Genomic DNA, 576,716 nt, shown 5'->3' with positions numbered 1-576,716 from the left:
CACATGCACATACACATGCGCACATGCACAAGCTCAGGAGGAGCAGAGGGAGGGGGAGAGAGGGAATCCTAAGCAGGCTCCGCAATTGGTGCAGAGACTGATGCAGTACTTGATCTCACCACCCCAAGATCGTGACTTGAGCTGAAATCAAGAGTCAGATCTTAACCCTCTGAGCCACCCAGGCGCCCCTATTTATCTTTGCTTCTAAATAATATTCCTAAGCCACTACTTCTTCAGTTTTAGATTTCATCTGACTTCCTGCTATGAAAAATGAGAATTCTTTCTTGCCATCATATTCTGTCCTTCACTCCTCTTCATCTTCCTAGGTAGTTATAACAATTTCATTCAATCGATCTTCAATGTTTAGGTTATTATCATATTGTTAACATTATTCACAGCAGGCTACACAATATATCATAAATACATTTTTTATGGTACAATATGTATTTTCTCTAGCAATAATTGCCTCAGCTTCTCATTTGTGTAATTTTCTGGGATTCATCCCCAAACTCTCTGAAAGAAGTATAAACATCCTTCCAGTTCCTTCAGACACATCAAGTAATCTAGCAGTTCCATGTTAATTGTTTAACTGACATCCCACTGGAGTCCCAAGTTTGCTAACTTCCATCTGGCTTGGTTGTGTCCAGGCTGTTAAATGCTGAGAATTTCCTTCTCCCCGTCCTATACTGCCTTCTCTGTTCCACAGACCCTATGTCTTCTTTCTTGGCCTACTCACTTGTTTTTGCAGAGCACTGTCACCAAATTTCTTTTCTTTCTTTTTCCCCAAATATTATAAGCTTGTACAAGCAATAGAAACTACTTATTGGTTTTTTTTTTAGCTACCCATTTTTCATACTTGACTTTGAAGGTTGCTCATCAGCTGGCCTTAAAAGTAGGAGATGATGGTGATGATGATGGTGCTTCAAATGGGTTCAATGAAATCACAAGGGTCCTTAAGTGTGGAAGTGAGAGGCAGAAAGTCAGAGTGTCAGAATGATGCAATGTGAGAAAAGTATGACTTATCATTGTTAACTTTGAAGGTGGAAGGTGGCTGTGATCAAAGGGATACGAGTAGTCTCTGGAATCTGGAAAAAGACAAGAAAACAGTTTCTCTCCTACAGCCTCCAGAAAAGAACACGGCCCTGCCAATAGTTTATACTCCGTGAGACTCATTTCAGACCTCTGAACTACAAAACAGTAAAATAATAAATTCATGTTGTTCTAAGACACTATGTTTGTGGTAATTTGTTATAGCAGCAATGAGAAACTAATACAAGGAGGTAAGATAAATATACACACACAATTAGCAGTTTCATCAAGTAGGATTATGTAATTACCACAAGCGTACATTGTGTAGTTTGTATAAAAGGCTAAAGGAAATCCAGAGACATGAATGTGTAGTAACAAACACTCATTGAACAAGTAGAAGATGCGAGGCACTATGTAAGATGCTTTAAGTTTGACGTCTTGTTGGGTTAATTCCAGGGATTTGATAGTTGTAAAGGAAAGATGGAAAATAGAGAAAGACAAGTGCCTCCTCTATGTAAGAGGCTTACATAGTCATTAGATATGAATTGAAACAGAATTTGGGGTGCTGTGCTCTATTTTGGTTGTTTTGCAGAGTGTTCCACTTAAAATAGCAATCACTTTTTAAAGTCTGGCTGAGGGCAGCCTGGGTGGTTCAGCGATTTAATGCTGCCTTCAGCCCAGTGCCTGATCCTGGGATTCCGGGATCGAGTCCCGCATCAGGCTCCCTGCATGGAGCCTGCTTCTCCTTCTGCCTGTGCCTCTGCCTTTCTCTCTCTCTCTCTCTCTCTCTCTGTCTCATGAATAAATACATAAAATAAATAAAAATAAATAAAGTCTGGCTGAACATGGACCTCAGCCTTTTGAGTTGGGAGCAAATGACTTAACTCCATCCATTCCTGTTAACCATTAGACACACAGAGACCCAAAGACACATACGCCTGAACTGAACTAGCCAGCCTACAGAAGTGCTAGGGAGAAGTTTGTATAGTGAGAGTATCTGGCATGATGCCCTTGAATCTGGTTGAGCTTTAAGTATGAGAACAAATATATTCAAATCTCTTCATGGAGGCACATTCTCTGAAGCCTACAGTGAAACAAAGAACAATTGTTCTAGGCCCCCCGCTGTTGAGTCAGCGGTTTTATTTCCTCTCATTAAGTAGAGTTTGGTCTTGGAGCTCTAGAAATTACTTAACTTATTTGGTCACAAACTCATGGCAAAGAGCAGAGTTGAGCATTGACTCTTCCCTATCAAACAAGATTAACCCTTCACATGAGGATAAGGCAAAGACTTTCAAAGCCACCTTGATTAAATCCTCCTAAAAACAATTCTACCTCAAAAGCAATGCAAAAAAGGAAATGATCACCTGTGTATTCCTTTCACATGCTATGGGCATATCTTGCTATATAATAAACATTTCCAGTTGTCTCACCTATGGGTATTCACAAATATATAATCTTTTCTCTGAAAATCTGAACTGTTGTTAGTGATTAGAATTCCAAGGCAAATAAGCTAAGAAAATGACTATGAGGCCTGATTATCTTATAAGAATATTCTTCACTTGTTAATTATTTGTCCCATTTGGCCTTTTTTTTTTTTTTTTTAAAGATTTTTTATTTATTTATTCATGATAGTCACACAGAGAGAGAGAGAGAGGCAGAGACACAGGCAGAGGGAGAAGCAGGCTCCATGTAGGGAGCCCGATGTGGGACTCGATCCCGGGTCTCCAGGATCGCGCCCTGGGCCTAAAGGCAGACGCCAAACCGCTGCGCCACCCAGGGATCCCTGTCCCATTTGGCCTTAGCATCAACAAAAGCTTCTTCCCTTCCCTCCATCGGAAGTTACAATAATGTTTTCACTCGAGGCTCCAGTTGCCAGGGCTCTGTAGGTACCCTCAGTGCCAGGAGTGCTACTACAGTGCCAAGAATATGGGCACTTTTTTTAAAAAAGAGGAGTGTGGATTTTCAAAAATGATATTAAACTACTCCCTTATGTTAATCAGGACATTCTTTGGCCTCTCCCTGGTTGCAAGTTCTTGTGGTTTACAGTACATAGAGGAGAAAGAGGAGAAAGAAAAAGGAATCCTCTGTCCTGACTGCTTTATCCCACATGCCATTTGAAGAGAAGCATCATGCATTGACAGTACAACCCTTTTTTTGTTTTACATACTCCAGACTTCAAAAGAGAAACTACACCAAAATCCAAGGAAACAGAAGAAAAAAAAAATCAGAGGAAGATAGAGGTCAATATATGTATTAAAGAATTAGAGGCCAAGGAAGAAAGAAAAGAATTCTACAATTCTCTGTTTATTAGATTAGATAGTTTAAGCAAGTCAGCAAGCAATGGGCTTGGGAAGCTCTAGGGTTTTCATTTTGTAATGTTTTTAAGCTTTTAGCCTCTTAATAGCTGAGTTACATATTTGGTCAGTTAATGTCTAACCGATAGAGCATATACAATTTCAAATTCTTAAAATGGAAAAGACTCAAGGCCAGGAAATATTATATAAGGGAATATTTTGGTTAAGACAATCAGGACTTGAATAATATCTTCCTCTGTTTCTCAGGATAACAAAATCTACCTTCTGGTTTTGGACACAATGTTTTAATTATACTATTTCTCTAGGGATATTTGAAGGGGGGAATGTTGATTTATTTATTTATTTTTTAGTAACTTTGCTGGAGTGAACTGAGTGAATGACAATAACTCTTTAGGACAATTTTCCAGAAAAAAGGGAAAAAAATTTTTTTAAGGATTTTTTAAAAGATTTTTTAAAATTTATTTATTCATGAGAGAGAGAGAAAGAAAGAGAGACAGAGACACAGGCAGAGGGAGAAGCAGGCCCCATGCAGGGAGCCCAATGTGGGACCTGATCCCAGGTCTCCAGGATCACACCCTGGGCTGAAGGCAGTGCTAAACCGCTGAGCCACCTGGGCTGCCCGAAAAAAGGAAATTTTTAAGAAAAAGGAAATTTTTAAATTAAATTCTGAACTAAGAAAGCAGTATAATCTATTTTAAATTAACACTTTGTTATAATTATAAAGTAAGTATAAAAAGCAAGGATTTTATATAGTTTTCCTAGATGCAGAAGATTGTATTCAACTTATTGAAGTACTAAAGAATAGAAGAGCTAATGTTTACAGAGTATTTACTGTGTGATTTACAGAGCGCCTACTATGTTGTGGGCACTGTGTGGTCATTTACAGTGCATGTAAGCATCAATTAGGTACTAGTATCCTTATTTTTCAGATGAGAAAACTGTGATTCAGAGAGGTGAAGCAATTTTGTCTAAGATCATATAATTTGTAATTGATAGAACCAAAAAAAAAAAAAAAAAGTCCAGATCTTTCTTAGTCCAAAGCATGTCATCATTCTACCTCTCCACTGTGCCCTCGGGGAGTTAGCTATCTAAAGGTGGATATGAAACACACTCAAAAACATGTAACAAAATCAATACTATTAATACCTATAGAGATGAATCTCTTGGTACTTCAAAGGAAAGACAGAGAGAGGTCATTGGGTTGGAGATGGCAAGCCTAGGCTTAGCCTTCTAAGCAGAGTATGATTTAGAGTATGATTTACACAGCAGAGTGGCAACCATCCCACCAAAACCCTTCAGCCCCACCTTGGATTCCTGCTGATTAGTAGAGACATATTTGATTAGGACACATGAGCTAGTCAACCCTCCCCAAACAAAGACTAGGCCCAGCCCATTTCTGATTTCTACTATGGATACCTGCTTGTTCTGGTTTTTGACTGGCTCGCCGGCTATATCTATCTTATCCACATGCTATCTTTCTCACTAATGCCAGCCTCTTTGGTTTATTCTCAGTTCCTCAAACATTCCTAGCTCTCTCTCTCACCCACCCCCCCCCCTTTTTAGGGTTTTGACACATACCTGTACCTGCAATGTTCTTCAGCACTGCAGTGTACTCCAGTATCTCCCCTCCAACCCATCACTCCAATCCATCAGGATACTTAGATGGAATCACCAGAAATTGACTCCGGCTGATTTAAACCTAAAAGACATGCATTGGAGTATACTGAGTGGTTCACAGAATTTATAGGAGGGTTGGAATACCAGGTTTGGAGAAAGAAACAAAGCAAAGCTAGACAAACAGAACTTCAGGCAAAATCACACCCAGAGCCAGTCTGAAGAAGACTCTGTTGCCTTTGCCTCTGAATGCAAAGCTCTCTTACACAAGGAAATCCTAGAGTCATTGCTCCAGAAACAGCGTTGTTACTATAGTCATTGCCACTAAAATAAATTCTTGGCTCTGCTTCTTGCTATCAGGAGCTTCTGATTCACTGCCTTGGGCAGGTAATTCTGTTTGTCCAAACCTGGGTCATGTGCCTAAGCCCTAGTTAAGGAAGGCTGGGAAAGTGAGTTCGTGGGCTTTGGAGAAGCCTGCCTCTTACCAAGACTCACATAGTGGGAAGGCCTTAAGAACAGGAAAGGAGTTCAGATGCCTGATAGCCACAAAATTCCTTTCCTTCTTCCCCTGCTTGCCTTTTCAAGACTGGCCGCTTTACAATTCAGGTCTTTATTGTACTAACTTCTGAGAGGCTTTCCCTTGACTGCCTTATCTTTTTTTTTTTTTTTTTAAGATTGTATTTATTTATTCATGATAGATACAGAGAGAGAGAAAGAGAGAGAGAGAGAGAGAGAGAGGCAGAGACATAGGCAGAGGGAGAAGCAGCCTCCCCCCAAGGAGCCGGATGTGGGACTCAATCCTGGATCCTGGGATCAGGACCCGGGCCAAAGGCAGATGCTCCACCTTATCTTAAAAGATCATCAGCCTATTCTTATGTGCACCAGGTTTTATCCTTCATAGCACTTATCACAGTTGATTATTATTTATTTGGACTATATGGTTCAGGAGTACAGGAACCTTGACTTTACTGTTCACATTGTTTCCTGGTACCCAGGACCTTGCCTCACACAGAGCACTCTCAGTAAATAGTTGTTGAATGAACGAGTAAATGTACTAATACTTAGAAGGCAGAGATTCCATCTGCTTCGGTTTCTTCAGAGTAAATGTAACTTTACATTGAAGAAAGAGTTTCCACAAATTACATTGAAATTAATTAAATTACTTGAAGCCAGAACCACAGTCTTATCAATCAGCACAATACCATGTACAATTTTGCATTTCTGTTATTTTTTTTAATTTGGTGGTAATATTTACTTAACTGCCATGTGATCATGCTGTAGATTTTCACTCAGCAGTTTCTGCTCATAAACAGCCACTTGCCTCAAAATATAGATTTAAAAAAATACCTTTTAAAAGGCATATCTTGTTCTCTGTAATAAATCAGATATAATCTTGAATGCTAATATACGTCAAGTATTTTCTTATACAGAACTTCACAGCTGAAATATAGATATATCTTCCCCACCATTGAGGAGAGTTGAGTTTCCTATTGAGTCCCTTCATGGTGCCTTACCTGGTGTTTTTTATCAACTGCAACAGCTCAGTAAATAGGTTCTTAATTCACCATTAGCTTTGTAGTAATGAGTGTAGCCACTCAGTCACCACTTCCAACAAGCAGGGTCCTGGCTCTGTGCCTCTGGATTTTGAGCATGGTCTAGTACTTCTGCACCCAGAATCTGATACCTTGACTTCTAGGTTCTTCTCATAGGTTTTCACATTTTCCTTAATGTTCAACATAGGTCTGGACACACATTGTTACTTAGTGAATGTTGGCGGCATGAGGCTAGTAACTATCTTAAAATCTCTTTTAAATGTGTATACTACGGTCTATTGCCACATTTGGTGTAGTATCCTGCAGGCACTGTCTAGAGCTTACACTAAATGGGCTTTTAAGGATTGTTTCCCCATTTACAAAATTACGTGCAGGATTTTGTGTGTAGGTGAATTTATTCAAGGAGAGATCGCCTTTTCCAGTCACCTTTCTAATGAGTTAGAAGAGTTTAAGAATTACAGCTCCAAAGGTTTCTAAATCTCAAATTGTCTGTTGGAAGTATAGGTATAGACAGATTCTCCCTACACGCATACTTCCTCTAACCCTGTATTCCCTGGGAATGTAGTAATAGTAGTAACAGTAATAATAATAAACATAAACATTGTTGGACACTTACTGTGTGATAGTCACTTTTCTAAATACTTTTTCATATATTTCTTTTCTCTTTCCTTCACACTGAAACCCTATAAAATAAGTCAGCTACCCAAAATCTGTTTTAAAATATAAATTAGAACATGTAACACTTCAGTTTAAAAACGCATCGGTGATTCTCCATTGCCATCAAGATAACACCCTGGCTCATTAGCATTTGTAATGTGGACCCTGACCTAACTCCCACCCCTCTGCACAGTGCACAGCTCCAGGAGGTGGACTGGGGACCACAGCCCTTGGGACCCAGATGGTAGCAGCTTCCAATTTTGTTTTTAAACAGCAGAACATTTTTTTTTTTTTTTTTTTACTAACAAAATTGTCATTAACCCCAATATGCAAGATAGGTAAGACCAGCATTTTCACAGCATGGATTTATTCCACACATTCAGCTTTATAACATTTAAATTTTACTTCTTATATAAGTTAATCAAAACAGCACACTTTTGATAAACACAAACATTTGAAACCAGGGTTAACTGCAGTCTTCATGGCAATGTAAACACTGAAGAAAGTTGAATCAGAGGCTTATGGCCTTTCTAAAAATACTCATACAGAATTCTGGGATTCTATGGAACACAATTTGACAAACACTGTTTCAGCATCAAATTCTTCCCACAGGGCAAGCCTTTCTCAGTCTAAACTGTGCAAAAGCTGCTGAAGATGCCATAGTCTTTGATGCCACATTTCCTATGTCTGCTATACGGATGATCCCATGCTTTCTGAGAATGTTCGGATCCTTCTGAGGTGTTTTTATATCCACGCCCATGTGAACACCTTTCTCTCTAGGACTAACTCTTCTTTGCCACCTCCTCCCCTGGGTCCTGCTGTCTTACTACCCAGAGCCATTCCCTGTTGACATATTGGCTAATTTTCCTCTAGTTTTTTGGTTTTTTTTTTTTCTCTGTATAATTGTTTACAAGTAGTTGAAGCCATACTTTATGTATAAATTATATTCTTAGTTTTTACTTGCCATTATAACAAAAGGTTTTCTTACATCATCAAACTCTTCTGAAACGTAATTTTAGCAGTGGTATATGTTTCCACCATGTTGCCTATACCACAATTGGCTCCAGATATTCTTTTTTTTTTTTCCAGTTATTCTGTATGGTTGGACATCCAGATTGCTTCTAATTGTTCACAATTATTTTTGAAAGGTCATGAATATGTTTGTAAATATTCTCTTAAAATTATTTTTGTAGGGATCCCTGGGTGGCGCAGCGGTTTGGTGCCTGCCTTTGGCCCAGGGCCTGATCCTGGAGACCTGGGATCGAATCCCACATCAGGCTCCCGGTGCATGGAGCCTGCTTCTCCCTCTGCCTATGTCTCTGCCTCTCTCTCTCTGTGACTATCATAAATAAATAAAAAAAAAAAAACTTAAAAAAATTATTTTTGTAGGATGGACTTTCAAATATTGAACAAACTGTTTAATGATGCAAACATTTTTCAAGCACTGAAAATTGTTTTCCAAAACCTGCAACAGTGTATACACTTACTGAAAGCAAGAAAGAGTATCTGTCTACCTGTTGAGGCCTAGAAGTTTTAAATAGTTTCTAACTTGATAGCTACCAAGTTATACTTCTTTATTTAAATTTGCATATCTTCCCTACAAGGAATTGGTCATTTTCACACATATTAGCCATTTGTAGGTACTCTATTGCAAACTGTCTTTCTCTTTGCCTTTTTATTTCTGAGTATACTAGTAATTTTTCTCTGATTTCCATGAATTCTCTGAATGTCAAAAAATTTATAAGTGGTACATTCATTGATTTTAACCCAAGTGTTCTGCTGCACAGCTACTTGAAAACAATATATCAGGCTTCACTCCTAATTGTTTACTTTGTTACAATGAGAAAAGCAAGATTCCAGTTTGTAACATTTGAACTATTAGAATTATAAATCTGTAAGGTCCAAAGTAATGAGTACTACTATAATTACATTGTAATTCATCCAAAATTCAATGACTATTTCTTGAGAGCCCATTATGGGCTAGACATTGTTCTTAGGGCTGCGGATGCTATGGCACCAAGCAAGGTAGGGGCCCACGCCCCTGCAATTTACCGTCTTCTCTCAGGTACCTTGATAATTTAGAATACACCTGAAAGCGGCCTAACTGATGGCATAAATACTGTTCTTTTTAAATTGTACAATTATTCAGAGAAAAGCTTCATAATAAGTTAAAACAATGAGGGAGCTATTAGTTACAGATGGCACTTATTGACAGCTGATGTGATAACCTCTCTGGCCCGAAAGTCCTAGAAGATGACAGTTGGGATCATCTAACTCTACCTTCTCCTTCACTTCTATTCCAGTATTTAAGATTAATTTGGCACCAGGGTCAGGAAAATATAAGGACTATGGGACCCATACCTCTTTGGCTTTACCGAAAGTCACCCTTAATGCTGATCCGGTTCTCACCTTATACCTTCTAGCAACTTTTTTTAGGCTATGTGTGACCAAGTCCCTGCCAATTCTAGGAACATAACCCTTAACTTATGTTTCCATCCCTGGCTTCTTTCATCACTACTGAATTTTCTCCCTCTGCTGTTAGTTCTCTGGGCCTGGAGCTTGGTTGGACTTTGCCCTGTGGCTGGATTCTCATTTCCTGCTGCTGCATTTCTCTCATGAAGACCGATCTGCCTGCATCTGATGCTAGTTAGTCATGTTTGCTGCAGCCTGCTCAGTCAGCATCACAGATGTCTTTCTGTTGCCTCCAGAAAATATTTAGGAAATGGAATTAACAGTGATAGATGAGGGATATATGAAATTTGAAAAGGATGATTTTGAGGATTGTGCTTGGATGACTGAAGGAATGATGGTTTCATTCAGTGAGACCAGGCATAGGGAAGTTAGCAGGCTTGCTAGGAAAAATGACAGGTCAGTTTTGGGCATGTTGCATTTGAGGTGCCTGTAGGATCTCCAGAAGATATCCAGTGGAGAATTGGGTGTGTGGCTGGAGAGCTCAGGAGATAGTGTTACATTGTATAAATATTTCTTGGTGTACAAATATATATGTTTATATATTACACATGTATTATATTTATACATACACACAACATTTTAATTTATTTTGTGGGGAGAGAAAGAGAGAGCATGTACACGAGTTAGGGGAGGGGAAGAGGGAGAGAGAGAATCCTAAGCAGGCTCCATACTCAGCACAGAGCCCAGTGCAGGGCTCGATGCAGGACTCGATCTCATGACCCTGAGATCATGACTTAAGCCAAAATCAAAAGTCAGATGCTTAACCAATGGAGCCACCCATGTGCCCCCACCAACAACATTTTAAAAGCTAAGTATCTGTCAATGATCAAGATTTCTGGAAAGATCACTGAACAAACCAAAGTTCTTTTCCCATTATGCAAATCTGTACATGTTGTTAATCAACATTTCTGTATAATTAGAAACTCATTTCCAAGTTAATGTAGAAAGTCTTCACCATCCTGAAATTTGTCTAAAGTCAGTAAGGTCAAATGTTGAATAAATATTTATTCAAAGAGGAATATTACAGGCCAAGGCTTCTAACCTGAAAATTAATCAATCTGGGTCTGATTTGAACTTCACATAGGGTTTGTGGTTGTTTAATAGTGTTTTGCCTGCCAATCAGTAATTGTTTTCCACCATTACATTTGAAAGACAACATATTGAATAACCAAGAGTAACTTTAAAACAATAATACAAGACTGATTCTACCGCAAGAAACCAAATCAATACAAGAAATTCTGGGGGTGAAAGTACCTGCCTACCACACTTGGTGGGGGGAACATACTCCTTTAATGGGGCACTCATAATTCCCATTACAGTTAATGGGAGTTGCGTGTGTGTATCAAGAGACATGCAAGCCTTGCTGTCTCTATCAGAAAATGATTCCTTTTGTGTTGATCTTCTAGCTGTGTTTTCATTCTACCTTTTAAAACCATTACACCTAACAGAGTTTTGAGTGCATTATAGGTAACTTTAAGAAGCCATCATTATCTCCTCTCTCTTAACCACATAATAGGGGGTAGAAAAGTGAGAGCACAGTATATACACCACGCTGAGGAGAAGGAACTTGCCTTGAATTTTTGAACCCTCAGCCTATTTTCTGTAATGCTCAGTGGTGAATCACTCTTAAGTGCTCCATCATTCACTAGGATATGTGCTTCCTGCCAAAGGTTACCAGATTACAAAAGTATCCTCAGCTCAGAAGGGACTCATAATTCACCATCACCTTATTTTGACACTAAGAGAGAAAATATGTGCATCAAGACAAGTAGAGGAAATAGTGAAAAAAAAAAAAAAAACCTATATTAAGTTAACAATGCAGCAAACACTCCAAAGGGAAAAATACAGACTAGAACAATAATAAGGATGATAGAAAAGTAATGCTATTAAATTATGAGGAGAGATTTGCTGGCCAGCTCATGAACACTCCCCTGAGTGAAGATAGTTTCTTAGAGAATTTCATTTAGGCATGAAAGGAAATGGGAAAGTTAAGATAGTTCTCAAAGTTGGAAGAAAATAGGTAGTTGTGCCAATGTCTGACGGACAAGGTCAAATACATTTCCTGAAGGTGAAGGAAGTATCTGGAAAATACTAAAAACACAAATGACTTTGGAAGGGTCTATTAACATGCAAAAGAACAAAGTAAGGTCACAGAGGCGGGGTGGTAGAAACCTCATGACCTTAGACAATCCAAGTGAAATGTTAGTAGGTTAACATGTAGAAAAAATAAGAGAGATACAGTATTTATGAAAAGGTGCTGAGAAATGCTGCATGTTCTTTGCCAGTAAAAAGGTCATAGTAATGTATATCTTAAATTTTAGTACATCTCCTTTTAGCAAAGTTATAACCAAACAAGTGACATTTACAGAACACCAAAAGTGTAATTACCTGTAAGCTTCATGCATTGCTAATGCAACTACAATTTTCTTTTTTGCAACATAATCTCATCATAAACTTTGATGAAAATGCACAAGGTTGTCAACAAACACTTATAAATGCTATAGTTGACTGCCTGGGAAAGACTTACTGAAGTCCCTAGAATATTTTGAGATGCCTGGATCACTGAGTAATATAACACATTTCTATTCCTTGCAAATTCCTCCCTCTCCTGATTTAGATATGTCTGTTGGTTGAAGTGCCACAGTTCAATATGCTACTTTTTTCTAAAAATATTTTAATTAAATATAACTAAGACCCTCATAAGGATAGAATTCTCTACAGATTATACAAATACAGAAGATTTATACACTTTTACAATGTACAATAAATTTTTATAGATTATATAAATTTATGTAACCTATGCCAAATCAAGATATGTGACATTACCAGCACCCTACAAACCTCCCATCCCCTTTTCCAGTCAGTAGCCCCATACCGTAACATCTACTATTCTGACTTACAGCACTAGATTAGTTTTGCCTGCTTTAAAATTTCATGTAAATGAAACCCTGCAGTATGTTCAATGTTACTTTTGTAAAATTTTCTATAAGTGGGCATATTGAGTTCAAGTGTAATTCTGGATATGAATATGTTCAACAAATGCATTTTTCCTCTCTTACAAACTATTTCTACCCTCTCTTACAAACTATTTCTGAGAAGTTTTGAAATGCAAATCCCCCCAAACCATTCCCCTAAAACAAAAAAACCCTTCAGTACTAATGCTAGCTATGACTCCTCCTCAGTCCTGACAACTTAAGTAGGAGTGACATGATTTGAACTAAATAATATTTGGAGTAGTAACCTTTTCTTAGCCATTACAGTTTTTCTAATCAATACTGATAATGAGTTTTTTTTAAGTTTTAAAATGAAATAAAACAAAAACATGTGTGGGTTTTTTGTGGGTTTTTTTGTTTGTTTGTTTGTTTACACATAAACATATTTAAAAAAAAATTATATGGGCCACAGGAGAAAGTCTTTGTGTTACCCTAGATTCTAAGACAACTAACTTGTTCTCTAGAAACATTAATTACTAACTCACTTTTTGTGTATCTTTGTAAAAATACACATGGATATTTTTCTTCTTTTTTACACACATGTAATAATTATAGGCAAACTATCCTGTACTTTACTTTTTTTTTCAATTGTAAATTATATTGGAGGTCATTTGTGATAAGCACATAGAGAACCACCATGCTAATTTTAATGGCTTCATGATACTGCATTCTATGGCTCTGTCCTAATTTACTTAACCAGATTTTAGGATTTGAAAAACAGGTAAACATCCTTGTTTTGGCCAGTGATTCTTTAATCACAATGAGATAGAAATTTTGGAGCACTAAGACAGAAATTAGCTGAAGGATTTTACATATTCTTTATTCCCAAGTAGGTGGATGGAAATTCCAAAGAATATCTGGATATTTCCCACACCACTTTCAACTCACTGCCTGAAAGCAGGAGTCTTCAGCTGATGTAGTGCCCCGGGTGAGTGGGATCAAATAATAGCAGGTGGGAGGGATCCCTGGGTGGCGCAGCGGTTTGGCGCCTGCCTTTGGCCCAGGGCGCGATCCTGGAGACCCGGGATCGAATCCCACGTCGGGCTCCCGGTGCATGGGGCCTGCTTCTCCCTCTGCCTGTGTCTCTGCCTCTCTCTCTCTCTCACTGTGTGCCTATCATAAATAAATAAAAAACTTAAAAAAAAAATAGCAGGTGGGAGTCTGGGGTGGGGGGTGGGGAGGTGTTGCCCATGGCCTTAGAGAAACCAGACTCCACAGAACAATCTTGGCTACCTTTCTAATGAAAGGAAGAGGTACTCTGACCTTTTTAAAAAAAGCAGTAGTTTCAAGAGTGAAAGTTTCCCCCCAGAAATCAGGAACAAGGCAAGGGTATTCTTTTTCACCACTTTATTCAACTTTGTAGTGGAAGATCTAGCCAGAGAATTAGGCAAGAAAAAGAAATAAAGGCATCCAAAAAAAATGTACAAAAAAGCTGTTAGAGCAAATAAATCCAGCAAAGTTACAGGATACAAGATTAACACACAAAACTCAGCTGTATTTTTATACACTAGCCATGAACAATCCCAAAAAGAAATTAAGGAACCAGTTGCATCTTCAATAGCATTAAAAAAAAGTAAATGCTTGGGTAAAATTTAACCAAGGAAGGCAAGACTTGTACACTGAAAACAACGCAAAACAAACTTTTGCTGGAAGAAACCAAAGAGCTAAATAAATGGAAAGATATTCTGTGATTTTAGATTGAAAGACTTCACTATCGTTAAGATGGCAATCTTCCCCAAAGGGATCGGAGATTTAATACACTCTCCACCAAAATCCTAATGGCCTTCTTAACAGAAATAGGATATTCATCCTAAAATTCATATGGAATTTCAAAGTACTTCAAATAGCCAAAACGATCCTGAAAAAGAACAAAGTTGGAGATCATACACTTTCTGATTGCAAAACTTAACTACAAAGCCAGAGTAACCAAAACACTTCCATCGCTCTAAAAAGTTCCCTTATGCTCCCTTTGGCAATTAGTCACTCAATTCCAGCCCTAAGCAACCACTGATTTGCTTTGGTCATAGTTTTGCCTTGTCTAAGATATTAGGATGGAATCGTACAGTATGTAGTCATTTCTTTCTGACTTCTTTGACTTAGCATGATGTCTTCAAAATTCATTCATGCTGTTACACAAATGAGTAGTTCATTCCTCTCTGGTGTTGAGTAGATTTCCATCGTATAAATATATTACAGTTTTATCCATTCGTCATTTGATGGACATTTGGGTTAGTTCCAGGGTTGGTTTTTTTCTTGTTTTTGTTGTTGTTTTGTTTTCCTTTCTTTTCTATAGTTTCATTCTGTAGTGTCAAGTTCTAGATTTCATTGATCCCATTTGCAGCTAATTGGAATTCTTGGATCTGTGGATTAGTGATTTTTGCCAGTTGAGGAAAAGTGTCCTTTTGAATATTGCCTCTGTTCTCTTCTCTCTCCCCTTCCCTTCTAGAATATCATTAGATCCTTGTTAAACCTTCTCCTCCTATCTTCCACATTTCTAATCTTCCTTCCATATTACCTTTTTGTCTTTCTGTACTACATTCTGGATAACTTATTTAGTACTACCTACCAATACAAATATTTTCTCTTCTTGATTTACCCCTAATATTTCTAGGACCCTGGACAAAAGTACAAGTAAAAGACTATACACTATAGAGACATATTTAAAAGTCAAAAATCAAACTAATAAAGAATTAAATAAAATATATTCCCTCCTCCTATCTTGACAAAAAATAGGTTTGAATTTAAAATTCTTGGATACATAGAGCTCTGCACTATAATACGGCATAGTATATGCTAACTCTTAACTGCTAACCCCAAACTTCTCTCTTTTTATCCTCAGCTCCATTCCATACTGCAAAATGGCCATTTAATGTACACACTTAGGCAGCCAACCTACAAATCCAAATCCCATCATAGCCCCACAAGAGCCATTTCTTGGCCACCCCCTGAGAGTGCAGGCTACCCTCAGGAGGAGAGAACTGGAGTAGAGGTCTGCATAAGGCAACAGAAGCAAGCTTGAGACTATTTGAGGTGGGAATTTCAGTGCCCCTGGTGTTAGAAGTATGATCTGTAAGGGGGCATATAGATTTCATATGACTGGCCATATTGTTAGCCATTCAGATTCCTCAGAGCAGACTCCAAAGTATGAGGCCCAACATTGGGTGTAAAGGTAGTACTGCTCTCTTTAGCTATGTTCAACTCATCTCTTGAGTGTTTTTTTTTTTAAGATTTTATTTATTTATTCATGAGAGACCAGAGAGAGAGGCAGAGACACAGGCAGAGGGAGAAGTGGGCTCCATGCAGGGAGCCCGATGTGGGACTCGATCCAGGGTCTCCAGGGTCATGCCCTGGGCCGAAGGCAGGCGCTAAACCGCTGAGCCACCCAGGGATCCCCCTCTCTTGAGTTTTTAAATTTCAGTTAGCATATTGTTAATTTCCAGAAGATTTAATTGGCTCTTTTTTAAATCTGCTGTTTTAGTCATATTTTTATTTCCTTTATGTTTTACAATAGTTAGCCATATTTATTTTATATTTAGTGTCTGATATTCTAATATCTGAAGTCTTTGTGGGTCTTATTCTCATATCTTGTCTTGGTTGTTGGCTCTTGCTTTTGTTGCCTTCTTCCTTTGTGTATTTTGTGATTTTTAAGCTTATATTTTTTGAAATTTTTCAATGTGGAATTCTTCAAAGTGTTGAATTCTTCAAAGCTTGGAATAAGATGAGTCCCTCCAAAAACATGCACGTTTGCTACTCCTAGGCGGCTAAGTAAATGACAGGTTTGGATAACTTTAAACCAAATTTTCAGTCCAGGTTTTTATGTACCATCCAGGTACTGAAATTTCAGGCTGAAAAGCCACGTGAGGGCCCACCTGTGACTGTACATTCTCAGAAATTTGCTTCCTCATTCCCATCCCATCAGTGTCAAAGTTGCTGGGCATTTCTCCAGGAGTAGAGGTAGGTTTCTTAAATCAAGAATATATTTAGAGGGGATCCCTGGGTGGCTCAGCGGTTTGGCGCCTGCCTTTGGCCCAGGGCTCCATCCTGGAGTCCCAGGATCAAGTCCCAGGATCAAGTGCCGCATCAGGCTCCCAGCATGGAGCCTGCTTCTCCTTCTGCCTGTGTCTCTGCCTCTCTCTCTCTGTCTGTCATGAATAAATAAATCTTAAAAAAAAAAAAAAAAAGAATATATTTAGAGGTTTCCTTTTGAAATAGCAGTCCAGGGCAGGCCTTGGGCTTTGACTCTTGTGATCTCCTGCCTACAAGCTCTGAAAATTCACCAAGTTAGGCATATGTCATTTAGGTTCCCACCTTCTTTTATCCTAAGTGCTGTTTACTTTCTTGCCAGCTCATTGAAGCAAATCGAGGGTGTTTTATCCTACATTTTTAGTTGTTTTTAGGAGGAAGGTAAATTGGAGTACCTAATCTGTTTTATTGCTCTAAAAGTCTCAAACAATCTTAACATTTCTCCAGTCTGTTTTTCTTAATTCCCACTGCAAATGCATTGGCTCATTCACATGTAGTTTCTGGCTCCATCAAAAAGCATTCCAACTACATTCCCTGCTTCTAGTCTCTATCCTGCCTCTCCTCTCCATCTCCTATCCCTCCAACTAAGCTGTATCAATTAGGGTCTCAGCTGGAAGCAAATTCACCCAGAGTTCAAATGAAGATACTTTGATGAAAGGACCGGTTGCAGAAGGGCTGACAGAGGTAAGTGAACAATTAAACTTGATAAAGCTCAAAAAAAAAAAAAAAAAAAAAACTTGATGAAGTACTTGGAGACTAGCTACAGAGGGGATGCTAAAGAGACAAAAGAAGGAAATAAAGTTTCCAGAGCCTAGTGAAAGAGCTATTAAGGAGGGGCCACATGCAAAAGCTGTAGCCAGGAAGGAATGAAGCTACTACTACTATCAGAGATATAACATCAAAGGAGGGAAGAAGTAGGGAAGAGATGCCAAATTTTACCTTCCATCAGTCTTCAGATAACCTTGCTTAAGCCTCTCATTAGTCAAACCCAACCACAGGGGAATCATCAAAGAAGCTGAGGTCAGCCCCCCCACCCCAGGCATAGAGATTGGCAAAGAAGGGTAAGAAATGAGTTTGAAGGCCAAAAATGCCATCACATCAGACTTTCTTCAGACTACTTCGAAAGTCATATGTCTAATATACTAAATTTACCACACCATCCTCGTATTTAAAATCTGTCGGTGGATTCACATCATCTCCAGGACTAAATCTAAACTGAGATATGTGACTTTGCCCCTGCCTGTGGCTTCATTCTCTTGTTTTTGCCCTCGCCTACAGCCATTTTGAATTATTCCAGATTTTCCAGTGGTCTATTCTCTCATATTATGTACATTGGCCACATTCTTTCCTCTTCCTAAGGCAACTCTCTGCATCTTCTTTGCTTGGTTAACTACTAATTCAATCTTCCAAAGTCAAAAATTTAGTTCTGGAGTTACCTCCTTCTGAAAATTTTCTTTTCCAGAGTATTTCCATCACTTCTCTACTGAATCCCATCATAATGTTTAGTTGAACTGAGTGTCCTGACAGAAATATGCATTTTAGCTCTTTTATACAGCACCCAGCACCATTCCTGGCACATGATAGGCAATCAATAGCAAGTTTTTAAATTAATAAATGAAAACTAAACATTACCAAAAGAAAAAAAAAGAAAGAAAGAAAACACAGTTATAAGGCCCTTTGAAATTTTAGGTTATGGGGAAAAGTCCTGAAATTCAAAGAATTTTCTTTCTCAAATTTATTTCTGTGATATTTATCTTGTATATAGGCACAGTAAGATAAAGAAGACTAGGCACAGGACTTAGAATTTGAATCCTAAAGGTTAATCTTAGGTTTGGGCAATGTCCCTCTAAAATGTAAGAAAGACAGTGCTTTGGTGTTAGCTTTGTTTCCAAATAATGCTTTAAATTATTTAAGTACAAAAATTTAAAATGTGTATTTCCCCATACATGTCTGGTAAATTCACATTCCAATGACTTTTCCTTTTTTTGTATGTTAAAAACCTAACAACTGTGGAAATCATTCTTGCTTGGTTTCAATAGTATAAAATGATTGATTTTAATTTAATAAAATTCTGGGACACTTGGGTGGCTCAGTGGTTGAGCATCTGCCTTTGGCTCAGGTCATGATTGCAGGGTCCTAGGATTGAGTCAGGACTCAATCCTGCCTCTCTCTGTGTCTCTCATGAATAAATAAGTAAAATCTTAAAAAAAAAATAGTGTAAAATTCTCACTTTTAAAAAATTCTTTGAGAGAGGGCAGCTGAGTGGCTCTGCGGTTTAGCACCACCTTCAGCCCAGGGCCTGATCCTGGAGACCCGGGATGGAGTCCCACGTTGGGCTCCCTGCAGGGAGCCTGCTTCTCCCTCTGCCCCCCTCTCTCTCATTAATAAATAAATAAAATCTTTAAAAAAAATTCTTTGAGAGAAAATTAAAATGCTATCCACCACACTGCAATAAAGTACTGGAGAATTATTTGCAATGCTGATAAACATTTATTTATCTATATTTATTTATTCCAACAGTAGTCATTTTATTTGTAGGCTCAAATGAACATTCCATGTGTATGTGATGAATATTGGAGAAAATATGGGAATTGGAAGTCTTTATTGCTGGGGTGCCTGGGTGGCTGAGTTGGTTGACCACCTGACTGTAGACTTCAGCTCAGGTCTTAATCTCAGGTGTTGAGTTCAAGCACAGCATTGGCTCCACATCTACCTTAAAAAAAAAAAAAAAAAAAAGAGAGAAGCTTTTACTGTTAATTTTCATAACTCTAACACTCCAGCTAGTCAAGTTTACAAAAGCCCAAGAATGCTAGTAAAAACCAAGACTTACGAATCTTTTCCTATTTAAAGATAAATGGTCACATTTCTGACAGAATGGGTTACACTACATTTTCAAAATTTAGGTTTATATTTTAGATATTGCCTAAGATGCCACATGAAACATCTATAAGGCATTTTTCCTCCTAAAACTGGTGCATATATCCTAAAAAAATGTTTTTCATGTGCAGTGTAATACATAAGTTCACCACCTGAAAATAATCCATAAGATCTGGCTAATGTTGAGTCAAAGATCTTATTATATGACACATGTGCATGCATGCACATAACATATATAACACACACATATATTAATAATATATATGACATTATATGACATTAATATATTAATACATATTAATATATATGACATAATATATGACATAATATATGACATATTGTGTAAAATACATATATTAATATATAGTATTGATATATATTAATATATGTGTTAATGCCATGTTATATGACACGTGTAAAATACATATACTAATATATATTAATAATATTTATATATGACATAATATATATATGACATATGTATGTGTGTGTAAAATACATAACACATAGCACTGAGCAGCGGACCACAGTACGTTAAAGGGAAGCGCTGGAAGCTTCTCCTTGGAGTACTGAAGATAGAAGGCCTCGAAGTCGGAAGCTCAGAAAAACACTACATGTCCCAGCATGCTTCGCGACTACCATTGACCACAATTCCCAGAATGCATTGCTCGTGGCTCGCAGGTTTCCCTTGCCGCTGGGGGTTGTAGTTCTCCCTCTGTGATCCGGTCCATCTGTAAGGCGAGGGCGGTGCGGTTGCTTACTCAGCCCGTAGACCTCAGGCGTCTTCTTGCAGTCTTGGCCAGGTGCAGACACTTCGGGTCCTTCGGCTGGCTGAGTCCTTTGTCTTGTCTCTTGGTTTCAGCTTTACACAGGTGAGTCACCGCGGGGCTGCCGTTCACGCCGCAGGGCCCCACCCCTTCTTTCTGGGAGCGACCGCCTTCGGGTTGAAGCCGTTTGTCCCTAAGCTCTCGCCGTAGTAGCCGCCGCCCATCCCTCTTTGTGTGCTTCGGGAAGCCGCGGAGCTAGTGGCGGCGACTCTCGGGAGTTGGGAGCGAGGGAGACGGACGTTCGGCGGAGGTTGCAGGCGGGCGGACTCTTTCCCATCCCGCCAGCTGACAGGTGGGTTGGCTGTGCTTCCCTGAGGCGCTTCCGCCTGCTGTCTGCGGTCGGCGCTCCGAGGGCGGGGTGGCGGTGCCCGCTGCCCGCGCCGCCCGGCCCGGCTCCCGGAGGAGAGCGCGGAGAGCCGCGCGGGACTCAGGCAGGCCGGGGAGACGAGACGCCCCGCTGCCCTCCGCTGCCTCTCCTGACCCACCCGGGCTCGCCCGGCGCCCCAGGCCGCCTCTCCCAGGCGCCCTGTCCTGGGCCGCGCCCTGCTGGCCGTGACCTCGGCGGGAGAGTGACTCCTTCTCGCCTTGCTCCATTTTATAAATAAAAGTCATCACGACACGGCGTTGACAGCACCGCGCATGTTGGAAGGCGCCCAGGCGTGGAGGCTGTAGCCCGAAATTCCAGAGGCGTTCTCCTCCTTGTAGTTTCGGGAAAGTGAACTTGTCAGTCACGGAGCTTCCGGCCCGGGAGGATGAGCTGGTCAGACTTTGCTGCTGTCGGGCTTTGACTAGACTAAATGTATTTAGTTTAAGTATATTTAGTTAGCTAGTGGTAATTTTTGTGGTTTTTTGCTTATCTCAAATATTACTATTACACGTCAGTTTTAGAATTTATGGGAATTTTTGTCTGACCGGATATTGTCTTTTATCAGATTTCTAGGGATGAGTGCAGAGCTCTGGCCGTGGATTTGATCTCCGTCCTACAGCCTCAGAGCTCCTTAATGACAGCCCATGTTCTCTCTCTCTCTCTTTTTTTTTTTTAAGATTTTATTTATTCTTGAGAGAGAGAGGCAGAGACACAGGCAGAGGGAGAAGCAGGCCCCATGCAGGGAGCCCGACGTGGGACTCGATCCCGGATCTCCAGGATCAGGCCCTGGGCTGAAGGCGGCGCCAAGCCGCCGAGCCACCCAGGCTGCCCTGTTCTCGGTCTTAATAGTCGGAGACATTGTGTTAAATTTGGTCATGTGAGCATTAAAGAGCTTACTGTGTGCTAGCTACTTTGTTCAACTCTGAATATTCATTTATATAAATTTCCTTATAATGTTTTTCTTCAAATCTCAGTAATATATGTTTATTTATTTATTTAAGATTTTATTTATTTATTCATGAGAGACACAGAGAGAGAGGCAGGCTCCATGCGGGGAGCCCGACGCGGGACTCGATCCAGGGACTCCAGGATGATGCCCCAGGCTGAAGGCGGTGCTAAACGGCTGAGCCACCCGGGCTGCCCCTATATTTATTATTATTATTTTTTTAAAGATTTTACTGGTTTACTCATGAGAGACACAGAGAAAGAGGGAGAGACATAGGCAAAGGGAGAAGCAGGCTCCCTAAGGGGAGCCTGATGTGGACTCGATCTCAGGACCCGGGGTCATGACTTGAGCCAAAGGCAGGCAGACGCTCAACCACTGAGCTACCCAGGTGCCCGTCTGCTTCCATATTTAAAAATTAGATTTTATATGCTGTCTTTCCATAGCAGTGAACTTTCATAGCTTCTTGAGATTATTCTCCTCTTGAAGACTAATTTTTTAAAAGAGAGCTACTTTAACCAACTTAATGATGATTTGTCAATGATTATGTTTTTTAAGGTCGCAAACATGTCGGACAAAAGTGAATTAAAGGCAGAGTTGGAACGAAAGAAACAGCGGTTGGCCCAAATCAGAGAGGAAAAGAAGAGAAAAGAAGAAGAAAGGAAGAAAAAGGAAGTATGTTTTATTTTTAAGTAAACAATGTAAAATAATTGGATTTACAAATTTTTTTTTAATTTTTATTTATTTATGATAGAGAGAGAGAGAGAGAGAGGCAGAGACACAGGCAGAGGGAGAAGCAGGCTCCATGCAGGAAGCCTGATCCCGGGACTCCAGGATCGGGCCCTGGGCCAAAGGCAGGCGCTAAACCGCTGTGCCACCCAGGGATCCCAAATAATTGGATTTAATCTCAAATAGTTATGCCTTTCTGTAATACTTTCAGAATAGTTAAAAATCCAACAGTCGTGACTACAAATATAGCACTGTAAGTGAATTTTCCTTTAAAGAAACCAGATATGTTAAAATGACAAAACTGATAAATTAAAATATGATTTTTTTTTTACTGAATAAAAATATTTCATATAGATTTGATTGCATTTTGGGGATTTGATTTATAAAAGTCCAATTTACATAATTTCTCTTCTAGGAATGTATGTATTACATAAGGTGAGGCACATCTATCTTTTAATGGTTCATGAAAACGTGGCATATATATCATAACTTAGTTTGGAATTTGAACTTAGTTATCTGAATGTTTTGCCAGTTTGTACTGCTAACAGTTTGTCAGAATAAATAATAGAAAATACCTAATAGGTTATTTAATTGATTAGGGAGTTTGTTATCTCTTTCATCAGGAAATATTTTCACCAAGTAGTAGGTTTGATACAACCTTAAATAGAGACCATTCTCAATAGAGTTCTAGTAAATAATCTCCTGTGTGTTCTGATTTTTCACATCACCATTTCATGTACAGCAAATATACATTGACCCTGAGCTAGAGCTATTTTATTTGTTCCTGCATTGATATGTACATTTTCCCCAACTATTTGGACAGATTTGTATACTGTTACCACAGATACGTTTTAAATGGTCAGTGTAAGATAATTTGTCCTAAGGGTGCCATTGGTACCAAGGTTTTCTATTTGATAGCCAATAGCCAAGACTTCTAGAAATCTCTTAAGGGAAAAGAAAAATCAGAAAAATTGAAAGTATGATTTATGTGCAGCATTGCTATGATGTTGTAAAGGCTTGTAAACTGAAGAATTTTCTGTGATACATTATCATAAGAACATTGGAGGTTTAAGTTAGCTGTTTGATTAAAAGTTAACTGATAGAAACAGGAGTCCGATAGGCAGATCCATTCCAAAGTAGTATCTATATAGCCTTAAACCCTTCAGTGCTGAGAATGTATTTGATTTTTGTTTTCTAAAGATGGCTATAAGTGGCATAAATAGCCTCCTGGGGGTATCTACTACATGATTTATAGCTAATTTAAAAGTTATGAAACATCACAAGAGATGATTTAATAGTATTAAACAATGAGTCTACTAATATATTGCTGTTTATACAGATAAAGTGTCAATTTGATAATATAGCCTGTTTGGCTATTTTGATGAAGTTTACTGATGACCTCTTTAAGTTAAAATGGTATTATAGAATATAATGATTGACAAAATTCACTGCATATTAATTGTATGAGTAATAGTTGTTTGGTCAAAATAGCCATCTGAGGTCTATATGTAAAACTTTTCCTTTGAAGGCTTAGATTTCATTTGAGATGTTTTGGATGCTTTGAGATTATTGAGGCTTATCTAGTTTACCTGGAAGATTTTGCTAAAAGTGACTGAAATAAAAGCTGACAATATTTTTTTTTTAAGATTTTATTTATTCATTCATGAGAGACAGAGAGAGAAAGGCAGAGACACAGGCAAAGGGAGAAGTAGGCTCCATGCAGGGAGCCTGACTTGGGACTCGATCCCAGGTCTCCAGGATCACGCCCTGAGCCGAAGTCGGTGCTAAACCGCTGAGCCACCCGGGCTGCCCAGCTGACAATAATTTTGATAACAAATGTTTTATGTTATGCAAAAGTGAATTTTAACTTTACCAAATTCAACCATGTTTTTAGTGTCATAAAAATAAGACCTATAGTTTAAAAAGACAAAAATAAAAACCTTTCTCCAGATGAATTTTTGACAAACATCTTCTACACAAAATTGCATAAATACAATGAAGACTTCATACAGAAGTTTGAGGTATTCATACTGATTTTCAACAAATCACATTGTCCATTTACTTAAAATTTGTTACCTCTTAAATAATTTAATCTTTTTTTTTTTCCCACAGTGTTGTGATATTTATATCTAAGCTTTTGTGCCACTAGAGGAGGTTTCCACAATTCTTAACTGTGGATAACAATTTCAAACTATAGATAAATAGAAGTTGACTGTACTTTTTGAATTTATCTATTAGGTAAAAACTTTAATGGGAACTCCTTGATTATGAATCATTTGGAGATTACGTACTAGAACTCTATGGAGAATGGTTTTCATTTAATATAATGTGCGTTCAAAACTCAGTCTATCCCCCAGAGTATACAGTATTAGTATATTATTTAAAATACACTTTTTTTTGCAAACGGAAATGTTTCATACCCTATGTAAATTTAAGTTTTTAACTGTAAAAATCTAGACTGATCAGAAGAAGGAAGCAGTCGCTCCTGTGCAAGAAGAATCAGATCTTGAAAAAAAAAGAAGAGAAGCAGAAGCATTGCTTCAAAGCATGGGGCTGACTCCAGAATCCCCCATTGGTAAGGATGAGAATATATCCATTTATAAGACCTAAGAATAGATGCTATTCAGCTCAGGTGTATCTGAGATGAATGCATCGACTTTAATATATTCAGCATATTTTTCATATTTGTCTCTTAAAAATGATTGATCTTCTAATTTATTCAGAATTATATTTTTTCACATGTGCCAATATATGATTATTTTGTTTTTTTAAAAGGGTTGCAAGATTAAGTACTTATTAACATACACTGAACAACCAATTGACTCTTCTTATTAAATCAGTAATTTATTTCAACATTTGTTGAATAGGTTTTCTGTGCCATACTGTATTTAGTTCAAAGATGACTGTGATTCCTTATCTTAACTCTGTATTTTTTTCTGTAGGTTAAAAAGAGGTATAATAAATCAAAGTTCTAAAAGTTTTTTTTGTATTTAGAGGTATAGGAATGGAAGGAAAAGGTAGCCGCCTAATTTCATTGCTAATAAGGGAAATAGTATTGGTAGCTTATTTTGGCAGCAATTTGACTTGCTCTTTTTTTTTTAGCTATTCATTATGATAACGGTACTAAACCATAAAGCTGAAATAGTAGAGATACTGAAAACAGTCTAATTACATGTCAGAAAGCATTAGGTGCTTGCTTAAAATAATTCTGATCTGGACGCTGTTACACAGTATTTTAGTTTGACATGGCCTTTGTCATTTAGGGTTCATTTGTGGGCTAATTCCATCTAGTTAAGGGGATAAATACCAGAAATAGTAACTGCTATTTGCCTGTTGTGAAACTACAACACAACTCTTTCTAGAGCTGATATTTCTAGAAGGTTTCAAGATGAAAAAGCTTTCAGGTCATTTGCTTTTTTCTTAATGGCAGAATTTGAAGATTGAAATATATTAATTTATATGTATTTAATAAGTTTACATTGTATATTGCAATTTTAAAAGTAAATCAATCAGAACCAGCATTGTTAAAATAGTAACTAAACCAAGTTCCTTGTTAGTTGGATGGTCTTTGATCAGTTTTTCTGTCATTGGCTTTCTTTTTCTCCTGCAGAAATTTTTTTTCCTTTTCTGTTTTTAGGACTTCAGTTTCACTGAATTCACTTGCTCATATTTCTCAGTTCATGGCCCTCCTCCATTATCAAGTCTTGAAAGACCATTCTTCAAGGGGGGTGGGGTGTGTGTTTCTCCTTCTTTCCCCATCTCCAATTTCATTTCCCTTCCCAGTCTGCATTAAGTACCCATTCTTGCGTTTTTAACTTTTGATCTGTCCTACATGTGTTACACATTTCAAAGTTTCACATGTGTGTGTTTGTATGTTTAATATACATAAATGGCCTTGTATCATTTTGTTTGTACCTTTTTGTCAAGCAGTATTTGAGACCTACCCATGTTGCTAAGTACAGATCTAGTTATTAATTTTTGACTGCATAATATTCCAATGTATTTTACTTATATGTTCCCCAAGTAATATGTACTTAGATTGCTTCTATCTCTTTGCTTTGCTATTACAGTCAATACTATAAAGAATATATACTTTCCCATTGAGAACTGTGGAAAAGTTTCTCTGGGGTGTATGCATAAGAATTGACTTGCTGTGTTATTGTGTTTAAGCTTACTTACATTTATTAGATTCTACGTACCACTCTCAAGAATGACTACTGGTTTACCCTCCTAATGCCATTGAATGAGAAAGTGACTATTTTATCATATCTACATCATCACCTGATTTTATTCAGCTTTCCAGTTTTTGCCAATTTGATGGATATAAAGTAGTATATCAAAATGTTTTAATATGAATTTATCTTTTTATACTGAGGTTGATGGTTTTTCAAATATCTATTTTTTGTCTTCTATGAATTGCATATTCATATCTGTAACCTATTTACTATTGGAGTTCTTTATCTTCTTGCTGTAGGAGTTCCTTGTATATTTTAGGAGAGGACTTCTTTGTTTTACTCTTTCTAAAAAAAAAGAAGCCTTCTCTCAGTCTATTACCTGTTAACTCTGTTTATAGTATCTTTCATTGAAACTAATCCTTCATTTTAATATGTTCTAATCCTTCATTTTAATATGTTCAAATCCTTCATTTTGATAATAGAGCTGCCAATTATAACCCTTTTTGGTACTTTTTGGTCTTTTTTTTTTTTTTTTAAGAAATCCTTTCTTTGAGGACACAATATATATTTTCCTACATTTTTTCTTTTTTTTTTTTTTTAAGATTTTATTTATTTATTCATGAGAGACAGAGAGAGAGAGAGAGAGAGAGAGAGAGAGAGAGGCAGAGACACAGGCAGAGGGAGAAGCAAGCTCCACACAGGCAGCCCGACGTGGGACTTGATCCCAGGTCTCCAGGATCATACCCTGTGCTGAAGGCAGCGCTAAACCCCTGAGCCACCCAGGCTGCCCCCTACATTTTTTTCTATTAGGCTTTATAGTTTTAACCTTCACCTTTAGATGTTTGGGTTATATTTTTGAATATAGTGTGAGTTAGGGATCCAATCTAGTTTTCTCCATATAGTTAGTTAATTTTCTCAGTACTATTTATTAAATAGTTCATCTTTTCTCTCACTGATATCTGATGCCAACTTTGTCATACAATCAGTTCCCATATATTCATGACAGTTCTGGGCTCTGTATTTTTACTGTTGATCCAATTTGTCTGGTTCTATACTATTAACCCATGGTTTTAATCAGTATGGCTTTGTATTATGTCCTAATTTCTGATATAGGAAATCACCCCTCTTTTTTCTTCTTTTTCAAAATAGCCCTAGCTTTATAAATTTTTCTTCCTCTATAAAAAATTAAACTTTCCCCTCATCCAAATCTTGCTGCACCATATGCTACATTTAGTGATATGTTTTTAGTTTTTTTAGATATAGAAGATTCTCCACCCACTACTTTTTGCCCTATGGCATCAAGTTTTTGAAGAGAGCGGGCTGGTCTCTAGGATGTCCTACCTTCTGGGTTTATATGATGGTTTTCTCATATTTAGCTTTTGTTCTTCTATCTTTTGTATTTCTTCTCAACTGGAAATTAGACTTAAAAAACTTGTTTGGTTCAGGTTGAACATCTTTGGCAAGAGTATCTCATAAACGATTCTTTATACTTCTTGTTATATCACATCAGTAGCCCATATGCCTGGTTGTTGGGCTATTGGTGATGCTAAGATTGATTACTAGGTTACAATTGTGACTGCAAGGTCTCTCCATCATAGTTATATTTTTATTTTCCTTATGATTATCAGGTAGTATCTAGAGGTGATACTTTGGCACCATGTGAATGTTCAGCTCTTCATCAACTTTTTACCAAATGATTTTAATACTACTTGGTAATTCTTATCTAAATCAGATATTAAATTAGGAGTTGCAGAATTGTTTTTATAATTCCATCATTCCATCTGCACTTATTGTCTGAAATTCTTCTGTAATGGAGAATTTTCCCTCAGTAATTAGATTTATTTGGTTACTGTAAATGAATTTCCTGTTAGAAAAGCAGAAGACATGCTTGATTTTTTTCAATTTAATTACTAATCACCTCTAGGGGTGGCAGAGATTTGGGGTGTATTTTTTAAATAGATTAGCTAATACTTTATTTACAATTTTTATATATATATTTCTAAGTGAATTTGGCTATCTTTCTTGTAGTGTCCATGCTTTAGTAGTTATGATTTTATTTATTTTTTAAAAAGATTTTATTTATTTATTCATGAGAGACAAAGAGAGGCAGACATAGGTAGAGGGAGAAACAGGCTCTCCACAGGGAGCCTGATGTTGGACTCGATCCCAGGACCCTCGGATCATGACCTTAGCCAAAGGCAGACACTCAACCGCTGAGCCACCCAGGTGCCCCAATGGTTATGATTTTAAAATAAATTGGACAGCTTTACCTTTTGCTATTTTGTAGCACAGTTTGTATAAAGGATAGATGTTACCTGTTCTTTAAAACTTGGTAGAATTCAATTGTAAAACTGCCTGGGATTACATTTTTTTCCCCCAAGGGTTAGTTGAGAGCAGAGGTTATTAGCCATTTCAGATCTCTTTGTAAGGTTATAGTCTCTTCAAGTTTTCCATTTCTTTTTGTATCAGTTTGAATTTTTTAAAACCATAATAAACATTTATTATCTCTCAGTTTCTGTCCATTAGGAATTTGGTAGTGACTTAGCTGAGTGGTTCTGGCTCAGGGTATGTCATAGCATTGAAGTCAAGATGTCAATCAGAGCTGCAGTTATCTCAAAGCTTGCCTTGTGCTAAGATTTGCTTTTAAGGTGCCTTACCCACATGGGTGGTAAGTTGGTGCTGACTGTTGTTAGTGAGAGGCCTGAGTTCCTATCTACATGGGCCACTCCACAGAACTGCTGGAGTATGCTTGCAGAATGTTAGGTTCTCCAGAGTGGTGCGATCCAAAGATAAAGACAGCCAAGAAAAAAGCTATTATTTTTATGACTTACTCTTGGAAGTCATCAATTCCACTATATTATGTTGATTGGAATTCACAAAGTATTTGGGCATGCTTTAAAACTGCCAAAGTATTTGCAGTAAATTCATAGGTCTCGTGATATTTTGAGATGATCATATGCTTTTTTCTCTTGTAATAGATTAATTTGATGATTTACAGTGATAGCTTTTGTTATGGAGAAGCATGCTTACATTCTGGAATAAACAACTTAGTTATGAGATAATTTTTTTCTTATGTGTTGCTGAATTCATTTGCAAGTATTTTATTTGGGAGTTCTTCATCTATACTCTTAAGAGAATCATACCCGTAAATTTTTCCCTTTTATTATATATCTTGTCTGGCCATTATAATAGATATAATGGTATCTGGTTATAGTAGCCACATTAAATGAGTTGTGTGGTTTTCACCTTCTTCTGTTCTCTGGCAGATTCCTAAAAAATCTTTCCAGTATTTATTTAAAATTATACCTGAAGAATACAGGATACAGATGAAAGCAGTGTCTACCAAACTTACTTGACAGTAGCCCAAAATAAAAAATACATTATATATCATGACCCAGCATGGATACTTGTTTTTCTTTTCACTACAGAATGTATTTAATAAATATTTTTTAATTATAGAAGGGTAAAAATACTGCCAGAATATTCAAGAGGATTTATTAAAAATGCCAATCTCTTCCTAAAATAGACTTTTTTCTTTTTTTTTATTCTGAAAAGAATTTGTTTTTTTAAAAAAGATAGAGCTAATAAAGTGTCTTTTAGCTTCTCATTGGTAGAATCCTATTTATTTGGTGAGTTGACTGTTTTATGAGAGACCCTTGAGAGCAGGGAAAATAACATTTTTATCCCTGGTGTCCAGCACAGGTTAGACACTTAAATGTTTGTTCAATTATTATTAGGCCATATGTCTTTCTACCTTGTAAGGCCAAATAAAAGCCATCTGCTTTAAAAGCAAAATCAAAACCTGATTGTTTAAATTTCAGAAAAAAGCATTGTGTAAATTGAAATTTGAATATTTCATAAAAGAAGCATGGCTTTTTTTTTTTTTTTTTTTTTTTTTTTAAAAAGCTAAATCTAAGTGGCCAGTTTTAAGAAAGTTAATTTTAGGTACAACTGTTTTCAAGACATATTGTATCCAATATAGAGTTCTTAAGCACTGATGATTGAAAAAAATAAAGTCATTCTCTTTTGATGTATAACTACTGTTTTGATGGTCTTGTAAAGAGATGAAAACAGACACTGTCAATTATTCTGCAGCCTGAGTCTGTATCAACAAGGCACAAAACATTGATTAGTGTGACAATTTATTATCTGGATTTTCTTTATTAGGAAGAAACAGAAAAACTTTGCCAGTCAAAAATAATTATTGCTTCATTTATTTCCCTTGCATGCCTTTTGAATATCTTAAATCTCATTTAAAAAAATCTCATTTTTTCCCAGTTTTATGAGAAATAATTGACATATATCACTATATAAGTTTAAGGTATATTGTATGATGGTTTGATTCACATATATTGTAAAATAATTTAACAATAGGTTTAGTTAACATCTGTCATCTCATCCAGATATACTAAGAAGAAAAGAAAAGAAATTTCTTCTGATGACAACTTTTGGAATCTATTTTTCTTAAGATTTTATTTATTTATTTATGAGAGACACAATGAGAGAGAGAGAGAGGCAGAGACATAGGCAGAGGGAGAAGCAGGCTCCATGCAGGGAGCCCGATGTGGGACTCGATCCTAGGACTCCGGGATCATGTCCTGGGCTGAAGGCAGGCGCTAAACCCTGAGCCACCCAGGGATCCCTAGAATCTATTTTTTAAACACTTTTCCTATATACCATATAACGGTATTAACTATAGTCATCATATTGTATGCTTTATCTCTAGTACTTATTTATCTTGTAATTGGTAAATTGATGAGATGGAATGAATGGTTCCCATGTACCAAGTCATTTCTTCATGTTTAGCCTAATTTTAACAAATTATTCATTATAGTATTTTAATACCACAGAATTTTATTCTTTTTAAAAATATTTTATTTATAGATGAGAGACACACACACACACAGAGAGAGAGAGAGAGAGAGAGATACATAGGCAGAGGGAGAAGCAGACTCCCTGCAGGGAGCCCGATGTGGGACTCGATCCCGGGTCTCCAGGATCACGCCCTGGGCTGAAGACGGGTGCTAAACTGCTGAGCCACCCAGGGATCCCCACAGAATTTTATTATTTATTAATTTTTTTAGAAAAAGTTATCTGATGTTCTGAATTACATTAAAGACAATGAGAAAAAAAAAGAAAAAGACAATGAGAGAAATGAAACACTTAGAGGAGACTATTGAGAATATTTAAATTTCGTTACCAGGAGAAGAGGCCATAGAAAGGGAAAAATTAATATTTAAGAGAGTTAAGGTTTAAAGCATTATATATCAGGACAAAAAAAGGAAGTTATGAAAATAAGTTTTTCAAATGTTATTGTTCCAGGCTAAGAGTATCCACAAGAGGGCATTATTGTAGTGAGGGCTGTGTGTGAGTATTCAGTATCATAGATTAGCTAGAGGAGGGCTTACAACTTCAGGTTATCTCAGAAGCTCACTCCTTCCATTTTACTGTATCTACCAGCTCCTACTCCCTCCATTCACATTCCTTGACTGTTCACCTTTCTAGGTTCTTCTTCCTAGCAAAAGCCCCTTCTTGCAGGAGGCTTTCTTCTACCTGATAAATAATTGGGCTGTGCCTCATCTATCATCTCTGAGATGTTTGTGTGGTTCTGAGTGGTTAACTCAAACTTAATTCTAAACATAAATCTGGGTGCATTCCTAGGTAATTTCTAGTTTAAAAATATTCTAGATGTTTCCTTGCAGGCCAAGAGACAACAGTGTTGATTTTTATATCCTTGGAAGGCCAAAATCTAAACTGGTAGGAAAGGCCTTCTTGATTGAGTTTTTGTTCTAGATAATTAAAGAGTCACAGTCTTTTCAATATTACTTATGTGATCAGTGAATCCCATGATATAGATTTGTTTTTCAGTTTATTCTGTATTTCTCCTCTGGTTCTCAAAGAAGGAAATAAGTCTTTGCTCTTCATGAACTTCTAAGAAACTTAAATTCGTTCAGATATTCACCTATGTTAATGTTAAATCTTTTGTGCCTTTTTAAAGCTTTGTCTTAGGCTATATAAGAGATATATTTATATATAAGAGAGAGAGAGATAATTGGAGTGAAAGTAATGAGACTGAATCACTGTTCTTACTAAGCAGATTGTATCTCAGATACTTGGCAAAAGCTAATTAGTAATGGCTTTTGTTATTTTTATATCTGATTGGACTCTTAAATCATCTTTACAAATGAATTCTAAAGTTGAGTCTTTTTTTGAGATTTGAAGTGCTATGAGTTCAGAATTTTTTTTTAACCTCCCTGAATGCATGCTCTTTGCTCTTAGAGGTTGTTGAATCTGAGAGTATGGTGGCATTGCCTTATTGTGCAATTACTGTAGTCTTTGATTTTTCTAGACTAATTATGTTGAAATATGGTAGTGACCAAACAACACTGCCATTCCCTTTTCTGTTAATACTCTTTTTTCAATAATGATAATTTTCTTTTTCTAGGTTTGCCTCTTCTGTAGTATACATTATTTATTATTGCAAGATGAAATGGGTGAACCAGATAATTTTGAGTGTTAAATGAGTCCTTTCTATAAGCTGGCTTGAAAACTGCCTTTTGTGAGAAATGATGGTATAGCTCTGGGATGGAGATTTTTTTTGAATCACAAATTTGATGTCATGGCAATTAATTTTGCTTCTGGCTGATAAACTATAATAATTTGGTAGCCTTGCTCCTGTAACTTATATTTATCTTGGGAACTTTTATTTTGACACACTTATTGGCTAGGTTAATATGTTTATGTATGTATAATTACTGTTTGACTTATTTCCATAAAGAATTTGAGGGAACTTTTTTTATAATGTAGTCTTAGCTAAGTAAGATACTGTTGAATTTATTGAGTTGAGTCAATGATACTTGAAGTTATCAGAAAGGGGGAAAAATGCAATAAACTGAAAAAGAATTTTATACTTTATCACAAATAATTAGATTAATAGGAATATTACTGTTTTCCTCCAATCTTCTTAATATATATGTATAGTTAGAAAAATTATTCTCCTAAGCATTAAGGAATACAAAATTTCTTCTTTAATCTTTAAAAGAAAATCTTTAATATGAGAAATTATGATGCTTCACTATAATAAACACATACTTGTGCTTCAGCAGAGTAGGCAAACTGGTATGAGATACTATTTATTTCTGTATCGGTTGGGACTTAGACAAAGGAAAAACCTCACATTGAGAAACAGACAAAAAGATGAGGAATATAACCTAAATGAAGTTAGGGGGCATTAATGTCATTTTATTTTTTTAAAGATTTTATCCATTTGTTTATTTGAGAGAGATTGAGAGTGAGAGAGCACAAGCAGGGGGAGCAGCAGAGGGAGAGGGAGGCTCCCTGTTTGTCAGGGAGCCTGCTATGGGACTTGATCCCAGAACCCAGGTATCATGAGCTGGCCTGAAGGCAGACGCTTAACTGACTGAACCACCAGGTGCCCCAGTGTTCTTTTATTTTTGTTTTATTTTATTATTATTATTATCTTTTTTTTAGATTTTATTTATTCACAAGAGACACAGAGAAAGAGGCAGAGACACAGGCAGAGGGAGGAGAAGCAGGCTCCATGTGGGGAGCCCGATGTGGGACTTGATTCTGGGGCTCCAGGATCACACCCTGAGCTGAAGGCAGATGCCCAACTGCTGAGCCACCCAGGCGTCCCATATTTTTAGATAGAAATCATATTTAGCTACTTTAGGTGTTATACTCAGCATCTAGCACAGTGCCATCCACTTGTGAACCGTATGAAGGTGATGTGGTTTTATAGTTGTTTCTAAGAAATTTAGTCACAAAATTAGAAACATTTAATTATTTTTTTATAGTCCTTTGGAATTCAAGAATTAATCGCTGTATCTCAGGAAACATTCTAGCTGTGTTTTTTTTCTTCTAATCTTACTATTGGTTACCAATGGAATTTGCCATTCAAAAAATAAAGATGATTAGTTTTCTACCTGTGTTTAAGATGTAATTCATCATTGGGGTACCTGGCTAGCTCCGTCAGTAGAACATGTGACTCTTGATCCTCAGGGTCATGAGTTCACATCTCACATTGAGTGTAGAGGTTATATTACCAAAAAAAAAAAAAAAAAAAAAAAGCAAAAGATATAATTCATTGTACTAAACTTGTACATTTTGTAGATTAGCAAACCCAGCTTCTTCTTTTGTATCATGTATAAACATTTAAATATAATTTTAAGGGTTCAATGAATGTTACTCTCTCTAAAACACAGATTTTTAATTAAATACATCTTTAGGTTAGTTCCTTTGTAATTAGGAACTTCTATTTTCAGTAGACTATTAAAAGGAGGGCTTGCAACTCAACATACAATGTGTCAGTCACTTAATATTATATACTGAAAAATTATTTTAAAAAGATACTTGGGATTGGGGAGATTTATGGTAAAATTTAACCAGAAGATGGCAGTGATGATCCTCCTATACTTCCTGCAATGGTAATCAAAATGTTTTACAAATGTAATAGCATGAAATGTGCACGTTTAAGTGTTGATATATAATGTTAAGAGTGATGATTTAGGGGAAAGCATTTGCTGTTTGTTTTATATACTATGAAAAATGTATATTTTTCTATAAGAAGGGATTAAGAATATTTTGGGTGTCTGTATCTTTGTCTGTACACTTCAGTTTTTTCTGAATACTGGGGTAAGGAAGTTATCATAAGTCTTGCCTTGTTTAAGTTGCATGCATCACTTTATGTTATGCATCATGTCTAGAAGGCATGCTGTTTTATGGCCTGTTTGCATTTTTCACCCAAATTGCTGGAACTAATGGACATTTTAAAGGAGCCATTCCTTTAGCTGTAGTCATTTTCTTTAAAATGGCCCCTTTTCTTTGTGGGGGGAATAGGAAATCATTTAAGGTATTTCTGAAATAAATTGTTAGATGAAAATTAACATTTTAAAATGAATCTCAGAAAATTTTTTAGTAGTCTACTGAAGAGTATAAGTTCCTAATTACAAAGGAACTAACTCAAATGACTTTTGAAGAATATTTCAGAGTTTTGATTTTGACAACAATTATAAGTAATATTTATAATATCTGGTGATCTTAAAAGTGAGAAGTTAGAAAGGGGGGAAGGAATGCTCTCCTTTGAAAATTAGTGCCCACATTTGGTGTTGGCTGGGATGAAGATGCATCCTTTCATAATCTTGCTTTTTTTTTTTTTTTAATATAAAACCCAAATGCATTTTGCCAGAGAAATTGCATGAATTGTCAGCATGCGTTGTTAACTTTGTCTTTCTCCTCTTCTTTCTACTGTTCATTTTCATTCATGTATTTTTGTTTTTTGGTTTGCCATTTTTTTTCTTTTTTGTTAATTACTTCATGTTAAATTTTGAAACGTCATAAGCTGAGCAACCTCTCCGTGTAGTAACAGCGGATACCTGTCTATTTCACTATTTAGTCCCTCCTCCTATGTCTCCATCCTCCAAATCTGTGAGCACACCAAGTGAAGCTGGAAGCCAAGACTCTGGAGATGGCGCAGTGGGATCTAGGTACAGTAAATTTCTTTTAATAGTCTAATGATAGAATGCATTTGGTGCCCACATACTGTTGATGCTTTAGAGAGACTAAATAGCTATGTTGAAACTAACATTTTGCAATCTAAGTGGCATAGAAATTATTTGTTGTAAATTAGGGAAATTTTTTTAATAGTATTTTAACTGATTAATTTAGACTGAATAGTTAATTGATTTTATACTAATTATTTTATATTAAAATAGAGATGTTAATTCATTAATTTTTTTATTTAAGCATACTACACAGGTTACTGTGTAAATTATTGTATATATAACATAAACAATGTAAATAGTGTATAAATAGTGTATGATAGTATAAAAGTATAAATGTAGTATAAATGGTATAAATACAGTGTAAAATAGTTTATAAATAATGTAAAACCTCTTTGTTGTGCTTAATTTTCCATTCAGTAATTGAAAATCTAAACAATTCAGTTTAAACCCTTCAATTGTGTTGTATTGAGTTATTAATTCTAGTTAAGATAGAAAACAGTAGTGCCTAAAATATCAAATAGAGGTAACTGCTAAGGAAACAGGAGTGTTTACTGTCTTGAGGGTATTATGCTAAATGAAATAAGTCAGAGAAAGACAAATACTGAATTATGTCACTTATGTGTGGAATCTAAAAAAACCCCCAAAACCAAAGAAATCCAAGGTCATATAGATACAGAGAACAGATTGGTGGTTGCCAGAGGTGAGAGATGGGGAATGGTTGAAATGGGTGAGAGTTTCAAAAGGTACAAACTTCTAGTTATAAAATAAGTTGTGAGGATATAATGTACAGCATAGTGACTACAGATACTAATACTATATTGCATATTTGAAGATTCCTGAGAAAGTAGATCTTAAATGTTCTTATCACAAGAAAAAATACTTTTGTAACTATGTATTGTGACACATGTTAACTAGAATTGTGGTGATCACTTTACAATATATACAAATATCAAATCATTATATACCTGAAAGTAATGTAATATTATATATATATATATTTTAAAGATTTTATTTATTTATTCATGAGACACAGGCAGAGGGAGAAGCAGGCTCCATGCAGGGAGCCCGATATGGGACTCGATCCCGGGGCTCCAGGATCATGCCCTGGGCCGAAGCCAGGAGCCAAACTGCTGAGCCACCCAGGGATCCCCAGTAATATTATATGTTATACATACTCACTTAAAAAAATGTTTTCTGCCAAGTTTTCCTGTACTCAAGTCTTCCTTATAAAACTATATTTCATATTTGTTTTAGGATCCTGCACACATGTTGAGCCTTGCTTTCCAAAAGTTCAGTAAGATTTCAACCTCTCTCCAAAGACTGTATTGGGGAAAGTATTTTTACTTATTCCTTTTTGACATATGCACACATATGAACACACACGCTCGCTAACAGCAAGTCTTTTAAAAACAGCATCATACTTTTTGACTCCCTGTGACAGCTGAAATGAGATTTAAAAACATAGTTAAAAACTTTATTCAGAATCCTCATTTAGGGCAAGAAGTTAAATGTCCTCCTGTGAAAAATCTTTTAACACACCTTTTAATAGGAAATAAAGTTTCTTATTAAGTTTCATCTTTGTGCCTGAGTCCCTCTGACTGAAGTTATAAATAAGTAATGAGTATTGAAAAGACAAGAAAAAAGAAACAAGGGAGCTAGATAATAAACTCAGTATTTTAATCGATTTGTGAATAATCAGGTTGTCATTAACAATTAGAAGACAAAAAAGTTTCACCAGTTTGGATTTGAGATGTGTTTTCCAAAACTGTTTCGTAAATAGAACCAAAATTGCAAATGTAAGCTACACTGTCATGGAGGTAAATAATAAAACCATCATTTAAGAAAAATCAAAACTTAAAAAAAAATAATAGTACCTTATAAAATACTATATATTATAGACTAAAGGCTAAATTTATTTAGTCTAAACTTATTTTTACGACTAAGTTTGTCTCATACTTCATACTTTTCGTACAAATATGTTAATATTCCTTTGCGGATAAGCAAATGGTATTTTCAGGAGAAAGCTTTTTTCTCTTCTGCAGCATTACTTTAGTACAAATATTTACCCAAAGACTTATTGTATTTATTAAATTTATTTGTATTATAAACTATTTTTATGTAGATAATTTACCATGTTCATTTTGAATTCTGTGTTTTTGATTTTGAATAGTAGAAAGAGGGCAGCCCCGGTGGCGCAGCGGTTTAGCGCCGCCTGCAGCCCGGGGCATGATCCTGGAGACCCTGGATTGAGTGCCGCGTCAGGCTCTCTGTATGATGCCTGCTTCTCCCTCTGCCTGTGTCTCTGCCTCTCTCTCTCTGTCTCTATGAATCAATAGATAAAATCTTTAAAAAAAAATGAATAGTAGAAAGATTATTTTATTTTATTTTTTAGAAAGATTATTTTAAATGCCACATCAGCAAGTTTGCTTTTATTTTTTTTAATAGAAGTCTTTTTTATTTTTATAAAGCTGATTCTTTTTTTTTTTTTTTAATTTTTTTATTTATGATAGTCACACACAGAGAGAGAGAGAGGCAGAGACATAGGCAGAGGGAGAAGCAGGCTCCATGCACCGGGAGCCTGACGTGGGATTCAATCCCAGGTCTCCAGGATTGCACCCTGGGCCAAAGGCAGGCGCTAAACCGCTGCGCCACCCAGGGATCCCAGCAAATTTGCTTTTAAAACTACTTTGTAACGTCTACTTGGTTTTATTCATTTTTTTTTTAATTTATTGATTTATTTGGGAGAGAGAGAAAGAGAAAGAAAGAGGGAGGGCAAGGAGGGGGTGGTCAGTCTGAAGCAGACTCCCCAGTGAGCACAGAGTCTAACTCCAGGCTTGATCCCATGACCCCTGAGATCATGACCTGAGCCAAAACCCAGAATTGGATGCCCAATCAGCTGAGCCACCAAGGTGCTCCCGTCTCCTCAGTTTTTGAAATTAACATGAATTAGAGGGGCAGCTGTGTGGCTCAGTGGTTGAGTGTCTGCCTTCTGCTCAGGTTATGATTCTGGGGTTCTGGGATGGAGTCCCACATCAGGCTCTCTGAGGGGAGTGTGCTTCTCCTTCTGCCTATATCTCTGCCTCTCTCTCTCTGTGCCTCTCATGAATAAATAAATAAAATGTTAAAAAAATACATATGAATTAGAATATGTCCTTCTGAGTTTGACTGCGAAACCCAGAGTTTATTAGAGACCCGTTGGAATATTGTGAATTGGTACAGGGAGTAAATACTGTTAAGAAAAATATTTATTTGTAGATAGGATACATATTCATCAAATTGCCAATATAATGTTAAATACTAGATAGATTATTACAGAAAATAGAATATTCTGGTCCTTGCCTTCATAGAACTTACATTCTAATGATTAAACCTTAAAGATATTATTCACTGTACTGAAAAGTTCGAAGCATAGAGTGCTAACTTGTGTTTAAGTTTAAAGTATAGATTTTTAATAAGTTATAAAACAAGAAAATAAGTATTTAAATATCTTTCGGGGTATTTGTTCTTATTAGAGAATGAATATAAGATTTAGTTTCTTTTCAGTTTAACAGGAGAACAAAAAAAAAAATCCTCCTTTTGAATGAGATAACCTTGTCTTTTTTTTTAACTTGTGTCTTTTTAATCTTAGTACATATATTGTCTCCTTTGAGAGCAAAGATTCAGTTTTAATTATTAACTTTTAAGAAGGCTGTGTATGTTCTTTTTTATGTATGTATGTATACATGCAAGAGTAAAAACTATGACTTCTACATCATCTCCAGATTCCATATAGGGAGATAATTAATCTTGTTAATTGGTGATTAATGAATAGCATTTCTAAATATATGGCTTTTTAAAAGAATGCTAATATCTGAGAATGAGACAGAATGAACTTGAATTGAGCAGGCGTGTTGGTAATGAAAGAATGAAGAGAATAAGAAGAAATATCACAGGAAAATACATGAAGATGTGTGAAATGTATGAACCTATACACACAACTCTGTTAACTGGGCAAGACAGTCCAAGATCAGTACACTCAAGAAGAAGGAAAAAATATATTAAACATTACCAAATGTGATATCAAGACATACCTGAATCATTATTTCCAAATGCCAAAAATTTCTATTGGGCCTGGTTGTAATTTATAAATAAATATAAAAGGCCATGAAAAGTGATATCTCTAACTCTGCAAATTCGGAGTTGAATTTCATTGTTTCTAGTTCTCTTTCTCAGTCACTTCTGTTATCTCTAAAACGTAGCTAACAGTTACTCAATTTGGTAATCCATATTTCTTGATCCTTGTTCCTTTTTCCATTCTTGATCATTTTATCTTTCAGGCTTTTGGATTATATTGGAATTTTACTTTATATGTCTGCTGATGCCTTTAATAAACATAATACTGTATGTTGTGCATGTATTTTCGGTACTGGCTATATTTTTAGATAACGTTTTATTTAATTTTAGACTTAAATGACATCCTCAACAAGGAGCTGTGGGTCACTAATAGCAGCTATACCTCTCATATAATGTAAAGTCTGGGGACAGAACATCCCTTGGAGAGCACCTCGTAGAATCCTTTCTGATTTAACAAAGCCTATTTGTTGCTATTTATTGCTTAGTAGATCTTCAGAGTGACCTTTTCTTTGCATACACACAATCCTGTTTAAATCCCAGAATCTTTCTTTATATTTTTAATATAAAGAATCTCTCTAGCTCAATTTTTTTTAAAGATTTATTTATTTGTGATATACAGAGCGAGAGAGAGAGAGAGTGGCAGAGACACAGGAGGAGGGAGAAGCAGGCTCCATGCTGGGAGCCTGACGTGGGACTCGATCCCGGGACTCCAGGATCGCGCCCTGGGCCAAAGGCAGGCGCTAAACCGCTGAACCACCCAGGGATCCCCCTCTAGTTCAGTTTCATCTGTTTTCATTGGTAAATTGCTTAGGCAAGTAAAATATAGAAATCTTTATTGTATTTAAATATTGTAGCTGTTTTAGTTCTATAACTTATTTAAGTATATATTAGACAAAAAGGTAGTACTGAATATATTGTGTTTAACTTTTTAATAGGGACTATGAGCATCATACAGTACTGTACGTAATTATCTTATATTCTACTAACTTGTGAGAACGCCAGTGTGATAAAGTACCTTTTGTTCTAGTAATACAAGATTTAGTTTAAGTGGAAAAGATCCCATATAAGTTACTTACCTGTAGGCAAGGCTAAAACACAACCAAATATTTATTTAGAATTGATACTCTCTAGAAGTTTAGTTAATTAGGTAAGTCCTTGGAACACAAAATATTTTTCCTGGGAAAATTTATTTTTTCCTAGAGACAGAAATCTTTAGTTGTTTTCTAAAGCAGATGACATGTAAGCCCAAGGCAGTGCTTAACCCATAAATTACATAGGGGTCACATTTTGGAAACTTTAGCTTTTTTGTATCCCAGTGGAATAGTCTTTGGTTTTCTTACCTAAAGGCTTATGTGTTGATTCATTTCCTTTACCAATATGACAATTTCCTGCACACATTTAATGCTTTGGGCAAGATTACAATATGTTAACTAAGATGTTTCTACTAATGTTTTTTTAATTAAGAAAATTAAAATTTTAGTTATTTTTATAGTCTAGCTTGTTTTCCAAAAATCATGTATTATTCGTGTTGTTGGATGCTTTGGCTGTTCTTGTCCATTATTAGGCAATATTAGCTTCCTGTAATCTGAAAATACTGTCTTTTAACTATTCTGGGTTATATGTTTGCATCTTTAACCACATTATGCTTATGGCGTGCATTAGAGCATTGAGTGATACCTGGTATTTTTTTTTCATACTAACCAGAACATGTGGTTTTTAATTGTGAACAGTATTTTAGCTTTACCTATTCATAGAATGTATTTGCTTGACTAACTTATGGCCTTTTTTGCTAACGCTTCATGGTTGTCCTACAACCATTTAGGACGCTGCATTGGGATACAGATCCATCAGTTCTTCAGCTTCACTCAGATTCCGATTTGGGGTATTGAATAGATTTTTTACCTTCCCTCTTTTATAATTAATTTGATTCTTTGTGAAACTGTTACTTAAATTTCTAATGTACAACTATACAGTTAGGAAAAGAATTAATATTTTACTGTGACACCTCATTTATCCTCTATCATTAGTGAAAGAAATATTTTATGTATCTGATTTTCTAAGTACCTAAGTCTACCCATTTAAATGTCCAAAGTCCTTTGATTATCTCTGTAAACCTTTCTAAGCTGTATTACAAACTTCCCAGACTTTTTCTGATATGTATTCTTCATGTAACTGAACCTTTTCTGAGTTACTTGATATAAATATTAATTTATTTCCTGATGATTTCTGAGGTTTTAAGAGGAACAGAGCTGTTAGTCATTTATACTATGGCCCCAGATTGCCATTGATTTATTCATTAATTCATTCATTTATTTATTCTAGTCTCCAATGCAAATTATATATGTTTGTTGCTGCCGTTGTGCCTTTTACTTAATAGCTCTTTTCCATTGTTAATTTGTACCTTCTAAAACACGTGACCAACACCTAATTTGGAATTAATCTAAAGTAAGAGTAAATAAGTCTTCAATTAGGGCATGTAAGAAAAGTATATGAGCTTCTTGTACATTAACTGGAAGCTTCTCTGTTGACTGCCCTGAGACTCTCTCCACCCTTAGTTGCTTCCTTATTCTCAGAAAAAGTGGCTTTTGGATAAGTGAGGTAATACCACCCTACCCTTCTACCCCTAAATCTTAGAGTATTTTATTTGTTCGTTCTAATATTGTGATTTTTTTTTTTTTTTTGTCTAATTAGAACCTGTATGCAGTCAAGTTAGTAACTTGTTCCTTATGTTCTTGACTTGGCCATTTTTTCCCCAGATATGTGAGTGATTTACTTTTCAAGTAGTTTATATCTTAAAACTCAGAATATAGTGTTTCTTATTTCAAATTTTATTCTTAGAACACAAGATTACTTCAAGTCTGCTTTAAGTTTTCCCACTTAATTCTTTGATTATGTACTTTTTTTCCCCTTTTAAAACTAAGATATTCCTAAAGTGGAAAACACATTAAAAGAAATTGTTATGGCCCACTTCTGGGACCCTAGAGAAAATTAATCTGTTTAATTACTAATTTTATTATACTTTTTTGTATAGGATTTTGAAAATGTTTTATTAGAAAACAGTTAACTATTACATATCCATATATATTTCAGATATCCTGCTTGATTTTCGGAAGTTACAGCAATGCTTTTATTAGATATCCTTTTAAGTCAGTCTTATAATAGAGAGCCTCTTTGGGAGTTTGTAAGCATACTATATTATTTGATTAAATATTTAGACATCTGATAAATCAAGAAAAAATCTTCCGTATACCTAATAAAAGAGATTTTTCTTTTCTTACATTTTCCTCAGCTACAATTGTCTTCTGTTTGTCAAAAAAAGAATGAATTCTGCCTATTTAAAACAGAAGTGACTTTAAAACAGAAGTGTATTCAAGATACCTGTTGCTTTAATTCAGGTGTAGAATATTTGCATTGTAGTTTGTCCGTATATGAATCAAGGACAGTCCTGACTATGCAGAGATTAGAGATTTAAAAGTTTAAATATTTCATTTTAAGATTTAAGTTATATGATTCTCAATTTCTGCAAAGTATAAGTAGAAGAAAGGTTTTCAACAGAAACTTATTTTTCATTCTTAAACCTAAAGCCTTCTAATGGTGAAGGAAACTAAATGTGGTCTGAGTGAGATCCATATATCTGACTCTTCAAAAAAGTCTGGAATCATATCCCTACTAAGAACAGTACTCATAACCAACCATATTTAGTCCACTCTGAAATTCCTGTCCTCTAACTCTATTATTACCCACACATTTGCTCTAAGAAACTAAATTATTTGCCTTTTTAAAGTGAAAAACAAACATCTTGGATGATTCAGAAATACCTTTTGTCTTTGCTATCTTCTAAATTCTTTTGTTAGAATGAAGCCAATTCATTGTTCATCTAAAATTTCTTGAATAAAACAAGGATTTAAATTACAATTTGGATGTGCAATGTTTAATTCTTAATTTTCCAAAATAACATGGTTTGATGTAGTTAAAATGTTTCATTTGTTGTATTTAAAAACATTTATCTTCACTTTTTCTAGACGAGGACCTATTAAACTTGGAATGGCTAAAATTACACAAGTTGATTTTCCTCCTCGAGAAATCGTCACATATACAAAGGAAACTCAGACTCCAGTTATGGCTCAACCCAAAGAAGGTGAATATTTATCCTAAATATGATGGTTCTTAAATTCCCATTTTGAGTAAATGAATTCTTTCTTTTTTTTCTCTTCCTTTCTTTTTTGTTTTTTGGCCTATTTTGTAGGGAAACATAATACTAACACTTTAAGATTTCCGTATTAATGTGTTTGTTCTTAGAGTTTTAAAACCTTTTCTTTTAGAAGTTAATAAAAGTATAAACCATATGTATGGTTTTTAATTTTGTTGACATAAACTTAAGTTTTTAATCTTCATTTTGTCATTGATATGTGATGCTTTAGAATCCGGAAAGCTGGGATCCCTGGGTGGCGCAGCGGTTTGGCGCCTGCCTTTGGCCCAGGGCGCGATCCTGGAGACCCGGGATCGAATCCCACGTCGGGCTCCCAGTGCATGGAGCCTGCTTCTCCCTCTGCCTATGTCTCTGCCTCTCTCTCTCTCTCTGTGTGACTATCATAAATAAATAAAAATTAAAAAAAAAAAAGATTCCGGAAAGCTTAGGAATGTTCTATTTCTCTGTCCCCAAGCATAATCCTCTAAAAGAATATATCACACAGTAAATGAAACCATGTGAATTATGTTCTGTAGAGCACGTGATATTCTGATATGCTGTCATTGTTATGTTATCCATATTAATGAAGAACTCCAGACCTAATCTTAAACTTTTGCTTTTATGACTTAAGGGCTCTAGTGTGTTGATTTCGTAAACAGCCTTTAATCTGTATGAAATAGAGAGATGTATACATGGACATCATATTGAATGTTGAGTCTTTTGATTCTTTTTCTTTTTAAAGATTTATTTGAGAGAGAGCAAGAGCAGGGGCAGAGGGCAAGGGAGAGAGAACATCCTCAAGCAGTTTCCCCGCTGAGTGCAGAGCCCAACTTAGAGCTTGATCCCAGGACCTTGAGATCATAATCTGAGCTGAAATCAAGATTCGGCCACTTAACCCACTGAGCCACCCGGGTGCCCGAGGAGTCTTGATTCTTAAACCAGAAGGAGAAGGAGTTACCATTTTTGCATTGGGAACTAATTTTTAAAATCTTATCAGATAGTTAATGATTCAAGTATAAAGTTAATATGATAGTTCTTGTTTTTTCCAGTTAGGCTAATAAATTTATGTCACACATTAAAGAGGTTTTACATAATATATGTAATACAGGTCCACAGTTTCTTATCTAAAACCTTTGAAGCCACATATGTATTCGAATTCAGAATTTGTTAGATTTTTGAGAAGTTACTAGTAAAGTATATGTGCCGTAAGTAAACACTCCAGCTGCATCCTGGGCATTAATATTTTGGCAGCAGAAGATAAGAATATTCAAACTAAGTAAAATAAATAATGATTATAAATAGCTTTACCTCTGATCATGTCAAAGCTTACCACTAAATGAGTTACAGATTTTAGAGTTGCTGTTATTTTGGATTGTGGTCTCATAATTTTCCTTTTAGCAGTCAGTGCATAAGGAATGTTTTTTCTCTTTGGCCAGGAAAATTTATTCCTGTTTAATTGTGGAATATAAAACATTAAAACTTTGTTTATCAAGTATTTTTAAAATTTCAGTTTCATTACTGTTCACTAAGGAGAAGCAAAAATAATATTTACTTCAGGAAGCCCAGAAAATACAAGTAAGCAAAAAGGAGAAAAAAGTCTTTGTGGTGCGTGGGTAGCTCAGTCAGTTAAGCATCCAACTCTTGATTTTGGCTCAGATCATGATCTCAGGGTTGTGAGATGGAGCCCCATGTCCCAGCATGGAGTCTACTTAAGATTCTCTTTCCCTCTTTCTGCCTGCAACCCTGCTTTTTTTTTTTTTTTTTAAAGATTTTATTTATTTATTCATATGAGAGAGAGAGAGGCAGAGACACAGGCAGAGGGAGAAGCAGACTCCATGCAGGGAGCCCGACGTGGGACTTGATCCCAGGTCTCCAGGATCACGCCTTGGGCTGAAGGCGCCGCTAAACCGCTGAGCCACCCGGGCTGCCCGCAACCCTGCTTTTAAAAAGAATCCTTGAGACCTTTAGCTGTTACCAAAAAAAATCTTTAAACTTTCATGTTTATATATACCTCAAAAGAAATTAGGATTATACCTATTTACAGGCTATGTACTTTTTAACAACTCTCCTTTCCCTGCCCAGATAGGATGGAGGTGAAATAAATACCTTAGACTTTTCTGTTCACTTTCATCTTGTTCCCAAAAAGAGTTGACATTATCATACGTACTATTACATTTCAAAAATTTTGAGGAAATCCGGGTAATATGTTTACCCAGGACTTTTTTTTACTTGATTATGTGAATGTTCATTTCTGTGGATACATTGATTGGTAAAATAGCTTTCACAGAAGGAAAATCCTTATCTTACTAGAAAAAAAGCCACTGATGATAAACTTGAGACATAAGCGACTTAAAGGAAAGATGAAGTGTTGAACAGTATTAAGAATATTAATACTGCAGGATTCCATAATTTCTGGAAAATAGTATTTTATTAATATATTAATTCAAGTATTTTAATGTGTATCTTTCTGGAGCTACATTATTGTATATGTTAACTGAAAAAAAAAAAAAAAAAAAACCAAGCAAAATAGCCAAAATGAAGGCACAAAGACTCATTTAAAAAGTATAATAGGCTGGTTTTCTTCATCTAATAGTTTGGAAATTTATTTTTAGTTATTCCATCATACTTACGAAATGCATTTTGGATTACTTGAAGTATAAAGTGTTCTGAAACTATTTTGGGTAATACCTATTATAATCAGTTTAAGTGAAGAGTTCCTATTTTTTTAAATAAAATTTTTCAATTATTAAGGTATTATATTATTGAGAATTCAGAAAATACAGAGAATGAAACTAGTATACTATCTTCCATCATATACAAAAGTAAATTCAAAACGGATTAAAGATTTTAATGTAAGACCTGAAGCCATAAAACTCCTGGAAGAAAACCTAAGCAATAAGCTCTTTGATATCAGTCTTAGCCATATGTACTTTTTTAGAACAGTTCTCTTAGGCAAGGGCACCAAAAACTAAAGTAAACAAATGGGGTTACATTAAACTAAAAAGCTTTTGCAAAACCATCAACCAAATAAAAAGGCAACCTAATGAATGGGAGAAGAAATTGGCAAATCATACACCCAAGAAGGGGTTAATATCCAAAATGTATAAAGAACTTAGACATATAAAAATATTTTTTTAAATGGACACAGGAATTGAATAGACATCTTTCCAAAGAAGACCTACAGATGGCCAACAGACACTTGAAAAGATGTTCAATATCACTAGTCATCAGGGAAATGCAAATCAAAGCTACAGTGAGATATTACCTCATACCTATCAGATTGGGTAGTATCAAAAAGACAAAAAATAACAAGAGCTGGTAAAAATGTAGAGAAAGGGGAAATCTTGTACACTGTTGTGAATGTAGAGAAAAGGGAAATCTTGTACACCAACAGTGTACAAGAGTATGGAGTTTCCTCAAAAAATTAAAAATGGAATCACCATACAGTCCAGCCATTCCACTTCAGGGTATTTATCTGAAGAAAACAAAAACACCAATTTGAAGAGAGACATATATATATGTATGTATATATATATAATACATATATAAAAATATATATATATGTGTATACAGATGTATGTGTATATATGTATGTATATATGTATGTATATGTATTTGTTCATTGCAGCATTATTTACAATAGCTGAAGATATAGAAGTAGCCTAAGTATCCATCAAAAGATAAATGGGTAAAGAAGATGGAATATTCCTTAGCCATAAAAAGTGAAAATTTGCCATTTGTGAAAACATGGATGGCTCTGGAGGGTATTACACTAAGTGATAACTCAAACAGAGAAAGACAAATACTGTATGTTTTCACCTGTATGTGAAGTCTTAAAAAAAAACACCAAGAAAACCCAATCAGAACAGACACAGGATTCACAGATACAGGAAACAAACTGTTGGTTGTTACCAGAGAAGGGGCAGACATTGGGGGTGGGTAAAATAGGTGAAGGGGATTAAGAGGTAGACTTCCAGTTATAAAGTCAGTCAGTCATGGGAGATATAACGTACAGCATAGGGAATATACTCAATAATATTATAATAACTTTATATGGTGACAGATGATAACTAGACTTACTGTTGGGGTCATTTTGTGGCATAAAAAATACCAAATTGCTATGAGTATACCTGAAACTAATAGGATATTTGTGACAGTTATACTTTAAAAAAATTACAGAAAGGATATAAAGAGGAAATTATTCCATTGTGTAATAATTACTGTTAATATTCTGTTTCCAGTTTTCAGTGATATATTTTTTCAAAAATTGTCTATATATACATATATAAGTTATATACATATATGATTTTATATCCATTTTGAAATTTGCATTTTTAATTGCTTATTTTTGTATGTGTGTAAATTTTGAAATGTTAACATGTAACTTATGGCCATTGAACTAATATGAATATATAACTATATAAGACTGGCATTTTTCAAAAATTCTTTTTCCTATTTTTATTTTGCAAGTAATTAAAAATTTGAAAGATCATGATATGTTAGATAAGCTGATGATCCAGAAGCACAAGATAAACTGTATTCTTTTCAGTTTTAAATTCTTTGGGGCAAGGCTTTTAGCATTACCAAACTTCAGCTTCTTTGCCAGATTTGCTGTAAGTAGAGAGACTGTTTCTTCTTCATTACTGTAATGCCTGCTCTTAGTAGTGCCTGGCATGTAGTAAGAACATAGTACTTGGAAAAAAAAAAAAAAAGAACATAGTACTTGGTGAAGGAATTAATTACTTTTACCTACTCAGGAGAATTATTTTGCTTACTTGTGTTATTTATTTTCATGCATTTACTCTAGAAGTAACTACTGGGAAATAGGTTATTTTCAAGTGTTAATGCTACAGTATAATTACTGATGAAATTGGGTGAAAAGTATGATTTGTCTCAGTTCTTGGTTTTAATATGAATATATCATATTCTAATCTTTATTTCTCTTAGATCCATAAGTGAAACCATTATGGATTCTCCTTAAAGCCTCCTTGAATTCCATGGTGACAAACTGTGTAGCTACAAATATGTTCTCATTTTGTGTCCTATGTATCCCTCTGAATGCTATGAACAAAATTGAATCTGTTAACATCTTTCAGATATATTATTTTAGCTATTTGTAATGGTTCTTCAAACTTCATGTTTAAATTAATAGCTGAGGATTTTAACTGCAAAGAGTGCTCACATATCAGGTAGAGTGTGAAGCACTTTACATTATCTCTAATCCTCTCACCAAAACCATGAGTTAAATATTTGTTCTATATACACATGAAGAAGGTAAAACTGAAGGAGATACTTTATCAAGGGACACATAGCTAGTAGCTAAGATTCTAACCAAGTCTGATTTTAAGATGTGCTTTCTCTCTCATGCTACCATTGAAGCAACACGTTCATGCTTTTATGGTGGTAACACATGATAAAAAATTCAATTTATAGTGTAATACAATACAGGCAGGGATACAGATGTATAACTGAAACAATAGTTTTATTAAGTAGCACCTCCTCTTCTCTTGTTATATTTCATTTTTTAAATGAAAAATGACCATAATGTGCTAAATTTATTGGTTGAGTTAGACCTGTAGTTTGAAAAACATTTCATTAAAGGATAGCATGGTTTAGTTTACTTATTTATTGGTATATCTGCATCAGGAAAATATTTTATGGTAATAATTGCCTAAGAGTTATGAATAAACAGCTTTGATCTTTCATTGTGCTAAATATAATTTTTATTATCTTTACTTATCAGAGGTGAAAGTAAGAAGATAAGTGAACTCAACCCAGTTTCTGATGAGTATGTCTGTGTCAGTACCACTACCTATAAATTTTTCCTGTGGACTAGACTTAGATATTTTTTAAAGGTCCATGTTTATTCATTTGCAACCTAACAAGTATTTATGATTCTATAATTTTATTGAGTATACCCTATATATGAAGGGACTATGTCATCTTTTGTTTTTTTTGTGGTTTTTTTTTTTTAGTTTCAGGTTGAATTATATAAGTGAAGGAGAATAATAAATTTATCCTGAAACCATGGGGCCATCCCCAGTTATAAAAATGAGATCATTTCCTTCCTATATATAATAATTATTTTCATGTCTAGGGCTCTTACCATTAAGTTTCTTTTCCCAATTTGTGGAAGTTTTAGGAAGAGGGAAAGAAAAAACCCTGAAATTAAGGTTTTATAATGAAAACACTTTGTGCTTAACTGTACTTGTACTTATCCATTGCTTTAATATAGTGGTTCTCAAACTTAGCCTGGTTGGTTTCCATTTAAGAATTATGTAACAAATTCCAAAACTCACCATGAGGCAAAATTGCTGAAATTATAATTTGAGTGTAGCAGACAGTAAATTAAACTTGGGTAGGCAGTGTAATCAGTGCAGGAGTAATATGAGTTACTAAATTGAAGATAAAAATTGGCCTTAGGCTTAACTCTTTCTACCATTTTTTTAAAATGGCTGAATCTCTTCTTTTAAAAAGCAGTGTTTTTTTTCTTTGTTTTTTTTGTTTGTTTGTTTTTTGTTTTTTGTTTTTGTTTTTGAAGCAGTGGTTTTTATTCTGCCTTGTTTTTCTTTTTCACCATTCTAGCCATCTTCTTGCTTTCAAGTTTACTCTTTAAGTTGGTAGTACTGTTTCTGAACTGAGATGCTTTGCTGTCTTAAAGCACCTACTGTGAATGAAATTGACTAGGAACATGTGACCTTAGTCAATTTCACTCTCTGCAGGTAAAAAGCATCTCATGGTGCCCACAGATATACTCCTGGAAAAGTTACTTTATTCCCTTACCTTTTTAAAGTCTTTAACTCTTTTGAAAATGGCTTTATTTTTTAAATCTACCTTTTTAGTATGGATTTTTTGCTGCTATTTTTATTTTATTTTTTTTTTAATTTTTATTTATTTATGATAGTCACACAGAGAGAGAGAGAGAGGCAGAGACACAGGCAGAAGGAGAAGCAGGCTCCATGCACCGGGAGCCCGACGTGGGATTCGATCCCGGGTCTCCAGGATCGCGCCCTGGGCCAAAGGCAGGCGCTAAACCGCTGCGCCACCCAGGGTTCCCCTTTGCTGCTATTTTTAGATAGATTTTTAAAGAGGAAGAAATCCTATGTTATCTAATATTATCAGTTTATTGACACTTGAGGAAACTGAGGCCTGAGGAAGTTAATTGATGAGCTGCTGGTCACAATGTGAGTGAATATAGGGCTACAACCAGAACCTGACTTTTGATTTCCAATGAAGTGCAATTCTTATAATATTCCAATTTCTTATCTGTGTGGAGTTTTACAGTTACTTTTGGTATTGGTTTAGTAGCCAGATATTTTTCCTTAGGAACATGTTGATTAGTATTTGTAATGTATAGAAAAGTATTATATGTAAATAGCTTTGAATTTTTTATTGCATAATCTTAACATCTATCAGTAATCCATGCTTCCCAGGCAGACTAAATTTGTGGAACCCTTGGTTAATATTACTTTTAAAAATTGTGGAATAAATAAAGCATATAGTAAATTAGTTTTAACCCTTAGAGAATCTGTGAGAATATAAATATAATTGAAAATTAAAACATTTGTTCTTAAAGACTTGTAATCAGCATATCTGAAATTATAGCCTCAGAAAAAATGTAATATTTATGAGATCATAGATATCAGGATCTATGTCAATGATGCCAATATTGCCAAAAATCTGAATTTTGTAAAAAAAAGACCATGTAGAAAACCAGATCGTGTTAAAGTAAATGGTATAATTGAAATTTTACTTCTTTTTTGTTTTTCCCCCAAGTTAACATTAGATCTGTATTCAAAATATTTCCTGATGAAACAGACTGCTATATATTTTCCCTTGTTGAGGATCTAAATTATTAAGGAAATCCAAGAGATCTTGTATATCAGTCTAGATATTTAAAAAAATAAAAAAAATGGATGCCATTGATCCATTCATGAATCTTTGTCCCAATATAAGGTTCTCTTAATATTGATTTTATTTTATTTTAAATTTTTTTCTTTATTCATTATTCATTTTTATTTATTCATTATTTATTCACAGAGAGAGAGAGAGGGAGAGACACAGGCAGAGGGAGAAGCGGGCTCCATGCAGGGAGCCCGACGTGGGACTCGATCCTGGGTCTCCAGGACCAGGCCCTGGGCTGAAGGCGGTACTAAACCGCTGAGCCACCCGGGCTGCCCTTAATATTGATTTTAAAGAGTAAGGTGTAAGTAGGTGAAATTAGGGACAACTGGATTGAAATGGAATGATTCAAAATGATGTTGATCTAGAAAAGAAAGGATTATTTTTAAAGTATAACAGAAAACTGATCATATCTGACCTATATTTTAAAACTAATGATTAAAACATTTCCTTCTAATCTCATTTTATGATTTTTTGAAATTATTCATAAGTTGAGTTTTAAAAAATTAAATCATTTTTATATGCAGCAAATTTTCTGATTTTTATTTTTTTATTTTTATTTAATTTTCTGATTTTTAGAACTTAGTGGCAATTTCCTTTATACCATAAATAATTAGACCACTTTGTAAATTAGGAATACTCCCTAGCACATTAAACTATCTTAAAATAGGGCACATCAATATTAATGAAACTACGTAATTTATAGACAACAAACATTTTCTAAACAACATTAATGGACTAATGATAGGACTTGTTTTTTACTTATAATAAGAATTAATTATGATAAGTGATAGATTTAAAAGTATCACTGTTTAGTGAGGATTTACTAGGATGTTGCATATTACCTGTTAAATGTGTTGTAACATTTTAAAATAATTCAAAGTGTACTTTGTGGCTTATTCTTAGCTTAAATGTCTCTTAAGTAGAATGTGACATATAGATGAGAAAACTTGCTCTGAAGACTCCTTCCTTCAGTTTAACAAAAGCCACCCATTTTACAGATGATTTAACTTTGATTAACCTACTCCATTGTAACAGATTATTCCGACAACGGGAATTTCATTCTTCGGTGTTATTTCTAGGTGCAGCTTAATTTACAGAACAGCTTTTCTTTCCATCTCACCAAAATACATCACAATTTTGATGTTAACTCAAAGTAAAAATTCACTGGTTCATTAAACCTAGTCTTAGCATTCATTGACAAGAGATTTGTCATTTTAAAAGTAACTGCTACTTTTATGCATTCTTTACTGCTCAGTTTATAACCTTGGATTCCCTGTCAGAGAAAGCATGGAGTTAACCACTTAGCATATTGCAATGAATATTCATCAATAAATTGATGTGACATGGCAGTCCCATTTTCAGTCTTCTTCCTCTGCTGCATTCTTTTCCTGTTTTAAATACATTATAGTTTATCATGTAATAAGGACTAGCATAGAAAATCTTCAGAATTATGATGTGTTTTTTTTTATCATGTCAATAGTCCTTTAGTACCCATCATATTAGTTTTTAAAAAGAGAAGTGTATTTTGTTCAGAGGAACATTCTCTAATCTGAGGAAGATTCTCTAATCTGATATGAGGAACAGTCTCTAATCTGAGGAACATTCTCTAATCAGAGGAACATTCTCCAATCTGATATTACCGATGGACATTTTTGTCAAATATCTGAGATATATACATAGATAATTGTTTAAGACCAACTTTATAATAACAATGTTTTGTACTTTTTAAGATTAGGTAATTTGATTTTTGTTCCTTGAAATTTTATTTAGCTTAATCTTTTGACCTGTCATAGTTTTTAAATCAGTTTTTTTATCCATCTAGAAAGAGAAGTATGTACATTAAAACAAAATACTGAAAACATGTATCTAAATAGTTGGTAACTCATTCAGCTGCAACTAAACTAATCTATATGGGCAAATAGGCATAGCAAATGCCATGTGAGAGGTAAGATCACTGTCTCTAACATACTTCATCTACATTTTAAATTTTAGAAGGAAAAGATGGTCTATAAACAAGATCTTTTCTGTTAAATATGTAGATTATGAGGTCACTTAGCACTAAAGTACTGACCATATGCATTATGACAGGAATTTGACACCTGTCATTGGAAATAGTACTTAGAAGCTGTATAATGCGACAAAGTTGAGGGAGGAAAATACAATGTGGATAGGAGGCTGTAATTTATAATTCACAGTGCTCAAGAATGACCTGTCCAGCGTGTCTCAGAATCCCTCTCCTGGATTTTAGGATTTGCTTACAGTGAACCCTGCTAGTAAACAAAGTTGATTAGGATAACTGATAGCAGAAAAATGAAAAAATATATCTATTCTCAGACTTAATTTTTAATTGAAGTAAATATATCATTATTCTAAAAGTCAACTCCCAAGTTAAATGTAATTAAACTATTTTATTACATTACACCTACAGGTGACTTTATGGTAGAATTTCATCATGTTTGAGCAATACAGTATAGAATTGTCACCAGTTATACTGTTTTCAGATTAATAATCTGTTGTATATGAGAATTCATCTAAAAAGGAGTTCTGTCTTTCTCTTTCTCTGTGTGATTATTTTGCCCAAAAAAAGCTTTCATTTTTTTTAAGTAGCAGAAAAGCTGTAATTGGCATGCTTTGTAAGGAAGTGTCAATGTGCAAGAGAGTGGCGATCACTAAGAATTCTTTTACGTGTTCTTTCCCCTTTGCACCACCGCCTCCTCAGCGGGGTCACTGAGATCACTAGCTTTTCTTGAAATGGCCATTTTCACTGGCAGGTGCATTATACCCTGTATTTTCAGATTGTTTTTCCATTCTGAATGTTTGGCAGGTTGATTGCTCTGGCTGCATTGACGGAGAAAGGGCTGACAAATGCGGTTGGGCTGGCTGAAAAGACAGTGATTACTGTTTTCCTTTGTGGCTGATTGAGGCCCTTGAAAGGAAAAATTTTAACCTTCACCATTTGGTTCAAAAGTATGAGCATATATTGAAATCATTCGTGCCATTTATCCTAGTTCTGTAAACTTGTCAGAACGTAAAAATCGCTCAATTTCAAGTAATGTAGGATTGGCATACGTCATTATCATTTTGATTAAGTTGGAGGTTGTATCATTGTGTGCATTATACAGTGTCATTTAAAGCTTTCTTTCCTACAGGTACAGTTATATTTTTATTGCTTATACTATAGATTTAGAAAGATTTTCATAGCTCTCCAAACCTAACACTATGTGTGTGGTTTGGCAGCTGGTGTGGCCTACAAGCTGCATTTTGTTTGCAGGGTAAAGGCTTATCTGTAGGCCTCCTGGAGTGTGGGTAATTGCACAGGCTCACCATTGGGGAGAGACAGGATTGGAAGCAGCCAAGCGGAAGAATGTTGTGCCATCCCTTTGCCACCTTGTAGCAGAAAGACACAATCCCAGCAGTGCCATCTGGTTGTTGCTATCTAGTCAGCTGGTCTGGCTGCTGGGACCATGACTTGGCAGCTGGTTCCCATCCTTGACCATTCTTTTGTGTACAGAGCATGTATGTGTGCTTTAGATAATTTTGAACATGGGTCGGGGAAATGACTATAAATAACAAGTCTCCTTATTGAATAGGCCCTCATTACTTAAGATGCACTCTGCTACAGACGCCTGCTGCCATTCCCTTATAGACAAATGACACATCTGTTTAGGCAATGAAAATAAGCATTTTCTACATAAAATCTGAGAAGGTATGCAGAGTTATATGTTCTATAACATTTTAAAGTAAGTCATTTTAAGTTAGTTCTTGATTTGGGGAGATTTTGTAATAAAGTCTTATAAACATTCTATGTTACCTCAATATATATTTTTGTTCAAGTTAAGAAAACATTATTTTAAGTGCTTATTGCCACATCATGCAATGGTAGATAATGAGACTTGCATTTAAAATGACAGAATAGAAAATGTGGTCTCATAGCTATTATCTTTAAAATCTGCCTCTCAAATAGCAACCTGAGAGTTAATGTAAGCCGTCTTTATGCCATACGAAGACCCATTAGACACTGATGGTTTCAGATCACAAGTAAGCAGCTAGCTCTGTAGGCTATTTTAGACATTTGATTTTCTTCGTTCTACAGCATTAATGTGTCAGCATGCTACATAAAACTATGCAGGAGTTGCATGTTGTTCTGTCTGGAATGATAAATGCTTGCAAGCTTTTAGAGATTTCCATGAAGAATTTATCCTAATTGCTAATATATCTTATTTCAGTTTATGTAGTTACAAAATTTGGAATGACTATTAGAGGTACCACATAGGTATCTATAAACCCCAAGAAGTTCCACTTTCTTTTAAAATTGCATTGATGAAATTCATACTATTTTTACTTGTTCTGTCTTACAGTGGTTTACTTCTGCATTTATGTAAAGTTAGTTGTGATACCTTCTGAACTGTTGCTCAAAAGTTCATTGGTTTCATAAAAATAATTTTTGTGTTATTCTGTTTTTTTCAGATGAAGAGGAAGAAGATGATGTAGTGACTCCTAAACCACCCATTGAACCTGAAGAAGAAAAAACTTTAAAGAAAGATGAAGAAAATGATAGTAAAGGTATCTGAAAGAATTTAACTTTAAAAAAAAATTTAAGGTTTATAAAAAAAAAATTACTATTTTTGTGTTAAGGTAGAATAAAATACTCCAAACCAAAGAGGTGAATCTGATTGAAAAAAAATATGTGGCATTCATTGATCCAAACTGTGATAGTGAGTTGACATGATTTGATCGACATAAATTAGACTTCAGGAAAACATTTGTTTTCCAGCTCCCCCTCATGAACTGACTGAAGAAGAAAAGCAACAAATCTTACACTCGGAGGAATTTTTAAGTTTCTTTGACCATTCTACAAGAATTGTAGAAAGAGCACTTTCTGAACAGATTAACATCTTCTTTGACTACAGTGGAAGAGATTTGGAAGACAAAGAGGGGTAATGTTTAATTGCTAAAATTATGGCTTCAGCAATGTTACTTTAAAATTACTTAGATTACTTTCAGATCAAGAGAAGTTATAACATCATCTTTTTTTGGATTTGGTCTTATTCTATAGAGAGATTCAAGCAGGTGCTAAACTGTCACTAAATCGACAATTTTTTGATGAACGTTGGTCAAAGCATCGTGTTGTTAGTTGCTTGGATTGGTCATCTCAGGTAAGTTGTAACAAAATTGGTTATTCGCTTTTTAATTAAAATTATTTATAGGCACTTTGAATTATGGAAACCTTGTATATTAAATCAGTATATATCATTTAAAGTAATAATGGATGATGGTTCTAATGTTACTGTATTCATTTTATCTTGTATACTTTGGAAGAAAGGATTGGAAACATTATTTAATTTAAAATTCAAGATTGAATTTATGTCACAACCCAGGTTTACTAATGTCAGTTGTTCACCAAATCTTTTGGTTAAAATTGCAACGTGTTTTCATAAAATGTTTTAATATTAAAACATTTTAAATAATGATAGTTTTTATTTAGAGTTGTACTAACATTCCAGTAATTGCAACTCTCAATATACTTTTCCTGAGGAAATGTTAGGTATTTGTATTTTCAAAATAATTTTGATAAAAACAGTTGAGTAACTAAGAATATGAAATGGTTCATGCATAGCATTTTTTCCCCCACTTGATTCTTGTGAGCAGTATCCAGAGCTACTCGTAGCTTCCTATAATAACAATGAAGATGCTCCTCATGAGCCTGATGGTGTGGCCCTTGTATGGAATATGAAATACAAAAAAACTACCCCAGAATATGTGTTTCACTGCCAGGTAAGATGGTCTTTTAACAGTCTTCCCTAAGTTTAAGAAGTCATTAATGAATTTAGACAAGTGCCTTTTTTCTTTTCTTGTCAACATAATGATTTCATTGGATTGGCATTTACTAAACCACTTCATGTTTGCAAACAGATGTTAACAGAAAACTGAAGACTTCTCAGTTCAACATGATCTGCCTTTTTTAGCTTTTCTGACATCTCTTATGTTTAATCACACCTAAAGTTCTTTGCAGTTGTGATTTTCTGTTATTGTGATTGATTATATAAAAGGAATCTTTTATAAAATGCCTTTTCTACAGGGACTTTCTCATGAACTTATTTGCTGAATATACAATTAGACGGTTGGCCCACTGAATTACTTATACATGGCCTGAGGAGTTGGAACTAGATAGTTTTAAATAGAAACATATGTATGAAGTAGGAAACAGATGCTGATTTTTAAAGTGGGTTTAGTGTAAGGTTAAAATTTGCAAGCCTATTCTGGTTGCATAAGTTATAATCTTTTAATAATCATAATTCTGAAAAAATGCTTAACTGAATCAAAACTAGCTTATTCTCTGTTGTCAGATTACTGTTAGAGCCAGTTGTCTTTTGATTTAATACTGTAATCAAATTGAAATAATTTTTGCTTTCTTTATAAATTGAATACATTTTACATAAACAATCACTACATTTGACTTTTAAGCCAAAACTATTCTAATGGTATATTTTTCTATTCTGAAATAAAATGAAATTTTTAAACAAAGTCATTTACTTCTTTTTATAACCTTTAAACTCTTACAATAAAAGGGGAAATGCTTGTATATAGATTTATTTTTATAACTTCTCGGGCTTCTTCCATTTGAACCTTAAGTATAAAAATCTTTATTTGCAGTCTGCTGTGATGTCTGCTACATTTGCAAAATTTCATCCAAATCTGGTTGTTGGTGGTACATATTCAGGCCAAATTGTGCTGTGGGATAACCGTAGCAATAAAAGAACTCCAGTGCAGAGAACTCCGCTGTCAGCTGCTGCACACACAGTAAGTAAAGAGGTTATTTCCATTAGACTTCTGCGCTGCTTCACCATTAAATACTTAGTAGTGTCCATCAGAGTAGTCTCAGAATGTGTTTCCTTTGATGTATGAATTCCTCATCAGCCTCTAAGAATGAAGGCCTTTTTTTTTTTTTTTTTGTATTTTTGGAAATCTGTTTTATTTAAAACTCATCTATCTTCTGAGACAACCTTTTATTAATCAACAAAATAGCATCAAACTTCACATTAAAAATATCATCAAGATATGAAACTGTTTTAATGTGAAACAGAATACCTGTGATTATGGTGTACAAATGGTTCCATTTTTTGGTAAAATAACCCAAGAAAACTTCTTTTAACATCTCTTTCTTTAGCATCCTGTATATTGTGTAAATGTTGTTGGAACACAAAATGCTCACAATTTGATTAGCATATCTACTGATGGAAAAATTTGTTCATGGAGTCTGGACATGCTTTCCCATCCACAGGTAGGTTAAACTTGGAAAACTGAACTTTTAAATCAAGTGTTATTTTTAAAGTCTATGTAATTCCCAGCTTATATTTTTCATAAATGTTTTATAATCGTATTTTAATTAATAACAGTTTATAAGCCAAAACGTGTATTAGATATAGTTTATTGTGTATATACTTTATTTTCAAACCTGCTTCATTTAATGAAAGTAAATTTGTATAAGTATTATATAATAAAAGAATTGTTCATAAACCAATTAAAATTAGAAATGTTTCTTAGAAAATTAAAAGTTGCAAGCTTGTAAATAATTTCCTCAATTTTTTTCTACGTAGGATAGCATGGAATTGGTTCATAAACAGTCAAAGGCAGTAGCTGTGACATCTATGTCCTTCCCTGTTGGAGATGTCAACAACTTTGTTGTTGGGAGTGAGGAAGGTTCTGTGTACACAGCATGCCGCCATGGCAGGTAAATCTAAACTGGAATTTGCAATTATTTAAATTTCTCCTTTTAATAATCTCATTAAAACAAATGCCCCTTGTTTAAGTAGAAATTTGTCATAGAGCCACTCATTATTTTTGACAAATTGTATTTGAGTTCAGGTATATAAAATTAAAACTTAAATACTTTTTAAAGCAAAAGATTATTTGGGTCATGATATGTTCTGGATCTTAAGTGTGGTGTGTTGTGGTTTTGTGTGTGTGCATGTACACACAGAAGTTAGTGGTAGGAAGTAGCTTTCAGCAATTGCAGATACAATATGCACATGCCACATACTGACCCGTAAAGTTGTAAATAAGATTTTCAGCCTGATTTTCCATTTTGATTTATTTGAACCTTGAGCTTTAGTTCATCTTCCTGATAATTGTGTAGTAATGTCACGTACACATTTTAAATTGACTAGTATTTCTCCTGCTGTTCAGTCTGTTTTGAAATTGTCTAGCTGTACCTTACCAATTGTTTCCTTAAAAAAAAAACTGGAGGGTCCAGATTTCATCTCAAATACAAATCAGCTTCAAAGCTTTTTTTTTTTTTTTTAAGATTTTATTTATTTATTCATGAGAGACAGAGAGAGAGAGAGAGAGAGAGAGAGAGGCAGAGACACAGGCAGAGGGAGAAGCAGGCTCCATGCAGGGAGCCTGATGTGGGACTCGATCCTGGGACTCTAGGATCACGCCCTGGGCCAAAGGCAGATGCTCAACCGCTGAGCCATCCAGGGATCCCCAAAGCTTTTGATATAAAAGTAGTAGCCTGGATTTTCTCTCTTGCATATAGTCTCTCTTCGTCTCTGTTCCATCATCTCAGATAATTGGACTTGTGAGTTTTGTTGCCAACAGCATGTTTATGGTTCAAAATGTACTTAATGCTTTAGTAGTGTTACCAAGTCTGGATTGAGTAACACTCAACATAAGTTACTCTGAGGCAGCCTGGGTGGCTCAGCGGTTTAGTGCTACCTTTAGCCCAGGGTGTGATCCTGGAGACATGGGATCAAGTCCCACGTTGGGCTCCCTACATGGAGCCTGCTTCTCCCTCTGCCTGTGTCTCTGCCTCTCTCTCTCTCTCTCTCTCTCTCTCCCCCTGTATCTCTCATGAATAAATAAATAAACTCTTAAAAAAAAAACATAAGTTACTCTGATGTGTTCTAAGCAGAGTTAGGTTTGTTGAAATTCTGTCAAAATGTGATATATAATCCTTAATAAAATGTATTTGTAAGCAGTCCACTTCCAAGAGATTTCCCTAATATTTTCACTTTTATGAAATAGCAAAGCTGGAATCAGTGAGATGTTTGAGGGACATCAAGGACCAATCACTGGTATCCATTGTCATGCAGCTGTTGGAGCAGTGGACTTCTCACATCTTTTTGTCACTTCATCATTTGACTGGACAGTAAAACTTTGGACAACGAAGGTATCTAAAAACAGATGTTTGCTCATTTCCTTGGGTTTCTGACACAAGGTGGTGCTCTAATTCTGCATGGAAAAGATGAAAAGCTTTCTAATAGCTTAGAATGATTCACTGATAGATCAAACCTGATAAGAAGTTATGCTGAACATGAGTTAGCCACTGGGTTTTGTAGTTTTCATAAAAGTGTGCTGATAAATATGTTAACCCCACACAAAACCAAAGACCAGTCTTCTCACTTCAGGCTTTCCAAGCACAGAACTGTTTACTCTGAAATGAGTTGGGGAAAAAGCGCCTGAGTATTTCTCATATGTCTTACATAGTTGTGTATAGCCCAACACAAGGCCATACATTTGCTCTTGGAAGAGCTTTTAAAGGCTGCAGTGGCTTACAGAGCGACGGAAAATGAGAAAAGACAAAAAACTGATATACAATAAGGCTATACATAACAAACTTAAATCATTAAGGAAATATTGTGTAAAGGCATGGGTGAATATATATTTTTGTTTTCCACAATAAATAAATAGTTTTGCTTTTAATAACCTTCGGTTATTTGAAAAAGCCCCTATAATATAAAGTGCTTTGTGATCCTTTAGCAATTCCAGATAAATGTGACATTGTCCTGCTTCAGTGAAAGTCTCAAGGCAAATCCATGAAGGGAATGTTACTTCTTGTGATAGGCCTCATAGGTTCATTTGACCCCATATTAAATGTAAGAAGCCTTGACTTTGCTGTGTAGCCATTCTGCAGTATTGCATTGTAGTTGGCAAAGCTGCATAATCAGACTATCAGACTATTCTATTTAAATGAGGTTAAATTTTTAAGCTGTATTTTTTTCATGTTTCGATTTGCCTTATTCTAGATGTTGACATTTTGAATAGTTTATCATGAGACAGAGTTTAGAGACCTTCTCTGGTTCTTCAGTTTCTTTGAGGAGACCTAGTGGTCTTAAGAGATATTACATACAGTAAATTCATATATCAAATGCTAGCCTCAGAAATCTGGGATGGACTCGCTGTTCATTCTTGCTCTTTCATGATGTTTTCTTTCAGTGTAATATGAAATGAGTTAGAAAACTTTGCCTCTAAAAGCTTGGCTTTTAAATTCGAGCATTTTCATGTTTGGCATTAGTGAGCATAAAAATAGCAGTTAAGGCTAATGAAGGAAATACATAGAAAAGTGCTTAACACAGTGTCTAACATGTAATAGGCATTTAGCAATGTTCAGTTCCTATTTCATGGGGATGAGACAGAGCTCTGAATGTGTTTTATCTCTTGTCTGTTTTCTTTCTTGTATTGTTCTTGAATTTTTGTTTTTTTTTATGAGAGTTTTCAATGAAAAAAGGTAGAAGATTCTTACAACTACAAGCAAGGAACTGTATGACCTAGCTAGTAAAGCCAAAGCAAGATACAGAATAGGAAAAATGAAGCCAACTATTTCTGTGTAGTCTGCAGGCAGGCCTGTAAGTAAGTATGTTTTTTGGTGTGCTTTCACCTTAGTAGTCCTTTGTATAAACACAAGAGACATTTATTTATTAGGTTGTTGAACACCTTCCTTTCTAGTAATTGAAAAGAATCTTTTATGAATTTGTAGATTTATTTTAATATCTCAGGCCTTCAGTTGCTAGTCTTTTAGATTTATATTTGAGGCTTCCATCCCTGCGCATATTACCAGCAAGACTGGAAAATGAGGAATTCCTCTTCATTGCCTAAGCAAGACAGAACTTCTGTCTGTGATAGCAGACTGATTGATGCTTGCTTTTGTGGTACTCACACAGCTGGTTGATTGGTGGTTGGTATTTTTTATTCTTGTATTTTGCTGTATTTCAACATAGAACTGCCTTCTGAATAAGAATGACAGGCAGGCATATCTCTTTCTTTGCTAATTGAGCTACGCATTGCGTTCCTCTGTGGGCTTCATTTATTCATTCAACTGTGATATGTCTACCTCCCCCCACATACATACACATGTACATATTTCTCCAGTGTTAGTGGCCAAAGGAAGAGCCAACATAGAACAGGGTGTTTTTATATATGTTTAAGGGCCCTCTAAAACTTTATCAGAAGAATTACTTTTTCTTCTAACTTTTCTGCACACAAATAATTCTCTATGAAGGCTAGAAGAGCAACAATATATTAATAAGTACATATTTTTTTATTTGCTTATATCATGGCTCCCAGCATCATTGTTTTGATCTTGGATTTATACTTCATGGTCACCTGTGTTGCTGGTATTTATTTCTACCCCGCCAAAAATTCAATAGAGCCTCTGTGCTCTCCAATACAAAGGTTATGAATAACAAGCAAGGTGATTTTTTTTTTAAGGATTTATTTGGGGGGCAGGCGGTAGCAGAAAGAATCTCTAGCAGACTTCCTGCTGAGTGTGAAGCCCAACATGGGGCTCAAGCTCATGATCCCAAGATCACAACCTGAGCTAAAACCTAAGCTTAACCAACTGAGCCACCCAGGCGCACCCCAGTAGGCAAGACTTTTAAATAATCTCTTTAAAAACATTGTTCTAATTCCATAGTAAGCTTTCTAAACCAGTATTTTCACTTTCATGAATTTAACAGACTTCAGATGTTTCTCTTCTCTGCCTCTACTTTTTTTAAGGGTTTTCTGACTCTGGAAATGGAGCCCCCATAAGTTGGAAGGAACAAATTATTAAAAAATTGCTGTATCTTTTTGTCCTTTGAGATCTGGCTCTATCCTAAGAGCAAAACAAGATTCCTCTTTTTTTTTTCTCCCATTTTATAAGTCCTCCAAAAAATCCCAGAAACTTCAATTTGACACTGCCTCAAATTTAAAGTAATCTACTTCTGTAGTCAGCTTCTAATTTTTGCCTAGTCAGGAATTTATAATGCAGTGACAGAGTTCTGGATCATCAAATTGTTTTCATGATTTTTTTTAAACTCACTTATTTTTAGTAAAGAAGATAAACAGAGGTAGATGATTTTCCACATTTTGGTAAAGTTTATACCAACCAAGACATTGCTTCTAGTATACTTGGAAGACATTATTACCTTTTCAAAATGCCAGAGTTGAGTATTCACAACAGGAGTACTTTGGCAGCCATGAAAAAGGGTAGGAGGACTGTGTGAGGAGTGAAACTTCTGGATGGTAACCAGAGGATTCCGTAAGAGCTTGATTACGAGTAGACCTTGTAAATTAGCTTAATTTTTACCACATTTAACCATACCTGTTACAAATTACTTTTAAAATACAATAATTATTTATTTGGGGCCAAGATGTTTGCATGTATGCATAGTATATATATTGTAGTCTCAGAAAAAATACCTGTCAGAACTGTATTTACCATTAAGTGTCAAGATTAAAATCATTAGGGATGCCTGGGTGGCTCAGTGGTTGAGCACCTGCCTTCAGCTCAGGGCATGGTGATCCTGGGATCCCGGGATTGAATCCCACATCAGGCTCCCTGCAGGGAGCCTGGTTCTCCGTCTACCTCTCTGTGTCTCTGCCTCTCTTCTGTGCCTATCATGAATAAATAAATAAAATCTTAAAAAAAAAAAAAAAGATTAAGGGATCCCTGGGTGGCGCAGCGGTTTAGCGCCTGCCTTTGGCTCAGGGCGCGATCCTGGAGACCCGGGATCGAATCCCACGTTGGGCTCCCGGTGCATGGAGCCTGCTTCTCCCTCTTCCTATGTCTCTGCCTCTCTCTCTCTCTCTTTCTCTCTCTATCATAAAAAAATAAAAATAAAAATTTTATTAAAAAAAATTAAAATCATTAATGTGGTAAGAGTAGGTAGATTTCAACCTTCAGTAGTCCATACACCTTAAATTTTTTTTCACAATCCTGGATGTCTTAAATCCTCTTTTATATTTAGCTTCATTATGTAATTCTTAGAGAATACCAGTTTTAAAACAGGGTTAAAAAGATTTTCCTAATGTTGAAATAGCAACTGTGCACATATTAGACAAGTTCAAATGAAAAAATGCTTCGAACTTGGAGTGTTTCTTGGGGAAGGCTTTCTGACCTTTGGGACCCAGGCCTCCATGTTAGCATTTGCTGTAGTAACCTCCTGCTTGGCTAGTCCAGCCTGTTCTTTGCATATTCAGAAACTTAGTCTTGTCAGTCTACTAGAGTTGATTAGCTAGGGAGTGCTGACTGGAACTAACAGGCTTCTAAGACACCGATATGGAGAGGGTCAATTTATTAATTTAACAATGAGAAACAACTGCCACAAGGCCCAGATACTCATGCTGGCCTGACCAGCTCATTGTTTCCCTGTAGACAACCCACGTGGGAAGCCAAATTACAATCAGAAGATTGCTTGGTGAGCAAGGAATTGGAACAAAAGAAGTGTTCTAATTTGAATGTTTAATGGCATCAAGCAAAGATAGTGTGATTCATTCATTTTCACATAGAGATAGCCTTGCCATGGGTGGTAACTCAGAATCCACGAGCTGAGACTCTGTCCTGGACAATGCTAGAATAGGATACTGTCTTCATTTTTCTTTTAAAGACTCTGCTTCTTTGTATTTCCATTGCTTTTAATAGACACATTCCTTCTCAAAAAGTTCATATCTTCAGTCAGGTTATATAGGAAGATATTTCTGACCCTAGAATTATTCCTTTTTAAAGAGATTCTGTTTCTCTTCTGATCCAAGTGAGAACATACTTATTTCCCAGTTCTCTGGCAAGCACCTCACTGTTATGTTTGTGTATTTACTATAGGACTCGTCGTTATTAATCAGGAACTCCCCAGGTACCTTAGAAAACTATAGAATTATTGTATTAGTTTCCTAGGGCTGCTGAAACAAATTGCCACAAACTAGGTGGCTTTAAACAACAGAAATTTGTTATTTCATAGTTCTAGAGGCTGGAAGTCTAAAATCGAGATGTTGGCAAGGTTGGTGACTTTGGAGACTCTGAGGGAGAATCTGTTCCTGTGTTCCTTGCCTCTTCACTAAGCTTCTGGTGGTTGCCAGCAATCCTGGTGCTTCTTGGCTTGCAGCTGTATCACTCCAGTCTCTGCCTCTGTCATCACTGGCATTCTCCCTCCCTGTTTGTGTCTCTGTACAAATTTTTCTCTCTTAAGACCACAGTTACGCTAGATTTGAGGCCTACTCTAATGCAGTATAGCTTCAACTTAACCTTGATTATACCTGCAAAGAACCTGTTTCTAAATATCATCACATTTACAGATTCTAGATGGATGCGAATTTGCACAGGGGGTGGAGCACACTATTCAACCCAACACATAATTGTAAAGAACTCAGAAAAAATTTGGCTTCTCACTTGACCATATAGTGTTTATTTGCATCACTGTACTAGAATGAGCTGCTTTTGCATATCCAGATGCTATCTGTCATTCAGAGAAGCTTGTTTTGATTCATTCTTTTGGCAGATATGTTTGCAGATATTTTATTTGTAAGAATTTTAGAGCTTCAGTGACCTTTTGGCATTATTTAGTTAAGTGGTTCTTAGTTTTGGTCACATTAGAATAACCTGGGCAACTTTTAAAACTTTTAGTGCTCTGGCATGCCAGGCTAATTAAATAAAAATATCTTAAGGGGGAGATCCAAGCAACAGCGTATTTTAAAAATTTTTTCAGAGTTAGAAGGATTACAATGTATAGTGAAGGGTCAGAACCACTGATAGAAAACCTTTGTTTTATAAATACGGAAATAGGGGCTTAGAATAATGAAGTGACTTTTCCAAAGCCTTAAAATTAGTTTTTGGTAGCCCTGAGACAATGTTCTGGGCTTGTACCCCTCTTCAACTCCTCCCTACTGCCTCTCTGCCATTTAGGCAGAAGTTGTCTTCAAGTTAAGAAAAAATATTACCACTAAAAAGTACTTTAGGTGACCCATTTGGGATTTTAATTTGCAGTTATGTAAAATTAATATTTTATGAAACAGTATTTGATGTTAAATGTGTGATTTCTTTTTTAAAAAAAAATTTGTCCTTCGATGATCATGTTTTCTAAATTAAACTTAAAACAATTATGAAAGGTCTATAATCACATTTAAAAAAATTTTGGGAACTTGTTGCCATTTATTTTTAATATAATCTTTTACCCAGCTATAATACATTCTGCTTTTTTCTCTGGCTGCCTCATAGTGCACTGAGTAGATGAAACATTTCATCTGAATAATTTCCTGAGATATTTAGCAGTCTTCTTTTTCATTATAAACATTATAATATAATTTACATACAGCTTTTTTCATGTTTTATAAAAATGGAATCATATAATATTTATAGCTGGCTGCTTTTGCTTATTAATATTATGTTTGTGAGATTCATTCATATTGTTGAGTAGAGCTGTAGATTTTTCTCTCTTTGTATACTATTCTGGTATGTAAGTATACCACAGTTTATCCATTCTACTGCTGGTGGTATTTGGTTGATTGCAGTTTGGGGCTGTTATGAATAATGCTGCTACTCGCATAGTTGTAGTTGTCTTTTGATGGAGATAAGCACTCATTTCTGTTGGGTGTATACCTAGGAGTAAAATACTTGGCTATAGGATATGCCTTTGTTCTGCTTTAGTAGATACTGACAAGCAATTTTCCAAAATAGTTTTACCAGTTTATAATCCATATGAAAATGATATTTTAGTAGCATTTAAATATTAAATATTTAGCATACTAAATATTTTAGTATTTAGTAGCATATGAAAATTCCCCGTTCTGCTGCCTTCTCAACACTTAATATATTCTGCCTTTTTTCACTTTAATAATTCTGATGCGTGCAGTTGTATTACATTGTGGTTTTAGTTTGCATTACCTAAGACTAATGAGGTTCAACAAATCTTTCATGTTTTGTGGCCATTTTATGACATACCTATTCAGGTCTTTTGCCCATTTTTCTTTTGATAACTCCTTCTTTAGAAAATTATCTAGACCAGTATATAGTCTTACAGAGTTGAGCATGTGAACATGATGTTAATTCTGAACAACTTCTGTTTTAATAATAAATAAAACTATCACCTCAAGAGTAATATACCTTAGCATGGTGGCTCTTAATCATGTTGTGCATCAGAATCACTAGTGCAACAACACCAGAAACACTGATGAATTATTATGGTTGGGTGGGAGGCTGTGTCTGGATTTCTAAAAAGCTCGGCAGATGATTGTGATGCCCATCCTATGTTGAAAACCACTCCATCAGAGTGAGACTTTATTTGGCATTGTTACCAAAGAGAGTTATAGGAGATAGTGATCTGGAGAGGAAAAAAACCTTAGTTTCTGTTTCTTGCTTTTAAGTTTTGTAAAAATATTTCTTAATTACAAGCAAACATTTTTGGCCATTAAGTCATGCTTTCAACATTTACTGTATATCTGAAAATTATAAATATTTTTAAACTCTTGATTATAGAAAATTCTAAGTAGATACAAAGGCAAAAAGGAAGAGTATAATGAATTCATGGTATCATAAACCCATTACCTAGCTCCCACAATTATCAACACATGACCAGTCTTGTTTGATTCATTCCCATGTACAATCCCTCCCTACCCCTGGATTTTAAAGCAAATGCAGACATATTTTTTCATCTACAAATATCCAGTATGTATCTTTAAAAAATAAAGCCTAAAAAACATAACCATGAGACTCTGTATAACACCCCCCAAAAAATAAATAAACAGTAATTTCTTAGTTTTATTAAATAGCCCATCGATGTTAAAATTTTTTTTTTTTTTTTTTTTTTTTTTTTTTTTTTACTATTTGTTTGAAGCAAGATTCAAATGAGCTCCTTATGTTTGTAATTGACACATCTTTTGAGCCCCTCTTAAGATAGGGCTTCCTTCCCTCTCTTCTTGGTTATTGTTACAGAGGAAGAAACCAGGTTGGTTTTCCTGTTAGTTTCTCAGTCTGGATTTTGCATTCTTACTGTATTGTTCATAATGTTGTATATAGTTGTAGATTGTGTATACTTCCAGAAAGAGAACTTTACCCTCATGAATCACTTGGTATTTTCCTGTCCTTACAGTGACATCTCCTCAGGGTTTTTTTTTGTTTTTTTTTTTTGGTCATCTGAGGTTCATTCTGCAGTAGCATGCTTGTGGATGCATTATTTTTATATGCACAAGTGTCAGGTTACAAAGGGCAATTTGGCTGTGTATAAAATCCATGAAATACATTTTTTTTGATTACCTTAAATATATTATTCTGTCATCTTCTGGCAAAAAGCATTGTTGTTAAAAAGTCTGAGGACAATCTGATTTTCTTTTCCTTAATTGTGACCTGGTCTTAGAAAACCTGAGTGATTACATTTTTTTTTCCCCTTTTCTTCAAAGGGTTGATTTTCCCAGATACACAGGATACTCTTAAATATGTAGTTTCAAGCTTTTATTTTAGGAGAGTTCTCTTGAGTTACTATTTTTCATATATAGTATTGTTTTGATTTTCTTTTTCAGGGGCTGCCTTTATAGGTGTATCTTTTTGTTCATTTCTGTCTACCACTTTTTAAAAAATTCACTTTATCTCTTTTTTCTTTTTTAAATAACAGCTTATTGAGATACAATTCATATACCATAAAACTTACCCTTTTAAAGTGTGCAATTCTTAGTATACACAGAGGTGTGCACTATCATCACCATCAAATTTTAGAACATTTTCAAATTTCAGAAAGAAACCTTTATCCATTAGCAGTCACTCCTCCTTTTCCCTTTCACCCAGCTCCTGGAAACAACCTAATCTACTTTCTGTTTCTGTGGAACTTCCTGTTATAGACATTTCATGGCATCACAATATGTGATTGGCTTCTTTCACATCATATAATATTTTCAAGCTTATCCATGTGTGGTATGTATCAGTACTTCATTACTTTTATGACCAAATACTATCCTATTATATGGATGTATTGCTTTTTGTTTATCCATTCTTTAGTTAGGAATTTTTAGGTTGTTTCCACTTTTGAGGTGTTGTGAATAATACTGCTGTGAACACTTACATACAAATTGTTGTTGTGTACATATGTTTTCATTTCTTTTGGGTATATACCTAGGAGAGGAATTGTTGGGTCATGTGTTAACTCTAATTATTAGCATTTTGAGTAACAAACTATTTTTCAAAACAGCTGTACTAATTTATATTTCCACCAGCATGTATGAGGGTTCTGATTTCTTACATCCTCGCCAACACTTGCTATTATCTGTCCTTTTTATTATGGACATCCTAGTGTGTGAAATGAAATCTCATTGTGGTTTCAATTTGCATTTCCCTGATGAATTATGATGTTGAACATCTTTTTAAATGATTACTTGCTGTTTGTGGATCTCCTTTAGAGAAAAGTTTGTTCAAATCCTTTGCCCAATTTTTTGATTGGCATATTTTCCCCTTTTTATTAATGAGTTCTAAGTGTTCTAGATACAAGTCACTTTGATTTCCAGATATTTTCTTGTATTGTATATGTTGTCTTTTCACTTTTTTGAAGGTATTGTTTGAAGCACAAGAGTATTTAATTTTGATATAGCCCAATTTATTGACTTTTATTGTTTGTGCTTTGGGTTTTGAAACCATTGGCAAGTCCAAAGTTACAACAACTTACTCCTGTGCTTCCTGGTAAGAGTTATATATAGCTTTACCTCTTTATTTGGATGTGTCATACATTTTGAGTTACTTTCTTTTCTTTTTTTAAGTTTATATTTTAATTCCGGTTACTTAACCTAATAGTGTTATGTTGTTTCAGGCATACGATATAGTGATTCAACAATTGTATACATCACCTGCTGCTCATCACAAGTGCACTCCTTGATCCTATCACCTGTTTAACCTCTATCCCCCAACACGTACCTTTCCTCTGGTAACCATCAGTTTTCTATAGTTAAGAGTCTATTTCTTGGTTTGTCTCTTTCTTTTCTTCCCTTTGTTTCTTAAATTCAACTCAATTCCAAGAAGTGAAATCATACGATATTTGTCTTTTTCTGACTCACTGATTAGTATTATACTCTCTAGATCCACCCATGTCATTGCAAATGGTAAGATTTCATTCTTTTTTATGGCTGAATAATATTCCTGTGTGTGTGTGTGTGTGTGTGTGTGTGTGTGTTCTTTATTCATCAGTAGGTGGACACTTGGGCTTCCTCCATATCTTGCCTATTGTAAATAATGCAGCTTTAAACATAGGGGTGCATATATCCTTCGAATTAGTGTTTTTGATATTCTTTGAGTAAATACCCAGCAATGTCATTGCTGGATCATAGGATGACCTTTATTTTTAACTTTCTGAAGAACTTTCATACCGTTTTGCACAGTGGGTGTACCAGTTTGCATTCCCACAAGAGTGCCAGAGGGTTCCTTTTTCTCCACATCCTCGCCAGTACCTGTCATTTCTTGTGTTGTTGATCTTAGCCATTCTGACAGGTGTGAGGTGATATTTCCTGGTTCCTTTTTTTAAAGGATTTTATTCATTCATTTGAGTGAAAGAGCACAAGCAGAGGGAGGGGCAACAGGGAGAGGGACAAGCAAACTCCCCACTGAGTGGGGAGCCCGATGTGGGGCTGGATCTCAGGATCCTGTATCACAATCTGAGCGGAAGTCAGCCACCTAACAGCCACCCAGGAGCACCTCATTATAGTTTTGGTTTGCATTTCCCTGATGATAAATCATGATGAGCATCTTTTCAGGTGTCTGTTGGCCATCTGGACATCTTTGGAGAAATGTTTGTTCGTATCTTCTGCCCATTTTTAAATTGGATTATTTGGTTTTTTGGGTGTTGTGTAAGTTCTTTATATATTTTGGATACTAGCCCTCTACCAGAGATGGCATTTGCAAATATCATTTCCCATTCCATAGGTTGCCTTTTATAGTTTTAGTGATGGTTATCTTCACTGTGCAGAAGCTTTTTATTTTGATACAGTTCCAATAGTTTATTTTTGCTTTTGTTTCCCTTGACTCAGGAGACATATCTAGAAAAAGAGTTGCTACAACTGATGTCAGAGAAATTACTGCCTGTGTTCCCTTCTAGGATTTTTATGGTTTCAGGTCTCATATTTAGGTCTTTAATCCACTGTGAGCTTATTTTTGTGTATGGTGTGAGAAAGTGATCCAGTTTCATTCTTTTGCAGGTAGCTGGCCAGTTTTCCAACACCATTTGTTAAAGAGACTTTTTTCCATTAGATATTCTTTCCTGCTTTGTTGAAGACTAATTGGCCATATAATTGTGGGTCTATTTTGGGTTTTCCTTTCTTGTTCCATTGATCTGTGTGTCTGTTTTTGTGCCAGTATCATACTGTTTTGATTACTACAACTTTGTAATATAATTTGATGTCTGGAATTGTGATACCTCCAGCTTTGCTCTTATTTTTCAGAATATCTTTGGGTATTTGAGGTCTTTTGTGGTTCCATATAAATTTTAATGGTTGGTTGTTCTAGTTCTGTGAAAAATGCTGTTGGTATTTTGACAGGGATTGCATTGAATGTGTAGGTTACTTTGGTTAATTATAGACATTTAAACAATATTTGTTCTTCCAGTCCATGAGCATGGAATGTCTTTTCCATTTATTTGTTTCATCTTCAGTTTCTTTCATCAGTGTTGTATAGTTTTCGGGGTACAGGTCTATCACCATTTTGGTTAAGTTTATTCCTAGGTATCTTACATTTTTAGTGCAATTGTAAATGAGATTTTCTTTTTTTTTTTTAAGATTTTATTTATTTATTCATGAGAGACACACAGAGAGAGAGAGAGAGAAAGAGAGAGAGAGAGAGAGAGAGAGGGAGAGGCAGAGACACAGGCAGAGGGAGAAGCAGGCTCCATGCTGGGAGCCTGATGTGGGACTCGATCCGAGGTCCTCAGGATCACATCTGGGTTGAAGGCAGCCCTAAACTGCTCAGCCCCTGGGGCTGCCCCGAGATTGTTTTCTTAATTTCTCTTTGTGCTGCTTCATTGTTGGTGTATAGAAATACAACAGATTTCTGTACATTGATTTTGTATTTTGTGACTTTACTGAATTCGTTTATAACTTCTTGCAGTTTTTTGGTGCAGTCTTTCAGGTTTTCTACATATAGTATCATGTCATCTGCCAGTAGTGAAAGTTTTACTTCTTTCTTACCAATTTGGATGCCTGTTTTATTTCTCTTCGTTGTCTGATTGCTGTGGCTAGGACTGCCAGTATATGTTGAGTTACTTTTATGGTATGAGGAAGGAGGGGTGCAACTTCATTCTTGTGCATGTGCAAATCCGACTTGTCCATCATTCTTCTTGTCCATACATTTAATTGTCATGACACCATTAATTGAAGATCTGCCATAATGACTTTGCGTGGAATTTGACTAAGATCGTTTTTTGTTGCTTATTGTCTACTAGTAAAATGAGTTTTCCTCTACTTTTAGGAGGGTGAGAATGAGCAAGGATAACTTTTCTAGTTTCGTAGTCTAGGCTAAAACTCTCTCCTGTGTTTTTTGCAAAGTGGATATTTATTTCTCTGTGTCTTATACTTTCTCAGATGTGCCCTTTCTGTTTTTCTCTGCTACTTTTATCGGAGTGTTCTCTTTCCTTTTGTTCCTACTGTGCTGTATGCTACAATTTTGATTCTACTCCTAGCAGTTTCTCTTTGGTGAGACTTTGTCTTAAAAAGGGGCTTTGGTAAAAAAAAAAAAAAAAAAAGGGATCCCTGGGTGGCGCAGCGGTTTGGCGCCTGCCTTTGGCCCAGGGCGCGATCCTGGAGACCCGGGATCGAATCCCACGTCGGGCTCCCGGTGCATGGAGCCTGCTTCTCCCTCTGCCTGTCTCTGCCTCTCTCTCTCTCTCACTGTGTGCCTATCATTAAAAAAAAAAAAGGGGGGGGGGTGCTTTGGTTTGTTAATTTTGAGAGTTTATAAAACTCAGACTGCACCGTTAGACCTTACTTATAATATACATTGGAGTGTGCTTGCACTTATTTAGAAGTAGAATTGCACTGAACTCCCTCCCAGTTTCCTGCTGTTCTCAGACTCAGCGTGTTCCCTAACACAGCCCAGTGAGTATTTGCTGCAACTATGAGGCTCTTCTGTTCTCTGGCCCCATGCCTTTCCACACTTCTTCCTGCACAGGTGTTTGTACGACATAGGTCTTGTAGTTGGCAGAGGTTTGTTTCTACTCACTTATATTTGGAGCTTTGTGTCCTGATTTTGTTGTATGTATTGTTTGTAAATCTTCGGTTTTGCTCTCCTCATTGCTTTGTTTGGGTTTATGGGGGAGTTCAAAAAGTATACTGCAGTTGCTGTCATCCTCCCAGAATCCTCTCATAGACAAATGTGTTTGAAGCACATTCTGTTCCTTTTTTAAAACAGTATGATGTCTACAAGTTAAAAAGAAACTGCAGTCCAGTAGTTGATTCTTAGTTCATAATTCCAGGTAATTCTGTAATGAAACAAACAGGAACTTTTCTAGGCTGAGTTAAATATCATAAAATGTTGAATGTATGTTATATTTTGACTATGCTCAGAATCAACTTTTCCCTTTCAGAATAACAAGCCTTTGTACTCATTTGAGGATAATTCAGACTATGTTTATGATGTTATGTGGTCACCCACCCACCCAGCCCTGTTTGCTTGTGTGGATGGCATGGGGAGGCTGGATTTGTGGAATCTCAATAACGACACAGAGGTGAGCAGAAAAATAACAAAAATTGCACTGAAAAATAGAAAATTGGAGATTTATTGAATAATTTGTGAAATTCCTTTTATCCCAAGGAATGTAAAAGGGCTCTGTGATTGTAGCTTCATCACAAAGAAACCAAATAAGCTTTGTACCCTTAATAATAAACCGCATGCTGTGCAGAACTGAAGGGAGAAATAATGTTGCCAAGAGCACTGGGGCATTTCCTTTTACTTTTGAAAAGCACTATCATGTCTATAATGTCCTGGCAAAGTCAGTCATAAGGCAACTGGGATATTTTTCATTCATAGGCTACAAAGCAGATAGTTTCAGACTGTTGAAATATGTTAACCCTAATTCTGAATTTCTAAATTATCTCTTAGCCTTGACAGAATTGTGTATCATCCATAAACATTAGTTTTAGCCTGACTTATTTGAATGAAAGAAAAATGTATTTTGATGACTTGTTCCATGAAGGATTGAAAACATATTGTTACTGTAAAATGAATATAGAAACTAGCAAGTTTCCTAATTACTATGTTAAAACCACTTATTGGTGATGAAGTGTAACTACAGCTATTACTTATTTTTAGGTATTTGTATTTTTACCAACTTCAGCTTAAAATGTTCCTTGAATTCTATATTGATATGTGGTAGTAAGAAGTAATATTTTAGCCATTCTGTCAGAAACAATTATTGAAGGGAATGTCTCTTGTTTCCTTCCCCAACATCCCAGTCTTTCCCATATTTCCTCCTGTTTCTGGTAGTAGCCATCCAAATCCCAAAGTAAAATGGTTATATGGGGCAAGGAAGTTATGTATTAGAAATATAAGAGTAATTAAGTGTGCTAATTCCTGGTTTAGTAGTTTGAAGAAGAACATTCAAATACTCCTAGGAAAAGGTATCAAACCCTGGCTAAATAAATGGTTGGGCTTAATTATACCTTTATAGTTACCTAGAATGGTACCAATTGTATTTTTTTAGTTTGGGTTTTGGTGTTTGAGATTTGTGGTTACAGTTAAATTTGAACCTTTCCTATAATCATTAATTGAAAGAATATATCTAAATTATAGTTTTTCTCTGTAACAGTTTTGGCATTCCAGGAGTTAAATTAGTCGTCCAAGAATGACTAGTGTCAGTTTAAAGGATTACTTTTAATCAGGTTTCAAAAATTTTATTGTGCTTCCAGTCTGAGTCACATTGAATGTTTGCTCTGTGTGTGGCAAATAAATCTCTTTTTCCTCAGCATAAGAGAAGTACAGTCAGATTCCGGGGGCGGATGTGTGTGTGTGTGTGTGTGCGCGCCATTGTGTTGGGGTTATCATCCTCCCCTGCTCTAGACAGTTCATGAGAACAAGAGCTTTGGAAAGACCCATACTGCACCTTCAGTATGAACTGTTTCTAGGAACTGTGGCTCAAATCACAGGTTTCAGCTGACAGAGTCACAAGCTACAGAAGTAATTTCTGTCCTTTAAAATTGAACTGTAATCTGTTTATGAGGGCTTTTGAAATGTTTCTTTAAAATGGGATTTTGGCCATCCGTTTTCAAACAGCTTGATTTCTTAAAAGAGTTAAAATAACAACAAAATCCTTTATTAAGAGAAGATCTTTCAAAATGATGTATGTATCCAGTCATGGGAGAATTTCTTATATAAGAACTTAAGTTATTTTCCCAAACCATTTTCAAGGATTGACTGTAATGTCATTCATAATATATCACTGAACAGGAAGAAAGTTGGAAAAATTCTTTATCTATTTTCATCTTTGTTTTAAAAAACGTAGCCAGATTGGAAGAAGGAAGAGTTACTGTTTTACATGTTTATAGAAATCTTGATGAAACTTTTAACACTGCACTATATTTTAAATGACTTTAGGTGCCAACTGCTAGCATTTCTGTGGAGGGTAATCCTGCTCTTAATCGTGTAAGATGGACCCATTCTGGAAGAGAGATTGCTGTGGGTGATTCTGAAGGACAGATTGTCATATATGACGTGGGAGAGGTATGGGGCTCACTGCCTGCAATTTCGATACATCTGTTTAGCTTTCAGGGCATTGTAGTTATGTTATGGTATATTTGTGGCTAAAACTAGTCTTCAAGGTTCAAGAATTGTATAAACCATATGATTATAAAGATAAAACTTTTTTCCACGACAGAAGCAACTCTTGAGATTAATTTTCTTTCTAAGCTGGATGTTCTGTGTCCCCATGCAATGGATTTTGAGGATAATATCATACATTGGAAGTACCTTATTTCTTGAAGCAGAAATTACTAGAAATTAGAAACTCTTCAGGAAGAGGAAGAAATTTGGAGTTACAGTTGAGTTATAGATTTTGAGTTACAGACTTCAGGGCTTTATAGAATCAAGTTCTTAATTTTCTGCATTTGTAGATTTGTTTGGGCCAGGTAGTAGAAATCAAAAGTCGTTTCTTTTGAGAATTATTTGATGACTGTGTGAAAGGTGAATCTTGACTTGTGAACCTTGTTGCAATATCACTGAATCCAGCAGGATGAGTTGCATCTCTCTCATCTTTAGTACTTGGGGTGGGTATACACAATATCCAGGAGTAATTTCCTTTTTAGCCCTGACTAAAAGAAGCCTTAGTCACTCTTTCTTTTGCTATGCCTTATGATTCCCCATCCCCTCTGGACACCCTGTGGCCTCTAGCAATTGGATCTGAAGGGAGGTAGATTGAATCATTTAGAATAGACAATTGAACTGTCCACATAGATGGAATTGCTCTGTATCTGCACTAATACAGTAGCCACTAAGCACATATGGCTGTCCAACACTTAAAATGTGGTTAGTATAACTAAAGAACTGAATTTTACATTTTATTTCATTTTAAGTAACTTAAGTGTGAATAGTCACACATGTGTCTGGTAGCTAGCATGTTGGCTATCACTATCCAATCTGATCTAATATGGCAGGTTAAGAAGTAGGCACATTCATTTGCTATACTGAGTGGTTTGTGCCCTAATATGGCAGTGTCCAGATTTCTCCAATATGATAATGACAATTATCGAAAAGTCTGCGTCATCAGATGCTTCAGAGAGGCAAAAGCATCATGAGGCTCTTTTCCCCTTTAGTTGTTTATACATCACTAATGTGGTAAGAGATAGTGTACCTTCTCATGAAGGGATTAAGATATTGAAAAAGGTTACTTTGTGCTCCAAACAAAAAAATAAACACTCCTAAGAAACCAGGTGTTTGAAACATGCTTCAAAAACTTTTTCGTATTTGGAATAGAGCAAGAAGTAAAAATTTTTTTTTTTTTTTTTTTTTTTTTTTTTAAGAAGTAAAAATTTTTGAAGAATTCCTCCCCACCAGCAAAATCCATGAGATAGTGCATGGGAATTATATTTGCAGAGCATCATTGTTATTCTCTCTTGTACTGATGGTGATAACAGCAAAAGCAATTCTGAGGCTGTCACAACACACTTCCCAAACATCATCTTTTGTTTTGAAATGTATTGTAAAGCATTGTTATATTCCCTGTAATTATGGAAAGACCATTTATGTCAATTATTACTTTTTAATGGAAAAATTATTTGAAAACAAACTGAAATACTGGGTAAGATGATCTTTTTTTATTTTAGTGTACATAAAACATTGTCTTTCTTTTAACAGCAGATTGCTGTCCCCCGAAATGATGAATGGGCACGGTTCGGCCGAACACTTGCAGAAATTAATGCAAACCGAGCTGATGCAGAGGAGGAAGCAGCTACCCGAATACCTGCTTAGCTCCCAGATAGGGGATATTGTAGCCTTAGTGGATTTGGGGAAGTCTCTAAGTAGAACCTAAGACTATTTGCATGTTTCTGTCTAAATGTTAATTAAAAGGAAATTTCGTGGATTTAACCATGGATTTAATGCAGCAAGTAAATCTTAAAATGTCCCTTTTTATATAACATGCATCTTGTTTTGAATTTGTGTCATTTTTAATACAGATTGCAGCCTTTTCTGAATTCTTATAAACAGGTGTATATTTGGTATTAGTTATTCTTTTTAATTCTTTTCAACTTATAACACTATACAAGTTATTTCTAAAATACAGATTAAGTTCTGCATATTTTTAAATCACAAGTCCCTGTTATACTGATAATGTTCTCACTAACCATAATATGTAAGAACATTATTTCTTAGCCATAGCATGCATACATCTATCCAAGTTCCATTCTAATATCCTTTTTCTTTATAACTCATGTGATAGCTGTCTATAAATAAAAACAAATATGCTTTAACTTTTCAGATTTTCATTTTGATTTAGCCTTGCAATTTTAATTTTCCCATCCCTTTTATAAAATGTCTTTTTTCATTTCTTTCTTAAAGCTCTTGTTATAAGCAGTCACCTCAAATCTCATAAAGTTTTGTGTCTTAAATATGCCATGCATTAAAATGTAATAAATCTTTTGATGCATTATGAATTAATGTTTAACCTGTCAGTGAAAAAAAATTTCTCCTAGGTTAACTTTTGCTTTACTCCCTTATTTACTTTCCATCTGATATGCATTTAGTCTAAAGAATAAACAGAAAGCTGTCTATTATTTTCATTGACTGAGATTATTATGTATGTGAGCTCTCTATGACTAAAACCTCCTTTGAGAGAAATTGATTTCATGGTTGCAGTAGTAGCTATGAGGGAACAGTGTTCAAATGAACTTTGTGAATCACCTCTACATCTTGAGACCTGTTACCACACAACCTTTGTATATAAAAGCAAGTCTGAAAGGTGAGTGACAAATAGCTAAGACTAAATTTTGAAATCAACCTGTTTCAGGATTAGAGGAAAGCATAATGATCAGATCTTTATTTTATCCACTAAAATTGTCCATTTCCTTTATTTTATCCACTTTCAATTGTCTGTCCTAACCTCTTGGCCTTCAAAAGTTAAACTATTGTTTATTCAACAGAAAATAAACTAGGAAAGAAGAATAGACACCAGAATTTGAACATTTTTGTTGTTGTTTTATAATTCTAACCAAGATCCGTTGGAAGATGAATTTCCAAATAATAAAACTTCTAAACTACGAATATCGTCTAATGTAAGTAATAATCGACTAGGAATATTAGACCCAACTCTTGTTCTAGCTCTGGCACTCATGAGAAGTGTGATTTTAGCCAAGTCTTTCCATCTGTTTGTGCCTCGTTCTTTTTATCTAGGAATTAAGTTTGGATTAAATGATTGTTAAATTTCCTTCCAGCTCTAAAATTATTAATTACTTCAGGCAATTCTCCATTTTTATATATTCAGTTTTTGCAAATTAGCACCCCATAATTGCCTATTATATACCAAAGATAAGTTTTTATATTAGTAGGCAAACATCTCAAGTTAGCTCATAGTAGCAATATCTGTGAGTCAGAAGTTCAATCAGCAGGATCACACTGTCTTTGTATAGAAAAATTCATGTAATCACTACATTTTTGCCATCAATTTGTTAAAAGGACTAGAAAAAAGGAAAACATCATGACTAAGGTTGGAAATCAAGAGATGTGGCAAATCAGATGCTCTCAATTGGACTCAAGTTGTGTGTTTGATTGTCAAAGAATAAAGTTAATAAGTACTTAGTACCAGAATTTTTGCTTCTGAGGAATAACTTCTCCCTCCTACCTCAAAATACAGGGTGGACCTTGGCCCATATAACTTAGTCTGCATTTTTAGGAACACATAAATTTAATGTGAGGAACTGCCATTTAAAGTTGACTGAAAAAAAAATAATAATAAAGTTGACTGTATGATAGGAAAAAAGGAAGTACTAAGATTGTCAATATTGATGTAAAATCTTCCAACAGATCAAGCTGACTAGAAAAGTATAGTACTGCTTCTTTACTCTTTTACAAATAAAAATCTTAAAATTTTCAAGAATATCCAGTTTTGGAAATTGTACCTTATTTGTTTCCAGTTATACTTTTTTGCTGAGTGGGAACAAGCCATTGCTTTCTGGCTAATTTCTTATTTTGTTTATAATTTGGTTATTATCTTTTGAATGAGAAATTAAAGATTATTGGTTATCCTTGTTTGTGTTGAGGAAGAACACTCAGTTTTGCAGACAATAATTTCCTTACACTGAGTCTCCGAAATAATTATTTTTGGCATAATTAAAGCAAAAACACCCCACAAAAATTCATTGGTAGAGTCTATCTTCATGCTTATAGATTCAATTGCCTGTAAAATTTAGAAAATCTCTAGGTATAAAATATTGTTGCAGTAATGCTGATATACTGCATCTTGAAGGAATGGATGGGTTAAAATTCAGAGAAGGAACTAAAGGAAAGTAATACTAAGAGTGATCCTAGTGTTTGAATATTGTTGATTCATTCTGTTTTGTACTAGTACTGAATAGACTGTAACCTCTACCTCTTCAACCATATAGAAAGGAAGGGCTTGACTGAATGAAAGAAAATCTAATGTGAAGCATGTGATTTTTCATTTTCCCATTCTAGTAGGCAATGCATTTTTAAATCTTTTCCATAGTCCTGGTATTTCAACATTGGTACTATGATATTTTCTAGGTAGGAAAAGCTCTATAATTATGTATATATTGGAGAGGATGGCTCTCCAGTAATAGCTCCAGCTGCTCGATGGTTGTGAGAACTAACTTGTTTCAAACATGACAGTATCCAAGGTGGTAGTGTCATCAGTGTCATGCTGAATCTTGGGCATAAGTCTAGGGTAAAAAGCCATTAGCTTTGCCCCCATTTGATGATTTAGTGATTATCCATTTACTAAAGATTTCTATTCAGTTTTTTTTCCCCCAAGCTACATAGAAACAAGAAAGGAGTTCTTGCTTTCCTGCTATCATCTTGCTGATTGTCAGGCAACTAAAGATCTTACAGGTTTGGGAAAAAGACCTGGGACTCTTTAACTCCTTAAAAAGTTCTGGGAAATTATTTACTTAAATACCTGGTTTACAGATTCTGATGCCTCTAGTGCTACCAAAGAATTTGAAAGTGGCCCCAAAGACAAGAATAAAAGAACACCCTGTTGAGTATTTATTTTGAACTCAAGGATTACAATTAAGAACATTAACCAATCTCCTTGATCTTACTGCCCCCAAAAGGTAATAATTTGCTTGTACTTATTTTAATATGTTGTATTTTTAAAATCCTTTCACCTATAACAAACACGTTTTAGAAAAACAAGCTACAATCCTAACTCAGAATGCAAACTAGAAGACTGAATAGTTATTACATTGCAGTGCTTTTCTCAATAGGCTGCTGCTCTTGGATCTTTTGTTGGACTTTGGGTGTACAGATTCTCTTTCTGCCTGCCATATTCCCAATTCCCTAACTTCTTAAAGTTCAAATGGATTTTAGGTATTTAAGTTTTCAGTATGTAGTTTCTAACCACTGATAGTTTCAACATAGCCAATCAGCCATCTTTTACAAACTTTTCTAAAATTACAGTATTTTGTGTTGTTAGTTTCATAGCAGGAATCTCAGTTTTGGCTTCTTAATATTCCATTACCAGTTCCCAGTCAGAGGATGGAACAGCTTGCGCTCAGGTAAGCTTTCAGAAAGGTCTGTTTCACTTTGTGAGGTCATTTATTCAGGTCTCTGGTAATGTATTATCATGCCTGTCTTTTAATGTACTTGATTTGGTCAGCTGTGGGGCAGTGATTGTATAGGGTGTAGAACACACCTACATGGTGCTGAACATGCAGAGACCTGCCTCTGGTGACTTCAGAAATCAGATGTACCACCAGTAAGGCTTTGATGGCAAGTAATTTTATCTTTTGTGAATTTTTATACTAGATTTTTAAGAAGTTTTTTTCTGAACAAAGTAATGGAAATGCTTTAGAACAAAATTTCTTATAAAGTGTGGCCGGTACATGAGAAAAAGAACACTGGGCTCAAAAGACCCAAATTCTATTCCTGATACCACCATTACCAGTAACGTCACCTGGGACAAGGGGCAGTATTCTTATGTGTTAAGTGAGGAAAATGGGGCAGCCCCGGTGGCGCAGCGGTTTAGCGCCGTCTGCAGCCCAGGGTGTGATCCTGGAGACCTGGGATCGAGTCCCACGTCGGGCTCCTTGCATGGAGCCTGCTTCTCCCTCTGCCTGTGTCTCTGCCTCTCTCTCTCTGTGTGTCTCTCATGAATAAATAAATGAAATCTTAAAAAAAAAAAAAGTGAGGAAAATGTTTGCTTTCTGTGAAGATTGTAGAGATGTATGTGAAAATTTGTAGAATATAAAGTACCACACAAATAAGGGATTGTATTTATTTTTTTTAAGAATACAAAAATGGCGGCCCAGGTGGCTCAGCGGTTTAGCGCCGCCTTCAGCCCAGGACCTGATCCTGGAATCCCAGGATCGAGTCCCATATCGGGCTCCCTGCGTGGAGCCTGCTTCTCCCTCTGCCTGGGTCTCTGCGCCTCTTTCTCTCTGTGTCTCTCATTAATAAATAAAATCTTTAAAAAAAAATGGAGAGAGACCATTTTGTGGAGCCATCTGTGCAATGTAGTAAGAGCACATCTAAGGATTTAAGTGGCTTGGTGTTCAAGAAAATCTTTTTTTAATTCTGAGACATCACAATGTTTAGGAGTAGCAGTGAACTGAGGGATATAAAATAAAATTACCAATTAAAATAGGAAAAAAATGACCCACTCTGAATTTCCAGCCTATACTCAGCTGTTGCTCTTATGTTACTTACATGTAACATGGGTTGTGATATCTGGACACTTAGAAAAGTGGACGTGGAACCCCTTTTTCAAATCAATGGGAAAACAAACTTGGTTCATGACTACCCGGCTACATGTTAGCAGAAGTGGAATCCATTTCCACAAAAATCTAGGGAACAGCAGTGAAAAGATGCTCAACAGAAAGCACCCCTCTACTCTCTGCTATTATGAATTTGGCTCTTTTAGGTTCTACGTGGAATATCATGCAGTCTGTCTGACGTACCTCACTTAATATCAACGCCCATAAGTATCTCTCCATGTCGGCAGAAATGGCAGGATTTCCTCCCTTCTTGTGGCCGAATAATTGCCGTGTGGGTCCCATGACTGCTGTAGCCATTCATCTGCTGATGGACACAGGTTGATTCTGTGTCTCGGCTGTTGTGAACAAGGCTGCAATAAATCTCTTCGAAATCCTTTGTTCATTTCCTTTGGATATATATCCAGAAGAGGAATTGCTGGATCACATGGCAGTTCTATTTTTAATTTTCTGAGGGACCTCCATAATTTTTTTCCATAGTGGGTGCACCCATTTACATTCCTATCAACAGTGTACAAAGGTTTCTTTATCTTCACATCCTCACCAACATTTGTTATCTCTTCTTGATGATGGCCATTCTGATAGATATGAAGTGGTATCACATTGTGGTTTCGATTTGCATTTCCCTATGATTAGTGATGTTGAGCACTTTTTCATGTACTTGTTGGTCATTTATATGTCTTCTTTGGAAAAATAATCTATTTAGTTCCTATACCCATTTTAATGACATTTTTTGGGTTTATATTGGTATTGTATGAGTTATGTATTTTGGTTATTAACCTCTTTTTGGATAAATGATTTGCAGATGTTTCTCATCCCATAGGTTGCCTTTTCATTTTTTTTAAATTTTTGTTTGCTGTGCAGAAGCCTTTTATTTTTTTAAGATTTATTTATTCTTGAGAGACACAGAGAGAGAGAGAGAGAGAGAGAGAGAGGCTCCACTGCTGAGCCACCCAGGTGTCCCTTGTAGTTTTCATTGTACAGGTCTTTCACTTTGGTTAAATTTATTCCTGAGTGTTTTACTGCAAATAAGATAGCGTATTTCCTTAGGTGTTTCACTGTTAGTGTATAGAAATGCAAGCTGATTCTGTATGCTAATTTTTATCCTGTAACTTTGAGCTTTTTGTCCTTCAAGCTGAAGTAATTCTATAATAGGCAGCATATAGTTTTTTTTTTTTAATCCTTGCAGCTACTCTGCCTTTTTCAGGAATTCAGCCCATCTATATTCAAAATTTTTGATAGGTAAGGATTTACTAATCTTACTGTTTCCAGTTTGTATTTCCTACCCCCCACCCCCACCCCCGTTTCTGCCTACCTTTGTATTGGTGACATTTCGTGGTGGTATGTTCTTTCCCCTTTCTGAATCTTTTGTGAGTCCTGCAAGATTCCAGGTTTTTGTTTTGTGGTTATCATGAGGCTTATATAAAATAAAATGTCTCATAGGTAAAACAGTCCATTTTAAGCTGATAGCAACTGAACTTCAATTGCCTAAAAAGCATCCTTTTGCTTTTCCCTTTTATATTTTTGAAATCATTACTCTTTATATTATTTATTCATTAACAAATTATAGTAGCTATAATTTTTAATACTCTTCCTCTTTAACCTTTGTACTATATTTAAGTGATTAACAAGCATCCGCTTACAGAATTGTTTTCTGACTATATATACATATACTGCATAAACGACACCTTTACCAGTGTTCTTTCCTGTGTTTTTATGTTGCTGATGAGTGTCTTTTCAGCTTGAAGAACTCCTTTCAGTATTTATTGCAAGGCTGGGCTAGTGGTGATGAATTCCCTCAGTTTTTGTGTATGAAAAATTTCTCCTTTATATCTGAGGTATAACTTGGCCAGATGGTATTCCTGGCTGGCAGTATTTTTCTTTTCTTTTAAAGATTTTATTTATTCATGAGACGGAGAGAGAGAGAGACATAGGCAGAGGGAGAAGCAGGCCCCATGCAGGGAGCCCTACTCGATCCTGGGTCTCCAGGATCAGGCCCTGGGCTGAAGGCGGCGCTAAACCGCTGAGCCACTGAGCCACCGGCTGCCCGACCATTACTACTTTAAATAAATTTTTGGCCCCCTTCTTCCTCTTGTCTCCTTCTGGAACCTCTATTCTTCTAATATTTGTTCTTTTTTTTTTCTTTTTTTTTAAATTTATTTATTCATGAGAGACACAGAAAGAGGCAGAGACACAGGTAGAGGGAGAAGCAGGCTCATTGCAGGGAGCCTGATGTGGGACTCGATCCTGGGTCTGCCAGGATCACAGCCCGGGCTGATGGCAGTGCTAAACCACTGAGCCACCGGGGCTGCCCCTAGTATTTGTTCTTTTGATTGAACCCTATTGATCACACAGGCTTTCTTCTTTTTTTTTTTTTAAGATTTTTTTTTTTATTTGAGAGAGCAAGCAGAGAGCACAAGCAGGGAAGTGAAGAGAGGGAGAAGCAGACTCCTCAAGGGGCAGGGAGTCCAATGCAGAGCTCCATCCCAGGACCCCAAGATCATGACCTGAGCCAAAGGCAGATGCTTAACTGACTGAGCCACCCACACGCCCCTTTTCATTCTTTTTTATTGACTTTTTTCTGGTGTGTATTTCAAAGTTCCTGTCCTCTAAATCACTTAGTCTGTCTTCCACTTGCTTTTACTCTGCTGCAGATGCTCTCTGTTGCATTTTTTTCATTTCATTCATGGACTATTACAGCTTTAGAATTTTTATTTTATTTTTTTGTGATTTCTATCCCTTGGATAAGTAACTCATTTTGCTCATTTTTTCCCCCTTGATTACATTGGCTTCTGAGTTTTCTTACAGTTCATGGTTCTTCAAAAAAGCTATTTTGAATTACCAGGTAGATTGCAAAATTCCATACTTTTGAGAAGATGGTTATTGGAAAATTAATTTTAATGATGATGTTTCCTTGATTTTTTAAAATTTTTTTTAAAGATTTATTTATGATAGAGAGAGGCAGAGACACAGGAGGAGGGAGAAGCAGGCTCCATGCTGGGAGCCTGACGTGGGACTCGATCCCGGGACTCCAGGATCGCGACCCAGGCCAAAAGCAGGCGCCAAACCACTGAGCCACCCAGGGATCCCCTCCTTGATTTTTCATGTTCCTAGTTTGGCTTGCTCCTTTTACATTTGAAGGATATATGGGCTATGCTGTTCATTGGTGCTGTGATGTTTGGGGTTTTCTTTCTTTTGTGTAGCTATACCTAGGTACATACTCTTCTTCTCCTTTTAATGGCAGAATTCTTAAGCTTTTGTGTTTCCCTGGTCTTTAACCACTTGCCATGCCCACTGGAATCCTCTCAGTTTCCAGAAGGTGGTGCTATAGCTCAAGTTTGTGGTTTCCCCCTAGTCCACCTCTCCTGGTCTTTCTGATGGTGTTTACTCGACTTACTGTTGTAGCTGCACTCCAGCATGCACAGGGAACTGGCTGTAGGATTGGGGGAGATGTTGGTTTAGCCCTCGGGGTATTGGGGGTGCCTGTGGATCTGACCCAGTGGGGTGAACCTTGGGTGAATCACTCCCAGGGGGTCTGTAGGCAGACTTCCTGAGCACTATCAGCAGGAACTGCATTACTTGAATGTCCTTTGATGTTCTTACCTGGCTCTCTCCCGACCACCCTCGCTCGCTCGTCATAAAGGCCCCTCACCACTGGGGTAGCCAGGGACTTGCTGCTTTCCTTTCCCCCATGGAAGGAGTTGCCACTGCTGGCAAGTTCAGCCTAGGCAGTGTTGCTTTGCGAAAGTTCTTCTTATGGTCCACACTGAACTAAACCTGGTTTTTTTGCTCCCATGGTGCGCTGGAACCACCTCTTGTGAAGTCTGGGTTTTTGCAAATTCATTCTCATCCATGCATATCCACCTAGGACAGCACTCTCCAGGTTTGTCCCTGACTGTACCAAGAGGGTTTGAGGCAGTTTTGCTAGTTCTGCAGCCTGTAACAAGGTGTCTGCCTATTACTGGATGTGCAGGTGGGCAAGACTCCTCCCAGGTCCCCTGGCAGATGGTGCTCATTCCCGCAACTCACACAACAGTGCTTTTGTTCATGGATGGATGTCTAATTCATTTTTTAAAAAGGAGGGCAAAAAGAACATTTTTACATCACTATGATCCTGACCAACTGAGGAGTTTTAAAGATAGTTCTATTGTCCCTAATCTTTCAGTGCAAATAAAATCGATTATCACTAAAACTATTTCATGATCCCTAAGAGTATTTGCTGCTGGGAACTGCTTCTTAGTATCGATAGGTGCATCACAAAATTGTCCATGTTAGAAAGCAGAGAGCTGATATTCTAATAGTTCCTTGTAAACGATGCTGTTTTTTTTTTATTTTTATTTTTTTAAGATTTTATTTATTTACTCATGAGAGAGACATGCAGAGAGAGAAGCAGGCTCCACACAGGGAGCCTGACGCGGGACTCGATCCCAGGTCTCCAGGATCAGACCCTGGGCCGAAAGCGCTAAACCACTGAGCCACCCAGGGTTCCCCAACAATGCTTTCTGTGAATGATAATAGTACAACATATAACCAGAGGGCCATCCCAGGAGCCACTATAACAGGAGTATTCTTATTTAGTATCAGTATTTTAAGAAAGGCTACAAAAGCGTTTTTGTTCTGTTTTCTTAAAGTGGTGGTAGTAAGACTGGATCAAAAATGACAGGACAGAAGCACCTACTCTCCCTCTCAACCCGAAATCCTATATAAAGTGCTAAAGCAGAAGAAAAATAAAATCTGCTACAGCACCAAGAAATAAGGGCTAGCAAAAGAGTAGAGATTTTGGAAAATGGCAGGAACATCAAAAGCAGATGAGATCAAAGCTATAGGCAAATAAAACAAATTATAACACAAAGCAGATAAAGACTATAAACAGACAAATGAAAACGCAGAATCAACAGATGGAGAGAACAGGAGGGTACCCATGGGTGCTGGGCAGGGTGATCCATTAGGGAACTGATGCAAAAAAGCTAATCCCCATCCATGGGCCAAGTGGGCAGAAGGGATGTCTATACCCAGGCTGTAATGTAACAGTAGGTGAAGCCATTGGAGCCAGAGAAGCAGGGCTATGCCCCCCCCCCCCCCCCCGGTACCTGTACCCTCAAAAGGAGAAGAGAAACCTATACTGAGAATCAAATTACTGGCATAGATTCACCTGGCAGTGCAGCACAGCCCACCCCTCCCATCATGGGCTCTGATAACATCCATGGGGCACCTGGGTGGCTCCTTCGGTTAAGCATCTCACTCTTGGTTTTGGCTTGGGGTCAAGATCTCAGGGTCCTGAGATGGAGCCCTGTGTTGGGCGCCATGCTCAGTGCAGAGTCTGCTTGTTCTTCTCCCTCTGCTCCTTCCCCTTGTGTGTTCTCTCTAAAAATAAATAAAATCTTCATTAAAAAAAAATCCATAAGAAACTCTCAAACACAAAAGTGAGCAACTAAATAAATTGCAACTATGAATCACCAAAATATTTCAAAAAAGTCAATATGAAAGACCCAAGCAAAATTTTTTTTTAAAAGTCCGCAGAATAAAGAACTCTAATTAATATCCCAAAGACATGGAAGAGGATATCAGAACCATTAAATTTGAAAAACAACAAAAACCAAGCCAAATAGTCGAGGGATACAGCTAAACAACAAAGCTGTCAGCAGGATGATCACAAGGTGTCTTCCATTACTTGACCTAGAAGTATAGATGGAGAAAATGTGAAGGGAGGCTAAAAGATACTGGGGCAGGTCCGAGAATGACAACTTCTATCTACACAGAAAGGAGATAAATGAGAAAATGTAGAGAGAGAAATAGAATGGAAGAGATTCCTTTGGTCTGAAAAGTCTTAGGATTAAAAGGGTTCATCCCCATTCAATGTAGAACCAGATGGTTTTATTTTTTTAAATTTTTTAATTTATTTATGAGAGTCACACACAGAGAGAGAGAGAGGCAGAGACATAGGCAGAGGGAGAAGCAGGCTCCATGCACCGGGAGCCCGACGTGGGATTCGATCCCGGGTCTCCAGGATCGTGCCCTGGGCCAAAGGCAGGTGCCAAACCGCTGCGCCACCCAGGGATTCCAACCAGATGGTTTTAAAAGGAAAATTTCAAAATACCAACGCTACAGAACAAATCCTAAAAACTGCCAGAGGCCAAAGAAAACCAGTTATATTCAAGTTAACACTACTGGCATCAGTCTCCTCTTCTTTGACAAGAATATATGAAGACAAAAAAACAATTACTTTGAACTAAGAATTCTAGACTTTCAGTCCTGCATGTAGGAAGTTTAGAAGTTAAAAAAAAGTTTAGAAGTTGCTACTCTGTCCTAATAGCAAATAAAAAGCTGAACAAACAGCTCTTCCTGGATGCATAACAGTGCAAACCACTGTTCCCCAAATTGGAGAGACGGGCAAATCTAGGAAACCACAACATACTGGAGCAGTTACTTCCCTGGGAACCAGTGCCAGGGTGGGAAAACCTGAACAGTAATTGACCAACTGCGAGAGGTTCAGTGTGGACAACTCCGTTAAAAACTCCAGGGGATCCAGTCATGGGGGGTAGAGTGGGAGAGGGAATGAACACCTTTTGTGAGTTTTACCACCAGAGGCCCTACCAGTTTCTCACAGTGATTATCTGAGAGTAATCCCCTTGTGGGTCCAGCAGGACAAGGGGAAAAAGGAACTATTTTTGAAGTATGCCCGAGCATTCTGTTTTACTTAATAGGGTCTGCCCTCAGGGGAAAGTATTTAACCAGAGCCTAACTGACTTGAGGGAAGGAAAACACCCAACTCCAGCACACTCTAGCCATCATCTCCCACCTATGAGGGGGAGACAGGGCAGAACTGAGAAGCACGTATATAATTCACAGTCCAGAGGCACAGGATTATAAAATCAGAGAAATATAAAATGCTGCTCCCCTCACAACTCAGTACATTACTTAAAGGCCTTTTATACAGCAATTTTTTCCACCTAGTTGGAAAAAAAAAAAAGTATGACTGATATAAAAAGAAAATGGAACCATAGAAAATGCCCCATTAAAGCCACAAAAGGCAGAATAGAAGAAAAAAGGGCAACAAATAGTAACAAATAGGTATTAATGTAAGTATATCAAGAATCACTTTGAGTGTCAGTGATCCAAATGCACCAATTAAGACAGACTGTGGGGGAGTCGGTTGAGCATCTGACTGTTACAGCTCAGGTCATGATCTCATGGGTCATGGGATCAAGCCCCACAGCAGGCTCCACACAGCAGGGAGTCTGCTTGAGAGTCTCTGCCCTTTTCCCAACTCACACCGTCTCTTACCTCTCTCAAATAAGTTTTTTTTTTAATTTTATTTATTTATTCATGAGAGACACACAGAGAGAGGCAGAGACACAAAAGGAGAAGCAGGCTCCATGCAGGGAGCCCGATGTGGGACTCGATCCCGGGTCGCCAAGATCAGGCCCTGGGCTGAAGGCGGCACTAAACCACTGAGCGACCAGGGCTGCCCTCAAATAAGTTTTAAAAAATAAAAATAAAAATTTCTCACACAGCTGATCAAAAAATAAGACCCAAATATGAGTTGAGTCTTAATATATAAAGACACAGATTAAAAGTAAATGAGTGGAGAAAAATACTCCATGCCAACAACACTAATCAAGAGGAAGCAGGAGTAGCTATATTAATTTCAGACAGAGCCGACTATGAAGACAAGTTATTGGGGATTAAGAAGGATTTTACATAATGATAAAGGGGTCAACTCTCCAAAAAGAAATAAAGACTAATAAAACTGCAAAATACATAAAACAACTATCCTAGTTGGAGACTTCAACATCCCTCTCGGGGACAGATCCAACAGGGAGAAAAATCAGTAAAGCTATTCAACAGCACCATCAACCAACTGGATATAATCAATGATCTGTAGACTACTAGAAACAACAGAATACACATTCTTCTCAGGCTCACATGGAACATTCACCAAGATAGACCACATTCTGGGTCCTAAAACACACTGAGGGCATACAATATCTGCCCTCAGACCATAATGTAATTAAATTAGAAATCAGTAACAAAAACTGGAAATCCCTACGTATGTGGAGATTAAACAACATCCTTCAAATACGTGGGTCAAAAGAAATCTCAAAAAAATTTTAAATGTTTTGAATTAAATGAAGACATCAAAATTCATGGGATGCAACAAAACCAGTGCTTGGAAGGAAATTTAGCATTGAATACATATATTAGAAAGGAAAAAAGATCTAAAATTTATCATCTAAGTTTCCACCTTAGGAAACTAGAAAATGAGCATATTAAATCCAAAGTAATTATTAGAAAAGAAATAAAAATCAGAAATCAGTGAATTGAAAACAGGTAATCAATAGAGAAAAATCAATGAAACCAAAAAGCTGGTTCTTTAAAAAGATCAATAATATTGATAAGCCTCTAGCCAGGCTATAAAAAGAGGAATTATTAATAATAACAAATGAAAGTGGAAACATCAGATCCCAAGGACATTAAAAAGATAATAAAGGAATACCATGAACAACTTTATGCCCACATATCTGATAACCTAGATGAAATGGACTAATTCCTTGAAAGACACAATTTTCTAAAACATAAGAAATAATCTGAATAGGTTCATATCAAAGAAATTGAATCAATAATAACTCTGAAACAAAAGCACCAGACCCAGAAGGGTTCACTGGTGAATCCTACCAAATATTCAAGAAATTCTATTCTCTGCAATCTCAGAAGGCAAAAGAAGAAGGAGTATTTCCTCACTCATTCTACGAGGCCAGCATTACCCTAATACCAAAGCCAAAGACATTACAAGAAAACAGAAGCATAGACTACTCTCATAAATATAAATGCAGAAATCCTCAATAAGATATTGGGAAATTGATTCCAACAATGTACAAAAAGAATTACATTGCACAACCAATTGGGATTTTTTCCCAGGCATGCAAGACTGATCAACATTTGAAAATCATCACAACCGGGCAGCCCAGGTGGCTCAGTGGTTTAGCGCCGCCTTCAGCCCAGGGTATGATCCTGGAGACCCAGGATCGAATCCCATGTCAGGCTCCATGCAGGGAGTCTGCTCCCTCTGCCTGTGTCTCTGCCTCTCTGCCTCTCTCTCTCTCTCTCTCTCTCTCTCTCTCTCGTTCTCTCTTAATAATAAATAAATACATAAAATCTTTAAAAAAATCATCACAACCATCACAACAGGCTAAACAAACAAAAAAATTGCATGATCATATCAATAGATGCAGAAAAAAACATTTAACAAAATTTTGAACACTCATTCTTGGTTAAAAAAAAAAAAACTTTGTAAACTAGGAATAGAAAAGAACTTCTTCAAACCTGATAAAAAAAGATCTACAAAAAAACCTACAGCTTAACATTATACTTAATGGTAAGAAACATGAAGCTTTCTCACTAAGATAGAAGAGGAAGAACTTTCCCATTAAGAAATGGACGGCAAGGATGCCCCCTCTCACTACTTTTCAACATTGTACTGGAAGTACCAGCCAATGCACTATAGACTAGGAAAGGAAATAAAAGATACACAAATTGAGAAGGAAGCAATAAAACTGCTGGTTTGAAAATGAGCATGAGGGACGCCTGGGTGGCTCAGCAGTTGAGCATCTGCTTTTGGCTCAGGGCATGATTCCAGAGTCCCAAGATCGAGTCCCGCATCAGGCTCCCTGCATGGAGTCTGCTTCTCCCTCTGCCTGTGTCTCTGCCTCTCTCTGTGTGTGTGTCTCTCATGAATAAATAAGTGAAATCTTTAATAAAAAAAAAATGATTGCTTATGTAGAAAACTCCTGGACCTAATAAGTGATTATAGCAAAGTTAAAGAACATAGGGTTGATGTACAAAAGTCAATTCCCTTACCATATTCCAGCAATGAACATGCAGAATTTGAAGTTAAAAACCAATACCATTTACATTAGTACCCCCAAAATGAAATATTTACATATAACAAAATCTGTAAAAAATTCTACTTGAGGAAAACTATGAAACTGATTAACAAAATGAAAGAACAAAATAAATATTCCATGTTCATTAACGGGAAGACTCCATATTGACAAAATCGTTTTTCCCCCACTTTGACCAATTGATTTCAGTGAAATCCCAACTGAAATCACAGTTAAGTCATTTTGTAGATATCAAACAGATCTAAAGTTTATATGGAGAGGCAAAAAGACAAACAGCCAACACAATATTGAAGAACAAAGAAGACTAACATCACCTGACTTTAAGACTTAGTATATAGCCACAGGAGTCAAGACAGTAGTAGCATTGTAAAACAACAACAGCAAAAAACTGTAGACAAACATCAATGGAACAGAAGAGAGGCCAGAATTAGACCTACATGAATACAGTCAACCAATCTTTGACAAAAGAGGAAAGGCAATACAACAGAGCGAAGATAGTCTTTTCAACAAATAGTGTGGAAACTAAACAGTCACACATAAAAATAAAAAATAATCTAGACCCAGACCTTCCACCCTTCACAAAAATTAAAATAGATCAGAGATCTAAATATAAAACATGCAACTATAATACTACAAGATAACACAGGAGAAAACCTAGATGACCTTGGACATGGTGGTGACTTTTTAGATACAACACCAAAGGACAATCCACAAACCAAATAATTGATAAGCTGGAGTTCCCTAAAATTAAATACTCTGTGAAGGACAATGTCAAGAAAATGAGGAGACAAGCCACAGACTAGAGAAAAATATTTGTGAAAGCCATATGTGACAAAAGGTTGTTATCCAAAATATACAAAGAACTCTTAAAATAAGTAAACAATGCAATTAAAAAGTGGGCCAAAGACCTTAACACCTCACCGAAGAAAATATACAGATGACAAACATAGGAAAAGATGTTCCAGATCATATATCATCAGGGAAATGTAATTTTTTAAATTTACTCATGAGAGTCACAGAGAGGCAGAGACATAGAGAAGCAGGCTCCACACAGGGAGCCTGATGCAGGACTCGATCTTGGGACTCTGGGATCATGCCTTGAGCCAGACGCAGACGCTCAACCGCTGAGCCACCCAGGCACCCTAGGGAAATGCAAATTAAAACAAAAATGAGATATCACTACTATCAGAATGACCAAAATCTGGAACACTAACACCAGATGAAGTGTTGATGAGGATGTAGGGCAGTAAGAATTCTCATTCAAGGGATCCCTGGGTGGCGCAGTGGTTTGGCACCTGCCTTTGGCCCAGGGCCTGATCCTGGAGACCCGGGATCGAATCCCACGTCGGGCTCCCGGGGCATGGAGCCTGCTTCTCCCTCTGCCTATGTCTCTGCCTCTCTCTCTCTCTGTGTGTGACTATCATAAATAAATAAAAAAATTAAAAAAAAAAGAATTCTCATTCAATTGCTGGTGGGAATGCAAAATGGTACAGCCACTGGGAAGATAGTTTGGTGGTTTCCTACAACTAAACATACTCTTACCATATATCATCCAGCAGTCATGCTTCCTGGTATTTACTCAAAGGAGCTGAAGACTTACGTCCTGCACCTGGATGTTTACAGCAGCTTTGTTATTCATAATTGCCAAGACAGCGGCAGCTAAGATATCCTTCAGTAGGGGAATGGATAAACACTTGGTACATCCAATGGAATATTTTGCACTAAAAAGAAATGAGTACTCAAGCTGTGACAAGACATGGAGGAATTTTTTTTTTTTTTAAGATTTATTTATTTGAGAGAGAGAGAACACAAGCAGGGAAGAGGGGCAGAAGAAGGAGAAGGAGCAGCAGACCCCTTGCTGAGCTGGGACAACCCTCTCCTCTCCCCCGATACAGGTCTCCATCCCATAATCCTGGGATCATGACCTGAGCAGAAGGCAGAGGCTTAACCGACTGAGCCACTCATGCACCCAACATGGAGGAATGTTAATTACCTATTACTAAGTGAATGAAGCCAATCTAAAAAAGGCTATATCCTTTATGATTCCAAATACATGATATCTGGAAAAAGGCAAAAGTATGGAAATTAAAAACATCAGTGATTGCCAGGTATTGAGAAGATGAGGGGAGCCAATGGAGGAACAAACAGAACACAGAGGATCTTTAAGGCAGTGAAAATACTCTGTATGATACTATAATGATGGATGTTAGTATACATTTATTCAAACTCAGAATATACACCACCAAGAGTGAACCCTAATGTAAACTGTGTACTTTGCATGATTCTAATGTGTCAATATAGGTTCCCTGAGTGTAACAAATATACCAATCTAATGGAGGATGTTGATAATGAGGGAAGCTATGGATGTGTGGAGATACAGAAGGTATATATGGAAGATCTCTATAATACCACTTAATTTTGCTGTGAATCTAAAACTGCTTTAGAAAAGATATTTTTCAAAGTAGTAAAAATAAAGGAATTAAAATGTACACTACAGCTATAAATACAAATATCTATTTAATCTAATAAATATACTTTACACATGAAAGCAATAAGACAGGAAGATACAAGACATATAGAAAACAAAATTCAATTATCAAAACTAATAAGTGAATTCACTAAGGTCATAGGATACAAGATCAATATAGAAAAATCAGTTCTGTTTCTATATAGTAATAATGAGCAATATGAAAATATAAGAAAACAATTGCATTCATAAAAACATCATAAACAAAATACTTAAGAATAAATTAAAAGAAATACCAGACTTGTGCATTGAAAAAAGACAACATAGTTGAAATTTTTAAGTATCTAAATAAGTACAGAGAGATTCCAAGTTCATGGATTGGAAGAATAAAGATTGTTCAGATGACAATTCACCCCAAATGGACTTACAGATCCAACAAAATCTGTATCAAAATGCCCACTGACTTTTTTGAAGAAACTCTCAAGCTAATCTAAAATTTGTATGGAAGCGCAAAAGATCCAGCCAATTTTTGAAAAAGAACAAAGCTGGAGAATCTATACTTTGTATTTCGAAACTGAATATGAAGATACAGCAATCAAGAAAGTGTGGTACTGGCGTTAAGTACCGTCATATAGATGAATGTAACCGAATGCAGAGTCCTAAAATAAACACGTATGGGCAATTCATTTATGATGGAAGTACCAAAACAATTCATTAGGGAAAAGATAACTGGACAGCTGCATGCACAAAGATGAACTTAGACCCTTCACACCACACACAAAAATTAACTTCAAATAGTTCACAGATCTAAAAGGGCTAAAACAGAAAATTTTTCAAAGAAAACAATAGAAAATCTTGATGACCTTGGTTTAGGCAGCGGTCTCAGATGACACCAAAGCATGATCCATAAAATTTGAAAATTGATAAACCAGACTTACACTTTAAAACTTGCATTTCAGGGCACCTGGCTGGCTCAGTTGGTTAAGCATCCAACTCTTGATTTCGGCTCAGGTCATGATCTCAGGATTGTGAGAACAAGCCCCATGTTGGGCTCATGTGCTGGGCATCTCCCTCTCCCTGCCCCCCCCCAACAAAAACAAAAACAAAAACAAACTTTTTGCATTTCAAAGACATTAAGAAAATAAACTGGGAGAAATTAATTGCAAATCTGATATAGGACTCATTTCTAGAATATATAAAGACACTTACAACTCAATAATAATAAAAGGATAAATCCCAATTCAAAAATAGCTAAAGCCTTAAACACAAATGTCTATAAGCACATGAAAAAGATGCCCAACATCATTAGTCAATGTGGTAGTAGATGTTAAAAATCACAGTGGGTATCACTTCATACCTATTGAATAACTATAATAAAAGACCATAAAATGTTGGTGAGAAGGTGGAAAAACTGTAACATTCATACATTACTGGTAGGAATATAAAATGATATATTTTACATTTGGGGAAGTGATGGAAATGTACTAAAATTGGATTGCGGTGATGATTACATAGCTTTGTAAGAATATCTCAGCAGTAAAGCTCTTAAAAGAAAAATTAACCACTGTATCACTAGACTTCCAGTTTATAGCACTGGGATGAGTTAGACAATACCACAAGGAAACAATCAGATAAATAATACAAGATACTCTGTAAGACAAATGACTTACAATGTTAAGGACCAACAAAAAGATGAAAAACCATGGGACTATTCCAGAATTAAGAACTAAAGATGCACAGCCAAGCATAATGCATCAATATTGATTAGACTACACTTCAGAAAAACAAAGACATTTCCGGAGTAGTTGGGAAGGTTTGAATTTTTATAATATCAGATAATATGAAGTTATTGTAGATTTTTTTTTTAATGTGTGATAATGGTGTTTGGTTGCAGAATGTCCTCAGTATTAGGAGATGTTTGCTTTAAAAAAAAAAAAAGATGTTGCTAAAATATTTAAGAATGATGTACCATGTCATCTGCAACATACTTGCAAATGGTTCAGCAAAAATAACTGTATTTGCAAAGATAAAGAATGCATGGAAAAATGTAAATAAGTGAATCTAGTTGAAACATATTCAGAGTTTCATACTACCTCTTCAAACTTTTCAGATTTGTAATCTTTGAAAATAAAAAGTGGGGAGGAAACTCAATTACATTTCTATATACCAGGAATGACTTTTTAAAAAGATATAATACTATCTAAATTATGACATACCTAGAAATGAATATATATACACACAATATACAAGACCTCTTTGGTGATAATAAAATTTTATTATGACATTAAAAAGACTTAAAGAAGAGAATATATCATGTTCATGGACTAGAAGGCCCAGTATAATGATGTAAATTCTCCCCATATGGCCTATAGAGTCATTGCAACTCCAATTAAAATCTCATTGTGTTTGGTTTGCTTAGTCTTTAGGAGGAAATTCACAAGCTGTTTCTAAAACGGATATGAAAGAGCAAAGAACCAAGAAAAGCCACAAGCTCTTGAAGAATAACAAGGTGAAAGGACCTGGAGTACTATATATCAAAACTTCTTTTCAAGATAGAGTAATGAAGAGAGTGTATATTGGCACAGGGGAAGACCAATAAAACAAAATAAATAGTCCAGAAAGAGATGTCTGTACATATCAACACTCAATATATAGCTGGAGAAGGCACTTCAAAGCAGTAGGGAATAGAAGGTCTTTTCAATAAACAGTGCTGCAACAGACTAACCATATAAAGACACAAAAAAATTACCTCATACCACATGCTGAAATCATTTCCAAGTAGGATGAAACCTCAATGTGAGACACAAAACTATAACGCATTTATGAAGGAAATATCAACCATATTCATGAGCTAGAGAGAGAATAATTTTTAAGTGAAATATAAAACATTTTAACCATAAGGTAGAAATATATGTGAACATATTAAAATGTTAATATATCAAAAACACTGTGAAAGGACAAGCCACAAATTGGGGAAAGATCTTGCAAATACAACTAAGAGAGTAGTATCCAAGATATATATAAGAATCCTCTGCAAATTACTGGGGAAAAAATGGACACAAAACTTTAACACATACTGCACTCACCAAAGATGACATCTAACTAGCCGGTAAACATGTTGGCGTTCTCATATGCTGTCAGCAGGAAAAGTAAATAAGTCTTTTTGAAGAACAATGGGGCAGTATATATGAACATATGAAAGGTGTTCAGCCTCATTTGACATAAGGAAAATGCTAAGTAAGACCACAATGAGATAACACTATACACCCAACAGATTGGTAAAAATTAAGAAGCCAATATCCCCTTAGGGGAATATAAATCAGTACAAGAATCTCTGGGAAATAGTTTGGCGTGATCTGGCAAGAATCTAACGAACCTGTGCCTCTGTTGTTCTACTCGTAGGTATATATCCTTTTAAAAGTGAATACTCTAGAAGCCTGGGGGAGCATGCAACTAGATCTTGGGATTGTAAATTCGAGCCCCATGCTGGGTGTATAGATTAAATAAACCTAAAAAGAAAAAAAGTGCATACTCTAGAATACACAGACAATATATCCAGAGCAGCACTGTTTGTAATATCCTCAAATTAGAAACCACTCAGATGTCCAGAGTAAAATGGAAAAATTATATTCATATAATGGAATAAGCAAAGTATAGATATATACGATTATATGGATGAATCTTATAAACATGTTTAGCAAAAGAAAACAAGTTTCAAAAGTCTACAATATAATTTGATCATATAAATTTCAAAAACAGGAACTAAATATTGTATTTAGGAGTATATGTATACATGTATGAGTGTAAACTATAAAGAAATGAGAGTAGGGCTGGTGTTAAAGAGGAGACAAGGAAGGTGATGGAGACGATCATATGTGGGAATTTCTGAGGTGTAAAAGCTATTCTATTTTGTGACATGGGTAGTTACATGGGTGTTCACTTTAAGACTTTAAACTATGTGTGTATATACATACATACATGTACATCTCATGTACTTTCTGTATATTCCACAATAAGAAAATATACAAATAGCCAGTAAATATGAAAAGACATTCAACCTTTTAAGTAATTAAGAAAATGAGAATTAAAATAACAGTGATCACCTATCATGATTTACTTAAAATATAAGACTGCTAATACCCATTTCTGCAGTTATAAAGAAAAAGGCATTCTCATACGCTGTCAGTAGGAAAGTAAATTAGTAAAGCCTTTCTGAAGAACAATGTGGCAATATATACAAAAATGCAAAACCCATATCTTGTGAATTAGTTCCAATTTTAAATATCCCAATGAAATACTAGCGCGTGTACTCAAAATATATGTACAAAAAGATGTATACCAGTGTAAAAGATATATACTACAGTAGTGCTTGCAATAGTGAAAAAAAATCAATGTCAATAAGGAAGTATTTATGAAAAGTGTCAGAACCCACACAATGGAATCCTATGCAGCTATTAAAAACTAAGATAAATCTTTATGAATGGGCATGGAAACATCTCAAAGATATTAAGTGAACCTAAGTCACAGAACAATACACACATAGCATAACCCTGTTTTTAAGATATAAACACGTACATATATTTTTTATATAAAGATGTATGAAAAACAGACTACAATTTTAGACTCTAACCTGTTAGTGATTACCTCTCAGGCAGGGAGAAGCAGGGTGAAGAGGGCGCTTTCACATCTTACTCTATACAGTTGACCCTCGAACAGCTTGGGTTCAAATTGTGCGATCGGTTCACTTTTATGTGGGTTTTTTTCAATACGATACTGTAAATGTACTTTCATTATGATTTCTTAACACTTTCTTTTCTCTAGCTTACTTCATTATAAGAATAATACATACAACATATAACATACAAAATATGTGTTAAGTGACTGGTTATGCTATTGGTTTAAGGATTCTGGTCGGTAGTAAGGTATTAGTAGTTACGTTTTCAAGGAGTCAGTATATGCCAGTTTTCCACTGCACAGGGGGTTGGTGCCCCATGCTCCCAAGTTGTTCAAAGGTCAATTATATACACAGATATTCCATGAATATTTTATAAGAACATATCCATGGACTACTTGCATATTTTTTAACAGGTGGTAATAGGAAACAACTGTATTGCTATTTATTCCATTCCAATGAGAACTGAATACATTTGGAAATAACTTGCTTTCAAAGCTAAGTCTTTTGTTCCTTGGGGGGCCTGAGAGCCTACGGTTGTGTTACAGGGCTGTCAGCCATCAAGTGATAAGTGCTGTGTAGGATTCTAAGTGACTGGGTCTATCTCCAAGTTTGCCCCTGGAAAATATTTGCATACATTCTCATATCCTGGCTCACTGGCAAAAGCAATAATGTTTTTCCCAAAGCACTTTGCTAAAGTAAATTCTGATGTACACATCAAATCACAACCATAGCAAAGTGTAGATGTGGCTGTCAAGATGCATGTTTAGACCTAAATTAGTAATCATACCCTTGGTGAGTGACTTTTGGAATAAGTAGTTTGGATTTGGATTCATAAGGAAGAACCAAGACTCCACAAAAAAAAAAAAAAAAAAATCACAAGATACATCTTCTCTTTTCCTTCTTCCCTCCCCTCACTCCCATAGCCCTTTCCAAATCAAATAATTTCCTACAGAAGTGGGAAAGAGTGGGAAAGTGAGTTATTTGGGAACTGGTAGTGAATCAAAATATAAGCACTATCAGTGTATTTATGAAGGAAAATCCAACTACATCCATACATTTTGGTGTGCATTTTATTTTGAGGGGGATCATATCCACATGAAGAAAAATTGCCAAAGTATCCTTTAATCTTGAAAGCTAGGCCCCTGCCTTGCTGTGTCAGAGGAAAGCAAACTAAGTCAGTAATGCGGGAGACATCCCTGTTTCCATATGCACACTGACAGGAGGGGAGCTGTCTAGGAAATGCATTTTGATTGATGAACAGAGGAGAATCTACACACGTGTTAAATACAAATAGAAACACATCAGCACACACAAGTCATTAGCCTGGTCCTCTGCATCTGCTAGCATGCATCTTTTCCAAAGACTCTCTTCATCAGTGGTGTAAGCACTTGGTCTCATTATGCCTCCTATCAGCAAATACCTTTTTATTCTAGAATGGAAAACGAACTGGAAATTAAATACATCCAATATTGATGCTTTATTTCCATAAGCCACCAATAAGAGAATGAATTTAATTTTAATACATTTATTTTTGTGTGACTCTTAATAAAACACTTTCAAAACATTCTGTACATTTCAAGCCACTTAGAACCGCATTACATTCTATAAACGTGATTTGTTGGGATGAGGTGCCAAGATGTCTCTGTACAAAGATGTACAATATGTACAGTCACTATAAGTGCAAGCTGTGCAAAGCAGTCTAGAACACTAATTCATGCCAGAGCTTAGAAAACATCTCAACACTTAACACTAAAGCTTGAAACTGCATTGTTGCTTTTTCCTGGGCAAATGATTATTTTATAAACAAATATATGTATATGTCATATAGAAAGAATAGTTTGCCTCCTCAGCTCAGCCAGCACCATGCAGCTGACTGGGTACATTACAGGGCTGCTCTTCTAGGCTTCTTTCTCCAGGGCACCATTTTGCCACCCTCAATGGTTGTCTCATCACTGAGCTGCCGCCGCCACTGCCTTTGACTGAACTACAGCAACACTAGGAGATTTAAATTTGGGGAGATAAAGGCCAAACTTGTTTTCAATGCCAGCGAAAGTGGCTGTGGCAAGTCTGTATCCACCGATGTGATCAGGATTGGCAGGAGGAAGGTCTGCGATGCGTGACTTAGGTGTTGGTTCTGAGCCAGACGGTTTGCTGTTGATAGGAAAAAGCCAATGGTTAGAGGCTCCAGACTGATGCGGGTGGCACGTGAGGAGGCAAGAACATTTTCAGTCTCCCCCCATGTGCCACAGAGAGGAGTGTTTGTCTGGCTACTTCCTTGTCATCTATGCTACATTTGTCATGACTTATAGCTGCTTTGAAAGCAACACTTTCACTTTTTTTTTTTTATTTGGAAGAGAAATGGCCTCAATTTATAAATAGAGCCACAGAAAAAAGATCAGAAGAAAATACACTTCAACATTAACACTCTCTGGGATCCCTGGGTGGCGCAGCGGTTTGGCGCCTGCCTTTGGCCCAGGGCGCGATCCTGGAGACCCGGGATCGAATCCCACATTGGGCTCCCGGTGCATGGAGCCTGCTTCTTCCTCTGCCTGTGTCTCTGCCTCTCTCTCTCTCTCTGTGACTATCATAAATAAGTAAAAATTAAAAAAAAAAAAAACATTAACACTCTCTGAGAAGTAGGATTGTGAGTGATCTTCTCTTTTATACTTCCACATTTTCCAAATTTTCTGCATTAAGCATAAATTAGTCATAAAAAGTTTGCATCTTTCTTTTATTTTGATATAGTTTAAAAGGCTAACTTTTTAAAAGCAGACTCATGAAGGTAATCATTAAATTTAAAGAGACATAGATACGATTCTTACTCTTACAGAATGTGAAAACACAAAAGACCCTGGAATTGTAAGATTGCTGTTCTTACTTCCTACTTTGGAAAAATCCCTCTACTTCGTGGCTCAACAGCTAATTCCCTATTTGGCCTCTGAGCAAGGAAGAGGGTAAAAGGTTGATGAGGTAAAGACCCAGATATCAGATTTGATCATCTGCTGAAAAGCTAATTATTGCCTGCTTGCCCACCCAGCAGATTCAACAAGTAATTCCCTTTCTTCCCAGGACTGGCTCAATTTCTGATCTAGATCTCACCAGTGATTATGTCTATAGGCATATCCTCTCTCTGAACCTGTTTTTTCTGGTTTTTAGCTCTAATAACATCTATATCTATCTAATAATCATGGTGAATAATGAAGTCTCAGAGGTGTGAAAGAGCTTGACTGAGTCTTGGAAAGAAAGTTCATAAAAGCCTTACTAATACAAATTTACATTACATCTGGTGTAAAGGCCATGTGATAAAATTCAAATAATACGGACTTAAATCCATGAAGCTCTGTATTTACTTACACTATAAAAGACAATTTATTCACATAACATTTTAATTTGCGACTTGCCTTCACTTTCCCCAAGTCGCTGCTTAACACTGCATGATGTCACCCTACCGAGATCTTATTCCCCTAATACTGAAGCTTCTCAAGCCCACTGTTTGTTTTAAATGCATTGGTCCTGTAGAATTCTCTGTCCTACCAGTTCTAAGAGTCCCAACAATGCCTCTGTCTGCCGAACAAAAACCTATTTTGGTTTTGGTGCTTTCTTTCACAAGGAGTTAACAGCTGCACTTACAGGCCTCCAAAATCAATGTAAAACCACCGCTGGAGAAGTTCATAGGTGACCAGAGTAACACCAAACTGGGGAGAAGATCGAAACACTCGAGCTGAAAAAGAGACGGGAGAGGGGATACTTAATATGACTGTGGCAAAGGCAATAAGTAATGGAAGCAGGTCCCTAACACTGGCCAGCCATTCTCTAAGGCCCTAGCCCCTACCTGCAGTCCCCTTCCAAAATGCTGAGGGCCCCTCTTCCCGGAGTATCTTCCTGAAACAGTCAATGACACCACTGTATGTCGTCTGGCCTGCACGGGCGGCCACTTGCAGTCTCGTCTTGATGACATCGGCGGGGGTCACCAGAGAAGCAGCAGGCACACCTTTCAGGAGAAAGGCACATTTAAGTCATCCAACGTACCTCATAAAGAACAGAAATACTGCTAACATCTAACAATATGATTAGCAACTCTAACTGCTCTAACTCAAAGTTTCTTAAATAGATGCCCAGGCACTCTTGGCAAAAAGGACACACAAACCTATTAGTTGCTTCAGTGTGGAACAAAATTCTTTTTTCTTTCTGAATTAGGAAAATCACGCTACATTGCATAATACCAAAGAACTATGACAGGAAAAACTGCAGCAATATTACTAGGACAATTCCCAAGTATTCCCTTTTAGGATTCAATTATATCACCTCCTTTTTTTTTTTTTTTTTTGGTAAATAAGATAGAAGTATTTTTGTATATAATAAGAAATGAGGACACTGTCAGTTTAATGAGATGCTAGTGCTTCTTGCTTATTCTTGTCACCTTACGGTGCAAGGTGAATGTCAATACTCACATCCATTCGCGTGTTTAAGGGGCCAACTCAAAAAAAAAAAAAAAAACAAAACAAAAAGGGGCCAACTCAAGAGTTGACTGGGACTCTTTTCAGACATGCTTACATGACAGAAGTCATTACCACTGGAGCAACAGCAGAACTGACCATCCAAGGCCTTATCATCTATCCCCTGTGCCTAAACTCCTGGTCATGCCGATATTAATCTGCAGCGGGATACCCAAGATGGATTTCACAACCACATCTCTCACTTATAGAACAAAGCAAGGAACAAAGGAGCAAGATAACCTTCCTCAGAGGGTTGATATTCAATTTGGCCTGAATATCACCAAATCATGCCTAAGCGGATGGAGCCGGCGGGCTTGTGGGAGCCTGTTACAGGAGGATGCAGATAACCTCCCCTCCACGTGGCGCTGCACTGTATTCAGATGAAACCAGGTAATTTGCCTGTCGTTGGAATGTTCTGAATTCTAAGCGTTCTGAGGGCCTGCCAGTAAGGCTTTATCGGTAAGAATTAGAAAAAATAATCTCTCATTCTGAAAACTAACATCAAATATCTGGGGAAGAAGTTGGTGCTGACAGTTCCATGGAAATGTTAACTTGGTTCCATCAGCCACTGGCAAAATGCCTGTCCACGATTAGACTGTTCTTTGGCTGGATTTTTGCTGCTGACTAGAAAGCACAGGCAAAAGCTTGGAGGGAGAATGTGTTGGCCCCGTTTAAAACTGGGAGACTGGGCAGCCCGAGTGGCTCAGTGGTTTAGCGCTGCCTTCGGCCCAGGGTCTGATCCTGGAGACCCGGGATCGAGTCCCATGTCGGGGTCCCGGCATGGAGCCTGCTTCTCCCTCTACTTGTGTCTCTGCCTCTCTGTCTGTGTCTCTCATGAATAAATAAATAAAATCTTTAAAAATCAATCAAGCAATCTGGGAGACTTTGGCGACCAAAAAGGGGCTGGATGAGCACGTAGTGCCAACATGGAGCAGGCCGCTTTTCTGGCTTTCAACTGACTAAAGTAACAAATGCCAGAGGACAAAGGATTTGGTGGACCCCAAATAAGGGCTTGGAGCTCCCTGGGAGAGTTTCTTAACCATCACGAGTCATTCCCTGTCTTCACAGATGAGAACAAGAACATGGTCCTTCCCAACACACCGCCGAACCCCACCACACTCACTGCACTTCCGGAAGTGCTCAGCAGGCTGTCCCGCTGTCCCGCCAGGGCACTGGAGGAGAATGAACCCAGTGAGAGCTACACGATACCATGAGCCCAGGCTGGCAGACCTATACTGAGCATCTGGATACTGCGTCTGAGTTTGTGTTCACCCTTCACGTTTCTATCCCTGACCTGTGGTAATGGGTGGCAGACACACAGCCTTTACCTTCCTCTGTCATTTCTGAGTGCTGGTGCGGCCAAGGACATCTGGCCCTCCCCTTCTATCTCAAGCTAGCTCCTTCAAGAAGAAGGCTAGACCTGTGAGATCAGAAGGAAACATCTTACTACCTTCCTGCATATGTTAGGCTCCTCTTTCAAATGTTATCTCTTTTGTGTCTAATTTGGGAACTGAGACCAGATGAAGATTGTCATTTGTTCCACTGACATCTAATCTCCTTTTATTACTACGCTGGCCATGAAGGGAAAGCAAGAATGAAGAAAATGAGACTCTTGCCCTCAAAAGCTCCCAGGCTAGTACAGAAAATAAAACTTCCACAAAGAACTATTACTAAAGGAAGTGTTAAGGGACAGAGAAGAGATGCCAATTGAATATAGGGTAGTTTGCTGGGAAGTATTGCTTACTTGTATCTAATGAGAACGATGGTAGAAGGAACATCGATAGTATCATGAAGAAAGCTCAATTTGGAGCCAAATCATGTAGACTCCATCAGGCAGAAATAGCAAGTGAGGCATGCTAGACCTGGGCATCCCATGAGGTACAATGAAGCAACTGATTTGATGAAGAACTCTTCCACCTCAATGCTTAGCTTGGCTGCACCCAAGGTTTCAGGGGCACGAGAGGCTAAGAAGCACGTTAATGATGAAAGCCCAATTTAGATGGGCAGATCTAATTTGGCTCTGAGTTGCTAAGCTGCATTACGCTGTTTATCCACATTATGCAAATGTAATTAACTCTCATCAGAATTACAGCACATCCCACAAAGGAGAAAAAGCGATCATATTTAAACTAAGTCAGATACAAACAATAACCCTTCCAGAAATAAAGGCAGACAGTGCACAGAGATTCTGTACTTCTTAAAGAATTGCAGGGGGAGGGTGTTAAAAAAAATTTGTAGTTACCTGCCATGGCTCCAGCTGCAAGGAGATTTATACCTCCCACGTGTCCATTTTCATCAGCCAGAAGTAGTTTGCAATGAGCATAAACAGGAAAATAGATTGCAGAGAAGGGAATGTCTCGGAGGAAACAGGCTTTGGCACCCTGTCACAAGTGAGGAAATAGTGCAAAACGGTTGTGTAAACAGGGCCATGAATGCCCACAAGGGATCCAGGGTGACACGCCCTAGGTGCTCCCTCAAACAGCATGGGGACTGATGTGGAATGGAAATGGGGGAGAGGGATCCCTGGGTGGCGCAGCGGTTTGGCGCCTGCCTTTGGCCCAGGGCGCGATCCTGGAGACCCGGGATCGAATCCCACGTCGGGCTCCCTGCATGGAGCCTGTTTCTCCCTCTGCCTATGTCTCTGCCTCTCTCTCTCTCTGTGTGACTGTCATGAATAAATAAATAAAATCTTTAAAAAAAAAAAAAAAAAAAGGAAATGGGGGAGAAATGAGAGGGGCACAGGAACTATATATGGCTCAAAGTTTGAGAAAAGCTGGTAGACCCTGGGGACCCAGAGTTAGTTAACTGGGTAGTGATGTTATCATGACAACTAAGAATTTCCTGGCATTTCCAATGTAGATTCAGATTTTAAGGTTAATAAAAATTCAGTTCTCAAACCTCCAGGCTGTTTGTTCTGTGTGGCTTTGGTGGATGCGAGGGGGAGGGGCATGAGTGGGAACAGACTTGGAAACCCAATGTTAATAGCTAGATTCCAAAGCAACCAGCAAAGGCAGCCCCCAAAACTAACAATCAATCTATCCAATCTATACAGCACAGAGCCCATGAAGTACCAGTTAAGCTATAGGCAGTGGCAATGGAAAAGAAAGGTGACTATTCTAGGGAAGGGGAAAAAGAAACCACCAATCTTCCCTCCTCAGTCCCCATGTCCTAAACAGCAGAGATTGGGGGAACTGGGTCGAATTATTTTAGCAAAGTTTCCACGGGAATAGAAAGCTACCCAGTGATGGCTTATCTCGGGGACTGAGGAAAAATAAACACTTTCCTCAGCTTGGTCACAGCCCGGGCTATTCTACAGGCCAGAGCTTGACCTAGCCACCTGAATAATCCATCTTTGGCACTTGTTTCTCCAATGGTTGTTTTCAAAAGACAAACTCAAACATTAAAAAAAAAAAAAAAAAATCCAAGGACTCTCTGAAGGATGATACAGGCAGAAACAGTATTAAAAAATTTAGCTCTCAAAAGGAATTTCAAAAAGGATGGAAATTGGGGGTGAAGGGGGAGGAATGTGTACAGAACTCTCTCAAGGTAGGCATCATTGGTTTACTGGTCTCCTAAGAGCCCTGTACCTGTATGATTCTAATCTAGAGAATTTCTAATTTCCAATTTGTAGCTATAGAAGCCAATTTACGCATTCCTACAGTGATAGATCTATAAATAAATCAGATGCTGTAGAAACAGTTCTCTAATAGCAGCCAAATTTACGTATTCCCACCTTATACCAGGCAAAAGAATGGAAAGAAATACTCTTCCTTGTTTAAGAAAAATAATAGCTTCTGCTCCATTACATCTGATCTGTAATGATGGGAGTAAGTATACCTGCAGGGAAGGAATCTGTTGACTGGCATTTTGCTAAAGTACAGTACACTCTGTTTTTTGTTGTTTTTTTTTTTAATGGAATTCATTATTGACAAATCCCACCACTTAACTTCTTAAAGACCTGAATTCTACCAAACTATACTACTGTTTCACTGTGGTCAAATTATTAAGACAAACAGAAGCTCCTACTGGGAAGATAACAATAGAGATAACTCAAACTCAAAATAAACATAAGACTGTTTTGAAGTCCTAAAACAGACCAAAGAGAACACCAAAGAAAGTTTCCCCAAACCTGCCATCAAATAAAAGGCTGGGAGCCCAAAGACATCGGGTCTGCAGTGTCAGCCCCCTGCTGGCAGCTTCGTAAAGCTGAAGATGACAACAGGAGGGTGTGTTTGTATATCCTACTGCCTCTAATAAAAGTGTCCTGATTTTTTCTTTTTGTCTAATTTTGTACTCAAGGGACTACCCTGCTGGACAAAATTGCTTTTCCACTTTGAGGGGAGGGGAGAAGCCTGGTTTCCACATTCTTTCACAATTCTATTGAGTACATTACAAGCTCTCTACTGAGATAACCCAAGGGAATCTACCCACCTTATACAGACCAAAAAGTCCCAGGTCCCGGAGTACATTCAGGGCGCTGACCCTGGGTCCTGTGGTGATCTCGCCAGCTACCTGCAGGCGAATCTTTACTATCTCCAGCGGATTAGTAAAGATGACTTGAGAGCCACCAGCCTGCAGGCAAGGGAGGAGAAAGAGAAAAGCAGATTTCCGAATCAGAGACCAACTGGCAGTGTTACCAAGAAAAATCCAGAAAAAGCCTCTACATGGCACCACTCTACCCCACCCTCTTCACAAGGGAACAGAGTCCCATACTTTGGCCGGTACTAGAGGAGCTCACAGGGATGATCCCAAACTCAGTTTCGAACCAATCTATGCCTGGGTTTGTTTTGATTTGAAATGTTGTCAAGAGTAGTTCTCAAACCAGTCTTCCCGAGGTCAACCCAACCATATCCAAGATGGCAAAACTAATAAACTCATTTGGAAAATAAAAGTGAAGCCAGATGAGGCAATGGGGAGCTCCCCAATGAAAGGGAAAGAGACAGTAGAAGACTGGTTGTAAGCTGGAGGTAAAAATTGGATCTATAATGGTCACTTTCCTTCTCTTAGCAAGCATTCACTTTAGCTCAGCCACCTGCTTCTGCTTCCTTGGATTGTACAGCAATTAACACAACTTTGGCCCACAGAGGTGTCTTAAGTCAGAGGGGAAAAGTCTCCCCTAGTTCAAATTCTAAAACATACTATACCGAGCAAAACTCTTGAGACAGATACACAGCTAAAAGGAGAGAATTTAGAAAGACACTTTCAGTATCAAGACAAAACCAGAAAAACTCTGCTGGGAAATGGAACATCTAGTTACCATGAGTACAAAACTGGCAAATCAAAGCTACACTCCACAATGGTGGTGAGTGACAGGGATTTGAATTTGGATAATGAGGGTGTATTTGCATCTGAAACCTGTTAACTAGTAGAGGGGGGGATAAAAAGAATGTTTAACAAAACTGCTACCAATTTTTTTTTTAGTTTTTATAAGAAAAAAATGTGTTTGTATTGGTATACGTATATACAGATATATATAAATTTTTTAAAACATATGTATGTATCTCCATAAAGTGAAAAAAACTCATTTGTACATCTTCATCTGAACTATAGCTGTTTATATTACACAATCATCACCACAGTCATATAATCATATTATACTACAGAATCATAACTTCACTGCAATAGCATGTCACACGTGGAACAGGAACCAGGAAAGGCCTCACTGGGGCACCATAATTCAGAGGTACAGAGGTTCTACAAACAATACCCTTAAAACTCACGAGCAGCCTTCATGGACCCTTCAGCACTCTACCTTCACCCGCATTCCTGTTCATGCGGGTGAAGGTAGAGTGCTGAAGGGTCCATCAAGGCTGCCCAGTCCTACTGCCAGGGGTAGCAAGTCTCAGCCCATTCCTCTAACTGTCCGGGGGCTATAAACCCCTCAACTATGCCTGCTCCAATCCTGACCCCTTACTCCTATCGACCACGACGTCCACAACCACCAACACCGACACAAGATTCCTTTCAGCTTTGTGGAAGCTTACTGTCCTGGATTCCCCAGGGCCCTAATCCTCTTTTTGTCCACCAAGCAAGGGGGTGCAGCAATTTGCTGTCTCTCTCTGGGTTTCCTGCAACTCCCCACTCAACAATCCATACATACCACTGGCACACAAGTTCCTGAATGACAACTGACCCAATTTTACATGTTGATCTGCCCGTGTTTCGTTCTCTTAATCTACTGCACTGCAGGGAGAAGGAAGCATTTCAATGTTTCAATCTAAGCAAACAATACTTTCAAAAGGATTGCTGGGTGAAAAATTATGTTAAAATGATAATCCAAGTAATTGCTCCCATAGCTAGTATTAAAAACCAAACCAATTGAAAAAGTTTACTACTTCCCTGAAATCTTTGTTTAAATAATGGTTAAAAGACTATCTTTGGGAAAATAATACACCTTATGTTCTAAACTAAAGCAGATTAAAAAAAAGAAGAATAGAAACACAAATTTTGATTATAATCCCCAAACTTTGCCACCACCAAATGGTGTCAAACCTTGGGTGCCATTCATTAAATATGGACATCATGTTTAAATAAATACAAAATCCTTTCATGTTTTTAATCATTAGTAAAGTATAACATCCCACAGAGCAGGAGTACTGCAACCAGCAGTCCCCTGCCCTGTGGGTCCTCTGCCCCTCCTCATCAGACCCTTTTGGAAATAATTGCTAGTTTATGGAGATTTGTACTCCTTTAACAACTCTTCACATTTCTTTTTGAGTGTACATGTAACATCTAACACATCAACTGTTGTATGCTTGGAAGATCTGTTACCCAGAATGCATACTAAGTCCTGACAATGCACTGGACAGAAGGACAAAGCTAAACTGACTTGCATTTACATACAGATCTGACATGTGAGCATGTAAACAAGAAAGCAATGACACTCTAGTAAGGCACACATCTATGAGTGTGTTTCATTTTCACACTTAGCTACTCTACTATATTTGAAGAAGGAAAACGTCTAGCAACTGCATAGTCTGTATATGCCTTAAAAATTTATATTTCAAAACACTTTATGATAGGCCTAGGAATATGGAGGCCAGTACTACCCAGAAACATTGAATAATTTTAGAAAAAATAAAGACTGTTATTTAAGTTGGCTAAAACTTCAGATATTTCATAACACTTAAAAGGAAATATTCATGGCAAATATGCACTGTCCTTTTCTAAACTCTGAGACTGACCACTATCTCATACATGTTAAACTAGAGACAGTGGGATTGGGGAATAAAACTGGCAATTAATCCAATCGCTTTAGTAAGAAACCTAGTGACAGAACAAAGATTATGTTTTATCACATTCTTAACTGTTTCCTTTCTGAAAAACAAATACAGGAAAATATCATTTCTATTTTATTTTATTTTATATATTTTTTAAATTTTTATTTATTTATGATAGTCACAGAGAGAGAGAGAGGCAGAGACATAGGCAGAGGGAGAAGCAGGCTCCATGCACCAGGAGCCCGACGTGGGATTCGATCCCGGGTCTCCAGGATCGCGCCCTGGGCCAAAGGCAGGGGCCAAACCACTGCGCCACCCAGGGATCCCTCATTTCTATTTTAAGCTTCTACTGATTATAGTGATACTATTACATTAAAAACAGCTTTTCAGGGATGCCTAGGTGGCTCAGTGGTTGAGCGCCTCCCTTCAGCCCAGGGCATGATCCTGGAGTCCCAGGATGGAGTCCCACATCGGGCTCCCTGCATGGAGCCTGCTTCTCCCTCTGCCTGTGTCTCTGCCTCTCTCTGTGTGTCTCTCATAAATAAATAAATAAAATCTTAAAAAAAAACCAAACAGCTTTTCACAGAGAAAAGTCACAGTAAAGATAATCACAGAATATATAGAATTTCAGAAGTATTAAATTGTGAAATAAAAATATGGTAATTTTTCAGTGGAAAAAAAAAAGTATCTGTATTTTTCCAAATAAGCTAATATGTTTGCTATTCTACGAATATGCAAATATACTTGTTACTTTAAAGAGTAACAAAATTAGATTTAGAAAATGTAAATGCCCAATAAGGAAATAGTTAAGGAGAAACAATTATAAGCTCTTAAGCAATAAGATCAGGTAATAAAATTTTAAACCAAACATAAAATATAAGTACTCACTGATCACCAATATGTCAATATTAACCTAAGTTTATTAAAATTAGAATGACTTTAGTTAGAGATGAAAACATAGGTTGCCTCCTGGAAAGAGGAATGAGTACTTGAATTTTTAAAGCATACCCTATTGTTCCTTTTAAATTCTGAATCATGAAATGCATTAACTACTCAAAAACAAAAAAACTGGGGCACCTGGTTGGCTCAGTGGTTGAGCATCTACCTTTGGCTCAGGTCATGACCCCGGGTTCCTGGGATCGAGTCCCGCATTGGGCTACCCCACAGGGAGCCTGCTTCTCCCACTGTCTATGCCTCTACCTCTCTCTGTGTCTCTCATGAATAAATAAATAAAATCTTTAAAAACAAACAAAACAAGACAAAACAAAACAAGAAACAGACCTGGTCTTAGAAACAATGGTTTCTTTTATAGACTACATCCTCTCTCACATTCTACCCCATGATAAATTTGGTAATTTATATACATTAAATGCATTTTAAAAACTAGTCAGCCCAAAAAAAAAATAAAAAAATAAAAAAAATAAATAAATAAAAATAAATAAATAAATAAAAACTAGTCAGCCCTAGTTATCTATGGATCCAAGACTTTAAACAGGCTTATCTATGTAAATATGAACACCAAAAAAAGTCTAACCAAATATAGCTATGATCTGGAATAATAGACACAAAGACATATAAAATTTCAAATTAAACCACGATGATACACAGCTCTAAACTCAAATGGATTTGGTCTAATCTGACATCTTGACACTCACATTAGATAACACCACTGCATACAACACATTTGGTAAATTTTTTTTACCAAATCACCAAAATTAGCTCCTAAACTTCTAATTGTGAAATTTCCCTCTTCAATGTATTTATTCTTATAAAGAAAGGGAAGCATTAATATTGAAACTTTTGGAGGTTTTCATTTTTCAGTGCTAAGTTGTTTCTTTGTTCTAGAAATGAATTACAAATGACACAATAAAAGAGAACAGATCTCATTTTGAATGAAGGTTATCTATCTATCTATCTATATAACAGAAATGGAAAGAATATAAACACTTCTAGTTAATCTTGCGTCACATTATTTTTTTAATGAGAAAATAAACCACCTAAAGTGGACAGCAAAAATTAGGAGAGAAAGGATGTAATATTGAGATGTCACCAGGCCTCTGATGTGCCTGAGGCCAACGGGTTGCACCAGGATTAGACCTATTCAACCTCCTGCCCTCAAAATCCTACCCCAGGGGCAGAGTCCACAAAAAGGCAGGGGACCTGGCTCTGCTTGTACTCAGTCTCCTGTTTACTTTCTTCTTTGATCTGTTTTCTCCTGTAGTTTGGAACTGTTTCCCTCCAACCACAATCGGAACAATTCATTATAAAGTCTTCCCTTACAGATTGATGAAAATCTAACTTCAGTTTGAGGCCACACCAGGAACAGAAGTGCAAAATACATGCATTTAAAATAACCAAGCTAATAAAAGTCACAGAATTAGCTGTCACCAGGACTGACTCAAGAGGAATAGGAACAGATAGTGACTGTCTCACACGCCATCAACCACACATTTTTAGATATTTTATAAAGCAATGGGAAATGCTATGGTTCCTTTCTAAAACAGCATTTCCTACTGCTTTATAAAAGAAATGGTTCCTTTCTAAAATAGCCTATGACCATGATAACTTAAAAGGAATAAATTGCAATTTGCTCATTGCTGGCTCACTGATAGAAGCCAGGGTGGTAGGATATAAATAGATAAAAACTACACATACCCCTAACGAGGGTAAAGGTGGTTCAAAACCTCTGTGTACCTATCATGAGCCACTCTGACATAAATATATGGACTCTGAACTTGTACACATATGTACGTGTGTTCATGTAAGCATGCAAGCATCAAGTTGGGAGCTTGCTGATTCCTGGGATGGCAATTAGAAATACTATTTCCAACAACTCTTAAGAGATGTGCAACTCAGTTTGCTGAGGAAGACACAGCATACGGGCTGGTTAGCTACCAGTCTTGGCCCTAGGGTTTGTAAATATTCCAACTAACAAGTGGACCTCTCATTGCACCAATGGGTGTGTACACCCATGGGCTGAAGGGAGGTAGCATGGAAGAGTAAAAAGATTCTAGGCTTGTTGATTTATACTGTCATTAACTTTGTAATCCTGGATAGATCATAACCTTCCCTCCCATTCCTTGGTTTCCTAGTATGACAACAGGGATCCTAATGATCGCCCCCCCTAGACCTTACACAGCTCTTGTGCACTAATGAGAGAGCACTGTGCATACTGAAAGTAAGATATCAGGAGAAGGGATGGATTCTTCAGGAAGTATGTTCACACAGGGCTAAGAACATCTGCAACGTAAGATTACACTAGCCTTTTGCTGAGCAATAAATACGTTCTGAGAGGGCTGCCTGGGTTGAGTGTCTGCCTTTGGCTCAGGGCGTGATCTCTAGGTTCTGGGATCGAGTCCCACACCAGGCTTCCTGTGAGGAGCTCCCTTCTCCCTCTGCCTATGTCTTGCCTCTCTCTGTCTCTCATGAATAAATAATTTTTAAAAAATATGTTCTGAGTTAAAACACTTCTCTCATTCAAAAGTATGCACTATCTGAAAGAGATGATGTGATCAGGCAGGTATGTGCTCTGGTTAGAGTTTAAACATAAAAATAGGTACTTACAAATGCGACATCTTAAAAATGCATATAGGTCAGTCTATCAGTCTACTTAAACTAATAGACTTTCTGCTTTTTGACTTAGACAGACATAAATTTTTTTCACATTTAAGTTCATAGATATGTCTATGAAACACTACATAATCTTTTCTTTGAAAAAACAACCACAGAGGGGGCAGGTCAACATGGTGGTATAGGAAAACCCAGAACACACCAAATCTACAGCTACCTATAGAACAATTCTCTCTGAAAAAGACATGAAACTAGCTCAACATCTCCTACACAACGACTGATAAAAAGACCACACTGAGACATGTCAAACAGACAGAGAGGCTCACATCCAGGAGATTCAAAGGGCTGAAGTAAACTGTGACTCCCCTTTAGAAGGGCTCATGCATACACACTCACTCACCCTATGACTCAGCACAAAAGCAGCAGGTTAGAGGGCACCTAGACCACATATAAAGGAGATTCATTGGTGAGGCATAAGGCGTCTGCTGGAAGAAAAGTGCTCTGCTGGAACCCTCTCTGGGGACAAGGGTGCTGACAGGTGCAATTCTGCACTCCTCTTGCCTTGCTCGTGGGGCACTAGTGGGCATCATTTTTACATTCTTCTTGCTAGCACCACGAGCCCCAAACCTGTACTCTCCTGCAGCCTTGCTCTGCTAATCCCAGTGGGCAGGCTTACCCCAGCCCTGCCTTCTCCTGTGACTCTGGCCCTGCTAAACCTGGCAAGTGAGTTTGCCCTGGCCCAGCACTTCCATGCAGCCCTGCCAAAGCAAGTGGATGCATGCAGTCCACACAGGGGATGCCCCTTGAGCATCTGACTCTGGTGGTCAGGGGGCTGGCATTTCTGGGGCCCACAGGACTGAAACAATTGGAGACATGGTTCTTGACAGGTTACTACCCCCAGGGTACACAGCAACAGACAGAAACACACCCCTCAATCTTTCTGTGAGCACTTTTTCAAGACTGGGAGAGACAGCTGTTTTGACTAATATAGAAAAACAGAGAGTCAGGCTTAGGAAACAGAGGAATATGTTCCAAACCAAAGAACAAGACAAAATCTGAGGAAAAAAAAAAATCTCAGTGAAATGGAGAGAAGTCATTTAGCTGATAAAAAATTCAAAGTAATGTCATAAAGATGCTCATCAATCTTGGGAGAAGAACAAATTAATAATATAATGTAGGAAAATACAAACAAGGACTGAAAAATACAGTAACTGAACTGAAAAGTAGACTAGATGGATCAAAAGCAGATCAGATGAAACAGAAGAAAGGATCAGTAACCTGGACGACAAGGCAGTAGAACTCACCCAAACAGAGCAACAACAAAGAAAAAAGAATCTTAAAAAGTGAAGAAGCAACTCATAGAACAACATCAAGCAGAGCAAGATTCAAATGTAGGGGTCCCAGAGTGAGAAGAGAGAGAGAAAGGGACAGAAAACTTATTTGAAGAAATAATGGTTGAACACTTTCCTAACCAGGGAAGGGAAACAGACATCCAGATTTAGGGAGCCCAGAAAGTTCCAAAAGAGATGAACCCAAACAGATTTAAACCAAAACACATTATAATTAAAATTTTAAGAGTTAAAGGGAGAATCTTAAAAGCAGCAAGAGAAAAAGAACTTGTTATATACAAGGGAACCCCATGAGACTATGAGCAGATTTTTCAACAGAAAATTTGCAGGCCAAAAGTGCTGAAAACAAAAACCTTCCAACCAAGAATACTCTACCTAGAAAGATTATCATTCAAAACTGAAGGAGAGAGGGATGCCTGGGTGGCTCAGGGGTTGAGCATCTGCCTTTGGCTTACGGCATGATCCTGGAGCCCTGGTAATGAGTCCCACATTGGGCTCCCTGCATGGAGCCTGCTTCTCCCTCTGCCTATGTCTTTGCTTCTCTCTGTGTGTGTCTCTCATGATTAAATAAATAAAATCTTTAAAAAAAAAAAAAAGAACTGAAGGAGAGAGAAAATTTCCAGACAAGCAAAAGCTAAAGTGCATCACTGCTAAACTGGCCTAAAAAGAAATGTTGAAGGGACTTCTTTAAACTGAAAGAAAGGGTCCTGATTAGTAACAAAGTAACATCTGAAAGTAAAAATCTCACTAATAAAGGTTATATAGCAAAGTTAGACCAACCACTTATAAAGCTAGCATGAAGGTTAAAAAATAAAAGCAGTAAAAATCAAACAAGAAACTATAACAATTAAGGGATACACAAAATAAAAAGATGTAAAATATGACATCAGAAACATAAAATTGGAGGGATAATAAAAATGTAGAATTTTAGAATGTATTCAAACATAGCTTGCTATCAACATAAAATAGACTAGCATACATATAAGCCAACATATATAAGCCTCACCATAATCATAACGCAAAACCCTATAGTAGATACACAAAAGATAATGAAAATGAAATCTAAATGTAACACTAATGAAAATCATCAAACTATAAGAGAGAGCAAGAGAAGAAATAGAATCACTACAAAACACCCAGAAAACAATTAACAAAATGGCAATAAGTACATACTTACCTGTAATTACTTTAAAACATTTTTTAAAGATTTATTTATTTGAAATGGGGGGAGGGATATAGAGAGGGGAAAGCAGACTCCCCACTGAGCACAGAGCCCAACATGAGGCTCGATCTCACAACTCTGAGATCATGACCTGAACTGAAACCAAGAGTTGGACACTTTACTGACAGCCACCCACGTACCCCACCTACCTGTAATTACTTTAAACACAAATGGACTAAATTCTTCAATCAAAAGACACAGAGAAGCTAAATGGATTAAAAAAAAAAAACAAAAAAAAAAAACAAGACCCATCTATATGATACTTAAAGAGATTCATCTCAAATGTAAGAACACACATAGACTACAAGTAAAGGGCTAGAAAAAGATGTTTCATGCAAATGAAAATCAAAAGAAAGCTGGGATGGCTATACTTATATTAGACAAAATAGACTTTAAAACACTGTAATAAAAGCAAAGATAGGCATTACACAATGATAAAAGAATCATTCCAGCATGATTATGTAACGTTTATAAACATTTGTGCACTCAACATAGGAGTACCTAAACATATATAGGAAATATTAACAGGCGTAAAGGGAAAAATTGACAGCTATACAGTAAGAGTGGGGGATTTTAATACTTACGTCAATGGACAGATCATCCAGACAGAAAATCAATATGGAAAAGGCAGCCTTAAAGAATACATTAGACTAGATGGACTTAATAAGCACATACAGAACAATCCACCAAAAAGCAGAATATACATTCTTCACAAGTGCACACAGAACATTCTCCAGGATAGATCACGTTACACTACAAAACAAGCCTCAATATAGTTAAGAAAACTAAATCATATCAACCATCTTTTCAGATCACAATAGTATGAAACTAGAAGTCAATCACAAAAAAATTTAAAAAGGAAATATCACAAATATGTGGAGATCTAACAACATGCTACTGAACAACCAATGAGTCAACAAAGAAATCAAAGAAAAAATTTAAAAATCTCGAGACAAATGAAAATACAACACAATCTATGAGATGCAAGAAAAGCAGATATAAGAAGGCAGTTCGTAATGATACAGACCTGCCTCAAAAAACAAGGATAATCTCAAATAAACAATCTAACTTAATACCTAAAGAACTAGGAAAAAAAGGAACTAGAAAAAGAGGAACAAATGAAGCTCAAAGTCAGTACAAGGAAGAAAATAATAAGAATCAAGGCAGAAATAAATAAAACTAAAAAGAAAACAGAAAAGATCATGAAACTAAGAGCTGATTCTTTGAAAAAATAAACAAAACTGATAAACCCTTAGCTACACTAAGAATAAAAGAGGGCTCAAAAAAATAAAATCAGCAATGAAAGGGGGGGAAGTTATAAACCATACCAAAGAAATACAAAGAATCATAAGACACAACTACGAAAAATTATATGCCAACAAACTGGGCAACCCAGAAAAAATGGATAAATTCCTAGAAACATACAACATTCAGTCTCTCAAGACTGAATAATGGAAAAATAGGAAATCTGAATAGACTGATTACTGAGAAGGAAACTCAATGAGTAATCAAAAACCTCCCAACAAACAGAGGTCCAGAACCAGACGGCTTCATTGGTGAATTCTATGAAACATTTAAAGAAGAGTTAATATCTATCTTTCTCAAACTCTCCCAAAAATTGAAGAGGAGGGAATGCTTCCAAACTCATTTTACGAAGCCAGCATTACCCTGATACCAAACACTAAACAAGAGCACCACAAAAAAGAAAATGACAGACCTAAATCCCTGAGGAACACAGACGCAAAAACCCTTAAAAAATATCAGTAAACTGGGTGACAGGCATTGAGGGGGGCACTTGATGGGATGAGCACTGGGTGTTATGCTATATGTTGGCAAATCGAGCTCCAATAAAATATACAAAAAAAAGGAAATTTAAAAACTAAATATATATATATATTTATATATATAAATATACACATGCCAAATTAAAAAATACATTAAGAAAATCATACACCACGATCAAGTGGGATTTATTCCATGGATATAAGGATGGCTTAACACCTGCAAATCAGTGTGATACACCACATCAACAAAATGAAACCTAAAAATCACATGATCATCTTAATAGATACAGAAAAAGCATATGGCAAAATTCAGCATCCATTTATGACAACCTTCACAACTAAGATCACACTCAAAAAAAAAAAGTCACACTCAATGGTGAAAAACTGAAAGCATTTCCTCTAAGATCAGGAACAAGAGAAGGATGCTTTCTTTCACCACTTTTATTCAACATAGAATTCAAAATTTTAGCCAGAGAAATTTGGCAAGGAAAAGAAACAAAAGGCACCCAAATTGGAAAGAAGAGAATAAAATTATTTGCAAAGGACATGAGTTTATATATCAAATCTGAAAGACCACACAAAAACTGATTAAACAAATACAATAAAGTTTCAGGATACAAAGTCAATATACAAAAGCCTGTTATATTTTTATACACTCACAATGAACTATCAGAAAGAGAAATTAAGAAAACAATTCCACTTACAATTGCATCAAAATGATTAAAATACCTAGGAATAAATTTAACCAAGGAGGTAAAAGACCTGTACATGAAAAACTACATTGATAAAAGAAATGGAAGAAGGAAGGATATTCTGTGCTCATGGACTGGAAGAATTAATATTGCTAAAACGTCTGTATTACCCAAAGCAATCTATAGATTCTAGTGCAATCTCTACCAAAATCCCATGGTATTTTCATAGAAATAGAGCAAACAACCCTAAAATTTATATGAAACCACAAATGATCTTGAGTAGTCAAAGCAACTCTGACAATGAAGAACAAAGCTGGAGACATCACACTCCCTGATTTCAAACTATATTCAAAAATGATAGTAATCAAAGCAGTGTGGTTTGGGCATAAGAACACATAAATCTGTGGAACAAAAAGAGTCTAGAAATAAACTCATGCATATATGTTCAATTACTTTAGAAGAAAAGAAGAATTATACAATGGGGAAAGGAGAGTCTCCTCAATAAACGGTGTTGGGAAAATGCACAGCCACATACAAAAGAATGAAACTGCACCACTATCTTACTCCAAACGTAAAAATTAACTAAAAATGTGTTAAATACTTGAATATAAGAGCAGAAACTATAAAACTCCTAGAAGAAATCATAAGTGGCAAGCTCCTTGAAATTGCTCTTGGCAATACTTTTTGGATCTGACTCCAAAGTCAAAGGCAACAAAAGCAAAAAAAAAAAAAAAAGAAAGAAAGAAAACAAAAGAAAAAGAAAAAAAAGGTGTGGGGGGGGGGACTACATCAAACTGAAGAGCATTAATACAAACGATTTTAAAAACATATTATGAACAGCTATACGCCAATAAATTAGGCAATCTAGAAGAAATGGACGCATTCCTGGAAAGCCACAAACTACCAAAACTGGAACAGGAAGAAATAGAAAACCTGAACAGGCCAATAACCAGGGAGGAAATTGAAGCAGTCATCAAAAACCTCCCAAGACACAAGAGTCCAGGGCCAGATGGCTTCCCAGGGGAATTTTATCAAACGTTTAAAGAAGAAACCATACCTATTCTCCTAAAGCTGTTTGGAAAGATAGAAAGAGATGGAGTACTTCCAAATTCGTTCTATGAGGCCAGCATCACCTTAATTCCAAAACCAGACAAAGACCCCACCAAAAAGGAGAATTACAGACCAATATCCCTGATGAACATGGATGCAAAAATTCTCAACAAGATACTGGCCAATAGGATCCAACAGTACATTAAAAAAATTATTCACCATGACCAAGTAGGATTTATCCCTGGGACACAAGGCTGGTTCAACACCCGTAAAACAATCAATGTGATTCATCATATCAGCAAGAGAAAAACCAAGAACCATATGATCCTCTCATTGGATGCAGAGAAAGCATTTGACAAAATACAGCATCCATTCCTGATCAAAACTCTTCAGAGTGTAGGGATAGAGGGAACATTCCTCGACATCTTAAAAGCCATCTATGAAAAGCCCACAGCAAATATCATTCTCAATGGGGAAGCACTGGGAGCCTTTCCCCTAAGATCAGGAACAAGACAGGGATGTACACTCTCACCACTGCTGTTCAACATAGTACTGGAAGTCCTAGCCTCAGCAATCAGACAACAAAAAGACATTAAAGGCATTCAAATTGGCAAAGAAGAAGTCAAACTCTCCCTCTTCGCCGATGACATGATACTCTACATAGAAAACCCAAAAGTCTCCACCCCAAGATTGCTAGAACTCATACAGCAATTCGGTAGCGTGGCAGGATACAAAATCAATGCCCAGAAGTCAGTGGCATTTCTATACACTAACAATGAGACTGAAGAAAGAGAAATTAAGGAGTCAATCCCATTTACAATTGCACCCAAAAGCATAAGATACCTAGGAATAAACCTAACCAAAGATGTAAAGGATCTATACCCTCAAAACTATAGAACACTTCTGAAAGAAATTGAGGAAGACACAAAGAGATGGAAAAATATTCCATGCTCATGGATTGGCAGAATTAATATTGTGAAAATGTCAATGTTACCCAGGGCAATATACACGTTTAATGCAATCCCTATCAAAATACCATGGACTTTCTTCAGAGAGTTAGAACAAATTATTTTAAGATTTGTGTGGAATCAGAAAAGACCCCGAATAGCCAGGGGAATTTTAAAAAAGAAAACCATATCTGGGGGCATCACAATGCCAGATTTCAGGTTGTACTACAAAGCTGTGGTCATCAAGACAGTGTGGTACTGGCACAAAAACAGACACATAGATCAGTGGAACAGAATAGAGAATCCAGAAGTGGACCCTGAACTTTATGGGCAACTAATATTCGATAAAGGAGGAAAGACTATCCATTGGAAGAAAGACAGTCTCTTCAATAAATGGTGCTGGGAAAATTGGACATCCACATGCAGAAGAATGAAACTAGACCACTCTCTTTCACCATACACAAAGATAAACTCAAAATGGATGAAAGATCTAAATGTGAGACAAGATTCCATCAAAATCCTAGAGAAGAACACAGGCAACACCCTTTTTGAACTCGGCCATAGTAACTTCTTGCAAGATACATCCACGAAGGCAAAAGAAACAAAAGCAAAAATGAACTATTGGGACTTCATCAAGATAAGAAGCTTTTGCACAGCAAAGGATACAGTCAACAAAACTAAAAGACAACCTACAGAATGGGAGAAGATATTTGCAAATGACATATCAGATAAAGGGCTAGTTTCCAAGATCTATAAAGAACTTATCAAACTCAACACCAAAGAAACAAACAATCCAATCATGAAATGGGCAAAAGATATGAACAGAAATCTCACAGAGGAAGACATAGACATGGCCAACATGCACATGAGAAAATGCTCTGCATCACTTGCCATCAGGGAAATACAAATCAAAACCACAATGAGATACCACCTCACACCAGTGAGAATGGGGAAAATTAACAAGACAGGAAACAACCAATGTTGGAGAGGATGCGGAGAAAAGGGAACCCTCATACACTGTTGGTGGGAATGTGAACTGGTGCAGCCACTCTGGAAAACTGTGTGGAGGTTCCTCAAACAGTTAAAAATATACCTGCCCTACGACCCAGCAATTGCACTGTTGGGGATTTACCCCAAAGAGACAAATGCAATGAAACGCCGGGACACCTGCACCCCGATGTTTATAGCAGCAATGGCCACGATAGCCAAACTGTGGAAGGAGCCTCAGTGTCCAACGAAAGATGAATGGATAAAGAAGATGTGGTTTATGTATACAATGGAATATTACTCAGCTATTAGAAATGACAAATACCCACCATTTGCTTCAACGTGGATGGAACTGGAGGGTATTATGCTGAGTGAAGTAAGCCAGTCGGAGAAGGACAAACATTATATGTTCTCATTCATTTGGGGAATATAAATAATAGTAAAAGGGAATATAAGGGAAGGGGGAAGAAATGTGTGGGAAATATCAGAAAGGGAGACAGAACGTAAAGACTGCTAACTCTGGGAAATGAACTAGGGGTGGTAGAAGGGGAGGAGGGCGGGGGGTGGGAGTGAATGGGTGACGGGCGCTGGGGGTTATTCTGTATGTTAGTAAATTGAACACCAATAAAAAATAAATTAAAAAAAAAAAGAAAAAAAAAAGAAAAGAAAAGAGCATTTACACAGCAAAGGAAACCATCAACAAAATGAAACCTACTTGAATGGGAGAAGAAACTTGCAAATCATATAGCTGATAAGGGGTTAATATCCAAACTACATAAAGAACTCTAACAACTCAACAGCAGCAACAACAATAATCCAATTAAAAAATGGGTAGAGCATCTGAATAGCATTTTTCCAGAAAAGATATACAGGTGGCCAATATGCACATGAAAAGATGCTCAACATTATTAATCACCAGAGAAATGTAAATTAAAGCCACAATGAGCTATCATCTCACACCTGTCAGAATGACTACTATCAAAAAGATAAGAAATAATAAGTGTTGGTGAGGACATACAGAATAGGGAAAACTTGTACACTGCTGATGGGAATGTAACTGGTATAGCCACTACAGAAAACAATATGGAGCTTCCTCAAAAACCTAAAAATAGAGCTACTATATGATATGATACTATATGATATGATACTATATGATACAGCAATATTACTTCTGGGTATTCATCCAAAGAAAAAGAAAACACTAATTTGAAAAGATATTAGCATCCCTATGTTTATTGCAGCATTATTCACAATAGTAAAAGCATAGAAACAACCAAGGTGTCCATCAATGGATGAATAGATAAAGATTAGGTGTATGTATGCAATGGAATACTTCTCAGCCAGAAAAAGCAACACAGATGGACTTTGAGGGTATTATGCTAAGTGAAATAAAGCAGTGAAAGACAAAAAATGTAGGATTTCATCTATCTGTGAAATCTAAAACAAAATAAATTAACAAAACTCACAGGTGCAGAGAACAGATTGGTGGTTAGCAAAAGGGAGGAAGATTAGAGGAGCAGGTAAAATAGGAGATGGGGGGTTAAGACAAAGAAACTTCCAGTCATAAAATAAGTAAGTCATAAAGATGTAAAATATACAGCATGGTAACTATAGTCAACAACATAATGCATACTATGTAACTTTTTATGGTGGGGGGGACTATACTTATTGTGGTAAACACTTCCCAGCTTATACAAATACTGAATTGTGTTGTACACCTCAAACTAATGCTATATGGCAATTATAACTCAATAAAAAAAACACACAGACACGTTAAGATAATAGGTGAGTCATAGACTGGGAAAAATATTCATAATACATATTTCTGACAAGGGATTACATCCATCATGGATAAAGAATTCCTACAAGTCAATAATAAAATACATAAATAACATAATGAAAATAGGCAGAAAACTTAAACAGATACTTTAGAAAAAAAGATATACAAATAGCCAATAAACACATGAAAGGATGATTAATGTCTTTAAGCATCAAGGAAATGCAAATTAAAACCACAGTAAGATATCCTTTCACACGAACTTGAATGACTAAAATAACAAAGACCAAGACCATCAAATGTGTGTCAGGGTGTGGAGTAAGAAAGACAAACACTGCTAATGAGACTGTCAGATGGTCCATCCACTTCAAAGAACGTATCTGGAGTGCCTGGGCGGCTCGGTTAAGCATCAGACTCTTGGTTTCAGTTGTGGTCATGATCTCAGGGTCTTAGGATCCAGCTCCACCTGGCTCCCAATCAGCACAGTATCTGCTTAGATTTTTCCTCTCCTCTCCCTCTGCCCCTACTCCCCTCAAGTATGCATGTGCGTATGCACGCACTCTCTCTCTAGTAAATAAATAAATCTTTAAAAGCATTACATTGAACATATCTGTAGTTTATTTTACTTAGATATTCACCCATCAAAAAGGTTGACAGATTTGTACAGGAATTTTTTTTTTTTTCATAATCCCAACATTTTAGCAGGTGTTTTTTTTTTTGTTTTGTTTTTTGTTTTTTTTTTTAAGAAATGGAAAAGCTGATGCTAAAATTTATAAGGAAGAGCAAAGTGACAATAGTCAAAATAATTTTGAAAAGCAAGAACAGGGTAGCCCCGGGGGTGCAGTGATTTATGCCACCTGCAGCCCAGGGCCTGATCTTGGAGACCCCGGATCGAGTCCCACGTCAGGCTCCCTGCATGGTGCCTGCTTCTCCCTCTGCCTGTGTCTCTGCCTCTCTCTCAATCTCTCTCTCTCTCTCTCTCTCTCTTTCCTGTGTATTCTCATGAATAAATAAAATCTTTTAAAAAATCCCACTTTAAAAAAATTTTTTTAATTTAAAAAAAATAAAAAAGAACAGCAAGAACAAAGTTGGAGGACTTATACCATTTGATTTCAAGATATACTACAAAGCTATAGCAATCAAGACTGTGGAATTGGCAGAAAGACAAGTAGATCAGTGGGACAGAACAGAAAAAAGATTCATGTTCAACTGATTTTTAATAAAAGTTTTTCAAGAAGTGATAATGAAACTATTGCGCACTAGCCCATACCTTGCATTATATATAAAAGTTAACTTGAAATTGACTATATAGCCTTGGGTTTTTTTGAGAGAGAGAGCACATGTGTGCAAGTGGGTGGGAGGAAGCATTGGGGGACAGAAAGAGAGGAAGGGAGAGAATCAGAATCCCAAGCAGGCTCCATACTCAGTCCCATATGGAGCTCCATCTCATGATCCTGAGATCATGACCTAAGCAGAAATCGGGAATCAGACACTCAACTGACTAAGCGATTCTGGTGCTCTTATAGTAGCCTTATTTATAACAGACACAAACTGGAAACCCAAATGCCCATCAACAGAAGAACAAATAAGCAAACTGTGGTCAATTCATGCAGTGGAATAATAGTAAAAATAAAAACAAAAAACCGGGCACCCGGATGGCTCAGTTGTTGAGCATCTGTGTTTGGCTCAGGGTCCTGGGATCGAATCCTGCATCAGGCTCCCCACAGGGAGCCTGCTTCTCCCTCTGTCTATGTCTCTGCCTCTCTCTGTGTCTCTCATGAATAAATAAATAAAATCTTTAAAAAAACAATAACAAAAAATAAACTACTGATAAACACAAAATGACAAGGATGACTCTTAAAAACTCTTTTAAGCAAAAGAGGCCAGCCATGAAACGATGCATTTTGTATGATTTCATTTATATAAAATCCAAGAAGAAACAGGATTAATATCAGAATAGTGGTTACCTAGAGGAACAGAAAAGTGATTGATTGGAAAGAGGTATGAATGAATTTTCTGGGGTGAAACGTTCCATATCTTACACCTTGAGTGGTGATTTCATGGGTTATACAACTGTTAAAAATAATTGAGCTGACATCTAAAATATGCTAATTTTTGGTATGTTAATTATACCTAAATAAGTGATCATATATATGTATATACATTCAAATATATGCTAAATTTTTATTTTATATATATAATAAAGATTCTTAAAAAAGGATGAAAAGCCTCTACAAAGTTGAACGGGCTCATTTAGATTTATTTTGACATGTGAAGAAGGCCTGGATTTGAATCTCCAAGAGAACATGATCAAATAAAAGGAGTTGATCTTAAAATCAAAATACTTGGGGCTCACATGAAACCAGAATATATTAGCTGTGTGATTTGGGGTGAGAGCTAACCTTTCTGAGCTTCTGTTCCTTATGTACCTATTTCACAAGAAGCGACAAGGTGCATTTTAAAGTATTTTGAAAATTCTAAGTTGACATTAAAGTATTATTCTTGCTCACAACAGATATCATAATTAAGCACTGAATTATATTTATGTCTGATATGGACATGTAATATGCATGTGTACACAGATATGTATGTATTTATACATGTACATAAACTTCCTAATAGAAAAATAATAACATATGGCCTGATAAGAATAGCTTATCTATAAGAACAATGGGAAAAAATTATTTGAAACCAACTGTTATATATATGCTACACATACAACATCCATAATATATATTCATGAATAACTGTATATACAAATACACTCTTGCCTCAACACTACCTAAAGAAGGGTCAAGCAACTGTTATACCTAAAGGTTGATTTATAGATACTACAACAACAAAATTTATACTAGCACATCTATATTATCATAAATTCTGAACTACTAAGTCTTTTCTGAGAAGGCTTTGCTACACAGAAAGTTGGTTAATGTTCACACTGAAGACTTAAAGTTTGAAAATGCACATTGTTTATACTTCTAGAAGTATATACTTCTATATCCCCAAAGGTTAAATTCTATTTCTACAGTGAGATATTCTGCTGCCTTTAAAAAGTGAGAGCAGCTTGCATCTCTAATCAGGAAATCAGTCAAAAAATTTTCCATCTGATTTAAAAAAGAATGTGTGCGTATGTGTGTACAGACACATGTACATGAGCATGTATACATGTGTATAAGAACATTAGAAGGAAATATAACAGGACACCTGAGTAGCTCGGTCGGTTAAGTGTCTGCCTTCAGTTCAGGTCATGATCTCGGGGTCCTGGAATTGAGTCCCATGTAGGGCTCCCTTCTCAGCAAGGAGCCTGCTTCTTTCCTTCCAGCTACATCTCTCTACTCCCCTCCTCAATTGTGCTCTCTACTCCCTCTCTAATAAATAAAATCTTTTAAAAAAAAAAAAAAGGACATACACCAAAATGTTGACAATGAAAAATAAAACTGTCATTTGGTAATCTCTATGCTCAAGGCAGAAGGCCCTAAAATATTAAGATTAATAATTTGTGTGAAAGATTGAAGACCTAAATATAAGAGCTAAAACTATAAAACTCTTAGAAGAAAACAGAGGTATTAATCTACATGATCTTGGATTTGGCAATAATTTCTTAGATATGACACCAAAGCACAAGCAACAAAATATGATTAAATTGGACTTCATTAAAATCTAAATCCAATTCTTCAAAGGACACAAAGTGAAAAACATTAGAAATCACATGTCTGATAAGGGACTCTAAATAAAACTCTTAAAACCATAACAAAAATAAGATCTAAGGATTGGATATTTTTGTTTCTTGGTCAATTCATTATCTAGTCAATGAACACCATTTTTTCCCTAAAGGACAGCATTTTCTTTTTTTTTTTTTTTTAGGACAGCATTTTCATAGCAGAACTTCTCTCCTATACATAGGGAACTCAGAGCTCAGGTCCTAGATGATCCTTCTGCTGAGGTAAAATCTATACCAATACTGACTACTCAGTTTAAGCCATTTCTTCTGAATTAATCTGCATTACGTTAACACATTTTGCAACAGGTTAACACAAGGTACATCTTTCAAATTGAGTGATTTTTGGAAAAACAGCACTGTTCTCAGCTGGTGATATAGACCGCATTTAGCCAAACATCCACAGGGCCCCTGAACATCATATCACCACCACTACCCAGGATGGTGAGGGTTCTCATGATCAGGCTCACAGTCAGCCACTCTTCCTAGTGTCTATCTGGTGGTAGCTGCTTACCAGGTTTCATTCGGTAAAGAGAGCATTCCTATATTTCACAATGCCCAATATTCTTTAAACAGAGACTTATTCATTTTGTTTAAGGCTTTATTATCTGTTGCAATACACAGACATTGGGAGAAGTGGTAGATTATGCTTTATTTTTATTTTTTTTTAAGATTTATTTACTTATGATAGAGAGAGAGAGAGAGAGGCAGTGACACAGGCAGAGGAATAAGCAGGCTCCATGCCGGGAGCCCGACGCAGGACTTGATCCCAGGATTCCAGGATCGTGCCCTGGGCCAAAGGCAGGCGCTAAACCGCTGAGCCACCCAGGGATCCCCCAGATTATGCTTTAACAATCATTTACACTATAGTGTGACTGAATTCATCAGTACAAACTCAATAATTACACATTTTCTTTCCTCCCTGAATGGAGAGATTTAGGAAAAAAGAAGGAAGCATAAAATGTTTGAGGTGAAGAACTGCAGACTACCTCATCATTCTGCCTCGAGCCCAACTTGTCTTTTTTTCATGCTGTTGATTTCCAACTAGACAATCCATCACAGTTCTCAGAAATGAGTCATGATTAAAGAAGAGATTTAGAATGTCAGCATGACCCTCCAGGCACCCTAGACTTCAACAGAAATTCCCAAAGTTCAAACCTAGAAACAGGGTCCACAGTAGGAAAAACAAAGGAACCAAATATCTGATTACGGTTTAACCACTTAGGTCACATGTCAGACATGGGAACAGGTCAGTTTCATGGGCAAAAACCTCTGGGTATAACAAAGGGAAACAGAAATAATGAGCTACATGGAACAGAAAGAGCATGACTTAGGAGATTTCTGGCAAACGTGTGCATGAGCAGTGGCAAAACTGAACTGAGAAACTTCTTAACGAAACTAAAACTAAAACCACTGAGAAAAAATACTTAGGATTCGCAAACATTCGCTCATTTGAAGAGAAGCAATTACAGCTTCTCATTGTGGTAAAGGAAGAGGAGAAACTACATTTTTCGTGATCTGATTAAACAAAGGTCTTATTTTTATGTTCATTATTTGTCCTTCATAAAAAAAGAAAGTCAGCCAAAGAGGTGAGTTTTCTTCCTGAAAATGCACTTGGATGGACATGTGTGCAAACATACACACAAATGCACATATATACATACATACACACTTGCACACGCATGCACACACACACACACACACACAGCCCAAGTCACCTTTTCAATAGGAACTTTGCACAAAGGTTGCACAAAGGTGAGGACCCAGGTATGTACCAGGCTGACAAATCTCATCAAAAAGAATCCAGTGCAGCCGCTCTCTCTCTGACCCTTGGGGCATCTTTGCTGAATTAAAAGCTGCAAAGGTCATTGACCTCATCACCTCAAGTTCCACAAGCAACTGAGGAGGGTTTAGCCAGGACTGTCAGCCAGTTCAACTGGAAATTATTAAGGGTTTCAGGGACAAAATGGACTAAATAAGTCTTAAACAATTATGTAGTAACAAATTTGAAATGAACACCACAAATAAAATTAGTTGAGCTACAAACTTAGATTTGAGAATTGGTCCAAATCCAATGTCATGCTCACACTTTAAAGAGAGAAACCTTTGTGCTCTAAGTAAATATAATCTGAATCTCTGCATTCAGAATTTGATAGCCTTAACATAATTATGGATATTTGCTATAACCTCTGGTCCCTAAAGAAGGAAAATTATAATCATACCACAATGGTTTACTCAGTCCTATACCTAAAATCTAAGAGCCCGATTAATCAGTCATCTCACACTTAAAGTTCCAGACAATGTAAATGTATGGGAACTTTATCCACTACTCTTATTTTCTGTGATATTTAAGAATCAGAATTAGAACTTTAAAAAGTGTGGAAGGTAATGTCAGGAGCTTCTAAGAGTCAGAGCTGATAAAAATACTACCTCATTTCTTCACTCAAAACCAATTAGATCGTGCAATGATATTAAAAAGCATTCTTTACAATCACTGAGAAAATCTTAGAAATCCTTGAGTTCAGAAAGAATGTCACTCAGATATTATATCTAATGTGCAAAAAAGATTAAAGGAACATACTTGCCATGAGAAATGCCCAGTATTAATACTTACACAACCTCCAGCAAGGATTTCTGCTAAAAGTGGAATGGAGCCATCTCTTCTGGTAAATTTGTCCCGGACAAAATCATTAACCTAATCAGAAAGACAACATCAGTTAACCAGAATCCTCAACCACTTCCTTTACTGGTATGTTTTTGGTTTTCCAAGTCATCAAAATATCAATCTCATGATAAAATTAAAAATTATCAAATGCTTATATGTTTGTTGAAAGCTTTACAAACATCGTGATAGTGTGCCAGTCTCAGCAGCATCATCATTAATTTTTGGCTTAATGATAATCTAAACAAAATGACATAAATTCAATGAAAAAGAAACTTACAGTCAGTTTAATGGCCTTTTCTGGAGCAACCCCTATCAGTTGTGGTATCAGACCTAGGTTAACAGAGAGAAGCATTAGCAATATGAACATACTAGATGTGAATACACAAACCTGAAAAGTAAAGATTTCTTTTTTTTTTTTTTTTGTAAAGATTTCCCCTGCATTATTTGCCTAGCAAACATTTTAGAGTTTTCATTAAAATATGGAAAAATGGAAAAATACATGTACTCTGTACATGTATGTAATAATTATTTATGTCAAACATAATATGCTTTCTTGAGACTATAGATTCTCTCTTAAGCATGCTTCCTTTTGGGGCAGCCCGGGTGGCTCAGTGGTTTAGTGCCGCCTTCAGTCCAGGGCCTGATCCTGGAGACTGGGGATCGAGTCCCACATCAGGCTCCCTGCATGGGGCCTGCTTCTCCCTCTGCCTGTGTCTCTGCCTGTGTCTCTGCCTCTCTCTCTCTCGTGAATAGATAAATAAAATCTTTAAAAAAAAAAAAAAAAAAAAAAAAAGCATGCTTCCTTTAAAGCCTAGTTATCTAACATCTCCCAAGAAGTACCTGAGAAAGGAATGGAGCCCATGATCTTCTCTACTCCCAAACACTGCCAATAACAATGTAATCAAATTCCCTCCCTTTACAACCAACAACATACAAAGGTACAAAAACATTTTAGAGAAGCCCATGTTGTATGTTTGGAAAACCTTTGCAAGGCATGCTGTTGAACAGACCCAGATTTTGCCACAAATGATGCTATTACCTATGCAATAGCATATGGTGGCTTGGTTATTACAGAATATCAACTTCCATAATTTTCTCTTCAGAGAAAACCAGAATTCAGTACTCATTTATCTTAAAGGAAGCCAAAACTGCAAAGAAAAATGCAGTTTTAAGTATCAGTTAATGGATATCTTCGACAAGCAAAAACATATGCCTCCCGCATTCTTATTTACTAATATATGTCAAACTTAAGACTTTTCAAAAGAATCTTCTTAAAACAAAGGAAATCATTATTCTCAGAAAGTTAAATTTCCCAGGCTGGCTGCAAACTGGAAAAGAAAAAATATACAAACAATTCAACATCTGTAGATATTCATAAGGCTCAGCTTTCTAAAGCACACAGATTATCCAAATTGCTGGCGTACATTTTTTGCATACATTTTTTAAAGATGCTAACAATAAACATTCTATACCCTTTAAATCACTCAGCCATGGGGGAGTTATATATGTGTTTGCACACTCACTGCTGATCTTAAGCCTACTTTGAGGATACTGCTGAGTGATTTTCTATGAGTTGAGAGCCAGAAGTAATCATACATACAGGCTACTGTCAGTCAAACGGAATTATCAATGACAAACACAAATCTGCACACACCTTTAACGGGCAGCAGACTGATTTAAAAGAATAAATCAGCAGATGGCAGTCTTAACTTTCTAACCTTCGTGATTATGAGGACCTATTACTTTTAATCTAACTTCCATACAACCATGTCAGCATGTATATTTGTTTTACAACTTGCCTCAATAAGGCTCATGGAATTTTAATAAAGTACTGATTTATGTCATTTTATCACTATTGCCTGCAAAGAAATTTAAGCTAATCTGTCAACAATTTTGTCAATCATCTGACAGAATAATGGACCAGTTCTAAGCAATATATGACAATCTCAATAATCATAGTGTTCACATACAGGACTCCTACAATCTTCTCCCTAATACAAGAGTCTCTCATTTAAAGAACTGATTTTATCAGCTCATATCCTGAATAAAGCTAACAATCCCTCCACCTCTCCCCACCTCCAAACTTGCCATATCAGACCCATTTAACTAATATGATATCTCTCCAAAATGAAATTTTCAGTAAGCATCCATCCATTGAGAAGGCTAAAGTGTGCAGTATATATCTAGGTTACTTTCTTTTTTTTTTTCTAGGTTACTTTCTAATAGAGAACATTCTCTAACAAGTATACCAAGGAGGAAGAAAGGTTATTATTTAACAAGGAAAGACTGAAGATGACAAAGGAAAAACAACAACAACCTTAGTACCACTCAACCCTCCTTAAATTCTTCGTTAAATAAAATCTAGATATGCAGGATTTAATACAGCTTAAAATAAGCATTTCCATGCACAGATCTGCATCCTGGACAACACACACTTTTTTCCACTAGAATTTAGAGACTAGAGTTTTGAATATTTGAGTAAAATTAATTACATTCATTCTTAAGAGCAGGCTATTTGAGCCTAGTTTGATTTCAGAACCACTCTTACTCTATATAATGCCAAAAATGAACATCCTCATGACCCGTTCCTCTAAATATATCACAGATACATTTTTCACTTGAGTATCTGCAAATAATGCTAACCAGATGTATTTTTTTCCTCCTGTCTATGAGCAGACGCTTTGCACAGGTCCAATCTTTCTTTCCAAGGAAGAGGTTCTAAGCCAAACAGTTCAACAGAGCTCAGAGTGAGCTAGGGATTAATGAGATTTTGTGTGCAAACAAATAAGTATGGTAAATTACATAAACGATCTGGACTTGAGCTTGTAGAGAATATTTTCAAAGAATTCCAAGTGGCGCCCAAAGGGATTAAAAAATTAATCTCCCTCCCAAAGGAAACCCTAAATTCTAATGTGAAAACATATACATGAAAGTCATTCCCTCTCCAAAGAGAACAAGTTCCTACAAAGCCGATGGGGGTGGGGAGAATTCTACAAGGGGTTGTTGCCTCTGATGCTGACAGCACTGTGCTCAGCCTCAACTTGGTGGCAACATTCCCTGCAAAAGAAAATCTCTCTGCTTTTACTCAGTGCCTCTGAGCTAAGGGGAGGAAAGGAGAGAGAATGAGATTTGGAGCCAAAGATTTTCTTTTATTCACTTTTTTTTTTTTTTTTAACTTCAGATGACTCACTGGAAAAAAAGACTTATGAATGGTCTTCTTGGAAGAGACAAACACATCTGATACCTCTTTCAATTAAAACAAGTACATAGAGGGTAAACTTACCTTCCAGTAACAGCCTGACTTCAATTTCACAGAGAAGAGGTTCATCTCTCTTCCCTAACTCTTTGAGAAAACCATCTATTTCTTAGCTGCCATCTTTTATTTAACCTGCACACCAGTGCCTAAGTTTGTAAGAGCAGAGTGACCACAAGCCCATGTTGGAACAAATGCAGGATTTGGATTCCATGAAATATAAATATCAGGAAGAAGAAATTAAGGCTTTGTCTGTAGACTAATATTGCTAGTTACCAGCAAGAATGTAAAAAGGGAAACAAAACAACAAGAAAATAAAAAGAGAAAAACAGCTCTAGGTCTGACTGGACAGGCTACAAACTAATTTTCATAATGACGGAGTTAAGATCTGCTGCTGGAGAGATAAAATCACTAACTTCAGCAGCTGAGATATGCTTACTCACCTCGGTAGAGTCCAAAGAAGCCCTCATAACGTAAGACTTTCTTAAAACAGTCAAAGCTGTTTTTGTACATCAGCTCCCCAACAACAGAGCCAGTGCCACGCTGGTTTTGCATGCGGGTCTTCACCAGATCTATAGGATACACTGCAGTGGCTCCCACGGCTACAAATAAAACAGTTTTTAGGCTTAAAGGAGAGCGCAATTAAATGGAGGATCTTTAAGGACAACAAATCTCATCTCAAAGGACTAGAAAATAAAACACAAAAAAGAGACCATGTGTTATTTTTTTCCTTTTCTCGTACATGCTAAAGGATGACAGGCTAGCAATTGAGATCCATAAATACAGCTGCTTCAGAGAACAACTGCAGTGGATTTTCAAGTCATCACCAACATCAGATAATCAAGACTTGATTTTCTGTAACAACATGAAACTGTTTTATGTAATATATTTCTTTATATTTTCCATTTGATGCCTAAATGCTATACCTTGTACCCCTTTAAAATAACCACATATGTACACACGAGTAGCTTTAATTTTAAAACTTACTTTACTAAAGCATTTTGGTAAATTAATCTTAGCTATGAGCATAATATTGGAACTACATCTCAACATGACCCTATCCCTTTGTATAGAATTTGGTCTTTAAAAGAAAGAAAAGGCCAGGTTTTAGAGTTTCTCAGAGATTGAAAAATTTATAAAATGAATTAGTGTTATATTTTTCCACTGCTGAAAACCAAAACATGTTCTGCAACTTCTAAAACTGAAATCAAAAAGAAAAAAATAATAGTTTCATTGGTTCAGGCTTGTTTTGAAAAATCATAAGCATTTTAATCACACCTCCTAGATTCTACTCAACAAAGCAACTTCAGATTCTACACATTTTCTACAGAGAGATTTAAGCAAAAAAAAAAAAAAAAAAAAAAAAAAAAAGTCTCTCAAATTTTGCCCAGGAGCCTGGAGGGGAGGTTCCTTTTAGCAAATAGCAGCTATAAGTCTAGATATCCTCAAGCAGTAAAAAGAGAGAGGAAAAAAACATAAGTAGAAATGCAAAGGTGAATCACCTTAGGAGGTTATTTTATTTCATAAGGTTCTGGGATTTGTAGCCCAAATCTGGATTTCCTACCTGCCCTTGCCCCCAACACCATTAACACAGTATTATTCCATTTCTTCATATGGTTCTAACCAGGATAATTAAAGTGAGTGCAGCACACATCCAGACTTTCACTTTATTACAAAGGTTTTGTCCTGAAGACAGACTGTAGCCAGAGGGGCCATGGTTGTGCTACAAGTCCTATGATCACAGGTAAAAATAAAGAACACTTTGGAAAGCTCTGCAGTCAAGTCCTACAGCAACAATAAACTGCACCTTTGCTGATCTGTCTCAGTCTGGTGAGATATTACATTAACACAAGCTTGGAACAGCACAAAGCCATGTCACTCACCTCCAGCAACTGAGCCCAGAGTGAATCTATAAGCAGACTCGGCAATCTGGAGCCAGATAGGCCTGCCTAAACCGTGAGATTGCTGTGGAGAGGAAAACATGTAAAAAAAAAAAAAAAGGAAAAGGAAAAGGAAAAGTATAAGGCAAATTTAAAAAGCTACAATTCAGCTATTTTAAGATTTTAAAATAGATACCTTGATTAGCATTTAAAAACCACATCCAGCCAAATAGACACAGTTGCTTTTTTCTCTCCCATTTTTTTTACAAGCCTATTAATACCTGATTTGTCTGCTCCTATTGGGGAATACACTATCATTCCAGAGAAGTGACTCTTTTAGGCAAATAAATATTTAAGGTATAAAATCTTTTTCCCCTTTCTTTACTTTAGCCAACTTAAAAATTTTAAATATTTGTAAAATGTACAAAAACTACCTCAAGGGGCACCTGGGTGGCTCAATCGGTTAAGTGTCCAACTCTTGATTTCAGCTCAGGTCATGATCTCAGGGTCCTGAGACTGAGCCCCCTGTGGGGCTCCATGGTCAGTGAAAGTCTGCTTGAGATTCTCCCTCTCTTTCTGCCCCTCTTCACCCTGCTTGCTCACTCACTGCACTCTCTCTCTAAAATAAAGTCTTCAAAAAAAAAAAAAAACCCCACAACATGATTCCTAAGTCAGAGAGTACTGATCATAATCTACCTTCTCTAACAACAGAAAGTCATCACATTCCTAGGTCCATCAGTTACTGCATCAAGATCTAATGCAGCTGTTTGTGCTATCTTCCCATGCCTCACAGACATTACTTCTTTCATCAACAGCCTCTCATCTATTAGGGCTAGAGAAATCACATAACTAAGATTGTTAGAATTATATGTAAAGCAAAGCCAAGTGCTTCTCTTTGGGGCTAAAATGAAAATCTTTAATAACTATTTCAACTGTTCAGAGCCTTGGCCCCTTATTTCTGGCTTTGCAGGCTCACCACTGCAGTTATCACTAATTAACTACAGTATTTCTGACCTATGTTACTAAGCATTTCCTCTCCCAGACCCATCTATTCTCCAGTTATACCTATGCAAAGAAAACACCTGAGGGGCTTAAAAAAAAAAAAATAAAACTAGGGATCCCTGGGTGGCGCAGCAGTTTGGCGCCTGCCTTTGGCCCAGGGCGCGATCCTGGAGACCCGGGACCGAATCCCACGTCGGGCTCCCGGTGCATGGAGCCTGCTTCTCCCTCTGCCTGTGTCTCTGCCTCTCTCTCTCTCTCTGTGACTATCATGAATAAATAAATAAAATCTTTAAAAAATAAATAAATAAATAAATAAATAAATCTCTGGCCTGGAGCTTGTCTATTTTTTAAAGGCTTCAAATCATTGTGCTGTGCAGTTAGGTTGAAAACTACCCATATTTATAGCTCTGACATAGAATCTGTGATGACAATGATGCAAAGGGAAAAAACCCTATTGTGACTCAGAGTGCTATTTCATAGGTATCCCACAGCACAGAGGATCTAAAATAATTGATCTATACTTGTCTTCCAGTCTTGTTCTGTAATATTTGCTTTATGAAGACAGCAGTTATACTCTATAAACAATTTGAGATGAAAGAATAAAATATTTGGTTTATCATCCAAGCAAACCTGAAAAATATTAACTTGGAATAAGCTTTTAAAAATAAACACAGAATAAAAAGCTTAGATATGCTCATTAGAATAATTTAATGGAGAGGGAATCCATGCCTAAAATCTAAAAGAAGGTAAAAAGCCAATCCACTCTGACTTGCTTTCATCTGTACAATTTCTTCAAAGCTGAATTAACCAAGCTAAATATGGCAAACCCAGATATTTACAAATAATTTGAGAAGCAGCCTACAGAAAAGTTTTATCTGCTTGTTTTGTAAATTCTGTACCACAATAAGCATGTTTACAGTTTTTAACCAAAGCATCTGATACCTAAATATTTAACGTTTGATTTTTATCTCTATAGGCAGAGATCTTTTAAAAGTTCATTATGCTTGCCAGTACTGTGGTTCAATAAATTCTAGAGTAAAAAGGAAAATAAACAATGTTTGATGAAGAGTCAAAATGAAACACTTGGAAAACCCTTGGCAAAAAAAAAAAAAAAAAAAAAAAAATTGGTAGAATATCATTATTTCAAATAATATCAGTACATATTTTATAAATCTCAACTATCAAAATATACTAAATTTACTATAATCTAATTAGGTGAAAGTATACATCTATTACATATAAAACTGAATTTAGTTTGTGGAAGAAACCATTAAAAGGTGGAAAATTACAGAGTAGTACATTATCATGATCTTGCAGGAAATACATTTTTCCTATTAAATTAGCTCAAGCAACTACACAGCCATCCATTATGTTTAATTTACATGCTGTAACAAAAGTAAGCAATTATTAGAAACTGATATTTTTATTTGAAATCTAATAATAGAACAGGATATTTTTTTTTTAGAACAGGATATTTTAACAAAATCCTGAGTATAAGCCTAATTTGATTCATTCATAGAATAGCAAAAAATGGGCCATTCAAAAAGATAATTACTTTTTGTTCTCTTTATCACTATAATAATAATAATTTTAGACTGCTTAGAGATTTACTATCTCCTAAAGGATGAAAGTACTTTACCAAGCACTCAAGACCTGTGCCCTAATGCAGCACTCAGGGACCCAGTGTTTTTTAATCTTCTGTAAATAAACTCCATTGTGAGACCATCAGGAGGATAGAAGTCTCCATCATTCTTTTAAGTGAACAGCTCCAACAACTGTTTAGGATCGAACACTCCTGCCAGGAAGATTTTAAGCACCTAATCTCAGTATATGATTTCATTTATAAAGTCATATACATGTTCCATTGTACTACAGAAATCTAAGTGACACATGCTTATTAAATTACATATAGTATGCCTTTTAAACATATACAAAAGTAGAAATTATAAAAGAATAGATGAAGTAAAGTGATTTTTTTTAAGTTTTATTTTCATTTATTAATCCAAAAATCTTTTTGGTTATCACTTCAATGCATTACATTGACTATGCTTCAGTGAGTTTTTTAAAAATTGTTTGAAAAAAGGGAAGCTAACCAGTTAATTCTGATACTCTGTTTCAAAGATAACAGTTGAAAACACAATGTGTATCTTCAAGGCAAAGATGTTTTTAACATCACATATTTTGAAGAAATTTAAGTAATAGCACTTTAGCTTAAATTTAAAAAACTTTAAAATCAATGTGGCTATTATGCTACCTTTTCAACACAGGCAAATATGGGTTTTTTAAAAAGTTTTTATTTAAATTCCAGTTAGTTAACACACAGTATATTAGTTTCAGTAGTACAATATAGTGATTCAATACTTCCATACATCACCCGGTCCCCAACGCAAGTGTCCTCCTTAAAATCTATCACTTATTTCACCCATCCCCACACCCACCTCACCCCTGGTAACCATTAGTTTGTTCTATCCAGTTCAGAGTCTGTTTCTTGGATAGCAAATACATTTTTAATATGCACATAAAACTTTTTTCCAAAATGGAGTTTCTCAATCACAAAACTGTGAAAATAAGCCTCATTCTCATAGATTATTATTTTCAACCATATTCCTTACAAAAAATGCTGAATTAAATTCATAAAATATATATATATAAATAAATTCATAAAATAAAAGGGCTATGATCCCCGATTAGAATCAAGTAACCACTAATTTTGATATGGAAAGTCTCTCCTATGTTCAACGACATACATTTTCTTTACCGTCCTTTCATTCCTACAAAATCCTATGAAAACTGGAAGATTATAGTGCACTTTAATTCTTAGCTAAGAACATCTCTACTAATACAAAACACCTAAATGCCTTTTGGTCTCTGCCCTTATTAAACAGAATTTTTTTTAAGTACAATATATTTTAAAATAATAGTAATAAAGTACAATATATGGTCAGTAAGAAGGTTTTTTTAAACTTAGCCCTGTAACTTATGGTTCACTTGTATTCAGGTATGTAAATTAATTTAATTAATGCTATGGATTTCACTTCATGAATATTCATAAGTAGAATGCTACTGTAGCTGTCATCCCTGTTAATGACTGTGTACTGAATTTTTAGCATTTAGGCTGAAAGAAAAATACTCAGCACTAAGAAGAAGATCGCCTACCGTGAGCAAATGGGCCAAAGGAAAAGGCACTCTTTCCCTTAAGGTTATGATTATGATCATGAAAGTGATATTTAACAAGATTAATTAAGTGTTTTTCAAAGCAAAATAAGAGTTGAGGATCTCGACTGATTTTTAATCTGCTCCCTAAGTATATGTGAATGATAGGAAATGACTTGAGACCTCATTTGGATAATAGAAAGTTCTTGCGCTTTTGTTATTGAATGTACCTCATTCTATAAATGAGAATTAGGTAAGGCGAGATCATGCCCGTGAACAAGTCAAACTACCTGCCCAAACCAAGCTACTTCAGGTTTTTATGCCAACCCAAAAAAGAGAACTGCCCCCTTCAAAATAGCACACTATTAATGGAGAGAAGAAAAGGAAGGAAAACCCAATCATTTTTATACTGAACATACAAGGGGAGAAGAAAAAGGCTAGATTTTAATATCTACTGAAATGTATTATTGGAATGGCAAAATAAGCATAGAGAAAATAAAACAAAATTCTTTGCCTGCAAATCACACCTAGATTTGAATTCAATATTCTTCGCCTTACAAAACAAGATTTAAGGGTCTATAGGTTTTTTGTTTTGTCTTTTAGATACCACATGTAAGAGAATCAAATGGTATTTGTCTTTTAACTTGGTTTTTTTTTTTTTTTTTTTTACTAACTTATTTCACTTAGCATAATACTCTCTAGGTCCATCCATGGTGACACAAATGGCAAGATCTCACTCTTTTTTTATGGCTGAATAATATTCGTGTGTGTGTGTGTGTGTGTGTGCGTGTGAGCATGTGTGTATACATACCACATCTTTCTTATCCATTCATCTACTGATGGACACTTGGGTTACTTCCATATCTTGGCTGTTGTATATAGTGGTTGCCAGAGGAAAGGTGGGGGGATGGGCAAAAATAGATAAAGGGGATTAAGCAGTACAAACTTCCGGTTATAAAAATAAATACATCACAGAGATGAAAAGTACAGCATAGGAAATATAGTCAGTAATATTTTAAGCTATGTTAGTAAACATATTAACACTGAAAAAATCTCCTTTTGAAATATATATTTTATTTCAAAGCAAATTTTTATAACTGTACACTACAAAATGCAAAATTAAATTCACTGTGCTCTTTAAATATTTCAATGCCTCGATGATTTAATAATTTTATTATATTTTATAAATCAATGAGTTGGAATAAATCTATTTTTTAAAGGATCTGAGAACATACAGGGGAAATATACTTTGATGACAGCAGGTAAGAATTTTTTTGCTTTTTTTTTAAGGAAGCTAAACTGTAATGGGTTATAGATATATTTTAATCTACAGGGAGCTTTATTCCATTCCAGGAAAAGAAAGTATTAACATAAAATGTAGATATAAAAGCAATATTTTCTATCTTCAATCTACTTATCTGACTAAAAAGTACTTGTTTATTATGTAAAGTAGAACTGGAAATTCTAATTAGCTTCAGAGGCAGAATCATTCCATGGAGCTCAAGTAGAAGAAAATTTCCTACCAAAATTTCCCAGAGTGAACCACACTCACATGCCTAATCTTTCACTAGCACATGTAGCTATTCATCTGTGGCAGCAATGAAGAAAAAAAAAGAGTTGGGGTCTTTCTGTGGCATGCCTATTTAGTTTTCCTCTCTCCTTATTTCTGGTCTTTTTCCTGTCTGCCCAAACCCTTTCAATGTCTCCTAGGGCACCATAGTCCCCTAAGGAATCATGTGGGACATAGACCTCATCTAGTAGAGCAGGGAAATAACAGGAGGACAGGCAGTAGCCCTCCTAACCCTCCTCCACACACAAAGCCATGTGACCATCACTACAAATGAAGCTTCCTCCAAGTCTTACAGAAGTTAAGAGTTTCAATTTAAAACAAGACTTAAAAAAAACCCAAAACCAGTTCCATTCTATAATTTTTTTTTCCATTCTACTCTTCCACAAAGTATCATGGGGTTTATTTTCCCATTAAAATAGTATTTTTGAAATCAGAAATGAGACTGTATTAACTTTGTGGGACTCAGAAGCTACTGTTTAAATCACTCTTTAAGAAAAAATGATAATATTTTATTAAAAATGCAATAATAGTCAAAGTTTTCTTTCTGGTTCATTAATTACATAGTGTTCCTGTGTTATAATCTATAAAACACAATCTCAGTGAAAGATTTACTTCTTTAGAAGAATGTTTTGTATTTTAAAAACCCTATAAATATCAGCCTAATGATTCAAAAGGAACTTAACACTAATATTTAAATGTCACTATACAAATGAAAGGCAAAGACTGCTAGTTCTAGGGAGAAGGAAGTCAAGCCCATGTATGTTTGCTCTCTTATTTTCCTTATCTTAATAGCTAAAATTTAAAAAACAAAAAACATAAATTTAGTCCCCCATAAAAATACTTCATGAGGGCAGGGGTAACAGTTCTATAAAGGTAATCTGTGAGCTAAGTAGAGCTTCTTTCTGGAAAGTAGTCTTTAATTTTCATAGCATTCAGAAGCTCTAAGCTGTCATGTACATAGGATTCCAGCATTTCTGAAGGTGGTTCTACCTCCTACCTGTCTCTGGAGCTCTGCCAAGTTGTAAGGTAAGGCCCCCTCAGCCAACGGTGCTATTCTCTCAATATCTGCCAAAGTCAAGCGCCTTCAGGCAAAAATAGGAGAAAGGAAAATTGTTAGACACCAACACTCTCATACCAAGATCATATTTCTTCAGAAAAAAAAAAAAGGATCGGAGAAAAGAACTGTGCTTTAAAAGTACTTTTTCCCTATTCACACAGATCATGAAGATAAATAAAGGCCCAAGTTCCCACAACAGAAAGCAAAGACCTCAGAAAAAATATGTAGAGTGCACAAAGTTAATAATACTCTATGATAGATAATAAAAATAAAAAACTAATTTTTACCGGAAGTATCGACTTTGACAGTTAATACATACTAACCATATCACTTTAGTGTACATATTTAATGCACAGGCACAAAGTACTTTGAGAAGGATAAACACACAAAAGTGATCAATATTGGTGGTCTTTAAAGAAAGGCACAAAAGGTAGAAGAGAGTTTTTACAGCACCCTCTTTTTAAACTCCAAGTTTCAAAACATGCATTACTGTTTTCAAAAAAATTATTTAAAAATCAATACATTCCATGAACAAGGTAGATCACTTCAGACCCAGTTTTGAGAAGCACTTTTTTGAAACTGTTTTTTTCATGAAGGAAGGCTCAGAATCTTTACTAAAAATATGAATTCTACATGGATGAGACATGGCCTGATACTTCATGTCAGTCACGAAAGATAGGCTGGTACGTTTAGTGTCACCTCCAGCCCAACAATTCATTATGTAGCATGAAGGCAATAAATCACCCAGGTGTGGGGGGTTTGGGGGGCTCAGTTGGTTAAGTGTCTACCTTCAGCTCAAGTCATGATCCTGGGGTCCTGGGATTGAGCCCTGCATCGGACTTCCTGCTCAGTGAGGAGTCTGCTTCTTCCTCTCCCTCTGTCCTTCCCCCTCTGCTTGTGCATGCTCTCTCTCTCGCAAGCTAATAAATAAAATCTTTAAAAATTTTTTTTAAAAATCACCCATGTATACTCAGCTTCTACTAGTCCTCAGGTCCAGGTATTCCTATACTTAACTACTAAAGGCATCTAAAAAATCTTACCACTTAATAAAGCATAAGTCCTCATTACACAAACCCTGCCAGAGATAAAGGTTTTTCTTTTCGATTTGCAAAAGAACTTTGCAAATTAAAAACTCTCAATATGCTTTGTTTTTTTAATGTATAAAATGGAGGCATAAAACTCTGAGCTTGTCCATGATGCTAACTATGATAATAATGTCACAGGCGTATTTCACGAAAATGATACCCTCCAACACAAAATGACATTTACCATTCAGTAAAATGACCATTTACAATGAACCAAAAAGATAAGGCTCCTGAACATGTAGTTCAGTTTATTTGATAAATTTAGGCAAATTTTCACAAGTATCTTACATTTAATCCAGTACAGTTGAAATCCATTTTTCCCATCCTTCTCTTTCTTCTTACTCCCTGACTCACTATTTTCTTCCTTCCTCCATTTCCCTCTCTCAGGCCCCTTAAGCCCTTGCTCTTTCCTTTTACCTCCCTTTCTCCATCTCTTCCCTCTCCTCCTCTTGCTCTCTCTCCCTTTCCCTCTATCCATCTCCCCAACCTAAAAGTCTGTTTTCCTCTGTCTCTCCCTCCTTCCTTGTTACTCATATTGCCTATCTCTCTTGGAATTTGCAGACTGAATTAACTACTGTTAAAATGAACAGAAAGCATACCCCTGCTTCACGTGTTAAACTAACTGTCCTAAAATAAATATCATAAAGAATTATTAGAATAGTTACCCTGTAGCATTATATAAGTCGGCAAGTTGGTAGAGGATATCAATTTCTAGTGGAGTGACCTGTCCATAGCGTATGGCACTCTGGGCAAATTCCTCTAAAAGAAAAAGAAAGTATTTAAAAATCTTAGCAGATTCTTCATATGCTTCTACTTTAACCAACCATAATCTGAAAGCTAAAGACATCTTAGTATTATTTTAAAAATCTAAAACTGAATTTAAATACTTAATTTCAACTATGAAATTCTGAAAGTTGGCAAAAGATAAAATGTTAACATCACAAACAGCAAAAACAGATACTTTAATTTCAAAGATAAAACAGTCTCTTCAGAATCCTCTCTCTTATCTTGTATATTTGCTTTGATCTCCACCGTTACAAGATAAAAAAGAACTAGTTATTCTCCAATCACCTAAAACACCCTGTTACAATATAGCAAAAAGAGTAAGTGTGCCCATCTTTCTGTGGCAACTCTTTCTTAGAACATACAAGCTGCTGCCACACTGCCACTGACCAGTTTGACAGATTGGGCCAAGGTTCTTTTCAAAACCGTCAAAGCCACTTTTCCATTCCTGACCCCAGCATCCCATTAATTCCACCTGGATTTTTGGAGACCATTATGGCTCAAGTGAAGCATGCACATATAACAACATATTTTCTAGATCCGGCTTCAGAGCAGTAAACTTAGATCAACTTCATGCCCTAGACAAAGAAAAGTGAAGGGAAGCCCTGGTGGCTCAGCAGTTTAGCGCAGCCTACAGCCCAGGGTGTGATCCTGGAGACCCAGGATCGAGTCCCATGTCAGGCTCCCTGCATGGAGCCTGCTTCTCTCTCTGCCTCTCTCTCTCTCTCTCTCTCTCTCTCTGTGTGTGTGTGTATCTCTCATGAATAAATAAATAAAATATTTAAAAAAAAAAAAAAGAAAAGTGAAAATGTAGATCGAAATCAATATGTATTTTTAAACTCTTACCCTTTGTGACTTCAACATCTTTCCTTGTGCCAGCTAGAGTGCTATATATCTTACGGACAAGCTCCATGTTATTCAGTAAGGAGTTAAATGCATTGAAGTAGGAGAAGCTAACCTGATGTGAGATACTTCCTCCAGCTGCCTAGGAAATGACAACACGAGAAGTTTAAAAAGCAAATGAAAACAAAAAGAAAAAAACATGTTTAAAGACACACTACACTTTTCTCAAAAGAAGATCCAAAGGAGTCTTCATTATTAAAGTGATTAACAACCAGTCCATAAATATAGAGAAAGTATCGTACTGAAACACTCAGTGCATTTCACGCCCTCAGGGAGGTCTATGTAATTTAGGTTTTAAGGAAGAAAGCAACATCTGGAAGTTGGACTTCATGGTTCATCTACCTATAAGGTCAGAAACAACAAATACAATTATCACAGATCAAAAACAATGGTTATTTAAACAGGATTTTCAAGATCCTCAACTATGGAACTCTTGCTAGTCCAGGATAATTCAAACATCAGTGTACAACATAAGGAGTATTTTTTAAACTCGTTTTTATTCTTATATACATACACAAAAAACTTTACATTATAAGACTATTTCACTGTAGCAACTCTCCTTATCTTTTTTTTTTTTTTTTTAAGGCCACTGTTATAATTAAGATATTTAACTTCTGTGCTGGGCTCTGAATCTGCATCGTCAAAGATACAACTATCAAAAACTCCAAAAAATGTAGAGAAATCTAGGGAGGATTCATTCACCATAAAGTACATCTTTAGTGGAATAGGGCAGAAGAGGCTTTCTCATGCCTGGGGAGTAATGAGGGGCAATGTGGCCTTCATTACCCTGGTAGGGTGAGGAGATAAGTTCTCCCTCTTCCACCAGCTGGATATAAATTCAAAAGAGAATTTTTTTCATAGTTTTTAAAAGCCTAAATTCTAAGCCAGGAGTCAGAGGAACCCATATGATTGAAAACATTCTCTATTAAAAACTCAAAGAAATACTTATGGAAATACCAGCATGACCTTAATCATAAAGGTCCACTAAGAATAGTGTAGGTAATGATGGGCAAATGCACCCATCCCTCACACACATGCCTTAACCCAAATATAGATGAATGTATATTAGCCTGAATTTGGATGCCAGTGACCCAAAAGCAGAACTCAAATTATTTAATACATTCCTTCAGGGACTGAAATGCCATTTGGTAAACTGAAGCTATAAGTCTACGTAAGCCAATTGGAAAAGATTAAATGGGTTCCCTCACTCCAAGGCACTGAGTGAGTCCTTTTCTCCAGGATTTTCTTTCAGTCCCTCCCCACTTTTCTTTCCTTCCTTCTCTCATTTTTTGGCTGGGGTATGAGGTAAGGGTTCAGGGAGTGGGAGATGGGTGTCAAGGAGGTGAAATGTGTAGGACAAAGTGACATGCTCCATGTTCAAATTCACTGAAGAAAAAGAACAGAAGTTGATCTTTCTACCCCAGTCTAAATCAGGGATAATGATCTTCAGCTGAAACAACAAAAGCACTCATTGGCTTCCCTCCATTGAAAACAAGCAGCAATCAAAAACTTATACATAAGTACAATGCATGAACAAGAAAACTGGTAAGTGAGGAAAGTTTCACCACTCTTTGTGAGGAAGTGAATGACATCAGTTTGCTATTGGTCCAGATGATTACTTTGTAGAGATTAGCAGTTTGACAGAACAAAAAAAAAAAAAAAAAAAAAAAAAACCGTCTGGTCCATGCAGACTGAATGCACAGGTGAAGGGGCAGAGAGAGGAGGGAGCCACAGAGGCTGATGCCCACATATTTCCTCCATACCTTCTGCCACGGCCATGGTTATTAAAACAGTGTAGAGGCCAGTGATGATTCCTCTAGCAAACAGCACCCTGCAGGCAACAAAGGAAGGAGCCATCTTTATAGCAAGGCTTTGGGAGCCTAGTGGGATGGAAAGAGGCCAAGGTGAAGGCAGTAATGTCTGGGCAAGGTCCTGCCCACTGGGAAAAGGTAATTATACACCCTTGTCTATAAACCCTGTTTTCTTTAGTTGGACTCTGTAAATGGAAATAAATAATTTGAAAATATAGGACAGCAAGACGGTGGCTCTGAAAAAGCTATGATAAGGGGAAAGACTATTCACCATCACCCCCACTTCCCTTACACAAACCTGTTTACCTTCTACATCCAAACATAAAGTTAGAATAGTTGAGAGTCAGATGGGTCCAAGGAGGCAAGCCAGGACCCAACAGTTCAAAATTTTTAAGGAAACAGAAAATGAGATACTTGCTTTCTACTTACTGAAACTAAGTTCTCCTCCACAAAGGGAGTAAGCATGTGAGATCGAATGGTAACCATGATGTCACTGAAATCCAGACCGGAAATCACACCACTTTTGCTTTTGTCTTTCAGTGCAAAGGCTTGTCTTGCATGTTCCAATTGTAGCTCCTGGAGAGAGAAGTTAGAAACAGGACATTAGATTGGTCAAAGCACATTGCAACTGCATTTTTTGAAAAGGACAGATATTCTTCCCATAAGTGCACTTACTATAGAAATGAACACTGCACAGCTCTGAATTTACAATTAAAACTTTTTGATTTCTCTTAAAAGGAACATGTTTTCCTTAAAATGTACTACACAGTATTCATCAGGAAGAACAAAGCACAGCATGGAAATAAGGAAAAAGGGAGGAGAAAAAAAAAAACCCTTTATTTACTTGAAAAGTTTCCAGCACTGAAAACAGTTCTTAATTTTTAAAATGTATTCTCTTCTGCTTGAAGGCATTTTTATCCAAGAGTAATTTCTGAATTAAAAGTTTAGATTCAGGATGCCTGGGCAGCTCAACGGTTGAGCGTCTGCCTTGGGCGCAGGTCACAATTCTGGTGTCCTGGGATTGAGTCCCGCATTGGGCTCCCTGTAGGGAAACTGCTTCTCCCTCTGCCTGTGTCTCCACCTCTCTCTCTGTGTCTCTCATGAATAAATAAAATCTTAAAAAAAAAAAAAAAAAAAAAAGGCAAGCTATGTTCAATATGCTCTAGATGTCAGCTGTAATATTTAATGTTATTTAAAACTTAATTCTTATTTTCTTTTAAGGGATAGCTTTTCTACATGTGGGTGCTCAAATGAAATCTGAGGAATGCATTCTTTGACCACAACAAAATTCACACGCAAGAAAGTGCCCGCCTCCTCCTCTAAAAGAAGCAATACATTTGCTCATAATCTCTTTCTCAAACAAAGCAAGTTTTTAAAATATTTTTTCTTAGCAGGTTGGCAGGCTAGAGACAAGTATATCAAATCTAAATCTACTACTAAATCTTTCAATAGTTGTAACTTTTAAAAAATCAAACTATAACACTGAGGAAAACATCTAAACTCTTTAACATCTATCATCAAAAATTTAACTATTTGGATTTTCTTGAAAAGAGCAACAGGAGTGGAAAAACTGAAACTCAACTGGTAAATATGAAAGACAAAGAGTACAAATAAACACCCAGCATGATATAACAAAGTTTTCTCTTCCCCTTCTTTTTTAAAATTTCAACTCTATCAAGATAAAATTAACAAAATCATAAAGTGTGCAACATGGGACACACTGGGAAAGATTAAGTAACACATCCATCACCTCACATAGTAGTTATTACCTTTTTGTATGAGAACACTCAAGTTCCACTCTTAGTAAATTTCAATCATACGGGGGTGCCGGGGGGTATATAGTCAAACATCCAACTTTTTTTTTTTTAAGATTTTATTTATTTATTCACGAGACACACAGAGAGAAAGGCAGAGACAGAGACAGAGGGAGAAGCAGGCTCCCCATGGGGAACCCAATGTGGGACTCAATCCCAGGACCCCAGGATCATGACCTGAGCCAAAGGCAGATGCCCAACCACTGAGTCACCCAGATGCCCCAAGCGTCCAACTCTTGATTTAGGCTCAGGTTGTGATCTCTGGGTGCTGAGATTGAGCCCTGCATCTGGCTCTGCTCTGAGCAAAGAGTCTAAGACTCTCTTCTCCCTCTGCCCCATGCTTTCTCTAAAATAAACAAAATCTTTAAAATTTTTTTCAATTATAAAATACAGCATTATTAACCATAGTCACCATGATACACAGTACATCCTCAGACCTTACTTGTTATAATTGAAAGTTTGTACCCTTTTTCCAGCTTCTCCTGCTTTCTCTCACTACCACTCCACCCCCAATCCAGCCTCTGGTAACCACAATCCTACCTTGTGTTTCTTTTTTTTTTTTTTTTAATTATTTATTTATTAATGACAGACAGACAGAGGCAGAGAGACACAGGCAGAGGGAGAAGCAGACTCCATGCAGGGAGCCCGACGTGGGACTCGATCCTGGGTCTCCAGGATCACACCCCAAGCTGAAGGTGGCGCTAAACCGCTGGGCCACCGGAGCTGCCCTTACCTTGTGTTTCTATGTGTCCAACTTTTTTTTTTAAAGATTCTACATAGAAGTGATACTTTGTAATATGGCTTTCTCTGATTTATTTCACTTAGTATAATACCTTCCAAATTCATCTAAGTTACCACACATGACAGGACTTCCTTTTTTTAGAATGAATAATAATCGTGTGTGTGTGTGTGCGCACACCCATACACATTTCCTTTATCCACTCATCTGCTAATGAACACTAAGGTTTCTATACCTTGGCTATTGTGATAGTGCTACAATAAACATGAGAGTACAACTATCTCTTTGAAATAGTGATTTTTGTTTCCTTTGGATACATACCCAGAAGTGGGATTGCTGGATCATAAGGTGGTTCTATTTTTAATTTCTTCATGAACCTCCATACTGTTTTCCATAGTGGCTGTACCAGTTTACATTCCCACCAACAATGTACAAGGGTTCCCTTTTCTCCACATCCTTGCCAGCATGTGTTGTCTCTGGTCTTTTTGATGGCATCCTAACAAATATGAAGTAACATCTTGTGGTTTTAATTTGCATTTCCCTGGTGATTAGTGAGGTTGAGCAACTTCTCATATACCTCCTAGCTATTTGTATGCCTTCTTTGGGAAAATGTCTATTCAGGTCCCTTGCCCATTTTTAATTATTGTTCGAAGGATTTCTTTGTACATTTTGGAAAAAATCATTCAAGTCCCTTGCCCATTTTTATTTTTATGTATGTATGTGCGTTATGTATGTATGTATGTACATTTTATGTATGTATGTACGTTACTGAGTTGTAAAAGTTCCTCCTATATTTTGGCTATTAATCCCTTATTAGATATGTGGTTTGCAAATGGCTGGCCTTTTCATTTTGTTGATGGATTTCTTTACCATGAAGTTTTTCACATTGGTGTGGTCCTACTTATTTATTTTTGCTTTTCTGCCTTTGCTTTTGGTGTCAAGTTCAAAAAATCATTGCCAAGACTGAAGTCAAGAAGCTTACCCACTTTCTCCTAAGAGTTTAAAGTTTCAGGTCCTACGCTCAAGTTTTTAATCATTTTGAGTTGCTTTCATGTATGACATAAGATCTGAGTTCATTCTTTTGCACGTGGATCCAGCTTTCCCAACACTTTTTATTGAAAATACTACCCTTCCTCCATTGTATATTCTTAACTCTTTTGTCAGAAATTAACCATATATGCATAGGTTTATTTCTGGGCTATTTTGTTCCATTGATCTATATGTTTGTTTTTGACAACACTGCTGTTTTGAGTACTATACTTCATAATATAGTTTGAACTCAGAAAGTGTGTTGTCTCCAGCTTCGTTCTTCTCAAAATTGCTTTGACTATTTGGGGTCTTTTGTGGTTCCATACAAATCTTAGGACTGTTTTCTATTTCTGTGAAAAGTGCCATTGGAATTTTGATAGTGACTGTGTTGAATCCATAGGTCGCTTTGGGTAATATGGACATTTTAACAATATTAATTCTTCAAATAAGTGGACTCAATTATTTTTCCATTTGTGTCTTCATCTTTTTTCATCAATGTCTTACAGTTTTTAGTGACCAGATTTTCTACTTTCTTGGTTAAATTTATTCATAGGTATTTGATTCTTTTTTTTTTTAAAGATTTTATTTATTTATTCATAGACAGAGAGAGAGGCAGAGATACAGGCAGAGGGAGAAGCAGGCATCATACAGAGAGCAACGTGGGACTCGATCCAGGGTCTCCAGGATCACGCCCTGGGCTGTAGGCGGCGCTAAACCGCTAAGCCACCGGGGCTGCCCTTGATTCTTTTTGATGTTCTACAAATAGGACTGTTTTCTTAATTTCTCTTTCCAACAGTTCATTGTCAATGTACATAAATGCAATTGTCTTTGTATATTGATTTTGTACTCTGAAACTTTCCTGAAGTCATTTATTAGTTCTAATAGTTTTTGGTGTGTGTGTGGAGCAGGAGGAGAATGTATAGTCTTTTAGGGTTTTCTATATATAATATCATGTCATCTGCAAAAAGGGACAATTTTATTTCTTCCCTCCTAATCTGGATGTCTTTTATTTCTTTTTCTTGACTAATTGCTCTGGCTAAAACTTGGCAGTACTTTTTTGAATAAAAGTGGTAAGAGTTGGGGATCCCTGGGTGGCGCAGTGGTTTAGCGCCTGCCTTTGGCCCAGGGCGCGATCCTGGAGACCCGGGATCGAATCCCACGTCAGGCTCCCGGTGCATGGAGCCTGCTTCTCCCTCTGCCTGTGTCTCTGCCTCTCTCTCTCTCTCTCTCTCTGTGACTATCATAAATAAATAAAAAAAAAAAAAAAAAAAAAAGTGGTAAGAGTTGGCACCCCTGTCTTTTCCTGATCGTAGAGCAAAAACATTCAGCTTTTCACTGTTGAGCATAATGTGAGCTATGGGCTTGTCATAATTTGCCTTTATGATGTTGAAGTATGTTCCATCTATACCTAATTTTCTAAACATTTTTATCATGAAAGGATACTGAATTTTGTAAAATGTAATTGTAAATGTAATGTAAATGCTTTTACATTTACAATCTAGTGAGATCATGATTTTTATTCTCCATCTTGTTAATGTAGTGTATCACATTTAATGATGTGCATATGATGAATCATCCTTGCATTCCAGCAAATAAATACCACAGTTCATGATGTAAGCTCCTTTTAATGTACTATTAAATTCAGTTTACTAATATTTTGTTGAGGCTCTTTGTGTATATCTTCATCAGGAATACTGACCTGTAATTTTCTTTTCTTGAAGTGTCCTCATCAGGATTAACACTGGTCTTGTAAAGTGCATTTGGAAGAAGTATACCCTCCTCTTCTATTTTTTGGAAGTTTGAGAAACATTGGTATTAACTCTTCTTTAGATGTTTGGTAGTATTACCAGGGAAGCCATCAGGTCCTATACTTTTCTTTGTGGGGAAGTTTTTAACTACTGATTTAATCTCTTTACTAATAATTGGTCTGTTTATATTTTTTAAAATTTCTTCATGATTCAGAATTGGTAGGGTGTATGTTTTTAGAAATTTATCTATTTCTGTTAGGTTATCTCATTTGTTGGCATATAAATGTTCACAGTGGTTTCTTATGATCCTTAGTATTTCTGTTATCAATTGTAATGTCTATTTCTAAGTCCTTTTTCCCCAGTCTAGCTAAACATTTGTCAATTTTGTTTAGCTTAAAAAAAAATACAGCTCTTAGTTTCATTGATCTTTTCTACTGTCTCCCTTGTCATTATATGTCATTTATTTCTGCTTTGACTTTTGTTATTTTCTTTTTTCTGCTGACTTTGGCTTTGGTTTATTCTTCTCCTTCTAGTTCCTTGAGATGTAAAGGAAGGTTGAGCTCTTTATTTTTTCTTAATGTGTGAGTTAATTACTATAAACTTCCCTCTTAGAATTGCTTTTGCTGCATCACATACATTTTGGTATGTTGTGCTTTCATTTTCATTTGTCTCAAGATTTTTTTTACTTTTCTTTTGATTTATTCTAAGATCCATTAACTATTCAGGTGTATGTTGTATAATCTCCACATATTTGTGAATTCTGTCCTCTTCCACTTTCTTCATTCTCCCTACTCACTCCATCTTCCTATCACCTCTGTACTAACCATATCACCTTTCAAATGAAGCAGGAATGTTAGGTCTTCATTTCAACCTTATAATGTGATTGAAAGAATTCCCTACAGAAAGGATATTCCTAAGCAGCATCAGAAACAGACACGACACAGGTCCACTCTCTATCTTATATATGTTTTCCTTCACTCCTTTTTCATGGTTTTTGTCATTTCTTTGTCTTCTTCATATATAGGTCACAGCCTCTCAGAAATATCCAGTGGCAACCATGGACATAATAAAGTCTTATTAATGACACTCAGTACTGAGAAAATGTGGACCTTTATATTAAAGCAGAATTCTCATTGCAAGAATAATGCTAGAAGAATAGATTTTATTTTATTTTTTTTTTAGGTTAACAATTAGAGAACTCCTATGTATCTTTTAAAGATACACAGTGAAAATCATAGATGAAACTATAGAATGTACGGGATTGGCTTCCAAATGATCCAGGAAGGAGCATAGTGGAATACAGACAAAAATAGAATATAGACAAAAATAAGAGTGGCCAACAGTTACTAACTGGTAAGATGGTTGATGGGTACACGGAAGTTCATTAAACTCTTCTATTTTTAAATATATTTGAAGTCTTTCAAAATAAAAAGTTTAAAAATTAACATAAAGGATTCAAATGAGAAGCAAAAAACAAAGGGAAAAAAGGAAGCTTCATATCTAAAGTTCTAAGGTTTATGTAATATAGTTAATATATCAGGGTAGAATTAGATATTGTAAAATATATTCAGTAAATGCAAGGGAATCAAAGACAAGAGCAAACCATCTTTGGAGAAATCTTAAAAAATACAAGTTGGAAGAACATTTCCTTTTTCTTATTTTTTTTCTTTCAAGATTTTATTTATTTTTTATTTTATTTATTTATTCATGAGAGACACATAGAGAGAGGCAGAGACACAGGCAGAGGGAGAAGCAGGCTCCCGGCAGGAGGCCCTATGTGGGATGCAAATTACAATCTGAGCCAAAGGCAGACACTCAACCACTGAGCCACCCAGGAGTCCCTCAAGATTTTATTTAAACTCAAGTTTGTTCACATATAGTGTAGTATTAGTTTCAGGGGTCATTTTCTTTTTTAAATAAATATCTCTCAAATAAATAATATTTTCAACTTTTCCAGTTTGAGCACTTTACAATGTCAGTCAGGTAAGCAGCACTAACTGTGCAAGTGTTTGAACAAGCACTCGGGGGGCACCTAGGTGGGTTAAGAGGCTGCCTTCAGCCCCAGGTCATGATCCTGGGATCAAGTCCCCTGTTGGGCTCTCTGCTCAGCAGGGGAGTCTGCTTCTCACTCTGCCCCACCCCCAACTCATGCTCATTCACTCTGTTTCAAATAAATAAAATCTTTAAAAAAAAAAAAAGCACTAGGTTCTACAAATACCTAGACCGATAAAGTTTTCAAACTGTGATCATGCTCATGAAGAGAAACAATACCCTAGACTTATAAAAAATAAAATAGGGATCCCTGGGTGGCGCAGCGGTTTGGTGCCTGCCTTTGGCCCAGGACGCAATCCTGGAGACCCGGGATCGATTCCCACGTCGGGCTCCCGGTGCATGGAGCCTGCTTCTCCCTCTGCCTCTCTCTCTCTCTCTCTCTCTCTGTGACTATCATAAATAAACAAAAATTTTAAAAAAATAAATAAGGGATCCCTGGGTGGCGCAGCGGTTTGGCGCCTGCCTTTGGCCCAGGGCGCGATCCTGGAGATCCGGGATCGAATCCCACATCAGGCTCCCGGTGCATGGAGCCTGCTTCTCCCTCTGCCTGTGTCTCTGCCTCTCTCTCTCTCACTGTGTGCCTATCATGAATAAATAAAAATTTAAAAAATAAAAAAAATAAAAAAATAAAAAATAAAAAATAAAAAATAAATAAATAAATAAATAATAAAATACATAGATACTCTAAAAAGATACCTATCTGAAAAAATACTCAAATAAAAGAGGTTCTGCTTTCAGATTTCAAGGTGGATAGGTGAACTGAAGGAAAAGGTAAAAAAAGAAAGTTATGCTAAAGCTAAAATTCATTTCATCTAATTATGAAATAAAAACAACTAAGCTTCAGAAACTGGCATTGAGGGCAGCCCCAGTGGCGCAGCGGTTTAGCGCCGCCTGCAGCCTGGGGCGTGACCCTGGAGACCTGGGATCGAGTCCCACGTCGGGCTCCCTGCATGGAGCCTGCTTCTCCCTCTGCCTGTGTCTCTGCCTCTCTCTCTGTGTCTCTATGAATAAATAAATAAAATCTTTAAAAAAAAAAAAAAAAGAAACTGGCATTGAATGAGAATGACCTAGTACATGTAACTGCTGTCTTCTAAAACTCCACTCTTCACTAAAATCACAGTAAAGAAACTAAAAGCAAAACATTCAACAACAAAGAGAACAGAAAAGGAGATAGCAATTACATTTTAAGCTTAGAGAGCAGAAAGGCAAGTGACAACTGACTTAGCCAACTCAAGAAAACTGGACATGGAAAAAGCCAAAAAACAATCCAATGTACATGACAGAACTCCCAAACCACTCAGGAATTGGCTACACTAGTACCTTGGAACTGAAAGTGAAGGTAAAACTACAAATAGGAGGCTTAGATGGAAATCTGTTTAAAATTCAGTTAGTAACCTGCATTGCTTCACCATAGCCAGATTATGCCCTTTCCCAGTCCACCAGAAGGCTAGAAGTCACTGACTAGAGAATGTAATAGACGATTCTCTGGACTAGAGGAGACTAGGCATAGTTAAAAGAAGGTAATTCTTTTTTTTTTCTTTAAAGATTTTATTTATTCATAAGAGACACACAGAGAGAGAGATACAGAGAGGCAGAGACACAGGTGAGGGAGAAGCAGGCTCTATGCAGGGAGCCCAATGTGGGACTCGATCCTGGGCCTCCTGGATCATGCCCTGGGCGTAAGGCTGTGCTAAACTGCTGAGCCACCCGGGCTGCCCTGAAAGGAGGTAATTCAGTGGAAGTCCATCTCTACAATGAATGTTGAGACCTCCAACCCTCTTGTCTTATTCAGCAACCAGAATGTCAAAAGCCAGATCTAATAATTCCAGGTGGGAGGCCAGATGATTATCCTCTTGTTCCCCAATGCAAAAGGAAAGATCTGAACATACAGACATTAGAGAGTACCCAGTATGACAGTCCAGTCAGCAAACTTTACAATAAGGTCTAGAGTTAAGAAGTAGTATCATGAACTTGAAGCTCCCAATAAGCCTCACTTTTAAATATGAGCAGACAAGCAATGATGATCAGATATGTGTAAAGCCAATAACATGAAAAACAGAAACCCAAACATAGAAAAAGAAATAAACTTGGAGGGAGTCCTGGGTGGCTCAGCGGTTTAGCACCTGCCTTCAGCCCAGGGCGTGATCCTGGAGACCTGGGATCGAGTCCCACGTCGGGCTCCCTGCATGGGGTCTGCTTCTCCCTCTGCCTGTGTCTCTGCCTCTCTCTCTCTCTCTGTGTCTCTCATGAGTAAATAAATAAAATAAAAATTAAAAAAAAAGAAATAAACTTGGAGAAAACAGACATTGGCAGGGAGCAACAAACACTTGTCTTTATTTATTTATTTTTTTTAACACTCGTCTTTAAAATCTTTGGAGAAGTGAAAGAAAACAGCACATCCATGAAAAAAGAATACGCTTTTTTTTTAAAGATTTTATTTATTTATTTATTTATTTATTTATTTATTTATTTATTTATTTATTTATTTATTTATGAGAAACACAGAGACAGGCAGAGGGAGAAGCAGCCTCCCTGCAGAGTTGGATGCGGAACTCGATCCCAGAACCCAGGGATCACTACCTGAGCCAAAGGCAGATGTTCAACCATTAAGCCACCCAGGTACTCAGAATATACTATTTTTGAAAAGGAATATTCAGAAAACTAAAAAGAACTGAAAATCTGAAATGTAACACAATTAAAAACTTAATAAAAGGTTCAGAAGGAGGATGCCTGGGTGGCTCAGCAGTTAAGCGTCTGCCTTTGCCTCTGGAATTCCGGGTTCAAGTCCCACATCGGGCTCCTGCATGGAAGCCTGCTTCTCCCTCTGCCTATGTCTCTGCCTCTCTCTGTGTCTCTCATGAATAAATAAACTCTTTAAAAAAAAAAAAAAAAAAGGTTCAGAAGGAAAGCAGGAGAGAGAATAAAAACTAAATCATACATTTAATATACTAGCTCTAGAAAGAAAGAAAAAAAAGAGTAATTAATTTTTAAGAATTGAGGAACGGGGGATCCCTGGGTGGCGCAGCGGTTTAGCGCCTGCCTTTGGTCCAGGGCACGATCCTGGAGACCCGGGATCGAATCCCACATCGGGCTCCCAGTGCATGGAGCCTGCTTCTCCCTCTGCCTGTGTCTTTGCCTCTCTCTCTCTCTCTCTCTCTCTGTGACTATCATAAATAAAATAAAAAATTAAAAAAAAAGATTAAAAAAAAAAGATTAAAAAAAAAAAGAATTGAGGAACGGGGATGCCTGGGTGGCTCAGTGGTTGAGCGTCTGTCTTCGGCTCAGGGCATGATCCTGGGGGTCCCGGGATTGAGTCCCACGTTGGGCTCCCTGCATGGGGCCTGCTTCTCCCTCTGCCTATGTCTCTGCCTCTCTCTCTCTCTGTGTATCTCTCATGAATAAACAAACAAAATATTAAAAAAAAAATCTGAGGAACAAAAATTTTCAAATTCAAAGAGCCCACTGAAGGGACACGTGGGCACCTGCCTTCAGCTCAGGGCATGATCCTGGGGTCCTGGATCAAGTCCCACATTGGGCTCCTTTTAGGGAGCCTGCATCTCCCTCTGCCCCTGTTCTCTGCCTCCCTCTCTGTGTCTCTCATGAATAAACAAAATCTTAAAAAAAAAAAAAAAAAAAAAAAAAAAGAGCCCACTAAAGGCCCAGCACCAAGGAATATCATGAAATTTCAAAACATAAAGGAAAAAAAAATCTGAAAAGCCCACTGGTGTGAAAAAAATGTTTCAAAACAGAATCAAGATTGAGAATGGTGGGATTGCTGGGTGCTCAGCGGTATGGCACCTGCCTTCAGCCCAGGGCATAATCCTGTAGTCCCAGGATCAACTCCCATATCAGGTTCCCTGCATGGAGCCTGCTTCTCCCTCTGCCTGTGTCTCTGCCTCTCTCTCTCTCTCTCTCTCTCTCTCATGAATAAATAAATAAAATCTTAATTAAAAAAAAAAGATTGAGAATGGTACTGGAGTTTTCAGTGGCAAAACAGAAAGCAAGAAAACAAACGAGAAATGTTCTCAAAATTAGGAGGAAAAGGGATCCCTGGGTGGCGCAGCGGTTTGGTGCCTGCCTTTGGACCAGGGCGCGATCCTGGAGACCCGGGATCGAATCCCACGTCGGGCTCCCAGTGCATGGAGCCTGCTTCTCCCTCTGCCTACGTCTCTGCCTCTCTCTCTCTCTCTCTCTGTATGACTATCATAAATAAATAAAAAAAAAATTTTTTAAATTAGGAGGAAAATAATTTCTACCAGAATTCTATACCCAGGCATACTAAGTGTAAACATAGCAGAGGTTTTCAGATATGAAAAGTCTCACAAAAAACTTTACTTTCTTCAAGAAGCCCCTGCAGGAAGCATTCCACCAAAAAGAGGAAGTAAACTATAATAAAGGAAGAGATGGAATCCAGAAAACAGGAGATTCAACATAAAAGAAACACAAACAGATTCCCCACAATGAAGGTAAAGGGAGATAATAAACTGACACCTGTGAAAAAAGTACAAAATCCAGCCTCCAATCATGAAGCAGATCAGGAAGTTCTAAGGAAATGCTGCAGAGGCTACAGAAAACAGTATGGAAATTCCTCAAAAAGTTAAACATAAAATTACCGTATGACATAGCAATTTCACAGCTAGGGATAGACTCAAAAAGATTTGAAAACAAGTATTCAAACAAATACATGTACACTAATGTGTGTGCAAGGGCCAAGAAGTAAGGTGAGAATAACCCAAGTATCCATCAAATAATGAATGAACAAAAAATAGTATAGCCATACAATGGAATATTATGCAGCCATAAAAAGAAATAAGATACTTATACATGCTACAATACGGATAATCCTTGAAAACATTATGCTAAGTGAAACAAAGCCAGACATAAAAAGTCATATTGTATAAATTCCATTAACAGTAGTCTTCACTTATCCATGGGGGGTATGTTTCAAGATCCCTAAATGGATGCCTGAAACCACACACAGAACCAAACCCTTTATATATGTTTTTTTTCCCATACATACACACTTAAGACAAAGTTTAATTCCTAAATTGTACACAGTAAGAGATTAACACTAATCACGAAAATAATAAAATAGAATTATAACAATATATTGCAATACAAGTTATGTGAATGTAGTCTCCTCTCTTGCCTTCTTAAAATATCTTGCTGTACTGTACTCATCCTTCTTCTGATGATGATGTAGATGATAAAATGCCTAAGTGATATGATGAAGTTAGGTGAATGGTGTGAGCATTGTGACATAGCATTAGGATCCTTCTGATGATACATCAGAAGAAGGATCATCTGCTTCTGAACCACGGTTGACCAGAGGTACACTGAAACCGCAAAAGGCAAAACTATAAATAATGGCGGAGCTACTGTAATATGAACTATGCAGAATAGGCAAATCCACAGAGGCGAAAGTAGTTTGGTGGTTGCCAGGAGCTGAGGAGAAACAGGAATGGGGAGTGACTGTTTAATGAATGCAGAGGGGTTTTCTTGGTAATAAAAAGGTTTGGGCATTATATAGTCTCATTCACTCGGGGAATATAAAAAATAGTGAAAGAGATTAAAGGGGAAAGGAGAGAAAATGAGTGGGAAATATCAGTGAGGGAGACAGAACATGAGAGACTCCTAACTGTGGGAAATGAACAAGGGGTAGTGGAAAGGGAGGTGGGCAGGGGGCCGGGGTGACTGAGTGATGGGCAGTCTGGGTGAAGGGGGCACTTGACGGGATGAGCACTGGGCGATATGCTATATGTTGGCAAATCGAACTCCAATAAAAAAAATATACAGAAAAAAAAAAGGTTTGGGAATAAGACAAAGGTGGTAGTTGCACAACACTGAACTGTACTAAATGCCACTAAATTATGCACTTCTAGGTAGTTAATTTTATGTTAAGTGAATTTTACCTTGATTTAAAAAAAAAACTCCTAGAGAGCTCCAAGAAGATGAAATTGACAGAATACCTAATATGTTGTAAACATATTAAAATGAGATGTTAATAACTGAGGCAAAATTTAAGAATGAATTAGCATTAATACATAGAAAACTAAACAAATAAGAAAAACTAGAAATCGTAAGAAAAGTAATCATTTTAGTCATGCACAGTATTTATAAAATTATAGTAATTAAAATGTTTATTGATCTAAGCAGAATCATAACATAATTATATGGGGGATGGAGAAAGAAAATATCTAAATTTGTGGAAGAAAGAGAGAGAGGTGAAAGAACCAGCTCCTAATCTTCCACAGTTCAAATTCAGTGAAAAAGACCTAAAAGTGAAAACTTTTAATGTAGAGTACAGAACCAAAGACAACCCCATAATGGCAAGGTAATCTCGAGAAAGAAGAATAAAGCTGGAGGTTCCACAATTCCAGATTTCAAGATGAACTACAAAGCTGTAGTAATCAAAACAGTATGGTACTGGCACGAAAATACACATAGATCAATGGAATGGAATAGAGAGCCCAGAAATAAACCTTCAATTATATGATCAATTAATCTCCAACAAAACAAGAAAGAAAATAATGAGGAAAAGACAGTCTTTTCTATAAATGGGTGTTGGGAAAACTGGACAAAACTATGCAAAAGAATGACAATGGACCAGTTTCTTAGAGCACACACAAAAATAAACTCAAAATGGATTAAAGACCTAAATGTAAGACCTGAAACTATGAAATTCCTAGAAGAAAACATAGGCAGTAATCTCACTGACATTGGCCTTAGCAACATTTATCTAAATATGTCTCCTGAGGCAAGGGAAACAAAAGCAAAAATAAACTATTAGGACTACGCCAAAATAAAAAGCTTCTCCACAGCAAAGGAAACCACCAACAAAAGAAAAAGACAATGTACTTAATGAGAGAAGATATTTGCAAATCATACATCCAATAAAGGGTTAATATCCAAAATATATTTTAAAAACTTATACAACACCAAAAAAAATAATAATATGATTGAAAAACAGACAGAGGAAATGAATAGATATTTTTTCAAAGACATCCAGATGGCCAACACAGTCAGTTAAGCATCCAACTCTTGGTTTCAGCTCAGGTTGTGATCTCAGAGTAAAGGGATCCAGGTCTGCCTCTGGCTCTGCTCAGCATGGAGTCTGGTTAAGACTCTCACCTTTTCCTCTGCCCCTCCCCACCATGCTCTAAAATAAATAAATAAATCTTTAAAGAAAAAAAAAAAAAAAACCACAATGAGCTATCCCCTCACATCTGTTAGAATAGCCAGTATTAGAAACCCAAGAAATCACAAGTATTGTTGAGGATGTAGAGAAAAGGGAACCCTCATGCACTGTTGGTAGAAATGTAAATTGGTGCAGCCATTGTAGAAAACAGTATGGAAATTCTTTGAAACAATTAAAGACAGAAATACCACACAATCCAGTAATTCCACTACTAGGTATTTATTCAAAGAAAGTGAAAACACTAATTTGGAGAATACTCCAATTAAAAAAGGAGATTTAAAAAAAATAGAAGAGCCAACACATGTTTATTATTTAAAGCTATGGAAGTAGTCATTGAAAGAACAGTTATGAGAGTTTTAAAAGCTGCATCTGGGAGTGGGAAATGGAAAATGTGGGTGTAATGCTACAGAGAATTGCTATTTTTGGGTAAGAAACTTAAAACTAAAAAGGAAGGAAGTAGAGGAGAAATGGCATGTATTTAAACGAGTTATGAAAACTAAGCTCACCTGGAGAAACTGTGTGAATTCTGTGTAGTTAAGATGCTTCTTCCGATTATGCCCAAAATGCAGTCGGATAAATTCACAGTCCCAGTTAAAAGGGATATGATGATGAATAATAGTCTGTCCAAAAATTTCTTTGACATTTTCTTAAAAGGGAAAACAAAAATAAATAAATTATATCTGGAATAAGTAGTTTAGTCCACTGCAATGTTCCTACAGAAAGAAATTAAGAGAAATTTTAAGTCAATATTATCTGCTTCTATTAAGATTAGCTGCAAAATTTTTTGTGTCCAGAAACCCATGCACAGGAACACAATTGATACAAAATATAATTTTACACTTAAGATTGTGTACCATTACATATAAGGCCATGAGATTCTTAATTTCTCTTGATTTAATTTTAATTAGGAAGTGATTTATATCTTGCACTATAAATGGCTGCTACTTTGCATTCCAGAATAAAATCAATAGTGTTTTCCCGATTCCTCAAGGAGTCGAATTAAGCCCTTTATCAGAAGCATGAATACCTAAATTACAGTATAATGCAATATTTGTCATACTAAGTATGGTTTGATTGAGGCTTGATTATTACATTCACACTAGCCTGAATGTCTATTGAAGATAGGTATAAGAAATACTACCAAAAGCATATCATTAGCTCAGCAGCAAGCACCTTATTAAAAGCTTCTGATATTGTCAAAAATATGGTCTTGACACAAAGCTTCAAAATCTCCATAAAAAGCATGATTATTAGTCTCAACTATTAAAATATTTTAAGATAAGTGAAATTAGTGATTCATTTTTAAATAAAGAAGGACTAAACACAGTACACTAACTTTTAGATAGGAACAAGTAAGGCTATGTAATATACAACCAAAACCCTCTGACAGCTTGTCTTCATGCACTACAATGTCAGTCACTTTCTTACACACTTCTACACTTACTATAAAAGTCAATTCACAAATGACTGGTACTTTAACAAGCATAGACTGAATAGCCTAATTTAGAAGCTCATGCCAAAAAAAAAAAAAAAAAATCATTAACAAAGTTAAGAAAGCAGGAAGCCTGTTTTACTGATGTCATAAAAACAAAATTATTTTCAAGTTTATGCCAATTATATTAGTGGAAGTGTTTTACTGTCCATAGCTATCAATTTTACTAATTAATAGAAGTTTAATGTTTTATAATCTCCAACTATGTTATTTCTCTAATTTCTGCAATTCATTAAATAAGATATCGATCTCATATTGTAATGGTTTAATGGATTCCCTTTAGTTTTATATACCTTTTCCTCTTGATAAAAGATTGTTACTGGGATAAGGTGGAAAAAGAGTGTAAGAATCCCAAACTGGAAATCCTACCAGTCTGGACTCAATGTAACAGTTCTGAATAGGTCACAGCTATCAGTAAGCTGGAAGAAGGCATTGGATGTCACTGGGGAGATGGGATTCTCATCTTTCAAATAGAATGTAGCACTTATTTCTTGCCTAATTAGCAACACTGTGTCAGAGTTTTCAAACCATGTTAAAATTATTTTCATCTTCCATAAACACTATTAAATATATGGGGTTTTGTTTCTCAGAACAAAAAGAATTCCTGGGATTCTTCCTGGCTTTTAACCACCCTTAAATCTATATGGAATTTCAACAGTTGTAAAATATGTTAAAGTTTATGAGATAATTAAAATAATAAGGATTACAAAATATATTTAGAGCTAAATATACTATGAAATCAACAAAGATTTTTAATGATCTCCTTTAACTAGCTGTTCTATTCCCAAGCTAATTACTTTGATTTCCTATTTTTAAGGTCTAAGAGTCTAAAACTAAGGAAATATGAAGAAATTAATGGAAAACAGAATAGAATAACTTAAGTTACTATATATTTAAATATTAAGATTATGAAAGGGAATATGTTATTTTATGATAACCTTCATTTTAAAGGTCACAAATCCTGAAACTCAACTCTTTGGTAAGAAATGCACATACTGCTACCTAGATAAATTTTATATAACGGTGGAATAAAACTGAATTTCCTCTATATGACCAGAAAATATTAGATTATTAGTGTGAAACTAATCAAATACAAAGATTCAAAAGCTTTCAAACTACAAAAATTTACTTAATTATGAAACTGTTTTCTATTATCACAAAATGGATACTTATGAACTAAAATCACAATGTCTAATCTACATTTTTAAAAGTCCCATAATAAAAACTTTAACTAAAATCCTATTTTGTAAACTTTCTAACAACCTCTAAATAAGATTTTGGAGTATCTTTGAAATAATTAAAATGATAGCTTAAATTACTCATAATAATCTCCCCAAATATTGAAGTGTCAGTTTCCATGACTATTTGTTTCAACATTTCCTACTTCTCACAAAGTGGTCATTGACAGCTTTGTGTATGGTTTTATTATGACCATTAATATGTGCTGTGTTTTGTTAACCACCCCCCAGACACTTTAATTATTTTAACTATGTCACAGGCTACAACTATAGTTACTAGGAAAAACAAAATTTCAAACCTACTTTGGCACCTCTTGATGTGTTCCACTTCCCTTATTATTTTCACTACCAATTGCCTAAGGCTAATTCAGGAAGCTTACAAAAATAATTAGTACAACTATTGTTTTAAAGTCCAATTCATAATTACCACTTTACCAGGATGTGTTATCAAAAAAAAAAAAAATTATACAAAAGCTCCAGAACTGGAGAGCTTCTACTTGTGTGAGGCAATAGCTCAAACAGATGATGTTCTTACCTTACCCAGTTTTATCAAGTTCTGCATGACATGAAAGGGAACCCCAATCATCTCAAATATTCCCAATGCATCTAACTGAAACTGCATAGTGTTTTCCCCCAGAGAGAATCCCGTCTTTCCAGTGGCAAACAAGGGTCTTTAGCTCTAAACAGCACTCCTTGGAGTACTATTTCAGTGGCCATAGTTCTGGCCTGGATGAAAGGGCTATGACAGTCACATCTTATTGGCAGCAAGATCGTGATCTCAGGTTTTATACTAGACTAGTATTGCTATGGGATATAGGAATCCATTCGTTTTCTGACATATAGAAAACAATAGACCACTTTTTCACTTCCTGCAGAGCATGGGCTTATGAAAGAGATGGTTTAGAATTCCTCTGACGAGGGAATTGGGGCCAGATACAAAAGTAGCCTGTCATTATGTTCTCTTTGTTCAAAGGAAAGGAGAACGATTTGTCAGGAGGGCAGGTAATGGTGACAACTGGGATTAAGTAAAAATGTTCACAGACATATAACATTAGTCAGTTTAGCTGTATCAGTCACTTATGATGATAGGACTAGATGAAATACACATTGAAGCATATATATTATGTAAATATGTCTTAATAGAGGTTTTAACTTCCCCAGCAGCCCACACTGTGTCTCCCCATCTCATCCACCCTCATCCCTCCCCTGGTCCTTATGGGAGCTTCCTACTGGTCTTGTTCACCTTTCTGCAGTACAAAATTACCTCTGACCGGGGCTGGCACTCTTCTCCAAGACTGCCGCCATGCCTGTTCCATGAATGAGCCTGGAAGGAGCTGCTGTACCAACGGTGTGGCCAGAGAACTCCTCCTGTAGGTATACAAGCCATCAGCCCTGTGACACAGCCCACCTACCATCAGCCCAACGACATCCTGATTCCAAGGATTCCAGCCCAGCAGGAGCCACTGCTTCCAACTTAATAGGCTTGAGATCAAACATTTTTATTGTCAGGGGGAAAAAAAAGTCCTCGATAGCTGAGTTTCACCTGCACAGTTCTTAAAGTGAAGTCAGAGAGGCTTTTAGAAGGACTCCCACCAAACAATGAATTCCTTGTGTATAACTGAACAAAAACAATGGCGAGACTTGTGGAAGTAAAGAGTTTTTCAGTGAAGGAAAACTTGGGGAGAAAGAAGAGGAACAACTAAGAGACCAAAAGAGAAAACAAAGGAAAACAAACAACAACAACAAAAAGTTCAACAACAGGAACTTAGCAGAGGAAGTCTCAACCAACATAGCATGTAGACTCAGTCCCAGACTGCTAGGTTCTACTTCCAACTGGATCATTAGTTTCCTAGGTGACTTCCTCAGTTTTCCCAAGCAAGAAAGTATTTCTATTAACCCTTTACCTACCTCCAGAAGGGACTACCATACCTGCTGCCAAATACATGTGAAGGTCCATTTCTCAGAAAAAAAATGAGTTTACATTTAAAGAGCATCTATTACTATAGAAACTAGATGCTTCAAGAGTCTATCACCAAATGGCATAAAAACTAATAATACCATATCCTTTTTTTTTTTTTACTTCAAACCTACCCTACTCTAGCAGCCTTGAGTATTAATATCACTTTCTCTGCAGTATCTGAAAGGAATATCAAAAATTTTCCCGATTTAATTTGAACACCCAGGTAAAGCTCCAATTCTTACAAGATTAAACTAGGTTTTGGTTACCATTAGATTTTCATATTATTCCATGTCTACAGCTTTGTTTCCAGTGAGAAAGTGTACATTTTTCATATCTAGACTTCTATCTCCTGAATCTTTTAATAACAGCCATGGTAAACCCAATCTGTTCTTCCCTTCCTGGAAAAAGAGTCTATTTTAGAGGCACAAATGGAACACATATTCATTTGTTGTATCTAATGATGACCAAACACAGTATAAAATCAAAAGGAATCCCTGCTTTTTGAGGGTGCTACAGTGAGGAGATGAAGATATGCCCCTGAAAAAAGATCACTTTGGAAAGTTCCCATTCCTACACGAGCAGTTTGGAACACAATGTTGATGAGATTTCAGTAGAAAACTTATACTGTATAACATATCTTATATTCATGTATTAGTAGATAGAGGAGTTTGGGTTTCATTTTTTTTTAGAAGGATTATATCTTTGTTAAAGCAATAGGCTTTGATATTTTTAAAATGTGGGACAAATGCATGGCAGCTATTGACAACACAATGTAGTATAACTGGTTATCTAGGTTACCTCAACCTAATTCTATTGAGCAGAATATCCAGTATACTAGTGGCTAGCAGGGAGACCAAGGCAAGTTTATAATGTATCTAGCACACACCAGTCATGCAGCGGCCTCTACAAGGCTCATGCCACCAGGCAGTAAAAGATACACAAGCCATTAATTATCTACAGCATGCATTAGAAGTTTTATATTAAAAGAACATCAAAGAGGAAACAACTAGTGGTTTTATTCACTCTTTTAAAAACTCCAGAACGCTCTGAGTTTGCATATTCTGAAATGTATTACTGAGGTCTCAAGTTTTCATCCTCTCCCCCAAAGTAGAGGCATCTCTAAACAATTAAAAACAAAAAACAAAAAACTTGTCCAGCACTCAAGTAAATGTTGTTCAATATTTCTATTTATATAAATACTTGCAAAAATGCACACAATTTAAGAATCTAATCTGATATATATTAAAAAGCATATCTAAAAAAACAAAAGCATAAATGAGAACAATATATACAAATACACAGATAACATCATCATCATAGTCCATGAGATACTGATGGCATAACAGTTTTCCCCACTCCATTACACCTGGCATCCAATATTCCCTCCCACCTTTCTCTCCTGATGTGCTCAAGAGAAAACTTTAAATAAGTTCCAAACTAGAAAACATAAAGCCATTTAGTGAAAAGGATTTAGAGTTAGAATGGATCTAAAATTTCCTTTTACCTATTTATCTATAAACACATAAGCATAATTCATTTTATGAAGTGGATACAAACATGAAAACTGACCTTTATCACAGATCCAAATCCTATAAAAATAAACTCCAAGTTAATCATTTCCTTATGTTGAAATTTTATAGTCTTGAAAATAGCCTGTAATGAGTAGGCCTTAGAAAACTTGTTAAATGGCATTTGTATCAGTTTGAATGCTTTTCCTCTTACGAATCTAAAATTATTAAACTTTCTCTCCTTCATTATGATTTTTATTTAAGAAAATTTATCCAAAATGGATCCTCAAAAGTAGGGAGCAAGGCAGGAAGAGAAAACAGTCAATGTTCCCAGGAAATATGTGAACATCATCAAGACAAACATCCAGCTGGCCAGGGACTCCAGGACCAATGTAGAAAGGGCGTTCAGCTTTACATCATTCCATAAAAATCTTCCTATCTCTTGATTATGAAGCAAAAGAATGAAAGCAGGATTTTGGAGGGTTCTTATGTTCTTCAGTTCATATCAGGTGTTACAACAACTGAAGCTAATTTATTTGGCTTTTGATCTTAATTATAGTTTCTTAAAATTCTAACTCTTACATCATAGTCTGGGGAAAAAACAAAAGATCTGTAAAATGCTAAAGTTGGGATCTAGTAACTATAAGCTTTCATTTGCATGAAATACATGTGTTTATAAACCACTCAGCTACTTTCTATACTCATTTAATCTACTAATCAACACTGGCATGAGTCTCTGCTTTATTCTATTGGATGAACTGACTTTAGTGACTTTTTAAAATAAAATTGGGAAAAGCAATCAAATGGAGGAGACACAAAGAACCAAGGTAGGAGGGACAAAAAGAAACCATAATTTGTTTTGGGAAATACAATTCTTAAACAATGGACACATGATCCAAGCACAGGTATGCTAACTCTAATGGAGATACACTTGTATCAAAGTATTACCGAGCACTGCTGCACAACATTTGGAAGTGAGACATGTGAGACTGTGTGATACCTACTGAAAATAGAAAATCAGTATTAGTGGCCCAGGGTTAATGCTGAATGATGAGAAGATAAAGGTTTCATACTTTAAACTACAGAATCTTGGTGCTTCTGGGGAAAGTCCGCCTTCTTTAGGAGGCAGAAGGGCCAGAGCTTGCACCGAAGCAGGAAGCATGCCAAGACAGATGCAGAAGCTTAAGGGGTTCTGTTTGTGTTGGTATTTATTTTGGAAAAATCTTCTTATATGGAAAATAACTGGGTCAACTGGCAAAAGGGAACAGTCAATGCCAAACTAGAATACCTAATACTTTCTCATTATTCTTTCCATGCCAGTGATGCTTCTTCCTTTGGGTTTAACTGAAGGATGTTTTTTCTGTAACAAATTCTACAGTGAAGAAATATTTAGCACTATAGTCATGGAAAGCCTAATGTTCAAGAGTTTTTCTACCACATATTGATGCCAATTCATACCACAAAAGGGCTCAAGTTTGACTTTACAAGATGAAAAAGTTCTGGAAATCTGTTTCACAACAATGTGAATATACTCAACACTATTGAACTATACATTGAAAAATGGTTGAGATTGAATAATGGTTAAGATTTTATGTGTCTTACTACAATAAAAAAAAAGTAAAAAAAAAAAAAAAAAGGGGGGGCAATGTGGGTTCAAGGTCCTTGAAAATACTGCATTGCTCTTATTGAAACTCCTGTTGCCAGAAAAATTAGCAGACACTTTAAACACAAATTGCTGCAAATATGCATCTTTAAAAACTAACACATGGCTACAAATAGAAATTTTAGTTTATATGCTTGTCAAACAATGGCACTGTGCTAAATTATGTGCCTAACAAAGGATTTATATCAATTTCTACATTTAACACAGATACCAATTTCAACATTCTAGGCTTGTTTCCTAAAACCAAAAATCTATAATGGGGGTTTAGAGAATGCTAACTATTCTTAACTCCCTCCTTCAGTTCCATTCTTGGTGTTAAAATGACCTAGCAATTTTCCAAACTGCTATTGAAAAGCTCTGCACTCTCTACCCAAAAATTCCTTAAAGAATGACATGATTATTCCATGTTGTTCACAGTCTGTTTCATAAAGAATTTTGCCCAGGCTAGCCCAGAACAAGAAAACTTTACACCACCTATTTTAGGAATGTGGAAGTGTCAATGACTCAATGAGCAACGGCATTCCTAGATTCTTTACTTTTTTGCAATAGTCTAATACTTTTAGTAAAATACACCGTTTTAATTTTATCTGTGTAAATTCTTTTAGGATATCAATACTTCACTTATTGACTAGCTCCTAAATAAGCGGCAATCTATGCAGTTACTAGATTTAGCAATTAAAGACTGGACCAGCCTTACTGACTTCACTTATCCCTTATAATCTTTTTTTTTCCTTACCAAATGTCACCTCTCCATTTCCACTCTTGTCAAACAACTGGAAAGCCACTATGAACATAGAATCTGGAGCACATAAAACAGATTCAAATGCCAAAAACTCTTGATAGGAGATCAATCTGGAATAAAATAGAAGATTTTATGGGCTGGTAAAGAACGGGAAAACATCAGGCATTTAACCTACCTTTACTATATGATCTATAGTTCAAGGTAACCAAACAATTGAAAAAGGGACGTTTCTCTTTAGAGAGGTAGTCCAGATAATAAAGAAGGAAGGAAGAATTAGAATGCTACCCTTTTGTGAATCCCTAATAAATTAAAGGACCTGGATAGTCATCAATCACTCCTAAAATCACAAAAATGGAAAGAACTAGACCAAAAAGAATTAAACCTGAAGCTGATAAAGTCTCTAGATCATAATTTCTCAACCATGGCACTCAACAGTACATTTTAACCTCGATAATTCTTTGTTGTAGGGGCCTCCTAGCGAGTGTATCATGTTTAGCAGCATCCCTGGCCTCTACCCACCATGTTGAGACACACTGCTTTCCGTGTAATCGATTTACAGAAAATACAAAGGACAAAGGAACATGTTAAACATCACCACAGAAACACAATCAGCATAAATGCAGACTGTAGGAAGCTACAGGGTGAATACTAAGTACTTGCAAAAAAAAACCCAATAACAAACTTTGAAAGAAAATATGGAGGAGAACCTCATTAAGGACTTAAAAGATGGGCAGCCCTGATGGCCCAGTGGTTTGGTGCTGCCTTCAGCCCGGGGTATGATCCTGGAGACCCAGGTTTGAGTCCCACGTCAGGCTCCCTGCATGGAGCCTGCTTCTCCCTCTGCCTGTGTCTCTGCCTCGCTCTCTGTGTGTCTGTCATGAATAAATAAATAAAATCTTAAAAAAAAAAAAAAAGACTTAAAAGATATTTGTTGGCAAATCGAACTTCAATAAAACCAAATGAAAAATATTTTTAAAAGACTTAAAAGATATAGTAATTAATTATAAGATTTGGATTCTGATTCAAGCAAAGTAAAAAAAAAAACTTTTAATATATAAGAAAATTGGCAAATGGTAATAACAATATAACACAAATACTTGATGATATTAAGAAATTGATGTTAATGTTTTTGAGGAGGTTTGTTTTGTTTTGGTAACTTTTCTTATCTTTTTGAGATACACATAGATATTTACAACAAAATACATCATCTGGAATTTGCTTCAAAATAATCCAGGGGATGAAAGAATGGGAGGAGGTATAAATAAAACAAACTTAATAATTACTTTTATAATTACTAAAAACTGGTGATTAGGATATTGAATTCACTACCCTAGTCTCTGTTTTATATGATTGAAATGTCAGTAATACATTTTTTAGAGGCACCTGGGTGACTCAGTCAGTTAAGCATCCAACTCTTGATCTCAGTTCAGGTCCAAATCTCAGGGTCATGAGTTTAAACCCTGTGTTGGGCTCCACATTGGGTGCAAAGTCTATTTAAAAAAAATTTTTTTAAAGAAGATACATTTTTTAAAGGAAAATTCAGAACAAAAGAGGGGAAATGAAAGCATATTGAGTCCTAGAATACTCAGGGTTATGAAATTAGCCAGTGGCCAAAATTACACAATTTTCTTCAATGATCTTTTTTGGGACGAGGGGGAGAGAGCATGAGCAGGTGTGAGGGAGTGCAGAGAATATCAAGCGGGCTCCACACCCAGCGTGGAGCCCAACTTAGGGCTCAATCTCATGACCCTGAGATCATGACTTGAGCCAAAATAAGGAGCCAGACACTTAACTAAGCCACCCAGGCACCCCACCTTCAATGATCTTATAGAGTTGGCATATGCTAGTCGTCTTCCAAAGCAAGCTACAAAGATCCCATACCCTGTTGCTGCTATTGGTAAGTGACTAGTATTCAATTAACAGCACTATAAAAATCTGTTTTTTATAAATATATATACTGATTTATTTATTTACTTATTTATATTAGTAATGGTGTCACCTTTTATTCTCAAATGGCCTGGTTTGGGCAACACATTTACAGTTATCCTATAGAAAGGAAGAGACCTATAATCTTTAATGTGGCTTCTAGCCCCTCAGGATCTGATCTCTCTATACACCTCCCCCTTGGTCTCTGCACTCCAACCCATTCATTCTTCATCCATGTTCCTTCCAATCAGGATCATCACTCAGCACTTCATTCTCCTTAGAATCATCCCATCATCTCCAAACTTTTGCCCATTTAATTGGTACCCATCTTTATATAGCTCAGCTCTAGTATCACTTCCTCTAAAGGACCATCTCAGAGTCCCCAGATGACTTTACATAATCCTTCACACCCCTACAGCAGCACACTATACATTTTTAGTGCCCCGTGCAAAATTGTTATTAGAGTAATTATGTAATTCACTGTTTTTTTTTTTTAAGATTTTATTTATTTATTCATGAGAGACAGAGAGAGAGAGAGGCAGAGACACAGGCAGAGGGAGAAGCAGGATCCATGCAGGGAGCCCGATGTGGGACTCCATCCCAGGTGTCCAGGATCACGCCCTGGGCTGAAGGTGGCGCTAAACCGCTGAGCCACCCATGCTGCCCTAATTCACTGTTTCCTTGCAAAAAGATAGGCTTGTTACAGAACACAGGTTTGATTCAGCATCTGCCTTTGGCTCAGGGCATGATCCCAGATGTCTGGGATCGAGTCCCATATCAGGCTTCCTGCATAGAGCCTGTTTCTCTTTGTGACTATGTCTCTGCCTCTGTCTCTCTCATGAATAAATAAAATATTTTTTAATAATTAAAAAAAAATGGAACTTGTAAATATTCTTGAATAAGTTTAATTTGGAATACAAAGTTTTTTAGAGGGGATCCCTGGGTGGCTCAGCGGTTTAGTGCCTGCCTTCGGTCCAGAGCATGATCCTGGAGTCCCGGGATCAAGTCCCACATCAGGCTCCCTGCATGGAGCCTGCTTCTCCTTCTGCCTGTGTGTCTGCCTCCCTCTCTCTCTCTGTGTCTCTCATGAATGAATGAATAAAATCTTTAAACAAACAAACAAAACAAAAAGTTTTTTAGAAAGCCATACTTCTCAACACATTAGGAATGACATTTTACATTTCATGTTATGCTCCTATTCATCTAAGACATATTTAAAACTCAAAGTTTCATTTTCTGTTAAGTACTTTGAAATATGTTTAAGCTCCACAAGTTACATTATATTCAAAGCAATGTGTATTCTATGACTTTCCCTTTATTGTGGAAAAGGCCTTGTTGTGGTATTATTCAGGACACTAAAGACTATGCCTTCACTGTGTCCCTGCTGAAGAATCTTTGGTGAAATTAGGAGATTGATTACCTAATGAATCCTGGGAAGAACAATAATCAAACTATCTGGTCACATATCATAATACACTTTATGCATTGGTGTATTACTAAAAACTATAATACTCAAAAGTGTGGTTGTCATTAAACAAATTCTAAAGTACTAAAAACAAATGAAGTTATAACATATCAGGTATCCAAACACTCCTAAAAAGCAATGACTAGTAAGTGGTTTTAACAAGAATATATAACACAGGGCAGCCCTGGTGGCGCAGCAGTTTAGCACCGCCTACAGCCGGGGGTGTGATCCTGGAGACCTGGGATCGAGTCCCACGTCGGGCTTCCTGCATGGAGCCTGCTTTTCCCTCTGCCTGTGTCTCTGCCTCTCTCTCTCTCTCTCTCTCTGAATAAATAAATAAATAAATAAATAAAAATATTTTTTAAAAAATAAAAGAATATATAACACAAAATAGGGCAGCCCGGGTGGCTCAGCGGTTTAGCACCATGTTCGGCCTAGAGTGTGACCCTGGAGACCAAGGATCTAGTCCCATGTCGGGTTCCCTGCATGCAACCTACTTTTCTCCCTCTGCCTGTGTCTGTGTCCCTCTCTCTCTCTCTGTGTCTCATGAATAAATAAATAAAATCTTAAAAAAAAAAAGAATATATAAACACAAAATAATGATATAGGGGAGGACTTAGAGAAGGCCTTCATTTTCTACATTATATATTTCTGAAATGTTTGAAGTTTTTAGCATCATTTAGCATTATTTCTTTTGATTATAAAAGTAATTTAAAAAATAAAAAGTAACTACTAGGCTGATGATGGATTAAAAAACAAAACCCAAACATTCTGTTTTTTCCAAAAACAGTCCCAGGAATCTGACATCAAAAACACAGTCACCGGGGATCCCTGGGTGGCTCAGCGGTTTAGCACCTGCCTTTGGCCCAGGCCATGATCCTGGAGTCCCAGGATCAAGTCCCATGTCAGGCTCCTGGTGTGGACCCTGCTTCTCCCTCCTCCTGTGTCTCTGCCTCTCTCTCTCTCTCTCTCTCTATCATAAATAAAGAAATAAATCTTAAAAAAAAAAAAAAACACACACACACACACAGTCACCCTGGGGTACCTGGCTGGCTCAGATGGTTAAGTGTCTGCCTTTGGCTCAGATGGTAGTCTCTGGGTCCTGGGATCAAGGCCCATGACGAGGTCCTGGCTCAGTGGGGAGTCTGCTTCTCCCTCTCCCTCTGCTCATACTCTCCCTCTCTCTATCTCAAATGAATAATTTTTTTTTGATCTTTAAAAAAAATACAATCACCCTGAAATATAGAATATGTAGCTTTACAGCAACATTTCATACTTGGTAGCAAAATTTTCTGTATTTATGAGAAGAAAGAGGTAAAAGACTTTTTCCATAACTAGCAAAGATTATAAAAATCAGCTGGCAGACAGAATTTGGCCCACACATGTTTTTTCTGGCATGTGAAGTATATTTTTAGTTATGTTACCGACATTAGGAAATCATAAGTACTTCACCCAAATATCCAGTTTTCTGGTTTCTCTTGTTAAACTACAAGTGTGGGCAACAGGTTTCTGGTCCCAAGGAGCACCAGGTCCCTGGAGCCAAAGCACAGGCTGCCTCTTCACAGACACCAGGGCCCATCGGTTAATCTACACCCAACCTTGTGAAACCATGTAGGTTTCCAACTAAGCAGATCTTGTCTAAAATATAAAGTCTGTGGACTTTAAATATCTACATTTCTTGGAGTGCCTAGGTGGCTCAGTCAGTTAAGCCTCAGACTCTTGGTTTCAGTTCAGGTCATGATCTTGGAGTCACGAAGTTGAGCCCCAAGTCCAGCTCTGCACCCAGTCTGAGATTCTTTCCCCTTCCTTCTCCCTCCCCTTCTGCTCCCTTCCCCCTGGCTTGTGTGTTCTCTCCCACTAATAAATAAATAAAATGTTTTTTCAATAAATATCTACATTTCTCTATCAGTATATTCAAAAAGGGAAATCCAGAAGGACCTTAGAAAGTCCAAAAGTAATATGCTGAAAGACACGCACAAGTCAGTGAAAGATTCTCAACTCCGTCTTTCTACTCAGTGTATGTATTCTTGCCTGCTCCCCAAATTTAAAGTTACAGATGAAAAAATAGAAAGGGTACCTGGTATTTGAAGTAAACTATTATTATAAGAAAGTATTGGGGGAATGCTCAGCCAATCCTCAATACTCAGGTACTTTTGCTACATAGAGTGATTTATTTGAAGAAAGGTTAATTGAGAAATACAAAAGCAGGGGCACGAGGGTGCACTTGAGGTAAGCCCCTGACTCAGGTCATGCTCTCAGCTCAGGTCCTGATCTCAGGGTGGTGAGATCCAACCACCACTTTATTGGCCACCCACCAGGGCTCAGCACAGAAAATCTGCCTGAAACTCTTCCCTCTACCTCTGCCCTGCCCCACAGAGTGAGCGTACATGCACACACATTCTCTCTTGCGCACTCTCTAATAATCTCAAAAAAGAAAAAAAAAAACACAAAATCATCAGCAACTTAAAAATACATAACTTCATATTATTCAGCCTTAAAAAGGAATGAAATTCTGATACATGCTGTAACGTGGATGAATCTTAAAAACAACAGACTAAGCGAAATAAATCAAACACAAAAGGAAAACTATTACACTATCAATGCATATAAAGTACCTAGCATAGTCAAACTTACTAGAACCAGAAAGTAGAATAGAGGTTATTAGGGGCTGAGTTTGGGGGCAAAACAGGGTCTCATTATTTAATGGGTACAGAGTTTCAGTATTAGAAGATGAAAAAAAAAAAAAAAAAAACGGTGGTAATGGATGGTGATGACAGCAGTACAATAATAGGAATATACTTAATGCCACCGAACTATATTCTTGAAAAATAGTTAAAATCTTAAATTTCGGGCAGTCCAGGTAGCTCAGCGGTTTAGCACCAACTTCAGCCGAGGGTATGATCCCAGAGACCCGGGATCGAGTCCCACATCGGGCTCCCTGCATGGAGCCTGCTTCTCCCTCTGCCTGTGTCTCTGCCTCTGTCTGTGTCTCTCATGAATAAATAAAATCTTTTTTAAAAATCTTAAATTTCATTATATATATTTTAATATAACAAAAGTCATCTGAGGTTACCCAGATATATGCATTTATCAAAATTCTGCAAATGTATCTGGAAGTTTTGTATTTGTCATTATGTGTAAATTTTACATCTAAAAAAAACACTCAGGGGCAGCCTGGGTGGCTCAACGGTTTAGTGCCGCCTTCAGCCCAGGGCCTGATCCTGGAGACCTGCATGAAGCCTGCTTCTCCTCCCTGCATGAAGCCTGCTTCTCCCTCTGCCTGTGTGTCTGCCTCTCTCTCTCTCTCTCTCTCTCTCGATCTGTGTGTGTCTCTCATGAACAAATAAAATCTAAAGAAAAGACAGCTTCATCTATATACTAGAAAGCAGCCTTTAATGAACACTAAATCTGCCAACTCCTTGATCTTGGACTTCCTAGGCTCCAGAACTGTGAGAAATAAAGGTCTTAAAAAATAAAATAAAGTAAAATAAAATAAAATAAAAAACTCAAAACAAATACTGAAATCCAGTTAATAATATGCATGCTGAAATATTTATGCAATGTTGCAATTTATTCTGAAATGTGTGAAAAAATAAGATGGATTGATGGAAAAATAGAAGGATATATATATATATATATGAAAAAGGAAGCATAGAAAAACGTTAATGGTAGAATATGATAGGTATGTAAGTGTATACTGTAAAATTCTTTCAATTTTCCTGAATGTTTGAATTTTCATTATAAAATCCTGGGAAGAAGTAGGGTGGGGAAAATGGACCACTTTGTCTCTCTGATATGCTCCTTATCTGTTTTTAAGCCACAGGCATTTTATACCACATGATAATGCAACAATATATTTCATAAAGCAAGAAATAGCCTGTTATCCATGAACATAAACCAAACATGCTCCAGAATACTTTTAAAGGCTCTTTTCCCTGTATCCTGCAATGAATTCCCCTATTGTTAGAAGGGCTGATCAAGACTTAAGCAGAACAAATGCAAACCACAAGCCACTAACTGGAATGAAGAAACCATTGCTTAGTTCATACTTTAATAAATGGTTTTTCTTTTAATGAGGATGAGCGGCACCTCACTTTTTATCATACCTGCTGCTTGACTTTTTACAAAGAACATGTATTCATTCTATTACTCTGAAATAAAATATTTTATGAATCAGATGCTTTAAAATTTTTCTACTTTTAAATTTACTGAATGGAAACTAATGAAATTTCAAAATATCAATATGTTAATTTTGTAATTTTTAAAACAACCAAGATTTCTGCATAAAAGGTTTTTCTATAGGCATGAAGAATACTTTTTCTTTTGGGGTGCCTGGGTAGTGCAGTCAGTTAAGCATCCAACTCTTTATTTCAGCTTAGGTCATGATCTAAGGTGGTGAGATGGAGCCCTGGGTCTGGCTCCGCACTCAGTGGGGAGTCTGCTTGGGTTTCTCTCTCCTTCTGCTCCTCATTGCTCGCCCCCCCCACCACCGCTGTGCTCTCTCCCTGTCTCTAAAATAAATAAATAAATCTTTTAAAAACATTTTTTATATGTATGTAGAACATTAAAGGAAAACAGCTGTGAAAAACTAAAAAGAAAAATAATAGTCTTATACATTATAGGAGAATAGAACTTCCAGATGAAATTCTGACTAGAGCTAAATATAGAAACTACAATTCTAGAAGTTACAGTTTCAAACAAGCAACTGTCTAAACATTTTAGATGAGATCACACAATAATAGTTCCCAAAATCTGCATAAAACCATTTTGCTTTTCATTATATAACCACATCTTCAAAGTTTAAGCCACAATCTCACAAATAATACTTGGCTAATAGGTTTTACTTTTAGACAACCCATCATGCTATTTATACCATATAATATTGCTTCTACATGGTTTTGCAAGCAAACACCTGTATCAAAACATTCCTGCTTATTTTACTATCTACTGGAAGAAAGGAAATGGGGAAGAGGAATGGGGTATTTTACATGCTAAGGAAACATGAAGCAGGGGGTGAGGGAGTCCAGAGCACAAAAAGGTATGGTACTGACCACTCCACTCCTAAATCTGCTTTTTTCCACACTTATTAACTAAATCACTTAGACCTGCCTATACTAGTTCTATTCATTGAGATTTGGTCTTGAGTAATTATAAACAATATTATATGATGCTATTTCAAACTACCTGTACCTATAAGACTCTCATCAAAAAACTACCAGAGAACCAAGGAATACCTCTTGGGGAAAAAAAAAAAAAGTAACAACTGCACTATTCTAATCTTTCATCACTGCTCTGGGTAAAGGAGTGGAAAACAGAAAATAGGGGAAAAAGAGAAGTTTTTAAAAGATGATTATAAGAAGGAAAATGGACTAAAAATTAAGAGTATTTTCTGTTATTGGGCAAATCAATCAACCTCTCTGGGTCCATTTTCCTTAAATGTTAAGTGAGCAAGGGTTGGCTACTCAGAATAATTTAATGATATCAAAGTTTTTGATTCTCTTGAATTACAAGTATTAAAGAAACATTAATAAGGATACTTAAACTTTTTTGAATTCACAGACCCCCCCCTTCTTAAATCTGGCATTTTTCTCCTCAGAAAAATGAAAATACAAATTCACTCATTTTGCATTATATTCCAGCAAGTTCAGGAACCCCTGAAGACAAGCCATTGAATAGGAGGTTAAGAATTGCTGTGTTTCGGGATGCCTGGGTGGCTCCGTTGGTTAAGCATCCAACTCTTGATTTTGGCTCTGGTCGTGATCTCAGGCTTATGAGATCAAGCCCCACATGGGGCTCTGTGCCAGGCATGGAGCCTGCTTAAGAGCCTCTCTCTCTCCCTTTCTTTTGCCCCTCCTCCCTCTAAAAAAATTTGCTGTATTTCTAGAAAATTCCATCTTCCTCTCCTTTTAGAAATAACCTATATGTTTCATAAATTCATTTATAATTTTTATGCTTTAACTCTTTGAATCAGATTTCCTATCCAATCCCAATCTGACTCATTCCAAAGAGATGAAAAAAGGAAGTTTAAGGAGTTTTTAAAAATCTGAAATAGAAAATATTTACCTTTTGGGGGGGAAGAGGAAAAAAAGATTTATTTTTTACAAAGAGAAACAGGTTTATTTGTAGGTGAACATTATCAAATTACTAGATAGTTCACTAGCCAAATCCATCTTTGATCTACTCTGGCAACTTAAACCCTTGATTCCATTTAACCACATTAACAATGCAACTGAGTTTGGGAGAATCACATGAAGCTTCAAAAAAAATACATGTACTGAGATGGACCAGATATGGGTACTCTGAAAGCAGGCCTCAGGCCAAATTAATGACAATACTCTTATAGTTTCTAAAAGATCTAAGTGTATATGTTACCTTAAATAATTTTGAAGAATGAATTCTGATTTAAAAAAGAATTTTCATATATATTACTGTCTAATCACTATTGAAAATCCAATGACTAAATGGTCCATAGTACCTTATCAGCTGATTTGACTTTCTAATTTTTTTATTTTTTAAAGGAATCTCTACACCCAACGTGGGGCTCAAACTCATAACCTCTTCCAACTGAGCCAGCCAGGAGCCCCTGATCTGACTTTTTTAGAGACCCATCACAAAATGTTTCCAAGCTCTACAATATCTACCATTATAAATTATATAAAATCTTTATCTAAGATATAAAATACTCATAGTAGATTTTATGCATTATACTAGATTCTCTGGGAAAATACGAATGAATACAATACTAACCCTGGATTCAAAGAACTTAGATACCAACATTTCTACTTTAACTACCACGATTGTCTCCTAAATGGATTTCACTGCATGCAAGTCTTGCCCTACTCCAACCTACCATTTTTCTAAAATCTGATCATATCTGTGGTAATGGAAATAACTTTTAGCAGCTCCACATTGCCTAGTTTTTCACACAACTACCTCTACAAATAGGAGAAAGAACATGGGCCTTTGAAGGCCTAAGGATGTAGCTTGGAACTCAACAAAGCATGACAAAATTCTCTTTATAATTCACAAAAATAATCCATTTGCTCTATAATACACTCATATTTAATTTTAATATAAAAATGGTGTGTTTTTCCCCTCAGTAAACTGACACTCTAGTATGATGCACCTCGCTATTTCTGTGACTGAACACACCCATACACTGCCAGGCTAAAAATACCTCCAAGACTAAGTCACGAACCTACAGGATACAGTCAAAGCTTAGCACACAAGGTTCCCACCTCCACTCCAATCACAACTCCAACAGCAACAAAGCCACACCATAGCCCCAGGAAGGTACATGTAACACAACTTCCCCAATGTCACTCCCCAAACACACACACACACACACACACACACACACACACACACACACACACACAGAAGCATATAGGCACACACATGCACACTACCCTTGATGTTTCATACCATTGCTATTCCCTTTCCTGGAATTCTCCTACTTATCTCCTACCAGCAACTTCTTGTTCATCTTGCCAGATTTCACTCCATAATCACCTCTTCTATCATGCTGTCCTGACCACCCAAAACAGGGTTAACCATACTTTTGTGAGTGTCCTTTGTATCTTTCATATGGTTCTATTATAACACTTTATTCCCAAAGTATCATTTTGTTTACTCATCCTCTTTCTCATTAGGCCATGAGTTAAGGCCAGGAACCCCTTTTATTTGTGCTTGTATTACTAAGGCCCAACAGTGCCTGGCTAATGGCGGTTGTTTAATAAATGTTTGTCAAATAAATGAGTAGACAGATAAATGAATAAATGCCACTCTCTAAATTCTTCCCTGATTTATTCTTCTTCCTAGCACTTATAGCCTAACATGCTATAGTTTACTTTTAAATTTGTATACTGCTTTTGCACTTAGCAGTTTATTCACTGATGTAATGCTAGGCCTTAGAACATTGCCTAAAACATAGTAGGTACCCAATATTTGTTGTATGAGTGAAAAAAATACACTTAGTTATCTGAAAACCATTCTGTTCAAATTATTCAATATAACATATGGCTTTTTACACGTAGTTTTCTTTCCAAAAAGAAAGAAAGGGAGGTTAGTTATGCCAAATCCTTGATAATGGCAGCAAGTTACATTTTTTATAAACTTCTAAGAAAAGGTACGGTTAACTAATATTAAAATGCCAGATGGTCATAGGTAAACTTAGGGCTTACTATTTTTTAGTAAGATACTGCAGAATATTCACACTCAAAAAATGTATAAAGGTTCTTACCCATCCTTGGTTTGATCGGCTACTCCTGCCAAGAGCTGCACTATCTTCGGATTGCTGTTTGGATCATTGTACAGTCCAAGATAGCGCTGGACAAAGTCTTCTGGGGTCATGTAATGTTCTCCATCAACCTCAGTACTGGCATACTAAAAAATGAATAACATATACTTAAAAATTAAAATTATTCAACATCATCCTGTAGCCAAAAGTATTTTGTGAAAAGATAAATTAAAGACCAGTATCAAAATTCAAATAAAGATAATAAATGTAGGACTTTTCTCTGGATAGTGAAAAACACTCAGAACCTGACTGAAGAACATCAGCCAAGTGCTGATACGTGCGACAACGTGCACAAACCTTGAAGACATTGCAAGTTAAAGAAGCCAAACACAAAAGGCCACAGAAGGTATAACCTCTTTTATATGAAATGTCCACAGTGACAGAAAGCAGAAGCATAGTTGCTAAGAACTGAGAAGAGGGGAAAAATGGGAGTAACTGCTTTAACATAGGTGAGGTTTTTCTTGGGAGCAATGAAAATGTCCTGGCAATGGCCACACAACATTGTAACTATACTAAAGAACACAGCACTATAAACTTTCAAATGGTTAAAATGGTGAATTTTGTTACTTGACTTTTATCTTAATGAAACATATAATACATTAAGAGAAGAAATATGAGAAAGATGAAGAAAGGTGAAAGGGCAGCTGAGTTAACCAAGACCTGAGAATGAGAAGCTGACACCTGTAGACTCCCAGGAGCTTCCCACCTACAAGAGCACAGGGCGGGAGATGACACAACACATGAGACTGCCAAATCTCAGAAAGTGAAACAAATGAGAAAAAGCATGACAAACAAGACCTTCCACCATAGGTATTTGTTCTACATTCCAGTAGCTGGAAAAAAGAAACAAAAATATTCTGTTTTTATGTCAATGTTTACAAAGAAAATAATAATACCTGCCTATCAAATATAAGCCTCATTATTTTAAGGGTTTTATGTACTATGGCATGATCAAAGATGAACAACCAAAGCTCTCCTCTTTGGGTTGCAGCTGATTTAGTCAACTATCAAAGTAGTAACATCAGAAAATTTCCCAGAATTGAAGAATACAAGGGTTCACTAAGTGCTAACCATAATATACTAAAACAAACAAAACAAAAACCCACACCAGGACTTGGCCCATCAAAAAATGACAGAACGTCAGAAGAAAGAGAAAATCCTAAAAGTTTTTAGAGAGGAAAAAAATGGTCACCTACAAAGCATCAAGCCTTTCTCAACAGAAACACTGAAAGCTTGAAAACAATGGAGTAAGACCTTGAAAATTCTAAACTAAATTATTTCCAGCCTAGAATTCTAAACTGAGGCAACTTTCAATCAGTTGTAAGGGTAGATTAAAACTACTCTGAGGGGTATCTGGGTGGCTCACTTGATTGGGTCACCAACTCTTGGTTTCGATTCAGGTCATGGTCTCAAGGTCATGGGATTGAGTACCTTGGCTAGATGGGTGCTCAGCAGGGAGTCTGCTTGCAATTCTCTCTCTCCTCCTCTGCCCCTCCCCCTGCCTGTGCACACGCACCCTCTCTCTAAAATGGATAAATCTGGGGCACCTGGGTGGCTCAGGTCATGATCCAGGGTCCTGGGATCAAGTCCCACATTGGGCTCCCTGCTAAGGGAGCTTCTTCTCCCTGTACCCTTCCCACCTGGCTTGTGCTCTCTCTCTCTCTCTTTCTCAAATAAATAAAATCTCTAAAACAAAACAAAACTCAAATAATAAAATGGATAAATCTTTAAAAAATAATAAAAAAATAAAAGTACTTTGAGATACCCATGTTCTCAATACTTTTCCCCATCATGTACCTTCTCAGGAAGCTACAGGAGAATTTGCTCCATTAAAAAGAGGGCATGAGGGATCCCTGGGTGGCGCAGCGGTTTGGCGCCTGCCTTTGGCCCAGGGCGCGATCCTGGAGATCCGGGATCAAATCCCACGTCAGGCTCCCGGTACATGGAGCCTGCTTCTCCCTCTGCCTGTGTCTCTGCCTCTCTCTCTCTCTCTCTGTGACTATCATAAATAAAAAAAATAAATAAATAAAAAAAAAAAAAAAAAAAAGAGGGCATGAGGGGCACCTGGGTGGCTCAGTGGTTGAGTGTCTGCCTTTGGCTCAGGTTGTGATCCTGGGGTCCTGGGATCGAGTCCCACATTGGGCTCCCAGTGGGGAGCCTGCTTCTCCCTCTGCCTATGCCTCAGCCTCTCTCTGTGTCTCTCATGAATAAAAAATAAAACCTTTAAAAAGGGGGGGGGGGGCATGAACCAAGTAAATGAAAAATTAGGTAATTTTTAGCTCTATGAGAAAGTAAATTATGAAATAATTTTTTTGTTGTACAAAAATAATACGTGACTTGACTCAAACAGTATTTATAGTCATAATAAATATCAGATATTAATTTAATAACAATTATAAACATACTGAGAGGAATGAAGGGAGAAGGACAAGGAAGTAGTATAAGGAAGTACTCAACTACTATCAAAGGAAGTTAATAATGTCTAGAAATAGCAGTACAGAAATATGAAAGAAAGTACCAAAATAAATAGCTAAGAGTTAGAAATGGTTGCTTCTGGGAAACAAGACAGGGATGGGAAGGATCAAAGCAAAGGACTATTGGTTTGTTTTTTGGTTAAGCATTTCAAATGGTCTCATTTGTGAATCTGACTAAACCAAGCAACAAGCTCTTTCAACAAAGAGGGAATTAAATAAAAAATGTTTCCTTTGTCATATTCTAAAACACACCACAGAGGCTATCACAGCCAATGCTATATTAGCCTGTGCAAGAAGTAGCCTAAGGTAAACCTATTTCTCCTAGCTTGGACTACCAAATGCACCTAACAAATATCACCCCCCAAAAAAGGTCATATTCTCTCTACATGCTATAAAAATCATTCCTGAAACGGTCCTAAGTTTTAGGTCCTGGCTCCACCAGTAGTAACTCACTGAGTCCTTCAACAATTCCGTTCTCCTCCCAGGCTTCTAGATATATTGCACATCTACAAAATGAAGACTAAATAATCTTTGACATTACAAAACAGTAAGTTTGTTAACATAGAAGAAGAAATAAACTATATGGTATTAATACTAATACCATGTGGATTCTACTAATTCCTGTCAACTACTTTTGTTTTTTGTTCTTCAGTGTTCTTTAAAATCTGACATGTTTTACCAAAATCAGAAAACTACAGAGTTAAGAACAGGCAGGAGGAGGGGGAAAGGCATAATGTCAGAAGACTACTGCAACTGGAAAGAGGAATCAACCCAAGGAAGTCTAAAAATAGAATTTGAAGACACTGACAAGTCAACAATTCACTAGACTATGAGAGCCAAGCAGTGGTATCGGAAATGTACTATGGGATCCAAAAAGGAGTGTTCATTCCACGGACAGGTGAAATGGGCTGCAGTAGGAAGGAGACAGTAACATTTAGAATAGGCCTTGAAGGTAAAATTCGATTTTAATTGCAAACAGACAAAAAGGATCTTTCAGTCTAAAAAAAAAAAAAAAAATGTGAACACATATAGAAATTCAAAAATACATTTTTTTTCTTTTTTTTGGGGGGGTAGAGAAATGGCAATGAAGAGAGGATATATAAAGATGATAGTAGAAGGCGAAACTGAAAAGGCAGCTTGAGACAAGATGATGGAAGGTTTTGAATGCTAAATTGAATAGTCGGAACTCCATTCTGTGGGCCATGGGAGGCCACTAAAAGTTTCAAAGGAGGACAGAGATGTGATCTGACCTGTGCTCTCTCTTGTAGCAATATAAAAGATGGTTTGGAGAAGACAGAAACTGACTGGGGGGAGAGAGATCAAGTATCCCCTACTGAAGTTGGGAGTGCAAATGAAAAAAAAAAAAATGGGTATTTTCATGCCTTGCTAATTTTTTTTTAAAAATGAATTCAAAAGGTACAAAAGGGTATACACAGAAGAATTTCTAACCCCTCTGTCCCCAGTCACTCAATATTCCACTCCAGGGACGCCTGGGTGGCTCAGCGGTTGAGCGCCTGCCTTTGGCCCAGGGCGTGATCCTGGAGTCCTGGGGTCGAGTCCTACATCGGGCTCCCTGCATGGAGCCTGCTTCCCTCTCTGCCTATGCCTCTGCCTCTCTCTCTCTCTGGATCTCTCATGAATAAACAAATAAAATCTTAAAAAAAAAAAATACTCCACTCCAGAGGCAATTTCTTATATATGCTTCCAGATGTTTTATGCATAAATGATTAATATAGGGACACCTGGGTGGCTCAGTGGTTGAGCGTCTGCCTTCGGCTCAGGGCATGATCCTGGAGTCCTGGGATCGAGTCCCACATTGGGCTTCCCTGCATGGAGCCTGCTTCTCCTCTGCCTGTGTCTCTGTGTTTCTCATCAATAAATACATAAAATCTTTAAAAATAAATAAATGATTATATATAGGAGACACATGCATATACATGCTAATGTATATACACACAAATATGCAAGAATATTCTAACCCATTTCTTTTTTTTTTTTTTTTTTTTTTTTAGATTTTATTTATTTATTCATGAGAGACACACAGAGAGAGAGAGAGAGAGAGGCAGAGACACAGGCAGAGGGAGAAGCAGGCTCCATGCAGGGAGCCTGACATGGAACTCGATCCCTGGCCTCCAGGATCAGGCCCTGGGCTGAAGGCAGTGTTAAACCGCTGAGCCACCCGGGAGCCCCCTAACCCATTTCTTTTTATACAAATGATAACTATTAATACTGTTCTGTACATCTTGCTTTTTTCAAATTCAGTCATTTTGGAAAATGATTCAGCAAGATACATACACACAACATGTCATATATAAAGAACTATAAGAATGCTCACATCCTTTGACAAGGAATCTTGGGTCTGACTCCTATAAAATTTTTTTAAAAAGGAGGAACCAAACACAAGATGCAAAATAAAAAAATAACTAGAGATAGGTTATGGAGATCTTTGTTCTCTTTACAACTATTTGAGTGCTGCTTGCTTTCCTTAATCAGATGTCAGTTCTCAAAAAAGAGAATATGAGAACCCCTCAGAGGTAGTATTAACAAAATGTGGCAACTGATTCTCCATTTCTTTTTGCCACAGGTGTCTAACATCTTATAGTAATATCTGAATTTGACTACCAGGCTACACATAGAAAACACACACAAAGTATACTGTACTTACAGAATCACCAGGAATTCACAACATTTTTTACTTTATTACGAAACAGAGCAGCCTTAGCACAAACCAAGGACACAGGAGCCAACAAGGAAAACAAATGCTTTTGTTGACAAGTCCTGGAACAGGCTTTGCCAGTATCTGGGGTTATAAATGATGCCAGAGAATCACTTACCCTGAGGTATTTTGCTAGTGTTTTCCCCAACTCTCTTACTCTATTTTAACTTGATTTGAACTGAAAGATAAAGTGTATAGCTCACAGGGGAAAAAAAAAAAAACAAGTCTTCTCATCCATAAGGAGTCGGTACTTGACTTTTACAGGAGACAGTTAACTAATTAACTCATTAAATTAGAGACAATTACTTGGCAATGTCAGTGAGTCTGTTTGCCTGAACAGACAGAAGAGGGAGTACAGAACTGAAACTAGAATCTACCCACAGTCAGTCAAGACACTAAAACATTTTAGGTATTATGTTAACAAAGAAAAGCAGGTACTTTAAAAATGCGTGATATATTTAAACCAAAAGTATATCTTAAAATACTTTTAAAATAAGAATGACTCGTTTATTTTAAACTTCATTACTTTCGATGCTTATTTTAATTGACTGGATAATAAATGTTTTAAACAAAGTAAACATGGCCTTGAGTAACACAGAGGGCTAGAAATGAGAAAAGGTTAAGTGGCCACCTTCTCTTTCTACTAACCAAATGACTTGTATATTTATACTAAAAACAATAAAAAGCTATTTAAAAGAAAGTTTTGAAAAAAAATGAAAGTTTTGGGTCTCCCATGCTAACAGTTATGCCTAAAATTTAATATATCAACCAACTGACTAGTTTTACAATATCATTTCCATATCATTCCTGTCATTTCAAAGAGTGAACCAAAATTACTTTAAATGAAATTAACCAAATATTACATCCAAACTCCAAATAACTTTAGAGTTAATCATTTGCCATTTCAAAGACGTCTCTTAAGCAGTTGTAAATCCTCTTGGGCAGGAAGTCAAGGACACATGAAAGACATTGACAAGAAGTAGCTGACAGTATCCAAACAAAAATAGGTGATTTATTTTCTTGATTAAACTTTTTCCAAATCCAACTCAAGCATTTGAATGTAAAAGTGCACATAGTTTTGACATTTCCAGAAAAATTTAAATTTATATTTAGTGGACATGTGCTTGAAAGTCTTGACATTCTGAAGCTTGAGAAATAAAATGGATCTTAATGAAAGATTAGAATCTTCATTTATTATTGCTGATAAAAGATAACAGTGTTTAAAAAAAAAAAAAAAAAAAAGACAACAGTGTTAGGGCAGCCCGGGTGGCTCAGCGGTCTAGCGTGCCATCGGCCCAGGGTGTGATCCTGGAGAGCGGGGATCTAGTCACACGTCGGGCTCCCTGCATGGAGCCTGCTTTTCCCTCCACCTGTGTCTCTGCCTCTCTCTCTCTCTCTGTGTCTCTCATGAATAAATAAAAAAAAAAAAATCTTAAAAAAAAAATGACAGTGTTTCATTTATAGATATACGTACTTATACTATTGTACTTACACTGAACTACCTCTAGCTCCAAATGAGGTCATGTTGTCTAGAAATATTTTGCCTACCAAGTCAACATATCAAGGTCTCACTTGACTGGATAAATTAAACGCTAGTAACTCCTTTACAATTTACTATTTTTAACCTATATTAGAGGTTAACTGTAAAGCAGATTTTACGAAAAGTTTTCATGCAATCCCAAATTTCTATTGAGTAAGGAGTAAAGAAGGTTAACTTAAAATTCAATGACATGAATGAGTAAAAAATGCAAATAGTCTAAATGATACAAATTACCTGTTTAAATCATTTAAGTCCAAAGACAAATACATCCTCTGATATTTTATATGTCTAAAAGATTTTCCAGAGATTATAAAGTCTGATCTATTATAACTAGAAAGCTGGTTACTTTTTAAAAAGTATACAGTGTATCAGGATGCCTGGGTGAGTCAGTGGTTGAGCATCTGTCTTGTGATCCCAGAGTGCTGGGATCGAGTCCTACACTGGGCTCTCTGCATGGAGCCTGCTTTTCCCTCTGCCTATGTCTCTGCCATTCTCTGTCTCTCATGAATAAAGAGATAAAATATTAAAAAAAAAAAAAAGGAACTATACAGTGTATCAAGATTTTAAGTATGCACACCAAAACCAAGGTAATATATTTAGAAGCACTACTTTATTTTATTTTATTTATTCATGAGAGACAGAGAGAGAGAGAGGCAGAGACACAGGCAGAGGAAGAAGCAGACTCTATGCAGGGAGCCCGACGTGTGACCCGAACCCGGGTCGGGTCTCCAGGATCATGCCCTGGGCCAAAAGCGACACTAAACTGCTGAGCCACCCAGGCTGCCCAGAAGCACTACTTTTTAAACCAAAAACCTGCTAATATAAAATCTTCCAGGTCATTTTGCATTAAAAAAAAAAAAACATTTATTAAATACCAATTGTATGCTGGACACTATGCCTGGTACTAGGGATGCAAAGATCACAAAAACATAGTTCCTACCCTCACATAGCTCAGAGATAGTGGCATGATGGACACCGAAACCAGGTCAGAAAAGAATTCTAGGGCAGCTGGGGTGGCTCAGCGGTTTAGCGCCGCCTTCAGCCCAGGGCCTGATCTTGGAGACCCGGGATCGAGTCCCACGTCGGGCTCCCTGTGTGGAGCCTGCTTCTCTGCCTCTCTCTCTCTCTGTTATCTCTCATGAATAAATGAATAAAATCTTAAAAAAAAAAAAAAAGAAAAGAAAAGAGTTCTAAATCCCCTGTGCTGTTAACTGGTTGCAATTTCTTGAATGAAACACAGCTTCTCTGAGCCTCTTCTCTAATAAGACGGTAAAGAAAGATAGCTGTCTTGATGCAAGGGAAAAAATGAGATCTTGAACACCAAAGTACTTACAAATTATAAAACTAATGCATATTGAGATACTGTAGTTCTTCTAAAATGCTTAGAAACATGGAAAAGCATAGGGTCCCAATTTCCCTCCTTGCTTAAATGTTCTACTTTTGCCCAAGCATGAAGGAGTTATTGTTCTAACTCTTCATCTTCCTCCAAACCAAGGTTTCCTTGGGGTTGGCTTCTACCCCCAAAGCCATATTTTGGTTTACCAAATCGGTCCTAACTGGCCTAGCCAGCTTCACCTCTGCTTATCTAACACGTGGCTGTAATATGAGTCAAAACACACTGTTGCTCCATGACTTTATTCCAACTGAGATGAACTGACATTTTCAGATCTTAACCATCCTTTTTAATTTCAGTAACTCTCAAACGACAATGTCACAAAGTGGTAACTACAGATACCACATAAAGCATTTCCCATTGAGAAAAAATGAGTATGTGAACAATGGAAGAGCTAAGCATACAAAGCTAATCCTCTTGCTGTCCTTCACTTTTACTGCTCTTACTCCTAACAGAAGCCAAATTTAGTCAGGAATGTATGCCCTTTCACTACACGAGCACTCTGCATGAGGAGCAGACTGCAACAGGTCTGACATACAAATCCTGTTAACAACAGTACAATGTGGAATTCATCTCTCAAGTAATATTTTAATAAAATAACTATAACATATACTTTTTAAAAGATTTTTTTCTTTTTAAAAGATTTTAATTAGTGATGCAAAATTTTTCTGATATTTACTAAAATCAACTACACATGCATTAGGAAAATGCAATTTTATACATCTAATTATAACTAGCACTTTCAGTTGCATATTTCACGTCACTAGAAACAAACCTTCTACTGATTTTACAAAAAAAGTTCTCTAAAAGTCTGCCTACCTCAACTTGTTTCCATGAAATATTATGTGCTTATTTTTCTTTTTTGCTTTAATATATGTATTTTTATTGTCCATTGTATCAAGTCCTATGGTCAGCTACTAAACAAAGCAATTCCTACCAGGGCAGTGAGATACAAGACCGTTGTTAATCACTGACATCTCAAGTAAAGCTACCATAATAAGGTAGGTCTACCAAAATAATTTTCCTCTCAAAACAGTCAAAAATCTTAGAAATAAAATAATGACCCCAGAGAACTCGATAACTGAAACTAGAATGCTTCTCAGGGCAGATTAAGTTGAATAATTAATTTGCATTGTTCTTAAAATAAATACTTCAATCTCTTGGTCTAAGTAACCATGGGAACATACAAGGAGCATATATATTTATAAGCCTGGGCAAATCATGTCTTTGACAATCAAGGTGCAGCTCCTAGAGTGCAGAATTGCTGTAATGTTGGTAGGCCTTGATTAAATATCAAGATTTTTGCCACAGAGAAAAAGGACCTTTATGCTGGTAGGAAGTGGAAAATATTAAAAGATTTAAGAGAAAGATCTACCAAATGTAATGTACGAACATGGTTTAGATCCTGATTTTAATAAAGCAACTTAAAAAAAATGAAACAAACAGGAAAATTTCAATACTGAATGGAAAGCTACATTATTAAGGAATATTTTTACCTGTAATAATTGAATTGTGGTTTGATGGTTTTTTAGAGTCATCACCTTTAGAGATACTAGAGTATTTGTGTATGCCCGGATACAATGTCTGGGAATTGCTTCAAAATAATCCAATGCAAGCACAACACAGATAAAGCAAGATTAGCTTAACAGTTGGTGAAGCTGAGTTATGGATACATGGTAATTCATTATACTATTTTCTCTAACTTTATATAGGTTTAAAATTTTCCATAATTAAGAAAGGCTTTTTAAGAGACTACAGAAGGGGCACCTGGGTGGCTCAGTGGTTGAGCATCTGCCTTCAGCTCAGGGTGTGATTCCCCAGGTCTTAGGATCAAGTCCCACATCAGGCTCCCCACAGGGAGCCTCCTTCTCCCTCAGCCTAGGTCTCTCTGCCTCTCTCTGTGTCTCTCATGAATAAAGAAATAAAATATTTTAAAGAAATAAATAAAAATAAAAGACTACAGAAAAACAGTGAGATGATTCTATATGTACTAAGATACCTGTATCTCCAAACAATATTAACTAAAAAAGGCAAGTTGCATTGAAATACACAGAGCAGGTCTCTTCCATTTACTGTATAACCTTGAGTAGGATTAACTCTTCTAGGGTTCAGTTTCTTCATCTATAAAATGGGAATATTAATGGTTACCACCTTGTAGAATTGTTCTGAGGATTAACTATAATGATTTGTATAAAATACTTACATTAGTGTCTGAGACATAATAGTGATTCAATAAGTAGTACAGTTTCAGAAGCCCAACCGTGGCTCTGACACTGGTTTCAGTGAATGATGCTTCAGAAACTTCAGTAATGTTAAGTAAAAGAGAGCTGGAGAGATCAGGGAGATTTTTCTTTTTAAGTTGCACAGATAAAGAATGAATTACAAGTCTCTCTTTTAGGTCTGTGTCTTGGTATTTCAGAGTCTAGAACTGGACTAGAATTCCTTCTCTGGTTCAGACTGAGCAACTGAAGGTTCCAAAGACAACTCTGTAAATATCTTCCATAGTCTCTCAAACTTAGACCATAGCTATATCCTTTTTCATAACCTACAAACTTGAGAGAAGTTACCTCTTCTGATGATATTTCCAAATGTGGGGATTTGTAAAGATCTTCAGGGGTATGTCTCAAAAAATGTCATTAGCTGATTATATGCACATAATCATATGCACATATTAATATCTTAGTCACTTTATAGATCCAGCACAGTTACCTGGGAAAGTCAAGGGATTCAGATCTTATTCAGGAAAGAAAGGTCTTCATCTCATTTTAGAAGAAAAGGAAGGGAATACAGAACTAAGCTCCATGCGGATGCCTGGGTGGCTCAGCAGTTGAGCGTCTGTCTTTGGCTCAGGGTATGATCCCGGGGTCCTGGGATTGAGTCCCTCATCAGAGTCTCTACAAGGAGCCTGCTTCTCCCTCTGCCTATGTTTTTACCTCTCTCTGTGTGTCCCTCATGAATAAATACATAAAAATCTTAACAACAAAAAAAGAACTAAACTCCATGTATTAGGCATCATCACACATTACCTCAGCTAATCTTTATAACATCCATATGTGCTAGGTGTAGTTATCCCTTCTTAGATAAGTCTGTTTGGAGGAAACAGACTCCAAAACTAATGCAAATACCTACAGTCATACTGCAAAAAGGAATCAAATAAGGACTCAAATCCAGGTCAGACTACAAAGCCCTTGTAGGCACCAGCTACATTCTGCTGTCTCCTGTATGAAAAGGAGTCACCTGAGGCCTCATTCAAGATATTCTAAGAACCCCATGGACAGGAGGAAATTAAATTAGAAGAATCACAAGCAGTCATACATAAGAAAGCACAGAAATGTATAAGAAAGTTTACATTTCAATATGATCTATTAAATATAATCTATTCAAAATGTAAATTGAATTATTCCACTTCTAAGGTGAAAGACCTTCAGTAGTTTCAACAATGCTCTTAAAAAAAAAAAAAAAAAAAAAAGAAAAGAAAAGAAATCCAAACTCTTTTCCATGGCCTACAAACAAGGATGTGCCTGATATGGTTCTCCTTTGGCTCATCTCTTACTGGCCATTCACTCCCTCATTTACTGACACTTCATTTTTTTTTTAATATTTATTTATTTACTTACTTATTTATTCAGAGAGAGAGAGAGAGGCAGAGACACAGGCAGAGGGAGAAGCAGGCTCCATGCAGGGAGCCCGACGTAGGACTCGATCCCAGGTCTCCAGGATCACACCCTGGGGCTGCAGGCAGTGCTAAACTGCTGCACCACTAGGGCTGCCCATTTACTGACACTTCAGGCACACTGGTCTCCTTTCTGTTTGCTGAACATACCAAGCCCTTATCCACATCTAGGCCTTTACACATCTGAGACCTCTGATCAGAATTCCCTCTACCCACCTTTTAGTCCCATCTCTTATCTCACCACCCTCTTGAAAAATGACAGCCAGGGGCACCCTGGGTGGCTCAGTGGCTTAGCACGGCCTTCAGTCCAGGGCGTGATCCTGGAGACCCAGGATCGAGTCCTGCATCAGGGTCCCTGCATGGAGTCTGCTTCTCCCTCTGCCTGTGTCTCTGCCTTTCTCTGTGTGTGTGTGTGTGTGTGTGTGTGTGTGTGTGTGTGTGTGTCATGAATAAAAAAATAAAACCTTTAAAAAAAATTTAAAAAGTCACATTAAAAAAAAATGACGACCATTTCCACCATTGTTTATTTCATTATTAGACTTGTCATCTTCTGCAGATTTTTTTTTTTCCTCCCAAGTCTGTGGGCTTTGCTATTGTCTGTCTCACTACTACCTAGAATGTGAGATTTTACCTTCACTGAACTTCTCTATCTAAAATCTATAGATAGGGCACCTGGGTGGCACAGTCAGTTAAGTGTCTGCCTTTGGCTCAGGTCATAATCATGGGATTCTTGGATCCAGCAGCACCTCACACCTCGGGCTCCCTGCTCAGCAGGGAATCTGCTTCTCACTTTCCCCCTGCCTCCCCACCCCCCCAGCTCATGCTCTCTCCCTCTCTCTCAAATAATTTTTTAAAATCTTTAAAATCTATAAATGTAGAACCCAGCACAATACCTAGCCTGGCACGTAGTAGCCAATTAAAATTATATTGATGAGTAATAGAACACAACCCGGCATTTAATACACTAATTTTCTCATGTTTTCAATTATTTTTCAATCCTTCAGTTGACTCAAGAATAAAGTCTCACCATGATGTGAGTATGCCCTCAATGCCTAACCCTTCTTTTAAAATGAAAACTCTACATAGTTTATGGCAAATACCAATATACTAAAGATAAAGGCTATCATCTTCAATGTCTATATTCTTTTTTTTAAAACTTTATTTTTAATTTTACTTATTTATTCATGAGAGACAGAGAGAGAGAAGCAGAGACACAGGCAGAGGGAGAAGCAGGCTCCATGCAGGGAGCCCGACGTGGGACTCAATCTTGAAGCCCAGGATCACGCCCTGAGCCGAAGGCAGACGCTGAGTCGATGAGCCACCCAGGAGTTCCCAATGCCTATATTCTAAAGAACTAGTGAAAACCCTTAACCAGTATAGCTAAGAAAACTATAGATCCCTTTCTGTGTATCTCATACTGGGTTTATTCAACCCAATTTAGTCTGGGAAGTCCTCTTTTAACTTCAGGTTCTGAAAAGCTAAATTCTTACTTTTTATATTCACTTGATCTAAAACCTAATACATACACATTAAGACTTTGTTTTTATTTTCCCCTAATTCTTCTATAAGCATGTATATATGCAAACATACATACAATATATATGAAGTGGCTTTTAGAAAACTGTAATTATACTATATACACTTTTTTACATCTTTCTTATCTCACTTAAAGGTACATTGGAAATCTCTCTAAATCAACTGCAATAGGCCTAACTCATCCTTTTTAGTTCTGCATAATTTTCGACAGGATGTTTATTCCATAATTTTTCTACCACTCCCCTTTGATAATATTTCTCGTTTCCTTTTTCTTTTTCTCAAGGAACAACTGAATACTGCAACTAACAACCTTGTGCATATATATTCTTATGAGAATTTTTTTTTTTTATAATTTTTTTTTTTTAATTTTTATTTATTTATGATAGTCACAGAGAGAGAGAGAGAGAGAGGCAGAGACATAGGCAGAGGGAGAAGCAGGCTCCATGCACCGGGAGCCCGATGTGGGATTCGATCCCGGGTCTCCAGGATCGCGCCCTGGGCCAAAGGCAGGCGCCAAACCGCTGCGCCACCCAGGGATCCCTCTTATGAGAATTTTTATTTCTCTGCGATAAATACCTCAAAAGTAGGATTGTTTGCTCAAATGGTATCTTCTTTCTATTTTAAACTATTGCCAGGTTGCTTTTCAAAGAGTCTTTGTTTCCACAAATACCTTATGAGAGTAACTTTTTCCTTCACATTGGGCCTCAGTAGATGTTATCATTTATAGTACACATTCCATGCTTTTGAAAACATAGCCCTAATTCCTATTCCAAAAAGTAGAAGCGTCTCCTGCTAAACGCCCTGCTTAATTCCCTTCTCAGCCCCAGGTTATTGCCAAAAATAAACAAATACGTAAAAAAAATACTTATTGAATAAAAGGATATTTCTATCAAAAATTAATATATTATCAAAAAAAAAAAAACCCTAAGGAAGAATCACTCTTTGCTTTACATTAGCAGCATCTTCTTCCGCTTATTCTCTAAAATAACACAGGGGAAAATGCATTTCCATAATTTTTATATGATATATGATCTTCATTGTTACACTGGTAATAATGAGAAAAAGAACAGGATGAGGTGCCTGGGTGGCTCAGTTGTTAAGCTCAGATCATGATCTCAGGGTCTTATCAGCCTCATGTCAGACTCCATGATTAGTGCAATATCTGCTTCTTTCCCTCTCCTTCTACCCCTCCCCCCGTTTGTGCTCTCTCTCTCAAATAAAGTTTTCCAAAAAAAAAAAAAAAAGAGAGAGAAAAAGAACAGGATCAAAAAAGAGAAAAAACAGGATCAAAAGAACAGGATTCCATTGTAGTAAGTTTTTAGTTTAACATATATAATGATACAGTCTCAACATGTGTTGCTTTCACTGTATAATACATTGATAAATAAATAAGTCTACCAACTTAAAAAAAGACACCTTGACAAACTATTCACTTAAAACAATTTTTGATAAACTTACTTTGCCACAAAGCATAGACTAGATTAACTCCTCATTCTGAAGTTTTGTCAGGTTTATAACAAACAGCCTGTGACATGCCTGTTATCCTCACCTTACCCACCTCTTCATTACTTCTATTGTCTTCCTTTTGCTACAGTATATGATGTAGCGCAAAATGAGTCAATGATAGTATGTGGGTGAGAGAGGTAAGAGATAAATCAAGAAATGACAGTTGTAAGGGTAGAAATAATAAGATCTTAGCTTGACAACTGATTGTAAAATTATAGCACAATCTAACATATAAGAATTCATTTATTGTGTTGGCTAACTGAATTAAAAATAAATAAAATCATTCAGAAAAGTAAAAAAAAAAATCATTTGTTGTGCTCCAATTTTATGAACTTGTAGGAGACAAGAAAAAGCAGAATCCTAATAAATATTATTTTTTTAATAGAAAATATAGCTCATAGGGCAGCCCGGGTAGCTCAGCGGTTTAGCACCGCCTTCAGTCCAGGGCATGATCCTGGAGACCGGGGATGGAGTCCCACATCGGGCTCCCTGCGTGGAACCTGCTTCTCCCTCTGCCTGTGTCTCTGCCTCTCTCTCTGTGGATCTCATGAATAAATAAATAAAATCAGAAAAGAGAAAGAAAAGAAAGAAAATATAGCTCATCAAAATTTGAGAAGCAATGAACACACACACAAAAAAATCTATTTCCCTATATGCAAAATAATACTTTACTTTTATAAAGCCCTTCTCACAAACTTGCACATGTAATTCCATTAAATATAGACAGATCTGCACTTTCAAAGAAAAATATTTTGCTGTTGACAAAAATGAGTATTTGTAAATTAGTTAATCCCACAGATCCAAGTTTTACAAAAAAGTTTTTAATTGTATTCCAAAATTCAAAATTAAATCTTCCCTGTAGTCTTTAAACAGCTCAAAGGATCCTACCAAAACCAAATTATACTAATAGCAATAATCTGTACTTTAATCTTTGACTATATCCTTTTTTTTAAAAAAAAAAAAGATTTTATTTATTCATTCATGAGAGACAGAGAGAGAGGGGCAGAGAGAGCAGCAGAGAAGCAAGCTCCCTGCAGGGAGCCCGATGCGGGACTCGATCCTGGGACTTGATCCTGGGACTCAATCCTGGGACTCCAGGATCACACCCTGAGCCAATGTCAGGCACTAAACCACTGAGCCACCCAGGGATCCCTATATCCTTTGTTTTGAAACTACTTTAAACTTCCATGGGATGATTCTCCCTAGTTCTCCTCCTCCTTCCCACTTCAATTGTGAATTATCACTTATAAATCAGTCTCTTATTCCTGGTCTTATTTCTTTTATATTTAATCCCCTCACCACAAGGATTTATCCACCACCTGTACAAATCTGTCTCTCTCCAAACCTGACAGATTTGACATATTGGGACATACTTTTTTAAAGTACCAAACTTAAACTGCTCCCTCCCCCCAAAATTCCCAAAAATAGATGTCTCCTCAATTAACATCTATCCAGATTCACTACTTTTTCCTTTACTTCTGTATTTAATATCAAATTCAACAGATTCACCCCTTACAAAGTCCCTGGTATTGTCCTTCCTTTCCATTTCCCCAGCCATCAGCCACTCCGGGTCATTATCTCCCACATGTATTACTTCAACAGCCTCTTAGCTGATGTCCCTACCTCCTTCCAACCTCTCCACACTTTACCCAACGTACACAAAGAGCTGTCAGAATGTACCACTTCAATTTCCCGGCTCAGAAACCCAGAGTGCCTCCCTACTGTTTCAAATCCAAACTCACTGACCAAATGTTCTAGGAAGTTACAATGTAAAGGCGCTTTTTTTCCCCATCACCTAAGTAACCAGATTTTTTTTCCTTTAACTTAACAAACACAGCTGCCATTAGCCCCTTATATACCTCTAGCTTTCAAAAAATTACCTACCCCCCCCCCCCATTTTGAGACTCCACAAGTGATTTAGTATAAGGGTCAAGAGTACAGGTTCTGCAGTTTGATTGGAATCCAGCCTCCACCACTTAAGGACTAAATGACATTAACCAAGTCACTTAACTTCATGTATTTAACAGGGACTCTAACCCTACCTCCTAAGGTTGTTATGAAAATTAATGTAGTGCCCTTAAAACACTAGGCTGGTGCCCAGCGCAGAAAGATCAATAACTGTTAGCCATTGTCATTACTGTTACAACCACTTTGATCCAGGCAAGCCAATTCGATCGTTCTACCAGAGGCTATGCATTGGACTTTATTATTCTTGACTACCTCAACCACAACCTGTTAGAGACTGAATGGGTCTGAGAAAGGAGCTAGTCACAGGTCCACTACCATTCAAGTCTTGGCTCAATCCTCTCCTTTGATTATTCAACTGGTATCTACTGCTAAACTAAATACAACTGCACACATGGCACACAGGAAACAGTCCTTATTAAATATTTGTTGATAAAATATATTAAATGCTAAAGAAATATATAGTTAGTATGTATTTTTGCTTAGTATCTTTAAAATATTAATAAATCATATACTTCTAAAATCAAACTATTTCTGAACAATTTCCTATAGCTTCAAGTAACTAGAGTTTGAAGTACTCAAGACAGGAATAAGAAAAATCTGCTATGTTACTTGTAACTGTCCTCAAAATGATTCAAATAACCATACTGTATCTTTCTAGCTAATGAAGGTAAATATCTATGATCTCTTATCTATCAATAATTCTTGGGTCAATGCTTTATTAACTAGTGCTAAATACACTGTTATGAATTCCACAATCTTTCAATATAAAAAATAAGGGCGCCATAAAAATAATGTGTAAAAAGATAATGATAAGGGGGCACCTGGTTGGCCCAGTTGGTAGAGCATGCAATTCTTGATCTCAGGGTTTTAAGTTCGAGGCCCACATGTGTAGATATTACTTAAAAATAAAAATCTTTAAAAAAAAATGATAACAATAAGATTTAAAGGTTGTCAAAATGCTAGGCATAATTCCAGCTCTCTCCTTATATTTCTATCCTCTGTCCTCCAAAAAACCAAATCCATGCAGAATCATGGATTTTTTTCCATAGGATTTTTGTTGTTGTTAAACATTTGTATTTATTTATTTGACAGAGAGAGTGCACAAGCATAAGCAAGGGGAGCAGCAGAGGGAGATGGAGAAGCAGGCTCTCCACTGAGCAGGGAGCCCTGCATGGAGCTTGATCCCAGAACCTCATGACCTGAGTGGAAGGCAGACACTTAACTGGCTGAGCCACCCAGGCACCCCTCCATAGGATTTTAAGATTTATTCGAGAAATTTTAAGATTTATTCTGTGCACATATGTGCATGCACATATGTGCACAGAATGTATGGGCAGAGGAAGAGAGAGAGAGAGGGAGAGAAACTCAAGTAGACTGCCCACAGGGTCTGGAGCCTGACATGGGGCTTGATCTTAGACCCTGCGATCAGACCTGAACGAAAACCAAGAGTCAGATACTTAACTGACTGTGCCACCCAGGTGCCCCTCCATAGGACTCTTAAAGCTGAAAGGGGACAGCCTGGGTGGCTCAGAAGTTTAGCGCCGCCTTCAGCCCAGGGCCTGATTCTGGAAACCTGGAATCGAGTCCCAATTCAGACTCTGCATGGAGCCTGCTTCTCCCTCTGCCTATGTCTCTGCCTCTTTCTCTCTGTCATGAATAAATAAATAAAATCTTTTTAAAAAAATAAATAAATAATAAAGCTGAAAGGATCTTGGGACACCTGGGTGGCTCAACAGTTGAGCGTCTGCCTTTGGCTTATGGCGTGATCCTGGAGTCAGGGATCCAGTCCTGCATCGGGCTCTCTGCATGGAGCCTGCTTCTCCTCCCCTTCTTCCTATGTCTCTGCCTCTCTCTCTGTGTCTCTCACGAATAAATAAAATCTTTAAAAATAAATAAATAAATAAACAAAGCTGAAAGGATCTCAATTCCCATTTCCTGATGTTGAGTCCCACATGAGAAGATAAAGCCCAGAAAGTCCAAACAGGTAGCCTACAGGTAAAACAATCAGAGGCAAGACTGGGAACTGAACCCAGTGTTCTTGACACCTTCATTACATCATGCATCATTTCAAATGATTTCTTCCATGCCTACCTAATCTAGAAAAAAGTGACTGTATCACACCAACTTCTCACAAAACCACTAAAAATAATCATATGGTATGGTTAACAGACATATTTTTCGCTATTTTCAAGAATACTTGTGAGGAATAAAAGTTTCAAGCCATTAATAGATCATTTCTATTACAACTACTTATGTTCTGGAAATGATGCTTCCTTTTATCAGATTTTATAAAATTTAAAATTCCACTTTTCACTAATTCTTTTTCATGAACTACAAATATGTATGGTCATCTATGCAGCCTCTTCCCCAACAATAGCTTAAGCAACCCAAGTCTCAGATAAAAATGTCATCTATTCCAGGCTGATCAGCATATGTTAGAATCTGTTCCTAATATAGAATCCTAGACTTTTGGAGTTGGAAGGAACCTTGGAGATCACCTCTCATTTTACAGAGGAAACAAATACCCAAGAGGGACCTGACCAAGGTCATAGTTTCTATATAAGAACCCAGGTCCAGAATAGAAAGTTTTCAAAAGATTTCAGAGAAAAACACTGTATTTAGTGGAACACCTTAGCTTGTCTCCCTTTTTATCTACTTCTTAAGTACAACTTCCTGCCTGAGAAACTTCTGAAATTTAAGAGAAGAAAGCAAAACAAAAAACTAAGCCAGCTTTGTAAGTCTACAGCCAAGTCTCTAATCTTAAAAACTTAGAAGGTGGATCCTTGCAAGAACCGCAGACAGTAGCATTTTGTAACAAAACCCCAAAAGCTGATGAATGTAAGTAGAGGGAGAAAAGACACATACAAATTAACAATAACTATAATATTCCTAGCTCTGTAACAAATTACATAAATAAATGCTTATAAGGAGGAAAACTATAAACTTGCAACTTTCAAGAAAATTTAATCACCATACCTAGTAATCACACACGAGCAATACATTTTGAAATATAATTTTGATCATAGTGCTTATAGGAAGCTGGAAGTTCTTTTTAGTGCTCTTTATATGCTTTAAGTCATGTTTTAAAAAAAAACAATAATTTGAGGAAAATATTTTATCAAACCTTAATAAAAAGGAAAATCTGTATTCAAACCCTAATAATTATAAACTATATTGTCTATCCATGTTTTTAAGAATAAATGAAAAAAGCTAAGGCCTGAAAAGCACTAAGTTTACATCTATTTCGTCCCTATAAAAGAACATGCTACACAAGCCAATTTACCTGTAGGAATATGTTTCTTAACTCATGAGGATCACCTCGCTTGGTTGTTTGCACCTGTAAGGAAAAAAAAAAAGCCAAGTTAATACTTTACCAGAGACCAAATAATCTCTTCAGATTAGAGTTTTCAAAGCTAACAATCAATGCTCTTATCTTTTATAAGGGCATTTAGTTTAAAACAAACCCAAAGTGCTAATACTGATAACACCTGTCAAATCGGAGCTCTGCGACTACAGAGGCGAGGAAGTACAGGTGTGAAGACCTTAACACAGCAAATCTACCAGATTTCCTCCGGACTGGAAAGGGGAGGCAGGGAGGATCAGTCTCTTACATTCCCCATCCACTAGCAACACAACGGCAACCACCCACCTCCAAATCAAGAGGGCCCAGCAAGGACGGGGCAACACGAAAGTTGAAACACCCAAATTAATCGCCTGGCCTAGCAGCCTTTCTTCTCTAAGGAACGCAATCCAGAAATATAATGGTCTCCGCTCTTTCTCCACCCAACCTAAAATACGAAAGCTGCTACCACGTTTCCAAACACTCTCGACATCCTGCCACCTGCAGCACCGGTGCCAACCACCGCCCCCGGCCCCGGCCCCACCGGAGCTCCGAATTACTCAATCGCTCGCCCCCTCCCCCACTGCAATATACAGATGCCTTAGGTGGCCTCGGCTTTACGTGCCACTTCCTCCTACTCCCTTTCCGATGCCCCCCCAAGTCCGGGCTCACGCTCCCGGGCGCCTAGGGCAGGGCACAGCTCTCCCCCGCACCGGCCCGTGGTCCCCAAAAGCCCCTCCAACTCGTAGTCCCTCCTACTTCCCCTCCCCCAGCCGGGCATCCTCTCCCTCCGGTGCAAGCCCCACGCAGCTCTCCCACCCGCGAGCCGGAGCCCCAGGACGCGCTAGCTAAGAACAGGCAACGGAGGAAATGGTAAGCGGCGGGGGGCTGCAGGCAAGGTCCCCAGAACGCCTCTTATGCAATAAAGGCAGCGGCAGAGAGTTGGGAGTCACCTTGACCGCCATGCTGTGCTCGGAAGCCGGGGACGAGCGAGTGAGCGAGCGGGGCCGAGCTGTCAGGGCGCGCGCGCGCCGCCTCCCCGGCCGCGCCCGCCCCCCCCACCGCCCCGCTCGCCGGGGCCGCGCGCGTCCCTATGCAAATGAGCCCAGGGCGGGCGCCGCGCGCGTCCCTATGCAAATGAGCCCAGGGCGGGGCGGGAAGAGGGCGCGAGGCCCCGCCCGCGGGGAGCCGGACCCGGGCCCGGGCCGCGCTCGCTGCGGAGGAGCTCGCGCCTCCCACGGGGAAGCCTGGAGCGCAGGCCCCGGGATTCCGGCGCGGCGGGGCTGCCTGCAGCTGAGCCGCGGCCGGGAAAGCCCCAGGTTTCCTAAGGCCTCGTGTGGGTGTGGCTTTGAGCACCGCCTGCAGCCCAAGTCGTTTTCTCCGGAGACTTCACGGAGCGCTTGGGATCCAGACTGAGCAAGGTTTCGACGGATCAAACGGCGTGTCCCCGTTGATGATGACAATTAAATGAATTCATGACAACAAATAGCTATATTGACAATAAAAAATATGGGGGGGCATGCACTCTGGGGGGGAACCTAAGGAAATGTAACGTGATAAATACGTCCTTAGATTGGCATGAGATAAATATGCTTAACATATTTGTGACCCTTGTATTATAAAGCTTTATGGGTAGGCTCACTTCATACTCCGCCTAATCGCCCAAATCCTTTGTGCAGTGAGGTGGGGCACAAGTGCATACGGAAAATAATCCATTTGTCTTCCACGCGGCTGGTGCTGAATCCTGGCCCGACATGCTTCCTACATAAACATTGCCAGCCCTGCCTAAGTAGAAGCTCTACCTTGAACCAAAATAATGTCTCTAAAACTGAATTTGGCCATTGTGACTATATTGAACCACAGATTGATTCACTGAACATTTACTGGGCATCTATTACACGCCAGATATAGTCCAGCTTGTAAAAAAAATATATAAAAATAACATATAGTTTCCTAATCTCTAGTACCTTACAGATGGTCAATGCTTCCCTAAATCCCAATCTTAAATATATATATATATTTTTTGTTTGTTTGTTTGTGACTACAGGCATACTTTTGTATATTTAAAAAAAAAGGCTAACAAAGTAAGATTTATCTTAATCTCACTTAGCTCTGTAATCCCTCTCCACCCTCTTTCACATTTCCAATGTTGAATGTTGAGAAAAGGTTTCCCTTTTCTCCGGTCTCACTAGTCATAATATTTGTATTAAGTATCCAAGTTGATAAAAATAAGGAAAGAGGGCAGCCCGGGTGGCTCAGCGGTTTAGCGCCACCTTCGGTCCAGGGCGTGATCCTGGAGACCCGGAATCCAGTCCCATGTCCAGCTCCATACAGGGAGCCTGCTTCTGTCTCTGCCTCTCTCTCTGTCTCTCATGAGTAAATAAATAAAATGTTCAAAAAGAAAAGAAAAGAGAAGAGAAAGAGAAAGAAAGAAAGAAAGAAAGAAAGAAAGAAAGAAAGAAAGAAAGAAAGAAAGAAAGAAAGAAAGAAAGAGAGAAAGAGAGAAAGAAGAAAGAAACGTGGCAAATAGAAACTGATAAGGAATGCTATATTACTAGTATTATAATGAGCTTTTTTTAAAGATTTTATTTATTTATTCATTCATGAGGGACAGAGAGAGAGAAGCAAAGACAGAAGCAGGCTCCACGCAGGGATCCTGAGGTGGGACTGGATCCTAGGACTCCAGGATCAGCCCTGGGCCAAGAGCAGGCGCTAAACCGCTGAGCCACCCAGGGATCCCCCTATAATGAGTTTTTTTGCTGCAGTTGAATTAACTATTACATCTGTTTATTCAGTTTGTTCAAAGTTCTTTTTTTAAGATTTATTTATTTATTTATGAGAGAGAGAGAGAGAGAGAGAGAGAGAGGCAGAGACACAGACAGAGGAGAAGCAGGCTCCATTGCAGGGATCCTGATGTGGGACTGGATCTTGGGACTCCAGGATCACGCTCTGGGCCAAAGACAAGCGCTAAACCGCTGAGCCACCCAGGGATTCATTCCCTCAAAGTTCTTTTAACAATGTTACTGGATTTAAGGATTTACAAATTCATAGTTTGTTCTAGCACCTTATGCCCCTGGCACTTTGCTCTCTTATTTCATGAAGTTTCTCTAAGTAGGAATCTCAAGATGTTTATTTTACATTAAGGGAAGAATGTCTATTTAGTAGGTCAAAGTTCCTCAGTTTGAATAAAAGTAGTCAAGGGAAAGGAAGACACTTAAAATGAAAGAATTATTTCCTATTGAAACATGTTGCTGACCAAATCTATATTGTTGGAATGAAAATTTACAGTCAGATTCACCACTTCCTCCCACAGAGGAAAACATCACATTTAAACAGAGCCCACCACAATAATTTCTAGGTATAAGCACCAAGCCACAATGAAAATTTTCTTGAATAAAAAATAGCTGAGGGGCGCCAGGGTCGTGCAGTCAGTTAAGCTTCTAACTCTTAGTTTCAGCTCAGGGCTAATCTCAGGGTCGTGAGATCGAATCCACCAAGTTGGCTTGAGAGTCCCTCTGCCTCTCCTGGTTAGGCTCTCTCTCTCTCAAATAAATAAATCTTTAAAAAAATAAAAAAGCCTACCTTTGAAAAAAAATATATGTATATGTATGTACATATATACATATATAATTTATATATACATGCTATATATATATACACCCTAAAATATATATGTATAAAATACATAAATTTATATATATTATTAAAATACATATATATATACCTTAAAAAATAGATGATCTTTGAGCAAGTCCAAGAGCTTCACTGGTGCCAATCTAGTTGCAATGGAGATTATGTATTAATTTAAAACTAGGGACGCCTGGGTGGCTCAGGGTTTAGCACCTGCCTTTGGTCCAGGGTGTGATCCTGGAGTCCCAGGATCAAGTCCCACATTGGGCTCCCTGCAGGGAGCCTGCTTCTCCCTCTGCCTGTGTCTCTGCCTCTCTCTCTCTGTGTCTCTCATGAATAAATAAATAAAATCTTTAAAAAAATTTTTTTAAACTAAATAAAACTGATATGGGGATCCCTGGGTGGCTCAGCAGTTTAGTGCCTGCCTTTGGCCCAGGGCATGATCCTGGAGTCCCGGGATCAGGTCCCACATTGGGCTCCCTGCATGGACCCTGCTTCTTCCACTGCCTGTGTCTCTGCTTCTCTCTCTCTCTGTGTCTCTCATGAATGAATAAATAAAATCTTTAAAATAAATAAATAAAGACTGATACAGAGAAAGTAGAAAAGCTCAGCTACCCTAAATAAAGTTGGATTTTGCTAGATTTTTTTCTGTCCAAATATAATAATAAAATAGACAAAGGTATTTACGTTATATTCTATAAGGAAATAAGTATTTAAAGGAATACAAAAGTCTATGAGTTAGAGCTCCTACTCTGAAAAGCTTTGCAATCTACCCTTCTGTTATAATGATTGACAAATAGTATTACCAATAGTTGAAACAGGGGCACCTGGGTGGCTCAGTAGTTAAACGTCTGCCTTTGGCTCACCTCGTGATCCTGGGGTCCTGGGATCGAGTCCTGCATCAGGCTTCCTGAAGGGAGCCTGCTTCTCTCTCTACCTATGACTCTGCCTCTCCCTAGTCTCTCATGAATAAATAAATAAAATCTTAAAAAAAAAAAAGTTGAAACAAATTAGAACAGATGAGCAGGGTTAATGGAAAACTTATTATTTAATGGGGCATCAAAAGACAAACCTGTCAAATAAGATTCACAATGTATTTGGGAAAAAGTGGTAGAAATAGTTCAAAACTTCCCAGTTTTTTAAAATTACTTGCCGATAAAGTAATTTATAACTCTTTCCTTAAATTGCAAATGACATTTGTAAACAAAAAATAATTTTAAAACTATGAAACAACTATAAGTTAAAAAACTCAATAATTAGGGCAGCCCGGGTGGCTCAGCGGCTTAGCGCCACCTTCGGCCCAGGGCATTATCCTGGAGACCCAGGATCGAGTCCCATGTCCCGCTCCCTGCATGGAGCCTGCTTTTCCCTCTGCCTGTGTCTCTGCCTCTCTCTCTTTCTCTCTCTCTCTCTCTGTATCTCTCATGAATAAATAAAATCTTTTTTAAAAAACTTGATAATTAAAACAGTCTATAGTGAATGAACTTTCAGAATGTAAAGTTAGAAGTTAAAGTCTAAAAGTCTAGTTGCAAATATATTGCCATTAATAGTCACTTTTTAGAATTGGCTTCATAAAAGATTCAATATGTAGTTTGAGCTGGGAATTTAAATATGCTTGTGAAGTTGTTGCCTATGAAATTATTTTATTATCCCAGATGCAAACCCAAAATATGGGTTTCCTAGACAAACGCACAGAAACATGTTTCTAACTCCCAAGCAGCTTACATCATATTAATTTGAAACCAGTCAGTCACTCTGTGGGTGAAAGTCAGAACTATGCTAATACCTAGTGTCTTAATAAACTAGAATATAATAATTAAAACAAGAGGCAATTTCCAATGAGCCTATCCTGCCACAACTCCTGGTCCTCCTTCTATCTTTAATAACATACTATTTCTGTTTATATTCTAACCTCCTCCGATTATTTCACTGACATGAATACATATTTGTTCTTGTTTCCATATCCCACACAGCTACTATGGATATCATCTTGCAAGAAGTAAATCCAGGTGGTATATTAACACTTAGAAGAGCATTAGGATATCACTGACTAATTAAACCAGGAATGAAGCTCTTCCTAGGTTAAAAGTACATACATCATCATTATAATGAGGAATAAGCTGCATTTTACACCTATCAAGATGAAGCTCACTTAAAATATTGGAAATAAATAGCATGATATCTGACTGGCACACACACACACAAAACATTTGAACATCTGGAACTTTTAAGTATATATTGGTCTTGGCCTAATAGAATCATAAAATGGTTCTTTTTATTCTATTGAAATATTAGAAAACTTACAATTTTATAAGATGTGCTTTTAACTCCTTCCTTGCTAAGAGGCTATATGGGGAAATGGCATGGTGCAGGCTAGGGAGAAATATGAAGGGTTAAGTGTCCAAGTTTGCACAAATTATGTTCTAGTTGGTAGGCAGACTTCAAAATCAATCAGAAGTTATTATCTCAACCCAAACCACTTGTAGACACTAAATAAATTAGGCATTTTAGGACTTCTCTATACTGTACAAGTATTACACTCCCTCTATGAGCATTTGATCTAATTGAAATAAAATCTCTTGGTGGAGAGGGAAGAATGAAGTATCAAAAATCAGACGAAATAGTTGTACTTTTGCAGTTATGTCTTCCTAAACTGCTCTTCCTCATTGTCTGACTGTCCTATAAATTATGTGATGGGGATGACAGTGATCTTATATTTGGACCACAGTCTTCTTTATCCCCTTGTGGAGGCAATTACAGTTTTCTTTTCAATGGATTTTGGAAGGAATTCATGGAATGAGCTGCTCTAGATGTTTAAGTCTGTGAAGGCCCTATCATATAGTAATCATGTGTAAGCTAATATTTAGTGGAAAACCTTATGATGAGATGGAGGATTAAACTAGATGAACTTTAATGCTTCTTTTAACACTCTAATGTCATGATTAAGAATGAGCCCAATTATAGCTAATAATTTATTGAGTGCCTCGTGTTTGCACTAAACTCACTATTCCAACTATAGGAAATACAAGAAAATTAAATAGCATGATTCCTAAAGCATGAAGAATACTTGACTGTGGCAACTACTATTATTCTTTTTTTTTTTTTCAGTGAATAAAGCTGAATGATACCAAAACCTTCTGCATGTACCAAAGGCCAAGACAGCTTTATATAATAATTGGGTAAAAAAAATCTGTGGGTTGCCACATAGTCCTATTCCAATCAAAAGTATATAACTGGGACATAATCATTCTGCTCAATCCCTGAGCTGCCCACCTCTACCCAATCCCTGGGGATTTACTTGGATCTGGTTTTTGCCTCCCTTCTACTTAGAGGTCAACAAGGAAGGATGCTTGGGATCTCAGCCAAAATAAAGGAAAAATTTTCACTTTAAAAATTGCACCAAGGTCAGCCCGGGTGGCTCAGTGGTTTAACGCCGCCTTCAGCCCAGGGCGTGATCCTGGAGACCCAGGATCAAGTCCCACATCGGGCTCCCCGCAAGGAGCCTGCTTCTCCCTCTGCCTGTGTCTCTTGCCTGTCTCTCTCAATGTGTTCCTCATGAATAAATAAATAAAAATCTTAAAAAAAAAAGAAAACATAAGAGAATATTTTAGTGACTCAAAGGTAGGTAAAGGATTTTTAGTCAGGACATTAAAAGTAATAACCATAAATTAAGAAATTGATAAATTAGATTGCACTAAAATTAAATTTTTTTTTCTAAAGTTAAAATTTGTACTCATCAAACAACAGCATTAAGAAAATGAATAGGCAAACCATAGTCTCTGGGAGAAAAATTGGCAAAACATATATACAACAGGGCGCCTGGGTGGCTCAGTTGATTAAATATCTGCTTTCGGCTCAGGTCATGATCCCAGGTTCCTAGGATCAGAGCCCCATGTCGGTAGGCTCCAGCTCAGTGGGGAGCCTGCTTCTCCCTCTACCTCTGCCAGTACCCCCTCCGACTCATTCCCTTTCTTGCTCTCCTTTTCCCTTAAATAAATAAATAAAATATTTTTTAAAAAACACATATACGGGATGCCCGGGTGCCTCAGCGGTTAGGCGTCTGCCTTCAGCCCAGAGCGTGATCCTGGAGTCCCGGGATCGAGTCCCACGTCGGGCTCCCTGCATGGAGCCTGCTTCTCTCTCTGCCTGTGTCTCTGCCTCTCTCTCTGTGTCTCTCATGAACAAATAAAATCTTTAAAAAAAACACCACATATACAACAAAGGATCGATATCCCAAAATATAAGGAACTTCCAAAACTCAATGATAAATAAGCAACCTAGTTACCTAGTTTAAAAATGGGCAAAAGATTTGAACAAATACTTCACAAAAGAAGATGCACAAATGGCCAATAAGCACATGAAAACCGCATAACATGATTAGCCGTCAGGGAAATGCAAATTAAATCACAGTAAAAAGATAGCACTACACACCCACTAGAATGGCTAAAATTAAAAAGACTGAAAACAGATGCTGGCAAGGATGTGGAACAACCAGAGCTCTCATGCACTGTTGTGGGAGTGTAAAATGGTATAATCACTTTGGAAAACGATCTAGCAGGTTCTTATAAAACTAAACATACACCTACACTATGACCCAGCAATTCTATCTTTTGGCATTTACCCAAGAGAAGTGAAAATATGTGTGGATAAAAAGACTTGTACAAGAATGTTCATGGTCACTTTATTCATTAAAGTCAAAAACTAGAAATAACCCAGGTTTCTATCAATTGGAGAATGGATGAACTATGGTATATCTACAGAATGTAATACTACTCAGGAATTCTTTTTTTTTTTTTTTAAGATTTTATTTATTTATTCATGAGAGACACACAGAGAGAGGGAGAGAAAGAGAGAGGCAGAGACACAGGCAAAGGGAGAAGCAGGCCCCATGCGGGGAGCCCTATGTGGGGCTCGATCCCTGGTCTCTGGGATCACACCCAGGGCGGAAGGCGGCGCTAAACTACTGAGCCAGCCACCTGGGCTGCCCACTACTGAGGAATTCTTTACAAAGGGCAAATTACTGATACAACATGGATGAGTCTTAAAAGTATCGTGCTAAGTGAAAGAAGCCTTACGTGGAATTATACAGTGCAAAAGGGCATATATTATGTGATTACATTTATGTAAAGTTCTAGAGCAAACAAAATTAAATCATGTAAAAAGAACCATGTTGGCAGCCTGGGTGGCTCGGTGGTTTAGCGCCGCCTTCAGCCCAGGGCCTGACCCTGGAGACCCGGGATCGAGTCCCACGTCGGGCTCCCTGCATGGAGCCTGCATCTCTCTCTCTGTCTCTCATGAATAAATAATAAAAGACATTAAAAAAAAAAAAGAACCATGTTTTCTGGAAGAGAGGAATTCAGGGAACTATCTGGAGTGATGACAATAGTCTATGTCTTGCTAAGGGTTTAGATTCCAGGTATGTGTATTTTCCAAAACTTGGGAATGTATACTTAAGGTTTATATATTTTACCATGTGCAAATTTTTCCTCAAAAGAAAAGATCTGTGAATATTGAATCATTCAAGCTAATGCAGTATATAGGGGGGAAAGTACTAGTATCTTAAATTTACTCTGAAATACATAAAAGAAATAAGACTAATGAATGGATAGAGATGGATGGATGAATGGATAGATGATAGATGAATGAGGAGGAGAGAGGGAGAAAGATATTTCATACTTAACTGAGGGATATATGGGAATTCATTGTAAAAATTCTTTCAATTTTTCCATATGTTTGAAATTTTTCATAATAAGACATTACAGAAAACTGTGCTGGATCTTTGCATTACTAAAGATGGTTATTCTCAGGTACATAATTCTGTTGTTTGTCTAGAAATTGTAATGGGACTTGCTTTTAAATAATGTTAGGCCACTGTGCCTTGTTGGAGAGTAGGGAAAGGAAACCGAAACTGCTTGACAAATAATCTCTATTATAGGCAGGGGAATCTGAAAGCTACGTCGAACTGAGGAAAAAATATTCTCCTTAATATGGATTTAGACAGTAATTATATGTTCTTGGGAGCTGTGTTTGTGTGTTTGTGTTTCTTGGATCTAATAGCTAGCCACAGGAAAACTTGAGGAAGTATAAGTTGCTTTATGTGTTTGGTTTTTTTGGGGTTTTGTTTTTGTTTTTGTTTTTTAGAGGGAAATATAGAGAGTGTGAGAGTGGGATCTGGGGAGGGGTAGAGGGAGAGAGACAAAATCTCAAGCAGGCTCCATGCCCAGTGCAGAGCATGACCTCAGGATCCCAAGATCATGACCTGAGCCAAACTCAAGAGTTGGATGCTTGATAGACTGAGCCACCCAGGCACCCCATGTGGAAGTTTATCTGTGTAACATACTGACAGAAATCTTGGAAGTTACCAGACTTAGAATCTAAAGTCTACCCTGGAACTCTTCTGCTTATCTACACCAGAACATAAATATAGACTGAGAAACTCTAAGACTGGGACACTTGGGTGGCTCAAGCGACTGAGTGTCTGCCTTTGGCGCAGGCCGTGATCCTGAGTTTTGGGAACGAGTCCCATATTGGGCTCTTACATGGAGCCTGCTTCTCCTCCCTCTGCCTATATCTCTGCCTTTCTCTGTGTCTCTCATGAATAGATGATAGATAGATAGATAGATAGATAGATAGATAGATAGATAGATAGATAGAAATCTTAAAAAAAAAAAAAAAAAAAAAAAAGGAGAGGGTAGCCCCGGTGGCGCAGCGGTTTAGCGCCGTCTGCAGCCCAGGGCGTGATCCTGGAGACCCGGGATCGAGTCCCACATTGGGCTCCCTGCATGGTACCTGCTTCTCCCTCTGCCTGTGTCTCTGCCTCTCTCTCTAGCTGTGTCTCTATGGAAAAAAAAAAAAAAAAAAAAGGAGAAACTCAAAGACTTTGGTGGGAATTATCCTGCAATGGGCAGATTTGTAGTGAGAGACCTAAAGAAAGGACTCACTGAGGAAGGGAGGGCCACAGCCCTCAAGACAAGAAAGCTAGGAACTGGGATATGCATAAAAATAAACTTCTGAAGAATTACTATGAAGAAATAATATATTATTGACCAGTATTGAATTCTACTGATCAAATAATCAGGGAGTTTAAGTTAGAAAGTTCTGAAGAACAGTATAAAACAGCTAGATTTTGGAGAGTTACACCTTCTGGAAAGAGACAAATCAAGAAGGAAAAGTGGGTAGAACTGTGGAATGATGACATTCTTTTAATCAGAAGAAGACAAAATTGAGAACACAGAAGGAACCAAACCAAGAATTGTTTAAGGTCTCAAAGTTATACTCTGCATATTCCTGACAACAGAATACCACCTTAAGGTAATGACTATATAATAAGGAAAAACTACATGAAAATGAAATAAACAGGAATTAAGAGTTAGGTCATAAGAGGACAATGACATTATGTCTCTGTACTATAAAAGATGCCAGAAAGGATAAGAATAAACTTACATATGAAACAGCTAACTACAGCTTACAATTCTGAGGAAGGAAGTTTCTGGGTAATACTGCTACTTCTTCCCTGATTCTGGTCAAGTAAGCATTGGAAAAAATCATGGGGTAGCACATCTACATGGTCTTCCCTGTAGATGTATTATTCCTTACTATCAGTACTTGGAAAGAAGCCATAGAAACAGTTACTATTTGCTTACCCTGTTCTTCGATCATCCTGTATGAGTAGGTTTACCTGGATGGTCCACAGGATAGGGATGGAGAATAAAATAGGGAGTTAGCAATTATACTTCATTTAATCATCCCCAACTCTTCAACAAAGCATTTTATATACATACATATATATGTATATATGTACATATATATGTATGTATATATATATACATAGGTTTTGTATTGGTGGTGTGGAAGAAAATGAAAGCGGAGTAATGGGAAATGTGCTTTCCTCCTATCAACTTTTCACTGAGATCCATGTGGCAGATAACAATATCATTTCATCAAACATAGCCTCAGAGTTCTAGATGGGAAACAGAAGCTAAGTGAGTATACCCCATGATATGATGAGTGGTAATGAGGGGCAAATGCTCAATAGCAGATGGTCAAATCTCCCTCTCCTTAAACATACTAAAGAACCTTGAAGGGCAGCCCAGGTGGCTCGGCGGTTTGGCACCATCCTCAGTCCAGGGCCTGATCCTGGGGTCCCAGGATCGAGTCCCACGTAGGGCTCCCTGCATAGAGCCTGCTTCTCCTTCTGCCTGTGTCTCTGCGTCTCTCTCTCTCTCTCAGTGTGTGTGTGTCTCTCTCATGAATGAATAAATAAAAATCCTAAAAAAAAAAAAAGAACCTTGAAGGGGTGGTATGGTATTTTATCATACACAATTCTATATGGCTATGAAATTGTAATCCATCTCTTAGATGTGGTATGTCCTTTATTATTGATACCAATAAGTAGGAAATATGAAGGGAACATAATTATCTCTCTTTATTTTTATTTTTTCCTCTTTTTTTTTAAAGATTTTATTTATTTATTCATGAGAGACATAGAGAGAGAGAGAGAGAGAGGCAGAGACACAGGCAGAGGGAGAAGCAGGCTCCACGCAGGGAGCCTGACACAGGACTTGATCCCAGGTCCTCAGGATCAGGCCCTGTGCTGAAGGCAGCGCTAAAATGCTAAGCCACCCACGCTGCCCAATTATCCCTCTTTATAAAGATCTTACAATGTATTAGGAAGATAAAACATAAGAAAATAATTCATATACAATACGTATGCTTAACTGTGTAGTAAATTTATGTAATACAGGTTTAGAAAATGAAAAAATCAGTTCAAGCTAGATGATATACAGAAAGTTTCATGGAAACCATAATTCACCACTTATTCTTGAATTTACCATTTCTCTATGTTCCTTGCGGAGTATGTCTTATTCCCCTATCCTTCCTCCTTCACCCATACCCTCAGTTGTAACACTTATCTCAATGCCTGACATGATCTATATAGGTACAAATTAAATGTTTGCTGATTATTCCTAGCTGATCACTCTAGCACTATCCATTAGCACTTTTTAAAAAATATCTTTTATTATTTATTTATTCATGAGAGACACACAGAGAGAAGCAGGCTCCATGCAGGGAGCCTGATGTGGGACTCGATCCCGGGTCTCCAGGTCAGGCCCTGGGCTGAAGGCGGCACTAAACCACCAAGCCACCAACCACTGCCCTCCGTTAGCACTTTTATACTTCCTAAGGGAAGACTATTAGCATTGCCTTAGTTATTCAAGCCAGAAAGCTGGGTATCAGACTCTTCCTTACCCCTCACATCTGAATAGGTCCCCAGTTCTTTGTTTTCCATCCCTTCCGTGCTTTTTAAATCTCTTCTCCTCATTATAATAGCCTTCATTAGGCCTCCTGATTGTTCTCCAAGCCTCCAGTTCTCTACTTTCTGCCTCTTGTCACTCTCCTCAAATCCATTATCCACAGTGCTGTCGAATGTTCCATCTAAAACAGAAATTAAATTTTGTCACTTCGATACAAAATCCCAACTCCTCAGTATGGTGAAGAGTGGAAGCTTCTTAAACTGTTCCCTTTTCTTACTTATATCTTCTGTCTTGCTGCTACTATACTTGTTCCTTTAGTCACAGGATTTTTGTGCTATTTTCTTTATGCTAATCCTTTGAGAATATTTTACTCCACGTTGACTCCAATTTGCCTATTCTTTAAGACACAGCTCAAGAATCTTCTCCAGAAAACAATCTTTCACCCACTTTCCCTGACTGGAGTAGGCTCTACTCTGTGTATAGTATTTATTGCTGTTATAATCACTTTTTGGTTAATGTCTTTTCCACTGGTGACTTTCGAACTTTATTGACTCAGACCTATCTAGCACAAAATACATACTTTTAATCACAACCTCACCCCAGTACACACTGAAATAAAAATTTCATGAAGCAATGTCAAACTTTGCTCCACGTAACATACTCTGGTATTTATTATTCTGTATTATTCTCCTTTTGTTCTAATTCTGGTCTTAACATACTGAATTGATTTCATGGCTCAGTTTTATTTTATTTTATTTTTTATTTTTTTTAATTTTTTTATTTATTTATGATAGTCACAGAGAGAGAGAGAGAGAGGCAGAGACATATGCAGAGGGAGAAGCAGGCTCCATACACTGGGAGCCCGACATGGGATTCGATCCGGGGTCTCCAGGATCATGCCCTGGGCCAAAGGCAGGCGCTAAACCGCTGCACCACCCAGGGTTCCCCATGGCTCAGTTTTAAAATACTGCAACAGAATTTGAAGTCATACAGATTCTTAAGTGTGATAGATGCTCACTATAAGTAATTGAGAAAAAGATAAAACAAAAATCTCTGGGGGCAGCCCAGATGGCTCAGGGGCTTAGCGCCACCTTCAGCCCAGGACCTGATCCTGGAGACCCAGAATCGAGTCCCACGTCGGGCTCCCTGCAAGGAGCCTGCTTCTCCCTCTGCTTGTGTCTCTGCCTCTCTCTCTCCCTCTCTCTGCGTGTGTGTGTGTGTGTGTGTGTGTGTGTCTCATTAATTAATGAATAAAATCTTCTAAAAAAAATCTCTGTATCTGTAGCAATTAGCACAGGGTTAGCCATATAGCAGTCCTCCATAAAAATGTTTGATTAAAGAATACATTCACACCTCTGAGGAAAACCATCTTCATAAATCATCTTTTGTCCCCATCACTTTCCTTTTTAAGAATAAGTGCTTCTTTTTTTTTTTTTTTAAGATTTTATTTATTTATTCATGAAGGACACAGAGAGAGAGGACTCTGGGATCACGCCCTGAGCCAAAGGCAGATGCTCAACCCCTGAGCCACCCCGGCATCCCTGAATAAGTGTTTCTTATAAGACATTAAATTGAGATGAAAACATAGACATGTAAGCACAGATAAAGAAACAGGCAAACTGGAGAAATCTTTAAAAATCATTGAGTTTAAAGGGCATAATAAGATAGAGAGGCATGATCACCGAGGGCAAACTGCCTTACAAAAAAAGGCCTAATGTGGTAAAGTCGCTTATTTGGTGATCGGTTCCAGAGGTCAGAAATCATTTTATAAATGACCCAAAGATCACTTAAGCTAACCAAATTCACAAAATACTGATGCATGTTATGCATAATATGCTCATAATAACTAAAATTTATTATTGAATACTTACTATGTATCAGACAATCTCTTAAGCACTTAATATGAATCTATCCTCAAAACAATCATGTAAAGTAGGGTTATCTCATGTTAGCTCTTTTTCAAAGATCAGGACACTGAGGGGTGCCTGGGTGGCTCAGTCAGTTGAGCATCTGACTCTTGATTTTGGCTCAGATCATGATCTTGGGTCTTGAGATCCAGCCCTCTGTCGAGCATGGAGCCTGCTCTGGATTTTCTCTCTTTCTCTCTCCCACTGCTGCTCCCCCTGCTCGTGTTCCCTCCCCCTCTCTCTTTCTCTCTCTCTTTCAAATAAATAAATAAATAAATAAATAAATAAATAAATAAATAAATAAAATATTTTAAAAAATAAATAAAGGGCGTTGGCATTGGCTAACATTTTAAATCTCATTATCCTGTGATGATATGATGGCTGATAGGTCTATGTGTGCCCATTATGTTGAGGACATTGATTGTCACAGAAGAGATGATATGTGAATTTCTTACAGGTCAAATGACACTAGGAAGATATGGCAACTTGAATTGCTTTTGCAGTATTCCATTCTAAAGGGAGGCCTCCTAACAAAGGAGATACAAGCAGTGAAGAGCCAGAGTTTTCTTTTCAGGGAATTGGCACAAAATGGATGCCCCTTTTAACTCACTGAATAAATTAAGAATGCATGCCATGTGAGAAACAGTAAGGGCATTAATGGCAACCAATGTCAACTGGAAAAGCAGAGATGACGAAAACATAGAGTGTAGCAAGTAGCAAGATTTGTCTCTTCTCTAGTCCTACTTCTAAGTTCCCAACCCCAGAAGAGTTTGCCTTAAGAAGGAAAGAAGAAAAAATATCCTAGAACCATACATTCCACAACCCAATCTTTAGGTTTGGAGAAGAAGAATGAGTGAAAAATTGACTATACTCCCTTCTTCATTTCAAGTCCCTGTGGCTACAAGGCTAAATAGCAATGGAGGAGGTTTTAAAAAACTGAAGTTTAACTAGGTTCGGCTAGATTTTGAATAACTTAGAAGACCAGAAAAGGATGGAATCTATCCTGGGGGAACATAGTATAGTGGAACAATGTCTAGAAAAAAAGAAAGCATTTTAGTTCTTACCCCAACCAAGTTCAGATTCCTTAGTAACCTGCCCACATAAAAGAAATAGGAGTATGTGGTTTATGATATAATGTTAAGTGAATGAATCAGAATTTGCAATTGTATGTATGTGGCAAGTACAAATCTATGAGTAATCTGGATATATTAAACAATACCTGGAGAAGATAATTGAATTTTCTCTAAATCACAATTTTGCATAGGGTCATCAATGATTGTATATCTAACCAAATCTACTATTACACTTCTTTTTTGCCATTTATTTAAGGAGTAAAATAAGTTTATTTAGCAAGATTGCTTTTCACAAATCCATGTTGGATGATAGATATGTGGCCGCCCTCCGTGGACTTGTAAATTAAGGGGTTTTGTTGTTGTTTGGGGTTTTTTTGGTTGTTATTGCTTTTCAAAGATTAACACCATAGTATTTCAAAGAAGAAGACTAACCAAAGTGTGATCTTCCAGTTCCTCCCTTTTCCATTAAAATTTGAGTATTATGCTTGACTTTTTCTATTATCTACAATCATTTCAGTTTGCAGGGAGTCCAAACATATAATTGTTAATAGCGCATATATTTCAGAGAACATGTCTTTGAGCCCTCCAGTGAAGACACCTTTAAGCCCACCTGATGTGAAATCATCTTCCCTAACCTATTCTATTTCTCACTCCAATTTGTATAGTACCATTGGTAATATTTGTATGAGGATTCTAATTTATGAAGTTTTCCTCTTACATTGGAATATTTTAGGACACCTAAGCAGGGTATTTCCTGGGATTATTTACAACATATTGATCTCAGACTAGGAATGCCTGAATCCCTTTTATCCCAAGCCTGGTAAGAGATAAAAAGTTTATGGCTATCTTTTAAAAATCTCATATGACCCCAGTGGAAAATATATATGAACTAGATAGCATAAAAATAAAGTAAGACTCACTAAAGAATGACCTTTTAAATTACAGCTTATTGTTCCTGTCACAATTATGACTTAGGTAAGTACTTACCTACCTTTAATAAATGGATAAGGCACTGTAACGTACTAACTACATAACTATGCAATTTTCATTTGTGCTTAGATATGGGCTCATATACAATTAAATATCCTAATAGTAAATAATATTGTGGTATGGCATTTAAACACATTATCTAATTTATTTTTCTTAAAGCAAAGCAAAGTGAAACTAATATAATTAAATCATATTGATACTACTTGAAAGAATTTAGACATTTGTCATCTTTGCTGTAGTTCTGTGCAGTATGCTCAAAAGAACAATGTGAAGTTCAAACTCTGAGAACCAAAGAATTTGAAAGTCCACTTGAAAAGGAAAAAATAGCAAAAGTCTTTACTAAATGAAAGAAAACATACACTTTAGCTCAGAAGGGCTTCTACATACCCAAGGTCAATATAGATGTGCAGCCACAATTTTTGGAAAAGAAAATTTCTTCCTGGTCTTTCTTGTGATTCTGACATAACAAAGCTTACATAAAACAAAATGTTTTAATTATTATCTGTTAATATTTTAAAATATTTTAGGAACCCGTTGCAATTGTTCTTATGACGTCTTTTTTTATTCTTATTTTTTTAAGATGTTATTTATTTATTCATGAGAGACACAGAGAGAGAGGCAGAGACATAGGCAGAGGGAGAAGTAGGCTCCCTGCAGGGAGCCCGATGTGCGACTCAATCCCAGGACTCCAGGATCATAACCTGAGCCAAAGACAGATGCTCAACCACTGAGCCACCCTAGGTGCCCCATGATGTTTTTCTTAAAAAAATTTTTTTAAAGATTTTATTTATTTATTCATAAGAGAGAGAGAGAATGAAAGAGAGAAAGAGAGAGAGAGAGGCAGAGACACAGGCAGAGGGAGAAGCAGGCTCCATGCAGGAAGCCCGATGGACTCGATCCCAGGTCTACAGGATCACACCCTGGGCTGAAGGCTGTGCTAAACCGCTGAGCCACCCGGGCTGCCCCATGATGTTTTTTAAATAGAAGTTTTCATTTCTCCAAGTATTTGTTCTTAAATAAGAATACTACATATTTTTAAAAGTAAAAACTCAGATTTCTAGATAAGAATTCATAAAATAAGAATATACCCCAGTATTGTAGTAAATAGATAATTCCACTTATATAGGAATTGTCCTTAAAGGCCAGGCAGAGAGGGGAGGAAGATAAACAAACCTGAGAGTGTACCTAAGTAGAGAGGATATGGGCAAGCTTAATGTATTCAATATAATACTTAATCTGAATGAAAATCTTTCATAAATGGTAAAAGAGTTTGTTCTCACTTCAAGTAAGAACTTAGAGATGAAGATAACATAGTTCCAGCTCTGGAGGAGTTATCAATAAGAGGTAAATAAGCTTAAGAGTGGAGAAGGTGATGATTCATAATTATCCCCTAGGAAGACAGATCAGAAAGTGAGGCAATCTTTCTGTGATAAGTAGGCCTACCTTGGTGAATGAACACAGCAGGCCCCAGATACAGCAGGCCTCAATGAAGCCAACTGGAGAGAAGTGAGAGAAGAGTATAAAAGCCTCACTTGGGGTGAAATGTGGGGCTGCTGCAGGGAACAGCATGGGTTTGCTCCTGTTTGTTGTGGGAATCCCAGGGAGAAAAGGAGGAAGGATGTTATATCCACACTACCACTTACCCAATAAGGTAGCTTATACCCAGTGTCTAAATGTTTGGGCGCTTAACTAATTAAAGCGTAAAGATAGAAGTATAAAGGAGCAGGGTAAGCTGCTGATGGGGAATAGCTAGGCTGTCTTAGAGCTCTGTGAGAAAGCTAAAATCTGGGTTAAATTTTCTGTGGAAAACCAAGACTATTGATTTGGGCTTGTCTGTAAGAATACACATGTCCTGGAGAATCTTGTCTTTGGAGCCATTACCAGGCATAAATGTACTCTGGCAAAAGATCATCTCCTGGCAATTGTGTTGATTACCCATCTTAGGCCAGCGCTACTCCCTGGTGACATCCAAAGAATGATTTAATATGAAGGAAAGGCCTGTATTATACAGATGTTGGTAGGATGGGTTGAACATGAATAAGGTGGTTTTCAGTCTTTGATTCTAATCACAAGCTGAAGGATGTTTTATTTATTTATTTATTTATTACAGATTTTATTTATTTATGCATGAGAGACAGAGAGAGAGAGAGAGAGAGAGAGGCAGAGAGACAAGCAGGCTCCATGCAGGGAGCCCAAAATGGGACTCGATCCCTGGGCCTCGTGGTTCCCACCACGGGCTGAAGGCAGCGCCAAACCTTGAGCCACTGGGGCTGCCCTGAAGGATGTTTTAAAGCAAAGAAACGTAGTGGTTTCTAATCTCAGGAACTACGAAATGCTAAATAAAAGTGGAAGCTTAGTTGCTTTGGGGAGAACTTGTGTTCTTGAGAGTATTACTACAAAATCATTTAACAAACATTTAATAGATGTCAATCATGCACCAGACATAATGACTTTCTTTCCAAAGTAAAGTATTTCATGAAGGAAATTAGCCCTTTCAATAGCAAGAATGTGAAGAAAAAAATAGAAAAACAAAGGACCAAACTGAGATACCAACAGTATCGCCTCTATCCATAACTTGCTGAGAAGCCTTAAACAAGAATGTAGGATGAAGTCAGAGATTTTCAGGGGTACACAGGTGACTTACTTGGGTGGGACATATTAAAAATTAGTATTCGGGGATCCCTGGGTGGCTCAGTGGTTTAGCATCTGCCTTCGGCCCAGGGTGTGATCCTGGAGTCCCTGGATCAAGTCCCACATCGGGCTCCCTGCATGGAGCCTGCTTCTCCCTCTGCCTGTGTCTCTGCCTCTCTCTCTCTCTGTTTCTCATGAATAAATAAATAAAATCTTAAAAATATTAGTATTCATATTCTTTTTTGTCTAAATGCAAAAAGTTAACAATAGTAATATTTAATATAAGAAAGATTAGTGAAAATATATAATATATATATTTATACAAAGATATGAACAAAATTTTCTTAAATGCATAAGTATACCAAATAAAAAAGATGGCAATGACTAGATTACCTGATTTCTAAAATCACTCTGCTCTAAAGTTCTGATCCCATATTATTTAAAGTACTTAATTTTCTCTTAGACTATATTTAAAAGTCACACCATATCTTTAATAACATAAACTTCCTCATATACAACAAAATTTAATTTTACAAATATATGAAAAATGGAAACTTTGATTATTTAAATGCATCCTAACCCTACTGACACACCTTTCTTACCTGATGAAGCAGGTTCTCTCTGTATTATATGCCAGTTGGCATGACCCTTTCCTCTTCTTAGCTCATTCAAGAGACTGGCAAAAGAATTTTCTGAGAGCACTGTGTTGATCAGATTAACAATAAACTTAAAGTATGGATTCCCTCTAGCCAAGTTTTCAGAATTCTTCAAATTTCACTAATTTGTGCAGCAACTGGTTGGTTTACTTTGTTGATAACTATAATTATATATATATATATATATATATATATATACATTCCCTCAAATTTCTGATTTATAAAAAAATGTAGAAGAAACACTACTGTAAAGCTAAACTATTTTATCCTACAGTTCTTTTAAAGGATGGGTTTATGAATTGAACACGTAATTAATTGGCTTTTATATAGCCAATATAAAAGCTACTCACTTTTTGTGTCTAAAATTATAGGAAGTTAAGAGTCTTGCTATGCACAGTAATATGAATAAATAGATCACAAAGAAGTTGGCTGGAAACCAGTCCATTAAAATGACAGCTTTCACAATAATGCAATAATCTTAACACTACAAAACTATGTGTTTAAATGTGATTAAGATAGTCAATTTTATGTGTTTTATACGAGTCAAAAAAAAAGACAATGACTGAAATAATATACCAGCCTAAAATGAATATTTCTGGGACGCCTGGGCAGCTCAGTGGTTGAGCGTCTGGATTCAGCTCAGGTCATGATCCCAGGGTCCTGGGATTGAGTCCCACATCAGGCTCCCTGCATGGAGCCTGCTTCTGCCTCTACCTGTGTCTCTGCCTCTGTCTCTCATGAATAAATAAATAAAATCTTTAAAAAAGCATACAAATTTAAAAATGTGTTAAATTTGTTAAAATTCCTAAACTGTTTCTCAAAATACTAGTTTATATACCTATGGGTAATGTATGAGACTTACAAAATGGAGGGTGCTAATTGTTGGTAACGTGTGTCTTTAAGTTCTTCTTCTAATAGTAGTTTTCAATATGAGCCAGTCTATTTTTGTTTTGACTCTTATGGAAGTCAAGTAGATGGGTAGGGCATTCTGGGTAACTGGTCTGGGAATTGAAACTCATTGCCCCCCCTCTCCTAATTACTGCTACAAACTAAACAAATGAGTTAACCAGCTATTGTTACTGATCTGTAGAGAGGTATATATTTTGAAATAAAGATACATTAAGTATCTGCATTTTTCTTTTAGATTTCAGATTTTCTATACCCATTGTCTGATGTCCACCTCTCTAATACCATGTTTTTTTTTTTGTTTTTTTTTTTAATCTTTTCTGGACATTTCAAGATAGGATGCCAAAATTTACTAGTCCATATGCACTTGAACCATATAAAACATATGGTTGCTAGTTCATTCATTTTTTTTAAGACTTTATTTATTCATTCATGAGAGACACACAGAGAGAAGCAGAGACACAGGCAGAGGGAGAAGCAGGCTCCATGCAGGGAGTCCAATGTGGGACTTGATCCTGAGATTCCGGAATCACGCCTTGAGCCAAAGGCAGACAGACGCTCAACCACTGAGCCACCCAGGCATCCCACTAGTTCATTCTTAATAGTGCAATATGGCAAAAAAAAAAAAAAAAAAAGGAAGAAAAAAAAGTGCAAAAAGGCTTTTTCCATTGAGAAAAATGCCTTTTCCAAAACTCCTATTCTAGAGTAAATATTATACTTCTATTGCCACATATTAACATATAATTTTAGAGTTTACAAACCTCTTTCATAAATATTGTTCCATTTAATTTTTACAACCCAGGTGTGGTGACTGGGAAGATATTATTATCTCCACTTAATAGATGAAACAAGGTTATACAATCATGAAGTAGTAGAACTGAGGCTAGCAGGGCATTGAACTTTCCACAGCCCTCTGTGCCGCCTCTTCCATATGTAAAAGGACAGCATATTCTTTTTGCAGAAATGTTATTCCACGGTGGTTAACATTCACCTCCATAATCCCCTATAGAACAAGATAAAATATAAATTTAAAAAGGGGGAGAAAATATGCAAAAAAAGAAATTTCCCTTTTGGTAATTTTACTACTACTTTTCTGAAAGAATTCATTCTTTCAGAATGACTGTATCTAAACATGTATTCTCTAGCATTACAAAAAATACATGTGAATAATTATAAGACAAGGACACTATAAAACTATAACCTCAGGGCCCCTGGGGGTTCAGTCAGTTAATCACTCAACTCTTGATTTTGGTTCTGGTCATGATCTCAAGGTCATGAGTTCAAGCCTCCCATTATATTCCATGCTTAGCATGGCATCTGCTTGTCCCTCTCCTTCTGCTCCTCTCCCTGCTTGCACTCTCTCTGTCAAAATAAATAAATAAATAAATAAATAAATAAATAAATAAATAAATATCTTTAAAAAAATCTATAACCTCAATTTTGCAAGCAGGTCATATTAAATGCTAACCCCATAGTGTACGTTTAATCGTACGTCTTGTTCATGTTCATCTTATTTCTTATTTTCATATAAGTTTCATTACATTTCTTCCTTACAACTAACCATAAAGTCACAGGACTAATCTTTCTCAGAGTTACTTATTTTCTTATAAGCATAATTGCTGGTCAGCTATTGGCTGACCTACAAATTAGGTGGTTTTGTAAAGAAACAAGTCTCACCATTTTGAAAGATTATTTATTTTGAAATATTTTATTTATTTATTAATGAGAGAGAGAGAGAGAGAGAGAGAGAGGCAGAGACACAGGCAGAGGGAGAAGCAGGCTCCATGCAGGGAGCCCGACGTGGGACTCGATCCCTGGGTCCCAGGATCACGCCCTGGGCTGACGGCGGCGCTAAACCACTGAGCCACCCGGGCTGCCCCCCACAGGTCCATTTTAGCTCTCTGCAATAGCACTGTAAAGCTTATTAACCAACATTCATTGAGACGGGGCATTTTAAGGGTCTAGACAACCTTGGGGAGTATTTATGGATATCTAAATATCTTCTGGGACAAACAAGTGTCAACAGTTAATGAGGTACTAATAAGCCCTAAGGCCCGAATCAGGAAGCATCCCGTGATGTGGTTCAGGCCACTGGGACTTGAGACAGACAGGTAGGGCAGAGCGGGCGGCTTGCGGTATTATTAGGTAACAATTTCCGCGCTCCAAATGGTTGCCTAGTAACCGTTAGTGTGATAGTAGGATCCCTGACTATTACACTGTGGGCTGCAAGGAAAACGCATGAGCAAAGAAGAACAATGTCAGACGGGAATCTATGGCAAAAATAGAAACAAAATAAACGTAAATGTCTCCCGCACCTGCAAGTCAAGCCCCACATTTTACCTACATGTATACCTAGGCCTCAGGTGTCTGTACAGGCCAAAGGGGTAAGTTTTACTACCAGTCTCCGAACCCTGGCTGGGGGAACAGACAACAGCGTTACCGGGTCTGCAACCCCAGAGCAGTCCTCGCGGGAGCCCGCGCGCATCCTTCTAGAGACGGCCCCTCACGCGGCCTCCTCCGCGGGTTCAGGCCTGCAACGCGGCTGACGGCGCTCGCCGTGGCTAGGCAACGGTCGGAGCATTCCCCGCGGAGTCGGCCCCGCCTCCCGAGGCGCTTCCACCTCCCGGCGCCTCGAGTCCCCTCCTCTCATTGGCTAGCGGCCTACCAGGGGTGGGCGGGGGGATGTGCGTCACGCAATGAGCTCACTTCCGGCCAGGGAGCGCGCGGGTTGATTCGTCCTTCCTCAGCCGCGGGTGCTCGCAGCTCGGAAATGGCGGGTAAGTTCCCGGGAAAAGTTTACCAAGGGGAGGGGGCGGGCAGGTTTGGGGAAGAACGCCGAGGCGGTGGTGACAGTGCCCGCCTGGAACTCTCGGGCGCCGGCCTGGGTTCCAGAAGGCTTGCGGCAGCCGGAGAGCACGGAACTCTCAGCCCAGCTCCCTGTCGGCCGAGGTTCGTGCCCCCGCCCCCAACTAGTCGGGGTGCTGCGCCGTCTGCGGAGAGCTCGGCCCCGGCCGAGGGCCGCGGCCGCCGGGGGAGAGCGTCGCGGGGTGGCTCGCAAGCTGCCCGATCCTCGCGGCCTGCTTATCCGCTCGTTCCCTTTCCCCCCTGCCGCCCGAGCCGCAGCGGGCTGCTTGTGTTCCCGCCCGCCGGGTTTCGGGTTGGGCTCGCCCTCCTGCTCCAGGTCTCCCTCCACCTCCCTTCGACGACAGTCCGCTTCTGAGCTAGCGCATCGCTGCCTTGCCCCGCACCGGGGGCTCCCCTTTGAGTCTTCGCAGTCGTCTTTTTTTTTTTTTTTTCTTAAATCTCTCGCGCTTTAATATTCCTGGGATCGATTCAGATTTCCTTTGAGAAAGATGGTCCTCGCATGCTTCCTTCATCTAAACTTCTCTTAGTATTTTATGCTATGATTTTCACGTTCAATTCTCTTTTTTTTTATTTTTATTTTTTTAAAGTCTCTTTAGTTTACAGCGTTTAATACTAATCATTACTATTAAGACTGTTCTGGTGTGAGTGTATACTCCCCCCCCCCCCCAGTTACATATCTTTTGCAGTGATGGACAGTTTGTACTTTTTTTTCCGCCCCCAGTGCCTTCCTAGTAGTCTTACTACAGTTCCACGGATGTGCTGGATAGACAGGCTATCACGTGAGCTCTATAGATATTTAAAGAAGGATTTTTTCTACCAGAGAGTGACTCTGGGATCTTGGGGGTGCACTGGCGCTGTAAAAGAGGGGGGCATATGTATTTTGTGCGGTGTGCACGTAGTAAGACTTACCCCTAAATTTGAACCTGTGCTTCACCACTTAAATAGTTGGGTGCACTTAAGCAAGTAAACCTCTCCCGAAGCCTGAGTGTTTTAATATGAAATGGGGCGGATATAGTATCTAATAGATCTGTGGGGATTTAAGCCAATGTATGATTTCAAACACGTCAAGTTTTGTGGTTTATATATAACTCCTTGAAGTGGGTTCTGTTATCCCAATTTAATAGATTAGGGTCAGAGGAGTCAAGCAATGTGCTCTAGTTCTAGTTCACACATCCCAGTAAGTTAAGTGACGAAGGCTGGATGCGATTCCAGGAATTCTGACAACAGACTTCATCTTAGACTGCCTCAAATGTTCCCTATTTTCTGTTTATGTGTGTTTTAACCACCTGCTGAAGTTCATGGCATGTTTATTTCTGCACATGATTTCCTTTTTCCTGAATTTCTACAAATTTTTTTTTTCATTTTGTCCGGAGGTTTATTGTCATCTTTGCTTGAAAGTTTATCTGAATAATGATTGCTTCCATTTTTAATTACTTGTTACATATATTGATGGGTAGCTACGATCTAGTAAAACCATTTGGTTTCCAGTAGCCTGTAGTTTATGACTTTGTACACCTATGGTTAAAAAAACATTTGTTTAATGCACTGAAAATTTTCTTTCCTAACCCTGTCCCCATTCCTTCTCTCTTATCCTAGAGATAACCATGGTTACCAGTTTCTTGTCTGTCCTTCCTGAGATAATCTATGCATTATCAATTGATGGTTTTTTAATAGTTGATCTAAAATACTCTGGGTAGAAGTTTTCAAGTATTAGAGATAAAATGCTATTGTAATTATCAAAGGATATTCTCATCTTAGGTCTTGGTTGAGCAGTGGTACTCTTTTTTATATTTTTAAAAAGCTGCTTAGGTATAGGTCCTAGCAGATAATATATGTTAGTATTAAATATAAAGAAATGTCAGTAGTCATGTTACTTTTTGGATTTACTAATTTATGTAAAGCAAGCCTCGTTCATACACCTCTGGCAAAAATGATGTTTTTCCTGTTGTATAACAAGGCAGTCCTACTCAATACATTTATTTAGGAATATATGGAGAATGACCTGTGCTTTTATGATCTATTAGCATTAAAATTTTTTCCTATTATTCCACTCCTAATAAGAACCCTCTCTGTGGGTTTGACTATTTAAACCATTTCAACAAGACCTTCTGAAAACTTTTCCTTAGGATTTGGTGCTATGGAGAAATTTTTGGTTGAGTACAAGAGTGCAGTGGAGAAGAAGCTGGCGGAGTACAAATGTAACACCAACACAGCAATTGAACTAAAATTAGGTATGTATGCTATTTCTAAGTGGTATTCTGTACTGTGTGTTCATATATAATCTTTTTTTTTAATTTGAGGTAGAATTTTATGTAAGAGCAGTTCATGTAAATGTGTAGTTTTCTGCATGTATTGAACACATTCAGATTTTATTCAGTCCATTATGTCATGGAGTGGGTAGATGTTTAAGAGGTGGCGGAGTTTACATCTAGGAAGGACAGCATGGCAAAAAATGATAAGCGTAGGTGTTCTCAGGCTTTTGAAGCTATTTACCTTTCATTTTTGCTTATAAAAATAGTAGGCAGTAGTGTTGGTGAGAATGTGGAAAACAATGTTGCTGATCGGAATGTAAAATGATGCAAATACTTTGGAAAACAGGTTGGCAGGTTCTTAAAAAGTTAAATGCACTATATGATCCAACAGTTCTACTCCTAGGTATCTTCTCAAGAAAAATGAAAACAGATGTCCGTACAGAAACTAGGACATGAATATTCATAGCAGCATTATTTATAGTAGCCCCCAAATGGAAACAACTCAGATCTCCATCAACTGGTAATAGAATAAACAAAGTATGATATATCTATATGATGGAATACTACTTGACAATAAAAAGGAGGACTGAAGATCTGATATATGCTACAACACGGATGAACTTAAAAATACTCTTAAGTGAAATCATATAGAACCCCCCGCCCCATACAGTGTGATTCTGTTTGTATGAAATGTTTGGAAAAAGCACATCCAGAGAATGGTAGTTGATAGTTGGTAGAATGGTAGTTGCCTGGGGCTGACTCTGAGAACAGAGAATAACTGCACATGGGCATAAGATTTTTGGGGACAATGGCAGTGGGTTTTTTTTTCTTAATAGTAACATTCTTTTTTTTTTTTTTAAGATTTTATTTATTTATTCATGAGAGACAGAGAGAGAGAGAGAGAGAGAGGCAGAGACACAGGCAGAGAGAGAAGCAGGCTCCACGCAGGGAGCCTGATGTGGGACTCAATCCCGGGTCTCCAGGGTTATGCCCTGGGCTGAAGGTGGCGCTAAGCTGCTGAGCCACCCAGGCTGCCTAATGGCAGTGTTTTAAAATTAGATTTTGGCTGTGGTCACACAATTCTAAATTTACTGATAATTACTGAATTATATGCTTAAAACAAGTTTTGTGGTATGTAAACTATACCTCAGGTAAAGCTTTTTTTAGAAAAAGATTTTACTTATTTACTTGAAAGAGGGAGAGCACAAGCTGTGGAGAGAGGGAGAGGGCGAAGCCGACTCCCGATGATCAGGGAGCTCAATGTGGGACTTGATCTGAGGATCCCAGGATCATAACCTAAGCCACAGATAGACTCTTAACTGACTGAACCACCCAGGCACCCCTTAATAAAACTATTTAAAAAAATAATTGCCTGTTCATGAATTCTGGTCCCATGGCATTCCATGGCTAAGTTTCCTTATCTTATAATAAAGTTAATAGTATTTTTATAGTGGTTGTAAAGATTAAATGTGTGATTAAGTACAAGTAAAGTGCGGGAACAGGTTGACTTTTAGAACTTTTTTAAAGATTTGTTTATTCATGAGAGACTTATTTCACTTAGCAAATATTTCATGTTGTGGCATATATCAGGACTTCATTCCTATTCGTGGCTTAATAATATTCCATTGTGTTTTTATACTACATTTTGTTTATTCATCTGTTGATGGACTTTGGGATCTTTTCTACCTTTTGGATTTTGTAAGTAATGCTACTGTGGACATCAGTATATGAGTATCTGAGTTCCTGTTTTCAATTATTTTACTATATAGCCAGGAATAGAATTACTGAGTGTATGTTAATTCTGTGTTTAACTTTGAGGAACTGCCAAATTATTTTACGTAGTATCTGCACTTTTATAGTCCCACTAACAATGTACGAGGTTCCAGTTTCACCATATCATTGTCATCATTGTCAGTGCTTGTTATTTTCTGTTTTTTTTTTTTATTATAGCCATCCTAGTAGACGTAAAATGATATCTTATTGTGATTTTGATTTGCATTGCCCTAATGACTAATGATCTTGAGCATCTTTTCATGTGCATATTGGCCATTTGTATATCTTCTTTGTAGAAGTATCTATTCAAATCCTTTGCCTATTTTTTAATTGGATTATCTTTTTGGTTTGTTTTTTTTTTTTTAATTTTTTAATTTATTTATGATAGTCACACAGAGAGAGAGAGAGAGAGGCAGAGACACAGGCAGAGGGAGAAGCAGGCTCCATGCACCGGGAGCCTGACGTGGGACTCGATCCCAGGTCCCCAGGATCGCGCCCTGGGCCAAAGGCAGGCACTAAACCGCTGCGCCACCCAGGGATCTCGTTTTTTTTTTTAATATATTTTAAAACTTGGTAATTTTCTAGATTCTCTTACTTTGTGGAAAGTGGCTTCAGCTGAGTGTTTTTCAGGCCTACAACCATATTATCTGGATCATTTTCATAAATTCACTTTGTTTTTAATAGATACGTTCTTTGCATGTGCTCTCTCTCTCTTTTTTTTTTTTTTTAAAAGATTTTATTTATTTATTCATGAGAGACACAGAGAGAGAGAGGCAGAGACACAGGCAAGAGGGAGAAAGAAGCAGTCTCCATGCAGGGAGCCTGATGTGGGATTCGATCCAGGGTCTCCAGGATCAGGCCCTGGGCTGAAGGTGGTGCTAAACTGCTGAGCCACTTGAGCTACCCTCCTTCTCTTTTTTTAAAGTAGGCTTCACACCCAGCATGGAGCCCAACATGGGCTTAAACTCAAAACCCTGAGATTAAGACTGGAGCTGAGATCAGGACTTGACACTCAACCGACTGAGCCACGAAGGCGCCCCCCATTCTCTTTCAAACTACATTGGCTAACACTTTCAGAACAGTGTTAAAAAATGAGGGCGGCTGGGGTGGCTCAGGGTTTAGTGCCTGTCTTTGGCCCGGGGCGTGATCCTGGAGTCACCAGATCGAGTCCCACATCGGGCTCCCTGCATGGAGCCTGCTTCTCCCTCTGCCGGTGTCTCTGCCTTGCTCTCTCTCTGTGTCTCTCATGAATAAATAAATAAAATCTTAAAAAAAAAATGATTATAGTCATCCCTGTTCCTTAATTTAATGAGAATGGTTCTAGTATTTCTCCACTAAACATGATCCTTGCTTACTACTTTGAAGAATAGTTTGTTTTGCAAAGAGTTTTTATTCAAACGTGCATATTAAAGTTTATCAAGTGCCATTTTGGTTTCAGTGGAAATAATGATTATGTTATATACAGTGTTTATAATACATAATATTTAATTAGTATGATAGATTTTATTATACCTTTATATATTGACCCACTCTTACTCTTGCATTTCTAAACTGAATATCTTGAGATATCTTAACAAATTCATGAAGACTTATATTTATTTTTATTTTATTTATTTATTTATTTTTATTTTTTTCCAGGTTCATAATTTGTTGTACAAATTGAGTATCACATGATGAGTTGACATTAGCTTCTCCAAGCATGGGAACTTAACAGATGAGGTCCAAGTTAAAGTCCATTTATGTTGCTTTCACAGCTGGTGTGTTTTTAGACCTTAATTTGAAGTATAAAATCATCAAAGCAATGCCTCCAATATGTGGCCAATACACAATTCATTCTACCTGTGAGAGTATGAGTTGAAATATTTTTTGATGCCAGTGAAATGGAATTGGGTATCAGTTTCTGGACCTGCCATGATTTCAATCTTGCAAAAGGTAGCAATTCCAGTGGTTGTGTCCTTCAACGTATGCAGCTAACCTGCCATGAAGATTTATATTTAAATATTTTTATATTACCATTTATAGATGAGATTGATTTGTTTTTCTCCTTTGCACTTACTTTGGTGGGGGGGAGGTGAAGGTCAACTTTTGTATTCTTTGTGACTATGTTTCTTGACCTTCCTACTTGACTAGGGCTTTAATGCCCTCACCAGTTTGTTTGTTTGATTTATTATTTGTTTGTTTATCTATCTATCTATCTATCTATCTATTTATTTATTTATTTTTAAAGATTTATTTATTCATTCAGAGAGAGAGAGAGGCAGAGACACAGGCAGAGGGAGAAGCAGGCCCCATTCAGGAAGCCCGATGCAGGACTTGATCCTGGAACTTATACCATTTAATGTTGGAATGTTTTTCTGCCTTAATACAATTCAGATTTCATTCCAAGTTTTGCAGTTTGCATGATACATTTTTGACCCTTCCATTTACTTTTAACCTGTCTTCCCTTTTGGGTGTGTCTTTTGCGGAGCGCACATACTTGGATTTGATTATATACTTTTTTTACCTACCAATTTTATTTCCTTTATTATTTGTTGCTTTTGTTATCTAATTTTTCTGTTCTTGTACTTTCTCACTCCTGTCTCTACCTATGTAATGTGTGTTTTGTTTTCCCTGATCCCACACTCTCCACTGTACGGTTTAAATTCTACCAAAAAGGCCTATAACCGGGCAGCTCGGGTGGCTCAGCAGTTTAGCACCGCCTTTAGCCCAGGGTGTAATCCTGGAGACCCGGGATCGAATCCCACGTCGGGCTCCCTGCATGGAGCCTGCTTCTCCCTCTGCCTGTGTCTCTGCCTCTCTCTCTCTGTCTCTCTGTCTCTCTGTTACTCTGTCTCATGAATGAATAAATAAAATCTTAAAAAAAAAAAAGCCATATAATCTGTTTTAAAATACAGCATATTGTTTGTTCTGCTGAGAGACGCTTTATATTTTATATTTATTTCATTCACCGTTTGCCAAATACTTAACTTAGCTATACTTAGTGGCAGGAGGCATTTCTCTGGCATTGGAGATACAGCAGTATACAGATAGTAATTGTCTTCATGGAGCTTACATTCTGGTTATGAGAAACAGAAATACATGAAAAATAGTGATTTGTGTTATAGAGAAAATACAGGGTGATTAGATCCTACTGCTAAGGTGACATTTGAGTGGATAATAAAAGAAATGAATTTGTGAGCACTGTAGATATCTCAAGGGGGAGTGTTAATACACGAAAGAATGGCAGGTGCAGAATGTACTGGACGTATTCAAGGAATATTAAGGAAGCCATTGTGACAGAAGGGTAGCTTGGGAGGATGAAGTGTCTAGAAGCCAAATAATAAAAATGTTTGAAGGAGGAGGAAGTAATCAACTATGTCAAATGTTGCTGGTAGTTCTTGTAACATAAGGACTCTAGGGATTTAGTGATTTGATGATTTTTCTTTTTTTTTATTAAATATTTTATTTATTCATGAGAGACACAGAGAGAGACACAGAGACACAGGCAGAGGGAGAAGCAGGCTCCATGCAGGAAGCCCGATGTGGGACTTGATCCTGGAACTCCAGGAACACACCATGGGTCAAAGGCAGGCAGGCGCCAAACCGCTGAGCACCCAGGTGTCCCAATTTGATGATATTTCTTAAATGAGAGAAGTGATGGAATATAGGATCTACTTTTTTATACTAATTTAGGAGAAATAAAGAGGAGAGAAATTAGAAATGGAGTGTAGGCTGTTTATGAAGAATTTTGCTCAAAAGTGAAGTTGAGCAATGGGCAGCTAGATGAACACACAGGATAAAAGTAAGTTGACTTTATTTTTGCTCTTTAAAAAGTGATACCCACTTCATGAACAATGAAACACACACTAAGTATATGATTCAGTGAGGTTCGAGGGGGATCCCCCCCCCCAAATAGCTGCTTTTTGGGTGTTTGAATTTAAAACCCAATGTGTTCTTTTCATCCCTGACCTATTTTTATTTGATCTTATAGGGAAATAATAAACTTACTGATGACAGAGACAGGGTATATGATGCCCCAAATTCAGAACTGCCACAGTGCCTAAGAGAAGGATAAACAAGAAAGGCTACACAAGGGTGTGCTATAGAGACTCCAAAGAGAAAAGATAAACGGATCTCAAGGTTTATTTTCCTAAGTTAGTATTTCAGTAATTTATAAGCTTTTTCTGTGGATGTGGTAGAAATTTTTTAAAATCATGGTTGCATTCCTAGTAGTCCTTCTTAGGGAAAAAAATCATTTTAGGAATGCCTACTCTATCAAAATGATAGGATTATAAGTGACTTTCACTCTCTTCTTTATATATTTTCATAATTTTTTTTAGAGATTTAATTTATTTATTCATGAGAGGCAGAGAGAGAGAGAGAGGCAGAGGCAGAGGCAGAGGGAGAAGCCGGCTCCATGCAGGGAGCCTGATGCAAAACTCAATCCTAGGACCCTGTGATCATGACCTGAGCTAAAGGCAGATGCTCAACCACTGAGCTACCCAGGTGCCCCATCGTCATAATATCTTAATACTACCACTATCCAAGTAGTTAGGCTTTATTATGTGTCGCGCACTGTGCTAAGAGCCAATGGTAGATGGTCCCCAGTGACCCAGCCTCCTGACGTTCATACCCTGGTCTGCCACACAACGCTGTTGTGTGTGACCGATAGCATATAGCAGGAGTGATGCAAGTCATTTTCAAGGTTGGGTTATAAAAGACTTGGATTCTGTAATGGGCACTCCGATTTTCTCTCTTAGATCACCAGTTCTAGAAGAAGCAGGCTGCCATGTTGTAAGCAGTGCTATGTGTAAAGACAGGTGGCAAAAAAGTGAAGTCTCCACAAGTAACCGAAGCCTGCTATGAGCCATGTGAATGAGCTTGGAAACAGGCCTTCCAGCCCCAGTCAAGTTATGGGATGACTGTATCTCTAGCCAGTAGCTCATCTGCAAGCTCCTGAGAGGTCCTGAGCCAAGGGCAGCCAAATAAGCCACATCCAGGTTCTTGGCCTTCAGAAACTGTGACATAAGTATTTGTTGTTAGCTAATTTGTTAACACAGCAATAGGTGACTAATACCACTGTGCATTCTTTTTTTCTTTTTGTTTTCTGCAGGTATTATTTCTTAAATCCTCACAACAGCCCAGGTTGCTACTTGTCTCATCCTGATTTTAAAAATGAAGGAACTGGAGGGACACCTAGGTAGCTCAGTGGTTGAGCATCTGCCTTTGGCTCACGGTGTGATCCCAGGGTCCTGGGATCAAGTCCCACATTGGGCTCCCCGCAGGAAGCCTGCTTCTCCCTCTGCCTGTGTCTCTGCCCCTCTCTCTGTGTCTCTTATCAATAAATGAATAAAATCTTTAGAAGAAAAAAAAAAAAGGATGGAAGCACCTGGGTGGCTCAGTCGGCTGAGTGGCCACCTCTTGGTATTGGCTGAGGTCATGATCTCAGGGTCATGGGATCAAGCCCCCAGTGCAGGCCCTGTGCTTAGTGGGGAGTTTGCTTGACATTCTCTCTTCCTTGTCCTCTGCCCTACCCCCCACCCCTGTCTTCATGGAGCTTATATTCTGGTTATGAGAAACAGAAATACGTGAAAAATGGTGATCTGTATTATGGAGAAAATACAGGGTAATTAGGTCCTACTGCTAAGGTGACATTTGAATAGATTAAAAAAAGAAAAGAATTTGTGAGCAGCATAGATATCTCGAGGAAGGGTGTTAACACGAAGAAGAATGGCAGGTGCAGAATGTACTGGATGTGTTCACGGAATATTAAGGAAGCCATTGTGACAGAGGATAGCTTGGGAGGATGAAGTGTCTAGAAGCCAAATGATAAAAGTGTTTGAAGGAAGAAGAAGTAATCAACTATGTCAAATGTTGCTGGTAGTTCTTGTAACATAAGGACTCTGGGGATTTAGTGATTTGATGATTTTTTTTCTTAAACAAGAGAAGTGATGGACTCCTAGGATCTACTTTTTTATACTAATTTAAGAGAAATCAAGAAGAGAGAAATTAGAAGTAGAGTATAGGCTGTTTATGAAGAATTTTGCTCAAAAGTGAAGTTGAGCAATGGGCAGTTAGACGAAGACACAGGATAAAGTTAGATGACTTTATTTTTGCTCTTTAAAAAGCGATACCTACTTCATGAACAATGAAACACTAAGTATATGATTCAGTGAGGTTCGAGGGAGATTCCCCCCCCCCCAAAATAGCTGCTTTTTGGGTGTTTGAATTTAAAACCCAATTTTTGGGAGATTGAGACATGCAACAGATCTGGTGGTTTACGTGCCTCTTTGTTTTGTTTTGTCTTTGAAACAATTGCAAACTTACAGAAAAGTTGGAAGTATAAACACAAAGACTTTTTATCCCTAAACTATTTCAGAAGAAATTGCTGACTTGATGAACCATCACCACATACTCTTTAACGTGTATTTACTGTGAACAGAGCATTATTATCCATAGCCAGAATATAATCATCAAAATTAGAAAGCTAATATCGATACATTATCACCATTTAATTCTCAGCCTCTAAGTTGCCCCACTTGTCCCCACATGCCCTTTAGAGCAAAGGGATCTCGTTTGATTAGGATCACGGCTTACATTTGGTTGCCTGTTTCTTTTGGCCCCTTCAGACTAGAACAGTTGTCAGTTCTCTTCTTGACTTTCATGACCTTGACACCTTTGAACTGATTGCAGACCAGTTACTTTGTAAAATGTCCCTTAGTTGGGTTTATCTGATGTTTGCTCAGTTATTTCAAGTTACAGATCTTTGGTAGGGGTATCACAGGAGTGATGTGCGGATCTCATAGCCCCTGTCAGTTTTTCCTCAAACTTCCAGTTCTTTCACTTACTTAGTTCCTATTTTATTTAGTGGATTATAATCTGTTAGGTATCATTTATTTTGGTCCTTCCAGTGTACCTGATTTGGCCAGTAGGAGCCCAGTTCATACTGGCTTCTGTGTTTTTTTTATATCTCCTCCTCCTTTATTTGATTACTTCATCTTTTGATTACTTTCTGGAATAGAATATTCCAGGCCCAAGTGTTATCTCTGCCACAGCTGTGGAATCAGTCGTCTTTCCAAGGAGCCCTGCTTTTATTTTTGTTTTTTGTTTTAAGAGGAAAATGACATTTTGAAGCCAAGATCTGAGCAGGTGAACTCACTGCTGTTAGTGTTCTAACATTAATGAGAGTGGGCCTTCTCAGTTGATAGAACTTTGTTCCCTCCCTTTCACAAAGATTTATTTATTTATTTTAGAAAGAGATAGCATGCACAGGTAAGTGGGAGGGACAGAGGGAGACGAAGAGGGACTCTCAAGCAGATGCTAAGCTGAGCTGAGCTCAGAGCCTGACACTGAGCTTGATCTCACAACCCTGAGATCACAACCTGAACCCAAACCAAGAGTCAAATTCTGACTGTGTCACCCCAGTGCCCCTGCTTCTTTCCTTTCAGTCCCTACTCCCTGCAAGATGTTACTGTCCTGATTCCTTTCACCAAAATTAGTTTTGTCTGTTTTAGAACCTTATTTAAATGTAATTATGCATGCATACACTATGACTGATTTTGTTCATTCAGGATGTTTTTGAGGTGCATCTTATTGCAGGTATCAGGGGTTCATTCCTATTTATTGCTGAATATTATTCTATTGTTGGATATATCACTATTTGTCAGTTATTAGACATTTTGGTTTTTGGCTATTATAAATAACTCTGCTAAGAATGTTCTTATACAAGTCTTTTTGTGGACATATGGTTTTATTTTGGGTAAATTTGTAGCAGTGGATTTGCTAGAAATTTGCTAGGTCATAGGGTGGTTTTATGTTTAGCTTTATGAGATACTTGCCAAACTGAATTCCCAAGTACATTTATACTCACACCAACAATGTATTATAATTCTGGTTATTCCACATCCTCATGAATGTTTGGTGTTATGTGTTTTTAAAATTCAATGAAATCAGTTTTGATTGAATTTTAAATTGAAGGGCTCAGTGTTACTAAGATAACTCTCCCTACATTCTTTTTTTTTTTTTTTTTTTTTTTAAGATTTTACTTATTTATTCATGATAGACACAGAGAGAGGCAGAGACGTAGGCAGAGGGAGAAGCAGGCTCCATGCAAGCAGCCCGATGTGGGACTTGATCCCGTACCTTGGAGATCATGCCCTGAGCCAAAGGCAGACAGCGTTCAACCGCTGACCCACCCAGGTGTCCCTCCCTACGTTCATTACAGATTTAATGTAATCTTTTTTGTGTGTCTTAGTTTAATTTTGGTATCAGGGTTTTGCTAGTCTTATAAAATGAATAGGGAACTGTTTTCCATTTTCTAAAATGAGTTTGCAAAAAATTAATACTATTTCTTCTTTAAATGTTTGGTAAAATTTATCAATGAAGCTTTCTTTGTGTGTCTAGTTTTCTTTGTTAGAAGGTTTTTAATTACAAATCTATTAGGTTGAATACTATTCTGATTTGGTGTTTCTTGTGTCAGTTTTGGTAATTTTTGTCTTTTAAGGAAATTGTCCATTTTATCTAACTTTTTTGTCAGAATGTTGGAAAATAATTTATATTCTGCAGTTTTATATAGGGTTCTATAAATGTCAATTGGCTTAATAGTGTTATTCAAGTCTTGTATATTTTTGCTGATTTTTAATTACTTATTCTGTCAGAACAGTTGAGAGGTCTGTTGAAATCTCCAACTATAATTGTGGATTTGTTTCTTCAGTTGTCAGCTTTTGCTTTATGTTTTTTTTTCTTTTTTTTTTTAAGTGAAGTATAGTTATGCTTCATATATTTTGAAGGCCTAGTATTAGGCTCATACAGATGTAGACAGATGTTCTTTCATCTCTGGTAATAAAGGGATCTCTTTATCTCTGTCCAGCTTTTACTCTTCATCTTGCATTATATTGAAGACTACTTTTTCATATAGGAATATTACAACAAGAGTTATTTAAGCATGGGAGAAATAACAGCATGTTTTTATGCTGATGCTTGTGATCTATCAGAGAAGGGACAAATGATTACAGGAAAAGAATGGGGAGTATTTGCAGAGTGATATCTTTGAAAAATCTGAGAGAATATTCTTAAGAATATCAGTGGAGCGATCAGCCTTAGGTGGGACATGGAGAATTTCTCTCTGCCAGTTTAACAAGAGGAAGACATACTTATTCTATGGGAGTAGTGGCTACAGTAAATTGGAAGGTATAGAGTGCCAGTCTGCAGATTCTCTTGTGAATGCTTAGTTCCTAAGTGAAACAAGAAGCAAAATTATCAGGTGAGAATGTGATTCTAGAAGATGTTGGAGGGTTTGAGGAAATAGTCATCTTGTCAAGCAAGAGGAGTGAGTAGACTTGAGAACTATAGTATAATTGTCAGGTAGCACTAAGGGTCTACTTCAAGTTTAGTACTCATGAATGTAAAGTCAAGGTGAGCCATATGCAGATGCAAGGGTATAGCAAAAAGTGGGCGTATAGTCAGATTTATAACTAGAGTGGGGTTTTAGGCTGGCATAACAAAGATTGGAACAAAGGAGTTGAGGATGTTTATGAGGGAGTGATTTTCTACATGGAGAGGGAAGAAATTGAGGATACAAAGGAGGGGAGGACAGCAAAAATTGTGTTCTAATCAATACATTGTAAGCCCTGGTGGAGGTTGAAGAATTATTAGAATTAGGGTATCACAGAGAGTGAGCTGGGAAGAGGTAGTGGTAAGATTGATTGTACAGTGTTTGACATGGAAATTTAAAGGGTATAATTATTGATAATGATTGGTAAGAGGTAGGGCATGTCATGGGAATAAGTTACAGTGAAAGATTCTTGGAGAAGGAATCAAGAAACTGAGAGACTGAGTTAGTAATTTTCATGAGTTTTTAAATCTCCAAGATTTAAGTCAGTAATGTTGGAAAGAGGGACAGTAAGCCAAAAACTATGTTCCTCAAAGAATGAGGGAAAGATTGGGCATTAGCATCAAAGCTGATTGTTCTTAACATATGAAGAGAAGGACCTTCATCTGAAACCAGCAGTAAGGAGTTAGAACAGTTCGTCCCAGCAGTTACAAAGAAAAAGCAGCCACTACTTGAGAGGGCTGTAATAGAAGCAGTGTCTTGGGGGAGAGCCAGATTGTCCACAAACTATTAGGGTGAGAAGATATAGAAGATTCAAGGAAGAAGTTTGGGATATGGAGAATTTTGGTGATAATTGATTCATGAGTTTTATAGTAATCACAGGTAGTTGGATTGGGGTGGGAATTGGCATTAGATTAGTAGTTTTATGCTACTCTACGGGGATGAGAATCCAGGTAAAAAGGGGTAATCTAGGAATTGGACTAAAATTTGCTGGAATAAAGAATATGATGGAATTAATTATGATGGTTTCTAAGGTATATTGTAATGTTAAGACTAATGTTGCAGGCTGGTGGAGCTGATGGGAATGTTGTTAGGGACATACTGGGCCCTGCCTTCACCGCTGCATTTTAAAATAATATAATTACACTTATTTTGCAGTTTAACATTGGTAAGGAAAGTATATATTGGTCAAAACACTAAGATTTCAGTTGTTTAAAGGACACAAGAGTAAGGGGCGCCTGGGTGGCGCAGTTGGTTGAGCGTCTGACTCTGGCTCAGGTTGTGATCTCATGGTCCTAGGATTCAGCCCTACGAGGGGGGTTCCATACTCGGTGCAGAGTCCACTTGGGATTCTTTCTCCCTCTCCTTCTGCTCCTCCTACCCATGCACATATGCTCTCTCTAAAATAAACAGATAAATCTTTAAAAGAACACAGGAGTATGAATAAACTTATAGTCCAGAGCACAATTAGATATTATGGGAAATATGTAGCAGCATCTCTGAAGCTGCTTGAGAACTGGAATCCATTTATATCTGCATTATGAGCACCTGTCGATGGACTGTTCCTATGTTAAATGCTTAAGCATTATTAAACTTTAAAACTAATTAAATTAATGTGCCTTAGTGATTTATTAATTATTGGGCTTTGGGCTATTAAGACATGGAGAATGTATCTTTTTTTTTCTTCAAGTCTTTATTTAAATTCCAGTTAGTTAACATACAGTGTAGACTGTATCTTTTATGCATTTTGTCCTTCCTGAAATTACTGAAGTGATCCTGATAACTAGGAAATATAGAAACTATAAATAGGAGTGGAAACAGTAGGATTTATAGTCAAATAGAAGATTGATCTGTGTTGGTAATAAGGTGCCATTTAATATTCTAGGCTCTGATCTTCCATTTTTCTCCAAAAATTTGAGTGACAGATTTTCCTGAAAAGAAAAAATTTAGTGCTTATTTTAAATTATTATAGTTTTTTATATTGTATATTCCTCTGTTGGAATGCTAAATATTTTGCAGGAATTTTGGGAGTATAAGAATATAAGAAATAAAAATTACACATTATTTCATCACTCAGAATAACTACAGTACTTATGTACTATAATTTGGGATATTTCCTTCTTTAGTTTTTTAAAAATTATATATTAATTTATGTTATAGCTTTCATAAAATTGAGGTAACAGTGTCTTGTTCTGTTTACTTAAATGTATTGTCAACACTTTTCTGTCACCAGGTATTTCTCAATAGTATTATGTTTAATGTTTATATTAAAATTTCATTTATGTAATTTATTTACTCATTCTACTATCGGTTGATTTTGGGGTTGCTCCCTTGCTCTCTTGCTTTACTGACATAACTGCATTGTAAAGACTTAAAAATATTTCATATTTGTGATATCCAGGAGAGTTCACACTTTGTACATGTTCTCATGTATATATGTCAGATTGATTCAGCCATAAGCCCACCAGCCAACTTAGTCTTTTGCATTTTTCATCTAGAAAATGGAGGTAATAATAATACCTAACTTTCTAAAACACTTGTGGGGATTTAGTACAATGTTTATAAAATCCTTAGCAAATTGCCTGATACACTGTAAATGTTCAAGTGACAACTAATAGTATGGTTAATAACATTGTGTGTGACTGCTTCTTATGAATATGTCCTGTGTTGCATACCACATTGTTCATACAAAAACTTGTTCAGGAACGTTCATAGGAGCATTATTCATAAAAACCCCAAAATGGAAACATCCCAAATGTCTATTAACTGATGACTGGATAAACAAAATATGGTATATCCATATAGCAGAGTATTATTCAGCCACAAAAAGGAATGAACTGGTGGTACATACTATAACATGGATGAACCTCTAGAACATATGAAGTGAAAAAAGCCAGACATGGTGCACCTGGATGGCTTGGTTAAGTGGTTAGTTGGTTAAGTGTCTCTTTTTTTTCTTTTTTTTTTTTTTTAAGATTTTATTTATTTATTCATGAGAGACCCAGAGAGGCAGAGACATAGGCAGAGGGAGAAGCAGACTTCCTACAGGGAGCCTGATGCAGGGCTGTATCCCAGGATCACAGGATCACAACCTGAGCCAAAGGCACACACTCAACCACTGAGCCATCGAGGTGCCCCTAAGTGTCTGACTCTTGATCTAAGCTCAGGTCTTGAGCTCCGGGTCCTGAGTTCAAGCCCCATGGCTCTATGCTGGCTGTATGCTGGGTGTGGAACTACTTAAAAGAAAAGAAAAGAAAGAGAAAAAAGGGGAGAGGGAAGGAGGGAGGAAAAGAAAGGGAGCCAGACATAAAAGGCACATATTGTATGATTCCACTTATGCGAAATGTCTGGAATAGACAAATACAGAGACCTAGTGTCATTTCTTTTATAGTTATTACTACACTTGTGTAAGTATTGAGGCTTTTTTGTTCCTGTTTTTTTTGTTTTTTTTTTTTAAGTAAGCTCTATACCTAATATGGGGCTTGAACTCATGACCCCCAGATTAAAAGTCATGTGCTCTCCCCACTGATCCAGCCAGGCACCCCTGAGGGTTTTATCTTTAAATAAGAATAGAAAATTCATCTTTGTTTCTTTTCTCTTAGAAAGACTAACCTCCTAGCACTAATTGTTCATTCCTTTTGTTTATGCTTAGGACTTTTTACCTTAAAGACCTTTTTTGAGGAGATAACTTTTAGTCTAATCTCTATAAAGTATAACCTTAGATATCTTCTCAGTGTGTAATCCCAGGAATTTGGAAACAACTTTTTTGGAATCTTGGTGTGGCTGAATGTAGTACAGTGAGCAGTTTTCATGTAATGTAATGACTAAAAACTTTATTTATTCAATATTAAAAGAATCCTTTGTAAAGTGCATAGCATTGACTTTAAAGAGTTTCTCTTGGATTCTTTCACCCAAATCTAATCAGATCCAAAGAATAAATATTTAACTATATATTTGCCTTAAGCTATTTGATTTTTACTTCAACTAAAAGACTCAAAGCTTTGCTTTCTCTTTCTTTTAGTTTGTATTACCTGTGAACTAAATTTCATGCTGAAATAGTAAAATAGTTTAGATGACAGGTCTATTGGAAAAAGGCCAATCCAAATTATAGAAATAGTTATCATACCTATATTTTTGATATTTGCTACATTTCTTTTTCTGTGTCTCATCACTACCAAAAGTGCTGTATATTATATTAGAAGCAGTAGTTCGAAATTAATTTTTAATAATTTCTAGAGACTTCAAAACATTTTTAAAATTAGAGATGCAGTAGTGGAAATTTTTTTGGATTAAAAGTCTAGACATACTGAATTTCTTAAATTCTGTAATATTACAGACATGCAAAAAATATAGAGCAAACTAATGAATATCATGATCCCATCACTTAGTTTTTTCACGTCTTAACATTTTGCTTTATTTGCCCAGGGCTTTTTTAAATTTAAGTTTTCATTATGAAAATTTGCAAATACAAAAGAAAAGTGGAGAGAATAGAACAATACTTACCTATATATCAAATACCTAAATTCAACAATTAACATTTTATCGTATTTGCTTTAATATGTACTTTTACTGAATTACTTGAAAGTAGATTTCTTTTTTTAAGATTTATTTATTTTAGAGAGAGAAAGAGCATGCATACACACACTCTGGGAGGAGGGCGAAAGAGAGAGAAAGTCCCAAGCAGACTGTGTGCTGTGCTCGGAGCCCATCTCAGGGTTTGATTTTATGACCCTGAGATCACAACCCAAGCTGAAACCAAGAGTTGGAGATGCTTAACCTGCATCACCCAGACACCCCAAAGTAGATTTCTGAACATCATAACAGTCCTAATATATGAATATTCACATATATAAACATAATTTCATTTTCACACCTATGAAAATTAATGGTAATTCTTTGCTATCTTGTAATTTTCTGGTCTCCCTGATTGTCCTTTAAAGTCTTCAGTTAAAAAAAAAATAACGTTTTCAGTAGTTTTTTGGGGGATCCCTGGGTGGCTCAGTGGTTTAGCGCCTGCCTTCAGCCCAGGCTGTGATCCTGGAGTCCCAGGATCGAGTCCTGTGTTGGGCTCCCTGCATGGAGCCTGCTTCTCCCTCTGCCTGTGTCTCTGCCTCTCTCTCTCTCTCATAAATAAATAAATAAAATCTTTAAAAAAAAGTCTTCAGTAGTATTTATTTATTTATTTATATTTATGATTTTATTTATTAATTCATGAGAGACTGAGAGAGGCGGAGACACAGGCAGAGGGAGGAGCAGGCTCCTCACAGGGAGCCTGATGTAGGACTCGATCCCAGGACTCCAGGATCACGCCGTGAGCCAAAGGCAGATGCTAAACTGCTGAGCCACCCAGGGATCCCCCCCAAAAGTTATTTAAACCAGAAGTTAATCAGGGATCATGCATCATGTTTGGCTGTGATATTTCTTTAATCTCTTTTAATCCAGAATAATCCTTCCCCCAAATGTGGAACTTTCCCCCCATATCATTGATGTTATTGGAAGAGTAAAGTTTTTGTGTAGAATTAATAGACAAATCTAGATTTGTCTGTTTTCTTTTGGTAATATTTAACTTGTTACCCTGTTCTCTATACTTCTTGTAAACTGAAAGATTTAAAGCTGGATTAAATCTAGGATAAACATTTTTGGTAAGAAAATGTTTCATAGATGATGCTGTATATGTTATATTGCATTGAACCAAGAGATGTACAATGTTGCTCTATCCTATAATGAGTGATTTTAAGTTAGACTACTTGGAAAGGTGCTAACTGCCAGATTTTTACAGTGAAAGATATCTTCTGTAAATCATTAATGTCCTGGATGATATTTTGGCACTCTGTGAATGACCTATTCTAGGAGGACAGTGTTAGAAATTTTTCATCTACAACTTATCTTTTCACTCTTCAATTTAAGGATTTTTGGGGGAGGAGAGTAAGGTTTTTTTCTGCGTAAGATAAATTATATTGGGAAAATGTCCAATAATGTCAGGACTCGCAATAAATGCAAATAAAAGAACAGGGTACTCATTTCCATCTTAAATTGGTAGAAATTAAAGTTGAGAGTACAGAATATTCTCAAGAATATGGGGAGCAAAGGAGTTTAAGTAGCTGCTAGTGGGTATATAAACTGTTAAAATATTTTTAGAGGGCACTTAAGCAGTGTTTTTAAAAATAATTCAGTACTTTTACTCAGCGTTTCTACTTCCAGGAATTTATCCTGTATATACTTGTAAGAGCATTACTTTTAATAGCAAAACCAACCCACCCCAAAACCTGGGAACAGCATGAGTATCATCTTGCACTGATAAAGAATGATTTAATGATAAAGGGCTCCTCAAAACTCAGATTACTCTTGTTCTCAGAATGTTTTCTATGGTGTTCTTTTTTTTTTTTTTTTTTGATGCTGTAGCTTTTCTTATTTCAGAGTGTCTTTGTTTTTGTTTTCTTTTTGCATTGCATCTAAACATATAGGAGAAAAAAACTAAATCATATGCCTTTGTCATTTTCTAATTCTTAGAATCAGTTGGGTTTTGATGCTGAAGCACTCCAAGTGATATTCTACTTTTCATTGTTCATTTGTCTCATAGAATCCAGTGTAAATCAGATAATGGAAAAGTACATTTTAAGTAAAAAAAATGTTGGCTGTATCCTAGTTATAGTGAAATTCTTGAAATGGAAATACCTGTCACCTTTAATATCTTTAATTTAGTATCTTTAATATGTCTATATTTTTTATTCTTTTAAACAGTTCGTTTTCCTGAAGATCTGGAGAATGACATTAGAACTTTCTTTCCTGAATATACCCATCAACTCTTTGGGGATGAGTAAGTAACTTTGCCAAATTAATGTCGCCAAAAAAAAAAAAACAATTTTTTCTTTTAAGATCTAGAAATCAGACCATTTTCTTTGCTGTTTTTTTGTGTAATTTATTTTTAAATATATATTAGAATGGCATTTGTGACATTGAGACACCAATTTACTGTATAATACCTATCACAGAGTGCTATAGATGCATTATCTCATTTAATTTTCACAGCTGTTTTTGCGATAGTATTATTGTTTATTACGTTGCATATTGATGGAATTGAATGGTTGCTTTTAAGGACATGTGAATGACCAAGGTTGAGGTTCAGGCAATCTGACTATGAAGCTCATAGACATAACTATTACTTTTTTCTTCTTGCTGCTTTGCTATACTGCTCTTAGTACAGGATATCCTCTCTGGAAGCTAGAAAGCTCAAGTTTTTCTATGACAAATAAGTAATTAAGAGAAATTTATTTTTAAAAGCAATGTTAAAGATACATCTTGGGATATTCAGCACGATTCCTTAATTTTTTATAGCTTCATTACATTATTAGAATAATTGGTTACATTTTTTTAAAACTTGATTTTATATATATATTTTTTTATTTATTTATGATAGTCACAGAGAGAGAGAGAGAGAGAGAGGCAGAGACACAGGCAGAGGGAGAAGCAGGCTCCATGCACCGGGAGCCCGATGTGGGATTCAATCCCGGGTCTCCAGGATCGCACCCTGGGCCAAAGGCAGGCGCCAAACCGCTGCGCCACCCAGGGATCCCCTAAAACTTGATTTTGAAAAAAACTTCATATTTGCAGAAAGTTACAAGAATAGTACTCTGTGATGGGCACTTGATATAATGAGCACTGGCTGTTATATGCAGCTGATGAATCACTAAACTGTACCTCTGAAACTAATAATACACTATATGTTAATTGATTTAAAGGAAAAAAAAAAGAATAGTACTCTGTATATCCTTTATTTAGATTAACTAGTTGTTGACATTTAGTTCTATTTGCTTTAATCATTCTCTCCTATATAAATATATTGGTATGTTGTTGTTGAACCGTTTGAAAGTAGTTTGCAGATATATCTTGATCTCTTACTTCTAAATTCTTTAGTATGTATTTCCTAAAAACAAGGACAGTAACCATAGAATTATCAAAATTCAGGAAATTTAACATTGCTATGGCACTCTTTTCTAAGATATAGTCCACATTTCAATTTTTGCCAATTGGTTTCCAGTAATTTCTTTTATAACAATAATCCTCCTTCTGGATCCGATCTAGAGTCACAGTTTGCATTTAGTTGTCATATCTCTTTGGTGTCTTTTATTTTTTTTAATTTTTATTTTATTTTTAAAGATTTATTTATTCACAAGAGACCGAGAGAGGCAGAGACAGAGGCAGAGGGAGGAGAAGCAGGCTCCGTGCAGGGACTCAATCCCGGAACTCCAGAACCTTGCCCAGAGCGGAAGGCAGATGCTCAACCACTGAACCACCCAGGCGTCCCTTTTTGGTCTCTTTTTTAATTGTTTGAAACAGTTCCTCAGCCTTTCTTTGTTTTCATGACATGGGCATTTCTGTAGGATTTGGCTGGTTTTAAAAACCTTCATTTTGGATTAGTTTGTTTCTTCATGATTAAATGCAGAAAACAGGGATGCCTAGATGACTCAAGTGGTTTAGTGCCTGCCTTTAGCCCAGGGCGTGATCCTGGAGTTCCGGGATGGAGTCCCATATCGGGCTCTCTGCATGGAGCCTGCTTCTCCCTCTGCCTATGTCTCTGCCCCTCTCTCTCTCTCTCTGTGTGTCTCTCATGAATAAATAAATAAAATCTTTAACAAAAATTAAAAAATAAATTCAGAAAACATACTTTTTTTTTTTTTTTTTTGGTAGTACCACAACAAAAGTTGTATGTGTTTTTCTTTGTCATAATCAGAAAGTCCATGATGTCAGTTTGTTCCATTGTTAACTTGGGTCACTTAGTTTAGAAGTGTCTGTCAGCATTCTCCACTGTAAGGTTTTTTCCTTTATTATGTAATTATGTAGTATGGGGAGATACTTTGAGACTGCAAAGATTCTGTTTCCCATCAGACTTTGAGCCAGTAGTTTTAAATCCATTGGTGATTTTTTTTTTAAATGCTCTTTTTTATTAAGGGGTGTGAATATGAAACATGATCACCTGTAAAAATAAATAAATAAAGATGGCTTTGTTCTTTGACAATATCAGAATAAGGAACTTTGGCTTTTTATTCCTTGTAAGACTTTCTGTAGTTGACTTTTTTCTTGCTTTGTCATTCCCTTCAGATTTGTATTACCTCAGATCCTCAGAGATAAAACAAGGACAGAGAGTCCTCATTTAGAAAACATTTCCTAATTTTACATTTTAAAAGTTAATATTTAAAAAGAAAAACCTTAACACCCCCAACCCCTCACCCCCTTCTGAATAATCTAGTTTAATATAAGCCTATAAATAAGTTTTTTTTCCTCAAAAAACTTAAGTACTTTACAAGAATTACTGTTTAAAAAATTCACCTAGGGAAATTAAATTTCCAGTCATTTTACCCCTACAATAGATGGTATTCAAGTATTTGAGTCTCAGTGGCGTTTCTTTAGCATCACCCTTTAGTTGTTCCATTAGCATGCTGGCTTAGAGTCTCCTTAATCACTCTTTTCCTTGATAATGTCTATACTCTGGCTTCAGCTCCCATGTTTTGTGCGTCCCTTTTACATTCTGAACACCAATTTCTTTTAAGATTTCCTTCAGGTACCCCACAGGCTGCTTTGTGATGTCCACCAAGTCCTTAAGATTATAATACTGATGTTTCTCAAATGCCGAAAATAGCATGTCTAAAACGTGTTGTTTATCAGCTCGAGCTCGTTTTCCATCTTCTTTCTTTTTCCTTTCATATTCAATATTGTATTGATGATTAGCAACAGGTTTATAATTGGTTGTCACAACTTTGTCCAGTTGTTGTGATAGCCTTACGGGTTTGGAAGATTCTTCTATTTGCAATCTCTTTAATCGCATGTACTTTTCACTGGTAGCAGGTCGGCATTCAGCTCTTTGTACCACAATTCCTTCCAATGAAAGTTTATCTGATGAGCTCTCAGTAAAGACTGTTAATGTCTGTCCTCCAACACTTTGTAAGACAAACGGATGTTCTCTAGGAGTGCTGACCGAAGCAAGTTTTCCACCAATATCGTGAATATTTGCAAGATCTTCATTCAAAGTAAACGACACCTCAGTCCTTCCTTGATTCTTGGCAATCCGCAGTTTCCCAACTTCACCTCTTCCAGGGTCTTTAGCCCATTGTTGTGACAAATATTTAGGAACCTTCACCAGCCACACTCCGGTGTTCTGCTTCGTGCTGGTCAGATCGAGCTCCCCTCGCTTGGCCATGGGTCGACTACTGCCGGGGAAGGCCGAGCGGCCGGAGCAGCGGCCCCCGGGGCTGGACCGCTCGAGGGAGTGCGGAGCAGGAGGTGCCGCGGCCGGAGGCGCCCGCCTGCCCAGCCGCCCGCCCGCCCAGCCGCCCGCCCAGCCGCCCGCCCAGCCGAAGGGAATCTCCGGAAAGAGAGACGCCCCATTGGTGATTCTTGATTGCATCAATATTTTACTGTGATTATAAAATGATTTTCTAACTCTGTCAGAAACACCTACATTTATTAGTTGGGATTCTATAAGGACGAGCTTCTCTTTTCCCCTTATGTATTTCTTTGTTTATATCAGAATGGACTAAAAGATTCTTTTTTTAATCCAGTGGGTCATAATCTGTTATTATTAATTATGCTGCCCAGATTATCCCATTTCAAACTAGTTTTTGAATCCTTTTGATATATCATTATTTTGTGGATACTTTACTTTCAGATACAATAAGATGTTCAAGATTCATCTTACACTTTTTCTACTAGTTCTGCAGTCAGCCATTTTCCCAAGGAATCCTGCTTTGTTGTAGTAGGAAAAGATATTTTGACATAGTTGACATTTAATATATTGCCCTTTGTGGCTATTTTACCTACATGTTATTTCAGCATTGTTCACGTATTTATTTAATGTGTTTTGAAATTTTTTTTTTAAAGATTTATTTATTAGAGAAAGTGAGAGCATGGGAGGGGAGCTGGGGGGCAGGCAGAGGGAGAAGCAGGCTCTGCTGAGCAGGGAGCCTGACATGGGACTCGATCCCAGGACCCCGGGATCATGACCCGAGCGGAAGGCAGACACTTAACTCACTGAGCCACCAGGTGCCCCTAACGTGTTCTGAAATTGACAGATGTCTCTTCATGGAACAAATTTCCTCAGAATTTTTCAGTATTAATGTACCAGATCGGGCATCTTATGTACTTTTAAATATTAATAATTATATTTTATTATATATTGATTCATAGCAAAATTGAGCCTTTCTTATTTGTTTTTTTAAAGATTTTATTTATTCATGAGAGACAGAGAGAGAGGCAGAGACATAGGCAGAAGGAGAAGGAGACTCCCTGCGGTGACCCTGATACAGAATTTGATCCCAGAACCCTGGGATCGTGCCCTGAGCCGAAGGCAGATGCTCAACCACTGAGCCACCCAGGCATCCTGAGCCTTTTGTATTTCAAATGGGTTTTATTTTATTGTAAAGATAAGAATGTTTTCTTTTGGGATTTCTATCTTTAAGGAACAATTTTATTCCCTTCCTCACTGCTATTTAAAATCTTTCTTTGGTGCATACAATCTAGTCTTACAGATAATGCTTCTTAATGGTATTTTGTACATTTATTCTATTTTGCATGTTATTAAAAATGCTTGCATATGCCTCTTCTAAGGTAGACACGTGACAGTTGACAGTCACTTAATCGTGATAATCCCTGTATCTTATGACTCAAATATGATTGGTCTTGATCCTCTTATCATTGCTACTCCTGTTTATGCACATAACTTTCAGAGTTCTGGAATAGAATGCTCATGCTTTATTTTGGAAGACTAAACAGAAATCTGAAAATGACACTGCTTCTTTCAGGCACTCTTCTTCAGAATTCACTTAAAAAAATAAACTTTATTGAGATGTAATTTACAATTCATCTATATAAAGTATACAATTCAATGATTTTTTAGTATGTTGTGTTCTATAGTCATCACAATAAATTGTAGAATATTTTGTCATTCCTACCAAAATTCCCATAACCAGTTAGCAGTCATTGTCTTTTTCTTCCCTTACTCTCCCCAGCCCTAGCAATCACTAATTTGTTTTCTGTCTAATTTTACCTATTCCGGATATTTTAGATTCACATTTTGGAAGACTCTTTTTAAGCCAGAGAAGAGAATATCAAGGCATAGGTGGATTGCAGGGAGCAGGGCTGGAAAAATAACAGCAGCTCCAGATCTGCTTTCTGAGTTCATAGGGTGGTGTAATTAGACATATGCTTTCACCACTTTCAGCACCTCTGGATGTTGATTGATGGAAGCAAGTAGTAAACTGAGGAAAGAGGGGGCCAAAGCTACATCTTAGCTGCTTGCCTAGTGAGGTATCAATTTAATACCACTTGTGTCTGATTTGAAATGCCTTCTGGTACTAGTAATAGCAGCAGCACCAGCAGGATCAGTGATATATTACATTTATTATATACTTGTATAATGTGTTGGTCAACGTTATAAGTAGTTTACACTTGCTCATTTAACCTGAACAACATCCCTGAAGTAGATGCAATTATTCTCGTTTATTTTTATTTTATTTTATTTTATTTTATTTTATTTTATTTTATTTTATTTTATTTTATTTATTTATTTTTTAAAGATTTTATTTTTATGTAATCTCTCCATCAAGGTGAGGCTCAAACTCACAACCCTGAGATTAAGAGTTGTATGCTCTACCAACTAAGCCAGCCTAGTGTCCCTTTCTTAGTTTTAAATGAGGAAAACTGAGGCACAGTTTCATTATAAATATTTGTTTCTTTTTAAAATAGGTATGGTTTAAAATCTTGAAACTACCAGTAAAGTTAAGCTTGTTTATATGTAGAGCCAATACTTTGTAATGACTTTGCAGAGAGTCTTTCTGGGGTCTCAGATTAATATTTTTTTCCTTTTCAGTGAAACTGCTTTTGGTTACAAGGGTCTGAAGATCCTGTTATACTATATTGCCGGTAGCTTGTCAACAATGTTCCGTGTTGAATATGCATCTAAAGTTGATGAGAATTTTGACTGTGTAGAGGTAAGAACAAAAATATATTTATCTTTAACTCTGTTTTCCATAGGAGTATAAAACTGGTTTTAAAATTTAAAGGCTTGAGAGAGGAGAGTATCTGTTATAAAGCTTTAAAGCTTATAGCTTTAAAACCACATATTTTCCTTTAGTTATGGAGGTGATTGTCTGCCTGTCACTACAGTTAACCTTTGATCATGATCCTTAGCCTGATTCTTGAGTGGACCTTCTCTGAAAAACCTTTACTTTTATGATCAGAGTGGTATTTTGTTTATCAACTTTTGAAACATGAAAATTACTTAATTTTCCAGAAGTTAAATAAGATAGAGGGCAATAGCTAAATTTCCTACTTTTTCTTCACATAGGATTTGCCTATTTAAATTCCTCTGGCTGCATTTCTGATCCCACATTTTCTTAAGAATATGGACAGTTAAGCTGATGACAAAACTATTTGAAACAAATGAACCAAAATAGGATGAAGGCAAGGAGAGGCATTAAAAGTATGCATCTGGGACAGGCCGAATATGGCCCCTCAAGAAGCCAAGGCAAAGTGATGTGACCACAAGCCAAGGAATGTTGGTAGCCACCAGAATTAGAAGAAGCAAGGAATAGATTCTCCTCTGGAGAGAGTGTGACCCTGTCAACACTGATTTTAGCTCAGTGTTACTGATTTTAGACTTTGCCTCTAGGCTGTGGAGAATTAGTTTCTGTGGGTTTAAGCTTGCAAGTTTGTGGTAGTTTGTTACAGCAGCCATAGAAACTAATACAGATTTTCATACCAGGAGGTGGGGTACTACTGTCACAAATGAAACTTTAGAAATGTCTTTGGAAATGAGTGATGGGTAGAAACTAGAAGAATTTTGAGGTACATGATAGAAAAAGCATAGACTTCCTTGAATAAACTGTTGGTAGAAATATGGACTTTTTTTTTTAACATTTTATTTATTTATTCATGAGAGACACAGAGAGAGGCAGAGACATAGCCAGAGGGAGAAGCAGGCTCGAGGGGAGCCTGATGTGTAACCTGATCCCCGAACCCTGGGATCACACCCTGAGCCAAAGGCAGACACTCAACCACTGAGCCACCCAGGTGTCCCGAAATACAGACTTTAAAGGCACTGCTGGTGAGGGCTCAGAATAAAGTTAGGAGCATGGGAGAAAAAGCCTGTATCATCTTAGAGAATAATGTATTATTATAAATAGTATGTTGGTAGAAATAGTTTTGAAGATCACCTCTGTTGAGTCAGAGGGAAATGAATATATTATTAGAAAATGAAGGAAAGGAAATATTTGTTATTTAGTGCCAGAAAGCATAGCTGAATTGTGTCCTACATTTATATAGAAAAGAACTTGTAAGCCATAAACTTGGATATTTAGTTGAGGAGATTTCCAAACAATATATTGAAGTTGTGGCTTGGTTTCTTGTGGCTTATAGTAAATGTGAGAGGAAAGGGAGAAATTGTGGGAAGAATTGTAAAGCAAAGAAGACTCAGGACTTGATGATTTGGAAGATTCTCAGTCTATGCAACTTCAGAAGACATGAAATTAGGAGATTCATGGTCAGGAAAGTGTGCTTTGGAGAGAAAGCCAGGAGTATAGCTAGATAATCTTTTGCTCTTGCTGAAGAGATTACATACATGACTCATGGATCTCTTCCATAATCTCAGCAAAAACTAGGAGTAGAGTTTGAATAGAGATCATATCCTTTGTAGGACTATCTTATCTAATGGCATGAACCCTTATAGCAGACACAGGTGACCTAGAAGGGTTTTGAGAATGTTATATCAACAGAAGCGCTGCCAGTTTGGACTGACAGATTGAGGAAAGGCTAATGAACTTCCAAAATTCTAGGGTCCCCTGGGAGGCTCAGCAGTTGAACGTCTGCCTTCGGCCCAGGGTGTGATCCTGAAGTCTCGGGATTGAGTCCCACTTCTGGCTCCCTGCATGGAGCCTGCTTCTCTATCTCTCTCTGCCTATGTCTCTGGTGCTCTCTCTTTGTGTCTCTCATGAATGAATGAATGAATGAGTAAATAAATAAATCTTTTTTAATAAATTCTATAAGTAGGAAACAGGCTGATAGCACTACTCAGCTGCAAACATGTGCTTCCCTTCAAGAAAAAGGAATAATGGCCCAGAAGATAGAGCTGCAGGTCACAGTATTGCCAGGCCTTGAAACCTAATGAAATTTATGACGTTCTGGATTTTAAAAATGCTCAGTACCAGTGGCTCTTTTCTTTCTAGCATTTTCTCCCCTTTGGAATGGGAAACTCCGTAACTTACCCTATGCCTCCCACTACTGTATTTTAGAAGTGGTAACTTGTTTTCTAGTTTCACAGGTGGAAATGAATTTTGCCCCAGGATTTATCATAACCAGAGTCTGTTAACTTAGAAATAACTTAGAAAATGACATTTTGGACTTGAGTTGATAATGGAGTGGTTGAAACTTTTGGGGTTGTTGGGATGGGATGAATGTATTTTGCATATTTGAGAGGGACATGAATCCCTGAGGTACCTTAAGAAAATTATATGTTTTAGAGTTGTTTTATTTCTGGGCATTCCAGTTGAAAAGCATTGAAAAAAATTTTAAAGGTTTTATTTAACTTCTGGTTAGTTAATGTACAGTGTAATATTAGTTTCAGGTGTATACCACCAGTACTCATCAAAGCAAGTGTACTCCTTGGTCCCCATCACCTATTTTAACTCCTCCCCCTACCTACCTCCCTTCAAGGCATTGAAACTTTTCATCAAGAATTACATCAATTTAGGGCAGCCCGGGTGGCTTAGTGGTTTGGCACCACCTTCAGCCCAGGGTGTGATCCTGGAGACCTGGGATCGAGTCCCGCGTCGGGCTCCCTGCATGGAGCCTGCTTCTCCCTCTCCCTGTGTCTCTGCCTCAGACATGTACCTGTGGAGTTGCTCTGTCTCTGTGTCTCTCATGAATAAATAAAATATTTTTTAAAAAAAGAATTACATCAGTTTAAAAAAAAGAAGAATTACATCAGTTTTGTTTTTTTTTAATGAAATGTCATTTTTGTCACTGAATCACATTTATAAAATTAGAAATTGCATTCTTAGAATAAAATATCTTGTTATTTGGACTTGAAAATCTAGGAAGTTTTATCAGATCTGTTATATTGATAATACTGTGCTATATAACTGGGCAAAGATCTTCTGTATTACTGCATATTGGATATCATAACTTCCTCGTGTACGAGTAGCAGTTCCTAACACATTAACAATTAAACCAACTTTTTTAAGACTTTAAACTGACTTTAAACTTCTGACAAATCTTTTGCCTACCTCATGGCCCATCTTTTTTTTACTAAAACCTCATGACTTGAGACTGGTTGATTTGAGTTATTTTATTGTTTAATTAAAAAAAAATTTGTCTCATGTAAAGGACTTGCCCAAATTCACACAATGTTAGACAAACTAGCATGTAAGAGAGACTTACTAAAGTGGAATTTTTCCCTAAGTATATGTTTCTTATTAGATTTTTAACTTCTTAAGCCCACCTAGATACTCTTACTAAAAATGCAGGTAGTAGTTTTCCTTATGTTGTACAGAATTCACTGTTTGAAGGTTTTGGTGTCTTTTTTTTTTTTTTTTTTTTTTTTAATAGAAGTTCCAGCTGGTAGTGCTGAATTGATTTCTTCCAAAGGCACTATTGACTTAGTTATTGGTAAATCTTTCAAATACTATTTGCAGTGAAAATAGCTATGTATTTGCATTGACTTCTAATTGTTCCATTCTTGAAAACCAGATTTTTCCATTTAGAAGTACTGTGTTAGGAGTAAGGAATCAATCTTTTATAATGTCTTCTTGTAGGATTATTTGTTCCATGGTCGAAGATCATTTATTTAAATTACATGTTCAGGCAAAGACTTTTTTTTCTCCTTATAAAAAAAGAAAGGGTAGTGGATGTTGGGGGAATGAGTTTACCTTTTTTTTTTTTTTTTTTAAGATTTTATTTATTCATGAGAGAGACAGAGACAGAGGGTACAGAGACACAGGCAGAGGGAGAAACAGGCTCCATGCAGGGAGCCTGATGTGGGACTCCATGCCAGGTCTCCAGGATCATGCCCTTGCGTCAAAGGCAGGCGCTAAACCGCTGAGCCACCCAGGGATCCCAGGTTTGCCTTTTCTATGTCAACTTGCATTGAGAATGTTCAGGGATGCCTGGGTGGCTGAGCAGTTGAGCATCTGCCTTCAGCTCAGGTCGTGATTCCAGGATTCAGGACCGAGTCCCATATTGGGCTCCTCGTGGGGAGCCTGCTTCTCCCTCCGCCTGTGTCTCTTGTCTCTCTTTCTGTGTCTCTCATGAATAATTTTTTTAAAAATAAAATTTAAATTTAAAAAAATCATTCCACAGTCTGTGGTCTTGATGCCAGGGAAAGAGTGCAACAAAACAAAATCATTTTTCTCATGGAGCTTATATTCTAGCTAGGACAAACAGTCAATAAACAAATAGTAAATAGTGTTATGAAGAAACATTTTGTTGGTTCCTGAATGAAGAGGAGTCAATGTAATAATGTAATAACCTGAGGGAAGAGCCTAGTAACAAAAACCCTGAAATAAGAATACTCAGAAATACCACTGTTGTTAAATGATTGTGATAATGGAGAGAAGGATATGAGATGGTTGACGGGGTTGGCAAAACTATATTTTGTCGGATAAGAATAGCTGATAGCTTTTAGAGATTTTAAGTTGGTAAGGTTCATATGATATGACTCATGTTTTTTTTAATTTTTAATTTTTTAATTATTTATTCATTTTTTTATTTTTTAAAGATTTGATTTATTTATTCATAGAGACACACAGAGAGAGAGAGGCAGAGATACAGGCAGAGGGAGAAGCAGGCTCCACGCAGAGAGCCTGACGTGAGACTCGATCCAGGGTCTCCAGGATCACGCCCTGGGCTGCAGGCGGCGCTAAACCTCTGCGCCACCGGGGCTGCCCTTTTTAAAAATTTTTTAAATTATGTTTTAAAGATTTTATTTATTCATGAGAGACACACACAGAGAAAGAGGCAGAGACAGAGAGGCAGAGGGAGAAGCAGGCTCCATGCAGAGAGCCCGACTTGGGACTCCATCCTGGGTCTCCAGGATCAGGCCCTGGGCTGAAGGCAGCGCTAAACCTCTGAGCCACCCAGGCTGCCAGACTTATGTTTTTAAAAGATTCTTTTGGTTGCTCTGGAGAGAACACACTGCAGGGAGACCAGAACATTGCAATGTTGTAGGTAGTTTGAAGGTGGAACCAGTAGGATTTACTTTTTAATTAAACACAGTGATACAGAAAAAAGAAACAAGGAGGATCCTATTGCTTAAGCTTAATAGTACTATTAACTGAGATAGGGAAGATTAGAGAAGAAGGTCTAAATTGGGAAAAAAATCAAGATTTTTGATTTATATGTGTTATGTTTGGGACTATTACATATCATATTGGAGTTTTCACAGACTATACTATGTAGTATTATTTTTGTGTATTAAAAAATACACTCTTTTAGGTGGTCAGAAACCACAGCACATCAGCTTAGAAGTTAATTTGCTTATTAGAATTTTGCCATTACATTAATCTTTCATCATCTGTTTTTCTTTTCCAAGCTGAGCTCTCCAGTTGCATGTAAAAGTTTTTAGACACAATTAAGATGTTGTAAAACATCTCCACTAGCTATCGTCTTTAAAGACAACATAATTACTCTGAATTTTACTACAATAAACTTGAGTTTTCAGACACTGATGGTTTGTTCATTGTATGGTTGTTTCTGACTTTTTTTTTTCTGACTTTGTTTTTATCAATGCCTCCTGACCTCTCTTTAATTGAAGTATAATTGACATGTGTTAGTTTCAGGTATACATTATAGTGATTCCATTTTTTGTTTGTTTTTTTTAGTGTTTTTATACATTATGAAATAATCATGGCAAGTCCTGTTACCATATGTCACCATACAAAGTTATTACAGTATTATTACCTACATTCCCTGTGCTGTGTGTGATATTCCCATGACTGTTTTATAACTGGAATTTTGTACTTCTTAATTCCTTTCACCTATTTTGCCCACCCCCTCAACTCCCACCCCCCATTGCCCTGTACAGTAACCAACAGTTACCTGTATCTGTGGATGTTTCTGTTTGGTTTTTTAGATTTCACATAGCATAATACCCTGTAGGTTCATCTGTGTTGTGGTAAATGGCAAGATTTCATTTTCTTTATGACTAATATTCCATTGTGTGTATGTATATATGGTATTTACATATATCACTCTTTATCCATTCATCTATGATGGACACTTTGGTTGCTTCCAGATCTTACCTATTCTAAATAATGCTGCAGTGAACACAGGCATGCTTATATCTCTTCAAATTGGTATTTTCATTTTCTTTCGATAAATATCCAGAAGTGGAATTGCTGGATTGTATGGTAGTTCTGTCTTTAAGTTTTTGAAGAACCTTCATACTATTTTCCATAGTGGCTGCACCAATTACATTGCCAGTGTATGAGGGTTCTCCACTTTTCTCCACTATTAGTATGATGTGATACCCCATTTATTTATTTTAGCTTTTGTTGCCCTTGCCTGAGGAGCAACTAGTCTGAGGAGACTAGTCTGAAAAAATATTGCTAAGACCAGTGTTAAAGAGCTTATTGCCAGTGTTTTCTTCTAGGAGTTTTATGGTTTCAAGTGTTACATTCAAGTCTTTAATCCATTTTGGATTATTTTTGTATACTGTGTATGAGAGTGGTCCGGTTTCATTTTGCATGTGGCTGTCCAGTTTTCCCAATGCTATTTATTGGAGAGACTGTCTTCCCTATTGTTGACTTCTTGCCTCCTTTGTTGTTGATTAATTGCCTATATATATAGGTTTATTGCTAGACTTTCTATTCTGTTGCATTGATCTCTGTATCTGTTTTTGTGCCATTACCATACTGTTTTGATTACTATAGCTTTGTAGTCTAGTGTGAAATCAGGGAGTGTGATACCTCCAGCTTTTTTGTTCTTTCCCAGGAAGCTTTGGCTATTCAGGATTCTTTGTGGTTCCATACAAATTTTAGGATCCTTAATTCTAGTTCTGTGAGAAATGCTGTTGGTATTTTGATGAAAGGTGCATTAATGAACATTTTGATAATATTAATTCTTCTAACCCATGAGCACAGTATATCTTTCCATTTATTTGTGTTGTCTTCATTTTCTTTCACCTTACACTTTTCAGAGCCTCCTGCTTTCTCTTAAGGTAATTTCATTGCCTTTTATTGTAAGAGTGTATAACTAAGATTGTTCTGTCTTGCTAATTGCTAACATTTCTTGGAAAAGCTTTGGTAGAGGAAGTTGAAATACATGGGTACAGTTTGTATTATCTGTGAACTTCAATCATCTCTTTTATCCTTGTCTCCCACTAATATGGATTGAATTTGAGAGTAGATGAGAGCTATTTTTAAAATTTTCTGGATTCTTTAGCATTCTTATAGAAAAACCTTGGGTATTTAAAAATATTTAATCTTGAGGAAATGAAAAATAATCTTTGGTAGACTAATATTTCACTATACATTTTTTTATAATTGTGACTGGTTTTCGTGAGTAATGCTTTTTATAAAATATATGAAAAGCTTTAAAATTATATATGTTGAGATTTCTGTCTTAGAATTTAATATATAAGTTTAGGTAGCAAAATACTAATGCGGTATAAATCATAGGATACTACCTTTGTTTTACCAGTAGTGAAAAAGTTCACACTGTTAATTCTCTAACAGTACTCAAATTTCCACAGCTTAAATATTGTCAGATAATGTAAGATTGAGCAAATTAAATAGGTATGGAAATTTCTTGGCTTGTTTTTGTAGCATATTTTAGGTAATCTTAGAATTCTAGTCAATGTTGGGATGCCTGGGTGGCTCAGTGGTTGAGCACCTGCCCTTGGCTCAGGGCTTGATCCCGCAGTCTGAAGATTGAGTCCCACATCAGGCTCCCTGCCCGGAGCCTGCTTCTCCCTCTGCCTATGTCTCTGCCTTTCTCTCTTGTATATTTCATGAATAAATAAATAAAATCTTTAAAAAAAAAGTCAATGTTAATTAAGTCTGCCACTTTAGCCACGTAAAGGACCACCTACTTAATGTGCCTTTTTAAATCATTATTTCAAAAATAACTCACTATAGACAAATTTACACAAATGGTGCTATTTAGGAAAAGATACTAAAGATGTAATTTGGTTTTCAAATGTGTATAAATATAAATAAAGTGTAAACATATTTATATCATAGCAGTCTACCAGGTATTCTTAGGCACATTGCTTTCTGTAGTAAGGAGGAGAAGCAAAAATTGCTTTATGGGAATATCACATGTGTAACAAAGTATATAGAACATTAGAAGTTGAAATGACCATAGCAAGAGAGTATACAATCTAAAACATTTCTTCATGACTCCTCTAAGAACTAAATAGAACAGTTACGTTTTATACTTATTTTTAAAAAAGCTATTGCTAAATGTTTGGAAAACATTTTTATTAAGTAGATCAGGTAGCTTTCTGGATTCTTGATCTATTCAGCTTAATTTCTTATCTTTTTTTAACGCAGTGTTTTGTTTTGTTTTTTAATTAGGCTCCATGCCCAGCGTGGAGCCCAGTGCAGGTCTTGAACTCATGACACTGAGATCAAGACCTGAGCTGAGATCAAGAATCAAATGCTTAACCAACTGAACCACCCAGGCACCACTTTTTTTTTTAAGATTTATTTATTTATTTATTTATTTAATTTATTTATTTATGAGAGAGAGAGAGAGAGAGAGAGGCAGAGACATAGGCAGAGGGAGAAGCAGGCTTCCCACGGGGAGCCCAGTGTGGGACTTGATCCCAGGACCCCAGGGATCATGACCTGAGCCAAAGAAAGACAGATGCTCAACCACTGAGCCACCCAGGTGTCCCTATTTTTCCATAATTTTAATTGAAGTTTAAAATAATATCCTGAAGGTAGGGAATTTTTCAGTGATCTTCAGAAATAGAATCTGAACTTAGCCACAAGCATTGGAACTAAAAGATTTCAGTTAATGTTTGGCTCAACATTGAATTTAATAAAGATGAGATGGGGGTGCCTGGCTGGCTCAGTCACTGGAGCATGTGACTTTTTTTTTTAGAGAGGTAGAGTATGTGCACACACTTGCAGGAGAGTCAGGGAAAGGGGCAGAGGAAGAGAGAAACTCAAGCAGACTCCATGCTGAGTAAGCCTGGAGCCTGTCCTGGGGCTTGATCCCATGACCCTGAGATGACAACTTGAGCTGAAACCAAGAATCAGAGGCTCAACCAACTTTGCCATCTAGGCACCCAGAGCATGCAACTCTTGATCTAGGGGTTGTGAATTCAAGCCCCATCTTGGGCTTAGAGCCTACTAAAATAAATAAATGAATAAAAAATTTAAAAATAAAAACTTTCTTTTTAAAATAATGTTTTTCTGTAGTGATGATTTATTATCTGGCCAGTAACCTTTTTTTGTTTGTTTGTTTGTTTAAGATTTTATTTATTCATGAGACAGAGACAGAGAGAGAGAGGCAGAGACCCAGGCAGAGGGAGAAGCAGGCTCCGTGCAGGGAGCCCGACGCGGGACTCAATCCCAGGTCTCCAGGATCAGGCCCTGGGCCGAAGGTGGCGTTAAACCGCTGGGCCACCCGGGCTGCCCTCTGGCCAGTAATCTTATATGAAAAATGAATATTTAACTGAACTAAATTAGAAGAGTAAAGATCTCTAAAACAAGTGGTTTAGGATTTTTTTTTAAACAATCTATTTAATAGAGAAATGCTTACATTTTTCCTTTAGTGAAGCAAGATTCTGAATTCTAGGTTTGAAGAGCCATTTGGTTTTATGTTCTATATTTTATGTAATATATCTGATACACATTTTCTCTAACCTATTATATATAACAGATTCCTTGTTTTTAAACTTAGCCTTTTATTCTCCTGTAAAAGTTCTTAATGTGTAAGCTTGCCCAGAGCAAAATATTTATTTGAAGATATTTATTACGATAAATAGGTATCCTTTGAAGGCTGAAAGTTAACTCTCTTTCAACTTTGTTGATCTCAGACCTTTGGGTTGTTCTGTCTTCCACTAGAATTGCTACTTGAAACTAGATTTTCTAAGAAATCTTTGAAGTACATTTGATGCAAGATATGTGAAGTTATTTAATCATAGTTTGCAACGCCTTGTTGAGAAGACAGGATATAGGAAAGTTTTTAAAAGTTAAAATCAAATACACTATAAGTGCTTTGAAGTGTTTTCTTTTAAACTGATAGATTATAAACCCCATTTATTTAGAAGGAGCATTTCTTGACTTTTTTTAACTTGAACTAAAATTATACTACTTTATCCATCACTACTTTGGATTTTAATTGCCACACATTATAGACCCATTAAAGTCATTCCTTATTACAGTTTCCTCTTGTAATTACTGAAATTGTATATATTCTATAAAATATGTTTAAGATAGTCTCTTCACATTAGATAGCAGTTTAAACAAAAAATATCAAATGCAGTTTATTTGGTCTTGATGGTGAATAAATGCATATTAGAAATAAGTTGTTGGGTAAAATAATGAAGAGCTATATTTTAAATAATAGCTCTTCTTTTTTTATAGCTATAAACAAGTTATGTATAAATGTTGGTGGTACCAGAGCATTGAAAATAAAACTTGTTTGTGATAAACTCCATCCTTGGTTCTCCTCTATCCTAAAATGTAACTGAATGATAATAAAGTGCTATTCATCTGCAGGTGCATTGCTTCTACTTAGTTAAAAGATGGTTGAAAGGACAGGAATTAGTAGCATGTTGTATTAGCCTTTTGTAGTGTATTTTGTCCTAAGCATCTTAATTTCCCTGTTTTGAATGCTAAGTAGCAAGGGTCTTGGTTTAGAACTAATACCCATCATGCATGTAAACGGTATGAAAGAGCTGCTTAGTAAGTTAACACAAAGTGTTCTTGTGTCAGTCCTTGTGGAAATAGATACAATACAAACATTACAGCTGAACTCACGGCAAACTCCATTAAGTAAAAACCTGGCCTCATTGTTCAGGAAAAAGTTTGAATAGAATGCAAGCTCATTTTGTTGAATGTAATGTCAGGCTTTTAGGGACTGTATTGAGGGATAAGGTTTTGTTAAGTTGAGACCAATTCATTAAGTTTTATTGCCTGGTGAGAAGCAGTAATACTTTATTGTAAGACTTCATCAAATATTCATGGTTAAAGAGAAGTAGTAAATGTATTCAATCAAGTGGTCTTTTGGGGTTTTGAAAGGGATTATGAAGTCTGCTCAGCTGATAGTTTTAACATTCATTGAGGTTGTTTAACAAGGGTAATTTTAGTCTCTGAGTTTAATTTTGTTGTCCAGGCTTGTCTCTTTTTACTGTCACAAATCCAAGTCTATAAAAATTGTGTCACATTATAGGGATGAGTGGATAATATATCCATTCATATAAATTATGTATGTCCTAAGTGGGTATATCTTTTAAATTGTCCTTTTAATACTGAGTTTAGTATATGAAGGAGTTATGACCTGTCCACTTGTTCATTGTGAGTTTGCTCTTCGTTTAGTCAGACTGCAGCCTCACCTTACTACTGCTGTGATCTTTTCGTGTCTTGGATAATATGGTTTCCTTGACACACATAAAATAATAAGCAGCCTTTTGTTTGGGCCAGTTCAAATTGTCCCCAAGGGATATAGTCAGCATTTTCTATCCGATGTTAGAAATTTCAGTAGCATTGCCCTCATTCTTGTACTTGATTGCCAGCTACCTGCATCTTCTGTTTTATTTGTGTGTCATATTCATGCTCATCTCCAAGCTGGGTGGTAGTCTCTTGTGTATACGGACCTCATCCTTTCCCAGTCCACCACATGTTTACTACTTTAACTGTAAACTGCAGTTTTGTTTTTTTGGTGAGTTTTGTCCATTTCAAAGAAACTAAGCATATTCAACCAAAAGTCAAATTTGTTATTAATTTTTTCTTATGTCTTTTAACCTCTATCCCTTAGGCAGATGATGTTGAGGGCAAAATTAGACAAATCATCCCACCTGGATTTTGTACAAACACAAATGATTTTCTCTCTTTGCTGGAAAAAGAAGTTGATTTCAAGCCATTTGGAACCTTACTCCATACATACTCTGTTCTCAGTCCAACAGGAGGGGAAAACTTTACCTTTCAAATATACAAGGTAAAGATAAATCTAAATATTTCTTGGGTTAAAGTGCTCCATTTGCCTGAAATCTGTATGCTGTTTTGTTATTTTCAGTGACTCATTTCTAGCTTCAGGAAACAAGTTTCTGTCAGCATTAAAAACAAAGATCTATTTTGTATGTGTGTCTGTGTACACATCTTAATCTGAAACTTCTAAACATTTTCCCACAGGACAGTTTTGTGTTCTACAGACTTTCACTTACCTCTGTGATGAGTTTCACCTGACTTTTCTTGGCTTTTTCCCTAGGCTGACATGACATGTAGAGGCTTTCGAGAATATCATGAAAGGCTTCAGACCTTTTTGATGTGGTTTATTGAAACTGCTAGCTTTATTGACGTGGATGATGAAAGATGGCACTACTTTCTAGTGTAAGTACAGTTCTAAAGCAACAGTAGACCTTATTACCTCCACAAAGCCAGCATTTTAATTGTGGCGGCCCAATTATTGGGACAGTATAATGATATTTTTCCCAGGAAAGAAAAACTATTGTTTATGAGGCTTGAGTTTTCCTTCATTATGCTTTCGGAGACCTTGAGAATAGAGCTGAATTAAATGCTGTTGTCCGTTAGGGCCCTGAATGTAGGCTTAAACAGTAAAATGAGCTTTGCCTGTGTTTTCTTTTACTTGCCACCTATTCATCTTTATAATAGGCAAGTGCACTGAAGTGATGTAAAGAGGTCTGATTTATCCAAGTTGCTGCACACCAATTAAGTGAATTGTACATTCAGAACATAGCAGGTGTACCCATTGGGCCCTCACAGAGTAGCTTGCTGACACTGAAAATTCAGTCAGAGAATGGAAAAGAAAATGGACACTGCATGGGAGCGCGACTGTAATTGACCTGCTTGGCTTTCTGTTTTATCTGCAGATTTGAGAAGTATAATAAGGATGGAGCTACGCTCTTTGCGACCGTAGGCTACATGACAGTCTATAATTACTATGTGTACCCAGACAAAACCCGGCCACGTGTAAGGTAATTGGTGGTATAACACGTGCCTTGTCTTTTATTTCAGAAGAAGGAACTGCTGAAGTTTCCAATACTTGTTATAATAGTGTTGATTTGTTTAAAAAAAATCACCATTATTCATTGGCTATGTAGTGATTTATTTCATTGTTCCCTTTGAAACTGTGGAAGATTAAACCAATTTTGAGTATCTCGATAATTTTTGGATGTCTTGAAGGTCGACTGAAAAAAAAAAACCTACCTTTAAAATCTTCTTAATACTATAGTGATTTGCAATTTTTAAACGGATCATGTTGTGATATTTTAATTTTAAAATCATTTCTTTACTGTAGTCAGATGCTGATACTGACTCCATTTCAAGGTCAAGGTCATGGTGCTCAACTTCTTGAAACAGTTCATAGGTACTACATTGCATCTCCTTCTGTTCTTGATATTACAGGTATGTACTGGAAGGGCCTTTCTAAAGAATCTCTTCTTATATTGTTTTTGACAGAAGTAACTATTCTGTTTTAAATAAAATAGCACCATTCTCTTGAGGTCTTTTTGGACCTATGTAAAGATGGCTTATGGTTAATATTTTAAGTTATAAGCCTTTGGTAGGATCAGATTGTATATCCAAGTAAGAAGTGCTTTATGGATTGAACAAATTGAAGATAATGAATTGAATATATATTGAGAAATCGTGGTCAGGCATATGTACTTTATAAGTGTGGTGTGACTTCGTTGGCCAACCATTGCATTGCTCAGAGACCCTGCTCTAATTTTCATGTAGAGGAGTAATATTCTAAACTTTACTGAGAGAGAAAAACCAAGGCAGATAAATAATGCCTGAATAGAATACACATTTCTTAAGGCATGTGTTTTTTATTCCTAAAATGCATGCCTTCACAACAGTAGTTTATAAGATGCAGGCCTCTTTGTTTTAGAAACATCTTTGATTACGAATTAGCTGAGAAATAATATGAATAGGATGCTTAGGAGAAGGAGCGAGACTCTCCTCTTTAAAGTCATCATTAGATGGAGTTAGAGATGATAGTATGTAAACTTGTGAGCTGCCACAAAACAAAGTGCCCCAAGGAACATTTGTGTTGTCATTTTTTTCTTTCTCCTGAGTAACACTGTTTCAAGTTTGTTAACTCAGAAAGTTGCTGATTAAACTGAAAGTCACTTTTTTTCCATGAAAAATATTATACCAGATATTCACATCCAAATTAGATACTGCATTTTATTAATTCATAACAGTTTGAGTACATTTTTGTTTTTAAAACTGCAATACTTAACACACACTAAAATTTGCTTGAAAAATGCTGTTTTGGAATATTGTTTTCCCACTTTGTTTAAAGACACCAAAAAAGTACTGGTTGGGAGATAAGTAATTGCTTAAGTTGGTTTATATCAAAAGTTACAAATTGTTTAAGTGACACCTTTACTAGCTTAAATGAAAAATTACAGAAACATAATAAAAAATGATACTTATTTTTAACTAAGCTAGAAATTGTTTAGCTTCTGTTTACTTTATAGAGCTTGGACTTGGTGCTACACGAAGGGACTTTTTTGGTGATTTTAATCTGGAGTCTTAGAGTTCACATAAGTAGTCTTTGTCTTCTCTAGTGGGTAATGTGCCAGCAGGAGTTGTTTCTGTGAAGCCTCTTAACCATTTTCTTCTGTCTACTCTTAACCAATAAAGTCCTTGATACTTAGCACCAATTAGCAGATAAAGAATTTTATTTCTTAAATCTCAGTGAAGAGTCATCAATAGTGGTAGCCTTTATTCACTGCAAACTGAAGTCTCCAAAGAGAAAAGGCTAAACATGCTAAAGGACTTCTGAATTTGAAAACTAGATATCAGCTTTTATTTTGAATGTTAACATTTCTCAACATTACAAATTACTAAAAATGCCTTATCAGCTGTTTTCATGAAAATAATTCTTTTAGATTTCCATATCCAGTCTTTTTTAACAAAGAAAATAACAGAATTTTCCACTTTTTGCCTGTTTCTCCATTATTTTGTGTATATATTTTTCACTTTGTGGATCTTTAGGAGGCTCTGGATCTCCCTTTGCAATCCTGAATATTTTTCATATTGAGATGGCCTTTGCGTACTTAACAGACAGCCAGATACAGTAATAATTAAAAGGTAACATTGATGGTCCTATGTTACAGGATAGATAAGTGTTTGTAATATAATTGTCTCCCGCTTTCTTTTTTTAGCACTTAATTTTAAAGTAAAATACTGGAAGACATTTTTTTATATCATGTACATCTTGCTGAATAGGATGTCACTATCTTAAGATATAAAGCATTTGAATATATCTCAGTTGTAAGACCTTATAAAAATTGAATCAGTGATTTGTTTCCTCTAGAAGTATGAAGAGAATTGCATTTGGCAGTAGAAATTGATCTTAGGCTGGAATATTTACCAATATTACTAATCTATTAGTAGTGTATTAAGTGTATTAAGTAGTGTATTAAGAGCTATTTATAACTGTCCTTTAAAGGTCTCTTACAAAAAAAAGTCTCTTATAGTATTAGAATAGAATATTTTAAAATATAAGTTTTTATACTTAGGTGGTTTGTGCTATCTCATTTCATATGATTTTTTTTCATATGATTTTTTTAAAAAGATTTTATTTATTTATTCATGAGAGACACACAGAGAGAGGCAGAAACAAGGCAGAGGGAGAAGCAGGCTCCTCGCAGAGAGCCCGATGTGGGACTTGATCCCAGATCCTGGGATCACGTCCTGAGCCAAAGGCAGACACCCAACTGCTGAGCCACTCAGGAGTCCCTCATATGATTTTTTTATCTCTAATGTAGCACATTAATATAGAGAGGTTTTTTATAAAGCGATAGAGCACTTAAGTTGTTAGATGATGTATTTGAAAAGAATTCAGTTTTTGATTTTGCATGTCACTATAGATTTATACTCAAGTAAATTTCATCTTTTAAATGTATTGCTTATCTTTGCAGCATGGAAACAAAGGAATTGAAAGATGTCACGAAATATTGAGTATCACTATTACAAGATCATTTTCAGTCTACTTTTGGTTAAAGTGCCTTAAAGACTGAAATGGTGACTTGGCCCTTTAGATTGTCATTCTATAACAGCTTATGTAAAGCTAAATGGAAATTTTTTGCGTCTTTTTTTTTTTTTTTTTTTTAAGATATTTGACTGAGCACAAACAAGAGGGAGCAGCAGGCAGAGGGAGAGGGAGCCCAATACGGGGCTCAGTCCCAGGACCCTGGGATCATGACCTGAGTTAAAGGCAGATACCCAACTGACTGAGCCACCCAGGCGCCCCATACTTTTTGATTTATGTGAAAATTTCTGATAGGGATGTGGCATGAGATTTTAGATTTTTCTCAACTCTGATTCTTTATTCTAGGATATGTTTTTTTCCTGATCTTCTGGGGTCATATAAGTTACCTAAGCTATCACTCATACTAAATTTAATTTCATATTGATACTAGCACCCTCAGCAGGAGCCAGTATCAGTAAGAATACTTTAACAGTAATTGACAATTTGCTGGAGGCTCTGTGTCAACTAGCTTGGAATGAAAAATGGAGAGAGAATCCAGTCTTTGAGAGGTCCCCATGCTTTCCTGACTTTTTACATCCAAAAACAGTTCTTTTTTCTAAATCAGTTTAGAAGAAGGAGACTTGGAAAAATTGACATTGAATAAGCTTGAGCTTCGTCTGTGAGTACTTTAAAAATTTTTTTTAAAGAGTTGCTTCCTGGGGATCCCTGGGTAGCTCAGCGGTTTAGCGCCTGCCTTTGGCCCAGGGCGCGATCCTGGGGTCCCGGGATCGAGTTCCGCGTCGGGCTCCTGGCATGGAGCCTGCTTCTCCCTCCTCCTCTGTCTCTGCCTCTCTCTCTCTCTCTCTCTCTCTATGTCTATCATAAATAAATAAATAAATCTTTAAAAAAAAAAAAAGAGTTGCTTCCTTGAGAATTTGTCACTTAGTAGAGGTTTAAAGTAACTTTATTGAGGTATGATTTCCATACCATGAAATTCACCAATTATTAGTGTAAGTGTACTGTTCAGTGAGTTTTAGTGTGTCTGCCTCGTTTTGCAGCCATTACCACAGTCCTATTTTGGAATATTTCTACCACAGTAAAGAGATCCCATATGTCCATTTGCAGTCAGTCATTATTCCCAGTCTCTTACATTGAGGTCTGTGATTCATTTCGAGTTAATTTTTGTGTGTAAGTTTCTAAATTCATCTTTTTACATATGGCTATCCAGTTGACCCAGTACTATTTGTTAAAAACAATGTTTTTCTCCTATTGAATTGCCTTGGTACCTCTGTTGAAAATCAGCTGACCATAAATGTAAAGATGTATTTATAGACTCTAATGATCTGATATGTCTTTCCTTATGCCAGTATCATACTGTCTTATTACTATAGCTTTATGTCGAGGTGTGTGTGTGTGTGTGTGTGTTTTAAGTGATAGTGTGAAGTTTAACATGCCAAATACATACACTGAACTTATGGAGTGTGGTTTGCCTGAATGCTGCTGAGTAAACAGAAGTTTCTTGAAATGATAGATGAGTAGGGTGAAAACTGGATCCTGGCTCTGCCCAGGTAGCTGGGAATGGGGTAGGGAAAGGCAGAGAGGGAAGGCTTCAGTTAGAGGGAGCCATGATCCTCAGGGACTTAAAATATAATCTCTCTCTGAGTGAGCTTCCAGGAAATAGTCTGGGTCTGGTTGTTGCAAACTCATCAATGGCTGACCCTGGCACAACTGCCCCTTGAGGCACAATCTACCTGACAAATGAAAACTTACCCCACCTCCTGTATTACTCCCTCTGCCCCCCAACAGAGGTACTAAATTCTGAAAACAAGACCATTCCATTGATTACATAGGAAATACAGTCCTCATCTTTTCATTGCAAAGATAGCAGCTGTTCCTTCCCCAGCCCCCCAGTTTCCTTCCTCCTAAGTGATTTATTAATCATTTATTGATCATGTAGAGGAGACAAAGATGATGTAGAGAAGACCACAGGCCACATCGGGGCTTCTGGCTCTGAGGGGCTGTGTCAATGGTGCCAGGGCAGAGAGTGGGCAAGACACAGCAAAGGTCATGGCAGTAGGGCCTAGTTCCTCCCACAGGCCATGCTTACTTATTTAGAGTAAGTGATTGCATTCATTTTCCTGATAAAGTTACATAATTTTTATTTATTTTTATTGTTTATTTTTTTAAAGATTTTATTTATTTATTTATTCATGGGAGACACACACAGAGAGAGAGGCAGAGACACAGGCAGAGGGAGAAGCAGGCTTCATGCAGGGAGCCCGATGTGGGACCCGATCCCGGGTCTCCAGGATCAGGCCCTGGGCTGAAGGCGGCGCTAAACCACTGAGCCACTGGGGCTGCCCAAGTTACATAATTTTTTAAAAGATTTATTTATTTATTCATGAGAGACAGAGAGAGAGAGCAGAGACATAGGTAAAGGGAGAAGCAGGCTCCTTGCAGAGAGCCCAATGTGGGACTGGATCCCAGGTTCTGAGATCATGCCCTGAGCCGAAGGCAGATACTCAACCACTGAGCCACCCAGGCATCCGAAGTTGCATCATCTTTTGCTTTCCTTGCTTCTTCTCTCTTCCTGGTGACCTCCTGCATTTCTTTCTGTTCTTTATGGTTGATCTCCAGGCAGGTGAGGTCAACCTTGGCCTGTTCTGTCTTCCCACTAAATGCATTTTAATAGTGCTCTTTTGCTTTCTCATTGTCTTTATCTTTCTTAAAAGCTCCTTTGGCTTTTCCAGATCTATTTGTGTAACCTTCCTGATTGTCTGTGCCACCCTGTATGGTTCTTGATGTTGATGAGCCTTTTCACACTTTTGCTGGTGATCATCATAATCCTCTCTCTGTTCTGAGGCTAGAAATTTCTCCTTTTTGGAGTCATCTACAGCCTTATCAGCTTCTTTCCCTCGTTCTCCTCTTCCCTGGGCTTTTGCTTTCCAGTCTAGAGCTGTGTATTATTTTCCTTGGGGCTAATGTACAGCCAGGTAGGCCTTTGTGGCCTCCCCAGCTCCCATCATGGTTCTGGTGGCAGGAGTGCCTCAGACTTTCTATTAAGTTTTGAAATCGGAAAGTCTTCCAGTCATGTTCTTTTTCTTTTTTTAAAGATTTATTTATTTATTCACGATAGACAGAGAGAGAGAGAGAGGCAGAGACACAGGAGGAGGGAGAAGCAGGCTCCATGCCGGGAGCCCAACGTGGGACTCGATCCCAGGACTCCAGGATCGTGCCCTGGGCCAAAGGCAGGCGCTAAACCGCTGAGCCACCCAGGGATCCCTCATGTTCTTTTTCAAAATTGTTTTGGTTAAACAAGATCTCTTGTGTTTTCATAAAACTTACTATTTCTGTTTTCTACTTATTTGATTCCCACTTTGGTTTTTATTATTTTCTTCCTATTTCTTTGTGTTCAATTTGCTCTCATTCTAATGAAGACTGAAATTCAGGTTTTTGATTTGATTTCATGTTCTCCTTTTCTAACTTTTAGATTTTTAAATATATAAATACATATTAATGTATAACATGTATGTATGTGAATATAAGGACTGCCTTAACTGATCATATACATTTTCATAAATATGCTTTCATTCAGTTCAAAATATCTTTTAATTTCTTTTTTATTTTTTAAAGGTTTTATTTATTTATTCATAAGACTTAGACACAGAAAGAGAGGCAGAGACATGGGCAGAGGGAGAAGCAGGCTCCCTGCAGGGAACCTGATGCAGGGACTCAATCCCCAGGACCCCGGGATCACTCCCTGAGCCAAAGGCAGATGCTCAATGACTGAGCCACCCAGGCGTCCCATTAAAGAAATCTGTATACCCAGTGTGGTGCTCAAACTCAAAACCCCCAGATCAAGAGTCACAGGCTCTACCTACTGAGCCAGTCAGGTGCCCTGGTTCAAAACCTCTTCTAAATTGGATTTTGATCGATGAGTGTTATTTAATTTCCAAATACTGTGGATTCCCAAATTTCCTTCTCTTGATATCTAATTCTGTTGTTGTCAGAGAACGTACTTTGTATGCCTTTAGTTCTTTTTCATTTATTGAGTTTTATTATTTACCATAGGTGTCCATAAACTTTTTCTCTAAAGGGCTAAGGATTAAGTATTTTTTGCTTTGTAAGCCATGTGTGTTCTCTGTTGCCATGCCAGATTTGGCCCACGGGCTATCATTTACTAATTTTATGCCCAACATATGATCTGTGCTGGAGAATGTTCCATGTGTGCTTGAAAATAATGTGTATTCTGCTGTTGCTAGGTGAGATGTTACCAAACTACAAGCTAGGTTAAGTTAGTTGATAGAACTGTTCAAGTCTTCTCTATTTGCTAATTTTTGTCTGTTCTATCCATTATTGAGTAGTATTGAAATTCCAGCTGGTTTTGTTTGTCTATTTCTCCCCCTCAATTTATCAGCTTTTATTTAATTTATTTTGGGCCTCTGTTGTTAGTTGTGTAGGTCTTTGTAATTGTAACATATTCTTCATGAATTAACTTGTCATTATAAAATGTGCCTTTTTATCTCTTGTAATTTTTTTTTGCCTTGAACATTTTTTCCCCAATTGTTTTTTATTGTGGTAATGCTTATACTCATTCTTTGACTTTCAACTTTTGTTTGTTTGTTTTTAAGATTTTATTTATTCATGAGAGACAGAGAGAGGCAGAGACATAGGCAGAGGGAGAAGCGGGCTCCTTACAGGGAGCCCAATGCAGGACTCGATCCCAGGACCCTAGGATCACGCCCTGAGCCAAAGGCAAACGCTCATCTGCTGAGCCACCCAGGTGCCCCGACTTTCAGCTTTTGAATCTAAGATGTTTCTGTTGTAGACAGCATATAGTCAGATTTTTTTTTATCTAGTCTGACAATCTCTGCTTTTTGATTGGAATATTTAATATATTTAGATTTAAGGTAATTATCGCTGTGGTTGGAATCATGCCTCCCATTTTGCTGTTTTCTATATGTTGCTTTTTGTTGTTCTTTTGTTTCTCCTTTGATGCCTTCTTTTGTGTTAAATACATTGATTTTAAGTAGGCTCCATGCTCAGTGTGGAGGGCTTGAACTCCCCACCCTGAGATCAAGAGTCAGATGCTTAACCAACTGAGCCACTCAGGCACCCAATAAATAGATATATTTTAAATGAACAATTTTAATTCTTTTTTTGTTTTTTCCTTTTTTTCAAGGTATTCTTATTGGTTGCTCTGCGGATTACAATATGCATCTTAATTTATCATAACTTACCTCAGATTAATATTCAATTCCAGTAAAAGAAATTCTTTCATTATAATTATTCTTCCTCCCCTCTTTGTTCTATTGTCATATATATATTACATTTTTATATGTTAGGTACCAAACACTGGTTTTATAATAATTTTTTTAATCAGTTGAAAGGAGAAAAGAGAAAAATTTATACCAGCTTTTACATGTATCTTCAGTTAATTATCAATGTTCTTCATATAGATTTGAGGTATCATGTTCTTTTAAACTGAAGAACTTCTTTAGTATTTCTTGTAAGACAGGTCTTCTAGCAACACATTTCTTCGATCTTTATTTTTCTAAGAATGTCTTTATTTTACCTTCATTCTGAAGGATAATTTTGCTGGATATAGAATTCTTGATTAACAGTTACTACCCGTCCCCCTCCCCCCCTACCCCCACCCCACACTTTGAATATATCACCCTACTGACTTCTGGCCATCTGTGGTTTCTGATGAGTTGTCTTCCTCTTTTTTTTTTTTAAGATTTAATTTATTTATTCGTGAGAGACACAGAGAGAGAGCAGAGACACAGGCAGAGGGAGAAGCAGGCTCCATGCCAGGAGCCCGACGTGGGACTCGATCCTGGGTCTCCAGGATCAGGCCCTGGGCTGAAGGTGGCGCTAAACCGCTGAGCCACCCGGGCTGTCCAGTTGTTTGCCCCTTGCTGCTTTCAGGATTTTATTTGTCTCTGGCTTTTGACAGGGTCTGTACTTCAGATATTTGTTCCCTGTTGATTTCATCGTCTGTGTACATTCCTAATAAACCATAATTTCATACCAAACTGATAAAGTGACAGGATTTCACTTTAAAGCTATAGTCATATACTATTTACTTAATAATTACTTGCAAATGATGTTAATGCCACAAGGAAGCATTAAGAAGGTATTCAGTACATATGGATCGAATGAATAGAGGATTGGATAATGACTCAATCATAAAACATTTCCCCTGCCTAGACGTTTTTTTAGTAAATGTCTTTATTGAGATATAATTAATTTCATACAATTCACTTACTTAAATTGTACAATTTTTGAAATCTTTACAGTGCAGCCATTATCATCTAATTTTGGAATATTCTGTTCTCCCAAAATAGAAACCCAGTACTCATTAGCAATCACTCCTTTCCTCTTCTACCCCCACAACCTATACCCCTCCAGCTCTAGGCAACCACTACTCTACTTTTAGTCTATAAATTTGCCTATTCTGGACATTGAAGTCATACAATATATAATGCTTCTTTTATTTGGCATGTTTTCAAGGTTCATCCTTCTTATAATGTATATTACTAGTACTTTATTTCTTTTTATCGCCAAAGAATATTCCCATAGTATGGATAATACCAAATTTTATTTATCCATTTATCAATTCATGGACATTTGGGTAGTTTCTACTTTTTTGGTTCTTAGGAATAGTGCTACAGTGAATATTTGTGTACAAGTGTTTGTGTGGACCTATGTTTCATATATCTTGGGTACATACCTAGAAGTAGAAATGATGGAAAATCTGGTAACTATGTTTCACCTTTTGAGGAACCACCAGACTATTTTCCAGAGTGGCTGTACCAATTTTACATATCCACCAGTAGTATGGAGGTTTCATTTTCTCCACGCCCTCATCAATATTTGTTACTGTGTTTGTTATTCTAGTCATTCCTAGTGAACATGGAATGGTGTTTCATTGTGGTTTTGATTTGCATTGTTTTTGTGGCTAATGATGTTGAGCATCTTCTCATGTGCATATTGTCCCTTTGTATATCTTCTTGAGAATAGTCTGTTTAGATCCTTTGCTTGTTTTTTAATTGCGTTCTCTTTTTCTTACTGGATTGTAAAGCTTTTTATGCACAAAGTCTGGATATATTTATCTTTATCATTTATATGACTTGCAAATGTTTGCTCCCATTCTATAACTTGTCTTTTCATTTTCTTAATGGTATCATTTGAGCATAAAAGTTTTAAAATTTTTTAAAGTTTTAAATTTTGACATATCCAGTTTATCTATTTTTTTTTCTTTTGTTACTTGTGCTTTTGGCTCTGTTATCTAAGAAACCATTGCTTGACCAAAGGTCATGAGATTTACTCCTATCTTTTCTTTTAAGAATTTTATAGTTTTAAAAACTTATATTTAGGTCTGTGATCCATTTTGAATTAATTGTTGTGTATGGTGTGAGGAAAGGGGTCCATCGTCATTCTTTTGTTTATGGAAATCCAGTTGTCTAACTACCATTTACTAAAAGACCATTTTTTTTCTTCATTGATTTGTCTTGGCACTCTTCTCAAAAATTAATTGACCATAATTGTAGGGGTTTATTTTTAACTCTCAATCCAGTTCCATTGATATACATGTCTGTGCTTATTCCAGTACCATACTGTCTTGATTACTGTAGCTTTGTAGTAATTTTTGAAATCAGGAAATATGAGTCTTCTAACTTTTGTTCTTTTTCAAGATTATTTTGGGGATCCCTGGGTGGCACAGCGGTTTAGCGCCTGCCTTTGGCCCGGGGCGCGATCCTGGAGACCCGGGATTGAATCCCACATCGGGCTCCCAGTGCATGGAGCCTGCTTCTCCCTCTGCCTGTGTCCCTGCCTCTCTTTCTCTCTCTCTCTGTGTGACTATCATAAATAAATAAAAATTTAAAAAAAAAAAAAAAAAAAGATTATTTTGGCTATTCTGGGTTACTTCCATATCTGTGTGAATTTTAGGAAAAACTTAATTTCTGAAACAAAAAAGGCCAGCTGGGGTTTTTATAGGAATTACATTGAATGATTTGTAGAATATTGGTATTGTAAACAGTATTGTCTTATGATCCATGAACTAGCTCAGAATTTAGCATTCTTTCAAGCCTTCTACTGATCATAAAGCAAGAGCTCAGAGAAGTGAGGTGACTTGCTCATAGTCCTACATCTGTGAATGATAGAACTGAGACTCAAACTGATTTTCTCTGTGTAGTCTTCTTTCTCTCCATCATGTTTTGATGTTTTCCTTGTCCACTACATAGTCTAATGTAAGAGAGGAACATAAAGGAAGATCCATGCGATTCAGATCCATTAAAGAAAGGATCAAAATCATATTGTCATTTTATTCTTTGAAAAAAAAAATTGGGGCAGCCTGAGTGGCTCAGCGGTTTAGCGTTGCCTTCAGCTCAGGGCATTATCTTGGAGACCCCGGATCAAGTCCCGCGTCGGGCTCCCTGTGTGGGGCCTGCTTCTGCCTCTGCCTGTGTCTCTGCCTCTCTCTCTCTCTCTCTCTTTCTCTCATGAATAAATAAATAAAATCTTAAATAAATAAAATTTTTAAAAAATTTGTAGGGCAGCCTCGGTGGCTCAGCAGTTGAGTGCCACCTTCGGCCCAGGGCATGATCCTGGATTCCCCGGATCGAGTCCCACATCAGGCTCCCTGCATGGAGCCTACTTCTCCCTCTGCTTGTGTCTCTGCCTCTCTCTCTCTCTGTCTCTCATGAATAAATAAGTAAAATCTTAAAAACAAGAACCTTTGCTTTCACAATTTTTTTAAATTATATGCTTCTAAATTCTTTTTTTAAAGATTTTTTTTTTTTTTATTCATGAGAGACACAGGGGTGGGGGAGAGACACAGGCAGAGGAAGAAGCAGGCTCCATGCAGGGAGCCTGACGTGGGACTCGATCCTGGGTCTCCAGGATCACGCCCTGGGCTGAAGGCGGCACTCAGCCGCTGAGCCACCCAGGGATCCCAAAGAGCTTTGTTTTAATTAGGTAAAAGAAGTATAGCAGACTATAAAGATTATTGGATTAAAGTAAGGGAGTTATAAATTGAGCTTTAGAAGGCTTAGCTATCGGAGAATAGTAATGGATTATCCAAACTTTAATCTTTCATTTATACAGTTGCTTTAATTGTAAATAAAACTGAGATGCACACGGTAGATCACACCTGTCAAAAAGTTTACATTTGAAAGTGGCTCTAATTTCACAAATGCTGTAGGTCTTTTCAAAAGGATTGCACCTACAATTTATTTTGGCAAAGATGCTGTTGTTTGATTGATAAGGAATAACTTCTCATTATAACTTTTGCCTTATATAATTCTTTTAAGAATATTTGTTTTCCTAGCCTAGGATTTTTTTGAGATTGCAAATGATGAATTATGTTGGATAAGGGAAATGTTATTCTGCCTTTTCTTCAGCGGAAGATCCATCCAAAAGCTATGTGAAATTAAGAGACTTTGTGCTTGTGAAGCTTTGTCAAGATTTGCCTTGTTTTTCCCGGGAAAAGTTGATGCAAGGATTCAGTGAAGCCATGGCAATAGAAGCACAACAGAAGTTCAAAATAAATAAGGTATTTTTATTCTATAGAAGGAAAATGTTACAGTTTTGAAGTTTTCTTTCTCTCTCTCTTTTTTTAAGTACATAACTTAAACATTGCAAGTACATTAAGAATACATGTGTGGGAAGTGGCAGTGGTTGAGAGTACAGGCTCTGAAGGCAAGTTGCCTGCCTGGGTTAAGATCTGGTTACGCTCTGTGACTTAACGGCAGTTTAATTTCCTCATTAATAGAATGGGAAGATAGTTGATTTTATGGCTATATTAAGTGTAACAAGAAGAATAGAATGGAAGGTATCATCTTATTTTTGCTTTTTAAGAAAATGTTTGCTATGGCAAATAGTTAATTCATGTGAAGTATATATATATTTCTATATATTTGAATTTTAAAGTAGTAAATATCCTAAAATAGGTACAGAAAAAATATTCTGGCAGTTCAGAGGAGGGAATTTAGTTTATTATATTTATGTATGTAAGGGAATCAGAGTTTTTCATGGTACGGAGCTGCATTTGATCTAAGTCTTGAAGAATGGATAGGATTTGGATTATGAAAGTATGTGAGGGGCTCCTCGGTAGCTCATTTGGTTGAGCATCTGACTGTTCATTTTGGCTCAGGTCATGATCTTAGGATCCTGGGATCAAGTCTCATGTCAGGGTTGGCACTCAGCTAGAGTCTGCTTGGGTGTCTCTCCCTTTGCCCCTCCCCCCAGTTGCACGTGGGTGTGCTTTCAAAAGAAAAGAAAAAAAGAAAGAAAAGAATATGAGATGAATAATAAGGACTGGTTTATGATGCTGTTAACCTCTCCTCCCTTGCTTCTAAGGTACCACAGTTCCTGATTTTTTCATTTAGCACTGTGGTCATCTTTTTAGAGATGCTTTTCCTCTTCTGTATGTTCCCTAAAGATGATTCTTCCCCAAAGTTCTTTATCCAGTCTTTATTTTACTTATTCTACCTGGGTGATCTCATTTAATTCTTCAATGTAGATTTTCCTCCTGTATTCCCAACACTGTATATCAAGTGTCCTGGGGCACCTGTGTGGCTCAGTCAGTTGGGTGTCCGACTCTTGATTTCGGCTCAGGTCATGATCTCAGGGTTGTGTGATTGAGCCCCTCATCAGGCTCCCTGTGGGAAGTCTACTTAAGATTCTCTCTCTTTCCCTCTTCCTCTGCCCCTCCCTCCCATGCTCCAGAGCATGCTCTCTCTTCCCCTCTCTCTCTCAAAATAAATGAATCTTTTTTAAAAAAAAAGGTTCCTGGCCACTAACCTTCACCAACTTAATTTTTTTTTAAATATTTATTTTATTCATTAGAGACAGAGAGGCAGAGACATAGGCAGAGGGAGAAGCAGGCTCCTCACAGGGAGCCTGATGCGGGACTCGATCCCAGGACCTGGGGATCATGCCCTGAGCCAAAGGCAGACGCTGAACCTCCAGAGCCACCCAGGTGTCCCACAACAGTTTAATTTGAACTGAAACTTTGCATCTTCTCCTTTACACTTTAATGGCTTCCTGGTTTTAAGATAAATACATGGTTTAGAAATATTCGGTATGTTTAGACTGTATTAAACTTTTAGAGAATTTATTTAGCAGCTAGGCTTTTAAAAGAAAGAGTAGGAACACATTTTTCAAAATTATGCTTTTTTTCTTAAAGGAATTAAAATTTAGTATGGCACACCAAACCCGTCATAATTTGGACCCTGTCAACCTTGGTAGACTCAACTTTCTACCACTTTCCTTCTTGCTCTGGCATTACTAAACCTCTTGTTATTTCCCAACTGTGCTATATCTTTCTTCTTGTTATATCGCTTTATGTTAACTATGCTCTTTGCCTGTGATACCCCCTTCTCTTGTTCCTCCATCTTTGTCTTGCCAGATATAACTCCTCTTTTCAGGCTCAGTTGAGGTCCCTTCTGGAAAGTTCAAACATCATTTTCCCATCTACCTTATACCTGATCTCCCTCTACCCCCAATAAATATATCAGTGAAACAACATAAACAGAAAAACTATGGGCTTTTCTTTTGGCTTCAGTGATACCAAAATTTCTTGCTTTTCCTACTACTGCTTTGTTTTTCTCTGCCCTTTAACTGTCACTGTACTACAGGGTTCTGAACTCTCCTCTTGTTTTCACTATTTATGGCTTTCCTAATCAATATTGCAGTTTTAACTCTAGACTATATACCGATATTGCTTAAATCCTCACTCTAAGACTAGAATTTTCTTCAGATTTATATGTTCTGTTGCTTCCTAAATCTCTCCTAGGCTGTGAAAACTCACTGTCATTCCATACCTTCCTCCACACCCAAATCCTTCCTCTTCTGTATTCCTAGAATCCTTGTTCCTTTAGTATTCTTACTGGTTCTTAGTTCATGCCTTCGTCATTTTTACCTTATTTAATAGCATAGCTTCCTAATTGGTTTCCCAGCCCCCCCTTTTTTTTTTGCTACCATTTCTATGTAGCTAAGAGAATGCTTTTCGTAAAACTCGTATTTGTGCACTTTGTTCACAACCCCATTTAAAATCTGTTACCTAGGAGCACCTTGGTGGCTGAGTTAGTTAGGCATATGACTCTTAGTTTCTACTCTGTTCTCACTTTACTTCTATGCACTAATTTTCATTTTGTGCTCCAGCAGTGTCAGGCTGCCTCAGTCTTGCATGACTGTGCTGTGCACACTTGTATACACACACAGTGCTCACCCCTCTTTCTAGACTGTCATGGTCCCTTCCCTTTAACGTTTAGCTCAGGTTTTCTTTCCCCAGGAATCCTCTTAACATTTATGCCATTCCCAGGCTGTGCTACCATAATACCCTATATATATTTCCATCATTAGATTGACCATACCTCAATCATTTTTGTTACGAATTAGGCTACTAGCTCCTCAAGGGCAGAGACTATCTTTTATTTTTCATCTGGTACCTAGCACAATTTCTGGCCCGTAGCAGATACTCCATATATCCTGTGTTCTTTTGGGAAAATGTCACTATTTTTAATTAAAAGTGTTCATGTTTTTCTTTTGTTTCATTAAGCAACATGCTAGACGGGTTTATGAAATCCTTCGACTATTGGTAACTGACATGAGTGATGCTGAACAATACAGAAGCTATAGACTGGACATTAAAAGAAGACTAATTAGCCCATATAAGGTAGGACTTTTCAGAGTCTTAAACATTATATTCTTATCACTGTTTAAAAATGGAGAAGAGGGGCCCCTGGCTGGCTCTGTAGAGCGTATGACTTAATCTCAAGGTAAACCATACCAAGTTTTCCTTAAAATAAATTGGAGAAGAAAGTGTAGCAATTGCTGGTGTATGGGACAGTCCAAATCATTTTCCTAAATTAACTTTTACAAAAGTGAAAATATTCTTCCAGTTAGTTATAAGAAGTCTTACTATCATAATTTTCCAGTGTAAGGTATAAATTTGTTTTCATTCACTTAAAAACTAATCCCAAAGATAATCTACCCATGGTTAATTTTTACTTCATTTGTTTGCCATCTTTTAAAAATCTGAATGCTCAGCTTTGTGCAGTGGCAGGATCTTAGCCACTGTGATACTGTGAGGTTTATCCAAGGCATGATTATTGCTAATTGAAAAATCTGAATGCTCAGACTCTTCCTGAATAAATTATCTTGTTAGTTTTTTCTAAGTCTCTGCTTTCCTAGTTATGTAAATTGTGTTTACATTTGTTCCCTTCTTCCTAAATATGGCCTTGGTTGCCTTTTTTTTTTTTTTTTAAGATTTTATTTATTCATGACAGAGAGGCAGAGACACAGTGAGGGGAGAGGGAGAGAGGCAGAGACACAGGCAGAGGGACAAGCAGGCTCCATGCAGGGAGCCTGACATGGGACTCGATCCTGGGTCTCCAGGATCACACCCCGGGCTGAAGGTGGCGCTAAACTACTGGGCCACTGGGGCTGCCCAACCTTTTTTAATTTTTTTTTATTTTTTTTAAGATTTTATTTATTCATTCATGAGAGAAACAGAAACAGAGACACAGGCAGAGAAAGCAGCAGGCTCCATGCAGGGAGCCTGACGTGGGACTCCATCCTGGGCCTCCAGGATCATACCCTGGGCCAAAGGCAGCGCTAAACCGCTGAGCCACCCAGGCTGCCCTTGGTTGCCTTTTTTAACCTATATACTTTACCATAGCTGAAATAGCAGCATAATAGTATTTACTTATTTTTTTTAACAGTCTTTCTTCTTACCCTCTACTCCCTACCCGTTTTCTCATCTCTCATATTTTCCTTTAACTCAAAAATTTCCCCGAGTAGATCAGGTTTGTCCTTATCATCATTTGGCCATTATTAAGGTAGATATTGCCCATGACAGCCTGTGTGAATGAGGATTTAATACGATGGTTGCAGCTGTGCAGTAAGCTGAGTGGGGAAAATATTTATTAATTTGTTCAATAAATAATGAGCACCTGACATGTGGTTGCTACATGTATACACTCTACCTGTAGGCTTATACAGTGCAATAGCTGGGAATATAAATGACAAATCCCAAAATTTTCTGTCTTATGGATTACCTATAACAGGTTGTAATACATTGTAATGGTCTGTCTTCCCCCAAAGTGTTCAAAGTAGCATTTTAGTCTTTGATATTTACCACTTCAGAAACATCAGAAAATTGGTAAAAATCGTTCTTTCCAAAGGTTTTGAGTTTTAAAGTAATATTAATTTGACAGATAGAAAATTTATTAATGTTGAAATTGGGGCATATAGAATAGTATAATTAGATGTTATTATGGCAACATTTCAGAGTACAGACGTACCTTGGAAATATTGCAGGTTCAGTTCCAGACCACTGCAATAAAGTGACTATTGCAATAAAGCAAATCAAATGAATTTCTTAGTTTTCCAGTGCATATAAAAGTGATGTTTACACTATACTGTATTCTGCCAAGTTTACAATAGCATTATGTTTAAAAACTTAATACCTGGGACACCTGGGTGGCTCAGTGATTTGGCGCCTGCGTTTGGCTCAGAGCATGATCCTGGAGTCCCAGGATCAGGTCCCATGTTGGGCTCCCCACAGGGAGCCTGCTTCTCCCTCTGCTTGTGTCTCTGCCTCTCTCTTTCTGTTTGTCTCTCATGAATAAATAAATATTTTTTAAAAAACCTTAATACCTTAATTTAAAAATATTTATTGCTAAAATATACCAACCATTATCTGAGCTTTCAGTGAGTCATAATTTTTTGCATCAAGTATCTCACCTTGATGTGAATGGCTGCTATGATTAGGGTGATGGTTGCTAAAGGTTGGGGTTGGATGTAGCAGTTTCTTAAAATAAGACATCAGTGAAGTTTGTCACATCAGTTGACTCTTCCTTTCTCTATAGCAAGTGATGCTATCTGATACATTTTATCTACAGTAGAACTTTTTTCAAAAATGGGAGTCGTATTCACAAATCCTGCTATTGCTTTATCAACTAAGTTTATGTAATATTCTAAATCCTTTGTTGTCATTTCAACAGTCATCAGGAGTAGTTTCCATCTCAAGAAATCACTTTCTTTATTCATCCATAAGAAGCAACTCATCTGTTCACATTTTATAAGATTGTAACAATTCAGTCACGCCTTCAGTCTCCACTTTCCTTTTTTTTTTTTTTTTTTTTTTTTTTAAAGATTTTATTTATTCATGAGAGAGAGAGAGAGAGGCAGAGACACAGGCAGAGGGAGAAGCAGGCTCCATGCAGGGAGCCTGACACGGGACTTGATCTGCGGTCTCCAGGATCACACCCTGCGCTGAAGGCGGCGCTAACTGCTGGGCCACCAGGGCTGCCTTCAGGCTCTACTTCTAATTCTAGTTCTTTTGCTGTTTTCACCACATCTGTGCTTACTTCCTTCACGGAGGTCTTGAACCCCCCTCAGAGTTATCCATGGCAGTTGGAGTCAACTTCTTCCACATTCCCTTTGTTAAGGTTGATATTTTGTCTCTTCCCATGATCACAAGTGTTCTTAATGGCATCTAGAATGATGAATTCTTTCCAAAGGTTTTCAGTTTACTCTGCCTGGGTCTATCAGAGGAATCACCATCTATGGCAGTGATAGATGTGTAATATACTTGTGAAATGTACTTTTTAAATAGTTAAGACTGGAAGGTCAAAATTTCTCCTCAATTCATGGGCTACAAAATGGATATTGTGTTAGCAGACATGAAAACAACATCAATCTTGTTATATATCTCTATTAGAGCTTTTGGGTAGCCAGGTTCGTTGCCAGGGAGCAGTGATTTTTTTAAAAGGAATCCTTTTTTCTGAGCAGTAGGTCTCAACAGTGGGCTTAAAATATTCTGTAAACTGTTGCAAACAGATGTGCTGTCATCTAGGTTTTATTGTTCCCTTAGAGCATAGGCAGAGTAAAACCAGCCTAAGGGCCTAGGATATTTGGAATGGTCAGTGAGCATTGGCTTCAATTTAGTCACCAGCTGCATTAGCTGCTAACAAGGGACTCAACCTGTCTTTTGAAGCTTCGAAGCCAAGCATCTCTCTTCTAGTCATGGAAGTCCTAGAAGGCATCTTCTCCAATAGAAGACTGTTTTGGAGTGCCTGGCTGGCTCAGTCAGAAGAGCATGTGACTCAGGGTACCTGGGTGTCTCAGTTAAGCATCAGCCTTTGGCTCGGGTCATGATCTGAGTCATGGGATCCAGTCCCGCATTGGGTTTCCTGCTCAGCAGGGAGTCTGCTTCCCTCTCTCTCTCTCTCTCTCTCTCTCTCTTTCTCTCTCTCTCTGTCACTCCCCCTCGAACCTCTAAACCTCCCCATCAGTCATTCTCTCTCAGATAAATAAAATCTTAAAAAGAAAAGAAGAAGATGTGACTCAATCTCAGGGTTATGGGTTTGAGCCCCACTTTGGGTGTAGAGATTACTTAAATGAATAAACTTATAAAAAAGAAGGCGGCTGTTTTGTCTACATTGAAAAGCTGTTGTTTAGTGTAGCCACTTTAATTAATTATCTTAGCTAGACCTGGATAACTTCCAGCTTCTGGATCAACACTTGCTGTTTCACCTTGCACTTTTATGATATGGAGATGACCTCTTTAAACCTCATGAACCAACCTCTGCTAGCTTCAAACTTTTCTTCTGCAGCTTTCTCACCTCTCTCAGCCTTCAGAGAATTTAAGAAAGTTAGGACCTTGCTCTGGATTAGGCTTTGGCTTATGGGAATGTTGTGGCTGGTTTGATCTTCTATCTGGACCACTAAAACTTTGTCCATATCTGCAATAAGGCTGTTTTGCTTCCTTATTGTTTGTGTGTTCAGTGGAGTAACACTTTGAATTTCCTTCAAGGACTTTGCATTCACAACGTTGCCTACTTTTTGGCTTTTCTCAGTTTTTTTTTTTTTTTTTAAGATTTTATTTATTTATTCATGAGAGGAGAGAGAGAGAGAGAGGGCAGAGACCCACGCAGAGGGAGAAGCAGGCTCCATGCAGGGATCCTGATGTGGGACTTGATCCAGGGTCTTCAGGCCTTGGGCTGAAGGCCGTGCTAAACTGCTGAGCCACCCAGGCTGCCCTTATCTCAGCTTTTGATACGCCTTCTCACTGAGCTTAATCATTTCTAGCTTTGATTTAAAGTGTGAGATGCATAATTCTTCCTTTCATTTGTTTTTTTTTTAATATTTTATTTTATTTATTCATGACAGAGAGAGAGAGAGAGAGGCAGAGAGGCAGAGAGGCAGAGACACAGGCGGAGGGAGAAGCAGGCTCCATGCAGGGAGCCTGACGTGGGACTCGATCCTGGGTCTCCAGGATCAGGCCCTGGGCTGAAGGCGGCGCTAAACCACTGAGCCACCCGGGCTGCCCCTTCCTTTCATTTGAACACTTAGAGACCATTGTAGAGTTTATTTCAATATTGGCCTATTTTTTTTTTAATGTTGGCCTAATTTCAATATTGTTGTATCTCAAGGAATAGGGAACGCTAAAGGAGATGAGGAACACCTGGTCGGGGTACAATCAGAACACACACAACATTAAGTTCATCATCATCTATGATTCATTTTGTGCCCCAAAACAATTACAATAGTAACATCAAAGATCACTGATCATAGATCACCACCACAAATATAATAGTAATGAAAAAAGTTTGAAATATTGCAAGAATTACCAAAATAAGACAGACATGAAGTGAACAAATACTGCTGGAAAAATGGTGCCAATAGACTTGGCTTGACACAGGATTGCCACAAACCATCAATTTGTAAAAAAACAAAAACAAAAACAAAACCCAACAATATCTGAAGCATAATAAAATGAGGTATGCTCGTATTAAAATGAGGTATGCAGGGATCCCTGGGTGGCTCAGGAGTTTAGCACCTGCCTTTGCCCTGGGGCGTGGTCCTGGAGTCCCGGGAACGTTCCACATCAGGCTCCCTGCATGGAGCCTGCTTCTCCTCTGCCTATGTCTCTGCCTCTCTCTCTCTCTTTCTGTGTTTCTCATGAATAAATAAATAAAATCTTTAAAAATGTGTTTCTCATGAATAAATAAATAAAATCTTAAAAAAAAATAAAATGAGGTATGCCCGTATGAAAACTTTTAGTGAAGTAAAATAATTTATTGAATTATGCATCTCTGATAATTATTTGACGTTTTATGTAGGCAGATGTAGTACATGAGAGATGATGAATTCTAAGTGTAAGCAGTCGTAAACTCATGCCTAATAGGAATTTCTCTAGTTCATAATAGCAAGTATTTTTTACTCTTAAAGAATGGTAATGAATTGATTTATTTTATATTAATATCCTCACCTGTAAACAAGTTCATCTATCTGAAACATAACTGAAAACTGGTTATTACTCTTTAGTTTCTTAATTTACAGCTGAGTATCACCATCCTTGCACTAAAGTCCATACACAGATCATAAATTCTTCAGTGCTTGTTTGAACTGTATTTATAGTAACATACATTTAAATAAGTTCAGTTATCCAATATTCTATCCCACTGAGAAAAACAAGAAAACTTGAGGGTTACCCATCCCCTACTTTAGGTTGATAGTCCCAATGTTTAGGGTAGGAAATCTACCACAAACTTTAAGAAAGTCTAGAAATGAGTTAAGTGTCCAGGAGGCATGGGAGGAGTGCTTATGATTTCCTTGTTGAGTGGATGCAGATGATTTTTTTCAATTTGTTGTTCCAGTCTGATACTATGTACTTTGTTGAGTTATTACAGCATTCTTAGATGCAAAGTTATATTTAAAAATAAAGAAAAATTGCTTAATGAGTATGATTTAGAATTTTTTTAGGTCTTTAAAATGTATGCCTAAAGGGGAAAGTTTGGAATATAAAATTTACATGTTTACTTTCACATTTTATGAAAAGAAATAATTTTGATTGTCACTGTTATTACTTGAGGTGTGAAATAGTTTGATAGCAAATTCTGTGCTGCCTTTATTTGAGGAATCAAGGTTACCTGCCAACCTAAACACACTCTTCCACTAAGAAATTATTTAGGTAGCTATTAGAAGTACTTGTACTTTACCTTTAAAAGTTTTTAAACACTGATAAGCCATTTGTATCAGTACCAAAAGGGGGGAAATAACCTATATTAAGTACAGTCTTTTTTTTAAGCACAAAAAGAAATACCATCCCTAATACAGAAGTAAGTTTCAGGTGTTCAAAAAAAAAAAAAAAAGATAAATTTGAACGATTTGGCTAAAAAAAGAAAAATTGGTATAGCTGCTTGGTTTTAGCATTAAAGCTTTTATATTGTTTCATGGGAATATTTTAATTTTTAATTGGTTTACAAATATAAAGTTTAGAACAATTGTTAATATCCCTGCATTTGGAATCTGGAAACTCAGTTTTGAGGTTTTTTTTAGAAATTGTGTAACTGTTGACAACTCATTAACACCTGGGTATTAGATTTCCCTTCCATGAAATGGAAGTGCCTCCATAGTTAGGAACTGAACAGAAAGAAGTACAATACAGTGATGCATGTTTTAAAAGATATCTTTTGACAAGTCTTTGGAATTAATATGCTTCCACACTATTATTATTTTAAAATTCTTACAAAAGAACCATATCTCTGTACTTCACAAAAGTGACAACTAGTTCACCCAAAGGAAATTAAGGAGCCCTCAGAGGTGGTGGCATTTTTGAGATTATATTGGTAAGCCCTCTAGGAAGATGTTAAAGCCAGGCAAGAAGAAAGGATTATTTTATGGAAGTAATAAACTCATATTCAAGCATTTATGTTAACATGAATAAGTTTAAAATAATGCCATCTTTAATTTGTCTTCATTATTTAAAAATTATGAACTGCCCTAATCTATGAAGGAATTAAGTTTTTGGTTTTGGGGGGAAAAATTATTCTAAAGCTTATAGAATACTATTCCAGTCTTAAGGAGTCCTTCCCTTCCTTTCCCTTCCCTTCCCTTCCCTTCCCTTCCCTTCCCTTCCCTTCCCTTCCCTTCCCTTCCTTTTCTTTCTTTTTTTAAAGTGTTTTTTTAATACATTGTTTAAAAGATTCATTTGTAATATAAATACAGTGGAATATATACAGCTTAAAGAATATTAAAGGTCAGTAAAGTAAATAACCTCAAATTAGTTATTTTAAAAATCAAATAAAAAAAATCAAATCATACCTTATGTGTTCATGAGGAGCTTATATAGTTTTTTTCCATAAAGCTATTTATAGGTATTTTTATTCCTGTGTATTTTATTATTTTAAAGACTTTATTTATTAGGGAGAGCAAGCAAGCTTGAGAGCACTGAGCATGGGGGGGCGGGTAGTGTCAAGAGGTAGGGGAAAAGCAGACTCCCAGCTGAGCAAGGAGCCTGACACTGAGTTCCATCCCAGGACCTTGGGATCATGACCTAAGCCCAAGGCAGCCTCTTGACCAGCTGAGCCACCCAAGCACCCTTATTCCTAGGTATTTTAGAGCTCTTAAATTAATTCATAGATTTTCTTTTTCTTTTTTAAGATTTTATTTATTTGAGAGAGCACAAGCAGGGGGAAGGACAAAAGGAGGGAGAGGAACAAGCAGACCCCTTCCCCACTGCTGAGCCCAGAGCCCAAAAAGGGGCTTCATCTCAGGACCCTAGGATCATGACTTGAGCTGAAGTCAGATGTTTAACTGACTGAGCCAACCAGGCACTGCTAATTCATAGATTTTCCTTTGTGCCAAAAAAAATTACAATAGTGGTTAGTTCTGACATCCAATGGAGAAATTGAAGGTGGAGAAGGAGATAAATTGGGAATGTAAGCTTTCAGATTTAAAAACAGCATAATAGGCACACCTGAGTGGCTCAGCAATTGAACGTCTGCCTTTGGCTCAGGTCATGATCCTAGGGTCCTGGGATCTAGTCCCACATCAGGCTCCCCACAGGGAGCCTGCTTCTCACTCTGTCTTTGTCTCTGCCTCTCTCTGGGTCTCTCATGAATAATGAATAAAATCTTTAAAAAAAAAAAAAAACGTAATAGGGGATCCTTGGGTGGCTCAGCAGTTTAACGCCTGTCTTCGGCCCAGGGCATGATCCTGGAGTCCTGGGATCGAGTCCTGTGTCAGGGCTTCATGCCCTCTGCCTATGTCTCTGCCCACCCCCCTCTCTGTGTGTGTGTGTGTCTCTCTCATGAATATGTAAGTAAAATCTTTTTTTAAAAAAAAAGCATAATAATTTAAAATAGTATGTTACTGGCACAGGATTCGTTCTATAGGTTATTTGCAACAAAATCTGATAGCCTAGAATATCTAAGAATTTAATATGATGGTTCTATTATATATAAGAATTTAATATGATTGGAGGTATCTTCAGGTAATGGTGTTAGATTATTTAATAAACGTTATAACTGGTTAGCCATTTAGAAAAATAGCTTCTATTCCTATCACATGCCACAGTAATATGCTGATAAATTATCCTTTAGTTGCTGAACTGCTTTCTTAAGTTAAATGCTCTTAGTGCAGTCATGCCTGTTGGCATAAAAAATAACTTTTACAGCAGAAACAAAGCATTTATCATGCATGTGACTGAAGAGTAAGGAATACACTGGCCTGGTGGGTCTTAGGAACAATAAATTTGAACTTTCGGGCAGCCCGGGTGGCTCAGCGTTTTAGCGCCGCCTTCAGCCCAAGGTGTGATCCTGGAGACCAGGGATCAAGTCCCACATCGGGCTCCCTGCATGGAGCCTGCTTCTCCCTCTGCCTGTGTCTCTGCCTCTCTTTCTCTCTGTGTCTCTCATGAATAAATAAATAAAATCTTTTAAAAAATTTTTGAACTTTCATCAGTTCTCTAGAACTGATGTTCAGAGTGTGATCAGTAGGTAAGATTTACATTACTTTGGAGCTAATTTTTAGAAATGCAAAATCTCGTCCCACCCCATACCTACTGAGTCAGAATCTGCATTTTATTAAGGTCCCCAGGTGATTTATGTGCACACTGAAGTTTGAGAAGTACTGCTTTAGAAAGGCATCTTATATTAAAGTTAAGTTTTTAAATTTCTGGTTATAGTAATAGCAACCCTATTTACTAATGGCTCCACCAATTTAGACCAGGATCAACCTAATTTTTTTGTAGTGTCAGAAAGGCTTATCTCCAAACATTGTTGTCACCTTGTTTTAAAAACATGTGGTTATATGGCACCTGGCTGGCTCAGTTGGTACAGCATGCAATTCTTGATCTCAGAGTGATGAGTTTCAGCCCCACATTGGGTGTAGAGCTTACTTAAAAAAAAAATTAAATAAAAATGTATGGTTATTAATTGAGCTTTATTTTGAGCTCTTTAAGTAGTAATTATGACACATTTGCCTAGTATTCCAAAATTATCAGGGTTTTCTTTAAGGGACATTTATTAGTTTTTAGGATGGATTTAGAGTTGTTTTTTCTTACTCTTTTTTGAAAGGCAGGAACTACACAATACAGATTTCCAACCAGATTGTTAAGAGTTTACATCCTAGCCTCTCATCTTATTTACCTCTGTGTCAAGTTACTCAATTCCCAAATCCTATTTTTTCTTCATCTATCAATTTTGGGAGTTAGACTACCTATCTTACAGAGTTGTTAGGATTACATGAGTTAATCTATGTGATTTCTGATCTTTATGTAAAGTTAGCCTTTATTATATATTCTAGTAAAAGAAGATTGGTATATTAATCTAGAACAATTTACCCAAGTGTATGAAAGTTTCCTGTATTGCAGTGTTGCCACCTATCCAGGAATTGGAGTCATTCTTCATTCCCACATCACCCAGTATTTTCTTCCCTAAATCTGTGCTTGCCCCTCCATCCCTGCTCCTACTGACTTAGTCTAGGCTTTCATCATCTCACTTGAATTTTTGCAGTAGCTGCCAACTTGGTCCTCCAGTCCCATCCTCAGCATTACTAACACAGCGTTCTGAGACATGTTCTTTTAAAAGCTGTTACTGGCTCCCTTCAGGCTCAGCATGGTGGGTTCTGTCTCAGTAAAATGTGGGGGCAGAGGAGGAAGGAGGTTACTAAGATAATGTATGTCTGGATAGTAGAAATTTAATAAGTGCTAGTTAATACTATCTTTTTAGAGGAGGACAGTTTTTGGTTATTTTTCTGAAACTCCTCAGTTTTTGTTTTTTTTAAAGATTGTATTCCCTTATTCATGAGAGACACAGAGAGGCAGAGACCTAGGTAGAGGGAGAAGCAGGCTCCTCACAGGGAGCCAGATGTGGGACTCAATCCTGGATGCCGGGATCATGCCCTGAGTGGAAGGCAGACACTCAACTGCTGAGCCACCCAGGCAACCCATGAAATGCCTCAGTTTATTTTAAAATTAATATGTGGTCCATAAATACATCACTGGGTAAGGAAACTTAGAGATGAATTTAGTGGCAGGGAAAAGGCAGTTTGGATCAAAACTAATGCAGTGAATTAATGATTGAATAGTGAATTGAAGAATAATAGCACTTAATCTCAGTTTTTCCATCTTCGGTTAATATATTTATTAAAGAGGAGCACATGGGTGGCTCAGTGGTTGAGCATCGCCTTTGGCTCAGGGCATGATCATGGGGTCCCAGGATCAAGTCTGACATCAGGCTCCCCATGGGGAGCCTGCTTCTCCCTCTGCCTATGTCTCTGCCTCTCTGTGTGTCTTTCATGAGTAAATAACATCTTTAAAATATATATGTATTACATAATAATATACAATAAATTTTAAAGATAAATTATATAATATATAATAAATATATATTAAAGAAATGTTTGAGTATCTGTACTGGTTCTTTATTATACTTTGGAGAGGGGGCTGTTGATACAAATTCCAAGTCTTCTAGTTCACTCCACTTAGCGGGTTTGTAAGTCCATGGTTAACATTATATCTAGGCTTCTTTAAGGAAAAAATTGTGTGGGACAAATTTGGGCATATTCCTACTGTTATTTCTAACAATGGGAGGAGACTTAAAATTCAAAGAATATAAAGAAATATATCTTTTTTCTTAATCTAACCAATAATTGTGTTTCTTAGAAAAAACAGAGAGATCTTGCTAAAATGAGAAAATGTCTCAGACCAGAAGAACTGACAAACCAGATGAACCAAATAGAAATAAGCATGCAACATGAACAGCTGGAAGAAAGCTTTCAGGAACTTGTGGAAGATTACCGACGTGTTATTGAACGCCTTGCTCAAGAATAAAGATTATTCTGCTCTGTACAGGAAGTTTGCAAATTTCTGTACATTGTGTTGTGGAAAATCTAATGATGACTTTAATTTTAAAATCTTGTAACATTTACTTACATTAAAAGTTATCTATCTTATCCTTAGTTGAATATTTTCTTTTTGAGAGATTGTATATTTTAAAATACTGTTTAGAGTCTATGAGCATAAATCACATTTAAAAAAAATATATAGCTTCTGAAATACCACTGCAGTTGCTTCCCTTCTTAACAGTATAATAAATGCTTAGTTGTGATATGCTAATGTGTGATGATATGATTCTTAAATACTTAGGATAAACTTTAGGTCTTGTTAAAAACCTTTAGGTTTTCACATCACATAATATCCTCTATGTCCATTCATGTTGTCACAAATGGCTTTTAGGCTTTTATTATTATTCCTCCCTTTTTTTTGCTTCTAAGATTTTATATCTGGCACCTTTAAAACACTCCTCTTAAAAAAAAAAAAATAAAACACTCCTCTTTAAGCTCTTCCTAGTAATCTTGTTTTTCCTGTGTGATTTCTCCAAACAGGAAATGTTCCTAGTATAGATTTGTTTTAAATAAACTCCCCTAAAAAAAAAAAAAAACTCCCCTATTAACTATTTTTTGGAGAGGGGGTGGATGGATAAAGAGATGGATAAAGAGAAAGGAAACTAGATATAGCCTAAAGCCTAAATGTTTGGCATCACATATTAGTTGAAGATAATTTAGAAGTTAGCACAATTGGGGGCAGTAAGTGGGTGGCTCAGTAGTTGAACACCTGCCTTTGACTTAGGTCATGATTCCAGAGTCCAGGGATCAAGTCTCGCATCAGGCTCCCTGCATGGAGCCTGCTTCTCCCTCTGCCTGTGTCTCTGCCTCTCTCTGTGTCTCATGAATAAATAAAATCTTTTTTAAAAAAGTTAGCATAAACATTTATAAATAATGTTAAATAATAAATTAGTTTATAAAAATCAGTTTACATACCATTATGAAATGTATCTTGTATAAAATGAGGTATATATCTGTTGTGATTTGTTACAAGGTTCTGAAGATGTTGAAGTCCAAACAGGAAAAAAACCCAATGATGATAAATTGCTTACTATAGTCTTTTTTTTTTAAGATTTTATTTATTTATTCATGAGAGACATAGAGAGAGAGAGAGGCAGAGACACAGGCAGAGGGAGAAGCAGGCTCCATGCAGGGAGCGCCATGTGGGACTTGATCCCCAGGACCCCAGGATCACGTGCTGAGCCGAAGGCAGACACCCAACCGCGGAGCCACCCAGGCGTCCTGAATTACTATAATCTTAACTTTATTTTTATTAGAGTATAAATAAATTGCCTGATACGGAATCATTAAAAGTAAAAGCCTCATGTTTATAATGTGTGCCAGTAAGTGAGGCATTGTATAACATCAAAAATGGGATGTAAGTTGGATTTTATTTTTAAAGTCTGATTTGAAAAAAAATAAAATAAAATAAAATCTGATTTGCTTGGTGCTTAAGGCAAAATCCCAACTTGGGTAAGTACTGTTTTATCCTTAGATCAGCTTCCCATCAGTAAAACCTGCCAAACATAGAAGCAAAGTAGCTAGTACCCTCGACACAAAATAGTTGTGGCCAGCAGTATACCAACAGCACTAAGCCATCGCCTTAGAATCAGGGTGTTGGAAAAGTTTTATTCCCACCTCAAAAGTTTATATATAGAGAGATAAAACTTGGATTTCTGAGAGTGTATATATACATTATTTGTTCAGCTAGAATGAAGTAGTTAAAATTCTTTCTGAAAATACATGAAAGCAATTTGCTTTTCATCTAAATTAGCTAACTTAAAAATTTATTAAAAATTCACATTCAAGGGGATCCCTGGGTGGTTCAGTGGTTTAGTGCCACCTTTGGCCCAGGGCGTGATCCTGGAGTCCCAGGTTCGGGTCCCATGTCAGGCTCCCTGCGTGGAGCCTGCTTCTCTCTCTGCCTGTGTCTCTGCTTCTCTCTGTGTGTGTGTCTCATGAATGAATAAATAAAATCTTTAAAAAAAAAGAGTCTGAGGCTTAACTGAGTGAGCCACCTAGGCGCCCCCTCTAACTTGCTCTTTAAACTTGATATATCTCGGGGCACCTTGGTGATTCAGTCGGTTAAGTGTCTTGCTCTTGATTTGGGCTTAGGTCATGATTTCAGGCTCCTTGGATAGAGCCCTAAGTCAGGCTCCAAGCTTGGTGGGGAGTCGGCTTGAGATTCTCTCCTTCTGCTCAAATAAATAAATAAATCTTTTAAAAATAAAAAGAAACTTGATATATCTTGGAGATCATTAAAACTATTATTTAATGGCTGCACAGTATTCCATTATATGGGTATACCATGAGTTACTTTACCAATCCCCTATGATTTAGATTGTTTCCAATATTTTCCATTACAAACGGTACTGCAATGCATATTCATATAACACATGTGCTATACATACATGTGCAAGTATATCCACACATTGGAGCCCTAGAAATCACATACTTTATTCTGATCTCATTCTTCTAGTGACTATACTACATTTACAACAAATTAACATGAACTAACAATACAGAAGCTTGATACCGTACCAATGTGGAATAAATTATGCAGATAGGAGCATACTGGACTAATCCAACCATCCTCATTCACAGCTAGAAATATGAATTATCTTAAAGTCAAAATGATTTGAATGCTTAGGCATATGTACCTTTTTGTTTATTCCTTTAGTCTTGCTTAGCTCTTCTCAAACCTTATAATCCAGAAGAACTGCTGTATAGCAGAGTTTCTCAACCTCAGCACTACTGACATTTTGGGCCAGATCATTCTTTGTTGTGTGGGGCTGACCTATGTACTGTGAGCTGGTTAACAGCATCCCTGGCTTCTATCTACTAGATGCCATTAGCACTACCCTCATCTCCAGTTGTAACAACCAAAAGTGTTTAGATATTGCTATGGGTCCTCTGGGGGACAAAATCACCGTTGGTTGAGAACCACTGCTACATGGGATTGAATGCTCATCCATGTTAAGCACTATTTTTTATTATGTAACTAACATAGACATTGTACAAAAGTCAAAAATGAATAAGTATTTGATGAGAAGCTGCCCTCCCATTCAGTCACCCAATTCACTTCTCCAAAGGCAAGTACTTTTTTTACCAGTCTCTCTTGTGTCCCTCAGAGTCTGCAAAGACCTGTAATTTTTTGTTTCATCACATGCTGATATACCGTATGTAGTACTCAGAATGTTTTCCAGTCAAATTTAGCTCATTTGGGGGCATGTGGATGGCTAAGTCGGTTAAGTGTCTGCCTTTGGTTCAGGCCATGATTTCACAGTTGTGGGGTCAAGCCCTGCAAGGGGCGCCCTGCTCAGCAGGGAGTCTTTGTCTCCCTCTCCCTCTGCCTCTCCCTGCTTGCATTCTCTCTCTCACTCTCTTTCAAATGAATAAAATCTTTTAAAAAATTTAACTCATTTTTATTAGTATATATTAGATCACATCAGTTTTAAATTTTTAAAAAGATCTTATTTATTTATTTGATAGAGGGGAAGAGAGCACAAGCAGGGGGAGCTGCAGAGGAAAAGGGAGAAGCAGACTCCCTGCTGAACAAGGAGCCCAATGTGGGCTGGGATCATGACCTGAGCTGCAAGGCAGCTGCTTAACTGACTGAGCCACCCAGGTGCCCCAGAACACTTCAGTTCTAAACACTGTGATTAAACAGCTGTTTGAGGGACGCCTGGGAGGCTCAGTGGTTGAGCATCTGCCTTCAGCCCAAGGCCCGATCCTGGAGTCCTAGGATCAAGTCCCAGTCAGGCTCCCTGCAGGGAGCCTGCTTCTCCCTCTGCCTGCGTCTCTGCCTCTCTTTCTCTCTGTGTCTCTCACAAATAAATAAATAAAATTTCTTAAAAAAAAAAAAAACAGCTGTTTGATATTCCATAGTTTGATTTCAATGTGTTTAACCCAATCCTATATTAACAGACATTTAGGTTGTTTCCCAGCCTCTGCTCTTACAGGCAGTGCTGCAGGGAATATTCTTGTGTATACCCCAATTGTACATGTGGGAGTGTGTATACATGATGGTGATGGAATCAGTGAGCAAAAGGGTATAGACATTTTACATCTTGGTAGGTTTAATACACAGTTGAGACAACAAAGAAATGTGAATATGGACTCTGTTTTAGGTGATACGGGATTTTGCATTTTTGTGATAATATTGTGATTATGTAGAAAATGTCATTATTCCTACGAGTTACATGCTGAAGTAGGTTTTAAAGATTTTTATTTACTTATTTGAGAGAGTATGAGAGAGAGAGAGCGCGCGCAGAGGAAGAGAGAGAAGTAGGCTCCCTGTTGAGCAGGGAGCCTGATGTAGGGCTTAATCCCAAGATCCTGGGATCACCATCTGAGCGGAAGGCAGAAGCTTGACTGACTGAGCCACCAGGTGCCCCTAATGTTGAAGTATTTAGGAAGAGTCATAGTGTCTGCAACTTACATACACACATGTATACATAGACAAATATGTATATAAACAGAAACAGAAAGCAAATGTGCCAAAAAATTTTAAATTATTGAATCTCGATAGAGCTATATCCTCTAGATGTTACCATATATATATAGTTATATAGATGTTTACCGTATGATTCTTCAACCTTTCTGTATTAGGTTTTCAAAATAAAAATTGGAAAGGAAAACTTATTGCATTCATGTAAAAAAAGAAAAACCCAATACCATGAGAAAGGAACAAATAGTAAGAAGAGCTCTTGGAAATTGAAAATAAATATTCTAATTCAAGCAGCAGAAATGTGGGGCATAAAGTTGAAGAAATTTCCTAGAACACTGAAAGAGAAAACATGAGAGAAAAGAGAAATCAATGTGGGAAATCTGATAGCTTATTTTCATTCCAGAGAGGAAAAGAAAGCAGAACATTATCAAAGAAAGAGGACAGTTCCTCAGAGCTAAAGAACTGAATCTTCAAATTAGCAGCTCACTGAAGGTTGAATAGGCTTAAACCATCATCACTAACGTTTACTGAGCACTTACTATCTGCTAAGCACTCGATTGGGTCCTGTCAGTTCTCACAACAACCCTCAGAGACACATGGTACTCTCCTCAGGTGAGGCCTGGGGAGGTATGTTGTCTGAGGTCACACAGAAAGAGGCAGAGCTAGGACTTCAGTGCAGGCAGTCTAATTTACTCAGGTTCTTAACCACTACCTAAAAAGACCCACGTAGACTAAATTATTAAATTTCAAAACACTGAGCATAAAAATAAAAATCCTAAATGCTTTTAGAGGGCAAAACAGAGGTCACGTGGGGGAGGTGGGAGCATTTAAATAGCATCAGACTTCTCATCAAGCATACTCCATGCTAAAAAGACAACGGAACAATGTCTTCAAAGCATAGAATCCTATATCCAAACTATCAGTCAAATGATGCTTTTGGAACTCTAAGCAACTAGAAAACTTATGTCACACACTTTCTGATGAAGTTCCTTGTAGGTCTATTTCAGCAGTATGAAAGTGAAATCAAAGAGCATGTTAAGACATGGAATATAAGAAATGGTAAAACTAATCTGATTCCAATAAAAGGAAATCTGAGCATAGCATCTGAATAACATACCTAAGAAAGTGGTCCAAATTATAATAGGAAATTACGAACTCAAGGAAAAAAAAAAAAAAACAACGTATGAGAAAGTCAGAGTTCAAACATCATAAACTGTAGTTGGCATGGCTTTGAGCAGTAACTAGAAACAAATTGCTTGAGTTCAGATGGACTGGGAAAGGGTAGGATGGGAGACTATCCCTTTTCAGTGTAAACCCTTGTTATAACTGCATGTTTTTAAAAACTATGCGTCATGCTGATAACAAAATTTTATTGAAATACCATCACTATATTGTTCAGCATCTAATGTTGAATGTATATAATTGTCAAATAAACTATAACTGTAAACCATGTAAATTTTATTTTTTTTTAAATTTTATTTATTCAAGATAGAGAATAAGAGCACGAGCTGGGGTGGGGGGGCAAAGGGTGAGGGAGAAGCAGGCTCCCCACTGAGCAAGGAATCCAACGTAGGGGATTCGATCCCAGGATCCTGGGATCATGACTTGAGCCAAAGGCAGATGCTTAACCAACTGAGCCACCCAGGTCCCCCCAAAACATGTAAATTTTAAAAATAAATTTACGTGAAGCAGACAAATGGCATCTTTAAACAGTGAGACTGTGCTCAGCCTGACTTCCACAACAGGACTTGCCAAAAAAAAAGATAATGAAGAGCTTTCTTTAATAAACAAAACAAAACAAAACAAAACAAAAAAAACAGAAACTACTAAAAAACACAATATGCAATCCTTTTCTTTGGAAAAGAAACTGTCCCTATCTCTGACACCCTGGTGCTATGAATCAACAGACGCTACATAGAAAACCAAAGCTTTGAAATTCTTTGTGTCATAATTTGGGGGGGCTTTCCATTAACCCTGTGGAGAAATATAATGCAATAAAAGTGTAATGCCATCTCATGAATATCTGAAGAGTGTAAGATGCTTATTAATATCTTGTAAAAAATATTTTTTTAAGATCTCCCGTGTTATGAAGTACACAGGCTGGAAAAGGGTTGCATCTTCTCTCCTACGACCTCTCTGGGCCTCACTCTCTTGATCTCCAAATTGGAAGGGGTAGAGTTAGAGCTGTTTCAGGTGGTCTTTGCAGCCCTTTCCAGTTCTTCAACTGTATTCTCTCTCTTCAAAGTTAATAAAAGGCCAGTTGGAAAGTGTGCTTTGGCTAGACGCTCATGTGGTTCACCTGGACAGTTCTTTAGATTTTTAATTAATAATTTTGGCAGGTGAATCTGTGTGGAAGTCTTGGGCTGTACAGTTTGTTTGCCTGCTCTCTGAATCCCCCTTTGTGCAGGCCGTGGGGCCACCACAGTGAGGCTTGTTTGCTGTCTGTTCCTACAGCAGCTGCTGCTTTTCTTTCTTTATCCTTTATCAAGCAAAAGAAAATGCAGTGATGTTTGTGTGTGCTTCAGAGGAGGGAAATGCTCTCCAGACAGGTTATTCTCCGGGTTAAAGTGGATGGGGTGAGCACAGAGGAGCTAGCTCAATGGGAAGAGAGGTCGAGGCAGCATCTGCCCTCCTGTTTGTTTCGACAGTTTCAGTCTTGCGTATAGAATGTGTTGAGTGAGAGGCGAGCAGAAGTTAAGAAATACCCTACTGCTTCCTTCGTCAGCCAGTTTGGGGAGTGGAGGCGGAGAGTAGGAGGGGAGAAGGGGACATACAGCCAGTCTTCTTTTGCTATTATTAAACCCCTTGCAATTTCATCATCTCCACTTCGCAGCTTCTTACTGCTGTGTACCCTGCATAACCGTTAACTGACCAAGAAGTACTGTTTCCCGCTTCTGGTAGGAAACATCAAAATTCCAAATACTTTCCAGCCGTGACATTGATGGTCAAACCGCTCTATGAATTGGTTTCACACAATCCTACAGGACCATATATTTTTGCTCAAGCACACTAAGCATGAAACAGCAAACAGAACCATAAAGCCAGTAAAAGAATATACAAAGATGGAAAGATCTGAGAAGGTAACCAGGAGTGAACCATCACTTTGGGAGGGAAAGGGAAAAAAAACAGTAAGTAATCTTAGAGAAGGTGGAAACAGTGAAAGGGGAACAAGTGTGTGTGTGGGGGGGAGGGGGGAGCAAAAGGAAGAGAGAATGCGCAGTAGACTGCAATAAAACCACAGGTACCGTGTGTGCTCCTGGGCTTCTGCATATGATTTGCCAGGTCTGCTGCCTTGGGCTCCATATAGATGTGTGACTGGTCACGGTAACAAGAGGTTCCTTCCCTCAGAAAGCCCAATGGTACGTGCATAGAAACAACATCTGGATGAATATATATCCACCTGTTAATACTGATCACCTAGAGGGAGTTTTTCTGGGTGACTCCTGCTTTCTATATTATACATCTCGGTCATTCATTCTTTCTTTTTTTTTTTTTTAAGATTTATTTATTCACGAAAGACACACAGAGAGAGGCAGAGCCGCAAGCAGAGGGAGAAGCAGGCTCCCTGCGGGGAGCCTGATCTCAGGACCTGGGGACCATGACCTGAGCTAAAGGCAGATGATCAACCGCTGAGCCACTCAGGGGCCCCAACATCTTGGTGTTTCTAAGCATTTTTCAAAAGCACGTATTACACACTTGTGTAAACAGAAAAGACAAACCAAAACAGACTTTTAAAAAAGTTCCAACGAGGAGATCAAGAGTGTTTTCCTTTCTCTTTCTTCTTTTACAAGTGTGGATTAGAGATGCTCAAGGAAGAATTATATCCCTCTCACCTTCATCTTTGCAGTAAGTGAAAGAGATTAAATAGGTTCTAATTTCCTGGAGACTTATAGAATTAGAGGTCAGCGATTTTCTCAGGTCTGGGCAGCCAGGGATAGCCAGAATCTGTAACCCTTTATACCTGGAGTTGTTCCTACGGGGCTTATCCTCTCAAAGGTATTTGCTCCTTCTTTATGGACACTCTTGTGAGCATGTTAGTCTCAGCTTTCCGATTCGTGTTTTTTTATTTTTTTATTTTTTTAAGATTCTAAGTAATCTCCACACCCAATATGGGGCTCGAACTCACAATCCCGAGATCAAGAGTGGCACACACCACCAACTGAGCTGGCGATGCACTCCTCCAATTAGTTTCTTAAGAACAATAATATTTTATCTCTTTGGAGCCTAGAGTAGGCATTTAAGTATTTCTTCGTTGGCTGGTTGATTGCTAAATTTGAGTGTAAACTTTTTGCCTTTCTTCCTTACTCTGATGGAAATTCTTCATTCTCCAGAAGCATATTTTTCAGGTGCTACTTTTCCAGGGATTACTAATAAGGAATAGATGGCAGTCACTGATGGTACACATTTCTTTTTATTTGGATTTCATGCAGACAAATGCACACTTCTGCTTTAACCCAACTTCCCTCAGAGCCAATTCCAAGACATGAGGTCAAGGATGCCTTCTTTCCTCCAACCTGCACAGGCCCAAAGCCAAATCTGACCAAAAGAAGTATTGTCAGAAAACTCAGATGCATCAGTGAGTGAGGTCTCTGACTATCCTCCTCCTCTTCCCTATAGCCTTCCCATGCCCTCCTTCCCTTGGCTCTTGCCACCACTCCATGCTCCAACAATGAATAGGCTATTATGCTGAGGCATTATTTCTGCTTACAATCTTCCATAATATCTTTCAAGCCAAGAGGGTGAACCACCATGAAATTAATACTGGCTAGACTGAGCCTGAAAGCAACAACTCCCTTGGGACCATGTTTCAGTCCTACCCTCCAGCTAAGTGAGCCCTGTCAGATTCCATTTTATTCTGCTTATCTTGACAGACTGTTCAGGAAGGTGCAGCAAGCTATTTGCTGAGCCCATCTGGATCAGGCTTATAAATGATATAGATTCCTGAAATGTTCTGAATGTCAGTGTAGGAGGGGCTCAGGTAAGACAATAGCGTTCTTAGAAGACGGTGGACTTAAAGTTTCATTTACATAGTGTCATTAGACAAAAAATGAGAAGGATGGGAGGGTCACATACAACTAAAGCCCCACTCTCTTGTTCCCTGGTTCCTTCTTAGTTGGTACTGCTAGAGATAAAAAAATAAAATAAAATAAAATAAAATAAAATAAAATAAAATAAAATAAAATAAGATAAAATAAAATAAGATAAAATAAAATAAGATAAAATAAAATAAAATAAAATAAAAAAACAAAACAGGGCACAAGTAGCGAGGAGAAATCCTCTTGATTTCTCACAACTGCCTTAGATATGGTATTACTTTTCCTCAAAGCATCTGCACATTTTCTCAAAGAATACCCATAGATAACTCAGTAACATGTCCATTGTCTCAAATGTTGAGATAGGAAGTGACCTTCTGCCAGCAAGAGTGCCTTAGAAATTTTCTACCTGGGAGTGCCCGGTGGCTCAGTCAACTGAGAGTCTGGCTTGAGCTCAGGTCATCATCTCAGGGTCCTGGGTCCTGGGATGGAGCTGCCTCGGGCTCCCTACTCTCCTCCCTCTCCTTCTGTTTGCTCCCCTGCTTGTGCTCTCTTGCTCTCTCTCTGTCAAATAAATAAATAAAACCTTAAAAAAAAAAAAAAGGAAAAGAAAGAAATTTTCCACTTGAATGTATAATCATCTGAAGCTGGACCCTAACTTCACAGGGGTCCAATGAGCTGCTGAGACAGGTCCCTGTTGTATGTGCAGATATGCTTATGCAGGACTCCTAATTCCTGGAAAGAATGTTCATTTGACTTAAAAAAAATGTGAATAAATAAAAGTATTTTCTCATACTAAAATCAGATAAGTCAGAGTGCAAGACTAGAAATACTCTTCTCAAGCCATGGAGTAAAATGCTAAGAAATTATCCTGATATCAAATCAAAGGGCAAATTTTTCTGATTAATATGGCAAAATTGAGAAGCATAGTCAAGAAGGGTAAACGAATGTGTCACAGGCTAGAAGATGGTCCTGGTGAAGCTGTGCAGGCTATTGGGCACCAGTTTCCCTTGGCAGGCCATAGACTCTGCTTTGTGCCCACTAGGAAATACTGCACTATTTCAGTTAGTTTTACAATGTGTTTGTATATTCTATAGATATGTAAGCATCTTAACATAGTTTATATTTTTAAGTATCTTGCATTATAGGTAATCCTAATAAGTATTTATAAATCTAAGCTTGTATAACAAGTTACAGGATGATGGTTTACAAAGCAAAATTTATTTTTAAAGAGATTTACTTCATGTTGCATAATCCCCTAGAGCATTTAAAAATGTGAATTTGAATTATGGATTCAAGACATACATTACAGAAACCAATATAATTTAAATTTTATTACAAACTATATGCAACTTTTGAAAAAGTTATATGGTATAAATCTATAATAAAATATCATTAAGTAGAAGAAGGAAAAACTGACTTCAAAAATATGAATATCAGAATTTATTTCTGATTTATTTCTTTTACAAAAGAAGATAAAAAGATTTTAAAAAATAGGACATGAACTTAGGTAAAAAGTAAAAACCGACGTAAAAGACCTATAAAACAATAATTAATCACAATTAATAAAAACATTTTAACCTTAAAGAGTGAATTTTTGGACACAGAAACTGAAGGTGTTAAGAACTTATCCTTTATTTCTTGAACCCTGGCTTTGAAAAACTACTCAAACTTTTTATTCAAGAATCCCAAGTATAAAATCTGAACATTGGAGGGAGTTCAAAATAGTAAAGTACCACAATATATAATTAACCTCTATTTCACAGGTGGGAAGATGGGAGTAGAAAAGTGAGTCAGTCAGTAGTGGTTACTCATCTAAACAGAAGCATTCTAATGCCCTGAATGTTCAGGATCAGAAAATGTTAGAATTGTAAGAGATCTCAGATGTTGGTGGTCTAGCCTTTTATCTTGTTGGTCAGTCTGCATTTATCTCATAAATTGATTTTTTGGAGAACACATACTGTCAGCTTTTAATTCTTCTAATGTCAGAGGGATATAGTACGACATAAACCAAATCAGAGGTCAGTGGATGAGCTACATAACCTGTGCAAGTTCTTATCTTTGTCATTTCTAGCTTATCCTAGATAACCACATTCTATGCCAAACTTATTGGGCATTTCCTCACTGGAGTCCACTATGGCAGTGCCACCTGAGTCCACATAGTGTTTCCTTTTCCTTCTAGTTGCAAGAGAACAGAACAGATTTACCAAATTAAAAAACCCTCTCCCTGGAACTGATCTGAGTCTGAAAAAGGTGGAGCTTGAAGTAACCTGTGGGAGTACTCTTCATTCTCATCCTTGCACATCTTCCTTACCTCGTGGAAAACAGTATTTCTCTTTATCTTTCAAGGTGACCCAAAAGCATCCAAAACTGGGCCTCCAAGAAGTATATATAGCATGTGTCCTCTAATGAACTGCCACAATTCATTCTTTGAAAGTAAAAATATCAAAACTATGTAGTCATTAAAAAGCATGAGTTTGAACTAAGATTTGAGGTTTAAAATGAGTGTAAAAAGCGAGTCCTAACAGTCAGTATGTGAGTCCACTTAAAATATTTCCGCATATTTGCCTGTAAAAGGCATGGAATGATGCACACAGTGGTTGACTTAAGAGTGGGATTACGGTGTGCAGAGAAGGTTAGGAAGGGGATTTGGGCTCTTCCCTTTATTCGCATCTGAACTGTCTGGATGTTTCACCACGTGTGTTCTTAAATGCTTACAAATTAATTAGGAAACGCCCACATCCACCAAGAATCCTTATCAATCTTTACTGCATTAAAAGTCTGGGAAACCGTTAAATTCTTGCTTTGACCGGGTTCCATGGAGAGTTCAATTCCTTCACCAGACATTCCTAAAATACCAGGTTCTTTGGCACCAGGCTACCGAGATCAATAACACCTGCTCTATTTGGGGATGGAAACCTGCTCCAAAATGCAGCTAAGAGGAAAAGTGAATTTGGTTAAGAATGGGCACCGTCATCACTTGGAATACAACAGCTCCCTCACCGGCTCCTAATTGGCCTTCCCTGGGCTTCATCCCTCGGCAGCGCCACCGGCCGACGTCACCCTTTCATTCTTAAAAGTCGAATTTAGGATTAAGGCTCCAGTCCACACCGCTGAGCGGGAAGTGTCCTTGGGGGAAAGACAAGCCCCCCCCAACAGAACCCCGGGGTGGGGGGTGGGGGGTGTATCCTCAATTGATTTTGCAGCCGTACACAGATTCCTGGAGTCTCTGCTGAGTAATGTAATTTCTGGGACAGCAAAGGGGCAGCTGATGACTTTGAACGGAATTTTACCTTTCAGCTCAATCCAGGGAAATTGCAACAGAGTGGCCGACGACGCAAAGTGCTAGATTGTGCTTTATGTATTTATTTATTTCTTTTCAATTTTTTCCTCCCAACTTCACGTTTCCATGCACCAGAATGTTGATGCTACAAATATGGGACGCCACGCTTACCTGACAGGCTTCTTCCATCCCACCTGGGAGCGGGGGCTCTGGGCGAGCGCGCGAACGGTGGCCGGAGCCCGCCTCTCGCGGCCGGAGCGGGCTCGGCGGGCCGCGCTTCCCCTGCTGGCCCCCGGCGCCGGAGCCGCTTCGCTGCCGGGGCTCCCGCAGTCAGCCCCCCGCGCGCACGCGCGCTCCCCCGGGGCGGCCCCGGCGCCTCCAGGTTCCCGCAGGGCTGCGACTGGACAGTTCCAGCGGGCGGGGCGGGGCGGGGCGGCGGGGGCAGGGCTCGGCGGCCACGTGACCCGCGCCAACATGGCGGCGCCCAGCGGCGTCCACCTGCTCGTCCGCAGAGGTAAGCGCCTGGAGAACGGCCCCCGCGGGGCTTTGCACCGTGGCTCCCTCGCTCGCTGAGCGCCCGGGTTCAGAAGGGTTGCACACCCGCGCTCAAACACTTCGGCGCACACACGAATGTGCTTTCAGTTCCGCCGACACGTGCAGACCCACAGGCTGACACGTAGACACGCCGCAGGAAGAGACCCGTTATTCACTCGTCATTCACTCGTCACTGCGGGGCATCTGTTCTCAGTCACTCCTTGCGATGTACGGGACATGGAGGTTTTTCTTTTTTTTTTTAGATTTTATTTATGCATGAGAGACACACATAGAAAGAGAGAGGCAGAGACACAGGCAGAGGGAGAAGCAGGCTCCATGCACGGAGCCCGACGTGGGGCTCGATTCCGGGTCTCCGGGGTCACGCCCTGGGCTAAAGGCGGGCGCTCAACCGCCGAGGCCCCCCCCCCCGCTCCCCGCCCACCCCGGGCTGCCCTGAGGTTTTTCTTACCCCTGGTCAGTTGCCTGATTAGTGTAGCAAACTTGATTATTTTGGCTGCGGAGCGGTGAACCGACGGTAACTCTGAAAGGCGCCCGGATGCCCAGTTGCCTCAGAGAAAGCAGTTGGCGTCGGTTGTATCCATCGGCTTGAGACGACACGTCTTTTGGGAAACTTGCAACATGTGATTATTCTGTTACCGTGACTTGAGAATCATGCCTGGGTAGCTCTCCGTAGGTGTTACACCCTTGCGTGAGGGGTGAGATTTTAGGAAATGTGCAAACTCTTGTGCTGGTAAATCAGGGAAACCGTTCTTGGATTTGAACTAGTTTCTGAATCTTGGTTAGAAAGAACTAGGAAGTTATTTCAAGGGTTGGGAAAGAGGGGACTGATAGGTATACATTTGGGGACTGCTTAGGTATCAGGCATGTAGGGACAGCAGTCCTGTGGGGTAAATAGTTCATAGTAAACAGCTACCGTTTATGAAGTGCTTTTTAAGCCCATGATACTGTCAGTACCTTTTCTATGCTAGTTACCTTTTATTTTTTATTTATTTTTTAATTAACTGATTAATTAATTAATTAATTTTGCTAGCTACCTTTAAAAACCCAATGAGTCAATGCCTCCTTGGGCAGCACCTATACTATAATTGGAACTGTACAGAGATTAGCATGGCTCCTGTGCAAGGATGATATGCAAATTCATACAGTATTCCATATTTTTTGGAGTTAAATTTTTTAAACTATAAATAAATAAAGGAGCACTGTACTGTGAAGAGTAAATTAAAGAAAGTCAATGAGTTAGGCATTATTCCCTGTTTGCAGACCAGAAAAGTGAGACAGAGAGGTGAAATAATATGATTAAGACCGCACAGATTGTAAGAGGAAGGTGATGTAAGCAGTATTTTGGACTGGTTGGATGTTAGAGTGTAAGTCAACATGAGACTGCAGCCTTGTGAAAAGAGCCCCAATTTACATCTCTTAAGATCTGGGCTCCAGGCCAAGCTCTGTTTACTAATCAAGTTACTTTTCTGTTTCCTCTTTTGGCAAGAAATAATGGTGTTTAGACTTTTTTGTGTACAGGTAATGGTGAAGAGGATCTGGGGAGATAGTCAAAGTGGAGGAGGAACCAAAACACACATGCGTATTTTGTGTATACACACACACACACATAATCCCCACAGGTTACAAAAGTAACATATTGATTTTTTTGTGTGTGTGGTCACTTATGATTTTGACAAATGTTGATTCAGTCTTCATCTTGGGAAGGACTGCTGTAGGGAAGCCACATTGGGTTATTGGTTCCTATAACCCTTTCCACTATATCCCACAGTGCTACAACAACCAAAAGAGGAGTTTTCTGATTAGGAAAGGGAGAGAAGGGATCCCTGGGTGGCCCAGCGGTTTGGTGCCTGCCTTTGGCCCAGGGCGCGATCCTGGAGACCTGGGATCGAGTCCCATGTCGGGCTCCCGGTGCATGGAGCCTGCTTTTCCCTCTGCCTGTGTCTCTGCCTCTCTTTCTCTCTCTGTGTGTGTGACTATCATAAATAAATTTTAAAAAATTAAAAAAAAAAGGAAAGGGAGAGAAAAATGTGTCATCAGGAAGAGATTTAGTGACCAGGAAAGGTTGCCTTTATGGACTATCTATACGTAGTTTTAAGTTGCAGACTGGTTTACCTACCACCTGCTCCCCCAGAATGGAAAACGGAGAGTATATTCCTGAAGGTTCCTCTCTTCTCTCTTCCTCCTTTTCACACACTTAAATTGATGTAAATCAATTCACTATAAGTCTTTCTGTGTCAGGGTTTATCATCAGCATCTGTATGAATTTTTCCCTCCTGGAAAATAGGAAGAAGATATTTTTTAACCTCCTAAGAAGGGCATGAGGTTTTTCTCATGATTCTCCAGCTTACTGTAGCTTTGGTCACTGTATACCCTACATACAGTAGTTACAAACCTTCTCTTTTTTTTAAAAATATTTTATTTATTTATTCATGAGACACACACATACACAGAGAGAGAGAGAGAGAGAGAGGCAGAGACACAGAGGGAGAAGCAGGCTCCATGCAGGGAGCCCAACGTGGAACTCGATCCTGGGACTCCAGGATCACGCCCTGGGCCAAAGGCAGGTGCTAAACCACTGAGCCACCCAGGCGTCCCACAAACCTTCTCTTAATGTTCCCACTCCTAACTGTTAATTCTTATTCAGCAGGAACTGTATCTTATCTGTCTGGTTTAACAAGCAAGTAACTGGCTCAAAGTTACACTTATTAAACATACTGAATTGAGAAGCTATGAAGACTTGTTCTATCATGGGCTAAGGAATAGGTAGAAACTGTGAGTAGTGACATTGGAAAGGAGAAAGGACAGATCAGTCTCTTGGAAGCAAAAGATAAGGTAACAAGAGTCTTTTAGGGGTGAAAGTATTCCCTGGTATTAGCACTAGCAGGAAATCCCAGATCAAGACACATAATGCCTACTCCCAGGGCAGAGACACAGGCAGAGGGAGAAGCAGGCTCCATGCAGGGAGCCTGACATGGGACTCGATCCTGGGTCTCCAGGATCACGCCCTGGGCTGAAGGCAGATGCTAAACCCCTGAGCCACCCAGGGATTCCCACTACCAACCCAACTTAACAGGAATCCTTGTTCCAGCTCCTGAAGCCACCCCACAAGATCCTTTGTATAGGAAGGAATGGGGAAGGCAAATAAGTGTGGCATACTTTGTCCTTTACATTCTGGCTTTTATGAGCCAATCCCTCATGTCTTCTTGTCTTCTATCTCTCTAATTTTCCCAGACTTTCATTAGGCTTTACTGTTAGGTTTCCAAATATTATTGTTCCCCTAACATTCTGTCCTAAACTCTCATTCCTTGCTTTCTCTCTTTGTTGTCACAAATCAAATTTATCTACCTCAGTGACTGCCAAATCTAGATGATTTAATTTATTTATTTATTTATTTATTTATGATAGTCACAGAGAGAGAGAGAAAGAGAGGCAGAGACACAGGCAGAGGGAGAAGCAGGCTCCATGCACCGGGAGCCCGACGTGGGATTCGATCCCGGGTCTCCAGGATCGCGCCCTGGGCCAAAGGCAGGTGCTAAACCACTGCGCCACCCAGGGATCCCCGATTTAAAAAAAATGAACAAAGTATCTGCTGGTACTGGGTACCAGTCCTCAATGCCAGCTCTCCATTAGGTATCTTTTCCTAGATGTCAGAGGCCCCTTGAACTCAGCAGGTCCAACATGGAAATGAATATTTTTCTCCACATCGTCTTCTGGCCTATAGACTCTACCTTCATCAATTATATTACCATCCAGTCAGTAGCTAAGTGAAAGCATTTGAGTTCTCTTGGTCTTCACCATTTCTTTTAATTTTTCTGTCCAGTGAGTCCATAAATCCCCCAAGCTATTTACTTACTTATTTTTTTTAAAGATTTTATTTATTTATTCATGAGAGACAAAGACTGAGAGAGAGAGAGGCAGAGATACAGACGGAGAAGCAGGCTCCATGCAGGGAGCCCGACGTGGAACTCAATCCTGGGACTCCAGGATCATGCCCTGGACCCAAGGCAGGTGCCAAACCGCTGAGCCACCCAGGGATCCCCTTTACTTACTTATTTTTAATTCAAGTATGATTAACATGCAGTGTTATGTTACTCTCAGGTATATAAAAAATATTAGTGTACCTCTGTCTTCCCGCTAGAATGGGAGCTTCTTACAGACATGTCTGACCTTCTTCATCTGTCTCCCCAAAGCCTGGAGCACAGTGTCTGCACGTGGTAAGGACTTAGTTTCATAACTGAGTGAAAACCCTTTCCAATTGCAGCTTCCTGTAGAAATATTTGTGCACAGAAGTTGTATGGTAGGCCTAAAGAATATCTCAAAATGTCAGTTTTCACATAACAGGCCTAGGCAGTGAATTTTTTTTCCTTCCTCCCTCCCTCCTCTCACCTTCGTTCATTCCTTCCTTCCCTTCATTCCTTTATCTCTTTTTCACTTTCTTTTTTTTTATATTCCATCTCTCTCCAAGAATAATTTAAGGCAGTTTTACTTCTGTGTATCTTCTTTGGCAACTATGAGAATTTCACTCCAAGTTATTTTAATTATGAATCAGACTTATAATTAGAAAAAAGAGAGGTTGAAATGGGGGATGGGAAGAAATCCGAAAAAGAAGGGCTTGAAGTTTAAGCAGTGTGGCCATGGGAGAGGTGAAGGAAGCTGAATGGAAGTAAACCCAGCACCTGAGCACTATCCCGCTGTACTTCCACAAGCTATGTGGAAGGAGTTGGAGCTGTGAGAAGAGAGGAGGCTGACTGTTGGCAAGTCTGGCAGAAATTCTAAGAAAGGCACAGTTCGTGGGTGTGTGAAATAGTCTGGCCTTTCCAGAGAGCTGTGTGGCAATGTCTGTCAAGATGTAAGATATACGTGTTTTTTACCTAGCAATTCTGCTTTTGGGAATTTATCCTAAGAGAACAATAGGATGAGTACCAAAGGTGTTTGAATAAGATTGTATGTTGGTTATATTGGACAGAAACTGAAATGTCCATTGGTAAGAGACATTGGCTACGTAAATTGTGCTTCATCCATGCACTGGAGTGCTATGCAGCCATTAGAAAAAATGATGTCTAGGGGCACCTGGGTGGTGCAGTCCATTAAGCATCTGGCTCTTGGTTTCAGCTCAGGTTGTGATCTCAGGGTCATGAGATTGAGCCCTGTGTAGGGCTCCGTGCTCAGCGCAGAGTCTGCTTGAGATTCTTCCCCTCTCTGTCCCTCCTGCTAGTGCTCTCTTGCTCTCTAATAAATAAATAAATCTTAAAAAAATAGATGATGTTGATGTACTGTAGACTTAAATAGTCATTGACACATATTGAGACAAAAAAGTCAGGGTATAGAACAGTATATCCCCATTTGTGTAAAAGCAAGTATCTTTGTTTCCTTATTTGTATATATGCACAAAGAGGTATCTAGAATGATGTTCACCCAAATGTTCATAGTTATTTCTAGATGGTGAGATTGGACTTATTTTTGGTTTTTTGTACTTTATATGTTTGAATTTTATATATTAAGCATTTTTATTATCCAAATATTATGTAATATAGCCAAATAGAATATTTGTATTATTATTCATTACTATACTATAAGATATAGTGCTATTGCTATTTCATCATTATTGATTTTTTTAGTTTAACAAATGTAAAAAATATTTACAAGTGCCTCTATTCATTTGTGACTCGATGGCCATTGATTCTTTCACTGAGAATTCTCTTACCATAGTGGTTTTTCAAAAAGTTAACCTTGGGACACCTGGGTGGTTCAGAGTTGAGCGTCAGGTCAGGTCGTGATCCCAGGGTCCTGGGATCGAGTTCTGCATTCCCACCAGAGCCTGCTTCTCCCTCTGCGTATGTCTCTGCCTCTCTCTGTGTGTCTTTCATGAATAAATAAATAAAATCATGGAAAAAAATTTAACCTCCAGGTAGGGGAGGGGTTGTTATACATCATGAATTAAGTACTTGAAACTTTTGTCTCCTGACTTGAGATCCTTACTATTCATATGCTTCTGTAGGAAAATGTGTCCTCAATTTTGCCAAACCAAATTAAAATTAAGTTTTCGGATATGGTCTATGTACAATTTGGAAAATGCTAATGTAATAAGGAGCTTCCTGTGACTTAAACTCTATTCATGTTGATAGCCAGTGATGAAATGAATTTTTGCTATCTGATATTTCCTTTTTCTTTTTCTTTTTAAGATTTTATTTATTTGAGAGAGAGGAAGAGAGAGAGAGAGCACGGATGAGCGGGGTGAGGAGAGAGGGAGAAGCAGGCTCCGTGTTGAGCAGGGACCCTGATGTGGAGCTTGATTCCAGGACCCCGAGACCATGAGCCAAGCCAAAGGCAGATGCCTAAACGACTGAGACACCCAGGCACCCCACTATCTGATATTTCTTAACAAATACCATTCAACCCTATCATAATATAGCTTTTTACACATAGATTAAGACATGCTTAATAATCAAATCATGAAAAAAAATAATAATCAAACCATGGCCCTAAATTCTCTAAAGTCAGACATGTCTCTAAAGTCAGACATGTCCCTAAAGCCATATATGTTTTCCTCTGCTTGAAAAAACTTTGTATAACACAGATAGCTCCTGTCTCCCATTGAAATTATAAAATCTCAGTGCACAGTATAGGACATGTAGACCCTCAGTGATGAATAACAAGTCATTTAAAAAAAAAAAACATGATGTTGACCTGTGTTTGTTGACATGGAATGATGTCCACAAAGTATATTGTTTGGAAAAAGCAAGTTATAGAACAGTTTAATATAATCCCATTCTGTAAAAGAAAATACCAGTTTCTTCATGTGTGTTTAAGTGTATAACATACAGAGAAAGAAAATATTCTAAATAATCAATTTCTATGAAATGCCCACTTTTCCCAAGCACCGGAAATCTTTGAAGATGCAGAGTGGATGCTGTATATCTCAGGGAATTTGACAAAAATGGAAGGAGATTAATATGTGTGCAGAACTTCACTTGAACATCTTATTTTATAGTTAAAAAAGCTTTTTCTTGTGGAGGCTGGATTTTCTTTTTTAGCTTTTGAACATGGGGAGTTTCTTTTTTTTTTTAAGATTTTATTTATTTGAAAAAAAAAAGATTTTATTTATTTGAGAGAGAGAGAGCACAGGTGAGGGGAGGGTCAGACTTCCTGCTTCCCACACCCAACCCCAGGACCCTGGGATCATGACCTGAGCTGAAGGCAGACATTTAACCGACTGAGCCACCCAGATGCCCCAGGGGGATATGAATGATTTCAAACATACACAAAATTAGAGAGAGTAGTAAAATAAGGTCCCAAATACCTATCACCTAGTTATAATAATCACCAATTTATGGCCTCTCTAGTTTTATCTTTACCCCTGTCACTCTCTCCCTGAAACTGGATTATTTTGAAGCACACCCCAGATATCATGTAATTTCAACTGTAGATTTTTCATTATGTGTCTCTGAAAGACAGGGAGCCCTTTTTATTTTCTTCAAATGCTGTACTTACCAGTTCTAGAATTTTCTATTGGTTTCTTTCTTTCCTTCTTTCTTTCCTTCTTTCTTTCTTCCTTTCTTTCTTTCTTTCTTTCTTTCTTTCTTTCTTTCTTTCTTTCTTTCTTTCTTTCTCTCTTTCTTTCTTTCTTTCTTTTTCTTTTTTTCCAATTTTATTTATTTACTCATGAGAGATACAGAGCGAGGCAGAGGGATAGACATAGGCAGAGGGAGAAGCAGGCCCCACGCAGGGAAGCCACTGTGGGACTTGGTCCCGGGACTCCAGGATCACACCCTGAGCCAAAGGCAGATGCTTAACCGTTGAGCCACCCAAGTGTCTCATGATTGGTTCTTTTCTTATGGTTTCCATTTCTCTGTTGAGATTTCCCAGCTGTTCACTCATTATGTCTATCTTTTCCTTTTAGTACTTGAACATACATATTTTTACGAGCCATTTAAAAGTCAGGATCCCTGGGTGGCACAGCGGTTTGGCGCCTGCCTTTGGCCCAGGGCGTGATCCTGGAGACCCGGGATCGAATCCCACGTCGGGTTCCCGGTGCATGGAGCCTGCTTCTCCCTCTGCCTGTGTCTCTGCCTCTCTCTCTCCCTCTGTGACTATCATAAATAAATAAAAATTTAAAAAAAATAAAATAAAAAAAATAAAAGTCTTCATCAGTTAATTCTGTCATCTGGGTGATTTCAGGGTCTGTTCCTGTTTTACTGACGGCATGGTTTTCTGTTCTCTCAACCATTTCTTTTCCTTTACAGTTTGTGTTCAATACAGATCAGTTCTATAACATGAGAAGTTACTATGAAAGCATAAATACACAAAAGCAATATACAATCTGAAATAGATATACGGCATTCAGATATGAAACAAAAGGGAATGTTCGTTCATATACACAGTAGCTTGATATCTGTTGGATATGGTTATTCCAGTCTAGATTCCTCAATATGGGAAAAAATGGCTTTGGTTATCAAGACTACTGTGGCCATATCAGATATCGGAACAGCTAAGCATCAAAAGACCTTAGGGCCTATTTTTAAAAAGCTTTCTGTGCATTGAGGCAGTTGTGAAAAGATTTACTTTCCACATGAAGCTTAGGATTAGGTTCTATCTAAAAATATTGACTGAGAACAGAAAGTATTCCAAATATGAGTATTCTGATTAAGGTTTTTTTTTTTAGATTTATTTATTTATTTTAGAAAGAGAGTGAGCACCCAAAAGCACATGAGCAGGGAGAAGGAGAGAACGAGAGTCCTTGCTGAGCACAGACCCCAGTGTGGGGCTGAATCCCCCAAACCTGACCTGAGCTGATGTCAAGAGTCTGATGCTTAACTGACTGAGCCACCTAGGTGCCTGAGTTGTTTTTTTTTTTTTTTTTTAAGATTTTATTTATTTATCCATGAGAGACAGAGAAGGAGAGACATAGGCAGAGGGAGAGGGAGAAGCAGACTCCCTGAGTGGGAGCCCGATGCGGGACTTGATCCCAGGACTCCAGGAGCATGACCTGAGCCAAAGGCAGATGTTCAACCACTGAGCCACCCAAGTACCCCCCTCTCTGAGTTTTTTTTTTTTTTAAGTATATTCAGAAAAAGTATAAAAGTCTTTCTGAATTTAAGTAAGTAAGCTTCCAGTTTTCCCTTCCAAATACTTGATTTACCATGTTGGCTCTTGCACACATTTGCCTTTTTAATTTTAAGATTTGACAGTTTTACCTTCAAAACATACATTTTTAAATTATAAAAAGTAGTGGCACCTGAGTGGCTCAGTTGATTGAGCATCTGCCTTTGGCCCAGGTCATGATCCGAGGGTCCTGGAATTGAGCCCCGAGTTGGGCTCCCTGCTCAGCAGGGTCCGCTTCTCTCTCTCCCTCTGTCCCTCCACTCTACTTGTGCGTGCTCTCTCTCTTTCAAATAAATAAATAAAATCTTAAAAAATAATAAAGAGTAAAACGTATTCAACATATGTAGAAATAAAAAGCATTTTGAAATTAATTGAGGTTAATGTGCTTCGACTCTTTGGAATCAGCTAAATGAATCTGGTGCTCTGGTTGAATAGGAATAGGTGATAAGTATATAAACAAAATTCACTCATTATGCTTTCATTTGGGGTAGATTCCAATCCAAATCCAAATCTGCCAGGGCAGATTCATTGCCCTGGCACATGTCAGTTACTGTATAAAAAGTCAAATGTAGGGATCCCTGGGTGGTGCAGCGGTTTGGCGCCTGCCTTTGGCCCAGGGCGTGATCCTGGAGACCCGGGATCGAATCCCACGTCGGGCTCCCGGTGCATGGAGCCTGCTTCTCCCTCTGCCTGTGTCTCTGCCTCTCTCTCTCTCTCTCTGTGACTATCATAAATAAATAAATAAAAATTAAAAAAAAAATAAAATCTTAAAAGTCAAATGTAGTGTCAAACCCAAGACCTCAGAGGGGGAAGAATTCAGTTCTCAAAGAGAACAGTGATAGCTTGACAATGTAAAACTTTATCCAGAGTACATAAGCATTACTTTAGTACTGCTGAAACAGTGCATTGAGGATTTGTAGTAATGCCTAGAAGTTTCTTCTAAAGAACTTTCCAAAACTAATGGAAAGTTTTTTGTATTATCTGTTTTGTGACTTTAAAGATTTAATGAACCAAATGAAAATTGAATCTTTGTTCCACATTCTGTTCTTTATCTCTAGGTAAGAAAAATTTTATTTTCATTTTCTTTTATTTCTTTTGGAAGGGGAAGGGAGGCAGAGGGAGAGAGAGAGAATCTTAAGCAGTGTCCACGACCAGCACGTGGGTCTGATCTCACAACCCTAAGATCATGATCTGGGCTGAAATCAAGAGTCAGACACTTAACTGACTGAGCCACCCAGGTGCCTGTATTCTCATTTTCAAAGTAGAGTCTCACCTGTCCATATTTCTTATGCCACATTAAAGCAATCATCTCTTAACTAATTTTGGATGTTGTCTCTTCATCTTGTATGTTAAACTCCAGTAGGTTTAATATTGACATTCATCATCTAGTCAAAATTTTCACATGCTCTTCAAACCAATGAAATTTGGGATCCTCAGCAAATATTTTCTGTGTCAAAAAGGTGTGGAATTGGCAGATTTGATGAAGATCTGTTTTTTCATTGTCACACTGGATGTCTAAATGCCATTTGAATTGGGTTTAGAAGATGGGGTAGTAGAAGTGTTTCTTGACCTGAATTTCTAAACAGAACAGACATAGATGGGAGAACGAGATTACGAAGAGACTTGGAAGAGCACTGCCAGTTGCCTTGATGGTGGCATTAGTTAGATTTGGGGCAGCAGAAGTATTCTGGAAGGAGTTACTTGAAAGTGTTTGAATAAATCTGGCCCAGTGCCAGAAGCATTAGCCCCAGTCTGAGCCTGGCCACCATCACTTGCCCTTGTCCACTGCATTGTCATCAGTGCGTGGTGCGTCTCTCTGAATCCTGAGAATGTGGGCCACCTCTGGCTTGGGGTGGACACAGGTGAGGTCTACTTTTTTTCCGCTTGACTGGGTCACATTTTTCTGCTTCTTTATGTGTTTTCTAATATGTAATTGTATATGTGACATAAAGAGTAATACTTGTATGGATTATGTTGTTTTTCTTTAAAACATGTTGAGTTTTGTTCCGACAGAAAGGTATATTACTGGCAAATCTTTCTTATTCTACCAACCTTGGTTTTATTCTTTGTTAGAGTGGATCTGTTTTGCCTTTAGACCTAAAATGTAGCCCTTACTGTAATGCAGAGATCAGCAAACTTTTTCTTTTCTTTTTTTTTAATATAGTATAACCCAATTTTATTTTATTTTTTTAATTTAAATTCAGTTTCCTTTTTTTAAGATTTATTTATTTATTTATTTATTTAATTTATGATAGACACAGAGAGAGAGAGAGAGAGAGAGAGAGAGAGAGAAGCAGAGACAGGCAGAGGGAGAAGCAGCCTCCATACAAGGAGCCCGATGTGGGACTTGATCCCTGGTCTCCAGGATCACGCCCTGGACAGAAGGCAGGCGCTAAACCGCTGAGCCACCCAGAGATCCCCTAAATTCAGTTTCTTCACACATAATGTATTATTGGTTTCAGAGGTAGAGATCAGTGATACATCAGTCTTCTATAACAGTGATCATTACATCACCTGCCCTCCTTAATGCCCATTATCCAGTTACCCTACACCCCCCTCCTCTCCAGCAACCTTCAGTTTGTTTCCTATGATTAAGAATCTCGGGAACCCTGGGTGGCACAGCGGTTTAGCGCCTGCCTTTGGCCCAGGGCGCGATCCTGGAGACCCAGGATCGAATCCCACGTCGGGCTCCTGGTGCATGGAGCCTGCTTCTCCCTCTGCCTCTCCCTCTCTCTCTCTCTGACTATCATAAATAAATTAAAAAAAAAATCTCTTATGGTTTGTCTCCCTATCTGATTCTGTCTTGTTTTGTTTTTTCTTCTCTTCCCCTATGATCTTCTGTTTTGTTTTCTTAAATTCCACATATGAGTGAGATCATATAATTCTTTCTCTGATTGACTTATTTCACTTAGCATAATATCCTCTAGTTCCATCCATGTTATTGCAAGTGACAAATTTCTTTCTTTTTTTTTAATGGCTGAGTAATATTCCAGCAAACATGTTCTATAGAGGCCCAGGTAGTAAATATCTTAGGCTTTTATGGACCTTATGGTGTCTTTTGCAACTATTCATCTCCGCCAAGGTAATGCAAAAGCTGCATGGAGAGCATCAAACAAATGAGCATACCTGTATTCCAATAAAATTTAATTTATGAAAGCCAGGTCTTAATTTGCCTACCCTTGCTCTGCTAATGCATGGTTCTTACTCCTAAGGTATGGTCTTTCTGAGCTCTTCGTTGAATGACTTTCAGCTCAATGACGTCCTTCTACTCGGTTTGAGCTGGGACTCCAACATCTCTCAGCCCTGATACCTCTAGAACCTCTGTTCACACTCAGCCTACAGCAGCTACTGTCTGGTAGACCTGGTACTCTTCCAGTACCGTGTGACACACACATTCCAGCTGCTTCAGCAACCAGATCTCTGCTCTCTGCATCCCTAACTAAGCAGCGAGGGGCTGTGTGTGGCTCAGATACCACCTCCAAATACCACAGTGGGAATGGTCCCCCCAGGCAGAACACTGGGGCAGCCTGGGTTCACTGTGTGTTTGTTTACCCTCAAAGTTCACCATTTGCATTGTTCAATATCCAGTGCTGGGAAATAGCCCCTTCATGTTTTGTCTAGTTAATTTAGTTGGTTAGGACAAGAAGGAATTCTTTTTTAAAAAAAAATATTTTATTTATTCATGAGAGACACAGAGAGAGAGAGAGAGAGAGACAGTGACACAGGCAGAGGGAGAAGCAGGCTCCATGCAGGGAGCCCAATGTGGAACTCCATCCCAGGACTCCAGGATCATGCCCTGGGCCGAAGGTGGCGCTAAACCGCTGAGCCATCCAGGGATCCTCGAGAAGGAATTCTAATAACAGTTATGTAAACATGGCCAGAAGAGAAAGTCAAAACAATTTTTTCAATCTATAGGTAAACCTATATATTACCTTCCCATTTTTTGGGCTTTTTCTTCTTGAATTTTATGTGTTGAAGCAAGTGGTTAGTATGTGTGCCCTGTGGAGCTTTCCACATTCTGGATTTTGCTGATTGTGTATCTAATGTGGTCATTTAAAGTGTTTCTTTATAAACTCACCATTAGATCTAAGGCCTGACTGATTTAGGTTAGACTTTTTTGGAGCGGGAAGTAGGGGCAAGAATACTTCATAGAGTATTGCTTTTTGCAGTGTTATTGGCCACTGATGATCATTACTTCGCTCCATTAATTCATTGCAGTTTGCAAAATGGGAGTATTTTAATTCAACCATTCCTTCTTGACTTATTGTTGAAAATGTCTATGGAGAGAAACTTTCTCATCAAGTATTTAATTACCCTGATAGACCTCATCCTATAAAGTTAAATGCTTGATTTGTTCTCTTTATTTACCAGTTTTTAAATAACCTTATCCTCCAAAAGTGAAGGATACTTAGTTGTTGTTTAGAGTAATGTGGATTTATTTCTAATTATGTATCGACTTCTTTAATTTTATGAAAGTATATGAAAGGAATCCAAGATTCAAGGTAGAAAGAAGATCAAAAGCTAGGGGATCCCTGGGTGGCCCAGCGGTTTAGCGCCTGCCTTTGGCCCAAGCTGTGATCCTGGAGACCCGGGATCGAGTCCCGCATCGGACTTCCTTCAGGGAGCCTGCTTCTCCCTCTGCCTGTATCTCTGCCTCTCTCTCTCTCTCTCTCTCTCTCTTTCTCTCTTTCTCTGCCTCTCATGAATAAACAAATAAAAATCTTTAAAAAAAGATCAAGGGCAGCCCGGGTGGCTCAGCGGTTTAGCGCCGGCTTCAGCCTAGGGGCCTGATCCTGGAGACCCAGGATCAAGTCCCACGTCCGGCTCCCGGCATGGAGCCTGCTTCTCCCTCTGCCTGTGTCTCTGCCCCCCGCCCCCTCTGTGTCTAATAAATAAAATCTTTAAAGAATAATAAAAAAATTAAAAAAGATCAAAAGCTATTAATAGAAGTAGCATTTTTAAAAAATGAATTTAGGGGCACCTGGGTGGCTCAGTTAAGCATCTGACGTCAGTTTGGGTCATGATCTCAGGATCCTGGGATCGAGTCCCGCGTCAGGCTCCCTGCTCAGTGTAGAGCCTGTTTTGCCCTCTCCCGCTTGTGCTCTTTTCTTTTCTTTTCTTTTCTTTTCTTTTCTTTTCTTTCCTTTCTTTCTTTCCTTTCTTTCTTTCTTTCTTTCTTTCTTTCTTTCTTTCTTTCTTTCTTTCTTCTTTCTTTCTTTTTATTTATTCTGAGAGCGAGAGAGGCAGAGACACAGGCAGAGGGAGAAGCAGGCTCCATGCAGGGAGCCCGATGTGGGACTTGATCAGCCTGATGTGGGACTTGATACCGGGTCTCCAGCACCACACCCCAGGCTGCAGGCGGCGCTAAACCACTGCGCCACCGAAGCTGCCCGCCCCCCCTTTTTTTTAAGATTTTATTTATTTATTCAGTGCACTTCCTTTTTTTTTTTTTTTTAAATTTTTTTATTTATTTATGATAGAGAGAGAAAGAGAGAGAGGCAGAGACATAGGCAGAGGAAGAAGCAGGCTCCATGCACCGGGAGCCCGATGTGGGATTCGATCCCGGGTCTCCAGGATCGCGCCCTGGGCCAAAGGCAGGCGCCAAACCGCTGCGCCACCCAGGGTTCCCCATTCAGTGCACTTCCTTTCAAATAAATTAATAAAATCTTTATTTATTTATTTATTTAAGAATAAAATCTTTAAAAAATGAATTTAGGAAATTCTTACTATAACTTAATATTAGAGTAGAAGATTATAAGGTAAGAAAGCATTGAATGTCCCCCAGAGCTTGTTGCAAGTTGAGTGTCCTAGTATTAGTCCTTCACATGTTAGGCCCTCACTTTTGTATCTACTGAAATGTCAGATCTTGTGCTTATAATAAATATGCTTCTTACTATCCAAAGTGTCATTGTATATAAGATGAAAAGGCAACTGGGTAAAGATATGATTTTGGATCCTGTCTCTACAGCTTATCACATGAATGAAAAAAAATAACTTAATTTTCCACTCAACTTTGCTGTGAATTTAAAACTGCTCTGAAAACTGAGTTTATTAAAAAAAATAACTTGAACTTTCTAAATTTCACTTTCTTCATCTGTTAAAAAAAGAGGGGTATAAAGTTTTCTAAGTCAAATGAAAATTAAGTGAGAGAACCTGTGACAACACCTAGCACAAGATGGTCCCCACTGGTTGAAGCAACCACAGAAGGCAGCCCAGAATCAGGGGAGTGGACATAGGCATCCTTCTTTAATGGAATAGGTGTCCGTTGTGATACCCTAAGGCTATCTCCTTGAATGCAATGGGGAAGGAAGGAATGAACTTCTCAGATATATGCAAAATTTTGTCTAGATGAGCAGATTTCTGAAAGAAAATATGCATGGCTTTCATTAATTTCCTAAAATAAGATGTGATTTGGGGGGGGAAAAAAGCATTTCCCCTAGATTATCAAAATTCTTTGATACTCTTCCCATGAAGAAGTGGGGTCTGTGTCCCCTCCCCTTGAATCCACACTGTCTTGTGACTGCTTCGATCAACAGAGAATGGGGGAGATGATGCTGTGTGACTTTCAAGGCTGTCATAAATGGGGATGAAAAGGGATGCTTCCTCTCCCTGGTTCACTGGAGCAGTCATGCTTAGAGCCTGAGTTGTCTTGTAAGAAACCCAGCTTCCCTGGGGCGGCCGTGCTATGAGAAAGCCAAGCCACTCAGAGAGGCTACTTGAAGGTGGTCTGGTCAGGAGACCTAGCTTTTGAGTCATCACGTCACAGGCACCAGACATGTGAGTGAGTGAGCCTTCTACAGGGGTTCCAGCCTCGACCATTGAGTCATCCTCAGCCTTCAAGTCTTCTTGACTAAGGGCCTTAGACCACAGGCAACCTCAGACACTCATTTTTGAATTCCTGACCCAAATAATCCATGAGCATAATAAAATTATTAGAGTGGTTTTTTTTTACACTGTCAAGTTTGGTTTTTTTTTTTTTTTAAGATTTTATTTATTTATTCATGAGAGACACAGAGAGAGGCAGAGACATAGGCAGAGGGACAAGTGGGCTCCCTGTGGGGCCCACTGTGGCACTTGATCCCAGGACCCCGAGATCACCACCTGAGCCAAAGGCAGACGCTGAACCATTGAGCCACCCAGGTGCCCCTAGACTATCAAGTTTTGACTAATTTGTCACACAGCAGTGGTAACTGGAACAGTTTATAATATTTGATAGCTACCAATAACTGATTTTTGGTAGAAAGCCTACAAAGAGCCACTTGGGAGCACATGCAGGCATGTACATGTACATATCTCCTGCAAATCTTAGAGTCACTACACACAACACAGTATAGGTTCTCCAGATATTTATAATTTATTCATAGCCTTGATGAAGTTTATCAATCTGGAGTAATTTTTTATCATAAGTTATATTACTTAATATAATGGCTGACATTCCATCTTTACCAGGTTTCCAGGAAAACTGAGCTAGAAAATTAACCCAAGATCAAATTTGTCAGTAGAGAAATATTCATTGAGAAAAAGCAAAGTAGTAGTATTACTGTTGGGCAGAATAGAATTTAGGGCAAAAAAGATCAAACAGAACAAAGAGGTTCAAGCACCTTTTCTGTCTGTACACTTACCATTCCCTTAATGATCTCATAAGTCCCATGATCCATTAAGCTGTCAACTCCCATAATTATGCCTCTAGTCAAGACCTTTCTCCTAAATTCTAGGTTCATACATCTATCTGCCTAACTGAACATTTCCACTTGGATGTCTAATAGACATTGCAAAATCAACACATCCAAAACTCCACAACTGGACTTGTGATCTCTTCCCTAAAACTTGCTCCATTCCGAAAAATTCCCTACCTTAGTTGATGGTAATTTTGTCCATCAATTTCTCAGACCATAAACCTTTGAATCACCCCCATTTCCTTTCTTTCTCTCATTCTGTATCTAATCTGCCAAGAAATCCTGTTTAATCTACTTTGATATATCCAGAAAACAAACACTTTTGTCACCCCCACTGTCACTACCCTGAGTTGAATCACTGTTGTATCTTACCAGGATTACTGTAATAATCCACTGTTGGTCTCCCCTCTTCAACTTAATCCTCAACACAATAACAAAAATGAACTTTTAAAAATGTAGAAAAATGTAGTCAGATCATGTTACCCTTCTTTTCCAAACCTGTTTCAGGGCAGCCTGGGTAGCTCAGCGGTTTAGCGCTGCCTTCGACCCAGGGCATCATCCTGGAGACCCGGGATCGAGTCCCACATCGGGCTTCCTGCATGGAGCCTGCTTCTCCCTCTGCCTGTGTCTCTGCCAATCTCTCTCTCTCTTTCTCTCTGTCTCTCATGAATAAATAAATAAAATCTTTAAAAAAAACAAACCTGTTTCAGAGTAAAAGCCAGAGTCCTTAAAATATCCTATAAGACTCTATACTCATAGCACTTAACACTTTCTAACACATTGTATGATTTACTTATTGTCATTTTTGTTGCTGTTGCCCATCTCCCCCACCAGAATGCAAGTTCCATAAGGAGAAAGAGTTTTGTTTGTTTTGTTCCTAATGTATCCCAAGTACCTACAACAGTGCCTGACACATAATAAGCATTTCATAAAAGATTTTTTGATTGAATGAATGAATGAAAAGTGGCTAGTTAATACTGTTACAATATGGTTATCAATGAATATGAATCAAATAACATGTGAAAATAAATAAAGCAAGAGCTGTTAAAAGCAAAAGGATAAAACCACAATCATAATGGGAAATTTCAGCATGCTTCTAATTTGGCAATTTAAGTAGGTTACTGAAGTTCAGAATGTTATAATTAATAAATGATTTAATATTAAATTTGATACCTTGGATCAAAGATTGTTTTTACAAATATACATGACATTGGGATAAAATTTGATGTTATACCACTAAAAACCTCAAAAAGTTCTGGAAAAAAAATTGTATGGACCACGTTCTCTGATCACAAAGCAGTAGTGTACAAATTAACAGGGAGAGAGAAGAGATTTGATTCACATGTTGTGGAAACACAAAAGGAACCTAGGTAATGAGGAATGTGACACTAACACTGTAATGGACTTGGAAACCACATTCCTTGTCCTCTATGAGTTCACGGTCTTTTAGGGGGATCAGACATGTAAGTCAGTTACTGCAATAGAGTAAGATAGATGCACAGATATAGGTAAGTAAATGGTGCAATGGGATCATCCAGTCTAAACTGAGTGTGTTCAGTTTCATAGAGGAGAAGACTGGGTTGAGTCCTGCTATGCAAGGAGACCTGGTCAGATGAAGGAGTCTAGAGACAGAGAGGGTGTCGAAAGGCACCCTCTTATCCAAAGGCAGAGGGAGAGGTGAGAACCTCTTTAACCTCTGGGAGCTTTGCCAGTTTAAATATGGTAGGCAAGAAGGGTGAGAGCTAGGGAGCAGCCAGAGGGAGGCTGGAGCCAGCTACTTATAGCAGTAAATATGCAGGAGATGGGGGCCACCTGAATGGGACAGCTGAGGCATATGTGTGAGAAGGGGTAAAGATACTAGACTTCTCCCTTAGGGTTGGAGGAAATGATAGGTATGCATGTAGACAGTTCTTCAAATGGGTGAGGGAACAGAAAATTGAAGAAGCTCCTCATTCCACCAATGACTTCTATTTCTCTCTGTACATTTTTGCAGAGATCGGAGATGAAATGAGGTAGGGGATTGGGAAATAGGAGAAGAAACTTGATAAGGGATAATAGAAGGATTGCCCAGTGATGTTGAGGTCCAAGTGAAATTAGAGATAGCGTATTTGTAATGGCCCCATTCGTTGCCACTGTGTGATTTTCTCCAAATGGGCATCATCTTGTGTGTATGAAAGAGTGAAGGTAGATAGTGGAGTTGGCTGGAGTTTTCCATTTGGATGCCCTGGAAAAACCAGGGAGTGAGAAGAGTGAGTGGGTTGGCAAGAGTGGGATTGATTAAATGAATTCTAGGGTCTAACCCAGGCTGTTAAATTTCCTAAGGACATGGACCCTGTCTATTTCATTTATTTCTGGGTCCATTATTATTATTATTATGAATAATCTAGAATGTAGAAATAAAAGGAGAAGAGGCTGGTACTTTGTGGGATTGAGGAGTTGTTCTAAGATGAGAATTATTAGCAAGGTCAAAGAACAGGTATAGTGGGAATGAAGAGAGAGAACTGGAAGGTTTGGGGATGTCTACAGTTTCATGATAGAGGTGACTTCTGAATGGGTTCATACAGCTCTTAATTTAATTGGAGGAAGCAGCCTAATACATATAACAATGCAAAACATACAATGGGGCTCTGGGAATAAGAGGAAGGAAAGCTTATTTGGAGGGAGAGTGCTCCCTTCACAGAAGAAATGATGGTTGCATTGGGCCTTGACAGAGGAGTCAAGCAGTCAGCAGGGAGCCTGAGGGTGGAGGCATTCCTAAGAGGATGAGGCAGGGCAGTGGTGGGAAACCATGGGGCTACAGGAAAAATCAAGATATGGTTAGAGGGCTCTGGAATGGAGTGTTTGGCTAGAGCTTGAGCATTTGTGTAGGGTAGGGGAGTTATAGGAGATGATTAATAATACAGGTTAGGGCCAGGTTGTGGAGAGCCTGAGGGCCAGCTTAGGGTCTATCTTATGAGCAGCAGAGTTTTTTGACAAATAAGTGAAGTAGGGTCTCTCTTAAATGTGCTGCTGGTGGTGTTCTGGATGTATTCGATAGGAAAAACCATTGCAGGTCAGTTGGGAGGTAGTAGCAGAAATAGAGAAATGGGGTCCTGAACTAATGCAGTGATTACAGGAAGGAAGGAGAGAGATGGATGCAGGAGGAATGATGAGGGGAGAAATCCCAGGCTCTGATGGTTGGAAGGGGACTTATGGAATGAGAGGAGTTGCCAAAGCAGAACAGGAATTGGCAGAAACCAAGAGCCTAGTCAGGAAAAGAGGTTCAGGAGAAAGTTTCTGGGTGGCAGAGTAAAGGTCAGTGATTTGGCCACTAGGAAGTCATGGTGACTTAGACCAAAATTTTTTAGCAATGGAAGGAACCGATGAAAAGTGATGGTGGTGGCTGTAGAGAAATATGGAGGTTTTTCGTTCTTTAAAAAAAAAAAAAAAAAAAAAAAAAAAAAAAAAAAAAAAAAAAAAACTTTATCGAAATACAATTCACAAACCAGTTCACCTAAAGTGCACAATTTGGGGCACCAGGGTGGCTCAGTCAGTTAAGCCTCCGGTTGTTGGTTTTGGCTCAGGTCACGATCTCAGAGTCATGAGATCCAGGTGTGTGTCGGGCTCCGTGCTCAGCGCAGAGTCTGCTTAAGATTCTCTCTCCCGGGACACCTGGGTGGCTCAGCGGTTAAGCGTCTGCCTTCAGCTCAGGGTGTGATCCCGTGGTCCCAGGATCGAGTCCCACATCAGGCTCCCTACAGGGAGTCTGCTTCTCCCTCTGCCTCTGTCTCTGCCTTGCTCTCTCATGAGAGACACATGAATAAATAAATGAAATATTAAAAAAAAAAAAAGATTCTCCCTCTCCTTCTGCCCCTCCTGCTCATATTCTCTCTCTCTCTCTCTCTCTCTCTCTCTCTCGCAAATAAATAGATAAATCTTTAAGGGGGGAAAAGAATTGGAGGAGACAAAGTTCTGTCCACTGAGAAGGCCCACTCTCATTAATGTTACAACACTAACAGCAATGAGTTCACCTGCTCACCTAGCAGATCTTGGCTTTGAAATGCCATTTTCCTCCTAAAACAAAAATAAAAGCAGGGCTCCTTGGAGAGACGACTGATTCCACAGCTGTGGCAGAGATAACACATGGGCCTGGAATATTCTGTTCCAGAAAGTAATCAAAAGATGAAGTAATCAAATAGAGGAGGACATGTAAAAAAGACACAGAAGCCAGCATGAACTGGGCTCCTACTGGCCAAATCAAGTACACTGGAAGGACCAAAATAAATGATACCTAACAGATTATAATCCACTAAATATAATAGGAACTAAGTAAGTGAAAGAACTGGAAGTTTGAGGAAAAACTGACAGGGGCTATGAGATCCGCACATCACTCCTGTGATACCCCTACCAAAGATCTGTAACTTGAAATAACTCTGAGCAAACATCAGATAAACCCAAACTAAGGGACATTCTACAAAGTAACTGGTCTGCAATCAGTTCAAAGGTGTCAAGGTCATGAAAGTCAAGAAGAGAACTGACAACTGTTCCAGTCTGAAGGGGCCAAAAGAAACAGGCAACCAAATGTAAGCCGTGATCCTAATCAAACGAGATCCCTTTGCTCTAAAGGGCATGTGGGGACAAGTGGGGCAACTTAGAGGCTGAGAATTAAATGGTGATAATGTATCGATATTAGCTTTCTAATTTTGATGATTATATTCTGGCTATGGATAATAATGCTCTGTTCACAGTAAATACACGTTAAAGAGTATGTGGTGATGGTTCATCAAGTCAGCAATTTCTTCTGAAATAGTTTAGGGATAAAAGGTCTTTGTGTTTATACTTCCAACTTTTCTGTAAGTTTGCAATTGTTTCAAAGACAAAACAAAACAAAGAGGCACGTAAACCACCAGATCTGTTGCATGTCTCAATCTCCCAAAAATTGGGTTTTAAATTCAAACACCCAAAAAAGCAGCTATTTTTGGGGGGGGAATCTCCCTCGAACCTCACTGAATCATATACTTAGTGTTTCATTGTTCATGAAGTGGGTATCACTTTTTAAAGAGCAAAAATAAAGTCATCTAACTTTATCTTGTGTCTTCGTCTAACTGCCCATTGCTCAACTTCACTTTTGAGCAAAATTCTTCATAAACAGCCTATACTCCACTTCTAATTTCTCTCTTCTTGATTTCTCTTAAATTAGTATAAAAAAGTAGATCCTAGGAGTCCATCACTTCTCTTGTTTAAGAAAAAAAATCATCAAATCACTAAATCCCCAGAGTCCTTATGTTACAAGAACTACCAGCAACATTTGACATAGTTGATTACTTCTTCTTCCTTCAAACACTTTTATCATTTGGCTTCTAGACACTTCATCCTCCCAAGCTATCCTCTGTCACAATGGCTTCCTTAATATTCCGTGAACACATCCAGTACATTCTGCACCTGCCATTCTTCTTCGTGTTAACACCCTTCCTCGAGATATCTATGCTGCTCACAAATTCTTTTCTTTTTTTAATCTATTCAAATGTCACCTTAGCAGTAGGACCTAATTACCCTGTATTTTCTCGATAATACAGATCACCATTTTTCACGTATTTCTGTTTCTCATAACCAGAATATAAGCTCCATGAAGACAGGGGCGGGGGGTAGGGCAGAGGACAAGGAAGAGAGAATCTCAAGCAAACTCCCCACTAAGCACAGGGCCTGCACTGGGGGCTTGATCCCATGACCCTGAGATCATGACCTCAGCCAACCAAGGGGTGACCACTCAGCCGACTGAGCCACCCAGGTGCTTCCATCCTTTTTTTTTTTTTTCTTCTAAAGATTTTATTCATTTATTGATAAGAGACACAGAGAGAGGGGCAGAGACACAGGCAGAGGGAGAAGCAGGCTTCCTGCGGGGAGCCCAATGTGGGACTTGATCCCAGGACCCTGGGATCACACCGTGAGCCAAAGGCAGATGCTCAACCACTGAGCTACCTAGGTGTCCCTCCAGTTCCTTCATTTTTAAAATCAGGATGAGACAAGTAGCAACCTGGGCTGTTGTGAGGATTTAAGAAATAATACCTGCAGAAAACAAAAAGAAAAAAAGAATGCACAGTGGTATTAGTCACCTATTGCTGTGTTAACACATTAGCTAACAACAAATACTTATGTCACAGTTTCTGAAGGCCAAGAACCTGGATGTGGCTTATTTGGCTGCCCTTGGCTCAGGACCTCTCAGGAGCTTGCAGATGAGCTATTGGCTGGAGATACAGTCATCCCATAACTTGACTGGGGCTGGAAGGCCTGTTTCCAAGCTCATTCACATGGCTCATAGCAGGCTTCGGTTACTTGTGGAGACTTCACTTTTTTGCCACCTGTCTTTACACATAGCACTGCTTACAACATGGCAGCCTGCTTCTTCTAGAACTGGTGATCTAAGAGAGAGAATCGGAGTGCCCATTACAGAATCCAAGTCTTTTATAACCCAACCTTGAAAATGACTTTCATCACTCCTGCTATATGCTATCAGTCACACACAACAGCGTCGTGTGGCAGACCAGGGTATGAACGTCAGGAGGCTGGGTCACTGGGGACCATCTACCATTGGCTCTTAGCACAGTACGCGACACATAATAAAGCCTAACTACTTGGATAGTGGTAGTATTAAGATATTATGACGATGGGGCACCTGGGTAGCTCAGTGGTTGAGCATCTGCCTTTAGCTCAGGTTATGATCACAGGGTCCTAGGATTGAGTCTTGCATCAGGCTCCCTGCATGGAGCCGGCTTCTCCCTCTGCCTCTGCCTCTGCCTCTCTCTCTCTCTCTCTGCCTCTCATGAATAAATAAATTAAATCTCTAAAAAAAATTACAAAAATATATAAAGAAGAGAGTGAAAGTCACTTATAATCCTATCATTTTGATAGAGTAGGCATTCCTAAAATGATTTTTTTCCCTAAGAAGGACTACTAGGAATGCAACCATGATTTTAAAAAATTTCTACCACATCCAAAGAAAAAGCTTATAAATTACTGAAATACTAACTTAGGAAAATAAACCTTGAGATCCGTTTATCTTTTCTCTTTGGAGTCTCTATAGCACACCCTTGTGTAGCCTTTCTTGTTTATCCTTCTCTTAGGCACTGTGGCAGTTCTGAATTTGGGGCATCATATACCCTGTCTCTGTCATCAGTAAGTTTATGATTTCCCTATAAGATCAAATAAAAATAGGTCAGGGATGAAAAGAACACTCTTACCATACTCAACTGCCAACTGGCTGATGCTGCTGAAAACCAGCCCCTCCAGGAATTGATATTTCAAAAGACAGCTCCTCTGTCGTCTTATGTCATTTCTCCCCTACTTTATGCTCTGAATAGCAGCTGTTCAGGGCATTGCTGAGCAATCAGAAAAGTGAGTGAGCCACACAGCAGGAGAAGGCTGGGGCGTAGGGAGGTGCCTTTCTCTGCTGATACCGTCAGTAAGTGGGCGACACGACAAACAGCTCTATGATGGCCCGTTGGGAGGCGTGTGAAAGATTATCAATTACCTAGATTTAAAAAAGGAAAGCAGAAAGCCCTTGAACGTCTCTTTCAGCAGTCACTTTTCAGCAAAGCCTCTAGCTCAGGGGACGAGGAGACAGGACACGTTTAAAGAAAAATCACAGCTGCCAAGGAGTCTTAGAAAGTCGGCTTAGGTGGATGGGTACTTTGTGCTAGCTTCTTTTATAAGGGTCAGATTAATTTTCTATTACTCTTTTCTACTTTAATGTTATTGCTTTAATCATTAGTCTACCACCAGTTCCTTCAGGCAATAGGAAGTGATTGAAGATTTAATGAGATTCATATTGCTTATGCTTAAACGTTGATGACTTCCTGCATGCATATTAATCACTCCTGACCTTGATCTTAAATTTCTTCCCAGTCCAAATTCTCATCAAGCATACCCACTAGATCCCTCAGTGTTCACCAAATACCTGGTTTGTTTCCAAAAGTACATTAACTCTAATGTTCAGTGTGTGTCAGGTTTTTCAGTACACTGGCTTGATTTGTCTTTCAGTCCTTTCTAGGACTGTAAATCTGGAAAATTTATGGGGAGAAAAATCAGCAACTCTTAACAGCGGAGTTAGCCTAGTTTAAAAGACTGTTCTGTTCAGCAGACCTTGAACATGCCTTAATTGGTTGTCTAGGTCAGTATGGCCAACTGGCAGCTCTCAGACCCCATCCAGGCCGCAGAGCGTTTCTAGGCTGCTTCTGTGTATGCACTCCGGCTGTCGAGCAGCAGGACTCGGCCTCTGTCTCCTGCTTTGGCGGCCCCATCTTTTAGTTCAGGCCTACCCCCTCCTGCCACAGAGGCCTGGGAAACCCTAGCTGGCCACCTGGTCTCCTCATGCCCAGCATCCACGCATCTGCACCCCCACCCTTGCCCCAATTATTCCCTCAGCCACTTCGGCAGATATTTCCTGACCAACAGTCCTTCCCTGAAGAGGACCCGGGGCAGGAGTTATTCCAGTGTGTGAGAGGAGAGGTGAGAGGGCCGAGGAATCCAAGGGAAGCTGAAAGTGAGGGTGAAGGGATGTGGGAGAAAAAGAGGGAAAGATTCACATCCCAGAAGAGAAAATAAATACGTAAGAACTTGAAGGTGAGGAGGTATGTGTGCTAGAGACAGTGGGAAGAAGGTAAAAAGATGAAAGGAGTCCGTGTTTGGTGATGCCAGTTGCTGAGATGAGATTCAAGAGGTAAATTTGCTTGTGAAAGAGGCCACGTGTGAGAGAATAGAAGAGAAAGTGGGGAGAGCAAAACAACAGCTCTGTTTGGCAGAAGCAGGACCACACATGTCATGGGGAAACATGGTCTGACAAAGCATTTCTTTCAGATTTGTGAGTATATTTTTAAGAACACCAAAAACCTGTGTTGTTATAAAAAAGTAAAACCACAAATAGATAAACCCTTGGAAGATCACATTACATCCAGACTATTTTAGGATGTCCCAAATATATAGTCATTTGATTCCGAAGCACAGCCTGCTTGCTGTCAGGTTGGTTTTTTAAAATGTGGATTATCCCAACCAAGAAGTTGGACAGTATTGATTTTGATGATGTAAGTGCTTACCATTTTTAAGAAACAGTAAGAGGGGTATTTTTTAACATATAAGTACAAGTTTTTCATCTCTTATTCTTCTGTTGATATCATTAACCTAATAGGTGGGGAGATACCCATTTTGTGAAGTATAATCTTCATTTTTTTTAAGATTTTATTTATTCATGAGAGACACGGAGGGGGGGAGAGAGAGAGAGAGAGAGAGAGAGAGAGAGAGAGGCAGAGACACAGGCAGAGGGAGAAGCAGGCTCCATGCACTGGGAGCCCGATGTGGGACTCGATCCCGGGTCTCCAGGACCACGCCCTGGGCCGAAGGTGGCGCTAAACCGCTGAGCCACCCAGGCTGTCCAATTCTTCATTTTTAATAATCAAAATCTTTATTTTCAAAAACAATTTTAAAAAATAGCCAGAAAATTTCATAACTTTTAACTCAATTATTTAATTCTACTTCTAGAAATCTATATTCAGAAAAATAACCAGAGATGTTGGCAAAAATTTAGTTTCAGGGATGTCTTTTACAGTATTGCTTATATTAGCAAAGAACTGAAAATACTTTAAATGTCCAATAAAATAGAGGAATGATTAAGAAAATTATGATACATCCATAAAATGAGAGGAACTGTGATAGTCATTCAACTACTTCCACACTGCAGTCAAGTGGCCTGTTACAAAGCACTCCCAGGTTCTCCTGGCTGGCTCAGTCGGTGGAGCATGTGCCTCTTAATCTTGGGGATGTAAGTTTGAGCCCCACATTGGGTATAGAGATTACTTAAACTGAAAATCTTTAAAAAATAAACACATAAGCACACTGGATCATTTCACTCCCCCTTAGAACCTCTTGTTGGTTTCCCATCTCACTACCATGAAAATCCTGACCTCTAATGCCCACTGGCCGGCCCTATCTTATCATCCCAGCTCTCTAGTCCCTCCATTCCTGTCTACTAGCCTGCTTATCATGTGTTCTAATTCCCTAAATCTAAACCGTTTCCTCCTTAGAATCTCTGCATATGCTGTTCACTGCTGAGCTGTTCTTTCCCCACACTTATCTGGCTAATGTCTGCTCATTCTTGAGATCTTAGCTTCATCAGAGGGATTTCCTGACCCTCTCTACCAACCCCACACTCTACCCTCTAGTATATTCTCTCAATGCGGTGGTGCATGCTTCTCCTTTATAACTTATATAACATTTTAAAATCATATGTTCGTTTGTGTGGTGATTCTTTTAATGCCCAGCTCCTATCTGGACTTTGTCCTTCCAGGAGAGTTGCTGAGGTTTATTCTCTGCCCCTTCAACTGAGGTTTTATGGGTTTTGTTGTACTATTTTTAATCTCTAAGAGTCTGTCTTGTGTGCCTGAAAATTTTTTAAATAGTATTCTAGTATTTTAAATAGTATTTAAATAGTATTCTGTTCTTGTTTCATGGTTGCCGTATTTTTCTTGAGCATGTTATTAATATTGTTTTCTAGGGGTGCATAGGTGGTTCGTTTGGTTAAGTGTTTGCCTTGGCCATGATCCCAGAGTCCTAGGATCAAGCCCTGCCTCAGGCTCCCTGCTTAGTTGGGGATTCTGCTTCTCCCTCTCCCTTTGCTGCTCCCCCTGCTTGTGCTCTCTTTCTCTCTCTCATAAATAAAATCTTTTAAAGAAAGAGTTTTCTAGAAATTTTCTTCTCTGTGTATCCTGTTTCCTCTGAGTTTGTTTTTTTCCTTCCTTCCTTCCTTCCTTCCTTCCTTCCTTCCTTCCTTCCTTCCTTGTTTCTTTTTGTATGTGTGGTGTTTATATTCTATAGTAGAGGGTTTCTCAAATATCTAGAAATCCACCATTTTCTTCTATATGAGCAGGGGATTTCAAAAGCTAAGTGGGCTCATGAAAGACAAGGAAAAGCCTTGGAAAGCCTGAGAAACTCTCCAAGATTTAAAAGATTAGAGAGACTTAATAACCAATTACATTGTAGAATACTGAATTGGATCCTGGAAGAGAAAAAAGGGTATTAGGGGAAAAACTGGTGAAATTCAAATAAGATCTATACTTTAGTTAGTTATGTTTAGTATTATATATAATAATTAGTTGTTAACTATCCATATTTTAGGTACAATGTTAATTTCCTGGTTTTGATGATAAAACTATGATTAAATAAAATGTTAACATTAAACTAAACTGGATGAAAGATGTATAAGAACTCTCTGCTTTTGTTTCCCTTTGAACTATTTTCTGTAAGTCTAAAATTATTTCAAAATAAAAAGTAAAAACAAGACAAATTGAGTGGAAGCTCTGAGCAAGTGGTGGGGGTTGGGTCAGCTCTGAGCTCTGGAGTGATCTGGTTGGCCATTATCCTGGGGAATCAATATCTGGAGTCAGTATCTTCAGGTCATTTTTCCTAGGCTATTCAGAGTCTCCAGAGCAGGTTCTACTAATCTCCTGCCTGCCTGTCAATATTCTGGAAGATAGGTGGGAGGGCTATATGGTAAGGAGGAGTGGGTCTCAGCACCCAAGTATGAATATAGGGGATTAAGTCAACAATATACTTGAGTATATTATAGCACCCCACCCTTAAATGTTCCTGGTGCTCCCCAGCCAGTGACCTTCTGTTTTACTCTCTCCTGAGAATAATTCTTCTGCCAAAATGGTAATGTTGGGAGTTGGTCACTCCATGTTGTAGAGTATGAGATCTGGAGATTAAGCCATGTCTAAATTAAAACAGATTTTTCAGCCACTCTTCCTTATTTTTTTTATTTAAAGGTTTTACCTATTCATCCATGAAAGACACAGAGAAAGAGAGAGAGAGACAGAGACACAGGCAGAGGGAGAAGCAGGCCTCACACCGGGAGCACGACGTGGAACCCGACCCTGGGGCCCCAGGACCACGCCCCGAGCCCGAGGCAGGCACCAAACCACTAAGCCACCCAGGGATCCCCCACTCTTCCTTATTTTAGTTTTGCTTCAACCTTGTATCTGGAGAAACCTAGTACCATCAGTTGACTCCTGGGAATTCTCACTGCTCTCCACAACCTAAACAGGATTCAGTTTTCTTGCTTCCATTAAGTCTTCTATCTCTCATCATCTGCTTTTCAGCATCCAACCTTCTTACACCACCATCATCTGCTCTCCTATTCCCTCTGGTCTTACAAGTTCATGCGTTAATTTATAAGGGAAGCAGTAAAAGTAGGTGATGCATGTTCAGTTCACCATCTCTATTGACTTTTTAAAAAAATATTAATTAATTTATTTAGTTACTTATTTGAGAGAGGGGATGAGTTGGGGAGAGGAGAGGGCAGAGGAAGAAGCAGACTCCCCACTGAGCAGGAAACCTGATGTGGAGCTCCATCCCGGAACCCTGAGATCATGACCCGAGCCAAAGGCAGCCATTTAACTGACTGAGACACCCAGGCACCCCTCTTTACTGATTCCTGAAAGGAATTTTGGTGCATTTTGGCCAGAAATATTGCCCTGGTATGTGCCAGATTTTGTTTAATTTTACTTCAGTTTCATCATTTCTCTTGTAGAGGTAACCCTCATCTAATTTGGCATCTTTTTCCTTTACCCAGTGACAAGTATCAGACTCATTAAATGGTTCTCAGGGTCTTACCTCCTCCGACATGATGAAAACTAAGGGGTCTCAAGTTTTTCTGCAAATATTTCTATTTTTTCTGTTAAATTCTGGGTAAGATAACTATTAATCTTTGGGTTTTTGATTGTCTTCAAAAATTTTATTCATTGATTTGAGAGAGAGAAAGAGTGCATACGAGTGCATGAGTAGAGGAAGGGGCAGAGGGAGAGGATCTCAAGCAGACACTGCACCGGGCATGGAGCTCACTTGGGACTCGATCTCATGACCCATGAGATCACGACGTGAGCTGAAACCAAGAGTTGGATGCTCAACTGACTGAGCAGTAGCTCAGGTGCCCCACCATGTTAATCTTTGAAAACGGATTTACTCATGAATCACATTTTGTCTATATTCCTTATTCTCTATTTCTTTACTTTGTTTTGCCCAAATACTTCATAACTAGTAATTTCATTGGTCAGAAATCTATGAATTACTTAGTGTGCATGAGGCTTCAGTGATAAAGAAGACCTAGTCCCTGCTTTCAGGAAGCTTGTAATCTAATGGAGATTGTAGACAGATATGAGGGTATTGGCATTACACCTGTTAAGTGCTGTGATAGGGTGAAGCACATAGTCTGTGAAGCACAGTAGAAGGACTGTGGACTGGGGCCTACCCCAGTCTTAGGGGATCAAAGCAGACTTCTTAAAGAAGGTGATATTTAAGAGGAGACCTAAAAGATAAATGATAGTGAAGCAAAAAAATATTCAAGATAGAGGAACAATGTGTACAAAGACCTAAAAGGGAAAGAGCCTATTATGTTTGAAGTAGATGAGAGTCCTGGTACAGGGGTCAGGTTTTAAGTGGTAAAGCATAACCGGTAATCAGATCCAGATCTTAAGAAGTTTGTAAAGTGCATTTATAGGGTAGATTACAAAAGGCTACAAATTCTTCCCCTTTCTATATGTATGTTATTTTGTTGTATGACTTCAAAGACCTTCCTATTAAAGGGTCAACTCTGTTTCTCTACCCTTTGAATATGGCTTGGCCATGTAAGTCCTTTGGCCAATGGGATGATGTAAGCAGCGGCTTGAAAAGTACTCATATATTGGAGCTTACTTGGGAACCCTCTGACCACCATATATGAATGACACCAAGTTCGCCTGTTGGATGATGAGAGACACATGGTTGATTCTTCACCATTTCCCAGCTAATGCTGAGCCAACCTTCAGACTTGGAAATGAGGCCATCTCAGTCTCAGCATAGCCCCTAGCTGATTGCCACAGAGATCAGCTGAACTTGCTCAGACCAGAAGAACTGCTTGGCCAACCCACAGAGTCATGAGAAATTTTAAAAAGTTTGTTGTTTTAAGGCACTAACTTTTGGGGTACTTTGACAAAGCAAAAGCTAACCAACACAAGAATGATGTTTAGGTTTTGTCTATACAGCAGTTAGGAAGTCAAGTGAAAAATCATAAGGGAGTGACATGTTCAAATTTGCATAGTATAAAGATCCCACTGGCTTCAGGAAGGAGAATGATTTGCAGGATGATAACTCTAGAAACAGAGAACAGTAGAGACGTAGTTGTAACTGTTTACAGTACAAGATTATAGTGGTCTGGAGCAGGGTAGTGGGAGTGGAGAGAAGTAAATGGTTTTAGCAGATATTTGTGTGGTAGACTCACAAATTGGTTATTGATTGGATTTGGGAACAGTGTTCTATCAACACTGTTGGAAAATTTGTGGGTGACCCCCAGATTTCCAGCTTCAGGTTTGGGCAGTTGATTGGATTATGGTGCCATTCATTGGGAACACTGGAGTAGGGACCAGGTTTGGAGGAGAATATGATCAGTCTAACTTGGGACATGTTGAGTGTGAAGTGCCTGGAGACAGCTAAGTAGAAATTCTAGTAAGCAGAGGATATAAACAGATAAGAGGAGTTCTAGGGAGGCATCTGGTTTATAGATACGGATTTGGAAGTCGTGAACATGTGGTGTCAATATAAGCTCCCTAGGGGAAGGTGGTAGGTTGTCAAGAAGAGGAGTGGACCCCTAAGGAAAACTGATTTGTAAGGGATGATCAGGGAAGGGAAGCCTGCAAAAGAGGATGAGTAGCTAGAAGAGTAGGAAGCCTTTATTACTTTTTAGTTAATGCTTTAGTTAAAGTGTCATCAAATGTTGAGGTAAGTTTCCAGATTCAATATGGTTGACTTCTCAGTACTAAACTTGCCTTTTCAAATGCTCTCTAGACACCTTCACATAAGGTCCTGCTGCTGCTTCACATTCAGTAAATTCAAAGCCAAATTAAGTCTTCCCCAGACCAGAACCAACTCATCCCCCCACCTCTTTCTGTTAATGGCACCACGGTCCTCAGAGACATCTTTGACTACTCCTTCCTAATCTGTATATAGTTAATCAGTTGTCAAGTTCTGTGAATTATACCTCTGCAGTCTCTTGTTGTCCATCCCCTTTCTTACATTGCCTCAATTACAGAGGTTTAATCCCTCACTACTTCTCATCCATCCACTTGTAATAGCCTCCTAATTGTACCATTCTTGATTCCCATTCCAATCTTTGTTACCCTTTTAAATTCCCTAAGAAGTCATTTCTAATATTGGCATTTCCCCTACTCAAGAGCTTTAATAATTTGCTGAATTAAATCTAAACTCTTTACCCTAAGCACTTTAAATCTTTCAGAGTATGGTCTTATTTTACTCTTCCAAATAAACATACCAATATTTTAACAAAAACCAGACCACCCAACCCTTAATGTACCCTGGGCTTTCATAACTCTATATTTTTGCTCACACTTTACCTTCAGTCTAGTGTGCTGTTCCCTTCCCTTTCATTTTTGTCAAAATACCATCTATATATCAATGACTGTATCAAGTACCACCTCCTCTATAGAGCCTCTCTTGATCTTCCCTAATAGTTGTGATCTTATGTATTTGCCTCCCTTCCACCTTCCCTTCCTTTTTTCCACCAATATTGGCAGAAACTCACCAGTGGAGTTAAGTTGCAGAAAACTGAGGTCATTCTAGCTATTTCAAGTAGAAATGCCTTTAATGTAGGAATTGAATGTTCCTAATTGTTAGGAGATTAAAGAAAGAGCCTATAGGCTGGGCCTACAGGAACAACTAAGGAAAAGCTCCCCTGAACTGACCCACCAAGGAAGCAGGTGGAACTAGCCTGCCAGGGCAGCTAAGCTGCCACCACTTCCAACTTCTTCTCAATATTCACAAAGCTAATATGGGACAGGAGAATGCAGTTCAGAAAAAACGAAAATTTCCACAAGTATGGTCTCCAGCAGAAAAGAGAATAGCCGAAGCAACAGGAATAAGGTCTTCACCACACTTTATCCTTCAGATTTCCCATGAGTACATCTAATTGGTAGAGCAAAATTCACATGTAGAACTTCTATGTAGAGAAGTCTGGGAAACAGTGTTTAGCCATCCAGTCTATGCAGTACAGAAGACCTCTTAGAAAGAGGTTGGAATGGGATGAGAATGGATGGAATGAGATGGGATGAGTCCCATCTTTCCTTCTTTTCTTACTGTGAATCATGAGCTGTTATATTTGTAATGGTTTTCACACTAACCTTGGCATGCTACTGGATTATCGAGACTGCTAGGGCAGGAAACATGTATAAGTAATTCCTAACCACCTCTCTCCCTCCCCAGTAACTATACAAAAGGGTTAGAATTAAATAACTATTTACTAAATGAGTGAAATTTAGTCATCTTGCCAAGAGTAGCATTAATACTTGGATATTAAAAAAAAAAACTTGGATATAAGGGAGAACCTTTTTTAATATTAGCCCAAGACAAGATAAGGTATTAATTAGAAGGGAGTATAAAAAACCTCCAGGGGAAAATTCAGAGTTTTTTATGCAAAAATATAGAAATTTAATTGAGAAGCCACTGTACTTGTGTTGAGCCCCGGGGGATGTATGGAAGTGTCAAATCACAATATTGTACACCTGAAACTAATATCATACTGTATGTTAACTAACTGGAATCTAAATGAAAACTTAAGAAAAAAAAAAAAAGAGAACCTTGCTATAAATAACTTTTTCCCAACATTGAAGAGAGCCTGTAAATGGTCCTAGTGTCATTGAATATGAGAAAGTGTCCCATGGGGGAGATGCACTTGAACATGATGTTTGGAATGAGACAATTCAGGATAGTAGGTAGAATTGAGACCTATAAATTTGTGTCTGCTTATTAAGAAAGGAGGCATATGACCTACTGTGATGATTAAGATACCAAAACAGAAAAGCAAAAAGGTTATTAGAAAATATGTGCATGAAAAAAAAAAAGAAAATATGTGCATGTGGGAAATAAGGACCTTTCATGCCACAGATGACTTCATGGCTATTGACACATTTATGAGAATGCAAGAATTCCAGTAATAAATTGCAGTCAGAGATTGAAGGATAGCTTGTTTATATTAAGATACAACAAATAAGATAAATTGTATTAGAAACCTTTAAGAAGCTCACTTATAAGACACTTGCATGTGGTGCAGAGGTAGCAAACAGGAGACTGTGTGAGGAATGATAAGTTCAGTGGTAACTTTAGCTCTGGTTGTAACTTATCATGTGACCCTAGGCATGTCTCTTAGTTGACTTTAGGCTTTAGACTCCTTCCCTTCCTTCTATCTATCTATCTATCTATCTATCTATCTATCTATCTATCTATCATCTATTTATTCCCCAAAGCTAACTGTCCTTTGGAGTTAGAGATTAGGCTATGCCAGTGGTTTTTTTTTGTTGTTGTTGTTGTTGTTGTTGTTGTTTTTTGCTTTGTTTTTGTTTTTCTAGGTTTTTTTTTTTTTAAGATTTTATTTATTTATTCATAAGACACACACACACACACAGAGGCAGAGATACAGGCAGAGGGAGAAGCAGGCTCCATGTAGGGAGCCCGACGTGGGACTCAATTCTGGGACTCCAGGATCACGCCCTGGGCCAAAGGCAGGTGCTAAACCGCTGAGCCACCCAGGGATCCATATGCCAGTGGTTTTAAACTTCAATATATATTAGGGCTTGTTGAAAGATAGCTGACCTCCACCCAATTCCTGAAATTTGTATTTTTTCTTTCTTCTTTCTTTCCTTTTTTTTTTTTTTTTTTTTTTTTTTTTTTTTTTAAGAGAGAGGCAAGGGGAAGGGCAGAGGAAGAGGGAGAGAAAACCTTAAGCAGACTCCATGCCCAGTGTGGAGACTGACTCAAGTTTCGATCTCATGACCTGAGCCAAAATCAAGAGTTGGATGCTTAACTGACGGAACCACTCAGGTGCCTCTGAACATTTGTAGTTCTGATGATTTCCCAGGTGATGCTAATGGAGTTAGTCAGAAGAAGCACACTTTGAGAACCACTGCAATGTCAGCATGTCCAAAATGGATCTTCTCATCTTAGCCCAAAAAGTCTGCTCTTCTTCCTCTCTTCCCTGTTTGTTTGGGTTAGTAACTCCAGCATTTACCCAAGGTCCTAGACCAGAAACCTGGGGGGAGAACAAAGGGAATCAGCAATTTCTAGACTTCTCCATCTTACTCATTTCACACAGCCACTGTGGATGTTGTAGTGACTGCCTCCTGGGTGACTTCCCAGTCAGGGCCACATCACTTGTCCCCTTCTGTACTGCAGTAGCCTTTTTATCTCCTTACCCCTAACCCCAGCCCACCCTAATCAATCCATTTTCCAGATATTTCTAAAATTTAAATATGATCATAACTTTTCTCTGTTCAAGGCTTTAATGTCTTTCTCCACTTTTTTTTTTTTTTAAGATTTTGTTTATTGAGAGAGAGTGCATGCACAAGCAGGGGTGGGGCAGAGGGAGAGGGAGAGAGAGAATCTCAAGGAGACTCCACAATGAGTGCAGAGTCCAACATGGAGATTGATCCTATGACCCTGAGATCATGACCTGAGCAGAAATCAAGAGTTAGATGCTTAACTGACTGAGCCACCCAGAAGCTCCTGTCTTCCTCCAGTTTTTAAGGTAAAACTTAAACTCCTTATTTTAGAACACAAAGTTCTTTGTATTTTCACCCTCAGCCACTTTCTCTTATCTTGTGATGGACATTCTTCCCTCAAGCCATAGCACCTATAGATTTTACAAAGACTACTTTCTTTCTTTCTTTTTTTTTTTTTAAGATTTTTAATTTATTCATGAGAGACACAGAGAAGGAGAGGGGCAGAGACATAGGCAGAGGGAGAAACAGGCTCCATGCAGGAAGCCTGACGTGGGACTTGATCCGGGGTCCCCAGGATCACGCCCTGGGCGGAAGGCGGCGCTAAACCGCGGAGCCACCTGGGCTGCCCCAAAGACTACTTTCTATGTGAAATGTGTATACCACCACTGATGTTCCTCTAATGCATTTCTGCTCATACTTTAGAATTCAGCTCCAGTATACTTTGATTTATATGCACCACCTTCTGGTTCCAACAGCATCCTGATTACAGCCATGGGTTAAGCAGTTTTATCTATTTTTTCCTTCTAGATGGTAAAGTACTTGAACATAGGGACTCCTTGCTAGTAGATGTGGAGTGGGGCCTGGAAATCTGCATGCTCAACAAGCTCCTTGGGGGATTCTGTAGGCTCAGACCTCAATTTTAAGTGGTTTCTAAGGTCTACTTTAACTCTGAAATACCAAACCTTTCTCTCTCTCTTTCTCTCTCTCTCTTTTTTTCCAAACCTTTTTCTTCTTGCATTTTAACTGGTGTTGTAGAGGGAGGATAAAACTTTTGGGTTGTTGATGAAAAAAAAAAAAAGCATATGTGATCTTCTTTATTTTTTTATCTTCTTTAGCATAATAAATAAGACAGCTTATACTGAAATACAGGGTAAGGTCGATAAGTAGAAATAAGATAAATACCCTTATTTCAGAGTGTTTCCTTAATCTGTTCAACTTTTTATTTATTAATTCTAAGACTATTTATTGAGGGCTTGTTATGTACCAGATACTGTTCTAGTCCTTTGGAGTGCATCAATGAACAAAACAGGCAATGATCCCTACCCTCAAGGAGCCTGCATTGACAAGCAATAAGCAAATAAGTAAATCACAGAGTATTTTAGAAGGTGACAAATACTATGGAGAAAATGGAAAGGGGGGGGCTTCTTTTATTTTTGTCGGGACTTAGTAATAAATTACTAGAGATAATAATTTACTTAATTGGAGGTATTTAAATAAGCTATACTTTAAAAGGCAGAATTTAACCTGTACCCAATCAGAAGAGAGCTGAAGATTTGCAAAATTCAAGTCTGGTTTCCTTTTATAAAATGGACAATAACTGGCTTTCCCATTATGCCCTTGGGAGAGAAATAATTTAGGGAATCAATGCTAAGAAGTCCTAGGTAAATTATGTGATATAAATTTTTTATTACTATAAAGAAAAAGGGAAAAAGAAACCACAAACCAGTAAAGAGAAGTTTGTTTTATACTAATTTACAAAACTGATTTAATTTTATTATTAAAAAAAAAAAAACTTTATCCAAAACCTCTTTTCTTATCTCCCCACTTCCCCATTTAAAAATTTTTTTTGGATTTTCATAATTAGGTAAAAAGCATTGGTCCTTTCAGGATTATAGGAAAGCTTCACCCCATGGATGAGGAAGCACAGGACTTTAGCTTTACTTACCTCTCAGGGGTGCTCAGAAGAAAAAGAATCAGTCTAATTCTATGGGGGAAAATCTCTTATCCATCTTTACTTTCAAATAACTTAATCAAAAGATCAGCATTTCACTGTAAACAATCTTAAAAGTCAAATTAATGTCACCTGCCGAGTTAGCTAAAAGAGTGATGAGCATTGTTTTGCACAGCAGTTGAAACTGTTTGCAAAGTCCTACCACAATGAAAGACTTCTTGCTCTCCTCAAATACTAGAACTGTGTGGTAATTCTGATGACTGTCAGTTCCTGTGGGGTGTTTACACAAAGGTACTTTTAAATGAAGAGTCATTTTTAGAGCAATTAGAAAAGAGGCTAGACAGAGAAGAGCTGGCTCAGGGGCCTGGCAGGTCGGGGTTAAGGTTTATTGACAGGACAGGGTCAGGCCTCTGCTCTGCCACCATTGCCCCTCGTACCTGCCCTCCGGATACTCCCGAGACCTCTCTGCCGGCCTTGGCTCCCTGCCATAGGCCAAGCCCCCATGCAGAATGTGGAGAAGAGAAAGAAGGAAGGAGGAAGAGAAGGGGAGGTTCTGCAGAAACATGACAGTTTGTTATTAACATGCAAGTTTGGAAATATCTGTGTATATTTTTCTGGCCCAGATGTTGTGTCACACTCGGGAGGCGAAATTTTAAAACATACAAAGAATTGTCTGTTCTTCCAACTTTGTAGTTTGCAGTTATTGCATCCTGAAGAAAGAAATTGCCTGGCCAAAGTAGTCTTTTAATTTCATTTTTCAGTTTTGAGTTACAGGTTCCTGGCAAGCTCCCTGACCACTACTGTTACCTGGTGGCGCCTATAGTTCATCAAATTTAGACATGCAGACTACCTGGATCCAGGCCCAGATGAACTGTTGTGACTGATAAACATGATCCCACCCTGCCCCCATGCAAGCTCCTGCTTTTTCCCTTCAAGGGAATCTAAGACTTTGAGTCCCTGCGTCCCCAAGGGAGCTTAAGAAAAATGTGTTCCGGTATTTGGGTATTCAAGTTTGCTCTGTGGTTTTCTGTGTTGCATCTCTGCTTGCCCAGAGGCTGGTGAACATCCCTGCAGTGCCCCACTTCTCCGATGTTGGTAATTAATGCAGGGAAAATTTTTTGTTTTTAATAAAAACAAGCAAAGACAACTATCAGTACCCACAGTCAAGGCAGAATTTGTTTGACATCTTGTGATTGCTGCTTACAAAAAGAGTGACAGCAGTTATTAAACAAATACAAGAAAAGATGCTGTTTATTGGGAGTTTTCACTTATCCTAAGAATATTCTTAGACATTACTGACTGCTTACATGAGTAGAAAATTGGAGAATGAACAGAATCATTAATTTTTGAAATCTGGGTTGTATTAGATTTAGAGTAATAAAAACTCAAATATTAAGCAAATGGATTATTTTTAGCTGTGCAATATACTAGGGATTTTTCCTTTCACTAGACCATATTTCAAACTTGTTTTTATGATTGCAGGGGGAATATTAGCATTCAATGTAATTAAACTTAATTGCATTTCCTATGTGAATTATTTTTAGTCTCTTATAAAATGCATTTATGATTTCTTTTTCTCTATACTAGCTATTCCTGTAGGTTTGCCTTGATAGAAAGTCATGGAAAAACTGTTTGCTTGGAAACAGTCAGAAGTCATGAATTTGATTTAAATTTAATTTAGAAGTTTTTAAGTAAGATTTTGGAATATAGTCAAATAGGAAAGGCATGGAACTCTTCAGGGTCTGAGGTTCTGGTTCTTATGTCATATTCATGTGATATAAGAAAAATAATTAACCTCTCTCTGGCCTAAGTTATCCTATTTGGGAAGTGTTAAAATAATTTTAGTCCCTGACCTCACCAGATGATGTGGAAGCATCAGATCACAGAATTCCATAGGCAGTAGATGAGGGTGGGGTTTCCCGGGAAGGGAGCTTGTTGCGGTGTTGATAATAGTCTGTAAATTGATAGATCTTTGGTTACACAGCTGTATACATTTGTCAGAACTCATCAAATGATATGCTTCAGATTTGTGCCTGTCATAGTATGTACATTTTACCTCAAAATACAAAAAGAAAAAAAAGGACTTTTAAACACATACTGACATTCAACTAATAATATGCATGTTGAAGTTTGGGGGAGGGGTTTACTGAGTTTTGAAACTTCCTTTGAAATACACTCCCTGCCAAAGAAAGATGAATGGTGAAATGTTTAGAAATGTAATAAAGAGCAAATATAGTAAAATGTTAATTGTGGAATTTAGGTAGTTGATTGTTACCTTAAAATTCTTCATGCACTTTTGTATGTTTGAAAATTTTCATAAAATGTTGGGGGGAAGAATGAAGGTACTGGTTTTTGCTCAGTAAATGGTCTGTGTACCTCCATCTTAAATTCTAGTCCCCACCGCCATTCAAAATCAAACCACTTGGATTAATACCAAAAGGGAGGAGGGGTGTGAATGTAGCCATTTAGATAAATAGAAAAATATGCCCACCTCATACTTTCTCCAGTTACCTTTTAAAAAGGCCGTTACTAACTGTGGAAGCCAAGGGTATCCTTACAAACAAGAAGAGCTCTGAGAAATCCAAACCATGCAGCCCAACCAGTGACCTCTTTGGGTAGATAAGAATTGGCTTCCAGAATCCTAACCATCGGGAAGGACATGGCCTCCTGACACATAATCTTCACCAATGGCAAGCTGGTGACTCTCCTGCTATATACCTTATACTAAGGCCCTATCAAATAAAAACGGGCTTTCGGTTTCAGCCAAATCCCAGGGATTTGGCCAAGAACACCTCCATTTTATCAGAATGTTAGACTATCTTTTACATCCTGATCGAGCCCTGTTTTTAAAGATATCTTATATGGGCCTCTAGCCCATATGTGTATTATGTGTTTTAATCTTGAAGGGTCAAAAGAGTAAGTTGGTTATGGTGGAATTTGCACCAAACTTTTAAAAACCAATGATGATATATTTTTAAATGTGGCCGTGTTGCTCAATTGGTGTTTGAACAGTAGACTGGACAGGCAAGACTTGAGAGGCTTAAAGATCTCAACTCTTTCAGGGTCTCACAGTGAACTCTGGCCAATTAATTTATCTCCATTCTTTGATTTTCTCACTTGGAAAGTGAGAAACGAAACCTGACACAAAATGCCCAGTCAGTGATTCTCAAAGTCTGGTGTTTATAAGAATCATTTATGTAAGAAACTTCAGTGTGTGTAAAAAATAATTTCATTTGTTAAAAATGAGATTCCAGCTTCCTCCACACCTGGGTTTTCTGAATCAGTAGGTCTAGGACAGAGCTCAGAAATCTGCATTTTAATAAACACCCAATGTGATACTGATACGATTATTGGACCACATAAGGGTGTGTATAGATGTGTTTTGATGGGTCTTAAGTTAACTGATAGAATCTTATGGATTTTTTTAGCTTTTTCTTGGGAAAATTTTTAAACATACACTAAAGTAGAGAGAATAGCGTAATGAACTTCCATGTCCCTATCACCCAACTTCAACAATTTTGGTTCATTTCTATATTCATCTGTACTTCTTCCACAGATTATTTCTGGAAGTTAGTCTTAGATATATCATTACATTAATAAATATTTTAGCAGGCAACTAAAATATTAAAATATAAATACTCTAGAAATATATCATTATTAAATCTTATAAAATTTGAGAATAATTCTTTAATATCAAATACATCAGGGTCTACATTTCCTAGATTGTCTCATTCTCCTTTTTTTCCCACAATTGATTTGTTGAAATCAGGAACCAAACATAGTCCACACATTGCATTTGATTGATGTGTCTCTTTAATCTTTTAATCTATAGGTTCCCCTCCCTCTTTTTTTCCCCTTCTGTGATTTATTTGTTGAAGAAACCAGGTCATTTGTTCTGTAGATTTTCTCAGTCTAGATTTTCTGATTGGGTTCCCATGATGTCATTTACTATTTTTCTTTCCCTGTATTTCCTATAAACTCCATCACTTCCATCATGGGGTTTGACCAGATTAAAGTTCAATTTTGGGGCAAGTATATATCATAGGTGGTATCATGTGCTTCCATCACAAGGCACACGTTTCATTGTCTCTCTTTTTGTCCTATTAGTGGCCATTACTGAGATCCGTTATTTCCTAGAGAAAGTCCCATATTTTAACTTAGTAAGTAGCTCATGGAAGAATCTTCTCCCTCTCATCATGGATTTTTAATTTTCCAAGTTAGGCTTTTAAAGCGTTCACAGTGAACCCATGGCTGCCTGCTAAGACACTGCTTGTCTTACCAAAACCAGTAAGATTTTCTTGCATTCACATTAGTCTCATTTTCACAATATAGTAATCTTGAAAATTTGTCCTAGTGCCTACAACATTTACTTCAGTTTCTGAGACATGTTCATCTTAATAAACGGAAGACCACACAATTGAACAAAATGTTTGGGGCTCTGTAATGAAACCATAGTTGCTGGCAGGGTGACCTAGTGTAAGTACAAGTGAATCAGAGCCACCAATTCCGTACCTCCATCCCATCCTGAGGCAGAGGAGATGAGTTTTTAATACTTCTATTTATCTATTTTGTCCCTGAAAGCAAGCGTGAGATTTCTGGATCGGGGCAATTTCACTCATAGCAGTAAGTGGTTACTTACATCCCAGTGTTCTCCTTCAGAGTAATGTGAAGAATGCCGAGATCATTCCAGGTTCATTCCTTCAGTCAACAAACGTACTGATTGTCGACTCTGTGCCTGGCACTGAGCCAGCACTGGGGTAGATAATAAATACTGGAGAACTCCTAACGTGACATATAAAACCACATAGCTCTGAGTCAAGAGTTAGCCATCAGATGTCATCTTGTACTTATAGATAAATAGATAATTATATGTGTGTGTATACATATATGTAAGTAATATATCTGTTTATTTGATTTTATGTATATAATTTTATACATATAGAGGCACATATATGTGTATGTATTATTTGATTTTCCCTTCTGACTTTTCAAAAAATCAGTTTCTTCATTTTTAATTTACTTACAAATGCCATTTGTGGTGAAGTTTGCATGAGGTTTTCTCATTCCCAACTTTTCAGGTAGTGAATTAATTAACTGTATTTTATGCCCACTGTGGATAGTTTGCTTATGTGGATTAAGCCCACACTGGCTTAAGATTCTCTCTCTCCCTCTCTGTGCTCACACATGCTCTCTATCAAAAAAAAAAAGAATGAAAGAAAGAAAGAGAGAGAGAGAGAGAGAGAAAGAACAAACCCATGGTGAAACATACTGAAAAATCAGTTTCGGGATCCCTGGGTGGCACAGCGGTTTGGCGCCTGCCTTTGGCCCAGGGCGTGATCCTGGAGACCCGGGATCGAATCCCACATCGGGCTCCCGGTGCATGGAGCCTGCTTCTCCCTCTGCCTGTGTCTCTGCCTCTCTCTCTCTCTCTCTCTCTCTGTATCTGTCATAAATAAATAAAATATAAAAAAAAAATTAAAAATCAGTTTCTCAGGGATGAAGAAGGAAGGACAGTGGTTGTTGTCTTTAAATGTCTATTAAAGATACAATTCACTTCAATAACTTAAGAACATTAAAAACATATTCTAACAATAACTTAAGAACATTAAAAACATATTCTAACTTGATTCTTGATTTTTTAATAAACTTATCATGATTAATATTTACTGTAATCATGCATTTATTGTTTAAGGAACTCTGTAAGCCATTCTTAGTCTTCTAGATAAAGCACAGCCTGAACAAAGATGGAAAATAGAAGAATAAGAGTTGAACAGGATTGTGTGATCAAACCATAACAAACTGGGAGAAGCTCAATAAACTCCTTAGAGAATGTGTCACCTTTAAAAGTACAGTTTAGGGGATCCCTGGGTGGCTCAGTGGTTTAGCGCCTGCCTTCAGCCCTTAGCATGATCCTGGAGACCAGGCATCGAGTCCCACATCAGGCTCCCTGCATGAAGCCTGCTTCTCCCTCTGCCTGTGTCTCTGCTTCTCTCTCTCTCTCTCTCTCTCTATCTCTATCTCTATCTCTATCTCTATCTCTATCTCTCATGAATAAATAAATAAAATCTTTAAAAAAAATAAAAGTACAGTTTAGGGGTGCCTGGGTGGCTTAGCCAGGTTAAGTATCTATCTGCCTTCAGCTCAGGTCATGATCCCAGGATCCTGGGATGGAGCCCTGCCTCATGCTCCCTGCTCAGTGAGAAGTCTGCTTCTCCTGCTTTTCCCTCTGTCACTCCTTTGCTCATTCCCTCTCTCTCAAATAAATAAATAAAATATTTTTTCTAAAAAAGTACAATTTACTGGGGTGCCTGGCTGGCTCAGTTGAAAGAGTATGCAACTTTTTTTTTTTTTTAATTTTAAAGAGAGCACAGTGGGGAGGGGAGATGGAAGGAGCAGAGGGACAGGGAAAGAGAGAATCTTAAGCAGGCTCCACGCCCAGCATGGAGCCTGAGGGGGGCTGGATCTCATGACCCTAAGGTCATGACCTGAGCTGAAGTGAAGGGTCAGACACGTAACCAACTGGGCCACCCAGGTACTCAAGAGTATGCAACTCTTGATCTTAGGGTGGTGAGTGTGAGCCCCACACTAGGTATAGAGATTATTTAAATAAAAACTTAAAAAAGTACAGTTGACTATTGCCAATAATTGTAAATGTACTCGTCTGTTACTTTTTTTTTTTTAATTTTTATTTATTTATGATAGGCACACAGTGAGAGAGAGAGAGGCAGAGACACAGGCAGAGGGAGAAGCAGGCTCCATGCACCGGGAGCCTGACGTGGGATTTGATCCTGGGTCTCCAGGATCGCACCCTGGGCCAAAGGCAGGCGCTAAACCGCTGCGCCACCCAGGGATCCCTCGTCTGTTACTTTTAAACTATATTTAAATTTTGTGAAAGATATAGCTAAAAATCCTTGAACTGTAAAAACTCCAACATCTTTTAGTTTTTGCCTATTTGTAAAATCTAAACACAAACTTGAATAGGAGAAACTGTCTATATTACAGTAAAGCAGAGTTGGGAATTATGTTTTCTGGTCTTAAAGTCTGCTACAGTATGGGTATTTATGGCAAACATTTTCCAAAATAGCAGGTGAATGAAAAAAACTATAGCCCACAAAAATAAGCTCTTTAAACTCATGAACCCCAACTTTGTTCGTTTTTAGGCCTACATTAAAAAAAACACACACACAAAACATTGCAGAGGTGGAAATGAGCTAAGGCAGGCAGGAAGTAAGAGGATCTAAAGATGTGTGACACAACATTGCTGTCACATAATAGGGGGCATATCCTGGACAAAACCCCTGTCAGCATTCTTAACGCATGAACCCTGGCCCCAGCCTTCAACATTCCTAGTTCAAATCCTTGATATCCTTCTGGTTTTGTAATAAAGTCATGAGGAATAGTAATGTGCTCATCAATTACCCTTCTGCCTTTTATCTGAAATTGGAGATACTGGAGTAACATCAATTAAACTTTCTTCTGCATTTAAAAATGAAAATATCCCTATATTTTCCGGCTGGCTCAGTTAGCAGAGTATATGACTCTTGATCCTGGGGTTGTGAGTTTGAGCCCCAGGTTGGCTGTTGAGATTACTTAAAAATATATAAAATCTTTTAAAAAATAAAAAATAGAAATCAAAATATGTTTAGCCTCCCCAAACATTTAATTGTATATGATCTATTTGTTAAAAGAGGTCTTCATTCCACAATTAATCACACACCCACATATATGTATGTATGCACATATATGTCATACATCAAAAAGAATCTTCCTTTTGCTTAGTTTCAAGAAGTTGTTTTGAGGAGAAAATACTGAATGACAATTTAGAAATATTTTCTTTTAAGGGCTCCATTTTCAAAAATTTGTAATTTGGAAGTATTTCACTGGAAGGGGAGACTAAAGACATTGATAGTCATCTCTTCCTTTCCTAGAGGTTCATATTTATGAAACAGATTATTAACAAAGGTGTAACTAAAATCATTGGAAAGGTCCACTGGCCCCCAAATCTCTCCCCTATCCACTGTTTGTAACCTAAAATTTCCAACTATTAGAATCATTCCTTTGGGTTAAGGGAGTTTCCCCATAAACTGGGTTATAAGGAATGAGTTGGTATGTTTTTAGTAGTTTTGGTGAAGAGGCAGAGGGGAGGTTAGGGATTCTTGGTGGGAGATGAGGGAAACACTCACCAACCAAGAGGACTTTAGGCTCTGCGAAAGGCAAAGCCCCTTCATAATTATGAAATGTCTGCTTAGGCAGGAGCCTTATTTAAAACTGATAGTACTGTATTCATCCAAGTTGTAGGATGGATATGATAAGATAGACTATGTCACTCATGAATGCTTCTCTTTTTTGAGCATAATGCCAGTGTATGTGCAGAATAACTTGGCACCTTCAGTTCCTCCACAGTCTGGAAGTAGAGTCCAGAAAACAGTCTAGTTGAATTCTCAGATGGGTTTTTGGCAAGAACACAAGGTGGCTTTATACAGTTTGTCTCCGATGTTTTTCACTGAGTGGCTGAAAGAAAAGGGAGGATTTGTGGACTCCATTAAAACAAGGAAGTAACCCAGTGACTTAAAGAGGCAAGTTGCGGTATTTGAATCCTAAAATAAAAGCCCTCCCTCGTTGACTTTTCAGCCATGGGAATAACCAGTTGCTTCATTGTGCGTTTTGTCAAAGCGCCTCAGCCATTTGGCTGGCCTGATGGTTACCTGCTGCCTCTTTTTCTAGCCTGTGTGTCCTTTGTTGTTGCCCGGCTGGTCAAACATGTGTACTGGGGCCCTAGGGCACCAAGCATGCCCTCGGGGAGCTAAGTGCTGCCAGATGTCGGGAGCAAGGGTTGATTCACATGGCCATAATTTCCAATAGCTAATTTTACCTGTTTTCTTTCGGTTTTGGGTTTCTTTCCTAAAGAAAAATCCATTTGGAGTTGGGTTTTACCTCCCTTTCAATTGCAGTCTTGTTAACTCTAATCTTCCAGCCCCACCCAGCCCCAAAGTGAAAGTGTGGGAGGGATGGAAGATATGTGATATTAAGTCTGAGTGATTAATGTTTTTACTTTATGATAAAAATAAGTAATGTGTTTTTGTTCTATTGGACTCTGACCAGGATTTTGATTTCAAAGTGAAGTTAAGTTTCATTGCCTCAATCTTTCATATAGAAATCATTTACATAGGAATATATCAATTTTAGGTCAATGTTTTAGATAGAAATTTTAGTCTCTGATTAAGAACACTGAATTTGGTTGTTTAGAGCTCTAGCTTTTTATTAGTTAATTCTGAAAACTGGTTAAGTAGAGGGAAAGAATCAAGTCTTTAGCTTGATTTTCATGTATGGACTGAACCTCAGGTTGACCAACTACTTTGATGAAAAGAAAAGTTTCTGTGCAGTAGAGGTATTCTTGCCAATGAATGAAGGACTGATAAGATATCACCACTTAGCAAACCCCTAATGAACTAATACATCTAGGCACTGACCACCAGTTCCTGCCAACATCACAAAGAGAGAGCTGTCAGAGCACACCACCACCCATTAAATACTCTTGCCAAAAAAACCTGAACTTGAATCAAAATGAGCCCTAGTTTTAATATCAGTCTATAGGAAATATAAGGGACAGGGAAACATGTTAAATGACACCAATGAAATACAACTAGTGAATTCCAGAATGTGGGAGATGCTAGGAACAAAGAAATTCATCTTTAACAACTATATCACATGGAAGGGAAAAAAAAGAGAGAGGAATTGATTAAAATACACATAAGAGACATGTCAATCATGTCTATCATGACCATGGTAGACCATATTTGGATTCTATTTATATATGTATATATGTACGTATGTATGTATTTATAGATTTAGTTATTAAAGAGTGTGTGAGTGACCGTGAGCAAGTGCACAGAGAGGTAGAGAGAGAGGGAGAGAGAAACTCAAGCAGACTCCTTGATGAACTCAGGGCCCAACATGGGGCTCCATCCCAAGACCTCAAGATCATGACCTGAGTGGAAACTGAGAGTCAGATGCTTAACCAACTGAGCCATCCAGGGGGCCCTTGGATCCTATTGTAACAAACTATTTGTTTAATCTAAAACAATTATATATATAATTTTATATATACTTATATATTATATATATTTATCATATAAATATGCCAAAAGGAGACTATCTGAAGACTGTCCAAATATTTGATAATATTAGGAACTACTGTTAATTTTTTTAGTTGTGATAAGATTATATTCTTAAATCATTAAAGAGAGATTTCATCTTTTAAATACACATTCTGAAGTATTTAGAGAGAAATGATATAATGTCTGGGACTGGCTTCCAAATAATTCAATGGGAAGAAAGGATGGTTATAGATGAAACAAGATCAGCATAAGTGGATAATTGTTAAAGCTAGATAATGGGTATATGGGAGTTTATCATAGTAATGTCTACTTTTGTGTATGTTTGAAATTTTACATAAATAAGAACTTTTAAAAAGATAGGCTTAGGTTTGAAACCCACATCTGCCACTTATAATTTTTGTGATCTTAGGCAAATCCCTTAAGCTCCTTCAGTCTCATGGGGTTTTGCCTGTAAAATAAGTATATCTTCCCGGTTTGCCTTACGCAGGTTGTTGGAGCAAATTAAATATGTATGAAGTTACTTTGTAAATTGCTACAACATGTCAGCTGTGTTATTATTGTTGTTATTATACAGCTTGTGAAAGGATAGTTTTCTTGCTAAGAAAATGTATAGGGACAACTGGGTGGCTCAGTGGTTGAGCCCCTGCCTTCGGCCCAGGGTGTGATCCTGGAGTCCCAGGATCAAGTCCCACATCGGGCTCCCTGCATGGAGCCTGCTTCTCCCTCTGCCTGTGTCTCTGCCCCTCCCCTCTCTCTCTCTGTGTCTCTCACAAATAAATAAATAAAATCTTTAAAAAAAAAAAAAAAGAAAATGTATAGCTTTTTCTGCTTCAGCAAAGCAGTATAGTTGTCCTATGTGCGTTACATCAATTAAAAAACTCTGGATTAGGAATATAATTTCATGGTCATCAAGGGTATTTATTAATTAGTTTGAAGTAATAGAGTGATTACAAGAATTACAAAAATTTTCAAATATGAATTTCTCATAGCCTAGTCAGTTAAATGTAATATAGACAACTATGCTATTAATTTTTTCACTATATAGTAAGAATTATTCAATTTTTATTTTCCTTGATTAAAAAACTGCTTCAATTTCACAAATTAGTAAGTATTTCAAATAACTTGCATTATAATATACAGAAATCTGATCGTTACAATGCTTTTCTTTCCTTTTGTTTTCTAACTTTCTCTCTCCCTTCCTCCCTTCTTTCTTCTTTTTTTCCTTGCTTCTTTTTCTGCCTTCTTCCCTCTGTCCTTCTAGCACTTTATTGTGAAGTGTAATGCATAGGGGAGAAACATGTAAAATGAATGTATAATTTTAAAAGTGGTTATAAAGCAAACACCAAATAAATAAATAAATAAATAAATAAATAAATAAAGCAAGGACCTATATAACTACTTGCCAGTTAAAAAAAAAATCAAACATTGCCTGCACCCCAGAAGAACTTGGCTTGCCTTTTCTAGCTCAAATCTCTTCTATGTCTTAGGTAATCACACTCTTGACCTTAAATTGTATTCACTTCCTGGCTTTCATTTTAGTTTTACCCCCACGTATAATTCCTTAACGATATGATTCAGTTTTGCCTGATTTTGAACTTTATGTAAATAGAATCATACAGTAGGTATTCTTTTTGTGTGTGTCTGACTTCTTTGACTTACTTTACATGTTAAAGATCCATCCATATTGTTCTCTGTAACTATAGTTCATTCATTTTGGTTATTGTATAATCTTTCATTTTAGGAAGTTATTGTAATTTATTCTATTGTTGATAGACATTTGAGTTATTTGCACTTTTTTCTACTACAGTCTTGTGCATGTCTTTTGGTACATCTCTATATGTATTTCTATTGTGCATATACCTAGGAGTGAGCCAGCAACTTCATAGGCAAACAGTTTTCCAAAGTAGTTATACCAATCAACACTTTCTCCAGTAGAATATGAGTGATTTTGTTGCTCCACATCTTCATCTGTACTTGCATTAACTTTTAAAATTCTTTTTTCTATAAATAAATAAACAAACAAACAAACAAATAAATAAAATGCTTTCTTCTGGGGTACCCATGTGGCTCAGTTAGTTAAGTGTCTGCCTTTGGCTTGGGTCATGATCCCAGGGTTCAGGGTTCTGGAGCCCTGAGTCCGGTTCCCTCAGCGGGGAGCCTGCTTCTCCCTCTCCCTCTGCCTGCTGATCCCCCTGCTTGTGCTTTCTGTTAAATAAATAAATAAAATCTTTAAAAATAATAATAATAAGGGCAGCCCCGGTGGCTCAGCAGTTTAGCGCTGCCTTCGGCTCAGAGCATGATCCTGGAATCCTGGATCGAGTCCCACATCGGGCTCCTGGAGCCTGCTTCTCCCTCTGCCTGTGTCTCTGCCTCTCTCTCTCTCTGTCTCCCATGAGTAATAATAATAATAATAAAGCTTTAAAAAAAAAAAACCTTCAGAACAGACTTGTTTCCTTTCACTTGCTCTAGAAGTTAGAAGAAGCTGACACAACATGAGAATCCTGGCTCTGGGGCAGGTATAGGTTTTATGGGACGGGATGAAACTTGGCCTTCTCTTTTCTCTAGCGTTTTCAGGGCCACTTAGCCTCCATTCCCTTTCTAGTTGGGGCTTGAGAGGAAAATGCTGAGAATGGGAGGTAGGAGGCAATAGAGGAGACTTTTCACCTTCCCTAATTGTCCACCAACGTGCAACACATCGTTCTTTAGAAAAACTACATTATAAATGGCAGCAACATTGCCAGACTAGCTCAAAAACCCATAATGTAGCTAAAATAGTAGGTGCTTGTAGCTGAATTGTCTCTAGCTTTTTGCTTTCATTGCAAATGTGTAGTATTTCAGTTAGTTATAGGCAGAGGGGCAGCCTGAGAACTTAGCCACTTTGTTTATGTAGGGAAAACGCTTTCCGAACAGCCAAGACCATAATATTATCTTGTTGTAGAACTAACTGTATCTGTCGTATACACTGACTATCTGAATACTGTTCTTCAAGAAAACTGTATAATATGCATTTTTTATAGTAAAGTGAAAATCATCTCTAATAAGATAGGGAATCATTTTCTATGGACACACTGCCACTGGGACCAAGTTTTAATTAGCTAAGATAGCTTAACATTTTCAGCAATACAAAAAATTCATCTGTTTTTCGTTTGTCATACATGGACTTTTATTTACCAACCTACTTAAAACATTGAGAAATATTTATGTAGCTTCCTGAACCACTTGTAGATCTTCAGACTTGCGTGGCAAAAGGAATGATAATTAATAATCTGCTTCAGGCTACAGGCTAGAATAATTCAAAAGGAAATGTGCATTACTAATACAGCAGAGCTCATAAATTCTCAGTGTCAGTTTGCCACTTGTGGAGGAAAATTGCAGTCAGGCTGGTTGGCTAGAGGCAAAAAGACTAGAGTTACATAATATTTATGAGGTCTGAAGTTAGCAATCACCAAACCCAAATATTGCTAGTCTTTCAGATTACTCAATGAGGTAAGCATCATCTGGTCATGGCAGTAGAGTTGAGAGCAGGATGGATTTGGTAATGATGAAACATTAGTTATAAGTATAAATTCTGTCCATGTCAGTCCACTGCTACCCCCTTCACAGGATATATAACCTTCTTATTTTATGTATTATCTCCAAAATACCTATGCCATGCCATCGTGCAAAAATCTACTTGCTGCCTAAGGTTTTATAAGGCAAAGGGAAATAGAACTCTGTAGTGTTTCTCCAGCATTTCCACTGCTGAACTTCCATGAAGACCTCCTGCCTGTCTGTACATCATCACTATGACCAAGCCCCAAGAACTTTACAGGTCCCAGCCAGCACTTACTGTCACACAGAAAGAAGTGTCCAGCCCTGTGCTCTCATGTGCTCTCATGTACTTTTAGGAGTTTGACTTGCACAGTATGTGAGCAGCTTAAAGTCTGGACCGCAGGATCACATGTGCTTCCCAAGCACATGTGGTCGTGAAGTGCAAATGAGACATGTGTGAATAACTGTATGACTCCACCATCAAGAAGCAGTAGTCCCAGGGCTGTTCCTAGCTTACAGCCAGGAGCAACTGCAGGTCAATGCTCATTTTAAATACTTGGTTTTTTCACGTGTAAACAGCATCTAGATTTAAAATAACCCTTCCATTTCCTACACTTCTTAGAATTCCTTAGGAAAGATACTTTTTTTTTTAAGTGCTGGATCAAATACTTTTTAAACTTTTTATCATTGAAAGTTTCAAATATGGGAAAAAGCATGTAATGAACTCCTTGCTAGTACCTGTGGATCAGATATTTTTCATGGAAAAAATTCGTCATTTTTTTTTCCTGTCATCTGTAAAGCATAATGATTTTCCAAACTCATAGGTGGAGTTGGAAGTCGTCTTCTTCTGAAACTCAAGAAGGAAAATACATCAGGAAAACATTTGCTTTAAGGGAGTGATAGAGGAGTCTCTCCTTCTCGCAAACTCTTCTATAACTTTAAGATATAATTGCTCTTCTCAGGGGGAAGTCAAACTAAATATAAGAGGATCCTAGGAACTAGAGCTATACAGAATCCTTGTTCAGAAGGCTGGATTAGTTTTAAATTTATTTTCACTTAAAGTTCCTGGTCTCTTTCACTGTGATAAAACCAGGGAAAGTTTTGTAATTGTGCCATTTGCTTGATGCATTCAGGTACTTATGTACTTGTGGGCACAGCTATACTTACATAAGGGCTGAATAGAGACAGGACCTCAGCACTAAAAAGATTTACAGTGGCTCCAAGCCAACCCAGACATGTAATCCAAAACAAAAGCAAGACTAAGCTATAACATTAGATAAATAAGTTTAGATAAATAAGTCTGAAAAGCTCTATTTTTCCCCTCTCCTCCCTACAATGATTAGGTCATTGCTTTTGGGAGGAAGTATTTTAAATATCAAACCCTTCCCCAAAAAATTCTGTCCCTTTTTTTGACGTCTTTAGTTTAACGGCACTTCTAGCACCTGTTAGCCTACCCAGTCCAGCACTTCACATTTGGAAAGAGGGAGAGTAATTCTGGGGAGAGACAAAGTAAGAGAGGTGACTTGGCAACGATGAAAAGAAAAGTCTAGTTGACACATCAGGTCCAACTTATTTCTTTCCAATGGAATAAGTATGTGAATCTGTAAGTATCACTTTTTTTAATGCTAAGGAGCCTAAAAATTTGACACTGTAGTATTTCAACGTTTTAAAAATATAAATATATATTTTAGATTTTTAAAAATTTATTCATGAGAGAGATTGAGAGAGAGAGAGAGGCAGACACACAGGCAGAGGGAGAAGCAGGCTCCATGCAGGGAACCCAATGTGGGACCTTCTCCTGGGAATCCAGGATAATGCCCTGGGCCGAAGGTGGTGCTAAACCGCTGAGCCACCCGGGCTGCCCCCCAAAATATTTTTTATTTGTTTGAGAGAGAGTGGGAGAGACAGAGCACAAGCAGGGGCACAGGGAGAGGGAGAAGCGGACTCCCCACTGAGCAGAAGCCAAGGCGGGGCTTGGGGCTTGATCCCAGGCCTCTGGGGTCATGACCGGAGCTGAAAGCAGACACTTAGCTGACTGAGCCCTAAACTTAGTTTTTGAAAAGAAAAATAAATTTAATTATTATACAAAAATAAATTACTATCCTATATTTAGGCAGAAAATAGAATGGAAAAAATTCAATTTATAACAGAACCAAGAATATAAAATACCTAGGAATAAACAAATAGTAACAAATATATAGGACCTATGTGAAAAAAAAAAAAAAAAACAACATTAGATATCTACTGAGGGATGTTTAAAAAGACGTATTTAAAAAGTACCTATGAAGACATCTCTTTTTTAAGATTTTTAAAATTTATTTATTTGTTTGAGAGAGAGAGTGAGCGACAGCATGAGCAGAGGGGAGGAAGAAGCAGACTTCCTGCTGAGCAGGGAGCCTGACACAGGCTTAATTCCAGGACCCTGGGATCATGACCTGAGCTGAAGGCAGATGCCTAGCTGACTGAGCCACCCAGGCGCCTCTGAAGACATCTCTTAAATAAGGCAACTAAGTATTTTAAAGAGTCATGTTCTCCCTAAATTACTCCATATATTCAAGGTAAGACCATCGTATGGCTAAAAACACTATAAACAAGATTGAAATGCATGGGCAGCCCCGGTGGCTTAGTGGTTTGGCACCACCTTCAGCCCGGGGCATGATCCTGGGGACCTGGGATCGAGTCCCACATCGGGCTCCCTGCATGGAGCCTGCTTCTCCCTCTGCCTGTGTCTCTGCCTCTCTGTGTGTGTGTCTCTCACGAGTAAATAAAATCTTAAAAAATAAAGACTTAATTAAAAAAAAAAAACAAGGTTGAAATGCAAATGGAAAACTGAAAATTTTGAAACAATAGAGTACACAAATGTCTAATGTTTCTAATTCACAGAACACTCTTAAAAATAAGTCAAGTAAAAAACCAGAGCCCTAAATAGAGATTTCAGAAAAGAACATAAATGCATAGGTTTATGTATTTAGAGATCTTCAATTTAGTAGTATCTGAAGAAAAATAAGTAAAAGCATGATAATAATTTTTTGTTTATCAAACTGACAAAGATTTTAACATTAATACTGGTGAAGGTGTATGGAAATTGGCACCATTGGGAATATAAATCGCTATTATGAGCAGAGCAGTTTTGCAAATGGAAGAATTCTGAATATTTCTTAACCCAAGAATTCTACTACTAGAAACTTAAGCTGAAAAGAATAATTGGTCAAATGTGCAATTGTATTTATAAAAAGTATATTATGCAAGGCAAAAACAAAAAATTTAAAAAAGGAACTTATCTAAACCTTATCATTGGTTAAATAAAGTGCTATGTTACCCATCCATACAAAGGAACACTGTGAAACCAATAAAACAATCTAAGAGGCCTAAAAAGAATCATGTAGACCTGTATTTTTTTGGTAAAGATGGGTATCTTCCATATATTTTGGAGAGACATTAATTGGTTTCCAAACAGCAACTTTGGAGCACCTGGGCGGCTCAGTTGGTTAAGTGGCTGACTCTTGATTTCAGCTCAGGTCATGCTCTTGGGGGTCATGAGATCAAGCCCCACATTGGGCTCTGCCCTAGGCATGGAGTTTGCCTAAGATTCTCTCTCAACTCTTCCTTTGCCCCTCTCCCAGCTTGTGCACATGCTCGCTCGCTCTAAAAAAAAAAAAACCCGCTTAACAAAACTACATACACAAACTGGATATTTATAAAATATGATAAATTAATATAAAATATAATAACTATATTAGAAGAAGATACTTAGAGAAATGTTCTAAAGTGTGTTGGCTGAGTGTTAACAGCAGTCATTTGAGGAAGCTTTTTACTGTTTATGCTTTTTTAGTGTTATAAAAATATTTGATACTACACATGTAGCATTTTCATAATAAAAAAACAAGATATGGGCTTTCCAGGGCATTGGGTGCCTCAGTGGTCAAGTGTCTGCCTTTGGCTCAAGTCATGATCCCAGGGTCCTGGGGTTGAGTCTTGCGTCAGGCTCCCTGCCAGGAGCCTGGTTCTCCCTCTGCCTATGTCTCGGCCTCTCTGTATCTCTCATGAATAAATAAATAAAATCTTAAAAAAAAAAAAAAAAAGATATGGGCTTTCCATGAACTGTGGCCCGTCCTGTGTGGTTTCAGGAGAGGACAGAGCACATCCACTCAAGAGAATGACCTATGAGAAGTGAGTTCAGAATAAAAAAGTTAATGGTAGACACTTTCTTCACAGCTGCCAAAGACCCACTAACAAGCTTCCTTTGCGAAGGTTGTATGTTATTTCCATACTTGCTATTAGAAAGCACCTGATTCATATGGAACAAAGTGGTAGGATGATTGTCCGGAATAGTATCCTGGCACACTGAATAATTCAACCAAGTAGACCAGATCATCTGTCGGTCAGACACAATGTAAAGGTCGGTCATGACAACGAAAGAGAAAGGGGGCTGTGGAGATGCTGTTGGTGAGCTCACACCTGTTCTTTCCATGTTCCTTACGAGGTTCTTTGGCTCCGGGCTGGAACAAAATGGATTTGCAGCTATTTCTAAAAGCTGGTTCTGCTTTTCTTTTTTCTCCTCTTCATTTCCTAGGAGCCACCAGCAGGTGAAAACAGATTGTTGTCCACAGGGAGGGCTGTGCACTCAATTGTGATGCTGTAGATTTTTATATAGACGCCATACTCCTGGTCCTACCCTTAGGCCCAGGCTCATTTACAGCTAGGCTCCCCAAATTTTATTCTTTCTTCTCAAATGAAAAAGTTTTCACAGTTTTCCATCTAATGCTTAAAAAAAAAAATTACAGTTTGGTATCTCAGAAATCTGTCCCTGTGGGTGTTCACTTGGATTCTGAAAATAGAGCTAGGTCTTGAAGTGGTTTCCGAATAAATAATGAAACATGTGTTCAAAGTCTGTAACTCTTCCTTCTGCTTAACCACATCCTAGATAACCCACCAATGGTAAGTGTCATTTGTGTGAATAGATTCTCTAGTTTTAGTTTTCAAGGCCCTTTTTTTCTTAATTCCAGCTGTCTGAATGATTAATGTGACTAGGAAAATACTGTTGACCCATTTAAATCATGTCAAACAACATCCATTGCTCATCTACATAATGAAATACACACTGAACATTACATCTTGAGTGTGGGAGCAGTGAACTACAAAATAATGTTTTACTCATGTAGCTTATAAAATAAAATATAAGACATTATGACTAACTATAGCATTAAATATTAAACTATTCAAATGGTAGCTGTCAGTGAAAATCACCTGTAAACCGAAACAGCTAATAACACTTCTGCTTTAGTAGTTAATTAGAGGAAGTGGGGTGGTTGCGTGCAACAGTGTGAGTTTAAGGAAAGTCTTTATGTCAAAGCATGTTTTGATATTATTTAACTATTATGAGATTTGTTGTATATAGTTGAATTTTTTCAATTGTTAATCAGTGGTTGTGAAAATAACAGTTTGCTGAAAAATTAGAAAAAATTGACATTTTTATCATAGTTTCATTAAATTGGTCCCTGGATAATTTTAAAGGCAGCTAATTTATAGTTGAAACTATTTTGATCAATGATCAGATAACAAAGATAAGCTTTGACTGCTTTTGAAATATTTAAACTTTGTAAGGACATCGTTTGCACAGTGTTTAAATAAATGCAAATTTTAAAGGCACTGAATTTAGGCTATCAGGTTTCCATGGTTACACCTTTCCAAGTTATTTTGTGTACTGTGTAAATAGGTCTGTGAGTCACTGATAATTATTTGTTTTTTTGTTTGTTTGGTTAGTAATTCTGTGTTTAGCTGAATTTAATACAGTTCACATGGCTTGCTTTGGTTTATGTATATTTTGGTGTTTGTGATTGACAGTGATTGAGCATTTCTTATGGAGTGCTTGCCTTTTTTGTCATAAATGATGTATGTTGGTGGTGCTTGACATGTAAATAAGTTCTTCCTGTATCCCTGTTTAATAAACAGGAATTTTTATGCAAAGAAGACTTCTTGGTTCATTTAAAGAATAAGGTTTGGTGAGCTCTAGAATATCTCTATTAAATAGATGCAACAAATATATTTAAATTCTTATAAACTTTAAGTTACTGAGTTTACCAAGGACAACATAACTATGGATAAGAATTATGACTGACACTATTTAGTAACAAAGATAGCATTCTGCTTTTTTTTTTTTTTAGATTTATTTGAGAATGAGAGAGCACCTGTGTGTGCACATGTACAAGTTCGGGGAGGGGCAGAAGGGGAAAGAAACTGAAGCTGACTCCCCACTGAGTGAGGAGACTGACACAGGGCTGATCTCACGACCCTGAGATTGTGACCTGAGTCAAAAATCAAGAGTCATCCGCTTAACCCTACTGAGCCACCAGGCACCCTCATTCTGCTCTACCTCTTAAAATTGTTTGTGATAATGAGCTTTACAGGGGATGTCTTTACTGCTAAGTGGAATCTTTCTACAATGTGATGTGATTTCTCCTATCTTACCTTTTGCACAGATATAAAAACTGTTCCATATACTAATGTGTTTGGAAGGATATAAAAGCTGGGTCTTTTATGCCTCTGAATGGAAGAAGAGATTTTCCTTAGACTTCACCTTTAGGCATCAGCATTCTGTCAAGGCCTCACCAAGAACTCTGAGAAAATGTCAAAATTATGGGCTGCCTGGGTGGCTCAGTGGTTTAGCACCTGCCTTCGGCCCAGGGTGTGTCTTGGAGTCCTGGGATCGAGTCCCACATTGGGCTCCCTGCAGGGAACCTGCTTCTCCGTCTGCCTGTGTCTCTGGCTCTCTCTGTGTCTCTCATGAATAAATAAATAAAATCTTTGGGAACAAAAATGTCAAAATTAGGCTGTGCATAATTCATCCTACTGAGTTTGAGTCTTCTCTCAATACACTACAATCATGACATGCTGTCCAGTTTGTAAAGTATTAATACATCTGCAGTCTCACTTGATGGTCAAGGTTGTCTTGTGATGAAGGCAGGAGAGGTCCAGTGTTTTGGATAGTGTGGTTTTTAAATAGCAGCTCTGGGACCCAACCTAGGATCTCATGAATACTTAGTGAATTGGCCAAAGCACATTTTAAAATTCAGGCTGGTTTCTACTAATCTACTGATTAGTCCATTTTAGAGTGACCTCCCTTCCTCACACAACCAGTGATCGTAATTACAATTTATCAAGTGCTTCCCCGGTGTCACTTCCATACTTCATGTCATACAATTATCCTAGCAACCATGTGAGGAAGGTATTCTTATTATTCCTCTTAACAGATGAGGAAACTAAGGCTCAGAGTGTTTAACTAACTTATCCAAGTGAATCAACTATTGCTTAGAGAAGGAAAACCAATTTAAGCAAGAACTCAAGTATATAAATATAATCCCACTGTGCATTCACAAGCCAAATATAAAATATTTGAAATGCCACACTATTTCCTTCTTTTTACCTCCAAATTGGCTATGTTTTATTTAGAGTTGCTTTTCTTTTTGTAACACTCTACTAACAGTATAGTTCAAGAAATGTTCAGTATACTTGACATTAGACAATAAACATGTTTCAAATATTGTACACGTCAAACATTTTAGTATTGTGGTTATATTGAAGACTTTAGGCTTAAAATGAGATGATGAGAAAACAAATAAAAATGAGATGATGGATTTATCATTCTACCAAGTGTGGCTGATCTTGGTCTGCTAGTTTTCAAGTAATACTGCATTTTCAGAGATGAGAAGCAACATGCTTTATAGAATATGCAGATGGAGTACACGTTCTGTTGGGGTGATGTGATCGTTTTAATTTTTTGTAAGATTTACTTATTTGAAACAGAGAGAGAGAGAGAGAACATAAGTGAAGGGGGAGAGGGGAAGGCAGAGGGAAAGGGAGAAGCAGATCCCCACTTATCAGGCAGCCCAATGTGGGGCTCGATCCCAGGACCCTAGGATCATGACCTGAGCTAGAAGCAAATGCTTAACCTACTGAGCTACTCAGGCATCTCAATTTTTAATCTTTAGTACAAAAATAATGGTTTTATAGTTGACCATCCATTAAAAAAAAAAAAAGACAAGGGTCAGTTTGTAAGTAAACTTTTATGGTATTCCTCTTTTAAGCCTGCACCATTTTAATACATCACACTTTTTGCATTAACACCTGAAGCTATAGAGTGATTATTCACATGGTTAACTAAGCTCATAGGTTTAATTGAGTATAAAATTATTTGTGGCCACATAACTACATCAGTCCAAAAAGCTGCTTTTAAATAATTTGGAACTTTTTCCTTTACTAAAGAGGCTACTGTTTATTTTCTTTCTTTTTCTTGTGAAAATAACCCCTTGATGAGTGATCTTTGCTTCTATTGTCTTCAATCTATGTAATCTCAACTGCAGAAGGGTAGAAATATATTGTTTTTCTGGAGCTTTAGCCTCCTCATTTTGGGTTGTGATTACTGACCTCCCTCTCTCCCTACCATTCCTACTGCCTGGTTAGAGAGCAGAAACAAAACTCCCACAATTGTCAAGATACCAATAGTAGAATTTATATTTAAAGGTTTTCTTTTTATTTCATGGCTTTCACTTGCAATTATACAATGAAAACATTCTCAGAAAAATATTACGATGTAGTTTTTTGGGGGTTTTTTGTTTTGTTTTTGGATCAATACTGCAATTTTGGTCAAAGCTCTGAGCTGTTTTATACCAATTCTTTGCATAAATGATTTTAAATGGTTCATTAAAAAAGAAGAAATACATCCAACAGTATAGCTAGTGCATGTTGAATATAGAATTCAGGTGACACTGTTGTGAGATGAAAACTAAAATTACACTCTTAAATGCTTTAATATAATTGAAAAATATTCATGTTAAAGCCGTGCCTTTGATCGTAAACCAAAAGTCCCACTGTCTTCTATCACAGGGTATTTTTATCCAAATAACTAATATTTTGAGTAGTGTTTTACGTGACAGTAGTATTTATGAAGGGTTTTTTAATTAAAGAAAGACTTTCTTACTGTATCATTTTTTGAAAACTCATGATTTTTTATATGAACTTTCTCTAAAGTTGAATTCCATGTATGACTTCTGTGTAATTGCTCTTTCTGATTCTTATTTATGTGCTTTAATATAAAATTTTTCTATGTTCCTCTTCTTTAACCAAAGTGTGTGATAACAGGAATGCTTCTTTTGAGAAATTTTGGAAGGTTGAAGTTTGCCAGATGTTCTGTGCTAACCTAAAAGTGCATTTTCTGGGTATCAAGACTGTGTTTCTTTCTTGTTCCTTTGATGGAATGAACATTTGCTTTGGTTCTTTTTGGTGGTGGTAGTATACTTCTACTCTAATCAGTTTGCCTTTTATTCAGTATTTAAACGATATCACGGCATCCAGAAAATCTGGCAAAGAAAATGATATTTTGATGACATTTTCCACAGGGCTCAACTAGAATGAATTATTACATTTTAACCGCAGCCCTAATAAACAGCTCCTTTATTTCCCGTGGAAAGGCACAATATTTCTTTGTCCAAGAAGTTGCCTGAGTATATGTATTGTTGAAGTGCTAAAAAGCTGCTTTTCTCTAAACTTTAGCTGAGAGACAATGGGATTTTCTAAGCATATACTATTGCAGCGTGACTCACTATTTTGTGATTATAAAAATGAATTTAGATTTAAATTTTGAAGTGAACATTTTTTACCCTAAATGGAGAAATCTCATACAACAGCCCTATTTCCTTTTACACATCAATCATTTCTGTGTAACTTCCACTTATCCACCAAATGATCTGCTTTCAGTTTTAGATTTTGAGTTCTTACTGTAATCTTTGACTCCCCTCCCCCACCTGTGGTTGGGCCACCCTAAAGGAATTTTTTTCTAAGCCCACAAACCTCTATTTTATTAACTAGGTTTTGTTTATTGATATGTGTTCCTAGAAGTAGGTGGAGGTGTTTGTGCCTCCCAAGAAGAGGAGAATGCTTTTTTTGTTTAAATCACAGATCCCTGGGTGTTGGTAGTATACCTTAATGAGCAATCGCATACAATCCAGTTGGCTTTAAAAAACAAAACAAAACAAAACAAAACAAAACAAAACAAAACAACGCCGTATTTTCCTAAACCCATTTCTGAGCTTGTCATTGTCATTATACTCTATCATTTGCTATTACTAAATTTTTTAAAAGGAGGAGGGATGTAGCATGGAGCCAACTTCCTGATGGAGCCTTGGGGAAGGTCATGTTTTGCCATGACCTGGGCATCATTCTTGAATGTTGTTATTATTGGAAGAGGGTGCCCTCAGGCCACCGCCCTTCCTTTCCCCAGAAGTGCTCTAACTATGGCAGACTTTCCAGCTCATCTTCTCTAGAATCAGAACTTCCAGGCTTTGGCTTATGGCTTGATGGGGAGTTCTGACAGCCACAGGCCAGTATCAGAGAAGACTACTATCTTACCTACGTTCGACTACTTCGTTTTATTGGCAGTAGTGGCCTGATTCTATTTTAATCCGAGTATGGTGAAGTCTTAGAGCAATTGCAAATTTAGAGCTTTAAGCAACTAGGACAAACGTTTATGTTGCAGCTTAAAGTGACTTGTGATTTTTTTTTCACTTAAACTATTTTACACATTTCTTTTTTATTTCTCTGGAATCTCGGTTACTGTTTTAGCAGTCTTAAGCTGTGAATAACTTCAAGGACAACACTATTGGATGTCAAGTAGAATCTTTATTTCAGACCAGTGTTTATGCCAATATATTTTAGACTTGACTTTATGCTTTATTTTGAGCATTAAAGAAAAGAATCTGTTTTCCAACACCTACATAACTGGACCTGCATCCTCTTTAGAAATGTTGTTTAATAAACATTGTTGCTTTATCATCCAGAGGCTATTGCCAAACGCTGTTAACTAGGCAAAAAAGAAAAAGGGGGAAAAGTTTTTTTACAGGTTTGTGTAACATCCACTCTTCTTCTTGTCGTGGTATCTTAGCTTGAAATCCAGGAAGCAATGGTGTATGGTGTCCATATCCATGATTTCCTGAATTGGAGAAAAAGTGTGGAAAGCATCTGGGGAAAAGGAGGCTCTTTACCAGCTTGTTTCCTGTAAGCTCAATTGGAAGACCTTGTCTGTGCAAATAGATTTCAAAATAGAGCCTGCCCTTTGACTGTCTCCATAATTACATGGCTCACTCTGTATTTTATTTGGCAGCCAGAGCAGTTAACCCCTGGAAGGAAGGGGCTGATGGCATGGCCAGCTTGGCTTCCCTGACATGTCCATGGGAATGAATAAACCACTGTTTGGAGAAGCCCATAGCTCAAAACACACCAGAACAGTCTTCAACTGAACTGAAACTTAAAAAAAAAAAAAAAAAAAAAAGTTTAATAATGTTTATTATGATTGGTTTAGAAACTTACTTTATCCCTATTCTGTAAATTGTAGAGAGGTATTAATTGTTTAAAAAAAATTGGGAGTTGGGGGAGTTCCTGTTGCTTTGATGTAATCAACATCTGTCAACAGAATGAATTTGCTTTTGTTTAGTTTCAAGGGCTCTTGTCCTTTAGCCTTACCCAATCAGTATCTGCTGCAGCCCGGGGCATTCCCCTAGCTGATTTTCTTTTTTCTTCAACAAATGCACAGGTTATTTCTTGTGAAATGTGAGCTTCTCTTCTGCTTTATAGTCTCCTTGAAATGGGAAGGAACCCTCAATCTTTCTCATTTACTTTTGAAACAGGTACATCTTAGTACTAGATTATAAAAATCAATGAGAGTAATATCAAGTGATGCAGACTATTTAATTTTCCTTTCACAACATTTGTGCAAGTTATCAAACCTATCAAGTAGACAGTCGGTGTTTTAGATCAAGAAATAGAAGGCACGGATGCATTTGCAGTGTTCCCTTTTGGACTTGAAGCACACAGTGCTATAAAAGCCTGTGCTCCTACTCTAGGTAATTGGTTGGAGTTCATGAAGTGTGATCTCTCTGTGGCTCTAAATCAGCACCTCGAAAATCTATTTCTATGGTACAGTCCCTTTTGAGCCTACTGTAGGAAGCAATATTTCTAAACAGTTAAAAATAATCTGTTTGCTGTCACAAAGTTACTTTTTTTTAAGTTAATGTATTATTTAAGCAAATAATTTGGTTTAAAATTAAAATTATCAATGACTGTAAGAGCCATATTTGAAAATGAATTAGCAAAACATTGTTTTCTCTCTTAGTAATCATAAATCATTTAAATCTGGCACACATTCCCCCCTTCATCCAAAATAATTGCCTCCATTTGTAAAATCAATTAGATGCTGATATGCTATAAATAATAGTTTTGTTACTAGACTTTGGCATTTGATCATTATGAAAAAATATATTCAATAAGACATTTTACAGAGTATCTTTTAAATTACATATTATCTCTGGTTGACATTGTTTAGGTACTACAGGCTATTTTATTGTGTTGTTTTCTACCCAGATGTTTAATACCTCTGAAATGCAACATAACTGAGGATTGATGGTACTCTGTAGGGTGGAAGTGCTTCTTTGGAAACATACAATGAAAAATATAGGCGTTGGTAGCCCACACTTGAGTACAAATATACTTTGTTCAGTTTTACAACTGCTTAAAATAGTAAGCATCTTAAATGTCTCTTTGGAAGTTGATTCAGGCCTCTTCTGTAAAAATACTTGTTGGCCAAAAGAAAACTCACATTTTCAGGGATAAAATCGACTTAATTAAGGGTCATTAGTAGAGGTGCACAGAAAAACCCGGGGCTCAGTGGGTGAAATGGAAGCGTTTCATTATGTGGTATAGAATGCATGAGCAGATAACAATTAAAATAGACCCTGAGTAAGAGGGCATGTTGCATGCATTCCTCCCTCCATCATACTTGAATTTTGTAATCCCACCTTTCAGACTTAATCTGGAAAGGGAAATAAAATACAGTTTTTAGAAATTGATGTTTTTCACAAATATTTTCATATTTAAAACCGTAACTTAGATTTCCACTGCAAATACAGATTTAAAATATGAAAAATGTGTTGCAGGATCCAGAGGACATATACCAATTTTAAAAGACATTCAGGCCGCACAGTGTGCTTCTCCATGGAGCGAAAGAAGCAGTTGCCTATAATTTTCGACATTCAGCTGAAACTAGACACTGATAGAATTTTTGTGACACTGAAAATAATTCTTACTATTACCTTTGATAACAGTAAATATTCTAGTATTTATAACAAATAACATATAGACATACTGCCTAAGGAAACCCTATAGAGAGTTTCTGTTACATAATCAATAGTAACAACACTCACTATGATCAGTCTTTTAAGATTAAATTAGTCCAAAGCAGCTCCTTGCTGATCTGGGGCTCTCCTCTTCTGAGGTTTCTGATGATTTTCAACCTGTGTCTCCTTAACTTCAGATGGTCAGGTTGTCCCTTGCAATAATTAGTACACACCTGAAACTTGTTTCCTGAAGATTGCTTTAACAAAAGGAAATACGGGACACCTGGCTGGCTCAGTCAGTGCAACATGTGACTCTTGATCTTGGGGTTGTGAGTTCAAGCCCTACGTTGGGTATAGAGATTACTTAAAACCTTAAAAAAAAAAAAAAAAAAAAAAGAGGGTGTGCTGTGCGCCCTAGGTAAACGATGGTGTCCAGGAGACAGAGAGGCCGGTCTTGTGACTAATGGAAGCCTGGCTGGTGTCCCTGCCTCTGATGATGGATGCTGTACATCAGATTAGCTGTAACATTGACTGTGGCAAGTTGAAAGTTAGATATAGTTGTGATAAGGTATCCTCAGTACTTTTATTTATTTATTTAATCAGGATATAATTGACATATAATATTTGTATTGTATCAGCTTTCGGTGTACAATGCAGTGCTTTTATAAAGAAAGGAAATACAAAGGAAACCCAACAAACCTTTTCTAGAATGGTCTCTTAGCAGTAACTGTAGTTTGGTTATCCTGTGACCCTGAATATAATTGGTACTGGAGGTTTTAATTTTACCCACTCTGCATTTAGAAAAGTTGTTAACTACTATTTATTAATTACAATATGATAAACAAAATTGAGGATTTTGCCCCACCTCCACATTAGTTGGAGGACCATTATCTTCTAAAGACATGTATTTCTTAAGCCCATTTCTTCATTTCACCTGTGAAAACACTAGATTTTTTTTTCTGGTTTGTAATGAATAGTTAGTGGAATAAACACGGTATGGTACCTTATTATCCTGTTACCTTGTGACAGCGTTTATAGGGTGTCTTTTATCAGATTGAAAGAAAAGATTTTGCTTCAAATAAAAAAAGTATCATATGAAAGTGGAATTTCTGAGTACACAGCAGAACCGTAATTGTCAACAGATTGGATATGTTCAGGCTGTGTTCCCGATGTTTAAGTCATGTGTGGGTGTGCCTGCATCTTTTCAGCAGTGAGCCTATCATTTGGCAGGACAGGTACATTGGCAACACTGTTCATTCTACAAGAGAATGTCTTAAAAGCCTCAACCAGATATCCAAGTAAAGGTGGTGACTTCATGCCTCAGGTTTTAAGTACATAGAAAAGATTCCCCCTATAATGACTGTCTACTTGAACTTGATAATGCTGATAAAGATGGTCTCTCTTTCATGTAATCAGCTGCATTGAAAAAAAAAATCTTCATGAGTCCTAAAATTGATCGGCATCCACATCATCCCATTGCCTGGGAGGTAGCATGACAATCAGATGCTGCTGAATGAAGGCACAAATGTCGGAGCTAAAAGAGACCCCTTCAAAGTTTATAAAGTCCAACTCCCTCATTTTTCTAAGCCTTCTGTATCAGTGGGCAGTATCCGAAGTGCTCAGCATAGAGCTTGGCCCCAGGAAGTTCTCAGCCAGTGTTCACTGTTACTGTTACCACTTGAAGTCACATAGTTAGCTCTTGGCCGGACCAGGAGCAGAACCATGGTTCCAAGGTGCCGTCCACGGCTGTCACTCTTGCCCATTTTTCATCATGCACGCATGTCGCCATCTGATGTAATCTAATGTATTTGTTGGTTTGCTTCTTGTCTGTGTCCCACCATAGAATATATGCTCCAGGAGAGCAGGGACTTTGTCACCTGGTTCACCTTGCATCCAGAGTATGGCATATGGGAGGAGCTCAGTAAGTAGTTGTTGAATTAAAGAATAAATATATTTAGAGGCCTGCAGGTAAACATGTTGAAGAGTTGAGAAGCAAAAGGGAAAAAATTAATGTTTACGGAGGACCTGCTTTTAGGATGGTTTTAGGATGGTTTACATGTCATCTCAACTAATGCTCACAACAGCAGAGTGATGAGGAAAGCACTACTGTTCCCATGTAATGGTGGAGAATGTGGGCCTCAGACATTTCGGTGACTCAGATCTACCTGCCTCAAAGCTCATGCTATTTTCACTACTACAGTGCCTCTCAATTAGATCAGATCTACAAATTTTCATGAAAAGTACCTTCATTCTAAATGTTAGATGGGGGATCCCTGGGTGGCGCAGTGGTTTGGCGCCTGCCTTTGGCCCAGGGCGCGATCCTGGAGACCCGGGATCGGATCCCACGTCGGGCTCCCGGTGCATGGAGCCTGCTTCTCCCTCTGCCTGTGTCTCTGCCTCTCTCTCTCTCTCTCTGTGTGTGACTATCATAAATAAATTTAAAAAAAAATTTTAAAAAAATAAAAATAAAAAATAAATGTTAGATGGTCCTATGATGTTTATTTTTTTCATTATCCTTTAAAAAAACCTTTCCTTTAGGGCATCTGGTTGGCTCAGTCAGTCAAGCATCTGCCTTCAGCTCAGGTCATGATCAGAGGTCCTGGAATCAAATCCTACATTGGGCTCTCTGCTCAGCAGGGAGTCTGCTTCTTTCCCTCTCTGCCTGCCCCTCCTCCTGCTCATGCTCTCTCTCTCTCTCTCTCTCTCTCAAATAAATAAAATCTTTAAAACAACAACAACAACACAACTTTCCTTTAGGGGCACCTGGGTAGCTCAGTCAGTTGAGCAGCTCTTGATTTTGGCTCAGCTCATGATCTCAGGGTCCTGGGATCATGCCCCGCTTTGGGCTCCATGCTCAGGGAGGAGTCTGCTTAAGGATTCTCTCTCTCCCTCTGCCCCTCCCCCTGTTCGCATGTTCTCTCTCTTTAAAATTAAGTAAATATGTCTTTTTTAAAAAAAGTTTCCTTTAATCCCTGGGGCACCTGGGTGGCTCAGTCCATAGAGCATCCAACTCTTGGTTTCAGCTCAGGTCGAGATCTCATGAGTAGTGGGATTGAGCCCCATGTAGGGCTTCGTGCCCAGGGAGGGTCTGCTTGAAGACTCTTTCCTTCTGCCCCTCCCCCTTGAATAAATAAATAAATCTTAAAAAAAATCTAATCCCTGAAAAAAACACATTCTCTAGCAAAGCATGCTATCTACGAGAGCCCCTGCACACTGTAGAAAGGCAGCTTGCAGTGGCAGGCATGGTCCTTGATTTGGTTTTAAGGGATGTGAAGCCCAGGCCCTAGACTACCAGAGGTGTGAGTCTTAGTTCCTCATCCGTGAAATAGTGATGATAATAGCTGCCCGCTTACCAGACAGAGTTGGTAAGAGTTAATGTATGTAAAGCACCTAGCACTGTGCTTCGTCAAAGAAAGTGGCCATTAAATGTTAACCACTATTATTGTTACTAATTCTATTGAGTGTTATCATTATTAATAGTAATCATAATACATACTTTCCTCAGAAGGGAAATACTTGGGAGCTTGTGTCTTGTCTGTGATCCTACCTAGGGATGCAGTGTGGGAGCCTTGACATAGATTGATTCCACCTAAGTCTTTGCTTTAGTTGGGCCCCGTAATTGCCAACCAACTTCATTCAATCACCTCACTGAAGCATGTGTTTGGTCAGAGAATGGAGCTTGGCTTGAGAGAGTGGATGGATAAGGTCAACCTATCACCAATTTTGGAAAAATAACCTAATGGTAGTAACATTTAATAGTTTTGTGATGCCTTTCACATTTGCTGGGCATTTCCATGTGCGTTAGGTCATTTTTTCTCATGTGTATGAGAAAAATAATATACTTTGTGGAAGCAACTTGACCTGCTTTCCCACAGCTTTGGCTCACTGCATGTTTTGGGGGAAGCTACCTACCTTTGGGCGCCTCAAGATCTTCAGCTGTGGAGTGGAGTGGAAGGTTCTCGTTAAGACTAAGGAGCTAGGGATCCCTGGGTGGCTCAGCGGTTTCACGTCTGCCTTTGGCCCAGGGCGCGATCCTGGAGTACCGGGATCGAGTCCCACGTCAGGCTCCCGGCATGGGCCTGCTTACCCCTCCTCCTGTGTCTCTGCCTCTCTCTCTCTCTATGTCTATCATGAATAAATAAATCTTAAAAAAAAAAAAAAAAGACTAAGGAGCTAATGTATATAAAGTGCCTAGTACGGTAATTGACAGTGAATGCTCAGTATTAGAAGCTATAATGGAATGTACAATTTCTTTCTCATTAAAACCTTTTTATGTATTCTTTTTTTTTCTTTTTATGTATTCTTGAAGAAACTATCATTTATTAGACATCTACTGAATGCAAAGTGTTTTCACATAGTTTTTTATGTATTCCAATTAATTCTCACCAGAGACTCCAGAAACGTGATCAGGGGACACCTGGGTGGCTCAGCGGTTCGGTGTCTGCCTTCAGCCCAGGGTGTGATCCTGGAGTCCTGGGATTGAGTCCCACGTCGGGCTCCCTGCATGGGGCCTGCTTCTCCCTCTGCCTATGTCTCTGCCTCTCTCTCTCTGTCTCTCTCATGAATAAATAAATAAAATATTTAAAAAAATAAGAAACTTGATCAGGGTCACACAACTAACAAGTGGTGAAGCTGAAATGAATGTTCAGCCTTCTGCTTTCCAACCATCTGCTTTTCCTAGGATACTACACTGCCCCATACACCAGTTGACAATCCTAGAATTGGTGGTGGTGTCATCAGGGAAATGTGCAAGCTTCAGTTGCTCTATCGAGCAACTTTTGATTTTTTTTAAAGATTTATTTATTTATTCATGAGAGAGAGAAAGAGGCAGAGACACAGGTAGAGGGAGAAGCAGGCTTCCTACAAGGAGCCCAATGTAGGACTCAATCCAGGTTCCCAGAATCACACCCTGAGCCAAAGACAAGACACTCAACCACTGAGCCGCCCAGGTGCCCCGCAACTTTTGATTTTTATTTATTTTTTATTTTTTTAGATTTTATTTATTTATTCATGAGAGACACACACACAGAGAGGCAGAGACATAGGCAGAAGGAGAAGCAGGCTCCATGCAGGAAGCTTGATGTGGGACTTTATTCCGGGCCCCCAGGGTCATGCCTGGGGCATGCTAAACCAGCAAGCCACCCAGGCTGCCCCAACTTTTGATTTTTTAAAGAAGTGATATTGCTGCATTTTATCTAGTTCTTATAATTTTTTAAAATAACACCTAAATACCTCTGTAAGTTTGATTCAACACTATTACATTCAACTTTATATAAGAATTTAAAAATCAAGTGAAACTTAGGACTTTGAATCATTGATCATGGGGGTTGGTTTGTATCTGTGCCTTTTTCCAGTTCATTTGGAGATCTTGACCTTGGAGGCCAGTACTCACCTGCAGTTTGTGTTTCTATTATGTTCCATAGCTGAAATCTTACTCTAGGCCAGTAATGCTCAAACTTTAGCGGGCATCAGAATCACCCTGAGGGCTTGTTAAAACACAGATTGTTGGCCTCATCCCAGAGTTTGAGTCAGTGAATTGAGGGGCCCCATAATTTGCATTTTTCCCCATATGGTGCTGATATCCTGGTCTGGGTACCACATCTTGGGAACCAGTGCTCTAGACCAGGAGTCAACGAACTTCTGTAAATGACCAGATAGTAAATATTCTAGGCTTTGTGGGTTGTACAGTCTCTGTCACAAATACACAACTCTGCTACTATGGCTCGAAGCAGCCACAGAACATTGTAAGCAAATGAGTGTGGCTGTGTTCCAATTAACCTCTACTTATAGGCATTGAAATTTGAATTTCATATAATTTCATGTGTTATAAAATACTATCTTTCTTATTTCTTTTTGGCACATTTATAAATGTAAACATCATTTTTAGGTTGTGGACTGCACAAAAACAGGCAGCAGGCCAGATTTGGCCTTCAGGCAGTAGTTTGCTAACCCCTGGCATGCAATTGTGGCATGTTGGGGAATTTTCAAACTATCATTAATTATAAAAGTAATGCAAGTAGAAGGTTTAAAATATCTAACAGTATAGAAGAAAACAAAGTGAATCAGCAAGTCTTCCTCTCACCCCAGGCCTAGTCACATGCCCCAGAAATAACCACTATTGATAAATATCAATTTTCAGAAATTGTAGAGGGATATACAAACTTATATAAATGTATAAATTCTTTTTTACATCAGTGGGCTTTTTATACATCTTGTTCAGCATTTGTCTTTTCCCTAACAATGTATTGCGGCTTGTTTACATATCAACAACATAGAAATGATTTAGCTTACTCTCTTTATCATTTTCTTTTGTGTAGATATACCATACTATATTTCACCAGTCCCTCATTGATGGAGATTTGCACTATTCCCCATTTTTTTCTACCATGAAAGTGAGGGTACATCTTCTTACATCCATTGTATCTGGAAGATAAAGCCCTAGGAGATGAGTTGCTGAGTCAGAGGATATGTGCATTTAAAATTTTGATAGATATTTCTAAATTCCTGTTGTGGGCACTTTAGAACCCTGTGTTCATTTTTGTTTCAGGGTCACACCCTATGTTTCTGTTTTGTAGTCTTTATCTGTCTTGAGCATTCATCATAGTGAATTTTGGTATAATGCCTCGCTGCACGTGAACTTAACACAGAGTAGTAATCCTGTCAAGGGCAAAATGTGCAGCTGGCAATTTGTCCATGATTCTTGAAAGGAAAACAGCTTTAAAGAATAGAAAGCCACCCAAACAGTGCGCCGAATCTGGGGTCATCCTGGACATGGCTGCATAAGGTACCACAGCAGAAATTGTTCTGTTTGCAGACCTGGTACTTAGCAGATGCTTCTATATGTTTGTTTCCTGTTAGAGTAGAGTTTTCCATTGTCAAACATTTTTTGTAAACATAGTATTAGCTAATAAATATGCTGTGCTATTCTTGTACTAGAACTCAGAATATCACTGCTTTCTTTTCTATTTGGGGCTTTTTTCTTTTTAAGCCAGTAAAGGATTAGGATAATGATTTAATAGACAACAATGCAACATCTTAAAATGTAGCACTATGTTAGGTTTTTTAACTTAAAATATGCCGATTTCTGCTCATAGGTTGTCACAGAATTTTCTCTTCACCATTCAATCATATCTACTTACACAAGCAGCCAAGCGGTCAACAAAGAAGAAATTTCTTTTTCCGGAGACAAAGAGAGATTTCCCACAGTATAGTTTTGCCGGCTGCAGTTTCTTCAGCTCACCCAGTCCCTGAGGTACCGTATTGCCTATTATCTGCTGCTTTTTCCAGCCAAGATGAAGCTTAACCGCAGAAGCGATCAAATGTCTTTGCACCTTTGATTTCTGAGCCATCCGAATCATAATTTTTAAACTTGGTTTGTGATTTAAAATTGTGATTTGAGAAGTTGCAACATCTGCAGTTCCATAATATTAATTTTTTTCAAATAAAGCTCTGAGCTTACAGCCACTTAGCTTATTCAGACTTAGTTCCTACCATGAAATTTTCTATATTAAATTTCTAACATGAAGGCAAAAGTATATGTCTATAGTTTCTTAACTTTTTTAGAGAAGAATAATTGAGTATAAAATGGGGGTCATTCAAGAGCGATTACGTGAAACTAGTACACTAGATGTTTTTCCTAAGTCTACTCTTAATACCTTCTGTAGTATTAATTCTGTTGTTTCCAAATTCTCCTTTAGAGTCATTAAATAAAACCTCTTGCCTCAGAGCATTCTTCATTTTTTTTTTTCAGAGATTACAATTCTGTGGAAAGACGATCTATCCATTTTTTGAAATGCAATGTAAAGGAGGTGTGGGGATCATGTAGAAAGAACAAGAATAGGTAAAAGAAGTATAGATTTGTCACAAAAGTCACCTGCTTTCCCCCCTTTTATGCATTTTTTTGGACAGGAAACCCACATTAAGTATACTGACACACTCCCTGAAGGTGAGTGGCCCTTTTTTTGTGTGTGTGGAAAGGGGCCAATGAGACAGGCTGCCAGAGCCCAGAGTATATTCCTGGTCTTTCCTTAGTGGGAAAGAAAAGGAGGTCTCTGGAGAGATGAATGTATTGTTTTATAATGTCCGTGACAACCCAGGAGCCCTTCTGCCTGTAATTGTAACCTGGCCCAATCACAAAGCAGAGGGGAGTCAAGAGCACAGTCAGTGGGGGAGGCTGGGTGAGCTTTCGTGGGCACTGGTGGCAAAGCTGTAGGAGTAGACGCTCGCCCAGGGCCTGGCCGTGGCTGGCTACCCAAGCAGTGGCTTTACCTGTAGCAGAAAGGCCCCATCTGAACACAAGAATAAGTGAAGGTCTTCAGCCCTGTGTGATGAGCTTTACAAAGCGCAGACCCCTAACCTCAGCCCTTCCAGAGTTGCTGTGATGTCAAGTTGAAGAGTGTTGTCTCCCTCAGCTTCCTGTCCCCAACTGCTGTGTACCCTTAGTGGGTACTGTTCAACAATGCTTATGTGGCAGTTGCCACAAATAGATTGTAAAGAGCTGAGCAAAACCTTGGGACTGAAAGAAGCTCTGTGTGTAAAATAGTATTTATTTTCTGAATACTGCCCATAGGTTTAAGTAAGCAGTGGAGAATGTTCTACAAGGGTGATCAGAGTTGAATGTTTTGAGTTGGGGGGGGGGGTTCTTTGTTTGTTTTTGACAAGTGATGGAAATGTTCTAGGTATTTTTTAGGTACTTAAAAAAGAGAGAGAAAGAAAGAAAAAGAAAAGAAAGCTGTTGGGTTTTGTTCTCTAGTCCCTTCTTAGTTTGGGTACAGTTGCAGAGTGTAAGAAAAGTGTATACGTAATAGGCTTCAGTGGACTTGACAGTCAGCCTTTTACATATATTCATTCGGAGAGGGTGTTGTGAGCTATCCTTTGCATAAATTTTATCTTTGTGTTAAGAAGATGAAAGTGCTCTTAATTAGCCATTTGGCAATTTGGAAGCTTGGTGCTCTTTTTCCATCAATGGCAAGAATGCTCCTTACAGGGTTGGGAGGAGGAAGAAAAGAAAACTACTGTTTGTTTTGACCAGAAGTCTACTTCAGACCAGTTTGACTCAAAGCACAGTAAGGTTAACAGACCATCCAGAGGCAGCACTCACAGGCAATGTTAAGTTCAAAAGGGCAGGGGAAGGAACCGGGGGCAGCCTGGAGGGTCTGTCCTGCTGGCTTCGGAGGTCGGTGCTCCGGCAGGAAGGGCAGAGCTCCATGAAGCAGGAGGCTGTGTCCGACAAAATGATCCCATTGTCGTGTGCTGGGTTCTGATCTTCATTTTCAATCCTTTTTCCTCAAGCACATAAAGAAGCCAGACTATGTGACGACAGGCATTGTACCCGACTGGGGAGACAGCATAGAAGTTAAGAATGAAGATCAGATTCAAGGGCTTCGTCAGGCTTGTCAGCTGGCCCGTCATGTCCTCCTCCTGGCTGGGAAGAGTTTAAAGGTGGCGTCTCACCAAGCCTCTGGACTTCCATAGGGACAACAAGCCCTCCTCTCTTCCCTCTCCCCCTTTAACTCTTCTTTTGTACACATCCACTTTGTTAAAAATCAAGTAAAGCCTTGGGGTGGGGGGAAAGGGATTTTATTATTTTATGTGTTCGTTCTAGAGGTAGCTTAAAATCCAAATGCAGTTTTAAGTAGCAGGATTCCGGAGAGGCTTTGGGCCCAGTCAGCCTGTCCGGCGTGATCAATGGCAGACAGCTCTGACTTCCGCCCCTTCATTCCTGCCTGTAGTTTCTGCTTTTATTCCCCACGTTATTTCTGTGCCTGAAAAGTTGTTCGGCCTCATCCTTTGTCTCCTATTTTCTTGCATTAGCTCTGCAAAGAAGGATTAGAGCACATACACAAAGCTGTGCGTAATATAGAAACGTAATTACAGACAACTGTCTTACTACAAGATTTAGTTCTTTCAGAATAATCTGAAGCCCCCTGCTTTATGAGAATCATTTATTAAAAAAGAAAAAAAAAAAAAGTACGGGCCTGAAGTTTCCAGAAGGTGGGCAGAATTTAGGAAGTGAATCTCCATGATGAAATCACTTAGGGTATCATCTGTGTAATGAACTTGTTATAGCAACATAACTAAGCATGATGTGAATAACAAGTAACACAATATTTAATAAAAGATTTTGGTTTAGAATTTTATTTAGGACTCAGGAGTTTACGGAACACTTGTAAACTCATGCACTCGTAAAACTCAATTTTAGGGTTTGTTTTTTTTTTTGTTTTTTTTTGTTTTTTAGTTTGAGAGCAATCGGATGCCTTCTGATAAGGGAGACATATTTTTTTAAAAACACAATGGGTTTATTTAGGCATGAAAGAAATCGAGATTTGTGAAAACCAAATTTCTACAATATGTATCAGACTGAGTTTTTAAAATAATGATCTATAATCTTCACATCATTGTTGCTAAGCCCGTGTGAGCTTTCGCTGAGATAAAAAGGTGTGGGCCGACTTACTTCTTCAAGCCCTGTCATCTAAACTGAAGACACTTTTGAGAATTTATTTATAAGCTTCAGTTAGCCTGAGGCACTAACCCTTGAGGAAGAGGAAGGAATTGCCTAAGAACATATTTGTGAAGTGTTCAGGCTCAAAGGGAGTCATGTCGTTTAATGACTCACAGATAATTTAAAGCATCTTAGGGTTTAGAGTTTCCATTTCCTAACAGCCCATAATGCCATCGTATACCCAAAGAATTGTCCAAAAGGCACAACTTAAATATTTAATGTTAATCACCATTAATTAAAATGTTGTATCACACGTTTATCCCAGTAAATCTATACAGCCTCATCTAAAAGCGCTGTAGCTATAGACATGGTCAGTGAGTGCAGGAAATGTCTTCAACTGTTGCTACACAATTTCTTTATTTAATATTTTAGGTTGACATGACAACTGAAGAGATAGATGCTCTTGTCCATCAGGAAATCATCCGTCATGATGCTTATCCCTCACCTCTAGGCTATGGAGGTTTTCCAAAATCTGTTTGTACCTCTGTAAACAACGTGCTATGTCATGGTATTCCTGACAGGTATTCATTGCTTAATAACATATTCTTCCTTTGGAAACTAAAACATGAAACTAAGATCTATAACATATGTTGAAAGACACTAGTTTAATTGAAACCCACCTGCAAACTTTTGAAACTGATTATGGTAAAACAAAAATTTTGAAGTATTTTGCTTCTAAGTGGACATAATTTAATGTTTGTTGAAGCAGCGTGTAATCCAAAAAGGTCCTCGTTCATGAAATATTTCTTTTGCCTTCTTAGATTTCAACCATATAAATGGTAAAACCCCAAATGTAGGCAAATATAGGTTATCAACTACTGTTTCAGCTCCTTGCAAAATTAAAGTAACTGATAAGTACATTTTTTAAAGAATTTTAAAAAGATTTTTAAACAATGGCAATATGTTCATATTCTGTATTTCTTGGAAAATTTGACGTGACCAACATAACTTAAAGATTAGATATAGTTATTCTATTTATTCCTCTTCTACTCCAAATTATCATTGAAACTCACCGGGTCTGTGATAGTCTTAGGTATTTATTTTTTACGTTGCTTTTATTGAGATCTGTCTATCACCATTTCTATTCTGTTTACGTTTCAGTCGACCTCTTCAGGATGGAGATATTATCAACATTGATGTCACGGTGAGTAAATAATATAAAAAATAGTCTTTGATCAACTTCAGAATTGCTGGTAGCAACAGGAAGAATTGTGGATTGAAAATGTGAACTGCACCAAGGGAAGTGCTGTTTACTTCTAGACCCAGACGCAAGCAGCTGGTTTCCTTTTTTGTCTTTAACTCCGTGTTTATTCCAAGTAAACCCAGGCCTGACTTGAATTTAGGGCTGGAATCAGATGCACTGAGATCAATGTTGGCCTAAGTGAAATGTCAACCCAATCCTGCTATGTGTCATGTTTTTGAGAAGGTGTAATTGTTATTGATCCACTGTGTAGTTAATGCAGAGCACCACAGCACTGGGCAGCTGCTGAAGCTAGATATGTATGAGATGAGCTAACGCGAAGAAAGCCAGCATTTTTCCTTCACTCTGCCAAGATTGATCTTCCTCTTCCTGCTGATTTTGAGTGGGGCCTGTCATTATCTTACTCTGTCATTAGGGGCTACATTGGCCTGTGTGTGTCAGTCTATTTGGACAGCAACTCTTTTGCTAGCAGTGTTCCTTAGATTTATTAAAATCCCTGAAGGGTAACGTCGTGTTCCATTGGTGGTATGGAGGATAGAGAGAGTCTTGAACTCGGAGCTTGCAAGCCGAGTGGTTTTCTCTCTGAACCTGACTTTTTACCAACTGGTTTAACAACCGTGCTTTTAAATAACAACCCAAAGTAATTTGACATGGGAACTTCAAATTGTACAACCTCTATCTTTTTCTTGGATTATTTGTGCTTTGACAGTTGATTTTACTAAGAAACTTTGTAACGGTCCCTCTGGATTATGTAGGTTATAAATAAATTCTCTGCATCTGATTAATAAATAAGTTTTAAATATATAAATAAAATTTAATCATCTGGTGAGAACTAGTTGAGATGGACAACTGAGGAAATATTTTCCATAGTAGTTATTTTGTATCCAGACCATGAATTTAGATAGCATGGGAATGAAGTAGAAATTGGCGTCCAGTAGTTGAGTTCGGTCAAATTTTTAGTTGCTTAAATTAACTCACCCTCTTTTCTGCGTATCAGTTTGTATGATGATAGAGCCAAAGATTCTTTTATTGCTGCTACTCTTTCATATATCATTTTGCCCTACTTAGAATACTTGAACATTTGCTTCACATATATTCTGTTGGTTTATCTTTCCAACTCAGAATCATATAGAAGGAGATATTTTATGAAGTATACCTGAAATAAAATATTTTTCATGACATACTTTTCATTCAATTGTAACTGATTTGGGGGTTTTACATTTATTATCTCACCTAATCACCCTCTAATAAAATATTGCTACTTTTAAAGGAAATCAGAACACTTTCCTACTGCTTCCAGTGCATACAAAGAGACTATCTCATGCCTTTTCTGTTTCCTGAAGACTTTTAATACATTTTTAACATTCAAATATTTCACAGTTGCAAAACTCATAAAGCAACATATAATATTTCAAGTGTCTAGAAATGCGAAAGAGTCAAGAAAACATATAGGTCACTATCTTAATAAATCATATTTCTTTTTTTTTTTACTCCTCCCCACAAATTCTGCTTCTTTTGAGATATGTTGTTAAGTGAAAGATTCCATTATCAGATCCTATACTTCTATCAGAAAATATTCCTCATGCATTTTATAATTGTTTACATCTAGTATATCACAAGAAAACAGACCGCTTTCCCCCTAGAAAGTCAAATGTTAAAAAACAAATTGTGAGATGCCTAGAGTAGTTGCTCAATAAATATTTGTTTAATGAATGAAGTACAAAACAAAAATAGTTTGTAAGCACAAACCCTAATTTTAGATAACTGCCATAGACTTTCAAAAGTATTGTTATTTTCATATATATTGAATCTTTCACACATTTTGAAAGCTAGCAAAAAGTAATATAAAAAACAAAAATTTTTAAGAATATTTTTAACCTAAATAACAGTTATGTAAACACTGGATTAGACATCTTTAAAAACAATTACTCATATTAGTGACTATAATGTATTTGTGTATAAAATCAAACTTGTACTTTCTTGGTTTGCAAATGGGAATGAATGTATAAAACACTACTCTATTGGAGGTAATTAAGGTCATTTGACATAGTAGAGAAAACATTTGATTCGAAGCCAATAATCCATCATGTTAATCTGGATCTACCTCTGTGTTCTGCCGCTAACCTTAGACAAGTTACCTGTTTATGCCCAGGCTTCTGACTTATAAAGTGGAGACCGAATAAAGATGTTTCCTGCTTCCCTTACAGAGTGTAGTAGAGTATTTTTTTTTTTTAGCACAGAATAATATACAGGTTTAAGACATTGACTCAGTATTAAAATAGAAAGCTCAGATAAATATCTTTTTTATAAGTTTCTGCATTCTGCATGAGAAAGAGAAATGTGAAAAATAATCACATAGATCAAATGAATGCAAAATGACAATTTCCGTGCTATATCTAAGGATCAGTATTCAACAGTGTCTTCCACCTTCTATATTTATTATCATGTTTTGTTGACTATTGACGTTTATAACGAATCTGGTATTTTTCAAGATCCTATAGTGCCTACTGAATCATTAACGACTGATAAAATTATATTTTCTGTAATTTTATTCTTAAGCTTATTTTGTTATATCTTAATCCTTTAAACCCCCATGTGTAGTGTTTCCTGTTAACATTCTGCTATCTGGAACATTTGACTAAAGTTTCACTTCCAGACAGGATCTTTCTATAACATATTGCATTCCCATATTGAATCACTTCAGTTCTTAGAACTAAATTCTCCCACTGTCTAATACTGACGTGTCTATTTCATTTCTTATTATCTATCACTTCCAAGTGCAGAATTAGTAAATAAAAGATCAAGTATCTTTCTGACACTGAAGAAACTTTTCACTGTGTTAAATACTTCTAGGCCCTCTAGACCTATTGTAGTAATTGTGGGTCAGTGTCTTTAGTCACTAATTTATGAATATGTAGTTTTGTCTTCCCAGAAATGAAGTGAGGAATCAAAATATTATACCAGCATTGCTAATCATAATGCTGAAATAGCCATTCTAGTTACGTATTTATTTTTAAATTTTGTGACATCATTGTATGGCTTCATCTTTTTAATTTCTGAAGGCAAATTCAGAAGCATATCTTTCTTTTGTAGGGAAACTTGAAAGTAATTCTGGAAGAGTGAAACCTATGAATCTACTAAATACATAAATGAACACAATATATACTTTGGGAGAGTACATTTTTAAAAACAAGGCCATATTTTTAAATGTTTGCCTGTGTTTAGGTCTATTACAATGGCTACCATGGAGACACCTCTGAAACGTTTTTGGTGGGCAATGTGGATGAATGTGGTAAAAAGTTAGTGGAGGTTGCCAGGAGGTGTAGAGATGAAGCGATTGCAGCTTGCAGAGCGGGGGCTCCCTTCTCTGTAATTGGAAACACAATCAGGTAAGCCTGACACTGACAAGTAAAGGGAGGGTTGGCAAATGGTACAAAGGTTATTGGTGGCTTGGTACAAAGTTGATGACATGTTTTATGATTCAGAACCATCATTTCAGTCTGATATCAGTATGTGAACTGCCAAGCTGCAATGCTGTTCCCTGGGTTAAAAAAAAAAAAAAAAAAAAAGATTTTAAAACAGTGAATTATACTAGGGTCAGCAGGAAACTTACAGGAGCAGCAAGCAATATTTATATGACTCCTTTAGTTTTAGCTCAACATATAGGTCTGGAGCGTTGCTTTCCTCAAAATCACACCAAACATGGAAGAAAGTACGTAGGAAGGGGATAAGCATCCCAAACTCTTGGATAATGAAACAGGAGGAAAGCTAAATTTTATAAAGGAATGAAGTGAAATCTATTCCTGTGATACAAAGATAAAAAACATTGGCTCAAGGAAGCCTTACCTTTCAAATCAGTGGATTAGCAAACAGGCTGAAAGGGTGAGCCTACATCCTTCTCTACATTTTTCCTGTAAACCATTGTTTATTTTCCAAACAGTATATACTAGGTTTGCTTTTTGAGTGTATGTGTATTTTCTGAATTCCAGCCTTTCCCCGTAATCTGTTACCTACTTTGAGATCTTTTTTTTTTTTTTTTTACCCCCATAATTGTTTTGGAGTAGACATACAGAATATGTGTTTTCATTTAAAAGTAATGCATTTTGTTAAAGATGATCACATCAGTACCTTCAAAAGTACTGTTCTCATTAATAAGAACCATTGAATACTTCCCGTTTGTCTAAAGGATGGAAGGCTTAGTCACCTTGAAAAGATGCTGCCTTTTTTCTTCGTAAGCCCTCAAATACTTTAAGAAAAAAGGCAGTAAAATATCAGTTAAATGTATTTATGGCTTTAAAAATATTGTAACAATGTCTGAATCAAACTTTAGTAAAATCTCTTTGGGTTATATCTGAGAAGCTTTTATTGAAGACTTTGAACAAAATTGTGTTTTTGACAGTTTTAAATTATAGGCTAACTAGCCTGGGAAAAAAGGATAGTGTCTCTCTGTTCTTTCATAGGAAATGTTGAATCAGACCCCTACTGGGAAAAGAAATTTAATGCATATCTCACTATCTTACTGTCCATGAATATAATAGAAATGAATTCAAAATGCAGTTTTATTTTTGCAAATGGGATGAGTCGATAGATGTATCTCATATTTTTGAACACCTAGGGTTCAACAAATTTACTGGTGGTGCTCTTGCATTTTAACAAAATTTATTCTTCAGTCGAAGGGGGCAGAGAACACTAGATTCTTATTCAAGCATTCTATCGAGCTCTGCATTCATGGCTGTGTCTAAAGGGCATGTCAGCCTTTGATTCTCTCTGAGAGGTAATTATCCTTTTCCTGTCACGGAACAACAAATGATAGCTAACTACAGAGGCACATTTGCAGTAGTCACATTCATCAACTGCAGAAAAAAAAATTCAATTTAATTGTGCAACACAGCTGCACATGGGCTTTTGAGCATTTCTGTTGTTCTCCCTGTCTCGCTATTCCTCCCTCCAGATCTATTTTTTAAACTTTTTTTCTGGTTATTTTTTCCCCTTTTTGTCTCTTCTTCCATTTTTACTCTCTGTACTTTCTTGTTAAAGTAATTTTCCTTTGTGGCTCTCATTCTTTTTTCCCCATTGAAGGCTATGAATGTAGAAAATTATCACAATTACTCATATAATTGAGCCTCTTTGTAGCAAGTGCAACTCCAGTAGCCTTTCTCCATCATGAAAATGGTTTCATTATAGGGTTTTTCATATTCTCTGACACCATCTACACAGAGGAACAGGCGTGCAGATGAGATGTGCTAGGAACAGGCTAGATCAGTAAGGTCACAGTAGGAATAATTAGCTCTGCTATGGAAAGAGCATCTAGGCCTTTTACTGCTACATAAATGTACTGTCCGTGGCTTTTAGTCACAAAAAAACTTACTAACAAATGGAGCTCCCGCCTACTACTTTGAAAAAAAGATTTGTATCAACACTACAATTTTCCATCATTAAGACTAATAACACAGAGCCTAGTATACATCAAGGGGAATAAAAAGAAAAATCTCACATTCAAGTGGCGGCTGGGTGCTGACCTTTGTTCCCTTTTTTTGTGTACGACTTAACTCTTTACAAAAAAGAGCCACACGCCACACCAACATGCAGGTGAACTCCAGCTAGTACTAGCAAAGCATAGCATTCAGTCGGAAAATCTGATAAATCTCCATGCAGGATAATACATTTCATTACATATTCACTACATTAATTCTAGCTACATAAAAAAAAAAAAAGAAAAGGAAGAAGAAGAAGAGTAGAATTGAAAGTGACATTGGATTTTAGCTATCTGGGTGCAAAGGTCAGTTTTTGCAGAGTATGAATTTGCATGTATAAGCTCCTTTGAAAATCAGATCAGTCCCAACAACTACACTTACAAAACTATGTGAAAAATAATAGACAATGAACTTTTTACTTTTACCCTGATACATTTCATTATTTAGATGGCTTACGTCTGCCACCAGGGACTAACAAATGTTGAGCCAGTGTTTCTGGACATGTATTATTTTGCCTTTTCTCATTCAGGCAAAATCTCAACGGAGTAAATAAACAAACAATCTCCACCTTTAAGCCAAAAGTACTTGGAATCATTACAGATGAAGGTTTACAAACATCTTTCAACCCAGTCTCATTTATTTTAAGATATTCACCGTCTTTTGCATAGCCTCCCTCTACTGATACACCATGAAAAGAACATTCAAGCTTCTTTTAATAGCAGTGTGTTACCAAAACCCCAGTGATCTTTATAGGAAATTTTGAAATTCTCTGAAGCCTGTAAAGGTAGGAGGATGTCTCTGAAGGCGTACTGGCTAAAATAGTTTAATGAAAAGGGCTCCCTGTGTGCCCTTTTGCTTCATGAGGATGGCTAGTGATCTTTAGGTTACAGTGTTATTACATGCACTGCACTTCCATTTGCTTTAAATTATTTCTAAAGCTGTATATTCACATGTTCTCTAGATGATATGATCTGTACATATGAGAATATTGTGAATGTGTAGATTCATGCATCCCAAATATGTGACAGTTCAATCAAAAATAATTTAAACTTATAGTTGTAAATGTCATGATGAAAGTATCAATAAATGGTTTTTAATGTTTAATTCATAAGTATATGTTTTGATATTAATTTAGAAGAATATAAAGCAGATTTTTAAAAATAATCTCTTTCTATTAGATTATGCACATTTAAACAATAAGTGGCTCAGGCAAAATAAGTCATTTTAATGTCATCTGTGATGGATTTTTCTTGACAGCTACTGTAAATTACAATTACACTGCTTCTCTCTGCACATGAAAGTAAGCACTGCAATAAATTATCTTTTATTTCAATCCATCATGTCTGCTTTTCGGAAACAGAAAACCTCAAATAAAAGTTCAGCGCTATTGTAAGAAAAATACAGTAATTTGTGATCCAGCTTGAAACAAAAAAATGTACCACTCGTTTGGAAAACGGTCGTTGGCTTTCAAAAATATTACTAATTGTACTTAAACATTCCTCGTCATTAGAGGGAATCCTTGGACTCCTACATTCCTTCATCCAAAGACTGCTGTTTAAGATAAAAATCTGGAAAGACCGAACTTGGAAAATCAGGTGCCATTTAATTAGAGATGTGACCGTTTGGAAATTAATGCTGTTTATAGGATTCAGGTAAAAATAGTGATCAAACTGTTTCCACGTGAATTTTTATTTCTTGAGAAGAGTGTGCACTTAACCACAGTCCTCCTCTGCCCTCTTGGGGTATGTATTCTTAGTCACAAAATGTAGCTGAAGCATATTAAGAATTTTAATTTATCTAGACAGTCTTTCCAATTGAGGAAAACAACCTCAGAAAGGGAATTAAATGGAAGAAAATGGTCACAAGATGAAATTCCTGAAGAGGGGAACCATAACTGCAACATGAACTGTAATAATAGTATGATTTAAAAGTAAGTTCGGAAACTACACTTGTACAAGGTCTTCTTCGCTCCCCTCCTCTCCCTCCCCAAATAGTCCCTGTGAAGGACTTCAAATCATAAATGCGCTCAGGCTCATGGGTAAGTGTCATGCTGTCTGAGAGGATTTTTACTTAGAGGAAATCAGAACAGAACAGCTAATACCAGGAGAATTCTGTGCAGTAGGTTTCAGCAGAAAGAAGGCAGATCCTCCTGAGTGGAATGTCCAGGGCAGCAAGACCCTCTGCTCAGAGGCGGGCATGGCCCTGTGACGGCTGGTGCTGGGGGAGCAGCCTCGGCATCTCTTGGGCACCCCTACTTGCCCCATTGTTTCCATCTCCCTCAACACACCAGTTAGGAGAAGCACACATGCTCCACCTTCCCATGGGCTACAGTCAGGGTTACCACTACTTGCTTTCATGATAAAGTGGAATTTGCTACTACAGGTCATTCGGGTTGGCTCTAGGAAGTTGGGTTTCTAGCCTAGAGTCTAGCACATAATCTCGTGCTTCCCCTATATGCCAAAATAGTAGAAGGGGCATGATTTTAAATAGTAGTTAGAAACATTAGTGAGATCTTATCCCATTTAGTCCCAGTAAGTATGTGTTAAAAAGCTCACTACAAATCCAAAAGGGAAATACCCTGAAAAGCAGACCAGAAATATATACTTAGCTCCTGGGAATCAAGCATTGAGATGGGTGCTCAGCCAAGGCACTGAGCGAAATTTGTCCAGTTCTTTTCCTCTTTCCACCCGGCTGTGAAATCCTGACCTTGGCATTCATGACACATCCATTCTATGATACTCCTGTAACCATAAGTTCCAGCAGGATCCAGGCAGTAAATTGTTGTAGGAGAATGCACTCAAATATCTTTAGCCACTTGTAATTGCACAGCTTCTTTTATGAAGAGGAATGAGAGGTGTGATGGCGGAGGGACCCCAAGTGTTTTTTCCGAGTGGGCTTTCTTCCTTTCCTCTCATCAGAAATTAAAATGAAGATTGCCATTGTAACACACATTTAAGATGTAGCCGTGATGCCTGCCAATCAGTTAGATCCTAGGTGGGTTTTTTTTTTTCTTTTAAGGAAAGAAAATAGAACGGTTTATATTGAATCTTCTTTAGAATCGTTGAGGTGTGTTGGGTCTGAAGTCACATAATTTATAGGTTTAGGTAGAACCCATTCTTGTAAAAAAAAAAGTCTAGATGATTATTGTCTTTATCTAATAATCTCTCTCTACCCTCTATCCACTTTCCGTTCTCTGTTTTTATTCAGAAATTGTGTGGTACAAATAGAAACACCTTGAAAAGTTTTTATACCACCTGCCCCATGTGCAAAGAGACACAGAAATAACTATAACCATAAAGTACAACTTTAAGAGATATAAATGTTGACTTATTCCTGTCATCGACACATGCATGGCTTACCTATTTCTGCACTATCGGTTACATGGAAATTAAATCTGAATGAGAGGCTGTCCATCTGCTTTTTATAGTGACATCCTGGTCTATGGGAAGGTATCTTGCAGGTCTGGAGATGAAAGTTAAACATGTTCAGAAATAAGTGTACTGACACAAATGCTTACAGAGATGCTGCCTTTGAGTTCATGTTCAACTAAACCTAGGGTCTATTGGAAACTCTAGTTTGGGATCTAAGAACTTGGACTTTGATAAGAATTTAAATAATAGTCCTATAAATCCTGATCCATTGTTATGGTTAGGGTTAAGGTGCTATGCCCCTCATCCGCATGAAAATATAAATTGTTAATGATTTATATGCTCTTATCTTTCTCGTGCTCCTAGAAATGAATGTGTTCACCTGATTTCAAAAACAACTTCTTAACTTTTAGGTGAAGATTTTAGGGTTGGATTCTATATGCCAGACTTCATTTATGGAACCCAGTACATTTGCATGTAGAAAGAACTAATAAAGCATTAAGAATTAGGAATCACAATACTGGCTTCTCTGAGGCATCACGGTGATTATAAGCACTCGGTGTGAATTTTGTTAATGACCTAGGTCTTGAGTGGAAATCCCAAATGATCACAAAGTTTTGGAGTATTTCAAGAATAGTGACAACAAGATTTGACCTTTTGTGTGAGTATGTCTGTTTCTAAAATGTATAATGTTTTGAAATAGGCCAGAATAAGGAAACTGTAAAAGCAGGAGGTCACATTTCTAGATTGCATTTTGGTTTCTCTCTTCAGTTCCCAAATCACTAGTAATTTGCACAGTCTTTTGTGAAACCTTATACAAACCAGGCAAGTTTTTATGACCTGCATTCTATGCACAGGTATCTTGGTTATGCATACCAATCTGTGTATGTGTGCGCACACACTCATTTGTTGTCTAAAAGGCCTTGTTCGAATGCTGTACTAAGGTAAATGAAGCAAACTACTACGTTAAGTTACATACCTTTTATCTTCCTTTATCCAAAGGGAGTCATTGCATGCAATGGTAAAAATTTTAATTATTCCAGAATAATGAATATATTAATGTTATCATCCGACTCTAAGTATAACTGATTTTTTTTCTCTTTTAGAGACGATTTTAAAGTGACTTTATCTAAATATGCATTAAAAACTTACCTAATTTAAGTATTTTGTTTGATCCCTTTTAAAGCCACATAACTCATCAGAATGGTTTGCAAGTCTGTCCACATTTTGTGGGGCATGGAATAGGATCTTACTTTCATGGACATCCAGAAATTTGGCATCATGGTAAGAAAGTTGATTTGGGAGCTATCTATTGAATGGAATCAGAATAAGGCAGTTTGGCTCCTGGTGTTCCTCTAACTTTGAATTCATATGATCATCCTTTTGTGTGTATTCGTGTGTGTGTGTGTGTGTGTGTGTGTGTGTGTGTGTATGGCGGGGGTTGGCATTGGGGGGGGGGGTGGTTACTTAATTGTAACCAGCACATTACTATGTTACTGGATTAGAGCCCAGCAGTTTCAATCTCAGAATAGGGTTTATTTTGCTTTTTGTCTTCCCCTGAAGGGTGATGGCTGGAAGGCATAAGGGATATTTGTCTAGAAAAAGTTGCTGAAAACAAAATGCCACTGCATGAGTGTCCCAGCAGCATGCACATATGACTGTTTTCCATTTTTCTTTTTCTACCCCCGTCTCTAACCGCTGACTGTTGTGGTTAAACTTCATTACATCCTACACAGCGTTGACAGCTGATGTATTTAGCAGCATGTACTCTTTAGTGCTTTCTAGATGATACCCACCCTTGTATTCCTTCCTCAGAACCTCCTGCTTGTCACTGCCTGGGTGTGCACCCTACAATGAGAAGGCAGGGGTGGGCCAGAAGCAGTGGGAGGATTTGGGTTAGGGTAGGAGGCAGTCCTATAGAGTGCCTCCCAACAAGGGACTGCACACCTGGATGGGGACTGAAGGAAAGTTGGGCCTTGACCTGTGGGCTTGGGCTGAAAGCAGTCCCTAGAGGAAATACTGCCCAGAACCCATTCCCTGGAAGATCCCCATGGACCCAGCAGGTCCATACTCCTTTTACACCAAAGAGCACTCCTTGAGACAGCCCTGAAGGGAATCCAGGCAGGAGCGCAGAAAGAGTGTCTCAGGCCTATGCCCGGCCCTGCACTAACACCTGACCTTATTTCAACCCCCACCCCCCCACCCCACTTTAACCTGCACCCTAAGTGGCCTCCTTCCCTTTGTATCAGTTCCCCAGGGTATTTTACTCTTTGGGGTGGCAAGGAGGGCCTAGGACCCAGTGAAGCCAGGAGACCTGGAAGCAAGTGGCCAGGGGTTTGTGAAGGTTGTCTAAAACACCCAACAGGTGTCTAAAACACCCAGGCTGCCTCTCTGAGGCTTTGGTGCACCCTTCCCGGGGTCCTTAATCCCAAGCAAAGAAAATGTAAAGGCTAAGGCTCAGAACCCGTGTGTTTAAACCCTTGGTGATAGCCACTACCAGGATTCTAGAAATCTCCATCCTTCCTTCTACCCTAAAAGGAAAAAGTAAATAAAATGACCAAGTTTTGTTTTGTTTTGTTTTAGGCAATCCTCCTCCTCTAATTCTGCTTCTCTCTTTCTCTCATTTCTCACTCCCCCTTTTCCATATTTTTTTGTTTTGCAGCAAATGACTGTGACCTACTCATGGAGGAGGGAATGGCGTTCACCATAGGTCAGTGCCCAGGCTCCCCTTCAGAGAGCCGTGGCTCCCTGGGTGGAAGCTGCAGTGCTGGCCTAGGCCAGGCAGTCCCATAAAGGAATAATAAAGCCAATCAGCGTAATGAAATAATTCAGATGCATAGCAAATCTGATTAAATAATATCCTTGAGCCCCATCTTCCTAAATCAGATACTTACCGACACATTTAGGAGACGGCAGCCATCCAACCTCTAATTCTGTTACCAGCATAATGTAGTGTTTGGGTTTTTTTTTGTTTGTTTGGTTTGGTTTGGTTTTGGTTTTTTTGTTTTGTTTTGTTTTGTTTTTTCCATAACACCCAGTAACTAGAAGTGATCGTGTCCCTTGCTCCCTGTCCGCAGCAAGTGATACGTACTGTCTGGCGGCCCATTCCTGGCTGATCATGTGATCGGTGTCACCACCAAATTCCAATCATCCAAGACCCTAAAGGCATCATATTTCTGACTGTGATACTTAATGGAGAAGCAATTAGAGTGAAATAAGAAAATTGTTATTTGCTGATTAATGAACATTTTAAGCATGTTTTAAAAATTCAAATATTTTTTAAAACTGACTGGTATTTATAAGAGGGACTGGTGTTTGGGTGGTTATTATCCACGGGGTCCTAATTAAGGCTTGATTAAAATGCCCTTTTTTTCTCAAAAAAAATACGAACTAGGCGACTTCATACATTTTTTGAATGCGGTAGTGTTTCCTCTTCCTACTGTTTAGTTTGTAGTATACTATGTAAGCAACGTCAATTATCAGCCCCTGCGAGCTGACAACATGAACCCACGGGGGGAGCAATTGGGGGGAGGGGAGGAGAACCTTCTTATTCTCCCCCCCCTTTTTTTTCATAATCAGCCGAAACCATATTTGACAAGAACATGATTAGATCACTGCAGTAAATATTTTCCCTCTTACAGAGCCAATCATAACCGAAGGATCCCCTGAATTTCAAGTCCTGGAAGATGCCTGGACTGTGGTCTCCCTGGACAATCAAAGGTGTTTGCTCTCGGTGCTATTGCCTTGAAATTATATGGGAAGGGAATGTGGGTCCGACGGCTCCGGCTGCTGTTCCCCGCCCCGCGGGCGCTTTCTGGCGGCCTGACCGCGCGTGTGTTTCAGGTCCGCCCAGTTCGAGCACACAGTGCTCATCACGTCGGAGGGCGTGCAGGTCCTGACCAAGCTGCCCCACGAGGCCTGAGGAGCCGCCCGGAGGTCGCAGAGGCCCGGCGCTTTTTATCCTAAATTGCTGAAATCCAGCTGGAGAACTTGTAGAAGACACCGGCGACCGGGAGGTCACGTAGTAACCAAACTAGCATCTAGTTTTGGAAAAACCCGGGGGGGGGGGGGGGGGGGGATTGGGGGCAGCTGGCAAGTCAGAGCTCCAGCCCGGATCCTGGCTGGGGCTTGGCTTCCCAGCGGGGAGGGGACCTGGGGGACATGGGGACGCCCTCGCTTAGAGATGAGGGGCTTCTCCAGATGCCTGCTTTTCTCTTTCCCGTGTCTTGACCGCCCAAGTAAAACGCTTTCCCCTCCTAAGCCCATTGTGTCTGTGGTCCTTGCGCCTCTGACAGTTAGAGGGAGGAGGAAAGTGGTTAATTTTTGAGTCTCTGAACTTTTTACATGGGCAGTGGGGCGGGGGAGGGGGGGCGTTGGAATGAGCCTAGACGTTAGCTGGGGATTTTTTTAATTTATTTTTTCAAAAGATTGTATTTATTTATTCATGACAGAGAGAGAGGCACTGGCAGAGGGAGAAGCAGGCTCCATGCAGGGAGCCCCACGTGGGACTTGATCCCGGGTCTCCAGGATCACACCCCAGGCTGAAAGGGGACACTAAACCACTGGGCCACCGGAGCTGCCCTAGGAATTTTTTTAAAACTCTTTGCTTTCCCCGTTGTGGGTCCCACATTGGCTCTCCCAGGGACCAGCTGCCCCCCAGCCCTTCCAGTTCTTTTCCCTTCATAGCTGCTTTGTGATGAAAAGATTAGCCCGCAAACCGAGGGAGGGGTTGGTTACAAACATTTCCTTGCCTGTGAACCCTGGGTCTGGCCTCTGCAGTGCTTTATCAATCCACAAACCTGACTTTCCCAGTCCCCCATGGCTCCTCCTCACGTCCCTCATCCTGCCCCAAGCGGCCATCCCTAAGGTTATTTTTGAGAAATCCTCTCCTCCCCTCCATATATATATATCTTTCTCTCTCTCTCTCTCTCTCTCACACACACACACACAGTGTGACCGTTTATTGCACTAGAAATTAGAACATGGGCCCCACCAGTCCAGATGTGAACAGTGGTTGGTCTAGCTCCTAAGCTGACCTCTCCCCATATCGTAGTCCCCCTTCAGACTGCACTCTCCTTCTGGAGACCTAAAGGATCCCAGCAGGGGACGATATGGAAACTTTTGAGGGCAAGAGCCAAGTTAGCTGGGATTGGAGCTGGCAAGCCTGCAGCTCCACCTGCTTCAGAAGCAGGAAATCCAAAGGCCCACATTCTGCATTTCCCAAAGGCCCATTTCTGATCAGAATATCCTCCCTTCTTCAGCACGCAAGCCCCCCCACCCCCCGCACCTGTTCACACCTGGGTTCAGGTGAAGAGGTGTTTGGAGTTTAGTAGACCACATAGAAAGTAGCCCCCCTGTGATCACGGTTTTAGGAGCAAGTTCAGTGAGGGTGTCTGGGCAGTCAGGGGTTGTACAAACTTCTATTTCTACTGAAGCCGCTTTTGCAAAGTTGTCACCCACTAAAAATAGCTTGGGCCGGAGAGCACCAAGGAAATGCAAGCACCTGTAGTTGCCGTGACAGGTGGTCTCTGGGACACTCAGAGTGGTGGGAAAAGAGATAGGAAACTGAGGCCAATAAGAGCACTTGGAGAAGTGGCTAGTTCAAGCTTTCCCCTGAACTCAGATTCTCTTGGGCATCCTCCAACCCTTCCAGTACCCCTTCTCTGTGCCTGGGGATGTAGAATTTGGACAGAGGTGATTCCAATTCAAGTGGATCCGAGAGCTGGAAAAAGCGAGGGAGGAGTTGAAGATATACCAGGACCATAGAAAAACTTTTCGGGGGGTGGGGGGGCTTGAAACATTCACCAAGCAAAGGCCTAGAGACTCCAGGACAATTCGATTCTGTAGTAAGGAACCTGGCCCAGATGGCCTTGGAAGAGAGCCGTTTGCCAGATAATGATTTCACTTCTCTCCTAGGGCAATCAGAGTGCAACGGGTAGCCGCTTATCTTATCTACGGATCAGTTTACTCTAAGTTCCCCAAGAATAATTTTATTAGGACCACAGGATTTTACCAACCACTGGGAAAACATGCTGTTCGTGCAGCAATTATTCTGAGGTGGAAGTATTTATGGGACAGGTTTATAATCCTATTTATTCAAGTAACTAGTTTAAGCCTAGTTTAAACATTATACACACATCTAGGTGTCTATGTGTGTGTGTATATACCAGCCACTACCAGCAGCTCCGTAGGAAACAGACTCGATTTACAACGAACTCCCTTTAACAGGCTTTGAAGTTGAAGTTAGAAAGCAGATTTAAAAATACTTTGTGCATCACCGCCGCCGCCGCCACCACCTTCCAGCCCAGCGGGCCCCAGACCTCACCCGGGGTCGCCGGGACGCCAGCCCACGCGTGGCCACAGCCACCACCCTTGGACGCGGGTCCTGCGGTGGCTCCCACGGGTTCTACTCGGAACCCGGGATAAACCTGAGAGTTGTGCTGCCTGTCAGAGTTGGGACAGGCAATGATCTAGGCACACCAACGTTCCAGAACAGGTGTCGTCCCAGCAGTGGGGGGTGGGGGGATCCACTGGGCGCTGACGGAGTGGGGATAAGACCGCGCGCTGCGAAGCTGCTGGAGGCCCCGCGGCTCAGCGCCCTAGGGCCCGGCTCGGCCGCCCCTCCCGGGACCTGCGCCTCTGGGGCTCGGAAATCATTCCCCAGTGTAGACACTCCCTCGCCCACACATAACTCATTTCTATAATAAGGCTCTGAAGAACCTTTCCCGAGGAGGCGCGTGCGGGTCCTTTGTTGCACGGAGCCAGCCCGGTCCCCCCGCGCTGGAGAAGCGTGGATTCCCCCTTTCGGATGGGGACAGGGAGCCCTGTAGACGGGCCGCCTCTCCACCACCCCCCTTCCCCCACCTCGCGGTCCTCCGGCGCGCGGCCGTCGGGTTTCCTCACGCCCAGCCCTGCGCCCCCGAAGTCAGCAGCCGCTTGCCCGGTGCCCACCCCGACCGCGCCGGCCAGCCGCGGCGATCACTTACGTGGGCAGGGCCCGCTCGAGGCGCGCGCAAAGACCAGCGGCCCGGGCGGCGTCCGAGCTGCAGTGCAGGGCGCACCGCCCCGCGCCGCACACCCCGAGACAGGCGCTCGGAAGGAGCAATTAAAACCACAAGTGCAACACGGAAATCAAGAGGAGTCGAGCGGCTCCGGGAGTAGGCTGGTGGTGGCGGAGTGATTAGCTGGTTGTTGCTACAAAGCATCACCCTGTGGTTCGGTGATTAAGGGGGGAAAAAAATCTTTCTAAACGTTGGCAAACCAGTTATTGGTTTGAAGGATTTTTTTTTTTTTGCTTTTGTTTTTCTTTTTGCTCCAACCACGCTGCCTGAAATATTGCTACCCCCCAAAATCATGCCCTTCAACCAAAGGAGAGGAATTCCGCGGGCAGCAGCTGCGGCTACAGAAGTTGAAAAAGAGAGAAGCCCCTTCCACTAATATCTGTAACGACAGCACCGATGTAATTTGTTTTGAATGTTCATTTTTATTGGTGTTCCCTCTGCCAAAATGTGCTTGATTACAGAGGTTTGTCCTGTGATCACTGCGCACTCCAGACAGGGGAAGGTGCATCGCCGAAGGTTCAGCTCAGGCCAGATCAGATCTCGGGCTGTTTAACGCTGAAAGGCTGCATGTTGCTATTAGTGTTAAATATATGGCTAATTATGCGTATGAAAATTAAACATCAGTGTTATGCTAATGGGGCGCCTTCAGCTGCGGATCCGAGCACTTGAGACTACCATTTAATCAAATGAATCAGTAACTAATACATCTGCACGTGTGAACTTTCACAAGATCATTTCCCCGTTCCCCGTCACACCGCTAAATTATGAAAGAAATAATTATCAACACTTTCTAATTACCTAACAAAGTAATTTGGGATTCACCGTGGGGCTGGCGGGATGGGGAACCAACAGCCCCTCGCAGGCAGCGTGGTGCGCGCCACGCCTCGTGGGGGTGGCTGCGTGGTGGCGGCGGCGGGGGGCTTTTGTGCGCCTTCCCCTACCTAGCGCCCCAGAAGATAGAAGGCGCCGCGGCGGCTTTTGCCAGCCCTGCCCCCAGGCCCAGGGGCGCCCCGCTTTGACCCCTGGAGATGAGGAGCACCCTGGGCGACCACGAGAGACGTGTCCGTCACCTGCTCCGCGAGCCCCCGAGGGCCCGGGTCTGCCGCGGGTTCCGGTGGCCCGCAGGCCTCCCAAGCCCCGGGCCCTCCCGCCAGGCCCCGGGAGGCCGGAGGATGACCACCCGGGGCCCGGGGCCCGGGGCCCGGGGCTCGAGCCGCGCTGAGCCCGCCGGCTCCTCGGCTCCACTCTGCGCCGCGCCCTTGGGGCGAGTGAGTCCTGGGCACTGGGCGCAGAGGGAGTGGAGGGGCGGGGGAGGCGGAGGAAGGCTGGGAGGGAGAGAGGGGGTGTGTGCTGCGGGGAGGGGGCGGTGCGGCCGCCTTTCCTGGGAGGAGAAGCGCGGGTTCCTGGCTCTCCGCGCGCTCTGCTCTAATCAGACCGGTGCAGCCTCGAGCTGGAGCGGCCAGCTGGGCCTGGAGCAATGCGAGCGGGCCCCAGGGAGCGGCGGCGGCGGCGCGGCGGCCGAGTGAGTGAGTTCGCCCGGGGGGCCCCCAAGCCGACCCCGGGGAGGTGGCCGAGCGGACCCAGGCCTGGGAGGCGCCGCCGCGCAGGGCGCTGCGCTGGGCACACGGCGCTCGGGAGCACGGCGCCCCGCCGGCCTCCGCGGAGCCGCAGGTGGCCCCCGCCCCCGGCCGCAGCGCGCGGCTTGGCGCTCCGAGGCCGCCGCGGCCGGGCTCCCGGGCCGCCCTGGCGGAGCGCTGGGCCCGGGCACGGCGGCTGCCGGGAGCTGCGGCGCCCCGGTCCGGGCGCTGGGGGCGGGCGGAGGGTGGGGACAGTCGCGGGGGGAGGGCGGCTGCGCCGAGCCGCTGGCGGGTTTCTGGGAAGTGAGGCGCGCCGGGGAGGCGGGAGGCTCGAGAGCCGCGGGCCGCGGAGGTCCCGGCGCGGGCGCCGCAGCCCATTGTGCGCTCCACGCGGCGCGCTCTGTTGCAGAGGAGCCCCGGCCGGGACGTGCGGACGCGGTTCTCCCCAGGCCCGGCCGCCTCGCCCGCTCTAGTCCAGCGGAGCCGGAGCGCCTCGGACCAATCCCCGGTGATTATGCAAGACAGCGGACCAATCAGCTCCGCCAGCTCATGAATATTTATGACCTTGGCTGAGTCAAAGCTTTGAAGCGAGTTTGGGGAGCTCGGCAGCATCATGCTTAGACTTTTCAAAGAGACAAACTCCATTTTCTTATGAATGGAAAGTGAAAACCCCTGTTCCGCTTAAATTGGGTTCCTTCCTGTCCTGAGAAACACAGAGACCCCCAAAAGGGAAGCAGAGGAGAGAGAGAGACCCACACCCAGACCCCGCGAGAAGAGATGACCATGACCACCATGCCAGAAAGTCTCAACAGCCCCGTGTCGGGCAAGGCGGTGTTTATGGAGTTTGGGCCACCCAACCAGCAAATGTCTCCTTCTCCCATGTCCCACGGGCACTACTCCATGCACTGTTTACACTCGGCGGGCCATTCGCAGCCCGACGGCGCCTACAGCTCGGCCTCGTCTTTCTCCCGACCGCTGGGCTACCCCTACGTCAACTCGGTCAGCAGCCACGCGTCCAGCCCCTACATCAGTTCGGTGCAGTCCTACCCGGGCAGCGCCAGCCTCGCCCAGAGCCGCCTGGAGGACCCAGGTACGTGCGCCTGCCAGGGAGAGGGAGAGGACAGGGTACAGGGGAGAGAGGGACGGAAGGAGGGAGGAAGGGAGGGAGGAAAGGGGGGAGGAAGAGAGAGAGAGAGAGAGGAGGGAGAGGGGGAGAGCGAGGTGGGGGTGGGGGTGGGGAGGGCGCCGGAGCAATGGAGGTTTCGGGTATCAATCTATGTATGGATCCTTGTCAGAGCAAAGAAAAAAAAAATTTTTTTTTTTTTAAATTCCACCCAACTCGCAACTATCCAGCAAAGGATAAATCTGAGAGCGTCCCCTGGCACTGTCTGGGCCTCTGGGCGGCTCTGTGCGCCGAGCACACAATGCCCCTTTGGAAAACAGAAACCCACATGTGCACGTATTAGTCTCAGTAATTATTTATTGCGTAGCGCTATAAACAATGTATGCAATTAAGGGTAATTAAACCTCAACTACCGCCTGCAAAAAATAGCAAACTTTCTCTGCAAAGGCAGGAACTGCACGCCTGGGAACTGCCCCAGTCGGCCTGCTGCGGCCCGGGGCCGGGCCTCGGACTTTGCGGGACCCTTCCCTGGCTTTCGGAGTTTTCTTGAGCGTTCTCTCTCGGCCCAGCCTCTGCCACCCCTCGGTTGCCACTCGCCCTCGGCTCCCCGCTCTAAAGGCTGTCCCCGCATTAACAGCGGCCCCCCCGCTTCTGCTGTCCCTCCAGGGGCTGACTCGGAGAAGAGCACGGTGGTGGAAGGCGGCGAAGTGCGCTTCAATGGCAAGGGGAAAAAGATCCGCAAACCCAGGACGATTTACTCCAGTTTGCAGTTGCAGGCTTTGAACCGGAGGTTCCAGCAAACTCAGTACCTAGCTCTGCCCGAGAGGGCGGAGCTCGCGGCCTCCTTGGGACTCACGCAGACGCAGGTACCTCGCCGCGGCCCCTCTGCCAAGCGGGCCTCCCGCGGCCGGCCTGCGCCCGGAGCTTCGTTTCTTGCTCTCCGGGCCTCAGGGTCGGAGACTGTGTGCGTGTGTGCGCGCGTGCTTGTGTGCGTGTGTGCGCGTGTGTGTGTGCGTGTGTGTGTGTGTGTGTGTGTGTGTCCCACCCATGGCTCTCCTTCCTCCCTCGTTCTCTCTGCTCCGGCTCTGTCGCTGCACTCTGTACTCGGCGCTGCCTGCCGCCGGCCCTCAGTCCCTGGACAATCTGATTAGGGCGCGGAAGGATTTCCCTAGACGTTTTGTTTGGGGACTCTGAGGTCACACGTGCCCGAACAACTGGAACAATAGACGCTGGGCTTAATCCCTTCTTTGCCTTTAAAGTGTGTGGCTAATCACTCAGGGCCTGGGCCAGAGCCTCTGTTTCCCTCCTCCTCCTCCTCCTCCTCCTCCTCCTCCTCCTCCTCCTCCTCCTCACCGGGTTGGGGTGTGGGGAAGTCCTTTCCTCCGCCTTGTCACCTCCCAAGTCCCAGACCCTGGAGGAGGAACGTGGGACCTTCCTTCCCGGATTGCTCTAAGACTCTGGGGAGCCCATGGGGCTTTCTGACCACGACTGGCGTAGGTTTCCAACGTCTGGGCCGGGATTTGGAGCAGAGCTGGGGAGAGCAAACAGACACTAAGGAAAGGTTGATGTAAGTCCAAATGAAAAAGTTTAACAAAAACCTTTTGGCCTCAGTCAGCCCCCAACTCACTCAGGGGCAGAAAGGCTGGAGCAAAGAGAAAGCAGGTGGCATTGCAAATAAATTTCCTCCACTCCTTTCCTCCGCTCGATTCTTTTTTTATTGATGATCATATTGGACTTGAAGACTCGAGGTCGTGCAGGCGCTGCTTCTTCCCCCCAGACGATTGCCTGGGTCGGGCTGAGCCCCTGACAAGCGAAGGCCTGGATACCCCCCTAACTCCTCACCACCACGCCCCCTTGGCTCCCTGCGAGCTGCCCTTGCGGGCCACCTGCGGCCGGCGGCCTGGCCTGCAGGCTTTGGTTCCCATAGGTGGGGGGGGGGGCTCTGCTCCCCCAGCAGGCGCTGCCCAGTCGCTCAGGGGCATCCTGTCTCCACTGTCCCCCCCATCTCCCCACTACCACGGTAGGCACAATGGACCTAGCCGAGTCACATTATTGTCCGCTCTTGCAGGTCAAGATCTGGTTCCAGAACAAGCGGTCCAAGTTCAAGAAACTGATGAAGCAGGGCGGGGCGGCTCTGGAGGGTAGCGCGCTGGCCAACGGCCGGGCGCTGTCGGCCGGCTCCCCGCCCGTGCCGCCCGGCTGGAACCCCAACTCCTCATCTGGGAAGGGCTCGGGCGGCAGCGCGGGTTCCTACATCCCCAGCTACACGTCGTGGTACCCCTCGGCGCACCAAGAAGCTATGCAGCAGCCCCAGCTCATGTGAGGTTGCGCGCCCGCACCCTCCCGCCTCCTTCCCGTCTCCCCGGCCCGGGCCCCTCCCGCCTCCCGGTCCATCCACCCCGTCCGCAAGCCCCGGGCGCCCCCCTCCCCCGGAAGGGCCCAGGGGCAAAGAAGAAGGAACCGCGAAGGCCGGTCGCCCGCCACCTCCTTGGAGTCCCGCGCGGTCCGCACCGGCGACTCCCCGGCGCCCACGCGCTCGCCCTCGCCCTCGCCCGCCTGGGCCGCGCGGTGACAGCGGCCTCCGAACGAAGCGCGACCGCCCGAGACACGGCCAGAGCAGCGCGACCGGCCAGCTGGCCCCGACTCGCCGACCCTCAGCTGCGTGGGACCATCAGGAAAAAAAAAAGGAAAAAAAAAAAAAAAGAAAACCCACAAAAAAAAATGTAGAAAAAGCAAAAGCTTTTTTTTTTTTTTTCTGTTCTGTCTGTCTCTTGTCTCCTTTCGCTCTGTATCTGTGCGCCGACGAAGTCGAGGTCCTCGTCTGTCCGCTGTCCTCGTTCTGCGGCCTCTGAAAAAGTCACCAGGTCGGAAGAGGCCCGGGCCGCCGGCCGCCCAGCGCCGCAGGCTGGGACGTCTTGTCCTTTCGGACCTTCTCCTGGGCCTGCCTAGCCATCTGTGTAGCTCGTTCGGGAATCGGGGGAAACTGGAGGGAGGGGGTTTTATTTATTGAGGAATGGACTTCGCCTGAGGGTGGATGTTGGCCAATTCTGTGGAGCACAGGGTCCCATAGTACCGATGACTTCAAACGCACCCCCGGGGAAAACGACTAAGGAGGACCTGGTGATTTTTAACTTATACAGTAACTTTTGTACTTCGCTGGTATGGAGAGGTTGGAACCCAATGCTTTGCATTTTTACATGTCCCGTATTATTTTTAAAAGAAAAAAAAAAAAGGAGAAACGAAGCCAACACAATTTTCTCATCTCGGGAAAAACACTTGGTCGCTTTGCCTGGACAAGAAGGAAAATTCTAATTCCCTCCTTGGGGAGCAAGAAAGAGTGGCCCGATGGGCAGTGAAAAAAACAAACAAACAAACAGGCAGGCATAAACGAGTGCCCTAAAGCCAGTGAGCTTTAAAGAAAGACAAAAGCAGCACTAATCCCCAGAGGCTCGGACCACAGAATAACACCAGGCGGCACCCTGGACGCCCAGTCTCCAGTGCAGGGTCTAATCGCTGTACATATTATTATTGTTGTTAATTATTATTGTTATTATTATTGTTCCGTAAACATGTTGCACAAGCTTAGCTCTTTTCCGTTCTGTTGTGTGTGGCTGTAAAACCTGATGCTTTGTGAAATGAGAATCTTGACATTTTACTTGTGAAATTTGGAAAATGTGATCAATTGAAATCAACCGTGTTTTGTGTTCTCTATGTCAAAGTTTAGTTTTATATTGAGAATGTTAACTTATTGCTTTGTATCTTGGGAAAAAAAGAACTTTGTAAATAAGTTATAAAGTTTCTTTGAGACAGTAAAATTATGGTTTCGAGAAAGAACTGCTGTCTGGTGTGCTGTGTGAGGGGGTGCTGTGGGCTGGGCCAGGCCAGGCCTCCTCCTCTGGGGACAGATAGTGCAGGGGTAAGGGACTCCTGGCTCCAGACTACGGGAATAACCCCCAAGGCCCTCCCAAGCGGCGGGGACCGTTCATCTTGCCCTGCTTCTGAGCCCCAAGGGGTCTGATCCCTACCTGGGTTAGGAGGGTGGGCAGCGACTGTCTGGCAAGGGTCCTTGGAAGGGGGGGGGGTCGGGAACAGGTGCTGTGTGACAGAGCCAGGTCTCAGGAACCAAAGGGACTGTGCTGGCTGGCTGAGAGGAGCTGAAAGCAGAGCTCAAAGGTAGCCGGCATGGGAGACGTGAGTGCCACCCCACACCCAGTCACCGCCCGAAGCCAAGAGGACTGAAAGCGGAGACACAGGGCTTTGCCCCCTCGCCAGCGCGGAGATCTGGCCTTCCGGCTTCTGCTTGCCCGCAGGGCGCTCGAACCCGACGCGGAAAAGACGCAGCCAGACACCGGAAAGGGGCCGGAAGGACTCGTCTGTCGGGCTACACCCAGTCAATCAGCGAGCTCCGAGGGACAGTCCCCAGGCGCCACCTGGGCCCCTCCACAGTCACTCCCACCCGTCGGGCCCATCCACGACGAGAAGCCCCTTCCCGCCTAATGATCCTCAGCTGCTCTCTGAGCCTCAGATGGAAATGCCAAGGGAGGGGCAGGAGGGCTCGGAGGGCTCCTGGAACCACGGGGCTGGCGGAGGCCAGACCCCTCACTCTAGCCCCAGGGTCGGGAGGCCAGGCCGGGGAGGGAGCTCCTCCAGGGGAACACTCTGATGAATCCCCTCCAGGACAGAGTGGACTCCGAGCAACTAGAACCAGCCTGGCTCCCTCCACCCGGTGGCCTGGCGTTTCACCCCAACGTCAACCCCAGACCCTACAGCCAAGCGGAGGAAGCTCTGGGAAGCTGCGGGCCCCGACGGGCTGCTTTGAGCGATTCCTGCATCCCTTGCACTCGCCTTGCGACACTGCTTCCAGCGGGCTGGCCCTCCGCCTTTGGGGGGCCGTTGCAGCGCGCGGTGGGGAGCAAAGCGGGGAAGGCAGTGATCTGTGTTGTGACAAGCACCCATTTTTCAATTGGTGCTGGTGAAAGAGCAGATGCTCCAGGCTCTTCTGACGCCCTTTGGGAAGGGGAGGGGAAGTGGTGGAGGGGCGGTGATGCAGGGAGCTGGGGAAATAGTGGGGGATGGAGCCGGGGACCTCAGGGCCCCTCCGGGCCCTGGGACTGTGGCTTTACCGCTCCCGCAGGTCTCCAGAACCCGGGGCGCAAACTGGGGAGATCAAATCTCGGAGGCAGGGAGTGGATTGGCCTCAAAGCTGAGAGGGAACACGGTTTCCCAGGCTGGGTTCCGCCGCCGGGGTAGGGACCTTCCCCGATTTGGTTTTCCTTGGAGATGTGACTTTGCTAGAGGGGAGGTTTTGGTGGGTTGCTCTCTCGCACATCCAACTCCGGTGCAGCAGCCAGGGCCCAGTGCCTGAAGCCACAGGCAAAATCTGTTTGGTCAAGCGGATTTTAATATTATGAGATATTAGCTTATACTAATTTAATAATCTCTTGCTAACAGTTCAAATAGAGAAATTATTAGTTTTAGCTCAACGAAGGCGGTCTTTAGTTAGGCTCTATTATAATTATAAGCGGTTGCACTTTTAAAAAATGTTAATCTCAATATAGGCCTAATTAATGCTGCCTTGTTACTGACAAGTAGTTCATCAAATATCTGATTCAAAGATTTTCATAATGAGTATATTAATTAAACTATGAATAATCTAAAGGTGGTTATATTTAAACAATACCTCATTATAATGATTAAATACTGATTTCGAATATTATGTCTTAACAATTGTCACTTAGAAAACACAACCTTTCCTTATGTATGAGTCTGTAATGGCAAAATGCAATTTTGGGATTTTTTTCCCCTTGTTCAAAAAATGTGAACCTCATTTTAAAACACTTCTGAAATAGGTTACACACAGCTTAATGATTATCAAAATGACTCTTTTCTGCAAAAAAAGACCCCAAAGTGCGCGTACAGCTGCAAACCCAAGAGGGTCAGCATCATTTCACTGTATTCTCTTCTTGATTACAAGCCGGGCCCATCAAACACAACATAATTACAGTAATTTCAGGTTTATTTATTCTAATGCAGTTTCCCCATCTCTCTGGTAATTATGAGCAATTTTTTCGCCCAGGGAATCTTTTTGCATTAACAAAAGAGATAACGCACTGAAAGCCAAATTTGCTGTGCATTGAGAAAAGGGAAAAAAAAATCAAATAGGTGCGAGCTGCCATCTCTGCAATTCTCCGGTACCGGAGCCGGCAAATTGCTTGCAGGTGTATGGAGCAAGCTTGTCAATGGCCAGGCCTCCAAATTAGCAAATGCACAGCGTCGAAGTAGTGAAGACAGACTTAGCAAAATTGCCAAACAACAGATACCTCTTTAATGTCTTCTCTCACACACACTAGCTCTAAAAGGGGCAAGGGTGGGGGGTTTAGGGCACAAGCAACAATCCCTAGCCCCCTTCTCGCTGGTCTTGGCTTTCATAAGCCTGGGACTGAGTGGTCCTGCAAGTAGTAGTATAGTTGTCCAAGAATCCAGCTTCCAAATCTAGGCAATATTTGAAAAATATGAAATGGAAACATGTTTATAGTTCACAGCTTTCCTTCATTGATTATTATGTTTTATTTTCTTTCTTTTCGGGATCTGAACCTGGGCTGGGTCAGATGGCTCTTCAGCCTTTCCTGTTCTGCGTTGGTTTTAAGAGCTACAACAAGTTTAAAAATTCCTCTATCTATATGCATAGAAATATAATTTCATTCCTAGAATCATTTGATGGGAAAATTAATTAAATCTCTCCTCTTGAAGAAATTGTCCATTTCTGTCACCTATGGAAAGGTAGGTCTGTGTGCTGGATATAGAACCTGAGATACCTGACCTCAAGAAAAATTGAGAGGAAAGAAGCAACCCAGGTCCCCAGCTATCTTTTTTAAAAAAATTCTGCTATCCATCTCTTTCATTCTGTATCTTTTAAAAACCGATTTCAGAATTATCTGGGTTTTGTCAAGCCACCGCCTGCATTAAACATCCTGAAATCACAGGCTAAAGCAAACTTTCCCGCTCCTCATCCTGCACAAGCCATAGGCACCTCCATCGAAGACAGTACGGAGGGTAAAGGGTCTCTCCCTCCCATGACTCAAAGAAACCCTCCTTCGGTCCCCAGCTCCACAGCAGACCCCAACTCCAGTGTAGACAGGCAAACGGCTCTAAAGGGTGCCTTCCCCAGGCTCAAGAAACCTGTCACCCACACCCACTCCTTTGCTACCCCCGCCCTCATCCCCCAACCTTCAGGGATTAACACTTCCTGAAACATCAAGTGTTTTTATAAAAAGGAAAAAAAATAATCCTGACATCGCTGACAAGAAGTTTTGATGGAAGAATTAGCTGGTGCATACATAATCACTCCCCCACCCTCCTACTCCCGGAGCGGGAGCCACCGCGGCGGGCGCAGCGCAGCCTTCCAACCCTCTGAAAAATGAAACCAGTTTCCACCCTTACCTTCTTCAGTGTCAATTTCAGATAATCTGGACACAATCTTTGCTAGATCAAATCAAAAGGGTCGAAGGCGGCATTTGGCTGGGAGAATGACAGGAAAGAAAAGGAAAAAAAGGAAAAAAAAAGGAAAAAAAGAAAAATAGGAAATACAAAACCGACCAAACCAGATCAAAACAAAACCAGAAAACCAAAAAGAAACCCCCAGCCCCATCCTCCTATCCTGAGAGTAAAGAGTGGAAAGAGGTCTCCAGGACCAGGCGCCTCCGAGCGCCGCAGGCTTTTTGCAGCGCTGCGCTTGCAGAATAGGACTGAAATTTTCGGCTATATAGCCTCTGTCTTTATAGCTGATGAAAAAAATTGCAGATTATTAGCATAAATGTTTACTCTTCATTACGCTGATGACATTGTGCACTCGAGATCTTGGTAATCTTTGGGAAAATTATGAGTAATTTTTAAAAATTTTAAAGCAGCAGCAGTTACCATGCAATTCAGGCTAATTCTGCGTAGGCTCCGAACGGATATAATTATCGAGGAGTCAAGATGTTATGCTAAAAACTATGCATTGATATTCCCATTTATTATGTACATACAACTTTGACAATGTTGATGCTTGAAATAGCAGGAAATTGTCTTGCGCAAAAATTACAGTCCATATTAGGACATCTGAAATTGCGAAGAATTATATAGTAATTGCAGGCTTTCAGATGGGAGAGCCAGAATGCTCAAACTAGTGCAAATGTGGATAAAATTACAGATCAGAGCAAAAATTAGGGAAAAAGGGGGTCTGGGATTTTTCAGGTTGGCTATAGGATTCCGGAAGTGTCTAATGCCACATGATTGCTGCAGCTTTAGGGGAGACATTCATGCCTCAAATAGCGCCTTGGCCAGGGTGGCTTTAATTGAATTTCTTGGGCTTTTTCTTTTAATAGGGGCAAATGAGAAAATTGGCCACCTAAGGCAAATTTTCACTGTTCTCCTGGTGAACACGTCGAGAAGAGAATCCTTTTCCCCCGGGTGCCTGCTTTTCCCGGCTTGGATGCCACGGAAGCCCCGAGCCCCCACCCTCAGTGCAGGCAACTATTAAGAAAGTGACTGAGCCCGACCTCCCGCACCCCCATCCCGACACTCCTTCCTCTCTAATTTCCAGTTCTCCCCTATTTCCCTCGGCCCCTTTCCCGGATTCCCCAAAACCTCCTTCGCTTTGCAGCCCGGTTGGGCCCAGGAATTTGCAGGTCAGGGGGCGGGAGGCGGGGAGCGGGGTGCGGGAGCAGGCGTCAGATTGAGGACTTAGTGTGAACGCGAGGCTGCTGCTCTTTGGAGGCTTTGGGACGAGGAGGGAAGAAGCTGAGGGTCGTCGGGGCCCGCCCCGCCGTCGCCTAGGCCCTTCCTGGGTCTCCACCGTCCCGGGATGGCGCCCCCACCCCAAACACTCCCCACTTGGGCGGCGCTTCTCTCCAGCGCCGAGACACCCTGCGACTTTAAGAAGCCGAGGCCAGGGCCGCGGAGGGGTGGGGCGGGGCGGGGGCTGCCCCGGGGGGAGGGGGCAGCGCGGCGCTGCGGGCGGGGGACTCCACCCGGTGCGCGGCCACCTCTCGGAGCAGCCGGGCCCGCTCGGGCTCCAGGGCCACAGGTCCCCATTGTTCAATGAGCGACGACTTCATTTCTAGGGTGTCTGAGACTCGCGCACCACCAGGAGGGCAGGGCCGCGAGTGTGGGGAGCCCGCCCCTGGGATGACCCCGGCGCCCGCCGAGTCCTGTGCACCCCTCCCCGTCGCCGCTTCTCCGTCCCCTAAGCTCTAACCCTCCGTCCTGCAGCGGGCCTCCACCTCCCCGGGCTCCGCACCTGGTCCGCCCCCCCCCCCCCCCGCTCCCCAACTCCCGGTGCGGGCGGGACCCGACCCGGGGCGCAGCGGGTGGCACCGGGGCTCCCGAGGATCCCCCCAAACGGGCCTCTGGACAGTCGCGGGAGCGCTGCCCCTCTGCCCGCAAATGCCAGGCTCCGCGGCGTTTGCGGTCGGGCGGGACCCTGAGGCCCCGCGCGCAGTGGGAGCCCGAGCCCGAGCCCAGGGCGGAGGCGGAGGCGGAGGCGGCCCGGGGAGGAAGGTCTCCCGAGACCGTGCCCTGCTCGCACGTGGAGCCTCCGAGTGGCGGCTCTTCCAGGACCTGCCCGCTCTTTCTTTTTACGAAACACATTGTCTCCCCCGCCCGGCCCGGCCCCAGGCCCCAGGGCGGAATGTAACATCTTGTAATGTGGCAATCACTGCCAAAGCCGTCCCCGCGAGGGGAAGTCCCGCCAGGGGGGCCTCGGAGCGCGCGGGGGGGGGGGGGGGAGCGGGGGCGGGGCGGCACCGGGAGCGAGCGGGGCCGATCCCAGGTGCAGAGGGAGGTCCCGGCCCAGCGAAGCATCCCTCGGGGCTATTTCGGGTGTCGTGACCCTGCCAGAGCCCACGCGCGTCCGCAAAGCCTGGTCGGACCCGGCCGGGGGCGCGGGCAACTGGAATCGCAGGATAGCGCCCCCATCCCGTGGCTTCTGGGGACCCCAAAATCGAATGCAAGGGAGGTATTTTAGGAGGAAGGGAGGATCTGCAGCTTCCTTCTCAAGGAGGTCTCTGATCCTAAACAGGTTTAGGGCACTGCTGGACGCTGTTCCTTGGCGGCTTTTGACTCTTGAGCTGGTGCTTGGGACGCGCACGCGGGGGTGGGCGGAGTGGGCGTGGGGGAGTTGCTCCTGGCTTTTACCGTCAGTGAGCACGACTTTTTGTTTTTGGAAGGCAAGAGGGCCTTCTGATCCCCAGCATCGTCCTCCAGCACCGGGGCTTCCAGCACGGGAGGGGACCATCCCCCCGCGTCTTCACCCCTCCCTTTACCCCTCTGTCCCTCCTCCTCGCTTCCACCGCTGCACTGTTTGTAAACAAAGCTCCAGTTTTCTAGGAGCACTCTCCGCCCCCATCAAACCTGATACTTTCCCCAAACTCGCCCCACCAGTCTCGGAAATTCTTACACAGGACGGATATTCACAATTTTCACAAGTAATCCTGAAAGCAAGCCGAGGGGGAAGCCTCCTAAACGGTCCCACATTGCGAGCCGCGCTGATTAGGCCCCGGGATCCGTCCCCTTTCTTCTCTGCTCGCCCCAGCCCGGGAGCCGCGGGGCCGGGCGGCGGGAATTCGGAGCAGCGGGAGGGGGTGTGTGTGTCTACGCCCAGTGGAGCACCCGGGGCTGGGTGGCCTGCACCCCGCGCGCGCTGGAGGGTAGGGGGGTCCCGGGGGGGCGGGAATGGGAGGGGAAGTGGAAGAGGGCGCGCCCTGGCTGCCTGCCCCTGGAACGGGAGCTCTCTCCCCGCGCTGTGCCAGAGTCCCCAGCAACCCTGCCAGGGGGTGGAGCAGAGAGGGCCGCGCACCCCTCACTCCTCGGCTTCCCTCCCCCTGCTTCCCAGCGCCTGTCATATCCTGTCTCTGGCCTGATATTTCACGCGAGCGAATGGAAGGGGATTACAATGAAGATTTATGTGTGTTCGAGCGCGACCGGTTTCCCAGTGCAGGGAGCCCAGATCGCGGCTTCCCATTTCCATTTTTCATTCGCGCTTTGGGGAGCGCAGTCCCGCGCGGGGGGAGCGTGTCTGCGCGGCGGCGGGCTGATCACAGGGCTCCGCGTCTCCCGGCGGGCCCCCAGACTGTGAGAAAGGCTTGCCAGCGCGTTGCCCCCGGCGGGGCTGGAGCCGGCCCCGGCCTCCCCCAGCCGGGCTTTGTCTGTCCCCTCGCTCGCCCCTCCCCCTCCCCGCCCCCTCACTTCGGGGACCTGGGCGCATCCTCGCTCTGCCGTCTGCGCGCCCCGCTCTCCGTCTGCGGAAACGCCCCCTTCCTCTGGCCCCTGCACCCTCCCGCTCTCTGCTTCCCGGGCTTCCCGGGGAAAGACGCGCCGTGGCCTGGCGCGACCCCGCCGCCGCCGGGTGCCAGGTTCGGTGACTCCAGCGAGTCTGTGGGGCCTCGGCCCACCCCGGAGCTGGGGCCGCCCGCCCTCCCGGCTCCCAGGCTCGCTCATGCCAAGGCCTGTTGCGTGATTCCAACTTGGGCTGACATTCCCTGCCCCGGGCGCTCCGGCGTAGGCCTCTTAATCATCTTGTCTGCTGCAGATCCTCGACACCAGCCAATTTACTGCCCCGTCTCTCCTCGCTGGTTTCAGGAGGGGGAGGGGAGTGCGCGCAAAGGAGGGGAGGGCACATTCAACCGCAGGAGGAAGGCTGGCACCAGCTACTGGCACTCAAAGAAAACCACGGAATTTGGAGCTGGGGGGAGGGAGGGAAGGAATGGGGGTCTGCTAGGCAGCCGCTGCTTAGAGAAGCTCGAATCACGGGGTCAATGAGCTTCAGCTCAGGCCGTCCTAGCCTGGGAAAACAATGCAGGAATGGAAATGGACACTGGATTTGTAGCCTCCCTTGTCTTTCCCAGAGCCTTGCCCACACTCTGTTGGAAGCTAGACTCCATACAGGCCCGGAAACTGGTCAGAAAAGACAGGATTTGTCTAAGGATGGTGCCACTGAACCCAGAAAGTCACCCCCATCTCATGTCTGTTTTTTTGGCAGAGGTGAGTTGAAGACACACGGGATGGCCTGAATCGCCATCCTGGAGGAGAGGAAGGAAGCCTGGGTGTCCCCTTAGCAGGGCTCTCTGGCCTGCCCCTAGTTTCCTCTCTCCTAAAGGCTGGTCCCTTCAGAGGGGAGGGCTGAGATTCAGGTTCTCCTGTAAGAAGGGGCCAGAGCTGAGCTCTCTCAGCCCTGGAGTGTGCTCTTCCACAGGAGGTGAAGTGGGAAAGTGCCCTCCGTAAGGGGGGGCGGGGCTCAGAATCGCAGGCAGAAGTAAAGCCTCCCTGTTTGGGGGGCATTGGGATAAAACAATCTACTACTCACAGCAAAAATGAACGCTTCCCATGTGCCAGGCACTGTGTTACATCATCGTCTCGTCCTATGCTTACAAAAACTCGGAGATCGCTGTTATTATTTCTCCTATCTCCTAGATCTGCGAACTGCAGCAGACAGGGTAAGGGGGAGGAGGGGAGCCCAAAGTCACCGAGTCCGTGATGCAAACTAAGATGCTTCTGCTGTAGGCCTCAACGCTTTGAAGGAAAGGGAGTTTTAGTTCAGGCCTGACTTACCCACCTAGCCCTGGCCTTCTCAGATCATGACAGAAAGTAGGGCCACTTTCAAAGCTGGAAGCTAGCTGGGTGGGCCCCAAGGTGGAAGGCGGAGGTGAATGGCCTGTGGACCTGTCCCCTCAGAGAGTATCACGCGTGAGGATGCCACTCGCACAGCAACGTGCCTCAGTCTCTGCGCGAAGGTGCCTGTATGCACGAGTGTGCTTATGTGGGTTTGGGCACCAGTGTCTGCGAATATGCATATGCGTGTCCGTGAATTTCTATCAGTGATCTGTGTGTGTGACTCAGGGGGAGTGTGACTGTGAGTGTGTGTACGAATGAGCATATGTGATAGCGTAGATGTGACTCTAAGCGTCAGTCACAGTGTGGGATTGTATGTGTCTTAGCGCGGCCTTGTGTGCCGGGGTCGCCCTGCATTCCAGAGCAGCCAACCGAGTTTCCCCCAGAGGGCCGAGGTGACTCACCGAGCTCTCCCGCTTAGCCAGCCCCAGGAGGGCCACGGGGGGCAAACGGAGGGGAGGGCCCAAGGCAGGGGTCCCCCTCCGGCCCGGCTTCTTGGGGCCGCGCTCGGGCTGCGACTGCAGGGCCCCCGCGGCGGCTCGGAAGCCCTGCCTGGCGGGCCCCACCGGCGCGGGGGCGGCGGAGACCGCCCAGGCGCGGGGCAGTGGCGCCGGCGCTGGAGGGGCCCGGCGGGCGGAGGCTGCAGCCGCCCGGGCGCTGGGTGACTCACCGCGCGGCGAGCCGCGAACCCCGCGCCAGGACTCGGGCGCCCGCGCGGCCTGAGCGTTTCGGGGAGGCCCGCGCGGGGCGCGCCTGTTCTCGCCTCGCCTCCCCGCTGTCACAGCCTCTGAACCACGGAGATGTCACTCCCGGCTGGCCAGGTTCCCCGCCCGGGCGGCGGCTCCAGGTCCCAGGTCGTGACACCAAGGAACGAGCGCACACATCCAATGGAAACAATAATTTATTTAAATAATCTCTTCATATTGTAAAATCAACATTAAGAGCATGTTGTTTTCATAATAAATAACCCCAAAATACCTTTCATTTCAAGAACAAAGACTTTAGGATAAGATAAAACAAAACCAAATCAGTAGCTTAGTGTAACTGAGAAAATTTTCAAAGGGAAAAATAAAAATGGAGAGGTTGCTGAGGTCACTGCTAAACCGCAGTTTTCACAAGTGGGGGGTTTACAAAAAGTCTGAAAAGACGAGTATTTTTATACAAATAAATCAGTGGGAAAATCTGCACAGACACCTTTATTTACAAACTCTATGTCGAAGTCCAGCCTAATAATCCTGAATAGGTCTTAAAAAAGATAATTTAAACACATTTTTTTTGCAGTGTCCACATATTAAAAAATCATTTTTCCCCAACATCAAAATGAGGTCATCCGCAAAGGCACCTAAACTTTTAAAAAAATAAAAATAAAAAAACTCCACTGGTGATGGATGAGGAGAGAGCTAAGGGAGCGCGTTCCTGGGGGAGACCTAAGGCGGGGCGGAGGGGGGCTCCGAGGGCTGGAGACAGCGGGGCTGGAAGGAGGCGGCGGGCAGCCCGGGTCACGGGGGCGCAGGGGGAGGGCGCGCGGGCCGGGGAGGTCGGTCAGCCCCGGGGACTGGAGCTGGGCCTGGGGGCGGGCAGGGAGAAAGGAGCCTCAGAGCACCCTGGAAGCCTCGCGGCCGGGGAGGCGTGCCTCCCCCGGACTCAGCTCGCGGCCCGCGGCGAGGACGGCGCCCGACCGCCGCGCGGGGCGGGAAGGGGAGGGGAGCCATGTCCCAGGCGGGGGCTCGGTCGGAAGGCGGCCGAGGCGGGCGGCGCGGCCCGAGGGCCTCCGGGAACCTTCCAGTCCCCCGCCGCTCGGAGGCCGCGCGAGGGAGCAGGGCCCGGGCGGGCCGTCCCCGGCCGCTCCTCCCCGAGGATGGGAGGCGTCCGCGGTTCAGCTGGAGGGATCCTCTGGCTTTTGGGGCGAGCCCCGAGGATCGCCGGTCTCTGCTCTCTTAGTCTCTGGCGCAGTCTCCCTCGGGTTAGAAAATCGTCCCCGCGCTCACCGGGGCGCCCCCGCCGCCGTGGTGGTGGTGGTGGTGGTGGTGGTGCGGCTGCGGCGTCTGCGTCGGGTGCAGCAGCGGCGCGGCGGCCTGCAGGTGCGAGGCCGGGCCCGAGGCCTGGTGGTACCACGGGTAGTTGCCCAGGAAAGCCGAGGCCGCGCTGCTGGGGCTGGAGCCCGAGCTGCCCGCGCCGCTGCCGCCGCTGCCCGGGCCGCCGCCGCTCCCCATGCGCGGAGGCGCGCTGAAGTCCCAGGAGGCCGGCGCCGACACGGGCGGCGAGGCGCAAGGGGGCGAGGCGCTGGCCCCGGGGTGCTGTTCCGACGGGATCTCACCGCTCTTCCACATCTTCTTGAACTTGGACCGGCGGTTCTGGAACCAGATTTTGACCTTGGTGGAAGAGGCACACCGAGCGTTAGTGGAAGGACCGGGGTGCGGGCAGGGGAGGGGTGGCGGCGGGGAAGCGCGCGCGGCAGGCGAGCGGGTGCGCGCCGCGGCCTCCCACGCCGCGGGGGCTCATCCCGGGGAGTCGGAGGGGCAGCGGGGTGCGCGCTGCGGCGATGCAACCAGCGGGACCCGGCCCGGAGGCCCAGTTATTTCACCCGCTTAATCAGGATCGCGCGGAAGAACCCCGGGGACGCGGGTCTCGGCCCGCCCGGCCCTGTCGTTTTCTCCCCCGGCGCCCCCCGCCCCCCTACCCTGCGGGATTTCAGTTTCAGGCGCAGAAGTTTAGGCCGCCCACCCAAGGCGCCAGCTTCGTAATCCTTAACATTACTTGGAAATACTTTTCCAAAAACGTCGCCCTGACTCCGCCTGCTTCTCAGCCATCCCAGGCCAGCGCCCTCCCCGCGCCCCCCGCCCCCCACCCTCGGCCCCGAGCCCTCACCTGAGTCTGGGTGAGGCCCAGAGACGCCGCCAGCTCCGCTCGCTCGGGGAGCGCCAGGTATTGAGTCTTTTGGAAACGCCTCTGAAGAGCGGCCAGCTGGAAACTGGAGTAGATGGTTCGGGGCTTCCGGACTTTCTTTGGCTTCCCATTCACTATCCGGATTTCAGGCTCGAGGTCCTCTTTCTCTGCAACGCAAGGCAATCGTGAGCACAGCGCAACCGGGGGCAGGGGCAGGGGGCGCGGGGAGGGGGGGACCCAACAGTTCCCGGTGGGCGTAAGGGCCTGGCGGGGGGACTTGGCCCGAGCCGGGGAGCGGGTTGGCGGGGGCGCTGCGGGGCGCCCGGAGTCGACTTCGCTAAGTGCGGACTCGCGCCGCAGTGGGCCCGGGGAGCCGGGCTCTCCGGGAAGGCGGCGGAGGAGTCAAGCGGCGAGAAAGAGAGCAGGTGGGAAAGAAATGAGGTTGCCACGAAGCAGGCACCGCGCGCCCACGCTCGGCCCCCCAGGGCCCCCCGGTCCCACCAGCTGAGCCCCGAGACACCGTCCCCACTGGCCCTCTGCAGACTGGTGCTTGAGAAGGGTGAAAGGCGCAGGGCGGGCAGAGAGCCGGCCAGCGTAGGCCAGGGTTCTGGATGGATCCCCGCCCCGAACAGTTTAACGCACGCGTCCCGACAGCTCGCTAGAGCGACTCGGCCCCCTCGGTGCCAGCGCGGTGCATACCGGGTTCGTTGGTGGCCGGGGAAGAGCTGGCCCCGTAGGGTGCGTAGGAGGTGTAGGCGGCGGTGTAGCCCAGGTCGTAGCCGCTCTTGGCGGAGTAGGGGACGTTGTTGAGGCCGCCGGCGTGGTACTGGTAGGAGCCCATGTGCGCGTAGGGCGAGCCCCCGCCGCCGCCGCCGCCGCCGCCGCCGCCGCCGCCCGCCGGGTGCTGCTGGTTGGTGTAGTAGCTGCTGTCGGTCGCTGTGGATACCGGGAGCGTGGGCGACTCCTGCGGCTTGTGGAGGCTGCTGCCGCTGCTGCCGCCGGGGCCAGCGCCGCCGCCGCTGGGGGGCTGCTGGTGCTGGTGGTACGTGCTGGAGGCCGCGATCTGGGTCGAGTGCATGTCAGCCACCAGACTGTCAAAGACTCCAGTCATCCTGGCCCGGGACGGGGCAGCGCCGCGGCGGCGGGCGCGAGGGGGGAAGCGAGGCGCCTCCTCCGTCTCTCCCCGTCCCCTCCGGCAGCCAATGTAATTGCGGGGGGGTGAGGGAGGGTGGGGAGGAAAACCAGAAATGGGGCAGCGGTCTGGGCGACTCCTCCTCCGGGGGAGGCGATCACCGTGCCCTGCTCGGGACGGCCGCCGCCGGCCGCATCCTCTCTCCGCCTCTCCACCCGCTCGGCTTCGTGCCCGGGGCCGGCTCGGGCTCGGGCGGGGGGCGGGCCGCGCAGGGGGCAGGGGCGGCGGGGCCAGGCCGGGGCTCCGGGAGGCGGGAGCAGGTGAGCGGCCCCGAGCGGCCTTACGATTGTCTGCGGGGCGGGCTCGGGCCGGGCGGGCATTTAACCCGCGTCACGTGAGCGCCGGCGACGTCACCTGGCAACAGCCAATCCGCGGCGCCGGGCCGCGGGGCTCGGGAGCCGGGACCGCCCGGCCGGGGGTGGCGCGGCGCGCGCGGGGCAGACGGGCCGGGGGCCGGGGGCCGGGGGCCGAGGGAGCGGCGGGGCAGGGGCGCGGGGGGTCGCGGCGGCCAGAGCTGCGGGACGGAGGGCGTGCGGACGGGCACGGGGCGGGCATTCGTCCTCCGAGGAAGGAGAAGTGGGGTGTCCCACCCGGTCCTGGGTCCCAGCGACTCGAACCCTCCCGCCCCGGGTCTCTGCCTTCAAGCATCCGTCAAAATAAAGCGGTGCCGAGAGGCGGGCCAGGTCCAGCTCCGCTTTTCCTCGAAGGGTCTGGCAGTTGCTCTTGCCGGTCACTCGCACTTGACAAAGTCAATTGATTTAAATGACCCATAAACCACGTATAATGATACCTACTTCCACGTACTTGCTAACCAACCCACAGGAATATTAGGCAACTAATCAGATAATGTTTAAATGATTTTTCCCCCTTGTTGCTTGCGAGAAAAGCTATATAAATTCGAAAGTGTTATTACTAATGGCATATCTGAAACCTTTTTTTTTTTTTTTTTTTTTTTTTACTTTGTGCTTTCCCGGTAGGACGAGACTTCAAGCAATTATGTATATTTGATGGTTAACTGACAGGCGAAAAGCGATCCCGGGGATTTCCTCTCTGGGTTGGAATGCTAGAACCAGATTGACCAGATGGCCTTCAAAGTTCGCTCTGATTCTAAACTCTACGTTTTTACAGCCAAGAAGTGGCATAATACTTAGGTGAGAGCGTCGTCTCGATACTACAAGTGAACTTACAGAAACAAATAGAAAAAAAAAAGTTTTATCTCAAGCACTTAACCCTATTTTACGCTTTTTTGAATTTAAGGACCCTGTTTCGCCCTGGCATTGCAATGTCTTCTTTTCTTCTCTTTTATTTATTTTTTTGTCTTCTTCTTTTAAATCTGAAGTGGCGACTTTCTCCATATCAGTATTTCCTAGGGGCTGGGGGCCTGGCACGGAGTTGAGGGACCCGCGCCTTTCCGGGACCCCCCAAGTCCTCGGGTCCCGCGGCAGTGCTTGCCTTGTGGCGCCACCTGCTGGAGGTGTGTGCGGTTGCAGCGGACCCAGGAGACGGTCTAATCACGCTGAGGCGCCAGTCTCTGAAACCCCCCAAAAGAACAAAATAGTAATTAAAAGCCACAAAATTGTGCTAGTGCGAGCCATCTGAAGCACCCCTTCCTAAAGACATAACATGTCGCTGAAAGAACTTGTTTCAACAACTGCCTAATGGAAAACAAGTTGATACTTTTGAAAAATATGATCTGGGTCTTCTTCCCCAGAAAAAGCAAGTGTGTAATTAAAACTCCAGCATCCACACAGCTCCCTCTCTGCGGAATAATGAGGAAGGTAATCCACCCTCAAATCTGCCTGGATTTAGTTCCCAGCCTTCCTTTTGGTTAAGGAAGCCCCCTTGATGGAGGCTGGTGCACTAGTTGGAATGGCTTGGGGAGGTGGGGCTCAGCACCAAGGGACTGCATTGCCTTAGCGCTGCGCTCAGCCTGCTGCGTTGTGGGCCCCAGCTACAAAACTAACCTCTAGGTATTTCATCAGTATTGCCTTTTGGTGTCTTGACTCCAAATTCCAAGTCTTTCTGTCACCACAGTGGTAGCTGCTTTGGCCTGATACAGACACGACCACCACCACCACCACCCCACGTGAAAATCAAATATAAAAGAGACAGTTGCTCCAGTTTTGCCTTCTTTCTGCTCCTTTGTTCCTACTTCAAGCATGTCCTCTAGGCTTTTTCGTGGTGGCAAGTTTGTTGTATTCTGTTATCTATGAGAACCTCCATTAATAGCCTAAAGTCTAGGTCAACTGAGATCTGGAAAATAGCATCTTTCTGGAAGGAAATAGGACTCCAAGTTTCCCTTTAACTGAAAAACAAGAGTCTGTATGGGGGGGGGGGGAGAGAAAAGACCAGAGGCAATGAACAAGGAGAGACAGCAAGAGCGAGGGAACCAGAGACGCAGAACTTACAAGGGCACTTGGAGAATCAAATAAAGACTTGAAATATTAATTCTGATAATCCAGACACAAAGCTGGATTTGCCCAAATGATCTGGTCACATCACAATATCTTGATGATTTCCTCATTTTGGTCTAAAGTCAAGGAGACAGTGCCCTAGAGAATCGACACATTCGTCCACGGTTCAGAGCAGAGGGATGCCCTTGCTCCACAGTAACCTGAGAGGGGTGAAGGGGGGCTCTCGGGCCGGCTTGGGGGAACACTTCTGTGTGGCCACACTCCCTCCTCCGCCTCAGGGGCATTCTTTCACTCTGCCGAGCACTAGAGAAGAATGGGGAGCTCAGGGTTTCCGCTCTGGCCTTGGACGTCCCAGTATCACCACGAAGGCATGCCCGCTGGGAATCCCGTGCCCCTCGGGTTGTTGCTGCGGCACTTTATCTGGTCTCGGGGTCCCACCGTGTCCTCCCTGAGAGCCACTGCAAGCCTTGCCGGATGTGGGCGGAATCCTCGTTCCCATTGTACAGAGGGACACTGAAGGGCCAGGGTGGAACCGACTTTCTTTGAATCAGGCGCCCCTCCTTTCTCTGTTGCTGTTGCGCAAATCACAGGGTATTGGAGCCTTGGTTGAACAGCTGGAGAACAGGTCTTCTGTGCCCTGTTTGCTGCCCCTGACCTACGGCCGGCCTGGGTTTCACCTGGCCCAGTGCCCCCCATCAGCTCTACCATTGGAGGGACACTGAGGGGTCCCCTGGGGGAGCAGATGTCTCCTGCCCAGAGGGAGCGCGTTGGGCGCCCTTCAGGTGCAGAGGGCTCAGTCTCACTCGCATACTATTCTGGGGGGTGGCGGGTGTCGTGCACTGTTGCTGGACTGCTTGCCCTTTGTCCCCAGTTTGCACTTCCCCATAGAGCGTCCTGGGGATGCAGGTTTCTGGGCCATTGGTCCTAGAGGGATCCTTTCCTTTCCTTTCCTTTTCTTTTCTTTTCTTTTTTTTTCTTTTCTTTTTCTTTCTTTCTCTCTTTCTCTCTCTTTCTTTCTTTCTTTCTTTCTTTCTTTCTTTCTTTCTTTCTTTCTTCTTTCTTTTCTAAGATTTTATTTATTTATTCATGAGAGACACACAGAGAGAGGCAGAGACACCGGCAGAGGGAGAGCCGGATGTGGGACTCGATCCTGAGACTCCAGGATCACACCCTGAGACGAAGGCAGACCCTCAACTGCTGAGCCACCCAGGTGTCCCCCTTTCTTGTTTTGAATCTCTTTTGGGTTCATTCTAGATCTCAAAGACGTTGAGAGAGGTTGAGAATTTATGGGAGCCTCCCATCTCCACTTTTCCAGGACCATACTGGCCTGCTCTCATGACCCTTTTTCATTGGCCATTGCATCTTGTTGGGGACAACTCTTGCCCAATCTTTTCGCATTGCTAGTGTCTTCAACTTGCTTTTCTCCTCTCATCTCTAACGGAGCCTCTAGGGTTTGGGTGCGGGGAGCGGTCAGCTCCTCCCAGCCCCTTTGGCCCTTAGGCAGATGGGATTCTGACTCCGGGCCTGCGCATACTTGGACCCCACTTTTCTTCTTGCGTAAATTCAGCAAGACGGCATAATGACTGCTGACCCCGAGAAAACCAAACCTTCGGGGACACCCAGCAGAGTCACCATTCGAACTCAGGTCTGGGCCACAGAGGCAAGAGCTGGGGTTTTGGCCTGGGGCTCACGGGGGAAGGCCTCACTACCCCCACCTTTCCAGGTCAGGTGCCTCGACCACCACGGAGCAGGTGGCAAGGGAGCACCGACAGTCCCGAACACACCCCTCTGGTCCCAGGAGCAGACTGGAGGGAGAGTTTTCTCCCAGAGACTAGCAGGCACGTGGGCACCGAGTGGGAGGGATCCCAGGGCGACCCGGGGTGATCCCAGGGCAGATCCGGAGCAGGCGCCGCCTCGCCGCTGGACACCCTGCAGCTTCCACCAAGGATTACCTTTCTACCTGCTAGTGTGAGTAAACGCGAACGGGAACAAGCCGCCACTCGACATTCACAGCCACGACCTTCCCCAGGGAAGCTGCAGCGCAGTTTTCAGCCAGCACGCTTCGGGAGTTTTCAGACCCAATTTAGCCTTCTAGGTCTTACGGACACTCCCTCCGCGCCCTCCTCCCCCCAGTTCAGGCCCATTTCACTTTCTAGACTACTCAGTGGTTAAAGAGAACAAAAGCTAGGGTTGGGGCCCTCGAGGGCCCCCAGCCTGGGCCGAGCTGGGGGGGGGGGGCTAGGGCGGGGGGCGGGGGCGGGGGGGGGCTCGCCGTTGAGTGGGAGGCGGGCAAGAGCGGAGGGTGGGGGAAACGCACTCTCCTTCCGCGGCTGAAAGCTGCAGAGCTCGAGGACCAGGTGGGGGGAGCCGGGACGCGGACGGCAGCAGCTCCACCCCCACCCCACGCCAGGACCGACACCGAACCGAGGCCGCGGGGACCCGCACTTTGCGCTCGGAGCAGCGCTTGGAACACGGGGCAGGCCAAGGGCTCTCCACGAGGTCGGTCCTGCGCCCGGGAAGAAAACGCCCCCGCCCCCCCCCCCCGCAACCCCGGATTCCCCCCCCCCGCCGCTCCCCCCCCCCCCCCCGCGCAGCTCCAGCTCCCCCCTCCCTGCACCCCCAGCCCCGGCGCCCTGCGCCCCCCTCGCCCCTCCCCGCAGCCCCGGCTCCCCCCTGCAGTCTCCGATGCCCCCACCCTCCCCGCCGCTACTCACCCCTGCGCAGCTCCAGCTCCCCCCACCCTGCGCCCCTGCCCCCCCTCCCTGCCCCCCAGCCCCGGCGGGGCGTTCCGCGGCGCGGGAGGGGGGGGGAGGCTGCGGGCTGAGCCTCGAGGAGCGCCTTTCGCTGCACCTGCAGGCCTCGGCGTGCGGCTCAGCGGTCAGGTGCGGGCGGCAGCTGCTCTTCCAAGGGGAGCGGGAGACGGGACAGCCCCCCCCCCCCAGGCTCCCGCGCCCGCCGGTCGCTGCCGGCCAGTCTTGCCCTCCGCCCACGGGGTCTTCGAAGCCAGTCGGGTCCCTGGGACTCTGCGTCCGGTGGCCGGAGCGCGCGCGTGCACAGCCCCGGGTCCCCGCCGACGGGGAGGGCTTGCGGGGGCCGCCGGGACCCCGAATATCGTTTCGGGGACGCGGATCCCTTTCTCCGCATCGGCCCCGCTTCTTCTCCAGCCGCTGGAGAGCCGTGGCTGCGGGGGACGCGCTCGCGCGTGCTGCGGGGTCAAGCCCCTGTGTCCGCACGGCCCTTGGGAAACGACTTCCTTTTTCTGCGCTTCGTTGTTCGCATCTGCAAATGCTGGTGATAATCCCAGCACCTCCCTCGTGGGGTTCCTGCCCGGGGCACACCTTCCGTGTTTTCCTGACTGCGGCCCTGCTCACGTGCAGGGCTCCGCTCCTCCGACCCGGGCTCCGCAGCTGGAAGGGGCCAAGGCAAGAGGTTCGCGCGCTTTCTTCTCCAGCGAGGCGACGCCTTCTCCAGGCGCTGACAGCAGACGTGGCCTCCAGGCCCGGGGACCGGAGCAGGCCGGGCCCTGGGCGCGGGGCGGCGGGGCGGGGTGCAGGTGCTTTGTGGGGGGGGGTGCGGCGCTGCTGCGGGGGGGCGGGGATGCGGCGCAGCACCCCGGAGGCGGTCCCTGGCCGCCTCTAGCCCGTGCGCCCTTGCAGTCCGCTGGGCAGGGTACGACTGTGCCAAGTCTTAGCTAGTCTCCGTGTGTGGCAGGCCCCGGCTGCTTCTGCTCACCTGAAAATGCAGAGGGAGAGGGAGTGGGGCTGGGGGTGGGGGTGGGGGTGGGCCCTGCAAATTATTCATAAGAAATTGTCCCTCTGGTTAGCTGTCCCTGGTTCCTTGCAGCCTTTTAAAATTAAAAAACCAAACAAACAGCTGTTGAGGCTTGGGGGACTCAGCTGGTTGAGTGTCTACTTTTGGCTGGAGTCATGGTCCCAAGGTCCTGGGATCCAGCCCAGCAGCAGAGTCCCTGCTCATCCCGGAGCCTGCTTTTTCCCTCTCCCTCTGCCACTTCCCTTGCTTGTGCTCTCTGGCTCTCTTTCTCAAATAAATAAATGTAATCTTAAAAAAAAAGAATATTGTTTTAAAAATGCAAAGTAATATATAGTGGTTGTTAGAGAATCAAACAGTATTAGAAATATAGTAGAGTGGTTAAAAGTAGAGACTCTAGCTTAAATCCCAACTTGGCCATTTGCTAGCTGTATGACCGGGAAAATTAACTGCTCTGTGCCTCAATTTAATGTTTAATCAGAATAAAACTTCATGATTTGGATTAGTAATGGATAATTGTGGACCAACTGCTATCTCCCCAGATCTGGTTTTTGGGAGAACACAGCTAGACCACTATTTCCCAGCTTCCCTTGCGGTTAGGTGTAATGATGTAATTCAATTCTAGGCAATGAATGGAACTTGAGGGGGAAGTCACATGTGCCATTCCTAGGATGGAACCTTTAACACAGCATTGAGACTCCTCCCTGCTCTTTCCCCCCATCTACTGGCTGGAACCAGCTTCAACTATGCAGATGTGGCCCTAGGGGTGTCGCTTAGGGGGATGTCCAACACTTGTCTTAGAAGGTCACCTGACCAAGAAATAAACTTCTGATATTTTAAGCTACTGAATTAAAAAAATCTGTTTGTTAAAAAACATTTTCTTTGGAGTCACCTAGTAGATTGAGTAACTTTTGGGCTCCAGCAAATTCTATGATGGCCTTGAATCATCACATTGGCGATATATAAGCTTAACTACTATAACTAATATGACCTTGGAGTCAGACGGGTGATGACTTTTTAGCAAAATATAGAAAAAAAATCTAGAATGTCTTTTGTCTGTGAAAACCAGACTTTGTATTGGGAGCTGAGCATAGAACTCAAACGATTTGATTCCTAGGTGCATTCAGTCCATGGATAGAAATAGGTTAGTACAGGGCCGCCTGGGTGGCTTAGCAGTTGGGTGGGTCTGCCTTTGGCTCAGGGCCGGACCCCAACCAGGGGGTTAGGCTCCCTGCGGAGAGCCTGCTTCTTTCTGTGCGGGTGTCTCTGCCTTTCTCTCTGTGTCTCTCATGAATAAATAAATAAAATTTAAGAAATAGGTTAGCACAGCTGGTGGTTATCATTAAGAACACAAGTCTTAAAATGATCGTTAGTGAGGATCTGGCAGGTCTAAGCCCAAATCATATGTATTTCCTATAAAAAGTGACAAGTTGCAGAGGTTTGTCATCCTGCCCTGTGGGGCCCTCCCTTCCATGTCGTCTTGCCTTGGGGCACACGCTTATTATGCTTAGAGTTGAGGTCATAAGCTTACTACCTACTATAGTCTATACCAGTACCTAAACTGGGATTTAGGGGACACCTGGGTGGCTCAGCAGTTGAGCTGAGGGGCTATCTTCAGCTCAAGGTGTGACCCCGAGTTCTGGAATCGAGTCCCGCATCGGGCTCCTGTATGGAGCCTGCTTCTCCCTGTGGGTGTCTCTGCCTCTCTCTGTGTCTCTCATGAATAAATAAAATCTTTAAAAATAAATAAATAAACAAACTGGTGTTTAGGATGAGCCAGGTAAATGCAGTACAAAGGCTAGAAGTACTGATAATGAACTATTTTATTTTTTAAAATATATTTTAGTTATTTATTTGACAGAGAGAGCACAAGCAGGGGGAGCAGCAGGCAGAGTGAGAGGGAAAGTAGAGGGAGAAGCAGACAGCTTGCTGAGCAGGGAGCCCGATGCAGAGCTCAGTCCCAGGATCCTGGGACCGTGCCCTGAGCCCCATAATGAACTGTTTTAAAATAGAAACACAAAACAAGAGACTTCCCACTCACAGGGCCCAAATAGTTGTCCTCATACTTTGAAGAAAGTATACAAATACTTTGTATTTGTGAAAGGACTTGGCGGTGTTACTTTGGATGATTTCAAGACATTAATTAGTTTTTGCTTATTTTCCAACCCTCAGCTGCGTTCTCCTGGCCCGTGTTATCACATAGTTCTAGATTGATAATGTACTCTGGTTCCATTTAGAACCCAGTACAATTTATCTCCACCTTCCGGAGAGGGTAGACCACTAAGAAGCCAAGCCAAGACTGTTGCCTTGTATAAGACATCGATGACACCCAGTGGTCATTTACGGTCTTCATCTACACCATCCCAGTTCAGAGTAGAACCAACACATTGTATATATTAGTATAAGGAAAGTGCTGTTTGCTTATTAAATAAAACTAAGCAGAGCTTCATTATAACATAAATACCCGAACCCTGACACTCTCCACAGAGGGACACATCTTGTGAAGGGTGAACGAAGTGGCAGCTAGACTTCACAGCCTCCACTGTTGTCTTAACCATGTTACCTTGAGCATTTCTCCCTCGGTAATTTCCTGCCCCAGTTGAGCTCAGTGAAGGATTCCAGTACACTCTTTCCCGTGACACTTTTGATATTCTGACCGTCTGACCTTGTTAGGATCATAACCCAAAGAACAGCTAGGGGAGTTCTGAGATGTTTAAACAAGCTTTTGCTAAAGTTTGGGATAGCAAAAGGGAAAATAAACATCAAAATCAACCTGGATCCGGAAAGCCAATTGCCCTAAACTCTCTGTCAGTATGGACCATATGTATCCCTTATGCTGGATCCCCATCACCTAGTGAGAGACTGAATGAAAAAAAGTATCAACTTAAGAGACTTGAAGGATCAGTTAGAGTTAGCTGGGGAAAAAGTAGAGAGAAGAGGGCGCCTAAGTGGCTCAGTTGGTAGAGCATCTGCTTTTGGCTCAGGTCATGATGAAGTCCCCCATCGGGCTCCCTGCTTGGTGGGGAACCTGCTTCTCCCTTTCCCACTCCCCTGCTTGTTCTCTCTCTCTCTCTGTGTCAAATAAATAAGTAAAATCTTTAAAATTTTTAAAATAATTTTTAAAATATTTTATTTATTTATTTATTTATTTATTTATTTATTTATTTATTCCTGAGACACACAGAGAGAGGCAGAGACACAGGAAGAGGGAGAAGCAGGCTTCCCCTGGAACTCGATCTCAGAACCCGAGGATCCCTGGATCATGCTCTGAGTTGAAGGCAGATGCTCAACCACTGAATCACTCAGGCGTCCCAATGAAATCTTAAAAAAAAAAAAAAAAAAAAAAGTAGAGAGGGATGCCTGGGTGGCTCAGCAGTTGAGCATCTGCCTTCAGCTCAGGGCATGATCCCAGTATCTGGGATTGAGTCCTACATCCAGCTCCCCGCAGGGAGCCTGCTTCTCTCTCTGCCTGTGTCTCTGCCTCTCTCTCTATGTGTCTCTCATGAATAAATAAATGAATCTTAAAAAAAAAAGTAGACGAGCATCACAGGAAGATGGAATAGCATGTGCAGAGTTCAGAGTCTGCAATGGACACTTGAAGACTTGGAAGAAGCCCAGTTGGGTTGGCCCAGAGTGAGTGTGAAGAGTCTACAAGTTAGGGCAGCAAGGTAGGCAGGTGCTAGATCATGTAGGTGTTTGGCTTAAGAGCCATGCTAAAATCTAAAGGTTTAAGATATTTAAAAAATTAAACTTCTTATATTGAGATAATTACAAATTGACATGCAGTTGTAAGAAATAATGAAAAGGCATCTTTTACACTCTTTATTCAGTTTTCCCAATGGCAGTGTCTTACAAAGTCATAGTATTAAATCACAGCTAGGAGATTGACATTGATACAGTCAAGATACTGAATATTTCTATTACCATAGATTGTTCATGTTGTGCTTAAAAGCCAGCTCCACTTAGCTCTCACCCCACCTTCTCCTTGACCCGGCAACCACTAATCTGTTTTCCATTCCTATAATTTTTGTCATTTCAGTAATGTTATATAAATGGAGTCACATGAAACATTTTGGGATTGGCGTTTTTCATTCAGCATAATTCTCTGGAGATTCATCTAGATTATTGTGTGTATCAGTAGTTTATCCTTTGTTTTTATTGCTGAATAGTAGTCCAGTGTATATACCGCAGTTTGTTTAACCATTCACCTGCTGAAGGACATCCGGGTTGTCAGATTTTGGTTATTGTGAGTGAAGTTGCTATGAACATCTATGTATGTTCATGTTGTGTGTTATCACAAGTCTCTGTTTCTCTGGAATATATGAGTGTTGGGTCTCATGGTAGTTGGGTCATATGATGGGTTGATGGGTCATATGGTAGTTTTATGTTGAATTTTATTTATTTATTTTTGAGATTTTATTTATTTATTCATGAGAGACACACAGAGAGAGGCAGAGACACAGGCAGAGGGAGAGGCAGGCTCCATGCAGGTTGCCCGACGTGGGACTCGATCCTGGGTCTCCAGGATCTCACCCTGGGCTGAAGGCGGCGCTAAACTGCCGAGCCACCCCGGCTGCCCGTATGTTGAATTTTAAAAATAACTTTCTAGGTATGAGCTGAATTCTGCCCCCAACCCAAATTCATATGCTGAAGTCCCAACTCCCAGTACCACACAATGTTCACATTGTACTAGGAAATTGAGCATTTGAAGTGGTAATTAAGTTAAAATGAGGTCATCATGGTGGGCCCTAATCCAATATAACTGTATCCCTATAAAAGGAAATTAGGACACAGGCACACACACAGAGGGGAGATCATGTGAAGATACAGGGAAAAGATGGCCATTTGTAGGCCACGAGAGGCCCTAAAGAACCAACTCTGTGATGGAGATGTTGCCTAACACTGGGAGGCGGGGGGTAGTCATTTTGCAATATGTACCAAATCAACACAGTGTACACCTAAAATTTACACAGTGTTATATGTCAAATATATCTCCATAAAGCTGTGAAAAAGAAACCCAATTTTACCCTTACTTTGATCTCAGACTTCTAGCCTCTGGAATTTAAAAAAATTTGTATTTATTCATGAGAGACACACACACAAAGAGAAGCAGAGACACAGGCAGAGGGAGAAGCAGGCTCCATGCCGGGAGCCCAACGTGGGACTCGATCCAGGTGCTCTGGGATCACGCCATGAGCCAAAGGCAGATGCTCAACCGCTGAACCACCCACGCGTACCTAGCCTCTGGAATTGTATGAAAATAAATTTCTGTTGTTTAAGCCATCCAGTCTGTGATGCTTTGTGATGGCAGCCCTAGCAAACTAGTATACTTTCCAACTGTTTGCCAGAATGGCAATATTCTCACCAGCAAGGTATGAATCCAGTTTCTTGGCATCCTCATCAGCATTCCTGTTGCTGCTGTTTTATTTTAGCCACTCTGATAGGTGTATAGTGGTATCTCTTTGTGGTTTCAATTCACATTTTCCTAACAGCGAATGATGTTGGACATCATTTCATGTGTTTATTTGCTACATGTACATCTTTTTTGGTGAAATGTCTCTTCATCTCTTTCTTTTTTAAAAAAAAAAAAGTCTTATGTATTTATTCATGAGAGACACAGAGAGGGTGGCAGAGACATAGGCAGAGGGAGAAGCAGTCTCCTTGCCAGGAGCCCGATGTGGGACTCGATTCTGGACCCTGGGATCAGGTCCTGAGCTGAAAGCAGATGCTCAACCGCTGAGCCACCCAGGCGTCCCTATCTCTTCATATCTTTTGCCCATATTCTAACCGGATTGTTTTCATTTTTACTATTGAATTTTGAGAGTCTTTGTTGGATATGTTATTTGCAAATATTTTCTCCCACCTTAGCTTGTCTTTTCTTCTTTTTAACAGGGTCTTTCCCGGAGTTTTTCTTCTCTTCTTTTTCAAAAAGAATACTTTGTTGTCTGGAGAATGGACTGTTGAGGGATAAGAACGGATGTGAAGAGATGAGGTAGGTAATTTTTTCCTTGTAGTATAGGTGCTATGTGATGATGGCTTAATCTAGGTGGAGAGAGGGAAAATGTTAAGAAGTAAGTGGATTCTGGAAATATTTAGGCAGTAGAATAAGTAGAATTTGGTGAGGGTGAAGAAGAAGGAGGCTTTTAGGTTGACTTCTAGGTCTTGGCCATAAAGAACTGGATTGATGATGGTGCTCTTTATCAAGACAGAGGATCTTGTAGGAGGCACGAATTGGGGAGAACATTATGAATTTAATATTTTATTTTATTTTATTTTTTTAAGATTTTATTTACTCATGAGACACACACACACACACACAGAGGGAGAGAGCGAGAGCGAGAGAGAGAGAGAGAGAGAGAGGCAGAGACACAGTCAAAGGGAGAAGCAGGCTCCATGCAGGGAGCCCGATGTGGGACTCCATTCACGGTCTCCAGGATCATGCCCTGGACTGAAGGCGGCTCTAAACCGCTGAGCCACCCAAAGTTTTTTATTTTTTTTTTCCGAAAATTTTTAATAAAGATTTATTGGAATACAGTCACACTTTGTTGAAATATATTTGACATATAATGTGTAAATTTAAGAGTGTAACTTATTTTGATAACATTATTTATTATAATTTGATTATCATTTTAGCAATAGTTAGCACCTCTATCATGTCACATAATGGTCAACTCTCAATTTACTTTTAAACATGCTGAGTTTGAGGTATCTCTATCAGTTAGCTATAACAAACTATCCTAAAGGTTGTTAGCTTCAAACAATAAGCATTTATTATTGTTCATAAGTCTAGGAGTCTGATGATTGGTGCCAGGTTCATCTGATCATTCATAAGCATGTATCTTTGGAGGACTGAGTGGTCAATTGGAAGCTGGCTTATCTGGAATGACCTCACTCACATGGCTGGCAGTTGGCTGGCTGGTAGCTGGGGCAAGTAGGGTGACTGGGCCACATGTCTCTCATCATCCATCGGGCTGACCTGTGTTTGTTCATATAACAGTGGTGGAGTTCTGAGAAAGGGAAAATGTACTATGCCTTTTGAGATCTAAGCTTAGTATTTGCAGTTATTTCCACTGCGTTCTGTTGGCCAAAGCAAGTCACAAGACTACCCCAGATTCTAAAGGGGAAGTAGAATTAGCATGACCAATTCATCCTGGTTTGCTTATGACTTTTCTGGTTTTAGTACTCTAAGTCCTGTGTCCCAGGAAATTCCTCAGTTCTGGGCAAATTGGAATAGCTGGTCACCCTAAGTAGACTCCACTCTTTGGTGGGAAGAACTACAAAGTCACATTGCAAAGGACATGATTATAGGAAGGGATAAAAAATTGGGACACTTTTGTAATCAGTCTACCACAATGCCTATGAGAGATCCAAGCAGAAGTATCAGGTATCATTTGGCTCTTAGAAGAGAGATCTGGTCTGGAGATAAATTTGGCATATAATTGTGTGTGTGCAGGTGTGTTTGTGTGTATGTGTATGATTATCTGGTATTTATTGAACAATTAAATGATGGATATTAATGCAAAAAATTATTTACTTTTAATCCTTACAAATTACTAGGAAAATATATATTATGTTCATTTTCACTTTACAAAAAGAAATAGTTTCTCAAGATAAAAGGAAAGCAAAGTAAAAGGAAACTGATGGTCAGGGTTAGAGATAGAAAAACTACCCAAAGCTGACGGATACCCTCAAAAATGGCTAATGAACATAGGGGGAATGTCCTGACACACTTTGATTAGGTTCTGATGGATCTGGTAAATTGTTAATATTCAGAATAATGAGTCCTGAGTAACTCAGAGAAAGTTAAAATATGTTCAGCATGCATTTCTAATTTAATTTCATTGTGGTCAGAAAACATACTCTGTAGGATTCTAATCTTTTGAAGTTTATTGAGACTTATTTTATGGCCCATATATGGTCTGTTTCTGTGAGGGGAATATATGTACTCAGAAAGAACACATATTCTGTAGTTGTTGGTAAATGTTCTAAAATGTCCATTAAAGTGGGTGATAGTATTGTTGAAAATTTCTATATTTTTACCGTTTTTGGTCTAATTATAGTAATTATTGAGACAAGGGTGTGAAAATCTTTAGTAATGATTGTGTTGTTTTCCCCTTTAATTTTATTGATTTTTTTTCTTTATGTATCTTGACATTTTTTTAGGCACATGCATATTTATGACTAATGTCTTCCTAATTAAATCTTTTAGTACTATGAAATGTCCCATTATGTCTCTGTTAATACTGTATCCTAAAGACTACCAAATAGGATAATAATATAGCCAGTTCAGTTCTTTCTATGATTATTGTCTGTAGGGTATTTTTTTTACCTTAAAAAAAATCTGTCTTTTTTTTAAGAGGGAAAGTGCACACATGTGTACTAGCAGGGTAGATGGAGGGGCAGAGAGGGGGAGAATTCCAAGTAGGGTCCATGCCCAGCACAGAGCCCATTGCAGGGCTTGATCCCACAACCTCAAGATCATGACTCAAGTGGAAATCAAGAATCTGTCCAATGTCCAACTGACTGAGCCACCCAAGTGTCCCCAAACCTATCTGTCTTTAAAGTGCCATATTAGTGAGAGTCCAACCAGGAGACAAGCTATATAGTAATTTCAACCAGGAAAGTTTAATATAAAGAATTTTAAAACATTTTAAAAAAATATTTTATTTATTTATTTATTCATGAGAGACACACAGAGAGAAAGGCAGAGACACAGGCAGAGGGAGACACAGGCAGCGGGTCCATGCAGGGAGCCTGATGCGGGACTTGATCCGGGGACTCCAGGATCACGCCCTCAGCTGAAGGCAGGCACTAAACTGTTGAGTCACCCAGGGATCCCAATATAAAGAATTTTTAAGTAAAATTTGGAAATGGAATAATGAGGAATCAGCTAGTAAGAAGTGAACAAAATTCTAAATAGCAGGTATTAAATGTCAGCCACTCTCCCTAAGGCTAAGATACGGTGACCAAGGAAGAGTTTCTCCCTCCTAATGCTTCCCACCTGCTTACAAAAGGTGAGAGATAGACTTTGTTGGAGATTGTGGGGCCATGGCCTACAGAATGGCAAAGAGATCAATGTGATCCTGCATTGACAGAACTTGATGAAAATCTACTCTCTGGATATTGCCAGAAACTTGCCCTCTGGGGTGTTGAGGAAAGTTGTTCATGCAGAGGGTGTCTTGCTAGGGGTAATTTCTGCTATGAAACTGCCTAAGAGGTGCTAGAAAAGCTGCTGTGTGTTGCTGACCACTGTGCACTGCAAAAACTGGGCACTATAGAAGTTGATAGTGCTAGGTATCTGCTGAGAGAGCACTCTGTAACCAGGAAATAAAATTCTCTCTTCCTGCACTGTTTTTTCAATGCTCACCATTGGCAAAGCTTAATATTGTGCCAGGTGGTAAAGAGAAGATTTTTTAAATTTCATAACACACACACACACACACACACACACACACACACAGAAAGAGACAGAGAGAGAGAGAGAGATAGAGAGAGAGAATGAGAGAGGCAGAGACATGGGAAGAGAGAGAGAGAAGATTTTTAAAGGGCCTGGCTCCATTTGTACAGAGCCTGCAATAAAATACGAATTTGGGCCTGGGAAGCAATATATTGATAATTGGTACAAGTGTGTCTCTTGTAGGAAGTATATAGTTGGGTCTTACATTTTTGTTTGAGTCTGATGATCTCTGCCTTCTAATTGGAGTATTTGGTTCATTTATGTTTAATATAAATTATTGACAGATTTGGATTTAAGTCTATCCTTTTATAATTTGTTTTCTATTGGTTTTATGAGTTTTTCAAATTTTTTTTTGTTCTCTGTTTCTATTTTTTCACTTTAAAAAAGTAAGTTCTACACACATTGTGGGGTTTGAACTCATGACCTTGAAATCAAGAGTTGCATACTCTACTGACTGAGTCAGCCAGGCTTCCCTCACTGTTTTCTTGTAAGTCAATTGGATATTTTTTATAATTCCCTTTTATTAATTAAAAAAAATTTTTTTTAGATAAAACTCACTGGACAAGTGAGTCATTTAACTTTCTCTTTCTTTTTAAATTTTATTTATTTATTAATTCATTTATTTATTCATAAGAGACACAGAAAGGCAGAGGGAGAAGTAGGTTCCCTGCAGGGAGCCTGATACAGGACTTGATCCTGAGATCCTGGGATCATGACCTGAGCTAAAGGCAGATGCTCAACCACTGAGCCATCCAGGTGCCCCCATTTTATTTTTTATATTGGCTTTTAGTTATTTTTGTTTGCAATTTTGTTTCAAATGGTTGCTGTGGGAATTACAATATACATCCTTAAGTTTTTAGAGTCTACTTAGAGATATGGTACCACTTCACATAAAATATAAACATTTTGCAACCATACAGTTTCATTGACCCCAATCTTTTATACCAGAGGTTGATGAAGTGTGGCTTTTAGGCCAAACCTTGCTCTGATTGCTTTTATTTAATTTTTATACAACTACGGCCATTCTTTTATATGTTGTCTATGCCTGCTTTCATATTATGATGGCAGAGTTGGATAGTTGCAAAAGAGACCATATGGTTTTTAGAATTTAAAATATTTCCCATCTGGACCCTAATAGGGAAAGTTTGTTGATTCCTGCTTTATGCTACAGTTGTCATGTCTATTAATATAAATACGCTATAAATACCACAATACTGGGCAGCATGGGTGGCTCAGCGGTTTAGCACTGCCTTCAGAGCAGGGTGTGATCCTGGAGACCTGGGATCGAGTCCCATGCCAGGCTCCCTGCATGGAGCCTGCTTCTCCCTCTGCCTGTGTCTCTGCCTCTCTCTCTCTTTCTCTCTCTCTTTCTGTGTCTCTCATTAATAAATAACTAAAATCTTAAAAAAATAAATACCATAATACTTCATTATGCTTTTTATTTAAATAGTCAGAAGTACTTAGGTAAATTAAGAGAAAAAATAAGTCTTTTATATTTATCCATATATTTACTCTTTCTGGTGCTCTTTATTTCTCCCCAAAGATCTGAATTTCCATCTGGTATTATTTCCCTTTAGCCTGAATTTTCTTTGTTAGCATTTCTTGTGGTATTGTTCTGTTGGTGAGTTCTTTTAGTTGTCATTTATATGAAGAATTCCTATTCTCTTTCATTCTTAAAGGATATTTATGCTGGATATAGAATTTTGACTTGGAAGGATTTTTAAAGATTTTATTTATTTGAGAGAGAGAGGAAGAGAGCAGGGAGGGGCAGATGGGGAGGGAGAAAGAATCTGAAGCAGACTCCACACTGGGTGCAGAGCTCCATGTGAGTGAGACTTTCAATCCCACTACTATGAGATCATGGCCTGAGCTGAAACCAAGAATTAGCCACTTAAGCAACTGAGCCACCCATGCCCCTTGAGTTGGAATTTTATTTTTTAGACACTTTAAAGATGTTGTATCACTATCTTCTAGCCTCCATTGTTTCAGATGAGAACTTAGCTATTAAATATGTCCTTGTAATAGTGAGTCATTTTTTTTTTCTGGGTGCTGTAAAGATTCTTATCTTTATCTTTGATTTTCAGCAGTTTGACTGATATGCTGAGGTGTATTTTTTATTTCTTCTGCTTGGTTTTTGCTGAATCTTCCTGAATCTTCTTGAATTTATGTCTTCACCAAATTATGAAACTTTGGAGACATTATTTATGACACTTTTTTGGCTTCTTTCTCTCTTTTTGGTCATTCTCAGGTTCTAATTATATGTATTGAGATTGCTTGATATTATTTTACAGGTTTCTGAAACTCTTTTCAATTTTTTTCTCTGTATTTTCAAACTAATAATTTGCAGTTTGCTGACTCTTCTGCCATTTCAATCTGTCCATTAAGTGCAGTTTTTATTTTGTATATGTATTTTTTTTCAGTGCTACGATTTCTATTTGGCACTTTTTTTTTTAAAGTTTCAGTTTATTTGGGATCCCTGGGTGGCGCAGCGGTTTGGCGCCTGCCTTTGGCCCAGGGTGCGATCCTGGAGACCCGGGATCGAATCCCACATCGGGCTCCCGGTGCATGGAGCCTGCTTCTCCCTCTGCCTGTGTCTCTGCCTCTCTCTCTCTGTAACTATCATAAATAAATAAAAAATAAATAAAATAAATTAAAGTTTCAGTTTATTTTATTTATGATAGTCACACACACAGAGAGAGAGAGATAGAGGCAGAGACATAGGCAGAGGGAGAAGCAGGCTCCATGCACCAGGAGCCCGACATGGGATTCGATCCCGGGTCTCCAGGATCGCGCCCTGGGCCAAAGGCAGGGGCCAAACCGCTGCGCCACCCAGGGATCCCTTGGCACCTTTTTATAGTTTTGTTTCTTTGCTTAGATTTTCTATTTATTCATCTAGTGTTGGTCTTTACTGATTGCAGCTCATTTATTGGTTGCAACTTATTATTGTGAAATGAAATTGGAAGTTGTAATGCCTAGCATTAAAATATTATTTTTTAAAAAAGAAAAAGCAATATGCATCGTGAATACCTTCTTTTGTGGAAAATTTGTGTGTGTTTAGTTGTTTTGTAACATGTGTTTCTTACTGTGATTATGGTCTAAATGTTTGAAAGCCATCAGCTAGAAGGTAGATATAGAGTGGGATCTATTTCAGTAGAAAGACCTTGAGTTCTTAGAGCCAGAGTTTCCCTGAGAGAAACAAATCTATGTACAGATGTGTATGGGGGCTAGAAGCACTTGATTGCTATTTGCTGAAGCTTGGCTCTCTGCCTGTTGTTAAAACATTAAAAACATTAAAGTGGTGTTTCTTGGACTTGGCTCAGCAGTTCCCAGGGCAGATTAAAAGCAGATTTCTTTTCCTAACAGGTGCCCCCAGGTCATCTCTAGGCAAAGAAAAGTTTGGGAACAGAGGCCCACACTAGAGATAATCTTCTGAGAAAGAAATGGTAATGGCTACCATTCTTTGAGCTTTGTCTTCGAGAACTGAAACCAGAGAGATTTAGTAATCCACAGCTTGGGAATGATAGACCAGAGACACCAGTGAGGACTGTCTGACCCTAGGCCCTAGCTCTGAACCACTGAGTGGAGCAGTCTAAAACACCAAGTCTGCAAAGAGCAGGAAGTGGGTTACCAATCACTGGCTTGGCTGGATTCCACTGTTAGCTGTGTGACCTCAAGCAATTTTACAAGTTGTCTGGGTTTTGATTTTCTTCTCTGTAAATGAAGGTCTTATGACACTTCCCTGTCAGGTTTTTGAGGGGAGTGGACTGTGTTACATGCTGGGCAAGTGTTAATTAATATCTGTGTTCTGTCCTTTTATCATGCTCTGTCCTTTTCTCAAACTGGGACTGTAATGAGAGGTGCTGGGGAGATGAGAGGCCCTTTTGCAGCCAAACATGGGGAGAGAGGAGCTTAAGAGGTAAGAGGAGCATGCTCTGAGACTGCAGGCCAACTCCAGAGGCTGGCAGACAAGGAAAGGAGAATGTGGAGGGCCTGTTTGCCTGGGAAGGCTGTTGCGATGAGCTGCAGAGGGCCTTCATGAGGCTTCCCTGAGCCAGTGATCTTCATGGGTTCAAGGCAATTGGCTTTTGACTTGGTTGAATTGCATTACCATGGTCAAGGTGTTCCGTTTCCTCACTGGGGTGTTCTGAGGGTTTTTATTTTGAAGCATATCAATAGTTTCAAGTGAAATTGTTGAAGGAGGGCAAAGAATCATTTGATTACTTAATTTTCATGTTTACATAGCATTTGTTTTAAAGTAGTAAGAATCTAAATTCCAAATGTGGTTACAAAATCAGCCTCCACTTAAATTCGTAAGTGCATTTTAATGAAGCTTAATTTTAAGGCATACATTTGCATATTGGAATTTGCTTGAGCCAACTTTTAGAGTATGATCTCCAGAGCACTAGTTTTCTAGTGTTTTGAGAATGTCGCAGTTCTTTCTAATTGCTTTTTATGGCCTGGAAACCTTAGCTCAATTGGTATAAATCTTAGCAAAATGGAGAGGATCCAAATTAAACATTAGTTATAATACAGCACTTTTATAAGTCGTTCTTAGAATGTTCTTAGGATACCTTCGAACCCAAATGTCACCATTTTAGAATAGTGTGTTAAACATACTTATTCTACAGCTCATCTGTATTTAAATCAATAGGTATGAGATCTTAAAATAGCATATGATAATTTGCCAAGTGAGAAATAGATGGCTTCCATTTTCTATTAATACCTTCATGCAAAAATTAAGCTATATTAATACACTTATTACAAGTCTAACAATTTCAGAGGGGCTTCTATAGTTATATATATATATATATATATATATTTTTTTTTTTTTTTTTTTTTTAAAGATCTTATTTACTCATGAGAGACACAGAGAGAGAGAGGCAGAGACACAGGCAGAGGGAGAAGCAGGCTCCATGCAGGAAGCCTGATATGGGACCCGATCCCAGGACTGCAGGATCACGTCCCGGGCCGAAGGCAGATGCTCAACCGCTGAGCCACCCAGGCGTCCCGCTTCTATAATTATATAAAATGAGGTTGATTTATTTTATTTTATTTTTAAAAAGATTTTATTTATTTATTTGAGAGAGAGAGAGAGAGAGAGAGAGAACGAGCGGGGGGATAGGCAAAGGGAACCCAGCATGGGGCTCAATCTCCAGACCCTGAGATCATGACCTGAATGGAAGGCAGATGCTAAACCAGCTAAGCCACCCAGGAACCCTGATTTGTTTATTTTAAACCTTTATTAATTGTGAACTATAACACACAGAGAAAAGTGCATGGAACACAAAGTATGAATAATTATAAAGTAATGTAATTACAAAAAGCCATGAAAACTCCACCCAGATCAAGAAATAGAACTCTGCTCTTACCCTGAGTACCTTTTCCATGTGTCCTATCTTGATCACCTCCTTCTCAATCTTCCCCTTCCACCTAGGTAACAATTACCCTGATTTTTATGATGATCACGTCCTTGATTTTTTTTTTAAAGATTTTATTTATTTGAGAGACAGAGAGAGAGACAGAGAGCATGAGCAGGTGAGTGGGGCAGAGGGAGAGGGAGAAGCAAGCTCCCTGCTGAGCAGGGAGCCCGCCACAGGCTCAATCCTAGGACTCCAGGATCATGACTTGTGCTGAAGGCAGACGCTTAACTGACTGAGCCACTCAGATGCCCTCACTTCCTTGATTTTTAAAGTTTTGCCTGTTTTTGAATTCTATACACAAATAAAAAAATACTAACAAATACTGACTTCACTACCCAGCTTGCTGACACCAGTGCAAACCTGGCTGGGTAGTATAGTCCCCAGGGAGGCACATCATATATGCAACTGAGGCATCCAAACCATAATCTTGAAGTTGGAGCTGTAACCCCATGTATACGGGGACCAGCCCTGGCCTTTTACTTAGCCAGCCCCGGCCTTTTACTTAGCTCACAATTCTGCATATCCATGGCCCATCAGCAACACTCTGAGGCTTTGTTTTCCTAACATCAGTCTGAGAAAAATCTTAGTCTCTTGATTTTTAAGTGACTCACCCCATTTCTTATCCCCTTGGTGTCATCTATCAAAGCCTAGACTCCATGCTAGATAATGTTCCCCAGCATGGTAGTAATTTTTTTTCTCATTCTGTACTCAATCTTTTGTCTTAGAACATACCAAGGTATTAAAATATTATTTAATGCTACAGAATGTATTCTTTTATATGTCTCTTTTGCTCAATTCCTTGTTTATAAGATTCATCCATGTTGTATGTATAGCTGTAGTTTGCTCATGTTCACTGCTGTGTAATATTCCAGTATGTAAATATATCATTATTTATCCATTGTATTACTGAGGGACAGAGGATGGTCTTCATTTCTGGTTAAGAATATTCTTTGGCATGTCTCCTGGTACACACATGTATACATTTGTGTTGGATAGGTACTGAGAATTGGAATTGATAGATCATAGGATATATGTGTTGTATGGTTTAGTAAATAATTCTAAACTGTTTTCCGAAGTTGTTGTAGTGTGCATTTGTGCAACAGATTTTATTATTTATTTTTTTAAAGGGATTTATTTATTTATTTGAGAGAGAGAGAGAGTGTGTGTGTGAGCAGAGAGAGGGGCAGAGAGAGAGAATCCTCAACCAGACTCCCCACTGAGTGTGGCAGGGTACGGGGCTCGATCCTATGACTCTGAGATCATGACCTGAGCTGCAATCAAGAGTCGAATGCTTGACTGACTGAGCCACGCAGGCATCCCTTTTTTTAATGATTGTGCAACAGATTTTTGAAAAAAGTTCAATATGGAGAAATAAGGGGGAAATATATCCTTCTTCAGTATGCATCTGTTGATTTCTGTCTTCAAGAACTGTCTGCTCTAAGAGATCAGTGTAGATGGGCTCAGGCGCAAATGAAGTGTTCCACATTTAGTATTGCTCCCTTCAAGTGCTGCTGGTGGCTTTTCAAGGAAGACTAGTGTGATTATTGATTGATAAGACACTGGTAGATAGCTGGGTAGGTGTCTTGCGCAGGAGCTAATGGTTCTTTTCATAGCTCCTGTGCTCTGCCCAAAGCAGGAGGCCCCTTTGAAGGTGGCTTTTTAAAATACCTGCTTACCTTGGAAATGTACTCACTCCTGGGGTATGAGTTTTGCTCTGAGCGTTTCTCTTTTCTCATCTGATGTTTCAGTTATGAAGGAAGGCCTCATTTAAATTCCCTGCCCTGAAGGCGTATAGGTGGCTCAGTTGGTTAAGCATCTGCCTTTGGCTCAGGTCATGATCCTGAGGTCCTGGGATCCAGCCCTGCATTGTTAGCAGGCAGCAAGGAGCCTGCTTCTCCCTCTCTCTCTGCCCCCATCCTCACTCGTGCTCACTCTCTGTCACTCTGGTCTCTTTCTCAAATAAATAACAAAATCTTTAAAAATAAATTCATTGCGCCAAAATCATATGGCTTGTTGATTTGTAGTGACTAGATCAAGAATGATTCAGGGGAGTGGTTTCCCATTTTTTTAGCATGACAACCTATTTAAACATTTTTTTATTATGGACTTTTCTGAACGTAGACATTCTATGGATGTGGTAATGGCATTCTGTTTTATGTTCCTTTTTAAAAAGTGCTGGATTGTTTACAATATCTCTACCTCCAGCCCTCCCCAGCACCACCCATATTCTGTAGCAAGCTTCATAATTTTTTTCTTTTTTTTGGATAATTTTTTTCCTAAGAATACAAATGAAGGTAGTGGAGTGGAAACACGGGGACATGAAAGATGTTTTAACTGTGGGTTCCTGTCTTAGGTCTGCTTCTGTTGAGATAGTGCCTTGGGCAAGCCATTTAGCCTCTCTGATTCTCTATTTATTTAGTTCCTAAAATATACAAATAGGATAAGATAATTTTTAAAAAGATATATTTATTCACGAGAGATAGAGCACACATGCACATAGGGGAAGGGCAGAGGGAGAGAGTCTCTGTGGGGCTCGATCCCACGACCCATGACATCATGACTTGAGCTGAAACCAAGAATCTGACACCAAACCGACTGAGCCACCCAGGTGCCCCTAGGTCAAATAATTTTAAGGCCTTTTCTGGATCCCAAATCTAAAAAGTTCTCTTATGGCTCATAAATAAGCTCGCCTTGATGTTTCCTTTAGGTTAAGGATGTAACATTGGCCTAACACACAGTAGAAACCCAAACCAACCTGACAAAAGAGGGTTAGGACCCTTTTTGGTGAGTCAGAGGGAGAGCAAGGACTGGATACACTATGGCAGACTCAGAATTAAGAATAATGAAGCATAGGAGCTCCTTGTCAAGGTGTTTTGCAAGATTTCCCACACCAGCAGGTTTAGAACAAGAACCAAGGCCCAACATGTTTTTCCTTCTATAGACCTTTGTAAACCTTCTAAACTCTATTCCCTAAGTCAGCAGGATCTAAGTCACAGTTCAGGATCTAAGGATGGCTTTTTAAAAAAGATTTTATGTATTTATTCATTAGAGACACGAGAGAGAGCTGGAGGCAGAGACACAGGCAGAGGGAGAAGCAGGCTCCCCGCAGGGAGCCTGATGTGGAGCTCGATCCCAGGACTCCAGAATCACACCCTGGGCCAAAGGCAGGTGCTAAACTGCTGAGCCACCCGGGGATCCCCAAGGATGGGTTTTACTTTTTCAAATGGTTGAGAAACATAAACATATGAATAGTACTTTGTTATACCTGACAATTATTATTATTATTTTTAAAAGATTTTATTTATTTGAGAGAGAGTGAGAAAGAGCAATCACGAGCAGGTGTGGGGAGGAGCAGAGGGAGAAGCAGACTCCCCACCAGGCAGGGAGTCTGACAGGGGACTCGATCCCAGGACCCCAGGATCATGACTTTAGCAGAAGGCAGATGCCCAACCAGCTGAGCCACCCAGGCACCTAACATGTGACAATTATGTCAACTTCAAATTTCAGTGCCCATCAGTATAGTTTTATTGTAACATAGGCTCATTAATTTATATAGTATCGGTGGCTACTTTCGTGCTATCGCGGTAGAGTTCGGTTGATGTGACTGACACAGTGAGGTTTACAAGTATTTACTTTCTGGCCCCTCACAGAAATTTGCATACCCCTCCCTAATCCCAACCTGTAATTTGCATTTTATGTTTCTGCAAAGAATGACCCCAGTCAACAAACACTTCTGAATCACCCACTCATACACCGTTTCTGATTTACATTTGGTTCATTTTTTAGGCTCTCTTAGGTTTCCAGTGACTTCTGCTCCAATACTTTCCTTTATGTGAAAACTCAGTCTCTACTCTGACACCTTAAATTAGGCATCTCAATATCTGTTCTGTAAAATTTTAAGAGCTGTAGCAGGTGCTCTTCTGTGATCCACCCCTCTTCAGATCTAGCTGAAAGCCCCATCAGATTTAGAAAAAGTCCCTGGCTTTTTCTACGGACTTCCTCACATTCAACACGCCATGCATCCTTTGGCTTTGTATTTCCAAGGCTTTCCTACTTAACAGCAATTGTTGAGTGTGGCAGTAAGGAGATGTGATTTTTATTTTATTTTATTTTTTTAACCAGGGAATAGTCTGCTTAGCAGTCACTAGAGCAATTTTAAATTTGCAGTTTTGTTCCTTCATGGTTTTTGGTGGTCTTCATTTCCCACTTTTCAAAGACATAGGCTAAAGTCTGAATGAACTAGGGAAGGAGTTAATTCAACAGCTAAAATGACAAAAAAGGGATGCCTGGGTGGCTCAGTGGTTGAGTGTCTGCCTTTGGCTCGGTGGCAATCCCAGGGTTCTGGGACCGAGTCCCATATGGGGCTCCTTGCATGGAGCCTGCTTCTTCCTCTGCCTGTATCTCTGCCTCTCTCTGTCTCTCATGAATAAATAAATAAAATCTCTAAATAATAAAATAAAGTAAATAATAAATAAAGTAAAAAAATAAAGTAAAAAAATAAAGTAAAAAATAAAGTAAATAAGTAAATAAAATAAAATACATAATAAAATAAAGTCTCTCATGAATAAATAAATAAAATCTTAAAAAAATGGAAAATAACAAAACAAAATGGTGGTTCTTCCCCTATTTCTATGGAAATCTCTGGAATTTTTAAAGGTATATATTAGCTGCACGTTCTAAAATGATGATCCCCAGGGTTTAATTTATATAGGTATGATTGAGTGGTAATACTAGAGGTCCCTGCCACTGAAGGAAGCCTTTATACCACTGTACACAGCTCCCCTCACCCTCCACCCCTGCCCCAACACCAAGATGATCTCCTGGAGGCAGAAGACAGGAAGCGGGGAGGGGCTGGGGGGAGGTCATGAGGCCACAGTCTTTACTGGGCTTTCTGGGGAGAGGCAAGTTAAGACAGAGAAAACAGTTAAGGATTGGCAAGTTTGAATAATTCCATTGGGCCTTGGGGCACAGGGCAGCAGAGATAGGGGCCCAGGTTTTGTGAGTTAGATTAGGAGCTAGTTGGGGATACAGATCTGGGGATTGGTTGGTTTGCATATGAAAGGTGTGCTTTTTGGCAAGCTGGTATTATCTTTAGGAATTAGTAACCCTTGGAAGGGGGAGTCGCTCTGAGTCTGTGAGACCCCCAAACACCAGAGTATTGAGAATACAGGAAGTAAAATACAGTTGATATAATTGATCCCGTGATGAATGGATGCCAAAAGACAAATACAGAGTCTAAGAAAACACAGAATACTATAAAGTAGCAAATTAATTGAATTTATGTATTTAATGGGATAATGACTTTTAACATTAAAAAAGAAATCTTGCATTTTGAATTAGTTTAGAAATTATGGTAAAAGGCATAGATAATACTCATAATAAAATTTAAAACCTGTATAAAAGTTTATAATGTGAAAATCAAAAAGATTTTTCACTCCTATTTTGAATCCCATTTTTCAATTAATCACTATTAATGTCTTTCTAGTAGCTTTCCTTTGCATGCATATTCATCTCACTTTGAGTGAAAGCAGCGTTCTTACCGGTCTGTACGGCCCTATTACCCCTGGACTTGGACTCCTGCTTACTCCCCCTCCTTCCCTGCCCACCAGCCAGGGCCTCAAGGCAGGCTCCAGCCTCAGAGCCTTCACTTCCTCCAGATAGAAGCCTTTCTCCCTTACCTCCTTCCATTCTTTAGTTAAATACACCTCCAGGAGGTCACCTGGGCCTGACAGTGGTTTCAAAAATCATACCTAATCCACACTTCAATTCCCCTCCCCTGGTTTATTTTGATCCCTAGCACTCTTTACACGGTACCCATAACTTATGCTTAGCTCTCTTGTTTATTAACCATCTCCCCCACTGGAATGTAAATAGGTAGGAATTTTTGTGTAGCACCTGAGACACAGAAACACTTAATAAATATTTCTTGAATGAGTGAATGGACGGATGGATGAATATCAAGCACAACTATACAGTTCATATTTACTTGCATAATTCTTTTTAACAAGTGGAATTGTATCATATGTACCATATCCAACTTGTTTTTCTTTCCCCAGATGGAATTTTGAACATTTTTCCATGTTAGCATAACTGGATGCAGTTCATTTCTTTGAATAGCAGCATAATATTCCAGGGTATAGATCAAAAGAGAACTTATTTCACCATTTACTGATGGTCATTGGGATGTTGAGATTTCTCAGTTTCCAATAAATCAAGGATTAGGGTGCACGCCTAATCCAGTGTGTAGAACAGGTTCCAGAATTGACTAGGAGACTTCTTTTTCTGGCTTTCTTGTGCTGTGATTTATATTTTTCTTTAATCCTGGCTACTCAGTTAACCTTTTCGTAAAAGGTATGGGATGAAGTGTTGGCGGAGATGGGTGCTGGGACCATCACATGTACTCACAATAAATCTCCATTAAAAATCAGTTGATAGAGCTGAGAGACCTCTGTAGAGGTGGACGCCAGGCATGATGGGGAGGGTCCTTCAATTTCCTTTGTCCCGAGTCACCCCATTTATCCACACCTGCATCTGGTCTTGTACACCCCTTGCTGACTAGTCCATTCGTCTACCATGTGCCTTCAAAATTAATACCTGGCACTCCATGTGCTGGCTAATTTATCTTCTCAGTAATCATATCTCTCTTCTATTTTCTATCGTTTAAAGCCAGTCTTCTCCTTTAGAGCCCAGTCACATGGTCTTTTTCCCCATTGAAATCTGCCCAATCCGTGACACCTTCCATACAAAAGTTCAAGCTTCATCTCTCAGCGATGCTTGATGATCTGGCCTTCATCTTGCCTTTCATTTCCGCCCTGGCCCTGGACCAGTCCATCTGTTCCTTCCCCGCATCTCTGCTGCTTTAATCTGTTCCTGCCTCTGATCTGTGCTTGTTACACCTGCAAGCCCAGCCCATGTAATATGCTCTTCCTTCCTAACCTTCAGGAATCTCATCTGCTTCCCTGAGTGATTCCAGCCTTTCAGCCTTTCCAGCCTTCCCCAAGGAATTCCGCAGGTTGCTCGAGCTGTGTTCTCTTGGGGACTGGAGGTTTATTTTCCATAATCTATGCATCTCAGCCCTTTTGAATGTCCCCAGTTTGGCTTAATGAGGGCACTATGGGAACATACCTGGCCTTCCATTGTGGAGGGGTCACCAGCATCACTAGGTGGGCACAGGAATGAGAGGAACCTCCATCAGGGCTGCCAAGCCTGGTGTCACTGAGTTCCTGGAGCCCTCAGCGACTCTCTGGCACCAGTGAGGAAGTGGTCACAATTTTTAGGAGGGAGGGGCAATTGGGTTTGGGAAAATACTGTTGGATTATAGAAGATATTTATATCTACAAGAAGTTCATTTTTTTAGTGTTGCTGTTTGTTTCCTGAGTTGGTTGGCCTCTTGATGCTAGTAGCTCTGAGCCTTCTTTCCAGAAAAATTCACAAATACACATAATTTCAAATGAACTTCCAAGATGTGCATGGATCCCCTGGAACCCAGCAAAGATTCCATGGCCCCCAGGTTAGAGCCCACCTCCCCAGAGCATGTTTCACGTTTGTCCTCTGCTGTTGGTTTCCGCCACCTACCTGTCCACTGAATGTGGCTGGAAGGCATTTCTTTCTTTCTTTTAAAAATATTTTACTTATTTATTCATGAGAGAGACACACACAGAGAGAGGCAGAGACACAGGCAGAAGGAGAAGCAGGCTCCAGGCAGGGAGCTCGACGTGGGACTCGATCCTGGGACTCCAGGATCACACCCTGGGCTGGAGGCAGGCGCTTAACCGCTGGGCCACCTGGGCTGCCCTGGAAAGCATTTCTTGATGAGATACTGCAATAGACACAAAATGACTCTGATGGTATTTTATGCTTTTCTTCTTTAATATTTTAAGCTTTTTTTTTTAATTTTTTTTAAAATTTTTATTTATTTATGATAGTCAGAGAGAGAGAGAGGCAGAGACACAGGCAGAGGGAGAAGCAGGCTCCATGCACCGGGAGCCCGATGTGGGATTCGATCCCGGGTCTCCAGGATCGCGCCCTGGGCCAAAGGCAGGCGCCAAACCGCTGCGCCACCCAGGGATCCCAATATTTTAAGCTTTTAAGAAGATTTTATTTATTTATTTGAGAGAGAGAGAGAGAGAGAGAGAGAGAGAGCAAGTGAGCACAATCAGGGGGAGCAGCAGAGGGAGAAGGAGAAGCAGACTCTTCAGTGAGCAAGGAGTGAGACATAGGGCTACATCCTAAGGCCCTGGGATCATGACCTGAGCTGAAGGCAGATGCTTAATTGACTGAGCCACCTAGACACCCTTCTTTTTAAAAAAAATTTTTTTGTTAAATTTTATTTATTTATTCATGAGACACACACACACAGAGGCAGAGACACATGCAGAGGGAGAAGCAGGCTCCGTGCAGGGAGCCCGATGTGGGACTCAATCCTGGGTCTCCAGGATCACGACCTGAGCCCAAGGCAGATGCTTAACTGCTGAGCCACCCAGGTGTCCCTTTTTAAAAAATTTTTAAAGCAACTTTTGCAGGGGCGCTTCGGGGGCTCAGTTGGTTAAGCATGGGACTCTTGATTTTGGCTCAGGATTGTGAGTTTGAGTTCCGTATTGGGCTCTGTGCTGTGCATGGAACCTGCTTCATATTCTCTCTCTCCCTCTCCTGTTCCACCCTCATCCCACTCATGCTCCCACAAGCACATGCTCTTTCTCTCTCTCAAAAACAAGCCAACAAAAAATAAAGCAAGTTTTGCCTCTCTTTGGAAATGTTCCATATTATGACTTAAAGAATTAGGTAGGGCTCCCCCCCCATCATGCATAAGTTTCAGACTACAGTAGTGCCCCCTTATCCATGGTTTCACTGTAGTTTGTTACCTGCAGTTTTATTGTTGTTATTCATCTCCTACTGTGCCTAATTTATAAATTAAACTTCATCATGGTAGGTAGGTAGTGTAGGAAAAAACATAGTATGTATAGGGCTTGGCACTATCTGCAGTTTCAGGCGTCTACAGAGTGGGGGGTTTGGAGCACATCCCCCCAAGTAAGGGGGGGCCCCTGCACATGGCTCTGTCTTGTACCTGACTTATTTGTATTGTGGAGTAGGGCAATTGGAATTTTCCTCTGAATCTTTCTTCTGAATCTTTTTTTTAAAGATTTTATTTATTTATTCATGAGAGGGGCAGAGACACAGGCAGAGGGAGGGGCAGGCTCCCTGTGGGGAGCCCCAAGTGGGACTTGATCCCAGGACCCCAGGATCATACCCTGAGCCAAAGGCAGATGCTCAGCCTCTGAGCCACCCGGGTGTCCCTCCATCGAGTTATACTAGGGATTCTTCGATACTGATTCTTTGCCTCCTTCCCCACACAACTCAATTTAGATCTGCTGGGTTCAATAGGAAGAAAGAGAATATTACAGCAGTGGAATAACCAGGTCTTAAAAGCATGGATGCCCAGGAGCGGGATGATCTGAGTTATTGAACTCAAAGATCTCAAGCTGGTGTCTCAAAAGCCAGAGAAACCAGCTGCTATATTTTGTTTTGCCCTCCTAGCAATTCCAAAAGTAAAATCACCTTGATCTCAATAAGAGATGTTTTCTTAATCTTGGTTATACCAGCCCTCTGAAAGTGAAATGTCAGTTGCTTACCCCAAGGCAATAGAGTTTAGGATTTAGTTTCCCCATCTGTAAAATGGGTAAAATAGCTACCTCAAAGAACCAAAGGAGCTTATGACTATAAGGACTAAGTGACTTAGCTTGGGGATCCCTGGGTGGCTCAGTGGTTGAGCATCTGCCTTCGGCCCAGGGCGTGATCCTGGAGTCCTGAGATCGAGTCCCACGTCGGGCTCCCTGCATGGAGCCTGCTTCTCCCTCTGTCTGTGTCTCTGCCTCTCTCTCGGTGTCTCTCATGAATAAATAAATAAAATCTTAAAAAGAAATAAATGACTTAGCTTGATTGCTATAGATTCTGAACAAATTGTACATCTGATTATTAATAACGATGACTACCTTAGGAAGTGCTTGGGGAGGTGGCTAGAAGCATGGGGATGGGGATGGGGATCCATGGGGATGGGGTAGGGACAGGACGGGGCTGAGAGATGCTGAGTCGGTGTGTGGCTAAGGTTAGACCTCCTCGCCGGCCGAGCCACATGAAGCAGGACAGCAGAATTCAGTCCAGGAGGTTGCAGAACGGCGGCTGGGGTTACTGGCACCCAGCTCGGAGAAGCCAGCGCCCCGGGTCCCAGCACAGTGGCACCTGCGGTTTCCACGGCTGCTCCTTGCGGGCGGAAGGGAAGGCCTCCTTCCTGTGGACTTTCTCACCCTCAGGCCTCCAGTGCTCCCACCGCTGCCTTCTTCCGCTGCCCACTCCTTGGGTTTCACAGGCAATTCCAGACACAGGAATGCTTTTGATGGGATGGCGTCCTCCGCAGTTCTGGAAGGTGGGCCTGAGGGCCATGGTCATGTCTTGGATGTCTGGAACTCATTTTCATTAGCAACTGGGACGCTTTGATGCCTGGGCTCCCTTGGGCTTCCATGAGCTGACCACCCTGGCCTGGCTCAGTATCGACCCCTCATTGACTTGGGCTGTGTTGTCCGTAGGAGGGGAAAGGGTGAGAGCCTGTGAGGGGCACGGGGCGGGCATACCCTGCCTTCTGACTTGAGAGTGCAGGCCATGGGGCTCAGCTGTATTATCAAGGAGCTCAGTCAGGCTGCTACCAGAGCTGGAGAGTCTGGGGGTAGAGCTGAGGCTGGACTAGGGACAGCAGGCTAGAACTTTCAGTGTTGGCACGAGCTCAGAGGTTAGAACTGCAGATCCTGGGTTCAAATCTCAGCTCTGCTATTTCTAACCTATGTGGCCTTGGGTTACAAGGCCTCAGTCTCAGTTTTCTCATCTGTAAAGGGGGGATAATAATAGTACCTAGTTCAGAGGATTGCTGTAAAGATTAAACATATGTGTATATGTGTGTGTGTGTTAGCTTGTATGTGCTAGCTACGATTACTAGTATCAGTGTACGGCCACGGCTTGGATTGCTGAGCTGGGCATTAGGAGTAGGTGCTGGTCAGGGCTGGGGACTGGAATGAAGCTAAATAGGCAGTGAGACATGGATTGAGGACAAACATTACAACAGCTGGGATTAGGGTTGGCTCTAGAATATAGCATGAGCCAGCCATTTGCTGGAGACTTTCACTGAGGGGTGCAAGGAGCAGGAGCAGAAGTGGGGTGGGGTGAACAAAGGCAGCCTCCTTCCTGCCCCCAATCCAAGAGCATATGTACTCTTGCCTCTCCCCCTCCTAAACAGGGTGCCATGGAGGGAGCTAGGAAGGGGGGGAGGAAGGTTCTAGGTTACTCAGACTTGGGCTGGGGTGGTTTGGCAGTAGAGCTGGTGCAAAGGTTGGTAGAAGGGGAAATATAACTGCTGTTGTCAACCACCTGTCAGGTCTCCTCCCCATAATGGCTCTCTGAGGGGTATAGTCTTGGATCTGTAGAGTGGTGGAAACGACACCAATCTTCTCCTACGGCTGCTCTGACAGCACCAGAGCTTGGATGAAGGCCTGTTGGAGGATGCGGTTCTCTAGGGCACCCCTCCTTGTCCAGGTGGCACATCAGGTCCAGATACCGAGGTCCTGATGCCCTTGCACCTGCTGATGTAGTCCTCTGTATTTGTGTCCATGGTCCTCATCACCTGGAGGCAGCTAGTGGAAGAGTTTCATTCTGAAAAGGAGGAGAGGCCTACAGGATGGAGGACGTGTGGGACCAGAGAAGGCCAGTGTCTCCCCGCAAGCTCTGAAATGGCTTCCAGTCTCAATCTGCTTTGAAGCAAGCAGAAAGGACAAAAAAAGAATCTGCTCAATCGCAGCCGAGTGGGTGTACCAAGGAAAGACCCAGAGTCACCAGCATCATTGTCTGGGGCAGGAGCAGAAGGAATTCTTTTTGTATCATTTCAATGCTCTTTTTGTTTCTTAGGCTGATTAGGACAAACACACAGTTACTATCTGTATGCTGCCAGCCTGAGAATGTGCACGTTAGCCAAGGGGGTGAGCTCCTGGCGTTCCCAGAGCTGCAGAAACTGCCCTAGCTGCAAGTGGTGCTGCTGTGCTGGACCCCTTGGGGCATCAGCGCTGCCCTCCACCCTCCAAAGCCTGGAATCCCAGGGGTGGCATGACTGGACATGCTACACCTCCTGTGTGTGTTTAACAGAGGCAAAAGAATGTCCTTACACTGTGGCTTAGGGGGCAGAAAGGAAACTTCTTTGAGAGGTAACCACCCTGATGTTATTAAGACTTACATTATTACATTAGGATTATTTTAAGTGGTCTGTAAGAAGAGTAAAATTAAAGGAAGTGAGCACACGAGGGGTTGCTGGGCTCCAGTTGTGAAAATCAGAACGGGGAAACATCAGAGACTTCTCATTAGAACCAGGAATGGATTATAGAACACCCACCACTACCACGATCATTTCATGTCTCTCCCCGTTTGCAGCTAGTGCAATTAAAGATGAAACAGAAACAAGATTTAGATCATTGGATAGGCAAAGACAAAATTTTATTATTTGCAGATGATAATGATTTTATACTTAGCCTGCTAAGAGAATCAAACAAAATGAACCCCAACTCGTGGATTTAATAAGAGAGTTTAGCGTGTTGGCTGCAAGCAGGATAGATATACTCAAATCAGAAGCTATCCCGCATACCAGCATTGGTGGGCTCTGAAATATAATGGGAGGGAGAGAAAGTAGAGATAGTCTGTTTTTAGAAACAAAGCTCACAAAATATTCAGGAATGACCTTAATGAGATGTGCTGTGGGATCTATGTCAAGATCCCACATAAAGAAAATCCCTGTTAAAAAAAAAATCTGCTGAGATTTTATAAAAAAAAAAAAAAAGAAAGAAAAAAGATATGAATTAATGGGGAACCATACCAGGCTTTTTTTCTTTTTTTTGTCTTCTGATTACAAACATTATAGATATCTTCCTTCTTTACTTATTGCATTTGCGTTATGAGTTACATGGACTGGAGTTTAAATCATGAAAAACACAGATATCTTCCATCTTTTTTTAAATAAATATTTTATTTATTTATTCATGAGATACACAGAGAGAGAGAGGCAAAGACATAGGCAGAGAGAGAAGCAGGCTTCATGCAAGGAGACCGATGCCCGACTCGATCCTGGGACTCCAGGATCATGCTCTGGGCCAAAGGCAGGCGCTCGACTGCTGAACCACCCAGGGATCCCTTTGGTTCCCATCTTTATGGAATTTCCATTTGAATGGAAGAGATAGAGGATAAAAGAATAAACAAAACAAATTACTTGCACAAATACAGCTCACAATAAATATTCAAGAGAAGTGGTCTTTACCTTGACTTCTGTGGGAACTCTCCCCAGCAGACTGCTATTTAGTTCTCTAAAGCACCTAAACTTGTCGTTCCTACAAATACACTGACTGCGGCAAATTTGTTAAATAAGCAATGAATGATCAATCTAATTTAATTAGGAAAATATGTAAACGGTACCACTAAATCACCTGGGCTCTCAGTTATGGAAGTCAAGGGTTTCCTGCAGACTACGTTTTTTCCTTTAAAAGGGAATCTTTTTCTTTTTACTTTGTTTAAATGCATTCTTGCAAAAGTCATGCAAAAGACAGGAGGGTTTGGTTTGGCCTGTGTCCCCTCAAGGTAGGACAGGCCCATTTCTGGGCTTTGTTGCTAGCCACATTTAAACTCTAGAGTTGGGCGGCTGGGTGGTTCAGTGGTTAAGCATCTGCCTTTGGCTCAGGTCGTGATCCCGTGGTCCTGGGATCGAGTCCCGCATCCAGCGCCCCCCAGGCTGCCTGCTTCTCCCTCTACCTGTGTCTCTGCCGCTCTCTCTGTCTCTCATGAATAAATAAATAAAACCTTAAAAAAAAACCTTAATCCTCCGTAGTTAATCATAAAAATGCAATGGATTCTTCTTGACTGAACTATCACAGTTTTGCAGACCCCTGCTTGGCTTGAATGGTCAACCAGGGAAGGATGTAGTTGGAATGTTTTTGCATCCTTACCTATTATAAAAGTGAACAGGATAGAAAATGCCATTGAAGCATAAGGGTGTTGAGCTGAGTGTGGGGATGAATCAGTCTCCAGGACATCATTTTCTAACATGTTTTTTCTTCTGCATTTATTACCGATTTCTTAAACTTTTCATCTTCTTTATCCTCCCCTGGTCACACCCTGGATGAAAGTTTATGGATTTCCTCTACAGTTTCTGCCCTATATTCCATCATCTTCTTTCCTTTTGCCCTGTCAGAATTTTCCAAGGGGGCCTATAGCTAACAGACAACTTCCAGCTTTGGAGAATAAAGGAAGTGGATAACCATATTCCGCACAGAGTGTCCTCCTTTGATGGTCTTTATGTAGCATGCTACGGACATATGGATTTAATTCTTCTTCTGAGGCTTCACCAGTTGCCAACTGACACATTTGTTTTCAGAAGGAAGGTAAGTATAGGCCAGGTGTGCTGGTGGGCTAGGTCTTAAAAAATGTTTCCGGTTTGCTGGGAGAAGAGCTAAGCGTGCAACTTCACTGTGAGAGCATCCAAGAATTTGAGGACTGTTCTCAAGGAGGAGGACTCACCACCCTCGGCTTTGCCTCCTGGGCTGTGGCAATAGATGCGTTCCAGGAAGGGGGGACTTGGATGATAAACTGTTAGAGTTTCAGGGGAACTTTTAAATGCGTTCTTTCCAACCATTCCCTTTCACTCATGAAGAAACCGAAACCCTAAGAGGTGGAAGGACTTTCCAAGGGGAGTCTCGTGTTTTCAGCCCCGTGGTGTTCCCAAGACATTTGGCATCTGCTAGAAACTTCAGAAGCCACCCCTAGAATCCACCAGTGGTCTGGGCAGAGGGCTCTGGGAGTGCCCCCCTCTTGCTCTACAGCAATGAGGAAGTCATATGGTATCTCTTTCTTTAGAGACTGGGAGAACGATTCATCTTTAAGTCCCAAAAAGACAGTGACAGATTCTTCAAGCTGCACACATCCATGCGAAAATGACAAACATGTGAGGTGCCGAAGCAGAAAAGTACTCCCAGTGGTACGTACAGCTGTGAGGAGGAAAGCCCTGCACGCTTTCGGGCAGTGGAAACAATGCTTTGCTTGGAACAGGTGTGTATTCAACCTCAAGTGCTTCCGGAGGGTCAGAGTAGAAGACATTTAAAACAAAAGATAATTTACAAAGACATGGGGAATGCTTTACGGTCCAGGATCATGCAGGGAATGAGAAAACCATTGAGACCATATTCAAGTCTCCACCTCCTACATTTTTCTACAGGAAAATTGGAGGATAATGTAATTTACACCTACCCATCCTTCACCTAGATTTACCGGTTGTTAACACTTGAACGTTGTAGATGTTGTGACACTCTAGCATGCCTCTTTCGAGAATCGTGACATTTCCCCTGTGTAGCCATAATACCATGATCACACTTAAGAAAATTAACAATAACTATTATTTATAGCTTGTATTTAACTTCCCCACAAATGTCTTTTTATGAGTATTTTTTTCAATGTGATATCAATCATGATTCAAGCATTATATTTCATTACTATGTAATTGGTCTTTATAGAATAGTTGCCCACTGGGACCCTTGAGTGGCTCAGTAGTTGAGCATCTGCCTTTGGCTCAGGTCATGATCCCGGGGTCCTAGGTTGGAGTCCCACATCAGGCTCCCTGCAGGGAGTCTGCTTCTCCCTGTGTCTCTGCCTCTCTCTGTGTCTCTCATGAATAAATAAATAAAATCTTAAAAAAAAAAAAGAAAAGAATAGTTGCCCACCTCCCTTTCTCATGACACTGGGGTTTTGAAGAGACCAGGTCAGTTGTGTAGAATGTGTCATACTCTGTATCAATCAGATTGTTTCCTCCTTGGAGAGAATTTATTATTTATGTATTTATTTATGTATTTATTTATGTATTTATTTATTTATTTACTTAAAGATTTTATTTATTCATGAGAGACACAGAGAGAGAGAGGCAGAGACACAGGCAGAGGGAGAAGCAGGCTCCATGCAGGGAGCCTGACGTGGGACTTGATCCCAAGTCTCCAGGATCAGGCCCTGGGCTAAAGGCGGTGCTAAACTGCTGAGCCACCCGGGCTGCCCTCTTTGGAGAAAATTTAAGGCAAAAAAACTACATATGTGAAATTGTGTGTCTCTTTTTGCATCATACTAATAGGCACATAATGTGTGGTCACTCAGTTATCTTCCTGTTAGTGAGACGTCCCCAGTATCCCTCCATTTCCCCCTTTTTAATAAATCCTCTGTGCAGTGACACTTTGAGTCCATGTGAGTATACTGCTCCTTGTAGTTTTAGTCATTGCTCGAAATGATGATTACATCACAGTTTGCAAAGCAGTCTTTTTTTTTTTTTTTTTTTTTCCAGAGAGAGAGAGAGAGTGAGTGTGTGTGCCTGAGTTGCGGGAGGGGCAGTGGGCGAGGGAGAGGCAGAGAATCTCAAGCAGACTCCTCATCAGGTATGGTGCTGACTCGGGGTTCAATCCCATGACCCAGAGATGGCAACCTGAACAAAAACTGAGTCCAATGCCCAACCAACAGGTCAGCCAGGTGCCCCAGAGAGAGAAAATCTTAAGCAGACTCCAGCACGCCCAGCATGGAGTCTGAGGTGGAGCTCTATCACATGACCCTGAGATCATGACCTAAGCTGAAATCAGGAGTTGGCCACTTAACCAAATGAGCCACCCAGGCACCCAGCAAAGAGGTCATTTTTTAATCCTGTATCACTCCTTCCATATTTACTAGTTGACATTCCTCTGTAAGGAAAATTTCTTTCTTTCTCTTGAGTATCATCGTGGACCACATTATTTTTCAAGAACATTTCATTGTGTTATAATCCATTATCATCATTACTCCATTATTCTATTTGCTGCTCAAGTTGCACCACACTTGGGTAGCAGGAGCCCTTTCAGGGTGCCCCCTACAGACTTTTGGCATGTCTTGGTTAGTCTTTGAGCATTGCCTTGCTTTCTGGTGCAACAAAATGTTGCAGGCTCACTTGTGTTTTCCCTACTCCAGACTTGGAGTCAGGATTTTATCAAAAGATCCTTATGGGGAATGACATTTATAAGCTGTGGCCCAAGTACTAGATATGCTCATTGCTGCTGAGCATACACATAAAATGAAAATAAGATCAACTTACAACAGATTTTAGTTACATTTCTTTTTTAAGATTTTATTTGTTTATTTGGGAGAGAGAGAGAGTGAGAGAGAGCACAAGCAGTGGAAGGGGCAGTGAGAGAGGGAGAAGAAGACTCAGTGCTGAACAGGAATGCAGGGCTGGATCCCAGGACCCCAAGATCATGACCTGAGCTGAAGGCAGACACTTAACCGACTGAGCCACCCAGGTGCCCCTAGTTACATTTCTTTCGAAGGTATGTAAATAATCCACTTCCTTGACCTTAAAATTAGATAAATCAAGAATGGATAACCAGGGTCAATAATAAGAATAATCGAAGAAGCCCCAAGCATTTGAAGAAAACAAAATGAAACCAAAACAACAACTGAATGCTTTTGAGAGAAACTGTATTAGTTTCCTGTGAATGCTATAACAAAGTACTACAAACTTGCTGGCTTAGAAGAGAAATTTATTGTTTCATATTGTCTGGAAGATAGAAATGTCAAATGCAAGTGCACTCCTGACACCTGTAGTGGAGAAAGCTTCCTTGCCTCTTCTGGCTTCTGGTATTTATTGACAATCCTTGCTGCTCCTTGGCTTCTAAATGCACCACTCCAATCTGCCTCCATTGTTGGGCAGCTGTCTTTTTCCTCTGTGTCTGTCTTTGTGACTTTTCTCTCTTATGAGGCCATCACTCATACTGTATTGAGGATCCAAACTACTCCAAATGACCTTGCCTTAAAGCTTGATTTCACTTGCTGAGACCCTATTTCCAGGTAAGGTCACTTTCACGGGTACCAAGGGTTAGGATGTCAACATATCCTTTTGAGAGATCCAGTCCAACCCATAATAAACACCATAGTCCAAGAGGTAAACATTAAAAAGAGTGTTTAGCTAGAGTATGGAAACATCAGTTTTATAGGAAAAATTTATAGGACATCATCTCTGTAAATTTTGACAAATGCTTTCCTTAGGACTCCAAATTGAATGAAAAAATTCAGTACATAAGACAACCTACAGTATTTATTTTAAGCAGTTTTATGTACTTGTTAGAAAAGGATGAAAGAGAGAGAAGAAAGAGAAATGGAAAACAATGAGAGACATATGCAAAAGAGAAAGCTCTCTCTGAACACCAGGAGATAAGAGATTGAGGGGCTGCCAAAGAGGGGGACCATGGTGGGGGGATTTACAGGAAGAAAGCAGGGAGTGATTGTCATCTGCAGGAGAGAAAGATCATTGCCTTCTGTTCATTTAGCTGGATTCAAGCTGTGTGATCACACAGTCCATTCTGACTCTTTACTTGCAACCACATTTTTAACTTATGCTTCTTTATTGAGAAAACTGAATACTAATCTGTTTTACTCCTTGGCGTGGAGGGGGTGGGGACTGCATGAAGTGTGTATCTTTGGCATGACTACCCTGGGGCTGAGGTGCGTCTTAACAGAAGTGGGGAGTCCATGAGAAACACCAAGATTGGAGTTTGGGGTGGCCAGATTTGAGCCTGGGTGAGGCCAGTGCCTAGGTCACTAAATCCAAAGGATCAGCCTTAACTAGGCATGGTTGTGACCTGAGGAGCCAGTCCAAAGTCCAGTCCCCAAATTCGGTGGTTGTAGTGGGAACCACAGCTGGTAGCCAGGAAGGTGTAAATAGCCGATACATCAGAGTATGATAAGAGCATGGGCGGGGGTGCAACCCTCTGTGACCAAAGAAGGTGTGCGCCCAGGGCTGACACAAGGAAGGTTTAACTCCATGTGTCTTCTTCTGGGACCTCTTGTTTCCTGGCTCATTAGCATTGGTCTGAGGGAAGCTGATGGAATGGTGCCTCTAGGATGTGCTGGCACAATAGCCTCAGTGTGTGTAGGACACTGGCCTCCCCTAAGTCTCTTTCAGCAGAATCCAGGTCCTGAACACAAGGCCCTGACTCTTCTGATCTTGGTGTTCATTTACTTTCTGGTTTGGCTTAGAAGTCCAGATTTCTCTAAGAAGCTCAGTGAACAGATACATGTACCTGCCACTGTTAGAGACCCTGGAGATAAGTGAGGAACAAGACAGACGAGGGCCATGTGCTCCTGGGGCAGAGCCGAGGCTTACACTGGCCACATTCAGGCCTCATGGGCACAGCTTTGCACAAGGGCACGTTCACCTGTGTTGTTGCTCTGCTTTTTCTATTTCATTTATTTTATTTATTTATTTTTTTAGGTGCAAGTTTCTAATAGTTACTGCTTAAAATAATAGCTACAGACTAACCCCAGACACAGTCATTTGCTTTTGTGACCATTTACCATAAAGAAATAACAGTTATGATAATTATATACATATATAATTGCATACATACGTATAAAAAGATTAATTTATTATTTTAGAGAGAGAGAGAGAGAATCTCAAGCAGACTCCCCTCTGAGTGCAGAACCCGACTTGAGGCTCAATCTCACGACCCTGAGACCATGACCTGAGTCAGAATCAAGAGTTCCATGCTTAACCGAGTGAACCACCCAGGCGCCCCACGTGAGTAATATATTTTTAACATTATTCTGTAACAGAAATTTTCCTTGGCATCACTTGTTATGCCATCCAAAAGGTCAGTTTTACTCATTGTTTTCTCTTTTAGTGAAGAAGAATTGTTAAAATGTTATTTCAACATAGTATATTTCAAAAAGATTTTATTCATTTGAGAGAGAGAGAGAGAGAGAGGGCAGAGGGAGAAGCAGACTCTCTGCTGAGTAGGAAGCCCGACTTGGGGCTCGATCCCAGGACCCCAGGATCATGACCTGAGCTGAAGGTAGATGTTGAACTGACTGAGCCACCCAGGTGCACCAACAACATATGACTGTTTTTAACTGGGCTTTAAAACAGTGCTCCTGGGAGCCCTATGATTCTGCCCATGTACCCCAGAGGTTTGCTTATATACTATGCAGATTTTTTAAAAAATTGAAGTTCACATAAGAAAATCATTTCAAAGTGAACGATCCAGTAACATTTAGTACATTCAAAATGTTGTGTAACCATCAACTCTGTCTAGTTCCGAATCATTATCATTACCCCAAAAGGAAACCCTATACTTCCTTTCCCCCTCGCCCTAGCAACCACCAGTCTGCATTCTGTCTCTACGGATTTACATAGTCTGGATGTTTCATATAAATGAAATCATACAATATGTGACCTTTTGTGTCTGGCTTCTTTCTCTCATCATTTTAAAGAAGGTTTTACTTATTTACTTGAGAGAGAAAGAGAGAGCATGATTGGGGAGGAAGGGCAGAGGGAGAGGGAGAAGCAACCTCCTCGCTGAGCAGGGAGCCTGATGTGAGGCTTGATCCCAGGACCCTGAGACCATGACCTGAGCTGAAGGCAAGACACTCAATGGACTGAGCCACCTGGGTGACCCTCACTCAGCATTTTTTTGAAGGTCATCCACTTTATAGCATATATCACGATTTCATTCCTTTTTGTGGCTGCATAGTATTCCTTTATATGTATGTATCACAGTTCACTTATCCATTCACTCACTGATGGACATTTGAAGGTGTTCCCCACCTTTTGGCTGTTGTGACCAGTGCTGGTATGGACCTGCCTCTACACATGCACGTGTATCTGAGTACTTGCTTTCAGCTCTTTTTGGTCTGTTGCTTTGTTTTAAATCATTAAGACAACAGAAAACTCTGCCTAACCCAGGTTCTCGAGCCATCAGCCTTTGGGTCCACCATCTACCACTGCTAATTGGGTGAATCTCTAGCCCTTTTACCTGGGCCGGTTTCTGGCTCCAGTTTACTCTCATCTAGGAGATGAAGTGGGCTGGGGGAATCTGGATAGCACTTTTACATCTACACATGTAGTTTCTGAGAAGATTCATTTGATTATTTGTTTAGTCCCTGAAGAAAAATTTTTTGAGCATCTATTCTGTGAAAGACACTGTGCTAGAACACCCAGGAAGAGGTCTAAATCATGATCCTGCCCATCAGTGTGTTTTTTTTTTTAAGGTTTTATTTATTTAGTCATGAGACACACACACAGACAGAGAGAGAGAGAGAGAGAGAGAGAGGTAGAGACACAGGCATAAGGAGAAGCAGGCTCCATGCAGGGAGCCTGACACAGGACTCGATCCCAGGTCTCTAGGAGCAGGCCCTGGGCTGAAGGTGCCACTAAATTGATGAGCCACCTGGGCTGTCCTCCCCATCAGTGTTATGCTAACCAGGTGATTAAGATAATAACCCACAGGCAAAGAACTCTACAATGAGGCACTTGACAAGTACAGGCCAAGTACAGAGAGAGAGAGAGCCCTTCTGCTGGGGTGACCAGGGAGGCTTTCACTGAGTGTATTACTTGAAATGAACCTGCTTTGAACCTGTGTTAATAGGTTAGACGTAGGGGGAAGACATTTTTCAGAGTGAAGTTGTGGCAGGAGGAAATTCAGCGAGGAGATGGGATTGGCTGGAGCAAAGATGAATGTACGGCAGGAAGGTGTGAGAAGGCTGACAGAGGCTCTGGTTCAAAAGGACTGGGAGTTTGTACTTTATCCTGAACCAAAACAGAATCTGGTAGGAGGCAGTCTAATAATTGGACATGAATCTTTATTTCATTTCATCTTATGGCTGTGATGATCTTTAGCGGTGATGCATGGTCACAGTTTAGAAGAGCTGCTCTTGCCAAATCCTCAGAACCTTCAGCTGTGTAGTCACTTATTTTCGGCTTCTCTGATCCTTACTGCAATTCTTTCTGAGGACCTACCCAGAAGGTAAATTATAAGTCTGTGCTAGAGTGTGTTCTGTGGAACATCACATCTGTGAATAGGATTTCATGGTCAAACAAACAAACAAACAAACAAACAAACAAAAAAAGATGTTATTTATTTATTTGAGAGAGAGAGTGAGCACAAGCAGGGAGAACAGCAGAGGGAGAGGAAGAAGCAGGCTCCCTGCTGAGCAGGGAACCCAACACAGGGCTCTATCCCAGGACCCTGAGATCATGACCTGAACTGAAGGCAGACAGTCAGCCAACTGAGCCCCCAGGTGCCCCTTTGGTCAAACAAATTTGAGAATCATTGCATAGTGCATCTTGCTCTAGGAGGTTCACACTGCACATTAGCAAGTGAAAGGCTTTACAAAATCCTGCAGAAGGAAGCCGGTTTAATTTGTTTCATCCAGCATTTTCTAAATTCACCTGCTGCAGTGGGTGGCATGGTGCATTCCTTGCCCCCGCCCCTACGTCTGCATCAAATCCCTGGAAACTATGGATCTTATCTTATGTGGAAAAAGAGACTTTGCAGGTGTAATTAAGTTATGGATCATGAGGTGAGATCACCCTGAATTCTCCAAGTGGGCTCTGAATCCAATGACAAGTGTCTATGCAAGAGAGGAAAATTTTTTTTTTTTTAAGAGAGGAAAATTTAAGGGACACCTCGTTGGTTCAGCAGTTGAGCATCTGCTTGTGGCTCAGGTCATGATCCCGGGGTCCCAGGATCGAGTCCCACATCAGGCTCCCTGCAGGGGAACCTGCTTCTCCTTCTGCCTGTGTCTCTGCCTCTCTCTCTCTGTGCTCTCATGAATAAGTAAATAAGATCTTTAAAAAAAGTATTTAAAAAAAAAGAGAGGAAAATTTGAGATAGATGGAAGAAAAGAGACACAGAACAGAGACGATGCGGAGACGAGGCAGAGACTGGAGTGATATGTGCACAAGCCTAGGACGCTAAGGAGCCAGCTGCTACCGGAAGCCTGAGAAGGATTTTCCCCTAGAACCTCTCGCAGTGAGAACTGTGGATGCGCTTTAGGCTACAACTTTCAGAGTCCCCTGCATGGGACTTGATTTCAGAACAGGGCGATCACGTTGGCTTGTGGGCGGTGGCCGAGGTGCAGGCAGCGGCAGCATCTCAGTGCAGCTGGCAGGTGCCTGATGGTGGCGGAGGTGGCACGATGCTGCTGGTGCCTTCTTGTTCTCCGGCCAGTCCCCTGCTGTGGCTTTGGAATCCTTCCTGGAGGTTCAGCCTGGAGTTGGTTTCTTGCCACCCCCCGACTTCAGTGGTTCTGGAAGTTAGACGGTACTGTCACAAATACCTTCCTGCTTCAGCAGCCAGATCCTGTTCTGCGCGGCTACACTCCTCCCGACGACCTCCTGATGCAAGTGTTGGGTGTATATGTAAATAAGTAGTGATTAAAAAGCAATACAGCGAATGAATATATTGATGACATCACAAATCTTTCCTTTGCTCTAGCAAAAATTCGAAAAAAAACAAACAAACCCTGAATTGGGTAGATCACTTGGTTAAGCCTCTGCCTTTGGCTCAGGTGGTGACCCCAGGATCCTGGGATGGAGCTCCACATCGGCTCCCTGCAGGGAGCCTGCTTCTCCCCCTCCCTCTTCCCCCTGCTCATGCTCTGTCTCCCTCTCTCTCAAATAAATAGATAAAATCTTTAACCTTCCCCCCAAATTCATATAATTATGGCTTGTGACTAAAAATGTCCAAGAATAATGCTGTACACGGTTTAAAAAGATGCTGCACATAAATAAAAGTGTGTTAGATACTATAAGAATGCTTCTTGGGGTGACCGAGATACTGCAAGACTCAAAGTATGAGTTAATTTTTTTATTTTTATTTTTAGATTTTTAAATTTATTTATTCATGAGAGACAGAGAGAGAGAGAAAAAGAGGCAGAGACACAGGCAGAGGGAGAAGCAGGCTCCATGCAGGGAGCCTGATGTGGGACTTGATCCTGGATCTCCAGGATTACGCCCTGGGCCGAAGGCAGGCACTAAACCGCTGAGCCACCCCGGCTGCCCCAAAGTACTAGTTTAAATAAAATTTCTTCATAAAATGGGACAGTGGGGGAAAAAAGCAATATTATAAAATCAACTTACTATTTTACATGTGTGATTTAAACTTTTATGTGTGATTAAATGAGTGAGTTAAATCCTATACACAGACATTTGACTCTCTTGTCTGTTGCCAAAACATTTATCATTTTCAAGTTGGCTAGAAAAACCTCCCAGAATCCTCAACTTTGTTTTTTGAGGTGTTTCCCCCTTGTATATATATTCAGAGTTACCCGATATTCAAATTAAATGGTTATGAATATGGCCTGAAACTAATGTGCAAGGGGTGACCGTTGAGAAATGCTGGCCTACTGGATCAAGGCTCTGCATAGTATATGGCGATTCGCTGTTCCATCCACTACTTAAAATGACAGATAAAATTGGCATGTCCGTGCTGCTGTCATGACACAGACTCTTTCTTCTGATTTCTTTCTGATTCCTGCCATCTCCACGGTTTCTGCCTTTTCGCCTCCTCCTAGTACAGATGAGTAAGATCTGGCCTCTGACCCGAGAGCTTGCAGGGTCCAGTAAAGGAGATGATGTGCGGATCTGATTCACCGCGGAGGGAATCGCACAGTGAGCAAGGGGACACCTTCACTTACGCAGTGGCTGACTTCAGGAAGCAGGTGGCATTTCGGTTGAGCTATCCAGAGGTTTTTTTTTTTTTTTTTAAAGGTTTTATGTATTTATTCATGAAAGACACACACACACACACACACACACACACACACACACACACACAGGCAGAGACAGAGGGAGAAGAAGGCTCCATGCAGGGAGCCCGACGTGGGACTCGATCCCGGGTCTCCAGGATCACACCCTGGGCCGAAGGCGGCACTAAACCGCTGAGCCACCCGGGCTGCCCAAGAGTTTTTCTTTTTCTAAATAATATTTGTTTATTTATTCATGAGAGACACCGAGAGAGAGGCAGAGACACAGGCAGAGGGAGAAGCAGGCTCCATGCAGGGAGCCCGATGCGGGGCTCGGTCCCAGGACCCCAGGATCAGGCCCTGAGCTGAAGGCAGATGCCCAACCCCTGAGCCCCCGGGTGCCCCTCTCCAGAGACCTTACTGGATCACTAGAGTGATGAAAACTGACAGTTTCTTCCTCCGACTTCATCCATCACCAGTTGTCTGGAATTCTAAATCCCCCCACCCCCCACCCCCCAGGTCTGAAATCACAACTTCGCTGCAAGTTGATGCTCGCCGACAGTGGGGGTGACGTGCCAGCCTAAGAAGGGCTTGTGCCGCTTGGCGACGCTGTCTTGGCAAACAGGTGGACTCCCTGCACCTGCACCTGCACCTGCACCTCCACCTGCACCTGCGAAGGGCGCGCGCGTCCCCCCCACCCCCCCACCCCCGCCCGCCTCGCGGCCTCAGGGGGCAGGGGTCTGCGGCGGGGTCGGCGCACCGGCCGCGGGGTGGCCGTCGGGCGCAGTTTCCCCGCGCTCCGCTGGGTCGCACTGTGGCCCCGCGGATGCGCGCCCGGGCCGGGCAGGGGCGCTCGGGAGCGGCGGCGGCGGCGGCGGCGGGCGCTCCCCCAGGCCCAGCGCAGCCCAGGTGAGCGCCGGCGCGCGGGCCCCTGCGCAGGGCAGCAGACGGGGGTCGTGCAGGGGGCAGGGGGCCGGTGGTGGCCCTGCCAGGACACAGGGTATCTCCTTTATTTATTATTTTTTTTAAGATTTTATTTATTTATTCGAGAGAGAGAGAGAGAGAGAGAGAGAGAGAGAGAGGCAGAGACACAGGCAGAGGGAGAAGCAGGCTCCATGCAGGAGCCCGACATGGGACTCGATCCCAGGGCCCCAGGATCACGACCTGAACCAAACAAAGGCAGACACTCAACCAACTCAGGCCTATCAACATTTTTAATTTTACAGACCTTGCCAGTTAAGGGTACAACCAAATCATACTCTCCTCAGTGACTACTCCGCATCTCCCACCTTGTTAACAATAGGTATGTTGAGCTTTTAAAATATTTGCAATGGGCAGCCCAGGTGGCTCAGCAGTTAGTGCCGCCTTCAGCCCAGGGTGTGATCCTGGAGACCCGGGATGGAGTCCCACGTCCCACGTCGGCTCCCTGCATGCAGCCTGCTGCTCTCTGCTTGTGTCTCTGCCTCTCTCTCTCTCTCTCTGTGTCTCTCATGAATAAATAAAGAAATCTTAAAAAAAATATATTCGCAATGTGAAAGATTACCATGTCAATGTTTTAGCTTGCATCTTTTTTTTTTTTTTTTTTTAAAGATTTTATCCATTTATTTGACGGAGAGAGAGAGAGTGTGAGAGAGCACAAGCAGGGAGAGCCGCAGAGGGAGAGGGAGAAGCAAATGCAGGCTGGATCCCAGGACTCTGGGATCATAACCCAGGCTGAAGGCAGTCACTTAACTGCCCACCCAGGTGCCCTACATCTTTTTTTTTTTTTTAAGATTTTATTTGTTTATTCGAGAGAGAATATGAGTGGTGGAGAGGGGGAAAGGGAGAGAAAGAGAGAGAGAAGCAGGTTCCTGCTGACCAGGAAGGCCCATGTGGGACTCCATCCCAGGACCTGGAGGTCATGACCTGAGTGGAAGGCAGATGCTTAGCTGCCTGAGTCACTGGGGCACCCTTAATTCACATCTTTTAAATTTGGAGTGAGGCTTATTCTTTTTCATGTGAATAAAGCTATTCGAATTTAATGACCAGATGGTTCATGTCCTTTGCCCACTCCTATCAGAATGTTGGACTTTTTCCTATGGATGCAAATGCTTTTTATATATTAAAGAAATCAGATCATTGGCTATCATATTGATTAAGTCTTTGGCTTCATTTACAGTATTTACCATCGGTAAATTTTAATATTTATAGAGTAAAATTTGTCAGTCTTTTACTTTATAGCTGCTGGGTTTTCAGAGACCTTCTTGACTCAACTATTGCAACCAGATGCTCCCAAGTTTTAATTTGGCCATCTCTCCAAAGAGATTCCTGGTACCACAAACAGCTTACTCTATGCTAGAATAGAAGGAAGGGAATATTCTTTTATTCCGGGGGGAAAATATATGATTTGGAGTCAAGCAAAAGTTTGTCTTTTAAAAAATAACATTTCCTCCCTGTTGACAAAGATTATATATTTTCATTTTAGGAAATTTGGAAATGTATAATGATATAAAGAAGGAAATAAAAGTCATCTGTAATTCCACCATTAGAGATAAACAATGATACATATATATGTACATATATATATGATATGTTTATACTGTCTATATTTTTAACTTACTTTAAAAATATAGCAATATTCTATAGGAGTTTTCTCAGGGTAAATATTCTTTTTTAAAAAATATTTTTATTTTATTTATTTATTCATGAGAGAGACAGAAACATAGGCAGAGGGAGAATCAGGCTCCCTACAGGGAGTCTGATGTGGGACTCAATCCCGGGACCCTGGGATCACACCCTGAGCCAAAGGCAGACACTCAACCGCTGAGCCACCCAGGTGCCCCAAGGGGACATATTCTTCTAAATGTGATCTTAATTGGTGATTCATTTTTATTGTGCAAGTTACTTAATGAGTTTAACCCAAGTTGTAAGATATTTAGGTAGTTTCTAATCTTCACTGTCATAAACAGCAGTGATAATATGCATGCCTCTGTTTTTCTTCTACTTTAGCCAATTTCGTACACATACGATGCATTGCAAAGAAAGGAGAATATGAATTTCACTTCAGGATGCAGCTTCCTTGGTCCCTGTTTTTTGCACATGATCAGTTGATCTCCTTTGATGTATCTTGGGGTAAGTATTCATGCTTTTTGCACGTAATGGAAAAAAATAAGTCAACAATTCAGTTCCTTAACATTTTCACACTGTAGAGCTTGCCTATAGACTAAAAATAAAAATTTTCCTTTTTAAATATATAAAATCTCTGAAGCTCAGGGTGAGAAACTATAAACAGTATTATTTGTATGTCGTGAGAGAAGGTCAGAGGCCATGTAGTACAATCCCTTCATTTACAGGTGAAGAAATTGAGGCTCAGAGATCTTATGTGCCCTGATCAGGACTCACACCTCAGTCCCATGAAGTGGCATAGGCTTTTATTAGCTGTGATTGCAGAATTTCTGAGCAGGGCACACTTCTGGGGAATCCTGGCTGTGCCACATGCCTGGCCTCAGAGGAAATCTCTGTATACAGGGTTCTTGCCTTCTCCTCCTAGGTCTACCATTTGCACTGAAAAGTTTCGTTTATGGATTTCCTTTCTTGTTTACCATTTTCCTGCCACAAAGAGTTTAACTTATTTTACACTGGGGTTTTCCTGTGATCCTCATCAGGCTTTTATTTTACTTCTCACTGAGAAAGCAGAATCTTTTTTAAAGTTTTTATTTATTTATTCATGAGAGACACAGAGAGGGAGGCAGAGACATAGGCAGAGGGAGAAGCAGGCTCCATGCAGAGAGCCCGATGTAGGACTCAATCCCAGGACCCCAGGATCATGACCCGAGCCAAAGGCAAATGTTTAACTGCTGAGCCACCCAGGTGCCCTGAGAAAGCAGAATTGTTGTGAACTCTCTTCATAAGGGCTTTCATTTACACTACCAAATAGTGCTTAAGGCAAACAGTATGAAAGCTTTGGAGTCCTCTACCTAATTGATTTGAAGATAAGTAGAATAAAAAACACTGACTTGGATCCTGCACACCTTCTACATACATCAGTTGTTGAGTTTCTTTTAGGACAAGAAATCAGCAAGATTAGTCTGATCGAGCTCGGCTTTTGGGAAATTGAGGAATTCGAAGTTGGTTTATTTTGGTCCCTGCGGTCCCCTGGACTAAGACATCTTCAGACAGAAGCCATCTCCCTTCTCCTTTCCTTAGCAGATGTTGCAGATAGCTTTCTCCTTTGCTTTTGACATAGAATGAAGTTTTTTTTTTAAAGATCTGGGAAATTATTTTTGCTCTGGAGTTGACTTCTGATGAATTGTATGACCTTGGGAGAAATTCCATATAGAGAACTCCTTGTACCTCTTTTTCCTGAAGAATAAATAGGATATCCTACCTAACAATGACATTCAGAATATTAGAATATAAACTTGAATTTTGGATTTTGAATGTGGCAGATAGTCACGGTCACGGACTGGCTTGTTAAACCTTCACTGAGAAAATGATGATATTAATTAGCTAGGACCCTTTAGAGTGCAAGGGAGAAAGGTAAGAAAATCCAGCCTAAGCCGCAAGGAGGAATTTATTGATTCATATAAATGTGAAGTCCAAGCAGAGATCATTGTGACTTCAGATGTTGCTGGATCCATGAACTGAAGTGATGCCTTCACTCTATTTTCAGCTCTGTTTACCTCTGCCTGGCTTTATTCAAGCCTTTATGGTCTTTACAGCTCAAGATCCAAGAGTAAGAGAGGCAACATATCTGTTTTAGTACCTATGGGTCAAATCTTTTTTTTTTTTTTTTTAATGATTTGTCATTTGATTCTTTTTTATTTTTTTGAGGTTTTATTTATTTATTCATGAGACACACAGAGAGAGAGAGAGAGAGAGAGAGAGAGAGAGAGAGGCAGAGACACAGGCAGAGGGAGAAGCAGGTTCCACGCAGGGAGCCTGACACAGGACTGGATCCCATGTCTCCAGGATCACGCCCTGGGCTGAAGGCGGCGCTAAACCATTGACCCACGGGGGCTGCCCCCACATGTCAAATCTTAGAGAAGATACTGATGGTCCAGCTTAAGACACTTGTCTATCCCTGAACAAATAGTTGTGGCTGGAAGAATGGGGTACCCTGATAGGCCAGCCAGGATTGCGAGCTCCTCTTTTTAGCAGGAGGACAACTGGGGCAACATGATAGACAACCTCACCATGATCCCATGAGGTCAGGTGAGAGCTGTTCCAAAGAGCAAAAGGGTGATAAACGGGCCAAACTAACTCTAAAAAACCTTTGGATGAAGTGTGAGTGTATTAGCTATAGATTTGTTTGGTGTTTAGACATATTTATGTCTCTCACCATAAATGTATTAAACATACGCTCACATTTCATTAGATTTCACTATGGAGCTTAAGCTCCATTAAACAAGACAAAAAATAAAATAAACTCCATTAAACAGAAGCAGCACCATAATAAGCCTGGCAAAGACACAGTATTTATACAGAAATGTGTATCAGGCTAGAAAGATCAAAGTAAGAAGATAATACTTTTTAGCCTTCGTTAGCATCGGGACATTATATATATAATAGTTTTTCTTGGCCTCTTTCATCATATAATTCAGAAAAGTCTTCAAAACTATTTTTTATTATAAAAGTAGTATAAAAGAATATAAAAGGAAAGCACTCTCCTACTTCCAGAAGTAGAATATTTCTTTTATATAATTCCAGAAACTGCCCATGTATTTGCAAGAATATATGTGTATTTTATATAGACACATAGCATGCATGTCTGCTCTGTAACTTGCTTTCTGTGCCCAGTGCCATATTTTGGAGATCTTCCTTTGTTAGCATTGATAAAGCTCCTTCGTCCTCTTTAACAATTGCACAATTTTCTGCAGTCTGAATGTGTAATTGATCCTTTCATCAGAGGATTTTAAGGTGCTTTACAAAGAAAGCATCACTCTTTGGTCTCTCCTGCCTACAGGAAACCTGGTGTGGCCGGAGGACCCGTGGCTCGGGGTTGGGCCAGGCTTTCCCCACTGATGGTAGACACAGCAGGTACAGTGATGCCATCAGGGATTTCCCAGAGGGAGCACCATTCCCTCGGGGTTGAAGTGGAGCCAGAATCTGGTCCTGTTAATGCCCTCCCACCCCTCACCCCCCACCAATACTGCCTTCCCTGTGGTTAACCAGAAAGGACGTCCATTGTTGAGTGGTTTGGCAGGTGTCTGAGAAAATTGCAAGGGTGTAATGACTTCCTCTCTAGTTTGTAGCCAAACTTGAGGGGACTAATACTAATTTTCCAGGATTACAGGTAGCTTCTGTTCTCCAGCACCTTGAAAGGGCTTCTTGATATCCTTTATCTGTTTGCAAACATCGCCTGGGGTATGGGGAATCACAGGTAATTAATTTATGTCTAGTTTGGAAATGCTTGTATCAGACGTAATTCCCCCAGTGTCTGTTTTTTGCCACCAAGTTACCGAGACTGTCTAAAAAGCAGCCTGGGCTGAAAGGTTAGTGACCAGGATGGATCATGAGGGCAGCTAGAAGGCGAACGAGCAAAGGAGCCCTCCTTCACTCAACTGTTTAATTAAGAAAAGGCCTTTGGCCCCCCTTCATCTCCCAACTCTCTCCTGATATTCCTTTGCCCTTCCTGCTTCACTCCCATCAGCTTCCATGTCAAAGGAAAGGCTTCTTTTTATTTAAAAAATGTTCTAGCTCATGGAGTCTCCTTGGCCAGATGAGCAGCTTCAGAGTAGTGATGACCTAGTAAATAGAATCTAAGACCAGAAGGTGTCATGTCCCTCGTTCTTTCATTTACCCTCAGACTTCTCTTTCTTTGCCTTTCATTGGCCCTCCCCTATGGTTTTGCCTGTTGAAATTCTTATCTTCTAGATTTGGCTCTGTCACCATGCAGGTGTCTCTAGTTATCCCAGGGATAAAGGATCCTCACCTCTGCTGCATGTTCCAACTGCCCATTGTCTTTCTCACTGGACCCTGGACATTCTTGGAGGCCTTGCCTTGGAGGTACTGGGATAGACAAGCTTTGTCTCTTCCACACCAGACTGTCCTACTTCCTCTCGCAAGGCTCAGAAGGCACTGTATTCCTAGCAAGAACATGATGCTTGGTTCCTAGTGGGTACTTACTACGTCTGTTGAAAATCTGAATCCATCTAGTTCAAGATCTGCTGTGAGGACTTGGGCTTTGTTGTATCGTTAAATCACTGGCATCTTTTTTGGGATCACTGTATTTGTTCCTTTTGTTGGGTTTTGAGTTCTGGCGATGCTTTAACATTTGAAAAAATATATTTATATTTTTACATGGAAGGTTTTCCTTCCTTCAGTCCCCTAGTAGACTTGAAAAATCTCAGATCCCATTAAGTAACCACATAGGGACAGGTTGTATGTAAGTCTCAACTGTTTCGTAAATTCTCCAGTCAGACAAAAGGGAAACAAATAAATGTAAAATAGGACCCCAGGAAATAGCATCTTGCCGTGCAAGAGGTTGGGCACAATCCCCATCTTGCCACAATATATTTTTGGACCCTGGAAACGCTCCTGAGCTTCTCTCTAACACAAGGAAGAACCTACAATTACAAGTACAATGACATGATTTTACCTCCCTAGGGTGACTGGGGCACAAAGAACTCAGAGGCCCCCGTGGGCGGTGGTTTAGGGCTGCAAGAATGTGCTCTGAAAGAAGGTTCTGTTTGTTTTATGACTTGACACAGACATAAATGGCAGTCCTCAAGACCTTTGTTAAAGCAGCCATTTCCTCCTAAGGTTTTCCATCCTGGAATGTCACCTAAAACATGCTGCGAAAGCTATCTTTGGCTTTTTATAGTCTTCTGAAGACAGTCCAACCTCTTAATGTTAATCAATTTTCAAGGCCCCACAAGGCCAGCTTTGGCTCTGATATATGGTTAAGATGGCAAGTCTGGGAGCTGTAAGGGGATCTATTTCCTATTCCTAAGCAGAAAGAATTAAGATTTCTCCTATTTTCAAAGAGCCCTGGCAAAATTTCTGGAACTTTTTTAGTGACTAATTTTCATTTATGATAGCTCTCTTGTTAGGGAAGTTCTGGTTGACTTTCCTCTTCATTTCCTTTAGGAAACCCATCATGCGCTTTTAGGGATTTTCTCTTTATTTCCTCTTTTCAGACCTTATTAGTAATTAAAATTTTTTTCCTCTGAAGAACATGTATGTTGGGGCGCCTGGGTGACTCAGTTGGTAGGTCTAACTTTGGCTCAGCTCATGATCCCGGGGTCCTGGGATTGAGTCCCGAGTGGGGCTCCCTGCTCCTCATGGAGCCTGCTTCTCCCTCTGCCCCCAGCTCATGCTCTCTCTCTCAAATAAATAAAGTCTTTTAAAAATGTATGTTCATTGAAGAAAATTAGGAAACCACAAAAAAGTTTAAAAGACAATAAGGTAGTCTTAATTTTATCTGCAAGGTTAAAAAAACGTTTAAGCTATTTTGGGGTATTTCTTCTTGAGACATATAGATCTAGATGATCTATTTCAATGTATATATCTATTGATTTGTATTTTGTTTTTCTTCTTCTCAATTCAGCTTAGCATTGGAAGCATTTTCTAGCATTAATAGAATTCTTTATTAACACTTCAAATACTGCATACTATTCAAACTATGAGAAGTTGTATGGTTTACTGTAAGCTCTTCTTTTGCTAGACATTTAGACAGTTTTCATACTGACAACTAAATCTTTGCCTACTTTTTCTATTTCCTAAAAATAGTCTGAAAATTGGAATCACCAGTTAAAAAGGTAAAGCCTTTTTTATTGTGAGAAAATATGCATAACACTAAATATACTAAATACTTAAACCATTTTCAAGTGTACTGTTTAGTGACAGTAAGTACATTCACATTGTTGTATAGCCATCACCATCATCCATCTCCAGAACTTTTTAATCTTTCCAAACTGAAACTTTATACCCATTAAACACTACCTCCTCATTCCTATCTCCTCTCAGCCCCTGGCAATCATCATGCTACATTTTGCTTCTATGAATTTGACTGTCTCATGTAAATGGAATCATACAATTTTTTTGTTTTGTTTTGTGTATGACTTATTTCACTGAGCATAATATTTTCAAATTTCATCCATGTAGTAGGACATATCAGGTTTTCATAATTTTTTTAAGGCTAAATACTATTTCATTGTATGTTTATACCATTGATAGACATTGGGGTTGTTTCCCCTTTTTGGCTGATGTAAAGCAATACTGCTATGAACATTGATGTACAAATCCCTGAGTCCCTACTTTCAATTTTTTTTTGCATATATACCCAAAGTGGTGTTAGAGGTAATTCTACGTTTAATTTTTTTGAACCACCATACTCTTCCACAGTGGCTGCACCATTTTTTATTCCCACTAACAATGCATGAGGGTTCCAATTTCTCAAAACCCTTGCCAATATTTGTTATATTGTACTTAAAAAAATAATAACCATCTTGGGTCACCTGGGTGGCTCAGTTGATTGAGCATTGGACCCTTGGTTTCTGTTCAGGTCATGATCTCAGGGCCATGAGATGGAGCCCTGCAGTGGGCCTTGTGCTCAGCATGGAGTCTGCTTGAGATGCTTTCCTTTTCCCTCTCTCTTCCCCTCTGCTTCTCCCATACTCTCTAAAATAAATAAATAAATAAATAAATAAATAAATAAATAAATAAATAAATAAAAAAAATCTTTAAAAAAATTTAAAAATAATAACCATCTTAATGAGTGAGTGTGACATGATATCTCATTGTGGTTTTGATTTGTATTTTCCTAATAATTAATGATGTTGAGTATCTTTTTGGGTGCTCAGTGACCACAGTCACTTTTTTCTTTAGAGAAATGTCTTTTCAAGTACTTTGTCCCGTTTTGAATTGGATTGTTTGCTTTTTTGGCTGAGTTGTAGAACTTATTTGTATATTCTAGATTTTAACCCCTTATCAGATATGTCATTTGGAAATATTTTATCTCATTCTGTAGGTGACTTTTTCACTTCTAGTGACCTTCAGTGTGTAAAAATTTTAAATTTTGTCATAGCCTGGCTTATCTATCTTTTTCTTTTTTCTTTTTTCTTTTTTTATTTCTATTTTCATGTTTATTTATTTTTAAGATTTTATTTATTTATTCATGAGAGACACAGAGAGAAAGAGGCAGAGACCCAGGCAGAGGGAGAAGCAGGCTCCATGCAGGGAGCCCGATGTGGGACCCAATCCCGGGACTCCAGGATCATGCCCTGGGCTGAAGGCAGGTGCTAAACTGCTGAGCCACCCAGGGATCCCCCTCTTTTCCTTTTTTAGTTTGTACTTTTTGTGATATGCCCAAGGAATCATTGCCAAGTGTAACACCATGATGCTTTTCTCCTATGTTTTCTTCTAAGAGTTTTAAAGTTTTAGCTTTCATGTTTAGGTCTTTGATTTAGAGTTAATTTTTTATAAATGGTGTAAGTTAAGGATTCAACTTCATCCTTTTGCATGTAGATATCCAGTTTTCCCAGCACCATTTGTTAAAAAGACTGTTTTTTTCTCCCATTGAATAGTTTTGGCACCTTGATGAAAATCCTTTGACCATATATACAAAGATTTATTTTGGGGCTCCTCAATCTGTTGTCATTGGCTTTCTGTCTGTCCATATTCATGAATTTCATAGAGCTCCTTGAATGTGTAGTTTAGTGTTTTTCATCAAATTTGGGAAGTTTTAGACATTATTTTTTCAAATAATTCCTTTTCCCTCTCTTCTTCTGGAAGTCCCATTATGTGTATATTGGTATGCTTGATTGTGTTCCATAGGTCTTGAGGTTCTGTTCATTTTTCCTCATTATTTTTTCTTGCTGTTCTTTTTTTTTTTTTAGAGATTTTATTTATTTATTCATGAGAAATATGAGAGGCAGAGACACAGGCAGAGGGAGAAGCAGGCTCATGCAGGGAGCCTGATGTGGGACTCGATCCCGGGTCTCCAGGATCATGCCCTGGGCCAAAGGCAGGCGCTAAACCACTGAGCCACCTGGGCTGCACCCCCCCCCCTTTTTAAAAGATTTTATTTATTTATTCATGAGAGATACACAGAGAGAGAGAGAAACAGAGACACAGGCAAAGGGAGAAGCAGGCTCCATGCAGGGAGCCTGATATGGAACTCAATCCCGTGACTCCAGGATCACACCCTGGGCCAAAGGTAGGCGCTAAACCACTGAGCAACCCAGGGACCCCCTTTTTCTTGCTGTTCTTTTTTTTTTTTTCTTGCTGTTCTTAAAGGATATAATCACAATTGGCCTGTATTAAGGCTCATGGATTCTTTCTTCTGGCTGCTGAAATCTGTTGTTGAGCTCCTCTAGTAAGTTTTTTTTTTTTTTTTTAAGATTGTATTTATTTATTTATTTAGGAGAGAAAGATAGAGCACATGTAGGGTCAGAGAGAGATGGAGAAACAGATTACCTGTTGAGCAGGGAGCCCAATGTGGGGTCTTGATTCCAGGACCCTGAGATCATGATCTGAGCCAAAGGCAGATGCTTAACTGACTGAGCCAAAACAGGTGCCCTCTAGTGAATTTTTTTCTTTTTAAAAATATTTAGTTTATTTATTTCAGAGAGAGAGAAAGAGAGAGAGTATGTGCAAGTATGAGCAGGGAGAGGGGATGTGGGAGAAGCAGACTCCCCACTGAGCAGGGACCCCAATGTGGGGCTCCATCCCAGGATCCTGGGATCATGATCTGAACTGAAGGCAGATGCTTAACTGGCTGAGTCACCCAGGTGCCCCTCTAGTGAGCTTTTAATTTCAGTTATTATACTTTTTAATGGTAGAATTTCTATTTTTCAAAAAAATAATTTTTATCTTTTATTGATATTCTCTATTTGAAACATCATTTTTATACTTTCCTTTAGTTCTTTAGATATGGTGCTTTTAGTTATTTTAATATTCTTAAAATGGCAGAATTTAGTCTTTATCTAGTAAGTCTAGTGTCTCAGATTTCTCAGGGACAGTTTTTACCAACTACTTTTTTTCCTGTGTATGGGCCCTACTTTCTTCTTTGCATACTCGGTAATTTTTTGTTGATAATGGACATTTTAAATAATTTAATGTGACAACTCTAGAAATCACATTCTTCTTCCTTTCTGTGGTTTCTAGTTGTTGCTGTTTGTTTAATAACTTTTCTGAACTAATTTTGTAAAGTCTATATTCTTTGTTGTGTGTGGCCACTGAAGTCTCCTTTCTGTTAGCTTATTGATCAGCTAATAATTGGAAAGATTTCCTTAAATTCTTGGAACCTGTAAGTCTCCAAACCTTTACTGATGGGTTTTAAGCCTTCAATGTTTGGGTAAGTATATTACAACCCTACCTCAGCCTTCACTTTTTGGCTTGAGCAGAACCTCAAGATTAGCCAGAGGCAAGAACTTAGGGTTTTACACAGCCCATTGCACATAGGTGGCCTTCTAGATTCACAGAAATATGTTGGAAAGTTTCAAAGTCCCTTATGAACATCTCATTCCCTAGCTTTTCCTTTTAATTTTTAAATTTGTTTGGTTGCTTCCTCCAACTGTTGTCACTGCCTCAGATAGTAGTGGTGTTTAAACAATTGCCACTGATTGTTTTTAACAAATATGTTTGGGGAAAAATGTTATTTGTACTAAGTGGAATCTGTGGCTGGCCAAATAAAGACAAGACTTGTGAGTGAATTTTTCCAGGGAACTGTTAGATCAAGCAATGACAGTCGTCTGTGAGTTGGGCTTTGCATGAGCTCCAATCTTGTTCTGTGCTTTTCAGAGGATACTTGATGGCTGTGTTTTGCTGTAATTGTGGGGCTATTGGTTTTCAAGTCTACCACAGGGCTGGAAACAGAGGGATGGGACTAAGGCAAGTTTAAATGAAACAAAAACTTGTAAGCCTACTTTGTTACTGAGATTCAGCTGCTTTCTTACATGAACCTTCCTGAGATTGTTGCAAGGCTTTAGTTAATTTAAAGGGTAATTTAAAGGGTAATTTAAAGGGTTCTGAAAAGTTGATTTTGACAATTTTTTAAAAAAAGATTTTATTTATTTATTCATGAGAGACACAGAGAAAGAGAGAGTGGCAGAGACACAGGCAGAGGGAGAAGCAGGCTCCATGCAAGGAGCCCAACGTAGGACTCGATCCCGGGACTCCAGGATCACGCCCTGAGCCAAAGACAGGCGCTAAACCACTGAGCCACCCAGGGATCCCTGATTTTGACATTTTTTGCTTGTGTTCTCGTTATTTTTATGTAGGAGAGGATTTTCAGAGGTCCTTACTCTGCCATTTCTGTTAATGTCACTCATTGATTATGCTGCATGTGGTTTTGTCAACGGGAAGTCAGATGTTAATTTGATTCTTATTAATTTTAGGTACTTTGTTTTTAGGTATTATGAAATTTCACTATAATATATCAAGGTTGATCCTTTTATTCCAAGGATATGTGTACTTCCTCAGCTCTGGGAAATCTTCTACTGTTTCTTTGAGGGGTTCCATGTTTCAGGTTCTCTCTTTTCTAGATGTACTCTTTATTTCTCTGTTAAACTTTTCATTCTTTTACCCTGTTGTTCTTTCCAGGAAAATTTCTCTATCCCACATGTCTGCTTTCTAAGTCTGTCTTTTGCTGTGTTCATTCTGTCACAATAAGGATTTTATTAAAATGTTTGGTGGTTTGTGATTGTGTTTTCATTTCTGATTTCAGAGGTTTAGATAGTGTGTCTGAGAATGTGCTATCCTCTGGTGATAGGACAGGAGCAAGATGTGAGGTTGGGCAGGGTGAATCAGTAGAGTTATCTGGGGGAGATGCTTCCTTTTTTTCTGGGTGAGACCAACTACCAGAAACACTGCCCTGACCTCCTGACCTCCTAATCCAAATGCTGGCCCAAAATATGCCTCTGGGGCCTCCTGCTCCTATAATTTGGTGTGTGTGTGTGTGTGTGTGTGTGTGTGTGTGTGTGTGTATGTGTATGGGACCACCTGCCTCACTCTTCCTACTGCAATGGCCCAAACCAGTTTTTTTTTTTCTTTTTTTCTTTTTGGCCCAAACCAGTTCTGATGAAGGCTCAGAACCCCCTCATCCACACAGCATCCCAATATCTTCTAATTTGAGGCCCTTTGGAGCCATCTCCACCACTGTACTCACCTATATATATTTTAGGCTATTTAATCTGATTTCACCTGTTTTGTGTCTTTCAGGGATGGCTCGTATTTCTTGCCATAGAGTCTTTCTTTCTTTGCTTACCTTCATTGTTTCTGTTTTATTTGTTTAAAATTATTTTCTGTCATTGCTAATGATGTGGAGTGAGGAGAGTAGGCTAGAGTATGTCAACCTTCTTTATCCCATCTCCTCAGGTGACTTTTTAAAAAGTCATTTGGGGGCATTTGGGTGGCTCAGTTGGTTAAGTGTCATACTCTTGATTTTGGCTCAGGTCATGAGCTCAGAGTGGGGAGGCCCGTGTCAGGCTCTGTGATCAGTGGGGAGTCTGCTTGAGGTTCTCTCTCTTCTTCTGCCTTTGTGCCTCCCCCCAACTCACAGTCTCTCTCTCTCAAAATAAATAAATAAAATCTAAAAAAAAAAAGTCATTTGAAGTTTTCCTGGGGACTAAGAATTTAGAATTGATAATCAGAGGAGAAAATAGCTGAATATTTGCTTCCCAATATCTTAATAAGTATTGGGAATTTAAAACCTGAGTACAGGGCACCTGGGTGGCTCAGTTGGTTAAGCATCAGCCTTCAGCTTAGGTCATGATCCCAGTGTCCTGGGATTTAGACCTGCATCTGGCTTTCTGCTCTGCAGGGAGCCTGTTTCTCCCTCCCCCTCTGCCTGCTGCTCCCTCTGCTTGTGCGTGCGCTCTCTCTCTCTGTGTCAAATAAATAAATAAATCTAAAAAAATAATTAAAACCTGAGTACGGAAAAAGTATGGTTTTGGACGGTCCCCTCAACTAAAACTCAAACTTTCTTTATCCATAGTTACATGCCACTTTCCCTCAGAAGCTGCGACTTGACTCTTGCCACCCTTGTTGCTCAAGAACTTTGGTGGCCCAACTGGAGACAGCACCTCCGTGGCTGGAGGCACTGTGTTGAAGCTTTGCAACTTTAGGGAGCGGTCTGGGTGGGGTCATGTTCCAGCTGCACCCCGTAACATTTCCCATGAACTGGTTGTGTTGATAGCTGGTGCTGTCTGCGGTTCACTGTTCTGGCCAACAGAGGCAGAAGAATTGCTTGTGTTGAAAAGCATTGACTCATCCAGCAGCCTCTGGCTGTGGTTTACTCACATGCATTTACAGACCTCTGGGGCTGGCATTTCTGTGAATTCTTTCCAGTTCATTCCTGTTCCTCAGGCTCACCCCTTTACAAGTGCTTGCTTGCCCTGCATGCCTAAAATGACAGAAGGACATCAGCTCCACGCGATAACTTGTCAGTGACTTTCTTTAGGATTCTTCTGTGCTAGTGTGTTATCCTATCCATGTTTGTGGAATGTAATAATAAAGATACTTTGTACATCTCTAGAAACTTCCCCCTGAGGGACTTTTAAACATTTAAAGACAGTAGTTTTGTAATCTCATAAATTTTCAGTCTGAGGTATATGTTTCTTTGTTAATTTTTAAGCAATGAATACGACTTTGAAGATAGCATAGCAGGCTTCTCATTTTACCACACAAAAAAGAGCTCTGTATCCTAGGCTGGTGTAGAAATGTGTCATTTTATACTTATTAGGGGTGTAGATAGACACACAGGCATCTTTCATTTCTTACTATTTCTGTAAAGTTGACTATAAGCTATTTGTCACAAAATTTATTTCATTTCCCCAAGACTTTTTTTTAAAGACTGATTTATTTATTTATTTATTTATTTATTTATTTATTTGAGAGAGAGAGAGAGAGAGAGAGCGAAAACACAGATCGGCAGAGCAGCAGACAGAGGCAGAGGGAGAAGCAGACTCCCTGCTGATCAGGGAGCCCAATGTGGGACTCAATCCCAGGACCCTGGGATCATGATCTGAGCCGAAGGCAGATGCTTGACCAACTGAGACACCCAGGCACCTCTCCCCAAGACTTTTTTTTTTTAACTTTTTTTTTTTAAGATTTTATTCGTTTATGAGAGATACAAAGAGAGAGAGAGGCAGAGACCCAGGCAGAGGGAGGAGCAGGCTCCATGCAAGGAGCCCGATGTGGGACTCGATCCTGGGTCTCCAGGATTAGGACCTGGGTCGAAGGCAGGTGTTAAACCGCTGAGCCACCCAAGGCTGCCCTAGTATCGTAGTTCTTAATTATGTCTGCACACTAGAAACACTTGGGAAGGTTTTTTTTTTTAAAATTTTTATTTATTTATTTATTTATTTATTTATTTATTTATTTATTTATGATAGTCATCACACAGAGAGAGAGAGAGAGAGAGAGGGAGAGAGAGGGAGAGAGGCAGAGACACAGGCAGAGGGAGAAGCAGGCTCAATGCACCGGGAGCCCGACATGGGATTCGATCCCGAGTCTCCAGGATCGCGCCCTGGGCCAAAGGCAGGCGCCAAACCGCTGCGCCACCCAGGGATCCCCCCCTTTTTTTTTTTAAATACAGGCGCATGAAATCTGTTGAGCCTGGAAGTAGACTAGTGGTGTCAGAATGAGGAACTAGAATGAGAACAGGAATTTACTACAAACTGGCACTGACCGGGGAGCTTTTTGGGGTGAAGAGAAGGATCTGCATGTCATTGTAGTAGTGGCTACGCAATTGCATATATTAACTAAAAAATTATTGAACTTAACAGTGAGTGAATTTTGTGGTCTGTCAAGTATATCTTAATAAAAATTTCTTTAAAAGCCTGCCTGGAAATCACTTCAGATCAATAAAATCAGAATCTCTGAAAGTGGGACTCTGGCATTGGCATTTTTAAAAAGCTCCCTAACTGATTTTAATGTTCAGCTAGGGTGAAGAACCAGTGGCCTAACCCTTGTTTGTCTTGGTAGGACAAGCCTGCCCTAGGGCCAAGAATCTTCCAAACAGTAATGCTTTAGTAATGTGATTTGGTTTCTTTGCCTCTCCCTTAAAGTAATAAGGGCTTATAAGACTTAAATATAAAGATGATGGTACATCTGGATTACAGTGCAGCAGTTTGAGTTTGGGGGGCAGTGGTATCTTGGAAATATAGGTGAGTAACTGAATGAATTACTGATGTTTTGGGGAAACTCTAGCCTTTCCATGTCTGATGATCTCGTCAGGACCATGGTGTGGGCAAAGTGAGTGAGGCCCTCACGTTGGGCACCAAATGTAAGGGAGCACCAAAAAACTCGGTGATCAAGATAAATACTATTTTAATGAAATTTAAAAAATAAAAATTGATGCAAAAAATAACAATGACAAAATATCAACATTTTATATGAAGACAAGATCCTCCTATCTCCCTGATGAAGCTTGGCTGTCCTCTCTTCTTGAGAGCTGAGACCACATCCAGCTTTTTCATGAGAAGAGGGCCAGATGACTGTCTGGGCCTGAGGCAGAAGACTCACACCCAGTCCTGGCTGCTGTTGTACCTGCTGGGTGCATATACATCTTGCCTTTCTTTTTGTTGAATAAAAAGGGGACCTGTGGGTTCCTGACTGTGCCCTGAACCCTGCCTGTAGTGGTGAGAAATAACTTCTACTTCTCTCTTCTCCCCTGGGGCACAGGAGAGTAGGAGTGGTTTTCAAGGATGTTTGTGCTGTTTTCCATTTTCTGGTAGGTCTGTGATTCTCTGCTTGATCTCCAAATCTGGAGCTAGGTAATGAGTCCCTAATCTGATAAATTCCTGTTCTCATCCAGGGACAGATCCAGGTTTTGTAGAGTCGGAAGTTTATACTATTTTGAGGGGCCTTCTTTAAGGAAAAGGATACACATTTATAAATACAAAGTTAAATTTAGAGTTTTAGAAGGAGCTCCCTGCAAATGAAGAGCACAGAAGCTTCATTAGCTTCAGGGTAAGATTGTTTCCTTAGTATTTCATTTTCCTTATACGTTTTCAGGATTTCTTTCCCCAGTTTGTTAGCTCACAAGGCCCACAGACTGTAGGACTGTGTTTCGTCTTATTTTCCAATTTCTTTTCTTTCCTTTTTCTTTCTTTCTTTCTTTCTTTCTTTCTTTCTTTCTTTCTTTCTTTCTTCTTTTCTTTCTTTCTTTTCTTTCTTTCTTTCTTTCTTTCTTTCTCTTTCTTTCTTTTCTTTCTTTCTTTCTTCTTTTCTTTTCTTTTTCTTTCTAAAGATTTTATTTATTTTTTATGAGAGGCACATACAGAGAGAGAGGCAGAGACACAAGCAGAGGGAGAAGCAGACTCCCTGTGGGGAGCCCAATGTGGGACTCGATCCCAGGACCCCGGGATCACGACCTGAGCCCAAGGCAGACACTGAACCACTGAGCCACCCAGGCACCCCTTATTTTCCAATTTTGTACTTTCAAAAGCCTCAGAATTTTTTCCTTTGTGAGGTCATGAAATGATTAAGAACGTTAGTTCTAGGGTCAAACTGGCTGATTCTGTAATCTGGCTCTTCCAAACTAGTTGTTTGACTTGGGAGACTTAATTCGTCTTTTTGCCTCTATTTCCTCCTCTACGCTTCACATCGTTCTGCTGAAACAGGACTAAATGAGATAATGCGTGTGAGGCTTAGCACAATACCTGAACAGAGAAGGCACTCAGGAAACGTTTTTAGTGTTCAGGATTCTTGATTCTAAGTGACAGAAATGTACTCTGGGTACCTTAAATGGAAAAAGAACTTATTGGGAAGATGTTGGATAGTTCACAGAATTGACAAGTTTGGAAAAGCAGATGTTGAACATAGGCGGGAATTAAGGAAGGCTGGCAGCAGAAGTAATCTGATTAGAATATTCCGTTCCTGCTGGATACTGCCATTGCTGCAACCCAAATCTATTCCTTCTTCCTGGAATCTCTCTCTCTCTCTGTCTCTCTCTCTCTCTCTTTTTTTTTTTTTTTTTTGAAGATTTTATTTACGTATCCATGAGAGACAGAGAGAGGCAGAGACACAGGCTGAGGGAGAAGCAGGCTCCCTGCAGGGAGTCTGATGTGGGACTCGATCCCAGGACCCCAGGATCATGCCCTGAGCCAAAGGCAGATGCTCAACCACTGAGCCACCCAAGTGCCCCCTTCCTGGAATCTTTTATTAAGATTCAACATCACTGATTCTGTCTAAATCAGCTAAGCCCAAGGTTGGGGAGAGAAGGGTCTATCCTGTTCAGCTTCTAGTGGAGGTTGGTGCCTCTTACAGTGTCAGATTCCACCCAAATAGGGAGAAGGTTTGGATGTGGGGGATCAGAAAAACTCTCAAACTAACACCAATGTTTCCCTTGTGTTTCTTTTTTTCTTTTTTAAAGATTTTATTTATTTATTTATTCATGAGAGACACAGAGAGAGAGGCAGAGCCACAGGCAGAGGGAAAAGCAGGCTCCATGCAGGGAGCCCAACCTGGGACTCGATCCTGGTACTCCAGGATCAGGCCCCAGGCCGTAGGCGGCGGTAAACCGCTGAGCCACTCAGGCTGCCCCCCTTGTGTTTCTTTAAGGTCTAATAGAACTGAGCTGCAGTATGATATCCTGCCAGTAGGTGCCACCCTTTAACATGTGAGTCTGCACCGTAACCTCTTTCAGCGGTAACCTGCTGTGTAGAGAACACAGTGGTATTTATTTACCAAAGTCAAGCGCCAACTATTAGGTTACAGGAAATGGATTCAGTGCTCCCAAATGAAACCTTGCTATCTGTAAGTTTATGTTAATTCTTTGGTACTTATTGATTTTTATCTGACAATAAATAAACTCATTTAAGAATCACTGCCATAGGGGTACCTGGGTGGCTCAGTGGGTTAAGTGTCTGCCTTCAGCTCAGGTCATGATTCCTGGGTCTTGGGATTTAGCCCTGTGGTGAGCTCCCTGCTCAGTGGGGAGCCTGCTTCTCCCTCTCTTGTTGTAGTTCCCCCTGCGTGTGCTCACACGTGCTCTCTTTCTATCAAATAAATAAGTAAAATCTTAGGGGATCCCTGGGTGGCTCAGTGGTTTAGTGCCTGCCTTTGGCCCAGGGTGTTATCCTGGAGTCCTGGGATGGAGTCCCCTGTTGGGCTCCTGGCATGGAGCCTGCTTCTCCCTCTCTCTCTCTATCATGAATAAACAAATAAAAGCTTTAAAAAAAAAAAAAAGTAAAATCTTAAAAAAAAAAAAAAAAAAAAGAATCACTACCATAGTCTGAAAAGTCCTTAATTTTGAGGTTTGACTTGAGTCCATTTATGGCTGTGGTCTTTCCCCATCTATATGCTACTTTCCCCCCATATCTTCAACCAAAATCCAGTACAGCCAAAATCCATATAGCAGCACTGTGTTAGGTGCAGCTGTGAGGATTTGCCAGCAGCCTCTTGCCACATGGATTTCATGCTTGAGTTTTGGAACAGAGAGACCCACAAAGAGAGCTGTAAAATAATGAGGTCAGCCCAATTACAGAAATATGCACATAGTTCAGTCCTGAAGGACACCTGCCCTGGCCTGCGAGGGTCAGGCATGATCTCCTGGAGGATAAAAGTTGAGATTGAACCTTAAAGTTCTTCAAAGTATTCAGTTTATACGTAACATCAATTAGCACACAGGAATTGATCTTACAGGTTTGAAATGCTAAACATCACTGTGAGCTGAAGAACGTAGCCGAGTGCTTGGAACATGGTAGATGCTCCATAATAAATAGCTGTGGATTAATTGGTTTAGGACTACTTGTATGCCTAGGCTGGTATGATCCATAGCATGCTGCTTAATATAGAGTTGATTTTCTAGTATCCTTAAATTGAAACTTATGCATTTAATTCCCACATCAGCTGGCTCATTACACATATAGAATATGCCTCCGTTTCAAGGTCATACATTCGAACCTTGAAGCCCACTTGATCCCAAGAACAGCCCCAAGAGTGGGGCAATGGCTTACTACAGATTCAACTTCCCTGCTGGGAAAAGGAAAGAAAGCCACGTCCTGTGGCAGATGAGCATCAGAGGACAGTGTGCTGCTTGTTGAGATAGGTTCCACACCCAGTCAGGTTCTTATCCAGCTGGGCATCTCTCTAGAAGAAGTTCTTTATTTTGAAGACAGAAAATGACAAATAGGTGTGCAAGAAGGCCAATTAGAAAAAAGTACTCATTAGATTAAGATAAATTTCTATTCCCTGCAATAAATACTGTTACCCACCCCTCCAAGGCCCCCCGAAGAAATCTTTCTTTTCACGTGAAGGTGACTTATTAGAATGTGTTTCCAAAAGAAATCATGGTTCAAACTGATCAGCATGTGGAAGTGTATTTGCCTGGCTGTAATCCTGTTTGAGATCCTGAAACTTACTTTGCAAAGGGAAAAGGTGTGTCTTAAGTTTTTCCCTTTTGAAATTGAAACATAACTTTAAGTTTTATAGCATTTCTTCCTAGTTCTCTGCTTAGCGTATCTAAAACACTGCAGAACCTTGATTTAGGTCACAGTTTGGTTTGGTTTAACTGTAAGTAATAGCTGGAAGATGGGACTGGAGGTGTCCTGGGTCATGTAGGGATATAAGGAAAGGATGTTTTGTAAGTTCTAAGGAAAGGCATGCAATTCAGCCATGGTTGGCTGTGACTATGAACCTCTCTATTTTTTTTTTTTTTTTGACTATGACCCTCTCTAAATGAGATGATGCACGTGTGGGGCTCAGCACAATTGCCTGACACATAGAAGGCTCTCAACAAACATTATTTAGTTGATCAGCCGAGGTTCTTGATTCTAAACAATAAAAACTTACTTATTTTCACAAAAACCTATTTTGTAAGGGCAGTCATAGTCCTGCCCTTGTGTAATCAAGGGGTCAGCTTTCTTCTGCTTCTTGAGAATTACATCTTACCTCTGATTTTTGAAAGTTTTGAGTAGAAAAATTTGCCATGTGTGCAATAAGCAGTGAAGATCCTCCTGCCTGTGTAGGGTTTGTTGCTGTAATGAAATTAAATTTATAACCCAGTTTACCTGATACATGTTCAGTGATTTAAAGAAATGATTTTGTGTTCCATGGGGGACAATGAGCATTTCTTATAAACACAGATATTTTTAATATCCAAATGAATATTTTAGGTGTTATTTCCTCACTTGATATATCTAGGACTTATAAAAACCTTACTGCTTATGTTTTCTCTGACACTCTGTACTTTTTAATGAAAACCATTTAACATTAATTCTCCTATGTTTTAATACAGAGGCCCTGGTCTCTTACTGAAGCTCAAGTGCTCTGGTCTCCTGCCCAAATCTTGCTCCCCAGAATTGATGGGCCTTGGGACTCTCCTCTGCACTTCTAGTGTAATATCTCCAGTTGCTCTGGCCCCCATGCCCAAGAAAACCCTGGGTTTTCCTGTAGGCCAAGAATCCTTCCATTCTTCTTTTTTTAAATGTGGCTCTAAGGTGGCTCCCATTTGTTTGACAAACAGGGATAATAGCTCTTGTCTTAAATAAGTTCAAAGAAAGAGAAACTGTTATAATTCAAGGTGTAGGTGGGGAAAATGACAGTGCTTAATAGAGTACAATGAGGGCTGGCTGGCACTAACAGACTCCCAAGGAGGTCAAGAGGTCCTCCCAGTAGAGGTGATATCCCAGTTGTCTTGGAGAATAAATGAGAATAAGCCAGACCGAGAAGATTAGGAAAGGTATTCACATGCAAATGGCAGTTTCATGGGACTACACGTGGTTCGGTGGGGCTGGCACAGGGTTTAAGGGGAGAATGATCAGAGGTGAGGCTGAGAGGAGATAGAGGCTGTGTCCCAGAGGAAGGATGTCTTGTGTATCACTCTAAGGGGTCAGGACTTTGTACTGTGGAAAGCCATTAAAGAATGTTAGACAAGGAAGTGACATGGTCAGATTTGGTTTTAGAAAGGCCATGTTGGACAGGCTAGGGACTGGTGAGAATGTGATCAATGTCTGATGGAAGATAATGGCAAGGGAAACGGAAATGAGGAGGGATTCTGGAAATTCAAGTAGAATTAATAGGACAGTGTATCTGGTTGGATACAGGCAATGAAGGAGAGAGAAATAGGATTCCCAGGTCTCTGGCTTGGGTGATAGGGTAGGCTTCTGAATCCAGCAGGAAAAGGAAAGGCTTTATGGGAAAGATATTAAGTTTATTTATTTATTTATTTATTTATTTATTTATTTATTTATTTATTTATTTTAAAGATTTTATTTATTTATTCATGAAAGACACAGGGAGAGAGAGAGGCAGAGACACAGGCAGAGGGAGAAGCAGGCTCCATGCAGGGAGCCTGACGTGGGACTCGATCCCAGGTCCCCAGGATCACACCCTGGGCTGAAAGCAGCACTAAACTGCTGAGCCACCCGGGCTGCCCTTAAGTTCCTTTTTTTTTTTTTTTTTAATTTTTATTTTTTTTCCTTAAGTTCCTTTTAATGTGGACTTCAGATGCTTGTCAGACATCCATCTGGAGATGTCCAGTAGGAAGTGGAATCTTTGAGTAGGGACCACAGGGGAGGTCTGGGCCAGGGGAGGAGATGGGCTTACTCAGAGAGGAAGTGAGCATGAAAAAGGAAGGAGTCCAAGCACCTGGAACTACCAAGTCCCTTTCTCTCTGTCATCCCAAAGGCCTAAAAGGGCAACTTGGGGCGTCCCTCACAAGTGTTGGTTGCTCTGGCCTCTCTGCCTTGCCCATAGGGGTGAAAATCCAGAATGCGGGCAAGAGAAATCCTGTGATCCCTTGGCATGGCCATTCTTCTGTCTGGAAAGCTGTTCATCCAGATGCCCCTGTAACTCATTCCCTCACTTCCTTTAAGATTTTGCTCTAAAGTCACATTTTCAATGAGTCCCGGGTTGCATGGGGTTAGAAAGCCATGCAGTTGTCAGGGGCCACAGGTGACTTTGTTTTTACAGTAGCTTGCAAGTCACTTGGCCTTTGTAGCCCCAATTAATAGAGTTTTTCCATCATACGAAGTGTTTTTGCAAGTAGAGTTCTCTGAGAGGAATTCGTTGTGAGGAAATTCTGTGAGTTTGTCCATCTGTTTCATCATCACTCAAGGGGTAAAAGTTTAGACAACCATATAACAGCCATGCACTCAGCTGGCAGCTGTTTGGCTCATCATAACACCCTTGTCCCCCAGCTTTCCACCTCGGTAAACATGTGCGAGGGGGCTGGGGCATGGAGATTAATGGATGGGGGCAGTGTGGCCTTGTCACCCTGCCCTGAGAGTAGGCTCTGATCCATTTTTATAGCTAAGTATTTCTACTCTAGAAAGTTCTGTAGCTCTCTGCCATCTCCCTTTCCACACTGCCAGGAAGGATTTAGGTTATTGAAGATAGGTTAGGATCTTGACATAACCAGGTGTGCTTATCCATTGCTGTCCCTCTTCCTGTCCCCTCATTGGGAGCTTCATGGAGAATTGTCGTCATAGCTGGATGTCCCAGGTGGCATCTTGTGTGGGGATGAGTCAGTATAAGAGGGAGACTTGTATTTCTCACACTATTCACTGCAGGAATACCTGCTTAAGCTACAGACATAGGGGGGTATTCAGGGACTCCCTTTCATATTTCTTTTCCCAAAGCTCTTTCCAGGGGTAGCACCCATCTCCCTCATTTACAGACATCAAGGGCATCTCTGTTGACAGTTATGTCCTGTGATACCTTGCAAAGGCAAGGACGGGCTCGTCTACCATCTGCTTTCTCCACCAGATACAGGGGAGAAGTAACATGGGTTATCGCAGCGCTTTCCCTTCAACGGAGCTCATGAAGAGGCTGGCGGACCAACCCAGGACCCACCAAGATGAATTTGGGTTAGAAGGAGGTGTGCATTCTCAGTGAGAGTTATTAATCCTGAGGAGGCTACAGACTTCCTTTTCTCCAGGCCATGACAAATGCGAGATCTTTGCATTAGTTAGGAATGTGTCGTACTCCTGTCTGAAAACTGGAGGAAGGCTTGAAGGATCGTCTTATGGCAGCTATATCCCTGTGTCTTTGCTTTTTTTTTTTATGATTTTATTTATTTATTCATGAGAGACACAGAGAGAGAGAGAGGCAGAGACATAGGCAGAGGGAGAAGCAGGCTCCCTGCGGGGGAGCCTGATGTGGGACTCGATCCCAGGACCCAGGGGATCACACCCTGAGCTGAAGGCAGATGCTCCCAGGTGCCCCTGCTTTGTTGTTTTTTAACTCAAGGGAGTGAATGTTGAGTAAAGGCCGAAGTAGCAAAAGAATCTATTGACAGAGCTTAGGTTGTGTAAAACAGAGTCAGGGAGGGATCCCTGGGTGGCGCAGCGGTTTGGCGCCTGCCTTTGGCCCAGGGCGCGATCCTGGAGACCCGGGATCGAATCCCACATCAGGCTCCCGGTGCATGGAGCCTGCTTCTCCCTCTGCCTGTGTCTCTGCCTCTCTCTCTCTCTGTGTGACTATCATAAATAAATTTAAAAAAATTAAAAGGAAAAAAAAAACAGAGCCAGGGAAAGAGCAGATTCTCTCTTCTGGGATGGCAATTTTCAAGGCTCTCCATTGTGAAATAGCCTAAAGAGGGAAGTGGCCTTGGTATGATTCATAGCTGGCCCCTCTTTCCATGCTTATAAAAGATGGTGAGCCCGGGCTCGGGGCTAAGGACAAATTTTTATTTGATGGCTCAATTGTCAAATGCTTTGTGCAGATTGCAGGGCATGCCTGGTGCAGTGCTCAAAGTTTCCAATCCTCCTAGGGCTGTTCCTCACACCCACTGAACAGTCTCAGGGAAAATGCTAGAGTATGGAAATGATAAACCAGGGGAAGGCATGCATTGCTAAATAGTGCAATATTAACAGAGAATACAGCCATGAGTTAATACCATTTAGATAGGGGTTTTTTTGTTTGTTTGTTTTTTAGTATTGCCAGAGTTAAAAAATTTTTTAAATGAAACTTTGGGGTTATTCTAGCCCCTACCAGTCTTTCTAATGTATTTCTACTACACTTGCTTAAAACGTTTTGTTTTTATATTATAAAACTAATGTTGGTTGTGAAAAATTAAACCAAGAAAATAATGAGCAAAAGTTGTTTTTCCTTATCCATTCTCCTTCCTGGCACCATGCTGTAAGACGGTGTATCACCCAGGGAACTGCTTCACGGGAAAGGCCTGGTCAGTTGTGGTAGATGAGTTCAGGGAGGTTTGCAATCGCCCAAGCTGGGGATAATCAGGTCGGGGGCAAGAAGGGTGAAAAACACAGGATTGATTTAGGCAAAAATGAGTGTCTGAGAATAGTGGAGGATGAGCCTGGAAAAGTAAATTGGGTCAGGCAGAGGGTCTCAAAGACCAAGAGTTTGGTCTTCCGCACACTGGCAGTGGTGGCTAATTCGAGATTTCTGCATAGGCAGCATCTCTACGGTGCTTGGCCATGTCACCTTGTGGTGGATAGTCTCCAAGGGTTCCTTCCTTTCTGTACATGTATATTATTCTTTCCTTTAAGAAGTAAGAGTTTTTTCCTCTTCCCCTAAACTCTGGGTTGGCCTTCATGGCTTGTGTCACCAATAGAATGGCATAGAAATGGTATTTTGAGATATCTAAGGCTGAGTCATAAGAAGCTGGGATGCCTGGGTGGCTTCATTGGTTAAGCATTAGCCTTCGGCTCTGGTTGTGATCCCAGGGTCTTGGGATGGAGGCTCATAGTGGGCTCCCTGCTCCGCGGGGATCCTGCATCTCTCTTCCTCTGCCTGCTGCTCCCCCTGCTTGTGCTCTCTTTCTCTCTCTCTCTGTCAGAGGAAGAGAAAGAAAGAGAGGAAGGAGGGAAGGAAGGAAGGAAGGAAGGAAGGAAGGAAGGAAGGAAGGAAGGAAGGAAGGAAGGAAGGAAGGAGCCTTGCAGCTTCCTCCTGGGTCCCTTTGAATACTCCATCTGGGATGCTCCCTCTTTGATCTCAGCACCGTGGCAGAGGTCCAAGGCACGCGGAGAGGCCACATGTTTGCACTCTGGTTGACAGCCCCAGCTGAGCTCCTCCACAGTATCTGACAGAAGGAAGGACAACCTGGATCCTTGATAATGCACTAAATCAAATCCAACTCTGACTTCCAGTTACAGGAACCAATAAATCAGTTTTATTGTTTTTAGCCGGTCTGAGTATATATTTATTTATTTATTTATTTATTTATTTATTTATGATAGTCACACACACACACACACACAGAGGCAGAGACACAGGCAGAGGGAGAAGCAGGCTCCATGCACCAGGAGCCTGACGTGGGTGGGACTCGATCCCGGGTCTCCAGGATCGCGCCCTGGGCCAAAGGCAGGCGCCAAACCGCTGCGCCACCCAGGGATCCCCTATTTTTCTGTTTCTTACCATGAAATGCATTCTAAATGAAACAAAGGAGTACTGGATAAGTACTAGATCCAGGGATCCCCTCTTTGCCATGGGATCCAGGGCAATGTCTCTTGATTGGCTTCCTTCTTTCTACATCTTTAAGGGATTCTGTATGTGGCTGGTCTTCATGTTGCCCTCAAGTATCTCATTTCTTTTTTTCTGGATAAAAGCATTTCTCAAAAATAAGAAAGGAAGGAAGGAAGGAAGGAAGGAAGGAAGGAAGGAAGGAAGGAAGGAAAGAAAAAGAATGAAAGAAAGAAAGAAAGAAAGAAAGAAAGAAAGAAAGAAAGAAAGAAAGAAAGGCATTTCTCTCCCCTGGACCTTGTTGCATGCATATTGAGAAATTTCTCTCCTTGAACTGTCAACTACTTTTTACATTTCAGAGTCCTTTCTGTTTGCTCCAGGCATTAAAGCCACCCCACCCTTATTTCACATGTAATAATTGCCATAACATCCTCAAATGTCTACCTTTTTCCAAGAATGTCATTCTCACTAAAAAACTTCTATAGAAGTGGGATGTCCTGGTTAGAACCTGCAAGTGTCGATTTATAGGAAAAGTTTTATTCAGTTTAATTCAGTAAAGTAGCTCTTAATTAAAAATCAGTGCTGACAGAGTTTGGGTAGAATGAATAGTTTCCCTGGAGCCTAATTACCTATGGTTAAACTGACTGTTGAGGTTTTGAACTTGCAGCTCTGAAACAATCTCCCAGTCTGTGAAAAACCAGCCAAGACGGTACCCAGTGAGACCTTAGCCTCATTAAAGCTAAACCTCCTTAACTTACTGGACTCCTGTCTCCAGGAATTTTGAAGGGAGTATTCAGAAATTTTGTCAATTCTCGAACATCATACATAACAAAGTTATGTGTGGATCTGGGTTTTCTGAAATGAAACAAATCTCATGTCCCAAAATGTTGGGATTACAAACCTAGAATACAGATTGTCAGGGGAGTTCTGAGAAGTTCTGCAATTGCCATCCATTTTCGTTGTACCTGGAACCCTAGAAACCTTCATTTTCTCATTCTTACTGGCATCGAGAAGGCAGGGGTGGAGGATGTCAATGCCATGGTTAGAAAGCTCTAGTTCAGAGACATAAACCTCATAAATACAGAAGCCAAGCTCAGACATTTCTGTCCATGTCCACCCCGTGGCAGTGATTCTTCTGTATTCTACGCTCATGTTAAGGGATTCAAAATTATACCTTCCTGGGCACCTGGGCGGCTCAGTTGGTTGAGCATCTGCCTTTAGCTCAGATCGTGATCCCAGGGTCCTGGGATTGACCCCTCAAAGGGTTCCCTGCTCAGCCTGCTTCTCCCTCTCCCCTCTGCCCCTCCTCTCACTTGCCCTCTCTCTCTCTCTAAAATAAATTAAAAAAAAAAAGAAATCTACCTTCCTTGGTATTTGCCTCCTAGAAATACACTTCAGCCCAGCCTCAGAGCATTCTGGAACAAGATACCTGAGTTCTAGGGCTTCTTTGACTTTATTCGCCCTTTGGCTTTGGGAAAGTCACTCAAGAAGGTAGTTTTCATGCATGTAAAATAAGCACCACCTCACAGGGCTGTGGGATGAGACAAGCACAGGATGAGACAGCACGCTGAAAACTGTGGAGCACTAGGTCTGTGCATGTCAGTCTTTGTGTGTTCTCTGTATTCTTTCAAACTGAAAGGGCATTTTTGGTGAAACATTTGAAGCCGTTAGAGGGGGAGTGTCAATTAAAAAACAGGCGGATTTGTAACTTTGCAAATAGATCCTTCTAAAGATGGTCAGCCCATCTTCTTCTACTGGCCCAAGTAAACTTGGAAAGGAAAATGGACAGAACTATTTCCTAATAGTAGCAATATATGGAGGAAGGAGAAGGAACAGAAGGAGAAGCCCCGGTAGACGCTCTGTGGCTTGTCTGCATATCATATTGGATACCCGGCGATTATTTGGTTAATTTGATGGTTGTAGACAGACATAAGATAATTACAAGGAGAAACATTAACTCTGGAACTAGATGATTTGCCCAGATTGACTGTCTAGAATGATCTAATTAACAAGCTAACCAGCAGATCTTTATTTCACTTGAGGCTATGGAGAGTTACAGCTGGTTTTATATAACTGGAAGCAATGCTTAAAAGTATATCATATATTTCTGGTTTAGCACTAAAGGAGCTTTTTTTTCTTTTTGAGTTTTTTGTTCTGTTTCGTTATTTGTTCTTTTGTTTTTAGAAAGTTTTATTTCAAAAAAAAAAAAAAACACATCAAATTCCTAGGCCCTACATTGTATTTCCAGTTGAGATGTATAGTTTTGATGTTGCCCAGGCATTTAGTTATGGGTTATTTAACACCACCACATATTTTAAACTCCCCTTCTCCTCCATTTCATTAGTGATGAGAAGAAGATTACAGCCTACAATCATAGTCTTTATAAAAAGGAAAAAAGGAAATTGGTTGGTTCTTCTCTATTTATTCATCTTCTCTGACTTCCTAAATTTCCCCAATTAGTTTTTGGGTTGTGTGCCTGCCAGCGTAGTTAGCATTCTCTTGATGTGGGAGTCCATTTCCTGCTCACTGGCCTTCGAGCTGGAGAGCCACATTACTTTCTTTCTTTCTTTTTTTTTTTTCATTACTTTCTTTAAATCAAACCTCTCAGTGCAGTCCAGCTAAGAGTTGGAGTAATAGTACAGGCCTGATTTACATTCAACTTAGATTCACGGCCGCTACAGGTTCTCTGATGTTAAGAAGGCGGCCTGTTATTGTAAGGGTTGCAGAAGGCCCGGTGGAGAACAGCAGCAAGTAACTCTGCAGTGTATTGTCTCAGGGCAGAAAGGCCTCAAACCTAACAGCACAACCAAACAGTGAAGAGAAAGTGCTTTTTGTCACTCTGGAGAATTCTTTGCCAAAACTCCCCTCTACTTGGAAAGGAGGAAGCGCTTTTACAAGGTCGAAAAGACCAAGGAAATATGACTCCATTCCCATGGTGGGACCTGCTATGTTTTGGTGGGTACAGAAGGGCACTTGTGCACGTTAACCCAATTATAGGAAAGAGGCATTTACTGGCAAAAGTGTGACATGCCTAGAAAAGGCATATGGCCTTCCTTTCTCCCTACAGACATTAAAAAATGACGGTTTGGTGGAGGGGAATTGGTTCATTTCGACAGGACAAGGGTAGCAGCATTCTAATTTCCATTGTATTCTTACTTGCAATTACCTTCCCTTAATAATAAAAGTCTTCCCAGGACAATGAGTACTGAATAAGGTAGGCATTAGGAAGATTGTAGATATCAGATTGTGGGGAGAAATGGGATTTATTTATTTATTTAGAAAGATTTTATTTATTTATTCATGAGAGACACAGAGAGAGAGGCAGAGACATAGGCAGAGGGAGAAGCAGGCTCCCTGCAGGGACTCAATCCCAGGACCCCGGGGTTCACGACCTGAGCTGAAGGCAGATGCTCAATCAGCCACGCAGGTGCTCTGGGATCTGGGATTTAAATTAAAATTCAGGTCATTAAAAAAGACCAATGATGTGTTTCACTTAAATCAATCAGCTTTATATTGGTTTTTTCCCCCTAACACAGTTGTTCTCAGATCTTACCTACATCACTGTCATCTGGAGGCTGAGTCCCACCCTGCACTTTATGTTTTAATGGGGTGGGGGTGGGGGTGGAGTCCGAGCATTGCAGTCCTGACAGTGTTGCTGATGCTGCTGGTTTGGGAACCACAATACAGGTGGAGCAGGGCCAGTTGAAATGTCTAAAACCCTGCCCTGACTTTTATCACATCTGATACAAAGCAAAAGTTGAATTTTTAGCCAGCTGCTTGCTAGTTGGACTTAAACTGGTATGTGTTGCTCACGCTGATGGACTGGTTTCCAGTTGTTTAGGACGATGCCAGAGGAGTGGTTCTTTTATACACCCCAGCGAAGAGGTATGTAAGAGAAACGTATAGGGTTTTGAGGATGATAAAGGTACACACAGGCACACAAGTTCACATAGACCTTATGCAATGGAATTACTTTCCTTGCCCTAATTTTCCCTTCGTAATTCTGAATTATTTGAATCTACAAATTATTTATAAGAAGGGTTGGATTTGAGAATATTATATTCTGTGCTGCTCTGAGGATAACCTTAAATGCTTCTTCAGGAAACAGAAAACTGCTCTGTACCAGGTCTCAAGAATTTGGGGACTTTTGCTTTTGACTAACACAGGCAGGGAACATGCCAGGATCCAGCCTTACATGAATGTAAACCATAGTAATATCGTAGGATGATTGGGGCCAATCTGTTCTTTCTTTCTAAAGATTTTATTTATTTATTCACGAGAGCCAGAGAGAGAGAGGCAGAGACAAAGGCAGAGGGAGAAGCAGGCTCCATGCAGGGAGCCCAATGCGGGACTCGATCCTGGGACCCCGGGATCATGCCCTGGGCTGAAGGCAGCCGCTCAACTGCTGAGTCACCCAGGCGCCCCTGCTCCTCTTTACAGATAAGTAGAGATAAGTGTTCAAAGGAGGTGATTGGTGAGCTACGCACTCTAATGTGGCAACTGGGGATGGGCCTGGGTCAGCGGGGAGAAGTTCAGGACAAAGGGCCAATGTGTCCTGTTGTCCTGCTTGTGCCTTTGAGCCCTGGCATCTGGAGGCAGGGATTCAGGCTCTGAGAGGAGGACATCACTGGATCTGGCGGCTGAACTGTGAAACCACCATCCCTCAGACTTCTTGGGAGGCCAGCCAACTTGCTGTCTGCTGTTGAGTGTGGGCGAGGAAGTAGGAGGGGAGAACTGGGTGATGAGAGAGTAGGAGGACAGAGAGAAACTGAAGAGTGGAAAATTTGTTGAAGGGGGTGAGGAAAAAGCTGGTGAGGCACAAGAACCCCAATTTAAAACACAATTTAAGGGACACCGCCATCTCCAGCAGATCAGGGGCTTCATGTCTGTTGTCCCTTAATCCTTGCAGGCTTGTGCTAGTCACAGGCCCCTTGGCCTCAGATGTAGCCCTGCTGTGAGCCACACGAGATCCAATTCGTAGGGCAGGTGTCCTGGGCTGTGTGTGGGTGGTGTGCTTGGTAGAAGGCATTGGTAGGATTGAAAGGTGAGGGAAGAAGAATCCCAGAGAATTCCCCTCCCCCACCCCCATCTCTGCCTCAGGTGGCCGTCCTGGCAGCAGCTACCAGACAAGCCCTCAGAGACCCGGCTTCCTCAGATGACCCTGGACTTCCAGCACTTCATCTCCTCTCTTGTCTTCCACCCCAGGGTAGGTAATGGTTTCCTCTCTCAGCTCTGCCTTCATCTGTAGAAAGGATTCCTCGAATTACACCCTATTGTAAATACTTAAAAGTAGTTCATTTCATTGGTTAGATCCTGACTGATACAGGTTAGAATTCTTATTCCTAGTGAGCAGAGGAGTCAACCCAAGCCTGTGTAGGTTAACTTGTTCAAGGTCATCACAACTAGAGAAGGATGATATTGACATTCAGAACACAAGACAGCAGAGCGCTCACACTGTTAACACAATACTGTGTGGCCTCTCAGAGTTTGGATGAATTCAGGAAAAAGAAGAAAAGAAATATTTTCATGTATGAAACAGTGGTAATGGTGTGAAAATGTTGCTTTGACCTCAAGCAATTAGGTGATCTCTACGGTAGAGTAGGCGTGTGTGCCCTGCGTCCTAAATCTTGGTGAATTAATTCAACTCAGGCACTGATGCTAGTCTTTTATTACAATTCCTCGTTTTTTTGATCACAAGGGGTTACTTATTTCCACTCATCTAGCTGTAGTTTGTGAAAATGTGGCCTGAGCCTTGCTTTGGAACTCAGGTTGCTATAGAAACCTTTGACTGGAGGTGGACGGATCACGGAGGTTTATTAATGAGAATTTCCCCTTTCTACCTCTGGGCTTAGTCTGTGTGAAAATCTAAGAAAGGCTCATTAGTTTTTATATTAGTCAGGGTTCTCCAGAGAATCCAAACCAATAGGATGTACATAGGTAAAGAGATTTATCTTAAGGAATTAGCTCATGTGACTATGACAAGCTAAAGACCCAGGAGAGCGGTGGTGTGTTTCCAGTTTGAATGCCAACAGGCTTGAGATCAGAAAGTGGATGTTTTAGTCTGAGTACAAAGGCAGGAAAAAATCATGTCCCATCTTAAGGTAGTTGGGCCACAGTTCCTCCTGACTTGGGGGAGGGTCAGCCTTTTGGTTTTATTCAGGTCCTCAACAGATTTCATGAGGCCCACCTGTATTAGGAAGGCCAACCTGCTTTAATAGTCCACTGATTCAAATGTTAATCTCATCCAGAAGTACCCTCCCAGACACACCCAGCATAATGCATGACCAAAATGTCTGGGCATCCTGTGGCTTAGTCAAGTTGACAAGTAAAATTAACAATTGCAGTTTTCATTATCGAAGGCTAACATTTCAGCCTAATTGTTTGGTGATCAAAGCTGATGATTCTGTCTCCAATCAGCCCTACAGAATGCTGATCTTCCCACATCAGAGGTGAGTGTATCCTTGAGTTGATTGCTGTCTGGCTCATTCCACAGAAATTTGTCTTGAATTGAATGTTACTAGGGTGCCAACTAATATTTGATAAAGGGCAGTGGTCCTCAAAGAGTGGCCTCGGAGCCCCAGCATCAGTATCACTTAGGAAATTGTTAGAAATGTAAACTCTTGGGCCCCACCTCAGACATACTGAATTGGAAACTGAAGGTAGGACCCAAAAATCGGTGTTTAATGAGCCCTCCCAGGTGATTCCGGCGCATAGTCTAGTGGTCTATCCTACAGAAGTGTTTCTTAAACTGAGAGCCATGGGTCTGCAAACGTGTGCTCGGGGACATGAGATCTTTCTAAAAGAATGAGAAATGAAATGTTTCATTTTGACAAAAATCCAGAAAAGCTAATATAAATATATTCTAAGTATCCTAAATAATCAGTTTGAAAACAAATACTGCCATACTATTTCTTTGTCTGTAATTTGTGTTTGTGTTAGTTTTTGTGTCGGCATAGAGTAGAATTCCTTTGCTACAGGGTCATGAGATGCATTTGTGCCGAGTGAAGACTGGGTAAATTGGTAAATTGTTGTGGGAGTTTGAATCTAGAAGGGTGATGGGGAATTGAGGTGTCACAGTATGACACTATATGCACGTCAGACATGTGGGACCTCAGTGGTCACTGTGATTCAGTTTTAGCAAACAGCATCACCTTCCACATTGATTTCATGTTGGTAACTTGAATTTCATTGGTTTTGTAGGTTTGTGTTAACTTATAAGCTTGTTTTGGCTTTATAGTTGTTTGTATATATAAACCTAAGAACCTTAAGCTGAAATTTATATTTGCATATATCTAAGTGACATAATAATGAAAATAATTTATATTAACTTTGGACCTATTCCAACTTCCTCCTTTTAAAAGGAATTTGTGTTTTTGTATCAGTAAGGATAGGTAAACTTATACAACAATATTAAAAAAAAAAAACCTCGGTTACAGAACTCAAAAGAAGTTGAGGGGTTTTGCTAATTTGAGGTCATTCAGGGAACCAGGCTAGCTGAGGCTTCATTTTGACCTTAGCAGGCTTAAAAATTTTTAAATTAAGATATACCATCACATTTTGCCATTTAAAAGGGTACAATTCGGTGATTTTTTAAAGTATATTCATATAGTTGTGTAATACTTATTACCTAATTTATCATCACTACCTAATTCTAGAATATTTTCAGCACCCTAAAAAGAAATCCTGTACCTACCGGCAGTCACTTCCCATCTTCTCCACATACCAGTCCTGGCAAACACTAATCTACTGTCTCTTCTCTATGGATTGCCCTTGTTTGGACATTCCACATAAATAGAATCACAAAATATGTAGCCTTATGTGTCTGGCTTCTTTCATTCAGTATGATATTTTCAAGGCTCATTCATGTTGTAGCATGTACCAAAACCCCATTCCTTTTTATGGCTGAATAATATTCCATAGTATAGATATATTATATTTTGTTTATCCATTCACCAATTTTTAAAAAGGTTTTATTTATTTATTCATGAGAGACACAGAGAGAGAGGTAGAGACACAGGCAGAGGGAGAAGCAGGCTCCCCGTAGGGAGACCAGTGTGGAATGCGATCCCAGGACCCCGGGATCAAGACCTGAGCCAAAGGCAGAAGCTCAACCACTGAGCCACCCAGGTGCCCTCCATTCATCAATTGATGGACATTTGGGTTGTCTTTAACTTTGGGCTATTGTGAATAATGTTGCTATGAACAATCATGTGTAAGTTTTGTGTAAATATAGATTTTTAATTCTCTTGCCTGTATATCTAGGTGTGAAATTGCTGAGTTGTAACTCTATGTTTGTGTTTTATTTTTTTAGAAATTTTATTTATTTATTCATGAGAGACACACACACACACACACACACAGAGGCAGAGACACAGGCAGAGGGAGAAGCAGGCTCCATGCAGGGAGCCTGACGTGGAACTCAATCCCAGGTCCCCAGGATCACACCCTGGGCTGAAGGTGGTGCTAAACCGCTGGGCCACTGGGTCTGCCCGTAACTCTATGTTTAACTTTTTGAGGAGCCGCCAGACTGTTTGCCACAGTGGCTGCACCATTTTACATTCCTATCAGCAGTGTACAAAGGTTCCAATTTCTGTACAACCTCTTCAAATGTTATTGTCTTTCTTTTGATGTAGGAAGCAGCTTTTTATTTTTTTATTTTTTTATTTTTATTTTTTTAAATTTTTATTTATTTATGATAGTCACAGAGAGAGAAAGAGAGAGAGGCAGAGACACAGGCAGAGGGAGAAGCAGGCTCCATGCACTGGGAGCCCGATGTGGGATTCGATCCCGGGTCTTCAGGATCGCGCCCTGGGCCAAGGGCAGGCGCCAAACCGCTGCGCCACCCAGGGATCCCGGAAGCAGCTTTTTAAAAAAGATTTTATTTATTTATTTGAGAGAGAGAGAGAGAGAGAATGAGAGACAGCACAAGCAGGAGGGGCAGGGGAGACAAAGAGGAAGAATCTCAAGCAGACTCCATGCTGTGAGTGGAGCCCTACACGGAGCTCCATCCCAGGCCCCTAAGATCATGACCTGAGCTGAAACCAAGAGTCAGATGTTTGACCAACTGCGCCACCCAGGCGCCCCTGTAGGAAGCAGTTTTGATTTGTGATGACTAATGATGTTGAGCATCTTTTCATGTGCTTCTTGGCTATCCCTATTTCTCCTTTGGAGAAATGTCTATTTTTTAACTAGGTTGTCTTTTTAATGTTCAGCTATAACAGTTCTTTATATATTCTGGACATTAGGTCCTTATCAGATATGTGATTGAACATTTCCTCCCATTCTGTGGGTTGTCTTACCACTTCCTGGGTAGTGTTCTTTGATGCACAAAAGTTTTTAAATTTTATGAAGTCTAATTTATCTACTTTTTCTTTGATTGCTTGTGCTTTAGGCGTCACATCTAAGAATCTGTTGTTGATCACCTTTAATGACCACAGCAGGATGATACTGTGGCAAAATGTGCCATGGTATTTGAAGCATCTACCTGAAACTTCTTACTGAAGTTCACATTTCATAGGTTACAGAATATCAGATGGTTTTACCTAATCTTAGGAGACAGAGAAGTGCAAACTTACAGTAAGTTTGAAAAGTGGGGAAAATAAGAAATAGTTGTTAAACAGCACTACTGACCACCGTGATTGAACTCATACTTGAGAAACACCGAACTTGGGATCACCAAAAACAACATATATGGTGTATTTTAGAACCAAAAGACCCATCTTTACTGAAATACAACCGTATCTTATGTCCTTGCCTTTTCACTTGAAAAATTTTACATCTTCAACAAGTTTATGCCAAAGTATATTGTTCGTTATGTTAGATGGTGGCTTTTACGTAAGGAAATGCATGGTAATTCTTAGGATTTAGTAACAGGAAGACATTATTTATAGATGAACTGCTCCCTTTTATTTTGAATGGGAATATTTTTACTTTTGTTGCTAGGAAGCTCAGAGCTGAAATTAACGACTGCCTTATATCCTCTTAGTGTAGCTAGTATTCCCTTGTTTCAAATATTAAGATTTTTTTCCTCTAAGTATTTATTTTACCTGTCTTGTGCCATTTGTGTGTGTGTGTGTGTATTTATGTATGTATGTGAATGACCTAATTTTTTAATTCTTTGCCATACAGTTAGGAGATAAATTACAAATAAATTACAGGTATTATTATATTTTTCAATACAGTTCTTGATAATACAGTTCTTAATGTACAGTTCAATACATTATAGGGGAATGTTATACTTAATTTTCAAGTTTTCCAGAACATTCTGCTATGTTCGTGCATAAAAAATAAAATGCATTAAAAGTATAGCGAATTAAGACATGGAATTGGTGCAACATGAGTAAGGGGTTGAAAAAATGGGTAAAGTCACCTTTTACTCTTAGCGTTGATGCTGGTAATTACATGATACTCTCAATTTAAACTTTTGTGGGAGGGTGCTTAGGTAATTATATCACAAGCCTCAAAAATGTGCATACCGTTTGACTAAAAATTGAACTTCTGGGTATTTATCCTAAGCAAATAATTTGGGAAGTGGGCAAAGATTAATAGTTGCACAATCACAAATTTTTTTTTTTTTTAACTTGAGAGAGAGAGAGAGAGTGTGAATGAGTTCAAGCAGGGGGAGGGGTAGAGGGAGAGAGAATCTGAAGCAGACTCCACAGTGAGCTTGGAGCCCAATGTGGGGCTTGATCTCACAACCCTGAGATCATGATCTGAGCTTAAACCAAGAGTCAGATGCTTAGCCGACTGATCCACCCAGGAGATCCACAATTGCTAATGCTTTTAATGCTCATGGTTAGTTCTTTATATATGTTTTCTCATTTAAAAAGTAGGCACCACTGGGACACGTGGGTGGGTCGGTGGTTGAATGTCTGCCTTTGGCTCAGGACGTGATCCTTGAATCCTGCGTTGGGCTCCTTGCATGGAGCCTGCTTCTCCCTCTGCCTGTGTCTCTGCCTCTCTCTCTCTCTCTCTGTCTCTCATGAATAAATCAATAAAATCTTAAAAAAAAAAAAAAAAGAGGTAGGTCCCACTATAAGCTCATTCAACAGAGGAGGAACCTGAGGCTCAGAGGGATTAAATGATTTGTTTGAGGCCACTTGTGGCTAAGAGGGCAGCACCTGGGACATAGACCAGAGCCATTTGATTTAGAGTTCAGAATTTTAATTATTATTCCCAGTGCAGATGTGAGAGCAAAATTTGGAGACAGGAAAAATGTTCAACAATAGGAATTTGTTAAATAAATCAAGTCATACATCGGAATACTGTGCTACCACCTATGGAGTTGCAAAATTGATTTATTGATGTGGGAAGCCATTCACTATATATTGTTGAGTGGACAAAGCAGAAAAGAAAATAGCATGCCGGGTAGGATACAAACGCGTGTGTGTGTGTGTGTGTGTGTGTGTGTGTATGTGTCTATGTCTACGTAGGTGGGGAGGACTGACACATTGAAAAGGGATTAGAGTAGGGTTCCCAACTTTCTCAGAGTCTTAGAAACCTTGAGGAAACCTTTAAAAAATACTGATGCCAGATCAATGAAATCAGATCAGACCAACAAAATTTGACCTCTCCAGACCACTGAAATCAGTCTCTGGAGGTTTGCCCTGGGCTTTACTATTTTCGAGATACTTCCCAGGTTATTCTAATATGTTATCAAGGTTAAGGACTATGGGTAAAGCAGAAAGTTCACCTAGGAATTAAAAGTGGTTGTCTCTGAGTAGAATGGGAGAATTCCCCTTACCTGTATGAATCCTATAACTTACTTGTATGTGTTCTAGAATGTAAATATACTTATAGAGAAGATACACAATATATGTGTGTCCATGTCTGTGTGTTTGTGTGACTTGTGTTCCTCCATGGTATGTGGGAGCCAAACTACCATCTGGTTAGATGTCTGTGAGACCATGGCAGGCACAACAGTCTTGCTTCTCCTGACAGCCTGGGGTGGTAAAGCCTTGGCCTGCTCGGTTACCCCCAAATGCCATTCCTGCAGTTTCCTCCATGCCTGCTAGGGTGACCAGTCATCTCAGTTGGCCTGGGATTCTCATAGTTTTAGCACTGAAAGTCTTGAGTCCCAAGAAACCTCCCAGTCTTGGCCAAACAGGATGGTTGGTTCCCCTGTTTCAGCTCTGCTAGACACTGTCATCCTTTGTGCTCCCCCCCCCCCCCCCAACCAATCTCTCAGCTATGACACTGCCACTCCTCCCCTCTTCATAACCATCCAACATAACATGTGAAGGCGGGGATAAAGCAAATCACATCAGAGTTTGCTCCAGGGCCAACATACAAATGAAAAATGTGTTTTTTTCCCTCATATGCCTTTATTTGGAAGGAGAAGGATATCTATAAACCCAACAGTACCAGGATTTACTCTCTTCTATTTTGCTCTAGGCTTTCCTTAATAGCCTTGAACATGCTGAGTTTTCTAATCTATGGGAGAGCTATGGCATTCTTGCTGAGTAGTCCATTTCTTTTCTTTTCTTTTCTTTTTTTTTTTTTTTTGAGTAGTCCATTTCTTTAATATTCCTGAATCATAATACATTTCTCTAGGCTATGTTAGAGGCCTGCCAACCAGTCCTTCATCATGACTCAAACTTTCATAGGATTTTGCAAAAAGCTGGCCTGGACTCTGCTTCGATAACTCTAGAAATGGATTCCAAACAATCTGTTTCTCCTAGTCCTCCTTTTCTAAATTGCTATTTGATCTTGTCATACTCTGCTAAGCCTTGGGTCCTGTTTCAAGTTGCATATCACTCTTTATATGGTTTGACTGATATAAAAACCTTATTGCAAATGCATACTGTACATCAAACTCTGTTGGTTACTCATAATATTAGAAGGGTAACACCATTGCACATTCATTACTTTTTTTCTTAAACTTGGCACATCAAAAATTTTCCCATTCATTTGCATGAGTGGCATCTTTACTCAATTCCCCTTGAAGATGGCACGTGTCTGACCCAAATCAGTGACGCCAAAGTGTCTTTAATGTATTAAAAATAAGTAAGAACCAAAGTTCTATTCCCAAGCTGCAATAAAATCTAGTTTGTCAGTTGGAATGGAAGGTTCGAGGCCAAGGTTGTGTGAGGGATGGTAGCAGTGCGTGTTCTCATTGTGAAAATGGATGCTGATTGTCATAATGGACTGGACATGGGTAAAGCGTTTAATTTACCCTCCTTCTGCTATAGTTGCTCACTTAGGAAAAACTGATTTATTATGTGAAATTTCCTCCAGTCCCCTTATCCAGTTCAGATAGTTTCGGGACATTACAAAATTGTTCCTTTTACAAAAGACTAAATAGCTAATAGCTAATTTTTCTCTAAATTGTAACATTTCCTTCAAAATGTGAATGGAAGATAACCACCCACCCCCTCCTTTTATAAGCTAGCATTTTATAAGCTAGCATATTGGTGAGTGTGGGGCCCATGGCTTCTCTCTCTTTCTATGAACTCCTGGTTATAGGCAAATTGATAAAAAAATTGGGTAAACAGAACTTGCTTTCCACCCATCCGGTCACAATAGCAGCTGCTCCCACCTCTTCAATTGTGAAGACACATTTTGCTCCGGGAAGGGTTTGGAGGGTAGAGGAGCCAGTATCTGGGGCCTCTCTTTCAGGAACCTTTGGACCATTGGCTACCTTGGGGTTCTCTCTCTCCTGCTCTTAAGAAACACTTCTATTCCGTGTGCATTTCTTTTTGGTGAAATGCCATGGTTTGAATACTAATAACTCAGCAAAAGTTAATTCCCTCCCTTAGTTATTGATGCTTTTTCTCCTTTTAATTTTAATATTATTTCCCAACTCCCCCACCCACCCAAAGCACAGCAGGGATAGCTATGTGTAGAAGAAATATTGGCCCCTTTTAAATGTGTAAGATATAATTCACTTTTTAATCCTCACTGGCAAAGGACTGAGGCCACCCGACCTAGCTCCCCTCTTCCTACCCAAATCAAAATCTCTGCGCTTTTACCCATTCTCTCTTCCCTCTGCCTGTTGCAGAAGCAGGGGGTCTATAGGTCACTCTTTCCGCTGCACCTTCCATCCTATCCCGTCCTGTCTTTCCTAGGATCTTGCATGGTCCCCTTAATCTTGTACCTTTAGTCTGCATTTTCTTTCTTTTCTCTTCCATGGACTCATTCTTGGCCTACAAACATCCTCCAGCATCTTCCTCTTAAAGCAGTAACCTGCTCTAGTTTCACTGCCTTTTAAGCTGCTCTCCTCTTCATTGCTGAACTTTTCCCTGCCATATCTCAAAAATTGAAACCTTCCCATCCTTCGAGACCCTGCTCAAATGCTTGATAACCTCTAGGTAGGAAGGACCTTGCTCCCTTGCTTCCTGTTCCTCAAATCCCTTTCCTTCCACAGGACAGACCCTCGTTTTCAGGATAACCCCATTTTCAGGATACCCCCCTGCCCCCAGCCCTCACAGCAGTGTGCTAAATCCGAGAGATGAAACTCCAGATCAAGTTTTCCTTTAGTATAGCTGCCATTGAGAAGAGTAGTTAGCCTGGTCCCTGCATTGGTTGACCTCTTACATTTAAGCATCTTCCAACCACAGACATTAATTGAGGATGAAGGTGGTGAAAAATTAAATCTGAAATCACATTAAGAAAAATAAACATTTCCTTCCTTAGTCCTGTTGTGTGGAATAACTAGGCTTCCATTATTATGTGGCTATTTAGCTTCCTTCCACTTGTTTTCTCTTTGGCCTGGTTCAGAGGAATCCACCGGTATGAAAGGGAAGTTACTGTCTTTAATGGACCGTTTTTTACTCAAAGAAGGGCTGTGGCATTCCATCAAATTTTAAGATTCTTTCTGTTTCAGTTAGTTTACTGTTTCTCAGTGAGGGTCCTATGGGTCATTTGTCCAGGGCAGTTCTATTTTGACTACTATAGGGTGTTAATTATCCTTGCTTCCCATCATATCCCAATGACCCCAGGGAAGACCACTGTCAAAGTGGTTGAGAAAACACTATTTTTACATAAATGCACACTTACAATAGCTGGTAGAGTCCTAAGAAGATCTCCAATGATCCACATGCTTGTCCAGTCTCCTTGAACATGGGGAAACTATGAGCATAGAAACTATGCATACAATGAGATACATGATCATGTTATGTGACATGAGAACAGGTAGATTATCCTAGTGGACTTGGCCTAATCAGGCAGGCCTTTTAAAAGCAGAGGACAAAGTCTGACATCTGAAGCAAAAGGATTGTACATGCCCTTGATGGCTTGAAGTGGGAGTCATATGACAAGGAATGCAAGGAATGGAGGAAGCCTTTTAGGGGCTGAGAGAAGCCTGGCTGACAATCACAGAGGAAATGGGGGATCTCAGTCTTACACCTGCAAGGAAACAGATCCTGCCAAAAATGTGGATAAACTTGGAAGGACCCTGGGCCTCACATGACCCACAGCTGGACCCCAGCCCAGACTGACACCTTGACACATACCCTCTGTGCCCAGACTTCTAACCTACATGACTGTGAGAAAGTCAGCTGTGGTGATTTATTAACACATCACAGAAAGCTAAAACCCGTGCATTTGTCTTTAAAAAGTATATAGATTTTTTCCAATAAAATATAATATTCTCAATTACATGGACAGGCCAGCTTCATCTGGGGTCTATCCAGATGGTCCAGGATGACACCTCGTCATGATAGAACTCTATTAATGCCAGGCTAGTGGATGAATGACATCGTTAGGTTCACCTTAAAGGTTGAGGGTAGGGACAAAGAAATAAATGTCCTTCACAAAGCTCTCCCAATCCAGCAGAACAACATGGGTCAGCACCTGCTTCTTTCAAGGCGTACATATAATGCTGTCCCCTACTGATTTCTTTTAGTAACTGAAGATTTTCAATCGAACTTGATTTTTCCTGGACTTCCCTGCAAGGTTTCCTTCCTTGGCAAGGATGTCATAGGAAAGAGCCACATCAGCATATAGTTTTATTAGTGTTATTCTACTGATACCCTGCAGCATGTGTACAGTCTACCAGACTGTTGGAAATGTCAGGGTCATAATTTTGGTTTTATAGTTGTTTTCCCTAATTCCCAGTGGAGTCTCAATTCCCTGTGTCAGGACAGGAAGCCAGTGGTGGCTGAGGCCATGGTTAAACCCAAGCTTGGCTCCCTGTGCTTCCTGTCCTGGGACATGGTGTGGAGTGGTGGGGAAGGGTTTGACTCTGGTCAGAACACACCTGCATTGAAGTCGCAGTCCTATCCCAGGGATGTGCCTCTGTCTCCCCACTTGGCCAAAGGGGTGATAATAGCACCATTTCATGGGATAGCTGAGGAGTAAACAAGATAATGTATATAAAGTACTTAGCATAACGTCTGTGGTTAGGTGGCTCTCAAATATTAGCTTTTATAGTTCCTACCAAATGTGAAAGATTGGTTTCTATAAGGACGCCTGGGTGGCTCAATGGTTGAGCATCTGCCTTTGGCTCAGGGCATGATCCCGGGGGCCTGGGATCCAGTCCCACTTCGGGGAGCCTGCTTTTCCCTCTGCCTATGTCTCTGCCTCTCTCTGTGTGTCTCTCATGAATGAATAAATAAAATCTTAAAAAAAAAAAAAGATTGGTTTCTGTAAATTTAAGAAATGTCTGCACTTTCCTTTCCGTCGTTTATATTGCAAAAACAATAGTTTTCAAATATAAAATGACTTATTATTAATATATATTTTAAAAATGAAACATCCTCATGTGTGTTCTCCTTGTGCTCCTCTTACGGGGCAGGTCCCTGCTCTGAGAATCCCTTTTACAGGTGTGGGTAGTCTGGGGAGGGGGCGATCGGCTTGTCCAAAGGAAGCCAGGTTCAGGCTGTTGGTTCTAAGTTCTTGCAAAACCAGGTATCGCCTTTTGTGGGGGTGTGGTGCACATGATTTAGAGATAGAAGCCAGGTAGGCAAGGCCATCCAGAATTTTGGTTTCAGGAATTTGGGGGAGGCTGCGCTGCTGGTAGGTTGGGCTCTAGACTTCTCAGGGAGAATGCAAAAGTCTTTCCATAGAAAGCGATATGGTAACCTTGAGCTATTTCTCTGTAGAGCAAAGCAAAAGGGCAAAAAAATCCCAATGAAGAAGTGCCAGTGAAACCTACTTGTTGGGCTTTCAGAATCTTGTTCTGAGATGGCATGTAGATGTCAGCAACATGCTTGCACTTGAAAAACGCAAACTCTGGCCGGAGCTGGTGTTTACGAGTGTGAACTTGCTCTGGCATCCAGTGTAATTTTTGCTGGCTCCGAAACTGCCATTCTTCCCATCTGCTCCCTCAAGCAAATCTTTGTGAAAGAGGACTTCCAGCTGGGGAGAGCTGGGTTGCCGTGTTAAGAATGTGCTGTGGGTGGGCAAGGAAAGGGGCTTCCCTGTCTTCTGTAGAGGAAGCACTTCCTCATGAGCAGGAGGTGAAGACAGGGGAGCTGGGTATTTACAGCCAGAGAGATGTGGCATTGACTCGTTTACCTTCTTGAGGGTATTTAGAGATCAGAACTGCTCAGCTCCAGCCCCTCCTGGAGGGAAGATACTCTTACCAAGCCCCAAGGAGGGGCTCCCCGAGTAGGGGCAGTAAGGACTCTCTGGACCTTAATGGCTTGGTCACCTTCCAATGGCCATCTGTGTGATCATTTCCGACCTTTATTAGCACGCTTATTTTTGCAAAGACTTGTTGCTATATTGGGAGCCTGTGTAGGGTTGCCAGGTAAAATACAGGACCTGGTTAAATTTGAATTCCAGATAAACAAAGGAATGATTTTTTTTTAGAGTAAGTATTCACAAATATTGCATGGGATGTGTATGAAAAAAATTGTTTATCTGAAATTCAAATTTAACTTTTTTTTTTTTCTTTTGACTGAATCTGGCAACCCTACCTCCATAAGGCCTGGTGACCTGAGATGGAGTGAGGTAGCATGTGCCAGGAAGATAGTAGGGTTCATTTCCTGGTGGGTTTTTTTGTGGTGGCTTGTGATGACAAAGTGACACCAAGCAGTTCTCTCCCCAAGAAGTCTGCTAAGTGGCAGAAAGCTGTTTGGAAGCAGAAAGGAGCCTGATTAAGGTACCCTGCATTCCATCCTAATCAGACTAAGAAAATATCCCCTTCTCAAACCAGCCTTTCCTTCCAGAAGACCAACCCCACTGGCTCTGACCAGTTGTCAGCATGTCAGGCCTGGCATAATGTCATTGGTTGGTGAGCTGTTTATCCTACATTCCTAACCCGGGAAACGACTCTCATACTTCCTGCCAAGGGGTGGTACTGAAATGTCTTGTTTTGAGGGCTGATAACAAAGAGCACAATCAGAAATCCAGTGTGAAGATAATGTAACTGGGGGCTATGGCAGGCTGTTGCAACGAGGGAAACTTTGCAGTTAGACAGACCTGGGTTCAAAGCCTGCTACTCTGGCTTGCTTGCTGTTGGATCTGAGGACTTGGGCTCAGTCACCTCATCTCTAAAATGGGATTGATTGTGCTATTTTTACCTCACAAAGTTGTGCAGAGGGTTACATGAGACAGTATAGCCAGGGCTCTCAGGTAGTCTGTTATTTGGCAAGTGCTAACTTAATGACAGTGCTTATGGCCACATCCACACAGTAGTTCAATCCCCACCCCATGCTGCTCATGATGATCAGAATGATCTTCTCACAGAAATCTTGCCTTGTGCCAACGGAAAGGGGATGTGTTGGCTTGAGCTTAGCCAAAAGGCTGAGAAGCAATGGAAAGGGGATGTGTTAGCGTTGCCTCCTTTTTGACAGCAGAAAGCAGCTGGCTGGCCTCTGAGGGTCTTTCCAGAAGGACTCTGGGGTTTCTTGGCACCATAATCAATGGCTATACTTGGGTGGATCAGCTCCAGCTCTGAGGTTGGGGTGGGAGTGGGGGTTCCCCAGGATTTCATGAGTTCCCACTCTGAACTTCTGCATATCAACATTAAATCTATGTAAACACAGGGTGCCAGCTCTGCAGAGCCAGCTTCTGACGAGTCTCTGTCCCCACACTTCCCCACCAGTCAGACTGTAGCCCAGGCCCCTGTGTAAAGACCTTGGGGGTCATTGCTGGGTCAGACGAGAAGGGCCTGAGATACCAGGCGTGAGCAGCCTCTCCCTGCAGAGAGAACCAAGGTTCTAAGAGCACTGGCTTTGTAAGAACACAAATAAATTGGATAGAAGACATTTGAAAGTTTCAGCATTTGGTAGAAAGTCTTTATTAAGATTATGTAGCTAATTAGGCACCTATCAGAATGCGCTGACGCATGTATTGCAACAGAGGATATGTGGGTAAAGGGCACAGGCTTAATGGCACCGATAGGCTTTTAGAAAGGGCATTTAGAGAAAGTTCTAGTGACATTTCAATGCAGCTGATTACACATAAGGATGGGGGAGGCTTGTTTTGGGGACTGGACCACAGAGCCCGGGCCGACGGGGTTGGGGCTGCCAGGGGGTTTGGGTAGGAGGGGACAGAGCCAGCACAGCGGCCCCCTGTCCGTCTCACTGGGCCGGCTGTCCGGGCCCTGGCAGCTGGGCCCAGCCCTGCCCCTCGCCCACCACTGCCCCGGACAGTCGGGCAGGCTGGCTGACGGGGCTGAGGGGGGGTTAGGGGGGTGCACTGAGTTCTCTTCCCAGGATGGGGAGGAGATGCAGGCTATTCCGCGTATCACCCTCTCCACCTGCCAAGGAGGCAAGACAGTGCTGGGGAGGAAAGAGCTTTTACTCATTCCTTTGTATTTGGGCCGGACTAGGAGCAGCAGGGACCTGGTTAATAGGTCTGCTGCGCATCACGCTGATGGAGGTGCTAGGGTCTGGGACGCCAGGCCTGGGGAGAGCATGCTGAGAAGCTTAGGGTGTTATCCCCCTAGCGGTCCCCTCTTGGAGCCGTCTTCTGGAGCAGTCGCGTCGCGTCAGGGCTGGTGTGAGCAGCCAGCTGCGACAGGGAGGGACAGGCCAGGGTCAGGGGGAAAGGCCTGGAGGCCTTTCTATGAAGTGATCATCACGGGGTTAGCCTGGAACATGTTGCCTGCTGTCCGAGTGAAGAGGGAGGCAGAGGTACGTTGCCTGGTGCGCAAGGACGAGGAAGGGCAGGCCGCTGCCGGGGCGCCACCAAACCGTCGGATGCTGCTAGGTTGGGTCTCCTCCAGGCCTCTGTTCTCTCTCAGGATGGCCAGATTAGGTGTCCTACTCAGAGAAGGGACCTGTCATATTCGGGGGGATTTCTTTTAGTCTTGGGGATGCTTAGCACGGTTTTTCTTCCATCAGACCTTAGCACTTCCTGGTACTCAGCTGTCACTGTTGGCTCAGGTCTGAGTTCCATGCTATTGTTCCCAACTGTCCCTTCCTCCTAGAGTCCCTGTTACACTGCACGGACCAGATGACTAGAGGCTGCTGGCATCTTCCTCTGGTAGGTGACCTGCGTGCTAATGAGACCCGGCTTCCTCAGGGCTGAGCTCTGCTGGGCGCAGAAGGGCTCAGGGAGCAGCAGGCAGAGGCTGCCAGGACCTACAGCCTGGCTTACACAGGCCACCTTTGTGAAAATAGGGGCTGTTGCTTTTCCATTACCTATGGTCCAAATGCTCCATGTCTCCCACCTGGCCCCAAACACATACCTGCATCCCGCTTCGGCCCCCCTCTTTGCTCACCAGATGGCTAGCTTAGGAGTTAATTGTACTCAAAAGGGCCTCAGTGGTTTTTTTAAGCCATAGCGGTGAGCTAGCTTCAGCCCCTGCTGCCTTCCTGAGTCACTGCCTGGCTCCGTTGCCAGCAAGAGAGGAAGAGTTGGGTGGAGGCGGGAAGAGTGACTAATGACCTGGGAAAATCTTCAGCCTGGAGAGTGATCTCCCTGCTTCCCCTACATGAAGTTATTGCGTGGAACGAGTGTGTCTGTGTGTGCGTGCATGTGCATGCATGCGTGCATGTGCACGTATGTGCTGGAGCCTCGTCCAAAAGCCAGTGCTTTCTCAGCATCCCCTGAGGCCCTTGCTGTGGGCGCGTGCTCTGAGGTCACGCTCTTCTCCTTGTGGTCAAACTCAAGTGCAGTATGAGCCTTGTTGTTCCACTCAGACGAGGACACAGACCCTGGGAAATTCATTTTTTAAATCACGTTCAACAAATGTTCTTGGATTCGCTAATCCTAGCGCCTTCCTTGGGTAGGCCAAGGGTGGGTATACCAAATCCTTCACCAAGATCTTCTTCCTTTCTTTCAAATTTCGGGTTTTCTCCCAAAGTGTAAAAAATAGCATATACGCCTTCAAAATGGAAGTCCCTCCACCAATGACTCTATTGACCGAGAAAATAAAATCCTCAGCCAACTCCTTGCTTCCTGGGCCCTCCGAGGAGGGATCTGTGTGGGAGATGGTCAGCCACTCACAAACATTAACACCTCCATCCACCCTGGAAAGAGGATCTGTGCCCTTATTTATAATGTGTTTTTTAAAAAATGACTTTATTTATTTATTCATGAGAGACAGAGAGAGAGAGAGGCAGAAACATAAGCAAAGGGAGAAGCAGGCTCCATGCAGGGAGCCCGATGTGGGACTTGATCCTGGGACCCTGGGATCACACCCTGAGCTGAAGGGAGACGCTCAACCGCTGAGCCACCCAGGCGTCCCTATTTAAAATGTGTTTACACAGCTCGGTGGCCATTGAATAAGCCGCTTAATGAAATGCTGGACTTGTGTCTAGATGGGCCTGTTAGAAATCATTGTGAGGAAACGCGTAGAGATTTATTTTCCTTCCCCCAGAGGTCTTTCACAAGTCCCTGAAGATAAATATTTGTATGACATCCAGTTTGTATTTCCACAGCCTAACATGGTGCTGACGGTTCGCCTTCTTCCACTGAGCTTGTTCACATGCACAGAACTGCTCTCCCCGCCCAGCGCCAGTGACACTATCCCCCTGCCTTAGAGACGGCGCCTGGGCGGCAGCCACTTACCCAGCCTAGAACGTGAGGGCAGGCGTGGGCTTGTTGCTGCTCCAAGCAGCCACACGCCACCAAGGAGTAGGACCAACTGGAATCAGATGAGTGTTGCCTTGAGTTCAGAAAGCCCCATTTCCTCTCCTGGGTGAATCCACCCTTTGAGTGTCATGGAACTCATATTGGATGTATTTCTCAAGAGTCCTGCAAAATGGAAACCTCTGGAATTTTCTGTGTTCCTTCTGGAAGGCTGATTCGAACTTTCTTTCAAGTAACTTCTTTTTCCTTTAGACTCTTAATATTCCAAAACAAACCCAGGGATGTTATCTAAGACCAGGATTTTAAAAATTGTTTTTTTGATTGGTCTTTGTCTCCTTTCTGGGATAAAAGAGAAGGGAGAAGGAATTAGAGAGTACTTCATGCTTTTCATGTACATTTTTATTTATTTAACTACAAATTAGGAAAGTAGGCCTAAGGTTACTCCATAAAGGACGCGACTAGTCATTTTAGAGAGCATTATCATTAGCATAAAATGGGGTTACAAAGAGGTCTGAGGCTATTCAATTTATTTTACATCTCCATACTTGAGGATGGTAGAGGTCTTAGAAATTGGTGTCTGAAGACATTTAGGAAATATTTTCAGCTCAGATTCAAAATATTCTTTACCATAAGGTATGGATAGTACCGTAACCTGAGAAATACTATATACTCGTATCCATAATCTTGAAATGGACAAACTCCTGGACAAGCTTGGAAAAGACTGAAGTTGCCTGTCGCAGACTTAGAAGAGCCTAGACAGTTTGAATTTGGCGGGTAGGAATCTATCAGTTTCCTCCTGCAAGAGTCAGCAACTGATTTTAAGATCATTGTTGGAAGTTCAAGGCTGAAAGCCATCATGAAATCCTGCTCCGTGGGTAGCTCACCGTCCACTCTGTGTGGACTGTCCTGACATGAGAAAACAGTGCAGGAGGCCAGTGAACTTTTTGAGAGCCTGGCAGCCCAGCAGACATGCTGATGCCAGCAGGACACCCGGCGGGAACCGAAGGGCTTTGTACCAGGAAGCCAAGAGTGCCTCTTCCTTGAAGGAGAGGAAGTCCTGGCCCTGGGAAGGCCCTGGGTAGGAACCTGCTAGAAAAGCCTGGGGGAAGGGCCTGAGGTTGGTGAGGGGCTGTGTGCATAGTAGGGGGGAGAGGGATCTGGAGCTTTCCGAGCTGACACAGAAGGGATGTGGCCATCCTCAGGGGGTGGGGAGAGTGGCTCAAGTGTCCGTCAAGATGTGACCCTTCTTGTGGAGAAGCCCCTCCTTGTTTTTAGTGAAATCTCAGGAACCACTTCATGCCAGCAGATTTACTTTTGGGAACCACTGAAAGGGCTGCATTTTGCTTTAGGGTTGGTGGAGGAACCACACAAGAATGGTGTGCAGACATGAGAAAATGCTCCGCATCACTGGCCATCAGGGAAACCCAAATCAAAACCACAATGAGATACCACCTCACACCAGTGAGAATGGGGAAAAATAAGAAGGCAGGAAACAACAAATATTGGAGAGGATGTGGAGCAAGGGGAACCCTCCTGCACTGTTGGTGGGAATGTGAACTGGTGCAGCCACTCTGGAAAACTGTGTGGAGGCTCCTCAAAGAGTTAAAAATAGACCTGCCCTACGACCCAGCAATTGCACTGTTGGGGATTTACCCCAAAGATTCAGATGCAGTGAAACGCCGGGACACCTGCACCCCGATGTTCATAGCAGCAATGTCCACAATAGCCAAACTGTGGAAGGAGCCTCGGTGTCCATCGAAAGATGAATGGATAAAGAAGCTGTGGTCTATGTATACAATGGAATATTCCTCAGCCATTAGAGACGACAAATACCCACCATGTGCTTCGACGTGGATGGAACTGGAGGGTATGATGCTGAGTGAAATAAGTCAATCGGAGAAGGACAAACATTATATGTTCTCATTCATTCGGGGAATATAAAAAATAGTGAAAGGGAACAAAGGGGAAAGGAGAAAAAATGAGTGGGGAATGTCAGAAAGGGAGACAGAACATGAAGACTCCTAACTCTGGGGAACGAACTAGGGGTGGTGGAAGGGGAGGTGGGCGGGGGGTGGGGGTGATTGGGTGACAGGCACTGAGGGGGGCACTTGATGCGATGAGCACTGGGTGTTATGCTCTATGTTGGCAAATTGAACACCAATAAAAAATAAATTTATATATATAAAAAAGATGGTGTGCAGAGTCAGGAGGTAGGAGGACACAGACCCACAGACCCCCCCCCCCCCCCCATCTCCCGCCCCGGGAAGGCCTTTGGACCCTAGACTGTCGCGTTGCTGGGATCGTGAGGATTTCACCTCGCTTGACGGGGCCAGTAGATCCGCACGTGACATCTCTGAAACAATGTCCCGATGGGGGCTTGTTCCTGCAACGCGTGCGCCGCGCGGCGTGCCGGGCAAGTCGGGGCCCCGACGGCTGCACGCGCGGTGCGGAGGGAGCCTGCCGGGGAAGTCGCCGGCCCGCGGGGGAAGGGACGGCCGCGGGCGGGGCCCCGGGCGCGCGGGGGGCGGGGCGGGGGGCGGGGCGGGGGCGGGCGGCGCTGTCAGCCGTGGGCGGGGCCCCGCCGCTCCGGGGACAGCTGGCGGGCTGCGCGGCAGCGCGGGGCGAACGGTGACAGGTTCTGCAAATAACAGCTGCGGAGCAGTCTTCTTGTTTGGACAACGTGGGTAGGGCCATTGTTCACAAATTGGTCTCTTCAACCACACCTGCGGGCGCAGATAATAATCCGCTGTCGGTCTCGGGCTCTCAAAGACAAAAGACGGCCGCGGAGGGAGGAGCGAGCCGTTCCCTGGAGGTTGCAGGACGACTTTTGAACCGAGGAGAGTGCAAACGGGGACTCCAGGTTCTGCTCCCGGGGCCGCCTGGGACAGTAACTCACTGTGGCTTCTCCTGCGTTTGCCGGCGGCGAGCGCCACCTCTCTCTCTCTCTCTCTCTCTCTCTCTCTCTCTCTTTTTTTAAAGAGTTTATTTATTTATTCATGAGAGATGCAGAGAGAGAGAGGGAGGCTCCGTGCAGGGAGCCCGACGCGGGACTCGATCCCGGGGCTCCAGGGTCACGCCCCGGGCTGCAGGCGGAGCCCCCCGGGGACCCCCACCTCTTTAATCCCCGCGGGCCACCGCCGCTGCCGCCCGGGCAGCCCCTCCTGGGCAGTTGCACAGCGCGCTCCCCTGCAAATCGGCGATCGATACCGCAGACAGGCCCCGGGAAGGGAAGGCTCGCACGGGTGTCTGTGAATCGAAAGGTTTATGAGGCGCAGGTGCTTTGTACTCCCCCGAGATTAGTATTAGCATGTCAAAGCCAAAGTGAAACCGAGGCATGTATATGCTCAGTCCCTTCCTGCGTGGCTCCGGGAGGGCCCGAGAACAGCCCTCTTGATCTTGCCGTTTGAAATCCTATGGTGGCGCCAGATGCGGCCACCCCATTGCTAATGCATCCAGTACCTTCCATTCGTACAACGCTTTGCAGTAAAAGGTGAAGGAGTTTGCGCACTTGCATTCTCATTGGAGTCTCCTATTTCCACTACCTTCCATTTTCACAGTGTTTTGCAATTCACTAGAGCTTCTTGGTTGCATTTTCCCATCTTGGCCTCCTAAGGACAGTGTGAGTGTCAGCTCACAGCTCACAGTCTGGAGTGAGCAGAGGCCCTACTTTAACAGAAGAGGAACCAAAGGAGCCAAGTCTGCTGTTAAGTCGGTTCTACTACTTGGCACAGCTACAGTGTACGTTGGGTTATTTGGATCTTCTTTTACTCTTTCTTTTTCCTTTATTAAACAGCTGTGACCAGGGCCAAGATTAGGTAATAGGCAAGAGACACAGGAGATATTTTCTCTTTCCTCACTTCTCTGTCCCATTGGAGCCACTAGACACACACGGCTATTTAAATTTAACTTAATTAAAATGAAACGAAATGTGGGGATCCCTGGGTGGCTCAGCGGTTTAGCGCTTGCCTTTGGCCCAAGGCCCCATCCAGGAGTCCCAGGATTGAGTCCTGTGTCGGGCTCCCTGCATGGAGCCTGCTTCTCCCTCTGCCTGTGTCTCTGCCTCTCTCTCTCTCTACGTCTATCGTGAATAAATAAATAAAATCTTTTAAAAAAAAATGAAATGAAGTGTAAAATCCAGCTCCTCAGTTGCACCAACCACATTTAAATTGCTCTCTGGCCATATATGCCTAGTGGCTACTGTACTGGAGAGGGTAGAAAGTTCTATGGGACAGCATTGGGTTTAGAGATTACCATTTAAGAAAATGTCCCTTCTTTTTCTGTCCTGTTTGCTTGGTTTTTGAAGCAAGAACAAAGCACTTGTCTGGTACGTGATATTCTTGAAATTCAGTTGTTTCTTAGTGCATACGTGCTTCTTGCTTTCTAAAACATAGCTTGAGCAATTTTAGTTTCTCAATACCTTTACTCAGAGGTAAAATGTACATAGAATAGATGTGTTCATTTTGATGTGTGATTTAGTGAGTTTTCGCAAATGTAAACAACAGTGTAGTCACTGCCATTATGAAGACACAGAACTTGTCTGATATCTTTCTATAATATTCCCTTGTGTCCCTTCCCAGTCATTCTTCCTCCTAATCCTTGTTCTAGACAAGCATGGGTCTACTTTCTGTCTTTATATACTAAATCTGTAGCTTCTAGGGTGTTAAAAAATGGAATCTTATAATATTCGCTCTTTTTTTTCGGGCTTCTTTCACTCAGTTTGAGGTTCATCCATGAGATTTATCCACCTTGCCACTTGTATCTGTAGTTAGTTCCTTCTTGTTGCTGAATAGTGTTCCTTTGTATGGATGAATGTATTACAATTTGCTTACCCACTCACTCACCTGTTGAGGGACATTTGGGTTGTTTCCAGTTTTGGCTATTATGAATATTTGCATACCTGCCTTTGTGAGGACATGTTTCCACTTCCTAAAAGTGAAACTTCTAGGTCATAGGGTAAGTATATATTTAACTTTATAAGAAACTACCAGACTGTTTTCAAAGTGACTACACCATTTTGCATCCTATTTAGCAAGGTTGTAGAATTTAAGGTTAACATATAAAAATGAATTCTATGTCTATATGAAAGCTAGGAGTAATTGGAACTAAAAATTCAAAAAGCACCATTGATTGATAACAGCATAAAATATGAAATACGTAGGGTTAAATTTAACAAAATATATGTCTTACCTGAACACTGGAAACTACAAAATGCTGCTGAAAGAAATTTTAAAAGACCTAAATAAATGGAGAGATATATACTGTGTTCCTGGGTTAGAAACTTGATCTTAAGATGTTATTTCTCATGTTTGTTTGTTTATTTTTTAGTAGAAACTGGTAAACCAAAAATAGAAATCCAAAGAATCTAGAAGAGTCAAAACAATATTGGAAAGGAGAACAAAGTTGTAAGGTTTATGTGACTTAATTTCAAGAGTTATTTTAAAGCAGGGATAATCAAGAGGGCATGGTCCTGGTGTATAAAGATAGTCTAGTAGAAGAGATACTAGAGAAGAACCATGACAGGTAAAGATTTAGGAAAAGGTTTTTGGAAAGGGGTCAAACTTTGGGCTTTGGGCTTATAATGAGGAACTTGTGGGGGAAAGCAGAAAAATCTAATGGAGATTTTTATCAATTTGTTTGCTGTCTGTTATGTGCTATAATTCTTCCTCGGTGACAGCACTAAATCTTCAAAAAAGTTCTTAAGCTAGAAGATGCTTGGTTTAGGTAAAATTGTCATAGAAAGTCACAGAGGGCAGAATCAAGATGGCAGACTCAGATGAAGGAGTGGAGTTGGGGGGCACAGAATATCAAGAGGTCATAGTAATGAAGATCCAGAAGTAAGTAGAATATAGTCAGTAAATGCCTGAAGTAAGGTTAGGCATTTTGTAAACAAATGAGGGCTTTTGGATGTTCCAGAATGTGGAAGTAGGGTTCAAACCACAGTCAGCCAGATTCTCTATGGCCAGATAAAGACTTTTCTTATGTGAAGGATTCAGAAATTCCAGTGCTGGTATATTGCACAATTTCAGAAGGCACCGTTTTCATATTCTCAAAATTCTCAGAGAAAGCTGGTTCCCAAGTTGTGCCACCCAACTCAGCAGCCCTCATTGATGGAGTCTGAAAACCAGCATTTTATAAACGGCTATGGGAGTGTGAGCTTTGCAGCAAATTCTCCAAAAAATATGTGTTATTTTGTGTTTCTCAGCCATGTCCCTATAATATGTTCCTTAATTTACAGGCCTCTCAGATAAAGACCCATTAGAAAGGACAGGCAAGGAAAAAAAAAAAAAAGAAAGAAAGAAAGGACAGGCAAGGGACACAAAATGAAACCGTATCATCAAATGGGATTCCTCAAAGGAATTCTTTTTTTTTAAGTTTATTTATTTAAGCAATCTCTACACCCAATGTGGGGCTCAAATTCACCACCCCGAGAGCAAGAGCTGAAGGCTCTGTAGACTAAAAGCCACTCAGGTACCCCTAAAAAGAGAATATTAAGAGAGAATGCTAAACAGGCTCCACAATCAGTGCAGACAATGAGGGACTCAGTTCTATGAGTCTGAGATCATGACCTGAACTGAAATCAAGAGTCCCACATTTAACTGACTGAGCCATCCAGGCAGCCCAGGAATTCTTTTTTTTTTTTTTTTTTTTTTTTTTTTACTTCTTCGAATTTCTCTGATTTGGGGAGTCAAAAAAGGGAAGGAAATCTCTTATTCACATAGCCTGGATTAATTAAACTGTATGTCTAGTTCATTCTACCTAGGTCTCAATTTCATATTGCTTTCTTTTTTTAAACTTGAGAGAGAGAGGGGCGGGGGAGGGAGAGAATCTCCAGCGGACTCCCTGCTGAACCAAGAGCTCACCGAGGAGCTCAATCCCAGGATCCTGAGATCATGACCTGAGTTGAAATCAAGAGTTGGAAGCTTAACCGACTGAGCTACCCAGGTGCTCCTCAATTTCATATTTCAAACCATATTTCTCCCATATTTCTTTTCCATTTAGGTATTCCAAATAATTAGACATGGCCAAAACAAGAGTAAAGTACTTTTACTGGTTAACATCCAACATCCGTTTCTTCTTCTTTAGCACCCTGATTTCTCTCTGGGGAATCATCCTCTCCCTCCCTCAGAGGTGGGTTGCCTATTCTTCCCAGTATTGGGCAGGGCATGCCACCCCGCCTGAGACAACCCGTGCATCACATCCCCTGGCTCTTCTGATTAGTTTTCAGGTGAGGCACATGGACTAAGTTGGGTCAATCAGAGCAAAATTCATAAATGAGGAAAAGGCTTTCTTCTAAGCCATGCCTAAAATCAGAAGTGTTATCTACAGCTCCTTTATCCCCCTTATGTTAGCTACGTCAGGTTCCATATTACCACAAAGCAACCCTAAATAGAATGCCAGATTTGTTACCTCATCCTCCAAATTCATCCCACTTTTCAGTATTCATTGTCAAAGTGGCATGACTGCGGTCTTGGTCTCAGGATAAGTCCACTGCCATGACAAATGACTCCGAGATGTCAGTCACCACCGTGTGACACCCAGCTGGTGTTCGTATCTGGCAGGCTGCCCTTTATGTAGTCATTCAAAGACCCAGGCTCCTGCAGGGTTGTGGATCTGACCTCTTCTTCATTCATCAGGAGGATGCAGGAGGAGGGCAGAGGAGCATACATGGGGGGGCTGCATGGACCAGACCCAGATGAGAATCCCATTACTTTACAGTCTATGCTCAGAGCTCAGTCACCCACCAGCATGGGTGGCTGGGAAAGGTGTTCTAGCTGTGGCTCCGTGAGGAAGAGGAGGGTGCCCTCAAGTGCCAGGATTGCAGTGTAGTCACTTAATATTTATGCTCGTCCTTGCAGGACTTTCTTCAGCTGGTCACTAAGTCCTGTTAGTTTTGATTTAGCAGTGTCCCTTTCATGTCCTCCCTTCTCTCTGCCACTTCCTCAGTCCAGCCCCAACTATTGCTGTCTGGTGCTTCGACCCATTCTGCATTCCCCTTCCCCAGCTCCTCAAGGGTGGCCGCTGCCTTCCCCAGCTTTGTATTCTCGGTGCCTACGGGCACCTCCGAAGCCTCAAGAAATGTTTGTTTTGTGAAAACCTGACAGACTAATCTTCCCTCTGTCCCAATTTCAGCATGTCATCCCCTTGCTCAGAAATCTTCAGGAGATCTTAGAGTTTATCCTGTCAGTTTTGCATTTATTTGATCTGCATCTGCCTGCCTACCAGTGCTCAGGCCTTAATTTCTATCCTATTCCACAACCTTCTCCTCTGCTCCCCAGGCCGAGGGCTGGCTCCAGTGGGTTCTGTCTTCTGGGCACCTGAAGATATTACTATGCCTTTCCTGAAATGCTCTTCTCTTTTCCCTCTTCCCTCTGACTTTCTAGATAACTTCTTCTTTCCAAGTTCTGGCAAGCCCTGCCTCCTCCACAGAGCTCTCCTTTTCTCTCCTGCTCTTCTTTCAACTCTGGCTGCCTGTGTTGTTGGTAACCAGAGTGACCCTGTGTTCTGGCTTTTCTGGGAGAGCCTGGATGGGCACATGATCTGTCCTATTGTCAGACACTTTAGACTCAGATGCTCAGCGTGAGAACTAGAAAAGATGGAACAGCTTGGGTGGAGGGAGGGGGGCAGAAATAAGCTCTATGGCACCACACCATTGGCCCCAGCATCTTCTTGCAGCCCTCTGGAGAGTGGAGGTTTTTTTTTTTTTTTTTAATTGGAGTTCAATTTGCCAACATATAGCATATCACCCAGTGCTCATCCCACCAAGTGCCCCCCTCAGTGCCCATCACCCAGTCACCCCAACCGCCCACCAACCTTCCCTTCCATTACCCCTTGTTTGTTTCCCAAAATTAGGTGTCTCTCATGTTCTGTCTCCCTCTCTGACATTTTCACTTATTTTCTCTTCTTTCCCCTTTATTCCCTTTCATTATTTTTTATATTCCCCGAATGAATGAGACCATATAATGTTTGTCCTTCTCTGATTGACTAACTTCACTCAGCATAATCCCCTCCAGTTCCATCCACTGCGAAGCAAATGGTGGGTATTTGTTGTTTCTAATGGCTGTTTAAAGACCAGTGATTAAAAAAAAAAAAAAAAAAAAAAAAAAAATAAAGACCAGTGATTGGGTCCTCTGGGTGGCTCCATCGGTTAAGTATTTGCCTTCAGCTCAGGTCATGATCCCAGGGTCCTGAGATGGAGCCCCATATCGGGCTTCCCACTCAGCGAGGTGTCTGCCCCTTTCTCTCCCTCTGCCCTCCCCAACACCCCACTTGTGCTCACTCTCTCAAATAAATAAATAGAATCTTAAAAAAAAAAAAGATCAAGTCCAATCCCTTCCTTTTGTGGATGAGGATGTGGAGGCATCTAGAAAGGCAGACTTGCCTAAGATCATAGCTGCTTAGTGAAAGAGAAGTAGCCAGAACCCTCAGCCTGGTGCTCTTTCCTGTTTTTGTTTTTGTTTTTTTTTTTTAAGATTTTATTTATTCATTAGACACACACACACACACACGCACACACAGGCAGAGGGAGAGGGAGAAACAGGCTCCATGCAGGGAGCTGGACGTGGGACTCGATCCCGGGGCTCCAGGATCACGCCCTGGGCCAAAGGCAGGCACCAAACCACTAAGCCACTGGGGCTGCCCCTGGTTTTCTTTCCTAACATCTGCCTCCTCCATATTCCGTCTTGCTTTGGTCTCTGGCACAGCTGTGTAGGAGATAATAAATTCTACAGGGCAGTGCCTGCCTCGTTGACTACCCGGTGGCTGAGATTAAATAATAGGAAATGCCCAATCCATACTTATACGGACTTAAATTTAGTTTCACATCAGAGGGTTTGAAATCTAGAGAAATTAGCCAGGATCTGCGACTAAAACTATAAACCCATTATATACATTTGGATAAGGATTAGAAGGGAACACAGGAAAATGGAAGTAATTTAATTTGATGACTGGCAGGACTATGGGTGAGTTTCTTTTACTTGTGCTAAGTATGAGAATGGCAATCTACTGGAATTAACTGGGGTCCAGATATCTTCTATGCTGCTCTCATTTTAACTGAGAACAGCTTTTTTTCTCTTTCTTATAATTTTCCTTTTTTTTTAATTTCAGAGTTTACTGATATCAACATCCTATCTTCTTTGAGGTTCCCTCTAATCTTCTCTTTTCCATTCAAAACCACCTCAGGCATTTGAGAGTCCAATTCACATTAGAAATTTATTATTAATAATACCAGCAAAATATAACCTGTAATTATATACACCATGATTTTAAACATGGTAGAGCATTTGCAGAAGCACGGACCTTGCCTCAAGGGCTACAGTGTGCATACTCCACGTCGATAGGAAGCATGAATAAATCCTTTTAGATAAGATGACTTTTGGATCTCAAAGGTAGAGGATTCTTCAGTTACGTTCAATAATAATATAAATCAATTTTTCAGAAAGAGACCATCCCCAAAGGACAGAGAGCAAAGGCAAGAAGGAGGTTGCTTTAAAGAAAGGCTTGAAAGACATGGGGGGAGGCATGGCATGTGGCTGAGAGCAAGCCAAGCTAAAGCCATGGGGTAGAAAGTTGCTAGCATCTCAGAGATGCCATCCTTTGAGAGAAAGGATAGCGTGGCCTTCCTTCACTAGAATTGGGGACAAGGGCCAGGAGCTGCATGTATGTGAGAAGAGATTGGTCTGATATTTTCATTTCTCAACTCTTAAGAGCTGGGTAGCTGCTTTCAAAAATTTTAAATCACAAGGTAATTTAAGAGTCAACTACAAGTATTTCTTATGGGCCTTGTTTTGAATCTTGTTGTGTAAAGCTTGTTGGGTGGGGGCCAAGGCTGCCCTATAAGGTTGAACAGTTTGTGCACTGCACCAAGACCCAGGTTGAGGTGGTAAATCAAGCCTCATTTTATTATGGGGCTCTGCACTGGTACAAGGCTGCCTTAGCCCAAAGGAAGGGCACTTTTCCCCTAATTTATCCAAAACCAGCTTGCCAAGCCAAGTACCCAAAGAAAGAAGGTGCTGAAAAGAGAGAAGTAAGGATACAGGAAGAAGATAACATGGAGGGCAGCCCAGGTGGCTCAGCAGTTTAGCACTGCCTTCGGCCCAGGGTGTGATCCTGGAGACCCGGAATCGAGTCCCGCATCAGGCTCCCTGCATGGAGCCTGCTTCTGCCTCTGCCTGTGTCTCTGCCTCTCTGTTTCTCGAATGAATAAATGAAATCTTAAAAAGAAAAAACAAAACAAAACCAAAAAAACATTAAAAAAAAAAAGAAGATAACATGGAGAATTTAAATGAATTTGGAAGAGAAACATTCAGAAGTGTTACAAGGTACCATGTAATCCACCATGGCATTCCACTGCCAGGATTCCATTTCCATATTTCTTCTACTCTGCTCCTTACCTCCCATTCTCAGTGATTTCCTTCAAGCCCATAGCTTTAACCTCCACTTTGATGCACAAGACTTCCAAGTTTCTCTCTGCAGCTCTGATCTCTCTCCTTAGCTGTGGGACCATCTGTCCCAAATCCTATATTGGAAATACACCTGGGTGGCCTTGATGCATCTTAAACTCAACATGTACATTGTCTCCTGCGACCCTAAACTCGTTCTACAATCTTGATCTTCTAAACCTGCATTCTTCTCTTTACTTCCTTGCCTTGCCTTGTAACTGATCTGCCTGCCTCCACATAATGTGTCCTCCACATTTCTGCTGCAGCAATTTTCCTAAAAGGAAAATCGTTTATGCCTCTCTCCTCCTTAAAACTCTCCTGGTTCCTAGATGAGCTTGGAGGTCTTCATGATCTGGTCCCTGTATGTCTCTTTCCAGCCTCCGTTCCTACTCCCACTCCCTTCGTGTTTTATAACAACTCTGACCTGGAGGGTACAGCTCCTCTTCGCACCTTCCTCCTTGTCTCCTTGTCTCCATGACTCTCCCCAGGATGTCTGGCCCTCCTCGTTTGCCAATTCAACTTGCTAGTCACACTTTGCTTCCCTGAGGAAGCCTTCCTTACAGAATTACTTTCTTTTGTGCTGTCTCAGTGTCTTGTACTGTTTTGGGACATATCTCTGTACATGCCAATCTTCCCTCCTAGATGGGGCTCTGTGATGGTTAACTTTATGAATCATCTTGACTGGCCTAAGGGATGTCTACATAGGTGGTAAAACATCATTTTTGGATGTGCTTGTGAGGGTGTTTCCAGAAGAGATTAGCATTAGCGTTTGAATCAGTAAACCGAATAGAAAAGATAGCCCTCCCAGTGTGGGTGGGCATCATCCAATCTACTGGGGCCTGAATAGAATAGAAAAGCAGAGGAAGGGAGCATTTGCTTATTATTTTTTTTTTTTCTCCTGATTTGAACTGGGCAATTGATCTTGTGCCTTCAGACACTGGTGCTCCTGGTTCCTGGGCCTTCTGACTCGCACTGGGACTTACACCATTAGCTCCACTAGTTCTCAGGCCTTTGGAGTAGGACTGAGTTACATTATAGGCTCTTCTGGTTCTTTAGCTTGTATGTGGCAGATTGTGAGACTTCTCGGCCTCCCTAATTACGAAAGACAATTTATATATGTAGATATATATCAAATGTATATATCATATATATATATATATGATCTCTCTCTATATAGAGAGATTTTATTGGTTCATATATGTGTATATGTGTATATGTATATATATACATATATGTACACACACATACATATAGAGTGAGAGAGAGAGAAAGAGAGAGAGAGAGAGAGAGAGATAACTTATTGGTTCTGTTTCCCTGAAAAATCCTGACTAATACAGGCTCCACACATCAGGGGTGAAGTCTTGGTCATCTATGTGTAACTGATACCTGTAAGTCTCTGATCTCAGGGATCCCTGGGTGGTGCAGCGGTTTGGCGCCTGCCTTTGGCCCAGGGCGCGATCCTGGAGACCCGGGATCGAATCCCACATCGGGCTCCCGGTGCATGGAGCCTGCTTCTCCCTCTGCCTGTGTCTCTGCCTCTCTCTCTCTCTCTCTCTCTCTCTGTGACTATCATAAATAAATAAAAATTGAAAAAAAATTTTTTAAAAAAAAGTCTCTGATCTCATCAGCCTGTGCCTAATTGGAAAAGTCGCCTGGTAAATGTCCTGTTTTATACCCAACTGGTAACAGTTTAAGTCCCTTCTAGTCCACTTGCCAGAAATGAGCTTTCTTTCAAATGGCCATTCAGGTATTTTAGAGAAGCTTGTAGGAGACTGCTCCTTTCTTGTGATTTTAGAGTGAGGAAGACCCATGCAGACACCAGCCTCCAACCACTACCAGAGTAACCATCTTTCTTTTTTTTTTTTTAAAGATTTTATTTATTTATTCATGAGAGACACAGAGAGAGAGAAAGAGAGAGAGACAGAGACACAGGTAGAGGCTCCAAGCAGGGAGCTCAACATGGGACTCGATCCCGGGTCTCCAGGATCACGCCCTGGGCTGAAGGCGGCGCTAAACCGCTGAGCTACCCGGGCTGCCCCAGAGTAACCATCTTTAGAAAATTTCAGGTCAAACAAGATATCAGAGCCCCCATCAAATCCCTGGAGAATCTCTCAGCATCTCCAAGCCAGTGATGAGCCATGTCACCTAAGATCCACCAAACCACTGGCTGTCTGTGACCTAAAGCCCAAAATATCTTGCTCCAAAAAAGTTTTACTGGGAAAATCAGGGCATTTGAGGTTCAAAACACTGAAACAAGTTGCCCATTGGTAGCGGGGGGGCGGGGGGAAAGATGGAAGGATGGTAGGTGGTAGTTCCAGGATTCTAGGCAGTCAGGTCATGGATAAATCAATGAAGTTAGATGCCAGCAAAACTGTGAGTGAACAGGGGAGGCCAGCTGATGGAGATGGAGAAAGAAGCAGACACATGGAGGGTGGCAGCTCTGTTAGGGGTAGGACACCAGCACAGGGAAGCTTGGGACTTTTTGCTGCTAACGTCTCTAAAGACACCTAAAATCCAGAACACCTTACCTTAAAAGCTTAGTTCCCATGAGGACTGCTGTACTGTGGCTTAGTATCAGATCCTGTGACATCCCTGCCTCCTTCCCTACCTTTTATTTATTCTTAGAGTAATTCCCCCTCTCCCCCATTAATCAGATTGAGCAGATGTCTATTCCTTCCACCCCAACAATATGGCCTGCAGTTGGGGCCTGAATCACACTCATTGAATTACACCATAAGGACTTCAAAAGGAGAAAATGCAACGTAAGTTGCTGTGGTTAAGCAAGGCTTTTGGGAAGAACTAGAACTTTAAGGATGGGGGAAGAGTAGAAGGGGAGATACTCCAGGCCAGGGCCAGTGAGTGATCCTAAATTACACCAAGGGAAAGGCTGGTTAGGGAGCAGTGATTTTAGGAACTGAGTTGGAACACTGAAGCTTGAGAATCCTCTCCTGGTTTTTCGGGCTGCCTCTCCCCCGCCCTTCTTCCTCCTCCCCCGCTGATTTCCCCAAGTCATCATTTGGATTAGTCTGACCCCAAAACTTGGGGAAGACAAAGGGTGACTACTAAAGAATCATACTATGCTGTGGAAGATGGAAAGGTAAAATTGTGCTGTAATAGTCCCGCAGACAGAATAAATGTTGTAGTGGATTATTATGTTGTCTAAAAACAGTCTTTGTGAATGGTGAATGACACTCGTGAAATTTTCAGCGATTTACTTTGCAGTGCTTCCATTTCCATTCTATTCGGAGTGATGGTTTCTTTTCCAATGCCTCCCCTTTTCCTTCATCTTGGCAGTGGGAAATAACCTGACAAGGTGCATTCAGGAACTCTCTCAAGGTCCAGCCTCTCACGGTTCTCCAAAATTCTGGAAAGTTCCACTTCTTCACTTGTGTTAGTGTGTGGGGGTGGGGGTGGGCAGGGGGCAGGGAGGAGAGAGAGAGCAAGAACACAAGCCAAAGAGAGAATGGAAGCCAACGTGAGAACAGGGGGCATTGGCCAGCTGCCATGGAGACTGACATCCAGGAAGAGGCATTTATGTAGAAAACACCCCAAGGGTGGGGGGGGGGGAATGGTTGAGGATAAAGCAAAACCCTTTAACATGCTTGAGCTTTGTACAACAATCCTAAATGTGGCTTATGCACCCTTCTAAACCTCAACTTTTCCAGCATTTTACATTAATTTTTAATATTTAATTTACTTCAAAAACTAGGTAATGTGCTTATGGCACAGCATTTCATATTTACATGAGAGTTTGTAGTGAAAATTGGATCACTTTCTCATTCCTATGACCCAGTCCACCAGGATCTAAGGATCTTTCTTTGGAGACAACCTTTCTGGTGTTTGTTGTTGTCGTTTGTTTGTTTGTTTTTACCTAACTTCCAAAAATAGTCCATGCATCAACCAGAAAAAGTACATTTGTCCTTCTTCCTCTCCTCTTAAAGGCAAATGATAGCATACTATGCGTATTATACTTACATTTTTCATGAGTTGATATATATCTTGGAGATAATTCAAGGGAATATAATTTCAGTCATCTGATTTCAATCCCCTGATATACATATGAAGAAACTGAGCCCTTTGGAAGATCCCAGTATGAATAGAACCAGGGCAGACCATAATACCTGTCACACCACACCATACCACACAACATGCCCAGGTCTCTTGATGTCCTGTTGGCACGATTTTTCACTATGTTTTAACTAATTACCTGAAGTTTATTTGGGGGAACATAAAGGATGATTTTGCTGTGGGAAGGATACTACAGTGGAGCCATTCTAAAATTAAGTAATGACCCCCCTCCCCCCAAGAGAATACACACCATTTTGGTGTTTGTTTGGTGTTTACAGACTCCAATTTCAAGCATCACAATTAAATGGTTGCAATATTGTTCGTCAAGCTCAAAAGCCAAATTTCTAGGAACAAATGTAACAGCTCATCATGTTGACGATAAGCATAACAGGTACCATTTGTCAAGTACCTGCTGTATGTCAAACAACACCAGGTCCTTAAATACACGTTTTTTTTTTGTTTTGTTTTGTTTTGTTTTTTTACCTCGTTACCACTTAAACTCTCATCTTTGGTTTCTTCATCTGGAAACAGGAGACAGAAAGAGTGTCTACCTCATATGTAAGGTTGCCTTTAGGATGAAATGAGGTAATCCATATACAGTACTTAGTAATACGTCAGGCAGCGCTCGGTACTCCCTAAGTGTTAGCCATTATTGTCGGTATCTCATTTATTTCTCAGCAGAATGCAGTGATGTAGGGACTTTGTTCCTATTATAGAGATGAGTAAACTGAGACCCAGAAAGTCAAGTAACTTGCTGTTATATTGTTTATAATATACTTTTATAACTTCATTATGAATAGCATGATACGTTTGCGTCTGAGATACATTTCATCATCCTACCAAGGTGGTTGGTTAACACTGAAAGGATTCCACTAGAAGCCCGCTCTCTAAAGCTGGGTACAGGCAGGGGCTTCAAATATCATTATCTATATCCTCAGCAGAGCTTCTGCTAATGAGTATAAGACATATTAGAAATAGGTTTTCATTAGTGACGTGAGCGGCGTGAAGTAGTTTGTAGGACAGAAGGACAGCACAGCCCTTTCCACCACTGTAGGAACAAGATACAGGAGCTGGCTCATACACCCAGAGGCCCGACACTTATTTCCGGGACCCCCACATTCTTGCACACTCTGTCCCTGGGTTCATGAGAAGACTGGCTGACCTTGACTCCCAATGGCTGTGTTTGCCTTGAGTGAAGCATAGATGCAAAATCTTATAGGTGTCCCTAGAGATATCATCCAACTTTACAGGAATGTGGTGTGTCAGTGCTTCTGCCCGCTTTGCCAGGAATGTCTGTGTGTCTGACAGTTGCTTCCACTGAAACATAACACTGTGCAGTAGGTTGCTGTGGGAGGAGACCTAGCTCCCAGCCATCTCTAAGAGTGGCAGGCCACTGGTGTCCAGAGCAGGTGTTGAATGGTCATACTGCCGTGGATCGCATAGATCGTGGCAGGATTGGATTGAAAACCTCAGTCTCGCTGGCCCCAAAATGTGTGTTCTCAGCCAGCTCATCTTTCTACTTGATAATAGAAATGACTGAGGATACTTCTGACTATTCGTTTCAGGGTATTGCTGTCTAAAATGGCAAAAAAAAAAAAAAAAAAGTATCATGAAGGATTGATAGTTTCCCTAAGACAGGACTTTCTCTACCTGAGCATTCTGGATCTTAAGGGGCCTGTGATAAGCTTCAGGGTTCCAGGAATTCCTGCAAATTGTTTGCAGCAGTTTTTGAATTATGTTACTATGCGGAGTCATTTTTCATGATCAGAGTTCATAATTTTTCTAGAGAATCTCAAAAGGGTCTGTCTACGACTCTTCTGCCTCGAAATGTTTACTTCTGATTTAGAAAATCAGTTATAGACCTTTCATCTGCCCTCCAAAGACGTTTTTCTAGACATCAGCACATGAATTTTCTCATAATCTACATGTAGAGGTAAATGGAGAGTGTCACTGTCCTCATTTTGTTTAGCAAGGAAGGGAAGTGCCCGAAAAGCTCAGGTGATTCAGGGCCAGGGATCCTGCTGCGAGGTCCTGGCTCTGAAGCTGCTCAGGAAGGAGCCCTGCCCTGGGGTCCAGCATCTCTGGCTTCCAGCTCCTTGGTGACGTGATCGATTTGCTGGCCTTGAAGTCTTCCCTGAAGGTGCCTCCCATGGTTCTGCTTCTGTGTCTCCTGCTCACACTACTTGCTTTGCCCAGAAGCTCCTTCCCTTCCCTTCCCTTCCCTTCCCTTCCCTTCCCTTCCCTTCCCTTCCCTTCCCTTCCCTTCCCTTCCCTTCCCTTCCCTTCCCTTCCCTTCCCTTCCTTTCCTTTCCTTTCCTTCTCTTTTCCTCTCCTTTCTCTTTTCCTCTCCTCTCCTCTCCTCTCCTCTCCTCTCCTCTCCTCTCTTCTCCTCTTCTCTCTTCTCCAAGATTTTATCCATTTATTCATAAGAGGCAGAGACATAGGCAGAGGGAGAAGCAGGCTCCCTGAGGGGAGCCCAATGTGGGACTTGATCCAGGACCCCGGGATCATGACCTGAGCCAAAGGCAGATGCCTAGCCACCGAGCCACCCCGGTGCCCCTGCCTGGAAGCTTTTCAGCTCTTCTCACCCTGCAAGGCCCAGCTGGAGCTTACCACAGAGGAACACCTCCTAACGACACCAGTGGGAAGTACTCTTCCCTTAGTCTGCACCAAGACCAAACTCAGATGTGCAGAAGTGGGTGGAGATGAAGCATCAGCCATGGACTACCTTGGATTGTTTCTCATATTCTTGTTTTTTTTTTTTTAATTTATTTATGATAGTCACAGAGAGAGAGAGAGAGAGAGAGAGAGAGGCAGAGACACAGGCAGAGGGAGAAGCAGGCTCCATGCACTGGGAGCCCGATGTGGGATTCGATCCTGGGTCTCCAGGATCATGCCCTGAGCCAAAGGCAGATGCTCAGCTGCTGAGCCACTCAGGCGTCCCAATCATATTCTTGTTTTAAACTATTGCCCGTATCTCGTGCTGGTTCCCAGTGTTTGCCAGGCCACAGCCAGTCTGCGGTTTTCCTGGAAAGGTAATGGTCAGTGTCATGTTTCTTAGGCTCTGTCCTCACCTGTTGACACCAGTCCTTCTGTCTCCCTTTAGGTCATCCTTATGGTTTCTGAGAGTCCCCAGGGTGGCCCATGGGTGGTCTGAACACCGTCCCCACCCTCCTGCATTGACTCTTGGTGATGGTGACCGCTCCTGCTGAGACCCCTGTGCTCACAGAGTTCCTGAAACACCTGCTGCCGAGGCTGCCTGCCTACGTTTGCTCATTTGCACCAGGGCCACCGAGATGAGGCTCCCCAGCCTGTTCTGTTCACCCTGTGGGGGTCCCCTCGGCTGACTTGAATTGGCCTCGCAGATAAGTTGAGGGCAGTCCCTGATCTTCACCTTGTGTTATTCTTTGTTTCATGAGTCTAGGGCAGTGGGGCTCTGCTCCCCATGGCTTATGGATTTTTATTTCAATAGCTCTTCCCATTCTACTCTGTCCCCTCCCCCTAGAACGCAGCTGGAAGTCCACGGGGATCGATTCTAGGGTACGATCACTGGTCCAAATGATATTTTCTTACCTCTCTTTCTCTTAGGGTAGACTCTTTGTTTAGTCCTCTGTGTAATAATATGATGCTGGCCGGAACTGGCTACAGGTTTGGGCCCAGTCCCTCGTAGAACCCTTGCAGTAAGCTTATGTATGACATTGGCTGTTCTCCTGTGTCCATGTGAGGAGGCCAAAGCCCAGAGGGCTGAAGTAACTTGCTAAGGTTGCCCAGAAAATTAGTGGTAGAACCAGGCTTCCTGACTCTCACCCTACTGATTCTTCCTCAGATCAGTGGCTTCCCAGCTTTCTCTCTTTTTAAAAACCCAATATACCCCTTTCTTCAAATGAAATCATTTGAGAAGCCTGACATGGGAAACAAATAAGGCTGGAACTGCTCTCGATGAAGATAAGGAGAATGTGGCAGTTCCTAAAGCTCAGCTGCCCCTTCCTCAAGGCCGCTGTGCCCTGAGCTGTCTCAGGAGGGCCGCTGAAAACACCACTCCCACGGCACCCTGTCTCACCAGAACACCGACCAGCTCCCTGTTCCATCATAAAGGGATATTTCCCACCTGGTAAGGGATGCAAGTTCATTTTTCCACAGGCCAGCAAGAAATGCAGTTTTGTCTGATGGTGATTTATTCTTTCTTTCTCCCTGCCACTTCTCGAGTCCCATCTCCAGGGCTCTGAGTCTTTAATCTTTCACTTATCCCTCTTCCCCATGAGCTCCTCTAGCTGAGACGCTTTCATCCTGGCAGGTGATCTCCACAAGCCTTTAAGGAGTGGTAAAATGATATGGAGAAATAATCAGAGGCCCTGAGGCTGCTTTAGGGGCTGTTTGTTCGGTTTCACCCACCCTCCCTCTGAGCTTTGGGTTTTCCATTCAGGCTCATGAATGCCACACCCGGGGCATTCCAGCTGAGCTCTCTGTAGCTGAGCCAGAGTTCGTAGACAGCTGGAGAAAAAATGTGCTGAAGAAGCGAGACCTCCATGCTATTATCCAGTTGGGACTCACCCCAGTAGCTTCAGTTGGGCCTAGCATGACCAGGTGCTGAAACGCTTGTCCTGGGTGGTGAAAAATGTGAAGCTAGTGAGCAGTACCCAGGGCCCTTGGCCTTGGTCTTCCTCCCTCCCTGAGTCAGGGATGACTGCAGAATGAGCAAGCATCAAGGATACAGGAAAGACTTGCCAGAGTGAGAAGAGGTATGTGTGAGCCATTTAGGATGATTCACAAGATTTTCACCTGATAAAGGAATGTCAGCCCTTCCTGGATATGCTTTAGGGGATGCTCAACTCTTGAAAACCCTCCCAAATGCCACACACTGCCAACTCCAGCCTGTTCCTGTGTTCCAGGGAGGGAAAAACAAGACTATAAAAGGGAAAGTGGGTTCCAAAAATGATACTTAGAGACAACTTCATGCTTCAGGTGCAGATTCTGGCTTAAAATGGCTATTGGCCCTGGGGAGACTTTTCAGAGTGTGGCCACTTGTTTGTTCTCCCTGAAACTATGCCTTCCATAGTTGAGGGCTATTTCTGTGGCCCCTTTCCAGATGGTAGCTCCAGGGACTTGATGAGTAACCATTACCCACATTTCAATGGCAGTTTATAGATCCAGAAGTGTATTCCCACATATAGCAGACAGGGTTCATTCAGTGCAGGTAACAGAATCGAGGAGTTTAAGCTAAGGTATTTAATTGAGAGAATGAGGTGCACAAGTTGCAGGCTTCAGGCCGGGCCTCCAGGAATGGCTACCAGAGCTGTCTCCCAGACCCGGCCTGCCCAGAGAGCCTCTACTTTTGCCTCAATCAGGAAGCCACTGCCAGAAATGTTGGCTCCAAGAATATACTCCCTTCCTGTTAGCTGCAGTGCCAAGTGACTCCAATTTTGATCTGTGCTAGCAGAGTACATACCTCATGCTCACCCCTCTCCCTTCTTAACTTTTTAAATTCAAGCCCTGTGCAAGGACATCTGACTGGTGGATCCCAAATTACATCTGAAAGCATAGCTGCAAGGGAGTCCAAAAATTAGAGTTTAGCATCACAGTACAGGAAGGCACTTAGAACATTGGTATAGACGTCTCTTTTGTATCTGCCCATAATATATCTCACTTAATATTCACAGGAAGTCTGAAAAGTGATGGGAGAAGTGGTAGCCTCATGTAGCTCATGAAGGGGAGGGGTGTGATGGTGTGGTTAGAGAGAGAATAGGGAGAGGAGAAAGTGAAGTTTGTGTTGAGGTGGCGAGAATGCGAGGGCCTCGACTAGATGACGGGCTGAGCAGGAATAGTATTCGGGCAGGTGGAATGGCATGCAGAAAGGTTGCAAGCCTAGAGGGAGCTGCTGGTGCAGAACAGAACTGGAAGGAGCAGGGGGTATGCGTGTGGGGCAGGGAGAGGAAGTCGTGGAATGAGGCTAGAGAGGCCGTGGGCAAGCCCTGGAAGCCCCATTGAGGAATCTGGCCTTCATCCTAAGAGCAAAGGGGAACCACTCAAGGGTTTTACAGAGGGGAATGGTTAGTGAAGGTGTGCGGGGGATGTGATCATATTTAATTTTGCAAAGGTCACTGGCTGCAGTGTATCCTGAGGCCGTGCCTGTATTGGCTTGTCACGGTCCACAATTTGCCATCAAGCTACCATCCTCCTCTATTACTAAAGGGGTTTATTTCTGCATCGTTGCCATTCCTTCATTCCAAGCAACAGGAGAAGGAAACAATAGCAAGATGAGGTCTACAAATCTGGGAAGGTATTTATAGGTTTTTTTTTTTTTTTTTTTGCATGTTTGTATAAATAAAAACCTCTGGGAAACCATTAATTTCCTTTGTCGCTGTTCTAGGATGTTAGGAAGGGCATTCGGTGGGAGCTGTTTGAAATGCTTCTGCAAGTGGTTCTGTGGGTGGCGCTCAGTAAGGTGTGGAAATGAATCACCAGCGAGGCCCCTGATGGGCCTCTGGTCCTCTGGAGTGGTGAGCGCTGGGCTGCTGTGGCCCCCTGTCGGCAATGGCTTTTTGGGAGGAGGTGGGTCTCTCACTGATCAGCAGCTCAGGGGTTTGCCAGCACCTGGTTGGGGCCCACTTCAGAGGTCAAAGGGCAGAAATTTTAAAAACTGGCAGATGTGACCATGCTCCAAAAAGGCCACTGGCTTTAACACAATTGGCCCCTGACACTCAACTTCCTCCAGAGCTTTTCTTCTGACAAGAACCCAGCTCTGCTAGCACCTTCCTTCTGGAGGTGTGGATGAGGCATCCAGCAGGCAGGGTCAGCTGCATGGAGACCCAGGCTCTGGGTCCTAGTTTCCTAACCAGCTCGTGAACTTTTATAGGTTTTTGTATTCCTCCCAACATTCATCTTGGTCTGTTCATGGTCTGAATTCAAAATAGTCACCGATCAGGAGATTTTTTACTTCCTTTGGGTCACGGCTGTGAGGTGGGGTGGCCATGGACCACGGGTTCAAAACATTTAAACCCTCAATAGGGCTTCTCTGAAGTGAACTTCTTTTTGATTCTCCCAAGCCCATACACAGTGGGGTTGTCCACACTGGCCCTGAGACCTGTGGCCAGGCGCAGGCAGTGTGCTTTGTGAGGTTACCCCTGGGACGGCGAGTGGAAGCAGCCGCAGACCTTGTGGGCATGGCCGTCCCCTTCCCTCAGAGCTGTGCAGAGCCAGAATTGATCTGCAGGTGCATTTTGAGAGTATTAGCAACCAGTTCAATGTTTGGGCCAAACACATTGATGTTTATTATTTGCCCTGTTTTTCTTTCATTGGTTTCCCAGGAAAATTGCTAAGATAGGAGCCCTATAGATGTGATGTGGCTTCCATGCTGATTGCCTTTCAAAGCAACTGTTACCCACCTGGGGAAGTATTGACTGTAGAAAACTGGTGTCTCTTTCTATGAACGACTGGAATGTGTTGGGTTGGGTACACTAGAGCTTCTTTGCTCATTTGGAACACCCCTTGGTCATCTCTGCTTCCCTATCTATGGCTTCCCTATCTCTGGAGTTTTAATTCCTATTAAAACTCCAGAGAGCTATTTCTAATTATATTCAGGGGATTCAGAAAAAAAGACACCAGGAAGCCAAAGATAACAGTGAAGTGATAAATGATTAATGAAGTAAAACATTATGGACAGAGAGTTTACTCAAATTCATAGGGACAGCAAGTATACTGGTTGTTACCAGGGCTAGGGGGAGGCGGGAACAGAGAATTGGTGTTGAATGGGTGCAGATTTTCAGTTTGGGGGGATGACAACATTCTGGAGATGGACGCTGGTGGTGGTTGTACGACAATGTGAATGTGCTTCATGCCACTGAACTATGCACTTAAAATGGTTAAAATAGTAAGTTTTATGTTATGCATATTTTGCCACAATTGAAAAAGAATTAAATAAAACCATTTGGACAGCATTGTCTCAATGAGGAGATGCTAAACTTGTTGACTTTTAGCTTTGGTGCTGTGTGTGTGTGTGTGTGTGTGTGTGAGTGTATGTGTGTGTTTATATTAGAAGTAACCAGTTTCCTGAAAACATATAACCTGCTCCTGGCCAAGAGGCTCTTTTCCTGTGCTTTTCTGCATCCTGAAGCTGTCTCTACTGTGTTGGTCAGGAAGTGGGTGACTCATGGGGCCTTTATGACAGATCCCTGAGTCACACACACACACACACACACACACAGACACACACACACACACACACACACGTGAGTCACCTTCCCCCTACCCCCACAGGCTTCTAATACAGGCAGTGATTAGGATGCCAGAGAGACATACCTGGGGCATGGAGGGCGTGCCTGGTGCCATCGCCAGGCATGCTCCTGAGCCATCTGTCCGCAGCTTAGTAGTAAACTGAAGCTGTGGCACTACTTCTCAACCCCAGGCTCCGCACTACCTCTCTCCGTGTGTCTCTCTCTAAGGCCAACCTGAATGGCAACAGCAGTGGGAAGTAGTTGGAACTAAAAGCGCCTGGTGCCCACTTGGCCACGCCTGTTTCAGGGACCTCTTTATACTTTTGTGTGAGTGACACTGGTTGTAGGAATACAAAACAACAGGTGTGTGGTGGGTGCCACATGCTTAACGGTCAGGTTAAACCACAGGGCTGCTCTGACACCTCCACGGTTATGAGTCAGTTTAGGAGCTGCTTAGTTACATAAAAAAACGGAGGGCTGAGCTAGATGTTAGACCTGGGTTGAGACTTGGCTGTGACACTAGCTAGTTTCATTTCCGTGGTAAGTCACGTGAGTTCTCTGGCCTTGGTTTCCTCCTCCATCGGGATCAGGATCGGTGGCACACAGCTCCCGCACGGCCTGCCCCTCCTGTGCCCACAGCAGACACTGCTCACTGCTCACGGCACGCTCTCCCCTGAGACCAGATTGCCAGCTCATGGTCCTGCTCAGACAGCTTCTTCTGTCATTTTCATTGAATCAGAGTTAGCGTTGACAATGACACGTATTTGCCATCTTAAAGGCTAAATTATTGGTTCTCAATTCTGACTACACATTAGAATCACTGAAGAGTGTCTACAAAATACAGATGTCTAAACCCTACCCAAATGGGTTTTTATTGAATCGGTCTGGGATGAGACCAATGCACTGACATATTTTAAAAGCTCTCCAGGTGATTCTGTTGCATGGCCAGGTTGAGGGTGACTGGGTTAGGTAATCACTAAGGCCTCCCTCTTCCAGGGCGCACATCCAATCATTCTACCAACAAGTATTAGACTTAAGGTGGTGGACATGATGGGACCAGTTGAATCAGAGGGCCTCACTTTTGTTTCTTGTTTTTACACCTAATTCACTTGTGATCTTGGGTAAGTATATTTATGCTTTTTGAGTTTTAGACTCCACATCATAAACTGGGAATAGTAATCTCTTGAGCTTCCTATTTCACCATTTTTTTGGGAAAATGAAATGGTGAAAGATGTATGAGGAGAATGCTATGTAACATGCTACATAATTTTTATGACATGAAGGCCCTCAACTACTTTAACAAAATTTTTAGATTTATTTTTATTTGATGTTTTCAACTTTATTTTTTTAATTTTAATTTTTTAGTTAACATATAGTGTAATATTTAGGAATAGAAGTTAGTGATTCATCACTTACATATAACACCCAGTGCTCATCACAAGAGTGCTGTCCTTCATACCCATTGCCTATTTAGGCCATCCTCCCGCCTACCTCCCCTCCAGCAACCCTCAGTTTGTTTTCTGTCGTTAAGAGTCTCTTATAGTTTGCCTCCCTCTTTTTCCCCCCTCCTTCCCCTATGTTTATCTATTTTGTTTCTAAAATTCCATATATGAGTGAAATCATGTGGTACTTGTCTTTCTCTGATTAACTTGTTTTGCTTAGCATAATACACTAGCTCCATCCAAGTCATTAGATGGAAAGATTTCATTCTTTTTGATGACTGAGTAATACTATATGGTGTGTGTGTGTGTGTGTCTGTATGTTTACATATGTATATACATAAGTATATACGGGTGTTGTGTGTGTGACACCACATCTTTTCCATTTATCAATCAGTAGACATTTTTGGGCTCTTTCCATAGTTTGGCTATTGTGGACACTGCTGCTATAAACATTGGGCTGCATGTAACCATTCAAATCAATATTTTTGTATCCTTTGGGTAAATACCTAGTGGTGCAATTGCTGGGTTGTAGGGTAGTTTTTTTAAAAAAAAGATTTTATTTATTTATTCGTGAAAGATACAGAGAGAGGCAGAGACATACGCAGAAGGAAAAGCAGGCTCCACATGGGGAGCCTAATATAGGACTCAATCCAAAGACCCCAGGATCACGACCTGAGCTGAGGGCAAACCCTCAACCATTGAGCCACCCAGGCACCCCATACGGTAGTTCTATATTTGGCTTTTTGAGGGACTTTCTACTGTTTTCCAGTGTGGCTGCACCAGCTTGCATTCCTATCAACAGTGTAAGAGGGTCCCCCTTTCTTTGCATTCTTGCCAACATCTGTTGTTCCCTGTGTTGTTAATTTTAGCCATTCTGACAGGTGTGAGGTGGTATCTCATTTTAGTTTTGATTTGTATTTCCCCAATGATCGGTCACGTTGAGCATCTTTTCCGATGTCTGTTAGCCTTCTGTACATCTTCTTTGGAAAAATGTCTATTCATATCTTCTGCCCATTTCTTAACTGGATTATTTGTTTTTTTGGGTGTTGAGTTTGACAAGTGCATTATAGATTTTGGATAGTAACTATTTAGCAGATATGTCATTTGCAAACATCTTCTCTCATTCCAGAGGCTGCCTTTTTAGTTTTATTGATTGTTTCCTTTGCTGTGCAAAAGCTTTTTATCTTGATGACATCTCCATAGTTGATTTAAACAATTTTTTAAACAAAAATTGGAATCTATCCCTTATGATGATTTTTGTCAGGATCCAATGAGATAGTATATACAGTAGCACCCAGCCCAATGCCTGCTAGTGTGCAATAAAAGTGCTTGTTTGAAAAAAAATTTTTAAAGATTTTATTTATTTATTTATTTATTTATTTATTTATTTATTTATTTATAGAGCTCAAGCAGGAGGAGGGGCAAGGGGGAGGGAAAAATATCTCAAGGAGACTCCCTGTAGAGCATGGAGCCCAATGTGGGGCTTGATCCCAGGACCCTGAGATCAGACCTGAGTTGAAACCAAGTGTTGGATGCTTAACAGACTCTACCACCCAGGTGCCTCCTTCAGTTATTTCTTCTTTCTTTTTCTTTTTTCTTTAAAAAGATCTTATTTGTTTATTTGAGGGAGAGGGAGAGCATGAGTGGAGGAGAAGGGCAGAGGGGAGGGAGAAGCAGGTTCCCCACTGAGCAGTGAGCTAGACCCAGGACTCAATCCCAGGACCCTGAGATCAGGACCTGAGCCAAAGGCAGCTGCTTAACTGACTGAGCCACTGAGGTGCCCCTCAGTGATTTCATCTTAATGGATATTCTCATCTCAGCCTTTTGCAGTTCTATGCCTCCGTTTCCCCACCAGAAAGCTAGGTACAGAGGTGACGAGAAGAAATGGACTCAAACTGGTTGCAGCTCATGGTGGTTTTATGACATCGCAAAGTGTTCACCTGCACTGCTGATGAGCAGAAGGTCATGACCTTGTCTTTCACTTCTCTTTGGGTTTTGTTAGGGAAAGTACAAGAGAGAAGGTGTTGGCATTTTGCCTCTAGGAAGAATTTTGATTAAGGATAAACATATTCCAAGATGCTGTGAAGTTCAAGTCACATGAATGCTAAGTGATTTCTTGGCATCAAAAATCAATCTCTTTCATGTCAGTCCTAAAAAAAAAAAATAATAAACACTTTTACTTTCTTTGGTACCGGGAATAGCCAGGTTGGCTTCAGCTATTACAGCAAAAGCTTTTAAAATAATTACTTCTAGAATACGATGATATTAATGATTAGCTTTGTGTTAAAATTGAAGAGATAAGTAGTTAAATACTAGGAATAATAAACCTTAGAAGTGTCATTGTGTAATAAGTTTGCCCTTTAAAAGTATCATTTTTCAATGATTTTGCTCATCGTGAAGTAGTTCAGGAAAAATTAAATCTCTCACTAAATAATTCTTTTTCTACAATTGAGGTGACTTCTTAAAGTGATCTTTGATTTTCATACATTAGAGTCAGTCCCCTTCGAAACAACAGATTTTTTTTTTTTTTAAGTAGTTACATTCTTGTTTATGAAGTATCTTCCCTGTGCTGGGCTGCGGGCCTGCACAATCATATTAATTCTTCCAGCTGCCTAGTGGAGTGAGAATGATTATCATCACCCCATTTTAGAGATGAAAAAAACTGAGGCTTGGAGAGGTTAAGTCCTTGGTCAAATGAGCATAATACCTATATGGCAGACCTGAGATTCCAAGCCGGGGTGTCTACTTAGGAAACACAGTATCTGACTGGTTGCTCCAAGGGCTGAAGAGGTCTGTAATTATGAGGCCAACTACAGGTCAAATCACCCCCTAGAAACATCCCAGGTATTAAAAAGTATGTGTGTGAATGTGCAGGTATGTGAAAACGTGAGGGATAAATGGAATGAGGAGAATGGGAATCTGGTGGGCTTATCAAGTCAGTCTTTTGGCAAAAGCTCTCTCCTGGGGCTCGTTTCCGCGGGTCCCGGGGCGAGTGGCAGAGCGTGCAGGCAGTGGGCCGCCGGCTGCCGGGCCCGAGCGAGCTCCTCTGCTGGGGGGCCCGTGATTCAGCTGAGGGTAAGGGGGGCTGTGCTGAAAGTCGGTTTGGTGGCTGAGAGCTGACACTTCACACCACTGCTTCCGGCTCTTGGTTGCTGCAACTGATGTAATAAAAATCAGAGTTTTTCTTTTTTCTTTTCAAAGACACTTCTTAGATAAAAATTCAGAGATGTCTACATTTGCTTTATCGCTCTGTCTCCACACACATATACACGCGCATCCACATCCACACCCACATCCACACCCACATCCTCACACATATACACACTGTACACATCCACACCCACATCCTCACGCATATACACGCCATCCACATGCACATCCGCACTCACATCCTCACACATATACACACCATACACATCCACACCCATATCCACACACATACACATACCATACACATCCACATACATATCCACACCCACACCCACATCCACACCTACATCTGCACAAATATCTGCACACATATACACACCATACACATCCACACCATATGCATCCACACGTACACCCACATCCACACCCACACCCCCATCCACACCTACATCCACACACATATACACACTATACACATCCACACCCACATCCACACCCATATCCACACCTACACCCACATCTACACCCACACCCACACCTACATCCACACAAATATCCTCACACATATACACACCATACACATCCACACCCACATTCATACCCACATCTGCACACATATACACACCATACACAGCCACACACACATCCACACCCACACACGTGTACACACCATACACATCCACACCCACATCTGTACACATGTCCGCACACCATACATACATACACAGACATGCGCACATACAGAAGTTGACATGTTAAACCATCTCTTTCATCATTTATCTCCTAAAAGCAAATTCATTCTCCTACCGTCTCTTACATTTATCACACCCAGGAATTTAAACATTGATTTATCAGGAGTACCATTATCCAATCAATCTACAGTCCAAATTGAAATTTCCAGTTGTCCCAATAATGTCCTTTCTAAAATTTGTAAACAACTTTCTGACTCAGGATTCAACAAGATTCGTGCATTGCATTTATTGTCAGGTCTCTGTAGCGCCCTTTCATCTGCTACGGTCCCTCAGCAATTTTTTTCGTCCTTTATGTTGTTGACATTTTTGAAGTGTCTGAGTCGTTTTATGAGAATGCCTGTCAATTTGAATTCGATTGACTGTTTTCTAATGATTAAATTAATGAGACCCAGTTGAAAAAGTCCAGTGACCCAGCTGGTATTTTTTTATATTGTATTTATGTATTATCTATATTTATGTGCAAATATAAGATATAAATATATGTTATTAAAATCATATAATTACATATGGGGGATCTTAAATGGCTTTAAAAAGTACAATATAACAAATACATTCCCCTGCCCCAGTCTCTTTCCCTTAGGTAACACTGTTGACAAGTTTCTGATTTGAAAAATATCAATACATGCACCTCCATATCCACCTCCCCGTTTAGATGTGCCTTTTTATTTACACACCAAATTATCGTCATGCAGTGAAAAGCTCAGACCTTTGAACCACCTTGTGTTTCAGTGAAGACAAGTTCCCAGGGTGAAATGAATCTTAAGGCTGTTCCCTGGTCTGAAGAAAATCTCCGCGTGACTGCTTTCCATCACCTTTGTGAGAGGCCTCCATGGGCTTGTGTGGAGACAGCGGCATTTTGATGATTAATACAGACCAAGGTCAGTGTACACAGTGGTTGTCTGGCATTGGCCCACTTCATCAGATAGTTCCTTTATGGGGCTGATTGGAAAAATTGGTTGTTGATTAACTCAGGGAAGCTTTTAACAAGGCTGAACTCAGGAATGAAGAGAAGGAAGGCCTCTGCTAAAGATGATACCTAGCGTGGCTTCCTTTCATTTTATTTTTTAACTCATTTGGCTCTTTAAAAACATGTGACAAAACTCATATAACATAAAATCTATGGGGATCCCTCGGTGGCGCAACAGTTTGGCGCCTGCCTTTGGCCCAGGGCGCGATCCTGGAGACCCGGGATCGAATCCCACATCGGGCTCCCGGTGCATGGAGCCTGCTTCTCCCTCTGCCTGTGTCTCTGCCTCTTTCTCTCTCTCTCTCTCTCTCTGTGACTATCATAAAAAAAAAAAAAAAAAAACAACAACAACAACAACAACAACAACAACATAAAATCTACCATTAGAGACCCTTAGCAAATTCACAACATGGTACAACTATCACACTAATTCTAAAACATTCTCAACCCCCCAAAAGGAAACCGTGTATTCTTTAGCAGCTGCTCCTCACTTCCCTGTCCCCTCCATCCCTGGTAACCACTGATCTGTGTTCTGTCCAGGAATTTGCCTACTTGGGATATTTCATAGAGGTGACATCAGACAATAGGTGGCCTTTTGTGGCTTCTTCCACTTAGCATGATGTTTTCAGGCCTCATCTGTGTTGCTACATGTATTGGTGCCTCCTTTCTTTTCATGGCTGAATAATATTCATTGGGTGGATGACCACGTGAAAAAAATCCATTTATTGGTTGATGGCCTTTCTTGAATATTGCTGCAAACCTTGGATCAAAGGCACCCCCCAGCGTGGGACTTTTTTTTTTTTTTTTTAGATTTTATTTATTTATTCACGAGAGACACAGAAAGAGGCAAGAGACACAGGCAGAGGGAGAAGCAGGCTCCCTGCAAGGAGCCTGATGCAGGACTCGATCCCCGGATCCTGGCATCACAACACGAGCCAAAGGCAAATATAAGCATTGAGCCACCCACGTGCCCACGTGGGACTGTTTTAAACTGTAAAAACCATGAACCTATGTCAGTAATTTTCTTAGGTTGAGAATTTAGTAGGTCAAATAAATTGTTGAAAAATCATCAGGTCTCTGCTAACTAACAGCAGATTGTCTCTGAAAGGTAGGAGAGAGAATGGTCTGTGACCAGAACATAGAGCCCCTAGGGTTTGTGACAAGGTCTCTGCCTTCTTATTCCCCGAGCCCTTCAATTGCGGCGCCCGATGGGCGATAGGCCCCCCCAGAGACCTCCACGCCACTCAGATAATCATGACACACTGAGTCATGTGTCAGCCGGAGTGGAACAGTCGTTCCTCCCAGGGCAGCTTCGGCCTGGGGCAGCCGCAAGCACCACAGTGGATGCCAGCTCCACCAAGGAACTGCTGCCCTTGCTTCCTGTCTGCTTATTACTTGGAAAACCCAGGAAAAGTCCTCCTCTTTGAAGAAAAGGATTCAGGATTTCTGCTGGCAGTAATGGACTGCCTGCTGTTTACTCCAACCTGCATTTATACTGTGGCTGTGTGCGTGTGTGTGCCTGTGCGTGTGCGCGTCTAAAATCACCCAGACGGGGATTAGCAAGAAACTCCTTAAGAATTCATTTGATGGCTAATGATGGAAAATCCCAGGATTTAAAAGGAGCAGAAAAAAAAAAAAATGCCCGCCTTGTTTTCCAGACAGATGCAAAACCTTCACCTTCCCTATAATTAAAGTCTTGAGCCCCACGGTGGGGTGGGGGGAGAAGGAAGTGTGGGCCCTGAGAGCAGGAAGACAGTGTCAAATTGCTGATCCCTCAGTGGAACCGAGCATTGTCTAACAGATGAAATGTGATGAGGAATTACCAATTTCCCCTCTCCCCTCCCAGCCCCTCTCGGTTGTTCCCATACTTAGCATTTTAAAGACTTCAGTGGGAAAGGGCATCCTGCAGGGAGCCAACCAGAGCATCCTGAGGAATGTGCCAGTGCCTGCCTGCCTGCCTGCCTGCCCCATTTTCTGCAATCTAAATCCACCAACCTTGTGTCTCTTCCACCAGCCAACTGAGTACTCCTCGCCCATCCCATTTCTCTTTTCGTTTATCCTTCTCTTCTCTTCTCTTCTCTTCTCTTCTCTTCTCTTCTCTTCTCTTCTCTTCTCTTCTCTTCTCTTCTCCTCTCCTCTCCTCTCCTCTCCTCTCCTCTCCTCTCCTCTCCTCTCCTCTCCTCTCCTCTCCCTCCCTCTCTCTCTCACCCTTTCTTTCTTTCTTTCTTTCTTTCTTTCTTTCTTTCTTTCTTTCTTTCTTTCTTCCTTCCTTCCTTCCTTCCTTCCTTCCTTCCTTTCTTCCTTCCTTTCTTTCTTTCTTTCTTTCTTTCTTTCTTTCTTTCTTTCTTTCTTTCTTTCCTTTTTCTTTTTCTTTCTTCTTTCTTTCTTTCTTTTTTCTTTTTCTTTCTTCTTTCTTTCTTCTTTCTTTCTTTCTTTCTTTCTTTCTTTCTTTCTTTCTTTCTTTCTTTCTTTCTTTCTTTCTTTCTTTCTCTCTTTGCCTCTTTCTTTCTAGAGAGGGACAGAGAAAGAGAAGGAGGGGAAGGGGCAGAGGGAGAGAGAGAGAGAGAATCTTAGGCAGGCTTCATGGCCAGAGCAGGGCCTAATGCAGGGCTCAATCTCATGACCCTGGGATCACAACCTGAACCTAAATCAAGAGTCCCACACTTAACCAACTGAGCCAGCCAGGCACCCTCCCCCCCTCTTTTTGAGTCCCTCTCAGAATCCTGATAGTCACATCCCAATCCTTGCCAATGGTGTTGTACCAAAAATTGGGCTTTCTTTCTTCATCATGGATCATGGTGACTCAATGACTGAAATATCAAGCCCCACATCAGTGGTCCTTCCAAAGTCTCTACATCAAGGTCATCTGGTGCAGTAGGGGGGAAGTACTTTGCTCATCATTCAGCTTTGGCTTTGAAGGTTTAGAACGTTAAAAATGAACAGAACAGTCTTTCTTATGGCATGTTTTTGAGAACCACTTGGGAATTTGGGTGGGGTGGGTAAGAAACAAGTGTCTGGCCTATCCCAGGGGTTATTAGTCACCCAAATTAAGTTTCAGGATAAAAAAATATTAGACAAGTTTGTACATGGTAATAACTGTCAGACTGGCCACTCCCTGTTGATGTTTGAGGTTTTGGAATTCTGATCTGCCTTCTCAAAGAATTTGTTTTTCAAAAGTCAGAAGGCCCATGGAGAAGGATCCTGGATTTTAGGAATGTGATTTCCTTACTGAGGTGTGACAACAGTTTAAAAAAAAAAAAGGGAAGATGAGGGAATGCAGAAAATGTAGTCTTGACTGAAATAGATACAAACCCCAAAAGTAATCTTTGCACTGAAGTGTATGCCATCTAGGATTAAAAGGCTGAGTGCTACCCTGGTCCTTGTATATCAAGACAGACTGAGAAAAACTGCAGAGAAAGGCAAACGCTGAGACCAAGAGGACCTTCAGGATGTACAAAAGGAACTGTATGTTTAAAATTGTGGGTCCTTGAAAGGTTGGGCCTCTTCGTGGAACAGCTTACAGGCCTCATTAGGGAGCAAGTCAGATATACTCCAAGGGCCCAGGCAGGGTTGACAGCCTCTGATTCACTAAATTCCAGAGACTCAAACAAGGCAAGGAGTCCTGATGGGAATAGCTTTGGCCCATTTAAGAAAGGGTTTCTGCGTAAGAGCCAACCAAAAGGTAAAAAAATTATCCCAAATAATCATGCCCATTGAAAAAGAAGACATCCAAGCCATGGGTGATAGATTGCTATCGCCTAAGGATGAGAGTAAAAGTGGCTTATATTAAGAAAAAAAAGGGGGAGAGGGGGAAGCCCGGGTGGCTCAATGGTTTAGCGCTATCTTCAGCCCGGGGAGTGATCCTGGAGACCCAGGATCGAGTCCCACGTCGGGCTCCCTGCATGGAGCCTGCTTCTGCCTCTGCCTGTGTCTCTGCCTCTCTCTCGGTGTGTCTCTCATGAATAAATAAATAAATCTTTAAAAAAGAAAAAAAGAGAAAAAAACTTACATCCTCCAAAATTGGCACTGAGAGATGGTTTTGGATATTGACCCTGACCCTATAGCTACTCTTTACCTTCCTCTAGAGCTGTACTGTCCTGTATGGGAGCCACTGGCCATATGTGGCTGTGAGGAACTTGAGATGATCTAGCTTTATAACTTAAAATACATTTATCAATTATTCCTGGTTATTCCTTGATAAAGTTAAAAAATGTAGCTAGCTAATTGAGATGTGCTATGCATAAAATATGCAACTGGATTTCAAGGACTTACCATGAAAAACGAATATAAAATATCTCATCAATAATTTTTTCATGTGGATATATTGAAGTGACAACATTTTAGATCTATTGAGCTAAACAAATAATATTAATATATTAATTTCACCTTTTATTTTATTTTATTTTATTTTATTTTTATTTTTATTAATTTATTTTTGAAAGATTTTAGTTATTCATGAGAGACACAGAGAGAGAGGCAGAGACACCGGCAGAGGAAGAAGCAGGCTCCATGCTGGAAACCTGATGTGGGACTCATCCCAGGACTCCAGTATCACGCCCTGAGCCAAAGGCAGATAGATGCTCAACCGCTGAGCCACCCAGGTGTCCCACCTTTAGTTATTTTTTTTTATATGAATTTTTATTTATTTATGATAGTCACACACAGAGAGAGAGAGAGAGAGAGGGGCAGAGAGAGAAGCAGGCTCCATGTACCGGGAGCCCGACGTGGGATTCGATCCCGGGTCTCCAGGATCGCGCCCTGAGCCAAAGGCAGGCGCCAAACCACTGAGCCACCCAGGGATCCCACCTTTAGTTATTTTAATGTGGCTACTAGAAAACGTAAAAGTTACCTATGTTGCTTACATTGGTGGCTCACAGTCTATTTTTATTGGAGAGCATTGTTTAAAATCCTTTACTAATAATCACAGCATGATCATACTTAAGGGGGTTAATGTTAATGTTGGCCTGAGCGTGTTCACACTGACCTGTGGCATGACTGGAATGTCAAAAGTCAATGTACTGAAGGCCAGGGGCACACCGACAGAGCATAAACAGAATTTTGTTGATGAAAACAAGGTTTTTTAAAACCTTTCTTTCTGGAACGGCTTTAATTGAGACCAAGCTCCTCAACTTGAAGGCATCTAACACTACTATTGGGTTCATTCTTTTCAGGCATTTAGAACAATGGCATTAGTAATATTCCTTTGTTTTTGCCCCAGTTTTTTAGTGTGTGGAATAGGGGCCCTTGCTTTGCCTATGCTAGTAGGACCTGCTGTTAATTGGGTCTGCCCCAACTGGTACTTGAACTGGGGATGGAATATAGACCTTTCTTCTAGTGAGTAAGGTTTGGATGTGATCTGTGGTTCTCCCACACCCCTTTCTCAGTGTCTGAGTTGGATTTTATTTCTGGGGCACCACCTTAGCCCTAGATATAGGGCTCCTTCCCTCATGTAGTCTTTTTTCCCTCATGTTCCGTCTAGGCTCCTTATCAGCTTTGCCCTGGACATCTCAGTCATGGTGTCTAGCATGTTTTGGATCCCCCTTTATTATTTATTTATTTATTTATTTATTTATTTATTTATTTATTTAGATTTTTAAAATTTATTTATTCATGAGAGACACACACACACAGAGAGAGAGAGAGAGAGAGATGCAGAGACATAGGCAGAGGGAGAAGCAGGCTCCCCATGGAGCCAAGTGCAGGCCTTAATCCCAGGATCCCAGGATCCTAAGGTCATGAGCTGAGCCAAAGGCAGATGCTCAGCTGCTGAGCCATCCAGGCATCCCTGGATCCCTCTTTAGACAAAAGTACCCTCCACCCCACCACATAGCCCCTTCTTATTTTTTTAATTTTATTTTTTAAAAGATTTAAAAAATCTATTTAACAGAGAGAGAGGGAGAGAAAACAAGCAGGGGAAGCAGCAGAGGGAGAGAGAGGCCCTTGCTTATTAAACATGATCACACTGGATGGCAATCACTTAAAAATTATAAAGAAATTTGGTTTGAAAGCAGCTACTAGTACATAGCTAATGTAGATCTAGTTGTTCAGCTACTGTTAAGATCATTTAGATCAGTGACTCTGAAAAAGGGGGAAAGCTTCAAAATGACCTGGGAGCTTTTCAAAGGATGTACTTTTGGGGCCCATTATCAGGAATTCTGATTTAGTAGGTCTGAGGTGGGGCTTTGACATTACTGCTTTTAAAAAGCTGCCAAAGTGATTCAAGTGAATACACTTGATTGAGAACCATTAGTTTGGCAATAATCCAAACAGAACAGATATTTTCCTATTTTCATTTTGGGAGCTAACCAAGTGATATATTTGATGTCAAGATTAGATGGCTAATACTTCAGTTCCAATTTAACAGGGTATGAATTTGCAGACATATGTATGTATACATAATGTGTGTATGTATGTGTATGTGTGTATTTATTTATTTATTTATTGCATTTTACATTCCCAGCAATTAGCACACTGCCGGGCACATAGCAAGCTCTAACTAAATGATTGCTGCATTGATGAGTGTGCCTATCAGTTACATATTTGTAGAGAAAACATTTTTAAATTAAAAAAAATTTTTTTTTTTATTTATGATAGTCACACACAGAGAGAGAGGCAGAGACATAGGCAGAGGGAGAAGCAGGCTCCATGCACCGGGAGCCCGACGTGGGATTCGATCCCGGGTCTCCAGGAGGCGCTAAACTGCTGTGCCACCCAGGGATCCCGAGAAAACATTTTAAAAATGTATTTTGTGAAGTGTTTTTGGAGACATTCTTAAAATATCTTTTAAAATGTATTGAAGGTTTCCATCAAATTTCGTACATTTTAAATAAATGAGAAATTTACTTCAAAGGAATCTGGCAGGTGGCCCTGCGAACACCAGCTTCAGGGTTATCCCTGCATGGAACACTTGGACGGCGAAGCTCATGGGTTTTCAAACACACAGGAGGGGTGCAGCCGCAGGAGTGGCCTTTGTCAACACCCAGCTCCACGCTGTGGCAGTTACTAGCTGCTTCCTGTCTAACTAACACAGGCAGCACGAATGACCCAGGCAATTGCTTGCATCCCGCAGGCAGTGTTTAAGGTGGTGGAGATCCAAGGAGCCGGCCGACGACAAATGCCAGCGGGAGCCTGGGCCCTGGGTCACCCTTAGCTCCAGGAGCGATTTCCAGGGTCACCGACCCCGCGGGGCGCACCTGTGGCTGTAAATGCAGCCGTTGACCTCTTCACTGGCTCACCTTCCCTGACCTTGAGATCTTTGACCCCGCTTGCTTTTTGGTGGTCAGGGCTGATATTTCTGCAAGCCTCTTATGCTGCCCCTCCACCCCACACAGCCTCTCGTTTCTTAGATTTTTAAAGAAGAAAAAACCCGCAGACATCTAAAAACAGTTCGACGGTTGCAGAATTCTAAAAATGACTGAAGAATAACATTGATGGGGTATGAACCTATGTCCAGAGCGGTGCTTTCAAGGGCCCTGTGGGAAATCCACGCCCACGTGGCTGGCCAGTTGCATCTTTTCACCCATGTTGGATGGTGATTTTAATTAAGTTTTAATTTAGCAAGAATTTGTTTAGTGGTGTTCTACTTCCACCACCCCGTTGTCAAGCGGGATGAAAGGCCATGTTCTCAGAATGTTGGCCTCTTTCACTCTTTGATAAAAACCTTGTTTTTATCTCTTTTTCCCTTGCTCAGTTACCACCCCCTGCCCCCGCAGGCTCCCATGACCCTTTGTAACTTCCGGGAAAGGAGGAGCCCACATGGTGTGTGTGGGAGGTCAGCTGGGGCAGAAAGAGAGAGGAACTGGGTGCAGACTTTCCACAGGTGACTCGCATGTCCCCGAGCTGCCCCCCGGCACCAGCAGTCCCCACACAGGCTTCACAGCCCGTGACAGCAGGTCAGTGCAAAATGATCTAAGAAACCACAGGCCACCTGAGGGACTGGCCCACACCTCTGGCTCAACTGAAAATTATTCTCTGCAGAGAGCAGTCTACAAGCACGAATGAAAATTGGTCTCAGATTCAGAATTTAAGGAGGAGCAAGCAAGGAAGTCTTCAGAGATTAAAAAACATCAGAAATCCTAACTTTCCAATGGGACATTGGTGCTTTCTTCCTCTCAGTTACTGCTGAGGGTCGTTGGCCCCATGAGAGGGCAGTTGCTCAGTCAACACATGGTTCTGGGGTATGTGCTGTGTCTTCAGGTTCTGTGTGAGCTGCTGGGGCCACGCTGGGGAGTGAGAGTCCTGCTTTCGCAGAGCTGAGAGCAGTGGCCTCCAAACTTCAGTCTTTGCAGATCCATGTAGGAAAAAAAATTGAGCCTGTTCATGCTGTTTTCATTTACTTAGAAATTATGTAATGCATTGCGATTATGTACATCATAAAATAGACATTTATAAAATGGACATAAAATAGGATGAGGTAAATAAATATATAAATATATATATACAGAGAGATAAATGCCCTATATTCTTCCCCTTCCCCTCCCCCTCCCATGGCTTTTTTGCACATCTTTTGGGGGTGGGGTCAGGCACCCACCATGCAGACCACAGATGGGATTAAGAGTTGCCCCGGAATCAGATTTCCTGGCTCCAGAACATACTTTTCTTTTTTTAAAAAATATTTTATTTATTTATTCATGAGAGACACACAGAGAGAGGCAGAGAACAGGTAGAGGGAGAAGCAGGCTCCCTGCAGGGAGCCCGATGTGGGACTCGATCCTGGGACCTTGGGATCATGCCCTGAGCTGAAGGCAGATGCTCAACTACTGAGCAACCCAGGCATCCACAGAACATCTCATGTGATTCAGGATTTGTTGTTTAATTTCTCTAAACCTCTGTTTCCCCATTTGTAAAATGGGTGTTGTTATAATACCTTCCCCAGAGTTGCAGTGAAGATTAAATGAGATAATCCATGTCAAGTGCTTAGAAGACTTCCTAGTATTTGGAAAGAACTCAGCAAATGTTAGTTATAATTATTACAGTCTCTTTGGGGGAGAAAAACACTAATTAGCCAACTAAGTACTTAATTTCAATTGTGATAAGTGTCATGAAGGGTAAGTATAGGATGCCAGGAGGATGTGCTCCAAGGGGACCTAACCTGTCAGTTTTGAGCTGTGTTCTCAGTTTAGGAGGGAGCCAGGGTTTAGAGCAGGGACAGGGCATTCTCAGCTGAGGGGCCAGCTTGAGTGAAGGCCTGGGGCAGGAAAGAGCTTAGCTCCTTGGAAGAGAAGGAGAAGGCTCATGAGAAGGGGAGGTCACCACCAGATGCAACAAGAGAAGCCGGCTGGATGTCATGCAGGCCTCCATGGGCACCGTGCCTCCTAAGGACCTTAGTTACCCATGACAGAACCCGCTTACAGCAGTTGAAGCAGAAAAGGACTTTATTAAAGGTATTAAGACATTCTCAGAATCTCCAGGTGGACCAGAGGGTCAAGTGTGGAGGTCAGGCCACCAGAAGAATGCTCAGACCAACTGCATCCCAAGAGGGAAGCATCAAGGGGCCTCTGCTGCTGCCTCTATGTCTAGACCTCACAGCACAGCTCATGCCACTGGTGCCCCTGCGAGCTGGATGCCCACCACTGCCCTTTCTAGGAAATGGATTCTGCGCAGTTGGCTTCCTCTGTGACTCATTTCTGAATGAAGCCTTGTGCAAGATCATCTGATGCTCGGGCGAGGCCTAGCTGCAAAGGAAGCAGGGAACTTTTTTTTTTTTTGCTTCTCTTGAGAGTAGGTGAGCACTCCTGAGGTGGGATATGCCTCAGTTGTAGAAATTATATCAGGGATTTTGGACCCACTTTCTCTCACATCATCAGAGGTTTGCTTTGCTGTGGTCAGGAGGATTGGAGGGGCAGAGAGATTCAACGTCCTTTGCAGAAATGGAAGAGAAAAAATAAACCTCAATGAAACCCCAAAGGCGACCATTTAAGAAATGAAAAAATTACTACTTCCTGAAAGCTATGTTCCTTTATTTGTGATGAACTTAACCTCTTTCAAGAGTTGGCATGGAAGGGAGGAAATACAGGAGTTTGGACATATGTGCAACCAGCCCCGGACAAACATTCCTGCTTGAAGGGTATGTCCCTCCAGTTTACAGTTTCTCTCAAGCCTTTGTAGGTTGTTTCCCTCAAAGTAGCCACTTGGAAAGGCCCGACTCAGATGCCAAAATTAGCTTTTTCTATGGGGCTACGGATCAAGGACTGGAAGGACCTGAAGGTAGAGAAATCTGAGATGGAAGCATTTGCATGTCAGAGGGAGATGGATCAAGGAAACAAGGTGATGGATGAGTAGAGAAGCTGCTTTCTTAAAAGAGGATGCTTTTTAAATTTTTATTTTTATTTTTAAGGATTTATTTATTTGAGAGAGTGAGCCTGTGTGCAAGGTGGGCAGGGGCAGAAGGTGAGGGAGAGAGAGCGTCTTAAGCAGACTCCAAGCTGAGCTCAGAGCCCCACGTGGGGCTCAATCTCATGACCCTGCAATCAGGGCCTGAGCTGAAACCAAGTCGGGACACATACTGATTGAGCCATCCAAGTGCCCCTGCTTTTTTTTTTTAAGTAGTGCCTAATGATCTCATTTTTGTTGATTCAGGAAGCTGGTTGAGTTGGCAGAGCTTTTTTACATTAAAAGAAAGAAATTACTGCTTTAGTTCAAGTAATAAATAATGCATTTCTAAAAACAAAGCAAAGATATATAAAAAGTAGCTGAGGAAAAGAAGGTCAGAATGAACCTGGGGTGGGATGATTTCTGTGCAGCTCAATATTTTTTGTTTAGTAGTCTGACAAGGCCAAAAGTAGGATTCTTGCTCAACTATATTCCTCAAAATGAAGTGGTACAGCGCTTTAAAAAGTGGAAGTTCGATCAGTTCTCTAGGATAATACAAGCTATTTTATTTTTTTTAAAGATTTTATTTATTTATTCATAAGAGATACAGAGAGAGAGGTAGAGACCCAGGCAGAGGGAGAAGCAGGCTCCATGCAGAGAGCCCGATGCACGATTCAATCCCGGGACCCCAGGATAATGCCCTGAGCTGAAGGCAGACGCTCAACTGCTGAGCCACCCAGGCGCCCCAATATAAGCTATATTAAAGGAGTAAATCTTAAATCATTATTTTAATAATTTAATACTAATAAGAAATTCTTAACTGATTAACAACTTAAAGATGTTACAAACAAGTTAGAAATACTATAAGCCAGATAAACATAATGAGCTTGTTCTTAATCACATAAATACACACTTTTTTTTTTTTTTTTTTAAAGAGTGATCTTGTGGTCAAAGAAAAACAGGCAGTTGACTATGTTTTGGTATCAGCATCTCCCTGAGACTTGTACTGACTTTGGTTTAGTGCTTTTCTCCTAAAACAGCAGTTCTTCGCTCTTAGATCTCTTTGGTACCTGATGAGAGTTATGGACTCTTGCTCTAAAACTTATTTAGAGTTTAAACAAGCAACTTATTTTGGCAACAGATTGGTGTGGATTTCAAGGAGGTTCAAGGACCCCAAGTTCAAGTCCTGTTTTAAACCCTGGCTTTCTTACCACAAATCCTGGGGAAGGGCGATGGCAAGCTTAGGCTGTTGGGTGATGATGTGTGGCATGATGGCAACGGCAGTGGGCCTCCTTGTAGGTAGTCCCTGGAAATACTGGATTGATGGTTCTGGATTAATGGCTAAGAGGAGTTCTGTAGTAGGAACTAATCAATTAGTTTTTATGAACTGCAACAGGCTGGGTAGAATGGAAATGAAGAAGACCACAGCACGGCTATCCTTCGGCTACTCAGCACCAACCCTATAGCTTCCTCCCAGGCATCCTTTGGTGTTAATGCTTTTGACTAATAGGGTCTTCTTAACTTCTTAGTGATGGAGAGTAACTTCTTTGTTGGGTTTCTACTTCTAGTTTAAGCCTGTCCATTTTGAAAGGAAGGGGACTTTAATGTCTTAACCCAAAGGGGTGTCCTCTCTGACAGGTCTGGCTGGTGGAACAGAGGCTGGGAGCAGAGTTTAGGGATGGTCCCTTTGTCAAATTCCTAAAACTCTTAAACAGAAGACAAAAGCTTTTAATTGCAAAATTCTACATAGGAGTGAAAATGAAATGCCTTTTTGGACCATTAACAGGAAACATACATTTCTACAAGGAGGAAGTGGCTGATAGCCCTTCTTTTTCAGAGAGGCGGTAGTGCAGTGTCATGGCAAGGCTTCAGGAGTTAGAGTAAAAAATATGGTTCAAATCCTGCCTCTATATCTTACCAAACTTCGAGGATCCTGGAAAAGTGATTCCACCCAAGCACACACAGGCCTCATTTTATGCCTTCGAGTTCTAAACGTTGCTTGGTGAAACCATGACAGCAGTAGTGTTAACCCTGCAGGCTTAATTTTGGGCAAAGTTCTCAACTACCTGAGCCCAGTTTCCTCGTCTGTAAAATGAGTGTGACACCTACTTCATGGTATTACATAGAATTAAAGGACATAATCCATACTCTGTACCTCATCAATTCTAAGACACATATTCCCCCGCAACTCTGCTTACCCCCCCAAAGCTCAAAGTTCTCTGAAATTAAGATGGCTTCCAGGAGTAGGTCCAGGTTTTATGTGGCCTGAAACTTCTATTACTTGGGGACCTTTTTAAAGAAGAGAATGTAAAATCAAGAATGCAAAATTAAGTACGAATGTGGATGTCTTTTGAGAGAAGAAAAAATTACGACAAATTAGAAATTTTAGAAATCTGACATAAATCACATAAATCACACCACAAAACCCCACAAAATACCATCATATTTTTATTAACTTTGCACTTTTGACACACTTCTGTAACTTCTTTGTCTTTTTTTTTTTTTTTTTTTTTGCTATATGAACAGTGATTTTGCTGTGTCATTTTCTATGGAGAGGATAGATCGACAAATTCAGTCTTCCTTCTCTACAGTTGCAGAAAATTTTAAGCATACATAATTTAGAAAGTGTTTTCCAGCTTCACCACTTATTTTAGGTAATGCCAGATAAAGTTTTAAGATTGTTGTCAAATTTGGGAAAACCTCCACTGAGTTTCTTTCACATGTGAGCTGTAAGATTTGGAAGAATTTTCCACAGACTAAATTTTGCCTTCATACATTTCAGACCTTCTTTATTTGCCACTATCCATGCCAAATACTTCTGGTGAGTGCAGTGGGACATGTTTATATTAGGTAAAACCTTGAGTCCTGCACCGAGAGTACCATTGTCAGGAAAGCTGGCATGATAGAGGGTAGAAATGGTGGAAACCATTGCAAAACAGGCTGGCTAGCAATAGCTTCACTATGTGGATGTGATTATGATCACACAAGCTTATCCCACTTCTCCCAGACTAAATGTATCCCCAACTCAACTTCCCTTTTTGGAAGATCCCTAAATTGCCCATGGCCACACTGTGCCACCCAATGCAAGGGGAAGTGTGACAGAGGGGAAGTCAGAGTAGAAGGAGACAGTGGTCTGAGTGTAGTTAAAATATCTTTTGCAAATTTAACAAAAACATATGGTCACGTGAACCCATTGCTGAGGCCCCTCTGGGAATCTTGGAAGTGTCCATGCAAGTATGGGGCCTTGAGGCTTATACTTCCTTAGCTTCACAGCAAAACACTCTTTGGATGGCATCTTTTAATTCATTGGTAGTATTTTTGCTTTCCTGGTGGCACCTGAAATGACAGGTGTGTTAGAGTTGGTGGAGGCTTGGACGCCATATAATATGTGTAGAGCATCTCACACAGTGCCTGGCACACACCAGGGGACTAGTAAGTGTTCCTTCCTTCCTCCCTTAGTGACAAACCAAAAAACAGAACCCCATCAGTGGCAGGGGGCTATGCCTTGTAAGAGCATTATTGAAGAATCAGCTCTCCGTAAATTGCTATACCATTAGTTTGCCTATAAAAACTTTAAATTGCAGTTTTTGATTTCATGCATCTTAGCTCAAAGTCAATAAAAAGTGATTGATGGGTAACTAGTGAGTGCCCAGGGATAGAAGAAGTCCTGTTGCTTTGTCGGTGGTCGATGATAATGTACTTGCTTCTAGCCAAGCACTAATAAGGCAGGCCCATTGCTAAGAAACGGGAGAAAAATGGACTACAGTGTATTGAAGACACCTGACTTTTGCAGAGTGAAGGAGAATTTCCCCCAGAAACAGCCCTGACACTGCTCTTCTACCTTCCTGAGGGCATGTGAGGACAATGAGCTAGAGGCCAGTTAGGACACAACAAAAGCCATTGTGTTATTTTCTTTCCCATCTCCTTCTTCATCTTCTCTTTCATTTTTTCCTTTCCTGCATTTGCCCACATTTTTCTAAATTGCTTATCTGTTGTCACTTCCTGAGAAAAGAAAAAAGATTCAATTTTGTTGCATATTAGTGCTCATAAGTATGCCACCTGACTCCCTGCCCCTCAAAGCTATACACGTGTATATATATATATTTAACTATTTATAGGGGCACCTGAGTGGCTCAGTCAGTCAAGTGTCCCTCTCTTGGTTTTGGCTCAGGTCATGATCTCAGGGTTGTGAGATGGAGCCCCATGTTGGCCTCCGAGGTGGGAGTGGAGTTTGCTTAAGATTCTCTCTTTCCCTCTCCCTCTGCCCCTCCCCACCTTGCACGCAGCTTCACTTTCTCTCTTTCTCTCAAAAAAACCCCCAAACAACTATTTATAAAATTATATATATAATATATAATATACATATATACATATGTGTGTGTGTGTGAGTGTGTGTGTATTAAGGCATGGAATACTGATGGAAAGTCCATTTGAGAGTCAGTTAAAATGCATATGTATTTCTTCCTATGGCACCAGTTTAAAGTTGCTGTAATTTCAGGGCTGCCTATGTGTTTCATGTAAGACTGTATGATGCTGCTGCTGTTAAATATAGCAACCTCATTTGTCTTGAACCCTGGGTCAAGCTATTTTTCTGAGTAGGTATAATCATGACACTGTTATTTCATGAACGAGTATAGGGATTATGCATAGTAAGAGTCATTCTAGAATGAGCAAGGAATTGACCAGAATAAAGGGATATCATAAAAAAAGCAAGACTTCTTTCAATTTTCAACTAGGAGTTTGGTGTGTCTGTAATCTGATTTTGCAACAGTTGTTTTCCTTAAAGTAATTTGGATGCTATGTTGGTTCTAATTATTATGATTTCCTGTTTAGAACCCAGATACCTTCTTGATATGTCCCCAATACTGTATTTCTGGAAATGACTTCAACCAATTATATTAGCTCTTATTCCCTTGGTTTCAGTGTGGTTCACCAGACAGGAACCAGGCTGTCCAAGTGTGCAACGCAGATAGTACGAGGCAGTGGGAGGATAGAGTTTAAAATTATGCCAAGGTGCTGTGTGGTCTGAAGGCGAATCTAAGTGAAGGGATGTGACACGGCTGAGGGGTGGGGAGGGGCCATGTTTTTGATGTCCGAACTGTCTTGCCCACCTGGCCTTTCAGGGCTGATGTTGGTGGCTATATTTCATCTGATGCCAAGTCTGCTTCTGGTGTTTGACTGGTGAAGGTGACTGCTAGGACATCGATGATGAAATTTATCTTCAAGAAATTTCCTCTTAAATGTAGTGGATGTCGCAACACTAGGACAAATCTGAGAAGAGTCTTTATGGGCTCCTTAATGTCGCTACTATTATAAATTATTATGCCTTATTTACAAAGCCCTTTCCGTATCATACAGCAGGCCTCATTATTCCCATTTTACAGATGTTTAAACTGAGGCATGGAGAGGTTTGTACATGTGTTAAATGTTGCTTACAGAGTAAGCAGTGGAGATGGGATTGGCACCCCAGTTCCCTGACCCCATTTTGTCCTGTTTCTGTGTTTCCCCCGTGATTCCACATTCTGTGCAGTGGTGGTGGCAGGGGCTCATGGGAAAATGACATGGGTGTTCAGTGCCCTCAAGGTACCTTCTGCGCTCTGAATCTGCCAGAGAAGCAACACACTCCAACACACTCCACACTCCAAAGCTGTCCCCCAGGGCTATGTGCCCTCTCCCCGTACACATATTGGCTGTCAAGGAACTAAGGAAGTTACACAGGAGAGGGATTTTTATAACATCTGAAATGACCTGCTCAAAGATCCAGAAACATTATCTGGCTGCACAGGGTTAGCTGGGAGTTAAGGCATTTGGCATGGAGAAAACACATTTTTCTCCGGAGCCTGTTTCAACCATCATCCCTGTGTCTAAGTCTTGAAAATGGAGAGAAAAAGAAGGCCAACCTACCTTGGGCCAAATTAGGGTGTGTGTGTGCATGTGTCTCTCCTTCTTCCTCCTCTGAAACTGAAGACAAGGGACATTATTCTATGGTGTCTTGTCCTGTTGTTCCTCACCTTGACCTGAACAGAGCTGTGCCTCTCCCCCTCTTCCAGAAGGGTTGCAAAGGGTCGTGGACACAACACACTGCTGGCGGCGGGTGAAGTCTATAAGTCTGGTGTCGCATCGACCTGCTGCCCCCAACCCCCACGGATTCTGGGACCTCAGCCACTTACTTAACTTTCCTTGAACTGTCATGTCTTTGGCAAGAACAGTAGGGCAATAATGACTGACTTTGTGGAATTGCTGAGAAGATGAAATGAAATGAGATATGCCATGTGTCCCTCTTCTATGCAGCCAACAGTAGGCACCTGGTCACTTTGACCATGGGAAAGATGACCTGCTTGGTTGGCTGACGTTTGCCGGAAGGCACCTTGATTGGTTCAGGAAGGAAATTGGGAGGAGAGCGTGTCAACCTCAAATTTTTCATCAGTTCAGTTTATCTTTTTTTTTTTTTTTTAAGATTTCATTTATTTACTTGAGAGAGAGAGAGAGAGCACAAGCAGGGGGAGTGGAAGAGGAAGAAGCAGGCTCCCTCTGAGCAGGGAGCCCGATGTGGGGCTCGATCCCAGGACCATGGGATTATGACCTGAGCCGAAGGCAGATGCTTAACCGTCTGTGCCACCCAGGGGCCCCAAATTCAGTTTATCGGACATATATTTAGAGTATCTTATATAGGCCAGGCACTGAGTGCCCAGAAATGAACAAGGGAGAGCTCTGCCCCTAGCAGAAGTGTAAAAGTACTTTTTGGGGCAGTGGGTTTTAATTATGACCCTCGGTAGGAGCTATCACAGTGCAGTACTCACTCACACACGTAGTATTTATATGAAAACTTAAAGGTTTCTTGAAACAATACTTGTACTTGCATGCAAAGCATTATGATATTTTTATGCTATTTTATTTTGTTTAAAATGCTGATGGTGACTCACTGCATTGATTTTATGTCTGCTTATGGATCACAGCCTTCAGTTTGAAAAATACCGACTCTGACCTTCTGTATGACCAGGGCTGGCAGGAGCCCTGGTGAAAACTGCATGGAAGTGTAGGAAGGTGACCACTCAGAGGGGCAGGAGTGGGTCTGGATCTTTTTTTAATTTTTATTTATTTATGATAGTCACAGAGAGAGAGAGAGAGAGAGAGAGGCAGAGACACAGGCAGAGGGAGAAGCAGGCTCCATGCACTGGGAGCCCGACATGGGATTCGATCCCAGTCTCCAGGATCGCGCCCTGGGCCAAAGGCAGGCGCCAAACCGCTGCACCACCCAGGGATCCCTGGATCTTGATTATTCTAAGCCAGTCTGGAATTCCATCCCCTTTGATGATTGGTTTAGGGATGGACATGTGACACAATTCTAGCCAATGAGATAAGAAGGGAGATCTTAAGTGGAGATCCTGGGAATGGCTTTCTCTGGTCTAAAGAAGGGGCATTAGGAAGTGGCATTCCTTTTTCTGACCCTGGGCACTGTTGTCTACATGTGTTACCTGGGGCAGGGCCATAATTAAGTACAGGAATAGAATATGCAGGCCCCAAACCTGACCATCAGAGAGTGATGGAAAGGAGAGCTGATGAATTCCCAGCCACTGAACTAACCAACTTTGGAATTGTCCTACTTTTGGACCAGTTATATGAAACAATGTATTTTTTTTTCTTATTGTTTAAGCTTTTTCTAGTGGGGTCTCTGTTATTTCTATCTCAAAGTATAGACTGGTTTACCTGTCTCTTGCTTCTGGAGCATGTGCTATAAACTTTTAACTTTGACTCACCGGGGAACCAGTAAAATTAAATTAAAGCCACTAAACTATTCCTTCAATATGGTGTTTAGTCAGGTTCACACCATATAAATGGACACTTTCTAATTTTTTTTTGTAAACTGTGAAATGACTGAATTGATCTTAAAATTTTAGTTAACCAATGCAACAGGGGATCCCTGGGTGGCTCAGTGGTTTAGTGCCTGCCTTTGGCCCAGGGCATGATCCTGGAGTCCCAGGATCGAGTCCCACATTGGGCTCCCTGTGTCTCTGCCTCTCTCTCTCTCTCTCTCTCTCTGTGTGTGTGTCTCTCGTGAATAAATAAATAAAATCTTAAAACAAAAAACTCAATGCAACAAATAATTCAGCTGTGTGATTTGGGGCAAGTTACTTAACCTCTCTGTGTCTCAGTTTCTTCATCTGTTTATAAAACAGGAATATCAAATTAGAGATGATTCTCAAGTCTAAGATTTGTGATGCTGTAGTGTAGTATCTAAGTAAACTCCTACAGAGAAGGGAATTTGCTTTTAAGTGGCTGTCATGACTATTAGTGGGGCCTTCATATTTGAATAGGAAGTCTTATTTTGGAAGTTGGGTCATGATGGTGGTCATGTCTTGAGATTTGATAAGATATGGCTAAGAATCAGAGGATCTAGATACGATGGCCATAAAAACCTCACAGGCAACATCATTCCTGTGTATACAGTTGTCTTGGACACTTTACTCTCTATGGGCATCTATTTCCCCTCCTATTTAATTTTTTTAAATTTTTTTTAATTTTTATTTATTTATGATAGTCACACAGAGAGAGAGAGAGAGGGAGGCAGAGACACAGGCAGAGGGAGAAGCAGGCTCCATGCACCGGGAGCCTGATGTGGGATTCGATCCCGGGTCTCCAGGATCGCGCCCTGGGCCAAAGGCAGGCGCTAAACCGCTGCGCCACCCAGGGATCCCTCCCCTTCTATTTAATGAAGATAATAATACCTTATCTGTTGACTTTTCAAGGTGATATAAGAATCAAACGAAGGAAAATAAGTAAGAGCACTTGGTCAGCCATTAGTGTGCTATGTAAAATTTTTTTTTTTTTTTTTTTTGCTGTTTTGATGATGTTAAACCATAAATGTGCATCTAGCTTTTGAAATTCTGTGCTGTGTCTATAACAAACTCTGAGAAACTATTTAGATCCGATTTTCTGCTGGAGAAATAACTGCTCCTCGGCTATGCCCTCTGGCTCTCTTTCCTCTGGGCCTTCCTAAAACTGTTTGTGGCTGCATAGCAGACACAGTCCACTGGTTTTATTCCACAACTTAACTCATTTACTGATAAATAACTTCCATTATTTCGAGACCAAGGGAACTGAGCAAATGACAAATGTCTTCAGGGGTAAAGAGGTGAGTTTGGGGTTGAGTATAAACCTGTCTAGAGTTGACTTTCTCTTAGAAAAACCCAATCTTTTCTTCGAAAGAAATCAGAACACCTGGTGATCCTCAGTAGGCAAGTCAATGAATTAGGTAGGCCTAAATAAACAAACATGTTGATTTGGTGTCGCCTGACAATGCGGTCTGGTTTTAAAATGAAAGGGGTCTAATTTAATTATTTCAAACTAAATGTGTGGAGTCAGGCTCTTCTTTGCTTTTTCTCCCCCAGTATGAAATTCTACAGGTCTTACTCATTCTTGCTGGTGATCTAACCTAAAGTACTGAGAGATTAAATGATTTCCCTAACTAGTGAGTGTCTCTTACAAAACCCGTCAGTCGAACTGAGGTGCAATGCCTGGGCTCTGCTCCTAATGACCATCCCACATGTCTCTATAAATAGACCATTATTGAATGCTTTTTATCAGGCTTGAATTGGACAACAACCATGACTCTCAACTTTCCTTCCTTCCCTCTCATCTGATTTTAAATTATCTCTGACAGTCAGGATATGATAAGTCTACTGTGTTCAGAGTTCAGAGTTCTGAACACAATTTTCCAACATAAGGCAGGCTAGAAATACATATTTTAGACAAAACATGGAAATCCTACCAATTGGTGGTGAATTCCCTCTGAGTTTCTCTCTTCCCTTTCAGGAAACATGGCTCAGGTCTCCTGTCCTTGTTAACACCAGCTTCTCCGGTCTGGCTCTAAATCATTGCCTTGGCAACGCCACTTCCCACGGTCCACAAAGCCTTGGACAGCCAGTCTCTATTTTGCCTTTGTCTCCTATTCATTGGCCAGTAGGGTACTAAAGCCTGTGACCTGGCTCATCCCGGCTTTGTTTTGTCCGAACTCTTTTGTGCAAAGAGGAAAACCAGGATTTTGAAGCATGCTCTGGGCTGGGCTGGCATAGTGCATTGCAAAATAAATCACAACTCCTGTATTTTAGACCAGGTGGACATGAGCACTTTTCATAGATAGGAGAGGCTGGCCAAAACAGGACCGGGGTGGGACGGGGTCATCCTTTTTAGATTGCCTCTTTTCTCTTTCTAATACGCCCTGAGTTCCTTTCCCTTCCAGGCAGCTGCTGAGTTGAAGTTGTCCCGCAGCAAGCATCCTGCTCACATGCCCACCCTGACTGTGCAGATTGGGCAAAGCCCGTATCTTTCCAACCGGCATGCGCATACGATGATTGATCATGAACTCTGCAAAAGTCAGGAGAGGAGGCTTAATTTAGTAAAACGAATTATGATGTAAACACAACCTAAGTTTATAACCAAGAGTTTCGTCTTCGTTGAGCAAGGCTTTACAACTGGTTGCAAAGGGGAACAGAACTAACATTTCCTGAGAGGCCCCTATGCGCCGGGCTCGTTAATTCTCACAACAACCCTATGAAACAGGTATTATGTTTGTCTCACCCCTCACCCTTTGGGAGTTGTGCCAAGAAGGAGTGGCGGTAGGGGATGTTGATGCTGGCAAGGAGCAAGAAGGGGATTTCAAAGGCAATATCTGAGCTGCAGGACACGGAATTGTCCTGGGAGTCATCCCTGGTGAGTAGCTATACCCAGCAGGACTTGGATACCAGGGGTACTTTCCATAAGCACTCGGAAAACACACTGGATCACCCCATCAGCTCATGTGGACCTAAACTCCATGCCTAGGATGTGGGACACAGTTGGTTCAATCACCCACGTCTTATAACAACACCGTGATTTTTAAGATCTGTGTCCTAGCTTTAGCCGCTTTAACAGAATACCAGCGGCTGGTGGCTCGAACAACAAACACTCACTTCTCCTGGGTCTGGAGGCTGGGATGTCTAAGCATGAGGTGCTGGCAGACCTACCACCTGGTGAGGGCAGTCTTCTTGGTTTGCAGGCATCTTCTTGTTATATCCTCACATGACCGTCACAAAAATCCTCTTTCTTGTGCTTCTTTTTATAACAGGATAAGCCCATGCATGAGAGCTACATTCTCATGATCTAAGTACTTCTTGATGCCCCACCTCCTACACCATCCCTTGGGGCAGAGTGGGGGGATGTTAGGATTTCAACATATGCATTTTGGTGGGGGCATAAACATTAAATCCGTGATAACGTGGTTTCAATGTCTCTGAATGTATCAGATTAACCAAAGGTACTTGAGTATGGATCCATCCATGTGACCTGAATTTTCCATTTTGTCTGGCCGGTAATAGCTTAGGAGTTGAGATAGGGGAAGGAATCTTCCTCTGTAGAAAAGATCTACACCCAAGGGGCAATAGGGTATGGTGTTTACAAGCATGGATTTAGTGTCCATGTTTTTGGATCCAGATGGAGGCTTATCATCCAAGTTCTCCTACTCGTTTCTTGTGTGGTATTAGGCAGTTACCTTGATGCTTCAGTCTCCTCATGTATGAAACGAGGATGATGAATATGATGCTTCCCCCCTACAGAAGTTGTGAAGACTAAATGAGTTGATACATCCAGCTTTCAAAGCAGCGCTTGCCATTTAGCAAACCCCTTACACGTATTTGCTGTTACTGTTGCTATGGTGCCTGTGATGGTTTGCTAGGGCTGCCATAACAAAGTACACAGACTGGTTGGCTCAAACAATAGCAATTTATTTTCTCAGCTCTGGAGGCTAGAAGCCTGGAGATCAGGGCTGAGTTTCTTCTGAGGTCCATGAGGGAACACTTGGTTCCAGGCCTTTCTCCTTGGCTTGTAGATGACCATCTTCTCTCTGTGTTTGCATATGGTCTTCCTTCTGTGCTTGGGTCAGTGTCCACATTTCCTCTTCTTATAAGGATGTCATCCATATTGGATTCGGACCCACTCGAATGGCCTTATTTTTAACTTACTTACCTCTTTAGAGACTCTGTCTCCAAAAAAGGTTATTTTCTGAGAAGCTAGAAGTTTGCAATTCAATAAGACATTTTTGGGAGACAGAATTCAGCTCATAACAATTAACCCTTGTCTAAACAAGGTTCTTGGTAAAAATTGCTTTTAGAAAAAAATTTATTCTCGTGAAGTTGCCTTTTCTCCCCAATTCTGAGTAACCTATGTAAGTTTTCTGCCTTTCTCGTGTTATCTCCTACTTACAGAATGTATTTTTAAAGTTTCTTTTTTTTTTAATTTTTATTTATTTATGATAGTCACAGAGAGAGAGAGGCAGAGACATAGGCAGAGGGAGAAGCAGGCTCCATGCACCGGGAGCCTGATGTGGGATTCGATCCCGGGTCTCCAGGATCGCGCCCTGGGCCAAAGGCAGGCACCAAACCGCTGAGCCACCCAGGGATCCCCAGAATGTATTTTTAAAACCCACATAGATATCTTGGTCAAAGTTCTATGAATGCTGTACAGGATGGATTCCATGGTACCTTCCCCCAAGGAAAAGTCCATGGAATTATAGGTCAAGCAGTAACTCAATGCCTAAATGTAGGGCAGGATCATTATAATATACCTAAGCCACTTTTGGTAGACAACTTTATTATTTTATGATTGGTAATTAACCAAGAGCATTTGCTTTTTCAACGGGTTATTAGTTAGGAAATACCATGCCAGTCAAGTTCCCAAATGCTGTTGGCTGGCAGGAAAAGGTACATCTGTGTGTGAGCTGGGACTGCTCAGGGATGGCTGTATACTGGTGGAATTTACCTGGGGTTTGACAGTCTGCAGGTCAGTCATTTTCATCCAGGCTGGGTATGTTAGGTAAGATTCTTGGGGTGGCAAATATCGGAAACCAACTTCAGCTAGCTTAAGCAGAAAAAGGGCTATTTTGGGAGGATACTAGGAAAACTCACAGAGTCCTGGAAATCACTGAATTCCCAGGTTTCAGGGAGCCTGGGGACCAAGGCAGGAGTTCCAGGCCTGTGCTTTTCCATTTGCCCTTCCAGGCCATTTTCTATCCTTATCTTGCTTTGTGCTTCAATGGTGTGCATCAGTGGGCTCTGTGGACCACATCAATGGCCTCCTACTCCCTTGACTTTTGGTTGGGTTTGGCCAATGATGTATCCTGGCAGGAGCTCAGAGAAAGAATGGAGAGTGTGGTCAGGGTATTATTCCTCCCTGTAAATCCTACCTTGGGAAATGCCTTGGGATGGCCAAGTCTCTAGGCCAGCAGTCACAGGTCATCTTACGGTGGCCTTTTCAGCATGACTCTCTCCTTTTACGTTCTAGTAACTCTTCTTTCCTTTCATTTCTTTGGCCTTACTGTGGTAACAGCTGTTTTTACCACCCCCAGAGAGCTGCACTACCATTTGTAGTTTCCCTACACTTTGATTAGTGCTGTGCTGGGCCACATCAGAAATATCAGTAGTACAGGGTCTGCCTTTACTTAAAGTGTTGACATTTTGTTTATCATAGGCTTTTTTTTCTTTTTTTGGTGTTAACTTTGATTTTTTAAATTATTGCATTAAAATATTATTTGTCTCACTTGCTGAGATTTTCAGAGGCCAGTGCCTCACTCACTTTACCCTGGTCCTAACCTTGCAAGACATTTTTGTAAATGGTCTCATTATAAAAATCCTCCTCTCTGAGCAAGCAGTTTGTGTCCTGATAGGACCCCGACTCATTCAGAAACCTTCTCAAAAGCATAGATTGGAAATCATTGACTGTCAGGCAATATTTTACCGAAGACGTGATTTATATGACTGGTACAGCTTTGAAATTTAGTTGACAAGTTAAAAAAATTGGAAGGCCTTCAACATAAAAATCTAGATTTCAGGTTTCTCTTGAAAAAATAAAATAAAATAATATGACAACATTAGGTCCCTTTCCTGCAGGGCAACAATTGGCTGGAACTGAGTAGAAGCTGACCCTTCAGACTGGGCATGTCTCCCCTGTTGGATACAGTCCCCACCACTCCCTAGTAACCCCCAAACACAGACTGCTAGTTGCTGTTATCACAGTGGACTGTTTTTATCACACATGGCCTGCTTGCCCAACTAACCCCTGGAGGGAACTGATTTTGAGATACTTCCTCTAGCTTGGTGCTAGACTCCACCTCCAACTCCCAACTTCCTTAACTTCTGGTTCAAACATGACATTCCCAGGAGAGTGGATCAGATTGTCTCAACTTGAAGTGAGTAGCCGCCCCAGCACTAAGCAACTGTGATCACAAGACCCGATCTTGTGGTTGAGCCCTTGCTGGGGACCCATTCCTGGAGATGGAAAGTGGAGATTTCTAGAGAAGAGGAATTGCTTCCAGAAAGGAAGGGCCTACTACCCTGTAGTGCTAGCGGTTGGATCAAAGTAATATTGCACACATTTTATACTTTACTTAAGCTTTAGTTATTCAGAGTAAGTAGCCAACACTGTCCCTTTTAGTGAATTCTGCAGATTAAGTGCTTCCAAGTACAAAAATGGCAAAAATGGATGCAACTCGAATTTTATTCTTTATGTGAGTGGTGTCGGTGAGAAGGAGTGGGGATGTGTTTATGAGCCACAGGCTGGTTCTCTAAAATTACATGTAGGACACAGATGGATAGCGATATAGTTTGAGGCTGATGGTCTCATGTACCTGAAATCCCAGGCTAAGGATGGCAAGTGTGTGAGCCTTTGATCCTCCCTCTTGAGTGGCCCTTAGCAGATGTTGCTGATATGCTGTGGGAACCCTTGCCGCTAAGGGTCAGGATCCTTCTCAACACAGTGGTCCAGGAAGGCGGCACTAAGCAGGTAGCACGTGAAAAAAACACATTTGCCATTCCTGCCCAGACGGCTCTCTGGGGGCTTGTCGTGGAGCCTCCTCGAGCTGCTGGGGATCACTTTATTGGCACATGTGAGAATTTGGATGGAGACCACAGTTCTGAGCAGATTAGAGCAGGATGCTTTCAGGTCATCAGGGTGGCTCAGCCTTCTGGGGTCTTGCTACAAACCCAAGGAAACCAGTCTATGCCCTGTCCTCCAAGACGCCTCCAACAGACATAGGCTGCTGTCAGGCAGGTAAGTGATTCTGCTGGGTCACAGTTGGGAAGGTGAGGGAGTGAGCAGTCAGAGGCCTCTGGAGTCAGGCTAGGAGGGGACTCTTCAGAGGGTCCAGAAAGCATGACTCCCTGGGTCCTGGGCCAATGGTCCAGCTGAGGAAGGGCCATCAGAGACGCCTGCTTCTTTACTCCCAGTGTCGTGGCTCTCCAGCCACAAACATTGCACAGGCGGGTATACAGCCAAACCTGACCTTATTCCCTCCTGCCTCTTCCTTGTTTCCTGATAGTAAGTAAATAATCAAATGTGGGTTGATTTTGTTTGAATGAAAGCCTTGGAATTAAACGCTTGGTCCCCCAAGGACACCTGTGTGTCCTATTATCTAGGGGTCATCTCTTGATTACATGGATCCTCTCTCGTGCCAGCCCTCCCCCAACCCTCTGCTCTGAGAAAGGCTTTGGAGCAAGCAGGTACGAGGAGACTGGGGCTGTTTCTATTAGGCTGGGTGCTGCATTCGAGTGTCTTTGCATCTCTGGGCCTTGGTCAACTCATCTTTAAAATATGGGACTCAGGATTGGTGACTGAGTTCCCCTGAGCAATTACTGAGACTTACTGTGTGCTTGGAGTGGCACTAAGAGTTTTATATATATCCTCTCATTTAGTTCTCACAAAAACATGCTGAGGTAGTTAATAATGTTATCCCCTCAGTCAGTTACTATCCAGTTCAGCTGCTTATACAGAAATGTCCCAAGCAGTGATGGCTTCATTAAGATAGAGGTTTATTTGCCTTTCCTGTCTATGTAAAAAATAAACCATCTGGATGTAGGCCGGGCCACTATTGATGTGGTGGCTCCATGGCATCATCAACATATCATCTTTTTCCTCCACCATCCTCAGCACATGGCTTCAAGGTCACAAGGTCCAAGATAGCTGCAGTAGCTCCGGTCATCACATGTCTCTTTCAGGCAACTGGAAGCGGGAAGAGAGGATAAAAGAACCACTTTTTTTGAAATTTAAAAAATAATTGTTAAGGGCCACCTTATTTTATTCTAGAAATCCCAACAATATTTCTGTTTACATTTCATCGGTCAGAATTTAGTTACACGTTGACACCTAGCTGCAAGGGAGGCTAGAATGTAGTGTCTTAGTTTCCCAGCCAGCAATGTAAATGTTTGAGTTCTAAGGAAGAAGATGAGAGAGGATATTGGAGTTTCTTCACATCATGTTTGACCAGTGAGCCAGCAGGGCACAGGTTGGTTAAAGCCCTAAGACGTAGAGTTGTTGGTGGTGTTGGTGATTGAGGCAGGATTTGGAGCCAGTCCATCTGCATGTGGAGCCTGTGGTCTTCTGTGCTGTACGTTCTATGCTCTTAGGTCCACCCTGGAATTCCCTTACTGCTTCTTTGCCCTAATGAGGGGCTTCACGTAGCCTTCAGCTCTGAGCTCTCATTTTCTTTCTGTGTCAGAAAAGTCCCTCATTGAGGTTTCACGTTCGACCACCTCCAAGATGCAGGGAATTGGGCAGGGCTGCAAGCTTGAGGCCAGATTGTCCTTCATCAGGGGTCTTCTATCACTAGGAAGGCACAGAATGCCGGTGGGGTCTCCTATGCCACGCAGGCCCAGCCCTCACCCCTGTAGCCCCTAGTCACCTCAGCATCCCTGAGCTCCCTCTGTGGTGTTCCCAAATACCCCACCGTGCCCTCAATTGCCAGCCTCCTCTCCTAAAGGAATAACTCCTAACTCCTGGAATAAATTGGTATCTCTCTTCTTGGAGTGTTCATATTTAAGGAAATGAAGGAGAAATTTTCTTACCATAGAATTTCAGATGAGTTTTTTTTTTTTTTTCTTTTACTTTTTGGACATGGGAGGTTCTTCCTAAGCAAAGCCCTTAAGACCACTGTTGACTCCTATTCAGGCTTTCTTGTCACCCAAGCCACTGCTGGGAGCTTCCATCCCCTCCTCTTCTCTTTTTGTCTATTCAGCGTGGTCCAAGAGCTAGACACTCAAGCTTTGTAGGGGACCAGCAGCATCAGGATCACCTAGGAATTGTTAGAAACGCAGGGCCTCAGACCCCACGTTATACATCCTGAATCAGCATCGGATTAAATAAGGCACATCACATGCCACCAAAGCAGTAGCCTAGGTCAATGTAGTTTTTAGTGAGTGATTATGAATTGAAGAAATTCACCTAAGTAAGAGTTTACTTATTAAATACATTGCTTGCTTTATTTTTTTTTAAAGATTTTGTTTATTTATTTGACAGAGAGAGAGAAAGAGAAAGAGAGAATGAACAAGCAGGGGCAGGAGCAGAGGGAGAAGCAGATGCTGAGCTGAGCGGAGAGCCTGATGTGAGGCTCGATCCCAGGACCCTGAGATCGTGACTTGAGCCGAAGGCAGCCACTTAACCTGCTGAGCCACCCAGGTGCCCCACATTGCTTGCTTTAGAAGAAACTAGAATGAGAAAAAGAAAGCAAGTAAAAATCAGGTACTGACATAAATAATTGCCATTTTTGGCACAGCCATGGACCTCTATCTGCCCAGTACATCATGCAAATGTCAACAGTTCTTTGATTGACTGAGGTATTAGAAAGGAGAACTGGACAAGAGTAGATAAAAATTCTCACGCTTAGATTTCTTCTTATGATTCCCTTGAAAAACTACCCAAATCTGTGCACTTGAATCTCCAAATGGTGTTTACAAACCAAATAAGCTTGGCGATTTGGGTTCACATAATTGGCCAGTTTTGCTAAGAGACTGCTGAAAGCACCGCTGTCCAAACAACAATTTTAGTTTAAGGGTACAGTCTAGGTTTAAAAGCCAACATGTGACTCACTTTAAGATTGTTAAAAGCTCAGAGGAGAGAGCTGTCGGACTCTCAATCTCTTTGTTTTTATATCCCATCGTTGTCCAGATGCTGGAAGAATAACAGAGCTATTTATTTCTGTGAGCCCAAGCTTCAATTGTGGAGAGAGCCTCAAAGAATTTCACATTTGGTACTTTTGAAATGCTCCCCTCCAGGTTTTTCATGAACAGCGAGGTTCATGAAGAGATTTTTTTCTTACGTAAGGCGGCAGCTTGACATTGTGGTTATAATGGATTGTGGATTGTCAGGACCTGACCAGCTGGGTTCACACCCAGCCTTTATCAAGCTCTGTGAGGGCAAAAATAACCTACTAGCTGCCATGAGTATGGAGTGAATTCAAGACTCAGTCCAGTGTCTGACAGGTAGCAAGGACTACGTGAGCATTTCGCTGTTGCTACGTCTTCCTACGATGCCTCATCTGTAGACATCTGGCTCATGCTCTTCATCTTACAAAGGTGGAGGTGGAGACCTAGAGAGATTCAGGGTCTGTCTGCTGCAGGGCCCGAGTTGGGAGCCTTCCTTGTTCTCCCTGCTTTCCTGGGGGTGGCTCTATGCTGGGTCATCCCCCCCCAGCAGCTCTGTGGGGATTCTTTTCCTCCTACTCCACTTCACACATGTGTTTCGGGGCCCCAGGAGGAGGGTCAATGGCAAGAACAGAATCTATGACTGATTCACGTCCTGCATTTTCTTTGCATGTTGACATCTCTCCTCAACCCCATTCAAATTTATTTTCACTTTTTCTTTCTTCTTCTTCATTTTTTAATCCCTGACCGGGCAGGTACGGTATATAGGACTCGCTGGAAGCCAAGCTGGTTTGTGACATCTGGGACACTAGACCTGCTACGTCAGCTGCTACGAACGGCGGAACTGTTTTAAGTGACTACACTCAAAACTATTCCTTCCCCAGGGTTTTGATAATTCCTCCTGCCAATTATAGCACTTTGCGGAGATTAACTAATTAATCCTCACCACACACCCAAGAGACAAAATTAAAGATAATTCTTTCACACGTGTAAAGCACTTTTATCTAAGGATTACTAGCACCGAGGCATTTGTCTCCCATGACAACGTTGCAAGTCTCAGAGATGACAAAGACGATCGTTACCATTTCGGGAACTGGGAACAAAGAAAACTCTCCCCTCTAGGACCCAGAAGAGGACACTGGGGGTGGGGGGATGTCTCAGAACAGGTACACGTTGGCAAGTTTGGCACTGGAGTGCTATGCCTGCGTTCCTGGGGTCCGAATGGGAATGTCCAGGTGGGGCTGTGACCCCTCTGGCCACCCTTCTTCATGCTGTCCATAAAACCCCAGGGAGCTGCAGAGCGAGAGGTGGTTCCACGGGGGTATCCCAGCCCGTGTTTGGCTTCCTCCTCTCCCCCCTTGTCTCCAAAATGCGGGTTCCACATGCTATTTGCCAAGTTCTGTCTGGCACTGAGATGAAGTGGAGCCAGTAGGCCAACGCCGTGGGGAAGGGAGAGCCTGAAAACAACATTGCAAACGGAGGACCTCCAGGGAGAGGAGGTAGGTGGGGTGGGAGGGAGACAAGCCAGTCTGCCAAAGCTCTGGAAACAGCATCTGGGGGGAAAGAGGGGGAAAAGAGCCATCTGTACTTCATGACCCGGCGATGGGTGTGCTGTGATTTCTTTGTAATTCTTTGGCAGTGCAGATGCGTGCTCCTGAGAGCCGCTGAGGCCGGGGACTGCATCGTCCTGCCTGCCGGCGCGGGGGCTCCCCCCAGGGGGCTCTCACACGGCGATGGAGACGCGAACGGTCCCTTCGGAGACACGTCTCCCATAAAGGCCAAGCAGTTGCCTTTCTTCTAAGCCTCCCATCATTGGCATCAGACAACACTCCTGGAAGCAATTGCAGGTTTCCCCTCCTGATGACAGCTGCACCTCCGGAGCTCAGAGCCCTGGGCCTGCGGGGCCTGGTGCCCCCAAGGCTGCTGCAGCTCCCGCCAGGCCTCTGAGCACTAGGGGTGTCCGGAGGAGAGGCCCTTGCTAACCTCGAAATTCAAGAAAGAGAAAATAAGACTATACCTTTACAGAGATTTAAAAAGCCTGATCTTATTTAAACCTTCTGACAAGCATGTAAAGCCAGGGGGTAAATGGACGCCTCTTCTTTTGGCCAGCCCAACATCGCTTTCTCTGGGAAACTGACTTTTTCTTTTCTTTTCTTTTCTTTTCTTTTCTTTTCTTTTCTTTTCTTTTCTTTTCTTTTCTTTTCTTTCCTTTTCTTTTCTTTTCTTTTCTTTTTTTTTCTTTAAGATTTTATTTATTCACGAGGCACACAGAGAGAGAGAGAGAGAGAGGCAGAGAGAGAGGCAGAGACACAGACAGAGGGAGGAGCAGGCTCCATGCAGGGAGCCTTACATGGGACTCGATCCCAGGTCTCCAGGATCACGCCCTGGGCGTGAAAGGCAGGAGCTAAACCACTGAGCCACCCAGGGATCCCAGAAACTGACTTATCTCCAATCATTGCATCCTGATAGGGCTGCCAGTCACAGGACTGTCCCCCTTCCCAACCCCTTCCACCCCCACCCCCACCTCCAAGGTCGGGCATAAGGCTCTGATTAGGCCACTGGACTCCTTAAGCTAGAGATTTGAAGCTTTGGGGAGATCCCCTGGGGAAGAAGAAACTTCCCCCCTGGGGAAGAACTCACAATGTTGAGTTGTGCAAAGAGACAATGCCCGTGGATACTTCTTACCAAGATCTCCAGGATGGCCCAAAGCTGGGCTGTTCAGCTCTTCTTTCCATCCTGTGAATTATTTTTGTCTCCTTCTAATACAGTTGTCTTTAGTTTCTGTGAGCTAGAGTCCACCAACGATGTCTTCCCTTAGAACAAGTGATGCAAGAGAACAAGGCAGAAACCATAGTGCCTCCTACGACCTGGCATCAGAAGTCATACGGCGTGACTGAAGGGAGGGAGATACGCAAGGGCACGAGTACCAGGAGGCCAGGGTCACTGGGACTATCTTGGATCTTGACCACCCCAAGCCCCTTCTCTTAAAACATGACTAAAATTTATCATGAAATATTAAAAAAAAAAAAAAGAAATATTTTTAGATGTATAAAAAGGATAAAAACAATTAAGTGGATACTTATGTGTCTACCACCCAGTTGAAGAAATAAAATATTATCAATTCAATTGACATTCCCTGTACCCTCATCCTGAGTACATATCCCCTCCCCTGTCCCACCGCCCTTAAAATACTAGTGTTCTGAATTTCATGATTATCCTTCCATGCATTCTTTTATATTTCCGCTACAAATTTATGTGTCCTTAAACAATATGTGGAGTGTTTGGCATATTTTCAAACTTTATTTATGATGGCATCCTGTAAGCTTCTTCTGCAACCTACAAAACCTTTTGTTTTCAGAGTTGTAATTGTGGGATCTATCTGCATTCATTGTATAGGTCGAGTTCATTTATTTTAGTCACTAAATAGCATTCCATCATCTTAACACGTCACAATTTATTTATCCATTCTCCAGTTGATGAACATTCAGGTTGCTTACATATATATATTTTTTTTTCTGGCTATTACACAACGTTGTTATGAGAGTTCTTGTAAAACTCTCCTTGTGCCCAGGTGCAAAAGTTTTTCCAGGGTGTAAATCGAAAAATAGAATGGGTATGTGCTCATATGGTGTGTGCACTTCAACTTCATTCATTATTTAATTCTCTAAAACAGTTGCATTAATTTATAATACTACCAACGATTAAGTTCCCTTTGCTCTTTATTTTATACTGTCAAATTAAAAATTTCATGCCAAGCAGATAGATGTGAAACAATATCCATTTATGGTTTTAATTTGCCTTTCCTTGACTATCCATGAGGCTTATTTTTTTTTTAAATATGTTTGGGTTTCTTCTTCTTAGCACTTATTGTTTACATCTTTTGTCAATTTATTAAGTTGCTACTCCCTTTCTTATTGATTTGAAAGAGTTCCTTAGGGCAGCCTGGGTGGCTCAGTGGTTTAAGCGCCCAGAGTGTGATCCTGGAGTCCTGGGATCGAGTCCTGTGTTAGGCTCCCTGCATGGTGCCTGCTTTTCCCTCCTCCTGTGTCTCTGCCTCCCTCCATCTCTCTCTCTCTCTGTGTCTATCATGGATAAATAAATAAAATATTTTAAAAAATAAAAAAGAAAGGGTTCCTTAGATTCTGGATACTAATTTTTGTCAATCATACATGTCGCTCACATTTTTTTTTTCTTGTCTAATATTTGTCTTTTTTTTTTAACCTTTCCATTGTCTTTGTTGAATAGAATTTTTAAGTCAATATAATTCAATGTATCAGTCTTCTCCTTTATATTTAATATGACAGAGACTGACAGTTGTCCATAACATCCGCCTCTCTCTTCTTTTCCAGTAACAGAGTTGTGGCTGGTCGTACTGTGGAGCGCTTCTAGAAGATTTACGTGTAGCACCTGCTTCACTTGCTTCTGAGAAAGTCTTTGTTTCTAGATGTCCACTCTCTCCCCCTGGAGCCGGCCAGAATGGTGACAACCAGAAAGCCTGGGAAACCTCATGCTGAAGTGCGTGGAGCTGCTGTCAGGCTGGCTCTGCCACTACCTGCAACTCTTTAGTTTAGTAGCCTAGTGTAATGAGGTCATATGACATTTTCTGTTTTCTTCCAAAAGTTTTCAAGTTTTCCTTTTCACATCTAGATCTTAAATATGCTTGGCCTTGGCTGTTATGATGGCCATAAATTATAGTCTTTTTTCAAATGAATAAACAACTATCCTGTTACCCAACATTTTTCCTTTTTTTTAATTCCCCGATGTGAATCCCAGAGAAATTAAGAGACAAGATCAAGTTCACACAGCTAATCAGTGAATTATAGGTTGTGTGAAGAGCTAGCATTTACAATTTTCTTCCCTCAAGCCCTGTGAAGTAGGAAGTGTCATCATTATTCCAATTTCACCCGTGAAAAAGTCATTGCTACACTGCTGGGGTGAGCACATCATCTCTGAGCCCTAGCTTCCCCGGCTGTGCCCTTTCCTCAGTCACCATGCCTTAAG

At 40.2% G+C, this 576,716-nt stretch overlaps 6 protein-coding genes, 2 long non-coding RNA genes, 1 other non-coding gene and 2 pseudogenes across 30 annotated transcripts; 6 read left to right on the top strand and 5 right to left on the bottom strand.

Annotated features, from left to right (window-relative positions):
* Nucleotides 1-19,126: 19,126 nt before the first annotated feature.
* LOC140624376 (uncharacterized) lies at nt 19,127-21,023 on the bottom strand. The gene is made up of 2 exons (XR_012023856.1): nt 20,295-21,023; nt 19,127-19,369 (listed from the first exon to the last, which is right to left on the bottom strand). It is a non-coding gene; the product is annotated as an uncharacterized lncRNA (long non-coding RNA).
* On the top strand, nt 20,216-79,560 carry DYNC1I2 (dynein cytoplasmic 1 intermediate chain 2). 15 transcript variants are annotated; one of them, XM_072811180.1, is made up of 18 exons: nt 20,480-20,652; nt 22,229-22,345; nt 24,857-24,974; nt 35,212-35,229; nt 35,990-36,080; nt 42,034-42,093; nt 44,234-44,349; nt 56,773-56,868; nt 57,080-57,242; nt 57,362-57,461; nt 57,955-58,080; nt 58,960-59,106; nt 59,474-59,587; nt 59,904-60,037; nt 61,333-61,477; nt 74,883-75,023; nt 76,889-77,014; nt 78,647-79,560. In XM_072811180.1, the coding sequence occupies exons 2-18, from the start codon at nt 22,238-22,240 to the stop codon at nt 78,755-78,757; spliced, it is 1,914 nt and encodes a 637-aa protein (XP_072667281.1). In that variant the 5' UTR covers nt 20,480-20,652; nt 22,229-22,237; the 3' UTR covers nt 78,758-79,560. The 15 variants fall into 15 exon arrangements, with proteins under 15 accessions (XP_072667288.1, XP_072667276.1, XP_072667290.1 ...); XM_072811178.1 differs by having other exon boundaries at nt 78,644-79,560; XM_072811175.1 differs by lacking the exons at nt 20,480-20,652; nt 35,212-35,229 and adding an exon at nt 20,231-20,405 and having other exon boundaries at nt 35,936-36,080; nt 78,644-79,560.
* Nucleotides 79,561-102,235: 22,675 nt separating this feature from the next.
* SLC25A12 (solute carrier family 25 member 12) lies at nt 102,236-307,472 on the bottom strand. Of its 5 annotated transcripts, XM_072810922.1 has the most exons (19): nt 204,724-204,779; nt 203,714-203,767; nt 183,568-183,710; nt 171,929-172,044; nt 167,326-167,429; nt 163,838-163,977; nt 149,181-149,327; nt 146,884-147,022; nt 145,920-146,013; nt 144,110-144,194; nt 137,391-137,472; nt 135,951-136,109; nt 132,532-132,584; nt 132,204-132,284; nt 109,705-109,845; nt 107,516-107,654; nt 104,610-104,768; nt 104,408-104,498; nt 102,236-102,928 (listed from the first exon to the last, which is right to left on the bottom strand). In XM_072810922.1, the coding sequence occupies exons 5-19, from the start codon at nt 167,375-167,377 to the stop codon at nt 102,727-102,729; spliced, it is 1,764 nt and encodes a 587-aa protein (XP_072667023.1). In that variant the 5' UTR covers nt 167,378-167,429; nt 171,929-172,044; nt 183,568-183,710; nt 203,714-203,767; nt 204,724-204,779; the 3' UTR covers nt 102,236-102,726. The 5 variants fall into 5 exon arrangements, with proteins under 5 accessions (XP_072667023.1, XP_072667020.1, XP_072667019.1 ...); XM_072810919.1 differs by lacking the exons at nt 167,326-167,429; nt 204,724-204,779 and adding an exon at nt 307,313-307,472; XM_072810918.1 differs by lacking the exons at nt 167,326-167,429; nt 204,724-204,779 and adding an exon at nt 227,258-227,366.
* Nucleotides 227,036-294,601, top strand: HAT1 (histone acetyltransferase 1). 2 transcript variants are annotated; one of them, XM_072810923.1, is made up of 12 exons: nt 227,036-227,201; nt 229,809-229,913; nt 247,759-247,834; nt 253,880-254,000; nt 263,486-263,617; nt 265,996-266,175; nt 266,446-266,567; nt 267,068-267,172; nt 267,496-267,602; nt 279,594-279,745; nt 282,755-282,871; nt 294,155-294,601. In XM_072810923.1, exons 2-12 carry the CDS (start codon nt 229,820-229,822, stop codon nt 294,320-294,322), a joined length of 1,374 nt encoding a protein of 457 aa, XP_072667024.1. In that variant the 5' UTR covers nt 227,036-227,201; nt 229,809-229,819; the 3' UTR covers nt 294,323-294,601. The 2 variants fall into 2 exon arrangements, with proteins under 2 accessions (XP_072667024.1, XP_072667025.1); XM_072810924.1 differs by lacking the exons at nt 227,036-227,201; nt 263,486-263,617 and adding an exon at nt 227,208-227,594.
* LOC140624215 (ATP synthase membrane subunit K, mitochondrial pseudogene) lies at nt 233,302-233,812 on the bottom strand (annotated as a pseudogene).
* LOC140624189 (general transcription factor IIF subunit 2 pseudogene) lies at nt 249,130-251,323 on the bottom strand (annotated as a pseudogene).
* Nucleotides 307,473-307,554: 82 nt separating the features above from the next.
* On the top strand, nt 307,555-396,328 carry METAP1D (methionyl aminopeptidase type 1D, mitochondrial). Its single transcript, XM_072811542.1, has 10 exons — nt 307,555-307,655; nt 378,619-378,776; nt 380,816-380,965; nt 382,398-382,546; nt 383,127-383,169; nt 386,452-386,615; nt 393,255-393,352; nt 394,731-394,778; nt 395,710-395,788; nt 395,912-396,328. The coding sequence occupies exons 1-10, from the start codon at nt 307,616-307,618 to the stop codon at nt 395,988-395,990; spliced, it is 1,008 nt and encodes a 335-aa protein (XP_072667643.1). The 5' UTR covers nt 307,555-307,615; the 3' UTR covers nt 395,991-396,328.
* LOC140624632 (U6 spliceosomal RNA) lies at nt 308,752-308,855 on the top strand. Its single transcript, XR_012024090.1, has one exon. It is a non-coding gene; the product is annotated as a U6 spliceosomal RNA (small nuclear RNA).
* Nucleotides 396,329-400,499: 4,171 nt separating the features above from the next.
* On the top strand, nt 400,500-405,663 carry DLX1 (distal-less homeobox 1). 2 transcript variants are annotated; one of them, XM_072810912.1, is made up of 4 exons: nt 400,500-400,651; nt 401,116-401,796; nt 402,496-402,695; nt 403,898-405,663. In XM_072810912.1, exons 2-4 carry the CDS (start codon nt 401,484-401,486, stop codon nt 404,150-404,152), a joined length of 768 nt encoding a protein of 255 aa, XP_072667013.1. In that variant the 5' UTR covers nt 400,500-400,651; nt 401,116-401,483; the 3' UTR covers nt 404,153-405,663. The 2 variants fall into 2 exon arrangements, with proteins under 2 accessions (XP_072667013.1, XP_072667014.1); XM_072810913.1 differs by having other exon boundaries at nt 400,527-400,655.
* Nucleotides 405,664-415,360: 9,697 nt separating this feature from the next.
* DLX2 (distal-less homeobox 2) lies at nt 415,361-418,825 on the bottom strand. Its single transcript, XM_072811472.1, has 3 exons — nt 418,063-418,825; nt 417,346-417,530; nt 415,361-416,849 (listed from the first exon to the last, which is right to left on the bottom strand). The coding sequence occupies exons 1-3, from the start codon at nt 418,472-418,474 to the stop codon at nt 416,442-416,444; spliced, it is 1,005 nt and encodes a 334-aa protein (XP_072667573.1). The 5' UTR covers nt 418,475-418,825; the 3' UTR covers nt 415,361-416,441.
* Nucleotides 418,826-423,294: 4,469 nt separating this feature from the next.
* LOC140624197 (uncharacterized) lies at nt 423,295-576,449 on the top strand. Of its 2 annotated transcripts, XR_012023711.1 has the most exons (13): nt 423,295-423,468; nt 430,630-430,729; nt 453,881-454,070; nt 454,543-454,734; nt 456,010-456,098; nt 459,121-459,262; nt 467,197-467,319; nt 496,609-496,714; nt 497,853-497,957; nt 543,225-543,373; nt 571,093-571,314; nt 572,471-573,214; nt 576,065-576,449. It is a non-coding gene; the product is annotated as an uncharacterized lncRNA (long non-coding RNA). The 2 variants fall into 2 exon arrangements; XR_012023710.1 differs by lacking the exons at nt 497,853-497,957; nt 543,225-543,373 and having other exon boundaries at nt 423,297-423,468.
* The last annotated feature ends 267 nt before the right edge of the window (nt 576,450-576,716 follow it).

Source organism: Canis lupus, chromosome 34, assembly GCF_048164855.1.
Source record: "Canis lupus baileyi chromosome 34, mCanLup2.hap1, whole genome shotgun sequence".
In the NCBI taxonomy this organism is placed as follows: Eukaryota; Metazoa; Chordata; class Mammalia; order Carnivora; family Canidae; genus Canis; species Canis lupus.
The sequence above is the reverse complement of the archived record's forward strand: the minus strand, read 5'-3'. Positions and strand labels throughout refer to the sequence as shown.

Excerpts from the sequence above, each read along its gene's own strand:
- SLC25A12 (XM_072810918.1), bottom strand. The coding sequence starts at position 227,302 with ATGCGCGCGGGCTCCCGCGAGGACTGCTCTGGGGTTGCAGACCCG. Across the intron at positions 183,711-203,713 it reads TAAGAAACATATTCCTACAG|TATGCCAGTACTGAGGTTGA; the intron begins GTAAATTGGCTT and ends TTCATTTTTTAG. Across the intron at positions 102,929-104,407 it reads TACATTGATTTTGGAGGCCT|CAAACCGTCTGGCTCAGAAC; the intron begins GTAAGTGCAGCT and ends TCCTATCAACAG.
- HAT1 (XM_072810923.1), top strand. The coding sequence starts at position 229,820 with ATGGAGAAATTTTTGGTTGAGTACAAGAGTGCAGTGGAGAAGAAGCTG. Across the intron at positions 266,176-266,445 it reads TTACCTTTCAAATATACAAG|GCTGACATGACATGTAGAGG; the intron begins GTAAAGATAAAT and ends CTTTTTCCCTAG. Across the intron at positions 282,872-294,154 it reads GACTAATTAGCCCATATAAG|AAAAAACAGAGAGATCTTGC; the intron begins GTAGGACTTTTC and ends TGTGTTTCTTAG.
- METAP1D (XM_072811542.1), top strand. The coding sequence starts at position 307,616 with ATGGCGGCGCCCAGCGGCGTCCACCTGCTCGTCCGCAGAG. Across the intron at positions 307,656-378,618 it reads CCACCTGCTCGTCCGCAGAG|GTTGTCACAGAATTTTCTCT; the intron begins GTAAGCGCCTGG and ends TTCTGCTCATAG. Across the intron at positions 394,779-395,709 it reads GGGAATGGCGTTCACCATAG|AGCCAATCATAACCGAAGGA; the intron begins GTCAGTGCCCAG and ends TCCCTCTTACAG.
- DYNC1I2 (XM_072811175.1), top strand. The coding sequence starts at position 22,238 with ATGTCGGACAAAAGTGAATTAAAGGCAGAGTTGGAACGAAAGAAACAG. Across the intron at positions 24,975-35,935 it reads GACTCCAGAATCCCCCATTG|CTGAGCAACCTCTCCGTGTA; the intron begins GTAAGGATGAGA and ends AAACGTCATAAG. Across the intron at positions 57,243-57,361 it reads GATTTGGAAGACAAAGAGGG|AGAGATTCAAGCAGGTGCTA; the intron begins GTAATGTTTAAT and ends CTTATTCTATAG.
- DLX1 (XM_072810912.1), top strand. The coding sequence starts at position 401,484 with ATGACCATGACCACCATGCCAGAAAGTCTCAACAGCCCCGTGTCGGGC. Across the intron at positions 401,797-402,495 it reads GAGCCGCCTGGAGGACCCAG|GGGCTGACTCGGAGAAGAGC; the intron begins GTACGTGCGCCT and ends CTGTCCCTCCAG. Across the intron at positions 402,696-403,897 it reads TGGGACTCACGCAGACGCAG|GTCAAGATCTGGTTCCAGAA; the intron begins GTACCTCGCCGC and ends CCGCTCTTGCAG.
- DLX2 (XM_072811472.1), bottom strand. The coding sequence starts at position 418,474 with ATGACTGGAGTCTTTGACAGTCTGGTGGCTGACATGCACTCGACCCAG. Across the intron at positions 417,531-418,062 it reads CCCGGCCACCAACGAACCCG|AGAAAGAGGACCTCGAGCCT; the intron begins GTATGCACCGCG and ends CTTGCGTTGCAG. Across the intron at positions 416,850-417,345 it reads TGGGCCTCACCCAGACTCAG|GTCAAAATCTGGTTCCAGAA; the intron begins GTGAGGGCTCGG and ends TCTTCCACCAAG.